Raw genomic sequence first — 576716 nt, 5'->3', positions numbered from 1 at the left:
AAGAAGGGGAAGGGAGAGACACAGAGAAAGAGAGAAGAAAGAAAAGGAAGGAAGGAGGAAGGGAGTGAAGGAGGGAGGGAGGAATTGAAGAAAGGAAGAAAAGAAGGAAGGAGATAGGAAAGGAAGCTTCAGTGCAGGTGTTACATATAAATATTTGTAAAAATTGGTAAAGATGGTATGGTGATTACCAGCTCTTTGGAAATACCTACCCTTGTGATTACACACATCTCTCTCCCTGGGGAACACAGGAAGCATGTCCTTTGGCTGCTGATCTCCGCTAGCTTCTGCAGCCCAGGATCCCTGTTGAAGATGCAGTGTGAGTGCATGCCTTCAAAATGCATGTTTCAGGACAGCCCCTGAGTGCCAACCAGGTGCAGGGAAAGATAAATTAAAAAAGAAGAAATTATTAAAAGGAGACAAAATTCATGACTCTTACCAGTCTCCCATTAGGTTGAGACTGATGTTTAGAAATTGGTGAGATGAGAATGAACTTGTGCAAAGCCTGGAGGCTGCTTCTAGGTGAACCTCAGAGGATGACGTGTCATTTCATCGTGCCAGTGAGTGACAGTGTGGAACCCAGTCCAAGTCAGGTTGTGTGTTTTATCCCCTACATACTCTGCACAAGAACACTGACATGTCCCTGCCCCTGTCTGAACTCATCTCACCATCAGAATGCAGCACAATTTGCCGATTGCCGAGTTCCCTGGGGAACAAAGGCCCAGTGCATCTTAGACCATGAGCACTTGTCATTCTGATAAAAGAGCCACAGACATATTTGAACTACAAAGAAGTAACAGAAACAACCCATATCCTTCTTATCTTTCATTGTGCATTTCAATGCAATTTATTTTCATTTTTATATTTTAAGGGGAAACTGTTGAAGATTTGATGGTTAGAATAGAAATGAGGTATAGAGCATACTGCTGTTTTTTTATCCCTTTCTCAGAGAGGTGACAGGATAAATGTCTGCATTCAGCTCTGAAATTTGTATTCTCTAATATCTTGGAAAATAACACAGGATGATGTCATCATTCTGCTGCCTTTTAATAAAATTTTAATTGAAATTTTTAGGGTGACACCTGTTAACATAATTACGCTGGTTTCAGGTGCCCAATTCTATAACACGTCTCTGTATATCACATTGTGTTTTCAGCCTCCCAAGTCAAGTCTTTGTCCATCACAATTTATTCTCCCTATACCCTCCTCTACCTTCCCCCCTCTTGTCAATCACCACACTGTTGTCTGTGTTCATAACTCCCTTGTCTTTTTTCTTTTGCTCTATCCGTCTACCTCCCTTACTCAGCTCACCACCCTCTGACAGCCGTCAGCCGGCTCTCTATGTATGAGTCTGTCTCTATTTTGCTTGTTAGTTCATTCTGTTCATTAGATTCCACATAGGAGTGAAATTACATGATACTTATCTTTCTCTGATTGGCTTATTTCACTTAGCATAATAATCTCTAGGTTCATCCATGCTACCGCAAAAGGTAAAATTTACTTCTTTTTCATGTCTGAGTAGTATTCCATTACATTTCAAGTGTAAATGCACCACTTCTATTTTATCCACTTTATAATAGATAACCAAGATCTGGAAACAAACCAAGTGCCCATTCCACTGCCTTTTCCCCCGTTTTGTTCATCCTTGCAAGGCAGAATTTTAAAGGAAAGTAAAACACATTAATTTTTAGCTAGTAATTTATTTCTCTCCCTTATAAATATTTTAAAAGGCATATTATTATAAGTGACCTTGTATTTCTTTCAAAAATCTGCATCCTATTTTATTCTTTTATTTTTTTAAATTTTATTGAACTTATTGGGGTGACATTGGTTAATAAGATTATATAGGTTTTAGGTGTACAATTCTATAATACACCATATGTACCATATTTTTCACTCCATAAGATGCACCTGACCATAAGACACATCTAGGATTTTAAGGAGGAAAATAAAAAAATATATATATCTGAACCCAATGGTGTGTTAAAATATTTAATAAAATACTGTATTTTTTACTCCATAAGATGCACAGACATTTTCCCCTCCACTTTTTGGGGGAAATAAAGTGCATCCTATGGAGTGAAAAATACAGTCTATTGTACTGTGTGTTCACTACCAAAGGTCAAGTTTCCTTCTGTCACCATTTATCCCCCTTTACCCCTTTCTACTTCCCCCTACCCCATTTCCCTCTTATAATTACCATTCAGTTGTTTTTCTCCATGAGTTTTTTATTTTTTTGCTTAATTCCTTTAACTTTTTCACCCAGCCTCCAAAACCCCTAACCCTTTTCCCTCCTTTTAAAGCTGAACAGATTACTGAGCTTGCTTCAGTCACATGGGATTACTTCTCATACTTTAGTTCAGCTATGCTTCAAAGATCACCTCTGCATTCCTGGAGAATGTCCATGTGGGAAGGAGGAGATGGGTTTGAAGCCATAGGCCATTCCAAAATTTAACTTCCCCATGGAATCTCTTGATAAGGACTTCTGATAAAAGTAGCATCTTCCACCATCATTAATTTGCATAATGAAGGTATGATTTTGTTAAAGGAATCTGTGGTGTTCCTTATAACCACCATCTCAAGCTCAAATTAAACCTTCAATATCTTTTATCGGTTTTGAAAATTTAAGAATATTGCCAATGACTTAGAATTGAGTTTTGAAAGGAAAAGAAGGGCAATAATTTAAAACTAGAATAAAGCAAGTAGTAATTTATGATAAGAGTGTAGGAAGGTTGATCTGGCCTCTGACTATCCCTTCAGTCTCTCCTGACATCTTTACCCTGTGTACAACCTCAGTTCCAAACCAACAAAATAATAACAGTTTCTTTAATGAATACTGCTTCATGGTTCATGATTTTACTCATAATTGTTTATGATTTGGAATGCTCTTCTGCCTAACTCTCTATTGTAGTCTTGGAAAATTTATTCTTCATTCAAGAATGATTTTAAGCACCAGTGTTTTACGGAGCTAATAATGATACTGTCTAGTATTTGTTGAGAATTAACATTATGGTGACCTCTTTGAATAATTATCTCATTTAAATATAACATTACCACCATAAGATAGATAGTGTTATTCCCGCTTTACAATTAGCAGATTCCCAGAAGAAGGTAAAAGTTAAAACTGGAGACCTAAGGGGATGGGGTGGCACTTTGATTTGTATTGCATTTAGTCTGCTCAGTACTGAGTCTTCCAAACCATGAAATTAGTGAATTCTTCCACATATGTAGTTTTTTTATAATTCTTTTCAATAATTTTTTAACTTTCTAAGTAAAAATCTTATGCATACTTTTCTAAATTTGATTATATGTGGGTTTTATTTTGGATGCTATTGTAAATCATATTTTTATTAAGTTTGATACTTGAGTTATTTGACATTATAGAGAAATGCAATTAATTTATATATATTGACACTGTATCTAGCAAACTTAAATAAAGATTAAATAATTTCCAAGTTTACATAGTGTTGGGCAGATAAAATGTATTATGCTCACTTTGTAAAAGATAACGTTGCCCACGTGGAGGCCATCACCCAGGTGATATTAATGTGTGTTGAGAATCCTTGTAGCCTGGGGCTTGGTTTTGGGACTAAGCCTTTCCCACCCTTTTTGATGTGGGGTGGTACAATCCAATCATGCCTCAGAGAAGTGACTTTGTATTAGGGACTTCCCTACTTTGTATATTGGATCAGAGGTTGTGAAGCTACAATATAAAATGGGGGCAGAACGAGAGTTTGCGCTCTTGGTTCCTGGGATGATTAGCATGAGGGAGCAGAGCAGAGAGAAGAAAGAGGCCATGTGGCCAGGAGAAGCAGCCAAGATGGCGGAGTGCTGAGTGAGATGCCAGTTTGTGCAGAGTTTGTATCTGGGATAAGGAAGGAGATGGGGAACAGAGGTGAATAAGTCTGGTGAGCTAGAAACCTTTGATTCTAGGAAACTCAGATAAGTCAGTGGCTTTGTGAGCACTGAATGTGACTGGGTTTTGGAGCCCAGTGTGTATTTTTACTTGCCCACCGGGTGCAAGTTAGAATTAAAGACTATGGCCCATCAGTTTTTGGCTCCGCTGTTTCTTTACCGACTGTCCGAATCCAATGCGAACCTGCATGGGCCAGAAAGCTGCTGTGATGGTGGCCCTGGCTGTGGCTTCTGGCTTTACACATAGCTAGTAAATTGCAAGGTTGGAATACAAACCAATGTATACTCCCCCAGCCTTCCTAAAACATTCTTGAAACTGTTCACCTACTCATAGCCTCCACCAGGTGGAGTAACATTTTTATTGCCCCACTATATTCTTTCTCTTTCTATTTGACATTTTATAACATTCTATTTGGAAATAATTATTTATATTTTTCCTCTTCATTCTTATTATTTAGTGGTTCCATTTATATTTTTCAGCAAGTCATATGCCAAAGGGCAGAAATATATATTTCCATTTTGAACTGAGTAACTTTGTTGTGGGGTTCTGTCCTATACATTGTAAGATGACACTGTCTAGCATTTGTTGTCTAGGATCTCTGGCCTCTACATGTAGCAACTGATACCTTGTCATTAAAAAGAAAAAAATGTCTCCCAAGTAAGAACTACTGCCATAGTGGAAACCAACTTCCTTTCTAGCTCCATTGTTGGCAATAATTTTCTAAAAATATTCCCATCATCTAACCATGAATTTTTTTTTTAATCAGGAAAAACATGTGACCAAATTTGAGCCAATGAAAATGAAATTGTGGTTTACCGTGGTTTTGCTAGTAAAGTTTTTTCTTTCAAAAGAGAGACCCCCCAAAACTATCATCTCTCCCTTTTTCAAACATTACCAGTACAGATGAGACCGGAGCTGCTGCAACTGTGATGCTACCAACTTGAGGAGAAACATGGTAGTCGAGTTTCCCAAGAGACTTCTAGAGAAAAGCAGACAGGCACACTGGATTCAGTCTTCTAGATATATGAGAATAAATTTTCCAACTGATTAAACTAGTTTGTGATTGAATTTCTCTGCTTCCTCTCTCTCTCCCAATGTCTTTCCACTTAGGATCTTAAGTTTATGACATCGAATTGATTATACTCCCAAAATAATGGCACTATAGTATATTCTCTCTCTTTCATCCCTCCTTTCTTAAATAGAACAGCCCTCATTTCCTGCCACTTTTCTCATTCTCCTCCCTGTACAGGCACTTACTCCAGTATTTCCAATATAATCATCAAATCCATCCTTATAGATTTAGTAAGATTAGTACATGTGAACGTAAAATTGGTGTTGTGTGTCTGTTTCCATGCAAAGTATTGTGCTATGAATGTTATTCTGTTTCTAGTTTTCTTCCATGATGATATATTATTCCTTAACCATATGGTATTCCACCACATGCATATGTTACATTTTTCTTATCCCCTTCTACAGTGAGGGCCACCTATGTTCTACTTCCCCTATCTTTTGCCTTAAACAGTTCTCAAATGGGCATTATTGTTTCTGTCTCACTGTGGACCTGGGAGGGGTTTGAAACACTAGCTCATAGAATATTTACATACTCTCACTAAGTACTGACCCTTTGTTCTCCAGACTAAACTCCTCAATCAGAACTCCCACAGTCATGCATGAGTATTCTTATTTATTTATTCTTCAATGACTCATGCTATCTTTTAAACTTTATTTTTTCTAATATGGTCCTATTAAATGGAATCAAATTGGTTTAATTTGTATTTCTCAGGATATTAATAAAGTGGGTAGTCATTTATATATTTAAAATAATACCTACTTCAGAAGACTGTCTTAAGTTATTTAAAAATTAATATATGTAAAATAATTCTTGGGAGAGAGTATTATTATCTATTACTATTATTATCAATATTTTCAACATTATTATTATATATTAGCCATTTGACCTCTTTCTGTGAATTGCTTGTTTGTAGGTTTTTCCAAAATTTCTATTGAGTTTCTTGTCGTGTATTTATCTCCAAGTGTTCTTGTTATTATGGATATCAATCCTTTGCCTGTTTAAATGGTATAAATATCACCTTCAAATCTTGTCACAAAGCTGGTAACTAAGTCTTTCAATCTGTAAACACAGGATGCCGTTCCACTTATATCTACTTTAATTTCTTTCATCAATGTTTTATAGTTTGCAGTGTACAAATCTTTCACCTCCTGGGTTAATTCTTAAGTATTTTATTCATTTCAATACAAGAAAGCAAATGGAATTGCTTTCTTAAATTCCTTTTTAGATTATTCATTGTTAATGTACAAAATTGCAACTGATTTTAGTGTGTAGATTTTCTAAATTCATTTATACTGCTTACAAAAATGAGTGGATACATTATTGCTTCATATTCATTTTGAAATATACCCTAATTTTTGTGAGCAGTATATTTGATATAATTTGTGGGGAGATGATTTTAGTGTTTTCTACATATAAAAATCATATGATTAGTAAACATAATTTCACTTCTTTTGTTCTAATTTGAATGCTTTATATTTCTCTTTATTTTTAGCTAGAGCCTATTTGCTCTAGCTAGAGCTTTCTTTCTTTCTTTCTTTCTTTCTTTCTTTCTTTCTTTCTTTCTTTCTTTTTCTTTCTTTTTAAATCAAGTGAGAGGTTAGGGAGGCAGAGAGAGAGACTCCTGCATGCATCCGACCAGGATTCACCCAGCAACTCCTGTCTGAGCGGATGTCTTGCCCATCTGAGGCCGCTGTTTCATTGCTCAGCAACTGAGCTATTTTAGTGGCTGAGGCAAGGCCTTGGAGCCATCCTCAGCACCCCAGGCCAACTTGCTCATTCGAGCCATAGCTGCAGGAGTGGGGGAGAGAGAGAAAGAGAGAGTGGGGGGGGAGAGGTGTAAGGGGAGGGGTGGAAAAGTGGATGGTCACTTCTTCTGTGTGCCCTGAGTGGGAATTGAACCTGGGACTTCCACATGCTGGGCTGATGCTAATCAATACTGTGTTGCATAGATGCTGTAAAAGGGAACACTGTTGTCTTGTTCCTGATTCTGGAGGAAAACTTTTCTCTCTTTCCCAAGGCTTGCTTTCTGTTTGTTCCTTTGATTGGTGTAGATGTGTCTGAGCCAGGACCCCCTGAGGTGTAAACTTATGATCCTCTCAGGTTTTTTCTGAGGCTATAACTTTCCCTGGGATGTGAAGTGACTTTCTGATTTCCCGTGTGCATGCAGTTGGTTTTGAATGTCTTAGTCTTTAAACGTCTGGCTCCAAAAGAAGAAAATGTGGGAAATAAAGGGGGGGAAAGCCACAGATGCTGGCCCTTTAAGTCCCCCGGGAGCCCATTCAGCCAAAGGGGGTTGCAAACAGTGGCAGCTTGTCTCTGTCTGTACCTCCACAATTGCAATCAGCAATCACAACTCTGATTCTCAATGTTTGTAGACTAAGGTCCTATTGCCCAACCTGGTTCCCATAAGCAGTGTGCAAGCTGGCCTAGAAATGCAAGAATGGCTGCTGGACTCTTAGCTCGATGTGTAGCTGCTACTCTACAAAGAGTGGAAATATTCATTACTTAGATTGTTTCTGTGGGTAACATGTTCTCAGAAAGCCTCAAGCTCCTGTTCTCAAAGTGGAATTCTGATCTATCTCTTCTTAATGTCTTCTGAGTTATTTTATCAATCCAATCTTCTTGTACATTAGTTCAGATTATAACTTAACCTTTCTTTTTTATATTTCCCTCACCTTGCCCTTGGACATCTCTTGACTCCAGGGACTCTCCTAATATTTCAATACCAGATAATACTCTTTAATGGGTCCTTTACTGTACGGCCAGTAGTCGGGGTCATCACAGCTGCCAATCACTTGCAGGTTTCCATTAGATTCAGATAGATGGTAGAGAAACAGTGGAGTCAAGAAATGGTGGGCCATATCTTTATTATAGCTTTGCGCCAGTGGGTGAGTAAATACACAGAGCAGGAAAACACTTCCCTTTCCATTCAGGGCTCCCAAATCCACTGACTTTCTCCTGGTTTTCCTAGAATCAAAGGCCCCACTAGCTCAGTCACCTCTGTTCTCCATCTGCATGCCTTCTCCTCTCTGCACAAACTCTGCACAAACTGGCTCTTCCTTCAGCACCCCGCCATCTTGGCTGCTTCTTCTCTACAACACGGTCTCCTATAAAAATGGCCTCTTAGCTCCTCCTTTTTCCTTCTTCTTAAAACCTTTTCAGCATGACAATCCCTCCTCCAGCACACATTAGCATAACCAAGCCCCTTCCCAAGCATGAAGGTAATTAATAGTATCACCTGGGCAATGTAATCACGTGGTCAGTGGTCGTTTTTAACAATAAAAGTGAGCAAAACCAAATAACACAAATTTTACAAACTTATTTGCCCAACAGCTACCTTCTTATATAGTTTATTGGTCTCTGGTTGTAGATAGAAGGTCTAGGAAGAGGGGCAAAGGGTGCTCTGGGACAGATGAGCATGTGTGTGATTCTTGGTAGAATGTCTATCTATTACCACTCAATTTCCATGCTGATATGAGCTTCCTGCCTATGGCTGGTTCTGGACTGGATCTGCTTCTTCTTCCTCCCATGGTAGCTATTGCTCAGGTGATCATCTATCCAGAGCAATACAATAGCAAAGAAAGAGCATGATTAGGAAACTGTTCCTAGCAACCCCAATGTCTGTCCCCTTAGCCCTCTCTTGTTGAATATTTTTTATTCCCTCATCCTTCTCTTGGTCTTCAGACACACCCTAACCCCTCCCACAAACACATATTCAGAGGCCAAATCACCCTATTCCCAAAGTGTTTCACACTGTTTTTATTTTGTAAACTTGTTCTGAAACCCACCAACCTCCTTTTCCCATTTGTGGAAAGTCTAAGATTCTAGGAAAAAGAATGAATCTTACTTGTTCTCCAACCAGTCCAGAGTTAGATATCATTTTTTTATTACTTGTACTTCAAGACACCTTTATTTGCTATTAACTGATTAAATCTTATCTCTCTTTACTTCTTGTTTGTGAGAGGGGGGATCATTTTTTCTTCTTCTTTATGTCCCCAGTGTCTGGACAGTATTGGACAGGCACACTAAGGCCCTGACATGGGTTGAGTGTTGTGGCTTTTATGCAGGCTAATAACCTGGAATCCCAGCTGTCAGGAATCTTAGTATTGAACAGAAGATGAAGAAAGAGAGAAATATCTGTATTGGTCTTCTTAATGGTTTTCAATGCTTCAGTAAAGGAACCTAGTTTATCAAGGGTTAAACACATAAATTTTATCCATTTCAGAATGCCAGTAAATGGAAGAATGATCTATTACACTCCAACATTATTGCATTGATAACTAATGCAAAGCTAGCTTTTCAGCAGTGTATCAAACCCTGCTCTTCTGCCAGGTATAACGGTACTTAAGTGCCTCCCAAAGCAATTGCATTTTTGTTTCTGCTTTTAATACCAGACCATTAATCCCAATGTTCTGTTTGGAGTAAGGTGATATGTGTGAACCCAAGCTTAGGAATTATGATAGTTAAAGGGCCACATTTAAAGAGGCAAATGCAAAATGGGATTTCATTTCTTTCTGGTTTTATGCTTTTAAGTGCCAGAAAAATAATCTACAGAGAGAAATTTTTCAGTAAGAGCTGCAGCTCTGATATTTTAGTCACAATTCTGTCCAAATCAGCTGCAGATATGAATCTTGTTGGAGTAATGGTAGTTCAAAAATGCAGTTGTATAAAATTGATTTAAATCCTTTAACAGTATGTCTACATTGTATAGTCAATAAGGAAAAAAAAAGAGTTTCACAGCTAAGGAAGTGATTACTACAAAGCTGATATGCTTCTTCCTTGAAATTATAATGCAAGACTTTATTCTCAAATGTTTTGTCTGCTCCTTCCCCAGCAAGCTTTGCAGCCCACTTGAATCAGGCCCGCTTGTGTGATGGAAATGATGAAAAAAGTAAAAGTGATTGAGAAACATGCATTTGGGATCCATTGTCATTGAAATGGAAATATTTTTTTCATTTATATGAAGAATGAGAACTTTTCCACACAAAGTTCTCAGACTTTTTATGTTGTCTAGGATTAGAAGGAATTCCCACATAGTAACACAGCTTGAGTCTCTTTTCTTGAGAAAGGTAAGTGGGGCACCAAAGTTCTCTGTGACCCATATCCCACAAGAGAGGACTTAGATGCATTCATTCTGTCACATGGAAGGCGAGCTTCATCATCTTGCAAGAGGCAAGGGCGTGAGGCTCAAGGAAATAAGGTCACAGAGAAAATCAATGTCACTGCCACAGATCTTGCTTTTCCTACTCATTGCTAACTCAAGTGATCCACGATTGAGGGGAGCTCTCTGCTTTTAGAAAACCAATATATTAAAATCCACAGCCACTAAAAAACAAATCTAAAGGTATTTCTTCATAGCGTAAAAGGATTTTCAAGGAGGTCCCTTTAAATGGCCAGGACACTAAAAATGCTAATGTTTAAAATAATTAATATTAAAATTCTTAGTTTATATTTAATTTCCATTCACCTTTGCAATAATAGTATCCATTTACCAAGCACTTATTTATTTTATGCATATTATACATTAATTCTTCACAATTCTCCTGTAAGGTGGGTCCTATTTCAGTCTCATTATATAAGTGAGGGAACTGGGGCACAGAGAATAAATAAATTCCCTCGGGTCATATACCTAGAAGAGGTTAAGGCAGGATTTGAACCCCAGTTTTCCAAGTGCTCAGCTCAGGTATTCTAAACGAATACCACGTCTTCGTTTAGGGAGAACATTCTCTCAACCTGTGACATGATATTATGCCACCCAAAAACTTCATTCTTTAAAAAAAAAAAAGTAACTTCATTCTTTTGACAAATCATTTCACTGATGGGTCATGGCAAATTTAATTTCAGACAGGTGCCAATTTAAAGTTATTCTTGGCCCATCAATACACCAGATGAGGATGTGGAGACTAATGGGATATATGATGTGGTTATTGTCCTTGTGGAAATTTTAATCTATTTGAAGAAATCTCTTGAATTCTATCATTGTATCCTAAATATTGATGCCTATTTATTGAGTTTCAGTGTTGCTTTTAAAATAACTATTATAGAAGTTTTATTTGAAATGCTACTTCACAGTGGTTTATATACCTTCTTCTAAGCTGTCCAACACTAGAATTCTGCTGTTGCAGCCACAGCTCCTATTTTAACTAATGTAATTTTTCTTTTCATCATGTTTTAACATTTGGGGGTCTACAATATTTCTGCACCATTTCTCACCTTTTTAGAACTTTTGAAGGAGAGTAATCTCAATTGTACAAGAATTATAAATTAACATTACATTAAAGTAATGCTTTTGCATTTCCAAAAGAATTCAAAATTAAGTAAATTGACTCGAAGAGAAATGACACCTTTAACACTGGTTTAATCTTTCTACCTGGGTATCTTCTTTTGTCCATTCATTCAAGTTTATTTTTGAATGTTATCAATACTATTTGAAGTTTTCTTTCATGTTATTTCTCATTAAAATATTAGAGGTGAATTAACTTTTTTCTTTTTTTCTTTTTCTTTTTCTTTATTCATTTTAGAAAGGAGAAAGAGAGAAAGAGAGAGAGAGAGAGAGAGAGAAAGAGAGAGAGAGAAGGGGGAGGAGCAGGAAGCATCAACTCCCATATGTGTCCTGACCAGGAAAGCTCGGGGTTTCGAACCAGAGACTTCAGCATTCCAGCTGCACTGCCACAGGTCAGGCAAATTAACTTTTTCAAGTTTGAGAATTAAATTATGTATTAACATATTTGCTATATTTTTCAAAATTCCTAGTTTTGTCTTATATTTGTCACATTTTCTGTTATATACATACATATATATATATATATATATTATCACATACATTTTTACCATTCCTTCAAACGCATTACAATGTTGCTTTCAAATCAGGAAGGAGTGGTCCTCTGCACAGCCCAGGCCCACTGTTAAGTTTTCTAATATCCAGCTGGTTCAGTGACCCTGGGAAATGGCCATCTGAATGGAGAGCCCAGGACACATTTACTTCTCCTATTTCTCACTGCTATTTCACTAGGGGGGAAAAAACAAAATACTTGTTAAAATATTTTTTCTCATAATTAGGTTGAAATTGGAAATTTATGGGGAGGATGAAGCATGAGCTATACTGCCCTGGAGGTTTTGCGGGGCTTAACAGCTGCTGCCAGACTCGCTCCCTGGGCCTGGAGGAGGGGCGCGGAGGACCCCACCACGTGCTTGGTCCTGTGCTGCTACACTGCTTTCCCTAACCAGCAGGCGGTGGCACATTCCCAGCCAAACTTCCCAGGCTGCTTTAGATGCTGCTTGTGACTGTTTCTCTCTCCAGGGAAGCCCATGAGTGGGTGCCTGGAGATCTGTTGCTTCATTTTCCTAAAAGGTGAAGTATCTCTGAGAACTTTGTATTCAGATAAAACGTACATGTGATTTTGAAATGCTAATCTAAATGTAAAAATAAAACACTATGAGGTCCCAGGGTATTAATAATACCTACAGGCCCTGATGGCTCTCTAGTCCTGCTGCCTTTAACCTGCTTCACCTCATGCGTGGACTATTAAGATCAGGTTTGGACTAGGTCTTCCTTTTTCCCACAATGCCTTCTTCCTGTCTTCTGGGGACCTCGATCAAACCAATTATCTTCAAACTACAAGTTTTAGCCTACCATTCTTCAGCAAAATGTTTTCATTGGCTCCCTACTCTACAGGGTGGGGTAAAAGTAAGTTTACAGTTGGATATACATTAAAAAAAAACCCACAGAGTTTATTTTTTATTATTTTTTTTATTCATTATTCTATTATTTTCCATAGGAACAATTGTAAAGCTACCTTTGCCTGTAGCAGAATAAAACCCAAACTCCTTACCATAGCACGCAAGTCTCGTGAGTTTCTTCTGTGAATTTCTACTCTAGTGCAGTCGTTCTCACCTGCAGGCAGTTTGACATCCCGGAGCAGCACGCTGGGTTGTCATAACTCAGAGGAGGGGAGTACCCAAGGCCATCCTCCAATACAAAAGCATTACACAGTCTAAAACATCAATAGTGCTGAGATTAAGAAACCGGGCCCCAGAAACGTGGGGCTGGAGGTAGTTCCTGAATATTCCTGGTACTTACTCCTCACCATACATCCTTAGCTTCCACTTTCAATTCCTACAGGTAACTCCTGCCTCAACTCCTACCGACTCCTGAAGACTTCCAGGTGAGATGTTCCTTCCCTCTTCCGACGTTTCCTAGCATGCTTTGGTCTCTTGTTATTCTTCTTAAATGTTTTATTTCCCCAACTGTATAATACATTTTGAAGTATAAAGAATCTATCTTCTCTCTTTCATATCCCACCACAGGGCTGCACATATAATAGCTGCTAAAAAGGTATTTGCTGTTTGGATACAAGGAAAATAGTTTATTTCGACGGTGGCCTCGCTTCATAGCCACGGCGCTCCACATACTATATAATTTGATTAAAGCTACTGCAGTCTTTGAATTCCTAATATGTAGACTCAAGCTCAGTTTCTTTGTTTTAAGACACTGACAGTTTTAGCAGGCTCACAGCTCAAGAAAACATAATGGAATATTAGTGATCAGGTACGGCCCTATCTCCCTTTGTCACGCCTCTTGGCCTGCTATTATCCCAAATGAGTGGCCATATGGAACAAATCACTAACATGAAGGACAAGACAAAATTACCAGGAAAGAAAGCATGAAATGGTAAATGTTTTATTTAATCTAGAATGATATGGAAATGTTTCATCTGATGCCAGCCTGCTGTTTTAAACAACCTCAGCCTCATTATTCAGAACCACGAACGTTAATGTATCTTTGTAGTGGAAAGCTTGCTAAGTCGACAAAAAGAATGCTGCCCCGGATCAGGTCTGCCCTGGTCGCTGCCTCTCATGCAGACGCACAGTTCAATTTTATTTAACTTATGGAACATGTATGGAGCATTTACAAATAAAATGTACATATGTTCAGTGCTTTGTTGACATGGCACTATGCAAGATATGAAGATGCCGTCAAGGATTTACTGTCTGATGTGGGTATGAGATACAGTAGTGGTAACGTGGAGTTGTATGGGAGTTCCAAGGGTACAGTAATCGGGTTTAGGAAAAGCAAGTGGGAAAGGTGTCACTTTTAAGTCTCTTCAAAACAGGAGAAATAGGGATGTTTTGTTTTTAGTATCCTTTTTGTTTTGTTTTGAGAGAGGCAGAGACAGAGAGAAACAAGATCATTGAGCTGCTCCTGTGTGTGGCCTGACCGGGGAATCGAACATGCAACATCTATCTGGCCAGGACTTAATTAAATTTTTTTTTTAGAGACACAGAAAGGAAGGGAAAGAGAGGGGAAGAGGAGAGGGAGCATTCATTTGTTGTTCCACTCAGTAGGGTATTCATTGGTTGCTTCCCTGTGTGCCCTGATCGGGGATGGAACCCACAACCTTGTTGCTTTGGGACCAAGTTTGTCTTTTACATTGCTGTGTATTATTCCATCATGTGCATATTCTACAACTTATTTGTCTATTCTATCACTGATAGGCATTTAGGTTGTTTATAGTTTAGAGCTATCATAAATAAAGCTATTAAGATTTTTTTTGTATGTCTGTTGTTTCATACGCATATATATGTTCATCTGTAGTAGATAACTATTGAGTTTTCTAAGCAGTTATACCAATTTACACTCCCACCAGCAGTAATAAGAGTTTTAGTTGCTCTGCATTCTCAATAACACATGATATCATCGGACTTTTTAATTTGGGGCTTCAGGTGGATTTATAGCAATATCTTGCTACTATAATTTGCATTTTTAATTTGTATTTTCTTGATAACTCTAATGATATTGAATGCCTTTTCTTAGGTTTGTTGGCTATCTGTATATTGCCTTAAATCTTTTGCTCATTTTACTTTTAGTTCAGTCATCTGCTTTTTAAAAACAATTAATAGATGTTACTTATATATTTTGAAATAAATGCACTGTAAGATACTTGCATTGCAATATATTTCCCACCTTTGATTACTTTTTTACTCTTGTAATGATACCTTTTTGTGGATAAAATCCTTTACTTTAATAAAGATTATTTTAGCAATTTTTTTATGGCTGTTGTATTATTATGGGAGTTGTATTATTAAGATGCTGCCTACTCCAAGGACAGGAAGATATTCTTCTTTATCATCTGCTATATGCTTTATTGCTTTGCCTTTCACAATTAGGTCTAGTTTTTTGAGATGAATTGGTTCATCTCAAAAAAGTACAGTGTGAAATAGGCATCAAGTCACATTAATTTCTATATGAATATCCATGTAACCAGCACCATTTATTTAAAACACCATCCTTTTCTCCTTGAATTGTAGTGACACCTTTGCTTTAAATCAGATGGTTGTAGACATAGTATATTTTTGGACTACTCTGTTCCATTGGTTATTTAGCTATCCTCTTGCCAATAGACCACATGGAGGCTAGGGCCAGTGATGGAATAACCATATACTGGATTCTGACCAATTTGTATTTTCATTGGTTAGAACAACCAGCAGGTTTTTATGATAACCATTATTATTATTCTACCCCTTGCTAAGGTGACCACATACATCAATATATACATTGTAAGTTCCTTGAGGAAAGACATTTTGCTGTCTGTTTTGTAATTGGTCATTCTATACCTTCTAGACAATCAATAATAATTGATTATATCAAACTGTGAGGTTTCTTAACTAATAGATAAATAAGACTGATGATGCTAGAATATTTAAAAGGCTAGAAACTTGTTGAGAAAAATCTACTAAAAGTTATACACATTTTAAGTAAGCCAAAAAAAATTTCTCTGATTAGGCTCAAAGACTAAGACTTAGGAAAACTGGGATATTACCCTCGGGATATTGCAAGTAAACTTATTTTACATAACCCCAGGCAAGTCACTTACCTTTTGTGTTCTGTTGACCTTTCTGTAAAAGGAGAAAAATGCTAATGTAATAATATTTTAACCTTATATGACTACTGTGAGATTGAATTAAAAACAAATTTAAAAATGAATATTTCACTTGCTGTGAAAAACCAGTTTATCTAAGATGCTGTTCTTTTAAATATATATATATATATATATATATATATATATATATATATATATATATATAGCTCTGGCTGGTTGGCTCAATGGTAGAGCATTGGCCCAGTGTGTGGATGTCCCAGGTTTGATTCCCAGTCAGGGTACACAGGACAAATGCCAATTTACTTCTTCATCCCTCCCCTTCTCACTTCTCTCTCTCTCTCTCTCTCTCTCTCTCTCTCTCTTTCTCTCTTCCCCCTCATCCTGCAACCATGGCTTGATTGGAGCAAGTTGGCCCTGGGCACTAAGGATGGCTCCATGGCCTCCACTTCAGGCACTAAAAAGAGATTGGTCGCTGAACAACGGATCAATGCCGCTAATAAGCAGAGCATCACCCCCTACTGGGCTTGCTGAATGTATCGCGGTCAGGGTGCATGTGGGAATCTGTCTCTTTGCCTCTTTTCCTCTCACTGAATTAAAATGAATAAATGAATGAATGAATAAATGAATAAATAAATATAAAAATAAGAAAATAGAAAATTCACCACAAGTCCACATTAATATTGTGAAATTATATATATATATATACACACACATATTCTAAGACCCTATAAGATACTAAAGAACATTTAAATTAGCAACAAAAGAATAGACTAATTTTAAAAGAGATTTAGAGTTCACTGTGTTAGTCTTTAGATTAAAACTGATCATCAGGTAATATTATGCATATATATGGTAATTCTCTATTAATTAGATCATTCTCTTCATGACTGGCAAAAGAAATGAATATTTGTAATAGTCACAAATGTTCAGTTAAATTGTGAAGACTGTCTTTGGATTTAGCCAATTTAATTGAGTATGCCCATGAAATCAGAATCAAAGGTAAGTAATGGTTAGAAAAATTACAATCTAAACAATAGTTATACAACACAGAGATAAAACAATTTCTTTCCTGAACAAAGAAAAAATTTTATAAGAAAAAGAAAACCAGAATAGATGCTTTTCTTACTTTTGACCTTTAAATTTATTATTAATTAGAGTTTTTCTTACCACATGGTGTTTTTCTGTCCCATATTTAGTGCTCAATAAATGTGTAAATGAATAAAAAAATTGCTCCTTTGTCTGTGCTCCCAAAGTCCTGTATTATAGAAGCTGTATATATTATTGTAATCATTTATTTACATGCTGTTTCCTCCTCATCTGTTAAGTTCTTGAGAGTGGAAACTTCTCTAATCATTTATCTTCCTAAGTACCTGACACATAGTAGACATTTAGAATATGTCTTGGCTAAAGCTGAGAAAATTTTCACAGTAACCTCATAGTTACCAGGGAAAACATAGCTTCCTTTAAGACATCAAGGAAAAAGAGAGAGGACCCAAATAAGAAAATCAGAAATGAAAGAGGAGAAGTAAAAACTGACACCAAAAAGATACAAAGGATTGTAAGAAAATATTACAACTATATGCCAACAAATGCAATAATATGAAAGAAATGGATAAATTCCAAGAAATCAAATCTTCCAAAACTAAATCAGGAGGAATCAGAGAATCTGAATAGACAGATTACAACTACTAAAATTGAAGTTGTAATAAAAAAAAACTCCCAACAAACAAAGTCCTGGACCAGATGGCTTCACAAGTGAATTTTATCAAACATTCAAAAAAGAACTAACATATATTCTTTTCAAACTATTTCAAAGAATTCAAGAGGAGGAAAGGCTCTCGAGCTCATTTTATGAGGCCAGCATTATTCTAACTCCAAAACCAGATAAAAACACTACAAAGAAAGAAGCTTACACCTGACCTGTAGTGGCGCAGTGGATCAAGCGTCGACCTGGAACACTGAGGTCGCTGGTTCAAAACCCTAGGCTTGCCTGGTCAAGCACATATGGGAATTGATGCTTTCTGCTCCTCCCCCCTTCTCTCTCTCTCTCTCTCTCTCTCTCTCTCTCTCTTTCTCTCTCTCCTCTAAAGTGAATAAATAAATAAATAAATAAATAAAGGCTTTAAAATAAGGTGGCCAACTTATAAAAAAGAAAGAAAAAAGCTTATATTCCTGATTAAAATAGATGCTAAAATCCTCAACACAATATTAGCAAACCCGATCCAGCAATACATTAAAAAGATCATACATCATGATCAAGTGGTATTTATTCCAAGGAGGCAAGGTTGGTAGAATATTGGTAAATCAATAAATGTGATTCACCATAGAAACAGAATAAAGGATAAAAACCACATGATCATATCCATAGATACAGTAAAAGTATTTGATAAAATTCAGCACCCATTTATGATAAAAATTCTCAGAAAAGTAAGAATAGAGGAAATATACTTTAACATGATAAAAGCCACATACGACAAACCTACAGCCAACCTCATACTCAATGGGCTAAAACCAAAAGCATTTTCTTTAAGATCAGGAACAAGACAGGGATGTCTACTCTCACCACTCTTATTCATTATAGTACTAGAAATCCTACCTATAACAATTAGACAAGAATAAATAAAAGATATAACAAATTGGAAAGGAAGAAGTAAAACTGTCATTGTTTACAGATAACATGATGCTTAGAAAACCCTAAAGATTCTACCAAAAAAACAATTAGATCTGATAAATAAATTTATTAAAGTAGCAGAATACGAAATAGCTATACAGAAATCATTTGCATTTTTACACACCAATAACAAGCTACCAGAAAGGGAAACTAAGAAAACAATCCTATTTATAATAGCTAAAACAAACAAACAAACAAACAAAAAATCCCTAGAAATAAATTTGACCAAGGATGTAAAAGATCTGTACTCAGAAAATTATAAGCTACTGAAGAAAGAAACTAAAGAAGATACAAATAAGTGGAAGCATATACTGTGTTCATGGATAGAAAGAATTATCATCATGAAAATGTTCATAGTACCCAAAGTAATCTATAGATTCAATGCATTTCTTATCAAGATACCTATGGTACATTCACAGAACTAGAACAAATATTCCAAAAATTTATATAGAACCACAGAAGACCTCAAATAGCAATAGTGATCTGGAGAAAAAAGAACAAAGTTGGAGGAATTATGCTACCTGATATCAAACTATACAACAAGTCCACAGCAATCAAAACAGCATTGTACTGGCATAAAAACAGACTTATAAATCAATAGAACAGAATAGAAGCCCCAGAAATAAACCCATGCATTTATGGTCAATTAGTATTTGACAAAGGAGGCAAAAAAACACAGTGGGTAAAGCTATCTATCCAATAAATGGTGTTGAGAATATTGTACAGATACATGCAAGCAAATAAAACTAGACCACCTTCTTACACCTTCCACAAAATTAAACTAAACTTAATTAAAGACTTAAATGTTAAACTAAAAATCATAAAACTCCTAGAAGAAAATATAAGCAGTAAAATATCAGACATTTTTTTCAGTAGTTTTTTTATATATTTCCTTAGACAAGGGAAATAAAAGAAAAATAAACAAATAGGACTGTATTATACTAAAAAGCTTTTGCACAGCAAAGAAAACCATCAACAAAATGAAAAGACAACCCACTGAATGGGACAGGATATTTATCAATGATATATCTGATAAGGAATTAATATCCAAAGTTTATAAAGAACTCATACAACTTAATACCAAGAAAAGCAAAAATTCAGTTTAAAACTTGGGCAGAGGACCTGAATGGACACTTGTCCAAAGTGGACATAGAAATGGCATAGATATAAAAAGACATTCAATATCATAATCATCAGAGAAATATAAATATAAATCACAATAAATTATCATCTCACACCTGTCAGAATGGCTAACATCAGTAAATCCACAAACAACAAGTATTAAAAGAATGTGGAGTAAAGAAAACCCTCATGCACTGTTGTTGTAAATGCAGATTTGTGCAGCCAGTATGGAAAACAATACCGAGATTCCTCAAAAAAATTAAACATTGAACTGCCTTATAACCTAGAAATGCCACTTTTGGGTATATATCAGAAAAAAAAACCCCAAAACACTAATTTAAAAGAATGTGTGCACCCCTGTGTTCACTAAAGTATTATTTTAAATAGACAAGATATGAAAGCAATCTATGTGTTTATTAATAGATTTGGTAAAGAAGAAGTAGTATGTGTATACAATGGAATATTACTCAGCCATTAAAAAAATGAAATCCTGCCATTTTCCATAACATGGGTTGACCTAGAGGGTATTATGTTAAGTAAAACCAGTCAGACCGATAATGACAAATACCATATGATTTCACTTCTTGTGGAATCTCTAAAAACAAAATAAGCAAACAAACAAACAAACAAAAACTAAACAAACTCTTAGATACAGAGAACAAATAGCAGCTGGACAGGATCAATTCTTTAGATGGTGGAACTGCAGAACAAGATAAAGGGACAAAATATATGGTCACGGAAGATGATTTGACTTTGGGTGGTGGGCGTAAAATGTAATATACATATCATGAAACCTATGTAATCTTGCAAAAAAATGTCACACCAATAAATTTAATTTAAAGAGATCAAGGGATTAAAAGGTACACACTGACAGTTACAACACAGTCATGAGGATGTAAAAGTGCAACACAGGGTGTATAGTCAATAATAGTGTAACAACTGTGCACGATCTTAGGTAGGTACTAGCATTGGCAGGAGATCACTTTATAATGACACAAATGTCTGTGTCATTATGCTGTACATCTAGAACTCATACAATGTTGAATGTCAACTGTGATTAAAAAATTTAAAAGGTAAAAAAGAAGGATGCCTCTAAGAATGCTTTCTTTTCTACTCTGTGCTATTTGATGTGCAATAAAGGCAGAAATAAAAAGATACTGAGAGGGCTGAGTAACTTGTTTTAATTGTCACTTTTAGACATAAATGAACATGGCTTAATTAATAGCAGCTGGATAGGACTAAGTTGGGTGAACCTGGATTTCCTGGGATGATTTAACCAGTTTTATAATCCCACTGAGGATCTAATTAGTCCCAGAGCATGGTGTCCACAGAATAAAATATGTATGTGTTTCAAGCTAGAGGCTAGAAGTTCAGGAACTTAAAACTAATGTTCGCTGGCACAGAAGGTACAGAAAATAGAGCTATTCCACTTGCTAAGCACCACTCTGTGCTAGGCACTATAGTCATTATTTTATATAATCCTCACAACAACTTTTTGAAAAGCAACTATTATTATTTCTCCAAGATAAAAAATTAAACAAATATTGAAATGGAGGTTCAGAGAGATTAAGTACCTATATCAAGGTCTTGTGTCAGAAAGAGATACAAAAATATTCAAACCAGGTACAACAGACACCCGAGCCCCATGCTGGTATCACTGCACTATTCTAAGTTCCAGAGTGAATTGAAGAATGGGGGTATTACAGAAATTAATCAGTGCTGCCCACACAATAGCCACTGGCCACATGAGTGCTTAAAATATGGCTAGTCCAAATTGAAACGTTCAGTAAGTGCAAAATACACAGGAGATGTCAAAGACTTAGTATAAAAAATGAGAATAATAATTTGAATAGTGGATAAAACATATTATCAAAATTAACTTTATCTTTTTCTTTCTGTACGTGTTGGATAACTTAGCATTACATGTGTGGCTTGTATTTGAGGCTCACATCGTGTTTCTGCGGAGCAGCGTGGAGGTCAGCGTCGCCTTGGCAGCTGTTGGCTAGCATACTGGGGCGCAAGGACAGTGCATTGGTCCCTGGATGAACATCAAACACTAGTTCTCATCCAGCAACTATTTTTGCCACCTCCTCCAAGGGGCATCTGGCAATATCTGAAGACATCTTTTATTGTTGTGACTGGGGTTGGGGGTGCCGCAGGCACCCAGTGGGAAGAAACCCTGGATGCTGCTAAACATCCTGCAATGCAGGGAACAGCCCCCACAACAAAGAGTTATTAGATCACAAACGGGAATCGTGTCAGATTGAGAAACCCTGGGTTTGGGGACGAGGAGGATGAGCAGCAAGAGGCAAGATCCTCTCTTCTGTGAAGAATCGGGGAGCTAAGCAGCCAGGCAAACAGGGACTTGATGCAGGAGCCCGGAATTCAGCACTAGGAGTAAGGCACAGAACTAGATCTTGGAAACAAACAGCGTGAGTGTACTCAGGAGCAAGAGAGCACATCCCAGAGGCTGAAGCCCCAGCGCTGCCCCGCCCATTCAGAGTTAGGCTGGAGTTCCACAGATCCAGGGATTAGAGAAAGGCCAGAGGCTCTGAGCTGCAGGGAGAGAAGTCGTGCAGAGTCTGGAGCCAGGCAGGGCCTGACAGACCTAACAAATGAGATCAATTATGTGACTTTTCCCGCAGATTTTTCCATGCAAACTCTGAACTGTCAGCCTCAGCACCCACTTATGTCAGGGCTCAGAGAACAGTCTCTTCAACCAAATAATACAAATTGAATTTATGAAAAAGGGAGTTGACTGTGTGGGTTAAGCCAGCGTTTCCCCGAGATGCTTTATTGGTTTCAATAGACCTTTACTATACATTTTTAGAACACATTTCAAGCCAAAGAGACAGCTAGGTTTTTTTGTTAAAGACTAAATTTCAGCAGCAACATTTGAAATATATGATGTGTGCATTTTAAACCATAGAGGCCTCCTTCACTTCAGAGGATGGAGTGATTAAAATCTGCCTCCGTTCCTGAGATACTGCAGCACAAGGGAGGGTGTGTGTACAGTAAACAGTTTATTTATGGCCTGGCTTGAAGACAGAATATTCTCTCTCAGTGAGCTCAACATCAGATGTCTCTCCATCTCTTTAGGTATTTGTCCAAGTCACGTTGGACTGAATCTGATTAAAAATGATAGGAGGTAGGATCATGGGATAGCCTACATGGGCAGAGGCGACCTCAGTCACTGCTTCCCTCTGGGACCCGCCACTGCTCATGCTTCTTTCCATACTCCGCACACAAGAGCGGACTGAGGGACACACCATCAGGGTGTCCCATTACCCTCTCAGAGGGTCTGATCTTTCAAAAAAGGGGAATCAAGAAGACGACAAGCATTAAAGAAAAATAAAGAATGAGGGTTATGGGACTGAACAGGTCTGAGCTGGGGTCCAGGCTCCCTTCTCACTCTCACAGCTGAGTAAGCATGAGCAAGTGACAGAACACACCACTGCCTTTGTTCCATTATGGCAAAGTAGGAGCCATAAGGTTGTTGATGTCTTGGCCTTACGTGAGGTTAACAAAGAGTGGCACATGTTCAGAGCACAGACTCCGGAGCCGTAGCAGCCTGGTTCAAATCATGACTTTGCCACTTGATGCTGTGTAGCCGAGCCCCAGTTACTTACCTTTGCATCTCTGTGAAATGGAGAAAACAATAGTCCTTCTTATCAGGGCAGGTAGTGCAAGGGCTAACTGAGTTATGACATGTCAAGCACAAAGAGCTCTCTTATCATATGTTGCTGTGCAATTTACCACTCTGTGGGCCCCAGAAAATGCAGATGGGGGCATTTGGACTAGAAGAGCAGAGATCCAATATCACCTTGGTCCAGGAAAAAACAACTGGATTTATTTTATTACTGCTTTATTTGTTGTTTTACTTGTTATTATATGCATAGCTTTATTAAATAATTGCTCACCTCCAGAGTTCCCGCTACATCACTGTCTATGGGAATGCCATTGCCAGGCCAGCTGCGTGTGGCAGCTGTGCGGCTCTTAGAAGCCTGGGCCTGCGTACTCGATTGGTCAGGTACAGTCTCTAACCATGGAACCTTGCATACTTCAGGGTGAGGAGGGATCCCAAATGAAAACTGATGTTTTGCTCCATTCTCCTCATCTCATCAGAATCACTACTATTCTCACTTTGTAGCACTCTGGAGACTCTTCCAGAGTCATGCGTTACAGAGCGTCTGAGTGGGTAGGAACTTTGAGATCACCTGGACGGAAGTCCTCATAGGTGAATAGACCAAAGCCAAGATATGTTACCCAGAGAGGGGCTCCAAATAACACAGTAGTAGAAGTGGAACTGGAAACCAGATGATTTCTAGAATAAGAAGAGCATAGAATTAACCACTGAAAAGATCTGGATTAGAGAATGACTGCTGCTAATGAATAACTCTACAGACCTGGGAAGGACCGCATACTCTCCATGCTTCAGTTTCTCATCTGTAAAAATGAGGATAATAATCCTCACGGTGTGTGGTTGTGAGAATTTAATGAAATAAAATATTAGAGAACAGCAAGTGGCAAGGCTTGGCAGTGAGAATGTGCTGGCAGGTTTGAGGAACAGCACAGAGGGTATGCAGCTGGAAGGTAGTGGGTAGGGAATTAAGAGATGAGGTCATCGTGGAAAACACATTATTCAGAGTCTTTGCATTCTGATAAAGACTTTGGTCTTTGTTCTGAGTGCTATTGGATATCCCTGTGGAGAGTTTTAAACAGAAAAGTGACGTGACATGACATTTCTTATAAAGTATCCATCTGAGTGCTATGAATGGAATAGACAATAGGAGAGTCAGGGAAGACAAGGAAGAAGATATTGCTATAATTCTTGTAAGAGATAACCTTGGTTTGGACCAGAGCATGGCAGTAGAGATGTTGAGAAGTGGATGGATTCCAGAAATGTTTTAAAGGTAGGGCTCAAAGAATGTGCTAATGGAATATAAGAGAGAGAGAAGAGTTAAGGATCATTCCAAAATTTCTGGGATTGTTCAATTGTTAAAAAAAAAAAAGAGCATATTTTATAGATGAAAGCATGAATTCAGTTTGGGGGAGAATAATTTTTTAGTACAAGTAGAGATGTTGAATAAACTGTTGGGTACGTGAGTCTGGAATTAATGAGAGGACCTGGCTAGAAATATAAACTGTGGCAGTCACTAGGATACAGATGGGATTTAAAACCTGTCCCCAGATGAGTTCATCTAGAAAATGAGTATGGAGAGGGTAGAAAAAAGTCAGAAGACTAAGCCAGGGACATATGAGTCATGTGCAGGTTAGGGAAATAAGAAAGGCTATGGAGCCTGACCTGTGGTGGTGCAGTGGATAAAGCGTCGACCTGGAAATGCTGAGGTTGCCGGTTCGAAACCCTGGGCTTGCCTGGTCAAGGCACATATGGGAGTTGATGCTTCCAGCTCCTCCCCCTTCTCTCTCTCTCTGTCTCTCCCTCTCCTCTCTAAAATGAATAATAATAATAATAAAAAAACCTTTAAAAAAAAAAGGCTATGGAAGGGAGATTAAGAAGAAATAACCAGTAAAATAAGATGAGAAGGCTATTTCTGAAGAAATTATTTTAATAAAGACTTTGCAACTAAGTCAAATGTTACTGACTGATTTAGTTAGATGAGGACTGAGAATCTACAATTTGTCTTAGCAAGATGGAGTTCATTGGAAATCTTGATAAGAGCAATTTGCGTAAAGTAATGGAGATGGAGGTTTAACTACAGTGAGTTCATTAGAGAAAGTGGGTGGGAAATCGACTAACCTGACTACATATTAAAATATATTACAAAACTTCAAAAATTAGGGCAGGTCTTATTGGCACATGGATTGAAAGACAAGCCAATATACCAGAACAGATTTTCCAGAAATAGATAAAAATACATACATGAGAATTCATTATATGATAAAGGTAACATTTCAAGAATAAATGTTGTTGAAATGAAATGTGTACCATATGGGAAAAGATAAAGTTGGATCCAATGTTATCCTTTCAAGTTCTCCAATGAATTGCCTTGATAAAAAAAAAAAAAAAAATAGGTTCTGGAAAAAAAAGACATGGGTGAATTCCTTTATAAACTTGGAGTGAAGAAAACTTCCCTGTCATGACTTAAATTCCAGAAGCCACACAATAGAGTAATAAATCACTCTAAACAAAAATTTAACAAGTTAGTTTTTCAATAGACAAATGATAAACTGGAAAAGATACTTGTAATACTTATCACAAAGTGCTAATACTCTAAGATAATTATAAACTGGGACAAAAATGACAGTGACAAAAAATGACAAAGACAGAAACAGAATTCACAGAAAAAGAGATATTAGTAACCCTTATTCTTATGGCAAGACACTTACTCATGGAAAGAAAAATATAAATTAAAATTACATTGAAGTATCATTTATCACCTATTAGAAGGGCAGTCCCCTCCGAAATTTAACAAATCTTCTGTTAGTGAGGTTAAAGGATAACAATCATTGCCATGCTTGCTGGTGAAAGGGCACATGGTGAATGTCCATGGAGGCTAATCCAGGAATAGTTACTAAAATTACAAATGCATTGCATTCATTTGCTAAGACTTCTATAACAAAGAACCACAGACTGGACAGCTTAAATCAAAGAAATTTTTATCACAGTTCTAGAGACAAGAAGTCTGAAATCACAGTGTTGGCAGGGCAATGGGGTAGGTTCTGGAGAAGAATCCTTCCTCCCCTCAGGAAGCTGAAAGGAGAGAGGGGAAGAGGAGCAAAGGAAACACAGGTAGAGAGGATCATGGTGATGGGATCTGAGCTGGGTCAGGAGAGAATGAGGGCATGTTTCATGTCAGTGTACAGCTTTCTCTTCACATGTGGCACATTGACATTTCTTGCATGTATTTATTTATTCACCTTCCAAATATTAATTGATGTCTCCACATATACAATGCACCATTCTAAACACCTGAGGATATGATATGGAGCAAGACAGGAAAATTCCTTATGTCACCGATTCTCATTCCAGGAAACAGTACATAGACAACAAAGAAATAAAAAGAAAAAAAGAACAAATCAAATCATGCTCGTAGCTCTGCAGAAAATTAAAAATGGGTGATTGAGAAAGATTGACTGGAGAGCTAATACATTTAAGGTAGTTAAGAAAAGCTTCTGTAAGGAGGTGATATTTAAGCTGAGATCTGAATGTGAAAGAATGACCCAGACACATAAATACCAGAGAGAGGAAAGTGTCTTGGGCGTGGAAAAGGCCATATGGAAAGATTTTTAATATGGGAGCCCAATTAGTTCATTAGAAACACAGGAAGGAGGCCAGTGTAGCCAGAGCATGAGAGTGAGCTGTGAAGTAAGGAGATGAGATGGGAAGAGGTGAGTGACAGCCAGGTCAAGCAGAGCTTTGTCAACCACCATAAAATGTTCAGTTTTATCTAAGTCTATGCATGTCACAATATGAGCTAATTTTGTGTTTATTAATGCTCAGTTTAGCAGCTGTAAAATGAATTAGAGAACCGGTAACAGGGGAATGAGAGAGACCATTTAGGAAGTTATTACAGTAATACAGGTGAGAAATCATGGTGGTTTTAAAGAGATTGAGAGAAACACAGATTCAAAATAAGTATTAGTTGTATTAGTCAATATTTTGTACTTTTATAGGGGCCCATGCTTTATTTCTAAAAAGGATCACACATGATAGGTTAGAGAAAAATCTTTGGAGAGTTGAGTGGGTACTTAAATTAATATAAAAAATGGTTCCAGTGTACCAAAAGCTTACTGTACTGCCAATAGGGAACTCACTCTCTGTCTGGAAAAAAGGGGAGAGGAAGGAAGGGAGGAAGGAAGGAAGAAGGGAATTAAGAAAAGAATTAAGGAAGGGGAGGAGAGGGAGGGGTATAGAGGAAAAAATGGTGGTGGTGGGGAAATAAGCACAGAAAAATCATTGAAAAGGTGGCCAGATCTCTATTAGTGGAACATTTTAGGGCAAAGGATACAGTAAATATGAAGCTCAGTTTTCATTTGTTAATTGAAGACCAGTATTTTTAACATTCAGCATGTCCTCAGAGGCATGATAAAAAAAGATAGCATTTCTATTTATCTGGGAAACAATTAAGCATGCACTTGTTCTAATTTTCTCAGCCTGCATGTGGTGGTGAGCTGTCATCTGTAAACAATGCAGGTAGGTATTAAAAGCTCCTGAAAATCACAGCACTGCCTTTGAGATCATGGGATGTCTCCATCTACATTAACCTTCAAGATGAGGGATAACATTTGCCTTTGTGTTAGGTAGGGGAAGGGGAAAGAAAAGACCCAAAGAGATGAGGGACATCAACAGGCAGTTTGTGACATAAACAGTAACTGACTTAGTCTGGAATGACATTGCGGTAAATCCTTTGTAATAATGGGCCAAAAATAAAATAAAAAAAAAAAAGCTTAAATTGAAAAACACGAGTAAGTTCTAATAAGAAGTAAAGATACAAATCAGCTCAGTGGATTCCAGTGGAAGTAATGGCAAGAGTCAGGGGAGGGGAATATTCCTTTAAACATGTTCCAGCAGGACAGCCAACTTAAGAGCACTGCTCCCTGTATCCACAACATCCATCCTTACAATCCTTTCAAAGAGTGGTAGGGAAGGAAATATAGAGATATTTGAACCTGGGGACTTATCATCACATAATTTAAATGTGTTGTGGACAGCTACACCTGTGCAATTGGCAATTACTCTTCACAGCTTTATTTTCAATAATTAGAGCTGACTCCAACCTCAGCAAAATGTGGTTGTTATACAGCAATTTTATTTCCTATACCACCAGCATGGCTTTGAAAAGGTTCTGCATTTTGGCCTCACTTACTCACAAGTTACAGAAAGAGTGATATTCACACCTTTATATTTAAAAAAAGTATCAAATTGGAGAAAGGATGCCCTCAAACATAGACGTTTCTCATTTACATATTGAATTTTAAAGGCAAGCCTAAGAACGGATCATGATGGGTTATCATTGACACTTTCTGCAGAGGCTATATTTTGATAACATAAATTGGAAATTCAAGTTATTCATTAAGCAAAATTGTAATACTGGTGAATTAAGTCTCTGCATAAAATTTGTTTCAGAAGCATAACACCTGTCCAGTGTACCCCTTGACTCAGGTGACCAGAGTTGTGATCTTATCCCTGGTGCTTAATCACATGACTCTCTCTAAAATAGAGCATTCATTTTAGAATTGCTGATGCCAAGTAGCAAAACTAGAAGCCAAAATAGAAAGAAAGAAAGAAAGAAAGAAAGAAAGAAAGAAAGAAAGAAAGAAAGAAAGAAAGAAAGAAAGAAAGAAAAAGAATGAGCTACTGGAACGAATTGTGATAAGATTAAAGCAGGTAGGACTAAGAGGTGGTCTAGAGCTGAATTAAAATGGCACTAGTAAAGGTAGGTCTGTGCTGGAAAAATTGAAGCAGACGTCCTGCCTTCTCAATGCAAGAGGCTGCAAGGGGGACACAGGAGACAGGGTTGTACCAACATCTCACCAGTGAGAATGTTTTTTCAGTAACAATATCTTCAAAAAACATGAATGCTACCTTCAGTTACTTCAGTGCCCACCTGCATCGACATCATCTTAAATGATCAAGTCATTAGATCAGTCTGCAAATAGGGGAGAGCCCTGGGAAAAGAATTCTAGTGTCTTTAATTCAATTCTGGCAATGTTAGGGCTGCAATTCAGTAAATCCATTTGACCAAGCAAAGGACAGAGTGTGGCAAGAGTCAATTTCAAAGGGTTAACCATTATTTAATTTCCTTCCCAATCCTCCAGAAGGCCCGGCATAGTGCTAGGTACCTGATACATAGCTAGCTCTCCATGCTGGATGATTGTGCGAATAGTTAAGATCTCAAGTCTGAGAAGGCAGATACTCTACCTTTTATAAATCCACTACCACCATTTTACACTAAGTAGAGGGTTTGTCTTGTTGATTGTCAAAACTTTTTAAAGTGATGGAGAAAATAGTAATAATGCATATTAAATTTGTGTCATTCAGTAGTTGTCACATTGTTAATAGCATAAAAATTTAAGAAAATATTCTTCGGTTATTCAAAAACCTATTACCTGATTCAACAATAAAGTTTCTCATGGCCTTGATGAAAGAATAAATTTCTGGCACACATCTCTATTGTTTTATTTTTATCTTTCTCTTTAATGCAAAGAAAATCTGAACTAATATTCATGTTGGAATCACCCTTATTCAGCAGATGCATCATAGGTTGTCTACAGATACAAAATTGCAGCAAAAATATTCTATGAGAATCAATTGGCCTTATGGAATTTAGAATAAAGAGTATTGTTTATATTACTATTATTTGTAAATGATGTGCTACACATCATTAATATCAACAAATTCATAATAAGCGTGTGTGTGTGTGTGTGTGTGTGTGTGTATGTGTTAGAAAAAACAGTTGTCAGGCACTTACCACAAACCCACTGAGGACTGGAGCAGACAGTACCAAAAGTAAAATCCCCAAAGGCAAAGAAAGTGAGTCCTGGAATGACCAAATTCCCATATTTAAAATATAGGACAGATGGAAATCTAGGTCACAGGAAATCTAAAAATGAAAGAATTAACAGGTGCTAGTCAAAGCAGGTAGAATTCACCAGGGCTCTATATTTTTTAGAACACCAGTAGTCTTTGCTTATACTTTTCTCTTTGCACAGAAACTAGTAACTAAATAACTAATATTTGCTAGGCAATTACTAAATATCCAATGCTCTACTAAAGATATTACACAGAGTTTTCATTTAATGACCACAAAAACCCAAGGAGTCAATATAGACATCCCCATTTTTTCACATGGAAAACAGAGGCATCTGTTGTGCTTGTATGACATGAGGCATCTTGCTCAAGGACACAATCCACTAAGACACTTTCCATTGCCCAATCTGTGCTGCTGTTTTGAGAACGTTGTTCTTATTTTTATTTTTTAGACTAGAAAAAAAGTGCTTTTTATTTCCACTGAAAGAAAAGGGCTCCTTCAGCTGAGTCAAATCTTCCTGAACTTAATCTACCTTTCTAGCCCTCATCTACCACAATTGACTCTTCCAAAAGCTATTTTTCTGTCCACCTCATCTAACCTTTCATCTATATGTGTTAAGTTTTCTACCTGTTTGCTTTTTTTCAAGTACCTTTCTTTCAAATAACTTGTCCTCACAAGTCCCAATTCCAGATTCTACCCAGCCTTAAGGATTCAATTTAAATACAGTCTCCTCTGTGGATTTGACTTTCTCAGCTTGGAAAAAAAACTCCTCTGCTCTACTCACTCAAACCACTTATCTGTATCTCTTATAGCACCTAACCCCTTTCCACTTGAGTAAGGCAGCCTTTTCAAGCTAGAATCTGGAAGAACTCTACTCACCTGGTCCTACCACCAGCCAATAACTATGAGCATATCAACAAAGACTTGAGAAGTCCTGCAATGCATAAACATTTTTTAACTTTATTTTTCCCAAAGTTACCCTCATTTATTTTACTCTGGAACCCACTTCCCCCCAAATACTCTTTAATAACATATGGCTCCAGGCCCTGGCCGGTTGGCTCAGTGGTAGAGTGTCAGCCTGGCGTGCTGGGGACCCGGGTTCGATTCCTGCCCAGGGCACATAGGAGAAGCGCCCATTTGCTTTTCCACCCCCCCCCCTTTCCTCTCTGTCTCTTTCTTCCCCTCCCGCAGCCGAGGCTCCATTGGAGCAAAGATGGCCCGGGCGCTGGGGATGGCTCCTTGGCCTCTGCCCCAGGCGCTAGAGTGGCTCTGGTCGCAACAAAGCGACGCCCCGGAGGGGCAGAGCATTGCCCCCTGGTGGGCAGAGCGTCGCCCCCTGGTGGGCGTGCCTGGTGGATCCCAGTCAGGCGCATGTGGGAGTCTGTCTGTCTCTCCCCGTTTCCAGCTTCAGAAAAATACAAAAAAAATAATAAAAATAACATATGGCTCCAGTGTTCCAAAGCAGCCACAATTTGGGAAATACTGGAATATATTATTTCTCTTTGTTGATGGATGCAGGAACGCAAGACCAGATTTTATCTTTGTATCACTCAATGTAACTTACCCATTGCTTTACACATAGGAACTGAGGAAATATTGGTGAAATGAACGAACACGAGTAATGAGTTATATACATGAGTAAGGAGGACCTAAGTGGCCACAAACAGAATGTAAACTGGATACCCTTCCAGAAAGCTTGCTTTTTGTAGCACTCACTTTACAAATATTTCACTAGATAACATCCCTATGACCAAGTTGGGCCAAAGAGCAACCTAAGTAGCAATTGACAGAGAACATCACAAGACATGGCTGACTCCTTCTCAGTTTACTGAACAAATAGGGGAAAATAACAGCAAAGATTTAGGAAATATCAATATGGCTTGTCATCCCCAAAGTGTCTTCCACACTGGCTTTCCAGAATTCTGAAATGTCTATAGAGGATTTCTTTTGGTTTAGACTTACTCCCTGTGCCTTTTAATTGCAATCTTCCTGGTAGGAGTCTTGGATGTAAACCTTAAGATTATATCCTATGGTCCTCTTTCTTCAGGTTGGACCAAAGAGGACCACAAGAGACAATGGGTGCTTCTGATGGTGGGGCTCCTGGGAAATAATATATATTTAAAAGGAGGTCACCATTAAGTAAAGGAAAAAAATGAATAGATACAGCAACAGTATGGCAATTACAAAGGGAAAGGAGGGTGGAAGAGGTAGAAGAAGGTAAAAGGGAGATAAATGGTGATGGAAGGAGACTTGACGTAGGGTAGTGAACACACAGTACAACATACAGATTATATTATAGAATTATATACCTGAAACATATATATTGAATAGTTTTATTAATCAATGTCACCCCAATAATTTTTTTAAAAATAGTGTATACATAAATGTCACCAAATAGTTGGGTGGATTAAATGAATTTTTTCTGTAAAAAGTGTTTTATAATATGTTGGATAATACCAAAATCAAAATATTATAATCAAAAAAGACTTTCACCATTGAATGTTTTCATAGGTCACTTGACTCAGCACCTGGGAAGTAAAATTTCTTTCTCATTGGTTTTCAAGAAGAGGGAGCTCCCAGGCTGACAAGTTTCACAATGACAAGTTCATTGATGTGAGAAAGCTTTTACTGGTCTATCTCACCTCAGACAACCAAAGTTGAGTTAAAAGATGACATGTCCCCTTAGGTCTGCTCTACCCCACAACAAAATGCTCTACTCATGGTTCACTATAGTGAACATTACAATATTGCCCTGCCCTGTACAGTACAGTCTCAACTCAGAGAATATGCCATCTTTGCCTAAATCAGCTGATTAATGAATAGGCATTGACTGAGAGCCTGGCACGTGCCTAGCACGTGCTATGGAGAGATAGAGAACATAAGTTATAATACCCGTAAGCCTACTTTCTAGTTAGACACACGCATAAAAAAATAACATGAGAAAATGCATGCGAACCAGTATTCACCAAAGTGATAAAGATGTTACCTGAATAGAATCAAGAAGTCCCCTGCTTAACTAAATTTGAGAACATTGGAAAAAGTAAACAAAGTTGAGTAACCGTTTCAAGTTCCTAATGGAGTCTTTATAATGTGAATGTGACTTATTGAGTTGTGAGTTCCTAAAAGCAGGAGGGCCATACATTAGTCAACCTGGGACCCCTATTAGAGAAAAAGAAAGAACTAATAGACTTATGTCAGATCAATAGATGAAAAGCAGAACTACTCAGGAATCTTTGGAGGTATGGTCACCCTATTTAAAAAGGTAATAGAATATGTGTTTGCTAAGCTAATTCCATGTGATTTTTTTTATAAATAAATTTTTATTTTAATGGGGTGACATCAATAAATCAGGGTACATATATTCAAAGAAAACATGTCCAGATTATCTTGTCATTCAATTCTGTTGCATACCCATCACCCAAAGAGAGATTGTCCTCTGTCACCTTCTATCTAATTTTCTTTGTACCCCTCTCCCTCCCCCTCCCCCTCTCCCTCCACCCCTCCCCCTGCCCCCCATATCCACCACACTCTTGTCCATGTCTCTTAGTCTCATTTTTATGTCCCACCAATGTATGGAATCCTGCAGTTCTTGTTTTTTTCTGATTTACTTATCTCACTCCGTACAATGCTATCAAGATCCCACCATTTTGTTGTAAGTGATCCGATGTCATCATTTCTTATGGCTGAATAGTATACCATGGTGTATATGTGCCACATCTTCTTTATCTAGTCTTCTATTTTTTTACAGTGATTAAAGCCTTTAAGCAAACTCTTGGCCAATATAGCAAGAATCCATAAAAGAGTAGTGTCCTTAACATGTTCACCAAGTCCAAGTTGGCCCCAACACCATGCCAAATCCATGAAAAATGCAACCCAACCCCCGTTCAGTCTGTTAGGAGCTGTCACAAGGAGCAGGAGTCCAGAAAAAGTCCACATCCAGGAAAAGTCCACATGGCACTGGAATTGTTGTCACAATTCTATACTTTGCAGCTCACATCCAAGTCCTAATGACCGCTGCTTCTAGCTGGTAATGATTCAGGTAGACTGGAAAAGCCATCTGCAGCATGTGTGGATATGGAGCTTCTGTTCTCCTCTGCCTAGAGAGATGAGACCAGGTTGCTTTTCCCTAGAGCTCTGTGACTGTGGCTTGGTAAAGAGAACCTTGGGATACACTAAACTGGGTGGCAAAGGTAGATTCATAATAGAAGTTGGCAAAAGGGGGAAAGAGAGCTCTAAATTAGGAGTAGGTCCCAGCCTGAAATATGAGTGGGGCATTGAGATAGGAGGAATAAAGGAAGCACTATATATTAAACAAAGCAGCGGAAAATAGGACTATCAACACCCACAATAGAGATCTTCGAAGGAAGAATAAAAAACTTGACTATTCAAGCAAGACATAGTTAAGTGGCCCTTGTGCAAATGAGATCAGTTTACCTGCTTCTTGGAAGAAATACCCTAGGCTCGTCCACAGTGTTGTAGATGGGGCTTACGGCCCTGGGCCACCTTCAGCCTTTAGTGGCAAACCCCAGCATTCTGGGCAAGGTTAGGTCATAGGTGGCTGGAGCAGGGCTGGAAGAGACTGAACCCTCCCTTAGAGGAGTAAGGGGGAAGCCTACCTTCCAGTGTCCCTGTTTCCTCACAGCAGAGGCATGTAAGTCTGGCAGGCTTTAGCTCAATGACCTTCCTTTCTACTATTGAAGCAGGACCCAGATGGCATCCTATGAGACCTCTTTGGGGCATTGAAGCCTTTAAGGGCATATCCTAAAAGCTGGTAGTTCCCCTGATCTCTATTGGGCTTTTTCTGCCTCTTGGTATCTTTAAAGCCATGCTCAGAAGATCTCGCTGAGGGGTTTGAGGATCCCCATCCACCTATATAAATCCATATATCTGGAGCTATTTGGAAAAAGACAAAACAGTGTTATTAGCTGGATCAAATAAAGAAGGTAGTAGTTTGCAGGTGAAAAAGATTTGGCGTCTCCTGTTCATCAGCATTCAAAAGAAATTTAATTTTTTTTAAGTAAAAGCATATCTTGTGACTTTTTGTTGTTACTGTTAAACTAGTCTTCTACAAAAGGAACTTTACGAACAATACTTGTGTAACAAGAGAAAGTGTGGTGAAGTGGAAAGGTCACAACCATGACAGGCAGACAGACTAGGACTCAAACATTACTCTACCAGATAGTAGCAAATAATAGAACACTGGTTCTCAAAGTGTGATCCTCAGACTAGCAGAGTTAGTATCATCTGGGAACTTGTTAGAAATGTCGATTCTATGGTCTCATTCCAGACCTGATGAATAAGAAACTTCATGTATAGAGACCAGCAGACTATGCTGAACAAGCCTCTCAGATAATTCTGAAAAAATTTGAAGTAGATACTTTATTTAAACTCTCAGACCCTCAGTTTATCCATTTGTGAAACGGTGCTAATAACCTGCCTTATAGATTACCCATGGCTAAAGGTAGATACTTTAAAATGTTTGATACCCATTAGTCTGTAGGTCCTTTCAGAGTTACAAATGACACACACAGAATAGTAAATGGAAAAGAGTTCAGTGAAAACATAAACATGGACAGGGTTGATGAAGCCCACACCTGAGCCTAGGTCAATCTTCCACACTACCCAATACAGGAAGGTGAAGTGCAGGTTAGAAAGACACCCCCACCAAGTGCACTACTTGTGTGTTATAGCCCCTACAGCTCTCTGACATGTATCTGTGCCCTTCATCAGATTGTGACTTCCTCCAGGGCAGAGCTCACATCATCCAAATTTATTTTTCTTTACCAAGCCATTAGTGGGTCCTCAATTCGAGTTTAAATAAAGGATCGCAAAGGTTAATAAACAGTCTCTGAATTGTCTTGACATCAAAGAAGAGAGAGGAGAGAGCTGACTGCTCTTATATGGACTGGCCCATAGGAGTTCTCACCAGCTCAGAGCAAACTGTTCCAGTTCATTGCTTAGATTTCTGTGTCTTTTAAAACAAAGACATGGTGCATGAGACCAAGATGGGATCTCAGCAGCACAGTTTTTCTGTGTACTTCTATTTCAAGCTTTCTTCTGCTGGGTGCATAGCTCCACTGTAATGTATGTATGTCTCATTGGAAACAAACTTTGTTCTGGGTTTGGTAAGTTTGATAATTATCATCCTTTAGGCAGGTGAGTGGAAAGATGGGAAATATAAGTGGCTTCCCAACACTCACTGGGTAGTGTTGGGAAGCCAACACTACCTTCAATTTACAAATGAGTACATTGATGCTTGGAGTATTCATTAGTTGGACTACCAGTGGTCAGCAAACTATTAGTCAACAGAGCCAAATATCAACAGTACAATGATTGAAATTTCTTTTGAGAGCCAAATTTTTTAAACTTAAACTATATAGGTAGGTACATTGTTATTAACTTAATTAGGGTGCTCCTAAACTGGCCTTTGCTAAAAACTCAAGGTGCCAAAGAGCTGCATGTGGCTCGCAAGCTGCGGTTTGCTGACCACTGGTCTAGAGCAACATTACATTTGAGGGTGCATTATTATTCAGCAGAGTGTGTGACTCTCCTATATTACACTGAAGGTCAGAACACAGGTAAAACTGTGGTCAACTGAAGAGGTTATATAAGCATTCCATCTGTTTGGTCTCCTTTGTGAAAAATAGCCTTCAGCTTCTAGTTTTGTCCTATTTGGGTCTCAGCTGTCCTGAATCTTTCTTCAGAATATATATTCCTTTCTTTACCTGCAATTCCTTCTTTGGTTCAGCCTTTAGCTTCTCTTTGTTTACTATGTAATGCTTAGCATATGTTCAGAAAATATTTAGTTGTTCTAGTTCTAGTTTCTGCTTAAATTCTAGTTTGGTTCTGTCTGTCTTTCTGGCTGTCTCTATGCAACTGACCACTTGTTTTGGTTAGTTTCCTTAGACTATTTAATTCCCCAATGTTTTAGGTTATTAGCTGGAAACTTTATATAATATCCCAGAATATGCTTCCTAGTTGATTAATCTCTCCAACTTGTCAAAAGTCAAACTGTCAATGGTATACAAGCCAGTGCATTTTCCACTTGTTCCCTCTGCCTCTGTTCAGTGGCACCTTCCTGGGAGTATTTACTCAGAGCTTTGTATTGGTTAGCATACCATTCCCAGTCTCTAGCCCACATTTAGGAATGTTATCAATAATGCTTTATTGGCAATACATCAGCCATTTCCTCTCATTATCTTAATCAACATCTCAATGGCATTTGACACAGTTGACTTTACTTTGTGTCAAAAAAAAACCACACAGAAAAACCACAGTCTGCTTTCCTGTGACAACCTGTCCTGGGTTTCTTTCCATCCCACTGTTCTTTGTCAACTTGTCCTCCTCTCCTTTACATCTGAATGCTGGGGCATTCAGCACTCGAGCCCTCCCTTCTTCTCTTCTCCCTCCGTAGTCCCTCATTTCCCTCAGTGATCACAGAACTTAGATTTAGGATTGTAGAGTAGGAACAGTTCTAGTGACATCAAGACCTAGAAAGATCTGAGTAAGAATATCACTAAGACTGAGTAAATTAAAAAATCAGAAATCCAAAGTTTTAGGATAGCTGCTGACATGGACCCTTAAATCACCCAAAACACATTTCAGATAGTGTAGGAAGATAGCAGTTGTGAATCATGTTTCAGATAACTTGATGACTCTGAAGTCAGGCCTGAAGGCATGAGTGAAAGAGCTTAAGAGCGAGCCTGAGGGGCCTGGAGAGCTGAGTGTCCTCCGAGTCTGAAGCATGTAACAATACCACCTTTCAATTACTAATAACTTGTCATTAGTGACTTTTCTCCTCTGAACCACTTACAGTAAGTTGTTGAATATACTTATATGACAATTTTATCTACTTTTCAATAAATATTTGTTCAAAGATTCAGGTTTGTACTGTTCTCAGTTGTTGGCCATATTGTAAGAACCAGGTCATGTAACCTTTTAGCATTGCTCAGCAGTATAGTCTCATACAAATAATAGACTAGCACCTAATCTGGACAAGAAGGCCCCAGGAAGTGTTAATAAAGCTTCTGGAAACAGACCTATCTTTTCCCTCGGTGTGTAAAATTGTTTGGGCCTAAGAGGTTCCCTCTACCTTCTTTCCCATAAGTGATAATCATACTATCTGGACCAATTTAGTGCAGTCACACTCAAGCTGATAGAGAGGAACTGATGGTTCATGTGAGCCTGGTGTTGAGTATCTGGTTCTTTTTTCTTTTCTTTTTTTTTTTTTTTTTACAGAGGCAGAGAGAGAGTCAGAGAGAGGGATAGATAGGGGCAGACAGACAGGAACAGAGAGAGATGAGAAGCATCAATCATCAGTTTTTTGTTGTGACACCTTAGTTGTTCATTGATTGCTTTTTCATATGTGCCTTAACCGTGGGCCTTTAGCAGATTGAGTAATCCCTTACTCGAGCCAGCAGCCTTGGGTCCAAGGTGGTGAGCTTTGCTCAAACCAGATGAGCCTGCGCTCAAGCTGGCAACCTCGGAGTCTCAAACCTGGGTCCTCCTCCGCATCCCAGTCCGATGCTCTATCCACTGCACCACTGCCTGGTGAGGTGAGTATCTGGTTCTTGAGTATCTTGTGCACAGAACAAGCTGGGGGATGGGGTGGTGATACTCAGATGTTTGTCTCTAAGCTCTGCAAAGTGAAGAGAACCATTCTATTCCTCTCAGGGGAACAGTTTGTGAAAATGAGGGGCATGCTCATCATCCCAGTGAGTGGGAGGCCTACCATCCTTGACTTGGGAGTGCAGTCAATTTTCACAAATTAGACTAATCCAAGAAATACCTGAAACAACCACTCCACCCATTGTGTCCTTCTACCATGTTTCTTTTTGCCAAATCACATTAGTTAATTTCTTAGGAACAGCCTCATGTATTTATTAAAAATGTGTATTGTATCCCTAATATCTGTCATATATTATGCTAGGTAAGAGACAATAGAGATGACTAAAACTCACGATATCCCTGTCTTTAAGAAGTTCGTGTGTATGTGTGTGTGTGTGTGTATGTGTGTGTGTGTGTGAGAGAGAGAGAGAGAGAGAGAGAGAAAGAGAGAGAGAGTGTGTGTGTAGGGGAAACTGAAGTCAGCAACCTGAGACATAGAAGCAATTTGGTGAACATGTAGGGATTTATGGGAGTATAAGAGAATGACCCAATCCTAGAGAAAAGTGCAATTAAAGCTCCTTAGAGGACAGGATCCCAGCATGAGTGTCACAGAACTTGTAAGCAGTAACCAGAAGACACTGAGATTCCAAATAGAGCTTGTTCTAAGGCACAGAGGTGAGAGAGCATTGTGGAAATTGTCTCAGGATGGCATGTTTCCCCACTCCCACTTACATCAGAGTGTTCTGGACTTGAACATTGTCAACTCAACTCCATTTGAGTCAATTTAGGATTTTTAAAAAGGGCCAGGCCCTGGCCTATTGGTTCAGCAGTAGAGTGTCGGTCTGGTGTGTGGAAGTCCTGGGTTCAATTCCCAGCCAGGGCACACAGTGGAAGTGCCCATCTGCTTCTCCACCCCTCCCCCTCTTCTTTCTCTCTATCTCTCTTTTCCCCTCCTGCAGCCAAGGTGCCACTGGAGCAAAGTTGGGCCAGGCGCTGAGGACGGCTCCATGGCCTCCACCTCAGGTGCTACAATGGCTCTGGCCATAATGGAACAACGCACCAGATGGGCAGAGCACTGCCCCCTGGTGGGCATGCCAGGTGGATCCCAGTCAGGTGCATGCAGGAGTCTGTCTGACTGCCTCCCCACTTCTAACTTCGGAAAAATACAAACAAAAAAAAAAAAAGACAGCAGCATGATTTCAGTGTGGGGATTAAGAATCAGGGCCACTGGAAAAAAACACTTTAGAAATGAGATGGAATTTCTGAAGATTCTACAATTAATTCATCAGAACTCATATAGAATTCTAGTAGAGACAACAAAGAGAGAATTCTCTCTTCTTTCTATTTTTTCCAGTCAAGTTAGAAAAGAAGCAACATTAAACTGTACTTTTATTTTCTCCAGTGATTTAATTGGTCTATGCATATTTGACAAATTTATGGATGTAAAGTCACAGCAGCAACCGATACCAGGCATTGAAAGATGTACTCAGATCAACAAACGTGCCATAGACCTTTGTCTCAGGCACAGTTCTAGATACTGGAGATACAAGATCAAACAAGACATGTTGTGAAACCTCTGAGCAGGATGACTCATCTTTTCAATCCAAAATCACCATCACAACCACTATCATTGAAGACAGTTGCCAAAGACTGTAGGCTGGGAAGACATGAGCAGGCCCTTGATTCAAGTCATTACTGGAGGAGGGTACACTCCCTGGGCACTCTGGGCCCTGAAGCTTCATAATTTAAGAACATAAGATCAAGCTCACCTAACAATTGTTGTAGACCCAAGAGGACAAATGAAAGTAGTTCTAAAATTCCCAGACAAGTGTGCACTTCTGTAGCTGCCTGCTATACTGTATCCTTTATCACTGGAAAATGTGGATGCCACTTTCTAAGATAGCACTGTGAACAAATCTCCCTTCCACCCTCAGTCTCCATCCAGCACTTTTGTGCATTTTGAATTTATGGCTACATTTCTATTGGTTCCCAATAGTATTCACTAGATTAAAACTGCTTCTAAAATTGATTTTTTTTTTACTTTTTCCCCTAAGAGTATAATAAAAAAATAACCCAATAAATCTACCAAATTAGTAATAAGATCTCAAACTTTGGGGCAAATGTATAACTATACTGTTGTGGAAGAAACATAAAACTATTGACAGTTGAACCAATCAGATGACATATTACTATTTACAGGCTGGAAGGATGAAAGAAATTCTTCTACCTTATTTGAACTAAGTTCATCACAAGGAACAAAGAATTTCAGGAGTAAAAGATATCAGTTTTATTCCCCCTGAGGTTACCATAATCTATGTGTAATAGAACATTTGAAAAGTCACTTCTTGAGATTTTTTTTCATTCAAAAGTTGAAAACCTGGACAGATGTGGGTTTTGACACATTTCCCTTCAGAGTCATCAGGCTGGATATGAAGAAATCACCTTGTCCTTATTTATGTTCTCTTAATTGTAATAAAAGAAATATTAATTTTAAGTTCATGAGAAGCACTTAAAAAGGGAAAGTAGGCTCTATTCATTGAAAAGCTTATGAGCATTCAGATCACACAGATCTACTTTGCCTGTAACGAGAACTGGAGAGCACAGGGCCATAAAGTGGCTTCTTCTTTGAGGGCTAGAATTGAGTCAGTTATAAGTAATCAACATCCCTGTCTTCAACACCCATCTCTCCCTAAAGTAATTTTCTTCCCAGACAGTGGCTCATAACCTCTGTTTACAGTAGCTGTCACAGACTTAAAAATCAAAACAAAGCAAAACAAAACACTTTGTCCCCTAAATCTTCCACCTCAAATTATACAGCCTCAGGTACAGGGGATAAGTGTGGAGGCTCTTCTGGCTTTTTTGGAATTTCACCCTTGCACTTAGTATTCATTCAACATGAACCACGTGATCTTAGGTTCCAGGCCCATGGCTGGACCTTCAGTGGTAAAAGGCATTGACTCTGCTTTGAGCAGGTTCTTCCTCAATGGGACGAAGCTGAGCAGACACTCTGCTTTCCACCTGCGATGCATTTCTTTACCTTATTTCCATTTATGCCAACCCTACATTTTCATAAAAGCTCTATTCCAGTCCTACCGCATGGGTGAAACATTACCTAAAAAATCCCTCCTCTGAACACATGTAGTCTCTATTGTCCTTTTGACATTAAATGGTTCCTAGTCTATCTTGTAACATATATTATTATTTGTATCAATATTGTTATTAATTATATAACAGTTAACATGCCCTGTGCATTTTGTTTTATTTTCCTAAGCTAGAACATCCTTGAGAATGAAGACATCTTCAACTATGCTTTTGGAATTCTTCATAAAACTTAGGTAGTACTGTCTGTGTAGTTGGTATTCAATGGCTTTTGTAAAATAAGGAAAGAAGAAAGGAGAGAGGAAGGAAAGGAAAAACAGACTATAAATATTTGTAAATTCTAATGTACCTAATCAAATCCTTATCCATATTAGTAAGTTTCATAAAAGGCTACACCTCTAATGCAAATCATGATGGATGCCAGGTAAGTAAGGAAGAATGTTATGATAATACTGAAATTGCTCTGTAAACTAGAAAGGTAAGTTTAGTGGCCTTATGTGATGACAAGACTTTTTATTACTTATATTTAGTTCTCTGTGTGTGCATCTGAGCGCAAGAGAAATACATGAATAAGACATATTGAAAATATAATAATATAATCCAAAAAGCCTGGCTCTTAGGTGTTTAGTTATTTCTAATTCATGCCTTCATTTATAGTTGTAGAATCAGTTTTATCTGTATTTATGCATTCATATTTATCTTTCTTTCCCAAAACCCACCACCTCTTAACCAAATAGGCAATGCTTCTATGAAGACTGGCAGTGGGAAATGTCAGCTGTCAGCAAATTGACATGAGCCGGTGTAAGTACATGTGGGATTCTGGCCCAGGACTCCAATTCAGCTGGCGAGAGAGAGTCTTGGAAATTACAGAGACAGCTGTCTCTCACACTAAATGCTAGGAAAGACTATTTGAACCCCTTCCAACTGGTATGCCCTGAACAGGGAGCAAAGTTGACAGAAATAAATTGGCAATTCTGTTGTTATTTGGGCAATCTGATCAATATGCACAGCTTGCTGAAGGACTTCCAGGCCTAGGCAAGAACTTTAGCCTGGTAGGGACCCTAGAGAATCACTTCCCAAATTCATCTCCAGGGTCCAGAATTTGGGGGGAAGAAATGGCAGATTAGGAATGACATGTCTTTGGCCAAAGGGGGCCAGTGTGTTCTATACTTTATTGAGGGTGTGGAATGGGGAAACTGTAGACATGGGGCAGGAGGTAAGTAAAATATAAAGCCAAATGGAAACTTAAGAGGTTTCAAAATGTAAATAATTGAAGATCAATACTAATGGGTTTACAGCACACGTTCTCTTTTGCAATTTCCCCAATTTTAAGGAAATCAGCATTCCCAACCTCTAAACACTCAATTTGTAAGTGTCACAAACATATAAACAACAGGTAAAGCAGTTGTGAAGATTTTGAACTTCAGGGCTACTGCAAATGGCAAGATGTAGAATTCTCTGCATAAAGGAGTATCCAGAAAAAACCAAGCCTTGAGGTTTTTTTCAAAGCAGGAAAAATCTCTGTTTTAAAAACTGTGAGTCATTTGTGTTTCTGTGATTTACCTTTAAAGCAAGGGGTCTCTTCATCTAGGAGGGAGTGCTTTGCAGAGGTAGTTTGATTACACAGATGTAAGTGTTAACCATTTTTCCTAGAAGCAGCAACAGTTCTTTTTCTGGATCAGGGGATTTCTGCTGAATCTGTATCCTAAAATGTAGAGAACTCTGGAAACCTTTAGTAATTGGTGGAAAAATGAGAGTATAAGCTTATTCCTGTCATGTGGTAAACATCAGGGAAACCCGCACGTCCACCAAGAAACTCTGAAACTTGATTTGGGTATATGGTCTTTAGAAAGTGCCTCCTTTTGAAATGTTGCAGGACTTGACCAGACTTCAAAAGAAGTAACTCAGAAGAAAGCCATGTCCCCTCTGGAGAATGAAACAAATGTACCAGCAATGTCCACTAGCTAGAAATTGTAGTGGAGAAGGAGCCGACAAATCTAAAGGAAACCAGACTCAAATAGGCAGGTGGTAACAGGCAAAAGTTCAGAGTGGCAGACAGAGCCTGTGGCTGGCCAGGACAGGAAGAGAGGCTCGGGACTAATTGTGAAGGAAGTATGGATAGCTCTGGGGAAGCACAATGTGGCAAAAAGACCTCATTTCCTGAATGTAAACAGGATGGGAGCTCTTCACAGTAACTTGGATATCGATGTGATTGTGTCATTATTTTATAGCTCACACTATTCAGGCCTGGGATATGAATTATATCTGTAATTAGTGTACAAGCCTTCCTATTTTTACCCACAGAAGAATGTGCTGTAAATAAAAATAGGAAGGCTGATTACCATTCCCCTTCTCCCCTCACAAAATAAAGAGCAAGAAAGAAATCTATAGCCTGACCAGCCACTGTGCCAATCCAAGCACAGGGGATTGAGCATCAACCTGGGATGCAGAGGACTCACGTTTGAAATCTCAAGGTCACTAGCTTGAGTGCAGGCTCACCAGCTTTAGTGAGAGGTTGCTGGCTTGAGCATGGATCATAGACACGACCCCCTGAAATCTCAAGGTCACTAGCTTGAGTGCAGACTTACCAGCTTTAGTGCAGGGTTGCTGGCTTGAGCATGGGATCATAGACATGACCCCATGGTCTCTGGCTTTAGCCCAAAGGTCACTGGCTTGAACAAGGGGTCACTGGCTTAGCTATAGCCCCCTGGTCAAGGCACATATGAGAAAGCAATCTGTGAACAACTAAGCTGCCACAACAAAGAATTGATGCTTCTCATCTCTCTTCCTTCCTGTTTGTCTGTCTCTCTCTCTCTCTAAAAAAAAAGAAAAAGAAAGAGATAAGAGTTTCACCAATATTCTGTTAAGAAAGGAAAGTTAGTCCTAACATGTAGTATATAACACTACAGTTGTTTATAATGTTATAAATATGCTTAAGTTATTTAGCTAATGAGATATAATTCACCCCACAGCACAGAATCAGTAGAGAAACCCTTATTTGGTAACTTACAATGGTTATATTAAACTGACAAATTCTTAAGGTACCTAGAAAATCAACACACACAATAAAAGTCTAACTGAAGTCTCTACCTCGTCTTTGCATATTATATACCCTTAAAGAATGTATATCTCTCACAATGAGATACCACCTGACACCTGTCAGAATGGCCATCATTGGTAAATCAACAAAGAGCAAGTATTGACAAGGATATGGAAAAAAGGGAATCCTCATTCATGGCTGGTGGGACTGTAAATCCGTGCAGCCACTATGGAAAATAGTGTGGAGATTCCTAAAAACTTTCAGACTAGAACCACCATACGACCCAACTATAAATACCGCTTCTGGGTATCTACCCCCAAAATATCCAAAACACAAATTGGTTAAAGATGTATGCATCCTTATGTTCACCGCAGCATTATTTACAATGACCAAGATATGGAAATAACCTGTGTCCATCGATAAATGAATGGATAAAGAACATGTAGTACATATATTTAGGGAAATATTAGTCACAAAAAAGAATAAAATCTTACCATTTGTAATAACATGGATGGACTTAGAGGGTATTATGCTAAGTGAAATAAGTCAGACAGATAAAAACAAATACCGTATTGTATGGAATTCAAAAAACTAAATAAATGTACAAGCAAAACATAAACAAACTCATAAATACAAAAACAAATTGGTGGTCACCAGATGAAAGGCAGTTGAGGGAATGGGGGAAAAAGGTAAAAGAGAAGTATAAATTGTCATGTATTAAAATAGTCACAGGGATGTGAACTACCACCTATGGAATATAGTCAATATTATAATAACTATGTATGGTGACAGTTGGCTACTAGACTTATGGGGTGATCACTTCATAAGTTATATGAATATCTAATCACTATGTTGTACACCTGACACTAATCTAATATTGTTTATCAACTATAATTGAAAAATATTTTTTAAAAAAGAATGTGTATCTCTAAGAAGAACATAGGGCTGTCAAAGGATGTCTCCTTCTCATCATCACATACCAGTGCTTTGGGGGTTCAATAGCCACATGCACAAATCAAGGGCCAGGCAGAAGTACAGAAATCTGACAAGCCCAAGCCAGGGGACATGCCTATATTGAATACCTCTCCTTGGTCATCTTTGGATACTTTCCCTTATATCACTTTTATCTTTTTTGCAGTGACATTAACTTTTAGAAGTAGGACAAAATTTGAACTATCTCCTGATTGTGAGAGCTGGACCAGTAAATGGATAGATGCCCTGAAGGCATCCTCAGGAAAGAAACTTAAAATCAAGAAAATTGCACAAGTCCAGAGAGCAGTTCAGGCCTTTTTTTTTTCTCTCTGACTGAAAGCAGCACGATTAAGGATTTGGAGTCAAAGTCAAGTCTTCAGTGGGCCTGCTGCTTAAATATACATGCATGACTTCACACAAGCAATGCAGCATCCCTGAGCCTCAACTGCTCCTACTTAAAATGACAAGATTTATGATAACCAGCACATAACTCAGCAATGCATATTATGTGAAAGAGTATAATTGAGAAGCACTTCTTAAACTATATTTACTGTTCTTATCAAACTATAATCTTAAAGAGATTTCAGTAGGAAAGTTCAAAGATATAAACCAGAATAAACCATCATGTTTTTACAAGTGTGGATAAGACAGTGGTGATGAAATATTTTGTCGCAGGGAAGGAGACTGTGTGGTAGACGAAAGATCAGAGTCTGAAAAAACAACTCTCTGCTGACCCCTCACCCCTGCCCTGAGATGGGGGAGGAGAGAGTTTCCAGCGGACCTGATATGGCTGTCACCTCAGCACCAGCATTTCTTAGGACTTCAGGGTCTATCCCGGGCCACGTTTTATAGCCTGTCGAGGGTCAGAAACATTGGATGGGTGAAGAATTAAGCTCTTGAGAAATCTAGTCAACCAAATGTAAGTTTGAAAAGATAAAAGAAAAAAAAAGTCACATAAAAACTCTTTATAGGTGACGGAGGGCAGGAGCTGCAGAGGTGAGATATTTTATTTTGCTGTATACTGTCTGTAAAGCAATTTCTTCTCTTAGAAAATGATGTTTCTATAGGACTCAGAGCTGTTTGTCATTCTGAGCCCCAGACAAGATATTTTTGATAAGAACATCAGAAATGCCAGGCTGGATCAAACCCATGGTCTCTCTGGTCCCATGTTTTGCCTTTGAAAGTAGCACCAAGAGAGGGTTCAGGAGAGGACACTGATACTCTATTTAAGTGGCTCTGAAAACATTTTTTTTTTTTGTATTTTTCTGAAGTTGGAACGGGGAGGCAGTCAGACAGACTCCCGCATGCGCCTGACCGGGATCCACCCGGCATGCCCACCAGGGGGCAATGCTCTGCCCCTCTGGGGCACTACTCTGTTGCAACCAGAGCCACTCTAGCACCTGAGGCAGAGGCCATAGAGCCATCCTCAGCACCCGGGCCAACTTTGCTCCAATGGAGCCTCAGCTGTGGGAGGGGAAGAGAAAGACAGAGAGGAAGAAGAGGGGGAGGGGTGGAGAAGCACATGGACACTTCTCCTGTGTGCCCTGGCCGGGAATCGAACCCAGGACTCCTGCACGCCAGGCCAACGCTCTACCACTGAGCCAACCGGCCAGGCCTTGAAAACATTTTTGACTGTGGTTCACAGATGGAGTTTTTACCATAATCCACTGTTCACACACTTACACACATACAAAAAAATTATACCTGTACTTACTTTTGTACATGTTCTGCTGTGTATATCTGGCACTTTGTATTCCATTTGAATTCTTTTCTATTTTTAACTACTGGCCCCAACTCACTGAACTGATTTCATGATCCACTAATAGGATCACCACTTACAGCTTGAAAATCCTTGCTCTACATGCCGTCAGCCTCAAAGGATCTATTACCCACTATTTTACCTAACACCACCCTTTGGAGAAACGAGTTCCTCAATATGAAGTACAACTTACTCTTACTTGTGATTCTATAGTATGGGAGGTAAGATAAATGTGATCAAATGATCATTCTAAATGAAGGACAGCAGGCTAGGTTTTCTTTCTCTTCTTCAGAAGTTTTATCTCTATGGCAGAGAAACAACAAAAAGAAACTTATGCTGGATTAACCTTATTATAGTGAAATGCACTGAGTATTTCTGGAGGTTTCATAGATATTTATGACAAGGTCCCATGGGAACTGATTTATCAAATATATATTAATTACATCACAGGTTATATTTCTGAAAGATGGCTGCAAAAACATGCTCCAACCCATGCGCTTTCCTTAGTGTAATCTTATCACATCTCATTAAGAGACGGGTCCATTTCTCTACCCCATCAAATCTAGTTGGACTGTGTGTCTGTTTTGACTATTAAAGTATAGAGGAAAGGACCAATGCCATTCCCAGGGATAGTTCTTAACTGGTCTGGAAGCATTCCCTTCCTCCCTCTGGGAGGCAGCTATCAGGTAAGAAGTGAACTACTCAGAGATCATCATGTAAGAAATCCAAACTAGCCAAAGGGCCCCGGAGAATCAGATGTCACATGGAGAAAAGAATCAAGGAAACCATGTACAAAGCAACTATCTTGGATAAGATCCTTGAGCAACTGTAGGGACCAACCAGTCAGGCAAATCTTTCCTGAATTCTTGACTCACAAAATTTTTAGTTGTTGGAATCCATGGGAGTCCGAAAAGACCAGAGTAACAGGCTTTTATTGAAAGGAAGAAAAGAACCCTGCTGGGCACTTCTCCGGAGAGAAGTGCACTGAAACAGACTCTGAAGCAAAATTTTATAGGGTAGGGGAGAGCCTTGAGCAAGCGTGCGCTGAGTCAGCAGTTCTGGTATGCTCCCTTCTGCAGTTTTACGATTTTGGCTTCCTAAAACGCTTCTCCTTGGGGCGGTCGACCAGATTCCTAGAACTTTTCTGCTTCAGGGGCGATAGTCCAGTAAGTAAGGGTGTGGTTAGACAGACAAGCAGAACAGCAAAAGGGCAGTTGGAAGTTCTGGTAAATTCATGTATCTATCATTAGTAAAATCCTCTTTATTTTAAGTCCTGAAATTTTAGGGTAGCTTGTAATGCAGAAATAGATAAACAGAATAATTATCCATGTCATGTAAATGTGAAGTTCTATGGCGTAACAAAAAAAAACAACAAAAAAAGGAATTTGTGATTTTCTTTTAAATTTAAATTTTTGCTTATTTTCTAGTAACAAAATAAATATAGATAATATAATTGTATAAGTAAAATTATAAATCACATATTTAAAAAGACTATCTAATTTTAATGTAGTTGTTCCTTTTCAGCAATATTTGTGTTACACTAGTGTCTATCTATTATTTATTTTTTTTTTTCTTACTGGGTGCTTAGTATGTGGTAAGCATTCTGCTGGGCATTGGGGAATATAGGCATTAATGAGAAGCCATACTTGACATTGAGTGAGCCAATTTACTAGAAAAGAGACAAGTAAAAGGATTGTTTTATTAAATCAGCATCAGACGAGTTGCTCAGGACTTCAGAAGGTACATGTAAGCTGGATCTTTGAGGATGAGCAGGTCAGTAAGAATTGGAGAGGGAATTTGATAGAGCAAAATAATTTAAATTCTAAGAAGAGAGGCAAAATATTCAAAAGCAAGAAAAAATAAAAGTGTGGTGAGCTGCAGGTGATTCTAGGGATAAATGATGAGGGGACAGAAAGGACCAGTAAGGCTGAGCATGGTTGGGGCCATATTGTGAAGGGCTCTGGATGCCATGCTAAGAAATCTAGACTCAAACCAACAAGTGGTAAGGAACCAAGAAAATACTTTTGAGTAGAGCTGTGTCCTGAGCACTTTCTTGTTGAGAGAGAATGCCAGCAGAGGATGCACAATGTGAGCATGACCCCAAGTGTTCCTTGTCTCCTGCACAGGCTCTGGACTAACCCATGACAGATGAAAGCACACGCCAATGGGAATCACTTCCTGTATTTGTTTCCTCTACTAAAATGGAGGGAGGGCAGCCACTTCCTAGGATCATTGCTGACCTCGGAGTGTTATATAATAATATGAAACAAAGCTTTTTTCAAGAATAAGGAAAACAGTTATCCAAAATTACAGCAACTCAGAGTGAGGAAAATTTGCACTGGGGACATATATTTTGAACACTAGGATAATATACTTTATCCTCAAATCTAAGACCATATTTCTATTACAGCTTACAAAACAAAAAACATAAATCACTGGCAGAAATATAACTTCCTAAGGTACACTTAGGGTTTTTTTCTCTCCCTATACACAGGGTTCAGCTTCAGAACTGACACTTCCCTAACATTAGAGAACAAGTTTCAGCAAAGATGAGGTCAAGATATTTGGGAGGTGTTTTTTTTTTTTTCAACTAATATTACTTCAGTGGAGCATCCAAGTAAAGAAAAAAGGAACCAGACTATATTGCCTGTGGCTACATCCTGTAATGTAAATGGACATCATAGCCCAAGGAATCCTGCTGCCAGAAACAGAGGCAGGAGAGGATATTAACCTCTTTACATGCAAAACATCACAGGGTTGATACCTGGCCTGTGGTGGCACAGTGGATAAAACACCAACCTAGAACATTCAGGTCGCCAGTTCGAAACCCTGGGCTTGCCTGGTCAAAGCATATATGGGAGTTGATGCTCACAGCCTCTCTCCTTTCTAAAATAAATAGATAATTTTAAAAAAATCACGGGAGTGACAAAGGAAAATAAAATTCTCCTTGGTGGTGTGTAATGCTTTATTATGATGGCCCAGTCTCCAGGGCTTTTTAAAATTCTGAACTCAGGTTCCCTGAGTTCTGATTTCCTTTTCATCAAAATTGCTATCCCAATCTTAACTGGGCTTCCCTCAGGGCACAAATATCAACTCACCATATTTATAGCTGATGCATAATTACTGTATGCAATATTTATCTGCCTATTCATCTGTTTGCGTGTCTTCTGTCTAGCTGGTGAAACTGTCAGTAGACATGTTTCTTAGGATCTTGTAGAGCAGTGTGTCATTCACTGGATACTTTAGTCACTTGGCTTGTTCCTGGTGTTTCTTAAAGGGGTCATCCACTTTTATCAGCTCTTTCTCGAGAAGTTTTTCTTGCTCCTTAGTGAGGCTCAGGCCCCCATTGACCTATCTGATTATTCTCATGATTGATGTATACCAAGGTCCCAAGTTATCCTTTTGATTATTTGGTAGTGTACTCACTCAGAGTCTCTCACCTCATACAATCACAATGCAAATTTAAGGCATGGAATTGATATAAAAAGTATTTTACTATCCTTTAAAACACTCCGTCAGATAGGATGTATTTCGGCACTCCACACTGTAAGAGCGCCATCTTCATACTTCCTAGAGAGTCTAGTCTGTGTATATATGGCGAGGAGCCAGGCAAGATTTCCCTGGATTCCACCACTCTTTCACACTTAGCCAGTCAGAACTGCTAGCTGGTAAGAACTCCAGCATGGTAATAAGCCTCTTCTTAGCTCCCCAATTTTGCCACCTCTCAGTATTGATAAATAAAATCTCAACTAAGACTTAGTGTAAGTATTTTTGCCTCAAGACTGGGGAACTGGGTGATTACTAGAGCTAACCAGGTGAACTCACTATCATATCAGAAAGTTGAACCATTTTCTTCAACTTCTTTATTGTCCAAAGCTTTGACCAGAAGACATTTTGACATCCTAGTTTGATGCTAATCTAGTACTAATCTACAGCAGCAAGAATGGCTGTATTCTCTATGGCTGTTTGGCCTTGTTCAAAATATGATCTCTGGACATACTTTGCCATCTACTATTGTTTCAACTTTAACTCTTTATTACCCACAGATAAGACTTATAGAAACAGAGAACTAAGTTTGATTTTGACATTCCAGTTTTTCTCCACCTGTTGTAAATTTTCCAGGGAAAAATTTTGAGCTTTATTTTTCCTCATTGTGCCTAGCAAAATGCTAGGAAAAAAATGGCAGATGGATAAACACTAATTTTTCATTAGTCAATCTTAGAAGATTTGTCCTTAAAATGTATTGCTTTATTTTTGTCCTTCAACATAGTCTTCAATTCTATCTCTATATATCTCCCTACGTCTCTACTTTTCTATCTTTCCCTCTACCCTTATCCCTTTTGCTTTTTTATTTCTTATGAGTCTCAACCTTCTTCCCATTCCCCCTACTAATTTAAACCTAAACAACAGGAAAAAGTATTCAAGTGTCATAGTTATTAAAGGGCAGAGGGTGAAAAGGGGGTAGGAGGTGCACTTATCTAGATGGAAGGAACCTCTTCTTTCAAGCCCACCAGTCCTTTGAAGCCTAGCTCTCCTGCTCTGCCTGCTTTGCCTTCTCTCATGCGGATGTAATGAAGATGGTCCCCTGCAATGCAGAGACTGCCTCCTACTCTTGGCATCGGTTGCTGTAGCTCTCAGCAACCCCCTCTTCCCTGCTCCATCCACCCCCTTCACTATCATTGAAAAGGACAAATCCCTAACTTTTTCTTCCCTGCTGTTTGCAATAATTTCAGGAACCACAGTTGCCCTTGCTGCCCAAAAAAGAGCAGGTGCTATCAGCAGTATGTGGGCCAGATACCAACTAATGATCCATAGGTTCCCTTTGAGAATATCCTCTTCTACTCAGATTGGCCACAAATCCCATTGTATACGAAGAGACAGGGATAGACTAGCCTTTACCTCCCTCCTGCCACTTACATCCAGAAAAAAAAAAAGTCCAGTGTACTTTAAATTATTATTGTAAACTTGATTTGATAAGTGGTAAGCAAACAGGTGGAACATGGGCAGTCCAGAGCCCTCTTACTATTTATGGCCTATGTCCTGGCTTTATTTATTACTACTGCTTCTTTTCAGATTTACTTAACCTATAAATTGTCCATGGTGTCCACAGCAACAAATTGGCAAAAATGGACAGTGCACTTGAGGAGAGAGAGAAAAAGAGAACACAAAGAACCAAAAGGACTATATCAAAAAATAAAACCAGTTTTCTTTTTAAAATCATACATATGGCACTGTCATTTCATTTGTGATTTCAAAAGATAGAAATCAGAACCAATTATTTTTTCAGCGCATACATCATTCTTCCTTCAAGAAAGTTGGACAAGGCTGACCAAGAGGAAGCTGGGCAGGACCCACAGGCAAACCTATAAGATCCAACCTTTTGTCCTGAGTGTCCCTTCTTCCCATCTTCCCTGCCCCTTTCCCTCTTTTTGGTTCTCTCTTGCTCCCACTGTGGCATCCACTGCTTGCACTCTTCCTGGAGAGAAGGTTCCTGATTACCTACTTTTAAGTAAAGTTTAAATGGCTGATCATTGATCAGCAGCGTTGAAAAGGGATGCCGTAACAGAGAAGGAAACCAGGTCTTTAAGCTTAATGTTTAGTCTTGCAACTTTGGGTTCTTTTAGCAATTACACTGATATTTAAAGATTTAATGCACCATCTTTCCTGATACTATTGCAATTTCAGAAATCTTTAGAGGCCAATACTTTAAAAAGTCATTCAAACATCACTGTGCCACGAATGCTTTCTGTCTAAATGTATGTTAAGCCCAAAGGAGATACCAAGAAAATAGCCTTGCTATATAAAGCCAGGAGGGGAGTAGGGAGGGGAGTTCATTCATTTATCCCTTCCATGGGATAAATTTTATTGAGCTCCTTCATGTCATGCAAGGCCAAGTTGGTTGGGTGGTAGAAGAGTGGCAGGATGCAAAAAAATAAATATAAATAAGGTCTGTTCTTATCATTGTACTGTAAAAACACATATAATTATAGTAAAAAAATAGCCAAGATTTATTGAGCATTTTTTCACATGTCGGACGCTGCTCTAAGTGCTTTGCAGTATAAACTCATCTCATACCACAACAATCCATGCCTCTTCTCAGACCCACTTAAATATACTGTAAATTTTCAATTGTTTCTAGGAGAATAAAGTGGAAAGGACACCTAAAAAAAATAGAGAAAGGAAGAAAGAATTCAGAGGGCAAAAAGACCTTGTCAAAAATAAAGACAGTTTCATTTCTAGAAGCTCATGTAATGCATAGTCAATGCATTTATCTTTTTGAAGATAGAAACCAGGACCAATTTTCCCTTCAAAATGTAGAGTGGGGGGGGGCAAAAGTAAGTTTACAGTTATTCAGATGAAAAATGATATAAGAAAACTAGTATAAGAATAAACTGTGTTTCACATACCATTGTAAAGCAACTTTTTGCCCCACCCGATATAGTCATTGCTTCTTTGGGGGAAGGCGGTCAAGGCTGGTCCAAGGGAAGCAGGACAGCCCTGCAGGAACACCCACAAAGTGTGGAATGTTCACCTTGGTTGTCCCTTGCTTCTGTATACTCTGCACCTTCCCCCTTTTTAAGTTCTCTCTCCCTCTCTCTCTCTCTCTCTCTCTCTCTCTCTCTCTCAACTCTACTCCATCAGGTTAGTTTTATTCCTTCCATAGAAAGGAGAAAACTGGGACACTTAGAGATTAAGGAAACTGCCAAAGATGACGCAGCTGGTGAATGGGAGAGCTACATTTGACTCAGGGAGCCTAGCACCAGAATCCACATTTGTTAACTCCCTCCCTGTAAAGGTCACAATTATCCCATGACATAAAGGCACTTATAATGTGCCATAGAAGTACAGAGACGAGAGTAATTTCTTTTGCCTGGAGAGTTAGAAAGGGTATTCTAGAACAAGTAGCTTTTATACTGAACCTGAGACGTGTAGAAGTTCACCAGGAAGGAAAAAGCATTTCACAGAACACCAACTGTGTGTGCATCATAAAATGGCATGGCGTGTTAGGCAAATGGGAGGTCTTTTGATGTGAATGCATCTTCAGATGTACATGTTTGGAAGCAGGGACACAGTGACAAGTGGTAAAGCTGGAAAGATTAGCAGTGCTGAACTTATGAAAGAATTTTTACTATACTATCCCTCCCATATCTGGTTAGATTTAAAGGAATCCTTTAAGACTCCTCTTAAGTATAATTTCTTTGAGAAAGTTTCTCTCAAGCTCTAACCCTCTCTCTCACTTATATAGATAACCATTATCTTGACCTGTAGAATAATATATTAATAACTTTTACTTATACTTTTACCACTTAATTATGCATCTGTCACCAAAATAGAATTATATAATATACATTCTTTTATATCTGTCTTTTTTCATTCAATATTATATTTGTGACAATCATGAATATTGTCTGTAGTTGCAGTTAATTTATTTCCATTGCTGTTTGGTATTCTGTTGTATATTTATATCATAATTTATCTATTCTATTGTTGATAGAGATTTGAGTATTTTAGGTTTGAATTCATTACATTTTTGTATGTGTCTCTTAGTAGACATATGCACACATTTTCATGGACATACATCTAAGTAGTGAAATTGTTGGGATATAGGTGATGGGCATTTTCAACCCTAACAGAAGTGTTTCCCAAACTGATTATTCTAAATTGCAAGAATAGTAAAACAAACACTTTCTCTCTTTACCTAGATTCAATAATTATAAATACTTTACCATATGTACTTTGTACCCTACCTCAAAGTAATAATATATATTTATTTATTATTGCTGCTATATGTCTACTTGATATTATTGTCATCTCTCATTTTAAAGAAACATTGCAGATTAAATTGCATACACCATGACCCCTCAATCCTAAATACTTTAGCATGCATCTCAAGAAAACAAAGAAATTTTCTGAAATAAATTTGACATATTATCAAATTCAGCAAATTTAACATAAATAAGATACAGTTAACTAAAACATTGCTTCTCAAAGTGTAGTGTATGTACAAATCATCTGATATTTTGTTAAAATATGAATCTAATCCAGTAGGTCAGGAAAGGTGCCTAAGAATTTGCATTTTTAATAAGCTCACAGGTGAGGCTGATGTGACTGAGTCATGGACTATACTTTGACAGCAACTATCTAATGTAATATTCAAATTGTTCTGATGATGTCAGTAATATTCTTCAGATTATTTTCTGATGCAGAATCAACCTAGGATCAAATGTTACATTCAGTTGTCATGGTTACCCTTATCACTGAAGGATAGTTCACTGGGCTAAAATTTTAGGTTTCCAATTATTTTCTTTCAGCACATTAAGGTATTATTTCATTGCTTTCCTCTAAGCTTCAAAAGATTTAATGCTTTTGAGTAATCTACTTTCAGCCCTGGCTGAGTAGCTTAGTTGATTAGAGTGTCATCTCAATATGCCAAGGTTGATAGTTCGATCCCTGGTGAAGGAACACAACAACAACAACAAAAAAAAAAGCTTTCAATCTGAACATTGCTCTTGTGAAGAAATCTCTTTTGCCATCTTCCATTTATTTGTAGATGGCCTTTCTTTTTTATTTCCATGATTTCACTGTAATTTGTCTTGGTACTGATTTGGCTTTTTAAACTTTTTTGCTATTGCTTTGTTGGACTTAATGAATCTATAGATTAAAGTCTTTTATCAGATTTGGAAAATTTATAACCATTAGCACTTCAAATACGTGATGGCCCTATTTTCTTCCCTTCATTATAACTACTATACACAGGGGTTCTCAGGTTACGGTATAGTTCTGTTCCTACGACAGTGACATAACCTGAATTTTGGTGTAAGTCGAAACATACCCTAGCCTAAGTCACTTACCTATCCTAACACAGTTGTAAAATCATAATCTAGAACATAAAAACACAACTAAGCCACAGAAAAAGGAAGAGGACATAAATATACTGTATTGTAGACTGTACTATAGTAACAGAAAAAATGACAAAAAACTGTGTATAAAAAAATTCCTTACCTTTATTTCTGTTCTTGGCTTGTACACTGGAAGGGATATTGCAACATGAAAGAGACTGACCTATTGGGAGGAGGAAACTGGAGAGGCAGGAGAACCTGCAGATGGTGCTGGAGACACTGAATCAGGTGAATCAGGATTACCTAAGGAACATGCAGAAGATGCTGGAGATGATTCTACCTGTGCTACAGGTGTTTCATCTCGAGAAGCAGCTGATGTAGAGGGTATAGGATGTTTCAGGCCTCTCTCTCTATCTTCTTAAAGAATTGTCCCAGGCTTGTCTGGAACTAGTTCGCCCCCATAGGCCATAAGTACAACGTTAACAGCATAAGCAGAAACATCTCACTTTTTTAAAGTTTTTATGGGAGTGAGCAGTGTAATCTCGAAATGTCATATGTTGAGACTGTCTTACCTGAAGACCCCTGTATTAGATTTTACTGTGCCATCTCTCTTGTCCATTCCCTTATAGCATAGGTAGGGAACCTATGGCTCATGAGCCAGATGTGGCTCTTTTGATGGCTGCATCCGGTTCACAGACAAATCTTTAATAAAAAATTAATAATGTTAAAAATATAAAACATTTTCATGTATTACAATCCATTCATTTCCTACCGCTCATGTTCATGGTTGCAGGCGGCTGGAGCCAATCACAGCTGTCCTCTGGGACAACACCAAATTTTTATTGGATAATGTGTAACATGCATGGGTCGTTGTATGGCTCTCACGGAATTACATTTTAAAAGATGTGGCGTTCATGGCTCTCTCAGCCAAAATGGTTCCCAACTCCTGCCTTATAGTTTCCATTCTTTTGTCTCTCCATGCTTTGTTATAGACACTTTCTTCCAACCTACGTTTCAGTCCACTAATTTTCCCTATGTCTGATGCACTGTTTAACCAATCCATTGAATGTATAATTTTATTTACTGCATTTCTAGTCTCAGAATTTATATTGGTTTCTTTTCAAATCTGTTGTGCCACTTATTACAGTGTCATGTTTTCTGTCAAGATTTTGTATCTTATCTTTTGTCTCCTTGAAAATAATAAGTAAAACTGTTTTAAATTCCAATGTCTGGAGCCTTCTGGGCATGTTCCCTATTTTCACTATTTCTACTCTTTCCCATATACATTTTTGTCTGCATATACTTGGTTCTTTTATTCTGTGCAAATTGTATTTTTAAAAATATTTGTAAAACTAATTGGGCCTTGAGTGATGTTAATTTCCTTGATGGGGACTTCACTTTGATTTATCTAGGTGCTTGTGGAAACTAAAATCAGCAGTCATCTAATAAATTTATAGGGCTTGAGAGGTCCTGAGTCACTGAGTGGATTCTAAACTGTAGTGAATGCAATAGCTGGTTTACAAATCTGTTGTTTCCCTTAGGATCCAGCTCTTCAAGAATATTTTTCGGAGAAATTTAGATCTTTTCTGCTAGTCCTTCTAAGCTGTGAAAAGGGGACACTTCTCTTCCTAGATGTCTCTTATGATGAGCAAATGCCTCTTGGGCAAAAGTAGACCTCAAATGCTGGACCTCCAAGATGGATGTTATATTCATTGCTCATCAACTGATTAGTTCTCTAAGACCTTCTAGCAGATTAAAAATATAAAAATGGTCTCTGTTTTGTCCTTAGTAGAATAGTAGTCTGTACTACCTAGCCTACCAGTTCCAAAAGTTGAAATCTAAATAATATTTTTCAAATATACATAATAGGATTTCAATCTGAAACCCCAAACAATAGATACTACATACACTATTGTGATGACAAAGAGGTAGAGTTTTTTTTTTTTTAAGTAGGTTTCAGAAAGCCAGTTAGACAACTGGCCTTCAAGGAAAACAAAAATGTGTTGAGAGAAAGGAAACAGAAGCATGAATTTTCTCAAGTCCAGAGGAAGAAATTATGAGACTAGCTTGAGAGTTTGGGAAATACCCTCTTAGGAGAAGAACAGTACTGACTCAATCTGATAAAGTCCATTGATGAGAGGCTGGCTAAAGCACCTCACAGTAACAGCATAAAATGCTTTATCTGGAAGGTAATTACCTTCAGGAACAGTTAAAGATCCGTGAATGCTGGAACCATATACAGAATTTATGGTAAACATATGAGTTCAGGATCATGTTTAAAGTGATTCTGCGTCAAAATGGTTGTTTCCAGTCTGACAAGGCAGTGGTGCAGTGGATAGAGCATCAGACTGGGACTTGGAGGACCCAGGGTCAAACCCCGAGGTCGCCAGCATGAGCACAGGCTCATCTGGTTTGAGCACAGCTCACCAGCTTAAGTTCAAGGTCTCTGGTTTGAGCAAATTTACTCAACCTGATGTAGCACCCTTCCCCCCATCAAGGCACATATGAGAAAGTAATCAATGAACAACTAAGGTACTGCAACAAAGAATTGATGCTTCTTCTCATCTCTCTCCCTTCCTGTCTGTCTGTTCCTATCTGTCCCTCTCTCTGTTTCTGTCACATACAAAAAATGGGTTGTTTCCAGAGGCAATGAAATTTCAACATAGGGTATATGTGAACTGGACCATCAGGAAACCAGAAGTTGAAGGACATACGGAGCAGCAAGTCATAGAGAAGTTAATTACCAAATGAAAGGAACTGCTATCAGGGTTCCAGCCAGCACATTTCTGAAGAACCCACAGATGACACAAGAGAGTTGCTTTGCGCATCCTTGAAGCATCTGGAAAGCAAGGCTGTATGATTAAAAGAATCTTTTGTGCCACTACCCCTCTTCTTTGCATGCACTACAATACTAAAAAGGTCAGTACCAGCATCTAGCAAGTAGGACAGTAGGTAAACAAATAGAAAAGATGTATCTGGTTGTATTCTATTCCTTGAAGGCAGGATGCCTCAGCTTCAGGTGAAGGTGAAAAGTCTTTCCATTAAATGAAGATTGAAATCTTGCTTAATACATTAGACTTCTTGCTTTCTGCATTGAGTTTATATTTTTGGTTTAGGCAACAACTGAGCTTTCTATTACCTATGAGTCACTGGAAAATCCATGAGGGTCATTAATGTGTTCGTTGAGAGGAAAGAAATGTTCAGTGAATTAATTTTAAAGGGTCAATGGGAGTTAAAAACAACTTGAGGCCCTGGCTAGTTGGCTCAGTGGTAGAGTGTCGGCCCAGCGTGGTGAAGTCCTGGGTTTGATTTCCAGTTCAGAGCACACAGGAGAGGCACCCATCTACTTCTCCACCCTTCCCTCTCTCCTTTCTCTCTATTTCTCTCTTCTTTTACTTCAGCTAAGGCTCCATTGGAGCAAAGTTGGCCGGTGCACTGAGGATGGCTCCATGGCCTCTGCCTCAGGTGTTGGAATGGCTCCAGTTGCAATGGAGCAATGCCCCAGATTGGCAGAGCATCGCCCCCTAGTGGGTTTTCCTGGTGAATCTTGGTGGGGCTCATGGGGTAGTCTGTCTCTCTGCTTCTTACTTCAGAAGAATACAAAAAAATAATAACTTGAGGTTTTGATGAGATCCCTTTTTTTAAAGTAAGAAAAAAAAAATGACATCAGAGTTTTAGTAAAATAATTCCAAAAGGGGAAGGTAGCATAGACTAAGTGGAGAAGAGGTTGAAGTCAGGAAGGCCAGCAAACCTCTATGATTAATAATTCAGTGTGGGACAGTGAGAGAATGCAGGCCTCTCAGGCTCTGTGTATCTGGAGGCAAGAGGTGTTTGTGTCACCTGAGAACAACTGTGGGGTGTACAAAGAAAAAAATTGTCTAAGCCTTCTATATACATTTCACCTCTACAGTTTATTTTCAGTATTAATATTAACTAATTGTTAACTTCCTAATCTGCACTTTCCTTATCTATGAGATGGAAAGAGTAATACTTCAGAAACAAATCTGCTAAAAATATAGAGATATATGAAGTCACCAGTTAGTTAAATGAATTAAATTGAGTTATCTCAATGAATGAATGGATGGATGGATGGATGGATGGATGGATGGATGGATGGATGGATGTCTCTGGTCTAAGACTAGGAGGAAAGAAAGGATAAACTCTGCATCTCAAAAACATGATTCAGGTGTTACATTAATGCTGAAGTTTCCCATGTAAACATTTCTTTGTGTGTGTTGTCTTTTAATAATCAAAGTCATGCTTAAATATTAAGTAGATATCTCTGCTACCTCAAGGACTAATCTGGAGAATCCACCTAGATTGGCACAAACCAATTGGAGTGAATGATTCTACTTGCTATCCAGTTTAGTCTTTACCACCAGCATTCTCAGAGTCCTATGCTAAAGGCTGCTGGTGAGTCTCCCCATGATGGCTGAGTAGAAATGAATACCAAGATAGTGTCAGCTTTTGGCTTTTCATTAAATTCTCTTTGACTGAGTCAAATATTAAAAGAAGGCCACCTGATAGAGTCAGGTTGGATTTCTGCAGGAGAGGACCAGAGAAGCTGGAAGCAAAATGAGGTGCAGGTGGGACAGCATAATAAGTTCTTCAATTTACAAGTGTTAATAGAAAAAATCAGATGTGAACCTCACTGGAAAGAATCTATAGGCTATTTATCTACTCAAAATGACCTTGTAATCTATCAGTCATTAAAGTGATGGCAAAGAACACGAATGCCACCCTGTGGCTACCAGCAGAAATTATACCTAATATAACATAATTCTACATAATTAGAGGGTAATGGGTATGTGATTAAAAGAAATAATGCAGACGCCAGGAGAAAGAGGGATAGCCCAGATAAACAGTTATCACTGCTAATATATGACTCAGGGAGACATTACCCAAAATATTAAAGAAATAAACTCCCTTGTCTCTCCTCTGAGTAATGTAAGAAAAAAAAACACCAAATTCTAATTATAGACATGCAAAGCATTAGACATAGGACATAAATAGATTACTGGTAATAACAAAGAAGGAATGATATGTCTTTTGGTATTCTTATCATTCAAGCATACTAAATTTATATGAGACCTTCACATATACACAAAGTTAATTATTCCTACATCATCTCCATACACATAAATGTGCATATTCTAATTCACAAACACATGCATATGCCAATTCTTTTCTTCTGTGAGTTTTTTCTGCACCTGACTACTGCAAAAACAATTGTTGATTTCAATCATTTATTCAACACATTTTCACGGAGCCAGGTACATACTTTCTTAAATCCTGGAGCTATAATAAAATAGTAAAAGTCCCTGCCCTCACTAAGTTTATATTCTATGTGATCCATAGACAAAAAACAAACAAGCAAATACATATTGGGTGGTGAAAAATTCTATGGAGAAAAATTGAACAATGTAAATGGAATAGTGCATGTTGGAGGGTAGAGGAGGGAAACTTCTTCTGTCAGACAACATTTGAAAGGATGGAGTGAGGGAGCAAACTATGAGAACACGGGCCGAGGAAACTCCAGGCAGAGGAGAATGCAGTGCAAAGGCTCCAAGGTCAAGTTTGCATGGTTTGTGAGGATGCTGGCATGGCACAAAGCAAGTGAGAGGAGCAGTGTTTGAGGATGAGTAACGAAAGGGTATGGTGGTAGGTGGGCAGCTATGCCACAGCTCTGAGGATAGTTTTGAGAAATTTGGCTTTTACTCTAAATTAGAACCTTCTGACATGCTTTGACCTATGTTTTAAAAGAATCAGTCCATGTCAGTGTGAAAAAGGGACTACAGGGGTAAAAGCAAGGTGGCTATTTCAAAAGTCCAGAAGATGAATAATTTGATTCATTGCACAGGGAAACAATTTTTTTTAATTTTCTGTTGCATGAGGTTTTAGAACTGTTTCTATATATTTCTGCATCGCTGATTCCAAATCTGAAATCCGTGTTTTGGTGCATGCTCAAGTTTTTATGCAATTTTAATTTATTTTTGTTACAGTTAATGGCATGCATTGGTTTTTAAATTGGAGTTAAAGGGCAACGACTCTTGGATTGAACATAACCACAAGGCAATTAATGTTTTACAAAAATCACTTTTACATAATTGTAGTTGTTTTTAAATGTAAAAAATTATTATCTGATAAAAACATCCTCTTATATTGTTTTAAGATTGAATCATGGCTTCTTCGAGTAGGTGTAAATGTAAGAATAGTCCTGACACATTCTGTTATATATGTGCTGTTACACTCTTCAACGTCAAAGATGCAATATTTCATTATTTGTGACACGTGCATATATTGCCTATTTTCAAGTTCCCCTTGGCGATCAAGACAAGAATTGGGCTCCTCATATTGTGTGTCATAATTGTAAGGAAATGCTTCGTGACTGGACAAAAGGAAAACGCAAAGGAATGCCTTTTGGTATTTCCATGGTTTGGCATGAACCTGAGGACCACAGCAGTGACTGTTATTTCTGTCTGATCCATACAAAGGGCATTGGCAAAATAAAATGTGGCATATGATTGCATATCCTAATATTCCTATCCCAGCAATATGACCTATCCCACACTCCGAGACACTCCCGGTTCCAGTTTTCAATGGTTTTATTTTTTCTAAGGACAAAGAAAGTGAACATGGTGATCAAGTGTATTTTGATAAGATGCATGAGGAAATGGTTTTAGAATCTGAAGGATCTTCTTCTGATGCCAAGCAGTCGTTAACCCCTCAGCAGTTTAGCCAACCCGAATTGAATGACTTAGTAAGAATGACATAAAAATTGTCCTCGACTTTCTGAAGTATGAGGAGCATAACTGGATCATTTGTGTGGATCTTAAAATGATAAATTTCCTGCTAGGACAACAGAAAGGTTTCACAAAGTATCCTTGCTTTCTGTGTTTGTGGGACAGCTGAGCTTGGGAGAAACACTGGACACAGAAGGAGTGGCTGAAACATGAAGCTCTGGAAGTAGGGATGCAAAATATTGTGAATGAACCTGTAGTTAATCGAGACAGTATCATTTTTCCCCCACTTCACATCAAATTTGGCTTAATGAAGCAGTTTGTTCAGGCTTTGAATAGAAAAAGTGAGTGCTTTCAATATATTATGTCTGCTTTTTCTGCCTTGTCTTTTGAGAAGATAAAAGAAGGTATATGCGATGGACCTCAAATTCAAACCCTCATACGTGACGAAGAATTTGTCAAGAAGATGAGTAAGGAGGAGAAAGCAGCATGGCAGTCTTTTGTGGCAGTTACAAAAAACTTCCTTGGTGGCCTTCGCCGGTTGCCTCAGTGGTAGAGCGTCGGTCTGGCGTGCAGAAGTCCCGGGTTTGATTCCCAGCCAGGGCACACAGGAGAAGCGCCCATCTGCTTCTCCACCCCTCCCCCTCTCCTTCCTCTCTGTCTCTCTCTTCCCCTCCCACAGCCGAGGCTCCATTGGAGCAAAGATGGCCCGGGCACTGGGGATGGCTCCTTGGCCTCTGCCCCAGGTGCTAGAGTGGCTCTGGTCACAACAGAGCGACGCCCCAGAGGGGCAGAGCATCGCTCCCTGGTGGGCAGAGCATCGCCCCCTGTTGGGCGTGCCGGGTAGATCCCGGTCGGGATCTGTCTGACTGTCTCTCCCCGTTTCCAGCTTCAGAAAAATACAAAAAAAACCCAAAAACAAACAAAAAAACCCAATAAACTTCCTTGGCAACAAAAAAGCAGAAAACTATGAACTTCTGGTTCAAAGGATGCTGTTGGCTTTCTGCGACATTGGATGTAACATGAACGTCAAAATTCACTTCCTGAACAGTCACCTTGATAAGTTTCCTGAAAATCTTGGAACTGTTAGTGATGAGCAGACTGCTGCTGGAGCATCAAATGAGATTGTCCTCAACAAGTACACAAACGCAAGAGCTACAAACGCAAATTTTTGTCTGAATAGAATTTAAATAAGTTTTGTGCAAATTTTATGATTAAAATAAGTGTTTTATATGTTCTATTTTGAAATTGTAGACAAATTCTGATGCAATCATATCTTTCAGTGTATTAGTATATTTACTGCATTATATAAATCATTATATTTTCACAAAGATGATGCCCAAGAAGACATTGTACTTCATTATGTTAAACTAAATGTTGAAAATTTTACAATAAGATGAAAACCTAAAATCTTGAATTGCAAAACACACTGTAGCTTTCAGAGAAAAACTAATGTCAGATTTGAGGTCAGCACATTCGAATTAGGTAAGAACAAGTGTTTTTGTGGATGCAACAAAAATTTTGTTCCCCAGTGAATTGTTTATCTGAAATTCAAATTTAACTGAGTGTCTTGTCTTTTATCAGGAAATGCTAGTCAAGAAGAAATTTGAATCTCAATTCTAAAGTCCAAGGAAGGATTCTTGATACATTTAGGAGTCATCATCATACAAATGGTTATTTAAAAACAAAAACTGATTGAGGTCAACTAGGGATGAGTATTAGATAAGAGACAAGACCTAAGAATATGCTTTGGGGCCACACTCATTTTTTAAAAAATGGCACAATGTAGTTGTCAGGCTTCAAATCATCCAAGACTTCATTTGTTTTTTAACATGAACCACAGATTTATCCACACCTGGACCTCTCAGAAGGAGACAGAGATCAGTTCCATGGCCTCATTTCTCCCTGGGTGACTGTAATGATGCTTCTTCCTATACATTATTCCTTCTATCACATTGTGAGTGTCTATAAAAGGTATGGACAAGCAGGCAGACTTGTCAGTATCAAGATGTGAAGGGAAGAAATCTCACACACCCCATCCTGATTCACCAGAGTAACACAGACTCTGCAATTATTTAATCTACTTTCAAATTGCATCTCGAAGATGAGCAAAATTGATGTAAGAGAAGAAATATTAGGCTACAGAAGGCCAATGGAATATTGAAGTTTTAATGCTAGTGTTTCAAACTGTAAGTGAAAGAACATAAATGTTCATGTAAATCTCCATTTTATTTCAGGCTTTTAAATGGAGGAACAGAGGGTCACCTGTAGATTAATGGGCAGTCAAGATGGAATAAATGAAGCAGACTACCTGCTAATGTGGCTACAGAAATGTGGAGCTTTATTCCTCTGCACGAACACTTAGAGTGTTTGGTTGTTTCACCAGTCTCACATGCCCTCATGGGCACTTAGGTCGCATCCTTCTTCCACAAGTCATTTGAGTGTCTGGCTGGATTCTTCCTCTGTCCTTTCTTATAAGCTCATCAGAGAGGTAGAACCACAGGTCATAGAAAAATCTGCATTGACTGTTGGGCAGATCATGGTTTGTGTCTTGGTTCAGCCCATTCTAATTGTAGGATCTGAGGCTTATTAATTAACCTTTCAAACTCTAGATTTCTCCATCGGCAAAATTAAAATATTAATATTACCTGGCATGCAAGAATTTTGTAAGGTTTGTCTGACTGGTCATGTTGCAGTTGATACAACATCAACTTGGGATGCTGAGGTTCCAGGTTTGAAACTCTGAGGTGCTGGCTTGAATGCAGGCTCATCCAGCTTAAGCGCAGGTTTGCAGGCTTGAGAGTGGGATCATGTCAATGGCTTAAGTCCAGAGGTCACTGGCTTGAAGCCCAAGGTCACTGGCTTGAGTTCAATGTTGCTGGCTTGAGCAAGGGGTCACTGGCTCCTCATGAGCCCCCCAGTCAAGGCACATATAGAAGCAATCAATGAACAACTGAAGTGCTGCAACTACAAGTTGATGTTTCTCATCTCTTTCCCTTTCTGTCTCTCTCTCTCACACACACTCTCTTTACCTCTCTCTCTCTCTCGCACACACATACACACACACAAATATATATATACACACACACAAACACACACACACACACATATATATATAATTTGTAAGGCTTAAATGTGTTAAGAATATTATATTAATCTTGTATTAGAAAACCTGCCATATAAAAATTTCTCAATAAATGTTTGATATCACATTTATAATCATTAATGCTACACAGGCAATGTCTGAGCGAAAACAGTACAGTGGTATTCATAGCATAATCAACTGAAAAAGATGTCTTTCACATCCAACTCAAGCTCCTTCCTTTCTAATATGTGGTGAATTCCCCTTTAACAAGTTGCTGACTGAGATAAACCACTACTGCCCTGACAGAGGTACAGATGCCACTCTGGGCCTCAGCACGACTTCAGGAGGACTCCACTATTCTTGGCATGGTTTCACTTACATACCTAGAAATAGCCATCCCAGCAGTTACTATAACACTGTCCTCTAACAGAAATTTGGAGAACTAACTTATAAAAAGAAATATAATAAATGAAAAAAAGCATGTAATACATAAACGTTAAATATGGAGATTACAAATTACAGTTAAAGAAATCTCCCAATTCTGTTTTCATTATGAGAATAGATACAGCACTTGGGGTCATTAGGAAAGTAGACTTTGGAGGCAAAGATTTGATAATTCCCAGAGCTTGGACTTCACTAGTCTCTGTGGATATCTCAATAGTCAGAAGCTCATTTCTAAAACAAAGCAATTCCCTAAACAAAGGGCTTTGGATTTGCCCAGAAGCTCTCCTCTCATTGCTACCTGTCCCAGGCTGACTCCCATATTTACCATCCTTTCCTCTTTCTTCCTAAGAACAGTCTGCAAAACCTGTCCCTCCCAGAGCACATTGTCCACCTGCAGAATAGCAATACAGCATTCCCTCAGGACCGTTTGATCTGCATCAAGCCTCTGAAATGTGCAATCTGGTGAATAATCACTCTAGATCTATTAATAATGATACTATTTCTTTTTAAGGAAGCAGGATGGATATGGTCCACATATTAAAAGGCAAACATTTATGCAAAAAAAAACCCCATCACTTGAGATACTACCTGAACAATATGAAATTGCTGGTGTTTGGTCATTTTCCCATACATATATAGCAATCTCATACCTGTTAACCTAATAGAAACATTACATTATTTTATAAAGTGCATATTGCCTCTGGAGGAAAAAAGGTGCTGGAACATTGAACTATACTATTTGCCATCACAAAAAAAGGCACTGTAGATTATCAGTGTGATTCAGAGGAACCTGTAAGTTTTTCAAACACCCTTTCAATATTCAGAATGAAAAGACTTGAGAAAGCGCCATACCCCCATTTGTAGTTGAGAATTTTAAAGGCCCACTGAAAATAAATTGACCAATCAGAATGTAAATCGATGGTCAATATGTTTCATCTCAGACTTTCTCTTGCCAGATTCAATGTATGTATTTCTAAGACATCACTTCTCTATGGCTGTCACGTTTTTTCCCTTCAAAAACTGTTCTTGGTGAGTGTACAGCAACCCTGTTACATAAGTTAGAAAAGACAGCTTTGAAGCAAGGAGAAAAGAAAAATCAGTGAGTCACCATGAATAGAAGGACCAGCAGGCATAGTTCAAAGGGACACTCTAAAGAACTCTCCTCTTTCTCATTCATGGGAATGATCAAGATGCTTATTTTCTATATGGGGCCCTGTCATTATATTACTTAAACTTATTCAGAGTCTGGGGCCTAATGCAATATATTTCTATGAGGTGTTTCAATTTTTTGAACATATTCCCAAAAGTTATCAAACCAACCCCATGAAATAGGTAAGAAAGTAATGTTATTGCTATGAACAGATAGGAGAGATGGAACTTTTGGGCTAATAAGGAAATCGAGCCCCATGTTTTAGCTCCAGACCTCACAAGCATTGCAAGCTCCATGACTGGAACCTAGCTCAGCCTTCCGATCATTAGTCTCAGAAGTAACATGCTGTGGATCTAGAAAGATCTGAGTGCCGCTAGGCAACCAGCCAGTGTCCTCTGTATCCATCCGAGTCTGTTTGGTTTGCTGCAAAATATGAGTAAATGTGTCTATTTCTTGGAGCCACAGGCTGTGTTCAATTAGCGTTGGTTCCCTTTTCCCTGCTTCCCAAAGAGGAAGAATAGGATGGTGGGAAAGTAAAGTAAAATGAATGATATTAAAAATGGTTAACCATGAAAAGCCATGAAGGAAAAGAGTTTTCTAGGTCAACATTTGAAACAAGAATGTTTAGAAGTTTTGGTGCCTCTTAGACAGTATTCTCCAAATAGCTTAGAGCCGCGGTTTCAATCTGCAGTGGACATCCTTAGGGTTGTTCGTTTTCTCTGTTTAACATGAATAGTATGCTTTAACCTGGGTATTAAATAGACTTTAAAATCTAATTAAAATAAAGATTACAATGTGCTTCTCCTTACAATGTGCTTCTCCTTATCCTTCAACTGTTAAAATGTCTGAAACAGAATACAAAAGAAGTTGCCCTAGAGGTTAATATGAAAAAGAACTTGTTATCTTGATTCTTTCCCCTTTTGAAAACATTTTAATTCAAACCTAAATTGAATATTGGATTAGTTTAATGAAGGATGGTAATTTCTTGACAACTACATTTTTGGGAGGATATCCTTATTTACAGAGGGAATCAAAGAAACCAGAACCCTCAGATAGCAGGTTGCCTCCCAGTCTTCTCTTGTCATAAAGATCAGAATACAGGTAATGCTGTTTGAGCTGAAGGTTTACAAACTATTTCTTCATAAACACACACATCTTTGGGAATGGTAAACACAGTAAGCTATCAATTTAGTACAAAGTTAGTTTATCAGGTTGTCACCTCCACTCTCAGCTAGTTGTCACCTTCATTCTAAGTAGGACATTGACAGGACGAGACTTGGGAGTAAGTTTTGAGGTGAGAACTCTGAATTCAATAAAAACACTCAATTCTCAGTGCTTCTGAATAGCACGGAAGTCTGGAGGACAGAGAAGCTGCCAAGACCACGATTTGCCCGTTGCCTTTTGCCTGGATGTGACACTGTTATTAAAATTTATAGGATTTAACTGCTATTTATTTCAAAATTGTTTATAAAACATTTATTTACTAATTTTTCATTCAATAAATGTTTCAAACAATGACCATTTACCACACAGAGGGCTTAAGGGGGGAAATGCTGATTAATTCATGACTAATGTTTGCAAACAATTTAAAATGTAGTGGTATAATCTTGTTTTAAAATAAGCTTACATTCCCTGAACCACATAGAGTGGAAATGACATTATGGAGTCACCGATTGAGCATTAAAAATTAATTGTAAGCATATCCAACTATATAATGCATTAGTTAAATAGGTTATAGTACTTGTTACAATGGAATATGATGAAATCCTTTAAAAAATAGGGTTCTTGGGTTCTATAAATGTGGCCTTTTATCCTTAATGAAGCTAGACCAAATTAGTAACTAAGCCTTCTGCTTGCATCATGCTTCCTGGTGTCCCATTGGCCAATAAAGGACACGGGGCTGATCCCAAAGTCAATGATGGACGGTACTGTACCAGGGCATATGCATGCATGGAAGGATGACTCATTGGAAGACATGGTATATAGCAGGTCCTCAAATAATGTTGTGTTATAATATAATGAGAAAAAAACATCAGTTTCTGGCTGGGCCACTGTCTCTTTGGAGTTTACACATTCTACCCAACTCTGTGTTTTCTTTAGGTTCTCTGGTTTCCTCTGACATCCCAAAGATGTGCCCGGTAGGTGAATTGGCGTGTCTATATCGTCCCAGTCTGAGTGTGTCTGTGTGTCGATGTATCTGTGTGTTTGGAAGGTGTGCCCTGTGATAGAACAGTGTCCTGTCCAGGGTGGGTGCTCTCCTTGCACTCTGAACTGCAGGATAGGCTCCAGCTACCCAAGACCCTGAACTAGATTCAGAAGGTGGTTGGAAAATCATCCTACTTGTTTTTATTAATCTTTGTTAAATGTATGTATAGCTCACATTTATTTCAGTGTTTAATTTAGAAGGGTTTGGAGTATTTAAAAATTTGTAATGTCTTTGTGACCAGAAATATGCCATAGGAACTGAACCCTTGTTCATAGCAATTGGACTATGGTAAAATTGATTTCATTTTAGATCTTTCACTTAAAATTGCAGTTTCCAAGAACCTTATCAACAAAGTTAAGTAAGGATTTACTATATATAATCTGCTACCAATTACATGTCATTATGATCCCATTTTAACACACATGCATTCTCATACACACTGAACAAGATATAACAATATTAATCTTTGGGGGAAAGAGCAGAAAATATAAAAGTATTTTTATTTTTAAAATGGGCACTTAAATTTTTTTTCTACAATGAACAAATATAGGATACATTATTTCTATAAAGATTAAAAATTAGTCAAAATAAAATTACCTGTGGATATTCTCTACCCAACAATATAGAATTGGTTCAACTGTTAAAATGTCTGAATGATTCACATTTCACAGCAAAAGTATCACTTAGAGACATGGTCTTCCTTCTCTTCTTTTTTCTTCTAGAAAAAAATTGACAACCCTGTCACTGCTATTCTTTCAAAACTTTGCTGAATTTCACACATCCATTTAGTTTTGAAGGTTTGAAAATTACATGAGTTATTTGTCAAAAATTACAGTAATAGTAGCATGCTTTCAGACTGTGATTTAAATACACTCACCATAGCCAAATCAAGTTACATTCCTGAGGGTCACCTTATTCTTCAAGAACACTCCCATCTCTCAAGCCCTGCTAACGCACTTTCTGTCTTCTGATTGTCACCCCTTTCGTTATCAGTCGTTTCCTTCCAGCGCACTTTGTCCCAAATCCTTACCTAACTAGCTCAGCCCACACTGACACCACCTTTTTGCAGTTTTTTTTTATTATTATTATCATCGCGTTGTGTTGTTTTGTTAATGTCATTTAATGGTTAACCTTGTGTATGTGCAGGCACCTGATGAATACAGTGGTTACTTGAATATATAAAATCTTTTATAAGCTCTGAGCTTTGTGGGTAGCACTTGAACATAAAACTTTGTTTAAATTTCAATTAATTGAGCCTTTGGATTGTCAAAGGTAAGGAGCAACTTTCATCCTCTTGATTGTAGCAGGAGTAAAGGGGACGTAAAATGCCCAGCTTATGACCTCTCATCATTCCTTCAGAGCTGTGATACCAGTTTTTTGTTAATGAGATCTCCTTACAGGGGGAAAGTTCTGCTGTTCAAGCAGGTATGCCCTCATTTTGGAGATTTGTGAAGGGCATTTGGCAAGGAGTTTTAGTAAATGAAGAAACATCTCAGCAGTGGTAGCCTTTACTCATCATAAATTGAACAAACTCATTTGAAAGACCCTTTCTCCCTCCCTTCTACCCACTTCCTGAGTGTTCTTTCTATCATCTGGATATAAGATAAGATGGTTTGGCAGAGATAAGACTTATACATTAATACTTCCTGGAGTCAGAGTAGAGGCAGACAGCTCCTCTTGCATTATGGAGATATAAGGAAATGGGTTGCTTCAAAAGCAATAAAAGTTTCCTTTATCGTCTCCTCTTTTTTTATACTAGTTGTTTAAATATGAGTATTTCCTAGCCTTTTTCAGATGATAAAATAGGCAATAAAATGTTTATCTAATAAAGTTCATGCTATTAAATAAACAATAGTGTTCTAGAAATGATGCATCATCACTTTCTTCCCTGGCATTCAAAGTAGGAGTTAGGAGTCTTTTCTTTTTGAGTTTTCTTTTCTTTTCTTTTTTGTAATCTCTGCCACTCCTTCAAGGATCAGTGTCCATGTTTATGCCCAGTTACTGCCACAGGAATATGGTGACCTCACCACCATGCTGGTGACCCTCCTTCCTTGACTCAAACCTCTCTCTGTGGGATAGTATGAGAGAAGACTGTGTCAAGCCAAGGAGTTTTCCAGGTTTCATGATGGGATCCTGTCCCCAACTGCATCTTGAGGTAGCCCAGGTTGCCTTCCGTGCTGTGGGTGGGCTCAGATGTCTTCAGTAGTCCCTTGTGATGCCCGGGCCAGCCTGTCCCCACACTTGGCTTCTCCTTTCAGCACCAAAAAGAACATTATTAGTGCACATACAACAAGCCATCTACAGAATTTGCCTCTTATCTTAAAAACATTTCTAACATTAGGAGCAAAGGGAGTCTTCCTCTCATCCATTTGATTGAAGCACAGAAGGGGCTTCTGACCCTGCCTACATGCTGACTGCATGGTCTGAGAGATATGGACCTAGTCTGTGCATCATTTCTCCCTAGCTGCTCACTCTGTGCATTAACTGTACTGATGCGGTATAGAGCAGGGGTCAGCAGCACTGTAATCAGATGCTTAGGTTCAAAACCTGGATCTACCTCTTTCTAGCTGGGTCATCTTGGGCAAGTTGTTTCACTTCTATGTGCTAGACTTTTAAAATCTATAACCACACCTACCTCATAAGTTTATTGTGAGATTAAATGGGTTACTACCTAAAAAGCACTCCGAAGAGTGTTTATCATATTGCAAGCATTCAGTAGATGTTATCATTATTATAATATGTGCATTCATTTCTTTAACTACTTGAGAATGACATCCATATCTAATATCTCTCTTACCATATCTAATTTAAAAGACCTTACTCCCTCCATAACAATGGATGCTTAGACCAGGCAAATGAATAAGAATAAACCGATAAAAGCAAATAAAAGATGATTATGAAAATGGAATTAATGCAGCAAAATTTTGTAATTATAAGACTGAAAGGAAATCACAGATGGTCTGATCTAATGGTTATCAATGATGAAAATATCAATCAGAATAACATAGGGAGTTATCCCCCATATTTGCTTAAAATCAAACTGTTCTGTCAGTCACTGCTTCTCTGTTCCACTTCTCCCTCTCTGGGCCAGCTCTTGGAATTACTGACTCATGTTCCAGGTACTGTTGGTTTCATTTTTCAATTCCCGTTGCCACTTCTGCTGAGCATGCCTGCTTCCACTCCTCTTGGTGTGGCCACCTCCCATCTTTCACCACTGCCTCCCACTGGACACTGTACCCCACTGATGCCCTGGGACCTGTCAGGTGCCAGAGGTGTGTTCCATGTAGTACATCCTGTTACACAGAAATCCAAGGTAGTACAACTTGTATTGCAGCCTGCCCCCAAATTGCAGAACAATGCTTTCTTTCAATCTATGTATTACTTTGGCGCCTATTTTCTTCCCAGTGTCTCTTGCTGGGATTGCATCTGAGAACAGGCAGGCAAACAGGACAAAAACACAGTAACAAATTCAGACCATGAAGACTCTGTTTCCACTTTAATTTGGCCTTCAGATTCTTCCACTAAGTCAGTGTCTCTAAAACTGAATTCATAAGTGAAAAGAAATAATAACAACAAAAATAAGAACCAATGCTTTTTGAGCACTTACTCTGTGGCAGGGCATGGTGTTAAGCACTTTACCTACATTAAATCATTTAATATTCACAACCACCCCATGACAAAGGTAATATTGTTAACTTTCATTTATAGATGGAACAAAAAGATATGTAGTCACCTTCCCAAAGGTTCACAACTGGCAAAGGCCAAAGCAGATATTCTAGGCAATCGTGGCTGCTTCCAAAACCCAAGGCCCTAACCCTGCACCCTTGCTGCCTGTGTCTAAGCTTCAGAGAGTTTGAAAACTCACTACAATTATTTGTCAAAACATTACAAAGATGTGAGTTTTTCTTTCTGGTGAGAAATATAAGATGCTCAAAGGGCCAAAAATGGTCCTAGCTTTATGATGAGCTTCCTTATGGGACCAAAATATCTTATGACAGTGGGTAGTTGTTATATCCCACCACCACCCCATCACCCCATCACCACACCTGCCCAGACATGTCTGAACTTCAACAGTGGATGCAGCTCAGGCCACTATCACTAGTTACAGGTAGCAGAGCCAGGACCACACATTTAGCTGTGATGAACTGATTCAAATAACAACATCATGTGTTTCTTTCCCCCTCCTTCATAGACTTTCTACCTGAAGTCTTCGTGGGTGACTGAAAACCCTATGATATCAAGGTTTGAAGTTATGGAAACTCAAAAATTTCAATCCAATAGAATGGTGAGAAGATTAGAAGCACAGTTGGTGAAAGCCACCTATACAAAGACCGTAGGGCAAGTGCATCTCGCCTCACCTGTGTGTGCTCAGGGAGCCACATGAGGTGACTTAGCTCGCTGCAGCTGTGCAGATTTCCATCACTGATAGAGCTTTGCCTGAGAGGTATTTGCTGATGATTGTCAACAATCAAATGAATTATAGATGATGTTGGTAAACAAAATGCTGCCTTGATGAATGATGAGTTGGCTCTATTCTGACAGGACTGCTAAGTCATTCAAAGCACTGATTAAACCCATTATTGTAAAATAATCACCATCCATTTCCTTTAATGTCGTAAACTGACATCCTAGTTAAGGCAGCTGATGCTGTCAGCAAAGTGATTTGTTGTACTGCATGTCCATTGACAATAAATCACTTCAATAAATCAATGAACAGTAGCAATAAAACAATATATTTTCATATTTCTTGACATTCAATTACAGAGTATGTATACTGACTTATTCTTAAACACAAACACCAATGTGGAAGGATTCAGCATTCACCAGCAATGAATACAGGATTAATTCTATTTTAGCCTTGACTGTAGGAAGTTTGTATGGGGGGAGAAGCTGGTATGTGTGTGTGTGTGTGCATGTGCATGTGTGTGTGTGAGTATGCACACAGGCACACGCATACATGTTCTCCTCCTTTGGCTACTTATCATAGTTGCTGCTGCCAAGATAACATTACATAAGAATAATGATGCTACTAAAGATGTTCCTTGTCCTAAACTTAGACCAGGAGGAATTAGGAGGCCTGATAACTATATTTTAAACCTCCTGCTTGACCTTGCAAAAGTCACTTAACCTTTCTGGGAGTTAGTTTCTTCAGCAAGTTCTTATATCAATAATGAGATAATATATATATTTCAAAGGATAATGAGAATCCTTTGAAAAGTGTAAAACCTTTAAAACTTTGTTTTTATTTTCCCTATCCTGAAACTACTATTAGCTTTAAAACATTATTATTTTATACAGGAGTGGGCAAAGGTAGGTTTAAATTTGTCAGTACACAAAATAAAGTTTACTCTTCTATTATCATAGTTATTATTTATATTATTATTAACCTACTTCTGCCCACCCTTGTATGTTGAGGACTCTTTACAAGTGTGCAGGTCTTGTATGCAATTAACATTAACTAACTCAAATTTTTTTTTTTGTATTTTTCTGAAGTTGGAAACTGGGAGGCAGTCAGACAGACTCCCGCATGCGCCCGACCAAGATCCACCCGGCATGCCTACCAGGGGGCGATGCTCTGCCCATCTGGGGCATCTCTCTGTTGCGACCAGAGCCATTCTAGCGACTGAGGCAGAGGCCATGGAGCCATCCTTAGCGCCCGGGCCAACTCTGCTCCAGTGGAGTCTTGGCTGCGGGGGGGGGGGGGGGGGGGAGACAGAGAGGAAGGAGAACAGGAGAGGTGGAGAAGCAGATGGGCACTTCTCCTGTGTGCCCTGGCTGGGAATCGAACCCAAGACTCCTGCATGTCAGGCCGACGCTCTACCACTGAGCCAATCAGCCAGGGCCACTAACTCAAATTTTAATATAGTAATATTTTATATACTGAATATTTCCTTTTTCAGACACATTATCTAGCACTTAATTTTGTGCCAAGCAATGTCCTAGGTCTTGTGAGGAGAATAGTGAAAAAATTTTCACCATTTAATGATGAAAACAGGAAGAGAATTTATGTAAAAAAAAAAATTACTATGTAGAAGTTAGTTCCCCAAATACTCAAAACATATTTTATAGCCATTCTTGTGGAAATTTTGAAAACTCTATTGCATACTTCAGAGTCTTGAACTCAGTTTCACCAATAATTTTCAGAAAACTATGTTATATAAAGGGCTATGCAGTTTAGAAATGTATGGTTCCAACCCTCAGAAGGGCCTACTATTCTAATTGAGTAAGTAAGTAAAACAATAACTGCAATATGAAGCAGACTTCGTGAACAGTGATTGAAAAGGTAACTACCAAGTTTCTTTATAATTAGAAGAAAAAAGAAATCATATCTGATTGGGCAAATAAGGAGACGCACCAAGGCAAGATTGGCATTTGAAATGATTCTGGAATAATGAATAAAACTAAAGTAAGTAGAGCAATGTGATGAAAGATGGAAGAATTGGTTATGCAAAGAAAGAAGTTCCCAATGGAAAGATAAAGGCAAAAGTAAGGCTATAGGTAAGCACAGATTGGTATGGGAATTGGTGAGTTCACCCACTTTGGTTGATGTATTTGATTAAATAAGCTAGGTTGTGTTGTGGTAACAAGTTAACTCCAAAATTCCAGTGGCTCAATACAACAACACATCAAAGGTTTATTTCTTGCTCATACTGCATATCCATCGAGATCAGTGAGGACCCAGATTCTGCTACTTTGTAGCTCCATGATCTGAAATGCGCAGCTTCCCATGTTGCTTTAGGACTGTGATGGCGAACCTATGACACATGTGTCAGCACTGACACGTATAGCCATTTTTGATGACACGTAGCCGCATGCGGCCGCATACCAGAGAAGGATGTTTCATCCTCGGCTCCTGCACAGCCAGGTGCAATAGCTGAGGATAAAACATTTGCTGTAGTGTAGACACTCTGTGCTGGAGGTCTGAAGGCCAAAACAACATAACTCCGACACAGAGAGTCTAGGTCTGGGACTTCTGGTTAGGCCATTAGGGGATCTTCAACCTCACTTCTGGTTGGCGGAGCAGGGAGCAGTGGAATGCCATGGGGGATGCATCTCTGGGGGCCATGTAATCGCCATTACCAGCAACCACATAACCACAGCAACCATCATCCAGTATACTGTTCTGGGATGTCGGGGATTTCTAATTGACCATCATTACTGAGATAAGTGAGGGGGAGGCTGGGAGAGGTGAAGGCCTGTGCTATGGGTGCTGTTTCCCACCATTAGAAATAGCGGCAGCCATCTTAATTTACATAAGATGCAACTTGCAGAATTTCAAGACATTATCTGGGCTCAGGTGATTGTTGACTTGAGGTCAAATCTTGAGAATCTGGTAAGGTGCTGCTTGGAGAATCAAGAGGAGTGCCACTACGAACAGGAAATTTGGAGTGCCTGGAACCGATTACCAGACACTTTTAGCACCCTGAAAAATATAGCAATGGCTTTACTCACAATTTTTCCCTCTACGTACTTTTGTGAGACCTTATTCTCAGCGTTAAATAATATCAAAACCAACAAAAGAAACAGATTGACAGATGAAGTTAGTAGCGCTTGCTTGGGCTTGAAGTGTACAAAATACCAACCTTCAATTGAAGATTTAGCCAATGAAATTCAGCAACAAAAATGTCACTAACAGGCAGGTTAGTTAAAAAAAATCCCCCCTCGCCTGACCTGTGGTGGCGCAGTGGATAAAACGTCGACCTGGAAATGCTGAGGTCGCCGGTTCAAAACCCTGGGCTTGCCTGGTCAAGGCACATATGGGAGTTGATGCTTCCAGCTCCTCCCCCCCCCCCTTCTCTCTCTCTGTCTCTCCCTCTCCCCTCTAAAAAAAAAAAAAAAAAAAAAAAAGAATAAATAAAAATTAAAAAAAAAAAAATCCCCCCTCCCCCTCACTTATCTTAGTTCAGGGCACCCCACACAAGTTAAATAATATCAAGACCAACAAAAGAAACCAACTGACAGATGAACAAAGAAGTCACTAAGCAGGTAAGTTAAATAATTAGTTTTCGGTTTATTTAATACAGTTATATATTACAATTATACATTTTTGTTATTTAAACTATAAATATCGCAAAACTATGTTTTTTTTTCTCGAAGTGACATACCATCCAAGTTATGTTGGGTTTTTTGGTGAATTTTGACACACCAAGCTCAAAAGATTGCCCATCACTGCTTTAGGAAACTAAAGAAGCATGGAGAACTCACACCTGTTCTTCTATGCTCTGACACAGAAGTGACACCTGTCTTGTCTGCTAAGAGCCAAGTCTTGTCATAACTAGCCATATGGCCTGTTGAACTGCAAGAAGCTGAAAAATATAAAGTAGATTTCTATCTCTGTCCTGGCTGGACTATAAAACGTGTATAATTGGGAGTAAAATAAGCAATGCCAATCACTTCTGGCCATCAGTGTCAGGATGAGGAGCCTGGCCCTTACTACAGTCGAGACTGTGGTGTCCATTGTAAGCACTTGATCAAGGGAATGACCTAACTGGGTTTGGTTAAATCCAGCTACTACACTGAAGGTGATCTCATAGATAAAGTGTGAAGATATGGAAGGACTAGTGTGATACCCATACAGAGAGACAAAGGGAGAGAAGAGAGAGAGAGAATTAAAGCCTAAACTGGTGTCATGACTCTGAAAATGGAATGAAGAGGACATATGTAAGGAAATTATAAAAGTAAAACCTGTTAGATTTGCATTCTTTGAATGTGGGACCTGATGGAGTAGAGAGTCAAAAAGGAAAAGTCCAGTGGCCTGAATAATGGTGGTACCATTGTACAGGCAGTCCAGAGGAAAAGCCACTTTGAAGACTCTATAACTGGGGATAAAGGTTATCAATATGGAAGTCAGAGTTTTGAACTGAAGCACAAGAACTGTAGCAGAAGTCAGAGAGGTGAGTCAGGTCGAGGGAGGCTTGACATCCATTCAGAATTGTTTAAGACTTTTAATAGGCTCCTCTACTGTTTCTTCACCACTATTATGGCCACACATATTATCATTAAATGATGCCATGTATCTTAAACATCAGCAAACATAATAGTTTTAAAGGAATTGATTTTTATAAACACCATAAATAATTATTAATAATTCAAAATATATTGTAAAGTTTTCATTTATAGCACAGTCAAATCAAGTACTTATTTTCTGCCTCTTGCAATAACCAGGTATCAAACCTCAGGGAAATTACTTCATGACTCACTATTTCAGTTTCTCATGAGATATGTGTTGTTTTACTTTTTCTCCTTACCCTCTAATATGCTATATATTTTTATTTTTATTTTTGTGTGTGGTCTGTCTCCCCCACTAGAATGTAAGCTCCATGACAACGAAGATATTTGTCTATTTTGGTCATAAATATTCAGTACATAGAGGACTCTCTATAAAAAAGAAAACTGTTATTATAAAAAGGCTTGTCATTGTACTCAGTAACAAATTAAATACAGGACCTGTTGTACTAGGCTTTTTAAACTCAAATCATGCATATTTCCAAAACCCTAAATATATTTTCACATTATCACTTTAATATATGCATAATATTCCAATATATATGTTCCTTAAATTTACATTGCCATTTTCTGAATCTTTGATTTAAGATTATCTTATTATGGATCATACTATAGTAAATATCATTGCTTATATACATGTTTCGTGTTATTCCTACATCATTTATTATAGTCCCAAAAAAGGGAATTCTTGGGTAAAAGTACATGAACATTTTAACGACTTCTGCAACTAAATTGGTTTTGTCAAATTATCTTCTATAAAGCATTATCAATTTATATTCTCTTTTAATGGAGATGACATTACAGTTAATGACTAAGACTTTGGCCTTTTAGAAAAACTCTGGGTTCAAATGTCAGCTACAGAACCTGTTGTAGCCCTGGTCAGGTTGCTCAGTTGATTAGAATGTTATCCTGATACCCCAAGGTTGTAAGTTTGATCTCTGGTCAGTGTACATACAAGAATCAACCAATAATTGCATAAATAAGTAGAACAGCAAATTGATGTTTCTCTCTCTCTCTTTCCCATCCTCTCTCTCTAAAATTAATAACATATAAAAAGAAAGATCCTCAGGTTAAAGGTACTGGGAAACTTACTGAATTTCTCTAGGTCTTAATTTGTACATCTGCAAATTAGGTAAAGTAATTGCATTTATTGCATAAAGTTGTTCTGAAAATTAAATGTGAAAATATACATAAAAATGTAAAATGGGATCTGAAACATAGAGTATGTATTAAATAAAATTTAATCATTGCTAGTTTAGTGTATGAGATTGTCTTTTGCTGATATGCTTATCAACACTAGATATTTTTGTTTTATAATTTCAAAGCCAAAATATGTTTTTATTGGTAATTAAATTACCATTTATTTAATCACTAGTAATGATGAACTTGTGTTTTTATTTCATTTTTCCATTGAGGAAATTATATCATTTCTTTAAATGGTAAGCAAATTAGTCATTTATCTGTCAAATGAATTATGAATGTTTTTCCAGATTGTGATTTGCTTTTATTTGGGTCTGTGGGTTTATCTGCCTTACCAAATTTAAAATTTTTATGTTATGAAATCTACCGATATTTTTCTTTTGGGGGAATATACTGGGAAGTTCTTTTTTACCAAGTATATTATAATTATTCACTTATTTCTTCTAGTCCTCTCAAGCTTCCATTATTAATATTTAAAATTTTAAATATTATGAAATTTATTTTGGTTTAAGGCATGTGGTAAGCATCTAGATTTTTTTCACATGCTAATTCAATTGATTATGTTGCATGTTCATAACTTCTATTCTCTTTTTCTCTTATAAACTAAGAGAGCCAAGGTACCAGGAATAAAAGGTTAACCAGATTAATTAAATCCAGATTATTATTTGATGCAACAGTATAATTCATAGAATCTGACCGGACTTCCTAAACTTGTTGATAAAGTTTAATAAAATAAATAGGCTTTGTAACGACTATTTCCCTGATTGTGCTCTCTCTTTTGCTTCTGCCAAACCTGGTCATCAAGTAGATGTTGCTACAAAAATACCACAGGCACAATAAGCACTACCTAAGCAAAGGTTGATGTTGATGCTACTAATAGGTATGTTAGTGTCCCTGGGAAAAGTGCAGAGAAAATTCCTAAATCAATATAAGACTATCCTGTAGATGCTCGTTTCAGGAAACTCATCTTTAAAAATCTAATTTTACCTCCCTAAACCTCTATCATTATCTCAGATAGTGTAGGATGAACATGATGCCTTAACTATTGGAAGACAAAATTTTGCATTTCATAATATAATTGCTTTTTAATTATTTTTTTCTTCCAGATCATAAAGTCAAATCTTCCGAGGGATTCCACCAAACTTACTGGTATAAACAATTTATCTGAAATAAAATAAGAAGACCTACTTAAGGCCTATTTCAGGCTCTGTGGTTCTTTGGGCTCAGGGAGGACAAAACTTTCTTCTTATAATGAGAATCTTAAGAGAACAAGATTGCAATGTAGATTGTTTACTAAAAGTTATTAATGATCTAATGGCCTCCCTCCCATTCTCTCACCTCCAGGCCTTTAAGTCAGACTCTAGAATGCCTTCTGCTGGTTCATAAAAGCAAGCTCTGATGACTAGCTGGCCTTGGAGGCAAAGGCTCATGGCCTTCTTTTCTTAACCCTTTCTAGAGGTTCTGCTCTTGTTTGACCTCATCTCCTTGATTTTAAACTCTTGATTCTTTGTTTGGCATGCTATCTGGGTCTTGTTTCTGTGTGTGTGTGTGTGTGTGTGTGTGTGTGTGTGTGTAAGAGAGAGAGAGACAGACAGACAGAAAGAGACAGAAAAGGACAGACAGACAGGAAAGGAGAGAGATGAGAAGCATTAATTCTTCATCACAGCACCTTAGTTGTTCATTTATTGCTTTCTCATATGTGCCTTGACGAGGGGCTACAGTAGAGTGAGTGACCGCTTGCTTAAGCCAGCAACTTTTGGGCTCAAGCCAGCGACCATAGGGTCATGTCTATTATCCCACGCTTGAGCCAGTGAACCCGCACTGAAGTTGGTAAGCCTGCACGCAAGCCAGATGAGTCCTTGCTCAAGTTGGTGACCTCAGGGTTTCAAACCTGGGTTCTCTGCATCCCAGTTCAATGCTCTATCCACTGTGCCACCACCTGGTCAGGCTGGGTCTTGTTTCTTCAGCTCTATCCCCTTAAGGAAAGAGACTAGTGCTAAGTGCACCTGAAGTGCTCAATAAATGTTGCCAACTGGTGAACTAGCAGCTCCATTCCCACACATTATAGCCTCATGGAAAAATGGGGTTTGCCTATTCTGATTTAAAATAGCTCAAGGAAGTGAATATCCCAGTGTGCCCTTTTTGTCCATGCTGTTGTCCTCCATACAACATATGTTTCTGCTTTCTCTTCCTCCAGCCTTACTCACAATTTTATAGATGACTGTGGTTGATAAACATCTATTTACTTTACTAGAAATATTTACTAGTTAGATTTTCTTATAAGATCTTAAATTCATCATTTTGCAACTTTTCAAGTATTTTAACTATCAGTCCTACAAATTAGATAAGGGAACCATTTGTTTTATTTTTAATATGTTGATAAGAAAATGAAATGTGGAATTTTCAAGTGACCTCTCCAAGTTCATATATTTAGCACTTAGCATTGGCAAGACTAAAACACAATTCACCTGCCTAGAGCTAGCGGTCTCTAGAATGGGACCATTGCTCATTTCTCTGAGCTCCACTGGCCCTCAATTACCATCAGGCCAAATTCCAATTAAAATCTATTCCACTTGAAAATGGATATAAACTGTAAACAGTAGTAATGTTTCAAATATTATCATGAACCATTTTTGTCTGGTGCCTTACTAAAAGAGAACTCTTGAATACAATGCTACAATTTGTCCATCCATTTTAACTCCTATTCTTTCTCCCTCAGAAGCAGCTATTCCCTTAATCGAGCCAGTCTTTAAACTAGAAAACTCTTTTCTTTTTCTGTAAGAGGTATTTCAATTCCTTTTTACTGAATTGGGTATGAGGATTGTGTCTGAAATTAGTTAGGGAGATAGAGTGGCAAGTGTACTATTACTACTTGCAAAATGCAATTAAGCCCTGGGATAGTGGCCAAGAGCCCTGGCAGGCAGACACAAAACCAGGGGAGGGATTATATTGGAGCCATATTAGTACCATCTAATTGCTGTTTTAACTTTCTCTTTTCAGCCATACTGGTTGTCCTGGCAGGGACTTGATGCTTCCAACACAGGAGAAAGAGCCAAAGTGAATTTATCATCAGATTGAATTTGTTTGTGTTTAATTTGAATTAGTCTGAGACCTGGCCCTGAGAAATTGTTTCCTTCCCACCTCTGATATTGTTCCAGATGTTGCAGCTGCTTGTAGGTTGTTACGCTGCTGATTCAGCCCTGGCCCCAGCACCGGGAAATGAGAGCTGATCAACCTTTAGAAGTCCATTCCCAAGTCAACTGTTAATAGATTTGTACACATTCCAGAGACTGAGGCATTAGAAACAAAAAAAACTACTTAGATATTAGATATTACACTGAGAGAGAAATAGTATTTAAATTCTTTTTTTTCCTAGTAAAGGAGATTGAAATACGAGGATATAAAATGTGAGGTTTTATGAAAGAGGAAATGCCCCATTTTCCCCAAATATCTTCTACACTTTTACCTGCAATTCTGTACTAGCTAAATGTACTTGAAAATATCATTCACTTCAGACTTTTTCAAAGAAAATTCCTTTGAAATGGGGAGCACGTCAGCTCTAACATGTCAGTGTGGATAAACAGGAGAGCCTATGTCAGCGTGGATAAGGCACATCTACAAAGGAGAGGTTGTACAGGATGAAGTAAATCTTATGCTGTAACTTTAACTTTTTTCCAGAGTAGAAAGTGTTGGTTAACATACAGTATCTTGGGAGTTAAACACATTTTGTTAAGAGATTTCTCAGGAGACATTGTCTTACCTGGTTTACCAAATGTGTATACCAAAATCTTCAATGCAATCATCAGATAAACAACTCAAAGAATACCTCCTGTAGTTGAAATTAACTATTTTAAAATTCTCTTACTAAAGAGATTTATTTCCTTTGCATTAGTCTGCCAATGCCTGCTATCTTTTTTTGTTACTTATTTGCATCTCTATTTGTAAGAAACTAGAGTTACATCTCTATTTTTATTCTGAATGCTTGATATAGTAGCCTCAAAAATTCAGCATTTAGTTGTATAAAATAAATAATTTCTGTGTATCTACTATTAGCATAGTGCCTATAGCTAACAATGCTGTATTGCATACTTAAAATTTGCTGAGAAGGGAGATCTTATGTTAAATTGTTCTTACAATAATAGGAAACTTTGGGAGGTGATGAATATGCTTATGGCCTTGATGGTGATGATGGTTTCATGGGTGTATACTTATCCTCAAACCCATCAAGTTGTATACATTATAAATATGTGCAGCCTTTTATATGTCAATCATACCTCAATAAAGTGGTCTAAAATCAACAGCATTATGCATTTTGCCTGGGCTGCAGAATTTTTCTGGTGTTGCAGAATGCGGTGAAAAAGAGCAACACCAAGTTTAGAATTCAGCTTTCAAAGCTATTCACATGGGAACACAGATACCATGACCTACAACCTGCAACACTTTCTGTGACCGCAGCACCTCTGTTTCCCCCTTTAACCATTTCACTTCTAAATCAGGTGAGCAACATCAACAGAATTTGAGGCGAGAGAAAGAGCACTACTTAGACTCCTCCATCAACTCCAGCCTGTTCTGTCCGCAGCAGCCTCACCATGGGCCACATCCATAGGCTCTGACAATGTCTTGAAGAGGGAAAAGGGACTAGGAGAAGCTCAGAGAAGGCAGCCTCCTATTTAGAAGTGAAGCATGGGAAGCACTGCAGTGCTCCCATTGACTCCCGAGTCTGAGCTGCTGGTCTTTCCACAGCCTGTGCTTTCCCAGCTGGCACCTTTTCCCTTCGTTACCTTTACACACAATTCCCCAGTTTGAGTGAGTCAGAATGGGAAGGCGCACAGGCCTGAGGTTCAAGCAACCAGAGAGTTTGGTTCTCACCCGTCAGTCCATGTGCAGTGGGCACTCAGACAAGTAAGACAGGCACTTCGATGTTGTGCCTCCACCACCTGGAAAACAGGTGTGCTCGTTTCAGGTGGAGGCACTCTAGGCCATCCTGCCCTGCTATCTGCAGTGTCCCCACTCACAGCACTCCAATGGGATTGAAGAGGCTCACAAAGATGATGTTTGGGAATCTTCTATTCCTAGCTTGGTATTCATATTAATACAATGATAAATTGTTTACCTACAGAATTTTGAAAACTGCTACAGCAAGCAGAGTGTTGCAGGGCCTGAAATCTCACCATTAGAGTTTTTTCTTTAGATTAAACATTACCGAGAGTTGACGTCAGAGTAATGGCGGAGTAGGAAGCGATACCAATAAATCTCCCCCAAAACTCAAAAAGATCTTCAACCAGAAACAGAAAAACCTATACTTGGAGCCTCCAGATGCTTCGCAATACACCTGAAGGTATGGTCGAGTGAAAAATTGGCTAAATATATAACCAAACCCCGAAGGAAATAGGGAGTAAGAAATGCTCCGCCTTCCTCACTAACCTAAAAAGGGCGGCTTTCTCTGGTAACTGTGAATATAGAAACTGAGGCGGGCAAAGGGGGTGAATACATCCAGGCTGCAGCACAAAGGGCCGAACCAGGCTGTGGCACGGAGATGCTAGCCGAGGAAAAACTGATCCTGTGGCAAGGCGGGCAATACAAGCTAACACTCGCGCCAAACCCAAACAAAGAAAGACAAGCGGGGCAGCCATTTTACCCGTTCTCCTGGTTGGTGCGCAGTTAGTGGGCGAGAGATTTCTTCCTAAGCCCCGGAAGTGGGTGTCCGTGTTACCCCACAGAGAGGCAGGGTCAGAGGCCTTTCTGTGGGCCGAAAGCAGAATCTCTGGGAAGCCCCAGCGCCCAGGGAAAGCCGTGCACGGGAAGGAGCAAGAACTAATTCCAACAGTGGAAATTTTCCGTGCTGGTGAGGGTTTCACTCAGAGGGAAACGCAGCGGGCCTCATATCCTGGTGTGCGCGCGCAGATAGGAAGTGAGTGATTCCTCCGAGTGCCTCGGCAGTGCGCGCCCATGTTATCGCACAGAGGGGCAGAGTCAGGGGCCTTTGTGTGGGCAAAAGCGGAATCTCGGGCCGCCCCAGCACCTTGCAAAAGCCACGCACGGGGATGGAGCGAGAGCGAATTCCAACGCTGCAACTTTTCCATGCGGTTGGGGGTTTCACTCAGAACGTGAGACTGCTGGCCGGATATCCTGGTCTGCGCGCGCAGATAGTGAATGAGAGTTTCCTCCAAGCGCCCCAGAAGTGGGCGCCCGCCTGTGTTATCGGACAGAGTGGCAGAGCCAGAGGTCTTTGAATGGGCGGAAAGCCCGCCTGATTATGCTAGCAGCTCTGACTGACTGACCCTTACCCAGAGCCCTGTGCTGAGTGGGAATAGAGTGGGGAGTTGCCAGCTCTTTGAACCTCTTACTATCTAGGCAGAGGCAGCAGCAACCCCATAGCTGGATTATCAGGCTACTAATTGAGGAAGGAAAGACTAGGAGAAAGGCTCCAGGAACACGGACTCTCTCACTGTCGGAGCCTATAAATGCTAATGAGCCTCAACTCCCAACGAGACTAAAGCACAATACATGACATTGCCATAGAGACTTATCAACTGCAAACCTCTACCTGAGCGTGCCAAAGGGGCAGAAACTGGGGTACAGAGTCACCGACCAGGAAGAGGGAGAGAAAAGAAAAAGCAAGAAGATAACCTCTCAAAATCAAGAATAATCTGCTGACTTTATAACCTATCCCATTTTATTATATTTGTTCGTTTGTTTCTCTTATCTTCATTCTTGATACTTTTTTTCCTCCTCCAATTTGGCCGATTAACTCTCTGCTGGTCTTACTCTCTCCTCTCCTTGAACTACACTACCCATAAGTGTTACATCTCCCATTATCTTTTTACTCCTCTTCCTTTCTCTCTATGAGGGTTGCACTCCAAAACCCTTAACTCTCTCTCTCTTCTTTCTTTTTTCTTCTTTTAGTGGTTCCTTCTTTTTTTCTCTCTCTCTCTTTCTTTTCTCCCTCTATATTAGTTTCTTCCTTTCTCCTTTACATCTCCTCTCATTCAAACCTCAATAACAAACAAATTATCTTATCTGGGACTCAAACTTATGTTTGTGGCATTTTGGGGATTTTTTACTTCACCTTTTTAACTCACTAGCAGTGCTCCCATCCCTGGCTCTCCATTTTATCTAGTTCTTGTTCCACTAAATACAATAGTATTTTTTTAATTTGTTCCCCCATTTTTCTGTTTTCCTCTTATTCCTCTCATCATAACTCTTAGACAACCAACACCTAAAAGCACATCATTTTATTCTTGACCCAAATTTTTTCCTTATTTGCTTTTTGTGGGTCCATACCCCCCCTTTTTTTTTTCACCTTTATTACTTTTCCCCAATTCAGGCCCTCCATCACAGGCATTGTTTTTATAATTCACAGTTCACCACAAGATTTTCTCAAGAAAAAAAGGAGAGGAGAGGAAAAAAGGAGGGGGGGAATAATTTCCTTTTTTAAAAAATTATTATTTTATTTTATTTTTATTTCATTATTATTTTTTTTTAAAAAAAAACAACTCTTTTTGATTTTTTTTAACTTTTTATTCTTTATTAAATCTCATTAATACTATCAACAAAACCACCCTCAGATGCCATTAAGGAAGTGAAAATCGAATATCATGGATACAAAAGAAAGAGAGGTAACACAGCTAGATGAGGAAAAATCTATGGAGAAAAAATTTAATATATTGGAAACCTTGGAGCTAAATGACAGAGAATTCAAGATAGAAATCCTAAAAATCCTCTGAGATATACAAGAAAACACAGAAAGGCAATTTAGGGAGATCAGAAAACAACTCAAAGAACACAAAGAATATATGTCCAAAGAAATTGAAACTATAAAAACAAATCAAACAGAGATGAAAAACTCAATTCACGAGCTGAAAAACGAAGTAACAAGCTTAGCTAATAGAACAGGTCAGATAGAAGAGAGGATTAGTGAAATAGAAGACAAGCAACTTGAGGCACAACAGAGAGAAGAAGAAAGAGACTCAAAAATTAAAAAAAATGAGATAGCCCTACAAGAATTATCTGACTCCATCAAAAAGAATAACATAAGAATAATAGGTATATCAGAGGGAGAAGAGAGAGAAAATGGAATGGAGAACATACTCAAACAAATAATAGATGAGAACTTCCCAAGCCTGTGGAAAGAACTAAAGCCCCAAATTCAAGAAGCAAACAGAACACCGAGTTATCTTAACCCCAACAAACCTACTCCAAGGCATATCATAATGAAATTGACACAAACCAACAGCAAAGAAAAAATTCTCAAGGCAGCCAGGGAAAAGAAGAATACAACATATAAAGGAAGGCCCATTAGATTATCATCAGATTTCTCAGCAGAAACTCTACAAGCTAGAAGAGAGTGGACCCCAATATTTAAAGTCCTGAAAGAGAGGAACTTTCAGCCACGAATACTATACCCATCAAAGCTATCCTTCAAATAATAAGGCGAAATAAAAACATTCACAGATACAGAAAAGATGAGGGAATTTATCATCAGAAAACCCGCACTCCAGGAATTACTAAAGGGGGTTCTCCAATCAGATACAGAGAACAAAAAAAAAAACAGAGCCACAAGTAAAAGCTCCAAGAAGAACACAATAAAACCAAATTTAAACTGTGACAACAACAAAAAGAAAGAGGGGGAGAAGATGGAAATTAACCGTAGCAAAGGACGATGGAGTGCAAAAGTACTCACAAAATAGTTTGCTACAATGAAAAGGGTAGGGACCCTTTTCATTACTCAAAGGTAACCACCATTGAAAAAACCACCACAGAAGCACATGAGATAAAAAAGATAGCAACAGAGGAAAGATGTATGGAATACAACCAAATAAAAACAAAAGGTAGAAAAATGAAAGAGAAGGATCAAACAAGACACAAAACTAACAGAAAGCAAGATATAAAATGGCAATAGGGAACTCACAAGTATCAATAATTACAGTAAATGTAAATGGATTAAACTCACCAATAAAAAGGCACAGAGTAGCAGAATGGATTAAAAAAGAAAATCCAACTGTATGCTGCCTACAGGAAACTCATCTAAATAACAAGGATAAAAACAAATTCAAAGTGAAAGGCTGGAAAACAATACTCCAAGCAAATAACATCCAAAAAAAGCAGGTGTAGCAATACTCATATCAGATAATGCTGACTACAAGACAGGAAAAGTACTCAGAGATAAAAATGGCCATTTCATAATGGCTAAGGGGACACTAAATCAAGAAGACATAACAATTCTTAATATATATGCACCAAACCAAGGAGCACCAAAATATATAAGACAGCTACTTATTGATCTTAAAACAAAAACTGACAAAAATACAATCATACTTGGAGACCTCAATACACTGCTGACGGCTCTAGATCGGTCATCCAAACAGAGAATCAACAAAGACATAGTGGCCTTAAACAAAACACTAGAGCACCTGGATATGATAGACATCTACAGGACATTTCATCCCAAAGTGACTGAGTATACATTTTTCTCCAGTGTACATGGATCATTCTCAAGAATTGACCATATGTTGGGCCACAAAAACAACATCAGCAAATTCAGAAAAATTGAAGTTGTACCAAGCATATTTTCTGATCATAAAGCCTTGAAACTAGAATTCAACTGCAAAAAAGAGGAAAAAAATCCCACAAAAATGTGGAAACTAAACAACATACTTTTAAAAAATGAATGGGTCAAAGAAGAAATAAGTGCAGAGATCAAAAGATATATACAGACTAATGAAAATGACAATACGACATATCAGAATCTATGGGATGCAGCAAAAGCAGTGATAAGAGGGAAGTTCATATCACTTCAGGCATATATGAACAAACAAGAGAGAGCCCAAGTGAACCACTTAACTTCCCACCTTAAGGAACTAGAAAAAGAAGAACAAAGACAACCCAAAACCAGCCGAAGAAAGGAGATAATAAAAATCAGAGCAGAAATAAATGAATTAGAGAACAGAAAAACTATAGAAAAAATTAATAGAACAAGGAGCTGGTTCTTTGAAAAGATCAACAAAATTGACAAACCCTTGGCAAGACTTACCAAGGAAAAAAGAGAAAAAATTCATATAAACAAAATCCAAAATGAAAGAGGAGAAATCACCACGGACACCGTAGATATACAAAGAATTATTGTAGAATACTATGAAAAACTTTATGCCACTAAATTCAACAACCTAGAAGAAATGGATAAATTCCTAGAACAATACAACCTTCCTAGACTGAGTCAAGAAGAAGCAGAAAGCCTAAACAGACCAATCAGTAGAGAAGAAATAGAAAAAACCATTAAAAACCTGCCCAAAAATAAAAGTCCAGGCCCTGACGGCTATACCAGCAAATTTTATCAAACATTCAAAGAAGACTTGGTTCCTATTCTACTCAAAGTCTTCCAAAAAATTGAAGAAGAAGCAATACTTCCAAACACATTTTATGAGGCCAACATAACCCTCATACCAAAACCAGGCAAGGATGGCACAAAAAAAGAAAACTACAGACCAATATCTCTAATGAATACAGATGCTAAAATATTAAACAAAATACTAGCAAATCGAATACAACAACATATTAAAAAAATAATACATCATGATCAAGTGGGATTCATCCCAGAATCTCAAGGATGGTTCAACATACGTAAAACGGTTAACGTAATACACCATATCAACAAAACAAAGAACAAAAACCACATGATCTTATCAATAGATGCAGAAAAGGCTTTTGATAAAATACAACACAATTTTATGTTTAAGACTCTCAACAAAATGGGTATAGAAGGAAAATATCTCAACATGATAAAGGCCATATATGATAAACCATCAGCTAACATCATATTAAATGGCACTAAACTGAAGTCTTTCCCCCTTAAATCAGGAACAAGACAGGGTTGTCCACTCTCTCCACTCTTATTTAATGTGATACTAGAGGTTCTCGCCACAGCAATCAGACAAGACAAAGAAATAAAAGGCATCCATATCGGAAAAGAAGAAGTAAAGGTATCACTTTTTGCAGATGATATGATCCTATACATCGAAAACCCCAAAGAATCCACAAAAAGACTACTAGAAACAATAAGCCAATACAGTAAGGTCGCAGGATAAAAAAATTGACATTCAGAAGTCAATAGCCTTTCTATATGCCAACAATGAAACAACTGAGAAGGAACTCAAAAGAATAATCCCCTTCACGATTGCAACAAAAAAAATAAAATACTTAGGAATAAACATAACAAAGAATATAAAGGACTTATATAATGAAAACTATAAACCATTTTTAAGGGAAATTGAAAAAGATATAATGAGATGGAAGAATATACCTTGTTCTTGGCTAGGAAGAATAAATATAATCAAGATGGCTATATTACCCAAAGCAATATACAAATTCAATGCAATTCCCATCAAACTTCCAATGACGTTTTTTAAAGAAATAGAGCAAAAAATCATCAGATTTATATGGAACTATAAAAAACCCCGAATAGCCAAAGCAATCCTAAAGAAAAAGAATGAAGCTGGGGGCATTACAATACCTGACTTCAAACTCTATTATAGGGCCACGATAATCAAAACAGCATGGTATTGGCAGAAAAATAGACACTCAGACCAATGGAACAGAACAGAAAGTCCAGAAATAAAACCACATATATATAGTCAAATAATTTTTGATAAAGGGGCCAACAACACACAATGGAGAAAAGAAAGCCTCTTCAATAAATGGTGCTGGGAAAACTGGAAAGCCACATGCAAAAGAATGAAACTGGACTACAGTCTCTCCCCCTGTACAAAAATTAACTCAAAATGAATCAAAGATCTAAACATAAGACCTGAAACAATTAAGTACATAGAAGAAGACATAGGTACTCAACTCATGGACCTGGGTTTTAAAGAGTATTTTATGAATTTGACTCCAATGGCAAGAGAAGTGAAGGCAAAAATTAATGAATGGGACTACATCAGACTAAGAAGTTTTTGCTCAGCAAGAGAAACTGATAACAAAATAAACAGAAAGCCAACTAAATGGGAAATGATATTTTCAAACAACAGCTCAGATAAGGGCCTAATATCCAAAATATACAAAGAACTCATAAAACTCAACAACAAACAAACAATCCCATAAAAAAATGGGAAGAAGATATGAACAGACACTTCTCCCAGGAAGAAATACAAATGGCCAACAGATATATGAAAAGATGCTCATCTTCTTTAGCTATTAGAGAAATGCAAATCAAAATGGCAATGAGATACCACCTCACACCTGTTCGATTAGCTATTATTAGCAAGACAGGTAATAGCAAATGTTGGAGAGGCTGTGGAGAAAAAGGAACCCTCATCCACTGTTGGTGGGAATGTAAAGTAGTACAACCATTATGGAGGAAAGTATGGTGGTTCCTCAAAAAACTACAAATAGAACTACCTTATGACCCAGCAATCCCTCTACTGGGTATATACCCCCAAAACTCAGAAACATTGATATGTAAAGACACATGCAGCCCCATGTTTATTGCAGCATTGTTCACAGTGGCCAGGACATGGAAACAACCAAAAAGCCCGTCAATAGATGACTGGATAAAGAAGATGTGGCACATATACACTATGGAATACTACTCAGCCATAAGAAATGATGACATCGGAACATTTACAGCAAAATGGTGGGATCTTGATAACATGATACGAAGCGAAATAAGTAAATCAGAAAAAACCAGGAACTGCATTATTCCATACGTAGGTGGGACATAAAAGTGAAACTGAGAGACATTGATAAGGGTGTGGTGGTTACGGGGGGGGGGGAGGGGGGAATGGGAGAGGGAAAGGGGGAGGGGGAGGGGCACAGAGAGAACAAGATAGAGGGTGATGGAGGACAATCTGACTTTGGGTGATGGGTATGCAACATGATTGAACGACCAGATACCCTGGACTTGTTATCTTTGAATATATGTATCCTGATTTATTGATGTCACTCCATTAAAAAAATAAAATTATTTAAAAAAAAAAAAAACATTACCCTATCTTTCCTTAAAATAAAATGACCCATGATATGAATCATAACAACCAGTCCTAAACTCCCTCTCCCAGCCCTTGATAGATGCATGTCCTGTATACCTTAGTGACCCCTCCCCTGAAGACGTTCATGTCCTAGTCCCAAGAACAGAAATATCTTACCTTATTTGTTAAAAGGGACTTTGCAGGTATGATCTTGAGACAGGAAGATAATCTTGATATATCCAGATAGGCCCAAAGTAAGTGCAAGGGTCCTTTTAAGAGAGAGCTATAAGGGTCAGAGAGAAAGAGATTGAAAGATGTGACACTGCTGACTGAAGATGGAGGATGGAACTGGAAGCCAAGGGATGCAGGCAGCCTGTAAACAGTAGAAAAGGAAACCGATTCTCTCCTAGGGACTCCAGAAAGAATACAGCCCTGCCAAAACCTTGATTTTAGGACTTCTGACCTAAGCCACTAAATTTGTAGCATTACTTACAATAGCAATAGGCAACTAATACAGCCATCCAGTTTATACTTTCTGGGTCTATTTGTTTATGCTGATCATTCCTTGTCACCCTTTTCTACTCAGGATAATTTCATTCAGATTATTCACAGTAGCACAGTATCTCATCACCAGATATGCCTGGAGGCAGGTAGTATTCCTAACATGGGAGATTACGACATGTGGGTAAGAACTCTGGGTCCAGGGCCAGACAGACCTGGGTTTGAACCGCTTCTGTGAGGTATTATAGCTCTGTCACTCTGAGGCTAGCTTCTCTTTTGTAATGTTATGCTAATTTCATGAGGTCAATGAGAGCATTAAATAATTTACATAAAGTAACTTAATAGAAATCCTGGTACATAGTAGGCACTCAATAAATGATAGCTATTTGTGTTATTAAAATGGATGATTCACTGAACTAGAATGTTCAGCAAAAACTTTATAAAGGAATTAAGATCCAAGTGGGGACTTGAAGATTTAAGTCAACTTGGTTAGAACCTTATCAAGGTGACAGTATCATGTTGGGAATAACAGGCTTTGGAGTAGAGACTTGGGTTTGCTAATTATTAGCGATGTCATTTCATGGTAGGTTACTTCACTTATTCACAATTTCTTCGACTAAAATTTGTATAATAATATTCACTTCATAGAATTATGTTATGTGAAGCCTTGGTAAAAGCTCAATTCACAATGCTTTTACCAAGGTTATGAAGGCAAAAGGGGTAAATCAGAGGGCACATTTTGAAGCAGAGAGGCTGGTAGCGAGTCTGTGGTGGAGCCAGCTGACTGAAGGAGAACTGGTGCCAACAGTAGAGGGTAGACTGGAACCAGACTGGAGGGAGTCCTGTGGTCCGACTAGGGTCTCCTGGTCCAAAAGACTGAAAGTGATTTTTGTAATAGAAGCTATCAAATGTAAGTCACTGAGGGCTTTATGTAACACTATAAATTCCAGTCAGTTTCCCCATAATGCAAAGAATAGAGGAGTTTATAGAAATGTGCTCTTGGGTAATTCTTTACACTAATATTTTCAATGCTACATGAATTACATGTATTTTCTTAGTGTATATTACAATATAGTCCATTATAAAAGTAAAATATTAATACACAATTCCAATATGTAAATCACAAAATGATTTTAAATATAAATTTATATACTTCAAATGTAAACATTTATTGTGTAGATATGTGCTGAGAACCTATCATTTAAATAGCTAGAGATAGCCTGACCAGGTGGTGGTGCAGTGGATAGAGCATTGGACTGGGATGCCGAGGACCCAGGTTCGAGACCTCGAGGTCACCATCTTGAGTGCGGGCTCATCTGGTTTGAGCAAAAGCTCACCAGCTTGGACCCAAGGTCACTGGCTCGAGCAAGGGGCTACTCGGTCTGCTGAAGGCCCATGGTCAAAGCACATATGAGAAAGCAATCAATGAACAACTAAAGCGTTGCAATACACAACAAAAAAACTAATGATTGATGCTTCTCATCTCTCTGTTCCTATCTGTCTGTCTGTCCCTGTCTATCCCTCTCTCCGACTCTCTCTCTGTGTCTATAAAAATAAAAAAAATAAAAGTAAATAAAAAATAAATAAATAGCTAGAGATAAAATGAGTAAAGGCCTCAGCCACTGTATTTACAAAGCCTAGTCTCACATAAAAAGATAGACATGAATTAAATAATTGCACATACATATTGTATTTCATATAATATATAATCACATAATATGTATGCATATTTTAGATATGTTATGAAAAGAAATTACTGTATAAGAGGCTGTGATACGTATAACAGAATGACCTGATACAGTCTTCTATGGACTGTATTATGTCCCCCATAATTTATGTATTGAAGACCTAACCTCCAATAGCATTTGGAGGGAGAGGGTTACCGTGAGGTTAACTGGGTTTAGATGAGGTTATGAGGGAGGGACTCTCCTGACGGTATTATTGTTCTTATAAGAAGATACCAGAGAGTTTACTCTCCATCTCCCTCTGCTCTGTGAGGACACAGTAAGAGGGTAGACATCTGCAAGCCAAGAAGAGAGGCCTCACAAGAACTGACAATGCTGGCACCATGATCTTGGACTTCTAGCTTCTAGAATTGTAAATAAATAAATAAATAAATAAATGTTTGTTGTATAAACCACATGGTCTACATTATTTTATTATGACAGCCCAAGAGGTCTTTTTTTTTTTTTTTTTAATAAATTTTTATTAATGGTAATGGGATGACATTAATAAATCAGGGTACATATATTCAAAGAAAACATGTCTAGGTTATTTTGTCATCAAATTATGTTGCAAGCCCTGGCCGGTTGGCTCAGCGGTAGAGCATCGGCCTAGCGTGCGGAGGACCCGGGTTCGATTCCCGGCCAAGGCACACAGGAGAAGCGCCCACTTGCTTCTCCACCCCTCCGCTGCACTTTCCTCTCTGTCTCTCTCTTCCCCTCCCGCAGCCAAGGCTCCATTGGAGCAAAAATGGCCCGGGCGCTGGGGATGGCTCTGTGGCCTCTGCCTCAGGCGCTAGAGTGGCTCTGGTCGCAATATGGCCACGCCCAGGATGGGCCGAGCATCGCCCCCTGGTGGGCAGAGCTCGCCCCTGGTGGGCGTGCCAGGTGAATCCCGGTCGGGCGCATGCGGGAGTCTGTCTGACTGTCTCTCCCCTTTCTAGCTTCAGAAAAATGAAAAAAAAAAAAAATTATGTTGCAAACCCCTCGCCCAAAGTCAGATTGTCCTCCGTCACCCTCCATCTAGTTCTCTGTGCCCCTCCCCCTCCCCCTAACTCTCTCCCTCCCTCCCTCCCATGTCCTCCCTCCCCCCCCCCTTGGTAACCACCACACTCTTGTCCATGTCTCTTAGTCTCATTTTTATGTTCCACCAATGTATGGAATCATGTAGTTCTTGTTTTTTTCTGATTTACTTATTTCACTCTGCATAATGTTATCAAGATCCCACCATTTTGCTGTAAATGATCTGATGTCATCATTTCTTATGGCTGAGTAGTATTCCATAGTGTATATGTGCCACATCTTCTTTATCCAGTCTTCTATTGAAGGGCTTTTTGGTTGTTTCCATGTCTTGGCCACTGTGAACAGTGCTGCAATGAACATGGGGCTACATGTGTCTTCACGTATCAATGTTTCTGAGGTTTTGGGGTATATACCCAGTAGAGGGATTGCTGGGTCATAAGGTAGTTCTATTTGCAGTTTTTTGAGGAACCACCATACTTTCCTCCATAATGGTTGTACTACTTTACAGTCCCACCAACAGTGAATGAGGGTTCCTTTTTCTCCACAGCCTCTCCAACATTTGCTATTACCCGTCTTGTTGATAATAGCTAATCTAACAGGAGTGAGGTGGTATCTCATTGTAGTTTTGATTTGCATTTCTCTAATAACTAATGAAGCTGAGCATCTTTTCATATATCTGTTGGCCATTTGTATCTCTTCCTGGGAGAAGTGTCTGTTCATGTCCTCTTCCCATTTTTTTATTGGATTGCTTGTTTGTTTGTTGTTGAGTTTTATGAGTTCTTTGTAAATTTTGGATATTAGGCCCTTATCTGAGCTGTCGTTTGAAAATATCAGTTCCCATATAGTTGGCTGTCTGTTTATTTTGATATCAGTTTCTCTTGCTGAGCAAACACTTTTAATTCTGATGTAGTCCCATTCATTTATCTTTGCCTTCACTTCTCTTGCCATTGGAGTCAAGTTCATAAAATGTTCTTTAAAACCCAGATCCATGATTTTAGTACCTATGTCTTCTTCTATGTACTTTATTGTTTCAGGTCTTATATTTAGGTCTTTGATCCATTTTGAATTAATTTTAGTACACGGGGACAGGCTGTAGTCGAGTTTCATTCTTTTGCATGTGGCTTTCCAGTTTTCCCAACACCATTTGTTGAAGAGGCTTTCTTTTCTCCATTGTGTGTTGTTGGCCCCTTTATCAAAGATTATTTGACCATATATATGTGGTTTTATTTCTGGGCTTTCTATTCTGTTCCATTGGTCTGAGTGTCTATTTTTTTGCCAATACCATGCTGTTTTGATTATCGTGGCCCTATAATATAGTTTAAAGTCAGGTATTGTAATGCCCCCAGCTTCATTCTTTTTCCTTAGGATTGTTTTGGCTATTCGGGGTTTTTTATAGTTCCATATAAATCTGATGATTTTTTGTTCCATTTCTTTAAAAAATCTCATAGGGATTTTGATGGGAATTGCATTAAATTTGTATATTGCTTTGGGTAATATGGCCATTTTGATTATATTTATTCTTCCTATCCAAGAACAAGGAATATTTTTCCATCTCATTGTATCTTTTTCGATTTCCCTTAACAATGCTTTGTAATTTTCATTATATAGGTCCTTTACATTCTTTGTTACGTTTATTCCTAGGTATTTTATTTTTTTTGTTGCAATCGTGAAGGGGATTATTTTTTTGAGTTCGTTTTCTAATATTTCATTGTTGGCATATAGAAAGGCTATGGACTTTTGTATGTTAATTTTGTATCCTGCGACCTTACTGTATTGGTTTATTGTTTCTAATAATCTTTTTGTGGAGTCCTTCGGGTTTTCGATGTATAGGATCATATCATCAGCAAAAAGTGATAGCTTTACTTCTTCTTTTCCGATATGGATGCCTTTTATTTCTTTGTCTTGTCTGATTGCTCTGGCCAGAACTTCTAGCACCACGTTGAATAAGAGTGGACAGAGTGGACAACCCTGTCTTGTTCCTGATTTAAGGTAGAAAGTCCTCAGTTTTATGCCGTTTAATAGGATGTTGGCTGATGGTTTATCATATATGGCCTTTATCATGTTGAGATATTTTCCTTCTATACCCATTTTGTTGAGAGTCTTAAACATAAAATTGTGTTGTATTTTATCAAAAGCCTTTTCTGCATCTATTGATAAGATCATGTGGTTTTTGTTCTTTGTTTTGTTGATATGGTGTATTACGTTAACCGTTTTGCGTATGTTGAACCATCCTTGAGATTCTGGGATGAATCCCACTTGATCATGATGTATTATTTTTTAATATGTTGTTGTATTCGGTTTGCCAGTATTTTGTTTAGTATTTTAGCATCTGTATTCATTAGAGATATTGGTCTGTAGTTTTCTTTCTTTGTGCCATCCTTGCCAGGTTTTGGTATGAGGGTTATGTTGGCCTCATAAAATGTGTTTGGAAGTATTGCTTCTTCTTCAATTTTTTGGAAGACTTTGAGTAGAATAGGAACCAAGTCTTCTTTGAATGTTTGATAGAATTCACTAGTATAACCGTCTGGGCCTGGACTTTTATTTTTGGGGAGATTTTTAATAGTTTTTTCTTTTTCCTCCCTGCTGATTGGTCTGTTTAGGCTTTCTGCTTCTTCATGACTCAGTCTAGGAAGGTTGTATTGTTCTAGGAATTTATCCATTTCTTCTAGATTGTTGTATTTGGTGGCATATAATTTTTCATAGTATTCTACAATAATTCTTTGTATATCTATGATGTCTGTGGTGATCTCTCCTCTTTCATTTTGGATTTTATTTATTTGAGTCCTGTGTCTTTTTTCTTGGTGAGTCTTGCCAAGGGTTTGTCAATTTTGTTGATCTTTTCAAAGAACCAGCTCCTTGTTTTATTGATTTTTTCTATAGTTTTTCTGTTCTCTAATTCATTTATTTCTGCTCTGATTTTTATTATCTCCTTTCTTCGGCTGGTTTTGGGTTGTCTTTGTTCTTCTTTTCTAGTTCCTTAAGGTGTGAAGTTAAGTGGTTTACTTCGGCTCTCTCTTGTTTGTTCATATAGGCCTGAAGTGATATGAACTTTCCTCTTATTACTGCTTTTGCTGCATCCCAGAGATTCTGATATGTCGTATTGTCATTTTCATTTGTCTGTATATATCTTTTGATCTCTGCGCTTATTTCTTCTTTGACCCATTCACTTTTTAGAAGTATGTTGTTTAGTTTCCACATTTTTGTGGGTTGTTCCCCCTCTTTTTTGCAGTTGAATTCTAGTTTCAAGGCTTTATGATCAGAAAATATGCTTGGTACAATTTCAATTTTTCTAAATTTGCTGATATTGTCTTTGTGGCCCAACATATGGTCAATTCTTGAGAATGTTCCATGTACACTAGAGAAAAATGTATACTCTGTCGCTTTGGGATGAAGTGTCCTGTAGATGTCTATCATATCCAGGTATCATATCTAGTATTTCATTTAAGGCCACTATATCTTTACTGATTCTCTGTTTGGATGACCGATCTAGAGCCGTCAGCGGTGTATTGAGGTCTCCAAGTATGATTGTATTTTTGTTCGTTTTTGTTTTAAGGTCAATAAGTAGCTGTCTTATATATTTTGGTGCTCCTTGGTTTGGTGCATATATATTAAGGATTGTTATGTCTTCTTGATTCAACTTCCCCTTAATCATTATGAAATGACCATTTTTGTCTCTGAGTACTTTTTCTGTCTTGTAGTCAGCATTATTAGATATGAGTATTGCTACGCCTGCTTTTTTTTGGGTGTTGTTTGCTTGGAGTATTGTTTTCCAGCCTTTCACTTTGAATTTGTTTTTATCCTTGTTGCTCAGATGTGTTTCTTGTAGGCAGCATATAGTTGAATTTTCTTTTTTAATCCATTCTGCTACTCTGTGTCTTTTTATTGGTAAGTTTAATCCATTTACATTTAGTGTAATTATTGACACTTGTGGGTTCCCTACTGCCATTTTATAAATTGCTTTCTGTTAGTTTTGTATCTAGTTTGATTCTTCTCTTTTGTTTTTCTATCATTTGTTTTTGTTTGTTTGTGTTCCATACTTCTTTCCTCTGTTGCTACCTTTTTTAAGTCAAGTGTTTTTGTGGTGGTTTTTTTAAGGGTGGTTACCATTAAGTAATGAAAAGGGTACCTACCATATTCATTGTAGTACCCTATCTTATAAGTATTTCTGCACTTCATCATCCTTTGCTACTGTTAATCTCCATCCTCTCCCCCCTTTTTTTCCTTTGTTGTCACAGTTTAAGTTTGGTTTTATTGTGTTCTTGGTGGAGCTGTTACTTGTGGTGTTGTTTTCTTTTGTTCTTTGAATCTGGTTGGAAAACCCCCTTTAGTATTTCCTGGAGTGGGGGCTTTCTGTTGATAAATTCTCTCATCTTTTCTGTATTTGTGAATGTTTTTATATCTCCTTCCTACTTGAAGGATAGCTTTGATGGGTATAGTATTCTTGGCTGAAAGTTCCTCTCTTTCAGGGCTTTAAATATTGGGGTCCACTCTCTTCTAGCTTGTAGAGTTTCTGCTGAGAAATCTGATAATAATCTAATAGGCCTTCCTTTATATGTTGTACTCTTCTTTTCCCTGGCTGCCTTGAGAATTTTTTCTTTGTCATTGGTTTGTTTCATCTTTATTATGATGTGCCTTGGAGTGGGTTTGTTGGGGTTAAGAAAACTTGGTGTTCTGTTTGCTTCTTGAATTTGAGGCTTTAGTTCCTTCCACAGGCTTGGGAAGTTCTCGTCTATTATTTGTTTGAGTATATTCTCCATTCCATTTTCTTTCTCTTCTCCCTCTGATATACCTATTATTCTTATGTTATTCTTTCTGATGGAGTCAGACAATTCCTGTAGGGCTTTCTCGTTTTTTATTATTTTTGAGTCTCTTTCTTCTTCTCTCTGTTGTGCCTCAAGTTGTTTGTCTTCTATTTCACTAATCCTATCTTCAATCTGGGCTGTTCTGTTAGCTAAGCTTGTTACCTCGTTTTTCAGCTCGTGAATAGAGTTTTTCATTTCTGTTTGATTTGTTTTTATAGTTTCAATTTCCTTGGTAATATATTCTTTGTGTTCATTGAGTTGTTTTCTGATCTCCCTATATTGCCTTTCTGTGTTTTCTTGTATATCTCTGAGTATTTTTAAGATTTCTATTTTAAATTCTCTGTCATTTAGCTCCAAGGCTTCCAATATGTTAAGTCTTTTCTCCATAGATTTTTCCACATCTATTTGTGTTACCTCTCTTTCTTTTGTATCCATAATATTCGATTTCCTCTTTCTTATCGGCATCTGAGGGTGGTCTTATTGATAGCACTAATTAGAATTAATAAAGAGTAAAAAGTAAAAAAAAAAAAAAAAAAGTAAAACACCCCACAAAAAAAAACAGTAATAATTTATTATTTCCCCCTTTTTTTCTCTCTTCTCTTTCCCTCCTCTCCCCTCCTCAGGGAAATATCGTGCCTATAATGGAGGGCCTGATTTGGGGTGAAGAGTTCAAGGGGCAAAAAAAAGGGAGTAGAGACCTACTAAATGCAAAAAAAAAAAAAAAAAAAAAAGGAAGAAAATCTTAGACAAGCATAAGATGATTTGCTTGTATGTGATGGTCAACGAAGAGATATAATGAGAGGGATAAGAGGGAACCAGAAAAAAGGACCAAAAGAGAATAATAAAGAAGAAAAAATAAAAATAATAAGTAAAAAATCTGTTGTATTAAGTGGAGCGAAGACTAAATACAATGGAGACCTTGGGTTGGGAGGACCCAAAATGCCACAAAAATAAACAAACAAGAAAAAAAAATAAAAACAAAAGCAAAAAAGAGAAATAAAGCCAAAAAAAAGCCTTGAGTCCCAAATTAACTAATTTGTTTGTGATTGAGGATTATATGGGAGGAAAGTAAAATGAGAAAAGAAAAAACGAATAGAAAGGAAAAAATAAGAAAAAGAGAAAAACGAAGGAAGAAATAAAATAGGAGAGAAAAAAACAAAATAAAGCAAGACAAAAAAAAAACAAAAAAAAAAACAGGAGAGAGTGAGAGTTAAGTGTTTTGGAGTATAACCTTAAAGGAGGGTGAGGATGAAGAAGAAAAATAAAATGCAACACTCATGGGTAGTGTAGTTCAAGAAAGGGGAAGCATAAGATGGGCAGAGAATAGAAGGACCGAGGTGGAGGAAATAAAGGCAAAAAGATAGAAGAAACAAACAACAACAACAACAACAAAAAAAAAATAGTGGATCAAGTTGTAAAGTCTGTGGGTTTTTCTTGATTTTGAGAGGTTAACTTCTTCCTTTTTCTTTTCTCTCCCTCTTCCTGGTCGGTGACTCTGTACCCCAGGCTCTGCCCCTGTGTCACTCTTAGGTAGGGATTTGCAGTTGATGGGATTCTATGGCAATGTCATATATTTGGCTTTAGTCTTGCTGGAAGTAAAGGCTTGTTGATGTTTGCAGGGTCCAACGATGAGAGAGTTTGCTTTCCTGGATTCTCTCTCCTAGTCCCCCCTTTCTGAATTAGCAGCCTGGTGATCCAGCTATAAGGCTGCAACTGCTTCTGCCTGGGGAGTAAGAGGCTCAAAGAGCTGGGAAATCCCCATTCTATCCCCACTCAGTGCAAGGCTTTGGGAAAGGCTCTGACAGTCAGGGCCTCCAGTGTAATCAGGTGGGGGTGGGAGTCAATTGTTGTCAAGGTGACTGTTCAGCGCCTATCATTTAGTTGGACCTCTCAACCCAGGCTTTCCACACTTTGTAGCCTGTTTTTGCAGGGAAGAAGAGGCACTAGTCTCTGCTTACGACTAGTGTAGTATAGACCTTATTATCTGCCAAGTCCTTCTTGTTAGCGTTTATCCCTAAATATGGAGGCTCTATTAATCAGAAGTTGCCCCCGCCCCTTTAGCGAGAGGCACTAAAAAATATCACGCCTCTTGTCTTGGAACGCTGAATTGAGAGAGATCTTATCAATTAGAACCGAGGGTGCGCAGATTTCATGGGTTAAGCTAATTTCAGTGATTGGGTCGCAGCTGTGCTTCCGAAGGTATTTTAGGCTGCCTGGGCGGGGCCCCTCCCCCAACGCTTGATTGTTAGCTTGAATGGCTGGGTGAGGTGCCCCGCCCACGGAGAGAATCTCCCAAGCCTCTCCCGCTCGCCCCGCCGCTGGCGGCTGGACCGCAGCAGGCGCAGGTTAATGGAGCCCCCTGGGTGTGTGGGCCAGCAGGGCGCCCTGGGCATGTGGAATGCCCAAGGCACGCGCGCGAATGGGGCGCTCCGGGCACCGGTGGCCGGCGACCCCCACTCGCAGTGTGCGGGCCGCTGGGAACGTCAGCGGTGCTCAACCGGACCGGGCGCGCGCGTGGCTGCTCGTGGTGGCTCGCGGCGGCGGTTCGCGGGGGCTCGGGGTGGCGGCTCCCGTTGGCCGCTCACGGCGGCTCACGGTTCCCAAGTATATGGGCTGACTCACCACAGGCGCACTTCCTTGCGGTTTGAATGAACGTCCCTGTGGTAGATTCCTCCACACCCTCGTCTCTCAGATTCAAGTGATAACAGTCCTTTCGCTATCAGTTTGTGTGGAACTCCGGAATGCTCCGAGGATAAATTTTTCTGTTTCTAGTTGATAAATTTGTTGTGATTTAGGGGAGAGCTGTCGGATGCGCTGCTCACGGCGCCATTTCCGTGACGTCACTCTCAAGAGGTCTTAAGGAGTTTATATCACCAATACCTGTCCCTCACTCAGTCCCTTGGTAGACATATGAAGGTAGGGCAGAATTTGCTTCACTCACTGGCCCTGAAATTGACCTCTGATTGTTGTAATCTGATTCAAGGCCAACTCTCAATCCTGTAGCAATGGCCTCCTTCTCTGCCCTCCTAGTTTACCCACTGACTTCATCCTCCCTTGGCTACCAGAATTCTTACCGCGTAGCATGTTGTTATATGGCAAACATAATATAATCACCTTGATCATATTAGAACAATTTCTTCTCTACAACACTTCAGTACTGGGAGTTTGTATACTACAGCTAGCCTTTTTAAAATGATTTTTTGTCTTCTTATTCTATATGATTTTGTTCACTGCTTTATCTCTAGCCTCTAGACCTCTGCCCAGCATCCCATCGGTGCTTAATGAATATTTGTTGAATGAATAAGAGTAGAAATCCTTGAGGACAAGAATCATGCCGAACACCTCTTAGGCATTTTTAAAAATTAAGTAACATGTCAAGGCATGAGTTGACATTAATGGATTCAGGCATCAACATTTAGAAATATAAACACTTTGAAATCTTTCTGAAAAATAGGATGCATATTTTTGTCTTCTTATGCATAGGCCACTGAACACAACTTGACATTTTCTTGATGTTTCAGGATTATTAATATGAACATCAATTATTGTTTGCCTCTGCCTCTGGGGAAAGAGTGGAGTTTCACCTGCACAGGAGGGAAAGGAGGCACACAGCAGATGCAGCCCTCACCGTCCCCTTAAGCTATTCTACCAAAGGGCCCAGAGCATGCAAGACAGAAATCCTAAAATAACCAAACAAACAGTTTCCTTGGGAAAGAGAAACTGATCCAAACATGATCTCTCTGAAGATAATAACAGGCTTCATTTCTAGTGTAGGACAGCTCTCTCGTTTTCTCTTTTACCATATATACATTTAAAAAAATAAGTTGCCAATTCTATTCTTGGGGCTTCCCACCTAAACTTTTGGAATTATTCTGAGAACGTGATGAAAAAAGCACTGTCTTTACTGTCAGACACGGCTGAGCCGGAATCCCAGCTCTGCTACTTCTAGCCCTGCAAGCTAGGTTTGGGCACTGGCTTACATAATGCATAGGTCATACTCGACACAGAATCTAGCACAGATACACATGTGACTCATGGGGTTTTCTCATCCTTGTCCAGTGTGCCATTCTGCTTCCCTAATGATCTAACTTCCCTGTGACCTTTTCCAACACCTTCTGCCATTCATCAACAGTCTTAAGGAAAGAATTTGATTGACTTACCCAAATATATGGGGTTCTGAAAATTACCTGCTTACATTTTTTTCTTTCCAGAGGGGATAATAAATTCCCTCATAGGAGTAGCTCTTTTTTTTTTAATTTTTATTTACTTTTTAATTTATTCATTTTAGAGAGGAGAGGGAGAGACAGAGAGAGAGAGAGAGAAGGGGGGAGGAGCTGGAAGCATCAACTCCCATATGTGCCTTGACCAGGCAAGCCCAGGGTTTTGAACCGGTGACCTAAGCATTTCCAGGTTGACGCTTGGAGTAGCTCTTAAATATTAGAACAGCAAGCAACATGGTCAAACTGGAAGCAGTGTGTCCAGGGTGTTTTGCTATTGCTCTTCAAATCTCACCACGTGGGTAATGCTGGCCCTGCCTTCACACAAGGCAAAGCCTTGCTCCAAGTGTTTTCATGTGTACACTAAAACTTGTGTGCTGATATCTCTGATAGCTCAGATTTATAAAAACTTTCCTCTTCAAATATAATACGGTTCAGCGTAGCCCATACATTTCCTACCTGGAAAATAATGTAACTGCTGTGTCTTTATTTCACGGCATCTCATTCTGACTTATTGAAGGATCCTGACTTTTCATAGAGATGGTTTTAACAAAGCCACTCTAAGCCCTGTCTAGATTTGAAATGATAAAAGCATCAGCAGGGCCTGTAAGAGATAGCACGGGGTTACCATATGAACATCTGTGACAGCGAAAACCTGCCCCTAGCCGAAGAGAGCACTTTGCTATTTGTCACGATTTAGGGAAGAGACCGAAGTACAAGCATAATGCAATTCTGAAAGAACCCATTAAAAGCAGACATTTTCACACCCACTGGAAGTGGAGCTCAGTTTATCTGAAAGTCTACAGGCGGCACACTTTCCATTTCTGTGGCCACTGCAGGATGATTCCAGGGTGGAGGTTGACTGGCAGATCCAAAAGTTCTCTTTGTGACTAAAGAAAATCTCTCTGGCACACTAGTAATGTCTAAGGGGATTCATTTGGTGATGTTACACAATATACAAATAAAAACTAATAATGTATTAATTAGAGTCTAGAGACATAAATGTATATATTCCAGGGTGGAAAAGGAGATGGGTTAATTCGTTTGGCTGTTTGTTACTACTACTTATAAGATTATATGTATAGTCACTAAAACTAAATAATTAGGCTCTTTCTACTACCAAACTCCACTTTCATCAATATTATGCTAAGCACTGAAGCCGAAATCAAGAAATATACTGTTACTTTAGGAAAGTAATATAGTTGGCACTTCCTGAAATGGCTCCAAATGATCCCCACTTTCTAGTATTCATGTGCTTGTGTAATTCCTCTGCCCTTGTGGGTGGGCTGGATATAGTGACTAGCTTCTACCAAGCAGAATATAAAACACATGATGGGATGTCCCTTCCATGATTAGATTATAAAATTCTCTTTCTCTCTCCCTCTTTTCTCCTGCTTTCTGTAACGAAGTCAGCCACCATATCATGCCATGAGCTCCGTTGCTGAGAAGCACCATGGCAAGGAATGGAGGACATCTTCCAGCTAACAACCAGTGAGGAATTTAGACCCTCAGTTCAACAGCCCATGAGGAACTGAATCCTGTCAGCAACCACATGTTAGAAGCAGCTCCTCCGCTAGCTGAGCCATCAAATGAGACCAAAACACCTGCCACTACCTTGACTGCAGTCTTGAGAGAGACCCTGAGACATCTGTCTCAGCTACACCACACCAGATTCTTGACCGACAAAAACTGTGAGTTAATAAATGTTATTTCAAACCACTAACTTGGGGTAATATGTTATGTTGCAATAGATCACTAACTCAAGAACACATAAATAGATAACACAATAGAAGCAGAGATAATGTGTAGTACATTTATATAATGTAAAATAAGGTTGAAGACTAAATTATAGAACACTTTATCAAAAGGCAAAGAAAAATCCTGATTTTACTTTTAAAAAATTTAGTTGTTTATCAGCCAGTGCCCAGGGATCTAAATAAAAACCACTCAGCATAGCCTATGGAGAGAGATTTAACGCAATGAATTAGAAAAGGGTTGGAAGTTTCCCCGGGAGCAATAAAGGAAGTGTGATATTGACCAGAGATTCAGAAGCTGCTGGTGCCACTGCAAGAATCTAAAGGACTACATTTCCTTCTAGTGCCACTAAAGATGCTGAACCAGAGCCATGACCTGACAGCTAACACCACAGGCTCTTCTGTATAAGGTGCAGCTGACACAGAGGGTTCCTGCTGCCCTCCTGCCACCTAATATTCCATTAAGGTCTCCTATGGACAGAACCTCCCTCAACACAGCTGAAAGGGGGTCTAGGGAAATGTGCTACCAGTAGGAAAGTGGGTCTATGGCTAAGCGTCAGTAAACAGTGTCTTCCACATTGATTAAAACAGCTTAAATGTTTCCCTTTGAGTTATGGCATTTTTCAAGGCTAAAATGATCACAAGAGGATACTTGGTACAAAATTCCTTGAGTGTTTTACATTAGTTTTACAAATTAAGCCCTGGATTACCACTGTATCCATATGATAACAAGACAACTGCATGGATACATCAATTTTTTTTTTTTGTGGCAGAGATTGAGAGAGTCAGAGAGAGGGACAGATAGGGACAGACAGACAGGAAGGGAGAGAGATGAGAAGCATCAATTCTTCATTGCGACTCCTTAGTTGTTCATTGATTGATTTCTTATATGTGCCTTGACCAGGGGGCTACAGTAGACCAAGTGACCCGTTGCTCGAGCCAGAAACCTTGGGCTCAAGCTGGTGAGCCTTGCTCAAACCAGATGAGCCCGCACTCAAGCTGGCGACCTCAGGGTCTCAAACTTGGGTCCTCCATATACCTGTCTGATGCTCTATCCATTGTGCCACCGCCTGGTCAGGCTTGAATGCATCAATTACATCACATTTGAAACTAAGGGATTCCAGATTGGAAAATGTCACTCAAACATGTTGTAAGACTGGGTTTTTGACTGAACAATTTAGATACTCTAGTCAACACAGTTTGTTCAAAAATTCTTGAGGAATGATGTCAGAGTAATGGCAGTGTGAGAGTTGCTCCTGATCTCTCCCCTTGAAATTTCAACAAATTGAACAACTATGTATAATTCAGTGAAGAAACCCCAGCTGGCCTAACAGGTGAGCCTGAAAGATCCAAGCACCGAATAGACTAAAGTAGGGACGGGGAAAGAGGGGTGCAGAAGATAAAGTGCACTCATGGTCTACTGTAGGGAGGAGACAAACTTGGAATGAGTACTTTTTTCTCTGCTGCACTACAGGGAGGAGGGAAGCTCAGGCTGTTTGGATTTTGTCTGAGGGGTATGGAGAGGGATACCTGGAGTGACTGGGTCTTCTGCCAGGAGGAGTGGTGACATAGAGGGGCAGAGGTGGAGATAAACCAAAGCAGCCAGAGTGCAGGGTCACAGCCAGTGTTCTCATGGTCTGCCTGTAGCCCATACTCAGCAGAGACAGAGAAAGCTAAAGTGCAGCCCCCCAGCCCCCCAGATCCCATCTTCCTTACCTTACAGTACGTAGAGCAACAGAGACAAACTGCACAGCTAGCTCTCCAGAACCACTCTCTCCCCTGGAGTACAGAAGTGCTCCACGTCTGGTCCCCAGGTCTGTTGAGATGTGAGGAGGAGCGCTGGAAGGAAGGTTGAGATTGCCATTGCTAGAGCTGAAAAGCCGAAGCCATAAAGCCTGCACAACACACCCCATCTATCAACATGACTGTGGCCCTGCCTACATCATTGCAATAGCAACATCTCAGCAGAGGACAGCCCAGGAACTTCCAAGAGCTCAAAGTTGTAACATAGCGACACCTACTGGAAAAAAATCTCTTCTTTTTTCTCATTTGATTTCCATTTTCTTTAATTTTTATATGTCTTCTTATTCTTTATGGGTGTTTTGTTTTTGCTTTTGGGGTTCTTTTTATCTTTTTTTCCTGTGGTTTCTCTTCTTCTCATAATTTTTTAATGTTTATATTTTTATTATATTTTAAAAATTTTTCATTTCTTTAGTTTTTTGTTGTTGTTGTTGTTAGGGTTCTTAACAATACCCTCCAATGCCATCAAGAAAGAAGAAATCAAATATCAAGGCTATACAAGACAGAGACATAGTTCAGAATAAAAAATCTCCAGAAAATAATCTCAATCACATGGAAGGAAACCTTGGAATTAAGTGATAGAGAATTCAAAATTTAAGTTCTGAAAATACTCAATGAGATGCAAGAAGACACCAATAGATAACATAATGAGTTCAGAAAACAAAATGGACACCTCACCAAGGAGACTGAAACTTTAAAAACAGAGATGAAGAACTCAATATATGAATTTAAAACCAAGGTAGCAAGTTTAGCTAATAGAACAAGCCAGATAGAGGAAACAATCAGTGACATTGAAGACAGGCAACTAGAGATGCTACAGAGAGAAGAGGAGAGAGACTCACAAATTTAAAAAACTGAGAAAGTGCTACAATGATTGTCTGACTCCATCAGAAAGAGAAATATCAGAATAATGGGTATATCAGAAGAAGAAGATAGGAAGAAGGGAATGGTGAGCCTATTCAAACAAATAATTGATGAGAATGCTCCAAGCCTATGGAAAGAGTTAGAGCCTCAAATCCAAGAAGCAAACAGAATGCTGAGTTACTTCAACCCAAACAGACTGACTCCAAGGCACATTGTAATAAAATTGTCAAAAATCAATGACAAAGAAAAAATCCTCAAGGCCGCTAGGAGAAAAAAAGAACATAACATATAAAGGAAAGCCCATTAGATTATCATCCGACTTCTCAGCAGAAATTCTACAAGACAGGAGAGAGTAGAACCAAACATTCAAAGTACTGAAAGAGAGAAATTACCAGCCAAGAATACTATATCCATCAAAGTTATCCTTTAAATATGAAGGAGAAATAAATACTTTTACAGACATACAGAAGGAAATTTACCACCAGAAAACATCCACTGCAGGAAATACTCAAGGGAGTTATTCAACCAGACACAAAGAACAAAACAAATCAAAACTACAAGTAAAAGCTCCAACAATAAAAACAAAGATAATCTGTGACAACAATAACATAAAAGGAGAGAGGATAAGGATCTTCAGTAGCAAAGGAGGATGGAGTGCAAGAGCACTCAAAAGACAAAGGACCCTTGTACATATGAATATTTTTCTCTTAATAACCTAATTGTAACCACCCACACAAAAAGCCACCACTGAAACACACAGCTTAAAAAATGAAGAAACAGGGGAAAGAAGTATGGAATACCACCAAACAAAAATAAGTGACAGAAATAAAAAGAGAAGACCCAAAAACAAGACACAGAGCTACCAGAAAACAAAACATAAAATGGCTATAAGAAATCCTCAAGTGTCAATAATTACCCTAAATGTAAATGGACTGAACTCATGATAAAGAGGCACAGAGTAGCAGACTGGATCAAAAAGCAAAACCCAACCATATGCTGCCTTCAAGAAACACATCTAAGCTCAAAAAGTACATTCAAAGTGACAAAAGTAGACTCAAAGTAAAAGGTTGGAAAATGATTCCCTAAGCAAATAATATCCAAAGGAATGAAAGTGTAGCCATACTTGTATCTGACAACACTGACTTCAAGACAAGAGTAACCAGAGACAAAGATGGACATTTCATAATGAAAAGGGGACATTGTATCAAGAAGACATAACACATCTTAATATTATGCACCACACCAGGGAGCACCAAAATATATAAAACATCTACTAATGGATCTAAAAATAGAAGCAGACAAAAACACACTATCTGACTTCAAACAGTATCATATCAGCAGAAAAAAACAAATATATAGACAATGGAACAGAATCAAGAGCCCAGAAATAAAACCACATATATATGGACAAATCATCTTCAACAAAAGAGCCAAAAACACACAATGGAGAAAAGAAAGTGTCTTCAATAAATGGTGCTGGGAAAATTGGAAAGCTACATGCAAAAGAATGAAACTTGACTACAGTTTTCTCCCTGCACAAAAATTAATTCAAAATGGATCAAAGATCTAACTATAAGATCCAAAATAATAAATTACATAGAAGAAAACATAAGTACTAAACTCATGGACCTTGGCCATAGAAAACAATTAATGAATTTGACCGTAAAAGCAAAAAAAAAAAAAAAAAAAAAAAAGAATGTGGCTATATAAAACTAAGAAGCTTCTGCATAGTAAAAGAAACTGACGACAAAACAAATATCCAGCCAACTAAATGAGAGATGATATTTGTAAACAACAGCTTCAATAAGGGGTTAATATCCAAAATATACAAAGCACTCACAAAGCTCAGCAACAAACAAGCAAATAATCATGCAATTATGCTCTCCTCAACTTGGTCAAGTTGTTCAGGCACACATGGGGAGTTGGGTTAGTAAAATTTTTAGCTGATTATTACTCTAGCTTTGAGACCTGTCTGTGAAAGGCAGAAACTGTGGGCCAAACTGGAAACACAAGGCTAGTGTGTTCCAAAAGGAAATTTTATTTTAAAAGCACCTGGGTGCAGGCAGGCTGAGACCAGCAAAGGATGTCAGCCCCAAAGGAGGGATGGGGAAGGCACTATATGGATTCATCAAGGGGCCTCAGGCAAAGGCGGCTGCAAGATAGCTTCTTCTGTTTGTGGTTGGGCCTGGCGCCACAGTTCCTTAAAATTGTTTGCTCCCTGACTCAATTGTCCTTTAGGAGCATCCAGCTTCAAGGCAGGTTTGAGCCATATTACTGAGTAAGCAAGTACTTCTTCCTCCTTCAGGCCTGCATTGTTCTTAAGAAAGATGGTGGCTGAATAGCCATTTTATCTATCAGTCTGAAGCTATGTTTATGCTATGTATTCTCATATGTTGCTTTTACCCCACTATCTGAAGAACATGTTACTTGGCAGCAATGCCCATATTTTCACTTTAAAAGATATTTACTAAGGGCAAAGGTGTTCCAAGCACTGTAGTAGGTGTTACCTCACATCTCTCTTTCATCCCAATACTAGGAGCTTCACAAGCTGCGTGGCCTGAAGGTGATGCTCAGTGAGTAGTTATTAAACCACTGATCAACTCAAGCAAAAGTACACATTAAAGAGAACTAAGGTTTTCCAAGCAAGCTACCATCAGCCGCCTATTATTGTAACGGATTTATTCCTAACTGCCTTCAGAATGACGGGTAACTTGTCAATGGCCTGGTTATAACAGAGGAGAGAAAAACCTGGATGTCTTGCTTTCATCCTCAGGTTTATACCGATAATTGGATTTCTTTCTTCTTGAAGAGACACCATTAGAAACTCATGTCTCTGGTCCTGTTCCTTAAAAAGCCTGCATGACACTCAACCACAATTTCCCACTCCTTATATGAGCCTTTGCTGAGCTGAGCTAAGTGGCACATTACAGCTGCTTCTGAAGATTGGTGTTGAGAAAGGAAGTGTGGGTAATAGTTGCATCCAAAAATCTGTACTAAACACCAGTGTATTCTATGAGGCCCTTGAGTAAGTAAGAGACTTTCATATTGCTTTTACCCTGGATCCTTATCTGTTCATCTGAATGAGCAATTCAAGCTGCCAGTGCCCACCGAGAGGGGCTGCGAAGGACAGCAAGCTGGGATCAATAACGCAATTGGCTCAGGTGCCAGTGAAAAATGGCAGATGGCAGAGTGAGCACAAGTGTTTACCTCTGCTCCCTTTCAAGACCTACTGAGATGATAGAAAAGCAATATTTAAAAGATATAATCTCATAAAGCCAAAGAGAAGAGGCAACACTGTGAAATCTGGCAAGCAGATGCACAAGGGCAAACCTGATAGCTGATTCTTAAATGAAGGAGAGAACGCTAAGAAGCAGAGTGGTTCATACTGCAGAACCCCATGAAGGGCTTTGAAAGAAGTACCACCTGTCGCCTGTGAAGGAGAGGTATGTATGGGGCGCCCAATGGGAGAATTGGTTCAAAGTGCATTACAAAGCCATTGGACCCCAAGGTTATCTCTTGAATTTGATGAAAGTGTCCCCTGCATCAGAAGAGGTTTATTCTCCAGAGAAAATAAAACATGAATGTCTCTGATTTGAAGCACAGAATGCAATGGTAAGTATAGGAATATGATGACAAGAAAAAAGTGAAAAGCCTACATATAGAACCATGATACCCCTCCCCGTTATCACCAACAATAACCAGGAGCTCTCTTCCATGACCAACTTCTAAGAATGCTCTTACTCAGAAATCTGACCAGCTTTAGAAAAAAAGCCTAACCTGCAACATTGGTGAGCCCCATAAACTTGAAGACCAGAAACCAAAACAGAGAAAAGCAGCTGTGGGGGGAGCAATAATAAAATACAAATATATCATTTATATTCTCAGAGAACTGAGACACTATGCTAAGCAAAAATAACATTCAGATGAAAAAGAAAACACCTGTAAATTAAAACTATGATAGCATGCATTAAAATTTTAATAGAGAAGCTAGAAGCAATTAAAGAAACTACCCCAGAAGATGTGCAAGATGACAAAATTTAAAAAATGGAAATTTTTTTTCTTAAAGAAATGAGATAAAGCAGAAGAGAGAGTTAAATCCTCATCTTCCAAAGGAAGGAGTCAATATATAAATAATAAAACTGGGACATCAAGAAATAGTAGTTTGTACATGTTATATAGAGCTATGGAAGTAACCAAAATGATAAAATAATTGGAAGGTGTTATCTTTGGGAAATGAAAACGGGAGTGATATGAGCCAACGACTGCTATTCTTGAAAACAAGCCTTGTAAAATAATTCTTAAAAATATTTTCATATATAACTTCTATAAAAATAAGTACATTTTTTTCTAAACATCACAGGCTTTGCACCTGGCTTATAAAATCTCAGCTCTGTCATCTATAAGTTTTGGGCATATCACCTAACTCCTTAAGTGTATCCTTATATATATCTACCACACAGTGTTGTTAATGTCTAATTTGATCATGTTTATAAAGAGCTAATCAAAGAGTCTAGTAAATACTAAAGGCATAATAAATGTTAGCTATTATTATTATTCCCCAAGTTAGCTAGAAGCAAACTTGCCCTTTGCCAGAGTATTCTCTCATGCCATCCTTGTGATAACAGACAGAAGAAGTTTTGTAAAACTATATCTCTCGAGTTGTCTCTGGCCTCTGCAGTTGACATTGGCCAACCAAAGGCTTCTGTCTTTGCTTGTTACCTATATTTATGCCCATTAACTATATTTTCAACATAAAAGAAAGAAGTCTGGGATGGAGAGTTCATGAGAATTACAAAGCAGATAGTATAGAGATCCTTATTCCATGATAAACACAAGTTATTTTCATGTTATTCTTTAATTATTCCTATTAACCTAATATACTTTCCAGCCACCAAGAAATAAAGTAGTAACAATATTTGTAATAAGCAAAATGGCACTCCAAAGATGTCCATGCCCTAATTGTTGGAATCTGTGGGTATGTTGTGTTACATAGCAAGAGGAGCTTTGCAAATGTAATTAAGGTTACTAATCTTAAATTATGATAACTTTTCTGGATTATCTAGATAGCCATATCTAATCATATGAGCCCTTAAAAGCAGAGAACTTCCCTGGCTGGAGGAAAAATAGACGTGGTATAAGGGGAAGTCAGAGGTGTTAGAAGCAAGAAAGGTCTCAATCTGCCATGTTTGGGGCTACTTAGAAAGCATGAAAAGGGATTCAGGCAGCCTCGAGGAGCAAATACCAGTTCCTGGCTAACACCCAGCAAAGACATAGGAATCTCAGTTCTCTAATTGCAAGAAATGGAATTCAGGAAAAAATCTGAATGAGCTTTGAAATAGATGCTTTTCCAAAGCCACCAGTAAAGAATGCAGCCCTGCCAATACCTTGAGTTTAGCCTTGTTGGAGCTCATCAGAGCTCATCAGAGCAAGTCATTCCTGCCCAGACTTCTGCCCAACTATAGCAACACAGAAAACTAATACAACATTCAAACAGGTCCTAATTCTAGTAGTCTCATCTGATTCAGAATGAATAATCTGATCCAGGGGACATAGCATATTTTAAATATTTTATAACATGAAAACACCATATTGCATCACCTTGTATTTTTAAAGGAGCCTTTATGATATATTAAATACTTTCATCTTCAAGATATCAATGAAGCTTGACAGGATCTACATGCTTCTGCATGTAAGATGAGTTGCAATGGCTGAATAACCAGCCAAAAGTACATGTTTATCACTATCAACTGTACTATCAACTGTCTTTTGAAAGTGATTTAGTCATTCATTAACTTAAAAAATAGCTAAAGATACTAATATAATACCATAAAGTATAACTTGGAAATTTTTTCTTTTATTGCTATTTGACTACTTTTTAGCCTTCATTGAAATACATTATAGGAAACTAGTTAATTCATTTCTAAAAGAAAAGGTTTAAGTACAAAATGAATAATAACATAAAGTATTGAATTTCAGTGAATTGAGATCTTATCAAGTATGATATATTATAGTATTTTATAAAATGTCCATATTCTGGGAAATGTGTCCAGGTTAAAAAGACAATAAAAATAAGATATATTTCAAGCAAGGTCTTGAGGCTGACTATAAACATCAGACAATAAAAAATTGAATGGTCACATTGGATCAGATTAAAACAGTGAAGGAGAAAATGACAGGGCTCTGGGAAGAGAGCTATAACAGTATCACATTCATTCAGTCTCCTCAAATCCCCCCCAAAAAAACAGACAAATGAGCTAGGAAACCAAGAATCACAGACCACTTCTACTACAAGATGAAGTGACAAGATATCACCAGGAATCCAACAATGCAAGTAAGAGTTCTAATTACTAATGAGAGGACCTATATAATAAAATGCAAGTAAGAGTTCTAATTACTAATGAGAGGACCTATATAATAAAATGCAAGTAAGTGAGCTCTAATTACTAATGAGAGGACCTATATAATAGCAACTGCATAGGGTAAGTATAAAGAAGGAAAAGAAACTCCTAAAATAAGCCCATGAGCACCTCGAATTACCTATGGATACTTACCAGCAATCTCAGAAGGTTAATACATAAATACTGTCTAGACAGGAAAATGTTTTGAAAATTCCCAACCTTGGGTGAATGGCAATGGACAGTAGTAATACAGTCTGAAGATGCTGGAAAGATCTGGCGCCTGAGGACTCTGAACTATATCTAACTGTAGCTCCCTTCAAGAAAAAAAAAATCTGAGGAGAAATTGCTGAGTATAGAATTCAAGTTAAATAAAATGGGAAGACTAGTGAAAAAGAAAATACCTAGATAAAATAAAGAAGGGAAAGAGAGTCAATAAGCCGTGGAAAGCAAGAATCCACATGTTGAAATCAACAGAAGAAAGGGTTCTAGAGCTCTGAAGCTGAAACATTTAACCTGGCCATCCTGCCAATGAATGTACAGAAAGTTTGCCTCATTTAAAATATAACAAAAGAGGATCATGGATGAATTCTAAACAAGATCAACATGAGGGAACAAAAAAAACAATATCCCTATATAAGATGAAGATATGAAAGAAAGTCATACCCATATAACATAAAAAAAAAAGTAGTCCAATATTTCAAAATGAAATAAAAAGCCTGACCAGGAAGTGGCACAATGGATAGAGTATCAGATTGGGATGCTAAGGACCCATGTTCAAAACCCTGAGGTTGCTGGCTTGCTCCCGAGCTCACCAGCTTGAGCGTGGGGCCAGAGACAATACCCCATAGTCGCTGACTTGAGCCCAAAAATTGCTGGCTTGAAGCCCAAGGTCACTGGCTTGAATCCAAGGTCACTGGCCTGAGCAAGGGATCACTAGCTTTGCTAGAGCCCCCCAGTCAAGGCACATATGAGAAAGCAATAAATGAACAACTAAGAAATCTCAACAAAGAATAGATGCTTCTCATCTCTTTCCCTTCCTGTCTGTCTGTCCCTGTTTCTGTCTCATGTGCACACACACACACACACACACACACACACACACACAAAATAAAAAATATATATATATGTTTTAAAAAACAACATAATCAGAATTAGAAAAATTTAGAAATGAGGTTGTTAGAAAAAGGATAATTTTAAAACAAACTCAGAAATAATTAGAAATTAAAAATTATTTCAGAAGTGAAGATTAACCTAGAAGTACTACAGAGGCAAATAAACAGTATAGGTGATACATTAGGAAATAAAAAAGATGAAAAGAAAAAATTTTCAAGCCAAATAGAAGCTTTAAAAATAGACATGAAGGATTCAAGGAAAAATGATATAGGTTAAGAAAAGATAACATATGTATAATAGGAGTCCTTTAAAAGGAAAGCCAATAATAGAACATTTATAAAAATCTATAATTTAAAAATATTTTCCTGAAATAAAAGAAATTAAAACTACATGTATAGCCTGACCTGTGGTGGTGCAGTGAATAAAAGCATTGACCTGGAATGCTGAGGTCACTGGTTTGAAACCCTGGGCTTACCTGGTCAAGGCGCATATGGGAGGGAGTTGATGCTTCCTGCTCCTCTACCCTGCTCTCTCTCTCTCTCTCTCTCTCTCTCTCTCTCTTTCTCTCTCTCTTTCTCTCCTCTCTAAAATGAATAAATAAAAAAAGAAAAGAAAACTACATGTATAATTGATACACTGTGTACATGGGAAAATCCAACCAGAAGAAGCATTAACAAGTATGCAGTAATGAATTAATCTTACCCAAGCCCAAAGAAAGGTTTCGCCTTTTCTAAGCTCCTGGAAAATAACCTGTAAATCCATGAAATATCCTGCCTGATAAGTGCGTCTTTGTTTTTCTGTGGGCCTTGGGCCATAACAGATCATCTATAATAACAATGAGACATGATGGGGACCATGTGCTATAAGTTTGACCTTTAACTGATATGGGAAATAAGGTCAGCCCATGTGAGAGGTCAGCCATGCCTACATGACTGATCAATAAAAAACTTAGACACTAAGGATCTGGAGGGCTTTTGTGGTTAGCAATATTCCATGTGTATTGCCTGAGGTCACTGCTGGAAGGCTCAAGCAAATTCTGTGTGACTCTACTGGGAAAGGACAGCTGAAAGCTCATGTCTGATCTCTCTTGGACTCTTGCCTATGTGCTTTCCCTATATGCTTCTTTGCTTTGCTGATTTTAATTGGTATCCTTTTGCTGTAATAAACCAAAACTGTGAGTATAATGGTTTTTTTGAGTTTTGTAAATTCTTCCAGCAAGTCACTGAACCTGTTGGCCGTCTTGGTGGCATCCCAAACTGCTTTAAGAAATTTTCTAGTAAAACTACTAAACTTTACAGAAAGAGAAAAAAAAAATCCCTTGAGATTTAGACAAAAATACTTAGTCATTTATAAGGGAGATAAAATAGAATGTTACCAGATATTTTAGTAGTGCAAAATCAAGAGCAGTTTTTCAATGCTTAGAGAAGGCATCAACTGAAAAAGTCCCCATGCAATAAACACATAATAATCTCTGTTGAGAAAGAATTCTCTGTGGCTCTATCACATTTCTGAACATCTTGAGAATGATACATTGATTGCCCTTTGTTCTAGATTAACATTTCAAGGATATTTGGATAGCACATCACCTTGGAAAATAGAGACAGTGTCTTCCTCCAAAGCAAAAAGCAGGCATGCTTACTGTTCCCCATTGTGCAAACCACTGTGTGTACATGCATTCATCCGGATCTGTCTACATCTTCCTAATGAGATGGGGACCAGAGAAACTGTTGCAAATATATTGATGTTCATGTTCTTTGCTATGATAAAATTCTGCCAGCATCCATGGCTCTGAGTGGCAGACTAACCTGTTACCTTGAAGAAAGGGTAAAATCTCAGCCCTTCACTGTTCTTGATAATTTGAAAAATGATATTAAATATTAACAGGGACACAGATATTTTTTGAAGATGAAATAGAGAGGCCCCATGAGCTGGTTTCAAGGATATAAGAAGATTCCTCGGGGATCCAGTATTTAATTCCCTTGACCAAGTGGCAGTCAGGGTTAAGAATCACAGGCATTTGGCCTGACCTGTGGTGGCGCAGTGGATAAAGCATCGACCTGGAAATGCTGAGGTCACCGGTTCGAAACTCTGGGCTTGCCTGGTCAAGGCACATATGGGAGTTGATGCTTCCAGCTCCTCCCCCCTTCAATCTCTCTCTTTCTCTCTCTCTCTGTCTCTCCCTCTCTAAAATGAATAAAATAAAAAAAAAGAATCACAGGCATTAACAAATGAAAATATATGGTATGTACAGGAATAGGTGAGCAGTCTGATGTGGTGAAACAAAACACTGGAGAGAAGATGAAGGAGTGGAGGTAAGAGGCATCAGGAAGGTGAGGAGGGATCAGACTTTAGACTATAGGCCAAGGTTGGCCCTATGGACAAAAGCTGGCCTGTCATTTGTTTGTATGGCCCATGAGCTAAGAATGGTTTTCCCATGTTTCATTTGTGAAAAAGAAAGAGAAAGAGAAATACTATTTTATGTACCCTTACTATATAGGATATTATTATATGAAAATTACATGAAACTCAAATATACATATCAGTATCCATATATAAGGTTTTGTTGCTACATAGCAACACTCGTTCATCTATGTATTGTCTGTGGCTGCTTTTGCACCACACTAGTCAAGCTAAGGCGTTGTGACAGACTCTATGGCCCACAGAGCCTAAAATATCCCCTGAGTTTTTACAGAAAAAAGTTTTCTAACCCTGATGCATGTGTCCATATGCCATGCTTACATAGTTGAGCATTTTTCCTATGAACACCTAAAGAAATAAAACAGTTAAATGACATCGGAAGGGTAACTCGGCCAGCAGTGTAGGGGATAAATTAGACAAAGAAACAGCAATACACAGGTCAGTCACTTGGAAATTATTGTAAGGACCAAAATTACAAATGAAAAGGGAATGAATGCTCCTGGAGGAACGGGTGGAAGCAGAGAAGAGAGGAAGGGCAGATGGGAGACATTTATCATGTAGACTTGACAAAATTTGGCTAGGGAAGAGGAGGCAAAAGAGTGGGGAGAAAAAAAATCAATATTATTAGTTTGGTTGGCTAGAATGGCATTATTTGAGGAGGACAGAAAGAGGAGAAAAGTTGAGAGTAGGAAAAGAAAAATAAAAGCAAATGAGCATAACATTGTGCATTAAAGTGTGGCATATATGAAAACTGCCAGATACTCTTTACACCATTAATTGCATAGGGCATTGTGGTATGTTTTCTATAAAATTAATCTTACAAGATAGAGATACCTCAAGGATATGACCCATATTTTATTCCTTTAGTAACTGGCACAATATGTTGTTTTAATAGTTAACTCACAATTGTTCTTGAATGAATGGATTAGACTATCAACTCCTTAAAGGCAAGAATATGTTTTAAACTTCTCCAGAGCCCCTTAGCACCAAGACATTGCAGAGAACAGAGTATGCATGAATAAGAGGTTTGTGACAGATGTCAGGGAGACAAACCCTTCCACGTACAGGAGGAGACTGCACTGGCCAGCGGACTGTCCCTGTGTCTTTACTTAGCCAATGTTCTGTAACACCACATTAGATGAAGATGTAGTCTGGTCAGAAAACTTCTCCTTCAGCAAGTGCACGCTATAGAAGCAGAAAACTGGCTTTTTTTTTCTTTTTGTGTCCTCAGGGGACACAGAAAGACAATGGTTGATATTTTATAAGACAGGTTATTGGGAAAGTTGACAGTTTAGATGAATGAGTGAGCATTTTGGCAACGAAAAGAATAAATACGGGGGCATTAAGACAGCCATCAAGAGATGCCATCCCCAGAGGCTGAATAAACTCATCTGCCAGTGACACTATTCAAAACTACAGTCCAAACTGCAATTGTTTAGCAAATAGACTCCCACATTATTAGATGGGAAAAACAAACAAACCAGGCAGTGACAAGTAAAATTGGATGAAGGCTACCTTGTTACATATAGTGTATGCCCAAGGGTCATTTTTGAACATGTAGAATAGCATTTGAAATTAAGATCACTCACCAGCAGTTGCCAGATAAAGAATAAAAATAAATAAATAAAGGGATGCGAGGAGGAGGCCAGGTGAGTGTGGGCTGCTGCTGAATCCATGACAGTGACACCTATGAGGCAAATGGCAGTCACCTGTGTATCTATCACTATAACAAGTAAAGTCTGCAAGAAGGACAGAGGAGAAAAGGTCATAATTCAAAATGACATGTGTCTCATGGTGAATGCTCCCAATATGCACTTTTCCTCTTCATTTCTTTAGGTCACAGCCACTACCTTCTCATTACAAATTAGGATCTATTTTCAATACATAGTCTCAATGGTACCATGGTAGACTGGAAAGGAATTAAAAAAAATAGATTCTCACCCTTTCCCATGCAATATCTATCTATAGAAACTCATGCTAAAACAAGTTTCTTATGAGTCTTTTATATCACCAAATATCCTAAATTATACTCACTCTTTAGGATTAAAGTCATTATGCCTCTAATGATCCTCTGAAAGAATAGAGTCATCCTAGAACAGCAGCATTCATACTTTTTTAGGGGTGTCAAAGCATAAGGTATCATATGGAATATCTCATCTTGTGAAAACAGCTGTGTAGACCCAGTAGTAAAAGGGTCAGGTGCAAGAACAGGATGAGAAAGAGAGAGAGAACTCTGCCACTCTCTGGAAATCAGAGAGCCTCTTAAGCCAAACAAAGCGCACTGCACTCAGATCACGGTCATTGATCAACTGTCCAGAGGAGTCGTTGTCAGGATCTACAATCTTGTGATGAGCAGGGAGCAACTCTTCACATCAGTTTGGGCTGTGACAGCCTCTGACCCCATTTTTGTTCTGTCAATCACCGTGCAGAACTCACCCATTAAAAAATAAAATTAACTATTCCTTATAGCTTATGAGTAACTTTCAACGGAAGATTTTGAAGCACCAGCCAAATTCTCACATCTTTCTCTAGAGAGCCATAGCATATGAAGTTTTTTTTAAGTTATGATTTTTTAAAAATGATTGTGAACCACTAGAAAATAGATTTTGCGGGATAGATCATCCTGGAAATTGCTCACTGAAAAAGGCAAGTTTCATAAAGACTTCCCATGGAAAACTTAGCCATCAATAAAGTAGAACAGTGTGATTGATGTGATAACTGTGGCCAAAGATGAGATAAATGTTGAGGGGAAATAAAAGAAAAAAATACTCCATCTCCTCCTCAAGAAGGATGGTATAGAGGAGAGAGAGACACAGGCTTTTGAGTTAGGCAGATCTACATTTGAATATTGCCTCTATTGTTTTCTGTGTAATCTTGGGTAAATGTTTTAGCTCCTATGAGGCTTAGTGTCCTCATGTGTAAAAGTAAGTGTGATACATTGTCTCACAGGTATTTATAACAAATGCAACTGGTACATGTAGGTGCCCCAAGAGGCTTCCATCTACCTTTGATCTCCCACCTCACACTGGGCAGACTAGGTTGATATAGAATGATAGTGATTTAATAAAGGCAGCTTGATATAACAGATAGAGCAGGAAGGAATAAGAAGACCTGGCTCCTGGACATGACTCTGCCACTCCCAGAATAACTGCTTTTTACATAGCAATTTTCAGTTTATAAACATGCTGACATATATTCCCAGTGGGTGATCTAAAGTCAGTAACTGTGGGTCACTGACATCATTAGTTACATCATTTGAATCTCATTACACCATTAGAACATCAGATATGTTCTGTAAGGGGTCTTCCAACTCCACAGTCACTAAACTGCATAGAATAATTAATACTGACAAAGAGTGCAATGGACATAAGAAGATCCTGGTAAACTTGGGAACTGGAAAAAATTTAATAGGTCATTAGAGCTTTGCATATCTCTTGAAGCATGGACGGGACATAAATAGACAAAGGGAAGATAGGAGGATGTCTCTTTTTGACAACAGGGTATCAAAATTGAGGAAGATGCACAAGGTCAAGAGAAGAAAATAACCCAAATGACTCAAACAAGTGTGCTGGAATATAATAAACAGAGAGGCCAGGAAGGCAGGCCAGCATTTGGATACATTGCAAAGCCAAAGATAAGGTGACTTACAGCAGGAAACAGGAGCTACTGAAGTTCTTGTGTGATTGGGCCTCTCTCCTGCTGCACTCATGGTTACCATGGATAACCAACATAATGAACAATCAACACCTCTAAAATTTGTTCAATCTTTTATCTTCCTAAGTAGATTTCTGCAGGGCTCAAGCCACAACTTGTGCTTGTCTTATAGAAGGCTGAGAGGAGAAACCCAACAATGTTCAGGATTGGCCAACAGGCTGATCCAAATATCATATAATGTCTATGATACTGTGATCCACACAGTTGGACACCAGAATGATATTGCAGTCAAAGAACATGGCCATTCGACCAAAAAAATACAAAATAATTCAGCTCCAATATTTATGTTTTCTCTAACATCTAACACCATGAAAAGGACTTTAGTGAACAGCTACCCTTCTTAAAACTTTTTCCTTCTACAGTACATGAATTACACACATTTTACCTGTTCTTAGGGCTCTCCTCAAAACCACCTGAAGCCAGCCCTCAAGACCTTCTTGTTATTACCCTCTGCACCTCCTAATGTGTTATCCCCTAGTTGTGAATGAATCCAGGGAGGACGCAGAGAGATACTGAATAAACCCACTTTGAATTCAGTATTTTCAAAGAAAATTCCAACATCTACTCTATACTGAACCAAATGTATTCAGGTATGTTCAATATTTTGCATCTCATCTGGATTCTATCAGACATGGGCTCCAAAGAGCCTTACTCACAGACTACTTCAACAGGAGAGGAGAATCAGCCACACTACTCTGTTCATGCACATCTCTAGAGCAGGGTCAGCTCTGGAAGGGTAAGCACGTTCGCTGTACCTAGGCTGGCCCTGGGCCAGGAAAACAGCTGCCAGTAGGATTTGACTAGAAAGGAAGAGAAGAAAAGGCTTTGGGTAGCCCAGATATAAATATAAACTGCAAACTCCCAAGTTCTTCCATGAAATTGTGAGTTTCTGGCTTATCTCACCTCACGAAAAATAATCTTCACTGAACTCAGAAACAACTTTTTCCAGTGGCTACATGCTACTCCTAAAATCCCTTTGTTAAGGGTCAAAATACCACTTACTTCATGAAAAGGAAAGTAACTCTAATCCCAAAGAGCTAAAGGGAGTCCTGACTCTGGAGCGACAAGAAGATTTCCTGTAACTCTTCCAACAGCCCTGGAGAAACCAAGAACCAAGCATATCTCTCCAGGGCATACAAGTGTATTCATTCCAGTGTCTCCTTCCCTTCTCTCCATTTAGCACACACGTCTCTTTCTACTAATGGAGGGCAGCCTGGACCCAATTTATTTACTCCCACATTAACAAACTCTCATCTATTTTTTTATGACAAGCCTATGCCCACATACAAACCTTTCCAAAATATAAGATGAAAATTCCAATCCCTGGGAACTATGTTTCTGCAACTCAGAAAGATGCCCTACATATTTTTTTTTAAAAAAAACGATCAGTCTAAAAACAGATTCAGCCAATTTAAACCACTTTTTATAAAATGCCATTTGCATCAGGCTTGACAGTCCACCTGCCACTTTTCCACCCCATTATGATATGAAACAGCTGAGCTACCAATTCTGGGAAAAAACAAACTTTCTGTTTGAAACTATAACTGAACAGTCATGGTCATAGGCCTGGAAGCTGGCCTTAGCTCACATTATGAAGTTCAGTCTGGGAAATTTAAGAGAAAGCAAACCAATCTGAAGAAGTCAAAGAAAACTAATCTTTTCGTGTGTTGTGTAAGCGAGGGGAAAGGAGGCTGGAGGCTCTGGGCTCTGTGTGGCTACAGGTGATATCCCCAACACTCTTTGCTGGAAAAACTGCTCCTTCCCCACTGTAGTCTGTGGTCCTGGTGGGGCTTCCTATCATAACATCCAGCCTCACTGACCATTGGGATGGACAAGTGACTAAGAACAGCAATTTCTAGATCTCTCCTCACAGTATCTATCATACCTGGTTGATTTAGAGCAAGAGAGGAGCCTTGTCTTTGAGCTCATGGACTATGAAGAGTGTGAGCTGAAAAGTGTGAGTTCCTGCCTTTGTGGAAATAATTGCCTATAACAGGAAATCAGACAGTAAGAACTGAGGTTGCAAATGCAAAACAAAGATCATGTCACTATCAGCTCCGTTTTTGTTCCTGATGGTCCCAGAGCTGCCCTTGTTCCGTGAACCTATGCAGTTAAATGGGACAGTGAGACCCTTTTAGTGTTAGCCAGTTTGTGTTTAGTTTCTGTCATATATGTAAAGATTAATGCAAACAAAACAGAAGTTAGTGATTAGATGTGGAGCATTACATATATTAGGCCCCAGGATTCAGAACTATTTGATTTCAGGTAGTGTGGTTGATAAGATTGCTTTCATCTGGGTTGAAAATGTGACATTATTGTTACATAATCTCATAGCAGATGGTTAAATGATCTCCTGTCATTTCTTGGGTCATAGACCAATTGTACATAACAAGAGGGCTTTAAGAACTGGGAAGGCTAATGTAAGGGTAGTGGGGGTACTGGCTTTCTCTTACGGTTATCAAAGCACTCAATTAAAGGGAGAAGTCTCATTACCAGTTGACGTGACTAAAACTATAAAAGGAACTATGTTTAATATTTTTACATAAACCCTTCTCATCTGTTATCAGCATCCTTCTTGGTCCTGTTGAAGCCCCATCTCCTGCACATAACTCAAAATCCAAAATCTACAAGGGAACTCTGGCCACATGATTTTTCTCACAAGAAAAACAAAAAGCAAGATATACACTGAGAACATTCATTGAGGGCCCACTCTGCAAATTTGACATGTCTTCTGCCTTTGGGGAGTTCACAGACTCCTAGATGCATTGCTGTCAACACATTGGGATCCCAGTGGATTATCAGAAAAAAAAACAGCCACTGGGTTTCTATGTGTAGGGATTATATCTTCATTCTTTCCTAAAATCAAATCAGGCCAAAGGAAACTATGATAAATTTTGAACACTTGGACAAATTCCAAAGCTACAAAAATCACCTTGTGAATGGGAAGAAACCTTTTTAATTGTTGAATAAAGTTCCTTTGGGGGTTGGTATGCACATCTCCCGACGACACATTTTCTATTTCTCTGTGCTGTTAGGATGAGATGACTGAGATTCTACTCTGATTATCAAATGAATTTCTAAGTTTATCATTTTATCCATTTATTCATTTGTTAATTTGTTCACCAAGTATTTATTAAACTAATACTACGCAGCAAAGTGTGTATAAGGTAAAATCAGAGCAGACTAGTGCTGGGAGTGAGAACATGATTCCAGATCCTGTTTTGCAACCAAGTGACTATGTGATTCTGGGTCAGTCATGGAAATCTTTTGCATCTCAAGTTCTTTATACACAGAACAGGATTAGCATCTGCAATCTCACAATTACAAGATGACCCAGGAACATAAGTGAAATAAATATGTATTAGTCTATAGTGACATAAAGGAATTATTATACAAATAATTCAGAGAAAAAATACATATCAGAACTATTCCAAAAATAAATAAATTAGGCAAATAAAATTGTCACTAGATAAATATTGCAGGCAAGATCCATAGGTAAATGCTAAAAACAGTGTTTGAAACTTGAAGAAGAAAGACTATTTGCACACCCTCAAAATATCTCCCCCAAATAGGTATTAAATATGGCAACGCAGCCACAGCCAGGGTTTCTGTTGGCACCCCCGCCAGGCCATGTCTAAGTGCTAATACATCATCATGGAAGTGTTGGGCTCCAGCTGGCCTCCCATGTTATTTGTGACTCCATAGCACCCTGGTCTCGCTTCTGCTCTCTCCTTCCAGACAGGCCCCTTCAGCAGGGCCACCCTGAGAACTCAGCAGGGGAGGCCAAGGAATGAGCCTAAAATTGGTCTTAGACCAGTATTACTTCTTAGGTGACTGACATAAACAAATTAAAAATTACCGCACAGGGAAATATCCTCAATTCACATCACAGAGGAGCTCTACAGAAAAATAACCTCTAAAACAGGCTTAAATTTCCTTTTACAGAATTGGAGGCTCTCCTCCAACAAGTTTTTGAAGAGCTCAGTAAGTAAATCACAGTTCAGTTTTCTAATACAGTGTTAATAGCTAGGCTAAGGAAACATTTCCTTGTGTGCTCCTCTTCATAGTTGTTTTCTAAAGATTCTGGCTTCGCTTTGAACATCTGCTGTTGAAGACAAGTCTCAGACAACATAGATATAGCATTATGGCTTCTACTACTGCCTCCATCTATGACATATGTTCAGAGGAATCTCTGGCCAGTTTTTCTAGTCTATTGGCTTCTTTCATTACTGTGATAAATGGCCAGATCAATCATGATGACCTTCTGGTCAGTACTGGGCTCATTCTAAATGCCTCAATAAGTTGGATATAAGACAGAAAGGATGTGATAACCAGTAGTTACCAGTGGAAGTACTTACCCAAAATCCCACAGCTCTATGAAATCTTTTCTAATGGTAAGAAACAGGAAGAAGACAAAAAAGATCAACTTCAGAATAGCCATTTGTGGAGCAATAAAATATGGATTTTGCAACAACCTTTGGATGTTCATGGTTTACTTCTTGCTAGACTAAATCCTGATGAAGCAGGGACTCAGCCACACAGGTGAAATTCAACAAAGTAAAAAACACAGCTCCTCAGCTGGGGAGAGAAAACTACCATCTCTGTTGGTCTCCCTAGTATTGGCTGCTGTAACATTCGAGGATAGTAAGCTCTTAAATCAATGAGAATTGTAAGGGTCATTGCTGAGCTCTGGACATTCCAGCCTACCCCATGTGGAGCCATGGGGTGCACTGTGCAGGAGCTAAGGTTGGCTAAGTGCTGTGGAAGGGAATAGAGTAGCAATTGATGGTAAAGAAGAGACAGAGTCACAGAACTGAAGGAAGAAATCCTAAAACACATTGGTTACAAAAATCTAAATATGTTAGCTGTCATATTTTTAAAGGACCTTTATAAATTAATGAATAAACCTAGAATAAAGCAAATGAAATTCTTCTAAGTTCAGAAGATCGGGAAGCACCATAGCTGTGACATCTCCAAGACACATCTAGGGATCCATTGGGGCTGGAGTGTCAACGGATGAGAGGAAAGATTAACGGAGCCTGTGCACTGGGCCTTCAGTCACCCTGCACAAAGCCACAGCTCAAAGAGGGCTATGGGTGGCGAATCAGAAAAAACCCACTCAGTAAAGGGAAAATATAAGGATGTGTCATGCTGCTTGCACTGGAATCCCTGAGATCTATCTTGGTTTGGTTCTGAATTTATATATATATATATATTTTTTTTTCAATTGAAGAAACCACAACCTGAGAATTTAATTTAGAGGAAACATGATTCTGTAACAGTGCCCCTGGACGCCTGGTGAATCAAAGGTACATCTCTCAGGAGAAAAGCACCTCAGCGTGGGCCTCTCACACTCTTACAGAGAGAGAAAGTCCATGGAAATACAAATAAAAGAAATCACACACACAAAGACCTCACATTTATAAAATAAAAAAGGAAATAAAAATAAGAGAAATAGCAGGGGACTGCCAAAAATGAACAAACTGCTTTGATAAAGACTCAGATAGAACTTTTAGAATAGAAAAGGATGATCACTGGGGGGGAGGGGATGCACTTGAAGGGTTAAAAATTACAAGAGACATATTTATAGAGTGACTACGTAACTAGAAGGTAAACATGATGAAACTGAACAGAAGGAAGCACAGACACTCAGAGACTGAAAATAGGAAAGAGAGGTTAAGAACATGGGGAATGGAGCAACAGACATCTGAGCACTGTGGCAGAGGAAGAGAAAAAGAAAATGGTGAACGGATAATATTTAAAGAGATAATACCCTAGAGTTTCTCAGAATTTGTAAAGAAAATGAACCCTCAGAACCAGGAAGTCATTAAACCCCCAAAAGAGTAATATTAAAAAATCCATTACACCTAAGATAAAGAGGAAGCCTTAAGAGTAACAATGGAGAAAAGACAGATTATGTATAAAGAACAATACTTAGATTGGCATCTAACTTTTTGATGGATTAAAAAAGAAAAAACAGAAAGTTAAGAAATACTACTTCAAATATTTTAAAATGTGTATCCCATTAAAACGAGACTAAGAGACATGAACAAGAGTGTGGGGGTTACCAGGGGTGGGTGGAGGGAGAACGCAAAAGGGAAGGAGGGAGAGGGGAAGGGGGAGGGGGAGGGGCACAAAGAAAACTAGATAGAGGGTGACGGAGGACAATCTGACTCTGGACGATGGGTATGCAACATAATTGAATGACAAGATAACCTGGATATGTTTTCTTTGAATATATGTACCCTGATTTATTGATGTCACCCCATTAACATTAATAAAAATTTATTTTAAAAAAAGTATCTTTGAAGAATAAAAATATATTTACATAAATAAAAAATGAAAGTCTGCCCCCTGCAGAGCTACACTAGAACTTATAAAGTGTACTAATCAAGACAAAAGAAAACTTACCCTGAGGATAAAGAAAAGAAAATGTTAGACATGTGGATTAAACTAAACAAATAATTCTTGTACAAAATTGGAAAAATAATTAATAATATAAATATTATTTTTAAAGTAATAATAAAAGTAATTAGTGAGGTTAAAAACAAGTAAGGATATTAAAAAGCTGAGACTATCATTGTAGTTTGGAGTGTGTTCACAATTAAAACATTTATCCATTTAACAGTATTTGGTGAACACTTACAATAAGCAGGAACTATTTGACCCACTGGGTATGCAAAAATGAACAAAGTAAAAAAATCTTGTTCCTGTGAAATATGCATCTTAGTATAGAAACGCAGGAAATAAGCTAAACAAATAAAGTCAAATGATGATAAATTCTATGGGGTAAAAATATAGGAGAGGGATGAAGAGAGAAAATGAGAGCGAGAGAACTAGAGGGCCTTTCCGTCCTCTCAGATCTATCAGTACAGTCCATCTATTCTTTCTTTAAATTTATCTGAGGATAAACAGAAAATTATTCTAGGGCTGCTATGTTTTTAAAGTTGAGTAAAGTTCAATTAAATGTAAATTTAAAGTATGAAGTATGAACGTTAAAATTTCAAAACTGAAAAATAAAAGTAATCTTCCAAATACATGTTGATAAGAGGAGGGGTGGGTAGGACAAATAGAAAGCTTAAAAATAAGAAGATAAAAATAAAAATGTTTCACAAATTACACTCAATGAAAATAGACTGAGTTTTATGGGCAAATGGCATAAATTATCAGGCTGAATAACAAAAACCAAACAATATATGCCCTTTAGGTGAAACAGGTCTCAGACATAAAGTCAGAAAAATATATAAGATTAAAAGATAAAATAAAGAAAAAAAAGATAAAATAAAGATACTAGACAAATATTAGACAAAGATAACATAGTATCTAGTATATCTATATCATACTAATAGTCTTTATACAAATAGATACATGTATTTTACATATATATTTTGTTCTATAAATATACAAGGGTATATATAAATATATATAAAACCGGAATTGGAGGTCACACAAGAATAAAAAAAGTTTCTGTTTTCCTGGATCATGTAATAATTTTTCTAAATTAGTATTGATTGCCCTAATTTACCCCAAATATATGGAAGAAAGTTGAAAAGCACTATGAGGAAAAAAATGACAAATGTCAGACAAATCAGTCTGAGAAAAGTATTAAATGCTCTCTGAGTAATGGACAGATAAAACAGGCTGAAAATCAGTATGCACAAAGGTTTCAATACTACTCTCAATAATACTACTATTAACAAGCTTCAATAATGAATATAGAAAGAATGTCACACCTAGCACTTTGTTTTTAAGCATCCATGGAATACTTATAATCATTTACAGAATCTACCACCTCATGGAGCTTATATTCTCCTGGAAGAAGATAGATACTAAATAAGTAAATAAAGTATTTAGTATGAGAAAATGATAAATAATAAGGAGAAAAAATAAAACTGGGAATGAGGCAAGGGGAGGATAGAGTGTCTGTTTCAGGTAGGCTGGCCATGGCAAAATTCACAAAAAACCATCTGAGTCAATACCAAGAAAGAATGTGATCAAAGGGACAATGTGGTATCTAGAGCAGTGGTCCCCAAACCCCAGGCCATGGACCAGTACTGGTCCCTGGGCCATTTGGTACTGGTCCGCAGAGAAAGAATAAATAACTTTCATTATTTCCATTTTATTCATATTTAAGTCTGAACGATGTTTTATTTTTAAAAAATGACCAGATTCCCTCTGTTACATTCGTCTAAGACTCACTCTTGACACTTGTCTCCGTTATGTGATACATTTATCCATCCTACCCTAAAGGCCGGTCCGTGAAAATATTTTCTGACATTAAACCGGTCCGCGGCCCAAAAAAGGTTGGGGACCACTGATCTAGAGGGAAAGTATCCAGGCAGAAGGAACAGGAGAAGAAAAAGGCCTGAAGTTGACATATGGCTGCATTGTTCCAGTAAGGCAGACCAACGAGGTTAAAGCCCTAGGAAGAATAAAACTGAGGGAGAGTAGTAGAAATCGGAGGAGATAAACTCAGAGAGATAAAGGGTACCAGGCAGTGGTGGGTCTCAAATAATCTAACAACTGGTTCTCTGCCCTAATGACTATTTTAAGTACAAAAAAAAAAGATATACTGAAAGGTAGTTTATTATTTCATGCATTGAATACTTAAATAAGAACAACAAAAGAGGTACACAAAACTAGATTATGTTTTGAGAAAGTTTTAAAACATTAATGAAAAAATATTAAATAATATTTGACAAAAAAACAATAAAACTGTTATTTATGATATTTCCACATTGCTACTTGATTGACATCCTCACTTGCAATTATTTTTACCTATGGATGGAATGAACATCACTACAGATGATTAGAATACACTGTTGCACAGATGAATGTTAAAAAAGAGTAAGGAATCCAAATTTGTGATTTCCATAGTGGGAAGCTACCCAGGAGCCCACCTTAGAAAGAACCCTGATTACAAGTACCATTTTAACAACCAGTTCACCAAACTCAACAAAAAATTAGGTATCAGTTCTGCCCAACCAGTGTGAACCAGCTGAATCCCACCACTGGTACCAGGTCAGGTAAGGCTTCATCGCTATTGTAAGAAATGAGGTTTTTCAGGAAACAACAAATGAACACACAAAACAAACAAACTCATAGACACAGACAATAGAAAGAGGGTTAACAGAGGAGAGGGGGTAGAGGAAGATGAAAAGAGTAATATATGGTGATGAAGGGAGACTAGACTTTCAATGGTACACACACAATGCAATATACAGATGATGTATCATAGAACTATATACTTGAAATTGATATCATGTTATTAACCAGTGTAACTGTGATAAACGTTTAAAAAGTGTGGTTTTTCACTATGGTACTGGCATAAAAACATATAGCTCAATGGAACAGAATAGAAAGCCCATAAATAAAACCCATACCTATTTAGCCAATATTTGATATAGGAGGCAAAAACATACATTGGGTAAAGATAGTCTGTTCTATAAATGGTGTTGATAAAATTAGACAGGTGCTAGCAAAAATAAAAATAGACCATTTTGTTACACCATATACTAGGATAAACTCAATTTAAATTAAAGATTTAAATGTAACACTTGAAACCATAAATATCCTAGAAGAAAACATAGGCAGTAAAATTTCAGACCTTTCTCTTAGTAATACTTTTTTCTGATACATGTCCTTGGACAAGGGAAACAACAACAAATATAAACAAATGGGACTACATCAAACTAAAAAGCTTTTGTACAGCAAAATAAACCAACAACAAAATGAAAAGACAACCCACTGAATAAGAGAACATATTTTCCAATACTTATGATAAGGGCTTATATCGAAAATTTATGAGGAACTTATAAAATTCAACACCAAAAAAATCCAATTAAGAAATGGGCAAAGGATCTGAATAAAACTTCTCCAAAGAGGACATACAGATGGCCAATAAACATGTGAAAGGATGTTCAACACCACTAACCACCAAAGAAATGCAAAGTAAATCCACAGATACTACCTCACACCTTTCAGAATGGCTATTATCAACAATAAATCAACAACCAATGCTGATAAGGATGCAGAGAAAAGGCAACCCTTGTGCACTATTGGTGGAAATGCAGATTGCTACAGCCAATATGAAAAACAATATGGAATTTTTTCAAAAAATTAAAAATGGAAACTGCCTTATGACCCACCAATTCCATTTCTGGGTATTTATCAAAGAAACCCAAAACACTAATTCAAAAGAATATATGCATCCCTATGTTCATTATAGCATTATTTATATTAGCCAACCTCTGGAAACAAACCAAGTAGCCACCGAAAGATGAGGAGATAAGAAAGTAGTGGTGCATATATATAATGGAATATTACTCAGCCATAAAAAAGAATGAAATCTTACCATGCGCAACAGCATGGATGGACTTAGAAGCTATTATCTTAAGTGAAATAAGTCAGTCAGAGAAAGATAAATTCCATATGATTCCACTTATATGTGGAACCTACAGAACAAAATAAATGAACAAACAAAACAGAAATACCCTCCTAGATACAGAGAACAGATTGACAGCTGCCAGAGAAGTGAGGGTGTTGAGGGACTGAGTGAAAAAGGTGAAGGGATTAAAAAGTACAAATCAGTAGATACAGAATAGTCATGAGGATGTAAATTACAGCATAGACAATATATTGTAATAACTATGTGTGGTGCCAAGTGGGTCCCAGAAATATTGGGGGGAACACTTCATAAAGTATATAATTGTCTAATCACTATGCTATGCACCTGAAACCAATACAAAATAATACTGAAAGTAAGCTGTAATTGAAACAATTTTAAAAATAAGTTACTCAAAACTGGTTTTTACAATATGGTTTTTGCTATAAGTAAGAAAGAAAATATCAAAATAGGATTTGATATGACTTGTATTTTAACAATATCACTCTGACCTTTAGGCTGTGAAAAGACTTAAAGATCAAAACAGATGCAAAGAGAGAAGTTAGGGGCTACATAACAGATCACAGTGACTTAGAACTCAGTGGTAGTGGTAAAAGTTATGTGAAATGTCCAGATTCTAGATTTATTTAAAGTAGAGCCTGGGGAGCATGCTGACATTGAATTCAGAGTGTTAAGAGTCAAGCAAAACCTTGAGGTTTATTGGTCTGAAAAAATGGAAAGATGAAATGGCCATTTCTTAAAAGAGGAAAGCTGTGGAAGGAGCAGAAACTTGGTTTTAGATATATCAGTATTTAAATGGCAATTAGATATCCAGGAGAGATATTATATGGGCAGTTGGATATATGAGTTTGGAATTCAGAGGACTGGTAAAGGTTAAAGATACACATTTGAGCCTGACCAGTGGTGGCATAGTGGATAGAGCACCAACCTGGGACGCTGAGTTCCCAGGTTCAAAACCCGAGGTCACCGACTTGAGTGCAGGCTCATCAACTTAATCCCATGGTCACTGGCTTGAGCCCAGAGGTCACTGGATTGAAGCTTGAGGTTGCTGGCTTGAGTCCAAGGTCACTGCCTTGAGCAAGGAGTCACTGGCTCAACTGGAGAACAGCCTCCCCACATCAAGTCTCATATGAGAAGCAATCAATGAACAAATGAAGTACCACAACTACGAGTTGATGCTTCTCATCTCCCTTCTTCTATCTCTGAAGGAAAAAAATACACACACACATACACACATATATACACACACATATACTTATATATGCATGCACACACACACATATATACACATACATACTTATATATGCACACACACACACAAACACACATATATTTAACAGTCACCAGCATATAAATAGTTTTTAAGCCATAAAACTGGACGAGATCACCAAAGGAGTAAGTCTAAATAGAAAAAGGAAGAGGCTGGCCCTGGCCGGTTGGCTCAGCGGTAGAGCGTCGGCCTAGCGTGCGGAGGACCCAGGTTCGATTCCCGGCCAGGGCACACAGGAGAAGCGCCCATTTGCTTCTCCACCCCTCCGCCGCGCTTTCTTCTCTGTCTCTCTCGTCCCCTCCCGCAGCCAAGACTCCATTGGAGCAAAGATGGCCCGGGCGCTGGGGATGGCTCTGTGGCCTCTGCCCCAGGCGCTAGAGTGGCTCTGGTCGCAACATGGCGACGCCCAGGATGGGCAGAGCATCGCCTCCTGGTGGGCAGAGCGTAGCCCCTGGTGGGCGTGCCGGGTGGATCCCGGTCGGGCGCATGCGGGAGTCTGTCTGACTGTCTCTCCGTTTCCAGCTTCAGAAAAATGAAAAAAAAAAAAAAAGAAAGAAAAAGGAAGAGGCCAAAGGATTGAGTTTGGGGTCAACTGACCATTAGAATTAGAAATCTAAGGAGGAACTAACAATGCTGACTGAGGAAGTGTCAGATATGCAGGGAAAAAAAAAAAACCAAAATGGCCAAATACATCAGATATAGTTGATAAGTTAAGCAGGATAAGGCCTGGATATAGATTCAAAAATCTTAAACAGAGTTAACAGTAAATTACATTCAGAAGTGTTTAAAAATGAAATCATATAATAGTCAAATTGGATTTACCACAGGGATGCAAGACTACTATGACAAACAAATGATCATATTAATGAAGCGGAAAAGCATGTAATAGAGTTCAACATCGATTTATAATAAAAGTTTTCAGCAAACTAGTAAAAAGACTGAATATCTCTTTCCCTGATTAAGAGTATCCACCAAAAAATCTACAGTCATGACTCACTGGATATTCAAATAATGAAACTGACTTTAAAATAAAAAATAAAGCAAGGATGCTCAATGTTCAGCATATTCTATTAAGCATTGTACCGAAGGTCATAATGGTCTTAATACATAAGAATAAAATGTAAAATGTAGGATCGGCTGGAAGACACAAAATCTCATTATTCAAGAATTATATAATTGTCTGCAATAAGAGTTTACAGATAAAAAGTTAGCATTTATAAGAGTTTTGAAGTATAATTAGAAAAAGGTTGATATTAAATTAATTGCATCTAAATTCTCCAAAACCTGTAGAAAACTGCAATTTTAAAAAAGACACTATAGGCATAGCAACCATCTGTTTCTCCAACCCTCCCCCCCTCTGTCTCTCTCTCTCTCTCTCTCTGCCCCTACCATAGCCATGGCTTAAATGGTTTGAGCAAAGTTGGCCCTGAGCACTGAGGATGGCTCCATGGCCTCCTGTCCAGGCACTAAAATAGCTCAGTTTCTGAGCAATGGAGCTGCAGCCCAGCTGGGCAGAGCATCTCCTAGTGGGGCTTGTCAGGTAAATCCTGGTCAGGGCGTATGTGGGAATCTGTCTCTGCCTCCTGCCTCTCACTTAAAAAAAAAAAAAGTACTATAATGTAAGATCAGTGGATAATGGGGGATGGTCATGTGGGGAACTCAGGCCCTCCCGGAAACTTTGGCTAGGGCCACCCACAACCAAAGGCACCAAAAGAAACTTCCCAGGAGCCCTTTCGAAAAGAGCGACATCTCAGTAAGCCAGTGAGGTTTTACTACATCATATTAGCTCACCTACCCTAGGGACCCTTTAAATATCTCTCCTGTGGGTCACACCTTGCAACTCCTCTGGTCTCTGTCCCCCGGGACCAGAGGACCTCATCGGGTGGGATGCACGCTGTACTAAATAAAGCCTTTTATTATTCCACACTTTATGGCTCTGGCCCCTTTCTTCTTTTTTGGCAGGGAAAAATACCTTGCATTTTGGTGCCGAAAACCTGGGAGGAGTTTGAAGTCCACAAGGACCGCTCTTCTCCTTTTTCCCTCTGAGAAAGAACCAGGATCTCCAACCTTCCACCTACTTCAGTGCATGGTGCAGTAAGTCCCCTGACTCCAGCCACCCTTGAGTTCTTTCTGCCGAGACTCCCTGTCCGGAATCTGTAGCTATGTCAGGGACCTCTTTCTGTTCGGAGTGTGTTTGCCCATGGAGACGTCCCGAGCACATCCACTTTACCTTATCCATTTGTGGCCGGAGCTTGAGTTTTGGGAAGCCAGTTCTCAATTCTGACCACTCTGAGGACTCAGGGCGGCCATGCAGGCACAGGAATCTCCCTCTCTAAAGAAGAAGAAACTGTTCTTCTCTGTTGTGGCCAGGCCACAGAACCCACTGGATTAGCCTCCTGATGGGACTTTCAATTTTAACACCCTCACCAATTTAATTATTGCCAAAAAAGCTGGAAGCTGGTTGGAGATCCCTTACAAACAGGGCTTCTAGTTATTCGTGCACCCGTTCTTAATCTCTGTGCCACCTGTTCTACATGCAGGCCTTTTTCTGGCCAGAGAAACCTCACCTAAAACCTCCACTCCTAATCTTTCCTTCTCCATGGACTCCCAACTCTCTCCCCCTCCTGCCTGACCCCGAGGATGCCCCTCTCTTGGGACTTCTCTCTGTGGACCTCTTTCACTTGGGTCTCTTCCCTCTGAGAGCCCCCTCCCCTCCCTTTGCAAAATACTGCTTCCTATTCACCACTACCAGTCTCTCTTTCTCCTCCCCTGCTGGCACGGGGCCCCTCCCTTCTCCACTGTGTTCTTAAACTCCTCCTCCACCAGCGTTTCCAGCTGGATCTCGGTGCCAGGCTCTCCAGGAAACCCCCTCCTCTTATTCTCGGCCCCCAAACCCCTATCCAGAACCTATGAACACAGCATTTAAAGTTTTTATGGTTCCAACTAGTAGAAACAAGCCAAGGCTATTCACCAGGCCCGCATGCAGCAGAAGGTAACACTCCAAACCCAGGCTCTTGTGGCAGCCCTGAGGCCAGCACAACAACAGAGGCAAGGCACAGGAAGTGCCCGACCCAAGTCTGGACAGCAAAGAAAATCCTGCCTGCAGTTGCCCACTGAGCCCTACCCTAACTGCAGCATCCCGGTCACTGGTGGGGCAATTGCCCCTTTGAGCAACAGGCTTTTCCTCAGCACCTCTATGTGGAGGCCAAGCCGCCCGAATGGGAGGCCAAGCCAGCAGGTGGATGCATCACTCAAACTCCTAGGACACAGCCTGGACTCGAAGAACCCAGGGTATGCTGCAACTAGGGGGTAAGTCCATCTCTTTTCTTGTGGACATGAGGGCTACCTTCTCTGTTTTTGCCATCACACTCTGGACCTCTAGTTCCCTCACAGGTCTTGGTGATGGGAATGAATGTGACCCCTTTCTTTCCTCTTTTTATGCCACTCCTGACATACAGTTTTGCCTCAAGCTTGCCTCCATACAGGATTGGCAGTTGGAACCACTGGACTCCATCCATCTCCAGCTCACCAAAAGGCTGGACCCTACAAATCCCCCTATTATTCCTCTTTTTTTAAAATCCTTACAGGACCACATCTGCAAAGTTTCTCTAGTCACAGCCAAACAAATGATCCTCCTGACACCCGTCAAAGCCACTACCTTCCGATCTCCCCTCCCCACGATGCCCCTAATCAGCAGAAAGTAGCCAGATGAATAAATGACGCCCCTATTCTATTTAACACAAAAGGTCATAATGTAAGGTTGGTGGATAATGAGAGATGGTCATGTGGGGAACTCAGGCCTTCCCAGAAACTTTGGCTAGGACCACCCACAACCAGGCGCACCAAAAGAAACTTCCCAGGAGCCCTTTGAAAAAGGGCGACACCTCCGTCAGCCAGTGAGATTTCACTATGTCATATTAGCTTGCCTACCCTAGGGACCCTTTAAATATCTCCCCTATTGGTCACACCTTGTGACTCCTCTGGTCTCTGTCCCCCGGGGACCAGAGGACCTTGTCGGGTGGGATGCATGCTGTACTAAATAAAACCTTTTATTATTCCACACTTCATGGCTCCGGCCCCTTCCTTCTTTTTTAGCGGGGGAAAAATACCTTACACTATGTATTTTAACAGCAGTAATATATGTATTTTACCTCAGAATACAATTAATAGATGATGTGTAAATAATATCTTCAGAAAATTATAAAATATGATGCAAAGATATTAAAGAACTAAATAAATGATCTTTGAGGACAGTGATATACAGTGATCTTCGATTTGAAGACTAAACATTATGAACAAATAAAATTATCCATAAATTGACCAACAGTTTGAATGCATTTTGCATTAAAATCCCAAGAAGTTTTTGAAAGATATTCAACAAGCTGAATCTAAAATCTACAGAAAAGATGAAAGACTAAGAGGAGTCAATACTTTTAAGGAAGCGAGGTCTTGCTCTACCACAGGAAAAGATTTATCATAAAGCTGTCATAAATAAAATAATGAAAACTAACTCAATTATTGACAAATACAGGAGAACAGAAAAGGAAACCCAGAAACAAAGTCTTGCATATATATAATTTACTATATAGTAAGTTATTATTGATAAGTGTGGGGAAACGAAGAACCATTTGTTTTAATAAGTGATGCTAGGAAAACTGGTTATCCATATGGAAAAACTGAAATTCCATCTCTGATGTCACAGCACACATACACACAAATCAACAAGTGATGGATTGAAAATTTAAATGTAAAAGGCAAAATTTTGAAATCTATCTCTGTCTTTGGGATAGAAAAATAAGGGCTGACCACAAAAGAAAATCATTTTACCAGATTTAAAAGAATTTTAATAACTCTATTGACACTAAGAACATTTCTTTATCAAAAGACTCCAAAAAGAAAATGAATTTACAAGCCACAAACTCTGAGAAAGATTACAACAAAGATTATATTTTTAAATACCTTTAAAAAATTAACAAGGAAACGAGAAACAACCCCTCATAAAAATCTTCAAAAGATATTATTAACAAACATTTTCCAGCCCTGGCTGGTTGGCTCAGCGGTATATAGCATTGACCCAGCATGTAGATGTCTGGGGTTTGATTCACAGTCAGGGCACACAGGAGAAGCAGCCATCTGTTTCTTCAACCCTCCCCCTCTTGCTTCTCTCTCTCTTTCTCTCTCTCTTCCCCTCCTGCAGCCATGGCCTGATTGGGGTGAGTTGGCCCCAGGCATTGAGGATGGCTTCTTGGCCTTCTCCTAAGGCTCTAAAAAGGGCTTGGTTGCTGAGCCACGTAGCAATGCCCCAGATCGGCAGAGCATCGCCCCCAGTGGGCTTGCTGGGTGGATCCAGCTGGGGTGCATGCAGGAGTCTGTCTCTGCCTCCCTTCCTCTCACTGAATAAAAAATTAAAATGAAAAAAAAGCATTCCCCCCCCAAAAAAAACAAATGACTAATAAATATGTGGGGAAAATATTTACTTAAATAATAATTAAGAGGACTTCAAAATAAGACAATGAAATGCAATTTATAATCACTAACAGGACAAACATTTTAAATCTGAGAATACTAATTATGACAAGAATGTGAAGCAATGAGGACTATACAGTAATGATGGAAATTCAAATTAGTACAGCCAATTGAAAGTACAATTGACATTATCTTGTAAAGCCAATTAATATTACCCTACGACTCAGAAGTTTCACCCCTAAGAATACTCTAATTATACCCTAAAACAGCACTGTCCAATAAAAATTTAATACAAGCCACATATGTAATTTAAATTATTCCAATAGCCACATTAAAAAATGTTTTTTAAAAGGTGAACTTACTCTTAATAGATTTAATATATTTTACTTATTGCAATATATAAATTCAACATGAAATCAATATAAAATGTTAACTAAATATTTTTCTTTTTATTTATTTATTTATTTTACTGAATCTTTAAAATCTGGTGTAAATTTTATATGTCAAGCTGTAACACAGGAGGTTCAGACCTGGAAAATGGATCTGGCGTTGTTGCAGATCCCAAAGAAACCACAAGGAGGATCAGATGAAACAGACAGAGCCTTTATTATTTACACACAAGAGCAGCATGGCTGGTGGCCACTTGGTACAAGTTTAGCTTGGTACTCAAGCTAAACTAATCAGGTAAGCAAGGAGTAGGGGAACTGCCACTCCTTGATACATTTCTGGTGACTCAGTTTCATTGTTCTTAGTAAAACCTTAGTTTCAGTTTGACTACCCATCAGTGTTTTGTGGCTGGGGAGGAGGAAGGGCCATGTACAGCATCAGCCCTACACTAGCACGTATTAATTAGCTGCTCAGAGGATGAAATACTATGCAGCAATGAAAACTGAAGGAATAGCAGCAACACACAACACAAATGAATCTCAGAAATAAATGCTGAATGAGTAAAGCAAGTGTTCCAGGAATATATGCAGAATAATATCATTTTCATAAAGCCCCAAGGAAGAAACACTAAACAATAGGTGGTTTAGAGATCCATACATATGTGATCACATTATGGAGAAAAGAAAGAGAATAAGAACAAAGACAGTGGTTACTTCTGAGGGAAGGCAGAGAAATAGAACCAGGAAAACTGATAGACACTTTAAGAGTTTAGGTAATTTTTTTTTCTGTATTTTTCCCAAGTTAGAAGCAGGGAGGCAGTCAGACTCCCGCATGAGCCTGAACAGGATCCACCCGGCATGCCACCAGGGAGCAATGCTCTGCCCATCTGGGGCGTTGTTCCATTGAGGCAGGAACCATTCTAGTGCCTGAGCCTGAAGCCATGGAGCCATCCTCAGTGCCCAGGCCAACTTTGCTCCAATGGAGCCTTGGCTGCGGGAGGGGAAGAGAGAGATAAAGAGAAAGGAGAGGGGAGAGGGTGGAGAAGCAGATGGGCACTTCTCCTGTATGCCCTGGCCAGAAATCGAACCCAGGACTTCCACACTCCGGGCTGAAGCTCTACAGCTGAGCCAACTGGCCAGGGATGAGTTTAGGTAACTTTTCATTCTTTATGGTGTTTTTTCATGTGTGATCATGTTAGTATTCTGATTCATTGCTCATATTTGCTATATTTATTATTCTATATGTATTAATTCCTCATAATAAAATTAAAAATAAAAAAGAGCTTGTTTTGGAAACCACATTGCCTATGGCCATTTCCTCTTCCCTTTCCAGGCTTTTCATTTCTCTATAGCTGTAGAGAAAGGACAGAAGAGCTAGACTTAATGCAGACAAGCTGCAATTTAAAAATAAGTACCAAGCATCAAGCACTAGACTAAATTACTTGATAGTATCCAATATCCTATTTAATCATTACAAAAGCAACTGGGCTGACAGCTTTATGGTCCTCACTGCACACATGTGGAATTAAGAGATAACTGATGAAATAAACTGTCCAAAGTCACATGGTCAAGTGGCCAAAATGAGATTAGAACTCAAGTCTGATAAATATCAGCAATGATATATATATAAATATCTATATATAAATATAGATATAGATATAGATATCTATATCTAACACCTTATATAAGGAAATCCGGCAACTGCTGGAGCCAGTGGCTATGATATCATTAACCTAGACTCTGTCACAAATAAACACCTGCCACTAATTAAGTAAATTATTTACACACTAGTTTAGTGCTTTCTTTGTGCTAGGTGCTGCCTTTGCCTCAAGTTTCTAATTCCCACCATGCTTCTGGATAGTTATCCTCTTTTGAGGATGATGAGTTGAGAAGATGATTCATTTAGAAGATGGCCATACTGGAATGCTAACTCAAACTGTGGGTGCTTCCCTAATCTTTATAAATGCTAAGGAGATGCAGGTAGGTGGTAGAGGCTGGTCTGACACCACAGGAGAGATGTTATCCTTCCACTTGTTATCATGGCCTTTAAAATGTAAATGATGACATTTACAGGGAGCAAGTGTGTGTGTGTGTGTGTGTGTATGTGTGTGTGTAAACCACACCCTTGGGTGAGACATGCCTGGAGAAAGACAGGAAGAGTTCTGGTTACGTTATTGAAGATGGAGAAGTGGATAGGGAAACCAAGCCAGAAAGATGGCCAGGAAGGAAGGTGGGTGATGATTCTAAAAATGCTGTCCAGTTAATGAAAATGAAGGCAGAGGCAAAGTATTAGGTGTTTTAGGCAGTTTTACTTTTTAACAAGTATACTTTGAAGCTTGATGCTATATATAGTGAATAATTCATGCTCTCTGGGATCACAGACAGGCTTTGAGAAGCTTTAGGAAAAAGAAGAAGAAAGGTGGGGAGAAGCTGTCTGGAGGCGCGAGAAGGTGTAGGAAGAGTGCGCGTGTGCTAAGTGTTAATGCAACTCTAACCAGGTGTTGGGATCAGAAAATCTCTATGCAGGTCACCTGCTAAAGAATCAGGCTGGCTTGCTGCAGAAGTTAAACCAGCTTTGCAAATGGTTTTTAAAAAATCATCACACAGTGAACATTCTGTGTGGTCTGCAAGGCTGAGCCAGCCTGCTTTTTTCTTCTCCATTGTCCTGACGGGTTTCTGCCTCCTTTCTCTCCAGGTCAGCTTTAGCCACTGGTGTTCACCCTCTGCCCCCAATTTGAGGGTCAGTAGCTCTGAAATATCTCGACCAAATCTGAAAAACTTGCGACCCAGCAACACTGCAGGGGGAAGCTAGCATTGAGGAAACCCCACTGGACGATCAGATCAGGATTTCTGTTAGTTCTTTGACTCATAGAGATATTTCAACAAACTTCCAGGCACAAAAGGAAGAAAGCAGTGATGGAAGATAATTCACACTAGGAAATCCTCTCCCCAGCCAACTCCTCCCTACAAGAAGTCTCTGTTTTCTTTTAACTGGGAGTTGGGGAAACCCACAGGGAATCACAGGCACAGTGGTCTCAGGCAACACAATAAATGAGGCTGGAATGTCCCTTGAATGGTCACAACAGACATAATCTAAGCAAAATCGTGGCCAGAGAAACTAAAGGTCTTGATGCAAGAGTGACTGAGAACATAGTTTGGGCAAATTTGCTGAGCAAGTCAAGAAGGTTCTGGAAGCAACAATCAAAGAGACAACAGGAACTGAAGCAACAATCAAAGAGACAACAGGAACTGAAGCATAGCTTTCCTTCTCAAAGGGGACTCATGGTATTGGGTAGTTGAAAAGGGGACTCATGCTATTGGGTGGGGCCTCCAAGCAAGAAGGTCTCACCAGACTGACCCCCTTGACTGCTTCAAGAGATGGTGATAGTACCTGGTTGCTACTTTGGTAAAACTGTTCCTTCTGGCGTCACTGAGGCTGTACCAGCCCAGCAGTCCCTAAAAGATGTCCCTCCCATTGACAGAGTTGTCTCCCATTGCTGCTCCTACCGCAACTTGCATCTCCTTGGCTGGCTCTACCATTGTTTGAGTCCGTCATACCAGAGTTTTTTAAAACAATGATGGTGATCATGATGATGGTGGTGATGATAATGATGGCAATAATGATAAACACTTACTAAGCACTTACTATGTGCCAGAGGCCATGGACTGAAAAGCTATTATTTCATTTATTCTTCATAAAAACACCATGATGAAAGTATTATTATTTTACTCCTTTTAGCAAATCAGGAAAATAAAGCACAATTTAGTTAAATAATAACATGCTCAAGTTTATAGTTTTTAAATGCTAGAACCCATATATAGTTTTAATATTCAAACCCAGTTCTCTCTGATTTTAAACTCTATGCCCTTAATTCTATAACACTGTGTCACAAATTTGAATGATACACAAACCTCTTTAAAGGAAAATAAAATTTGTGTACCTCATTTCCAATTTCTTAAATTACTTTTATAATAATTTTGTTAAAGTACAAAAAATAATAAACTAACTCTAAACTCCTTCTAAAATTATGAAACCTAAACCAAACATATATATTAAAAACATTTTATAACTAAACTGGAAGACCAATAAAATTAGAATTAAAAACATTAATTCAACGAGGTGCAGGATATTCTTCTGCTGAAACTAGATAGTCAGTGTGGTTTCAGCAGGGGAAACATGACCCTCGGGTCAGGTTCTGTCTTTAGTAATTTTTAAGCATGTATTTTGGCTTCAGTAATTTAGATATTGCCTGTTAGCATAAGTATATTATTAATTATTTTAAGGCTTTGCTTGCTGGTTCACAAGAAATAGACCACACATGTTTCTAGAACACTGCCAATAATCTTCAAGTGTCAATTTTAATTGTCATTTGAGAGCTCTGTAATGCTGTCTTGTTTAGTTGAAAAGAAGATTATGATTGCAGCATGATTAAAGTTTTCATTAAATAAGCCTGACTGCCAGAAGTCGGTCTCCCTACATGTACCTGGACATGCTTACAGTGAGTAGGCCGTGACTGGCTTGTTCAAAGACGGGTTCTACAGAGGGTGTCTGCACAGGGCAGTGCCCACCTGGGAGCATCCTGTTCTGAGTTTGATGTGCATGTAGGCCATAGGCCCTTTTGCCTCTGATAGCTCAGCTCTCTCATTGTTTCCTTCTGTGATACTTCCATTAGTACATCACTCCCTGCAGTCATTTTATCTTACTTAGTAAAAATAACTTTATAAAAACAAATGCAGATATCCACATGGAAATTGTGAAATTGTATAGCAGTTTGTAGAATGAATACTCTTAAAGTGATTCAGAATATGCCCCTTGGTTTGTCAGGTTACGATTGAAATGCAACGCAAACTTAAAATTTCTTTTAGGAGACAGCTGGACTGTTGAAAATGCCCACGGTTTCCAGTTTGAGAAACATCGGCCACAGGGGCTGATTTCCCAGCATCCAATGTGTAGGGAGTGCCCGGCTCTCGCAAGGGAATCCCTGCTATTAAAAAACCTGGGTCCTAGAATTGCCTCTCAAATACATGCAGAGCCTCTGTGCTCAGACTTTCTCCTGGACCCGAAACACAGCCCCACATTCCAGTTTCTGTATGCCCCGCCCACAGACATAGAGACTCCTGTTCCCCAAAACGCAGGCTTATCCATGAGAGGTCCTGATTAAGGAAAGTAACAGCCCTGAGTCCTGGATTGACTTGTTTAGTTTTACCTTATAAGGAGACAAGCCTCATTGCTCTTTTTGAATAGATGAGGAAATTCAAGTCAGTAGCACACAGAACTGACTTGTCCAACATCACTGAGAGAAGCAGTTGCAGAACCAGAATGTGAACCCATGATTCCTGGCTCTGGGCTCATGCTGTTCTTCATTAAAGCACACTGCATCATCTGAGGAACAGATCTACCCACCTAGCAGCAGCAGGGATTCCCATGTTACTACTATGACTGGAGAGGGAGGAAGGTGCACATGAACAAAGGAAAAGTACAAGAGCCATTTTGCATGTAATACTGGGACCTCATCTACAAATAGGAACAACAGTACTGCCGATGATGCAAAATTATAGATGAACTTCTCTGGCCCTTGCCATCCGTTCTATCTGCCGCTGGTTTGAGAAGCAACTATTAATAATATTTTTGAAATCACAGGACTCTAAAATCCATTTATTAATTCGACAAATACTTATGTAAATAAGAAACTAATAAAGACAAACTTTAAATGTTTTGATTTTATTTAAATTTTAAAAATATGCTATTTGGGAATTGCTAGATAACTTGGAAATAGACTTTCCTGGTTTGGGAGAAATTGACAGCTCTCAGAGAAAATTGATTTCCCCACAAATCTGAATGCAGATGGTGTAGGCTGAAGTTCACATATTTTTAGGTAGGTAAATTGGGTCCATTCATCGTAAGCTACACTGGGCCCTTGAAGATTTAGATAACTGTCTTAAGGTAGGATTAATAATTAATGTTCCTCAACTAGCATTATTTAAATTAGAATACCCCAAACTTGGGAAATATATTGTTGACTATTTCAACAGTGTTTTCTAAATTTCCTTTGAAATAAACAGATGTTTGTATTTGAGAGTGGATAAAACCTTCTCTAGGCTCAGGGATTAGTGCCTGTGGGTCCTAGGAGTGACCACTGCCTATGACAGTGTGTATTAGACTTGGGGCTGTCCTGTTATTTTACCAGCATTCTGTAAATGAGCCTGGCCTTGGCTGTGCTTCTGAAGACCTGATTGGATGTGGGGTGGGGGGAGGGACAGTGCCTTCCTTAATAAAGGAAGAGCCAGCAGCCTGGAGAAGTGAATCTTGGGTAGCACAGTGCTGTGGCATTTGAGGGCAGCATTAATTTGGAGCTGAGCTTGCGGGCAAAGTAGCAGATAACTACTAAGTCCCCTTTGAGGAACATGTAAGCATTGGGGCTCCCTGGAAGATAAATTTGGGGCAAAGGTTGGCTTTCCTAAAAATTTCAGTCATGAAACACAACTCATTTTAGGAGCAAAAGTGTGGTTTAACAATTGCATTTATCATTTAGATGTGCCAGACACCCTACCTGGAATGGCAGATACAAAGGCCAACAAAGCCCGGCCTCTGCCTTCAAAATTCTTAAAATCCAGTGTGTGGTCATTCATGTGTATATGTTGTGAGAATGAGGGGATCGTGGGCAAGTTGGAAGGGTTGCCTTTTAATAGTAGGAGGTCAAAATATGAGTGATCATTTCCAGGTTTATAATCTGTCGGTATGAGAAGAAAGCGCTTGCTGCCTCAAAATGTTTTCTTATGTAACAGGCCATTGGCTAATCTAGAGCAAAGGGCAATGATGTAGCAGAAGAGCAGAAGCCACTAAATCACAAACTCCCAGGAGGCAGGGATTGCTCTGTGGGGACTACAGTTAATCCCAATCTTTTTTTTTTTTTTAATTTTTCTGAAGCTGGAAACAGGGAGGCAGTCAGACAGACTCCTGCATGTGCCCGACCGGGATCCATCTAACACGCCCACCAGGGGGCGATGCTCTGCCCATCCCGGGTGTTGCTCTGTCGCAACCAGAGCCACTCTAGCGCCTGGGGCAGAGGCCAAGGAGCCATCCCCAGCGCCCGGGCCATCTTATTGCTCCAATGGAGCCTCGGCTGCGGGAGGGGAAGAGAGAGACAGAGAGGAAGGAGGGGGGTGGGTGGAGAAGCAGATGGGCGCTTCTCCTGTGTGCCCTGGCCGGGAATCGAACCCCGGACTCCTGCATGCCAGGCTGACACTCTACCACTGTGCCAACTAGCCAGGGCCTATCCCACTCTTTATAAAGTAAATGAATGGATAAAACAAGAGAAAAATAAATCAACATTTGTTAAAACATCAGAAGAATGCAGATGAAAAAATGACTGTGAACTGAATGCCAAAAAGGAGCAGAGAGAGTGTCACATAATTAACTTTATCTCCTAACAAGGGGTAGATCATACTGAGTTTCATTTCACCTCTGTGGTCTTTCATATCAATATGGCAAAATGACTTTAACTGCTCCTTGGGTCCCCTGGGCCGGCAGCAACCAGGAATTTTACAGCAGAGATTGATGAAGAATCACTCCACGCACTATGTCTCATGAAGAAAGATGACAGTTCACTCAGAGAAATCACAAAACATGAGTTCTGATTGAAGAGGCGAAACCAAGCAAGCGTCAATTTAGGAAAAGCCACTTCTCTTCCCACCTCTCTTTCATCATTGTTCAAGTATTGACAAGTTATCGAAAGGTCTTAAATGGCTCATCACTTACAATAGTCAGACAGAACTGACTTCTTTTGAAGTGGCTGGAGAGAGGTGGCTTCTGACACCTTCATCAGTACGCACTCTCTTGTGTTTGAACAAGGTGGTCTCTAAGAATGAGGGAAATGAGCTGATCACTGGGGCTAAGACTGCCTGGTTCCCTTAACTGCAGAAGTTCAGTGTATACACAATATAATTTTCTCAAACATTTGTGTCCAGAACGCTAATAAGAATATAACAAGCACGACTGGATGCTTGATCCTATAGTCACTAAGGATATCTACATCGTTAAAAAAAAAAAAAAAAGAATGGGTCCTGATTTCTTGACACTGTTAACCACTCCTCTTTTTTAATGATCTTTTCTCCATTTGTTCCTACTCTTTTCTGATTCTCCTACAACAGTGGTCCCCAACCTTTTTGGGGCTTCAGACCGGTTTAATGTCAGAAAATATTTTCACGGACCGGCCTTTAGGATGGGATCGATAAATGTATCACGTGATCGAGACAAGCGTCAAGAGTCTTAGACGGATGTAACAGAGGGAATCTGGTCATTTTTTAAAAATAAAACATCGTTCAGACTTAAATATAAATAAAACAGAAATAATGTAAGTTATTTATTCTTTCTCTGTGGACCGGTACCAAATGGCCCACGGACCGGTACCGGTCCGCGGCCCAGGGGTTGGGGTCCACTGTCCTACAACCTCTCTGACCCCTCCTCAGCTTCTTACACAAATTTCTTCCTTCAGCCCATTATAGGATGTTCCCTCTTCTCTCCTGTCCCTTTTCCTCTGCATTAGTGATGCCGCTGTTGGTTTGCATTTTGGTTTTAATTTGGACTGATGCCACAGTTCTCCTCTTGGTCCTCTTGCCTCTCATCTTGCTCATCTCCAATTCAGTTTCTTTTTTTTAAAATTATTTTTATTTATTCATTCATTTTAGAGGAGAAAGAGAGAGAAGGGGGGAGGAGCAGGAAGCATCAACTCCCATATGTGCCTTAACCAGGCAAGCCCAGGGTTTTGAACCGCCGACCTCAGTGTTCCAGGTCGGTGCTTGATCCACTGCACCACCACAGGTCAGGCTCCAATTCAGTTTCTGCATAATTGCCAGGGAAATTTTCCAGAGTAAATCTCACTGATCCATTTCTCACTTAGAGGCACTCTAAGGTTCCCCACTGTCTATAAAATATAGACTTCTTGGTCAGGTATTAAATGATTTCATGATCTGGTTTCTGTCTATATCCCACTATATCTCTTGAGAGGTACCTTACAATAACATCATACAGAATTATTTGCAACTCCATAATATTCATGTCATTTCTCTGGAATGCAGAGGGAATCTGGTCATTTTTTAAAAATAAAACATCGTTCAGACTTAAATATAAATAAAACAGAAATAATGTAAGTTATTTATTCTTTCTCTGCGGACTGGTACCAAATGGCCCACAGACTGGTACTGGTCTGTGGCCCAGGGGTTGGGGACCACTGTTGTATTGTGTGTTTACCACCTAAAGTCAATTCTCTTTTCATCACCATTTGTCCCCTCTTTACCTTCCATTTCTGCCCCCCAACCCTCTTTCTCTCTGGTAATCACCATACTATTGTTTGTGTCCATAGTTGTTTTTTTTCCTTAATTCACCTTTTCACCCAGCCCTCCAAACCCCCGCCCCTCTGACGGCTGTCAGTCTGTCTTCTGTATCCTGTGACTTTACAGTATTTTAATCCTACTCTATCTTAGAATATCAAATTCTAATTTACTTTTTTGATAAAAGCCCATGAACATTTGGGGTAATGGAGCCCGTAGGAGAAAGGAGTTACTGCAGGCTTTATTTGGTCAGTATAGAGATGGTAGTTTATTTCTCTCCTCGCTTTTCCTCTCTGGTTCCTCACAGGTCAATATTGTGCACAATAACATCATCAGAATAACTTGTTTATCTGGTACTGTATTTTATGGTCCACTAAAGAATTTGCAGGAAAAGTATTTGGCGGGAGGGAGGCTTTTATCTGACTTTCATAATCAAAACTCTAGATCAGTGACTCCCAAAATAATGAACTCCTCCATGCTGTCTACCTTATGGGGTGGTTTTATTCCCTCATTCTCAAAATGGAAGATGTGGTATGATGCCAGTGGTAATAAGAAAATGCACAATAAAAGTGGCATATCTTTGCATAGTACCTCTTATTAAAAGTATTTTGAAAACTTCAATGGTAAATCAAGCATGGCTACATTGTAAAAATAGAATGTAAAATTTGCATGGATTTACAATATTAAAATAAAAGACTCCAAAGAAATGCTGACTTTACTGGGGAATTTTCTGGAAAAGTTATCCTCCAATTAAAGGTAGTCTGAGAGAAATTGTTGAGAAGCCTGATCTCACAGAAAGCATGATTATTGGCATTAGTGATGAAAATCACTCATGTTTTAGACAAAGAAAATCTTTCTGTCATTTTCAGAAAGACTTAGGATCGGAAGCTACTATCTAAACTGATACTGTCAGGTTAATACAAGAAGCATTTTGATGTTTCTTTATTACCTGACATAACACAAAACAACATGTCATTTACCAATGACGCTGTCACAAATCAACATCCGTTTGTCAGCCCAGAGTGAACAAATGACACGAGAGTCAGTATTAGAAGGAGGAGTAGCCTGGGTGAGAGGTCCACTCTCACACTGGAAGATGTTTCTGGATTTTTTTGTTGTCAGGCTGTCTAGCCTGTCCTCTCTCCCTCCTTTCCCCCTTTCTCCACTCTCCTCTTCCTTCCCCACTCCTCATCTATTCTTCTGGAGCCTCAGACCCTCAATAAGGGATATTTTTCAGATTACTGCAATGCCTTTGGTTAGATACCTGTTAAGACAAACTCCAGCATTTCTTATTATGGGCCAATTTATACATTTTAGGCAAAAATGTTAAAAGATCTTTAAGAATAAGTTTTTTAATATTTTATTTATTGATATTTTTTTTTTTTTTAGGTAGAGGAGAGAGAGAAAGAAAGAGAGAGAGAGAGGGGCAAGGGAGGAGCAGGAAGCAGCAATTTTCCCATATGTGCCTTGACTGGGCAAGCCCAGGGCCCTGAACTGGCCACCTCAGCATTCCAGGTCAATGCTCCATCCACTGCATCACCACAGGTCGGGCTAAGTTCTTTAATTTTTATAAGGTAGGACAGTCCAAATCACTAACTTTGGCAGCAAGCAAAAGGTTTCACATAAGAGTATCACCCTGATATGGGAAATCAGAGCTGCCTTGGCTTATTATGAGATGGATTAGGGTTGAGGGACTACATTTCCCAAATGCACATCCCAACATCAGATAGGAGGTGGGCTTTGCTGTAGTAGATGACATCCATTTCCATGTGGCTGCCTCCTGTCTTAAAGCTGTTTTTGTCTTATTTCAATGTGCACTGTATCACTTGATCCCATCTATTCGGGTGATCGTGACTCTGGTTCCCAGAAAAGTGCTAGCCTAATTACTAACAGAGCCTCTTTTTACTTGTAATTATCTTAGTTTACATGATAAATTAGTTTCTTTTAAAACTTACTATAAAAACTGACATTAAAGCTGAGCTCTGTCTAGCTAAATCAGAACCACAACAATTTTAAAGAAAGATTAATGCAGGTAATTCAGCACAGTGAGGTTGGAGTGACCCAGCAGAAGCAAATGAGGGACTACCACCTCCAGGGTCATAAAAGCAGCAGTAGGAGGGGCTCCTCTCCCAGCTCGCCCGCCAGTCAAGCAGCCTCAGCTAGCTACTTCCCTTTGGTCCCCTCTCCTGGCTACCCTAGCTTTCCAAGGCAGTGCTGCACCTTAATAAAGGAGTGCTGCCTGTAGAGCTATAGCCCTTGTATTTGAATTCTGGGCTTAACAGTTGCCAGCTCTGTGACCTCAGCCTGACCATTCATTCAACCTAAGCCTCAGTTTTTCCATCCACAAAATGAGGATAATCAGAGTCACCTTGTAGCATTGGCATAAGGATCAGAGATTAGGAAAATAAGGTGTTTAATTAAACCTGCGGTCTAGTGCAAAGTTAGCACAAAATAATGGAAGCTGCCTTCTTAGCCTAAATCTGAATTCTGAACAAGTTCACAGATGACTCTCCATATTTTATAAACAGGCCGCTATTTGTACAGGCCTGGCTCTCACTGATCCTGTGCATCAGCAGATCCCTTGAGAATGGTCTCCATCTTATATCTCAGTTTTGCCCGCAGTACCTGGTGTTCCAGAGTGCAAGGCACAAATCAGGCCTGAAGTTCATCCCTGATCAATTAATCAGATGCCCCCTAAGCCCAGGGCACATGCATGGCCAGAGCCTGCCAGCTCTTCCCTCACCCCACAGGGCAGCAAGGCATTGCAGCACCAGGGCTGCCTGAGGTGAGGTGTCCACAGGGAAGGGGACCGCTTGTCAGGCAAAGCTATGAGGTCATTTGTGGAGTCAAAATAAATTATTCTTTGAAAGCTGTGAAATTTCACTGCTTCTCTTTTCTTTAACCTTGTTCATAAATAATGACATGTTGGCCTTACTTTTCTTCATTCTAGAGAATAAAAATAAAAACTAGACCTTGGATTTCAGTTTGCAGCATTTTGCTCTGGTGACTGAAACTCATGCTTTCATAAACAGAAACCCTAAGCCAAGATGCCACTATGTTCTGAATATGTATATGTTGCATATGTGTACATATTTACAATATTTTGTTTAGCTGGGGGCTTGATTGAGAGGTCTTGTGAGTACAAGAACTGGAGAAGTCAGAAAATTACCAAATTCAACTTAACTTCATTGCTACAGAGACTTTACTTAAAAGCGGTGTTTTCTCAAGCACAATGGCATATATGGTTTTTAATGAACTATTATGCAATACAGTACTTTTATTCTTGATTCTATTCCTGTGAACTGAAGAACGTCACATGCTTTAGTCATGTTGTCATAACTAATATTCAAGCTCCTCAAAGAAATGGGTAGTTTCCTGGGTTTTGGTACACAACTCCTGAGGTTATACATTTGGTGGCTATCAGGTGTCAATCTATATCCATACTGGCCTTATTACAAGCATCCTTTTTTTTTTTTTTTTTTTTTTTTTTGTATTTTTCTGAAGCTGGAAACAGGGAGAAACAGTCAGACAGACACCCGCATGTGCCCGACCGGGATCCACCCGGCACGCCCACCAGGGGCGATGCTCTGCCCACCAGGGGGCGATGCTCTGCCCCTCCGGGGCGTCACTCTGCCGCAACCAGAGCCACTCTAGCGCCTGGGGCAGAGGCCAAGGAGCCATCCCCAGCACCCGGGCCATCTTTGCTCCAATGGAGCCTTGGCTGCGGGAGGGGAAGAGAGAGACAGAGAGGAAGGGGGGGGGGGGTGGAGAAGCAAATGGGCGCTTCTCCTATGGGCCCTGGCCGGGAATTGAACCCGGGTCCCCCGCACGCCAGACAAGCATTCTTGAGAACATGGACTCACCTTGAATTTTTATGAAAGTTCTCATGGCCGCACCAGTGACTGAACACAGCCACCACCCCACCTCCTCCAGCACTTGCCTACAGTGTACTGTATCAGTACACTCCAGTTCCCAGACGGGCTCCCTTTCAACTTCTGCTTTCTCTGAAACCTAAACATGTTGAGCAGTAGAACATGAACCTAAAGATTATTTAAAGTGATTTGGATTCTATTTTGTTTTTAAAGAGTTGAGACTTCCTGTGTCTCTCCCTGAGAAATTAAACAAATGCAAGAATTTCAAAATCCATTTTCTTGGTTCAAAAGCAACAACCAATTGTCCAGCAAGCTTAAAAATGCCTTCTCCCCGCCTGTCATTCATCTTCATAGTAACATTGTTGTTGATATAAATTTGACCATGCATTTTATACAATTGTCAAGGACAAGTTGGGGAGGTTACATCATGTCTCTGCCCACAACAGGTCAGCCTTGAATTCCTCCAGTCCTGAGTGGGAGAAAGGATCTAAAAGGGGAACTGTGGACAGTGAATGTATGTGTTGCCAATGGCTTAATTATGATAACTGGCACAGGCAGAGTCAGTAGCATGCAGTTTTGAAAAACCATGCAACCAAAGTTTTCTATATACTAGTTCAGCACCTAACCGCATTGGAAAATTGTCATAAAATAATTCACTCTTTTAGGGATGGGCAGTTTAGTTTTCCCTTTCACCAGAGAAACACAAATGCCATGTGATCTCAGTTATATAGGGAATGTAATGAACAAAGCAAACTGATAAACAAAATAGAAACAGAGGCATGGACACATAAAAGAGATGGACAGCTGTCAGAGGGGTGGGCGTTGGGGACCAGAGAAAAAAGGTAAAGAGATAGAGATAGATAGATGATAGATAGGTAGATAGATAGATAGATAGATAGATAGATAGATAGATAGATAGATAATAGATGATAGATAGATAGATAGATAGATAGATGATAGATGATAGATAGATAGATAATAGATGATAGATAGATAGATAGATAGATAATAGATGATAGATAGATGATAGATAGATAGATAGATAGATAGATGATAGATAGACAGGTAGATAGATAGATAGATAGATAGATAGATAGATAGATAGGCAGATAGATGATAGATAAATAGATAGGACACTTAGACACAGACAATGGTGTGGTGACAGCCAGAGGGAAAGGGGAATGGGCAGTAGGTGGAGAGGGACAAAAGGGGGGAATGGGGACAGAAATGGACTTTGCCTGAAGCAGTGGGCTCACATAATTACCAATGGCTTAATTCTGATAACTGGAGTGTACAGATGATTATTTTTGCATTGTACACTAGAAACCTGCATGAGTTTGTGAACCAATTTTACCGCAATAATTTCAATAAATTTTTTAAAAGAGCAACAAGGAGAATACCACATGCATCCTAGTCCCTCTCCTGGCCCTTTCATGTGTCCATTTCATTCTGTCCACACAAGAGCTTGCTGCGCTAAGTGTGCATAGTCACGACTCAGAGAAGAAAAACTGACTTCCAGATAATTAAAAATCTCCTGTGATGCCACAGTAGTGACCAAGCTATGACAGCCTGGGCCTCCCCACTCCAGCATACTGCTCTCCTTCGCTGGCCTGAGGAATAGGTAACGCAGACCACCATTGCCATGAGCTGTCTGGAAGGCTGCCTCCCTGGCCCAACTCCCCTTCACCCTGAGTGCCTGCCAAGCGCTCTGTCCTCAGCCTCTACTGCCAGTGCCCAATAAACGTACCCTCACCAGGTCCAGCACTCATCACTGGCATCCACCCTGAGTGCCAGTGAAGAGTCACCAGGAGAAGTTGTTGAGATCATACACTGCTCAACCCAGGAGGGTTCATCAACATTATGGCCTCAATAGCTGTTCTGTCTCAAGACCCAAATGGTGTGCCAGGGCCCATCAGGCAGATATGACCGGTGGTGGAGCTGGTGCGCTAGTCTCATGTGTACCGTCCCATTACATAAACCCATCTCATTCTCACTACAAATTATATGAGCAAATAATAAAACATCAGTAAATAAAGCCGAATGTATAAAAAAAAGGTATAATTGAAGTTATAATTGATATTATAATATGGATAACAATGAGGATTCCAGAGTGCTGCTTGAAAGATTTAGTGTTGAAAGATTATCATGTTCTACTAAAAATTTGCAAACTAGACCTTTATGGTTTTGTTATATCAAAAAGAATTTTTATTCCTGCCATAAGTCTTATACTATACCACATTAAGCTCTATAATATTATAGCAGGACTACATTAGATTCACATAAACAACTTAAATTACAGCATGATAATGTATAAAAAGAGAAAAGGAATTTGTGTTTTAAAAATAAATTTATTCCCCATTTATGAATAGAGACTAAATATCTTTGAACATTTTATAATATCACAGGTTTTAAAAGACTAGCTGATGTTGTTTTTCCTCTCCGAGTAGTAACACGCTTAGTTAATAACTGAACAAACTACTAAAGGCTAAAAATGAATCTTTAATATGATCAGTGTCAGTATCTCTATTAGTTGGCTTAACTTGTACTTTGGAAAACAATAAGAAAAACAGCCAAAAATACCTAGCAATGACAACTATGTCCTCTGTAAATGTTGACAAAAGTGGCTGCAATTATTTATACCTATGTGTACATAACACTTTGCCATGTGCTGTCGTGTTCCTCTTGTCAAGAGGTAGCATCTGTGTCCCCAACCCTTGCATCTGATCTGGACTTGTGATTTGGCAAGACCAACAGATTCCAGCAGCAGTTATGGTGTGCCAGTTGTGAGCGTCTTGGGAGGCCACTGTGTGAATAGCACCAAACGAGCCTCTTGCAGGATGAGTGAACACCTCAGGCAGACCTCACCCATCCCAGCTGAAGCCGCCTCGGACCAGCCAGATCCCAACTACAGATACATAGTGGAGTACAGACACATGAGTGATCTGGGCCAAATCCAAAACTACTCAACCGAACCCAGACCAAACTGCTAACCCACAGAATCATGAATAAAATGATTGGTGGTTGTTTTAAGTCATAAAGATTTGGGGTTGTTTGTTAAATATCAAAATCATCTGACTCGCCTTACCAGGCAGTGGCACAATGGATAGAGTGTTGGACTGGAATGTGGAAGGACCCAGGTTCGAGACCCTGAGGTTGCCAGCTTGAGTGCGGGCTCATCTGGTTTGAGCAAAGCTCACCAGCTTGGACCCAAGGTCGCTGGCTCGAGCAAGGGGTTATTTGATCTGCTGTAGCCCCACGGTCAAGGCACATATGAGAAAGCAATCAATGAACAACTAAGGTGTCGCAACGAAAAACTGATGATTGATGCTTCTCATCTCTCCGTTCCTGTCTGTCTGTCCCTATCTATCCCTCTCTCAGACTCTCTCTCTGTCTCTGTAAAAAAAAAAAAAAAAAAAAATCAACAACAACAAAAAATCATCTGACTCAACACATAAAAAGCAAATAATCATAGTCTTTACATCTGGTTTCCTTTTGTCAAAAGAGTCTCTAGTACAAAGGTTGCCACATCACCTATTTTACAGTCCTGCTTATAGGATTGCACTTTTTTTTTTAATTTGGTCAGAGAGAGGGAGAGAACATACAGGAAGGGAGAGAGATGATGAGAAGCATCAATTCTTCGTTGTGGAACCTTAGTTGTTTACGATTGCTTTCTCATATGTGCTTTGACCAGGGGTCTCTAACAGAGCAAGTGACCCTTTGCTCAGGCCAATGATTTTGGGTTTCAAGCCAGCGACCTTTGGGCTCAAGCCAGTGACCATGAGGTCATATCTATGATTCCACACTCAAGCCAGAAACTCTATGCTCAAGCTGGATGAGTTTGTGTTCAAGCTGACCTCGGGATTTCGAACCTGGGTCCTCAGCATTCCAGGCCAACACTCTCTCCACTGTTCCAGTGCCTGGTCAGGCTAGAACTGCACTTTTTATGTGGCTACTTATTCTATCACTGGGACAGCTTTCTGAAGCCAACAAACACACAGGTGCTCTCACACTGACCCCCCAAAACCCATCTTTGCATGACTTATCTGAAAAGAACATTGGCATGGGAATTAATTTTTCACATTCATTTATAAGCCATTTTAAACTTCTCACCCATGACAAACCTTCCTTAGTGAAGAATTGTACGCACTTGTGTGAGATCATCAGAGTCCATGGAATAAAAGTTGCCTAAAGAAATTGCCCTTCATCCTCTAGTCCAGAGGTGCTCCTACTTCTTTTTGAGATCTGAGAAACTAACTTTCACTTATGAAATAAGGAAGCTAAAAGGGACCTTGAATTCCTAAGACAACAATCAAAATCATTTCACTTGATATTTGCATAATTCTTCTTCTTTTTTTATTTTTACATGTTTTTAATTGATTGGTTTTAGAGAGAGAAATAGACAGAAACATGGATCTGTTTCTGTATGTGCCTTTTTGGGGATCGAGTCGCAACCTCTGCATATTGGGATGATGCTCTACCCAACTGAGTTACAGCCAGGGCATTTTTTTCCCTCAATCTCCAGGGAAATGTGAGCAAGGCAAAACTAGCAAATGACCTCTAAAGAAAGCTCTTCATAAAATAGAATAAAAGGGGAGGGGGGGAGAAAATCTAGCAATAGGATCAAAAGGGTGATGGTTAGGTGAGAGATTTACAGGGGTAGCAACAGACCTGTCTTCCATAGTTTTTCGGGGCTGAACAGTTAAGCAGAAAGATGCTTAATTCAAGTTTATTACCACTAATCTGGTAACTGCTAGAGTCTCATTTTCTACATCTGATTCCCTTTTATATTAGAGAAGAGTTTTTCCTTTGTATCCAATACCAATGCAAACATTGTTGCCACAACTGCTCTGTGGAATTCTCTATGGTATGAGTAGCCATTTCTCTTAACTGTAGAAGGATGCAACTCCAGATAAATACTCTGAGAATGTGTCTTATATATTTATAGGGTAAACAGTTTCTGTCTGGCCAGACTCTCACAAAGATCAGAGAACTCACAATGGGGTGCAACAACCCAGAATGACATTTTAGGCTTCAGCCCTTGAGCTAAAGCTGCCCATGCTGGAAATTATTCTAAAGTGAAGTTCCAGATACGCTGCAGCACATTCAAAACTATGTCAGATAAGAAATGACTGAAGGAATTGAACATTGCCTAGGCAAGTGAGATGAAGATTCCAAAGGTCCAGCTCTTATCAGTGCATAAGTGCAGACTGATAAATGTTCAGGAACTTTACAAGCTGGCTGACAACCCATTGGTACTTTGATATAAACTATGACAGGAGAATTTATACCATGGGAATTAACAGATGCTACAAATAAGAACTTTTTCTGGAAAGTTGATTGTTAAACATTTTTCAGCATATCACGGAAAATAGCTGTCTTTAGTTATTTAAAGGATTGTCTTTGGAGAGATTATATTTGGTCATAAACAATGCTTTGCAGAGCTTTTCAATATAGTGTCCACAAAGGCAAACGAGCATAAAATAATGTCCTCCGGGCATCACTGACATGGTCCAAAGTGACAGAAAATCTAAGCAAATATTGAATGTATAACACAATCAGGATATGTAATAATGACAGAACTAAAATATTGAATAAAACAGTTGCATTTTATCCAGCCAGTGAGTAGGCTTAAACATTTTCAATCCATGTTGTTGTTGTTTTTTTTTTATGAGGGAATGTAAAATACTGATAAATTAAACTTTGTAAGAAAGATCTATAAGCATAAGGTAAAAGTATAAGGTTATATTTATTACATGTTATCTATAAGTTGTGAATATGACATAGTTTTTAAATCAAAATCTCAATTTTTAAAAAGATTTTTGCTTATTATACAATGACTAATTTAGTTATAATTGGAGTTGTCCAAAATCTAAGTGGAGATCTCTGGGGCAGGGGTATGGGTGGGAGGTTTCATTGGTAATGACTTTTTTGTCACTGGAGTTAGTCAAGCATAGGTGAGTAAACCCCTTTAAATTAAAGTGAATATTTTATTGTAAATTTAAGCATTAGACAGTTGATTAAATTGAATTCTTACACATATGAAAGACTATGATTCCATCAATCAATTGTTGAGATATAACTGTTCATGTTAGTCAAATTTGTAACAATAAAGAGTCTACATTAGATACCATCCTGATCTTCAAATCCTTGACTTAGATTAGAATGAATCAATTGCTCCCAGAAGAAGCTAGGGAACAACTTCACCTTAAAAATTACTTGCTTCTGCCTGACCAGACAGTGCTGCAGTGAATAGGGTGTCAGCCTGGGACACTGAGGATCCACTTTCAAAACCCCAAGGTCACTGGCTTAAGTACAGGCTCCTCTGGCTTGAGCGTGGGTTCATCAGGTTTGAGTATGGGCTCACCAGCTTGAGCATGGGATCACCGGCTTGAGTGCAGGGTCACAGGCTTGAGCGTGGGATCATGAACATGACCCCATAGTGCCTGGCTTGAGCCCGAAGGTCGCTGGTTTGAAGCCCAAGGTTGCTGGCTTGAGCCCAAGGTTGCTTGCTTGAGCAAGTGGATGCTGGCTCGACTGGAGCCCCCCAATCAAAGTACAAATAAGAAAGCAACTGGGGTTGGGTTGCATTTTTCAGGAATTTAGCATGATGTTGGGGCCAACTTGGACTTGGTGAACATGTTAAGGACACTACTCTTTTATGGATTCTTGCTGTACTGGCCAGGAGTTTGCTTAAAGGCTTTAATCACTGTAAAAAAAAAAAAAATAGAAGACTGAATAAAGAAGGTGTGGCATATATACACCATGGTATACTATTCAGCCATAAGAAATGATGACATCGGATCACTTACAACAAAATGGTGGGATCTTGATAACATTATATGGAGTGAAATAAGTAAATCAGAAAAAAAAACCCAAGAACTGCAGGATTCCATACATTGGTGGGACATAAAAACGAGACTAAGAGACATGGACAAGAGTGTGGTGGTTACGGGGGGCAGGGGGAGGGAAGGAGGGAGAGGGGGAGGGGTGGGGGAGGGGCACAAAGAAAACTAGATAGAAGGTGACGGAGGACAATCTGACCGGGGTGATGGCTATGCAATGGAATTGAATGACAGGATAACCTGGACATGTTTTCTTTGAATATATGTACCCTGATTTATTGATGTCACCCCATTAAAATAAAAATTTATTTATTAAAAAAATAAAATAAAATAAAAATAAAAAGAAAGCAATCAATGAACAACTAAGGTGCTGCAATGAAAAATTGTTGCTTCTTATCTCTCTCCCTTCCTGTCTGTCCTTATCTGTCCCTTGCTCTCTCTAAAATAAATAAATAAAATAAAATAAAATAATAAACACTTGCTTTTATTTTTCCCTTAATGGTAAGTTAATCAATTCATTATATTCATTATTCCTAGAGTGATAGGTGGGGGAAGAATCAATATGTGTGTGTGTGTGTGTGTGTGTGTGTGTGTGTATATTTAGCAGTTTCACGTAAGTCATTTTTATGCAAATAATTACCTGAAGATAACATTGATGTTAATTTTAGCAAGTAACAAGTTATAGGCAAGATCTTAGAGAATATTCTATCTTTTAATCTTTATAGATTCTGAAGTTGAAAGTACGAGGCCACTTTACTGGAAGTGTTGCCAAAGATTCCTCAGATCCCTCATCACTGAGGAGACTGGGAATGCCAATGACGGAGCCAGGGTTCTCACCCACAGGAACACTTAAAACTAAATAAAAGTATAGATTAAATAAATTCACTTGTGCCAAATTCTAAAAGACAAGAGCAAGCTTCAGAGTCTGGGAAAAAGGCAGAAAGGATATGCAATAGGAGCGGGACTGCCAATACTTAATAATCTCCACTGGAACAGCCCATTTTTTAGGTGCCTCAGGTTGGTCACTCACCTCTAGGGATAACCCCTTAGAACTGCCGCCCCCCTACAGACTGGATTGGCCTGGGCCTCACTTACTGCCTGCCTATCTTCTAGAAGCATCACTTTGGGTTATTAATTATAGCAAGACAGAGGATCAATGGTTACAACCCAGAAATTCTGGTGTTATATAAAGTAAGCTGGAGAAAGACCGGACACAAGTCTGTGCCAGTCACTGAGTCATATTCCGCATGATGTTTCATATTGTAAGTTGCATCTCTTTTTGGAGAAAGTCAATCACATCACTCTGTTGAAAAGAGAATGGTGACCAGCAGAGACACTTTAGTGAAACAATGTAACCTATTCTAGACATGCATCGAGGTTCTACTTGCTACCTTCCTGGGACAGGGTGTAAACAACCTAGTTAAGAAAAATAAGGGAGTAGCTTACTATGCCCCAGAAATCACTGGGGCTATTCTTCTGAAGTAACCAAAAAAAAAAAAAAAAAAAAAAGGGCATCCCTTGGGTCATGTGACCCTACCAGTTCACATTAGGCTCTGTGTGAAGCCTATGAAATCTGTGTTCTTCTCTGCAAATGCAGGAGGCAGGTGAGTGGATAAATAAGCATGGCCTTGCTCCTGCTCTCCTTGCTCGCATTCCTGAGCTTGGGCTCAGGCTGCCATCATCGGATCTGTCACTGCTCTAACAGGGTTCTCCTCTGCCAAGAGAGTGAGGTGACAGAGATCCCCTCTGACCTTCCCAGGAGCGTGGTGGAACTGTGAGTATCAGAGCCCGGGAGCTGCCCGTGGCGGGCATTTGTGTGTTAACAGCTAGCTTTATTTTCACATTAGGCTGATAACTGTTGAGCTGAAATATTTCTGCCATGACCTAAGGCTTGAATAAAACAAACTCCCCCATCTCAACACTGGAGCCCTGCAGTCTCTCCATCTCTATGAGGATTTCAGCGAGTGTTGGTCAGAGCGTTTGTCAGGGAAGGGCAGTGAGGAAACCTGAATGCCTTTGCAGCAGCACACTTGCTCTTCTGTTCCATCCTCTCTTTGGAGGAGCCAGAGAAGTCAAACTAAGACAAAGTAGAAACTCAGAAGACCTAGAATGGGAGACAGCAGACAGCTTTGATTTAAGGGGTATGTACACTGTGAGTCTCCTGAGGACACTGAATTCCAGAATGTAAGGGTCACTGCCGCTTTGGAGGCAACAGAAAATCATTTCTGAACTGAGACTGCTTCCTGGGGAGACATAGGGGTGAAGGGGACAGGGGAAGGGCTGGGAAGAAAGGGAGAGAGAAGAGAATAAAGAGTGGTGGAGAGGGACAGAGAAAAACAGGATATTCTTTCATACAGGTAGGAATATATGATCCTCAAATTTAGATTTTTACTGAATTATTTTAAAAGGAAGTAGTCAGGCAGAGTTGGACAAGAACTTCAACCTCATTCCCCTTTATCTCTTTATTTTACAAATGAGATATCCGGGGTCTGAAGAGTGGAGAGAACTGCCCAGGCTCTCACAAAGAGTTGAGGCAGAGCCAAAACTAGAAATCAGATCTCTTGACTTAGAATCTACTGATGTTTTTCCCCCGAAATCCCATGTCTGGCTACATTAGAGCAAAATTACTGATTCCCCTGAGAACTCACAAGTTGTGCCTCAGAGGCTGTGGATATCTTCAGTGTTTTTAGTCCAAGAAATTTAAACAGAAGCTGCTATTCTGGAAGTTGGTTTCAAACATGCGCCCCTCCAAAGCTATGGATGGCTCTTGCTTTATTGCAGAAGTTGGTCATCTTTTCAGTTCACTCAAACTTGTTGGTGTTGCATTTCAGAGTTGCACTCAGGGACAAATGTTTGCAGACTTGCTTGGTCCTGCTTGCTACTTTTCCCCCAGACAACCCAAGTGCTCAGTTCCTCTCCAGAGGCAGCTGCGACGGCAGGAAAACAACTGGTCCACTCTGTGTTTTGGCTACAGTGCTTCAGATGAGACAGTTATTTCTGACTATGTTTCAGATGACACAATTATTCTTCAGATGAGACTGTTATCTGATTCAGATGAGACAGTTACTCCTGACGATGGGAAAGTCAGTCTGGTTTATTAGGTCATTATAAACATAGGAGATGGCCCATGTGCCTGAGCTCCTATAAGAAGTCACTTGCTTCTAAGTGACTTTGAACAATTACCTAACCCCTCCCTGAGCCTCAGGTACCTCGCCTCTAAAGTGCTTTTAATCCAAACTGCTTGGATGGATTATTGTGAACACTAAAAATACACCCCCACACACCTACATACACACCCATTTCCAGCTCTCCTGGCTCTTCCCTACTTCTTCCAATGTTGCCCCGAGTCAAGCATTGCCAACCAATTACTAACACAGGGAGCCCCTAATGAGGTTTCATTTGAGAGTGATGCTCTTCTATCCAAAATTCTCTTCTACAATAGACTACCTCCTTTTTTGATATCTTTTAACAAGAAAGGAATAAATATTTTTTTAAATTAGGCATAGAAGATAGGAAGGAAAGGAGGGAGGGAGAAAGAAAAAGAAAAGAATTAACAGTCATCCCCAGGGAGTAGCAGTGGTAGGAATTTTGTTTTTTAAATGACTAATACATATCTCTGCCCAAGAGCACTTTGCAACTGAGGAAAGAGATTGTAAAAAAAAAAAAAGAAAAAAAAAAAAAAAAAAGGTGTGTCAAAAAGAACACCAGGATCAGATTTCACACTCTTGACAAAGGCTAATACGTGGTCAACCCTTAATTTAGGAATACATAACAGTGCCCAAACTTGCAAAAACTATGAAGGGGAAGAAAGTGCCTGTCCGTTATTGTTATTGGCATTTTCCCCCACCTGGGAAAGAGTACGGTTGCTTGAAAGCTTTGAGGACTCAAGTAGTTCCCCCAGACATCTAATTTTGAGAAGATTCTTTTCTCTCCACACTCATTAGTAGGGCATGAGTTGAGCCCCTCTAGAGTTCAGCTTTGCAATCTTCTCAGCAAAATGTATTGAAGAAAAGAAGATAAATGTTTGATTTGGCAGTTTGACAAAAAAGAATTACAGGAAATTATTTGGGGATATTTTTCAGGTCAGTGTGTTAATCACTGAAGAGTAGATAAAGTACCCAGTGAACTAGTACTCAGATGTTCTGTTAGAATAAAAGCAATTATTTTTGCTTCCTCGAAAGGACTAGTTATCTGGAACATTGGTAGAATGAAGATGAAGTGGCTTGTTCAACTAAGTATTTCTAATGTACCTTGCAGTCTTCCAAGTTTGGATATTGACTTTAATGATGATCACGTCAGGTGTAGGTAGATAGAATAGCTGGACTTCCCGACTGCAATTGCTTACTCCATCAACATGTCAAAAGTTCACTGTCAGTCAGGTTCACTGGGCAAAACCACTCCTAATTTAACCAGATACACTTTTACCCTATCATATTCCACCAAGCCTGCAGCAGTCTCATTTTATGTAGCTACCAGGTATCGCTAAAGAGATCTTACTCCCAACAATCTTCACATGTCAATATCAACACCAAAGGCACTCAAAAGCATACAGACTCATTTACTGAGAGGCCCCAACTGTTTACTTGATGCTTTACATATCCTACTTTATCCAAACTTCACAGTAGAACTGCAAGTTTTGTATGATTGTGCCATTTTTCCAATGAGGCAAACTGAGGAACAGAAAAGTTTTGTAATTGAGCAGAGTGACCCTGTAGCAGAGCTGGGATTCAAACTCTTGGGGGCAGAGCTGGGATTCAAACTTGAGCCTGTGTAGATCGCCTCTGCATGTTTTGGTCAATGAGTCTTCTGACTCCTTTCATTCCCTCTTCTAAAAAATAGTGTCCTTGCAATTTTGGACTGGAAATCAACAATTTTTTTTTCTATACAGAGTCAGATAATAAATACTCTAGGTTTTATGGGCCATTCTATCTCTGCTGCAACTATTCGGCTCTGCCATAGTTGTAGGCAAGCTGCCCCAGACAAAACATAAATGAATTAGCATAGTTGCATTGCAATAAACTTTATTTATTAAATTTCATATAATTTTCACAAGTCACAAAGTATTGTTTTTCTTTGAATTTTTTTTCAATCATGTGAAAAGGTAAAAAACATTGTTAGCTCACAAGCCATAGAAAAACAGGGGACAGGCCAGATTTGTTCCACCGGCTATTGACTACCCACTTCTGATTTAGACAATGGATGAGAGTGAGTAAATACTGCTCTCAAAAATTAGGAGATATTTTGCCTGACCAGGCAGTGGTGCAGTGGAGAGAGCGTCAGACTAGGATGAGGAAGGACCCAGGTTCGAGACCCGGAGGTTGCCAACTTGAGCACGGGGTCATCTGGCTTGAGCAATAAAAAGCTCACCAGCTTGGACCCAAGGTCGCTGGCTCAAGCAAGGGGTTACTCAGTCTGCTGAAGACCCACGGTCAAGGCACATATGAGAAAGCAATCAATGAACAACTAAGGAGTCCCAACGAAAAACTAATGATTGATGCTTCTCATCTCTCCGTTCCTGCCTGTCTGTCCCTATCTATCCCTCTCTCTGACTCTCTTTCTGTCCCTGTAAAAGAAAAAAAAATAAGATATTTCAAAATGGATATAAAGTGATTAAAAGAAAAGAAGCATATTATTTTTTAATTAAACAAGAATATCAGAAAAGCAAATGAGTCAAAGAAAGTTGTTCAATTATGCAAATGAGATGCAAACCCAACTTTTATTTCATTGGTGAAAATGCACTGTACAAAAGGCTGAAAGTACTGGTGTATCTGCACATTCCCTGATCCCTTAATTTTTGTGAGCAGTGTATTACTGGCTTATATAGGGTTTGGGCAGCCTGAGACAACATGGCACCATGGAGAAAGTACTAAACTAGACGGACAGGATCAGGAATAGAGAAAATTTTAATGTAATATTCACAGGTGGGACTTAAATGGCTCTGACATGTCAAAAATGATATAGTGTAGTGTTTACAATTCCAGAGGCCTGAGTTCAAACCCAGACTGTGCCACTGTTTTTTGCTCTATCAAGTGGATTCTTGTACAAGAAAAATTGTCATGTATGTCTGACAGAGTAGCTGTGAGGATTAAGTGAAATAATGTAAATAAAACACCAGGTGGTAGTGGTGGTCGTGGTTATTGCTGTTGTCATCTATAAAATGCTAGGAAGAAACGACTTAGCACAGAGGGCATTCATCGCAATCAAATGAATCACTAGATATGGAAGTGCTTTGGAAAATTTATGTAAAGATCTTTATAACTCTGAAATAGTTTATCGTCTCCCGCTTACTTAAAAATAATGCTCACCTTCCCCAATGGCTGAACACTTATTCTGTGTGCATTTTCCTTCTTAGAAAATGTATCCCTTCAGGCTTTCAACATCTTTTAGGAACTCAGGAAGCAGGTTTCATTCTGACCATAGTCAAAGGAATTTTGATTTCTCACTTACTCTAGAAACTCTACTTCACCTGCAAGGCAGGCCCTTTGATCTTACTTTATTCTTCCTGGAGGTAGAATTTCTAAGGCAAATGCAAACACCTGTTCAAAATCTGCAATTTTAACTGCATTACAGTGTGGATACAGCTATCTTTTTATTCAGTGGGGATAGATGACCACAACATGAAGAGGAGAGAAGGGTCCACTGATGGTCATTCTTGGCCCAGGGAGACCTATACTGAGATGATATATAAACTGCCCATATTGACAACTCTCTTCACAGCAAGTTCTGTATTTCATTGCAATCTCAACTGACCAGTACTTACTTTTAATTATCTGATTATATGTTTCCATTTTTATTTTCTTCCTTTGCCTTACATTCTTTGTTTTGCTGTCTTGGTTTAGATCATTCTTAATATCCTATTATCATAAATTATTGTTTGTAAGGAGCTTTAAAATGCACCTACTTTAGGCATTCCTGTGTAGTAGGTCCTTAATTCTGAGGAATGGATCAGTGTCACATGCCAAAAGCAGAAGCCTTTGCTATACTAATAAGTTCTGTGATTTCCAAAAGGGAAATAGAATTTTTTTTAAATTTTATTTATTTATTTATTCATTTTAGGGAGGAGAGAGAGTGAGAGTGAGAGTGAGAGAGAGAGAGAGAGAGAGAAAGGGGGGAGGAGCAGGAAGCATCAACTCCCATATATGCCTTGACCAGGCAAGCCCAGGGTTTTGAACCGGTGACCTCAGCATTCCAGGTCAACGCTTTATCCACTGCGCCACCACAGGTCAGGCTGGGAAATAGAATTTTTGATGCTTGCATACGTGTTTACTTGTAGAATCCATTTCTCTGAGAGCATCTTTCTGCAGAACATACTTTGGAAAAGGCTGACCCACTTGTGGTCTCTCCAACCCCAGCCACCAAGCAAATCACTTGCAAAGTCTGAACTGCAGCCCAGACCTCCCGACTCCTAATTCAATGCTCAGTAACCACTAGAGATGGATTCTTGCCTGGATTTTCATTGTTCTGTGCCCGAGCAGAAGCTGTGTGAGAACATGCTGTGTTCTCATGAAGTAGATGGTTCTGAAGTACAGCTGAGAGCCATGATGGAACTAGGTGTTACTTGTTCTGAGGTGACGAAAGGAGAGATAAAACAATGGATTACAAAACTGCTAAAACTGCTCCTGACAGTCTCATTTGTTGGATATTGATGGTTTAAATCTCCTCATCATGTAGGTTTCACTTTCCTGATTGCCCATATCTGATCAGTTTTACAAACACCCTTCATACTGCTACTAGCAATGATTCATTACCATCATAATTTGAGGAAATCCTGGACATCTAAAGCCTTGATTATATGCTAACTTCCTAATTTATCTCCTCCTACCAATCTCTCTCTTCTTCAAACCCACCTGTACATCCATCTTTCTCCATATAACACCACTGCCACTGCCACCATGTTATGATTCCCAAGTTCAAAATCCTTCAGTGGCTCACCTTTTTGTCTTTGCCTCTCATCATTCCCAACAGGAGTCAACTACTCTTCAAGGCTGATGTATACTGACTCTCAAGCCCACTTTATGCATCTTTGCCTCCCTGTGTCTTTATGAACTTTATAGCTTATGCTTCGACTTCTTCTCTGCCTCTTGAAATCCAACCTACTTATCATAGTCTGTTCAAAGGTTGCCTGTTCCAGGAAGTCTTCCCAGACTGCTACATTTTTATTTCATCTGAACCCTGGTGTCAATCATTGCACAACCTTGCTTTTCATATAAATTGTCATCTGTGTCTTGTTTCCTCAACGTCAGTGAAAATTTTCTTTGTTCCCCTAATGGTGTCTGGTTCAATGCAGTGTATGCTCTGGGCCCTCACTTACATGTAGAACAAATGATACAATAAAGAAGGGAATTACATCTTTTTTTTTACTTTATTATTTGTTCTGCTCTTCGGTATTAAAGAAAAAGTTCTTATAAAGGACAGTTATTGTTCTCCCTTTGGTGAACTACCATAGGATTGATAGTTTCCTTGCATTTTGTGTATGTTTAAGAAAATGCCTGCATGTCATTCAATTGTCTGTTAATTCATTCAGAAAGAGAGATATAAAGACTTGAAACAAGGTTTCCTAAGTTAAAAAGTAGCTTGTTCCATCTCTAGGCATGACACTCAGTTCTCTTGACTTAAGTAATAATATCTGCCTCTCTATACCTACAAAGAATATTAAAAGGATGAATGAAATTGTCTAAACAAAATCATTTTAAAGAAGATAGAAATGTTCAAAGAAATGTAATTTTTTCAATAAAGGTCAGATTCCAAACCCTGAATATTAGGTTTCCTGTGCTTCCCAGATGTACTTTGACTATTACAGTTCTGACTGGATATCAGAACCTAACACCCCACTGTGCAGATTGCCCTGGGTCCTTATATCTGGAGACACCTACTGCTTGCGTAGATATGTCTTTAAAAGAAATAAACAGCACAGTTTTCGTGCTAATACATATATAATCCTTTCCCTCAAAACAAAATCCTGAATCTACTTTCATGAGAAATTATATGCCTATCTCCAACATTTGGAATTTAATTGGTCTGGGGGCCAGGGAGGTTTATAGTCTCTGCAGAGGAATCAGAACACTGACTGAAGGAATAACTAGAGAATGTAGTCTCTTGAAAGGAAAAGGTAGAAACTATATTTCAGGGACAGAATGCTTTAAAGGAGAAGATGAACTCTACCCTAAGAATTGGCTAAGAGCTATAATTTACAGAGCTGTTATCAGCAATTGAAGAGTAGGGGTTTGATAGCCCAGAATGGCACTTGCTTGGTGAGGATAAAGGCCCCTGTTTACCTGAAGGTGAATGCTGTCTTTTCTCACCCATGTCTTCTACCAAAGAAGCTTAAGCTTCCAAAGCAGGACATCTTGGCTGCAAATGGGAAATTCATCTAACTTTTCTTTAATATATTGGGGTGATATTGGTTAATAAAATTATATAGGTTTCAGGTGAACAATTGTATTATATGTCATCTGTTTATTGGATTGTGTGTTCACCACCCCAAGTTCTGTCTCCTTCCATCGCTATTAATTCCTTCTTGACTCTCTCTTATTTCTCCTCACCTCCTTTCTCTCTGGTAATTACTAGCTATTGTCTGTGTCTATGAGGTTTTCCTTTGTTTGTTTTGTTTAATCCTTTCACTTTTCTCACCCAGACTGCTATCCCTTTCCCCTCTGACAGCTGTTAGTCTGTTCTCTATATCTATCTGTTTCTATTTTGTTTATTTATTTTGGTCATTAGAATCCATATATAAGTAAAACTATATGATACTTGTCTTTCTCTGACTGGCATATTTCACTAAGCATAGTAATTATCCTTCTCCAAAGCTACTAGTAACTGTGTTATCTAGTGGATAGTTGAACTATGCTTTTTTTTCTTTAAAGCTGTTATATTTAGACTCTCCAATTTGGCTTTATTTAGATTAGATTCTAGCTTATACATCCAACAAGGTCAGTTAGGGAAAAGCATACATAATTATTTTTAATTGCTTAGGAGCTGATTATAACGATATTTGCATGATTGTTCTTAATCTGACTGACCTCTGTCTGAAGCATCTCAGAGGATGTTTTGTGTCTTTGACCTGAACATGACATTACCATGTTCTTTCATATGGAATATGCCAAGTCATCTAAAAATCTCTAAGACATGTGCACAAAATACTTGAATAAAGCTACCTGACTCTTGCATAAGCTTGAACTCAACTATATTTTTAGTCTTAGGAGTGGCTGAGTCTACCTTTTTCATCTCTTTTCCCAGACTCATTTCAGCACGAGCCAACATGGCCATCACAGAATCCTGTGTCAGAAATAGCGGAAAATGTACCACATGAGCCAATTTTTAATACCTCTTTAATGCCATGCTTGAGGAAAGCCTCTAAGGAATAGGGACCCAAAAAGTTAAGCTAAGTTTCAATTAAACAACAAGATCAGTTGAGGACATGAGAGAAAATCCATCAGCAGGTGGGTAAAAAGTTAAAGTAAAATGACGCACAGGTTTCCTTCAATTCTAAGATGCTCTGATTTCGCAAACATCTTTAGGCACCAAACTTCTCAAAGCCTCAGAGTCCAGGAGGTATGTAATTACTGAACCACTGTGATTTCAGGTGTGGGTGTTGGGAAGGAGGCTGGTGAGGAGGGTTCCCTTAGCCTTAATAGACAGTTCTGTTAAGCAAGGGATTTTAAAGAATTTGTGATGCATCCCAGCTGCTATATTGACTTTGTAACTAAATAAATGAGGCTGATGGGAGGTGTCATGGAATATTTCATCCAGAATCCTCCTGGAATAAGAAAGGAAAAAAAAAAGAAATGCCTCTTACATGGAAGGACCACAGCCTTGAGCACTAGATTTTCTGGAGTGGCTCCAATTTAAAATATTCTGATCCATCTAAGAAAGTTTACTAAATCTCCAATCAGAAGATAAGATCCCATCCCTAGGGAACAGGATTGCCTCCACTTGTGCTGTCCTCATCATCTCATGGTAACAACTTCCGACTGGTATCCATGTATTCCGTCTACTTCCTCTCACCTCTGCCCACCCCAGATCTCTGCTCTGAGCTCCTGCTCTCATTTAATTTCTCTGTGGGCTCCAATGTCCAGATTCAGGACAAAATTTCAAAACCTGACATTAGGGCCTTCCACACTTTGACGTCAAAATAACTCTTCTGTCTTCTCTCATCTTCCATCCTCTCAACCCATTGCTCTATGCACTATTTTCTATTCCCCTCCCAAACACATCTTATTTTCTCCAACTCAAATACTCTTATTTTATCCAACCTGAAATGCATTCTCCTACTCTGATATTGTTCAGTTTTTGAGACCAGAGTAAAAACGCTCATTTTTTTTATAAAGTTTCTTTCAACAGCAAATATTTATTGATTAAGTTTGTACAAGGCACTATACTGGGCACTTGGGAGAGAAGAATCAATAGGAGAGGCACAATATCTGCTCTCATAGAGTTTCTAAAAAAGAAGAACATCAAACAAGTAATGACAATAATGTTTTTCCTCACTGTTACCCACAACAATCAAATTCTCCGCTTAGAACCCAGAAGAATCATTATCAGTACCACTCATTTGGCAAGTAACCGCAAGTTGCTTTGAGCACTCTGAAATCCAAAAGCATGAGAGCCGAAAGCAATGGAAGCCTAGTGAAAGCATAGAGAAGATGCTTACCTGCTTAATGCAAGAAAAAAGTTGATGAGAAGGCAGGTGTCTGCCTGCCCCATCTAGATTTGACCTTATGACGACCGAGGCTTGATTTCAGGAGTTGTGCTGAATCACTTTCAAAATACCCCATTCTTTAAAAGGGCATAAAATCTTTGCTCTATTTTATAAGGAGAATACCAACCACAAATAAAATAGAGTGACAAATGAACATCAGCAAATTTATGATAGGGTTTAACTGGCAGATGAGCAATTATTTACGTTTGCCGAGAAGTTTTCAAGTTATAAAAATACAAGGGACTGATGGAAGCACGAAAGGGGGAAACTTAGGCTGTGCTGTTTCTTTGCTAATCTTTTCATTTTTCCTAAAGCTACTTGTATTCATGAATGCTATTCTGTGGATATTGCAGAGGAAGTGTGTACAGGAGTTTGCGTGTCAATGGGTTGGGTGTGCCAGCTCCCCCCAGAGTACCCAGGCATCATCTCTGAAATCTGGTAGTCACATTGTCAGCCTTAGCAAAGCCTGGATAGGTCTTCTGAAAAGGACACACCTTAAACATGTCTACTCTGGCATAAAGGGGACACTAATAAGGAATTATTGCATGATCTTCAATTTAGCAATTTCTCTTTTTTCTAAATTTCAAACTACTGTATTTTGTATGGTTATGTTTAGAATAAAAAAAAATTTGAGTGCAAAAAAATAATCTCTTTTCATCATCAGATCATAGCCTAACAAGTAACAACAGTCAGCTCCGACCCTTTGCCAACTGCCATATTCCCATCAAGGCTAATTTCTGGTCAGGGAACGAATAGAAGAAAGCTTTATTTCATTGTTTTGTGGGCAAGCAGTGTAACATTTCCATGAGTAAATATATTAGGAAAGGGGGCCAGCAGAAAATGCAACAAAAAGCACTCTTTAAATTTAGAAAAAAATTAAAAATATAATGAGAGAAACTATAAGAATTAAGGGAAAGAGCAAATAGGTCACCTGGGATCCTGCATATAGTGGCAAAATTGCTTATCAGGCCCCTGATTGTAAAAATCTTAGTTCCTTCAATTAGAACATACAGTCTTGGCATGGCATCTGATTACCCCAAACAAATACTAGAGACAGGAGGAAAGAGAACAAACAGTTATAATAGCTAGATAGGAAAATTACAAAGTAGCATGGGTAAGATTTGGGAGAAAGAAAAGCAAAAAACAACAGCAACAGAAACTATAAATAAAAGAAATGGTTGGGCCATTGAGTTGGGGAATTGCTGTGTCAGCATCTAGATCTTCCCTCTTGGGCTGGTCAAATTCCCTGGAAAAGATTCTTCCTAGCTCCTCCATGGAGGATGAAGTCATAACTGTCAGCATTCCAGTGGGTGGGGAAAAGGGCTAGTGGGATCTCAGCGTCCAGCAGTCATAAGTGGTCCCTGTCATCCTCCAGTCCAAAAACTCTTACTTTCTCTAAAATGTAAACTTTTGGTGTATTGCTCAGGTGAGGAGGAGCGCGGGCCTGACTGCTCCCAGAGGGGCTTACAGCTGCCTCTTACCCTTCCACTGCTCCTCTTTACTTTGGCCACCTCATCCCATCTTCTCCCCTTCCCCTCTTCCAGGATCACCAGTGCCTCCAATTCCTGAGGAATTTAGGGGTTGTGCAATGTGAATCACATCAGCTTAGAATTCCATTTTCCAGAGACTGCCAAGTCAGCACTTCTCAAAACTTCAATGTGCAAGCAAATCAGAGGGATATATTGGGAAAATGCAGGTTTAAATTGCGTAAGTCTGGGGTGGAACCTGAGATTCTAACCAGCTCCAGGAGATACTGGCAATACTAGTTTCAGAACCGCACTCATTCATATTCTTTCCAATCCTAAAATACTGTTCTTGTGCCTCCATTCTTGTGGCTTTATGCCAAAAAAAAAGAAAAACATCCCTTTACTGTCTTCTCAGTAGAGCTTCAAAAATGAAACAAATACTCAATTATATGTTTACTATGCTATCTCTTCCCAGGAATCCGCATTCATTATTCAACCCACTCTATCTGGCCCTCTTCCCATTTTTCTTTTTCTTTTTCTTTTTACATTTTATTTATTCATTTTTTAGAGAGAGGAGACACAGAGAGAGAAAGAGACAGAGAGAGGAAAGAAATAGAAAGAACAGAGGGAGGAGCAGGAAGCATCAACTCCCATATGTGCCTTGATGGGGCAAGCCTGGGGTTTCAAACCGGCAACCTCAGCATTCCAGGTAGATGCTTTTACCCACTGCGCCACCACAGGTGAGGCCCCATTTTTCTCCTGTACATTTTCTTGTCACAGGTATCAATAAACTTGTCTCTACTTTCAGTATGTTTTATCCTGTAGTTTTTATTATTTTTTAGATAAAAAATAAAGGTTTGAATATAAGAGCACTGCCCACAATTAAGATGCTAGGCTCAATGGGCATTTTCTATCCACATGTTATATGTTTCTTAAGAGCACTCCACACAGCCAGCCAGCCTCCTGTTTGAAACACTTTTCTCTTTTGACGGCCAGCTTCTGTGACTCCACACTAGTTTTCCTCCTCCATCTCACACCAGACCTTGGTCATCTCTGATGAGTTCTCTACTGCTACCCACTCTCCCAATGCTGGAGTTCCCCATGCTTCAACTGGACCCTCTTCTCCTGCATCTACACTCTTTCTATGATCTTGCTCAATCCCATTGCTTTATAATACCATATACATTTAAAATGTATGTGTCATCCCTGACCTCTTCATTGAGTCCCAGACAAGTAACATCCAACTAAAATCTTGATCCCTTAAACCACGTGGATCCCTTCCTAGCCCCTCAAAGTAAAAAAACAAACAAACAAAAAACCAGTAGTAGAAAATAGTACACTTAATCACCCTCTCTAAATTCCTCAGAAACTCCTATTCTAGTCTCCATCATCTATATTAATGCGTATATGTTACCAACACCTCACCCCCGAATGCAACCCAAAACCAACAGCTGGGGATTTATCCTGAAATACAGCTCAAATGTCTCCACTTCCCTTATCTTTTCTGCCATCACCCTAGCTGTAACCACCACCTCTCACCTAAGCTACTGCAACAGTTCCACTGCTTCCATCCCATTTTCATGTGAATCCATCCCCCACATAAAAGCTACAGAGACTTTTAAAAAGTGTATGGCACACAATTACTTAGAATTGCATTTAAAATATATTTAACCCATGTTTCATGGCTACCTGCTATGGCAGGTACTGTTCTAGGGGCTGGAGATCCAGCAATGAACAAAGCAGACAAGATTCCTTCCCTGTGGAGCTTATATGCCTTGCCATGGCAACGAGGCGCTCTGCCTGCCTTCCCATAGGCATAGGGCACATTATGGACCACATGCTCTAGCCACCCAGGACCCCCTTCTGCTCTTCAAATACACCAAGCTCTTTCCCACCTTAGGTCTTTTCACTTACTGCTTTTTTTTTTCTTTCTTTCTTTCTTTTTATTTTTGTCTATCTAAAATGTTTCTCTCTCTCTTTTTCTGTGGACTCTCATCTTTCCATTCTCTTCTTGACCAGTCCACTAAAGCAGCATCCTCACTGCTCTTAACATGACCCTTTTCTTCCTTAAACTTATTGCAATTTGAACATTTTTTATTTACTTGTTTATGGCCCCCTGCTGAAAGCTAAAACTAAAGTTTTATGATGACATGGATTCTAGCATATAAAATAGCTCCTTATATACAGTAAATGCTCAATACACACATGAATTGAATGAATGAGTGAATCAATGAATTGATGGAAGGTTCCTCCATGCAAACAAGAACTAGAAGACTGAACATAACAAATATCTACTAAGTCCTACTCTATCTCCTAGCTTTATGCTTTTTATAGCATCTTGCACAATTGTTCTGTAGCTATTTCTCTTCTCATTTTGGGGAAATAAGGAAAATGAAATCAATAGAGAACTAACCCAAAGTCACTCAGCTTCTCAGTCAGAATTGAAATTGAATTTCCTGATATACCTGATTAAAAAACGCCTATTCTTACTTATCAAGGGGATCACTTTGTAAGTTATATAAATGTTTAACCACTATGCTTCACATCTGAAACTAATATGATATTGAATGTCAACTGTAATTGAAAATTTAAGACAAAGGTTTTAAATGCCTAGTCTGTCTAATAACTGTGAAAAAAGAGAATGAGGACCTTCCTGTCCTCTGAACTGCTAGAGCAAAAATTCAAACTCTTCCTCTGAGTTTAAATATGCACAATGCAGGAGTCATTCCTAATACATAACATACATCATCTTTTTTTTTAATTCATTGAGAGGAGGGGAAGCAGAGACAGACTCCGCATGTGCCCTGACCAAGATCAACCCAACAAGCCTACTAGGGGGCAATGCTCTGCCTATCTGGAGCATTGGTCCATTGCTCAGCAACTGAATTCTTCTTAGCACCTGAGATAGAGGACATGGAGCCATCCTCAGTGCCCAGGGCCAACTTGCTCCAATCGAGCCATGGCTTCAGGAGGAGAAGAAAGAGAGAGAGAGAGAGAGAGAGAAGAGAGAGGGGGAGGGGCAGATAAGCAGATGGGCGCTTCTCCTGTGTGCCCTGACTGCTAATTGAACCCAGGACATCCACACACCAGGCCGATGCTTTAACATTGAGCCAACCAGCCAGGGCCACATGTCATCTTGGCTCTCAAATACAGTAGGCTCTCTGAAGGCTAGACTGTACCTTTCTCCCACACCCAAAAGGATTGGTTACTCAATAACTACTCAGTAAGGAGGACAGAGACAGACATAAAGACAGAAAATGTGTTAGTGGTGTCATGGATGAATAGAAGGAAGGCTGAAAAGTAAATGTTAATGACCATTTACCGAGATAAACTGTAAAATAACCAGAAGCTGTCTAACAAAAGAGCTATTGAGCACTATGTGTGCCTATGAAGGAGGCAGTGGGAAGCACTGGTTCCAGCTCTCTGTTGTCCTTTACATTTCCCATGAAGATGATCCCCCCAGTAATAATGAACTCTCAGAGGGGTGAGCTTCTGCAGGTATGGAGGCTAGTAGAAGTGCCTGCCATGTGAACATGGAGTACTTGATGGAGGCTTAGGATCTCTGTAGATACTCCCTAAATGGTCTTCATATAATTAGATGAACACTGGTGATGTGTCAAAAACTTACCAGAGTTTTTAAAAAGTCCTTATTGATCTAGTATGAATTCACAGCCTCCTTTCTAAGATTTCTTTCTAGATGTGGAGGTTGTACCTCGTGATCAAGGATTCTTTGACTAGTTCACAACTTCATGTGTGATAATGATTTGCGAGACACTCTGTTGGCTAAACTGCCCCAAAATATCTTAACTGTTATTTGTCACAATACCACTATTAATAAATTAATCCTTGGAACTTAAAAGATGTCCCTAATTTCTAAAACTCTAAAGTTGAAACATATATAAAATCCTCTTAGTGGATAAATACCTTAAGCTCTTGAAGGCTGGACCTTTAACATTTCTGAACCCTAGTTTCATAAGATCCTCCAGAAAAAATAAATGTTTAAAAGCTCTTTCATGATCAAATAGGTTTGGGAAAATGCTGCATGTTATACCCCTGTTTAAGAGATTCACAGCACACACAATATATTCAAGGCTCTTAGAGGCATTCCAGTTTTATATAACCCATAAATGTTCTACAGAACACACTAGGAAACTCTGATTTAGTGTGATGTAATTAACTAAAAATATGCTTTCACATATGGGCCTCCATATATATATCCACAGGAACTAAAGGGTTGAGAAAGGTATGTGCAACCTCAAATACATTGTAGGCATGTATTTTAAAATTCTATGTGGGCCAAGTCTTCATCTGTGTGAACCTGCTTCGTTCTTCAAATCAGAGAATGTTGCTAGATGAACTTGCGTGAGCATACCTTTCCTTCCTAACCTGACTTGTTCTAGGAAGACTTCCAGTAAAATGTTTTATCTAAGGTCATGTGAGTAATTAAAGGTATTGTCTATCATCTATCTCCAAAACCAAAATCCTCAATTTCCAAGTTTCTATGGTAAGCTTGGTGATAAAATATACCTCTCCACTTGTGTTTACAAGCAATGGCTCCCGGTCCCCAACCAGTACCACCTCCTCTACCATATATCCCCTCGCAACCAAGTAAATACCATATTTCCCATGTATAAGACACACCTTAATTTGGGGGCCTAAATTTGAAAAAAAATCTATTACATAAAGTTATTGAACTCAAGTCTTATTCATCATAAAAATCATACAACTCCTCATCAATGTCAAAACTCCCATCCATTAGCTTGTCCTCCTCTGTGTCTGATGATGAATCACTGTCTTTATATCATATAATACCTTGTCCTCAGTTCCATCTATGGTATTTGAAATACCACAACCACTGTATAAGACACAGTCAGTTTTTAGACTTAAAATTTTTTGGGGAAAGGTGCATCTTATACATGGGGAAATATGTTATCTTTGATATATTATAAGCATTAGAATTCCACAACTATTGGCCCTGACCAGTTTGCTCAGTGATAGAGCATTGGCCTGATGTGCAGATGTCCTGGCTTCGATTCCCAGTCAGGGCACACAGGAGAAGTGACCGTCTGCTTCTCCACCCCTCCTCTTTCTCCCTCTCTCTCTCTCATTCTCTCTCATTCTTTCTCTTTCTTCTCTTCCTGCAGCATGGCTTCTTTGGTTTGAGCGAGTTGGCCTTCAGTGCTGAGGATGGCCCTGTGGTCTCTGCCTCAAGCACTAAAAAAATGGCTTCTTTGCTGACCAATGGAGCAACAGCCCCAAATGGTCAGAGCATTGTCCCCTAGTGGGCTTGCCAGGTGGATCCCAGTCGGGGTGCATGCGGGAGTCTGTCTCTATGCCTCCCCTCCTTTCACTAAAATTAAAAAAAAAACTCCACAACTATTCTATTTTCACCTTTGCCTGCTTTATAAAAAAAAATAGCTTTACTGACCTATAACACACACCATACAATTCACTCATTTGAAGTTCACATTTCAAAGGTTTTTGGTGTAATCACAGATATGTGTGACCATTACCACAGTAAATTTTAGAACATTTTTATCACCTCAAAGGAAAACCCATACCTTTTAGCTATCACTTCCCTACCTACTCATCCCCCACTCAGATATAAGTAATACACTTTCTGTCTGTATAGAACTCTCTATTCTCTAGTTCAAAGAATGGAATTACATAACATAAATAAGGTCTTTGTGACTGTTTCTTTCACTGAGAATAATATTTCCAAGATCCATTCAAGTAGTAACAGGTGTCAATACTTCATTCTTTATAGGGTTGAAAAATATTCCCTTATATAGATATACTACATTTTGTTTATCCCTCATCTTGATGGACATTGAGATTTTTCACCTTTCGGCTATTATGAATAATGTTGTTTTAAACATTTGTGTGCAAGTTTTTCTGTGGACATACATTTTTATTTCTTTTGGTTTATACCTAGGAGTGAAATATTTGAGTCTATGGCAACTTTTTATTTAATCTTTGGGAAACTATCCAACTATTTCCCAAAAGTGGCTGAACCATGAACAGAGTGTGAAGTTGCCTGTATCTTTACATTCACATTCTCTTCAACACTTATCTGACTTTCTGATTCTAGTCATCCTAATAAGTATAAAGCAGCAGGTCTTGATTGGCATTTCCCTGAGAAACAATGATATCCAACATCATTTCATATGCTTATTGGCTATTGGCATGTCAATTTTTTAATCTTTTCAAAAAATCAGCTTTTGGTTTATTTATTTTATTCTTTATTTCATTAATTTGTACTGTAATTTCTATTATTTTCTTCCTTCTGCTCACGTTAGGCTTACTTTTCTCTTTTTTTCCTACTGTCTTAAGCTGGAAGGGTAAGTTACTGATTTGAGATTTTTCTTCTTTCTTGATACAGGCATTTACAGTTATAACTTCCCCAATAAAGACTGCCCTAGCTGTACCCCATATGTTTTGGTATGTGTCTTGATTTTCATTTATCTCAAAGTATCTTTATTTCCCTTTTTATTTATTTTTGATCCATTAGTATTTAGTAGTACATTGTTTAATTTTTGACGTATTTGTGAGTTCCTGATTACTCTTTTCCACTATTGATTTCTACTGTCATTTCATTGTGGTTAGAAAACGTTCTTTGTTTCATTTCTCTTTCCTCTCCCTCTGGTATTTTCATTATGCACCTATTGGTGGGCTTAATTTTGTTCTGTATGAATGAGACTCTCTCCATTTTTCTTCATTTGTTTTTTTTCCTTTGTTCTTTGGTTCACATAATCATTATTTATCCATTTTTAATTTTACTAAAATTAAAATTCTTTCTTCTGCAAGTTACTATTGTGATTTTTTCTTTTTTTTAGTGTTGTATTCTTTAACTCCAGAATTTCAACTTGGTTTTTAAATCTACTTTTTATCTCTTTATCAATATTCTTTATTTGATGCAATATTATCAGCATATTTTTCTTTTTTTTTCTTAATCATGCTTTCCTTTACTTCTCTGAACATATAGTGACTACTGTGAAATATTTTTCTGTTAAATCTCTCATCTGGTCACTCTAAAAGGCAGTACCTGTTGTTTAGTGTATGGGTCATATTTTCCTGTTTGTTGGAATGTCTCATTTTTTTGGCTAGAAACAGTTTAAATAATATATTACAGCATTCTGGGTACTGGGGACCCTTCATGACTTTTGTTGGGCAGATAAAATGTATTATGCTCACTTTGTTAAAGATAACACTGCCCACGTGGAGGCCGTTACCCAGGTGACATTAATGTGTGTCTCTGTGGGCAGGCAGGATCCTTGTAGCCTGGGGCTTGGTTTTAGGATTAAGCCTTTCCCACCCGTTTTGATGTGGGGTGGTATAATCCCATCATGCCCCAGATAAGTGACTTTGTATTAGAAACTTCCCTATCTTTATTATATGCAGTTTAAGTGTCTGTTTGTCGCCAATAGCTTATTGGTTGCTTGCGTAACTGTACTAGCCAATGGGGTGAAGTTGCCATGGCTGAACGCAAATTGAGCGTGTCAGGGGGAAGGTGAACATTTGTTTGCATTGGCAATCATCTGTTTTACATAAAAACTACATCTTAATGTAATTTCTTTTAAGAATGCCTCCTAGAAATACAGCACTGAAGAGGAGAGAAAAGGAGCTAAAGCTGCACAAAAATGGCTTTCTCGACAAAAAGAAACCACTGAGCAGAGAAAGACAAGGCTTGCTTCAGTCTCAGAGCAAATGCATCTTTCTCGGCAAAATGAGACTGATGAGCATAGAGAAACAAGGCTTGCCTCAGATGCAAGACAAAAAAGCCTGTCTCGACAAAATGAGTCCCTTGAACAAAGGCAGGAGAGAAATGCAAAAAAACGACAGAGTAATGCTGACCGAAACGCAAAAAGGATTAAAACAGTTTCAAACGGAGAAACTTTAATTTTTGAGCATTCCTCTAGTGACATAAATATTAAATGTGAACACTGTCAGTCCTTAAACTTCAAGTTAGAAACTAATCGATTTGACCGTGGCAAGAAAGGACTTTCTCAATGTTGCAAAGAAATGTTGTGTACAAAGAGATCTTTGACATGTGAATTAACATTTTATTATTTAAATCACCTTTATTTATTGAGCTAGCAGTGACTTTTAAGAAATGTACCGCCAGTGGTTTCCTTCATTGCACTCTACTTTAAGCAAGTAGAAGGGGGAAACCCCGTGGGGCACTAAGCAAAGGGGCATCCTCGCCCCCTGCCCTGGGTAATTCAGTTTGAATTAGCAGACACCTTTGCACAAATCATTTTAATTACAATTTATAATATCTAGAACAGCGGTCATTTTGTAGACTGCTGGGCTTTCTAGTTTTGTATATTGGATTAAAGGTTATGAATCTACACTATAAAATGGGGGCAAAACAGGAGCTTGCTCTCTCGGTTCCTGAGATTATTAGCATTAGAAGAGAGAGCAGAGCATGAGAGAGCAGAGAAAGGCCACATGGAAGAGGCCAGGAGAAGCAGCCAAGATGGTGGAGTGTTGAGTGAGAAGCCAGTTTGTGCAGTTTGTGCAGGGAGAAGGAAGGAGATGGGGAACAGAGGTGAATAAGTCTGGTTAGCTAGAAACCTTTGATTCTAGGAAACTCGGATAAGTCAGTAGCTTTGTGAGCACTGAATGTGAGTGGGTTTTGGAGCCCAGTGTGTGTTTTTACTTGCCCGCCGGGTGCAAGCTAGAATTAAAGGTAATGGCCCATCAGTTTTTGGCTCTGTTGTTTCTTTACCGACTGTCTGAATCCAATGCGAACCTGCATGGGCCAGGCTGCTGTGATAGTGGCCGTGGATACTGGCTTTACAACTTGTTACTGTCATTTGTTTGTTTGTTTCGGTGACTAGCTGGATGGTGATACTCTTGGGGAAACACAGCTTGGATATACCCATAGTCATCCTGGGAAAACAGTATTAGGAAGGCTCTCTTTCATTATTTTCCTGACCACACCCACATATTAAACTTCACTACTTACAAGCAGACTATGCTATTATTTTCAACAATCCCCTGGGGCATAAATTCCTCCACAAACTAATTCAATCAAATTGTAGCTCTTTTGAAGGGATCATTTCTGAGGTCAGTATTTGATATTTGTTCTGACCCCAGGGGGGCTCCTTTTAGCTGTTTTATGTTCCCATTTCTCTCAAATTTCCAAAGACTTCCCTTTTTCATGAATTTTCATAGTTTTTTTAATAGACATTTTCTCTTTTGTCCTTTGCTCTTAAGACCACTTCCAGAGGCTATGCATATTGTTTGTTTTGCTATGTTTTTACAATTTTCATCAGTTCCACTACATAACAGGTCAGCACAGCTCCTCATTGTTGTGCTGAAAGTCAATCCCAAGGTTATGTTTTTAACCAGGCACAGTGGGGCAGGGCACGGGGGTCTGAATGCAGCAAAGTGGTCTGGTGCTCAGGATTATCGTGTCTAAAGTTTTGGTGTGCCCTTGAACAAAGAAGAACAGTTGCCTGACCAGGTGGTGGCACAATGGATAGAGTGTCAGACTGGGATGCGGAGGACCCGAGGTCACCAGCTTGAGCGCAGGCTCATCTGGTTTGAGCAAAGCTCACCAGCTTGGACCCAAGGTCGCTGGCTCGAGCAAGGGGTTACTCAGTCTGCTGGAGTTACTCAGTCTGTAGCCCCACAGTCAAGGCACATATGAGAAAGCAATCAATGAACAACTAAGGTGTCGCAATGAAAAACTGATGATTGATGCTTCTCATCTCTCTCCATTCCTGTCTGTCTGTCCCTATCTATCCCTCTCTCTGACTCTCTCTCTGTCTCTGTAAAAAAAAAAAAAAGAGAGAGAGAGAAGAAGAATAACACAGTTGGACAAGCCAGGAGAAAATAAAATAAATGTTATTACAATAAAGTTTCTGTCACATTTTTACTTTATGTATTTTATGTGCATTATTAGTTTTAAATAACTCAGTACACATGTTGTAAATATTCATAGTAATGGCTCTATCACCTACAAAATAAGGCCACTGACTGTTCTTCTTGGCAGGCATAACAGTTTCTTAAACACTATGATATGGTGGGTAAAACAGAGGGGAATGGAATTATAACCGAAAGAGAGCATCCCGGGGCTGCTCTGGTTTGTTAGATCAAAGGACAGATTTATTTTCTCCTGACCAGGAGAAAAGCAAAATGACCTTCTCCCTGTGTATTTACAGTTCTGGCCAATTGACTGAAGTAATTTCAGCCACAGAGAGCATGCAGTTGTACCAAATATAAATAGAAACAAGACAAAAGTAATATCAAAGTCCTAAGTCCAGCATCTCCACAGAAAAATCATTGAGACCCAAAAGAAAGCAGTGCATCAACTACTAGCTACTGCATACACGCAGCACCCCTCTATTGAATATTCACTGTGTGTACAGCCATTTGCTCCTACGGGACATAGGAGCCGAAGATGCAGCCCTGACAGATAGACCCCTGTAACGTAGTTGAAGAGAAGAGTCACAAAGGCACAGACGGAAAAAGAAAATAATGTTTTTCAAGTCATGTGCTGATGTGATAAGGATAGGTTATGCAGAACAAAATATAAGTATTATAGAAGTTCTCTGAAGGGAACAGTACCTATGCTTGAGAATAAACAAACATAGGGCACTTTCTTGAAAAGGTGTGACAGTTGCTGGTTAGGAAGCAAGATTTAACTATGTGGTGGAGAGGGAGAAGGCAAGGGAACTAAAGAGAAGATCTGGGGCCAGTCCCACAGCAGCACATCCGAGAAATTGTTTTCTCCCCGAAAAAAAATATTTTTTCTTAATTATCATTTTCATTTTTAGAAATGTGTCAGGTACAGCACTTGGGTGAGAGAGGACGAAATTACTGGTATAACATTTTCATTACAGATCTTAAAATTCAAGAAAGTTTATCTAGAAAAAAAAATGAAGTTCTCTTTAGTGTGGTTCAGAGAAACTTCGTGGGGTACAATCAGAGGCGGATTTAATGGATGGTGCACTGGGCATGTGCCCTGGGCCCCAACTCCTGAAGGGCCCCACAAAACCCCAACTTTACACTTTTTTCTAGTGATACCAAGTTTGGTTTCATATGTGCAATTTTAATGTTAATAGTACATAATATCTTTTATTTATTTAAAAATATGGTTAACATGTATTTTTATTTCCTTGTCTCTCTCTTTTTTTTTAGGGGCCCAATATTTTCTTCTGCACCCGGGGCCTCAACCAATCTTAATCCACCTCTGGGTACAATGCATAATTTTAAACATCTCTAAGACTGAATGTAGAATGAATTAGACCCAACCTTAGTTTGCAGTTAAGAAATACAAATTACTTAAGTTACTGTAAGTCTTTTTGAATAGAACTTGTTTTTTATTCATTTATTTGTTTCAACTGACTGGAGTAGGGGCCAGCTGAGATCATTTTCTGCACAGAAGACCTATGGATCTAAAGCTGCATGTTTCTGAAATAAATAATTTTCTCAGAAACAGTTGCTTAAACTTTGGGTTAATTTACTCTTTGACACTGTAAGTGAATAGATTCCATTAGATCTAGATAACTTTTCCTAGAATTAATCAAAATTTATCATTTTTTTGTTGATCTCTGACTCATCTTGCTTTTCAAAAGAAAGGAATGAAAAAATATAAAACACTAAATAGCAAGAAATTTTTCATAAGCTGTCTTTGTATAGCTTGGTTGGTTGGAGCATCATTCTAAAGAACATAGGTTGCCAGTTTGATTTTCCGGTAAGGGCACAGACAGGAGAAACTTAATATTCCTTTGATGTTCCTGTGTCTCTCTTCCTGCTTTTCTCAAAAAAAAGAAAAAAAAAGGAGAAGAGGAAGAGGAAGAGGAAGAAGGAAAAGGAGGAGGAGGAGCAGGAGAAGGAGGAGGAGGAGGAGGAAAATTTTGAAATATCCTATCTCCCCATTTATTTTATATTTATTGTATTTTTCCAACTCTGCTTTCAAGGTGAGTAGTCAAGATCAAGTACGGATCTGCAGCCCATCTAATTTTGTTTTTTGCATTACTGTTTTCTCTCTTCCAATAATTATTATGGTGTAGTGACACCCCAGGGAAAATCAACTTCTTTTGACTAACCAGAAAAACCCAGTCTATCTCCCTCTAATCATAATTGGGGCTTTGTTTGTTTTGCTGCTGTTTGGACCCTGCCACCCTCTAGTTTTCACCTACATTGAAAAGCTTGTCTGCTGCAGCCTCTGGGAAGATTTGCCAGCCTTTAGGAGCTGCCCCCCTTGAGCAAGCAATAATTAGAATCACTGAGATATCAGAATTGCATTTTCCAGCAGCCGGCTACATGGTTATTTTCCTCAAGATTGTTTAAAGGAAAAGTCCTTTAAACCCCTAAGAGGATAAAGTCTTTCTTATTTTCTCTCCTCTTAGAAAAAATGTAAAGCTACAGAAAGTATTCAGATCTGTTAGGACTCTCTAAAACAAAGATTCCATGCCTCCTTTCTATCTGTCTTATGTCTGGCAAGTATTACGCATGTCTTAGACTGCAGGTGATATTTGTGATTAAGTGAAATGAATGACTTGCACTAAAACCGAATTGATGAGTAAAATTGAATTGGATTAGACTGGATTGAAATGAATTGAGTTCAATTCAGTTGAGCTTCTCTGGACTGACAGAGTAGCTATCAGGAAACCAGAAGGAAGGTCAGAGTGTTGCATTCACTAGCTAATCAAGGCCAGAACTTGAAGTGATCAGGGAGCCCAGGCCCTCCTGGCTGTTGAGAAGGAAACAGAGGTTAAGTGATCTGCCAAGGACAGATAGCAAAATGCAAGCAGAGCAGAGACTCCAGACATCGTAACAATACAGACAAACAATTGGGCTTGCGTGCATTGAGTACATACCATGTGTCTGGTACAGCTCTAAGGGCTTCACGGTATCATCTCACTTATTTCTTATATCAGCCCCTCTGGGCAGGCGCCACTGTTACCCTCACTTTCAGAAGAGTACCTAGGCATAAAGCAATTAAGTAACTTGGCCAGGTGGCACATTCAGGATTTGGACCCAGGAAGCATGACCCCAAGATATTGTTCTTAATCATTTCAAGATGTTGTGACAGGAAATGGAGGAAGAGAGTTTATAACATAACTTAAACAAGAATTTTTTTTCAAAGACAATAAATATTAACGAAATGGAGAAACAGAAGAAAGGATTTTCTCCCTTTCATGAGAACTTGAAATTATAAACCTGTTCTGGTCTTCTTAGCTTAAACATTTTAAAATATCCATATGTCACATATCTTGGTATCCTGAAGTTCTGCCTTGGTAGGGTCTGCCAGACTATATTGTACAGAACCTTGTACATGTGTAGGGGTTCTAATTTCTGGGAATGTCATAAAGGCTTTTTTTTTTAAAAAAACATATAACTCATATTTATCTCTCCTTTCAATTCCATAACGTAGTCCCATGTTGAAAATGTTCACTTCATGTCTAGGGACTTGAAGGCCCTAGTGAGTGCTGAATATCATGCTGTGTCCTTACTTTCAGAAGAACCAGAAATCCTAATAGCATTAACTCTCTACCCTCTGTACCCAAAAGGCCTGTCCAACTCTGAATTTTTTAGCTCCCATCAATGACAAGTAATTGACTATCTCCACTGACCCCTACACATAAAGAGGTTCTAATCATCCTATTAAAATCAGAACTACAGGCCCTGGCCAGTTGGCTCAGTGGTAAAGCATTAGCATGGCATGTGGATGTCTCGGGTTCGATTCCCAGTAAGAGCACATAGGAGAAGCACCTATCTGCTTCTTCACTCCTCCCCCTCTCACTTCTCTCTCTCTCTCTCTCTCCTTCTCTCTCTTCCCATCCTGCAGCCATGGGTCAATTAGAGTGAGTTGGCCCAGGTGCTGAGGATGGCTCCATGGCCACCGCCTCAGGTGCTAAAAATGGTTCCAGTTGCAATGGAGCAAGGACCCCAGATGAGTAGAGCATCACCCCCTGGTGGGCTTGCCAGGTGAATCCTAGTCAGGGCACATGTGGGAGTCTCTCTCTGCCTCCCCTCCTGTCACAAAAATAAAAATAAATCAGAAGTACAAAATGATTCTAATTATTGACTCTTCTACTTCTGAAGATCTGACCTCTCTAGAGTCCTGAGCACATAGATGTAGTCCTCCAGCCCGCTAAGAACTACCAGTGGCATGTGGAAAACTGCTCCAGACACAAACTATTGTCAAGAGAAGAGGGAGAGGTAGTCAACAGAGACTAACCTCCTGAGTCTCCTTCTTCCAGAGCTTTTATTGATCAGAAACAGAACAAAGGTAACAGGATTGCAGGGGAAGGAGGTCAGGTGACAAGAGGGAAGAATGACTAATGCACTTCTTGTTAATATGAAAAAAGGACTAGTTTCAGTCAGTACATTCTTTTTCTTCTGCTAATTAACAAGCACCAAGGGGGGGCAATCTATAAACCTCTGTGCTAATTTCCTAAAGCCCCTTCACATGCGTTCCTTTGTGTTTGTGTAAAGGTCACTCACTCACACAGTTTCCTGGTGTTTGCATCCAAGAAACCTATTTCCCTGTGTTTGCATCAGGGGATCACATTCATATCACCATTCACACTCAGGGCTTTTTAACTTAAATTCCTTAATCTAAATTATAGTGGGTCCAAGACCAGATGGTGATTCCCTACACATAGAAGTCATCCCACATATTTTGGGAGGTAATTTAGCAGTCCTTACTCACCAGGTGTCAGCGATCAGGCTGTCTGGGATGGCTGTGGAGGCAGGGAGATGAGTGATGGCTCGGAACCCTCAGGGGTCAATGATGGGTGTTATGTATGGTGTGAGGGAGTGGCAAGTTGCAAAATAGTGCCCAGCACTGGCATGAGCAAGCCAATGGATGGCAGTATCATTTATTTGCTGGGTTTCATGAGGATCAGATTGGCAAGGGAGGGAAAGTATGAAAACAAAATTATAGTTCAAGACATAAATTTGAGGTGAGTTTGAAACACATGAGTGGAGATAAGGGAACAAATAATCTGGAAGATGCATATGCTTTACCATCTGTGATAAGGGTGTGAAATTAGGATTGTCATGCCATGTTCTAAATGATTTTGAGCTAGTTTCTAGTAATTTTTGTTTTGTTTATCTGTTTCTTTCCATTTATTGGTAAACATTTCTAAACTATCAGCTGTGAAATTTTAGAAAAGTTAATAGGATTTATTTTAAATTAACTGGTCTTAAGTTTCTAGAATCTGTTTTCCACCTTCCTGGCGAAAACAAATGAGCACTTTCTGAAAAAAAGAAAAAAGGCATTGCTTACTATTCTTTAGTCTCTGATATCACTCTTATTTTTCCTGACTCTTCAAAGATTAAGACATTTCTTCTCTTTTTACCCAAGTGTTTTGAGAGCCCTGAGATGCCATGCATCTGCCTATCGAAGTAGAAACTCGATTGAAGCAGCTAGTTCTCCTTTCCTCTCTCCGCTCACACACTGAACTTCAATTCCAACATGACACAGACTGTTCAACTATTTCCAGGACTACTCTCCCTGATGAAGAAGGTAGAAGTCAAATAGGACTCAAGCACTTTTGTGTTCTCTTGTCATCTATGAGTGTCACAGTAGCAGCAGGCTGAGCACCTCTAGCTTTTTTCTTGCCTGAAATGTAGATGGAGAGTCTTTTCTGTAGGTCTCAGCATTTTTCTCCAGCCCCAACACACTCTAGGATTGAGTTTCCTATCATTCTTTTGTTTTGTCTGTACTCTTGATTTTATGTTCCTTTTTTTTTTATATACTGTATAACTTCCTTACTGTGATATTTTCCGAGATGTTTTCTCAGTCATTCTTCCATTTGTTCATGTGTATGTATAATAGACATTATAAAAACTCATAATTTTATTACTATTACTCTAAGAAAACATTCCCAATCCTTAACTCATTCATTCAACAAATATCTATTGAGCATGCAATGCAGTAGTTACTGTGAAGCCCAGAGAGATGAATCAGAAACAGAGCTGAGTTCAGGAAGCTAAGAAACTAGTACGGGATCAAACCATTCACACATCACAGGTGCCATAAGAGAGATGCCCTGTGGGAATTCAGAGGAGGCAGGGACCAGAGACAGCATTTGTGGATCAAAGAAGAAAGGCTTCGCGGTATGAATGGCAATAGACCTGCACATGCACCTTGAGTAATTAAGATTAGGGAAGGTGAAGAAGTATATGTATGTCTCTGCAGAAGGGGTATGTGGGTGTGGGTGTAGTGTATTGTGGCGGTTCTTTTTGAGAGAAGAGCAGGGTGTTATTCCAGGAGGAATAAAGATATTGAATATCAGTTTTTAATTAATAAAAGGAACTGAAATGTGTTTAGTTGTTTCATTTCTTATTTTTTTCATGATGCACTTTTCTTGCTACTTCTTATCTCTACTCTTTTATATGCTCAGATATTTTGGGGTGTTTTTTTGTTTTTTGTTTGTTTGTTTCTTATTGATTTTTTGTCCCCTAAATGCTCTTTTTCACCTATTTGCTCAAACCCACCCTTGGCTCCTCATCCTTTCTGTGCCACCCTGACAGTAGTAGACAGTCTTTCTCTCGGAAACAGAGATAGAGAGTGGAATCCTCTATGGGGCAGATCAGCAGGCCACCTCCATAGCCCATATGTTCCTCCTACTGAGAGGTGTGTCCAAGGGCAAGGAGGCCAAACGGCACAGTCTAGGACAGCACAGATCCCAGAACTAGGAATGAAAAGACTTGAATTGTGGTTTCAGTCCCAAGAGTGCTTCACTATGCAGCCTACCATCTCTGGGCCACAGTTTACTCCTGTGCCCTGTGACAGAACTAAGCATGATGCTCCCCAAAGTCACATCCCCCCCTCAACTAGATAGAAGGAAGGGTTGAGTCCCTGGAATGAACTATGACTGAAGTCATTTAGTCATTTAATAGTTGAAGCAGAATCACATCTAGTCACTGCCCTTTCCAGCACACCACCTCCAGAGACCCCTCACAGCTTTGTCAACTGCAACTGTAGGAATCGCACATGTGCAGTGAAAATCCTGCGGTTTTTGCCAGCCTCTTTCTTCTAACTTGTCATGATTAAGTGGAAACAGGAACAAGTGAAAGGATCTATTGTCCTTTTATTGACAGTTTGCCCTCTAGGCCCTGCCCTGGGAAAAGGAAGAGCAGAAGTTAACAGAGCTCATCAGCTATCTGCAGTTTTCTAGTTTTTAGGTCTGTTAGCAACTGACATTCTGTCTGCATCACTACAGCTAGTGGAAAGACTGGGCGTAAGGGCCACCTCAAATGTATGTGCCTAATCATTCTTGGCTTTCCTTTTTCAACTCCAATATTTAAAATCCACAGTCCTACAAATGTGAGTTAGAAGATGGTCTTAAAATCTCTCAAGGAGTTGAATGGTACTTCCTAGAAGAGAAGAAAGCAAAAATTGGTAGGCACCCATTATTTCACTAATTCATTCATTCATTTAACAAATATTTATTGCCTACTGTGTGCCAGAGACAGTTCTATGTGTTAGAAATACAGCAAAGAACAAAGCTAACTGCAGGAGGGGATGATTTGTTCTTAACAGAGCTTATATTCTATAGCAGATGACCAATAATGAATATAAAATATAAATAAGATATATGTATAATATGTTAGATGGTAATGTGTGCAACTAAAAAATAAAATAAGGAAAGAGAAAAGGAAAGGTTAGAGGTGGTAAACACACTAGCCAGGAAGCCCTTCTGAGAAGAAATCAACTGAGTAAAGTCCAAAGAAAGCGAAGCACTGAACCATGTGAACATCTGGGGAAGAGTACCCCAAGAGAGGGACCAGCAAGAGAAAGTATTCTGAGGCAGGAACACATCTGCAAGCACAAACAGCAAAGAAGTCAAGACAACTGAATGGATGAATAGAAAAGGGCATAATATAAAATAAGGTCAGAGAGTCACAGAGAAGTTTGCAAGTAGTGAGGAGCCAGTACCTTTATAAGGACATTGATTTTGTTTAGGATGAGATAGGAAACCAAGGTAGGTATATGAACTGATTAAGCTTTAAGAGAATTATTGTTACGAATAGACCGAAGGATATCAAGAGAGATGCAGGAAGACTAACAAGGAAGCTATTATAATATTCCATTTGAAAGGGGATTATAGGTCATGGGAAGGCAATAATAGTGAAGATGATGAGAAGGGGTCAGATTCTGGACATATTTTGAAAGTAAAGACAAGATCACTGACATAAGAGAGAATCAATTCAAAGATGGCTAGAGGATTATTAACTTGAACAAACTGGAAAAATTGAATTACCTTTCCCAGGATGAGAAAGAATACAGAGAAACACAGTTGGATTGGGGGGGGGGGGGAGTAGGGTGTAAAAATTATGAGACACACTTAACCTAATGAAGACAGTCTTAAGTCCTCTTAATAATTTTATAATCTAAAGATTGTGATTTGGATATTTAATTACCGGTACATTCTTGTTTTCTGGTGTCACCCAGCCTAAGCTTCTGTCTAACCTTTGCCACTAGAACGTCACACTCAAAATGTACACTTAAAAAAACTCAAGAGCTTCTAATAGCTAAACAAGTTCTCTCCAGCTCTAAACGTAGAGCCCTCTTCTCTAACGATGATACAGAAAGGAACCTCTCTTCCCTCCAGACAGCTGCCGGATATGTTCACTTTATCAACACTCTCTACCTGTCTTTGCTCTGTCCCCTCCCAGTGCGGAGTTCCAGTGCTTCTACCCAATACCCTTTCCCTCACCCCACCCCCTTCCCAAAGAACAACTTTAGGTGAAGGTCTCTGACGTCTGAACCTCCTGGGAGGGCATGACTCTTTTCCGAACAGTTTACAAACATAATATGGGAGGATATAGTCTAGAACTCAAGTAAATATGTAACTTAAATTCTTCATGTTCTGGATGTTTTCTTGTTAAATCAAAATGTGCATAAAAAGTAATAAAAAAGGAAAAGGGAGGAATGTAGGGGAGGGAGTGAGGAGAGAGAAGTACTACAATTCTAAGAGAAAAGAATTATAGCGGATTAGGCAAATAGATCCCAACATATCTACTATATCCTTCATTTTACAAAGGTAGAAGTTGAAATCCAGAAAGGTAAATAAACCATCCTAAAGACCCAGAGTTAGGGTTTGGCAAAGCCTGGAAGGGAACCCAAGATTATAGCCCCTCATCTTTAATAGAAGATCTTTCTTCATCAGGAGGGACTTTGAAAGCGAGGCAGAGGATTATAGATTTAACCTAGCAGGTAATGGAAAGCCATTGGAGCAGGCGTGAGAAGTCATGTTTTAGAGCCTTTGCCTGAAGGTACAGTAATTGTCCAAGAGAAATTAGAAAGGGGAAAAACTGGTGAAATGGAGACAGATGAAGGCCAAGATAATTTAGTCAGTCATGAGGTAAACAAGACTCTTGACCAGGATAAAACTTGACAGGGAGAACAGGGTGGATCCAGGGAACTTTCCAAGAAAGAAGCAATCAGACTTTTGGGTAATGGAGGTTGAGAATAAGAGACAAGTCAAAGGAGACCCCAGCTGCCATGACCGTGGAAGCTGGCGCTCTGTTTCATGAGCTTAGAGAAACCCTGCAGATCCATTCCTAGAGGAAGCCAAGGCCACCCCGACCCTGCCAGCAAAATTGGTAAGGCAGCAGCTCAGTGCCAGGTAAGCCAAGAACATGCCCCGGTGGGTCTGTCAGTCTGTTTTCAGTCCTTTCTTTCTATCTTGAGGATACAAAGAAAAATGCTCCAAGTGTGCTTTAGGCAAAGTGTACTTACTTCATTTCAAAGCTGAGAAAGGAAAAAAGTTCAACTCTCATGCCATGAATGCCAGGATTTTGAAAACACCAAGAAGTGGATACAAGAAAATAAGCTACAATGAGGGCTATTTCTTGAGTTAGAAGCAATTTGCAGTGGTGTACATGTGGCCTGAATGGGCAGGCACCATGGAGGGAAAACACATCTAAGCTGCTTGGATGACAATTTTCCTAAGTAAGTAAGTAAGTAAGTAAAACTAGAAAAGCATCATGTTCAAGATGAATAATGTTTGTTTTTTCTGAAGACACACATCATGAAATAATCAGACAGAGAAGAGATGCTACCTTATGAATATTATTTTTAAGAAAAAAAAACCTGTGTTGTTAAAAATAAAAGACTTGGAGATTTTGAGGTGGTGGTCCTCAATCTACCTATGACAGACTTCAAAGTTGAAGTTTAGGTTGCTACACATGTAGCCCCTCAATTTCTTAAGTCATATGCACTGAGGCATTCCCAATGGTAACTTGAGAGTAATGAAAATTAAGTTATACAGGAGTCTACCAATGACACACAGATCCTCAGCCAGGTGTGCAAACGCCCTCACAGAATATCGAGAATGTTGTAGATAGCCAAAAAATGGTTCATTGCCTTCCTGGACTGCTTTCCACTATAGCAATGCACAGAGTGCAGAGTTTCTAGAGACATCTAAATAGGCTAGGTTTCTGTTTTTGTCAGTTCTTTCCACTTAAGAGCAATAGCTAACATTTACAAAATACTTTAGAGTTTTCAAAACACTATTACAGACATTATCTCATTGGGTTCTTACAATGTGTGTGTAGGGCCAGTAGCTGCGGCCACCATCACAGCCACCTGGCTTTTGCCGGTTCGCATTTGATGCGAACAGATGGTAATAAAACAACAGAACCAAGAACTGGTGGGCCATTTTCCTTTATTCTCGACTCATACCAGCCAACAACTAAAAACCAACACACTGGCACCAAATCCCATTCTTTCCAGTGTTCCTAAAATCAAAGGCCTCACTAGCCTCACTCAGTCCCCTCAGCATGCTTCCATTTTGGCTGCTCCTCTCCTCCATGTAGCCTCTCTGCCCTGCTATAACATGGCCTCCTCCTTCCTACAACAACGTGGTCTCTCCTCTGTTCCTCCAAAATGGTCTCCTAGCTCCTTCTTTTAAAACTTTTCCCTGGGACGACCCCTCCTCCTGCACACATTAGCACAACCAAGCCCCTTCCCAAGCAGGAAGGTAATTAATATTATCACCTATGCAACAGCCATCCACATGGGCAGTGCCATCTTTAATAAAGCAAGCATAAAATTACAGTTTACAAACTTATCTGCCCAACAGTGTGTCATATTCCTTTTGGACTGCTGTAATCAAACACCACAAACTGGTGACTTACAAACAACAGAAATGTACTTCTCACATTTCTGGAGCCTGGGAAGTCCAAGATCAAGATCAAGACACTGGAAGATTTGTTGTCTAGTAAGAGTCTGCTTTCTGATTCAGATAGCACCTTCTTACTGTCCTCACATGGTGGAAATAGCAAGGGAGCTCTTTGGGGCCTCTTTCATTAGAGCGTAAATTCCATCCACAAGGGCTCCATCTTCATGACCTAATCATCTCCCAAAGGTCCCACCTCCAAATACCATCATATAGGGTATTAGGATTTGCCTACCAGGTGATGGCACAGTGGATAGAGAGTCGGACTGGGATGTGGAAGGACCCAGGTTCGAAACCCCAAGGTTGCCAGCTTGAGCGTAGGCTCATCTGGTTTGAGCAAAGCTCACCAGCTTGGACCCAAGGTCGCTGGCTCCAGCAAGGGATTACTCAGTCTGTTGAAGGCCCACGGTCAAGGCACATATGAGAAAGCAATCAATGAACAACTAAGGTGTCGCAACAAAAAACTGATGATTGATGCTTCTCAACTCTCCGTTCCTGTCCATCTGTCCCTATCTACCCCTCTCTCTGACTCTCTCATTCCCTGTAAAAAAAAAAAAAAGAAAAGAAAAGGAAAAAAAAGGATTTCAACACATGAATTTTGAAGAGACACAAACATTCAAACCATAGCAGTAAGATACAGGTTATTATTCTACACTGTACTAATGAGAAATAATAATAATTATTATTATGTACTGATGAGAAAACTGAAGGTCAAAGAATTTAATGATTTTCCTAAAGGTACCTATTTTATAAATGATAAAAAAAAATATTCTTTGCTTCCTCTTTGTTTTCCATTCACTATTATATGCAGCTACTTGAGAGAGCCAGAGCAAGCCATATCAGATTAAAGATGTTAGCTGGTATGTCTCACTCAGTAGAGAAGTTCCCACAGTCACACTAAGGACACAGGAAGGATGCAAAGGTGTGTGTGTGGTGGAGAGTGAAAGTGCTTTGATTTGGAAAGCACATCCTGGAAGCCAGGAAGGAGAAGTATTAAACATGAAAGCTGCATATTCCATAGTTGCCCTCAGTGATTCTTTTAAAAATCTGAAACAGAAGTAGATCTCTCCTGTAAACTTCTTTTCTTGGCCTACTTTAGGGCTGACAGCCTCTAAAGTCTGACCAAGCCAATGATAACAATCCTACGTAACAATGGCTGGACACTGAGTAAATTTAGGCCATGTTTTACACCGTGGTAGATGAAGAAGGAAAAGAAGTCTTCCCCTTTCCCATGTGCCCCTTTCTCATGGGTTTTTCTTCCTCTTAGAGCAAGCTGAACTGAAAATGCTTCCACCCTTATCAAAGTCTCAGACAGAAATAGAACAGGGGACTGCTCCATTGTTTGCTTTTTGGCTTCTAATTAAAGCCAAGAAGGCACATACCGGGATGTAGAGGCGGGAACCTTGAACTAAGAGCACTCCTTGAAGAGGTACAGTAGCAAAGTGTGGCTGCACAGAAAGCTATTGCCAATGAACTGGAGGTGAGGAAGAATTCGAGCTTTTTTCAATTATCATGTATCAGGTACTTAACTACGTGTTAAGTACTGGTTAAGTACTGTGCTAAGAATTTACGTTCATTTATATTATCTCATTTAATCCTCACGACATCCTTATTAGGACCTATTTTTATCCTCATTTTGCAGAGAGGAAAACTGAAGTCAGAGGATATGTGGCTCAGAAGTAACCTAGCAAAGACTGAGACACTGGTCCATCGAACGCTGATGCCATACCCTCCCCCTCACCGTGTTCCTTCTATGTACACATTTGTCAGAACCTCTGAACTCGTCATCCGCCTCAGTCTCCCCCACCCCCATCTCCACGCAGCAGCACAGGAAACTTCCGAAACTTAAGTGTGCTCATTTCACCTCCATTTACAACCTCTCAGGGTTCCCTATTTTCTTTGAGTACAAAGCCCAAACTGCCCAATATGGCTTAATAAGAGCCTTCCTGACTTGAATTCTGCTCACAGACAGACTCAGCTCTGACAAACTCCTCACTCTTCTGTTCCATTCCTGGAAAATGCCCAGTGTCCTCTTATTTGTGGCCTTGTTACAAGGTGCTCCCCACATACAAACTAGTAAGCATCTCCCTCTGCCCCCATTACCAGTTTCCTTCTAATACAAACACACTACAAGGTTTGGCACAGACCCATCTCCTCTCAGAAGTCTCGGGGCCCACAAGACTCAGAGAGCTCTCCTATGTTCTGGGGTCCCATAGCTACCCCTGGACCTGTGTCATTGCACAGACCACAGGAAATCAGTTTTCTCATGGTCCTCATTTGCATCCTTGAGAGCTGCAACTGTTAAGTCTCCTGTGTCAGTCCCAGAACCTGGCACCAAGATGAACAGAAACCTGCCACTCCAAATCAGCCACGTAAGTCAAGAAACCTTGGCAAGAAATGCTCTTAATGATGCGATAAGGGCAGATCATGAGAGCACGGTCTCTTCACTCTTTTCATAATATAACTTGAGTTGAGAGGACTGTGTCCCTAGCAGCATGACCTACTGGAATGCATGAAGACCCCTAGATTCAAATCCAAGCATCATTACCAGAAATTCTCTAAAACCAGCCACCTCCAAGAGTAACTTTCCCTTGTCATTTTTTTTCAACCTCTCAGCAATGGCCCGGTGTTAGTTTTCATCCTGACATTTAACCCAAATGATAATTATTGCTATACTAGATTGCATAGCTTCTACATATCAGGACCATGCCTACCCTTTTCTCGTCCTTTCCCAGAAAGCTACAATAATGTCTGGCACAAAGAAGGTGCTCAAAACATATGCAGTGAGTGACTGAGTAATCCACCTTTTTGACCCTAGTGTAAGATAATAATAAATATCACAGGGATTGTCCCATTCCCCATGTATAAAGTACTGGGTGAAGAGAGGTCTGTCCAGCTGTATTGATCTCCCTCTGCTTTCATCCCTCTGGATGTTCTGGTTGGATCCTGTAAAGGGTCAGGCTGTGGCCAAATCCATCTACCTTCTACTTATAAGCCAGGTGATCTGCACTCAGCAGTTCCAGCTTTGAGGGAGCCAGCTGCTTTCCCATTACATCCTATCCCCTAAGTCCAGGCTTAGATAGGATCATTCTCTAAGGGCAAGAGTGAGGCCAAACAAACGTTTCAACAAGTGACTTAAACCAGACTCTAGGTTTTTGCTTTTCAGTATTAGGTAATAATATTCTTCTGTACATCTTCTTACCTTTCAAAGGTAAGTTCCCTTGTATCCCCTCACATTATTTTTACCATGCTCAAAGGCTTGTACCATCATCGTAACAATATTCAGCTCTGAACCAAACAATTAATAATGCTCACTCCCCCAACAACTAATAACAATTCTTGCTTTTATTTGACTTCAGTTTGTCTCAGTCTCCACAAGGCAGAGTGAGAGAGAAACCATCCAAAATTCATACTTCTTCAATAGTATGAAAGAATTGAGACTGTTGCCATTTTTTTTACTACACTTTCCAAGACATTTCCACATGTATTGCCCCTTTTGAGTACCATAGTAACCCTATAGGCTTTTTACTTCTCATTATTTTTCTTGGTTGTGGCAACTGAGACTCAGGCAGTAAGTCACTTACCCAAGGTCACACAGCTGTTAAGCATCGCAGCCAAAGTTCAAACAGGGGACACCAAGTTAACATGCAGACCTTTTCGTTGATATTTTTCCTGTGAAGTGCTTCCCCAAAGGCAAGACTAGTTTATAAACAAAGCAAAGTACAGCCTGCTAGTTCTGACACATCATCTTAAAGCGATGCATTAAGAAGAGAATATGTCTTGGTCAGGAATAAATATATGAGTCCACAAAGGCTCCCCAGGATGCAGAATTGATTGTTTACATTTAGATAACATTCAGCCCTGTGGTGTGAGACTCAGCCAAGCTTCCCTAGGTGCAGGTGGCTACACCGGCCAGGCGGTATGTCTATGCTGGGGGTCGTTATTCATTCACACAGTGGTCTCTGTGTCACCCACTGGTAACCAAGGAGGGAAGTAAGAAGATGAATTTGCTGGACAGCAAGTCTGCAGCAAGAGCAGCACAGGAGCCTCACTGTCCTGCTTCTGGGCTGGCAGTGTGCTTTGCTGGTGTGCCCTCCATCTGGACAAATGAGCATTGACTGACTCTGCATTTCTCCCTAAGCCTTAATTATTCCATCTTCTGAATGGGAGGAATAAGTTCATTTGAAATAACTCACAGGTCACTTGAGGATGATGGGAGATAATGGGTGTGAAACCACTAAGGCTCTTTGTATGTAATCAATGCAAAGGCAGAACTTGCTGCCAACAAGTTTGGCTTCTGTTCCAGAGCCTAGGTATCTGGGCTCCAAGCCTCCCTCCAGGCACCTGCATTTTGGTGACCTTTTCTGCTCAGTCTTATCTCAGAAACCACCTCCCACAAAGTGTCACCCTCACAATAGGAAACCAGAAGCTAGTCTCTAATGGAACTATTTAGTTCATACTAGTTGTTTTGGGGGATGCAAGTAGATAAACCAACAAAATCACATTCTCTCCAGCTCTATTTAGTTATCCTGGAGTTAAAGGGGGAAGAGTTACATTTGGGCAAAAGGAAAACAAAAAAAGGCTTGAATGGTTCCCAATTTAAATCCTGTCTCCTAACCTGCTGAGCTAACATCGGCTCTCCCTGTGTCCGTGTAATCCACAGCTTCCCAGAGTATAAGGCCGAAGATGTTGCTGGATGAACTGTTTTCATAGATATCATCCTTTTAAATTCTAGCACCAAGAAGACAAGAACTCACAGGAGCTGAGGAGGCAGCGTTCTCAGGGCCCAGCCTCTCCACCCCAGCACCTACCAGATTTGCACACAGATGCATAACGCCATCTGCACTGGGTTTTCCAGCCCATGTTTGCCACCAGGATAAGCATTGTATTAAAGAGGCTTAGCCCTATCAGGCAGAACCAGCCCTGGGAGTACCAGCCTCACACGTCTGGAGGCATTGGCGCCTCCATAAAGTAGTTACGGCTGGTGGTAAAGGGCACCCTTTTCCACAGTATATCCATTGTCACCTTTCAGGTCACAGCTCCCACAGTCCTGTCCTGTCTCTGAGCCGTCCTGTTGTCATACATGATCTACCAGCTGTCCCCTCCCCTTTCCCTTTCACATTTCTGGAGGCTCTTCTCTACAGGTCTAGCATTTCATTATAAATTTTAAAAAATATCCAGAAATGTGCAGAAAGTGACATAATAACCCTGGTGTACCTAAGACTCAGTTTTTAACAATTAGCAATAAAGAGCCAAACTTGTTGCATCTCTGTCTACCACCTTCTCGAAAACCTCCGTTACTGTATTACTTTCAAGAAAATCCCAGGCACAATTATCTCATCCATGGATATATTCAAAAATATTTTATTAGGCAAAAGTGACATGTCTGTTACCAAACTTTACATTCTTATCACAATACATATACATTATCCTAAAACACCTTGGCCATATCTATTTAAAGTTTAGTGAATGGAAATGTAATCTTTAAAATGGGATGTTTCTCTTTACTGAACCCAAGGACTCCAATTACAGGAAGCTCTCGCTTTCCATGAGAAGTGACACTATAAAACGAAACGACCGTGCAAAAGATTCTAGTTGCTACCCTACCCCTTAGAAGCTTTGCAACCTTGAGGAAATTGTCTTTCCTCAGTTTTCTCGTAGTTCTACAAGTTGGGGTGGGGGTGGATACTGGCTGCCCCTACTTGCTTTACCAAGATGTGAGAATCCCATGGGCTGATCCATATGAAATCACATTGTAAAGACATTGTAAGAAGTAATTACTAAGGAGAAAAAAAAATAGATATATTGCCCAAGCAGAGCTCAGCAGGAAGGTGTACAGAATATGGAGTTTTCCCGGCGACCGCTCGCGTTATGGCTCCTGGGAGCTGGCGGAGGAGCCCGGAGAGCACCAGCTGCAGAGCCCCATCAAGGGAGGTCTCATCATCCATAATCGCCATCAATAACCTGCCTTCTGGGCAAGCACTGCTTCCTCTTCCCCTGTGCAGGGCGTTCAGACACAAAAGCCACCAGAAAAGAATACTTTTCACCTTTGTTTGAAACTTGAACAGAGAAGCACATCACTGTCCCTTTCCTCTTGGAGAGAAGAGACATCATCTAATAATAACCCTTTCCCCAGTCAGCCAGAGAACCGAGGTAGCCAGCTGAGCTCAAGTGGATGATTATTCTTTCAGCCCAAACTAAGAGCCATCTACATTCAAAGACCAAAGGCATTTTAAAGGCAAAAACACCTGAGGAGAAGAATGGGCAGCGGATTAAAACAAAAATATCCTTCACTGATTTTCCTTACAGGACCAGCCGGGAAAGAACAGGAGGCAGAACAGTCACTGGGGAGGAATGAAATAATGGCTGGTTATACAATGGCCCTTTGTCTGCCAGGGAAGCGCTCTGGGGCAGTTATCCTTTCCTGCATTCAGAGCCTGGGCTCTCTCCCCCAGCCTGACAGTTCAAAGAGGACAAGATGGTGACAACTAGCTGATCAGGACAAAGACAAGTCCCCAGGGGGGTTCTGCCCCCATTAAGTTACATGACCAAAGGCGATATGTAAAGCAAGACTCAGGACTCCTTTTTTTTAATTTAAAGAAATCATTGTGTTTTCACATCCACTGTGTATGCAGACGGTGAACTGCTCTAACACGCAACCTACCCAAATCACAGTGGCTTATCTAGCAAAAATTTACATCTCCTTCTAGGAAATCCTGGCTGGTGGCTCTTCCATTCACGTCCATTGCCGGAATTCCCAACAGGGCCACCTGAGTCATACAGAATGCAAGGGAGCTGGTGGGCAGCAGTCTGTCACCCCCAAGCCCACTCTGTGGGAGGGCAGCACAAGCAGCGGCTTGTTCACCTGACAAACCTGCTGGGAACTGCACAAACTGTTCAATGTGGAAGGGAAGGTTTGACTGATAGGCATTTATGGTCACCCTCCTTATGAACAGCTCCATCCTACCTGTTATAAGGGAGACAGAGAAAATACAATCTTTGATCCTCAAGAGGCTTAAATCCTAGTGAGGGTGATATATATACGAACTCTAACGAGATGCTGAACCTCTGCTTACTCCATATCCCTTGAACTGTGTCAGCTAATCTAGTTTTATGGAATATCAGTGAATGTCATATACCTACCCAGAAAAAGCAACTTAGAAGACAAGTACTCACAGAAAGTTCTACTGAGAAATTTAACAAGCAGAGGCAGTAAATTAAGTGCTAATGAATCAGCTTCAGGGCCAGACAGCCTGTGTTCAAATCTTGAGTCCTGTCATTTCCCAAAATTTATCCGCTCCGTGCCTTAGTTTTCTCACCTAATAAAATAAGAATAGAGATTAATCCTACATCATGGTTATTGAAAGAGTTGTAAAGGTAAAGCACATAGAACCATGCTTGAAGGGAGTAAGCACCAAGTTACTGCTGGCTGTGGTTACTGGTTTAAGTATAAAGGGTGTATACCACATATAAACATGAAAATTCTTGTATGACTCAGGTTGCAAACCATCAGCATGTAAATCCTGCTTCCAGATGTCCTCTCCTCAGCCCCCTCTTGTAACGGTTTCAAACTCCTTCTCAGGCACTTGCTCTGCTAGGCCACCTTGCTGACATGCTTCCTCTGCTCGGCCACCTCGCTGGCCCTGCTCTCATGCTAGATGGCTTCTTTTCCTAACACCTCAACTCTGGTCCCATCTAAACAGGTTTGTCTTAATTTGCTAGAAGTGGGACAATTTTAATTATTTTTACTGAAGAATATCCTGTCCTTTTCCGAATTTGAAATTTTATTTTCATTTTCCCAGTGTGGCTGAATTGCTTTCCCTCTCCACATCATGGAGGTGTGAAGAAGAAGGCAGTTTCTGAGGGGCTAGAGGGGCTTCTTAGAAGAACTGACATTGAGTAGCCCCAGTTGTGGCAGGGGTAGGAAGGTTTCCCCACAGGTGGTTTTCTCTTGACTTGACCAGCTCTCAGCATAGCTGGTCTACACATCCAAAACTGCCTTTGCCCTTTTACCCCTCCCTCCCCCAATTTTCCTGTCTCCTTGGTCCTCACTGTCCCTTTGTTCCCCTCCTGGTACATATTAGGTTATAAATATTTATGGAATGACTGTATAAATGACTCTTCAATGCCACATATCTAGTTAAGTATCTAAACTTTTGACTCTTTTAACTGTCTCTAGCATATATTTCCTCATCATTCTCATTATCACAGTTACCTTTGCCTTCAGGCCACAAGTTAACCCTCCATTCCAGCCCAGTCTCAGTGTTTCACAAGCACACCCAGCATTAGTTGTGCAGATCTCCTAACTGTCCCTCTGCCTCTATTCCATCCTGCTCTCCTTTCTGAAAACCCCCCTGTTCAGCTTTGACAGGCTATCATTGGCGTATCCTATCCTTGGCATAGATGGGACATAGTCAACACTTCATGAGCCTTCCCATCCCTCTGCCTGCTTTATAACTAGATATCAAGATGCCAACATTCTAAACTAGGTGTAGTTGATGAGAAAGGAGCAAAGCAAGGGATAAGGGAGGCAAAGGCATGTGAGAGTTGGAAGGCAAATGCACTGAAATATTGATACGTACTGATGTGCCCAGGTAGGGAATGTATACTCAACATACATCTCAATGTGCACTTCAAAGCCCTGGTAGGAGAAGAGATCTGCTCCATCTTTGTGCTTATGAATGTCTTCCCTGAAACCCATCTCTGCTGCTAAATAATTGTGTAAACTTGCAAAAATTACCTAGCCTGTCTCAACCTCAATTTCCTCATTTACAAAATTCTGGAAAGTTGTTCTTTCTTTGTGGAGTTATCAAGAGGACTACAAAGTAGGTACATAAAGCCCCCCATATAATTCTTGCCTCACAGAGCATTTCTAATGAAAGATAGTGATTATTAAGAATTTTGTGATTAACCATTGCCAATCAGATTTCATTTGAAAATCTAATGGATCCTCTTGAAAAATCATAGATGGACCAATTATTGTTCAATATGTACTTTTTTTAACAGCTATTATTTTTAAGGTATCAGATGAATAAAATGTAGTGCCTGTTCTCCTTGGGTTAACATAATAGAGTGAAAAAGCCAGCTCAATCAGCAAATGATCACAGCTCTGAGAGAACTGCTGTCAGACGGGTTCGTGCGAGGCAGCACAAGTGCTCCAAAGACGATGACTTCCCTGAGCCTGGGAAAACCAGAGGCCAGAGACATCTGCCCAGAGGAGTAACACTGGAGATGAATTTTAAGGAAGGGAGAAAATACCCTTGAGAATGAGGAATAAAGGCAATTTTAAGCACAGGGTAGCCCGATGCATTCAGAAAATAGCCAGCAGCTGGAGGTGGCCAGAATGCAGGCCTGAGAGTTCAAGGGGAAACATGACCATACAAACCTGTTTACAACTGTCAGGCTGAGGAGTTTGAACTTTATTCTGTGGGAAATAAGGAGTCACTGGAAGGCCATGATGGGGTGGTAATTTGCATTTAGAGAGGGTTGGTTTTTTGTTTGTTTGTTTGTTTTCTGATAGTCATAATTTCCTTTAATATAATTTTGTAGTGGTGTGGCTACATGGATAAATGAAATAAGATGTTGACGGATATAGGAAATACATTATACTATTATTTTGATATTTGCGTTTTCGAACCATTGTATAATAAAAAAACCCCTAAATTTTAGAAAGAGAAAAATTTGGTTTTAGTAATTCAAATTGAACAAAATGAGCTAACAGTTTGTATTTTTAGAAAGGCCCATCCATGGTATTATTTTATTATACCTAAGTCCCAGGTATTTTCTCAGAAACATGAAAACTCAAAACAACAATTTTAGATTCCAAAGTTCCAGTCCTTTCATACAGGTTCAGAACAGTTTTTTATAAATTAAAAAAAAAAATTTTCTCTCTCTAATTTGGGCTGTAGAAACTGGTTCAAGATTTTCCTAGCTGGAGTGCAACAGATGCTCAGAAACCTCTTGCACAGACTGGGCTTTGTACCCAATTTAGAGAGGAGCAGTGTCCTGCGCACCTGCACTAGCCCTTAGAGCTCCACTATGCGAATTAGAAAAACATCTTTCCCACCAGGGAAGACCTCTTGTTTGGGGTCTGTTTCCAGCCTGTGCTGAGCCCTCCTCTGGGTTTTACTGTGCGGTGAACAAATTAAGCAAGCTCTTAAAACAGCCTTACGGATTACAGAATCTTTTCTCCGTTTTCCAGCTCCACTGCTAGGTAAGATGATTTTTTTTTCCATAGAAAATTACTGGTAGATGACCACTTCCTTCTCCCACTGGCTTTTGACATCCTCCTTCATTCACACAGGGCTGCTGGAAACTGCTTTTAAGCACTTAATAGATGACTCTTCTCTTCATATCATGCAAAATCCTCCCTTTCATTCAAACCAGTGAAATGCAACATAGCCACTTTGTTTCACAGATTTATAAAGGGATAAAGAACAACCCACACCTTTTTAAAATTACACTTTGTATTTTGAGATAATTGTAGGTTCACATACAGTTGTAGGAAATGATATCCTTTACACCGTTTTCCCCAGTGCTAAATTCTAACAAACTATATAGTACAATATCACCACCAATACATTGACATTGACACAACCCATCAACCTTACTCACCTGTCCTCAATTTTACTTGTGCTCATTTTGCATCTGTATTTAGTTCAGTGTAATTCTGCCATATGTTTAGGTGAACCCACATGCTTTTGTGCAGATACTTTGTCTTAAGTGAAATGAAGTATTATAAGAACAGTAGCTAACACATATAGCATTTAATATACCCAAGAGTGTTCTAAGCATCTTACATCTATTAACTCACTTAATACCAAAGAAATGCTTAGAAGGTAGACATGATTTCTTATATCCATTTTAAAGATGAAAGACTGAGGTCCAGAGGGATGAAGTACCTCACACCTCTGTCACATAGCAAACCAGAGGCAAAGCTGAAACTTGAGCTACCAGTGTCTGGGCTCCTAATCTCTGCACCATGTGCCCTGAGACATTACTTCATTTTTCAGCTTTTCCATATTTCAAAACTAGGCACCAAACCTTTGGTTATCAGTTTTTATTTATTTATGTATTTACTTATGTATTTGTGTACAAAGCAACAATACTCTTATTTGAAGAAAGCATATGCGAAAGTCCAGTATGAGAGAGGTATTGACTCAGAGCTCCACACTCCGTGGAACAGAACTGGAAAACACCTGTGTGTATTCCACTTGTACATATTGACTCAACTGGTTTCACCCTCTGGGCCCTTCTCTCCTCCTCCCAACATGCCTACTTTTGTTGCCATGGTTTTTCATTTTTTGCTTTGATTCACACTTTTTATTCTTCCCTGGAATGTTCTCCTTCTTCCCATCCACACTTGCCACTATTCATTCTCCAAACAAACTCTATAAGAAGGTTTCTAAAACTGCCTTATCTCACCCTACCCCCACCCCTTGTTTTCTTTTCCAGCATCTCTGTGGCTATTGCTGCCTGCACCGATGCATCATTTTAGCATTTATACTATCATCTCACCTTTGGTTGGGATTTATCACTGGGGATGGTCTTTTCATGTGGACAAGTCCCACCGGGGGTGAGGATTACGGAGACGCAGAAACCTGACTCCAGAGACCAGGTTCAGTGATGCAGATCTGATTTATTCAGGAAGCTAGCTTATATACACAGGTTCAGCCTATAGGATGTTACAGCATAAACTTCACAGCCAATGGCTGAAAATGTCAGGGAGCTGCCTGGTTGGCGCTCAATTACTTCCTTACATTGGGAAAGCTCCCTCCTAGGTGTGCCTAGAAGGGTTTCAGGTGCTAGACGTGTTCTCACAGCATTGCATCAGCCATAGCTATTAGGAATATGCTCTGCGCTCCACCTACAATTCTCCCTTCTCTTTTAATTAGGGCTAGTTGGACTTGATGAATGACAGCTTGCTGTTGTTGTCTCTATAGGCAGGATAATGCCAGGGTGGGGAAAAGCAGCCTAGATGTGGGGATCTGCCTGCTTCTGGGAGTTAGCGGTTACTATAGCACACACAGCAAGAATGGAGCACCAGGGTCTGGGGGACTGTCAGGGGCAGTTCTCTGGGCTTGCTCCGCTAAAGCCTTCATATCCCCCCAGGTGATGGGTTGCACACGTTGGCTGCGAGGTCTTCTTCTGGAGACTTGCCATCTCCTGGGTTGGGGGGTTCATCAGAGGGTTCATCTTGGGACATCGGGACTGGCCTTATGTTTTGTCCTGGGATCCAAACTGGCTGAGGGCTGTTCTCTGGAAAGACACAAGCATAACTTCTCCCTTGCATTGGGAGGGGGTGTGGACCCCACTACTGTGCAGTGGCTGGGTCCTTCTAGTGTACCAACACTTTGTAAAGTGGTTCGGGAGTGGCAACTTCTACTTCTTCAGCTGGCAGAACCAATGATGCAGTTAGCAATTCGGTTGGTTTCATTTTTGTGCGCTCAGCCACGAGTGTGTTAAACTCGGAGGCTAAGCCACTTTCCTCCTCAGTGGAGGGGGGAGAATAGGGAGGTAGGGGCTCCTCAGAGAGAGGGGTAGCCTGTAATATTTTTGGAATAGGGGGAGGGTCCTTGGCAGGAGATGGCTAGTAGGGCAGAAGTGAGACCAAGGGGGATGGTTTGCCCTTTGTGTACTTCCGCTGAACGGACATGCTGGAGAGCTCAGGTGCAAGTATCAGGGTTCCAAAGAGACCCGTCTCAAAGCCAAGGGTTAAAACCTGAGAGGATTTCCCAGTAGGTACAAAGATCCTTTTCATTAACTTTAACTCGCCTACTCTACAATAGGGCATGGAGGGCTCAAGCTTGCGGGGCTTGGGAGTGAGGGAGAAGGTTTCCCATTGCAGAGGGTCACTCACTTGTCCTTTGAGTGCCAGCTGGGTCCCCGTTCAAGGCACAGCTGTGGACAAGGCCCACTGGGGGTGAGGACAATGGAGATGCAGAGAATCAACTCCAGAGACTAGGTTCAGTGATGCAGATCTGATTTATTCAGGAAGTAAGCTAGCTTATATACACAAGTTCAGCCTATAGGGTGTTACAGCATATACTTCACAGCCAATGGCTGAAAAGCTCAGGGAGCTGCCTGGTTGGCGCTGAGTTACTTCCTTACATTGGGCAAGCTCCCTCCTGGGTGTGCCTAGGAGGGTTTCAGGTGCTGGAGTGTTCTCACAGCATTGTATCAGACACAGATGCTAGGAATGCGCTCCACGCTCCACCTACATTTTCGTGCCATTGTAAGCTCTTGGAATGGCACTGCTACTTTCTTAGAGTGCTGTCTATGCCACTATACAATGTTAGCCAAAGTCCTTCTTTCAAGCTCTGTTGCAATTAGCACAGCAACCACATATATGGCCCACTCAAACATTTTTGTTAAATGAATAACTGAAACATTCACAACATCACAGCATAGGGTATAGACATTGTGTAATGTATGCAGTGTTTCAGGGAAATACCATTTAAACTCTAGAAATAATCAAATGATTTTTATTGGCCTCAAAGTTCTCTTAAAACCAATACTCTCCTTCTTATCTATTGCTACAAACTTTTGGTAAAAAAAATGTTTGCCTTTGAACACATAAATGGAGTTATTGCTAATGATTTATGGTATCTTGATGAAAATTTAATGGTTGAGCCTATGTGCCTATACAACTGAATCTGGAAAAGAAACATATACAAAAATAATGTCTAAGTCTGTTAATGATAACACCATTGGTGACTAAGTAGATAAATTCTATATACATGGTAGAAATAGATACACAGTTGGTATAAGTAAAAATCTAAAGAAAAATGGGTTGGTAAGTTGGTTTTTTTCCCCAAGTATGTTATGCCTATGAATTGGATCCAAACTCATGTATTATAATGCTATGTTGATTCTTTGTGATAACCTCCTACCATAAGAAATTTAAATATGTATTACATAAATATCACATGCATAATTATATATACTTTTTGTATTTAGATAACATTATCATACCCCAGAGTTTTTAAAAAGTTTTGAACTTTTTAACAAGTTCAAAAAGCCCTGATGTGAGATACTAGGGAAGGGAAGAGGAAAATTCAGGTGCTTCTCTCATATCTGCTATTATTTCTTTTTTTTTTTATCATTTGAGGATGTGTTCATTAAGTGGGTTCTTTACAAATTTCTTCCACAAATCCTGAAACATTAGTTAGAATATAATTGAAGCACCTTTTATAAAAGCTATTTACACTATCATTCAAATGTAACAATGCAAGGATTAAAATATAACTAATTCAAAATACTTATTACATAGTATAGTTGAGACAGTGTGCTAGATGTAGGGAGTAAAATAAAGAATCTTGGAACTTGGAACCTGGCCAGATTTCTCAGTACATAAAGTATTGCCCTGGTGTGCTGAGGTCCTGGGTTTGAACTCAGGTCAGGGCACCTAGGAGAAGCAGCCAATGAGTGCAAAATTAAATGGAACAACTAAGTGGAACAATGAGTTGCTGCTTCTCTCTCTCCCTCTCTCTCTCTCTCTCTCTCTCTCTCTTCTCCCCCCACTCCTTTCTCTTTTACTTTTTCTTTTTTATCTAATTTATTGTGTTATATAGATTCTAGTGTTGCCCTGAATGCATCCCCCCTTCCTCATATTCCCCTCAACATCTCCCTTGCCCCCTTCCAACATTTCCCTCCCCTTTTTCCTCTGTCTTCTTTTCCTCTGGTTCCTTTTATCACTCCTCTGTCTCAATTCTATTTCTCAGTTCACATTGTTTCTTGGATTCCTCAAATGAGTGAGGTCATATGATATTTTTCTTTCTCTGCCTGGCTTATTTCCCTTAACATAATAGCTTCCAGGTCCATCCATGTTGTTGCAAAAGGTAATATTTCCTTCTTTTTCATGGCCCCATAGTATTCCATTGTATATATGTACCACTGCTTTTTAATCCACTCGTCCACTGGCGGACACTTGGGCTGTTTCCAGATCTTTCCTATTGTGAACAATGCTGCCATAAACATGGAGGTGCATTTCTTTTTTTGAGTCAATGCTATGGTGTTCTTGGAATATATTCCTAAAAGTGGGATGGCTGGGTCAAAAGACAGTTCCATTTTTAATTTTTTGAGGAATCTCCATACTGTTTTTCCACAGTGGCTACACCAGTCTGCATTTCCACCAGCAGTGCAGGGGGGTTCCCTTTTCTCCACATCGTCATCAGCACCTATCATGTGTTGTCTTGTTAATAAGTGCCATTCTGACTGGTGTGTGGTGGTATCTCATTGTGATTTTAATTTGCATTTTTCTAATGATTATTGATGTTGAACATTTTTTCATCTGTCTATTGGCCATCTGTATGTCGTCTTTGGAGAAATGTCTATTCATTTCTTTTGCCCATTTTTTGATTGGATTGTTTGTCTTCCTGGTGTTGAATTTGACAAGTTCTTTATAAATTTTGGTTATTAACCCCTTATCAGACAAAATGTCAGACATGTTCTCCCATTGTGTGGTTTGTCTTTTTATTCAGTTCATACTGTCTTTAGCTGTGCAAAAACTTTTTAGTTTGATATAGTCCCACTTGTTTATCCTGTCTTTTATTTCACTTGCCCGTGGAGATATATCAGCAAATATATTGCTGAGACAGATGATGGTGAGCTTACTTCCTATAGTTTCTTCTAAGATGCTTATGGTTTCACAACTTACATTTAAGTCTTTTATCCATTTTGAGTTTATTTTTGTGAATGGTGTAAGCTGGTGATCCAGTTTTATTTTTTTGCAAGTACCTGTCCAATTTTTCCAACACCATTTGTTAGAGACTGTCTTTGCTCCATTGTATGCTCTTACCTCCTTTGTCAAATATCAATTGACCATAAAAGTGTGGATTTATTTCTGGGTTCTCTGTGCTGTCCCATTGATCTGTATGCCAGTTTGTATGCCAGTACCAAGCTGTTTTGAGTACAATGGCCTTGTAATATAATTTGATATCAGGAACTGTGATACCTCCTACTATATTCTTCTTTTTCAAGATTGCTGAGACTATTTGAGTTCTTTTTCGGTTCCATATAAATTTTTTAGGATATGTGTTCTATATCTTTGAAGTATGTCATTGGTATTTTAATTGGTATTGCATTGAATTTATAAATTGCTTTGGGTAATATAGACATTTTAATGATGTTTATTCTTCCTAACCATGAGCATGGTATATGCTTCCATTTGTCTGTATCTTTCTTGATTTTTTTATCAATGTCTTATAATTTCCCAGGTACAAGTCTTTAATCTCCTTGGTTAAATTTACTCCTAGGTACTTTATTTTTTTGTTGTTGTAAGAGTGAAGGGGAGTTTTTCCTTAATTTCTCTTTCTGATGGTTCATTGTTGGTGTATAAAAATGCCTCTGATTTCTGAGTATTTATTTTATATCCTGCCACCTTGCTGAATTCATTTATCAGGTCCAGTAGGTTTTTGATTGAGATTTTAGAGTTTTCTATATACAGTATCATATCATCTGCAAATAATGATAATTTTACTTCTTTTCCAATTGGATGCCTTTTATTTCTTCTTCTTGTCTGATTGCTGTGGTGAGGACTTCCAGAACTATGTTGAATAAAAATGGTGAAAGGGGGCATCCCTGCCTTGTTCTTGATCTTAAGGGGATTGTTTTTAATTTTTGCCCATTGATTATGATGTTGGCTGTCGGTTTGTCATAGATGGCCTTTATCATGTTGAGGTATGTTCCCTGTATTTCCACTTTGCTAAGAGTTTTGATCATAAATGGGTGCTGAGTTTTATCAAATGCTTTTCCTGCATCTACTGAAATTATCATGTGGTTTTTCTCCTTTTTGTTTATATGATGAATCACATTGATTGATTTACAAATATTGTACCATCCTTGCCTCCTCAGAATAAATCCCACTTGATTATGATGTATGATTTTTTCCATGTATTGCTGGATCCGGTTTGCTAATATTTTGTTGAGGATTTTAGCATCTAAATTCATCAGGGATATTGGCCTATAATTTTCTTTCTTTGTGTTGTCTTTCCCTGGTTTTGGAATCAGAATTATGCTCACCTTATAGAAGGAGCTTGGAAGTCTTTCTTCCTCTTGAAGTTTTTGAAATAGCTTGAGAAGAATAGGAGTTAGTTCTTCTTTGAATATTTCATAGAATTCACCTGTGAAGCCATCTGGCCCAGGGCTTTTGTTTGTTGGGAGTTTTTTGATAACTGTTTTGATCTCATTTGTAATCAGTCTGTTTAGATTTTCTGATTCTTCCAGATCGATTTTTGAAAGATTATATGTTTAAAGGATTTGTCCATTTCACCTAGGTGGTCTAATTTTTTGGCATACAGTTCTTCATAGTATTTTCTTACAATATTTTGTATTTTTGTTGTGTCAGTTGTTATTTCTTCACTCTCATTTCTAATTTTATTTATTTGTGTCCTCTCTTTTTTCTTGGTGAGTCATGCTAAGGGTTCATCGATCTTGTTTACCCTTTCAAAGAACCAGCTCTTGGTTTCATTGATCCTCTGTATTGTTTCTTTAGCCTCTATGCCATTTATTTCCGCTCTTATCTTTATTATTTTCTTCCTTCTACTACCTCTTCGCTTTACTTGCTATTCTTTTTCTAGTTCTTTTAGATGCAGGGTTAAGTTGTTTATTTGAGCTTTTTCTAATTTCTTAATGTGTGCCTGTATTGCTATTAAATTCTCTCTCAGTACTGCTTTTGCTGAGTCCCATAAATTTTGGGTTGTTGTATGCTCATTATCATTCATTTCTAGGAAGTTTTTTATTTCTTCCTTGATCTCATTGTTAACCCATTCGTTATTTAATAACATGCCATTCAGTTTCCTAGTGTTTGAGTATTTTTCAGTTTTTCTGTTGTGGTTGATTTCTAGTTTCATGCCATTGTGATCAGAGATAGTGCTTGATATGATTTCAATCTTCTTAAATTTATTGAGACTCATTTGTGCCCTAACATGTGGTCTATACTAGAGAATGTACCATGAGCACTTGAAAAGAATGTATATTCTGCTGCTTTAGAGTGAAAGGTTCTGAAGATATTTACTAAATTGAGTTGATCTAGTGTGTCCTTTAAGTCTGCTGTTTCTTTGTTAATTTTCTTTCTTGAGGATCTATCTAGTGGTGTTAGTAGGGTATTGAAATCCCCTACTATTATAGTATTACTCTTTATTTCACCCTTTATATCCAACGAAGTCTGCTTTATATATTTAGGTGCTCCTATATTAGGTTCATAGATATTTATAATGGTTATATCTTCCTTTGGATTGCTCCCTTTATCATTATGTAGTGACCTTCTTTATCCCTTACTACAGCTTTTGTTTTAAAGTCCATTTTTTCTGATATAAGTTTTGCTAACCCTGCTTTTTTTTATTTTCATTTGCATGAAATATTTTTTCCATCCTTTTACTTTCAGTCTATATGTATTTTTTGTTTTGAGGTTTCTCTCTTAGCATATGTATGGGTCTTGTTTTCTTATCCATGCAGCTACCCTATGTCTTTTGATTTGATCATTTAATCCACTTACATAAAAGGTTATTATCAATATGTAGTTTTTTATTGCCATTTTATTCTTTAAAGTTATATTCCTTTTTTACTCTATTCTTTTCCCCCTTTGTTCTGTTTATAACAGGCCTCTTAACATTTCTTGCAGCAATGGTTTGGTTGCAATGAATTCCTTGAGTTTTTGTCTTTTGGGTTTGTTTGTTTGTTTGTTTGTTTTTTGTCTAGGAAGCTTTTTATTTCTCCTTCAGTTTTAAATGATAGCATTGATGGATAAAGAAGTCTTGGTTGTAGGCTCTTCTTCTTCATTACTTTGAATATTTCTTGCCATTCCCTTCTGGCCTCAAGTGTCTCTGTTGAGAAATCAGATGTCATCTTTATGGGGGCTCCTTTGTAGGTGATAGCCTTTTTTTTCTCTAGCAGCTTTTAATATTTTCTCTTTACCTCTTAGCTTTGGTATTTTAATTATGATGTGTCTTGGTGTGGATTTCTTTGGGTTTCTCTTTAATGGAATTCTCTGTGCTTCTTGAACTTGTGTGACTTTTTCCTGCATCAATTTAGGGAATTTTTCAGCTATGATTTGATTGAACAAGGTCTCTATCCCTTGTTCTTTCTCTTCTTCTTCAGGAACTCCTATGATGCGAATATTGTTTCTCTTTAGATTGTCATAGAGCTCTCTTAGAGATTCCTCAGATCTCTTTAGCCTTTTCTTTTTGCTGCTCCACTTCTGTGTTTTCATTTATTTTGTCCTCTAAATCTCTGATTCTATCCTCTGCTTCATCCAGCCTGCTTTTAATTGCTTCTAGTGTAGTTTTCATTTCTTCATATTGTATTTGTCATTTCTGACTGGTTCTTTTTTTATTATTTCAATGTCCTTTTTGATGCTTGTTATCTCTTTATTTATGTATTCATTGTGTCCATCCATTGTTGTTCTAAGACTGTGATGCCGAATTTTTTTTATAAAAACTGCCCACTTTTGCAGTGCTGATCAACCTGGTCCCTCCTGCCCACTTTTGGGCATTCCAGCTTTCATGGTGTGCCAATCGCAGCGCCATTTATTTACTCCACTACCGTCATCATGAAAGCTGGAACGTCCAAAGTGGGTGGAAGGGACTATGTTGACCAGCACTGCAAAAGTAGGTGGTTTTTATAAAACGGTTCGCCATCACGGTTCTAAGATCTTGCAGCATTCTAATAGTCATTATTTTAAACTCTGCATCTAGTAGTTTGCTTATTTCCATCTCACTCAGTTCGTTTTCTGGAGGTTTCTTTTGTTGGTTTATTTGGATTGCACTTCTCTGTCTTCTCATTTTCTCTGTGTATACCCTACTCTTTTGGGTGTGTTGTTTGTAGAGCTGGCTAAGTCAAGGTTTAGTGTGGTCTGCCTCTAATTTTCAGTTGTGTTATTTCTAGGTCTTCTTGGGTTGGCATCCACTGTTGTTTGAAATCCGCTGTCAGATTTGGCTTTTCTAGTAGAGCCTCTTTGACGTCTCAGCGTTGTGTTTGTTTTTCTTTTACTTTAGATATCATAGAAAAATGGAATAGAGTGATGCTTTCCAACTTTTTTCACATTGTGGCACTCAAAGGCTAGGATGATAAAGGAATGGCTTGTGGTCAGAAAAGGGCTCTTAAGGAGAGAGGCTGCTCCAGGCCCCACAGTGCCCAGAGGAGTAGGTTTACAGATATGTAGTCTCCTCATAGCTGCCAATGTGAGGTGTCACAGTGATTAGGAAGCTCTGAATTAGAGGAATAATTATACGGCAATAAATGTCTGAGAGAATTAGCTACACTGAGGTATTTGCCTGGTTGAGTCCAAATGAACAGAATGTTAGCAACAGCCAGGGACACAGGTTTAATGTCAAGAATGCTGCTCCATGACTGTGGGCCTGGGGTTAGATGGAGTTTAATACAATGTCTCTTTTTTTTTTTTTTTTTTTTTTTGTATTTTTCTGAAGCTGGAAACAGGGAGAGACAGTCAGACAGACTCCTGCATGCACCCAACCGGGATCCACCCGGCACGTCCACCAGGGGTGACGCTCTGCCCACCAAGGGGCGATGCTCTGCCCCTCCAGGGCATTGCTCTGCTGTGACCAGAGCCACTCTAGCGCCTGGGGCAGAGGCCAAGGAGCCATCCCCAGCGCTCGGGCCATCTTTGCTCCAATGGAGCCTTGGCTGCGGGAGGGGAAGAGAGAGACAGAGAGGAAGGAGGGGGCGGTGGAGAAGCAAATGGGCACTTCTCCTATGTGCCCTGGCCGGGAATCGAACCCAGGTCCCCCGCATGCCAGGCCGATGCTCTACCGCTGAGCCAACCGGCCAGGGCCATGTCTCTTTAACACCATGTATGCACTAAAACCTTCTAAAGAGCATGTCTTCTTTCTTTCTTAATCTCAATCTGTGCCTCTGAAGAAAAGCCCTGGATGGTAGGAGAGGCCCCCAGACAAAATGTAAAATTGATGATGCTTCTCCTGGGAATCCTATCTTCCCTCATCTCCATCCTTCCCTGAGCACCCTCATCCTCACCCTCCAGCCAACTGCAGGAGTGCCCTCTCTTTCTCCCCATCAATCCTGGCTCTCCAGATTCCTCAGATGTAGTCACCAACCCCCAGGGGTAAATGTGTCATTGCAGATCTTCTCCTTGGAGTATGTGCACTTCAGATGCCATCTCTTTGTTAAACATGAAGACTTCATTTTTTTCAAGGTATTTCAGGCCTTGGAACTCATAAAGAAAGGTGGGCCGATAAAGAGCCTTATCTTCATATTCTTGAAATCTCTCACAACACCCCTCTGATACTTAAGAGTTACCAAACATTGATTCATTTGTCCTTCTTAATAACTTGGTCAGAAGGCAGAGCAGATGACCATATGCCTACTTTACAGAGGAGAAAACTGAGGTCTGGAAAGATTAAGTAATTTGCTTAAGGCCATGCAGTTCACTTCCGGGGTAAGGCCTAGCTTTGACGAATATGGGAGGGAGGGATACCCTCAGCTTGCCATGATCACCTTCCAAGTCAGTATTCAACTCCCATTTCTACAAGGAAGATCATGCTAGCCCCACATGGTGAATCAAGGTCAGTACATCCAGACTCACTCTTTTGCAGAACTTTGTTTGTCTGCTTGGTGAGCCTGAGTCCCACAGCCCCCAGCTGGATGGGAGGGGAGCACAGCTCACAAAAACAGAGGTGCTTTGTCCTGAAAGACTAAAAGTAACAGTGTTGAGATTGAGATGGGATATGTGGGGACTTGTGGGGAGTGAGCACTGACAGGCATGCCGGTGAGCCCGATCTTTCTGAGAGAGCAGAAACTTCAACTGTTTTGCTCATTTATATCTTTTCCATTTATCTTTTTCTCAGTCTCCTGACTTTTAAAATTTGATTGCCAACTTCTATTTTTTAAGCACAAAAGGTGAGGTATCTGGCCTTCTAATATATAAAGTAACCTTAAGTAAGCTTTCTTGGGACCATAGTCATTTCATTGAACTTAGGAAAGAGGGCACCCAATCTCAGGAGTACCTGCGGTGGTGACAAGTGATGGAGAAAGCTAAGAAGGGTAGTTTTCCAATACAACACAACTGAGACATGTAAATACCAACAGCACTCCACACCCCCTCTGCCCCTTACCCCAAGGCAAAGAGAAGAAAACTACCTCTGCTCTTTTAAATACAGGCTGACTTTCCTTTTGCTCTTCAAGGCCATTCCTGATATTCACATAAATCAGATTACCTTGGTAAAAATACATTCAATATTTCTGCTTTGTATTATGTTTCTTTGAGAAGCACAAGTGTGATTGGCCTCAAACCCTCATCCCCTGCAAGTACCTTTTCCAGGATCAATGACTTCAACTCTCTTCCCCAAAGTCCTAGTATTATCTATGGATTGTTCTACTCAAAACAAATATTTCTGTTAGATGGGTTCACTGAATCTTACTTCTGTGGTCTCCACTGCCAAGTCCTTCTCACCCTCCACAAGCCCAGGGTAGTTATGAAAGGCTGGTCTCTTCTCTACTATATCTTCCTCCCAACTCCTCTACCTATCCAGAACTTCAGGCATCTTGGCCCCAAGCAGAGCTGGACCAGCTAGACTGCCTGGGTGGGAGGGGTGACTGCACTCTACCCTGTTCCCTCCAAAATTAAAACCCAGCTGGAGCAACTGCAGTTCTCTTCACATCCATGACATCCTCCTATCCTATTCTCATACCATTCTACATGGCTTTGGGAATACAACATATCTTTCTGCAAACTGTTTTTCCCTTATTAACTTTGCAAATCAGCTTGCTTCTGTCCTTTACAGCTTGACTAGAATGCAAAGAAAAGACTGAACAAAACCTTTCTCTTCCTTAAATTTTTTTCTATGTAAAAGAACAGCCTGGATGGATACAGAAGAGAATAGAAACAGAATGGCCCTCAGAGCAACTTCCTGTGGTGAATTGTTTTGAACTCTGATCAAACAAAGTCACCTTCATGTTTCTGCCCTTTTCCTCCTTCACAGAGAACTCTGGCTCTCGTGGGCCTCTCGATAGCACCACCACTACCTCTTCAATACAGAAAAAGTCCTTGTCTGTACCACAAGGAGATGGCAATGGCTAACCAGGTCAAGGTGTGCCTGCTGGTCTAATCAGCCTCTGGGACACTGGAAAAAAGCAGTTTGCCAGCTGCAAGGACCACCTTGTTTCTCTGAGGGGTCACTGGGCCCCAGGGTCAGCATTTTTTAAAGATTAAATCTACTTTAATCTTCCTTATCTTGCTACATAATGATCTTTTCTATTGTCAAAAGAAAATTCAGAGAGCTTTACTTGATATTAATATTTTATTAAGCAAGAAACCAACTGTTCACATACAGGGATAATTCAAACCTGAGAATGGTATGACTCTCAGAGGGATGACATCACAGGATGGCTTATAAAGTGACAATGAGGACGTTGTTTAACCTTTACAATGATTGTTTATTACAGTGAGGGTTTCCAGGCAGCAGAGATTGGTTAAAAATGATTATCTTATATCATTTTAGGATGATGACTTACGTTTCATTTATATTATCAGAAGCACTTACAAGAAATAACCTAAATTAAGTTTCTCTTACATTCATGAAATATGCTCGATTAAGTTTCATTTATGTGGCTTAAATGATTTTTTTCTGCTGAAGGGATCATCAAGTCTGGTCTCTATTTTATTTCATTTTAACACTATTCTCCACTATGGCATGATCACTGATACTGTCATTTCCCCCAAACTTTTACAAACTGAAATCACAATGACAATGGTGGGTTCTTTCAATGGCTGTTTAGGGGCTATAAAAACCATAGCTTACAGCAGGGGTCGAGAACCTATGGCTCGTGAGCCAGATGTGGCTCTTTTGATGGCTGCACCTGGCTCGCAGACAAATCATTAATAAAAAATAATAATAACGTTAAAAATATAAAACATTCTCATGTATTACAATCAATTCATTTCCTACTGCTCATGTTCATGGTTGCAGGTGGCTGAAGCCAATCACAGCTGTCCTCCGGGACAACACCAAATTTTTATTAGATAATGCGTAACATACACGGGTCATTGTATGGCTTTCATGGAATTACATTTTAAAATATGTGGCGTTCATGGCTCTCTCAGCCAAAAAGTTTCCCGACCCCTGGTGTACAGTAATCCATGGCATTTGGGCTTGGGGAAAACCAATAGGTATTCAGGTCACAATAAAGAAAAAATGTATATTGCTATTGGCATCCTCTACTCACCTTGCTGTAAACTGATCCGTCTTTATTCCAAATTTCAACCAAGGCAAAAAACGGTGTGGGCTTTCTTATGTCTGATTCATAACATCATGAGAAAGAAACCCAGACTGTTCTATAGATTATTATTTCATTAAGCTCCAAAGTCAGATACACTGGCTTAGAGAGTTCTGCTGACCCTCACTTTCACCCTCACTTAACAAGACCGGAGCAGGGCCTCTCTTCTGATGAGCTAGCCATGAGAGGTAGATCACCAGTACTCTGCAGATGTCATCTCAGAATGTGCTTTTTGTTCCAAGATGTTAGGTACAACCTGATATTATCTGAGATATCAGGTACTACCCAAGGTCAGTGGTGAGGTCCACATCTAGTCACAAGAGGCTCTAAGTGTCCAGCTTTGGAAAAGGTGGACAGATCTGGTTCTTAATGTTACTACTTTTTTTTCCTAAATCTTGTCTTGTGACCATGCTTTAAGAGATTTTCCAATCCTACCTCTGACATGAGCCTCAGTTGATTTATGATCTTTCTATTTCTGTAGAAGAAAGGATCTCACAAACTATTAGAAGAGCCACACCTACATTTCAGTATCGGTCCTTTTCTAGAAATCCTCAGTCATTCCCATTACTTCCCAAGTCAAGTCCAAACATACTTGTCTAGAACATATCTCGTTAATGGGACAATATTACCCCCAAGGAGGCAAAATTGGTTCTTGGCAGGAAAAGGAAAAGTGGTTTTTACCCCTTTTATGTATGAGAGAGAAGAGAATAGTATTAAAATGGAGACCAGACTTGATGATCCTCTGAGCAGACAAAACCAGTTAAGCCACTCAATATTTCATGTCAATATTTTTATTTTGGAAATAATAAATCTATACTATACTGTTGCATCAGTCCAACCTGACAATAAGATTTTAAGCTATACTGGTTCATACATCATCTTTGATTTCAATGTCCAGATAGCCAATTCATTCAACAACTGACCTATTTGCTTAATAACTCTAGAGATTCCCACCTTTCCGAACTTCAGCAACCACTTCCAGTGTACATCCTCATTCCAGTCATTATCCAGAACCGGCTCACCAGGATGGGCATTTAACCCTACTTTGTCTGTTCTATGATGCACAGCTTCCTATCCCACTGGCTCCCACCCCACTTCTTGATTTCTACCTCCTGACCAAATCCCCATTACATGATCCCTTCATTTTCATCCAGGCTGTCACCTGCCTGTTAGCAGTCACTCCCCATTTCCTTTTTCCTTCATCCCCTGGAAAACAGCAATAGATTTTTTGTCTTTATGTATTTACTTACTCTGGGGATTTTATGTAAATATAATTATACAATATGTGTTCTATTGTGTCTGGCTTTTTCACTTAGCATAATGTTTTCAAGATTTTTCTCTGTTGTATCGTCTTTTTATAGCCATGTTGTATTCCTTTGAGTGGATATACCACACTTTATTTATCCATTCATCCATTGATGGACATTTGAGTTGTTCCCACTTTTGACTATTATGAATAAGGCTGCTATAAATATACATGTACACATATGTTTTCAGTTCTCCTGGGTATGTACATAGGAATAGAATTGCTGGATTATATAAGCATTATGTTTAACTTTTTGAGGGACTGTCAAGATGTTTCTCAAAGCTGCTACATTATTTTACATTTCCACTTGCAATGTAAAAATATTCTCATTTCTCTTCTTCTTCATCAACACTTGTTACTGTCTTTTTTTGTAATAGTCATCCTAGTGGTTATAAAGTGGCATTTCATTGTGGTTTTGATTTGCAATTCACTAATGACTAATGATGTTGAACATCTTTTCTTATGTTTGTTGGCCATTCATGCATCTTCACTGAAGAAATGTCTGTTCAAATTCTTTGCCCATTTTTAAATTGAGTTGTCATTTTATAGTTGAATTATACAAGTTCTTTATATATTCTGGCTATAAGATCTTTATTAATATGTGATTTACATATTTCCTCCTATTCTCTGGAACATACTTTCACTTTCTTGATAGTGTCCTTTAAAGCACAAGCATCTTTATTTTTGATGAATTTCAATTTGTTCATTCTTTTTTCACTTTTGCTTTTGGTATCACATGGAACAAGGAATTAACTAATGCAAAGTCATAGGCACTTACTTCTATGTATTCTGAGATTTTTATAGTTTTCGCTCTTACATTTAAATCTTTGATTCATTTTGAGTTACTTTTTGTACATGTGTGAAGTAGGGATCTAATTTTCATCTTTTACATATAGCTACCCAGTAGTCCCAGTGCCATTTGTTAAAAAGAGTATTCTTTCTCTCATTGAAATGTCTTACAGCCTGACCTGTGGTGGTGCAGTGGATAAAGCATCAACCTGAAACACTGAGGTTGCTGGTTTGAAACCCTGGGCTTGCCTGGTTAAGGCACATATGGGAGTTGATGCTTCCTGCTCCTTCCCCCTTCTTTTTCTCCTCTCTCTCATTTTCTCTCTCTCTCTCTCTCCTCTTTAAAATGAATAAATAAAATTTTTTAAAAAAGAAATGTCTTGACACCCTTGTCAAAATCAATTGTCCATAAATGTATGGGTTTACACTGGCTTCTCAATTATATTCCATTGATCTATTTGTTCGTCCTTGTACTAGTACCATAGCAACTTGCTTACTATAACTCTGTAGAGAGTTGAATTTTGAAATCAAGAAGTATGAGTTCTCTTTGTTCTTCTTCATAATTATTTTGGCTGTTCTGGGTCCCTTGCATTCTGTATGAATTTTAGAAATAGCTCGTTAATTTCTTCAAGCAAAAAATAAAAAGGTTCTGGGATTTTGATAGATATAGCATTGAATCTGTAGATTAATTTGGGTAGCATTTCCATATTAACAGTAATTCAGTGTTTCATTCCATAAAAACAAGATGTCTTCCTTTTTATTCCATTTATTTAGGTTCTCTTTAATTTCATTTAAGAATGTTTTATAGTTTTCAGAGTAGAAATTTAACAATAATTTTGTTTATTTATTCCTATGCTATTATCTTTCACACTATTATAAACAGAATTATTTCTTTCTCCTATTTTTTAATTATTTATTGAAAGTATATAGAAATATAATTAATTTTGTTTAGTTATGTTGTATTCTACAACCTTTATGAGCTTGTTTATTAGCTCTAATATTTTTTGTGGGTTTCTCAGAATTTTCTATATTCAATATCATGTCATCTGTGAAAAAAAGATAGTTTTACTTCTTTTACAATCTAAGTCTTTTATTTCTTTTTCTGTCCAATTGTTCTGGATAGAATCTTCAGTGTTTTTAAACTGAAATTTTAAGAATAGATATCTGTCTTATTCCTGATCTTAGAGGGAAAGTTTCAGTCTTACACCATTCAGTACGTTTATAGCTATCAGGTGTCATTAGGTTGAATAAGAGTGCTTTTATTTCTAGTTTATTGGCTACTTTTATCATGAAATGGTGTTGGATTTTGTCAACTGCACGTTCTGCATCTATGAGGATAATATCATTATTGTCCTCTATTCTATTAATATTGTATAATACTTTGACTGATATTCACTTGTTAAACCAACCATTTATTTATGAAATAAGTTCCACTTGATCGTGGTATATGATCTTTTTTATATGTTGCTGGATTTGGTTTTCTAACATTTTGTAGAGGATTTTTGCATCTGTATTTATAAAGATTATTGGTATGTAATTTTATTTTCTTGTGATTGCTTTGTTTTATTTAGGTATCAGAGTAATATTTGTCTTATGGAATAAGTTAGAAACTATGTATTTCTTATTCTTTTGAGAAGGATTGGTGTGACTTTTAAAAAAATGTATGTGGTAAATTCTCCAGGGAAGCCATTCAGTCCTGGACTTCCCTTTGTGTGAAGTTTTTTGGTTACTAAGCCAGTTTCTTTATTATATCTGTTCAAATTTTCTATTTCTTCTTAGTTGATTTTGGTAACTTGTATCTTCCTAGAATTTGGCTATTTCTTCCAAGTTATTTAATTTTTGGCATATAATAATTCATAGATTCACTTATAATCCCTTTTTCTTATAAATTAAGTAATTATATCCTATTTTTTATTCTTAATTTTAGTGATTTGAGTTTTCTCTTTTTTTGTGACAGAGACAGAGAGAGAGACAGAGACAGGGACAGATAGGGACAGAAAGACAGGAAGGGAGAGAGATGAGAAGCATCAATTCTTTGTTGCGACTCCTTAGTTGTTCATTGATTGCTTTCTCATATGTTTTGACCAGGGGGCTACAGCAGAGAGAATGATCCCTTGTTCAAGTCAGCGTCCTTTGGGCTCAAGCCAGCAACCTTGGGGTCATGTTTATGATCCCATGCTCAAGCCAGTGACCCTACACTCAAGCTAGGCTGCGCTCAAGCTGGCGACCTCGGGGTTTTGAGCCTGAGTCCTCTGTGTCCCAGTCTGACACTCTAACCACTGCACCACCACCTGGTCAGGCAAGTCTTCTCTCTTCTTCCTTAGTCATCCTAGCTGAAGTTTTGTCAATTTTATTATTTTTTTCGAAAACCCTCTTTATAATTTTTTTCTGTTGCTTTTCTATTTTTATTTCATTTATTTATGCTCTAGTAATAATATCCTTCAGTCTGCTCAGTCTGCTTGATTTTGGTCTAGTTGGTTCCTCTTTAACTTCTAAAGGTGGCAGTTTGGGGTACTGCCTGGAGAACTTTTTTATTTCTTAACAGAGACATTTATAGATGTAAATTTTCTCTAATCACTGATTTCACTGCATTCCATAAAGACTAGTATATTGTATTTCTCTTTTCATTCATGGAACATTTTAAAGTTCTAAAAGAAAAAAAAATGCAATCCAAAGTTCTATGTCGTATAACATAGCTTTAAAGAATAGAGATAAAATAAGAATTCTCAAAAGAAGGAAAACCAAGAGAATTCATTGCTAGCAAAACTTCTTTGAAATAAATCTTGAAGAAAGTTCTTCAGTTTGAAGGAAAATGATACCCAACAGGAAACTTAGAACATTAATAATAAGGGAAGAGCAACAGAAATGATAAAATATCTATATCTATATAAATATAAAAGACTATCCCCCTCTTAAGTTCTTTAAATATATATGGCAGTTGAAGGAAAAAAATTGTAACTTTATCTGGATTTTCAATGTATATAAATGCAATGTATATGACAACTACAACATGAAGAAAGAAGGTTAAAAGGACTATGTGGTATAAGGTTTCTACATTGCTTTTGAAATCATAAAATATTAATTCTAAGTGGAGTCTGAAATTTTAAGTGTGTATATTTTAATCCCTAAAGCAGCCACTTAATAATTTATATAAAGAGATATGGTCAAATATAATTTGGAAAACATTCAAACAATCTGAAAGAAGGAGGAAAAGGGGAACAGAGTTATAAGAAATAGAGGTGACAAACAGAAAACAAATTAGAAACTGTAGCACTAAATCTAAACATAGTAATAATATCTAATACATAAATAATTTAAACCCAGCAATTAAAGACACTCGACTATAGGCTAAAAGGATTCTACTTTAAATATAACATTATAGAAAAGTTAAAAAGAAAAGGGTGAAAAAAGATGTATCATTCAAATACTAATCAAAAGAAAGCTGGAGTGACTAAATTCATATTAGACTTCAGAGCAAAGAATGTTACCAGGAATTAAAAGAGACATTACATAAAAGAATAGAAAGAATCAAGAAGACTTCACAATTTTAAATGTGTATAAACTTGACAAATGCATTTGAAAATAACCCAATATTGCTTTAAAATAGATGAAGCCAACATTGATACAATTCAAATTAGTAATAGACAAAATTGCAACTACATTTGGAGGCTTCAACATTCATTTCTCAGTATCAAAAAACAAGTAGGTAAAACATCAGTAAGAACATAGAAGAATGAACAACAACATCAGCCAACTGGATCTAATTTATATTTTCCAGCTTATTATATGAGGACAGCATTACTCTGGTATCAAAACTAGATATGGATAGTGCAACAGAAGAAAGCTATGGACTAAGACCCTTTATGAACACATATAAAAATATCTTTAACAACATACCAGCAAATCAAAATAAAATGATACAAATAGGACTCCCCCAAAAAAGAATTATATACAACGACTCTGGTTTTTATCCCAAGAATGCAAGACTGCTTTAATATTTGAAAATCAAACTATGCAATACATAGACTGTAAGTAAAAGACTAAGGAAGAAACACAAGATTATATTAATGTGGAAAACACATTTGAAAATAATCTAATATCCATTCATGATAAAAACAGCACAACTGGAATAGAAGGAAACTTCCTATTGATAAAAGGTATCAAAAAAATACCTACCCCTAACAACATGTTTACTCGTATAAAAAGAAAAACTTTTCTTCAGAAATCAGGAATAAAGCAAGAATGTCCACTCTCACCACTCCCTGTCACCATAGTACTCAAAGCCAACCCAGTACAGTATGTCAAGAAGGAGAAATAAAAGGCAGTCGACCCTGGCCGGTTGGCTCAGTGGTAGAGCGTCGGTCTGGTATGCATAAGTCCCAGGTTCGATTCCCGGCCAGGGCACACAGGAAAAGCGCCCATTTGCTTCTCCACCCCTCCCCCTCTCCTTCCTCTCTGTCTCTCTCTTCCCCTCCCACAGCCGAGGCTCCATTGGAGCAAAGATGGCCCGGGCGCTGGGGATGGATTCTTGGCCTCTGCCCCAGGCTAGAGTCGCAACAGAACAACCCCCCACCCCCCGCCCCCGCTCCGGAGGGGCAGAGCATCGCCCCCTGGTGGGCAGAGCGTCACCCCTGGTGGGCGTACCGGGTGGATCCCGGTGGGGTGCATGCGGGAGTCTGTCTGACTGTCTCTCCCCGTTTCCAGCTTCAGAAAAATACAAAAAAAAAAAAAAAATTAAAAAGGCAGTCATATTGGACAAGAAGAACTAAAATTGTCCCTATTAATAGATAACATGATTATCTACATAGAAGATCAATGCAGTCTCAAAAAAACAATATAGTACTAGAACTAACAAGTGACTTTAGCAAAGTGGCAGAATGCCACTTTATATTAGGTATAAACCTAATAAAATAGATATAAGATTTGTAGTCTATAAATTACAAAATGTTGATGAAAGAAATCAAAGAAGATCTATGTAAATGGTGAGATATACCCTGTTGTAGTCATAATGTGCCCTTTGCTCTGAGGTTATTGCCTTAAAGATTGCCATATTTCCCCATGTATAAGACGCTTCCAGGTAAAAGAGGCACCTTAATATTGGGGCCTGAAGTTTGAAAAAAAAAATGTATTACATAAAGTTATTAAACTCAAGTTTTATTCATCATAAAATTCATACAACTCCTCATCCGCATGAAAAAGTGGGAAATGCAAGTTAAACAATCTACAACCACTGTATAAGAAGCACCCAGTTTTTAGACCCCAAATTTTTTTAAAAAGGTGTGTCTTATTTATGGGGAAATATGGTAAATAACTCATTCTTCAAAATCCCATAATAAATAGCATATTTATCATCTTAGTGAATTTAGATGTAAGGGTTGCCTTCTGAGTACTGTCGTGTTCCTCTTTCTTTGAATCTATTTTAAATAGTTTTATGCATTTGTTCTTGTCTCTAACAGAGTTCATTTAAACATTCAACATTTGCATTTACACAGTCAGTAAAAGGTAATTATTCAACGCATATGCTTTCTTATTAAATGTGTGAAACTTCTAAAATAGAAAACGGAAATTAGTTTTAAGTGTATTATGAAAGACTTAAAATTTATCTTCGGTTCACAGAGCAGTGATCACCTTTCTTTGTGGTATTCTTAGGGTTTTATAGTCAGTGGCTGGCCTAAGTCAGCTAGAACCCAGAGATTCCAGAAGGAAGTTTATTCCTGGTTAATCCTCCCATATCTAAGCAGAAGCAACTCTAAACTGACCTTTATGTGACAGTCGCCTTTCATTATTGCATCTTGAGCTAAATGTTGTCAATAAAAATCACAGTTAAATCAGGTTGACGTTAACTAAAGGGACCAACAGAACTGCTTTAGAGGCATAATATTTTTGCCATTTTATCAGATGCTGTCTGAGACTCGGGCGAGTCATTAAAGTGGAACCCTGTTAATTCACTCTGACAGAGTCAGAGTAAGGGCGGCCCTGAAGTCTATCCAGACCAAGACCTAGAATCTAGAATAGCAAAAGCTCAATTCTGAATTAATTTAATAAGACCGACCCTCAGAGGAATTTTTTGGTAAAACCTCCCCTTTTACCTTCCTGAGGCATCTTGTGTTTTCCCAAATTCCCAGCACAATTTCAACTGATTGCTGTCCCCACTTTGAATTAATTTTTGTGGCACTGATTTCTAAAGACACATCGAAGCTGCAGACCTGTTTTGCTCTTATTCACTCATCTCTCTTGCTCCCATTAAAACCTTACTGGCCACCAATACCATTCTCTTACACCTCTTATAGCAGGGGCTTTGAGGACCAGACTTGAGTTTGAAAATCAGATCTGCCACTTACTAGCTGTGTCCATGATCAAATTACTAAATTTCTTTTAACTCAAAGCCCTCACCTATAAGTGGACATAACTATTGTTACTTATTCATAAAGTGGTTTTGAGGATTATATTAGATAATGCAAATGAAATATTTAGCAGAGTGCCTGACACAGCCAACACTAAATATGTTCACTGTCATTACCATACACTCTGCACTATAATAATTAGATTATATATATATACCCATATATATTACAATAGAATTAAAATTGGTAGAGCATAAAATGTATGTTGCTCACAACAGTTTTCCCATAAACTTGGATAATGTGTCATGTAGTAAGTGATCAATAAATGATTTGTAAATGAATAACTGTGCATGGCACATTTCTCACTCTCTTCCTCTCCCTCCTCTCTCACCCTCTTCTTCTTTCCCTCGCTCCCTCCTACCTCCATATGTCTATCAATCTACCAATCTAGCTAGCTATATATGTGATTTTAAAGGAAGGCTTCTTTATCTGTTAATTTATATATAAACAGCCCTCTGTTTGTTCTAAGTAATTGTTCTATGACTATACCTGCTTTTTTTTTTTTTTTCAAATCATTTCTCATTCCTTATTTTCCTGGCTAGAATATAAACTCATTAGGGAAGATACTTTGTCTTTTTTTCTCACTACATTATCAGGGCTTAGAATAGTGTCAGGCTATACATAGAAACACAAAAAATATTTGTCAAAAGAACAAATGGACATTTTCTGTCTCTGACTTTTAGAGTCTGCTTTTGGTCCTTCACCTCGGATGCCCCTCCCTGGCTTATTTGCCTCATTTCTATTCAATGTTCTTCTCCTCAACAATGATATATACTACTCTTATTCACCACACTACTACCTTCTGAGGTATAGTTCACTCCACCCTGATCCAGCCCCAGCACCCAAAAACTTAGCCCCATTGATCAGAGAAGGAGGTTTCCAAGGGAATGTACACATATTTTATTTCTTTGTGTTGTTATTCTAATGAGTCATGGTAATGTATTCATTTGGAGTTTTCCAACCCTCCCAGATTATAAGGAATTGCTTAGATTATGCCTCAACCATGCATTGAGGGAAGAGAGGTTTGGGATAGCATAGAAGCAGCTTATAAAAATCGTCCCCATCATGCCTACAAGTAGTTGCCAACTCCCAACTACTTAATGATCAGAGGAGCTTGCTGCTGGTTCGTTGTGTTGTCCCGCTAAGGGAGGTATTCTCAATCTTACCTGTGCATGCAATTCACCTAGGAGACTTCTAAAATAAGGATACCTGGCCACAATCTGCACCCCATCCCAAGCTCAGGCTTTATAATATATACGTATTTAAACTCTCCCAAGTGACTCTAATATGTATTCAGGGCTGAGAACCACTGGGTTCTAAAGCATTCAGTCCCATTCAGACTAGCTTTTCAGGTACCAAAAATCCCAAATTCAGTCTTAAGGTACAAGATAGAAAAACAGACCAGCAAGAAACCTGACAACAGGTAGTTTATGCCTTATCTAAGATGTGTGCCATCAATCAGCTGTAGCTAATTGTAACTGTGTAGGAATGTAGCCCAGTGTTGCTAGATCTTCTGTATCTTTAAGAGAAGCTTTAAATCTGCAATTATAGATGAACTTTCACAACTTGAAGTGCTGGCAACCAATTCAGATTTCTTTAAAATATTGTGTGGGTTGAACAAAATTAGTTTGGGGCTGGATTCCATTCATGGGCCAATAATTTGCAGTTTTTACTTTATTTCATCTGCTCTACCATATCCAAAAAATTCTTTCTATATTCTTCACCAACTCTGTGTTAAATTCTTAGAAGGCTAGATTCATTTTTCATCATTCATGTATGTTCTATGTATTTTTAAAAATATTTCATTTATCCATTTTAGAGAGGAGAGGTAGAAAGAGAGAGAGAGAGAGAGAAGGGGGAGAGGAGCAGGAAGCATCAACTCCCATATGTGCCTTGACCAGACAAGCCCAGGGTTTCGAACCAGTGACTTCAGCATTCTAGGTTGATGCTTTATCCACTGTGCCACCACAGGTCAGGCATGTTCTATGTATTTCTGTGAATAAAGCTGATTCGTACACTTGGAATAATTTTAAAGGACCAAAAAATTCTGTGATTTAGAGTATTAGACTCTCAATGCCTCCAACTTAGAGTATTGCCAATAAAAATATCATCCCCCATTTACTAACATGTATTAATTAATACCTGAAATATACAAAACACTGACTAAGCCTTTTGTAATACAGACAAGTGGTAGAGCTCCTGTTTTATAAGACCATTTCATATACTTCGAAGATAGGGCATAGACCGATAGGTTCTAGTACATAGACAGCACAAACCATTTATTAATGGTGAAGGGTCTGACCAGTTCAACTGTGTACCCAGGAAGTAATAGAACATTTCACTAAAAAGGAAATGGAGGCAGATTACAGAGTGTCTCAGAGACAAATGAGTTAATACTCCTAGGGGCAATGGTAAGCAATTGAAGGAACTTTGTGTGTTTTTAATTTTTTGATGGCTTCTTCTTTATTTTATCTTGCTTTTAAATAAGAGAGTGTGGAGCAAGCAGTGTTAGGAAGAGCAACCTGGTCACGGTAGATGAGACGAACTGGACAGCAGAGACCAGAGGATGATGATCTGTTAATAGGTCTCAGCCAGGGTTGCAGACATGAGGAATGAGGGTCAGGCCTGGTGGCAGAGGAAAGGAAAGGAAAGGGTAGGCTTAAGTGATTTTGACCTTTACTAGAGAAAAAGGAGTGTAAGCTATTATTCAGTAATCCCCTAAAAAGGGTTCCATTCTGTGTTGAGCACTTAACATTATCTCTTTTGCTTTAAACATAATATGACTGAAATAGAAGAGCCTTGGAAGAGGATCCCACTATATAATCACATTGTAAAATTTATCTTATTGGGTCTTAGAGTTCATCTGGTCCAACCCCCTCACTTTACAGGTAGAGTTTGACTTTTCCCAGTCACTCACATACCTTGTAGCAAAGCCAGGATAGAGCCCAGATTTCTAATTCTTTTACCCTAGTGATCTTTCCTATGCACTATGTTGCTTCTTTCATGCTGAGCTTCCATATAAATGGGTTGCAAATCAGGTATCAGATTCAGGATAAGAAGATGAACACGAACAAGTGATAAAATGTGGTGTAGAGAGTAATTCCATAACCACTCAGCGCAAACCACAGAGAGTGAGGAGAGTCCCCACACCCTTGATGCACAGGGTTTGCACAGGACGAGATAAAGTCAGCAGTGATATACAGTTAGCAGCAGTACCCACATTTCTTTTATCAGCCCAGCACAGATGTTGAGATAAGGGGACATAAATGGAAATAAAAGGAAAGCAGATTCAAAACAGCTATTAGAAAGCCCTGTTCACTGGAAGATGATAAAAGTGAAGAATTGCCACTCTGGAAAGGTTGTTGAGGGGAGGTCGCAGAGACTCAGGGCACACGGAGGCGTCATGGGAGCTGGGCGTGGAGTGGCGCCTGCCTTGTGAGTTTATCTTGTAAACGTGAACTATCTCTTCTAAATGAAACATTTTGGTATTATGAGTTATCACAATAGCTTGTGGCAGTGTCTACATAGGATGGATTATCCAGAAGTTTAGCTGAGTAGGTGGTCTAATAGAAACTGAACAGTTAGACAATGGCCTCTCCCTCCTTTAGCCAGCCACTCTGGTATCATGTCTGTCCCTATGTCTGAGCTTCAGACTTGCAAATGTTTCTGGCAATCTTAAAATGTGCCAAAAGGTAAAGCCATATTGCCTTCTCTGTCCTAAATTCCTCAATAGCCCATGGAATAAGAGCGAAGTAACAGGGCAGAAAATCGGGATAGGAATGCTTTGCATGCCTTTTCATTCATTCTTCCATTTAAGTTCATAATACTTTTCTCTCTCAGATAAAGCATTACAAAGGATGACTTAGGGAAGGTTTTCACAACTCAGAAATCGTTACATATTGATCAGGATGGATTTAGTAGGGTACTACCAGAAAATAACTTCTTTACTAGCACTGCCAGGTAAACTAGTTTGTTGACTCATTCCCCCACACCAGATGAAATTTGGGACAAGCATAACTGTTCCAGAACCACAATGTAATGAAAGTCCACTGCCATCTATTATTAAAGGTCCACTTTCATCCTATTTAAAACTTCCGACCCTGGCTTGTTGGCTCAGTGGTAGAGCATTGGCCCAGCATGTGGATGTCCCGGGTTCGATTCCCAGGGCACACAGGAGAAGCACCCATCTGCTTCTCCACCTCTCCCCCTCTCGCTTTTCTCTCTCTATTTCTCTCTCTCTCTCTCTCTCTCTCTCCCCCCTCTCTTATAGTCATGTCTCAATTGGGGTGAGTTGGCCCCTGGCACTGAGGATGGCCTCATGGCCTCCTCCTCAGATGCTAAGAAGCTCAGTTGCTGAGCAATGGAGCAATGCCCCAGATGGGCAGAGCATCACCCCATAGTGGGCTTGCCAGGTAGATCCCAGTTGGGGCACATGCAGGAGTCTGTCTCTGCCTCCCTTCCTTTCACTGAATAAAAACAAAACAAACAAACAAACAAACTTCCCTGTCCCAATGCTTGAGCCTGCTTCACACTCAGAACCCTACAACAGCTAAGAAAGGGACGGTTCCTTCTCTTTCTTATTCTACCTCCTTCCCCAGTTGCTGCTGACTCGGGCCTCACCTGGGTTGGGCCCAGGAGGGAAAGAGATTGGAGGGAAAGGAACTGGATCCAACACCGCTGGCACAGGGCCCTCTAACTTTGAGACCTTCTGGGTGTGGTATGGGGGCTCCTGAGGATTCCTTACACTGGAGACCTCCACCTGTAGTTCCTGAGGAGTAATTCCTCCTCCCACAGCTTCCAGCAGTCTACTCCAAACAGGCACTCCTCTGGGGTCAGTTCACTTTATAAGCAAGTCCATCTTCCCCTGGATGAGCAGTCCAGCCCCCTTCTGCAGGGTCCAGGCCTCATTTATGGGAGACCTATACCTCGGTCTATGAAACAACAGCTCTCTCTTAAAAGCAGCTGGCCACTTCTCACCCTTAGAGGTCACGCTTGTTGTGTTTCAGTCTTTATTATCTGCCAACATTGCAAGAAATTATGTCAACCCCTTTTATTTGTTCTCCTAATACCTCCCACATTTTGATTAAGGTAAAAGACAAGTGCCCCCTTCACACTACGGAAGAGGGGACACAAAGACACTTCTGTCCCAAGAAGTCCTAAAGGGAGACTTTGCCACCTCCCGTGAATCCTTAGCGTTTGCCTCTGCAGCCTAAACGTGGGTGAAGGACTAATAATGCTAACTGAACTCACGTTAAGGTATAGGACACCTGCATCTATTTTATTGTTCTAGACAGTTAAGACTCATGCCAAAATGTTGAAAAGTTTGCTTTTAAATTTAATTTAAATTCAAATTATACACAGAAGCCTCCTATTCCTACCTCGGCATCTCTTGCTATTCCCTAGCTCACTGACTTCAAGACTTGTATGTAACAACATGAAAAATGCAACCGATGAGATGTCCAAATGATGTTGACAGCGGGATCGTCATCAGCTGGGTCCTACAGTAGATAGCCAAATCAAGTTATTTCAACTCTTTTTTTTGTCTGAATGATTTGCTTATTTAGTTCAATCTACCTCTTTGGATAGCTTTCCTACACACATTTCCAGGAAGTAAATTACGGAGAGAGTTTGACCTAAAGAGTGTGAAGCACAAAAACTCCCGGCATTTTGAGATCAGGAAGGTGATCAATTTCATTTTGCATATCCTTTGCCAAGCTGTTCTCACTTCAATTTTTAAACTTGTGTGAAATTTTAAGAATATGGAGTCCAGTGTCGTTTACACTTGGGCCATCATAGAAAGGCAGCTTGCTCCAAAAGAGTATTGGATATTTTTCAGGCTGCCAGAAGCTTTTCATGGGACCTTTTAAACCATTTTCCTTTAATCCAAAAAGGGAAATTAAATTTGGCCAAGGGTGAACGGACTGCACAAGATATGAATTGCTTCTAACAGAGACACAGGAGGGTTCAGGGGATCCTAAAGCTTCCCAATTTCAGGGGAAAAAACAGTAAATCTCACCCACCACAATTATCATGGAAGAGATATTAAGTAACTTGAAATAATTAATATATATATATACTCTTTCCAGAGCCAGCTTGATAAACTGTGAATTTTTATAGAAATCATTTGGGCACTTTATGTTACCCTACGGAGTCAAGGTGCCAGCTGACAAGAAGGAGATGATGACACTTTTAAAGAGCTCTGTTTAGAAACAAATAAATAAATGATGCTTAGGATATGGTCTGGTAAGAATTTCAACCTTGAAAAATCAATTATGAAATATTTCAAGCATAAAATACAGAGAACAATATATGTAATAAACACCCAGAGAATACCACTCCACTCTGACAAATCATAACATTCGATCATGACTGTTCAGAGCTTTTTTAAAAATAGAAAATACTTTAGATATAGTTGTTGGCCACACCTTTTTCTCCTGTAACAGAGGTGAACACTATACAATTTTGGTGTTAAACACTGTCAGGATTTTCCTTTTGATAAATACATATGCATCACTAAACACATTTACTATATAGGCTTTATTATTATTCAGGTATGATGAGGACAAAAGACTGAAGACAACTGCTATATGAAAGTTAGTTTGTTATACTCACAGATCCCGAAAGAAAGGTGCACACCACACTATGGAGGGACACGTGGGGAAACACCAGGGTCAGTTAGGAAACAAAGGAGCCACAGGAAAACATGGCAGGAGTTCTCATAATGGCTTCCATGGAAAGGAAAAGAAAAAAGAGGGTAAACAAGTTTAGAACTGGCTAGCCTGAATAATTTCAGAAGACTATGGGGGTAGGGACTGTCCTGTAGGGATGAGTAGAGCAAAGGATTAGTGGCCCAGAGAGTAACAGATGCATAAAGTAGGTGGTTAGGCATATGGAGTCCTGATTGGTGGTTTGTAGAGGAAAGGCATACTCATAGGGCAAGTTGTTAGCCAATTCTAGGAATTAGCCCTGGGAGGAGTAGTTCCTTCAGAGTCACAAAGCCCCAAGATGTCAAACCTTCAGAAATAAAGAATAAAAAGACATGATTCATGCAAAACAATATACTGTTTTATTTTGCATGTTGTTAATCTTTATAAAAATCATATCATACTGTACATATTGAACACATTTCATCATCTCACCTTTTTTTTTTTCTTTTTTTTTGCTCAACACTGTTTTGGGGATTTATCCACATTGCTACATGCAGTTCGACTCAGTTGGTTCCTTTTCACTGATTTATAATTTGGCATTGTGTCAGTATACCACAGTTCATTAATATTTTTTCATTTATTTATTCATCACATTTGTATTGAAAATGACGTAGCAGTGACTAATCTTTTACCTGTTTCCATGGGCACATGTGGCAGAGAGACCTGGAATGACTGGGTCTGAGAGCATTTGTACCTTCAACTTTGATACATATTGTCAAATGGCTATTGAGAGTACTTGCAGCAAATTACCCTTAAGTCAAGAGTATAGAAAGTATCCTATTGTTCCACTGCCTCTGCACACTGTTATGAAGTTTTCTTTTAATAGTTGACAATGAGATGGCATGTAATGGTATCTAATTAATGTTTAAATTTATAGTCTCCTGATTGCTAGTGAATTTGACCATCTTTTTATATATTGTGTTCGTAAAGTCATGGTGCACTTTTGACTGGTCACAGGAAAGCAACAAAAGATGATAGAAATGTGACATCTGCACCAAATAAAAGGAAAACCCTCACAGTTTCTGTAGGATGATGTGGCAGCATGTGCGCATGCGCAGAAGATGACATAACACCTATACAGCGGAGCAGCCCACAGCCATGCCAATCGAGATGTGGACGGTACAGAGGAAAGTTCAGTGTGTTCTGTGGCTCGCTAAATTCGAATCCGTGACCAAAGTGCAACGTGAATATCGGTGCATTTATAACGAAGCGCCACCACATAGGAATAACATTACTCAGAGGGATAAGCAGTTAAAGGAAACCGGCAGTTTGGTGGAGAAACCCCGTTCTGGTAGGCTATCAGTCAATGACAGTCTGTAGAGGCTATACGGGATAGCTACCTAAGGAGCCCTAAAAAATCTGTGCATGAACCCACATCAAACTGCACTGAATAGGTATGAAACTGGGAGAGTTTTCCTTTTATTTGGTGCAGATTTCCATTTCTATTGTCTTTTGTTGCTTTCCTGTGACCAGTCAAAAGTGCACCATGACTTTACGGACATACTGTATTTATTGGCCATTTGCATTTTCTTTCATAAAATCACCTGTTCACATCATTTGGCAATATTTTTTATTGTTTTGTAAATATTTTCATCTGCAAACCAATGAATCTGGATTCTATATGCCTAAACACCTACTTTGTTAAGCTGTTACTCCCTGGGCCACTAGTCCTCTGCATAATCACCACTATAGGAAGTCTGCTGAAATTATTCAAACTAGGCAATTCTAAACTTATGTTCCCTCATTTTACTGTACCTTCCCACAGAAGCCATTATAAAGACTCTTGACATGTTTTCCTGGGGCTCCCTCTGTTTTCTAACTGACCCTAGTTGTATACACTTTGTAAAGTTCCTTATATTCCAGACACTTCATTTCTTTTGTTATAAGTATTGTAAATATCTTTCTTAAGTCTATATCACATCTTCTCAATTACTTTATGTATCTTTGTTTCACAGAAATTTTAAGTTTAATATAGTCAAAATATATTGGAAATTTACTTTTCAATTTTGGTGTGCAGTATTTTTGTGTCTTTTTAAAGAAAGTCTTCTAAACAGAATGTTGTATTTTATTTAAAAATTTTAATGTTTTGATTTTTTCCATTTAGATCTTTAGTAAACCTAGAATTGAGATTTTAATATAGTAATAAGCAAAGGTCTTATGTTATTTTTTCCACTAGGATGATTAGTAGTATCCCTTATTGATTATTCCACATCTTCTTCCATTGATTTTTAATGTTACTCAGTCTTTTATCATTTCCTTTTGCTGATAGTCTATTTCTGTGCACTGTACTCTCTTCCATTGGTCTGGTTTTTAATCCCTGTCAATACCACGGCATTTTAATCACTATAACTTTGTAAAAATCATATTGCCTTACATTTACTTTTGTTTTACTTCTTCAAAATTGTTTTGGCTACTCTTCCATATGAATATTCATTAGCTAGTCAAGTTCCATACACACATACCAAAACAAACAAAAAAATAGTTCTTTAGATGGGTCTTGCATTTTAATGTATGTAATAATATTGATTACAACAGATGCCTTCACAATATTGAGACTTCTCATTCATAATGTGTTTTTTGTTTGGTCAGAGTTTTCCTTAATGTCTTTTCATTAAACATTTTATTTGTTTCATAAATCCCTAAGTCTTTTTTCTTAATGTCTTATATTGTGTAAGTTCTGTGGCCATTGTAATTGATATATTAAAACTATTAAAAGAATAAAAATTATTTTGCATGCTAATTATATAGCCAGCTATCTTCCTAGACTTTAATAGTTCTAATAATCTCAGATTATTTTAAGAATAAAATTTCTTTGTTTATGTAGACAATCATGTTATCTATAAATAACAATCATTTTTATATCGATAAGTCTGATATATATTTTTCTTCTCTTACTGTGTAGACAAGGCATCTAGCACAATATTGAGTAAAGAGGTTATGGCAGGCATTCTTGACTCATTTCTAATTTTAAATGAAATGTGTCTAATATTCCACCATTTAGTATAGTATTTATTGTAGTGGTTGACAGATTTAATCCTTTATTAGACTAAGAATATTCCTCATTTTCCTTGCTTGTCAAAAGGTTTTTATCATGAATTTTTTATCAAATATATTTTTTATGACTCTTAAGAAAATCATGTGGTTTTTCTCTTTTAATTCCTGATATGCGGAAATTTTCTTTCATAGAGTTTTCTGATATTCAGCAACCCTTGAATTCTAGGACAAAATCAAACCAGTGCTGATGTATTATTTGTTTACACTCTATTCACTCTGAATTGTCATGATACTATTTCAAATTTTTCCATTTAGATTAATAAGTGAGATTGGCCTAAATCTTTCCATTCTTTCTTGTCCTTATCTGATTTTATTACTGATGTGACACCAGCCACATAAAATGGGTCAGAAAGTATTCTTTTTTACTACTCTCTAGAACAGTTTGGAATAGATTGAGATTTCATTACTTTAAGGAGGTAGAATACTTTTTAAGTTATATGATGCAAACCTTGTTTTATGGTGGGTAGCTTTTAAACTACCAACCCAATTTGTTAATGTCTATAGATCTCTTCAATTTTTCTACATCTTCTTGAATCAGTTTTGGGTAAGTATGCATTTCTAGGAAAATTATTCATATTTCCTGATTTTTCAAATCTGTTATAAAATTATTAGATTTTACCAATTTAAAACCTATTATATCACTAATTAAGTGCCACTTTTCATGTCTCTTATTTTATTGAGGTTTTTTTTCTTGCTTATAATGGACATATTCTTTTTTATTCTGTTAATCTTTCCAGAGAATTGGCTTTTAATTTTGTTGATCCTCTCTCATGTTTTAATTAATTTCTACTCTTATCTTTATTATTTTTCTCTCTACTTTCTTTAGCTTTCTTTTCTCAAGGCATAATTCAATTCTGCAATGTGCTTCAGGTTAATCTGTTAGACTCATTTACTTTATTCCTAAAGTGAAAATTCACTAAGAATACAATTTCTTTGCCTTTACCAATGTTTCTTTTGTTTTTATTTCATATTTTTTATTTTTAACTGAATGTATTGGGATAATACTGGTTACATAATTATACAGATTTCAGGTGCCCAATTCTACAATATGTCTTTGTACAACATATTATATGTTCAACGCCCCCAAGTCAAGTCTTTGTCCATCACCATTTATCACTCCCATACCTTCCCTATGCACTTACCTCCACAATCATTGATGGCACTGTTGTCTGTGTCCATGAGTCATTCTGTCTTTTTTTTCCCTTGTTCTTCTTGGTCTTTTTATTGCTCACCTAGCCCCCACCGCTGACAGCTGTCTGCCTGCTCTCTATATATGAGTCAGTCTCTATTCAAAAATGTTCCCTAGTTAAAGGAAATTTTCACACACATTTTATATTAATTAATTAGATCTAAATCAATAAGGATATAATGAATTAATTATCAGAAAGTTTCTGGTTAAAACGTTCCATAATAGAGTTTGCAACTTCAAATGATAAGCAGTTTTCTCCAATAAATACTCAAATGTTACTTTTCTATAACAATCATTTTAATGTTATAAGTCAAGAGTCCTTGAAACTATTGTAATAAATCTTTCAACATTACAAGAAATCTCCTTACCCATCTTAGCAATAAATTTACATAGAAACTTAACTGTATAATTATGAAATATCACTTTAATGTAGATTGAATTTAAGCTCTATGTATCAAGTTGCAAAGTTTAGCTAAGTGTTTATCTTCTCAAGACTATAAACTGTTCCTCATTTTTCCAACATTTCTTATGAATCTGCTTTTGAGTCTGTACTTTAAGTTCTAGCCACAAATGGAATAGAGAAATATTGGCTTTATATAGTTTTATTTCCAGGATTCTGTTACTCTTTCTCTAGTTTCTTATGTTAGAAGATTAGCTCATTAATTTTTCATCTTTTTTTTTCTAGTATAATAAAGCTACAAATTTTTCTATAAGTAGCAGTTTAGGTACATCCCATAAGTTTTATATGTTATACTTTAATTATAATTCAATTCCAAATAATTTCTAATTATTGTTGTAATTTGATCTTTTTAGTATTTCTTAACAAACAATAAATTTTCCAATAATTATAAAAACTCACCTATTCAATATGGAGCACTACATATTTTTTTTTGTTTCTGTTCTTTTTTTGTTAATCATATGAGAGTCAGGGAGGCAGAGAGACAGACTCCTGCATGTGCCCTGACCAGGATCCACCTGGCAATCCCTGTCTGAAGCTGACATTCTGCCCATCTGGGTCTGCTGCTCCATTGTTCAGCAACCAAACTATTTTAGCACCTGAGGCAAGGCCATGGAGCCATTCTCAGTGCCTGGGGCCAACTTGCTCACTGAGCCATGGCTGTGGGAGGAAGAGGGGTAGAATGGTAAAGAAGAAGATGGCTACTTCACCTGTGTGCCCTGACTGGGGGGAATCATATCCAGGACTTCCACACACCAGGCTGATTCTCTACCACTGAGCCAACTGGCCAGAGCCGAGAAGCAGTAATTTCTTTGCTCACTATTTCTTCTTGCTTTTTGATCTTTCCCACTGAATTAAATTTTCTTATTTTATGAAAGAATCCATTAGCTAAAAGCTTGTTGTTAGTAGCTAATTACCTTGTCTAAATACATCTTCCCTTTACCCTCACATTTGAAAATAATTCTTTTTTTTGGATATACTATTCTAAATTGGCAATTATTTTCTCTAATAATTTTGAAGATATTTTTATAAGTTTTCTAATTTATTTATTTATCTTTTAGATTTTGTTTATTCATTTTAGAGGGGGGGGAGAGAGAGAGAGAGAGAGAGAGAGAGAGAGGCAGAGAGAGAAGGGGGAAGGAGCAGGAAGCATCAACTCCCATTTGTACCTTGACCAGGCAAGCCCAGGGTTTCAAACCAGTGACCTCAGCGTTCCGGTTGATGCTTTACCCACTGCACCACCATGGGTCAGGCTAATTTATTTTTATGTAAATATTATATAATTTTTTCTCTTTGCATTTAAAATACATTTTTATGGTTCTACTACAATTATTTTAATTATTTTTTATTTTCAATTTCAGTTGATAATACACTATTATATTAGTTTCAGGTGTATACTCCAGTGATTAGACATTATGTAACTTACTAAGTGATTGTCTCAATAAATCTCACACCCCTCTAAACTATAACTAATAGATATCTGGCAATGGATTTATTTTTGTTCCTATGCTGAGCTTTGTTAGGATTTCTGAATCGGAGGATTTATGTTTTTTTATAAAATATGGAAAATATCTAAGTCATATTCCATTGAAAATTGCCTGTCATCTATTTTCTGTTCCTTTCTTTCTAAAAGGCATATGAGAAAAAAAGAAAGAAAAGAAAATATAATATATAGACAAAAAGAAATGGATCTTTGCATCTCATCTTCCATGTTGCATCTCATATACCAGTTTGCCATAAAATACAAATCCCTTGGTGACAAAGTCCAGAAAAACTGCCTCCCCATACTTTTGCTTCAGTTTATCCTCTTAGTATTCTACTTTGCATTCACTGTTCAGGGTTCCATCTGGTATTCAGTTGCTTTACTATGGATCCCTTTGGGATTTCTCATGTATTTTTGCAAGTTCAGCTATGCATTTAAAACAATTATTTGTTATATAAGGTTTCCAAGTCATCTTTAGTGCAAATATCTTCAAGTTATCTAGTTTATAGCATTTCAGAAAATGGAAATTAAGACCTCATGTTCAAAAAATATTTCATTATCTTAAGTTTTAACCACTTATTACAGGAATAGGCAATGAAAAAATTTTAAATGTAGCTGTTACTGGGGTTGAGTTAAAGAGGGCTATCTAGTTGGCTTGTTTTAAATAGAAAAGTCAACTATTCAAGATTATTCTTTGTACATCCAATTAATTAATATTTTACTTTAATATTTCAACTCCCTCAAATTTTAGATTGAGTAGTTTAAAGAAACTTTATTATGTGCTTTTACTATAATTTGTTCTCATCACTTTTCTGTCATGTATTCCTACAAAAGAAACCTGTATGTGTTCACTACAGTTATATAGGTACAGTTAAGGGAATAGGAACTAATTTGATTCTTTACAGATGAACATTCTAGAAGTTGATACTCTTCCAGCTATGTTATTCCAAACTAAAAATTAGATCACTTTTTATTTAAATGGTCTTAAAAAGACTATGAATTTAGTATGACCTGATCGTTTTGAGACCAAGCCTCAAATTCACTCATTTCTTCCAATCTCCCTTTCACGTATTTATGTGCCTTGGGACTTTTCACATTTCAGTCCTTCTGAACATTTATGGTTATCACATCAATAGTATTCCACAACTGTTTCCTGGTAAGTCCAATGTTTCTGGTTTGGCCTTCCCAATATGTAAACCCTTTGCAAGAACAGCACACGGGATTCTCTTTTATGATGTCTCTCTACAGAACTGGTGCATTAGCAGTCAAATTCAAACAAAGTAAAAAAAAAAATTTTAATTAAAAACAGAACTGTTTGCCCAAATAACAACTTTATCTAAAACAGAAATGCCACTTGAATACCAATAAATGATAAGATACTGAATCAATGAAGGTATATGAAACCATTCAAGTCCATGGTGTTTAATTTAATACCTGCTCATAGACTGCTTTGCAGAGGGTTAATGAAGAAAGAAAACTCAATTTCAAATCAAGACAAAATCAGAGAGGAGAAAGTCAGGGGAAGAAAGAGTATTTCTATTGTAGAGATTCCTAAAGCATCACTTAGAATTTTACCTCAAGCCTAAACTCTCAAACCATTTAACAGCCAATCATTTGTTCACTCCAGAAATGTTTTTTGAGTACTGGTCATTTACCAGGCACTGTCCTAGGCATTCGGTATATAGCAGCAGACAAATCAGGTGATAATTCCTACCCTCACAGAGCTTGTATTCTAGTTACGGGTAAGAGATAAATACATGAATGCATAAATGGATAAATAAAATGTATCATATATCAGAAGTACTATGACGAATTTAAGCAGGAAAGGGACTTGGGAAGACTATCATTTTAAATAGGGTGATTAGGGAATGCATCATTGAGAAAATGACATTTGAGCAAACAGCAGACTGAAGGAGCAAGTCAGGAAGATATAAGCAAGAGAAGTGCTCCAGGTACAAAGAATTACAAATGTATAAGCATTAGGCAAGAAGAACCTGACGTGTCCAGCAACCTGCAGGAGAATACTGTCACAAGAACAAGATGAGCAATGAGGAGAGTTGTCAAAATTAAAGTTAGAGCATCTATGGAAAGGGAGAACAGGAAGATCCTGAAGGGTCCTGAGACCACTGTATACAATTTGGGTTTTTCCCTGACTGAGCTGAGAAGCCTTTGGAAGGAATTTTGAGACGGGTGTGAGGCAAATATTACAAGCAAAAGAAAATGGCAAAATCTAAAGGCAGTTGAGGTTAAGAGGAGTCCTTTTTATGGATGGGAGAAATTATGGCATATTTGTATAGGTATGGGCAGGATCCAGTAGAGAAAAAAAAGTAAGTGAATAAAATTGGTGAAAGAAAGGGGAAAATGCTGGAGTGGCCACCTTGACTAGACGAGAGGAGAAGATATCTCGTGCAGATTGGTAAAGCGATTCTTAGCCAGGTCCTGAGTCCTGAGCACCTATGGTAACAGGAAGGAAGTTGGGGTGTACAAGCACAGGCACAGATGGGTTGATGTGTGTGCATGGGTGAACATAAAAAAGTTCTCTTCGCCTGACCTGGTGGTGGCGCAGTGGATAGAGCATTGGACTGGGATGTGGAAGGACCCAGGTTTGAGACCCTGAGGTCGCCAGCTTGAGTGCGGGCTCATCTGGTTTGAGCGAGGCTCACCAGCTTGGACCCAAGGTTGCTGGCTCCAGCAAGGGGTTGCTTGGTCTGCTGAAGGCCCGCAGTCAAGGCACATGTGAGAAAGCAATCAATGAACAACTAAGGTGTTGCAATGCGCAATGAGAAACTAATGATTGATGCTTCTCATCTCTCTCCGTTCCTGTCTGTCCCTGTCTATCCCTCTCTCTGACTCACTCTCTGTCTCTGTAAAAAATAAATAAATAAAATTTAAAAAAAAAGTTCTCTTCTGCTGGGTTAATTGTCTCTTGAAAGGTCAGCTACGAATGACAATAAGGGAAGAGGTATTCGAGGTTGAAGTAGAGAATGAGAAAGGGCTTCACATGAGTCTACAGTGGGCAACATGGAGTAGTAGTGACGGCAAGCTCCATACCTGGCTCTGCCATGAGCTGTGTGACCCGAGGTAGCTTTTTAATCTCCTTAGACTTCAGTTTTATTTTATGCAGAATGAGGTTAGCAATAGTGCTTTGTGGTGAGGATGAAGAGTGACTATGGAAAAGCAACTGCAACCGTCACTCAACGGCAAGCACTTAGTACCTGATTGCGGTTAGCTGGTACCTTAGGCACTCAGTTACACATCAATGAATGGATAGGTTGTGATATGTTATGTCTATTCTCTTTTCAGGAGGTTTGTCCTCACCAAGCTTCGAGTCATCCCAAAAGGATCATTTGCAGGATTTGGGGAGCTGGAAAAAATGTACGTACCTGACAATGTGGTGTGTGAACGCCTCATTTGGGCTATGGGCAGCAGCCTCAGATCACACCTAGTGTGATACCCTATGCTTAAAGGGCAGAAAATGCTTCATGCTTCTTCCCATTTTATGTCCGTGTCATAGTTCCTAAACAGTGATGTGGAGTCTTTCAGAGTGTGGCACTGACAGGAGCGTAAGCCGTTCAAGGAGCCTCACTGTTCGCCTCTATAAAGCGATGTTCCCAAAGTCCCTGTGAGCGGAATTTCTATAAATAAAAGCCCATATTCTCTGCTGAAACCCATTCTTTTTCAGGGAAATTTTATAGTATTTCTGACTAATGTTTAACTGACAGCAAGGTCTACCATTTGTGCTTTGGAGTTTCTCTAGATTTCCCACTCCTAAGCCATGCTGACAAGTGGCAATTGACACATAAACATTTACAAGTATGAACAGAGTTTACAGCACTGAGGGAGATTTCCTCAGAAAAGAGAAAGCTCCTTTGTTAATTCACTCACTTCTTATTGGACTAGTTTAATGTAGGCATTTTCCAAAAAGGATTTTCTGAAAATGGGGACCAGCGCTAAAAGAAGAAATCCTCTCATGTGTAAGCCAACCTCTCTCCCTTTGAAGGCTCCTGATTCCATCTCCCAGGCCTTCAGACCTGAAAGCGTGTTCTTCACTGAAGTGGCAGCCAGAACCCAGGCCTTAAAAGCCAATAAATGCAGCAACAGATAGATCACACAGAAAGGAGTGACAGCAACCCCCAGGTTACACTTGTTTCTCCCTTTTAACTACTCAGTGTTTCCTCTTTGTTCTTTCACTCCCTCCACCACCCCACCCTTCAAGAAAAATATTTACTGAGGTCTGAGGAAAGGAGAAAGACACCCACTAATGAAGATAACACAAAGTGGTTGGTTATTATTAAACCGCTTGCTTAGAGGAGGGTTGTCAGAATCCTGGGTTTAAGTGTTAGTTTCAGTTTAAACGTTCTGTGCAACCTCCGTTAAATCACTGTATCTTTTAGGACCTTGGTTTCCTCACCCATATGTTAAAGGAGGAGTTTTAAAAGGTGGACATGGGCTGCTGGTTTGATCCCAGGGGCACTTGCTCAACCCCTGAGGTCTCCAGTTCCAGTTCAGGACAGGGCACATATGAGAACAATCAATGGCACAACTAAATGGAACAGAGTTGATGCTTCTTTCTCTCCCTCTTCCTCTCTCTCTCCAAAAAAAAAGAAAAAAAAAAGGTGGTGCGATTTTTGTGATCTCTAATTTCCAACTACAAGCATCCTCCAGTAGGAGGGGAGCCCAGTTCAAGGCCTGTAGTCTTCCCGGTTTACCTTCTTGAAGACATTCAATGCTTACAACAGGGGGGAGATGGGGGCACTCATCTGAATAAAGCCGACAAAGGCAAACAAGAAAGCTTGTTTGTTGGAGAGCTTTTGGCTCAAGGTGTAGTCCCAATGGATTAGCTATTGCCCTGCCTGGAATTAACACAGACCAGGCGACTATTAGATATTTCTCATTACCACCACCCCCAAACAGCCTTATTATTGTATCAAAAATTATTCTAAAAACAGGAATGTCAAACATCACAAATAATCCACCTAACTCAAATTCAACCCAGCAATGTGACTGAACCCTACTTAGGCAGTCAGCATCAGACAAACCCTTTCTGTTGGTGAACTAAATAGATGAGCTGAGTTGACCTCACAGTAATTTCAGAGACAGGGCATCTAGTTTAGAAATTCCTCAACTTCCTCAGATACAGCTTGTCCATCTCAACCTCATGTCTTTATTAATCACCCTGCACTGACACAGTGAGATGTCAAAACCAAAATCAAAACAATCTTGTTTTTCCAGTCATTTCTTACATCCTAAGGCTTCAAAAACATTCCCTAGTAAATGGCCTGGCCAGTGTCCCTTGTACAGGAAAGTCTTCCCTGACTGCCCAGTGAGAGGAAGCTCGTATATAGACCCTCTCATATCATCACAAGTCTCTAAGGACTATCATTTTAGCAACTTTACACTTATTTCAGTGATAATTTAATTAATTTCTAACTACCCCATTGGACTGTTAGCATAAGGACATTTTTGTTTTTTACTGGTTTTGGATCCATAGTGCCTCACACAGATTAAATACAATAAATAACTGATAAGTACATGAATAAAAAATGAATGAATAAACAAATATAATTAGTTGGAGAAATAAGATATCCAGATATAAAAAGAAAATACTAAATAATATGAATAATAATGATAAACAATGCAGAAGTTTAGAGGCAAATGAACATTGGCTGAAAATATACTTTGATCTAGACGTTTACATAGTTATAGTTTAAAATACAACCCAGAACAAAAAATGTACAAGATAACATGTGCAAAATAAGTGATACAAACCTTGCATTTGTTAGGATTCCTTCTGTTGTGAGAGATAAAAAAATAATAATAATAAACCTCAAACACATTTAAAGAAAAAAAAAAACGGGAATTTAGTGGCACATTTAATTGGATGGTCAGAGAGAAAGTGTGGTTTCAGTGACATTTCTATTCAGGTTAAGGTCCTTGGGACTTGGTCTCTTTCCCGCTGTCAGGTCTCATTTCCATTATGCTAGTTTCTTTTTTTTTTTTTTGGTATTTGGAAATGGGGAGAGACAGTCAGACAGACTCCCGCATGCACCCGACCAGGATCCACCCGGCACGCCCACCAGGGGCGCTGCTCTACCCACCAGGAGGCGATGCTCTGCCCCTCCGGGGTGTCGCTCTGCTGCGACCAGAGCCATTCTAGCGCCTGGGGCAGAGGCCAAGGAGCCATCCCCAGCGCCCGGGCCATCATTGCTCCAATGGAGCCTCGGCTGCGGGAGGGGAAGAGAGAGACAGAGAGGAAGGAGGGGGGGTGGAGAAGCAAATGGGCGCTTCTCCTATGTGCCCTGGCTGGGAATCGAACCTGGGTCCCCCGCACGCCAGGCCGACGCTCTACCGCTGAGCCAACCGGCCAGGGCCTCCATTATGCTAGTTTCAGCCTTCAGCCCTGCCCCTAGTTGCAAGACAGGTAGCAGCCGACCTGCCTTCCCATCTTGGGTTCTGTTCAGAAGGAAAGAGCTGACCTTTTTCTTACTCTATCCCTTTAAAGTCTTTAGATTTGTATGACTTGCTGAGATCACACACCCATCCCTGGACTACCACTGCAGCTGAGCAAATGTGATAGTTGAATTGGCCGGGGCCTGGGTAAATGGGCTCCATTCTTAGAGTCAAAGTATTGACCCCAATCACATGGATTTGGAGTAGGGGAGGATGATCAACAAACAAAAACTGAGGTCATTGCTAGAAAAAAAAGCGGAGACTAGATGCCAGTAATTGGGCAAAGGTTAATGTCCAAAAAAGAAAATTAGGCCTGCTCTCATCCAGAAGAGAAAGGTCTCTGTGGGCAGGGTTGAGGATCAAATTTGACGAATTTGATTCCTCCTGCTTCCTCCTATTAAAATGATTGAAAGAATCCAATAATTCTGCCCCAATCCATGCTAATGACTCTTCTTCCATTAAATCAACTTAACCCACTCCTCTCTGTCTGAATTTAAAAGGGAAAGGAGTCTTTTTGATAGAACTGGAGCAAGAGCATCTCCAGTGGAAATGGAAATAATCACTGTTCACACCTTAGCTTTAATCAGCAGCGCTACCTCAAACATCCCTATCTTTACTGCTTTGGGACTGGCTGGGGGAAAAGGAAATCATTAAACTCTCTGCAATGTGAAGTGGCTTTGCAAAGTGCACCATAAACTGTTTACATAGTCTTTAATTACTTTGGAGCCGTATGTCAGCTTAGTATAAAGTGTGAAGATTACACTGAATAGGGTGGGGGGACTAGGTGACAATGTGGTGATTTATGGTAACCAGAAAAATTATATATGGAAATGAGTGCAATTTAAAAACACATCCACCGTGCTATTATAACACTGGAGGGGGAAGAAAAGCCAGTGGATAACAAAATATCTTTGAAAATAGGAGCATGATGAATATGTAAATGAGACCAATCAACATCAGCTGAGATACGGTATATGCAGATGAGACGGCAATGAGCCAAAATGTAAAACAGCTCCCAAACCATAAATGTGAACCATATAAAATTCATTTGAAATATTCATGATAACATAAGGACAAAAAATATAATCAAGTGATTTACTTGCATATAAAAATAAGAACACTAGTCTGACACTCCAGCTTCCACCCTCAAATCATGGGGGAAAAAATAGTTGACTCACAGAGGGACTTATAAAGAAAGATCTATTGAATGAGAACTGTTGCAAGCACACTAAAAACGTCGAGGGTCCCCCAAATTCTCAGTTCTTCAGGCTCATTCGGCCCAGATAAAAGGAAAGAAAATAAACCAGGTAATTCAACCATGATGGTGACAGTGCTAGAAAATTTGGGTTCCAATCCGCTTTGCCTCCTTGAGCATCTCCTTGTTAGATAATGTAGGCCCATTCCTACCCCAGCCTTTTATGATTCTGTGAAGTAATGGGCAAGGGAATTTTGAGTCCTACTTACTAAAATTAAGTAAGAGGAAGAGTCTGATGATTCTACAGGCTCCTAGTGAAAAACTGGAGGCCAGCATTGGGGCAGATAGACCTCTGAATGGGAAGAGGAGATTTGAGTCCCTGGGCATCAAAGGGATAACGAGGGTCAGTGGTTCTCATCTCCCAATGCACTTTAGAATCCCCTACATAGCTTTTAAAAGAATCCAGGCCTACCTTTCCCAGGGGATTTTAAATTTCATTTGTCTAGGGTGGGGCCAAGTATTGACCATTTTTTAAAGCTCCCTTGATAGTTCTAATGTAAATCCACAGTTGAAAGCCACTGAGATGGGTCCTTTTTAAGTTTGAATTCAATTCATAGAAAGAGCATTGTGCACATGTGCAGTGTGTCTGTGTGGTGTGGCTGGGGAATCAACAAAAGGGTGGGAGGGAGGAGATAAGGTCAGAGAAGCTGGGGTGATGCCATAGAGCACATGGCCATGGGGCAAGTTTGAGTATCATAGTTAATGATGGAAATTAAATGGGCAATTTTGAACCATGTCAATGATCTGATTTGCATTTGTTAAAGAGCACTCACACATAGATTTTAATTTGATAATATTTTGTTAAGAATTTTTGTGTCTATATTTGTAGAGATATTGGTCTGTATGTGACTTTCCTTAAAATTTGTTTGGTTTGTTAAGCTGGCATTATAAAATGAGTTGGGGAGTGCTCCCTCATCTTCTGAATCCTGAAAGAGTTTGTTATTGAGAATTCAAAAAGAGGAAAAAGAGCATTTTCTTTCTTTTAAATTAGGTATTTGAAATCAAATTGGTTTTCATAAGGGAAAAAAAAACCCACATCATGTCATAATACAACTTAACTTTAAATGGATTATAGACTTAAATATAAAAGCTAAAGCTAAAACTTCTAGAAAAAAATAGAGAAGAAAATATTTGCAATTTAATATGGGCAAAAACTTATTCAATAGGACATGAAAAGCATAAAATAAAAATTTAATTTTGACATTAAAATAAACTTCTGCTCTTCAAAAGACATTATCAAGAAAATGAAAAACCAAACCACACACTGGGAGAAGATATTTGCAATAGATATATCTGAAAAATTATTTGTATCAAGAATATATAAATAATTCCTACAAAAAATTCAGTAGATAAATATTCCAATTAAAAGTGAGCAAAAGATCTGAATAGATACTTCACACACACACAAAAAAAAAGATATTGCAAGTGGGCAATAAGCCTATTAAAAATTTTCTCAACATCAGTAGTCATTAGGAAAACACAATTTAAAACTTGAAAGAAATTACATACCCATTAGGATGGCTGGAATTAAAGAACGACAATACCAGGTTTTGGTGAGGCTGTGGAGCAACTGAAACTACATATTTCTAGTGAGAATGTAAAATGGTACAACCACTTTGGAAGACAGTTTGACGGTTTGCTTCTAAATTATTTACTCAAGAGAAATAAAAACATATGTCCACATGAAGATTTACTCAAGAATTTTCCTTACAGATTTATTTATAATAACTGAAAGCAACTCATATACTCATTACCAGGTCAGGGAGTAAATAATTGTGTTCTAACCATATGGCAGAATCCTAACCCAAAATAAAAAGGAATAAACTGCTAATACAATAACATGAATAAATCACAAAAGCATTATACTAAGTAAAAAAAAAAAAGCCAGACAAAAGAATATACACCATAAGATCTTATTTATATGAAATTCTATGTAAAACAATCTACTGTGGCGGCCAAAAGCAGATGAGCAGTTGCTGAAAAGCAAAGGTGGGTACTGCCTGGGGAGGGAACAGCGGAAGTTGTTTGGCTGGTAAAAATGTTCTATGTCTTGGTAGTAGTGATTGTTATAAACTATATCAATTTTTAAAAACTTGAGCAGTTAAAATGAGTGCACATTATTATTTGTCAAATTGTGTTTCAATAAAATTGATTTTTAAAAACCAGTAATTATTCTGCACCTATTGGGGCCTCGTATTTTAAATACCACATTTCAGTTAACCTGCACTTCATGGAGAGGGATTCTAACACTCAGAAAGGATGAACAATCAGTCAGCATCAAAGGGGTGCTTTTGTGGTAAAGACAGGATTTGAACCCAACATTGTCTGGTCCTTTCTGCTACACAAGGCTTCCTTTTTGTTGGCATTTGCCATTTTCCAGAATTATTCTACTGAAGTAAGAGAGTGACCAAGGGGAGGATTAAGACTGTGAAAGCTTCCTTTTTTGTCATTTATAATTACAGGAGAGGATTTTTATGCCTAAGCCCTTGAAACCTCCATAAACCAGAACCTAGAGTCATTTTCTACTGGGACAGTGACACAGGGCAGTAAATCTGTCCTTGGAGCATTCCTTCCCTCAAGTTCTAGCAAGCCAGCTCATTTCTGGGTAAAGTTCCTGATGAGACTGGCTTTGGTCCAAGGGTTTGCAAACTGAGATGCCTGTTTTAAGTGGCAAATTAGCGTAGTCAGCAAAACGGGAAATGTAAGAATTCAGCCAATTAAGTCATCATTATTGACCCAGGTCAAACAAACATGAGTTAGTGTCTAGAAGTGAAAGTCCTTACCTCATTTCCTGTTCTCCATAAGTACTCTGAAAATAAGTATTTTTGTTGTATTTATTACTTTACCAAAAACACAAGAAGCTGTTTTCTTGTCACATTTTGGATTGATGTGGTTTTAGTGTTTCCATTAAGTCTCCTATTTTCAATTCTTTCTGGGTCCTTAAAATAAACTCTGCAAAATCTAATAGCTGCTTAGCTCAGAAAGAGAGTAATGTATTAGCTTTGCATGTATATGCTAGGGTTTTTGCTTGTTTGTTTTTATTTCTTTTTGTATGTTGGAGTGGGAGGGTGAGTCTGATAGGGAAAACAGAGTTCTTGAGATCTAGTGATGCTATGGATGTTCCCAACACTATATTGCCTTTATCTCTCCACAGTTCAGTCCTTTATTCATTATCCATAAAGATAGTATAGTTTTTCCTTTACTGTAAGGTAGTACAAGGAAGAATACAAGTGAGAGCTTTACTGTCTTAGTCTGGTCCAGTTGCTATATTAAAATATCAAACTGTTCTGGAGACTAGAAGTCCAAGACAAGAGTGCCAGCATGGTCAGGTTCTGATAAGAACCCACTCCTTTGGCTTGTAGACAACTGCCTCCTTGCTATAGCCCCACATGACCAAGAGAGAGCTCTGGTCTTTTTATCCCTTTTATTGGCACCAATCCCATCATAAGAGCTGTACTCCCATGGCCTTATCCTATTACTTCCCAAGGTCCGCACCTCCAAACATTATCACATAGAGAATTTGGGCTTCAGTATATAAATTGGGGGAGGGGGAGACACAAACATTCAGTCCATAGCACCCACTGTGAACTAGCAAGCTTATAGTAATAAAAATGTGTAGTGTAGATGCTCACTTGATAAGGAAAACACAGATATGTCCTCATTTACATGTTTCATCTCTATAGCCTCCAGCCTCTTGGCTTCTTGATGCTAAGGCATTCATGGTCCTGTTGACCTCTGCTTAGTGCCTTTCATTTAGCAACTAAGACTTCCAGGGGGCAAGACTTGACATAGGTTACTCAAACAGGGCTTTTCTGGCTTACCATCAAATATCTTTCATTTTTTAATCACCAGCCAAGCAACATCACCTTTTAAGTCTTCTGCTCCAGCCATGCTTGCCCTTCTGACCTTTTTTGACAAGGCAAGCGATGGGAGAGACCTTCAAATGTGTTGTGTTTGTTGGGGCTCACAGATACACCAGAAAATGAACTGGCCTTTTTTTATTTCTTCTCTACCAGTAACACGATATTTTTGTCTACTCAGAGGAGATACAATTAAGGCAGCATAATGCTCAAGTTAAAAATAGCTTCATGGCTCTTGCTAGGTTTTGTTTTTTTAAAATAGAATGGTATTAAAATAAAAAGATGCAATCTAAAAGTAAGCTTCAATCGATGCACAAACTATTCATTTTTATTTCCTCGTTTAGCCCATGCCCATCATGACCACATCCATCTGGGCCATTTATGACTTAATAAGATGCTTTAAACAGTGAAAGACTCAAATAGAATTTGGCCCACTTGCATTCCCACCCCCAACAAATAAACTACCTGGATCTTACTCATAAACCTCTCCTCTGGTGCTCAGATCCACCCTTGCCAGCTTGCATGGAAATCAAATGATCAGAGATGTGTTTTTATTAGTTTAGACCATTGCAGAAGTTAAACAGGCAGAGAGAAAAAGCGGAAGAGTGAGGGATAAATGCCAGAGAAGCCTAAATTAATAAAGTGAAAGTTAACCACCCAAGTGGATCTGAGATTCTGAAAGAATCTGGGCATGGAGATAGCAATTGTTGATGCCAACTGCTTTATAAACATGTAATTTGCACTTGGATGTGAGCACGTTTTGAAAAGTTAAAAGTGCATGCAAATACAAGGTATAAATAATAAAAAGAGAGTATTTGCTCTGTTTCCATTCACAGTGTGTCAGCCCAACCACACACTGACTACTGCTCTTGCCCCCTCTCTTCTCGTATTCCTCCAGGGCACCACACAGAGCTGGCATTCTGTGGGTCATGGCAGGCAAAGTCTGTGAATTTTGTCATGTCTACCTCTTGGGTCCTTTCTCAACCATTCACAACCTCTTTCCCAAATCAGGTTCTCAATATTTTTTAAATCTTATTCTTTATTCTTTTTTCACAGTACAAATGACAGCATCTGAGGAATGTGTTGGCGTTAAATTCTAAGGAGTTCATAGATTGGCTCCTCCAATACAATTTGCCTTTTGAAAAAGACGTGAAGTGGGTAGTGTCGATTTTAAAGGATCAAATCACACACAAGATTTTTATCAACAGGGCACATGTGTTTAAGGGGATTTGCTTTGATACATGAAAAAAAACCATATCTAGGTTGGACTTACTTGTTTGAACTGCAAAGCTCATGTGTACACGAACTGATATTTGATGAAAGATGAGCTTCCAGTAATCATGCTGATGTTAGTACTTTCGAAACCCCATTGACCCAGGACCGGCTCCCTTACTGTCTGACTGACCAGGTGTAGAACTCAGGCTGCTGTTGGTTTTATTTTTTTGTTTGTTTTTGTTTTCTTTACTGAACATTAAAAATTGAGGTGCCAGTAGTCTTCATGTACTTATACTTGTTTAAAACATGCTCCTTTTCACCTACCTTTATATTGCCTTTCTTGCTTCTCGTATATGTACAAAAAATGTCTCATTCCAATCAAGTGAGATGCTTAAGATGTGTCATTTCATTTAGTAGAATGGGCAGTTGCTTTGGAGAGGTAAAGGATGGTGACTTAGGACAATACCGAGTTCCATAACAACAATAACAAAAAATCCTACAGAGAGAGAAGCTCCATGCTAACTTCAAGAAAATGAAGCCAGATCAGAGATTGCCTTTTGGGGCTTTTTAAAGGGAGTAGATTTAGAGACTTTAGTCCAGTACTCAAGACAAGTGCAAGCTGATGGATGACACCAGAAAATCCATCAAATGATTTATCAGGGTTCACAGAGTAAATAATTGTGACTGCCTTCACTCCTCGAACACCAGTGAGAATGAGACCTATAGAGCTAATAAGTTTCCACAAGCCAGGGCCCCCTCCTTCTTGCTAGTAGTATGTGTTGTTGTGTGTGTTCTGTTCCGTTTGTGAGCAATTCAAAGAGGCCAAGCAAACTCAGAGAAGCATAATCCATCCATCAGTCAATAATTCCACAAATTCTTCCTCAGCCACAAAATATGATATGTGTTAATTAGGTGAAAGAATGATTTGAGGAAGCTTATGTTCCTAGAACATTATTGTTAGATGTTCTGGGCAATAAAGAGAAAGATACACTGTCCTGCTCTCAACAAGTTCTCGTACTGGTGAACAGCAACAATCACAGCTGTCATTTGTTGAGTGATTATTTTGCCAGAAACTGAGATAAGCCACTTTACATGCATTAGCTTATTTACCATAGCCCCATCATTCCTATGATACAGTGAGGACACTGAAGACATATGGTTTTATATGACTTGACTTGCCCAACATCATGCATCTAGAAAGTGATGGAATCAGGATTTGAATCTAGACATTCTGACTCCAATGCTCACACAGTCATCTATTATTCTGTAATATTTCTGAATATAACATGTGGGTCCAGATAATATATGATATAGAAAGATGATAACCTTGCTCTCTGATGGACAGAAGTAGAACATACAGAAACACAAATTTACAGAGTTCTCATTCATTTTATTTGTAATAGTAACAGTAGTATGAATATTTTTGGTTTCCTATTTTATGGTTTAAAAATGCCTTGTATACCTATTAGCTCTTTTAATCTCCCACACCAGCCCTTCAGGGGCAGCTGGGACAAGTATCTGTGCTCATCTCATAGGGGAGGAAATGAAGTTTAGAGAAGTTAGGTAACTGAACTGAGATCAACATCTAGGATGTCATGGAGGTGGGATTCCTCCAATGCCATATGCCATGCACATTATCCATATGATGCATTGCTGTTTGCAATGCTACTACCCATTTATTAAAGAGAAATTATACCTGGAGAGTTTTACCATTGCATCAGTACAAGTTGGTAACAGACTGTCCAAGTCAGAAGAAAAAAGTAACTTCTCCTAAGTATATAACATTCATATACAGATGATTTTGCTCAGCATGTCTCATTATTCTTACTCAGTCTTGAGCACTTGTCAGTTGGCAAAAAACATGACCTGGGACTGTCTGACCTAAGCAGTGAAATTCCAAGTGCAAATCTGGTCTTTTTCACACCAAAGAGGAAATGCTCATAAAGGGTATGTCCATTATTAAAAATTGGTTCAAGCTTTCTTATTAAAACATAATTTCTAATGGAAAATTTCTTTCTAAGTCAAGTATATTTATTAGCTTATTTTCTTAATGTTTTTGTCTAATTCTGTCTGTCTCCCTTGGAATTAACATCCTAGTAATATGTAAATTCAGCCAGAACTTCTTAACCAAGACACCAGATCATCTTTGCAAGAGAGAATTTCTCTTTTAATTAAATTCAATGAGCATTTTATAAGTTACTGATAAGTGCCTCCAACATCATAGCATCTCAAATCTTAATGTTTAGACAAATCATCTGGAGAGCTAATAAGGAGAGCCTCACTGAGATTCTGAGTTGCTAACCAGCTCCTAGGTGAGACCAATACAGCTAGTTCATGGTCCATAAAGAGTAAGAAGATATAAGCAATACTACTCCTATGTAAGAGCTATGTAGTAAAGATAAATGGCTCACAGTCTCTGCTCCAGTGCAGTTGTCTACAAAAGACACATGAAACAATTAGAGAAAAGCACAGAACAAATGTATAAACATATGCTCCATTGCTATAACCAAATGATAATGGGAAAAGTCATGGAGGAAGTCAAGACTATTCTCATTCTCTCTCATTGTCAGATTACATTTAATGATTAAAATATCCCTCAGTTTTTAGTATAATTAGTCACAATGAAATTATTCTTTCAGTTTCTGAGAGCCTCTCTCTTGGTGCTCTGAAAACACAGCCAGACATGGAAAATACAACCCACATACAACTGTTTCAAGAGTTAACCCATTGTATGATTCATCTGGGCAAACTGAGCCTGAGCACTCCTTTTTGTGTCAGGAATTCTGTATGTCAGGCAAAAAAATAGGACACTGAAAAATAGATATTTATGTTGTGGCAGTTTGAGGTAGGCAAAGGTCAGAAGGAAAGTGTCGGTCAAGGTAGAACATAGCATTTTATCCAGATCAAGCACAGTTAGAGTTGTGAATTAGGTGAATTGAGGGAAGTGAAATAAAGGAAGGCAGTGGGGATGTTGGAAAAAAAAAACAGAAAGGGCTTCTTTGCTTCTTCCGCCTCAGCCAAGACCCAGAGACATTCCTGGCACACCCAGTAAAGCTCACAGGAAACCTAGAGCAGAATGAAAGCTATGACAATCTGCCTGAGCTCCAATGGAGGAAGCCACAGAGCTAATCACTGGACTGAGATTGCCACTTAATGCCCGACCTCCACAAGCCACCTATCAAGTTTTATAGCAGCAAGAAGAGTTCATTACCATGTTCCTGTTTTGCACATTCTTAAACAAGGTTATGCCTCCAATTTTAAGCGTAGTGTATAAAATGAATGAGGGAAGGTGGGAGTGTGAGAGGGTTCCTGGAGGGAATGGTAATAAACAGAATAGGTGCTCTTTTCCAACTGAAAGTGTGACCCTCCACCACTGCATATGACTTTGTATCATCAGAAAGAACAACACTTCAGAAACTCTTGATTCATTCTTATTAGAAGTTCCTTAGCTCCTTTTATAAATATATCCATTCATCTTCCAATCTACCATATTAGGAGCTGAAAGAAAAGATAGATGTTGGCTCTAAGCCCCAAGAAGTTTGTGATGTACTTACGGAAATAAGAGGAATTTGTGTGAAACAAACCAGAACAGGTGACCTCTAACTGTTGCTGTCCAGAACTCAGGTGCTGAAAGCAGTTCAAAGAGGTAGGAGTTCTATCAGTGTGGAGCCGAGAAGTTTTGCAGAGATTGTAGGATTTCCATAATCAAAGGGGGAGAGAGGAAAGTGTTCTGAGTGGCAGATTTTAATGAAACAGAATCAAAGTCATTATGGGGATCTGAGACCTTCCTAAAGAGGTATGCAGGCCCCCACAGTCCTCGTCCTTCAATCACATTATGCACAATCGGCTTCCACTAAGCTCAGAAAGATCAAACAAGGTAGAAAGAAAAGCTCCATGCAGTAGGACAACTATCTGCATTTACCAGGATATTGACTCCTTTAATGCCCCATTCACGATTCTATAGGCAAGATGTTAGAAGCTTGTCCATCACTGTCCTGATAGAATAATGGTCTATGTACAATAGGCAGACTCAAATTACACTAAAAACTGCTTAGTGTCATTGATTTGGGGAAACTGTTGTTAAGAAGGTCATCTCTCTCCATGGAGTAGATGTCTCTTAGACTGGGCTTAAGCAGAACCAAAGGAAATGGGAGGTTTACATATGTCCACTTATCTCAGCCTAATTACATAGTCAAATCAAGGCACATGTAAAATTCATTTTAGGGCCCTAATTGTCAAATTTCTCTGTTTTCACAGATTATACTTCCTGAGTAGATAATAAACATATATAACAACCACATACAAATCAGAAGCAGAGGTAGAAGTGGCAAAGTGTGTCTGGGGAGGTTTGCTGCAATCAGATCTCTTAGCTCCAAGAAGCACTTTTCCTTTCTGAGGACAGAGTGAAATTCTTCAGTGTCCCCCCAATACTAGGAAGGACTGGAGTCATAAAGGAGAATACTCTTCTCCCAAAGAACAACAATGTGTTTTCCTGATTGCTAAAAAAAAGCCAAGTGAATGCTTAGTTGTCTCCATCATAGAAATACGAGATGTTGGTATGCTTTTTAAAATGCTCTAAGATCTCCTATATTCTGCCTTTTTATTTTTCATGAACTGTTGTCAGTGTCAGAATAAAAAAAGTAAGCTATGTCTGCTCAGTGAGTTTATCATGAGACAATCCTACAGCTGGTCTCTGCCTCTTGGCATCCTCTATTTAAACGATGCAAATGGCAAGATTTGAATGAACTTCCTCAATCCTTCCTCATGATCTCTGTCTCCTTGGTCCTAACCCATTTGTGCTCCTGGCTTCTGCCACTGGATTCTAGGGATAACCAACCTTAGAGATACATTTGGCTCTTTAGGGCTTAATGTGTCATATTTAATGCCATAAAAAAGGAAATTGCTCTTCCAACATTCACAAATGTAGGATTAAAAGCAAAGCTATATCCTTTGAAGGACTACAGAAGAGAAAATAACAAACACAGGTGTGGATTCTGCGCCCATCCTATATAGAGGAAGAAATGTTGATGGTAATAAGTTTTCAGCTCTTCTTCAAGGCCATTGGTGAATTCTAACTCCCACTTTTGTCAAATTGCTCCTTGCCCTTGTGAGACTTACCACACTGCTCTGACAACCCTGTTTTCAGGTTGTGGTGTTTCTCCACTCTTGTTTTATCACCCCATTTTTAGCATTTAAAATCTCATTCCCTCATCGACATCAAATCTGGTCTGATTCTCACTCCAAATAATTCTTAAACACAGAGGTAGATAATCACCTTTCAGCCCCAGAAACAGGCCACTGGAAAAAATTTGGGAAGGTAGCATTTCAAAAGCACCAGCTCTAGACTCTACAGAACAGAATATGACATAAAAGAGTGTGCACTTCCTTGGTCTATGTCCCTGGAAATACTTCCAAAATGAACTGCTATGTGTATGGTGGGAGGAAGGTGAAGGTACTGTTAAGCCACTCTCACAGCAACATTTCTCCAGTGTTTTCTCCCTCCACTTCTTAAAAGCAAATATCCCTTAATAAGACAGGAAGGAACCTTCATCTGAGCCTGAGAGGCTCTATCCCCTTCCCTTCAACCTCAGGCAAGGATGTCAAGGGGATACCAAGAAAGGATCTCGAGAAGGTCCTCAGGAAGGATCTCCAGGAAACTCCTCAGAGCAGGCTCACTGACAATTCTAGTATATTTCACTACAATGTTTCCCAGCAACCCTATTTTGAATCTTCCCTAGAATAATTTAGAAATATATTTTCTTAAATCCTCCAGGGCCATCAATCAAAGATAACATGAGAACTGAAATAATTCTTCATGCAGCTTGGAAATTCTAATAAGAGAGATGCACATTTCTGGAAAGACAGGCTCTCTGTTCTGGCCACCCTAATTGCAAATTTTCATTTGCTAGTATAACTTAAATTTTCTGCATGGCAGGAGGAGCTCCGTGACATGTCACCCTTAAAAGCTGGACTTAGCAAAGAACTGTGCTCTCTCCTTTCAGCAGTAGCAGAGGCGTGCTCACTGTGGTATGCAAACATTTTATACTGAGTGAATTTCATTTCTATCCATACTCATCACAAATGAGCACCACCAAAATGCTCAACTACACATTCACAGAGGGCCTCTCAAATGCATTGTATGAAAAAATCAGACCTAAGCAGGAGGCACAGATCCATTTCATTCAATTAGAGTTTCAGAGAAGCCTAAAGAAAAAGGTCTGTCTCTCCTTCAATGTTCTGTTTCTGCACGAGTATCGCTATCTTGCATTGTCAGGTGGTTTGAATTGAAAATGATTCCAAAGGCTCTAAACCCTGAATGTTTGACTCAGGAAGCATTATCACAGACAGACAATGAAAGAAACTATCTGGCCCATTTCTATCCGGAATTCTGTATCAGTGTCCACTTTTCCTTTAATCGGGGTGAGAGACTATTCCCTCTGAATCAGTGGCGGAGCCCTGACTTAATGCCACATTAGGAAGTTCTGTGTCATCAGCCTCAGCACACCGCTGAGTGTGCTCACTTCTTATTTTGATTCCCTACTGTTTTATTTTCAAGTCTCTTTTATCATCTCTCCCCAGCTCAACCATCCAAACTTGTTTGCTATGGCTCATCTCCCAGGGTCCTCCCTGTCATCCAGATCAGGCTCCTCCCCTTTCTTACCTTCTCCTGTCTCTTAGGCTGTTCCCTGCCTGCAGTGTTGTCATGCCTCTCTCCATAAACACACAGTGTGTATCTGCTCCTTCAGCATGTAGTTACTGAGCACCTACTGTGTGCTAGACACTGGAGAGACAACAGTGACCAAAACAGAGAGATCCTTTCCCTCACAGGGTTTAAAAAAAAATCAAATAACTTAAAGAAGGAATAAGATGATAAATTCTGAGTAGTAGTGGGGAGAAAAATTATAACAAGGTAAGGGAGATGAGGAGTGCCTCTTCCAAGAACACTCACCCCCTGGTCAGAGGTACAGCAGTCCACAAGGTACTCAAGTTCAATGCTGGCCATACCAAGCCATAGCATCTCCATGTCTACCTCAGCAGCACTTCTGCTGGCCTGTTCCTAAAATGAACCTAACTGCAACGGAATGGGAAAACCACAGCATGCATTGTCTCTCCAGGCACAGTGTCCTGACACAGTTCTGCCTTCCTTTGGATTTCTGGAGATGCTCCCAAGCTGAGGAGCTGAGAAACGATTTTGGTTTTGTATTTCGTAACTGAGATAGGAATTTTTATGATTACAAATGCAAAATATGCTTGCTATAAAAATACAATGCAGAAAGTTAGAAAGAACAATGGTTTGACATAATTTTACAATGAGCTATCCACCGTTAACATTTTGATGAAGAGCCTCTCACAATTTTTTTTTCTGCTGACACATGTTTTAAGAAATCAAACTGAGATTATATTATGCATGCTCTTTTGTATCCTCATTTTTCTTTTCACATAACTGTATGCTGACAAAATGTTTTATGGGGGGAAAAAAACAACCTGATCGCTATTAAAGTGTTCAAAGACAAGGGCAAGAATCCGTAATTCAAGAAAATGATAAAGATAAGGGATCAAATACCAGTTAGTTTTGGGGGGAAAAGTAGGCTTCTATAAGGAACATGTCACCTCTAGTTCAAACTAAAAACCATGCAGAATGCTGACAAAAACACTGCGAAGATACTTATAGGATATGAGGGAGATGCATTTTTTGCTAATCATCCTGGGGAGAAGATAAGAGAGCTGAGCACCAGTCCTCCTTCTGTGTTGCTCTGCGCCCTCCTCCTGGGAGGCTGAGTCTGGATGCAGTGGAACACAGCCAGTGGTGGGGTTCAAATAACTTAACAGCCAATTCTCTGCCCTAATAACCGTTTTAAGTATAAAAAAATATATACCAAAAGGTAGTTTATTATTTAATACTTAAATAAGACTAAAATAGGTACACAAAACTAGATTATAAGATAGAGTTTTAAAATATTAATGAAAAAATATTAAATAATCCCTTACAAAAAAACAATAAAACTGTTATTGAAGATATTTCCAATGACAGCTTGTCACCCCCTGGTTGTTTGGCACTTTTTCTCTTTACGTTATTATGTTTGTTTACAGAAGTAACAAACGCAAGGGAATTAAAATGTAGTATTTCATCAAAGGTATAATGAGTTTTATGAAATGAATAAAAGATTAAAGCATAGTTTTGTATAATTTTTTTCCTCTATGTACAGAATCAACATCGCTATGAGCACTTAAAACACACTATTGTGCAAAGGAATGTTAAAAAAGAGTAAGGAATGTAAATTTGTGGATTTTCACATTGGGCAGCTGCCTAGGCGCCCATCTTAGAGAGAACCTTGATTACAAGCTCCATTTTAACAACCAGTTTGCCGAACTCAACAAAAACTAGGTAGTGGTCCTGTCATACCGTGCAAACCGGCTGAATCCCACCACTGAACACAGAAAGGGATCCTGTGAATATGTTATCTTTATTGTCAAAGGATCTTGAATATTGTTAGAGGAAAATCAACATAAAAGACAGAGGTCTCTAGAATCTGCACCCAGCAACACAACAAAAAAAGATCTTGGGGCTCCTTCAGAACTGACCACAAAACAAAGATGTCAAAGGGCCCCTAGAGGCACCTGCAGCCTGCTTTTCAGAGATGCAGAACCTGCTGACACCAGCAGCATGTACAATTGTACTTGCTGCCACAGGATAACCTGAAAAAAAATGCGACTCTGGCCTATGCATGTGTCAAAGCTTTGCTTTAGATTTACACTGAGGAAATATACCAGGGCCTTATGGAAATAAATTGGTGATCTCTCAGAAGATATTTGGCAAATGTGTGACAATAAAACTTTGCCCATGAGTACTTGAAATATTTCCCTTTCTTCTTCCCTACTCTTCTAGAAGTCACATATTCTACTCATATTATTTTATAGTTATTTTATTATTTTTTCCATCCATTTATTGAGTTTTTTAATTACCCTAACTGCATATTATCATGTCAGCATTTTCTATTAATTCTTTTTTAAATCTGTTCTTTTTTACACCTTTCTGTTTTATCTTATGATTTCTATGTCTTCCTGTATCTCTTTGAGCATTTGAAAAGTACTTATTTTTAAGTCTCTTGCAGTCTTATTTTAATCCCCAGTCATTAAGGTATAGATATTCTCTCCGATGCGGTATTTCCTTGTACGAGTTCTAACATTTTCCCTCAGCCCGTCTTAGGAGCAATGAGGTGTGTACAATGAGAGTCCCATTCTCCAGGTCAGCGACTTCCAACCTTTTTTATCTCATGGCACACATAAGCTAATTACTAAAATCCTGCCGCACGGCAAAAATTAGTTTCTGCCAATCCAACAATAAAAAAAATAGGTATAATTTTGATTTATTCATACCAGATGGCTACTGTTGTGTTGGCTGTGGTCATTTTTCATATGACAGTCTAAGGGTAAAGAGGTCAGTGCCCCTGACTAAATAGTCAGGTATTGCATGTTTTAAAAATCCTTGCAGCACACCTGTTGGAAATTGCTGCTCTAGGTATAGGAACATTCTAACAGACAGTTTCTCATTTGCTACTGTCAAGCATTTTCCTATTCTCCAGTTGTGAGATGATCTTTCTATTAATTTCATGGCTTGAGGTTACTGTACCCAGTGAACAGTGTGAATTCTCAACCAACATAATCATGTGTCATCAGCCTGGTGTTACAAATTCTTGCAGGCAACTGTGCACCCAGAGCCTAGGCTGCTGCTTTGATGTTTCCCCCAGTCACTAAGGGGAATTGTAAAGCCCCCAGTTCACTAATATGCAGCCTTTTCTGACTCTTTTTTTTTTTTTTTAGTTTTTTTTTTTAATTTTATTTATTCATTTTTAGAGAGGAGAGAGAGAAACAGAGAGAGAGGAGAAGGGGAGGAGCTGGAAGCATCAACTCCCATATGTGCCTTGACCAGGCAAGCCCAAGGTTTTGAACCGGCGACCTCGGCATTTCCAGGTCGACGCTTTTATCCACTGCGCCACCACAGGTCAGGCCTTTTCTGACTCTTGACTTCATGCAAGTTAGTGCAGCACTAGCTCCTCTCAGACAAAGACAAATCTTCAGCTTGGCTTCATCTTCCAAAGTGGGTTTTGAAGACTCAGAAGCCAGCCAGTAAGCTAATTAGAATTTTTCCTTGGTCCTTTGGCTTCAGTATACACACTCATCATTCTGATCAGGTTGAAGACAGATCATTTTCATCATTTCTAAATTGGCCAAACATTTTTTAAATGTTTGACCTATTTTATCCAGCATTGGTTTGTGTCTGGAGGTAGAGAAGATTACATCTCAGACTTCCATGTTAGCCAGAACTCTCAGCATCACTGTTTCATTGTCTGTGATAGTGTATCACCCTCTCCTAGCTCTCCTTTGAAAATAGGATTCAGAGGGAGGTAACCGATTACCTTAGTGAAAGATACAATTTAGATTACCTTCTATCCTGACAAACTGGGCTGCCTAATGGTTCTGAATATCACAATGAAGAAGAAAGGATGGAAAGGGGAAGAAGGTAGAAAGAAGATGCTAAGGACACCAAGAGCAAATTTCCCCAAGTTCCAGTCCTCAAAACACATAAATATACTATATGTATACATATCTATACATATATATTACTGATAAGCAGGTAGAAAATTAAAACTAGATGCCAACTGTTGACCTTGCACCCGGGGCTGTACTCTAAAGCGTCTCGAGGGCCACAAGCAACCTGTGACAGGAGAGAGATTTAGGAATGTTAACCACAGCTGAGCAGGTCAGCTTTGCTTAACTACCCAGGATCTCTCTAGAGGTTGAGCAATACTCTGATGATGTAAGGCCTGATCTTACCAACCTCAGGAGCTCCAGCTCTCACCCTCTCACATGTCCTAACCAGCTCCCTTCCAATCAGTCACCGGGCAGAGAAAGGCTGGGAAAGGGTAAGGGGGAGAGGGAGTAACAGGCAAAAAGTTAATCACCCTAAACGCTACTCCTGGATATCAATCATCTAAGCCTTCCAGACTCTGGGTCTTGTCTCCTTAATGCAAATGCTCCCAGGGAGCACGCCTTTGTGTTTGCTTTCCATGGTGTTGCATTGTGTCTGAGAGACATGGACACTTCAGCTACTGGAACAATTACTTCATTTTTATCTTTCTCATGAGTGCGTGAAGACCTGGAGCTCATTTTCAACTAGCCTGTTACAAAATCATGGTAGGTCAAAAATGTGAGTTAGCCCTGGCTGGATTGCTCCTTTGGTTAGAGCATCCTCCCAAAGCACAGAGGTTGCTGGTTTGATCCCCAGTCAGGGCACATACAGAAATAGACCAATATTCTCCTCTCTTTCTCTCTCTCTCTCTCTCTCTCTCTCTCCCCTTTATCTCTGGCTAAAATCAATAAATTTTTTAATGTGATTTAAGGGGCTCCAGGAAGACCCAAAGGCTCCAAAATTTCTTCTACTAACTGTTCCTTTGTGTCCAATATTCATAACAACTCTTTCATGAAAGCCTTGTTTCCTATTGAAATGCAATCCCCCACCCCACCCCCTTAATCAGATTTTAATCAGTTGTCTGAGACTGACTCTGGTGTGAAAGAATTGTTCTTTAAAGCAGAGATCAGGACAGGGAGGGTAAAAGAGGAAGCCACTGAAAGGGGCTTAAATGATGCAGGATTAGAAACCAGTTAAACTTCCCGTGATGCCTGGAGCTAGACTCTGCTCACACAGCCCCCCTCCGGGCTAACTTGGTTGTGGACCATCCCATCCCATTCCCTCTCAAATACCTTTGTTCCTCATCTGAGCTGAACACAGCTCTCCTGAGTTTGCCTCTTCATTAACTCCCCTTTCAGCTACTATTTATCCTCACTTTTAAGTTGGTGATTTTCAGTCTTTAGTTTCATAAAATGTTTGGGGACTAGAAGAAAGAAAAACCAGCCTCAGCTGAGAGCTGAACGTCTCTCAGCCTCCATTTCCCAGTTCTTGCTGGCAGCTTATATAAACTATTGCCACTACAAGGCACCTCTTTAGTTTATACAAGCAGCTAGCAATAAAGGACTCACTCAACTCTGGGGAGAGGTTTCTCAATAGTTTTCTCATCTTTCCATTGTCTCTGCACCTCCCCAGCTCTCTTTAAATACTATGGGGCATACTCTGTCACTGACCTTGTCTAATCATATTGTCAGCAATTGCAGTCTAATTGGAAAGCAACTTGCCGTAGTCATTCCTGTGTCGTGTGTCTAATTTGTACATTTAAAGATACAATTATCCTAAAAAGAGGACTATTGCTTGCAGTTGGTAACATAGTGAAACATAGTTAGACATATAAACTTTGAAACTAACATATTCAAATGAATGCTGAAATCTAAGTCAGGATTTTATGTAAAAAACTGGTCCCAGAATTTCTAACAAAGGCACATTTGATAAGAATGGTTTGCTTTTTATCTAAATATTGTATATTTATATTTTTAGGGAAAAAATGAAAGAAAATGTATCCTGACCAAGCAAGAAGGAGATAGCTATTCATAGCTTAAAATTAGATCTGAGATCTATAACATCAGGATGCTGCACTGTATGCCTGAAAAAACATCAGTCTGGAAGCTGGTAGACCCAGGTTCTGCTTCTCTAACTTGCTGTGTGACTTTATGTAAATTACTATACCTTTCTGTGCTTTATCATTTTCACCGATGAGTTTACAGCTTTTGCTTCTTTCATTAATTTAGTCAATCAACAATCACTTATTGAACTGGAAGCCTTAAATATCAGTCTCAATGGAGAAGCAGACAGAGTAATTTTCTAATGGAAGCATTTTGAAGGCACAAATTATATTCTATTAAACATGTCTGAAGAAGAGGCTTAAGAAGGAATTTGAGATTTTGTACCAAAAATACTAAAGCATTGTTAATACCTGTTCCCTCCCACTCAATAGAATTGAAAGCCTGCTGAGTGTGATGCAATGGATTTATACTATTGAGAATTTAACACTGGCCACAGTTCCAGCCCTCATGGGTCTATGGACAGAAGGAAGCACAGCCAACTTGACTGTTAGTCCAACTATGACAAAGTACTCTGATAAAGACACAAGGAGTGTGTTAGGGAAGCTCAGAGGAAGGCAAATGTCTTAAGGATTAGAGAAGGTATCCTTGGAGAAAACTTTAAAGGTTGGACCTTAAAATTGGAATGGGTTTTCTTCCTGCTCCATGACTCAGGTGCGAGTGCAAAGCAAGTGTTTACTCAACATAAAGCAAAGGACTTCAAGCCCTACAGATGGCCCTCTGTCTACTCAGCACACAGTCACTGCCTTCTTGGTGCACAGATGACAAGTTAAAAATATAATAAACTCCTTGCCCCTAAAGGATTTATAGTCACTAGACGCCAGGAAAAAATAAATAGCAATGATACCAAATACCATTTCTTTAGCACTTGCGAAGCTTCAGATACTTAACATGTAATTATTTAATATTTAGCCCTCACAAAGTTTTCAAAGTAAATACTATTGTCCTCATTTCAGATATGAGAAACCTGAGGCTCAGAGAAATTAAATGACTTTGCCAGTTTCACACAATCCATAAGGGTCTACAAGGCGAGCTCTCTTGTCTAGCTGGTAACACAGCCCCTTTCCTGGAAGTCAGTGAGCTTTGACTATTCCTTCTACAACTCCAGCAGGGAGAACCATGTAACGGAACTTAAACAGATGAATGAACATTTACTTATCATCATAGATAAAGGACATTTTAAACAAGACCAGCTCAGTTATTATTTGCCTATGTATTTTTAGCTTCTTGTGGCCGTGTTACTTTATCTGTTACTTTATCTGAAAGGGGGAGAGAAGGCATGTGTAAGAAACGAAATCTTGAAGATTGCTACTAACATTCCTTCCTTCCTTTGCTGATACTCTGAAATTCCCTCTTCAGGGGCATCACAAAACAAATGTCTTTCTAACATGATCTTCATAAGCTGACATTATTTTAGTAAACGACAAACATGTATGTCTCAATTAAATCGCACTCATGCATAGTCGTGGAGAAGAGCTCTCTTCTGCCCCTCTACAGCCAGCACCCTAGACCTCAACAGGAACAACTCCACCATTTTTTACTTTGCTTCTTTCTAAGCATTTGTTTAAACAAAATTTTCCAAGACACAGAAAAAGCCTGAACACAGACTGAACTGGTTGACGATTCCCAATATCTTGTGTGGCCTTGACCAGCTGAATCAAAGACTCATGGAATCAAAGACTCATGTTGGAAGAGAATCCACTCACTTACTTTCTAGAATCCACCTTTTTCTCCAGGCAGTGGCAAAGTCTCATAAAATAGGAAGCTCTTTTTAAAAACCTTCTTCCTTTTCCCTGAGTATACAAGTCTCTTTGCTGTAAAAGCAGGCACATTTTCAGGACCAACATGAAGCACAAAAGGGCCTGGACTAGGGCGTTTGGCTGCCATGTGGGGTGGAATGGGGACGTATACTGCTCAGAAATGGATTTGTGAGTCAGTGAAAATAGGCCTCCGAATTTCAAAATTCTAAGTAATTCAGACAATGTAGCAAAGTGCAGAATGAATAACAGCTCTGCACGAAGGGTGCTTATGAGGGTGCTACACTCAAGCATTCCAAAGAGGAAAAGAAAACAATCAATGTGACTCAAACACAGAAGTGGCCAAAATTGAGCTCCTTGTCTCCTCCCCTGCCCCCCCCCCCCCCGCCGTAACCCATAGAGGAGGCACCTTTGTGCCAAGAATAAGAGTTAATGAGGTGGAAAATGAAGGGGCATAAAAGACAGAGTAATTATGTATTACAGAGTGAAAACAGAGGCCAGAGGGAGGATGAGAGCCAGTAGGGGGAGGGCAGGTCATGTTACAGGAGTGGCAAGGATAGCAAAACATACAATAGATCCCAGAGAGATTATTAAGGAAGGTTTTGGGATGTTGTGGGATGACAGAAGTAGACAAGAAGCCCACAATAACACTCTCTCTCTCTCTCTCTCTCTCTCTCTCTCTCTCTCTCTCTCTCTCTCACACACACACACACACACACACACAGTATTTCTTTAGTAAAGATACCTGGGATATATGACAGAGAAGAACTCAACACTGGCTTACAGGGAGCTCAGTGTTTAAGCTGACAATAAAAACAACACTCTCTTCAGGAGGCAAATGGCCCAGGGCTCAGGGTCCTTGCTGGCAACCTGCTGCTCTCCTTCATGGGTCGGCCCACAGGGCTGCTCCCGAGGGAGCAGGTGCAATGTGTTAGGAAGGATGCTTCACCGAGCCCCTGCCTCCACCCCAGCTTGTCAGAAATGAAGGCTGGCTGTCATAGAGAGCTGTCGACCATGTGACTGGCTGCCTTTTAATAACAGAATCCCAGAAATAATGAAAATCACTGAATTCTAGGGCTAGTAGGAACCCACAAGAGCAGCTGAATCAATAATGTTGTTTTATAGATGAGGAACAGAAGCCCAGAGAAAGAAACTGATTTGACTCAAGGAGAGTGGTTAATTAGTAGCAGAGTTGGGACAAGAACCTAGGTCTCCTGGCTCCAGTGAAGCAATAAAAATAATAGTAAGCAGCATCCCCTTTGCATCACATTCTATGCTTGTTCCTTCCTGCATGACGTGCATGATTCACATGGTCTTCAATAGCCCTGCAAATACAGGGGATGCTGTATAAAATGTACTGAGGGACAGAGGGTCTTAGCAGCATCTCACTGAGGAAAATGGATCTCAGAGAGCTGCAGTGATTTGCTAAAGTGATAAAGGACTTCTTGCCACTCAAGAGACCTTGCTTCCTCATGTGGCTCTGCATTGCTACAGTTTAGGGAGCTGGGGGTTCAAATTTTTTAACCTGAACACCTCCTGGGGTCAGTATGCTAATGGATTTAGTAGTCCCCATTGTTAAAATGTTGTTCTTTCTGGCATGCTGGATTGTGGGGGTTGTTTCATTAAATAATTGAAAGAGCAGAAAAAAAGCCAAGGGCCCATAATTCAATAAGAAGCAGGCACCCGGTTGGCCTGACCTGTGGTGGCACAGTGGATAAAACGTCAACCTGGAAATGCTGAGGTCACCGGTTCGAAACCCTGGGCTTGCCTGGTCAAGGCACATATGGGAGTTGATGCTTCCAGCTCCTCCCCCCTTCTCTCTCTCTCTCTCTGTCTCTCTCTCTCCCTCTCTCTGTCCTCTCTAAAAATGAATGAATGAATAAATAAATAAATAAATAAATAAATAAATAAATAAAAAGGCAGGCACCCGGTATGCTCACCCTGAGAGGCCAAGCAATTCTATCACTGGTAGCAAATACTGTGTCCCTAAGGAAGAGAGGTCTCTGGCTAAATGAAGTCAAATATAGACTTAGTTTCAATGGGTATTTTTGGTTGGATGTTCCCTTTCAATGTGGCCAAGCAACACTCCTACATGACTCCTAATTAATCAGCCAGTGAAAATTTTCACATTTATTGTGGATAGCCATTTTTCACCAGATGGCAGATGCAAAACTCACATCTGATGGGAGGATCATTTGTTGAGCAAATACAAGATGCCATGCAGGGAGGTAGACTCTTACGTTAGTGTAGAAGGGACTTAGGTGAATAGAGGGCAGCAACAAACTCCAAAATGTCAGGGACCTTCAGGACAAGTTTCTTCCTCTTACCTACTAGTGCAGGGTGGTGTTCCTCAGCACTTTATTTAGGCTCCCAAGACAACAGCAGCTTCATTATCTTTAATTGTGGTTTACAAGGTTGCCCTGGGCACCTCCAGCCAAGTCAGATGGAAGGGAAGCAGAGAATGGAGGAGCATGCAGGAGGGATTCGGCCAGCATGGGGTGGCACACATCTCTTCTGCTCACATTGTCCCCACAAGGCCATGCCTAACAGCAAGAATGGCCAGGAAATGGATTCTAGCTGTGCACCCAAAATATAAGGGGAAAATAGATCTTGGTTGACAGAAACCTCTTCTATGCTATATATTATATCAATAATTCTCATTAAAATCCTAAAATGTAGTTATAATTACCCCCAAATCTTATGGAGGTTGGCTGACCTAAGGCACACAACTAGGCAATGATAAAGGTAGAATTTGAATTCAGGCCTGTCTGGCTTTGAGGTTCATTCTGCCACTTACATATACATATGAACTTAAACAAATATACGTGAGTAGGACTCTGATAAGCAAGGCCATTAGTGAGATTACTTGTGTAAGACATTCAGCATCATGCCTGCTGCACAGCAAATATCTAATAAATGTAAATTATTACCATCATCATTATTCCTGCAGCCCTGAGTTACATAAGTGTCCCAAACCCATAGAGAAGTTACCATTCCTAACACGTTAGAGGCCCTCCAACCTTCTCACTTCCCTTTCTCTGGCTTCTGCCAAAACCGGCAGACCACTCTGAAGCCAAGTGGTGACCCCACAGAGGTCTCTTCCATTTCTCCTCAAAACAAAGTATCTACTCCCTTATTATCCTCCCAACTCCTTGTCTTCCATCACTTTAAATTCAATGAATTGTTGCTTAAACAATTTCTAAGAGGCATACATAAAGTAATAAAGGACTCATCTACCTTTTCTAACTTCTAACTTTAATATAATTCTACCTCCAGAAAATCTCTTTCCCTTTCCTTCTTGCTCTTTTCCCTGCTTCACTTTTTATCGCCTTCTTTGAATTCAATTTGCTTTCCCAACAACAACCCTACTCATGGCTCCCAGTCACGAGTACTAGATAAAGTCCTGGAGCCAAGCAAAGTTAAACTCTTATGCCATCACCTTCTACTCTACTCTTTTCTCCACTAGCCACTCCATTTTTATTTTCTTGCATATTACATACATTACCTTGACTCTACTCCAAAGTTTTACATAAATCATCGGGATACTTAATTGTTTGAAAACAGATGACTCATAACCCACATCAAACCTCTCCTGAGTCATCACATGACTGACTGTTTAGAGCTGCTAGCCTGACGGAAATTGCAAAGAGCCATTATTACAATAATGATGGTGGGAAATGAAGGGACATTCGCAAGAAAGACTGGAAAAAAGCAACTGAGAGGATTGAAGATCTGTTAAACTTTGAAATGTAGTCAGAGATGACCCCAGAATTTAAAGCTTGGGTTGGTTCAAGGAGCCAAGAGGATGACAGATGGAGCCGTTGGCTGCATCTGTGATTAGGGAGGGGAGGAGAGTTAGAAGAGGAAAATAATAAGGCTGCTCTAGACTAGCTGTCCATGAAGGATTAGAGGAACACATAACAGATTATGACTTTGGCAAGTACAGACTTGGGACTCTGGTCTAGGAAGGAAACTTGTTCCAATGTTTCAATAGAGTGGTTTTAACAGGGCAAACTTGAGGAATACTAAGACAGAGCTTGAGAAATGCTGACGTCTAGAGTGGTTTGAGAGGGAAAATATGGTATATGGGAAAAAATAATAAAAGGTATTGAGTCCTCACTGTTTCCCTTGCTCTGTGTTGGGCACTTGGCAACCGTCACACACTTTTCTCCACTTATATCAACTTTGTACTCCTGGATTCTCACTCATGTTGCTTCTACATTGTAGATTCTTGAAAGCAGGGGAACTGCTTTTTCCTGTCTTTCATACTCTATATTTGCATAGAGGGTGTACTAAAAAGAGCCTGTCCCATGAGTCTCTGCTTGGGACTTTGTCTGTGGAAGCTGAATATGCATGTTGACTTGCCAGAACTCAAGTACCATGCACTATGGAGGATGGGGGTGAGATTTAGTTGTTTTATAGGTATATTGCTCCCAAAAATTATTTCTACTCTATCAGAAGCTAAAACAATAACAACATCAGGATTTTCTGAAATGAAAATAGTTTTCCCAGTTAATAGAAATACAACCTATCTGATTTCTGCCATTCTTCTGTGGCCCCATGCATGATGGGTTTACATCCCAGATCAACTTCACTTACTGGCTCTGTGTACCTCTTTTTCCTCTCCTGAGAAGGAGCTAAGAATGGTACTTACCTCATAGGACTATTGGGAGGATTAAGCAATTTAACAAAGCACAAAAATATTGCCTAGAGCATAAAGAATGTGTAAGAGCTTGGCCTGTGATGACACAGTGGGTAGGGCAGTGGTTCTCAAAGTGTGCGCCCTGGCACTGGTGCACCCTAGAAGATTTCCAGGTGTGCTCTATGGTATTCCAGGGAAATATGTGCCTGTTGGGGACCAAAAAACCAAAAGGTTTTTGGAGTTTAGATTTTTGGGGGACAGAGGTATGGGGAATTGGCTGTAAGCTGACAGTCTGCCCAACCCCCCCCCACCTCACTTGCCCGATTAGGTTGCAAAAGGCTGTTAAGCTGTGGTGCTGGGTTGTTTACACTACCCCCCATGTTCCCCAGAAATACTGGAGGCAAGTTTCTTTTATCTTTTGTTTGGTGTAAAGTTAAGATGATATGTATGGTGGGGGTTTTGGATTGATGATTAAACATAAAGAATTATCTCTTGAAGACTTTTAGATTTCTATAAATAAGAATATGTGGCAATATCTAAAAAAGCTTTGAACATTTTACTACAATTTTCCACATCCTATTTATGTGAATTAGGATTTTCTACCTCAACATAATTAAGAGAAAAAAGAGAGGAATTCTTCAATGTATTGACGAGGAAATGAGAGTTTGCCTTTCATATATATGCCCAAACATTGAAGAAATCGCTAGGACACATTAGGCTTATGTTTCTCATAAACATAAGAATAAAAAAACTTAGCACATCTGCACTGGGACCTGCCAAATTTACTAAATGTTACTAAGAATGTATCTATATATATATGTAAAGATAACGTTTTTGTCATTTTATTTTATTTCTTAACCCCTCTTTTTTATGAATTCTAAAAAGCACACCTCAAAAAATGTAACATAAAAATGTTTTTTAATGTCAGAATAAATTTAATTTTGTCATATTTATTTCATTTAATTACTATAAAAGCACGCTTGGACTTTATATTTTTTTCTTCAATATTTGACTTCATTATTATAACAAATTTCTCAGAAATTTGTTTATAGTGTGCCTACAATTATTTGTGAGATTTTAAATGTGCTCCAATTTCAAAAAGGTTGAAAACCACTGGGGTAGAGCATAGACCTGGAATACTGAGGTCATCGGTTCAAAACCATGGACTTGCCCGGTTAAGGCACATATGACAAGCAATCAATGAACAACTAAAGTGAAGCAACTATGAGTTGATACTTCTTGCTCCCCCATTCCTCTCCCTCCTTTCTCTGTAAAATCAATAAATAAAATCTTAAAAATTAAAAGGAATGCAATGTGTAAGAAACGTTAGCTACTTTGACTCTGATTTTCAGTCCCTTTTCTCATCTGCTGAGGAAAGCAAGGGAAATAAGTAATCATCTATATTTATCTGTAACAATATTTAAAATTAAGAAAAAAGTAAAAATGGACACAATATTCTGTTATTGTTATATTTGAAAGAGGGAATTGAATTCAGATGTCTTAATTAGGGGGAGTCACTGAGGGTGCTTTTATCTCTGTCTCATTTTGGGGACATCTTTAGAGAATTTTTTAGCAAAGACCCACCTTACTCAGAAGAATGGAGCAGATGAGACATGTCAGGACAGGAAAGCAACTACACGTTGTCACCTGAGGAGGTGCGAGGAGCTGCTTGACAATGCCCTTACCATGTCTGACAACATGCCCCCCTGCTGTGCTGGCCCTCTCCTGAAGGGAACAGCGTCCTTGGTAGGTTATGACTTCAGTGGTGACATTCTTATTAGGGCACCTATGTGCTCTGCTTTATCTCCCTTGTTGGCCAACAAATCAGATAGCGGTCTCACTGTGGGTGAGACTCAGAATGCAGTCTGGGATAATGCCATAGCCCGGATTGAGGATTTAAATAATTGGTAGATGGGGTTCAGAGAAGCAGTGCCAGGGCGTTTGCTGGCACCATTTTCCCTAGCATAGTGTTTGGTTGGCTAACCCAGCATTTTCCAGCTGCAGAGGAACTCAATCCTAAATTCTTCCACAAAGGAAGGAAGGTAGACTGTCAGCAGGCAGTGTAACTTCTGAGTCTACCAGGTGACAAGCATTGTGATTTCACACATACAATCTTATTTAATCCTTTTGATGGCTCTGTTTGGTATTTATTATTTCCAGTTTACAAACAAGAAAATTGAAGATCAGAGTGACTGACTCTGTAACTTGCCCAGAGATACAGCTAGTAAGAAAGGGGGGCAGGATTCAAACTCAGATCTCTGTTGTAAAGCCTCTGTATATGACCCTAAGGGAAATCTAAATGATGGTAGAAGTGTATTTTTGGAGATTTTTATGAAATTTTATGGCATTCATTTTTATGGGAATTTTTACCTGCCCTGTTCTGTATTTACTTAAATTATATAGCACATTTCCAGAAGAATTGGGGGAGTAGACATATGGTACAAACACAGACAACCACACATATTATTTATATATAGCATATATGCATAATATATAATCACATATAAAATTAAATAATATACAATTATGTATACTATATACTATATATATATAAGCATATCATTATTTATATACCTGTAGTTATGTTCAAATGCAACACGCCAACAATACATTTTATTTTTTCAGTAACTCAGATGCAACCCATCAGATAAAGATAGCACCCAGTTAAGGAAAGCCTAAAATACTAGACTCACTGAGTTGGAGATAATTATCATAATATGACCCAGAACCGGTTTTATTCATCTTCAGATCCCCGGCACTGAGTATAGTGCCTGAAACACCAAGCGCTTAATCAAAAGTTCTTGAACACTTGTTGAATGAGTTATTCACTCTTTTAAAGATTCACTCCAAGGTTCTGCTAAACAAGAAGCTTCCTTCCTGTGCTAACACACAATTTGATTTGCAAATACTATTTACTGCCAGTTTTCAAGAATACAGCTTTATTGTGCAAGAGCAAAGATAGAAACTCTTTTCTAGTCTTTCAGAGATAATTCATTCATTCAGCAAACACTTGGCTGGGAGCGGGAATACTAAGATGAGAGGCAATGTCGCTGTCTTCTAGAAGGTATTTGCCTGGTGAAGGAAACATTTGAGAATGTAAACCCAATGCAGTGTGTAAGGGCTATACAATAGAGTGTATGTGGGAGCAGGGGATGGATCCTAGACCACAGGAACCTCAGGGAAGAAAAACAGTCAACTAAATTTGGTCTGAGGTTATTATAAACAAAAGAAAGAAATTTAATTCAGTGAATATTAAAAACATTTTAATGCAATCAAATCCCCTAATATGTCCAGTTAGAGAGGGCTTTATTGGATATACAAGGTGGGGCAAACATAGGTTTACATTTGATCATACAGAAAAATAATATGATAAGTAAAAAGTAGTAATACAAGAATAAACTCTGTGTTTCATGGACTCACAACTGTAAACCTACATTTTCTCTACCTTCATTGTAAAAACTGCTGTGTACAGTCAGGAGAGAAAGGAAAAGATGGGAAAGATCCAGTTGGAGAATATCTCCTATATCAGAAAAAGAAAAAAAAAAGCAAAGAAGACATTTCTGTATTTGATTTCTCTTTACAGCCTGTTCTCTAATTTATAAATGTCATTGAAATTCTCGTGAGACCTTTAATTGCTGGTCACAATTCTTTAGTTCTTCCTTATCCTATAAACCCATAGCAACTCTGCTCTGAATGAAAGTCACAGCATTCGACAAATGAGTATCAGGGGAAATGGCAGATAAATTAATACCACTCTATGATAGGTTAAAATTTTTGCTAGACCTGGCTGAATTCTACTTGCTCATTCACTCTCTAAAGCAGGGGTCCCCAAACTTTTTACACAGGGGGCCAGTTCACTGTCCCTCAGACCGTTGGAGGGCCAGACTATAAAAAAAACTATGAACAAATCCCTATGCACACTGCACATATCTTATTTTAAAGTAAAAAAACAAAACAGGAACAAATACAATATTTAAAATAAAGAACAAGTAAATTTAAATCAACAAACTGACCAGTATTTCAATGGGAACTATGCTCCTCTCACTGACCACCAATGAAAGAGGTGCCCCTTCCAGAAATGCGGCTGGGGCCAGATAAATGGCCTCAGGGGGCCGCATGCAGCCCGCAGGCCGTAGTTTGGGGATCCCTGCCCTAAAGTCTCTCCTACTGAAACCCACCCCTCCCTCTCCTTCATCAGGTATAGAGGCACACCTTGTTTTATTGCACCTCACTTTATTGTGCTTTACAAATGGAAGGCAGGGCCTTCTCTACCAGTGAAAATATTATGACCTGCTTTATTGTGGTGATCTGGAACTGAACCCACAATATCTCTGATATCTCTGAGGTGGGACTGTATTTGTATATGAATGCCACTCCATTGACCAGAAGAATGCAGGCCTGGAATAGAATTTGATTGTGTCTCTGAAACTCACTCCAGACAGAATGCTCTGATAACCCCCAGTACCTCATACAAGCATACTTCCCCTTTCTTCAAAGTAATATGGAATTTTATGCACAGAAAGAACCTTAAAATTCACCTTCTCTAAGCCCCAATCATATGCTTAAGCATCCCTACAGTCAGGCCAGTCCCCTCCTGTTTTCTCCCCAATGGTTGTTTTGTCAGTTCATGGGCCTCATCTGGGACCCAGAGAGGCAGAGCTGAAGGCATCCAAATGCTATTAGTACAGCAGACCATATACAAGTATGTGTGTCCTTTGTGTGCCGTACTAAATGTACTAAATGTAAAAACCACTGGGACAAAAGCCTAATTCACAGACAAGCTAGCCTTGGCCATCAGACTTGGCTATGTTACCTACAGAAAAGAGGGTGAATAAATCCCAAAAACAAACTTTATCTCCTTTGCAGTTTTGCAGATGCTGTTTTTGAACCTGGAGACTACTTTCCCTTCAACTACCCACTCATCCACTAAACATTTGTTGAGTACACTTTACATGCCAACTTACCACTAGACGCTCGAGATACAAAGAAAGAAAGATGAGGTACCACTCAGAAACACAAAGTGGGGTTGGGAAATTAAACAATGACCCCCCTAAAAAAATGACAAAATAATGCATTAATTGGTTTAACTGAGAAATGAAAGAAATCTTGTGAGAAGGTAGAGGAAAGGAATAATTCAATGATGACAGAATAAGGGAATGCTTTCCAGAGGAAATGTAGGGTGTAGGTTTTTTATAAAATCAAGTACTTCACTCCCCTTAAGTTGATTTGGACTCCTCTATCACGCCTTTCACATTCACTCGTGTGTGTGTGTGTGTGTGTGTGTGTGTGTGTGTGTGTGTGTAAGAAAGATCCAGTGGGGTGTTATTAATCATTCTTGTAGAGAAACTTGCAATGCAAAGCGTGACCTCAACACCAGTACCATCCCCTTACCTGAGGTATTAAAAATGCAGAACCTCTTCTTGCCTACTCAACCTCTTCCCACTGAGAACTGAATTTTAACAAGATCAGCAGATGACTCATATGTTCATGAACAGCTAAAAAGCTCATCCTAGGAGAGCCTCATCTCTACAAATGAGCTTTCCAAGGGGTCAGGATCCCACACCCAAGAAGGGCAGCATTCAATATCTACCTTGGACAGTTCCCAAACTTTTGGTCTTAAGGTCTCTGTACTTTTCAAAGTTATTAAAAACATCAAAGAGATTTGCGTGTGTGGGTTATAGCTTATCGACATTTACCATACTAAAAATTAAAACTAGGAAATAATTTATTTCATTTAAAAACAATAATAAATTCCTACATGTTAACATAACTAACAGTTTCCATGCAAAAATAACCACCTTTCAAAAAAGAAGAGTGCCATGATTTTACATCTTTGCAAATATTTTTAACATCTGGCTTCATAGAAGACAGAGGCATATCTGCTTCTGCATTATAACTGTTCCCATAACATATGTCAAGTAGGACTCCACTGTTTGCTCATAGAATAAGAGTTTAAAATTCCATTTTAACACATCATTAAGATCACCTCTCCTGTGCACTTTTACCTTTGACTCTAAGGGAAACACCATCGCACCCTGAATTGTAACGATTATAATGATTTGTCACAACTGCAAAGAAAATTCTTAACAATCACTTTGAGACAAAAAAAAAATGATTTCTTATTTAGGTAAGTTCTTTGGATGTAAAGATTCCACACCCTGCCTTCAAAGACCACCTGGATGATCCTCATAATTGTGTGTTACCATCGGCAAGCCAGATCACCTCTGCCCATCTAACTGGAGATAGGATTAGGTGCACTGAAAATAAAGGGAAGCTATGTATTAAAAAAATACTTTGTTAGTTATCAATCCTAACCAAATGTAAGGCATTACTACACATTTTCCACATCTCTGGCTGTACATTTGTGGTGTTGTGACTTTTTGATGCCATTCTCTTACTTATGAAAAAATAAATCTAACTCATGCCTGCTCTGTTTTATTCTTTTCCCCAGGTCCTGTCTCCAGGTTTCTCTTGCTACTATTTTGTCTCATTGCTTCTTGTGCTCCAAGAACCTTATTTATCTAATTTAGTGTCTTAGCAGCCACAAAAAAATTGGCCCTTGCTCCTGAAGCAAATTTTAAGACAGAAATCATATATCTAAAAGGCACCTTTGGTCATCTAGTCCAATGTTTTACAACCACCAGTCTGCAGACCGGTCAGCCAGAAATTTCGTGCCAGTTCACAAAAAAGTTACCCACCCTGCTGTTATATGACTATTATAGACCAAATAATCTTAGTCAAATACGCTTATGCTCAGGGCAATTTCTTCCTTAGCAGTCCTCAAAATAATTCTCCTATTTTCACCGGTCCCCAAGTGTAAAAAGGTTGAAAGCCACTGCTCTAGTCCAGCAGTTCCCAATCCTTCATGCACCTCAGAACTGCCATTTATTGGAGAATTAAAGGGAGAAAAAACAATGCCAGAGTCAAACCCCACATCAAAGAAATTCAATGCTCTGTTGTAGACCCAGGCTTCGGAACTTGTTAAAGGTCCACCAGAAGATTCTAATGTGCAGCCAGAGTTGGTAAACTCTAATACAGTCCAGTTCTTCACTTTACAGATGTGGGGAGGAGAGGGAGGCAGCCAGGTCAGAAAGGAACCTAAGGTAGAACGAGGATTTGAACTCAACCTTCTGGCCAGACAACATGACCAATATTCTTCCATTGTTCTCTTAATTCAGAGTTCTCAACAAAAAGTAAACAACAACAACAAAAAAATGGAGTTTTAGACTTCTTCCTTTTAAAAAGGGCATTTTTCAAATAACTTGAAAGTATTTTTATATACAATAAGACATATGCACCCATTTTAAGTTTAAAGTTTGATAAGTTAGACAAATTTATGTACAGCTATGTTACCACCTCCCTAACCTTGAAAGAGAAGATTTTCACCAGCCCTGTCTCTTCCATGTCCGCAACCTCCATCCCAGGCCTCAGGCAACAATTACCCTGATTCCTGTCACATAGATCAGTTTTTCCCGTTTTAGAACCTCATCTAAATGGAATCATACTGTAGGCATGCTTTTATGTCTGCATTCTTTCACCCAGCATAATTTTAAAAATTCAGTGATGTTGTATCAGCAGTTTGTCCCACTGGGTTGCTTCCAGTTTTTGACTATCACACATAAAGCCGCTATGAGCATTTGTGTACAAGTCTTGGGAAGTGTATAAATTTTTATTTCTCTTGAGTAAATAGAGAGGAGTGGAAATGCTGGGCCCACTGTGGCATGGGATGCAGGGACACGCAGAAAAGGGTTTAGCTGTGTTGTCAGCCAGGTTGGGCTCACACACAGGGGGCGCTGTTCATGAACACAGAAGTCAAAATGCCAATGCCATGGGCCTGTTGGGAGGAGTGGGGAGAAGGTATGTAGAGTGCTGGTAAACAGGAGGCACTTAACGAATGATAACAGAAACAACTGGAGGCAGAACTGGGTTCACTATTCTCAGTGCGGTACTTCTCTACCACCGGTCGCCTCTCCCCACCCAGCCCCTGGACCCTCTCCTGTCTTCCAAGGTGAAGCCATAAAATATGAACTGCCTTCTGAATTAATTTAGAAGTGTTTCTTGGCTTGTTTGTTCTATTAATTGTTAGTTATCTTTTAAGGAGAAATGCCTATCAGTTGGGCAATATTTGCTGGAGATATTGCCACCAGCTGTGACCAAACCCACTGGTAACCTGGAAACAGCTTTCCCAGGCTAGGACTCCATTTGCATTCACACACCCTCTGCCCTCCAGCCCTTTCCTCCAGGCCTGTTCTCCACCTGTGCAGCTCTTTCACGCCTCCTGTCAGTGTGCACAGGAACACTGCCTTTCCCCTTGCCCACCGCCCCTCCTCCTCACCCCTGCATCTCCCTGTGCTCCTTCCACTTGCAGGACAGAGCAGCAGGATGAGTGACCAATGGCTGATGTGTTCTATTACACTCACACACACACACACCACCCTCACCTATGTTCAATGGTAAAAATTACGAAGACTTGAATTTACCAAATCATAAAAGATGCTCTCATAGAATAAGAGGCACTTTTCTCTCACAAAATGTCTCCTCCCTTTTGTAGGCTTGTGAGAAATGACCCTGCCTTCTCTGAGTAGACAAGCTCCTCTCCCCCATTCCATGTCACCAGCCCCCCTCACTGAGGTGGCTGATGTTCACAAGCACACCTCCCTCCCCCACAAGGTGCTCTCCTGTCCTGCCCTCCAGATTGGTCCCCTGATCAAGGGCCTTTTTAGAGCTCTCCCACCAAATCCCAGGCCGGCAGACAGGGCTTCTGCCTCAGCCAATTTGGATGCATGCTCCCGGTGAGATTTCCTGAGACACTCTCAGCCTCAACATTAAAACTGCATGAGTCTTCCTTGGGAGGCCTAATAACAGCACATTTCATCTGTGAGCCACTGGATAAACACTAACTGATTAAGCCACTCTCTTTCTTTATGAGCTCCCAGCCTCTGCATAGTGGACTTTCTCCACTGCCCTCAAATTACTCCAGCAGGAAAAAGGCTGGGGCCTGAAGGATCTTTGGGGGGTATTTTAGTCCAAGATAATATTAATGCCAAAGATTTCACTATAGCAACCCCCACTTGGGAAATGAAATGAGGGGGAAGGGCTTCAAATCCATGTTTATCTAAAAGAGACAGAACTGAGATTCTCCTCTCCTGAAGCCAGATCGGTAGACAGAGAAACTTGACTCCATGGTCTAGGGCAGGGTCACTGTAATACAGTCCATGGTACCAAAAGCAACCTGCCACTTGTTTTTATAAATAAGATCTACTGGAACACAGCCATGTTCATTTACTGTTATCTATAGCTACTTTGACTCTAAATATCAGTTGAGTAGTTGTGACTGAGACTAAAGTATCTGCTGAACCAAAAATTACATAGTATCTGGTCCTGTAGAAAAAGTTAACTGACCCCCAGTATAGGAAACTTAACGTTTGTTCCCATCTTAGGCATTCCTAAATATCTTTAAGCAAATCTCCTTTCCTCTCCAGACCTCAGTTTCTACACTAAAGACTGAGAAGCCTCTAAACTGAGTCATTGCCTTGGACTTGTTCTCTCATTGTTCTCTAACTATTAGCATCTAATTTATTAGTTTTATTGCAGCAGACTTCACTGAGGGAAGAAAAGTGATTTGCGAGTCTCATGAATCATTTTAAGCACCAGCCTTGATGCTAAGCTCTAAGTCCATTTATGAAGTGTAACCGAACTGACTTGAATTATGTTTCTATCTTTACAGAGAGATCTCGCAGAATGATGTCTTGGAAGTGATAGAGGCGAATGTGTTCTCCAATCTGCCAAAATTACATGAAATGTAAGCAAGAACCTATGGGGTTTGCTCATGACCATTCTTTGTAATCACCTTAAATTCTGCTTATATTTCTGGGAGGCCCTGGCTCTGCTATGTTCTCAGAGCCCTACAATTTCACTTTAAATGTCAAAGTCAGCCCAGAGGGCACTCTTAGGGTCCCTCTGACTGGTGGGCCAGGCACCAGTCCAGAACCTAGTCTCTTTCCCAGAGTTGTTTGCATAGTAAACCTAAGAACCTGGCTCTGTGGCTGCAGGCAAGTACCTCCAACTCATCCTCTCATTCTTAGTTATTCCACAGTCAAAGCTCAAAGTTAGTCTCTTATGATGTAGTGGAAGGTGAGTAGTCCTAGTCTAACTACTAGTCTATACAATATAATCACCAATAAACCTTGGCCAAGATGTAAAATCATTCTGTGACTTAGTGCTCTTATCTATAAAATGGCAATAATGTAATTGCATGCCTCATAATATGATACTGTGATGAATGTATGCTATGACATATGATATACATGATATAATGAATATATAATATAAATTATATCTAACACATCAACTGCCATGATTGTGTCATAATTCTTGAGTCCTCTATACTTGCGATCAGATTGCCTTTCTTTTTTATTTTATTTTATTTTATTTTTTCAGAGACAGAGAGTCAGAAAGATGGATAGACAGGGACAGACCGACAGGAACAGAGAGATGAAAAGCATCAATCATTAGTTTTTCAATACGCATTGTGACACCTTAGTTGTTCATTGATTGCTTTCTCATATGTGCCTTGACCATGTGCCTTCAGCAGACCAAGTAACCCCTTGCTTGAGCCAGCAACTTTGGGCCCAAGCTGGTGAGCTTGCTCTCAAGCAGGCGACCTCAGGGTCTCAAATCTAGGTCCTCAGCACCCAAATCTGATGCTCTATCCACTGTGCCACTGCCTGGTCAAGCCAGATTGCCTTTCTTTGTTAACAATCTAGTTTATAACATGTCAATACTCATACAGATCCACTCTGTCTCCCATCAGCTTATAATTATCATAAATTACTTCATAGAATCATAGAATGTGAAGGCTAGAAGAGACTTTAGAAACTATTTCATCCAGAATTTTTCAAAGTAGATTCTGTAACATTAAACACTCAGGAATTTATTTTGTTTAAAAAAGAGGAAAAGAATATTCTATAGTCAAATAAAACTGGGAAACATTGAGAAAATAAAAATAAATCTAGATTCACTTACTATAGGAAAATTTCTCAGAACCTTTAATATACAGTTGGAAACTCCAAAAAGAATATTGTTTTAAGGAATTCTCAAACTCATGTCATTTGAAAGGTCTCTTCTGTGAAGCATTTATTAACATCTCACAACATTTCCATGAAACACAGTGTATGGCCAGTAATCATGGACATCATAGCCACCAGTCAGGTACAGATTTACATTAGATTTAAACAGAAGATACAATGGAGCCAAAAACTGATGAGCCATACCTTTATTCTAGCTTCGAAACTGGCTGGTGAGTAAACACAAACACACGGGGCACCAAAACCCACTCACACATTCTCTGTTTCTACAACCAGGAGAATCTTTTCTGGTTTATCCTAGAATCAAAGGCCCCCTACCAGTCTAAGTTACCTCTGGTTCTCTATCTCCTTCTCCCTGCACAAACTCTGCAAAAACATGGCTTCTCCTCCAGCACCCAGCCATCATGGCTGCCTTCTCTGCAAAAATGGCCTCCTTTTCCTTCCTTTTTCTTCTCTTAAAACCTTTTGGTGTAGAGACCTGAAGATGGCAGCGGAGTAGGCAGATGCACAGACTCCCAGCTCACACCACCGAACTGGATTATAAACTAATTTATGAACAATCAGTGTGAAAAACCAAATCTGGACTACAAGAACAATTCTCAAAAACCAAGGAGCAAAGAAGAAGCCACAACAAACCTGGTAGGGAGCACCTGAATCTCTCCTGCTTATAGGAACGAAGTGGGGGGGTGAGGCTGAGAGCCCAGAAGGGATCTCACTCCAAGGAAGAGAGCAGTAAATAGTGCTCACAACTACTTGCCTGGTGAACAGGGAACAAGGTATGTTGAAAGGGCAAGCTTCTCTTCCAAAAAGAAAGGGGAGAGAGAGAGAGACAGACAGTGAGGGGGAGAGGAATGAAGGTGTCACCCTGAAATGATGACTCATTCAGTGCTGGAGGTGGCCATAGCTGGGGGAGGGGCTGATCCTTCCACAAAAGAGAATACAAAGTACTTCCAGGTCACAGATCTCCAGACATCTCTCCAGCTCCAATCAGCGAAACAAGACACAGCTGAAAATAAGAAGTGGGGAGGAGGGGCAGTAACTCAGGTCTCCATGGAGATCTGAGATACACTTCCCCCTACTGAAGTTGAGAAAGCAACTACCCCAGAGAGATTAACTCGCAGAGCTCAGGTTACACCCACCACATTCCTGGATACAGTTAAAAATGAGCCCCCTGCTGAGATCAGCAAACAAGACAATCACCTGTTAAGAAAACAAACAAATCAAGACTTCAAAGCAGCCCAAATCCAAAAGTGGATTACAAATAATAGCTGATGCCAACCCAAGAAGACCTAGAAATAACACAATTGAAAACTGGAGGCAGACAACACCAAGGCTAGACTCAACCAGCCCTACAAACAAAACACCCAAATACATAGATATGAGAAGACAGAGAAGTGCAATCCAAATGAAACCACAGAGAAACATCCAGAAAATGAACTGAGTGATACGGAAATAACCAAACTTCCAGATGCGGAGTTCAAAATAATGATTGTAAGGATACTTAGGGATTTTAGAACAACAATGGATGGTCATTACAAACACCTAAATAAAGAAATAGCAAGTATAAAAAAGGATATTGAAATATTAAAAAAGAATCAGTCAGAGATGACAAATACAATATCAGAAATGAAGACCACAATGGAAGGAATTGAAAACAGGATGGATAGAGCTGAGGACCAAATCAGCGAGTTGGAGGACAACTGGAATGAAGGCATAAAAGCAGAGAAGAAAAAGGAAAAGAGACTCAAAAAGTCTGAGGAAACTCATAGAGAGCTCTGTGACAACATAAAGAGAAATAACATCTGCATCATAGGGGTTCCTGAAGGGGAAAGAACAAGGGATAGAGACTTTGTTCAATCATATCATAGCTGAAAACTTCCCTAAATTAATGCAGGAAAAAGTCACACAAGTTCAAGAAGCACAGAAAATTCCATTAAAGAGAAACCCAAAGAAACCTACACCAAAACACATCATAATTAAAATACCAAAGCTAAGTGATAAAGAGAAAGTATTAAAAGCTGTGAGAGAAAAAAAAGCTATCACCTACAGAGAAGCCCCTATAAGGACAATATCAGACTTATCAACAGAAACACTTGAGGCCAGAAGGGAATGGCAAGAAATATTCAAAGTAATGCAAAACAAGAACCTACAACCAAGACTACATTATCCAGCAAGGCTATCGTTTAAAATCGAAAGAGAAATAAAAAGCTTCCCAGAAAAAAAAAAATTAGGAGTTCATTACAACCAAATCAATGCTGCAGGAAATGTTAAGGGGCATGGTGTAAACAGATCAAAGTGTGAAAAGAACATAGCAAAAGAGGAATATAGCTTTAAAGAATAAAATGGCAATAAACAACTACATATTAACAATAACCTTAAATGTAAATGGATTAAATGATCAAATTGAAAGATATAGGGTAGCTGCATGGATAAAAAAAACAGGACCCGTACATATGCTGTCTACAAGAGACACACCTTAAAACAAAAGATGCACATAGATTGAAGGTAAAAGGATGAAAAAAAAACATTTCATGCAAATGGAAATGAAAAAAAACTGGGGTAGAAACACTTATATCAGACAAAATGGACCTTAAAACAAAGAATATAGTAACAAAAGAAAAAAAAAAGAAAAAAAAGAATATAGTAAGAGACAAAGAAAGCCACTACATAATGATAAAGGGAGTAATCCAACAGGAAGGTATAACTATTATAAATATCTACACACCTAATATAGGAGCACCTAAATATATAAAGCAGACTTTGATGGATTTAAAGGATGAGATTAACAGCAATACTATAACAGTAGGGGATTTTAATACCCCACTAACATCACTAGATAGATCCTCAAGAAAGAAAATTAACAAAGAAACAGCAGACTTAAAGGACACACTAGATCAACTCGATTTAAAAGACATCTTCAGAACCTTTCACCCTAAAGCAGCAGAATATCATTCTTTTCAAGTGCTCATGGTACATTCTCTAGGATAAACCACATGTTAGGGCACAAAAGCAGTCTCAACAATTTTAAGAAGACTGAAATCATATTAAGCATTTTCTCCAATCACAATGGCATGAAACTAGAAATCAACCACAACAGAAAAGCTCAAAAATTCTCAAACACATGGAAACTAAATAGCAGGTTATTAAATAATGAATGGATTAAGAATGAGATAAAAGAAAAAATAAAAAATTTCTAGAAACGAATAATAATGAGCATACAACAACTCAAAATTTAAGGGACACAGCAAAAGTAGTACTGAGAAGGAAGTTGATAGCAATACAGGCACACTTTAAGAAACTAGAAAAAGTTCACATAAACAACTTAACCTTACATCTAAAAGAACTAGAAAAAAACAGCAAGTAAAGCCCAAATGTAGTAGAAGGAAGGAAATAATAAAGATCAGAGCAGAAATAAATGACATAGAGGCTAAAGAAACAATACAGAGGATCAATGAAACTAGGAGCTGGTTCTTTGAAAAGGTAAACAAGACTTTAACTAGACTCACCAAGAAAAAAAGAGAGAGGACTCAAAAAATAAATAAAATGAGAAATGAGAGTGGAGAAATAACAACTGACACAACAGAAATACAAAATATTGTAAGAAAATACTATGAAGAACTGTATGCCAAAAAACTAGACAACCTAGATGAAATGGACAAATTCCTTAAAACATACAATCTTCCAAAAATAAATCGGGAAGAATCAGAAAACCTAAACAGACCGATTATACCAAATGAGATCAAAACAGTTATCAAAAAACTCCCAACAAAGAAAAGTCCTAGGCCTGATGGCTTCACAACTGAATTCTACCAAATATTCAAAGAAGAACTAACTCCTATCCTTCTTAAGCTATTTCAAAAAATTCAAGAGGAAGGAAGACTTCCAAGCTCCTTTTCTGAGGCGAGCATAATTCTGATTCCAAAACCAGGCAAAGACAACACAAAGAAAGAAAACTAGGCCAATATCCCTGATGAATATAGATGCTAAAATTCTCAACAAAATATTAGCAAACTGGATCCAACAATATATGGAAAAAATCATACACCATGATCAAGTGGGATTTATTCTGGGGAGGCAAGGCTGGTAAATATTTGCAAATCAATCAATGTGATTCATCACATAAACAAAAGGAAGGAGAAAAACCACATGATAATTTCAATAGATGCAGAAAAAGCATTTGATAAAATCCAGCACCCATTCATGATCAAAACTCTCAACAAAGTGGGACTACAGGGAACATACCTCAACATGATAAAAGCCATCTATGTCAAACCCACAGTCAACATCATACTCAATGGGCAACAATTAAAAGCAATCCCCTTAAGGTCAGGAACAAGTCAGGGGTGCCCCCTTTCACCACTCTTATTCAACATAGTCCTGGAAGTCCTAGCCACAGCAATTAGACAAGAAGAAGAAATAAAAGGCATTCAAGTTGGAAAAGAAGAAGTAAAGTTATCATTATTTGCAGATGATATGATATTGTATATAGAAAACCCTAAAGTCTCAGTCAAAAAACTACTGGACCTGATAAATAAATTCAGCAAAGTGGCAGGATATAAAATCAATACTCAGAAATTGGAGGCATTTTTATACACCAACAACGAACAGTCAGAAAGAGAAATTAAGAAAACAATCCCCTTCACAATTACAACCAAAAAAATAAAGTACCTAGGAGTAAATTTAACCAAGTAGACTAAAGACTTGTACTCAGAAAATTATAAAACATTGATAAAGAAATCAAGGAAGATACAAACAAGTGCAATTATATTCCGTGCTCATGGTTAGGAAGAATAAACATCATTAAAATGTCTATATTACCCAAAGCAATTTATAAATTCAATGCAATACCAATAAAATACCAATGGTATACTTTAAAGATATAGATCACATATTCCAAAAATTTATATGGAACCAAAAGAGAACACGAATAGCCTCAGCAATCTTAAAAAAGAAGAATAAAGTGGGAGGTATCACACTTCCTGATATCAAGCTATACTACAAGGCCATTCTACTCAAAACAGCCTGGTACTGACATAAGAATAGCCACATAGATCAATGGAACAGAATGGAGAACCCAGAAATAAACCCTCGGCTCTATGGACAACTGATATTTGACAAAGGAGGTAAGGGCATACAATGGAGTAAAGAGAGCCTTTTTAACAAATGGTGTTTGGAAAATTGGTCAGCTACCTGCAAAAAAATGAAACTAGACCACCAACTTACACCATTCACAAAAATAAACTCAAAATGGATAAAAGACTTAAATGTAAGCTGTGAAACCATAAGCATCTTAGAAGAAAACATAGGCAGTAAGCTCCCTGACATCTTTCGCAGTGATATATTTGCTGATGCATCTCCACGGGCAAATGAAATAAAAGACAGGATAAACAAATGGGACTATATCAAACTAAAAAGCTTTTGCACAGCCAAAGACAATAAGAACAGAATAAAAAGACAAACTGCACAATGGGAGAACATATTTGACAGTACATCTGATAAGGAGTTAATAACCAAAATTTATAAAGAATTTGTAAATCTCAACACCAGAAAGACAAACAATCCAATCTAAAAACGGGAAAAAGAAATGAATAAACACTTCTCCAAAGAGGACATACAGATGGCCAATAGGCATATGAAAAATGCTCAACATCACTAATCATTAGAGAAATGCAAATTAAAACCACAATGAGATGTTACCTCACACTGGTCAGAATGGCGCTCATCAACAAAACAACACAAAATAAGTGCTGGTGAGGATGTGGAGAAAGGGGAATCCTCCTGCCCTGCTGGTGGGAATGCAGACTGGTGCAGCCTCTGTGGAAAACAGTATGGAGATTCCTCAAAAAACTGAAAATTGAACTGCCTTTTGACCCAGCTATCCCACTTTTAGGAATATACCCCAAGAACACCATAGAACTGTTCCAGAAGGAGAAATGCACCCTCGTGTTTATGGCAGCATTGTTCACAATAGCAAAGATCTGGAAACAGCCCAAGTGTCCCTCAGAGGACGAGTGGATTAAAAAGCTTTGGTACATATATACTATGGAATACTACTCAGCCATAAGAAATGATGACATCGGATCATTTACAATAACATGGATGGACCTTAATAACATTATACGGAGTGAAATAAGTAAACCAGAAAAAACTAATAACTATATGAACCCATACAGAGATGGGACTTGAAAATGAGACTCAGAGACATGGACAAGAAAGTGATGGTAACGGGAGTGGGGGGGTGTGGGTGGAGAGGGGGTGAGGAAGGAGAGAGAGGGTATGGTGGGAGGAGAGGGGCACAAAGAAAACCAGATAGAAGGTGACGGAGGACAATTTGACTTTGAGTGAGGGGTACACAGCATAATCAAATGTCAAAATAATCTGGAGATGTTTTCTCAGAACATATGTACCCTGATTTATCAATATCACTGTTTTAAAATTAGTAAAAATAAGATTAAAAAAAATTTTTAAAAAACACAAAAAACCTTTTGGTGTGAAAACTCCTCCTCCAAGCACACATTAGCATAGCAATGATCCTTCCCAAGCAGGAAGGTAATTAGCAGTTTTACCTGGCAGCGCCATTCACATGGGCAGCAGCCATTTTAAACAATAAAAGTGAGCAAACCTGGAAAATACAGATTTTACAAATTTATTTGCCCAACACACAGTTAGAAAAGCCAATAAGCCACTCTTCTACCTTTACAGATGAGCATGGAATGGCACAGAGAAGTTACTGCCTGAAGTCACCAGCCAAATTCATAGTAGAATAAAGATTTAAACATAAATCTCTTACCTCTTTTGTATCTTTTTTAAAAGCTTCAAGTATTTGCCAAGTATCCATAGGGAATCTACATATACATACACATACGGTTTCTAATAACCAACATGTTATACACAGAGACACACAACTTTGTTAGGAATGACAAACATTGTCCATTTTGGCAGACTCTCTCGCCCTTTTCCTTCCTTCCGCCCACCCTGCCCCCACTCTCTTTCTTCCTCATTGTCATTAAGCCTCTGCAACTGATGCCTCCCTTCCTCTTCCCACTGCCTTCCTGCTCCTTTCTTTTTTCTCTCTCTGCTTGACTTCTCCTTACCCTATTGGGGAAAAGAGACACCACCAGAGTCTCAGAACCTACAGGAAATATCAGAGAAATGAACGAAAGGACAGCCAGACCTCTAGACAGGGTCAAGCAGGCTTCCCCCTATGCAATTCAGTGGCAGTGGAGCTAATGAGACAGCTTTTTCCTCCATGGAGAGATGCTCACCCTCATGTGGCACTAACTATACTGAAAGTGATTATTTACCCAGTACTTGAATCTGGGTAGCTACATATTACTGCAGTGTAAAAGTTAATGAAACACAGAGGAAGTAATTAACACAGAGCATCTCTGCAAATATGCATTGATCCAGCAAGATGGGGAAAGGGCAGCCACTCTATTGGAATCCAAATGTAAATATGCTCACCTCAAAACTATTGATCAGGACACGGCTCAGGCCAACCTGAAGCAGAAGTCCCCATCTCCAATGGGCTGAAAGGGAGCAGCCTCAGTCTATATCATGAAGGGAATTGTTGGTGCATCCCCAGCTAACATCTGCTGGGATTTCATGGTTAAAACCAGAGATGGCCACTGTTTGTCCCCATCTTTGTTTTCCTTTGCCTCTTCACTGTCTTTTTCTCCAACCTCCTTTTGCCCCTCAGCATGTTTCCTTCCCTCCCATCTCCTTTTCACCCTCTTCTGTTGTTTTCCATCTTCTTATCTCATCTCCTGACCAGACTAAAGCTCTATTCCCTATTTCAGTCTCTTCTCTACCCTCTTAGCCTCCTCAGATCCTGGAAGAGCATCACTGGGAGAAGACTCCATGTGCTCAGGGTGAAAATGACACCCCACCAGTGCTTTCTTTGCCTCTGAGGAACAGAGCCCAGGAGAGGTCTGGTGGGATGACAGCTAAACAAGACAAGGTTAATATTTAGTTTTGCACAATTTAGCATAGTAAAGGGCAATGCATGAATGCTCAGTTTTTATTGAAATGATGGATGGATGGATGGATGGATGGATGGATGGATGGATGGATGGATGGCATTGATATGTTCTGCATAACATAAAAAAACACTACAGCATTCTTTGCTGCTGACATTATGCTCATGTTCTTTTCTCTTTTACAGTAGAATTGAAAAGGCCAACAACCTGCTATACATCGACCCTGATGCCTTCCAGAACCTTCCCAACCTCCAATATTTGTAAGAACTCCTATATTCTGGTGCCCCCTCTATGATTAAGTTGTGTATTCTTATTTTAGCTAAATGTCCACTCTCTACTTTGGGAAGCAATTGCTTTTTATCAAAGATGTGAGGCAGAAGTAGAGGTGGAGGGACACTTGCTGCTGGATTTTGGTTTAGTTTAATGAGTGAATTCTGCTAATATAATTGTATTTTGTTTTCATTTACTATAATAGACATCATAAGAAATGTCATTTGCATTTATGGGATTGTCACATAGACCTTTTGCAGAACTCAGTCTTAATTTAGTGTTAATGAGGTGCAGCCAAAATTTCTGTTAGCATTTAACTTGTGACCTTGACCTCAAAGACATCATCTCCTTTGTTCTGCATATATGCATTTTTTTTCTTTGATAGATTACATTGTTTTATTTTGTAAGTTTTGGCTAATAATAGAAATCGTATCACTCAGCAGAGAGGTTCCTAGTGTTTGAGCTCCAGCCCATGGGGCTGGCCCCATTAGCAAAAACACTGCTTCTTCTCAGATGGCTTCAGATTAGTGAAGGGCTTGGCAGAGCCCTGGGTGCTAGGATGTGCCCCACAAAAGAACAGGCAAGAATTTGGGCTATGAAATACAACTTTCCAGGTCTGTTTACTGATCTCAGATAAGAACCTAACCTCTCAAAGCTTGTTTCTTCATCAAGAGAATAAAAATAATAAATTTGTTATTAACAACATTATAATGCCTAACCAGCTATCTCTACAGGACAAAATTCTAAAAAACAACTAGATATCATTTCTCACCTGTGAGTTGATCAGAGGAATGGGACTGCTAACGGAACTCTTATTTTCCTGGTCTCAGCTCAGCTCAGTCATGCACCTGTGGTTAGTTGGCAGGTCACCTGGTGGCTGACTGCTCTGGATGGTCACCGTTGAAATGACAGCTGTCCTCCAAGGAGTGCTCATTTCCAGCAGGCTCACATAGGCTTGTCCTCATGACAACCCTAGGATTCCACGAGAGCAAGCTGAAGTTTGCAAGCCTCTTGAGACTAAAACCCTGAACTAGCACACCATCTCTGCTAGTGCATTTATCAGCCAAAGCAACTCATGGGACCAGCCCAGATTCAAGAAAGGCAGAAGCAAACTCTATTACTTGATGGGAAAAGCTGCAAGGTCACAATACCAGAGAATGATACAGAATTGAGACCATCTTTGCAATCAATTTGAAACATATAAAAAGTTGTGTGCAGTGTCTGTCATATAGTAAATGCTCAATAAATATTAGCTACTATTGATGGTAGGACTCTGTTCCTACACTTGGATCTATGAGAGCTGGAGCTAGTAGGCACATTAAGGAACACAGGGCCATTATGTGCCTTAGATCTCTGAATGGAGACTGACTGATGGAATAAACAATTTAACAGAAGAAAGGACACATGACCTGGGTCTAAGAAAAAAACAAGGTCATCCACTTCTGAGTTAATGCCAGTGAGAGGACTGGCTATATGGTGTGCAATCTGTGCAGTTGCACAGGGCCCATGCTCCAAAGGGCCCCCACGCAGAGAACCTCAGACTAGGTTTAGCCCTCTGCTGTTTGGTCTTGAAAACCTTAACCATTTCTAAACAAGGGGCCCTGCATTGTCATCTTGCATTGTACTCCACAAATTTAAATTTTGTAGCCAGTCCTGCTCAGAGGTTAGGGTTATGGTTACTGTGAGTTTCAGATTGGGAGTCTTGGCTCTCTAAATGGACTTTGCTATGCTCTCTGCAGAGACTGGCCTGGATGAGGCACATGGAGGAAATGTGGATTAACAGACATGACACAGGCCTTAGAATCAGAAAATCTAGGGCTTCATCCTGACCCCACCATTTACTCTTGGGCCAACAGTGGGCTTGTGAGACATACATGGCTTTTATAAACTCCCAGAGAGATTTATATATAACATGTGTTTTTACAAAATATTTTATACTAAAAATGCTTTAGAACATTAAAAAATAATATTTGTACATGATTATTTCTGGTCAACAAATGTCTACCATTTCATCCTCAGGAAAATCCCTCTAAGTGTTGAATAGAGAGTTATGCTGACCACTAAGACCTTTAAGCCTTTACCTAGAGTGTTGGAATGAGGTCAAAATGATTATTTTGGGGTCATGCCTGAGCAGTATACAAAAGAAAAAGAAAAAGATCTGTGTGTGTGTGTATGCGTGTGCGTGTGTGTGTGTGTGGTCAGAAAGACTAGATTCCAAATATTTTTTAACTAGAAATTCTATTATCTTCTCTAAGTCTCAGTTTCCTTATCTGTAAATTGGATGGTTGTGATAACCAAATAAGACATGCCTGTAAAGCACATTTTGCAAATTGTTTTTCAGTATACAAACTATAAGAAACTATACAGATATAAAATTATAGTGCCTATTACCCAGTTAGTTTCCTTCATTCCATCTTCTTTCTCCATTTCCTCCCAAATACCATCCCTCCCTTTCTCCTTCTCTCCCTGTCCTCCTAGAAAGTCTGAGTGAAATCTGGGTGGGTGGGCAGAGCATGGAGCCTTCAAAAACAACAAAAGCACCTTAGGACATGCATGGGGGCATGCCAATTCAGACTTTTACATATAATTAATGAAAAGTACTCCTGCAGAGGACAAATTCAAAAAGAAAACCACCCATCACACACATTCTACAGCTCATGATAATAACAGCATAAATAATAGTGAGAACGGTGGACTGGGAGCAGATGAATAAGGAGATAAAGAATCGTTGCAAAGTTTGAAATCAAGAGATGCAGAATTTGACCCCAGTGTTGGCCCACCACTTGTGGCCAGCACCATTTCTTCTTATTAACAGGGGCACTTGGCCTCTCCTCTGGTGGATGAGGGCTTGGGAGAATGTGGCATGGAGAAGACGAGACTCTGGCAGGACACAGGGGACAGAGCTATAATTTTCACTCTGGAAGGGACTGAAATCGGTGTCATCTGTCATGGAGTCCAGCCTCTCCTTTGAGCCCTTTCTCACTGAGCAGTGTTGTGTTGTCCCCAGGCCCCTTTGGCTCTCCTATCAAATCCAGACAAAGCAGGAGGTGATTGATTCCAGTTCCATCCTTTTCTGAGAGGAATTTATTGTTCTCATAGCATTTGAAATGCTTCATAAATGGGGAAAGAAAAGAATTAGTAAGCAGTTTGGAGGAGTTGTGTCATTGTCAACAAATCGTCTGTGACTGCTCTGAAAAAATTATCCTTATGTAATTCTACAGTGTACAAAATTCTTTCACATTCACTGCTGTACAGATGCCCATTGGAAGCGGAGACAAAGAGTGGTTCATCTTAAGCCTTTTGATTTATTGCCCAAGGTGTGCCATCCCCACCTGCACACTCCTCCTCGGGATGTGGCACACCAGACCCTGAGAATTCAAACATAGTAGAATTCAAAATTCTACTAGCAATATATCTATTCAAAAATCAGACTGTGGCCCTTTGAACTATTTCCCCAACTTCAAAGATGAATTACCTAAATTCATAGTTGTTTCTTTAATTAAAAGATGACATCATGGAAACAAAGTCCATTTACACTTCCTCCCACATTTATTCATGTCTGAGCAGCTAGGTAGAGGTGAATGGCAACAATTTCAAATGTTATTTTGGATAAACTATTTGTTCCAAAGGAAAAATACACACACACAGTGACATCACGGAAATGGTGCCGTGAGCAGCGCGTCCGACAGATCTCCCCAAAATCTCAACAAATTTATCAACTAGAAACAGAAAAATTTATCCTCGGAGCATTCCGGAGTTCCACACAAACTGAAAGCGAAAGGACTGTTATCACTTGAATATGAGAGACGAGGGTGTGGAGGAAGCTAACTACCACAGGGACGTTCATTCAAGCCGCAGAGGGAGTGCACCTGTGTGCTATCAACAAGACCACCCTCAGATGCCAATAAGAAAGAGGAAATCGAATATTATGGATACAAAAGATAGAGAGGTAACACAAATAGATGTGGAAAAATCTATGGAGAAAAGACTTAACATATTGGAAGCCTTGGAGCTAAATGACAGAGATTTAAAATAGAAATCTTAGAAATACTCAGAGATATAAAAGAAAACACAGAAAGGCAATTTAGGGAGATCAGAAAACAACTCAATGAACACAAAGAATATAATACCAAGGAAATTGAAACTATAAAAATAAATCAAACAGAAATGAAAAACTCAATTCACGAGCTGAAAAACGAGGTAACAAGCTTAGCTAACAGAACAGCCCAGATAGAAGACAGGATTAGTGAAATAGAAGACAAACAACTTCAGGCACAACCGAGAGAAGAAGAAAGAGACTCAAAAATAATAAAAAATGAGAAAGCCCTACAGGAATTGTCTGACTCCATCAGAAAGAATAACATAAGAATAATAGGTATATCAGAGGGAGAAGAGAAAGAAAATGGAATGGAGAAAATACTCAAACAAATAATAGATGAGAACTTCCCAAGCCTGTGGAAAGAACTAAAACCTCAAATTCAAGAAGCAAACAGAACACCGAGTTTTCTTAACCCCAACAAACCCACTCCAAGGCACATCATAATAAAGATGACACAAACCAATGACAAAGAAAAAATTCTCAAGGCAGCCAGGGAAAAGAAGAGTACAACATATAAAGGAAGGCCTATTAGATTATCATCAGATTTCTCAGCAGAAACTCTACAAGATAGAAGAGAGTGGACCCCAATATTTAAAGCCCTGAAAGAGAGGAACTTTCAGCCAAGAATACTATACCCATCAAAACTATCCTTCAAGTACGAAAGAGATATAAAAACATTCACAAATACAGAAAAGATGAGAGAATTTATCAGCAGAAAGCCCCCACACCAGGAAATACTAAAGGGGGTTTTCCAACCAGATTCAAAGAACAAAAGAAAACAAAACCACAAGTAACAGCTCCACCAAGAAAACAATAAACCCAAACTTAAACTGTGACAACAAAGGAAAAAAAAGGGGGAAGAGGATGGAGATTAACAGTAGCAAAGGACGATGAAGTGCAGAAATACTCATAAGATAGGGTACTACAATGAATATGGTAGGTACCCTTTTCATTACTTAATGGTAACCACCCTTGAAAAAACCACCACAGACCTGGGAACTCATGGATCAAGAATCCGGAAGGATTAGAACCACCGGTGGAAGCATTAGAACTGGTCGCCATCCGCCTCATTTTTCCGCGAGGAAGTTGATGCCCAGTGAGGCCGAGGGACGGAGAGTGACCGGCGCAGGTTAATGGGAACAGGACATAATTGATTCAGAAGACATCCCAGAGAGTACAGAACTCAGAGAAAACCAGGACAGGAGCCAAGAAAACCCAAGAGAGGAGGGTGGTGAGCCTACTAGGAGAGAAGCCTCCACTTCCCTGGAGTGAAGAAATCACTTTCCTGAAATCTAACTACGGGGAGAAGATGGCAGCAAAGTAGGCGGACACACAGATGCCCAGCTCTCACCACCAAACTGGAATACAAATCAATTTAGAAAAAATCAGCATGAAAAACCAACTCTGGACTACAAGAACAGCTCTCAAAAACCAAGAAGCAAAGAAGAAACCACAACAAACCTGGTAGGGAGTGCCTGAATCTCCCCTGCTTACAGGAATGGAGGAAAGGGGGAGGCTGAGAGCCCAGAGGGGATCTCACCCCAGAGAAAAGAGCAGAAAATACTGCTCACAGTCACTTGCCTGGCAACCAGGGAGCGAGGTGTGTTGAAAAGACCAGCTTATCTCCTAAGTGGAAAGGACAGAGAGAGGGACAGACTGTGAGGGGTTAAGGAAAGCAGGAGACAAAATAAAAAAGCTGACTTATCCATGCTCAAGGCGGCCATAGCTGGGGGAGGGACTGAACCATCCACAAAACAGTACTGAATTGCTTCTGGATCAGAGATCTTCAGACATCTCTCCAGCTCCAATCAGAGCAACAAGACACAGCTGAAAACAAGAAGTGGGGAGGAGGGGCAGTAACTCAGGTCTCTGTGGAGATCTGAGATACACCTCCCCCTACTGAAGCTGAGAAAACACCCTGCCCCCAGAGAGATTAGTTGGAAGAAGAGGCCTTCAGAGTATCAGGTAACACCCATCACATTCCTGGATACAGATTCAAGGAAGCCCCCTGCTGAGATCAGTAAACAAGACTATCACCTGTTAAGAAAACAAACAAATCAAGGCTTCAAAGCTGCCCAAATCTAAAAGTGGATTAAAAATAATAGCTGACACCAACCCAAGAAGACCTAGAAATAACACAACTGAAAACTGGAGGCAGACAACACCAAGCCTAGACTCAACCAACTCTACAAATAAAACACCCAAACACAGTGAGAAGACAAAAAAGTGCAATTGAAATGAAACCCCAAGAGACACCTTCAGGAAATGAACTGAGTGATATGGAAATAATCAAACTTCCAGATGTGAAGTTCAAAATAATGATTGTAAGGATGCTTAGGGATCTTAGAACAACAATGGATGGTCATTATGAACACCTAAATAAAGAAATAGCAAGTATAAAAAAGAATAAGTCAGAGATGACAAATACAATATCAGAAATAAAGACTAAAATGGAAAGAATTAAAAACTGGATAGATAGAGCTGAGGATTGAATCAGCGAGTTGGAGGACAACTGGAATGTAGGCATGAAAACAGAGAATAAAAAAGAAAAGAGACTCAAAAAGTCTGAGAAAACTCTTAGAGAGCTCTGTGACAACATGAAGAGAAATAACATCCACATCATAGGGGTTCCTGAAGAAGAAGAAAAAGAACAAGGGATAGAGACTTTGTTCAATCATATCATAGCTGAAAACTTCCCTAAATTAATGCAGAAGAAACTCTCACAAGTTCAAGAAGCACAGAGGACTCCATTAAAGAGAAACCCAAAGAAACCTACACCAAGACACATCATAATTAAAGTACCAAAGCTAAGCGATAAAGAGAAAATATTAAAAGCTGCAAGAGTAAAAAAAGCTATCACCTACAAAGGAGCCCCCACAAGGATGATATCCAACTTCTCAACAGAAACACTTGAGGCCAGAAGGGAATGGCGAGAAATATTCAAAGTAATGCGGAACAAGAACTTAGAATTAAGACTACTTTATCCAGCAAGGCTATCATTTAAAATCGAAGAAGAAATAAAAGCTTTCCAGAAAAAAACAACTCAAGGAATTCATTACAACCAAACCAACGCTGCAAGAAATGTTAAGGAGCCTGCTGTAAACAGATTAAAGTGGAAAAAGAATATAGCTAAAAAGGAATACAGCTTTAAAGAATAAAATGGCAATAAACAACTACATATCAATAATAACCATAACGTATCAAAAGACATAGGGTTGCTGCATGGATAAGAAAACAGGACCCGTACATATGCTGTCTACAAGAGACACACCTTAGAACAAAAGATACACATAGATTGAAGGTAAAAGGATGAAAAAAAAAACATTTCATGCAAATGGAAATGAAAAAAAAGTTGGGGTAGCAATACTTATATCAGACAAATTGGACTTTAAAACAAAAGATATAGAAAGAGATAAAGAAGGCCACTACATAATGATAAAGGGAGTAATCCAACAGAAAGATATATAACTATTATAAATATCTATGCACCTAATATAGGAGCATGTAAATATATAAAGCAGACTTTGATGGATTTAAAGGATGAGATCAGCAGCAATACTATAATAGTAGAGGATTTTAATACTCCACTAACATCACTAGATAGATCCTCAAGAAAGAAAATTAACAAAGAAACAGCAGACTTATTGGACACACTAGATCAACTCGATTTAATAGATATCTTCAGAACTTTCAAACTAAAGCAGCAGAATATGCATTCTTTTCAAGTGCTTATGGTACATTCTCTAGGATAGACCACATGTTAGGGCACAAAAGTGCTCTCAACAAATTTTATAAGATTGAAATCATATAAAGCACTTTCTCCAATCACAACGGCATGAAACTAGAAAAGAACCAGAACAGAAAAGCTCAAAAATTTTCAAATACATGGAAACTAAATAGCAGGTTGTTAAATGGATTAAAAATGAGATCAAAGAAGAAATAAAAAAATTTTTAGAAATGAATGACAATGAGCACACAACAACTCAAAATTTATGGGACACAGTGAAAGCAGTGCTGAAAGGGAAGTTCATAGCACTACAGGCACACTTTAAGAAGCTAGAAACAGCTCAAATAAACACTTTAACCCTGCATCTAAAAGAACTAGAAAAAGAACAGCAAGTAAAGCCCAAATGTAGTAGAAGGAAGGAAATTATAAAGATCAGAGCAGAAATAAATAACATTGAGACTAAAGAAACAACACAGAGGATCAATGAAACTAGGAGTTGGTTCTTTGAAAGGGTAAACAAGATTGATGAACCTTTAACTAGACTCACCAAGAAAAGGAGAGTACTCAAATAAAATTAGAAATGAGAGTGGAGAAATAACAACTGACACAACAGAAATACAAAATATTGTAGGAAAATACTATGAAGAACTGTAATCCAAAAAATTAGACAACCTAGATGAAATGGAAAAATTCCTTGAAACATACAATCTTCCAAAAATCAATCTGGAAGAATCAGAAAACCTAAACAGACTGATTACAACAAAGGAGATTCAAACAGTTATCAAAAAACTCCCAACAAAGAAAAGTCCAGGGCCTGATGGCTTCAAACTGAATTCTACCAAATATTCAAAGAAGAACTAACTCCTATCCTTCTCAAACTATTTCAAAAAATTCAAGAGAAAGGAAGACTTCCAAGCTCCTTTTATGAGGCAAGCATAATTCTGATTCCAAAACCAGGCAAAGACAACACAAAGAAAGAAAATTATAGGCCAATATCTCTGATGAATATAGATGCTAAATTCCTCAACAAAATATTAGCAAACCGGATTCAACAATATATGGAAAAAATCATACACCATGATCAAGTAGGATTAATTCTTGGGAGGCAAGGCTGGTACAATATTCGTAAATCAATCAGTGTGATTCATCACATAAACAAAAAGAAGGAGAAAAACTATATGATAATTTCAATAGATGCAGAAAAAGCATTTGATAAAATCCAGCACCGATTCATGATCAAAACTCTCAGCAAAGTGGGAATACAGGGAACATACCTCAACATGATAAAAGCCATCTATGAGAAACCCATAGCCAACATCATACTCAATGGGCAAAAATTAAAAGCAATCCCCTTAAGATCAGGAACACGGCAGGGGTGCCCCCTTTCACCACTCTTATTTAACATAGTCCTGGAAGTCCTAGCCACAGCAATCAGAGAAGAAAAAGAAATAAAAGGCAGTCAAGTTGGAAAAGAAGTAAAACTATCATTATTTGCAGATGATATGATATTGTATATAGAAAATGCTAAAATCTCAGTCAAAAAACTCCTGGACCTGATAAATGAATTCAGCAAAGTGACAGGATATAAAATCAATACTCAGAAATCAGAGGCATTTTTATACACCAACAATGAACAGTCAGAAAGAGAAATTAAGGAAACAATCCCCTTCACAATTACAACAAAAAAAATAACGTACCTAGGAGTAAACTTATCCAAGGAGACTAAAGACTTGTACTCAGATAATTACAAAGCATTGATAAAAGAAATCAAGAAAGATACAAACAAGTAAAAGCATATACTGTGCTCATGGTTAGGAAGAATAAACATCATTAAAATGTCTATATTACCCAAAGCAATCTATAAATTCAATGCAATACCAATTAAAATACCAATGACATACTTCAAAGATGTAGATCACATATTCCAAAAATTTATATGGAACCAAAAAATAACATGAATAGCCTCAGCAATCTTAAAAAAGAAGAATAAAGTGGGAGGTATCACACTTCCTGATATCAAGTAATACTACAAGACCATTGTACTCAAAACAGCCTGGTACTGGCATAAGAACAGGCATATAGATCAATGGAACAGAACAGAGAACCCAGAAATAAACCCACAGTTCTATGGACAACTGATATTTGACAAAGGAGGTAAGGAAATACAATGGAGTAAAGACAGCCTCTCTAACAAATGGTGTTGGGAAAATTAGACAGCTACCTGCAAAAAAATGAAACTAGATCACCAGCTTACACCACTCACAAAAATAAACTAAAAATGGATAAAAGACTTAAATATAGGCTGTGAAACCATAAGCATCTTAGAAGAAAACATAGGCAGTAAGCTCTTGGACATCTCTCGGAGCAATATATTTGCTGATTTATCTCCACGGGGAAGTGAAATAAAAGACAGGATAAACAAATGGGACTATATCAAACTAAAAAGCTTTTGAACAGCTAAAGACAACAGGAACAGAATAAAAAGAAAAACTACACAATGGGAGAACATATTTGACAATACATCTGATAAGGGGTTAATAACCAAAATGTATAAAGAATTTGTAAATCTCAACACCAGGAAGACAAACAATCCAATCCAAAAATGGGCAAAAGAAATGAATAGACACTTCTCCAAAGAGGACATACAGATGGCCAATAGGCATAGGAAAAAATGCTCAACATCACTAATCATTAGAGAAATGCAAATTAAAACCACAATGAGATATCACCTCACACCAGCCAGAATGGTGCTCATCAACAAAACAACACAAATAAATGCTGGTGAGGATGTGGAGAAAAGGGAACTCTCCTGCACTGCTGGTGGAAATGCAGACTGGTGCAGCCACTGTGGAAAACAGTATGGAGATTCCTCAAAAAAAAAAACAAAACTGAAAATCAAACTGCCTTTTGACCCAGCTACCCCACTTTTAGGAATATACCCCAAGAACATCATAGAACGGCTTCAAAAGGAGAAATGCACCCTCATGTTTGTGGCAGCATTGTTCACAATAGCAAAGATCTGCAAACAGCCCAAGTGTCCATCAGAGGACGAGTGGATTAAAAAGCTTTGGTACATATATACTATGGAATACTACTCAGCTGAAAGAAATGATGACATCAGATCACTTACAATAACATGGATGGACCTTGATAACATTATACGAAGTGAAATAAGTAAATCAGAAACAAAACTAAGAACTATATGAATCCATACATGGATGGGACATAAAAATGAGACTCAGAGACATGAACAAAAATGTGATGGCAACAGGGGTAGGGGGGTGGGGAAAGGAGGGATGGGTGAGGAAGAAGAGAGGGGTTGGGGGAGGGGAGGGGCACAAAGAAAACCAGATAGAAGGTGACAGAAGACAATTTGACTTTGAGTGAGAGGTATACAATACAATCAAATATCAAAATAATCTGGAGATGTTTTCTCTCAACATATGTACCCTGATTTATCAATGTCACTGCATTAAATTTTAATAAATTAATTAATTAATTAAAAAAGAACCAAACAAGACACAAAGCTATCAAAAAGTAGAAAATAAAATGGCAATATAAAATCCTCAAGTGTCAATAATTACACTAAATGTAAATGGATTGAACTCACCAATAAAGAGACACAGAGTAGCAGATTGGATCAAGAAGCAAAACCCAACAGCATAATGCCTTCAAGAGACACATCTAAGCTACAAGGATAAAAATAGATTCAAAGTGAAAGGTTGAAAAATGATTCTCCAAGCAAATAATATCCAAAGAAAATCAGGAATAGCTATACTCATATCTAACAATTCTGACTACAAGACAACAAAGGTAACTAGAGACAAGAATGATAAAGGGGACAGTGTATCAAGAAGACAAACACTCCTTAATATATATGCACCAAACTAAGGAGCACCAAAATATATAGACTACTACTAATTGATCTAAAAGAGCAAACCAAAAAAAATATCATCATACTTGGAGACTTCAATACACCATTGATGGCTTTAGATCGTTCATCCAAACAGAAAATCAATAAATAAATATCGGCCTTAAATGAAACACTAGAACAAAGGGACATAATAGACATTTAAAGGACATTTCATCCCAAAATGTCAGAGTATACATTTTTCTCCAGTGTACATAGAACATTCTCAAGAATAGACTATATTTCAGGCCACAAAATTAACACCAACAAATTTAGAAAGACTCAAATTATACCAAGCATATTCTCTGATGATAAGGCTTTGAAACTAGAATTCAACTGCAGAAAAGAAGTAAATACACACACAAAAATGTGGAAATTAAACAACATACTTCTAAAAACTGAATGGATCAAAAAAAGAAATAAGAGATTAAAATATATATACAGAAAAATGAAAATGACAACATGACACATCAGAATCTCTGGGATGCAGCAAAAGCAGTAATAAGAGGGAAGTTCATATCACTACAGGCCTATATAAAAAAGCAAGAGAGAGCCCAAGTAAACAACCTAATATCACATCTTAAGGAATTAGAAAAAGAACAACAAAATACAACAAAATTAGCAAAAGAAAGGAAATAATAAAATTAGAGCAGAAATAAATGAAAGAGAAAAGAAAAGCTATAGAAAAAATTAATAAAATAAAGAGCTGGTTCTTTGAAAAGATCAATAAAATTGACAAACCCCTGGAAAGACTCACTAAGAAAAAAAAGAAAAGACTCACATAAACAAAATCCAAAATGAAAGAGAAATTACCAGTTATCATAAATATACAAAGGATTATTGCAAAATAATATTAAAAATTATATGCCACCAAATTCAACAATCTAGAAGAAATGGATAAACTCCTGAACAATACAATCTTCCTAAACTGAACCACAAAGAAGTAGGAAGACTGAATAGACCGATAAGCAGAGAGGAAATAGAAAAAACTGCCAAAAACCTCCCCCAAAATAAATGTCCAGGGCCGGATAGATAGATATACTTGTGAATTCTTCCAAACATTCAAAAAAGAATTGGTTCCTATTCTTCTCAAAGCCTTCCAAAAAATTGAAGAAAAAATCCTTCTAAACACAATGTATGAGGCCAACATAACCCTCATACCAAAACCTGGCAAGGACAACACACACACACACAAAAACTACAGACCAATATCTCTAATGAATACAGCTGCAAAAATCCTAACCAAAATACTAGCAAATCTAATACAACAACACATCAAAAAAATAATTCATCATGATCAAGTGGGATTCATCCAAGAAATACAGGATGGTTCAATATACATAAAACAATTAACATAATACACTATATCAACAAAACTAAGAACAAAAACCATATGATCCTATCAATAGATGCAGAAAAGGCATTCAATAAAACACAGCATCTTTTTATGTTTAAAACACTCAACAAAATGGATATAGAAGAAAAGTATCTCAACATAATAATGGCCATTTAAGACAAACCATTAGCTAACATCATACTAAATGGTAAAAAACTGAAAACTTTTTCTCTAAAATCAGGAACAAGACAAGGATGTCCACTATCTCCACTCCTATTTAACATAGTGCTGGAAGTTTTAGCCAGAGCAATCAGACAAGGCAAAGAAATAAACGGCATTCATACTGGAAAAGAAGTAAAGGTTTCACTTTCTGCAGATGACATGAACATGTATATAGAAAACCCCAAAGACTCTACAGAAAAGCTATTAGAAACAATAAACCAATACAGTAAGGTTACAGGATACAAAATTAATATACATAAGTCTATTGCTTTTTTATAAGCCAACAATAAAACCTCAGAAAAAGAACTAAAAAAAACAATCCCTTTTACAATAGCAACAAAAAAATAAAATACCTAGGAATAAATATAACAAACAATGTAAAGGACCTATATACTGAAATCTACAAAGCATTATTAAAGGAAATTAAAAAAGACAAAATAAAATAGGAAAATATTTTTTGTTCTTGGATAGGAAGAATAAATATAGTTAAAATGACCATACTACCCAGAGCAATATACAAATTTAATGCAATTCTCATCAGAATTTCAATGTCATTTTTTAAAGAAATGAAACAAAAAATCATCAGGTTTATATAGAACCATAAAAAACCTTGAATAACCAAATAATTAAAAAAATAAAGCTGGAGGCATTACAAATTTGACTGCAAACTATACTACAGAGCCATGATAATCAAAACAGCATGGTACTGGCAGAAAAGTATGCACACAGACCAATAGAAGAGAATAGAGAGCTCAGAAATAAAACCACATACATATGGTCAAATTATCTTTGATAAAGGAGCCAAAAACACACAATGGAGAAAAGAAAGCCTCTTCAATAAATGATACTGGGAAAATTGAAAAGCCACATGCAAAATAATAAAACTTGACTACAGTTTATCTCCTTGCACAAAAATTAGTGCAAAATAGATCAAAGACCTAAATATATATAAGACCTGAAACAATAAATTACATAGAAGAAAACATAGATATTAAACTCATGGACCTTGGCTGTAAGGAACATTTTATGAATTTAACTCCAAAGGCAAAGGAAGTAAAGGCAAAGATAAATGAATGGGACCACATCAGACTAAGAAGCTTCTGCACAGCAAAAGAAACTGTCAACAAAACAAATAGGCAACCAACTAAATGGGAGATGATATTTTCAAACAACAGTTCAGATAAGGGACTAATATCCAAAATATACAAAGAACTCATAAAACTCAACAACAAGCAAACAAACAATCCAATAAAAAATGGGAAGAGGACATGAACAGGCACTTTTCCCAAGAAGACATACAAATGGCCAACAGATATATGAAAAGATGCTCAGCTTCATTAGTTATTAGAGAAATGCAAATCAAAACTACAATGAGATACCACCTCATCCCTGTTAGATTAGCTATTATCAACAAGACGGGTAATAGCAAATGTTGGAGAGGCTGCGGAGAAAAGGGAACTCTCATACACTGTTGGTGGGAATGTAAAGTAGTACAACCATTATGGAGGAAAGTATGGTGGTTCCTCAAAAAACTGCAAAAAACCTTATGACCCAGCAATTCCTCTACTGGGTATATACCCCAAAACCTCAGAATTATTGATATGTAAAGACACATGTAACCCCATATTCATTGCAGCACTGTTCACAGTGGCCAAGACATGGAAACAACCAAAAAGCCCTTCAATAGAAGACTAGATAAAGAAGATGTGGCACATATACACTATGGAATACTACTGAGCCATAAGAAATGATGACATCAGATCATTTACAGCAAAATGGTGGGATCTTGATAACATTATACGGAGTGAAATAAGTAAATCAGAAAAAAACAAGAACTACATGATTCCATACATTGGTGGAACATAAAAACGAGACTAAGAGACATGGACAAGAGTGTGGTGGTTACCAAGTGTGGGGGGAGGGAGGACAGAGGAGGGAGGGAGGAAGAGAGTTAGGGGGAGGGGGAGGGGCACAGAGAACTAGATAGAGGGTGATGGAGGACAATCTGACTATGGGCGAGGAATATGCAACATAATTTAATGACAAAATAACCTAGACATGTTTTCTTTGAATATATGTACCCTGATTTATTAATGTCATCCCATTAACATTAATAAAAAGTTATTTAAAAAAAATACACACACACACAAAAACACACACACACAAAAACACACACACACACATAAATGGATGAAGGAATAGGACCAATAGGAGTAGTTTATTTCCTTAATTTAGGATAAAAGTTTATCACAGCCACCAAAGCAGGAAATTACTAGCGGTAGAAGTGAGTTGTCATTTGACTTGAGCATCCTAATTGCTGTACACACACACTTAGGAACGTTTTTCTCAAATTCTAAGTCTTGATTCCATTTGATGCTGATCATTTGATGGCACAGAATTCAAGAGAACTAAAATCAGTATTCTTCATCACTGCCTTCACACTTCATTGAGGAATCCAGAGCAGAAAACTCATGAATAAAGAATTACGGTTTGACTAAAAGATACATCAAATTATTCATCTGGGTGGATTTTTTTAAGTCAATACTGTATTTGTTGGCAATGTTTCTCTCTTCATCATTCCACCTTCCTGGAGTTGACCTTTTATGCATGAAATATTACCTATTGATCTGTAAATAAGGTTTACACAATATTCTCTTGCCTTTGCATCCTGTCAATGTAATTCTTAGGCAGCTGGGTGTTGCTTTTTGCTCCTCAATAAACCCTATTTCTATCTTAGCAAACCTTTCTCACAGATTGGTAGACACCCTCTCACTGACGGCCATCTTCCACTCACACGTGGCCTGTTAGACCTCCTTAGGATGCCTTCTCATGGCAACCATGCCATCTGCTTTCTCCAGTTGGGGATAACTGCTGGAAATTCCTCACTGGGACTTGCCTCAGCAATTCAGTTTGTTTCTTTCCCACCTCTAAATGCCTCTCTCTTTTCTGCATTCCTCTCTCTCATTTGGTTTATAGGGTTAATGAAAGAAGCTTCTCTGATTATAAAAGCATTTGTTGAACACTGCTTGGTGAAGGGATAGAGGGCAGGGACTACAGAAGCAGTACACAGTAGCAAGAAAGCACACAGGTTCCAGTGCCACCCGTCCGGGCTCAGGTGTCAGTTCCTGCTCTTGTTGGTTGTGTGACCTTGAGTAATTGGCTTAACTGCTGTAAGTCTCCGTCTTACTTTCTATAACCTAGTAGTAACAATTTCAGAGTCCTTGGATTGTATTAAATGAAGTACTTGGAAGAATGACTAATGTTTAGAAAATTCTCAATAAGTGTTAGTAATTCTTATTAAATTCCTGACCATGTAATTAGCTAAGGGAATGCAATCTGAAGGATGAGTACACTTTGAAAAGACAGTAAAGAAGAAGAAATTTGTTGTGAAAAAAAGAGGTGAGTAAAAATAAAGAATTTCAAAGGACCATTGTGGAGTAGGCAGAGGATGGAGAGGAATGAGTCCCAACTAAAAAAATATATACTGGGAAGAAGGAAGTATGACTGTATTTGGATAGATTGGGTTTGGTAAGATTGGAGAAAACATTAAGGCAGGAGAGTTTATGTCTAACACAGTAGGAAAGAGTAAGCCATGAGATTCTTGAGCAGAAGAATGACATGATGACATTAATTGGACTGTAGATCAACCACTGGAAGGGTATAAACATACTCAAGGGAGTCCTAATAAGGGGCAGTTGCCCTAATCCAGGGAGGATATTAATGGTCACATCTGGAGAAATAGAAAGGTAATGGGGGACACATTTCCAAACAACTATCATTGATATGCAATTTGTCTCTATGTCAGACATAAACCAAATGACTACAGTGATTTTTGCCAGCTCACCTCTAGTAAACCCCAAAGCCTCCTTCCCGCCCCCAGTGCCTCCCACACAGAATCATCCAGCAGACAGCACTCATCAAGAATTCGGTCTGGACCAGAAGTCATCTTACACAGACAGGAACTGTGATTACTGGGAAGAAATTATCAGCCATCTCCCTGGCTGTCAGTGTTGTAAATATCTAAGGATGTTGTCATGACTACAAGGATGTTTGGGCACAATGGAAATTATACAATTGCTTCTTTTATCAGTAATCTATCTAGCACAGATAACTCTGCCTGCCATGGTCAACTCCAGGAAAATATGGCCAGATTTTCCTTCTGGAACACTGAAGTTCAGGATATGATTTTAACGTGAGCATGTCCATTCAAGGAGGGCAAAACCTCCTCTTGTCTGAGGGCCTGATCTTAAAGATGGTAATATTTTTGTGCCACTAATCCTTCCCCTTGTTCCTCTATTCAGTGTGCTTTCTCCTACATGAGGCCCAGGTCTTTTCCACCAGCAAGATAATTATTTGATCCATTCATTCACATCAATATGTTCAGGTCTTGATATTCTTCCTTCCAAAGGAATTTGCATTTTTAAAGCAGAAGCCTGAAAAACACAATGCTAACCCAAGAATTGATCACGATGAACTCCCAGGCAGTGGGCTCTGCGAGAGAGAGAAAAATCCCTATAGAAGCCACTCAGATAACATATAGGTCACCATCTACTCCACCCACTCACAGAGACTCTAAATTTTATTTTCACAGGATACGCCCTCTTATGAAGTAGGTCTATCCTCGTCTCATTGATTTTGAAATAATATATTTCTCTGTCATTGACAGAAATCAGACATATAGACAAGTCTCTTGGAGAAAAAAGCATCTCATTAGCTGTGTAAAATCAGCCCAATTTCTTCCTCATTGCTAGTATCACCCTCAGACAATGATGGACTAATTCCTTTGAGTCTCAGTTTCTCCATCTGCAAAATGGAAATAACAGAATATGCCTCAAGAGGTCGGCCGTGAGAGGGAAATGGACTCTGCGTCCTCTGTGATCTCTTCAAGCCCTCACGTGCTTGGTGTCTCACTGTTGTTGTCTTCACCAACCTAGGCCTCCAGTGTCACTGCCCGTCCTGAGTTCAGCACATTCAGACCCAGCATGAAGGGCTTAGAGTGGCAGGAGAACCACCCCCTGTAGGATTGGAAGATTCAGCATCGAGTAGACACCTTATTTCCCAGATCAGCCTCCTCTTCCCTAGGATGCAAGCTGAAACCCTAAGGGTACATCAAAAAACTTAAACCAGCAACAAATTACTTTCTGAAGCTCAACTCCCAGAACTAAAGGAGAATGGTAGGATGCATCCCTGTCACTTGCGTCCCTCACAGAGGAGCACAGCCGCCTCAGCCGGGCCTGAGAGTTCCGAATGCTGAGGTGAGGCTTCAGGCTCCCAAGGCAGACGGCACCCAGCAGGCATGGGAGCTGGCCCAGGATGGACATATCACAAGTCCCCAGGGGGGCCTGCCTCAGGCACAGGCGGTGGGAAAGACAGCTCAGTGGGCAGAATCTGAAGGAGTATCCTGGGAACTACAACCCCCATGGAAAATAAACTGCTGCTGCTGCTCCACCACTGCAGCCCCCACGCTGGGAGGTTGAAAGGGTATTTTTGTTCTACGGGCCGTTTGTTAGAGGTGTAATCATCCCTGGAAGACGACACACACTAAGAGATTAGAGCTAACACAGGAGCTATTGGTTATCTTCTTGTAGGGATGAGGGCAGTCTCTGGAAGCAGAAATGGGCCAGAGGAGGCTGGACAGTGCAATGGGCAGCAGGGCCAAGCAGGACAATAAGAGGAGGGAGAGCATGAACTCTAGCTACCTGGCTCCGTGCCACTCCAGGGTGGCGGCCAGTTTGTCTTCATGTCTGTCTCCCCAGTGCACTGTACAACAAAGGCGCTCACCTGTTCATTGCCTCCTTTTAGAGGACCCGGCTGTGATTCAGACCTCTCGTGGCCCTGGTTCTCCCGTCATTCAGCACTGCTCACTGAGGGGCCCATTCTTTCCCCCTCTGCCCTCATTCATCTCATCTGCTCCCTCTCTCACAATGAGTGTGAACACAGACATGTTCTAGCCACATGCTCCCGACTCAGCCTGTCCCTCTGGGAAGGCACTGCCTTCTCCACAGGCACAGCCGCAGGATGGATGCAGTCTAGGGGACACCCCAGCCAGTTCAGCTGGCTCGGGACTGGGGGGCAATGAAGTGAGAGGAGATGTCACCCCTGGCTCCCCTGACTTCCAATCAAGAGAAAAGGCTGTCCAGTTCATCTCGAGGCCCCCACTAAGCACAGGGTTTGCCACAGGGAAGCCCTGCACAGGAGGCCCTAAATGAAAACATGGGCCTGGGTTTGCGCCTTTCTGTCTGGGTAGCGCAAGGGAAGCAGCTGCTGTCTTTGGGGAAATATCTCAGGGCGTTACAGAGTGTTAACATTGCGGTGACAAATGCTCTGAGGAAGAATATTTTCATCTCCAGCAGCTATTACATAAATGGTCTGCTGCAGTTTAATCAGGAGCTCTCCCACAGCAAACACCCCACAAATAATGTCTAGTTCAAGAGGAGATGAGCTCCTCCATCATTAGTTTGGGATTCTGCAATAGCAGTGCTAAGGAAGAGGGTGCAGGATGTCTAGGGGGTGCATGAGGGAAGAAATGAGGCAGCCTCTGTCAGAGAGCTCACCCAGCACCATCTCTCTGGACAAGGGCCAAGCCACAGGAGCCACCAGGACGCAGATCCGCTGGGCAAGACACCAAGGAAAAGCGCTTCTCTTTGCAGGAGAGCCACACACCAGGCTTCCAGCCATGGTCCTGCTTGCAAGAATGTGTGAGCAAGGAACCAGCTTCTCTGGACCTCAAGTCAAATAGAGAGAGAAAAGAATGGCCCTGTCTCTTTCAGAAGGTTGTAAGGAAGGTAAAGGAAGGGGGAAGACAAGAAAAAGGGAGAGCACTTTGGCAGTTCAAACCAGCAAACAAGTGCAAGCATAGCTCATCTTCCAAGGCGCTCCTGGGTGATGTGTGATGGGGAAAAGAATCATAATTTAGAAAGTACTTCTACTAAGTATTAACTGATGTAATCTTAAAATGCCCTGTGAGATATTTACTGATGGCTCCATTTTACAGATGGCAAACTTGCAGTTCAGAGATTACTGAATTGCCCAAACTCACAAAATGGGATTAAGCAATGATCTTGGTGAAGAAGAACAAAAAAAAATGACACTTGTTGAACATCTATTTACTATATGGCAGACCCTCAACTGGGTATATTATTCCCACAACTCATCTCATCTTCAGTCTTATAAGACAGTGACACATATACAGTGTGTCCGTAAAGTCATGGTGCACTTTTGACTGGTCACAGGAAAGCAACAAAAGACGATAGAAATGTGAAATCTGCACCAAATAAAAGGAAAACCCTCACAGTTTCTGTAGGATGTGGCAGCATGTGCGCATGCGCAGATGATGACGTAACACTGTGTATACAGCGTAGCAGCCCACAGCCATGCCAGTCGAGATGTAAATGGTACAGAGGAAAGTTCAATGTGTTCTGTGGCTCTCTAAATTTGAATCCATGACCAAAGTGCAACGTGAATATCGGCGCATTTATAACAAAGCACCACCACATAGAAATAACATTACTTGGTGGGATAAGCAGTTGAAGGAAACAGGCAGTTTGGTGGAGAATCCCCGTTCTGGTAGGTCATCAGTCAGTGACGAGTCTTTAGAGGCTATACAGGATAGCTACCTAAGGAGCCCTAAAAAATCTGTGCATGAGCCCACATCGAACTGCACTAAATAGTATGAAACTGGGAGAGTTTTCCTTTTATTTGGTGCAGATTTCACATTTCTATCGTCTTTTAATGCTTTCCTGTGACCGGTCAAAAGTGCACCATGACTTTACGGACACACTATTTTCCCTGATTCACAAAGTAGGATTTTTGAAACACAGAGATTACGTGATTGATAGAACTGAAACCCGAAACCAGGAATGTCTAGTCCAACCCAGTTTATCCTGCTCTCTGACACACCATAGCTGGAGAGATGTAGGGTATGGATGAAGCCAACATGAGTGGACCCAAGGTTCTAAACACAACAGTGACACCTTATTAATGTTTGCCATTTGGAACCTGTGACCATCTACTCAGGCTAAGTTGAAATCTACCTAAGAAGTAGCTTTCTAAGTAATTAATGTTAGATATTAGTTGTAGGGAAAGGTGTACAAGCCATTTAAAATCTTGATTCTTTTGTGACTCCCCTATGTAATGTTTTTTGTTGTTGTTGTTGTTTTGTGGCAGAGACAGAGAGAGTCAGAGAGAGGTACAGATAGGGACAGACAGGAAGGGAGAGAAATGAGAAACATCAATTCTTCGTTGCAGTTCCATTGATTGATTTCTCATATGTGCCTTGATGGGGGGCTACCACAGACTGAGTGACCCCTTGCTTGAGCCAGTGACCTTGGGCTCAAGCTGGTGAGCCTTGCTCAAACCTGATGAGCCCATGCTCAACCTTGGGGTCCCGAACCCGGGTTCTCTGTGTCCCCTCTATACACTGTGCCACCGCCTGGTGAGGCTCCCCTATGTAATTTAAAGTTAACTATATACCACAAATTAGTAGCTGGATTAAAGTTATTCTTACGTCAGCATCCAGAAGGTCTCAGAAGATTGCACTTGGCAATACTTTGTTTCCAGTGAGTCTAACCTGGAGAGATCTTTAGATTTTAAAAGTCTTTATCAACCAATTTGGTTTTAATGGAAAGGACATCACCGAGCAGCATGGGAATAAGAATGTCTGAGTTTTTTCTCCCACCTTCTAGCAGACAAGTTAACTTAACTTCTCTAAGCCTCAGTCTCCTCTTACATAACATGGAGATAATAATACCTTCCTCATGAGTTGTGGGCAGGATTAAATGACTTTATATGAGTAACACATTTACAATGGTGCCCAACATGGGGGTCGGATAATTGGTAAGCATTAGCTACTATTCTTTCTAGTTCAAGTTGAGGAATTTGGGTGAGTCATTTATTCTCTGTGGGCATTTTCTCCCTTATTGATAAGACAAAAGCCATAATTCTGCTCATCTTAGAAACTCACCATAAAGTCAAATAAGGTAATATAAATAACTCTGTCAGTCAAATGTGCTACACAACTAGAAAGCAAGGTTATTTTCCAATCTTTTCTTGTTAGAGGTCTAGGTCGGAACTAAAAACTATGTAACTAGTTCCTAGGAATTTGGTTACTTTCTAAATAGCAGTCCTTTGAGCCAGTGGACCCCAACCTTTTTTGGGCCACAGACCGGTTTAATGTCAGAAAATATTTTCACGGACCGGCCTTTAGGGTGGGATGGATAAATATATCACGTGACCGAGACAAGCATCAAGAGTGAGTCTTAGACGGATGTAACAGAAGGAATCTGGTCATTTTTAAAAAATAAGACATCGTTCAGACTTAAATATAAATAAAACAGAAATAATGTAAGTTATTTATTCTTTCTCTGTGGACCGGTACCAAATGGCCCATGGACCGGTATTGGTCCGCGGCCCAGGGGTTGGGAACCACTGCTTTGAGCTATTGCCACTTTAGCCAGCCTCTCACTTGGGCCCAAGTTGGACACTGGTCACTAGGTCCCCCAAGCAGGAGGGGACAGCCATTAAACTTTCCACATGGTCTTCTTACAGTCTTCTCTGAACCTAAGTGAAGCAGTGAGGTGGGCACTTTCCTTGTGGTGGGAAAGGCAAATTCACAGCTGTTTCCAGACACCTTCTCACAAGGCTTCTACACTGTTTACATGCTCAATGGGCATGAGCAGTTAAAAATTGTGTAACCAGTTTCCAGAAACCTGGAATGCAGCACCTCTCATACTTTGGTGTGTCAAGAAAAACTTCAACTTTGACATCCTGAAGCGCTGAGACGTGCCCTACAACAAGCTCCAACTGGAAAGCAGAAATCATGTCAATAGTGAGAGCCATATGGTAGCCTATCACAAATTCTTTTTGTATGTTCAGGCCCCTTATGTCAGCGGTGTCTCTTCAGCTTAGTTCCCTTTCCATTTGATTAATCATTAGGGAACATGACCTCTTTTACCCAGACATGGTATGTGTAGATGTCAATGGTTGGGCTAGGCGTAGGAATATTATCCTGTGACTAATATATTCTGTACAACCGCAGAGAAGTTATTCCATCTCTGACCTTACTCTCCAGGTCATAGTCTAAAGGGCGCCATCCTAAAATACCCGAAGCTGCTAGTGGACACTGAACCGAAGTTAACTTGACACAGTGTGCCCTTTCCCTGGTGTGGATCTGATTTCCCAGACTGTAAACCTCCTGATTTATATTGTGGCGGAGGAATGGAGGATGCTAACTAATAGGATATTCTAAGAGAGAGTTTGCCAACCGTGTCATAAACAGTAGCAGCATTTCCAGAGAATTAGCATAAAGCAGCATATATACTTTAGCTTCCAGCAGGACTTCCGAGGTTGAACTAGGAAACACCAAATTCAGGAGAGACTCTTCAATGTAGGGGGAGTCCAATGTTATTTTGGGGGGGGAAAGCTAGCACACCATTTCCTTCTCCTAGACATGTACAATGAGTAAACCATGGTAAAGGTTCTGAGAATACTGCAGCAGGAAATAATACTGCTTGATCTTATTAATCTAGCATTTCCCAAAATTATTTGACATTGTAGTCTTCCATTAGTAAATGAAGCATTTATTCATTTGGAAATAGTATGTCTAGAGAAGTGCTCAAAATTTCTATGCTGGAAGGTATCCAAGAGGTCACAGATTCAAGACCGCCCCCAATTCGGCAACCAATCCCAATGTGTGAATGTTTGCCCTGCACATCCAAGCAATTCTCAGACATCAGCTAGTGTCCCACTGCTCAACTCAAATCTGATACGACCTACTGGGAGAGAGCATCAGACCCCACAGATGAAGTGCTCAATCCTACAAGACTACTCACTCTTCAGACATCAATTGCAAAGCGAGGTTCTCACCTGTGCTTCTGACAGAACAGTTAATAGATTGGAGGTTCTAATGACTTCTCCTTGGGTTTGGTTTATTTGCTAGAGCACTCATAGAACTCAGAGAAACACTTTGCTTATGAAGAAACACTCAGGCTTATTAATAAAGGATATAACAGCCAGATGGAAGAGACAGATAGGGCAAGGTATAAGGAAAAGTTTCAGAATTTCCATGCCCACTCCAAGTACCCCATGCCCCCCACATCTCTAGATGTTCACAAACCTGGAAGTTCTCTTCCAGGAAGGGGTACAAGGACCAAATATTTACTTCTTACTATAATCACATTACACCACTCATGGAGAAGCCCTTCCACACAATTAGTTGGACACATTTCCAGAGGTAGGGGATCAAGTGCTTAGTGCTACAATCCTTTCCTCTGCTGGGCAACTTTCATAATGAGTGAGAATTAGTTATATGGTAAGAACACAAAGATGTGGATTCAACTTCTAGCTCTGCCCTCTTCATGTATGGCTTTGTGAAAGTTACTGAACCTGTCTCACCCCAGCCCCCTCCACTCTGAGGACAGTAATGCTACCTGTCTCCTAAAGTAGAGGAGAGGAATAAATAAAATAATCAATGTAAAGTGCTTGGTGCGGTACCTGGTGCATAGGAAGTGTTCAATAAATGTTGGTCATAATTATTATTAATCCTATACCTGCTTTCCAGAGCAGAACAGCAGAAATCTATTACCATTTCCACCTGCAGCCCTTCAGAACCTCAGGCTCTCTTCCCAAGCAAAATATCCTACTCATTGGACAATATGGTCTTAAGTCCTCACCCCATCAGTAGAAAGAAACTATTGAGTATATGGCCCAAATAACTGTATTGATTTATAAGGCAGACACGTGTACAATTGTAGTACAAATGTGAGCACTACAAAATATATACAAAAAAATATTTTAAATCATGAAATAAAATTAAATAATAGGTTTTTATCTTTATACCTTGTCTTACATAGCATTTTATATGTCACAAAAAGCCTATTTTGCTCTCAATATGTTACACTAACAATAGTTTAAAGACAATGTCATAGGATGTGCTTCATTTTTTTTTTCATTTTTCATTTTTCTGAAGCTGAAAACAGGAAGGCAGTCAGAAAGACTCCCGCATGAGCCCAGCCGGGATCCACTTGGCATGCCCACCAGGGGGCGATGCTCTGCCCCTCTGGGGCATCGCTCTGTTGCATCCAGAGCCATTCTAGCGCCTGAGGCAGAGGCCATGGAGCCATCCTCAGCACCCGGGCCATCTTTGCTCCAATGGAGCCTCGCTGAAGGAGGGGAAGAGAGAGACAGAGAGGAAGGAGAGGGGGAGGGGTGGAGAAGCAAATGGGCGCCTCTCCTGTGTGCCCTGGCCAGGAATCGAACCTGGGACTCCTGCACGCCAGGCCGATGCTCTACCGAAGAGCCAACCGGCCAGGGCCGCTTCATTATTTTTTAATCCTCAGCTTAATACTGAGAAAAGCAATTCACAGGTCATATCAATACTAGATGTCAATGGCTGTCAAAGCTGAAAACAAAACTTCACTGAAGTAGATCCCATGGAAGATAAGCCTAGAGCTGCATTCCTGGAGCCATATCTAGTGTTCAGTTCTTAACTTTGATGCAAATATTTTTATAAAATTTAACTAGTATATTTTCTTTTCTAATGTCAATCAGATATTCTTACCAACAACCCATAAGATGTAGCATTTTTATATCTCTCATGAAAGTATTCAAAACCCAGTAAAATTACTTAAATGTTAGAAAGTTACATTTTCTTGTTTTTAAAATATACACTATGAAAGTTTTCATAAATGATGACTGCATAATTTTCAGCAAAAAAGTCACCATTTCCATCTATGTTTTTTCCAATGCTCTCTGTACCATAGAGTTCTCTCAAATGTTGTTGTATTCCTCCTCATTAATACATTACCTTTTGCTTAAAGAGGCAACTTAAATATGTCTAGTGAAAATATCTGATCTGTAGCACTTTTTGAGCCATTTGTCATCACAGAAAAAGTCAACAAATTTGGATCACTTGTATTTTTGCAAAAAAAAAAAAAAAGAGTAAATCATCTTCAATTTTGCAGCCCTTTGTAGTAAGTAATTGCCCCTGAGATGGCCAAAAAACCTCGAGGTAATAATATGACTAGGACCCAGAGACTAACAGAGTCAGACAGGCAAGAAGGTTGATGTAGGCAGGTTTAACAGAAGAAACAGAAAGAAATCAGAGAAAAGGGAGCAGGAAGAATCTGGGGAATTTAGCTGTAACTTTCAGTGGTTCCAACAAGACACAAGTAGCATCAGGCAGCAGATGACAAGCCAGCCTGCTCATGCATCATGAAGATTTCACAGGGACAAGGAAAAACCAGACATAGAGACAGCATTTCAGTATCCAAGAGAACTAGGGAAAAGCAAGACATGTTCTAGGGGAAAGGGAATATCAGACCTGGTCTCAGTTATGGTAACTGGAGCATGACCAGTTATAGTGCCTGGATATGGTGCTATGCTCTCTTGGAGAGTAAATCTTATCATTTCTCTGGATAAAAGATAAAGAAGCTGAGTCTTAAATGCCATACATTTTAAAAAGTGGTATAGTCGGGACTTGAACCCAGATCCTCTAGCCCAGGGATCTCAAACTCGTTGCCATGCGGCCCGCCCACCAATTTTGTGCGGCCCGCAGACTAATCAAACTTCGTGGATTAATCTGCGGGCCAGTCTGCGGGCTGCACAAAATTGGTGGGCGGGCCACATGCGGCCTGCAGGGTGCGAGTTTGAGACCTCTGCTCTAGCCCCAGAACTACTAGGTTTGAAACTGTGTTACATGCCTTGAAAATAGGACCAGGGCTCTATTGTTAAACCAGAATATTGGGTCAAAACAGAATGTACCGCCAAGCTAATAGGGCTGAGCTCTTCAAAACCCAGCCTTTGGGTTCATTAAATTCCCCCTGATTGTTAAGGAGTCTGGTTTCCATGGAGACTGAGCCAAGCCTGAGCTGAATATGAGTTAAATGCGCCCAGTTGTGAAGGCGTGAAACTGAGGAGGCAGGAAAACAGGCTCTTTTACTGTCTTATATAATTCCATATACAAAATTATTTTACAGAGAGAGAAACTAAGGCTCTGAAAAGTGAACTGTTCAGTATCTTTCAGCTAGTGCAAGAGAAGGCACTCAAATCCAGCATCCTTAATCTTAAATTTAATGCCCTTTTGATTGTACCAGTTTCTTATACACACTCCATCTAACAGTAAAATTGTGTGATTCTACACCTGATTAAATATTTAAGATTCAGAAAATACATGTTAGCATCTTTTATAATTTATATATAGAGATGCAAATTCCCAGTCAACCAGAGTCTGTAGTTAATAGAAATCTCAGTTATCAATGAGCCTCCACAAGGTAAGGAATCTTTTTATTTATTTCTATTTTTTTATTTATTTTATTTAGACAATTAATTTTAACAGGGTAACATTGATCACTTAGAGTACATATATTCAGAGGAAACATCTCCAGGTTATTATGACATTTGATTATGCTGTATACCCATCACCCAAAGTCAAATTGTCTTCTGTGACCTTCTATTTGGTTTTCTTTGTGTCCCCCCTCTTCCCCCACCGCCTCCCTTGCCTCCCTTCCCTCCCCCTGGTAACCACCACAAACTTGTCCATGTCCATGAGTCTCAATTTTGTGTCCCACCTATGTATGGAATCATATAGTTCTTAGTTTTTTCTGATTTACTTATTTCACTCAGTATAATGTTATCAAGGTTCATCCATGTTGTTGTAAATAATCCAATGTCATCATTTCTTATGGCTGAGTAGTATTCCATAGTATATATGGACCACATCTTCTTTATCCAGTCATCTGTTGAAGGGCTTTTTGGTTGTTTCCATGTCTTGCCCACTGAGAACAATGCTACAGTGAACATGGGCTGCATGTGTCTTTACATACCAATGTTTTTGAGTTTTGTGGGTATATACCCAGTAGAGGAATTGCTGGGTCATATGGTAGTTCCATTTTCAGTTTTTTGAGGAACCACCATACTTTCTTCCATAATGGTTGTACCACTTTCCCACAAACAGTGAATAAGCGTTTCTTTTTCTGCACAACTTCTCCAACACTTGTTATTACCTGTCTTATTGATAATAGCTAATCTAAGAGATGTGAGGTGATATCTTATTGTAGTTTTGATTTGCATTTCCCTAATAGCTAGTGATGATGAGCATCTTATCATATATCTGTTGGCCATTTGTATTTCTTCCTGAGAGGAGTGTCTGTTCATGTCCTCTTCCCATTTTTTTATTGGATTGTTTGCTTCTTTGTTGTTGAGTTTTGTGAGTTCTTTGTGTATTTTGGATATTAGGCCCTATTCTGTGCTGTTGTTTAACAATATCATCTCCCACTTAGTTGTCTGTCATTTGTTTTCCTGTCAGTTTCTTTTGCTGTGCCGAAGCTTCTCAGTCTGATGTAGTCCCATTCATTTATCTTTGCTTTCACTTCCCTTGCCTTTGGAGTCAAATTCATAAATGCTCTTTATGGCCAAGGTTCATGAGTTTAGTACCTTGTTTTCTTCTATGTAATTTATTGTTTCAGGTCTTATATTTAGGTCTTTGATCCATTTTGAATTAATTTTGGTACAAGGGGACAAAATGTAGTCAAGTTTCATTCTTTTGCGTGTGGCTCTCCAGTTTTCCCAGTACCATTTATTGAAGAGGCATTCTTTTCTCCATTGTATGTTGTTGGCTCCTTTATCAGAGATTATTTGACTATATATATGTGGTTTTATTTCTGGGCTCTCTATTCTGTTCCATTGGTCTGAGTGTCTATTTTTCTGCCAATACCATGCTATTTTGATTATTGTGGCTCTATAATATAATTTGAAGTCAGGTAATGTAATGCCCCCAGCTTCGTTCTTTTTCCTTAGGTTTACTTTGGCTATTTGGGGTTTTTTATAGTCTATATAAACCTGATGATTATTTGTTCCATTTCTTTAAAAAATGACATTGGAATTTTGATGGAAATTACATTAAATTTGTAAATCGCTTTGAGTAATATAGTCATTTTTACTGTATTTATTCTTTCTATCCAAGAACAAGAAATACTTATCCATTTCATTGTATCTTTTTCAATTTCCCTTAATGATGCTTTGTAGTTTTCATTATATAGGTCCTTTACATTCTTTGTTATGTTTATTCCTAGATATTTTATTTCAACCGTAAAAGGGATTATTTTTTTTAGTTCATTTTCTGATGTTTCATTGTTGGCGTATAGGAAGGCAATAGACTTCTATATATAATTTTGTATCCTGTGACCTTACTGTATTGGTTTATTGTTTCTAGTAGTCTTTTTGTGGAGTCTTTGAGGTTTTTGATGTACAGGATTATATCTTCTGCAAAAAGTGAAACCTTTACTTTTTCTTTCCCAATATGAATGCCTCTTATTTCTTTCTCTTGTCTAATTGCTCTGGTTAGAATTTCCAGCACTATGTTAAATAAGAGTGGAAAGAGTAAACAACCTTGTCTTGTTCCTGATTTTAGGGGAAAAGTCCTCAGTTTTATGCCATTTAATATGATTTTGGCTGATGGTTTATCATAGATGACCTTTATTATATTGAGATATATTCTTTCTATACCCATTTTGTTAAGTGTTTTAAACAGAAAATGATGTGGTATTTTATCAAATGCCTTTTCTGCATCTACTGATATGATCACATGGTTTTTCTTTGTTTTGTTGACATGGTGTATTACATTAACTGTTTTATGTATGTTGAACCATCCTTGTGATTCTGGGATGAATCCCACTTGATCATGATGAATTATTTTTTTAATGTGTTGTGGTATTCGATTTGCTAGTATTTTGTTTAGAATTTTAGCATCTGTGTTCATTAGAGATATTGGTCTATAGTTTTCTTTTTTCTGTGTTGTCCTTGCCAGGTTTCAGTATGAGGGTTATGTTGGCCTCATAAAATATATTTGGAAGTATTGCTTTTTGTTCAATTTTTTGGAAGACTTTGAGTAGAACAGGAAACAAATCTTCTTTGAATGTTTGATAGAATTCACTAGTATAGCTGTCTGGCCCTGGACATTTATTTTTTGGGAGGTTTTTGATAGTTGTTTCTATTTCCTCCCTGCTTATGGGTCTGTTTAGGCTATCTACTTTTTCATGACTCAGTCTAGGAAGATTGTATTGTTCTAGGAATTTATCCATTTCTTCTAGATTGTTAAATTTGGTGGCATATAGTTTTTCATAGTATTCTACAATAATTCTTTGTATATCTATGATATCTGTGGTGATTTCTCCTCCTTCATTTTGAATTTTGTTTATATGAGTCCTTTCTCTTTTTTCCTTGGTGAGTCTTGCCAAGGGCCTGTCAATTTTGTTGATCTTTTCAACAAAATTTTGTTGATCTTTTCAAAGAACCAGCTCCTTGTTTTATTGATTTTTAATAGTTTTTTTTGTTTTCTATTTCATTTATTTCTGCTCTAATTTTTATTATTTTCTTTCTTCTGCTGGTTTTGAGTTGCCTTTGTTCTTCTTTTTCTAGTTCCTTAAGATGTGATATTAAGTTGTTTTCTTGGGCTCTCTCTTATTTGTTCATATAGGCCTGTAGTGATATGAACTTCCCTCTAATTACTGCTTCTGCTGCATCCCAGAAATTCTGATATGTTGTATTGTCATTTTTGTTCATCTCTATGTACCTTTTGATCTCTGCACTTATTTCTTCTTTGACCTACTCATTTTTTAAAGTATATTGTTTAATTTTCACATTTTTGTGGGTTTGTTTACTTCTTTTTTGCAGTTGAATTCTAATTTCAAAGCTTTATGGTCAGAGAATATGTTTGGTATAATTTCAATCTTTCTGAATTTGTTAATGTTAGTTTTGTGACCCAACATATTGTCAATTCTTGAGAATGTTCCATGTACACTAGAGAAAAATATATACTCTAGTGTTTTGGGATGAAATGTCCTATATATTTCTATCATAACAACTGTCCTAGTGTTTCATTTAAGGCCCATATTTCTTTATTGATTTTCTGTTTGGATAAACAATCTAGAGAAATCAGTGGTGTATTGAGGTCTCCAAGTATGATTGTATTTTTGTAGGTTTTTATTTTCAGATCAGTTAGTAGAGGCCTTATATACTTTGGTGCTCCTTGGTTTGGTGCATATATATTAATAAGTGTTATGTCTTCTTGATTCAATATCCTCTTTATCATTATAAAATGACGATCTTTGTCTCTGATTACCTTTGCTGTCTTGTAGTCACCATTGTTAGACATGAGTATGGCTACACCTGCTTTTCTTTGGATGTTATTTGCTTGGAGAATTGTTTTCCAACCTTTCACTTTGAGTTTGTTTTTATCCTTGAGCTTAGATGTGTTTTTTGAAGGCAGCATACAGTTAGATTTTTTTTTGATCCATTCTGCTATTCTATGTCTTTTCATTGGTGATTTCAATCATTTACATTTAGTGTAATTATTGACACTTAAGGGTCTCCTATTGCCATTTTAGATATTGCTTTATGATAGCTCTGTATCTTGTTTGGTTCTTCTCTTTTGTTTTTCTGTCATTTGACTTTGTTTGGTTGTATTCCATAATTCTTTCCTCTGTTTCTTCTTTTTTTAAGCCATGTGTTTTTGTAGTGGTTTTTACAGGGGTGGTTATGATTGAGTAATAAAAAGGATATATATCATATTCATTGTAATACATTATCTCATGAGTGCTTCTACACTCTATGTTCCTTTGCTATCCATTCTCCTTTGCTACTGTTAATCTTTGTCCTCTCTCCTTTTTTGTTTTTGTTGTCATAATCTTGTTTTTATTGTGATCTTGATGGAGAATTTACTACTAATTTTGTTTTGTTTTGTTCTTTGTATCTGGTCAGATAACCACCTTTAGTATTTCCTGAAGTGGGGGTTTTCTGGTGGTAAATTCCCTCATCTTTTCTATATCTGTGAATTTTTTTATTTTCCCTTTTTCTTTGAAGAATAGTTTTGATGGATATAGTATTATTGATTGAAAATTCTTCTCTTTCAGTACTTTATTTATTTTATTTTACAGAGACAGAGAGAAATTCAGAGAGAAGGATAGATAGGGACAGACAGATAGGAATGGAGAGAGATGAGAAGCATCAATCATTAGTTTTTTGTTGAGACACCTTAATTGTTCATTGATTGCCTTCTCTAATGTGACTTGACCCAGGGGCTACAGCAGACCAAGTAACCCCTTGCTCAAGCCAGCGACCTTGGGTCCAAGCTGCTGAGCATTGCTCAAACCGGATGAGCCCATACTCAAGCTGGTGACCTCGGGGTCTCAAACCTGGGTCGTCTGCATCCCAGTCCAATGCTCTATCCACTGCTCCACCACCTGGTCAGGCATCTTTCAGTACTTTAAATATTGCAGTCCACTCTCTTCTGACTTGTTTTGTTGAAAAATATGATGATAGTGACGTCACGGAAATGGCGCCGTGAGCAGCGTGTCTGACAGATCTCCCCAAAATCTCAACAAATTTACAACTAGAAACAGAAAAATTTATCCTCGGAGCATTCCGGAGTTCCACACACACACTGAAAGCGAAAGGACTGTTGCCGAGGAGGGAGTACGCCTGTGGTGAGTCAACCCACACGTGCAACTGCCCGCCCACACTTGAGGAGCAGCAGCCTGGGCACTGGCGGCAGCTGGCGTACCCTGAGAAACCGCGCACACCCTGTGCCGCGGCCCGGAGGGTCCCGGCCACCGGCATGCACTGAGAAACCGTGCGTGCACGCCCCGTGCTGCAGTCCGGGAGGGGTGCCAAGCCTGTCTTTCCTAGTCAGGAGATTCTCTCCATGGGCGGGGCACCTCACCCAGCCATTCAAGCTAACAATCAAGTGCTGGGGGAGGGGCGCGCAGGCAGCCTGAAATACTTTCTGGAGCACAGCTGCGGATCCAATCACTGAAATTAGCTTAACCCACGAAATCTGCGCACCCACAGGGCTTTAATTGATAAGATCTCTCCCAGTTCAGCGATCCAAGACAAGAGGTGTGATATTTTTCAGTGCCTTTCGCTTAAGGGGTGGGGGCAACTTCTGATTGACAGAGCCTCCATATTCAGGGATATACCTAACAAGAGGGACTTGGCAGATATTAAGATCTATACAACAAGCAGCGAATAGTGCATCTTCTTCCCAGCCAAAACAGGCTACAAAGTGTAAAAAGCCTGGGTTGAGTGGTCCAACTGAATGGTAGGTGCTGAACAGTCACCTTGAAAACAATTGACTCCCAGCCCCACCTGATTACACTGGAGGCTCTGACTGCCAGAGCCTTACCCAGAGCCTTGTGCTGAGTGAGGATAGAGTGGGGATTTCCCAGCTCTTTGAGCCTCTCACTCCCCAGACAGAAGCAGTGGCAGCCTCATAGCTGGATCACCAGGCTGCTAATTCAGGAAGGGGAGACTAGGAGAGAGACTCCAGGAAAGCAAACTCTCTCATTGTTGGACTCTGCAAATGCCAAGAAGCCTTGACTACCGGAGAGACTAAAGCAAATTATATGAGATTGCCATAGAATCCCATCAACTGCAAATCCCTACCTAAGCGTGACACAGGGGCAGAACCTGGGATACAGAGTCACCGACCAGTAAGAGGGAGAGAAAAGAAAAAGGAAGAAGTTAACCTCTCAATATCAAGAAAAATCCACAGACTTTATAACTTGTTCCACTAATTCTTTGTTGTTGTTGTTTCTTTCTTCTTTCTTATGGCCTTTATTATTATTTGTATTTCCTCCACCTCGGTCCGTTAATTCTCTGCCCATTTTATGCTACCCTTTTCTTGAACTACACTACCCATGAGTGTTACATTTTATTTATTTTCTTCATCCTTACTCTCCTTTAGGGTTACACTCCAAAACCCTTAACTCTCACTCTCTCCCCTTTTGTTTTTCTTTGTTTTTTTTCCTTTCCTTTTTTTCTTCCTTTGTTTCTCTCTTTTTCTTATTTTTTCCTTTCTATTCGTTTTTTCTTTTCTCCTTTTACTTTTCCTCCCATTCAATCCTCAATCACGAACAAATTATTTAATTTGGGACTCAAGTTTTTTTGTTGTTGTTGTTCTTTTTTTTTCTGCTTTTGTTCTTGGTTTTCCTTTATTTGTTTGTTTTTGTGGCATTTTGGGTACTTTTTACATTGCTTTTTAACTCACTAGCATTCCTCCCAACCCAAAGTCTCCATTGTATTTAGTATTCGCTCCACTTAATACAACAGATTTTTACTTATTATTTTTATTTTTATTTTTTTCTTCTTTAAATATTATTTTTTCTCTTCTTTTTTCTGTTTCCCTCTTATCCCTCTCATTATATCGCTTAGTCGACCATCACTTACAAGCAAATCATTTTATGCTTGTCTAAGATTTTCTTTTCTTTTTTTTTTTTTTGCATTTAGTAGGTCCCTACTCCCTTTTTTGCCCTTTGAACTCTTCACCCCAAATCAGGCCCTCCATTATAGGCAGTTTTTGTTCCATTTAGCATAATATAATTCACAGGTCATCACGAGATTTCCCTAAGGAGGTGAGAGGAGGGGAAGAGAAGAAAGAAAAAGGGGGAAATAATAAATTATTACTTTTTTGTGTGTGTGGAGTGTTTTCCTTTTTTTTCCTTTTTATTCTTTATTAATTCTAATTAATACTATCAACAAGACCACATTCAGATGCCAATAAGAAAAAGGAAATCGAATATTATGGATACAAAAGATAGAGAGGTAACACAAATAGATGTGGAAAAATCTATGGAGAAAAGATTTAACATATTGGAAGCCTTGGAGCCAAATGACAAAGAATTTAAAATAGAAATCTTAAAAATACTCAGAGATATACAAGGAAACACAGAAAGGCAATTTAGGGAAATCAGAAAATAACTCAACGATCACAAAGAATATATTACCAAGGAAATTGAAACTATAAAAACAAATCAAACAGAAATGAAAAACTCAATTCATGAGCTGAAAAACGAGGTAACAAGCTTAGGTAATAGAGCAGCCCAGATAGAAGATAGGATTAGTGAAATAGAAGACAAGCAACTTGAGGTACAACAGAGAGAAGAAGAAAGAGACTCAAAAATAATAAAAAAGGAGAAAGCCCTACAGGAATTGTCTGACTCCATCAGAAAGAATAACATAAGAATAATAGGTATATCAGAGGGAGAAGAGAAAGAAAATGGAATGGAGAATATACTCAAACAAATAATAGATGAGAACTTCCCATGCCTGTGGAAAGAACTAAAACCTCAAATTCAAGAAGCAAACAGAACACCGAGTTTTTTTAACCCCAACAAACCCACTCTAAGGCACATCATAATGAAGATGACACAAACCAATGACAAAGAAAAAATTCTCAAGGCAGCCAGAGAAAAGAAGAGTACAACATATAAAGGAAGGCCTATTAGATTATCATCAGATTTCTCAGCAGAAACTCTACAAGCTAGAAGAGAGTAGACCCCAATATTTAAAGCCCTGAAAGAGAGGAACTTTCAGCCAAGAATACTATACCCATCAAAGCTATCCTTCAAGTACGAAGGAGATATAAAAACATTCACAAATACAGAAAAGATGAGAGAATTTATCATCAGAAAGCCCCCACTCCAGGAAATACTAAAGGGGGTTTTCAAACCAGATTCAAAGAACAAAAGAAAACAAAACCACAAGTAACAGCTCCACCAAGAAAACAATAAAACCAAACTTAAACTGTGACAACAAAAGAAAAAAAAAGGGGAGAAAAGATGAAGATTAACAGTAGCAAAGGATGATGAAGCGCAGAAATACTCATAAGAAAGGGTACTACAATGAATATGGTAGGTACCCTTTTCATTACTTAATGGTAACCACCCTTGAAAAAACCACCACAAAAACACTTGACTTAAAAAAGGTAGCAACAGAGGAAAGAAGTATGGAATACAAACAAACAAAAACAAACGATAGAAAAACAAAAGAGAAGAATCAAACAAGATACAAAACTAACAGAAAGCAATTTATAAAATGGCAATAGGGAACCCACAAGTGTCAATAATTACATTAAATGTAAATGGATTAAACTTACCAATAAAAAGACACAGAGTAGCAGAATGGATTAAAAAAAATCCAACTGTATGCTGCCTACAAGAAACTCATGTAAGCAACAAGGATAAAAACAAATTCAAAGTGAAAGGCTGGAAAACAATACTCCAAGCAAACAACACCCAAAAAAAAGCAGGTGTAGCAATACTCATATCTAAAAATGCTGACTACAAGACAGAAAAAGTACTCAGAGACAAAAATGGTCATTTCATAAAGATTAAGGCGACACTGAATCAAGAAGACATAACAATCCTTAATATATATGCACCAAACCAAGGAGCACCAAAATATATGACAGCTACTTATTGACCTTAAAACAAAAACTGACAAAAATACAATCATACTTGGAGACCTCAATACACTGCTGACAGCTCTAGATCGGTCATCCAAACAGAGAATCAATAAAGATATAGTGGCCTTAAACGAAATACTAGAACACCTGGATATGATAGACATCTACAGGACACTTCAGCCCAAAGCGACAGAATATATATTTTTCTCTAGTGTACATGGAACATTCTCAAGAATTACCATATGTTGGGCCACAAAGACAATAATAGCAAATTTAGAAAAATTGAAATTGTACCAAGCATATTCTCTGATCATAAAGCCTTGAAACTAGAATTCAACTGTAAAAAAGAGGGGGAAAAACCCACAAAATTGTGGAAACTAAACAACATACTTCTAAAACATGAATGGGTCAAAGAAGAAATAAGTGCAGAGATCAAAAGATATATACAGACAAATGAAAATGAAAATACGACATATCAGAATCTCTGGGATGCAGAAAAAGCAGTAATAAGAGGAAAGTTCATATCACTTCAGGCATATATGAACAAACAAGAGAGAGCCGAAGTAAACTACTTAACTTCACACCTTAAGGAACTAGAAAAAGAAGAACAAAGACAACCCAAAACCAGTCGAAGAAAGGAGATAATAAAAATCAGAACAGAAATAAACGAAATGGAGAACAGAAAAACTATAGAAAAAATCAATAAAACAAGGAGCTGGCTCTTTGAAAAGATCAACAAAATCGACAAACCCTTGGCAAGACTCACCAAGAAAAAAGACAAAGGACTCAAATAAATAAAATCCAAAATGAAAGAGGAGAGATCACCACAGACATCATAGATATACAAAGAATTATTGTAGAATACTATGAAAAACTATATGCCACCAAATACAACAATCTAGAAGAAATGGATAAATTCCTAGAACAATACAACCTTCCTAAACTGAGTCATAAAGAAGCAGAATGCCTAAACAGACCAATCAGCAGGGAGGAAATAGAAAAAACTATTAAAAACCTTTCCGAAAATAAAAGTCCAGGCCCAGACGATTATACTAGTGAATTCTATCAAACATTCAAAGAAGACCTGGTTCCTATTCTACTCAAAGTCTTCCAAAAAATTGAAGAAGAAGCAATACTTCCAAACACATTTTATGAGGCCAACATAACCCTCATACCAAAACCTGGCAAGGATGGCACAAAGAAAGAAAACTACAGACCAATATCTCTAATGAATACAGATGCTAAAATACTAAACAAAATACTGGCAAATCGAATACAACAACATATTAAAAAAATGATACATCATGATCAAGTGGGATTCATCCCAGAATCTCAAGGATGGTTCAACATACGCAAAACGGTTAACGTAATACACCATATCAACAAAACAAAGAAAAAAACCACATAATCTTATCAATAGACACAGAAAAGGCTTTTGATAAAATACAACACAATTTTATGTTTAAGACTCTCAACAAAATGGGTATAGAAGGAAAATATCTCAACATGATAAAGGCCATATATGATCAACTATCAGCCAACATCATATTAAATGGCATAAAACTGAGGACATTCCACCTTAAATCAGGAACAAGACAGGGTTGTTCACTCTCTCCACTCTTATTTAACGTGGTGCTAGAAGTTCTGGCCAGAGCAATTAGACAAGACAAAGAAATAAAAGGCATCCATATCAGAAAAGAAGAAGTAAAGGTATCACTTTTTGCTGATGATATGATCCTATACATCGAAAACCCAAAGGACTCCACAGAAAGATTACTAGAAACAATAAACCAATACAGTAGGGTCGCAGGATACAAAATTAACATACAAAAGTCCATTGCCTTTCTATATGCCAACAATGAAATATTAGAAAACGAACTCAAAAAAATAATTCCCTTCACGATTGCAACAAAAAAAATAAAATACCTAGGAATAAACATAACAAAAATGTAAAGGACCTATATAACGAAAACTACAAGGCATGGCTAAGAGAAATAGAAAAAGACACAATGAGATGGAAAAATATTCCTTGTTCTTGGATAGGAAGAATAAATATAATTAAAATGGCCATATTACCCAAAGTAATATATAAATTTAATGCAATTCCCATCAAAATTCCTATGACATTTTTTAAAGAAATGGAACAAAAAAATCATAAAATTTATATGGAACTATAAAAAACCCCGAATAGCCAAAGCAATCCTAAGGAAATAGAATGAAGCTGGGGGCATTACAATACCTGACTTCAAACTATATTATAGGGCCACAATAATCAAAACTGCATGGTATTGGCAGAAAAATAGACACTCAGACCAATGGAACAGAATAGAAAGCCCAGAAATAAAACCACATTTATATGGTCAAATAATCTTTGATAAAGGGGCCAACAACACACAATGGAGAAAAGAAAGCCTCTTCAACAAATGGTGTTGGGAAAATTGGAAAGCCACATGCAAAAGAATGAAACTCGACTACAACCTGTCCCCGTGTACTAAAATTAATTCAAAATGGATCAAAGACCTAAATATAAGACCTGAAACAATAAAGTACATAGAAGAAGACATAGGTACTAAACTCATGGACCTGGGTTTTAAAGAACATTTTATGAACTTGACTCCAATGGCAAGAGAAGTGAAGGCAAAGATAAATGAATAGGACTACATCAGAATAAAAAGTTTTTGCTCAGCAAGAGAAACTGATATAAAAATAAACAGACAGCCAACTAAATGGGAAATGATATTTTCAAACAACAGCTCAGATAAGGGCCTAATATCCAAAATTTACAAAGAACTCATAAAACTCAACAACAAACAAACAAACAATCCAATAAAAAAATGGGAAGAGGACATGAACAGACACTTCTCCCAGGAAGAGATACAAATGGCCAACATATATATGAAAAGGTGCTCAGCTTCATTAGTTATTAGAGAAATGCAAATCAAATCTACAATGAGATACCACCTCACCCCTGTTAGATTAGCTATTATCAACAAGACGGGTAATAGCAAATGTTGGAGAGGCTGTGGAGAAAAAGGAACCCTCATACACTGTTGGTGGGAATGTAAAGTAGTACAACCATTATGGAGGAAAGTATGGTGGTTCCTCAAAAAACTGCAAATAGAACTACCTTATGACCCAGCAATCCCTCTACTGGGTATATACCCCAAAACCTCAGAATCATTGATACGTAAAGACACATGTAGCCCCATATTCATTGCAGCACTGTTCACAGTGGCCAAGACATGGAAACAACCAAAAAGCCCTTCAATAGAAGACTGAATAAAGAAGATGTGGCACATATACACTATGGAATACTACTCAGCCATAAGAAATGATGACATCAGATCATTTACAGCAAAATGGTGGGATCTTGATAACATTATACGGAGTGATATAAGTAAATCAGAAAAAAACAAGAACTACATGATTCCATACATTGGTGGAACATAAAAACAAGACTAAGAGACATAGACAAGAGAGTGGTGGTTACCAGTGGTGGGGGGAGGGAGGATGCAGGACGGAGGGAGGGAGAGAGTTAGGGGGAGGTGGAGGGGCACAGAGAAAACTAGATAGAGGGTGACGGAGGACAATCTGACTCTGGGTGAGGGGTATGCAACATAATTTAATGACAAGATAACCTAGACATGTTTTCTTTGAATATATGTACCCTGAATTATTAATGTCATCCTATTAACATTAATAAAAATTTATAAAAAAAATAAAAAAAGAAAAATATGATGATAACCTAATGGGCCTTGTTTTATATGTTGTATTCTTTTTTTCCTTGGCTGCCTTGAGGATTTTTTTCTTTGTTATTGGTTTGTGATAATTTCATTATGATGTGTCTTGGAGTAGGTCTATTTGGGTTAAGGAAACTTGGTGTTCTGTTTGCTTCTTGGATTTGAGGCTCTAATTCTTTCCACAGACTTGGGAAGTTCTCATCTATTATTTGTTTGAATATCTTCTCCATTCCATTTTCTCTCTCTTCTCCTTTTGATATACCCATTATTCTTATGTTGCTCTTTCTGATCTAGTCAGACAATTCTTGTAGGGCTTTCTGATTTTTTAAAAATTTGTGAGTCTCTCTCCTCTTCTCTCTGTAGTGCTTCTAGTTTTCTGTCTTCTATGTCACTAATTCTCTCCTCTATCTGCCCTGTTCTATTAGCTAAGCTTGTTATCTCATTTTTCAGTTCATGTATTGAGGTTTTTGTCTCTGTTTTATTCCTTTTCCTAGTTTCAATTTTCTTGATGATGTATTCTTTTTGTTCATTGAATTGTTTTTTGAGCTCTCTAAATTGCATTTCTGTGCTTTCTTGTATTTCCTGAGTATTTTTAGGACTTCAGTTTTTAATTCTCTATCACTTAACTCCAAGGTTTCCAAGAAATTGAATTTTTTTCTAGAGACTTTTTATCATTAATCTGAGCTACATCTCTGTCTTTTGTATCCATGATATTTGATTTCTTTTTTCTTAATGGCATTTTAGAGTGGTATTGTTAATAACACTAATAAGAGATGATTTTAAAAAATAAAATAAAAATTGAAAAAATACAGTGAAAAAATGAAAATTCTATTATGATAAGTGGAACAAAAACTACATAGAATGGGGAACCAGAGCTGGGGGCAAATGACAAAGAGATAAAAAATGATGTAAAAAACAAAAAATGCCACAAAGAAAATTATGATTCCAGAATAAAATAATTTGTTGATAAATAACAATAGAATGAAAGAAAAAGTAAACGAGAAAAGAAGAAAAAAATGGTTAAGGTTTTTGAAATTTAACCATCATTAAAAAAAACAAAAATGAAAAATGTAAAATCTATGGATAATGAAGTTCAAAATGAAAAAGAAAGAATAAGATGGAAAGAAGATAAAATGACCAAAGTGGAAAAAAAAGATAAAAAAACAAGAAAAAAGTTATAAAAAATGCAATTTTTTCCAGGTTTTGAGCAGTAACTTCTTCTTCTTTTTTCTTTTTTCTTTTCAGCAAGTGTTGCTATATTATAGGTTTTGCCCCTGTGGTGCTCTTGAGTAGAGATTTGCTGATGTGTCAATAAGGTGATGATGTAGGCTGGTCCTCAGTCCTATTGGTAGGCAGGGCTTGTTAGGGTTTGCAGGCTCTGACAATGGGAGAGTCAGTTTTCCAGGTACCTTTCCCCATGTCTCTCCCTCCTGAGCCAGCAACCTGGGGACTTACCTGTGAAGTTGCCCCAGCCACTGCTTGCAGAGCAAGTGGCTCTAAGAGCTGCCAAGTCCTTCCTCCAGCACCACTCAAAGCACAGTTCTGGGTAAAGCTGTGCCAATCAGAGCTGCCAGTGAAAGCAGGCAGGGTAGGGAGCCAATTGCTGCTCAGGTGCCTTTCTAAGGGCTCCCGGGCATGTCTAGTATGCCTCAGCACTCCATGAATTTAATCTCCACAGGCTTCTTCCTTGTGCCCTGTTTGGTAGCCCACAGCAACCTACGTGCGCACGCAGCCCCCACAACTTCCACAATGTACACGAAGGTCTGATCCTGCCCACTTAAGCACACAATGCCTGTGATCTCAGTCAGTGCTGGAAATACAGGAATGCACTTTGAGACCTGTATTGGCTCGCAGAGGTGCCCTGCCTGGACAGGTTCAGGCTTAGGGATCCCAGCCCTGGTGCACTTTCCATGCTGTTGGTCAGGGAGCCAGGACCACATAGAAAGCTGGCTATAGCCCACGCAGAAGTCCACTGCTGACAATCTCAGTCCTAGTCCCCATCCCCATGAATGCACACACCCACACTAGATGCCAGGTGGAGCCATTCACACAGTGACTGCGATCACAGACTGGGAGTGCATGAAGCCCATAGCCACTCGGCATTGGCCTCCATGGGCAACCTGCTCTGACTACTTCCATCAGAGTCTGCCGCCCATGCTAGTCCCGCTTCCTGATCTCAGGCTGAGCCACCGCACTCTCTCCTCTACTTGATCATCCGCCCTAGCCCAGCTTCTTACCTCGCCCCAAATCCTCTGTTTCTCTCAGTTCCAGGTGAAAGTGGCCCTTCCTCAGATCAGTGAGGAAAGTGGAATACTCCATTCTCCCATCTTATTTCCTTCATAGTGGATTATATATTCAGCCACCTTTCACCCAATCATACCTTTATCTGGTGTATGTATATTTCAGATGCTCCTGAGATTGTTTCTTGGTCTCTAGTTGTTGAATTTGTTGAAATTTCATGGAGAGATATGAGGAGCACCCTTCATGGTGCCATTTCTCTGATGTCACTTCCTAAGAAATCTTTTTAATTAAACATAGTCCACTTTTTTCCTTCTTACCTATCACTAGATAACTAATAGCTTCCAAAGTACCATATTTCCCCATATATGATGCACCGTTTTTTGAAAAATTTGGGGTCTAAAAAGTGGGTGAATCTTATACAGTGGTTGTAGATTTTTTTTTACTTGTATTTTCCTTTTTTTTGCACTTGTTTTTGTGTCCATTGTTGAAGACAGTGTCATCAGATACAGATGACGACAAACTAATAGATGGGAATTTTGACAGTGATGGGGAGTTGTATGAATTTTATGATAAATAAAACTTGAGTTCTATAACTTTATGCAATACATTTTTTTTCCAAATTTGAGCTCCAAAATTAAGGTGCGTCTTATACATGGGAGCATCTTATATGTGGGGAAATGTGGTATGTAGGAGAAAGGAGTTCATTTTACCTAGGAGACTAAAATAGGTGCAATAATTAAAAATGTGAAAACAATTTGAAAAGAAATAAAAAGATATTAGCTGCGGCTTGGCCAGTTTATTCAGTGGTGGAGCATCAGCCTGGCAAGTGGATGTCCTGGGTTTGTTTCCTGATCCAGGCACACCGGAGAAGTGCCCATATCCCTCTCTCTCTCTCTCTCTTTCTCTCTCTCTTTCTTTCTGTCTTCCTCTCCTACAGCCATGACTCAATGATTCAATTAGAGCTAGTTGGCCCCAGACACTGAGGATGGTTTGATGGCCTCTGCCTCAGGAGCTAAGAAGAGCTGGGTTGCTGAGCACTGGAGCAACACTCCAAATGGGCAGGGCATCACTCCCTAGTGGCTTTGCTGACTGGATTCTGGTCCAGTCACATGATGGAGTCTGTCTCTCTGCCCCCTCTCCTCTCACTAAATAAATAAATAAATAAATAAATAAATAAATAGGCATTCACTGCAAATAAATTTTATATCATGGGAAACCAATTAAAAATTAAAGAAGTTCAAATTCAAACCTTCAGTCTTGGAAAAAATGATAGACCCCTAACCTGTACATACTATTTGCAGCATCCCATTCCTAAATGAAATTTGCCTAAAGCATCTCAATGGGCCATCCAGGCCACAGCATGAACTCTATTTCTGCCTTTGTTCACAAACTAAGAGGTAGCTGGTTTGCACATTCTCAGAACTGATCCTTCTCTTTCACAGTGGACTCTGGTGGAACAGAAATAAAGAATTACATTTTTGGTTAGCCTATGTGAGAGAGATAGATGTCTTATCCTTCTTCACTATTCTCAGTCCAGTGGGTTGTGTAATAAGTTCTAAGTAACCACCCATTGGTTTGTCTTGACCACTAATATAAAGTCCCTGAGTTATGAGTTGGTAAAAACATGGGTATCTGTACTTAAGGAGTCCCCAGGACTTCTTACTTCCCCTTTCAGTACTGAAAAGGGACTTCTAATTACCCATATAGTCCACACTTGTCTACCTAGTTTTATATGTTCTTAAGGTACTACCTCCTCCTACCCTTTCCATTCTAATTTTCTCTGCACCCACTTGCCACATCCCTCCTGTGGTCACTGCTCTAATTCAGGCCAGTAAGCTCTGCTTTGTTTTACTTCCTACAAGCTGTCCATTACTATTCCAACTCACCTTGTTCTGTTCTTCTCTGAACTCTTAAGACATTCCTGGTCAATAGCATACAGTTTAGCACTAGACCAGTCTGAGTATTTCATCTGTACTAGTCTTAGCTCCTCAATTCACCTGCAAGTTCCCCAAGACAGGACATGGCCTTTGGCATCCTCTCTTGGGTGGAATGGAGGTTGAATGAAGAAAGGTATATAGTCCAATGCAACACAAATTAACAATAAGTACACATAATGTTAATTTTAAAAAAACAAACAAACAAATCCTAGCCCTCTTGAAGATCAATGAAAACACTAATAATGATGTTTAGGACAATGATTAGAATTGTAGGGTCGAGGGCAGCAAGATGGCAATGGAGTAGTCAGACGTACTAACTTCCACCTCCCAGAACTAAGGTGGATTACACCTTAATTTTCAGAACAATCATCTGGAAAAACCAACTTTGGACTAACTTAAGAGGACTCTTTAACCAAGGATCACTGAAAAAGCCACACTGAGACTGGTAGGAAAAGCGGAAACGCGGAGAGGGCTGCCCAGCTCCTGGGAGCAAGCGGCAGCCTGGAGGGTCCAAGGCCCCAGGAATGAAGCCTCAGTCTGCAGCCCTAGAGCCTAGAAGACGTGTACAGACAGTATTTAGCTGCAAAACAAGCCAGATACTGTTTGCGAGAAAGAAACAGCTTTCTCAGATCCAGGATTCATCTTAAAGGGATGACACAGAAAACCTCTTTCACAACCACTCACTGGGGGACCTGGGGGATGGGAAGAGCTGAGAGGACTAAAGTAGCAGAAAGAGAATGTAATCTAGAAGGCACAGGGAGAAACACTTTGAGGGACAACAGCCAGCCTAACCCCTGGGCTGAGTCACTCCCCAAATCTAAAGTGAATATTTTTTCTGGAATCAGCAATACCAGCAAAAAAAAAGCAGGTCACCAGTGAAACAGAAGCTCACCTGATGCAATCAGAGCAAAGAATCGCTTAGAAGCAGGGAGCCATCAGGGATACAGTATTGAGTGCTAAAGTCTGAGATTCATCACCAAACCCACAGTCCCGTGGGACACAGGAGCGTGGTCCCTTCATCTCTGGTGGCGGAAGCCGGGGGCTTGTTGCAGCTGCGGCCCGGGTGCGATCGCACTCCTGCCCGCAGGGGCAGAAGCCAGGACGGCACGACTGAGACCCCGCATGAGTGCAGTCTGCCTGGTGGGGGCAGAAACTGGGGCAGGAGCGACTGCAGAAGGGGCACACAAAAGCAGTATGAACTGTGGCTGCGGGCTGGACACGTTAGAGTGATCCAGCCTGCAGTTCCACCCGCAGGGGCAAGGTGAAAGTTGGGGAACTGGCTGCGACTTACAGCTGGGGACAAGAGCACAGCCCCGCCCATGGGCTGAGGCTTGTGGCCCCAGTGTGCAAGCCACTCCTGCCCGCAGGGGTGGGGCAGAGATTGGGGTCTGGCCAAGGCTTGCAGCCCGGACACAGGAGCGCAGTCCTGCATAAGCGAATTAACAAAGAAACAGAAGACTTAAAGGACACACTAAATCAACTGGATTTAATAGATATCTTCAGAATCTTTCAGCCTAAAGCAGCAGAATATACTTTTTTTTTCAAGTGCTCATGGTACACTCTCTAGGATAGACCACATGCTAGGACATAAAATGAGACTCAACAAATTTAAGAAGATTGAAATCATATCAAGCATCTTCTTGGATCACAATGGCATGAAACTAGAAATCAACTACAATAGAAAAACTAAAAAACACTCAAACACTTGGAAACTAAATAGCGGGGTGTTAAATAATGAATGGATTAAGAATGAGATCAAAGAAGAAATAAAGAAATTCCTAGAAACAAATGACAATGAGCATACAACAACTCAAAATTTATGGGACACAGCGAAAGCAGTGCTGAGAGGGAAGTTCATAGCACTACAGGCACACTTTCAGAAGCTAGAAAAAGCTCAAATAAACAACTTAACCCTGCATCTAAAAGAATTAGAAAAAGAACAGCAAGTAAAGCCCAAATGTAGTAGAAGGAAGGAAATAATAAAGATCAGAGCAGAAATAAATAACAAAGAGACTAAAAAAACAATACAGAGGATCAATGAAAACAAGAGCTGGTTCTTTGAAAAGGTAAACAAGATAGATAAACCTTTAACCAGACTCACCAAGAACAAAAGAGAGAGTACTCAAACAAATAAAATTAGAAATGAGAGAAGAGAAGTAACAACTGACACAACAGAAATACAAAATATTGTAAGAAAATACTATGAAGAACTGTATACCAAAAAAATGGACAACCTAGGCAAAATGGACAAATTTCTCGAAACATATAATCTTTAAAAAATCAATATAGAAGAATCAAAAAAACTTAAACAGACCGATTTCATCAAATGAGATTAAAACAGTTATCAAAAAACTCCCAACAAACAAAAGTTCTGGGCCAGATGGTTTCACAAGCAAATTTTACCAAATACTCAAAGAAGAACTAATTCCTATACTTCTCAAGCTATTTCAAAAAATTCAAGAGAAGGGAAGACTTCCAAATTCCTTTTATAAAGCATTCAAAATACTGATTCCAAAACCAGGCAAAGACACTATAAAGAAAGAAAACTATAGACAAATATCCCTGATGAACTTAGATGCTAAAATTCTCAACAAAATATTAGCAAAACGGATCCAGCAATACCTAAAAATAAAAATCATACATCACAATCAGGTGGGATTTATTCTAGGAAGACAAGGCTGGTACAATATCCGCAAATCAATCAATGTGATTCAACACATAAACAAAAGAATGGATAAAAATCACATGATAATATCAATAGATGCAGAAAGAGCATTTGATAAAATCCAGCACCCATTTATGCTCAAAACTCTCAGCAAAGTGGAAATACAGAGAACATACTTCAAATGATAAAAGCCATCTATGATAAACCCACAGCCAGCATAATACTCAATGAGAAAAAATTAAAAGTAATCCCCTTAAGATAAGGAACAAGGCAGGCGTGCCCCCTTTCACCACTCTTATTCAACACAGTTCTGGAAGTCCTAGCCATAGCAATCAGAGAAGAAGAAGAAGAGATAAATGGCATCCAAATTGGAAAAGAAGAAGTACACTTATCATTGGGGGGAAGATGGCAGCGGAGTAGGTGGATGCACAGACACCCAGCTCTCAACACCAAACTGGAATACAAATCAATTTAGAAAAAATCAGCATGAAAAACCAACACTGAACTGTAAGAATAGCTCTCAAAAACCAAGGAGCAAAGAGGAAGCCACAATAATCCTGGTAAGGAGTGCCTGAATCTCCTCTGCTTACAGGAAGGGAAGGAGGGGGGTGAGGCTGAGAGCCCAGAGAGGATTTCACAGAGGAAAAAGAGCAGAAACTACTGCTCACAGCCACTTACCTGGCGACCAGGGAGCAAGGTGGGTTGAAAAGACCAGCTTATCTCCCAAGTGGAAAAGACAGGGAGAGGGACAGACTGTGAGGGGCTAAGGTATGCAAGAAACAAAATAAAAAAGCTGACTCATTCATGCTGGAGGCGGCCATAGCTGGGGGAGGGACTGAACCTTTCACAAAACAGAGCTGAAGTGCTTCTGGATCAGAGATCTCCGGACATCTATCCAGCTCCAATCAGCACAACAAGACACAGCTGAAAACAAGAAGTGGGGAGGAGGGGCAGTAACTCAGGTCTCCATGGAGATCTGAGATACACCTCCCCCTACTGAAGCTGAGAGAAAAAACCCTGCCCCCAGTGAGATTAGTTGGAGGAAGAGACCTTCAGCGTCTCAGGTTACACCCACAGCATTCCTGGATACAGTTTGAAGGAAGCCCCCTGCTGAGATCAGTTAACAAGACTATCACCTGTTAAGAAAACAAACAAATCAAGACTTCAAAGCTGCCCAAATCCGAAAGTGGATTACAAATAATAGCTGATACCAACCCACGAAGACCTAAAAATAACACAACTGAAAACTGGAGGCAGACAACACCAAGCCTAGACTCAATCAACTCTACAAATAAAAAAAAAAAAGAAGATGAGAAAACAAAGGAGTGCAATCCAAATGAAACCACAAGAGACACTTTCGAGAGATGAACTGAGTGATATGGAAATAATCAAACTTCCAGATGCGGAGTTCAAAATAATGATTGTAAGGATGCTTAGGGATCTTAGAACAACAATGGAGGGGGAGTTTGAAAACCTAAATAAAGAAATAGCAAGTATAAAAAAGAATCAGTTGGAGACGACAAATACAATATCAGAAATAAAGACCACAATGGAAGGAATTAAAAACAGGATAGATAAAGCAGAGGATCGAATCAGCGAGTTAGAAGACAACTGGAATGAAGGCATGAAAGCAGAGAAGAAAAGAGAAAAAAGACTCAAAAAGTCAGAGGAAACTCTTAGAGAGCTCTGCGACAACATGAAGAGAAATAACATCCACATCATAGGGGTTCCTGAAGAAGAAGAAAAAGAACAAGGGATAGAGACTTTGCTCAATCATATCATAGCTGAAAACTTCCCTAAATTAATGCAAGAGAAACTCTCACAAATCCAAGAAGCACAGAGGACTCCATTAAAGAGAAACCCAAAGAAACCTACACCAAGACACATCATAATTAAAATACCAAAGCTAAGCGATAAAGAGAAAATATTAAAAGCTGCAGGAGAAAAAAAGTTATCACCTACAAAGGAGCCCCCATAAGGATGACATCTGACTTCTCAACAGAAACACTTGAGGCCAGAAGGGAATGGCAAGAAATATTCAAAGTAATGCAGAACAAGAACCTACAACCAAGACTACTTTATCCAGCAAGGCTATCGTTTAAAATTGAAGGAGAAATAAAAAGCTTCCCAGACAAAAAACAACTCAAGGAATTCATTACAACCAAACCAATGCTGCAGGAAATATTAAGGGGCCTGGTGTAAACAGATAAAGTGGGAAAAGAATACAGAAAAAAGAAAAAGGAATACACCTTTAAAGAATAAAATGGCAATAAACAACTACATATCAATAATAACCTTAAATGTAAATGAATTAAATGATCCAATCAAAAGACATAGGGTAGCTGCATGGATAAGAAAACAGGACCCATACATATGTTGTCTACAAGAGACACACCTTAGAACAAAAGACACACACAGATTGAAGGTAAAAGGATGGAAAAAAAGGTTTCATGCAAACGGAAATGAAAAAAAAGCTGGGGTAGCAATACTTATATCAGACAAATTGGACTTTAAAACAAAGGATATAGTAAGAGATAAAGAAGGCCACTACATAATGATAAAGGGAGTAATCCAACAGGAAGATATAACTATTATAAATATCTATGCACCTAATATAGGAGCACCCAAATATATAAAACAGACTTTGATGGATTTAAAGGGCGAGATTAACAGCAATACTATAATAGTAGGGGATTTCAATACCCCACTAACATCACTAGATAGATCCTCAAGAAAGAAAATTAACAAAGAAACAGCAGACTTATTGGAAACACTAGATCAACTCGATTTAATAGATATCTTCAGAACCTTTCACCCTAAAGCAGCAGAATATACATTCTTTTCAAGTGCTCATGGTACACTCTCTAGGATAGACCACATGTTAGGGCACAAAAGTGCTCTCAACAAATTTAAGAAGACTGAAATCATATCAAGCACTTTCTCTGATCACAATGGCATGAAACTAGAAATGAATCACAGCAGAAAAGCTCAAAAATTCTCAAACACATGGAAACTAAATAGCGGGGTGTTAAATAATGAATGGATTAAGAATGAGATCAAAGAAGAAATAAAGAAATTCCTAGAAACGAATGACAATGAGCATACAACAACTCAAAATTTATGGGACACAGCGAAAGCAGTGCTGAGAGGGAAGTTCATAGCACTACAGGCACACTTTCAGAAGCTAGAAAAAGCTCAAATAAACAACTTAACCCTGCATCTAAAAGAATTAGAAAAAGAACAGCAAGTAAAGCCCAAATGTAGTAGAAGGAAGGAAATAATAAAGATCAGAGCAGAAATAAATGACATAGAGGCTAAAGAAACAATACAGAGGATCAATGAAACTAGGAGCTGGTTCTTTGAAAAGGTAAACAAGATTGATGGACCTTTAAGTAGACTCACCAAGAAAAAGAGAGAGAGGACTCAAATAAATAAAATTAGAAATGAGAGAGGAGAAATAACAACTGACACAACAGAAATACAAAATATTGTAAGAAAATACTATGAAGAACTGTATGCCAAAAAACTAGACAACCTAGATGAAATGGACAAATTCCTTGAAACGTACAATCTTCCAAAAATCAATCTGGAAGAATCAGAAAACTTAAACAGACCAATTACACCAAAGGAGATCGAAACAGTTATCAAAAAACTCCCAACAAAGAAAAGCCCGGGGCCCGATGGCTTCACAACGGAATTCTACCAAATATTCAAAGAAGAACTAACTCCTATCCTTCTCAAACTATTTCAAAAAATTCAAGAGGAAGGAAGACTTCCAAACTCCTTTTATGAGGCGAGCATAATTCTGATTCCAAAACCAGGCAAAGACCACACAAAGAAAGAAAATTATAGGCCAATATCTCTGATGAATATAGATGCTAAAATCCTCAACAAAATATTAGCAAACCGGATCCAACAACATATGGAAAAAATCATACACCATGATCAAGTGGGATTTATTCTGGGGAGGCAAGGCTGGTACAATATTCGTAAATCAATCAATGTGATTCATCACATAAACAAAAAGAAGGAGAAAAACCATATGATAATTTCAATAGATGCAGAAAAAGCATTTGATAAAATCCAGCACCCATTCATGATCAAAACTCTCAGCAAAGTGGGAATACAGGGAACATACCTCAACATGATAAAAGCCATCTATGAGAAACACACAGCCAACATCATACTCAATGGGCAAAAATTAAAAGCAATACCCTTAAGATCAGGAACAAGGCAGGGGTGCCCCCTTTCACCACTCTTATTTAACATAGTCCTGGAAGTCCTAGCCACAGCAATCAGACAAGAAGAAGAAATAAAAGGCATTCAAGTTGGAAAAGAAGAAGTAAAGTTATCATTATTTGCAGATGATATGATATTGTATATAGAAAACCCTAAAGTCTCAGTCAAAAAACTACTGGACCTGATAAATAAATTCAGCAAAGTGGCAGGATATAAAATCAATACTCAGAAATCAGAAGCATTTTTATACACCAACAATGAACAGTCAGAAAGAGAAATTAAGGAAACAATCCCCTTCACAATTACAACCAAAAAAATAAAGTACCTAGGAGTAAACTTAACCAAGGAGACTAAAGACTTGTACTCGGAAAATTACAAAACATTGATAAAAGAAATCAAGGAAGATACTAACAAGTGGAAGCATATACCGTGCTCATGGTTAGGAAGAATAAACATCATTAAAATGTCTATATTACCCAAAGCAATTTATAAATTCAATGCAATACCAATTAAAATACCAATGACATACTTCAAAGATATAGAACACATATTCCAAAAATTTATATGGAACCAAAAAAGGACACGAATAGCCTCAGCAATCTTAAAAAAGAAGAATAAAGTGGGAGGAATCACACTTCCTGATATCAAGTTATACTACAAGGCCATTGTACTCAAAACAGCCTGGTACTGGCATAAGAACAGGCATATAGATCAATGGAATAGAACAGAGAACCCAGAAACAAACCCACAGTTCTATGGACAACTGATATTTGACAAAGGAAGTAAGGAAATACAATGGAGTAAAGACAGCCTCTTTAACAAATGGTGTTGGGAAAATTGGACAGCTACCTGCAAAAAAATGAAACTAGATCACCAGCTTACACCACTCACAAAAATAAACTCAAAATGGATAAAAGACTTGAATGTAGGCCATGAAACCATAAGCATCTTAGAAGAAAACATAGGCAGTAAGCTCTCCGACATCTCTCGGAGCAATATATTTGCTGATTTATCTCCACGGGGAAGTGAAATAAAAGACAGGATAAACAAATGGGACTATATCAAACTAAAAAGCTTTTGCACAGCTAAAGACAACAAGAACAGAATAAAAAGACAAACTACACAATGGGAGAACATATTTGACAATACGTCTGATAAGGGGTTAATAACCAAAATTTATAAAGAACTTGTAAAACTCAACACCAGGAAGACAAACAACCCAATCCAAAAATGGGCAAAAGAGATGAATAGACACTTCTCCAAAGAGGACATACAGATGGCCAATAGGCATATGAAAAAATGCTCAACATCACTAATCATTAGAGAAATGCAAATTAAAACCACAATGAGATATCACCTTACACCAGTCAGAATGGCGCTTATCAACAAAACAACACAGAATAAGTGCTGGCGAGGATGTGGAGAAAAGGGGACCCTCCTGCACTGCTGGTGGGAATGCAGACTGGTGCAGCCACTGTGGAAAACAGTATGGAGATTCCTCAAAAAACTGAAAATCGAACCGCCTTTTGACCCAGCTATCCCACTTTTAGGAATATACTCCAAGGACACCATAGAACGGCTCGAAAAGGAGAAATGCACCCGCATGTTTGTGGCAGCATTGTTCACAATAGCGAAGATCTGGAAACAGCCCAAGTGTCCGTCAGAGGACGAGTGGATTAAAAAACTTTGGTACATATATACTATGGAATACTACTCAGCCATAAGAAATGATGACATCGGATCATTTACAATAGCATGGATGGACCTTGATAACATTATACGGAGTGAAATAAGTAAATCAGAAAAAAAACTGAGATGAATCCATACATAGAAGGGACATAAAAATGAGACTCAGAGACATGAACAAGAATGTGATGGCAACAGGGGCGGGGGGGTTGGGGGAGGGGGGAGGGGGTGAAGAAGGAGAGAGGGGTTAGGGGAGGGGAGGGGCACAAAGAAAACCAGATAGAAGGTGACAGAAGACAATTTAACTTTGGGTGAGGGGTATACAGCACAATCAAATGTCAAAATAATCTAGAGATATTTTCTCTCAACATATGTACCCTGATTTATCAATGTCACTGCATTAAATTTAATAAAAAAATATTAATATTAAAAAAAAAAAGAAGTACACTTATCATTATTTGCTGATGATATGATACTGTACATAGGAAACCCTACAGTCTCAGTCAAAAAACTACTGGACTTGATAAATGAATTCAGCAAGGTGGCAGGATATAAAATCAATATTCAGAAATTAGTGGCATTTCTATACACCAACAATGATCTGTCTGAAAAAGAAATTAGTAAAACAATCCCTTTCATTATTGCAATGAAAAGAAAGGAAATAAAGTACCTAGGAGTAAATTTAACCAAAGAGGTTAAAGACTTGTACTCAGAAAATTATAAAACATTGATAAAGGAAATCAAGGAAGATACAAAGAAGTGGATGCATGTACTGTGTTCATGGATAGGAAGAATAAACATTATTAAAATGTCTATATTACTCAAAGCAATCTATAAATTAAGTGCAGTTCCTAGTAAAATACCAATGACATACTTCAAAGATATAGGACAAATATTCCAAAAATTTATATAGAACCAAAAAGGAACACAAGTAGCCTCAGCAATCCTGAAAAAGAAGAATAAGTTCGTGGGTATCACACTTCCTGATATCAAGATATACTACAAGGCCATTGTACTCAGAACAGCTTGGTACTGGCATAAGAACAGGCATACAGATCAATGGAACAGAACAGAGAACCCAGATATAAACCCACATCTATATGGACAATTGATATTTGACAAAGGAGGTAAGAGCATACACCATTCACAAGAATAAACTCAAAATGGATAAAAGACTTAAATGTAAGTTGTGAAACCATAAACATCTTGGAAGAAAACATAGGCAGTAAACTCTCCGATATCTCTCGTAGCAATATATTTGCTGATTTATCTCCACAGCAAAGTGAAATAAAGAACAGGATGAACAAATGGGACTATATGAAACTAAAAAGCTTTTGCACAGCTAAATATACCATTAACAAAATAAAAATACAACTACACAATGGGAGAATATATTCACCAACAAGTCTGACAAGGGGTTAATAACCAAAATTTACAAAGAACTTGTAAAACTCAAACCAGGAAGGTAAACAATCCAATAAAAAAAAAAAAGGGCAAAAGAAATGAAAAGACACTTCTCCAAAGAGGACATGCAGATAGCCAATAGGCATATGAAAAAATGTTCAGCATCACTAATCATTCGAGCAATGCAAATTAAAACCTTAATGAGATATCACCTCACACCTGTCAGAATGGTGCTTATTAACAAAACAACACATAAATAAGTGCTGGCTGGCGAGGATGTGGAGAAAAGGGAACCCTCCTGCACTGCTGGTGCGAATGCAGACTGGTGCAGCCACTGTGGAAAACAGTATGGAGATTCCTCAAAAAATTAAAAAAGGAACTGCCCTTTGACCCAGCTATCTCACTTTTAGGAATATATCCTATGAATATCAATCACTGATTCAAAAGAAGAAATGCACCCCCATGTTTATTGCAGCATTGTTTACAATAGCCAAGATCTGGAAACAGCCCAAGTGTCTGTAAGCGGACAAGTGGAATAAAAAGCTGTGGTACATATACACAATGGAATGCTACATAGCCATGAGGAAGAAGGAAATCTTACCTTTTGGCAACAACATGGATGGACCTGGAAACTATCATGCTAAGTAAAATAAGCCAGGCAGAGAAAGAAAAATATCATATGACCTCACTCATTTGAGGAATCCAATGAACAATGTGAACTGAGCAATGGAACAGAGGCAGAGCTGGGATCAAAGGGACCAGAGGGAAAGTGGTCAGAGGGAATGTAGAAAAGAAGATGAGATCAGAGAAGGGAAAAAGATTAATGATATTATATATACATAACACAGCATTATAGAGAATACGACAGCAAATTCTGGAGGGAAGAGGGGGAAGGCATTGGGGGAAGGGGGTATGGAGTGGCGAGGAGAATAAGAGAGTGGGGAAAGATATATTTGGTGGGACACTTGAATCTATGTAAATACAAATTAAAATCATAAATTAAAAAAAATAAAACATTAAAAAAAAAGAATTGTGGGGTCACCTGTTCAGAAAAGGATTATGTATTGGCCATCGGGGGACTGGTTCCCAGAAACTGAAGGGACCTATTCATCCTGACAAGAAAGATGCCCATTTTTAGTACTGTAACCAAAAGATTAGGGACAGCCAGGCATGAAAGGTGTTAACACTAGCTCAGGATGTGCAACTATGAGAGAGGAAAACTGTGAGTCAGTTACTCTTCCATGGGAGGTCCATTGGCAGAACTTAAATTTGCTGAAATTTTACCCTCAGGCATCTACCTATTTCTGAAGATAATCTGCAGTTGAGTGAATCAAAATAATTTTGTAAGTCTGTTGACTAAAGCAAACCCATTGAGACACAGAGCTCCTAGCTGATTACCCACTTCTAGCCACTATCTAACATGAATTTATTGATCAAAGGGGGAAAATGAATTGGAAACTAAGTGTTCATTTAAACTCAAATTTCTAAGTTATCTTGGGTTTACAGAGAGTCTCTGGTATAGAGTTATCATTACCAGTAGTCCATCTTACTAGATGGTAACTAGGTCTTTCTAAGTGTCTTAAACTCGACACTACTAGAATAACTTTAGCCATTTTTTTGCTTTTGGTTTTCTTTCCTCTAAAGACAAAATATTTCAATGTGCATATATAGACATTTATAGATATCCTGTAAGTATAGTGGCTTTGTAAGCTCATGCTATTAATATTAAATAATGTACTTGTACCTTTCTCAGTGACAATTAGGAATTTTTTCCTCCTTCAGTTATATAAGATGCTTAGGGTGATGAACACAGGCAGTGAATGATTCCTTGTTTGTGTTCATCTCTTGACAGCACATAGCACATTGCCTGGCCTGATAAACATCAAGAACATGATAGGTGCCAACCACTCTACCAACACGGAGTTTTCAAGAAAAACATGATTCCTACCCTCATGCCATTCACAATGATTGAAGAGACAGACACTGCATAAATAAACAGAGAATAATATATAGTTCAGAATTTGATGAATGTTAAAAAGGAAAGATACTAAAAAGATATAAGTATACTGGGAATCAATCGGAGGACTTCCTTTAGATTGGCCCTCAAGAAGCTCTTCTCTGAAGAAAGTGCATTTGTTGCTAAACTGTGAAGGGTAGATTGAGATTGGCCATGTGAGGAGTGGGTGGGGAGCCTTCCAGATAGAGCATGTGCAAACAAGTGCCTGCAGACAGTGAAGAACTTAGTGTATGTGAGGAATTAAAAGAAAGCTACCAGTGCTAAAAATGTACTGGGGGAACAACATGACATGGGGGTATAAGAGTAAGGAGTATAAATTTTACTTTGGGGAAGAACCAAAGAAAAGCAGAAAATAAAAGCAATCTGATTTACATTTAAAAAAAAAAAAGCTCTGTGTGCTATATGAAGAATGGATTAGAAAAAGAGAAAATTAAATGTTTGGAAAACAAGAAACTGTTACAGAAAGCTAAAGGAAAAATAATGGTGACTTGTGCTAGAATGGTATCAGTAGTGATGAAAGAAGTTGTATAGAATTAATAAATATTTTGGAAGTAGAATCTAAGAAGACTTTAAGAGGGGCTAGATATTGGGGAGTAAAGGCAAAGAAGCCAAGTTGAACAATTTCTAGCAATTGATAAATGAAAGTGCTATCTATGAGGAAAAACCGAGGATGTAATTTAGTGGGAGTGATGGGAGGGAACAAATTTAATGTGTTATGTAAATGAGACATTCTAATTAAAGAAAACTTTAATTAGAGATAGACTAGAGGGATCTGTAGTCAAGTATAAATCTAGGACTTGCCACTGTATTGATAGTACTTAAAGACATGAGAAGTGAGATCTTCCCAGCAAGGCTATGGAGAAAAAAAAGCAAATGGCTCAGAGTCCATATACAGGAGGGGAAATCAACAACAAAAAATTAAAAAGGAGTAACAGGGCCTGATCAGGCGGTGGCACAGTGGATAAAGCGTCGGACTGGGAGGTTGAGGACCCAGGTTTGAGACCTCGAGGTCACCAGCTTAAGCGCGGGCTTATTTGGTTTGAGCAGAGCTCACCAGCTTGGACACAGGGTCACTAGCTTGAGCAAGAGGTTACTCAGTCTGCTGTAGCCCTACGGTCAAGGCACATATGAGAAGGCAATCAATGAACAACTAAAGTGCCACAACAAAAAACTGATGATTGATGCTTCTCATCTCTCTGCATTCCTGTCTGTCTGTCCCTATCTATCCCTCTCTCTGACTCTCACTCTGTCTCTGTAAAAAAAAAAAAAAAAAAAAAAAAAAAAAAAAGGAGTAACAGAGAAGGAGAAGGAATAACAAGAGATGAAATACAACAGAAATGAATAGAAAAGAGAGATTAGAAAAGAGTACTAAATTATCCTGAGAAATCTAAAAAATGAGAATTTGGATTGTTTTTTAATTTATTGGTTGTTGGTAGGTGAAATTGGGACATAACAAAAGCAGTCTTGGTGGAGACATGTAGAATGAAAACAAATTGTAACAGGTTGAAGATGAATAGGATATAAGAAAATGAAGACAGCATGTACCGACAAAGACAACTTGCTCTGGAAACATTAGTGTAAAAGAAGGAAGAGAAAAAGCTTGGCTGCGACTGGAGATAGATTTTGAGTAAAGGGAGATAGCAACCATAGTGAACCTATGTGAAATTCAGTGCAAGTAGGCGTCTGGCCTAGTCTTGGTTCTCTAAAATATGTTTGAGAGAGGGCTTACATGCAAGTAATTTATTTTTACATCCAAACCCAAGAAAGGAGATGTATAACTAAGAAGAAGAGAAGCAGGAAATCCAACTCAAGATATATGACCAGGTGTACCACCAAGAAATTGGAGCTCCATCATGCTAGAGCCCCTCTACAGTGTCATTTAGAGTATGTTCAGAATTGTTCACCCATGGAATGGAAGAGGTGCTCACCACCAGTCAGGCATTGCCCTATGGAGTGCTAACTCCCCTGCACTTCCTGACTTGCACATGCCTCAGAATGGTTGAACAGATGCCTACGAGTGTTGCACTCTGAGGTGAGAGAGGCCCAGAACAGAAAATGAGAGACACCTGGTACAGATGAAGCCAGTGTCTGACAAGTTAAATTTGCATGTAGCTGGTTATTGGAGTAAAAGAGAATGTAACATCGAGAGTAGAAGATGGACCAACAGGATGTGAAGCAGGGCGCAGCAGTGTCTGATAGGTCTACCTGGATATTCACCCACTCCATATCTTTTCCAGTCCAGAAATATGAAATGGCTTGTTCCTCATTTATGCCAGAGTTGGCATATTGGTTCTCCTGATTCCTGGCCTCCAGACCTCTCTGCCTCTGTTTAAGATTAATTACTCTAAGTAGCAGTTATACCTGACAAGTAAATTAACTGAGGATTTTGATACATTCTTGGTGACAGAAACGAAATATTTTAGCAACATCAGCCAATTAACTCAATACTTTATGAACACATAGTGCATTCCAAATCTGCACACAGTAGTATAGACTGTCAGAAAATATTAACTATGATCTTTGTTTTAATGCCTTATTAAGGGAATGTTGCATAGTCACATGAGAAAAGATATAAAAATAGAAGGCTGACATGATTAAATAACAAATGTGGAGTAGGACTGTGGCAAGCTAGTCGATCATTAGCTATGGCAGTGTTTCTGTTGGGCAAGAGGAGAATCTCAGAGGTGAAAGGGCAACCATGAAAGCTCTCTGTTCTGGATAACACTTCAAACTCGAAAGGTTAACAGAAGCTATCTCTGGGTAGTGAAACTAGAGATGATTCTTACTTCCTTCTGTAGATGTTTCTGTATTTTTCATAAGTCTCACAATCAATAGATATCACTTTTATATCCAAAGAATTTATTTTTTAAAATAACCAAAGGATATAGAACAACTAGAACTTTCATACTTTGCTGGTGGAAATGTGAAATGGTACAGCCACTTTGGAGGGCAGATTGGCAGTTTCCAATAAAGTTAAGCATATACTTTACCATACCAGCCAGAAATTCCACTCATATATATTTACCCAAGAGAAATAAAAACCCTTCCTCCCTCCCACTTTCTCTCTTTCTCTCCCCACCCACACATTCCCACACACAAAATACATGTTTAAAGCAGTTTATACACACACACACACACACACACACACACACACATATATATAATCACAAAATGTAAAAGCAACCTATGTGCACTTCAACCAGTAAATGGATAAACTAGGGTAAATCCATACAATGGACTAGTATTTAACAATAAAAAAAAAACAATAAACTGATATTCACAAGGACATGGAAGAATCTCCAGTGCATTATACAGTATGAAAGAAGCCAGATTTGGAAAGTTTCAATAGTATATGATTGCACTGATGGACAGTTTGGAAAGGCAAAATGACAAGAACAGAAATAAATTAGTAGAAATACCTGCTAAGAATAGGAGGTAAAAAGAAATATTAGCTACAAAGGCTTAGCAATGTAGTTGGAGGTGATGGAACCACTCTTTGTCTCCAGCGTGCTGGTGGTGACACAGCTGTGTTTGTGCTAACTCAGATCTCTACATCAAGCAGTTAATTTTTCTATTTTTAAAGTGCTAAAAGTAACTAAAAACTAATACCCGCCCCCCCCAAAAAAACAAAGCATGTTAGCAGTCCCTTTCCCCAAATAAAAAGCACTGGGAGACCATCTCGAGGGCAGTTGAAGTACATAGCCTAACGGAGATGACCAAGACAGCTTCTCTGTGGATAAGTGGGAACCACGAGGAAATAAAGCATTTGAGAACCATTACAGAGAGCCCATAAGCACAAAGCCCTGACTCTTTAAATACAGAAGCAGGGAACAAGACACCAAACTCCACTCTAAATCACAAACCTCAAAAGATGCAATTTTTCACAATGATGAGAGTAGTCACAAAGGTCAAACAATTACGACCAACTCTGGCTTCGGTGAGCCGTACACAGAAAAAGGTATGTGGGAGTGGGGAGGTACTGGAAAGATTCTGAACTCACAAGAGTGAGGGGAACACCAGGGAACAGTGTGTCAGACAGCTTTCAGGTGCCACTTAAAACCCTTCTTCACCACCACTGGGGCAGGCAGCTCCATCCAATTCTCATCAGCTGAATACAGATACAACTGAAGAGCACCTAGCCTCGCCTTGTATATACTCTGTCCTGGGGACTCTTCTACCCCACTCTGAGAGACACCCAGCAAGAACTCACTGGTCACTCACAAGTGTGTGCAAGGCAGAATTAGAAAGTTGAGACCATCAGGACCCATTGGACCAAGAGGAAATAGTCTAGGGAAAATGCTTCCCCTACTCCCCTATTCAGAGCAACAACAGTTCTGAGATCCATTTTGAAAATCTTCTAAATCTAGTCCTTGGCATTAAGGACCAGTCATCAATAGTGGTGAACAATTCAATCACTCATCCTTGTATTAATTATCTTCTCTCCCTCCTCATTTCATTCCTCCATCCCAAACTCTCTGAACTCATAACTTCAAATATATACTGCCCACGAGTCAACCTTCACCTCAGCCTCTGTTTTCTGGGGAACCCAGACCAAGGCAAACAGGTCCTGGGAAGGATCCAATATAGCTCTGGAAATTTTATCTATAGAAATGTATGGACTGTCTCTTAAGGGTGATGGCATCAGCGAACTCAGCTCTAACCAAACTCCACCCTTTTCCCAGGAGAGAGTCACATGGATACATGGTGTGAAAGGGCATGGAGCTCAGATTCTTATCCAACAGAATCATTTGGAACAGGGAAGAGGCAGCTCCCCAAAGAGTATGAAGAGGTTAGAAACAAAGGATGATTAAGAAAATTTGTTATCTGGTTGAAAATTGCTTTTGCATCATAATGACTTCTTAATCTTTAAAAAAAAGTACATGAAGTGCATGTTTCTTTTCTCTGAGGACTCAATAGCTTACTAGACCCTAGTTAGAGCCTTAAAATAGGAAAAATAAGCATCATTCAATGTATATTATGGGATTTTCTGGTAGGTTTATTTGATAGCTCAAAATTGATATTTTAGATATGGAAAGCTCATACTTTAGCAGTTGCTAAAAGAGCCAATGTTATCTTTACCTCACTCCATTTTGTCTCTCTCTAGGTTAATATCCAACACAGGTATTAAGCACTTGCCAACTGTTCACAAGATTCGATCTCTCCAAAAGGTCCTACTGTAAGTTTGTCCGTAAGTGGTTGCCAATAATTTACTAGTAGCTGCCTTGCCCAACAGGCTCTGGGCCTATAATATGCATTGTTTAGTCTGCGTATTCCACATACACTGCTCTGGCTGAGCAGAGATAGAAAGGCAAACAGCAATGCCCTTGGTTTTGCCTAAAGGCCAGATGATCTCAGTTTGGAGGAAGCCAGCAGGCTCCTCAATAAGACAGGTGTCAACAGAGCCAGCTTGTAGCAAATCAAGCAGTCTCTCCTTTCCTCGCTATGTAGTGCCTTACATCCCCCTGCCCTGCAACTGCCCTGTCTTCCAGCATCCTCTCCTGTCCCCTCCAGATGCCCATGCTGTCCTGTGAATAGGGAAACCACCTGACAAACAGACTCATACTATGTTAGTGACATAATGTATTTGCCTTTCTCAAGGCATCTGTATTTTGAAAGAGGCAGAGAAAGGCAATGTATAATGGCAAGTTTATTTTCAATAGTGAAAGTTTAAGAATCTGACAGACCCACAAGGAAAGCATGGGGCAGAGCATAAGGAGCTAAGGAGGGGAGATGGGCACAGAAAGATAGAGAATCTCCCAAAATGTCTCAAATTATTCCAAGCAACTTACTACTTCTACATTTATATGTCAGATCAGACCCAACAGGGCATATTAATGAGAGGATGAGGGACACAAACAGAAAAATGAGACTTTCTTCAGCCTTTCATTCAGGAGAGGAAAATTCACACTAAAATCTTCCTGTGACCCAAGGAGAACAGAAGGAAGGAAAGTAGCTACAGAAGGGGATTGGGATGGGAGAAAATGAAGGCCCAACTAAGGCGAATGGAGACGTTTGGTATAGAAATCAAAAGTCAGTTTAAGTGTCTTTGTCATATGTGTGCAGATATCAACTGCAGAGACAAGGATAATAAGTATGTTAGATCCTTAACATGGTGGAATTCTCTAGGAAAATTTTCAGAGAGAAGATATTGCACGTGTATAATTTCATTGTTAATAACTAACATACTAAAGATAAATGAGATGTCATTTCTTTCCCAAACTTTGAACTCATCATGTATCAGAACAATAACTATTCAAACATTACCTCAGCTAAAGACCAAGTCGACCACATTATACCAAGTGGACTAAATATGGGAAGATTACGCAAGCGGAGCTGACGTAACACCTAATCTGTCTGTGCTTTCTTCTAGAGACATTCAAGACAATATCAATATCCACACAGTTGAAAGAAATTCTTTCGTGGGACTTAGTTTTGAAAGTATGATTCTGTAAGTTAAAAAAAACAATCCAGTGGAGTGACATTTGGGTTTTCATTTAATCATCTTTCTCATAATAGAATATTTCTTTTTCATTTGAGTAACTTTGGCATTTCACCATTTAACTTTCTCTCTGATTCTGTGTTTTTCTCTCATTTCCCATCTTTACATTTCAGAATCACAACATGGAATCGTGTTAATAATTTATGAAGCTGTGGTGTGATTCAAGTATTTAAAATTGCTCTTTGAATGATGGTCCCCTGTGCAGCAACATCTGTTCCGAAGGACCGGATAACTCATGCATCAATAAAGCTAGTTATTTCCTGGCAAGGCTTTTGTTGCCCAAAGAAAAAGACAGGAAGGAGGCCGAATCCAGAAAGATATGGATATTCCCTCATAACTATGCGAAGCAGCTCCTGTTCAGCCCCATGCTGAGCATAAGATGACTTCTCATTTTCTTGGAACAATCATGTTTTTTAATGAGCTTGAGTTATTCTCTCTGACTTTTGGGAAAGCTTTTAATGCACTTTGTGTCATTAATGAAAAAGATCCCTTCTAATCTTTTGTGCCAGTAGCCTGCATGGTGGTTTACCCAGTTCCCAAGATGGCCAAGAAATAGTGTACTAGTGGCTACCCAAGCGTTTGTGGGACCCTCGGAAGTTAGATGAACAGAATGACTTTTACAGGACCAGTAACTTCAATTACATCTATAAGGAAAGCATTTTATTTACATATTTCACAAATTGTTAGAGTTTCAAAAAATATATACATGTGTGTTTAATATGCCATGGTATACAAATGGTAAATTTCAAACCAGAAATAATTTTGTCCTTTTCAAAACAATAATATGATTCAGAGAGGACTCAGCTCAGGAGAGAGGGAGAGGGAAAGTGAGAGAAATAGTAGAGCTGAGGACATATTGAAGAATAAAGCTAAGCACAGTATTTGATGTACATTAATAACAGAAAACAAAGGAGAATGTTTGAAAGAGACTATCAGAGGAATTGGATATGTGAAAGAAAAAATAAAATCAAAGGCATGTATTCAGAGTACAAAGTATTAGGACAAGAAACATAGGTGAATAATAATCCTTTCACTTAATTCTTTCACTTCATAATAATTGGAATGTGTGTGTGTTTGTGCGCACGTGTGTAGGAATGAGTTGACTGGGGTGTAGGAAATATGAGAGAACAGGAAAGTAAAAGAAATGCTCTAAAATGCAAACAATAAAATATATGAAAAATAAAAGCAATTATTCTAAAGGTTAAGAAAGAATAATTTATTCTGACTGGTCTTATGGTGGGAAGGTTGAAGGAAGAGTTAAAAGGAAGGAAAGAAGGTTGAGAAAGGAGGTTGTATCTAGTTGGGCTTTAAAAGGTGAGTGGGTTGTAGCCAAAGCTCTAGCAAAAGACAAGTGGAGGAAACAGAATCATTGAGGCCATGAAGGTTAAAAAAAGAGAGAGCAATAAAAAGAGCTTTTGGAAACTAGTGAGTATCTGCTCAGTGGGTGTAACACAAACACAACAGTACAAGGATTCCTGGTCCATCATGGAGGGAGAAGATTAGTGATCAGTGTAATCTGTTGTGCCTGGATGTTTGCACTTCTTTAAATCTTGCTCTAACCATATGCATCATTTTAAACACAGTGATTCAAAATTAGTTAATGTTATAATATGGCAAATTTATCAAAAGAATATCTTTTTAAAAAAGATATAATTAAGCAGGAGTGTGCCAATGGCCAATGTTGTGCTCACAATTTTGCATGTTTACATACATTTTTCTGTTCAGGACATAAGACAGAAAGCAAGGCATCTTAACCTTCTCAGTCTTACCCCCCCCCCCCCGAGTGGAGGCAAAGAACCCAAGAAAATGAGAATTCACTATGGAGCCTTCCAAGCCCAAACCTACACAAGAAACGTGCAGATCATAACTTCTCTCCACGGACCCCTTCTCATGGATGCTGTGTGTGGTTCCCCAGAATTTTGAACATACTCTCCTTTCTGAAGAGTCAACACCTTTCAGATATGTCCATAAAGGATAAATTCACACTTGTGAGAACAAAATCTATTTTTCTGACCTCAGACGGTTCTTAACACACAAATAATAGAATCAGAAGGTCCATACTCAACACCGCTTAAGACTCTAATTGCTCTTTTTTTATTATTAATTTTAATGGGGTGACATTAATAAATCATCCAATTGCTCTTACTTCAGGTGCTAGGAGTGGATGCAGGAAAACCTCCTCCCATGAGGAACATCCAAGTGCACTCAGAAAAAAAGCATGGCAAATGGCACTGATGACTGAAAAAGATTTCAGTGCATTGGCATTTTATCAAAATCCTGAGGCCTTGTTCCTATATGTATATGTGCCCAACAATGAAGGATAGTCAGACACCTGACTAGTGACTCAGAGGAAATAAGCAGTTAAAGCCCTGAGTCCTTCCCCACCCACTCCTGCAACCTCAAGGTCTGAATGGAAAAAGCACCTAGTTACTGCCAAACAGAATGGCATGATTCAGAAAAAAATTCAATCCGCTTACATTATGCCAGCTCCCCACACACCCCGGCCACAGGAGAGGCTCATTCAGGTGCACGTCCATCCTTCCTTCCTCAGATGGCTTCAGTCTCACCCACCCCTCAGTGAGCTCCAGGGGCCAGCACCTTCGCTCTCCAGGCTGGGGGCAGGCTCAGCACCTGAAGCCTCCTATGCTACTGAGTGAAAATTCTAGGGATACAATGATTAAGGAAAATCATGACTTGGTTGGTCTTTAGTGATGCTCTGCCCAGATTGTCATCATTGTCATCATCATCATCGTTATCATCATCATATTTTAAAACCAGCACTACCTCTCTCAAGAGGTAGTTTTTCGTGTGATGATTGTTGACATCAAAAATGCCGCCACCACCATCACCACCCCAAATGATGGTATCTGTTGATTGAGAAAATCCATAAAGACAAAGGGCTACTTTGAATATAATAATTCTTTTAAATTAGCCTGTGTATTATTTAATCATAGTGACACCTATTTGCAGGATATATATGTATAGAAAATATTATCTATTCTACAGAAAAATAGATGAAGCCTATAAGGATTCACACACCCCGATGTTAGATTAAGGGTCAGCCAACTGTAGTCTATGATCTAGGCCTTGTTCCTACCAGTGAACATTTCCATGATAGGAAACACTAACATCTAATGTAAATTAAGCCAAATGTTATACCAATGAAAAGAAAAAAGAAATCATTCTTTTCATTAGTAAACATATATGCTCCCACAAAAATGAATGCAATTATTACTATTATATTTTATTTTTGATCAAAAATTTTTATGGAAATTGTTTTATAAGTACCTATCATAATTCAATGTAGTATCCCTCCATGTTGCCTCTTGGGCCACAACACCTAAAGTTTACTAACTGGCCTTTGACATAAAAGGTTTGCTGACCCGTTTCTGATCTAAAACCTCCAGTAACCCCACAGGTGAGGGCAGCTGCTCCAGCAACTCTCATTCCCAGGGGACAGGCGGACAAAGAAGGCAGAAGGCTGGATGTGCTTTTCCCTGGATCGGTGTGGGCAGGGAGCTGTGGGGGAAGGGAGAGATGCATAGCCACTCTTCAGTTGCTCATGTTTTAAAAGCTTACCTTGCTCCTGTGTGGATATTTTAGCTAAACTGGCTTCCAGAGGAAGAAAAGAATCACACAGTTGTTCTGTGATTTGCAGTGCTTCCTAGCTACCCACTGCAGTCTGGGAGATGGAGCCCAGAGTACACAGAAGCTTCTCTGGGCCAGCTATAGAACAGTGTTATTTGTAAACCCACTCAGCCCCACAGGGAGAAGAACCTGGCAGCAAATCAACACCAGGGAGTCAGAGGCTCTTCAGGCTAAGCTCTCCCACCTTGGATTTCTGTTTTTGTTTTCAGATCCATCCAGGGGCACAGCCGTGCAGAGCTGTCGGTCCAAGGTATCCTTGGGCACCCTGTCCAGGGAAACCTGCTCGCAGACCTTTGCACAATCAGGATGACTGTTCCACATCCAGCCCCTGCACCCTCAGAGCATCCTCCCATGCTCAGTCACACCAACTCACCCACCACAACCCACAGTCCCTGTAATTGATTTCCTTTCCTTTCTGGCTTAACACAGAGCCACCTCCACAAACCTCCAATAACCAGGTCCCTATGGGTCACAGAAGATGTCCCTATGGGTGACAGCTTAATTAGATCCCTTTTTGACGAAGGCCAGGCCTGCTGCTATGGGTGAGCATGGGTGAGAGGCTGGGGGTCTTAGAGAAAGGTGATACGAAATGTTCTCTATCTTAGAAACAGTTGTTCAATAATTGTATGATTTCCATCCTTCAGGAGGAGAAAGAGCTCCACCTGCTCCCTCCCATGGCATTGTCTCTGCACACGAATGATGCATGCAAAGACCTTACAGCACCCGGGCTGCTATGCCTAAGTGTGCCATTTCAATTTAAATCCCAGTTATTTCTCTGAATAGGTAATATATGCACATAATGCAAACATCAAACATTTCAAGAGGTTATACATAAATCAGTCTCCCCTCTACCTGATCCCCGAGCCGTAAGGATGGCATTTTATTTATGGCACTAACCCGTGCTGCCTGACCTTGCCCCAGTGCTTCCAATTATGAAACCCTGTACTGTTCGCATCTGACATTATTGGTTTCTTAATGGGCCTTTTATTGCAGATGGCTGAGTAAGAATGGGATTGAAGAAATACACAACTGTGCATTCAATGGAACCCAACTAGATGAGCTGTAAGTAGCCCTGACTACTCTTCCAGGCCATTGAGAGGGAAATGGCTTTTACAACAGTGATGTTTATGTGGTTTTGTGTTTCCTTCTTCTTTCCTCAACTCCATCCCCAGGAATCTAAGTGATAACAATAATTTGGAAGAACTGCCTAATGATGTCTTCCAGGGAGCCTCTGGACCAATCATTCTGTGAGTAGCTTGCCCCATTACCATGTACAAGAGATCTGCATGCATAAGTTAGAAATCAACTTTCTTCGATTTGTAGAAGCTTCAAGGCAGGGCTGGCAATCCAGGTCAATTTTTATCTGTGTCATCTGCAAGGACCTATAGGGGGACCATTTAGGGCTGATCTACGTTTCTGACTTTCAATAAAATAACAATAACAACGTTTAATGAGCACTTACCAAGTCCCAGACAGTGTTTTAAAAGCTTAAGAAGCAATTTCTAACTTAAGCCTTATAATAACCTCTGGATAAGGAGCGATTGTTCCCACTTTAGAGAAGGAAAAACTGGCTTCTGGAGGGGTTCACTAACTCCCCCGGGGGAATGCAAATTTTAGAGCATGAATTTAAACCCAACTGGACTGACTCAGTACAGACTCTTAACCACACTGCTAGATATCTCTTCCTGGCAGGGAAAACACAAATCCCCTTCCTTACCCTCAATGCACTGACACTTCTCTCCACCCAGTGAGATACATGCACACACTAATTTTTGAATCCTCTTTGCCTCAATTTTGATCTCTTGGGATGGTTAAGTGCCTCTCAGCCCTGCATCAGCACTTTCCTCATCGCTGTCTCCCCCTCAAAGAGCGACCTTTCCCTGTTCTCTTGTCTTCTGCCCTGACCTTCCACCTGGGTCATTCTAGCTCTCACCCCTTCCATCAGCCAACAGTGAGGTCTTCCTTCGGTGACTCCCATTGTCCTCAGGGCTGCAGGGACAGAAAAACTGCAAAAGGTTTTTAAAAGTGTGTTTTCCTGGGCTCTAAGCAAGACACACTGCATCTAGTGACAAAGGGACTATAGGAAGAAGAAAGAAACCCAGAAGGATGGAGTCAGAAGAAGAAATAGTGAGGAAAAAAATGCAGATAAACACATGAATACTATAAATCTAAAGTTTTTCTAGGTGATCCTTATGGAGCCTGCCTAAGGTCAGTTTGAGCATTTGGGAGCCAGTAGTCTGCATCTCTTATCTGGCAGTCAGTATAAGTTACCACGTGTAGTTACCTATCTACCAACCTGCCTATCATCTACCAACATCACGTTCTCTCTCACCTTATTTCAGCTTGTAGTCTTCTTCTGGCTGGAACCTATGTATCTCCTAGGTTCTTTTCCAGCCGGCCCTAGTGGGTTTACAAATACCACTAGACCCTGTAGGATAGAGCAGAAACTCTTAAAATCGTTATCATTTATGATAAAGGAAGTGTTGTGACCAGTGGTGGGATTCAAATAATTTAACAGCCAGTTCTATGCCCTAATGACCATTTTATATACATACTGTATAAAAAGCGATATACCAAAAGGTAGTTTATTTCATGCATTTAGTACTTAAATAAGAATAATAAAAGAGGTACACAAAACTAGATTATGTTATGAGTCTTAAAATATTAATGAAAAAAAATTAAATAATACCTGAAAAAAAATAATAAAACTGTTATTTAAGATATTCCCATATTGCTTCTTGATTGGCGTCCTCAGTTGCAATTTTTTACACCTATGGATGGAATGAACATTACTACGGGCACTTAGAATACACTTGTGCAGATGAACATTAAAAAAGAGTAAGGAATGCTAATTTGTGATTTTCACATTGGGCAGCTGCCCAGGCACCCACCTAAGAGAGAACTCTGATTACAAGTGTCATTTTAATAACCGGTTTGCCGAACTCAACAAAGAATTAGGTATCAGTTTTGCTGAACTGGTGTGAACAAGTGTGAGCCAACTGAATCCCACCACTGGTTGTGAGCCATACATGAGACTTGACCACTCTGAAGGGAAAAAGTTCAGAGAAACATAAGCAAAAGGAGGACGTGTGAGCATGATGCAAGCAGAGGTGCCAGGCAAGCCACCTTCTTTATAGCCGTTCCTTCGCCCCTCTGAGCCAGGAACCATGGTTCCCTCACCTGAAAAAGTGGCAAAAGCAATAATACCTAGTTTTTAATATTAATGGAAGCTTAACAATACTATGTATATATGTAAATGTATCTTCATATACTTATATATATTCACTCATTGCACAGATAGATATTAAGAACTAGCCTTGCGCCACTATTTATAGTGCAAAAACAAAAGAAACTTCTTCCTCATAGAAAGCTTATGTTCTCATAATGGGGAGTCAGACAACTGTTAAATATATTACTTAATATACCAGGCCATGATGCGTGCTATTAATACTAAATAGGACACAAGCATAATGAACAGAGAGTGCCAGACATAGTCCATGGGCCAATATATGAAGTACTTAGAACTTGTAATGCTTAGTTAGTGTTTCCTATTCTTAAAGTACTTGGAAGACAAATGAACTTAAAGTGTTTTTGACATCTTTGACCATCAGAATGGCAGTTTGTCAATTTCACTTAGCTAAAAGTCCTAAGGGGCTTGAGTGTTCCTAAACAGATAGCTCTGTTATGGCAAGAAACATCTGTGATGGGGTAGGTTTCCATATATGATCTGGACCAGGCACACTACTAAGTCATGGCACCTTAACCACTGACTGCGACCAAAACATTCAAGTGGGGCAGAATTCCCAACTAGTTTATTGTCCTGTTGAGGAAACCAGAGAGTCAGAAATGGAAAATGACTAAGGATTACACTGCCTTCATACACCACAGAGCTTGGACCAGAAACTAGGTCTCCTGTCTCATGTGCCACGTGTTTCCACCATCTCATGTTGCCTAAAGTACATACATATGTCTAGTCAAACACCTAAAAGTTATTCAGGAAGACCTCCTGCAATTAACTATGAACCAAAATAGAGGAGGAAATATTAGTTATAAATCCCTGCCCCTCTCTCTAAGAACACCAGTAAGTGATTCGTACACACAGCACAGAGGAATGGCTCCCGTGGTTGCATGAGCAGGTCCCAGGCTGAGGCATGTGTGCACAACGTATCCCATAGGAGGGTCTAATGGAGAATGCGAACTTGGACCTGCCAGCCACCCTCCCACAAATGCCAGCAGGAGAGGGATGTCACAAGCAGCTCTACAAGCATCCTCAATCTACAGGCCCATTTTTCACCCCTTTTACCACAGACACCTACCTGGCCAGAATAAAAGAAAGAAAATTTTACAGAAAATCCAAAGGGGTTATGAAGCACTTGCCATACTTCAAAAAATAGAGAGAGATGATATATTCCTACATCTTTCCATCTCAGTGCATGAGAATATATATATGTGCAAGATCCTGGCCAGAAACCCAGCCTATAGTAATTGCCAGTGTCCTTCTCCTCCCTGTAGAGGGAAGAAGATTGATCACCGTAACAGTCAGCCTCCCTTGATGGGGCATTTAGGTTAGTCCACAGATGTCTTCCCAGCCTCTCTGCTTGCTGACCTGGGATTCTATGGCCTATCCCGTCTTCTACTTCTGCAACCTGATGTGCCCACCCAAGCTACACCCTGGCCTGGGCGCTGCTTGTTAAGGTATGTGCAGAAGACCAGCCTACCTCAAGCGCTCTGGGTTCCTGGGTGTGTGCAGGAGCAGGAGCACACACAGACTGCACAGCCCACAGTGAGTGCTGCCCAGGCTACTGCCGTGACTGTGCCTTGGGTGACATTCCCCTTCCTACAAATTAGACTGTGATATAGATATTTGCACACAGAAGGTTTACTGAGAAGTGCTTGATGGGAAAAGACTCGGGCTAAAAGGGCAGTTGACAGCAATTCATCTGCAACAGAAGTCGCAGCTGATCCGACAGAAAGCTCTGGAGTTAAGAAGGCCCTGAATTAAGGCAAGGAGTCAGGCCTCTTCATTGACGGTCACTGGGTGTAGGCTGTCCCTGGGTGGGAGCCTAATCTTGGATAAGTCAAACAAGGGCAATTCCCATAGTTGAACTCATCTATGAGCCACCTCAGCATTGAGAATGGCTCTCAACTGTCCTCAAGCAGTGGTTCTAAATTTGATCATACATCAAACTCACATGGCATGCTGGTAAAAGCTTAGATAACTGATCCCCACACCCAGGGTTTTTGATTCAGCATGTCAGGGGTGAGCTTGAGAAAGTGCACGTCTAGTAACCTCCTGGGGGCAGCTAATGTAACTGGTCCAGAAAGCACACTGAGATCACTGCCTAGCACCAACACTGGGAATGGAGAAACCTCACCTTGTTGTCTAGAATTCTCCTTCCTACAAATTAGATTGTGATATAGATATTCGCACACAGAAGGTTTACTGAAAAGTGCTCGATGGAAAAAGACATTCTGGGGAATGTCGTGTCTCCTCCACGAGCTCCCTGTGATGAATCTTCCTTCCCAATAGTAGAGAAATGCAAGGAATCTTAAAAGGAGTTAAGGGACAGGCACCCAAACCAATGATAACTCCTTTCCCGAAGGCAAAATTTTTAGTTGAGTGGAGAACAGGGAGCCTCTGAACACCTGAGGCTAAGTGTTCCATTGCAAAGAGAAATAGATTCAGAGAAAGCCAGGAGCATGCGGACAAGCTCCATTGAATTCTGGAGGAGCAGCCTTGCATCCTGATTTCCCTCTTATGAGTTTTGACCTTGAACACCAGTGGTCATCTGCGTTTTCAACTGATATTCTGAACTCACTTGAGTTTGGTTTTTTTTTAAGCAATCAAGCAATTGCTGTTTCTTTAGGAAAGAGTTTCCTCTGGGAAAAATTTAATGCATTGCCTTTGCAAGCTGGAGCCAGTACAATCATATTCTGAGAGTTTATCAAATTGATTTGGCTATAACTCAGATTCATTTGATAGTTCAGATTCAAACACTGAGTTATTTGTATAAGAATGATTCTGTTCCATTACCAGTGTACCCACAGTCCTATAGACAGTAAATTGCCTTTTTATTCTGCCTGGGATCATGAAAGAGAGGTCTTCTAACCATCTGTCAGTGTAGTATACAACAGAAATGTGCTGGCACTTATGGAAATGATTGACCTATAATAACATCTTTGCTGGGAAAAATAGAAATTGTTCAAATCAAATTTGTGGCACTGGCTATAACACACTTTATTAAATGGGGCACAGAGCGCAGTTTAACTCCTGCCTCTCCTGACTCAGCGTCTTATTACTGACTGCTGTTTCCCTCTTTATCTCGTATCTCAAAGTCAAGAATCCCAACGATGTTGAAACAGTTTAGAATTACTAAATCTCTTCATCACCAGTCATCTTCCATGAAGTCTCCCATTGTGTATTTTGGGATTTAAATTCTCAAAAACAATTGCTGCCAGAATGTAGCATGTGCCAAAACATTAACCAAAGTGACATCTTAGAAAGACTGCAGTCATTAAACCAGCCTGAAAGACAAGGCTTAAAACACACCAGCCCACGACTACGCCTGCCCTCTTGCCCAGCCCACCACCCCTAGGAACATCAGTAATAAAGCGAATATTCTCAACTATTCATTGAGCATATTAAATCTTACATATTACACATTTAATAGATGTTAACTGAGTGCCTACTATGTGTCTGATACTATCCTGGGTGTAAGAAACAGAGACACTTAAAAACAAATAGTACGTGACCTAAAGTATCTCATCCCTGTAAAGAGACAAATGTTACTGCCCAGAACAATAAGCTCTGCAGAAATTGTCACAGGAGGTTATAGTAACAAAGTGGGGGCCCAATAAATCTTTGTCATGTGATACAGTGACTTTTAACAGATGAAGTGACAGTGTGTGGGGGAGAGTGCTCTTAGTTTAAGCCTAAATTTCTGCAACAGCCTTCATCCCCTCCCTATCTTCAACACTTTCTCCTTCCAACTCATTTAACAAGTATTTGAGCACCTACTATGTGCCAGGCTCAAGGTTCTCAAGATTAATTTTACAAAAACAGAGCTTTTAATAAGTCATTCTTCTGCTCATATAAATTCTAAACTCTGCTGCCTGGCATTCATAGCTCAAATCGTGCCCAGAATAATCCTTCTGAAAATGCTCACTGCCGTGCTTTGGGTTCTGGGCCTCTCTCCAAGCCTACCTTTAGCCTGCAGTCATAATAATCTGCTTCCATGAGGATGTCAATAACTGATAACATCTTATTTTGTTACTCGCCCAGGGATATTTGCATCATAAGAATAGAAGGTGCTTTAACAAATAAATTAAAATTCAACATTAGATTTTCAGGGTATGTGGAATGATCATGGCCAGGGAATAGACTGTGTGTGTGAGTGTTATATGTTTGTGCAGGTGTGTGTCTGTGTGTTGTATATATGTGTGTTTGTGTTTGTGTTTTGAGGAAGAGAGCAGAAATGAGACCATTTGTTACGACTCAAATCACACAGAATACTATCCACTTATCTCAGCTTTCTATGGATTTTTAGCCTGCAGTCATAATAATCTGCTTCCATGAGGATGTCAATAACTGATAACATCTTATTTTGTTACTCGCCCAGGGATATTTGCATCATAAGAATAGAAGGTGCTTTAACAAATAAATGAAAATTCAACATTAGATTTTCAGGGTATGTGGAATGATCATGGCCAGGGAATAGACTGTGTGTGTGAGTGTTATATGTTTGTGCAGGTGTGTGTCTGTGTGTTGTATATATGTGTGTTTGTGTTTGTGTTTTGAGGAAGAGAGCAGAAATGAGACCATTTGTTACGACTCAAATCACACAGAATACTATCCACTTATCTCAGCTTTCTATGGATTTTTCTTAATCCATGGAGAAATCAATGAGACATTTTTCTTCCAGCCCAAGATTTGGAATTTTTGAAAGGTTCCACATTTGCTAACTCCAGCAAGTACCCAGTAAGCTTTAAGCAAACACTTCTACAAACACTTTTATTTCCCTACCACGCAGGAAACATTTTTGCTTTACCAGACTCTAAGTGGCTCTGCATCTCTCTCTACCAACCATTGCCTGCTTTCAACATCTACCAGGAGATCAGGGTTCCAGGACACTGACAAGATGCTCTAAGCCTCACAGCAGCAAAGCCACCTAGTGCAAATGACAGCAGCTCATAGATTTTGAAACTGTGAAAAGGAGGAATCAGATATACACAAGCTGACTCCAGAACACAGAGCAGACAGAAAGGCACCAAAGCTTCCCAAGCAGGCTTCCCAATCAAACACTGAGGCACTGGATTGCATTCAGGTCAACCAACCCAACACATTATCCTGCTTATTCTCTATTACACATCTATGTCCTTGTAAACTTTGCACAAGGTTGCTCCTTTCCTGGTGCCTTTGATTCTCTCAGTCACATATAATTGTCTGCTGCAGAAACACCATTGTACTGAGCTCCCTTTAAATCAGATTTTCTTTCTCAGTCTATATTGTGTACTTCTCCCTTTAGAATTACTCCCCTGACCTGACCTGTGGTGGTGCAGTGGATAAAGCGCTGACCTAGAGTGGTGACGTTGCCACTTCAAAGCCCTGGGCTTGCCCTGTCAAGGCACCTATGGGAGTTGATGCTTCCTGCTCCTTCTCCCCTCTTTCTCTCCTCTCTAAAAATAAATAAATACAAAAGTCTTTTATAATTACTTCCCTGTGTGACCTGCTTCAGCCTCTCATTTTTATATGATGCTGAGGCATCTCTGCTAGTCAGACAACTAACTGCTGAGTAGATTTCATGAGCCAGCCATGTGCCAGATACAAAGTAGAACACAAAAATATCTTAATAATCTATGCTCTTAGAGCATCTGAAATCTGGCTGAGGAGACAAAACATATTACATGAAAAGTCAAACAGTATGAAACAATAGAAGAGATAACTCAAGGTACAAGATTCTTTGTAATTCTTAGGTTAGAAGACATTGCAGTTGGCTGGGGTGATCAATCTATTCCCTCCCCCAATCCTTCATGTCACTCCCCAGCCTGTCTTCCAACAAAACAACAATTTGCTGGGTGCTTACAACATGAAAGGCACTGTGCAGCATTCAAGGGGCCCTCTGAGCTCAAGGAGAGATAAAATGCAAATACAAAGAGCTAGTTTATAAAGCAAAAGATAGTGAGTGGTGAGAGAGGCAGAAAGCATACAAACATAATGCCATTATGCTCTTCATGGCTTTCAAGGAAAAATACTTCTGCAACTGCTAACAATGATAGAGACAATAGAATCACAGAGACTTCGATGGGAGTGCATTTGGCTCTCCACTACTACATAAAAACTACCCTAAAACTCGGTAGCTGAAATCATTCCATTTTGCTCACAATATTATGTTTCAGAAATCTGGCTGGCTTGTCCATGTGAAGTCAGCTCAGTAGTTGGGTGTGAGGGATCTACTTCCCAGTTGTCTCCCTCACTCACATATCTGGCGCCTCTATGCTCCTTGGTGTGTGTGTGTGTGTGTGTGTTGTGTGCACAAGCCGCACATACGCACATGTACACACAGTCTCTCATCCCCCAGAACATCTACACATAGCTTACATAGATTTTTTCTAGCATGTCTGTCTCAGGGTATTCAGCATTCTTTCATGGCAATTTAGGGCTCTTTAAGACCAATATAGAAGCTGTCAGTGTTCTTAAAGGCAAGGTCCAGAACTGATATAGGAACACATTCACTGTCCTCTATTATAGCCCAAAGACATCATAGTTCAGCCAGATTCAAAGGAAGGGCAAATAAGCCCTTTACAAGAAGAGTGTAAAAAACTTACAGTCATCTTTAATCTATCACAGAGTATATGTGACAATAGGATGACCCTGCATGGAATATAAAAATGTGTTTATTTTTGGAAATCTTCAATTAATGTGATTTTGTATGTTATAAAATTAAGGGAAAAAGGCATAACTAAAAAAAATAGTCTTCTGTTTTATATTGCTTGCTTTTATGAAAATATGAAAAATGTTCATGGTAGATAATGATTGTTCTGGTTTAAATTGTTTCCGAAAAACTTTGTTTATGCTTACACCTCATTTCTTAGAAGAAGGCTTGAACTGTTTTAGAGAAAACAGGAAGTCTTGCAACCATCCATATTTGAGGGGAAAAAAGAGGAGCCCAAATGCCAGATAAAATAAGAACTTGGTCACAAAGACCAGAGTGAGTGTCAGTAGCAGACTGTTCAGAATGCAACTGTGAATAGAGAAACTAGAGAGATTTCTAGAGCAGAAGAGACCATTGAGAAGCTCTGGAACAAAGAAAAGTATAAGTAGCAAGCAGGCCAGGATTTATCGGTAGCAGAGAGTGAAGACTCATCACAGGGACAGAGGTCCATGGATCAGATGCTCATCACCAGGGATCCCAGCCCTGAAGGATTATAACACACAGGAGAGAACTAGGAAGGAAACCTTGGAACACCAGAACTTTTGCCCCATAGTGATAGCCATAAATGTTATGAGAAGTAGTTAAATTCCAGATACATGTGGAAGGTAAAGCCAAGATATTTTGCTAAGGGTTGGCACATGGGGTAAGAGAGGAGAGAAGGAGAGAAGTCAAGGATGACTTCAAATTTTTGCATGAATGACTGAAAAGGCTGTAGGTGGAACAAGCCTTCAGGAAAAATCAGGAGCTCAATTGCTAATATCAAAAGCTTAATTTGCATATTACACATTTGAGTAGATATTATAAGAAGGCAGTTGAGCATAAGAATTGAGTTTAGGTAACAAGAGCAACCTACAGATGAAAATCAAGGGGCCATCAGAAAAAACTTAGGAAGAGTTAGAAGACAAACATTACCAGATATAAAGAAAGCTACCAGGAAAGTAGAAACATTCTAAATTTGTGTGTACCTAAAACATTGTCATCAAATGTATTAAAACAAAAAATTGACTAAAAAACTAAGAGTATACAAATCCAAAATTATAGTTGGAGATGTTAGTGCTCTTCTCTCAGTAGTGACAGAACAAGACAGAAAAAAAATCACTAGGCATACAGAAGTATTTGAACAATAGTATTGACAAATTTGATCTTCTTAGCATCTAACAAGGAGTGTACTAAGTGAAATAAATATATATAGGTATTACATACATAAAGGTAATCATTAGCTCTGAAAATGTAAATTTACCTAAATATCCAGCAGTGGATTGGCAGTCTAGAGATTAGCAATGATAGAAAGCCAACACTAACTCTAGGGTTGAGGGGCAAGTGAGGATGAGGCTCTACTATAGCATAAGAACTTGGGCAACTGGTAGAATTTGGATGCTCAGCAGACCTGTCCTATGCCAGCTGGAGTCATAGAGGAGCTGTTGCCTGAGGCAGAGGAGGGATGAGAAATGCCCTAACTTTACTCTTCCTTCCACCCTCGAATTTTCCACCAGCAACACTGAAAGCTGGTGGTACCTAGAAAATGGACCTGATGAGGTCATTCCTCCTGCAATACAGAACAGAGCACAGAGAAGGGCTCAGAGTGGATGTGAGAGAAAACAGGCAAATGACTGACTTATATCCGGTGCTTTGTACTTCACTGGGAGGACAAGAGGGAATCACTGGAGAGTTTGAAGTAGGAAGCCACAATCTGATTGGCATTTCTAAAATATAACCCAATCTGCAGTGTAAAAACTGCACTGGAGAGAAAGATGATCGCGATGTTTAATTTTATATGTCAGCTTCACTGGACAGTAGAGTGCCCACATAGATGGTAAAACATTATTTTGGGGTATTTCTGTTAGGGTGTTTCCAAAAGAGATTAGTACTTGAATCAGTAGACTGAGTAAAGAAGACTGACCCTTCCCAATGTGGGCACCATTTAATCATTTGAGGAACTAAACTGGACAAAAAGGTGGAGGAAAGGCAAATTTGCTTGTTCTCTTCTTGAGCTGGGACATCTATCTTCTCCTGGCCTCAGACATCAGACTCCAGTACTCAAACTTTCAGACTCTTAAGAGTGACCTCACTGCCCTGGCCAGTTGGCTCAGTGGTAGAGCATCGGCCTGGCATGCATGAGTCCCAGGTTTGATTCCCGACAAGGGCACACAGGAGAAGTACCCATCTGCTTCTCCACTCTTCCCTCTCTCCTTTTTCTCTGTCTCTCTCTTCCCCTCCCGCAGCCAAGGCTCCATTGGAGCAAAGTTGGCCCGGGTGCTGAGGATGGCTCTATGGTGTCTGCCTCGGGTGCTAGAATGGCTCTGGTTACAACAGAGCGATGCCCCAGATGGACAGAGCATCGCCCCCTGGTGGGCATGCTGGGTGGATCCCTGTCAGGCTCATGCAGGAGTCTGTCTGACTGCCTCCCCGTTTCCAACTTCAGAAAAATACAAAAAAAAAAAAGTGGCCTCACTGGTTCTTAGGTGTCTGGACTCAGACTGAATTACACTACCAGCTTTCCTGGCTCCCCAGCTTACAGATGGTAGGATTTCTCAGCCTCCATGATCACGTGAGCCAATTCCAATAATGAATCTCCTCTTATATCTCTACATGTCCTATCAGTTCTGTTTCTCTGGAGAACCCTGACTAATACAATGGTCATGAGAATAACAGTTCTGAGACTATTGCCTTTGTCTAGGCAGAGATTATGGTGATATAGACTGAAGTGTGGTAGTGGAGTGGTCTGATTTAAAACAGATGTAAAAGTTAAGCTTGTGAGGACAAAATACTGTTTCCAAGTGAGGGATAAGAAATAGTCAGGGAGTGATGTCAGAGAAATGGCACCGTGATGATTACTCCTAATACCTCTCCCTGAAACTTCAACAAATTCAACAACTAGAGACAGAAAAACAATCTCAGGAGCATCTGAAATACACATACATCAAACAAAGGTACGATTGGGTGAAAAGGTGGCTGAATATACCCACTCTGAAGGAAATAAGACGGAGAACGGAGTATTCTGCTTTCCCCACTGACCTGAGCAAGAGCTGCTTTCACTTGAAACTGAGAGAAAATGAGGGCTAGGGGCACAGAAAAAGCTGGGCTAGGGCAGAGACATTCAAGCTAAGGAGAGAGTGTGCCCATGGCTCAGTCCACACAGAGCTAACACAAACAGCAGACCCCAGCAGAAGTAGATGAGCAGTTGCCTTATTTACTCCTGGTATCCCGGTTGGTGAGTGAGGGCAGTGTGCGAGTGGATCCACCTGGTGCTTCGGGCATGGGTGCCCACATTCCTGGACAGAGAGGCTGGGTTGGAGACTGTCAGTAGTGACCCTCTGTGTGGGCTGTGACCAGAATTTCTGAATAATCCCAGCTTTCCAAACAACAGCACATGGGAAGTGCACGAAAGCTGGCTTCCCTACACCTGAACCTGTCTGGGCACAGCACGTCTACCAGCCATACAGGCTAACAAAGCACACTCCTGGGGAAAAGAACTGTGGAAGTGGTGGGGAGAAGGGTGCACAGGCAGCTTGCAGACAGCCTCTGGAGAGCAGACCTGCAAAGTGCTGAGGCATACTAGACATGCCTGGAGGCTCATAGAAAGACAGCTGAAAGGCAATCAGTTCCCAGTCCTGCTGGATTATGCTGGTGGCTCTGGCTGGCAAAGCCTTACCTAGAACCCTGTGTTGAGTGGGGATAGAGGAGGGATTTTGCAGCTCTTAGAGCCTCTTGCTCTCCAGGCAGTGGCTGAGGCAACTTCACAGCTGGGTCTCAGGCTGCTGGTTCAGGAAGGAGAGATTTGGGGAGAGGCTCTGGGGAAAAGGGACTCTCTCATTGTCAGAGCCTACAAACCCTAACAAGCCCCATCTACCAACGGGACTGAGGCCTAGTTTATGTCATCACCATAGCAACACAACAGCAAATCTCTGCCTAAGAGTGCCACAGGGGCAGAACCTGGGGTACAGTGCCACCGGCCAAAAAGAGAGAAAAGAAGGAAAAGGAAGAAGATAACTTCTCAAAACCAGGAAAAATCCACAGTCTTTATAACTTTTTCATTTTTTCTTGTAATTTTTATCTTTTTATTTCCTTCCACCTTGGTCATTTTATCCTCTTTCAGTTTTATTCTTTTCATTTGAATGTTATTACTTATAGGTGTTACATTTTCCATTCTTTTTTTTCTATGAGTGTTACATTACAAATAACTCAATTATTTTCTCTCTCTGTGTTTCTTCTTTTCTCTTTCACTTTTTCTCTCAATTCGAATCTAACCCACAAACAAATTATTTTACTCTGAATTGAAATTTTTTCTTTGTGGCATTTTGTGTGCTTTTTATTTTGCTTTTTATCTCTTTAGCATTTCCCCCAACACTGGCTCTCCATTCTATAGTTTTTGTACCACTTAATGCAAAGAATTTTCATATTTCATTGTATTTTTTTCATTTATTTTTTTTATTTTCTCTTACACTGTTTTTCTCATTGAACCATCATTTACAAACAAATTATTTTATTCTTAATTCAAATATTTTCCTTGCAGCATTTAATGGGTTCTTGCCTCTTTTTTTGCCTCTTTGGCCCTCCGCCCCAACCCAGGCCCTCCATTCTATGTATTTTTATTCCACTTAGCACAATATAATTTTCAGTTTTTCACTACATTTTCTCAAAAAAAAAATTTTATCAACTCTTATTAGTGTTATTAACAATACCACTTTCAAATGCCATTAAAGAAAAAAAATGAATATCATGGATACAAAAGACAGTGATCTAGCTCAGATAGATGAGGAAAATCTATAGAAAAAAATTTCAGTAGCTTAGAAACCTTGGATTTAAATGACAGAGAATTTAAAATTGAAGTCCTAAAAATACTCAGGGATATACAAGAAAGCACCAAAAGGCAATTTAGGGAGCTCAAAAAACAATTCAATGAACAGAAAGAATACTTCATCAAGGAAACTGAAACTATGAAAATGAATCAGAGATGAAAAACTCAATTCATGAACTAAAAAATGAGATAACAAGCTTAGCCAATAGAACAGGCCAGAGAGAGGAGAGAATTGGTGACATAGAAAACAGGCAACTAGAGGTACTACAGAGAGAAGAGAGAGACTCACAAATTAAGAAAAATTAGATAGCCTTACAGGAATTGTCTGACTCCATCAGAAAGAGCAACATAAGAATAATGGGTATATTAAAAGGAGAAGAGAGAGAAAATAGAGTGGAGAACATATTCAAACAAATAATAGATGAGAACTTCCCAAGCCTGTGGAAAGAATTAAAGCCTCGAATTCAAAAAGCAAACAGAACACCAAGTTATAAGTTATCTTAACCCTAACTGACCTACTCCAAGGCACATCATAGTGAAATTGGCACAAACCAACAGCAAAGAAAAAATTCTCAAAGCAGCCAGGGAAAAGAAGAATACAACATATAAAGGAAGGCCCATTAGATTATCAACAGATTTCTCAGCAGAAACTCTATAAGCTAGAAGAGAGTGGACACCAATATTTAAAGCCCTGAAAGAGAGGAACTTCCAGCCAAGAATACTATACCTATCAAAGCTATCCTTCAGATATGAAGGAGAAATAAAAACATTCACAGATACAGAAAAGATGAGGGAATTTATCACCAGAAAACCCCCATTTCAGGAAATACTAAAGGGGGTTTTCCAACCAGACACAAAGAACAAAACAAGACAAACTACAAGTAAAAGCTCCATCAAGATCACAATAAAAACAAAGTTAGTCTGTAACAAAAAAACAAAAAAGGGGAGAGGACAAAGATTAATACTAGCAAAGGAGGATGGAGTGCAGAAGCACTCTTGAGATAATGTACTATAATTAACATAATATGTATGCTTTCCATTACTTAATGATAACCACCCCTGAAAAAACCAACACAGAAGTACATGGCTTCAAAATAAAGTAACAGAGAAAAGAAATATGGATTACAACCAAACAAAAACAAATGATAGAAAAATAAAAGAAAGAGAAGAACAAAACAAGATACAAAACTATCAGAAAGCAATATATAAAATGGCAATAGGAAACCCTCAACTGTCAATAATTTCACTAAATGTAAATGGATTGAACTCACCAATAAAAAGATACAGAGTAGCAAAATGAATTAAAAAAGAAAATCCAACTGCATGCTGCCTACAAGAAACACATCTAAGCTACAAATTCAAAGTGAAAGGTTGGAAAACAATACTCCAAGCAAATAACATCCAAAGGAAAGCAGGTGTGGCAATATTCATATCTAACAACACTGACTACAAGACACCAAAGGTAATCAGAGACAAAAACAGTCATTTCATAATGATATAGGGGACATTGAATCAAGAAGAGATAACACTTCTTAATATATATGCACCAAACCAAGGAGCACCAAAATATATGACAGTTACTGACTCACCTAAAAACAAAAACCGACAAAAATACAATCATACTTGGAGACCTCAATATACCTCTGATGGCTCTAGATCATTCATCCAAACAGAAAATCAATAAAGAAATATTGACCTTAAATGAAACACTAGAACAATTGGATATGATAGACATCTACAGGACATTTCATCCCAAAGTGCCAGAGTATACACATTTCTCTAGTGTACATGGAACATTCTCAAGAATTGACCATATGTTGGGCCACACAAAAAAAAAAATCAACAAATTCATAAAGATTAAAATTATACCAAGCATATTTTCTGATCATAAGCCTTGAAACTAGAATTCAACTGCAAAAAAGAGGTAAACAAACCCACAAAAATGTGGAAACTAAACAACATACTTTTAAAAAATGAGTGGGTCAAAGAAGAAATAAGTGTAGAGATCAAAAGATACATACAGACAAACAAAAATAACAATACAACATATCAGAATCTCTGGGATGCAGCAAAAGCATTAATAAAAGAAAATTTCATATCACTACAGGCCTATATGAACAAACAAGAGAGAGCCCGATTAAACCACTTAACTTCACATCTTAAGGAACTAGAAAAAGAAGAACAAAGGCAACTCAAAACCAGCAGAAGAAAGGAAATAATAAAAATCAGAGCAGAAATAAATGAAATAGAGAACAGAAAAACTATAGAAAAAAATTAATAAAACAAGGAGCTGTTTCTTTGAAAAGATCAACAAAATTGACAAACCCGTGGCAAGACTCACCAAGGATAAAAGAGAAAGGACTCATATAAACAAAATCCAAAATGAAAGAGGAGAAATCACCACATATATCATAGATATACAAAGAATTATTGTAGAATACTATGAAAAACTATATGCCACCAAATTTAACAATATAGAATAAATGGATAAATTCCTAGAACAATACAATCTTCCTAGACTAAATCATAAAGAAGCAGAAAGCCTAAACAGACTCATAAGCAGGGAGGAAATATAATTAGAAACAACTATTAAAAACCTCCCCAAAAATAAAAGTCCAGAGCCAGATGGCTATACTAGTGAATTCTATCAAACATTCAAAGAAGACCTGGGTCCTATTCTACTCGAAGTCTTCCAAAAAATTGAAGAAGAAGCAATACTGCCAAACACATTTTATGAAGCCAACATAACCCTCATACCAAAACCTGGCAAGGACAACATAAAAAAAGAAAACTACAGACCAATATCTCTAATGAATTCAGATGCTAAAATCCTAAACAAAATACTAGCAAATCAAATACAACAATACATTAAAAAAATAATTCAAGTGGGATGAATCAAGTGGGATTCATCCCAGAATCACAAGGATGGTTCAACATATGTAAAATGATTAACGTAATATACCATATCAACAAAACAAAGAAGAAAAACCATATAATCATATCAATAGATGCAGAAAAAACATTCGATAAAATACAACATTATTTTCTGTTTAAAACACTTAACAAAATGGGTATAGAAGGATAATATCTCAACATAATAAAGGTCATCTATGATAAACCATCAACCAACATCATATTAAATGGCATAAAACTGAGGACTTTTCCCCTAAAATCAGGAACAAGACAAGGTTGTTCACTCTCTCTTACTCTTATTCAACATAGTGCTGGAAGTTCTAACCAGAGCAATCAGACAAGAGAAAGAAATAAAAAGCATTCATATTGGGAAAGAAAAAGTAAAGGTTTCACTTTTTGCAGAAGATATAATCCTATACATCGAAAACCTCAAAGACTCCACAAAAAGACTACTAGAAACAATAAACCAATACAGTAAGGTCACAGGATACAAAATTAATATACAAAAGTCCATTGCCTTCCTATATGCCAACAATGAAACATCAGAAAACGAGTTCAAAAAACAATCCCCTTCATGGTTGCAACTAAAAAAATAAAATACCTAGGAATAAACATAAAGAATGTAAAGGACCTATACAATGAAAACTATAAAACATTGTTAAGGGAAATTAAAAAGATATAATGAAATGAAAAATATTTCTTGTTCTTGGCTAGGAGGAATAAATAGAGTCAAAATGACTATATTACTCAAAGCGATATACAAATTTAATGTAATTCCCATCAAAATTCCAATGTCATTTTTTAAAGAAATGGAACAAAAAATCATCAGGTTTATATGGAACTATAAAATACCTCAAATAGCCAGAGCAAACCTAAGGCAATAGAACAAAGCTGGGGGCATTACAGTACCTGACTTCAAATTATATTATAGAGCCATGATAATCAAAACAGCATGGTATTGGAAGAAAAATAGACATTCAGACCAATAGAACAAAAAAGAAAGCCCAGAAGTAAAACCACATGTATATGACCAAATAATTTTTTTAAAGGGTCCAATAACACATAATAGAGAAAAGAAAGCCTCTTCAACAAATGGTGCTGGGAAAACTGGAAAACCACAGGCAAAAGAATGAAACTCAACCACAGTTTGTCCCCTTGTACTAAAATTAATTCAAAATGAATCAAAGACCTAAATATAAGACCTGAAACAATAAATTACATAGAAGAAAACGTAGGTACTACACTCATGGACCTTGGCCATAAAGAGCACTTTCTGAATTTGACTCCAAAGGCAAGGGAAGTGAAGGCAAAGATAAATGAATGGGACTACATCAGACTAAGAAGCTTTTGCACAGCAAAAGAAACTGACAACAAAACAAACAGACAGCCAAATAAATGGGAGATGATATTTTCAAACAACAGCACAGATAAGGGCCTAATATCCAAAATATACAAAGAACTCATAAAACTCAATAACAAATAAGCAAACCATCCAAAAAAATGATAAAAGGACATAAACAGACACTTCTCCCAGGAATACAAATGGCCAACAGATATATGAAAAGATGCTCATCTTCATTAGCTATTAAAGAAATGCAAATCAAAACTACAATAAGATACCACCTCACATCTGTTAGATTAGCTATTATCAACAAGACAGGTAATAACAAATGTTGGAGAGACTGTGGATGGAGAAAAAGGAACCCTCATCCACTGTTGGTGGGAATGTAAAGTAGCACAATCACTATGGAAGAAAGTATGATGGTTCCTCAAAAAATTAAAAATAGAACTACTATATGACCCAGCAATCCCTCTACTGGGAATATACCCTCATAACTCAAAAATACTGGTATGTAAAGACACATGCATCCCCATGTTCATTGCAGCATTGTTCACAGTGGCCAGGACATGGAAACAACCAAAAAGCCCTTCAATAGATGACTGGATAAAGAAGATATGGTACATATATACTATGGAATAATACTCAGCCATAAGAAATGATGATATTGGATCATTTACAACAACACGGATGGACCTTGATAACATTATACTGAGTAAAATAAGTAAATCAGAAAAAACTAGGAACTATATGATTCCATACAAGCAGGGACATGGACAAGAGTGTGGTGGTTACCAGTGGTGGGGAGGGTAAGGGAGGGGATGGGGGAGGGTTATGGACACAAAGAAAACCAGATAGAAGGTGACAGAAGATTATATGACCTTGGGTGATGGGTATGCAACATAATCAAATGTCAAAATAACCTGGAGATGTTTTCTCTGAACCTATGTACCCTGATTGATTAATGTCACCCAATTAAAATTAATAAAAATTTTAAAAAAAGAGATAGTCAGGGATGACTTTCAGGTTTCTATCTTGAATAACAGGAGAAAATGGAGGGGTCATTTGCTGAGATAGGGAAAATGAAAGGAAGAATAAACATTTATAAGGAAGATGATCAATTCAGCTTTTATACTTTCAAGTCATCAAACTGGTGGGGTCTGATAGACAACTGGTTATCTGAGACTTGGGATCAGAAGTAGGATCTGAGTTGGGATACACTTTTAAAAGTCATCAGTATACACCCGGTATGTGAAATCAAGGAAGTGGAGAGGATCTAAGATCGAATACAGTCAGAAGGGTACCTAAATTTGGACAAAGTTCAATACTTAAAAGGATAGATAAAGAAGAAAGAAAACAAAATCAGAAAGAAGTTAGAAAAGATCTCAGGAAAAATTCAAGAGAATGCCATGTCAATAAAGAGTGTCTCAGAAAAGAGGCATGTTTTAATTAAGAAATCAACAAGTTTAGAACTAAGATATGACTTTAGTGAGTAGTGTTTCTCTTGGATTTGGGAAGACACTGGGCTGGATTGTGAGATGAGGGAATAGAGACATGGAATGTGGACAACTAAGTATAAGAAGTTTGATTAGAGGCCCTGGCCAGTTGTCTCAGTAGAGCATTGGCCCAGCATGTGAAGAAGTCCCAGGTTTAATTCCAAGTCAGGGCACATAGGAGAAGTGACCATCTGTTTCCCCCTTCCCCCTTCTCTTACCCCCCTCCCCTTCTCTTTCTCTTTCTCTCTCTTTCTCTTCCCCTCCTGCAGCCATGACTCAAATGAGCAAATTGGCCCCAGGAGCTGAAGATGGCTCCATGGCCTCACCACAGGCACTAAAATAGCTCAGTTGCTGAGCAACGGAGCAGCAGCCCCAGATGGGCAGAGCATGAGCCCAGATGGGGGTTGTTGAGGCACACATAAGAGTCTGTCTCTGCCTCCCTTCCTCTCATTTGATTAAAAAAAAAAGAAGTTTGATTGAAAAAGGGAAGTGACAAGTAGGGCAGCAGTAAGGGGTGGGTTTCATTGGACAATAGCAAGCAGTATAAATTTTTAGCAAGAAAATGAGTGACAAAATGAAAACAAGGTTTTGAGGGTGTCATTTCTACCAGGTTATAAGAACATATGGGGTAGCAAATATATACTCACACTCCCAAGTTTCATTGCTCTGAGTGTCCACTGCTTTAAATTATAGGAAATGTAAACATTAGATGATTATCCTTCCCGAAGTATTAATATATCCAAGGGTGCTGAAATGAACCCATCCTGGTCATTGCTTTCTACCACCACCCACATTAGAACTTGTTCACAGCCAACCAGCTGATCCCAACAGGTCTAAGCTGGTGCCATTTAAATCTCCTTGCCCCCAGTAGCTTGGTTGTTTTGAGGGTTGCAGCTGCCAACAGAGCTGCCAGAAAAGCAGCCATGTCACTGGTGTTGCTGCCAGAAAGGATAGAACCTCAGAGCACTTCAGGGACAGGGACCTGGTTAAACTGTCCATTTGTGCTGGCTTCATGTAGGCATCTGCTGGTTCACCCAAGCAGAGACTCTCCTACAAAACAAGAACAACTGTGTGTATTTGAGAGAGTGTGTCAGAGAGGAGGTGGGGAGAAAGAGAGGAAGAGAAAGAGATTGATTGTTTGATTGATTGCTTGATTAAACTTACCGATAATAGCTGTCAGTAATGTGCTATCTTTTGGTCAGTAAGTTCTCTATGTATTTTAACTCATTTAATTCTCATAACAACCCTCTGAGGTAGATATCATTACTGTCATTCCTCTTTCATACCTGAGGAAATCACTTGACATAATTTGAGCAAGGTCACAAATATAAGGGGTAGAGGGGCAGGGAGCATGTGCAGGCATGTCTGGCTGTTGGACACCTTGCTCATAACCACTACTCTATACTGCCATTTTGACTTGGTGCTGAGGGTGCCTCTACCACCCACCTGACTCCTCTTACCCTTATAATATGTTCTCTTCTCATTCTGAAATTTGACCACAGCATCCACTTCACTCATCTTTACATCAGAACTATTTTTATAGCTGGTTTTATAATGGGGAGGAAGTGGTCTCAGTCCCTTGATCCTATACAGATTAGTGCTCTAGAAACTATAGAAAGGGAGATGGCTACATTTAAGCCCCAGATCAGCCAAGAGGTGGGTATCTCCAAGATTCAAAGTGGCTTCTTATCTAAGTCTTCCCACCATGAACACAAGGGCTAAGGCTCCTACTGAACCATATTTCCTGTTAACCCAATACTGATCTGCCAGAGGTGTTGGATGAATTGGAGTCTCCCTCCTCACCCATGTAAGAGGATCACTACTGTGTCTGCTATTCTGCCTGCTAATGGCGCTGAAAGTTTTAGGCCTATAGTAATCAGGTTATGTTTATTTTTTCTCCTTATAGAGATATTTCAAGAACCAGGATCCATTCTCTGCCCAGCTATGGCTTAGAAAATCTTAAGAAGCTACAGGCCAGGTCAACTTACAACCTGAAAAAGCTTCCCAGTCTGGAAAAGTTTGTTGCTCTCATGGAGGCCAGCCTCACCTACCCCAGCCACTGCTGTGCCTTTGCCAACTGGAGACAGCGAATGTAAGTCTTTTCATATCCAATCTCTACTTGGGATTTCTGCAATGCAGAAGTTGGTCCCCAGCTTTCTACTTACCTGTGGCATTCATAGAATCTGCTGGCAGCCAAATATTCCCAATAAAAGCTCTCAGCCATTTTCCAAATCAAAGCATCAGTATTGTGTAGGGTTTCTAATTTCTTTAGAAAATGGGTTCACAGGAGAAAGCTACTCACACAGTAAACTAGCTACCATATTAAATGAGATAACATGAAAACACCAAGCATAGTGCCTAACACATAGCTGATGCTAAATGAATATTTGTTCCCTTTTTCCTCCATACCAATATGGATTTATCCTTCAGGTCCCAAACTCTACACCCCATAAGTCAGCGGTTCTCAACCTGTGGGTCGTGACCCCGGCGGGGGTCGAAAGACCAAAACACAGGGGTCGCCTAAAGCCATCAGAAAATACATATTTATTATACAATACATTTTTAAATAAAATATGTATTTCCAATGGCTTTAGGCAACCCCTGTGTTTTGGTCGTTCGACCCCCGCCGGGGTCACGACCCATAGGTTGAGAACCGCTGCCATAAGTGTCCTAGGAACCATCAAAGTCAACTGTGGAAGAAAGAAGCATGAACACCACAGCAGAGACTGATGCACATATCCACAACATATCCCAGCCCTTCTCAGCCTCTCTACCCCACCTTTGAATTGTAGCACCTCACAGGAAGGACAAAGTTTGGGACATCTGTAGTTCTCTTTGGCTTTCAAGGTTGTTCAGATGAAAGAAGGTAACCCAAATAGAACAACCTCACAGTAGATAACTGGTTAAAAATTTGAGGTAATCACAGATAGGATCTGGAGCAGGTGATGAGGGAGTACTTTAGAGATTGCATGCGTTCCACTGGAAACAGAATTATTGTCTATCAGGGATTCTCAAAGCTCTCATCCACCCCCGAACTGATACAATTTGCACCACACAGTGTACTCAATCACGTGATGCCTTGTCACCACTCTTGTATGGCAGTCCAGCACTAACACAGCTTTCTGGTGAGATTACTTTACTGTTTAACATAGTCTCCTCTATTATTCAGCCTTTAACTCACATCAACCTGCTCATGTAGACATATTCCCTGCTCAAAAGCAAAATAAAATAAAATAAAAACAACAATCAAAATCTCCTAAAAATGGTTTGAAAGTACCTAGGAGTTCACCCTTGGACCCATTTGAAAGATATTCAGAGAAGGAGCTACTTTTCAGAATTTACATGTGTCGTTGGGAAGCCATCCAGAGTTGGACACTCCTCAACGATTAGCTCAAGGGCTGGAGAATTTCTTCCTAATGACTACAATTCTTACGGGCTTGAGCTGAGGCAGAAGGCTTGCCTCTTCTATATTCACATAAGAGTCTTTCCAGCCAGGACAAGAAATATGCCTATGCACTGCCAAAACCCTGGAATCGAATACCCCTCAGGAGAACTCTCAAAGGATATTAAGATCACTGTAAGGGCTGCACGTGGTATGCTGCCTGGCCCAGTGCCAACATGCCACAGGCCTCTACAGTATCTTGCTATGTTGCTCCTACTCCTCTGGTCCTGCCACCCCCTGTGAAGGAGAGGTAGCCTTAGGGCCCTCCCAACCAGCAATCTCCAGGTCTGCCTCACATCATCCCTGACCCCTCCACCCCCAGCTTGCACCTCCTTTAGGTCCCTATGGTAAAGTATATCACCATCAGGGCCCATCAGTGCAGCTAAAGGAGGCCCCTGCCTCCTCTGAGAAGACATGCCAAAATGAAGAAAATTTGCAGTGGTGTTTTGTTGTTAACAAATTTAAATTTACAAACACAAAACAAAACAGTTATGCTGCCTGACCAGGCGGTGGCGCAGTGGATAGAGCGTCGGACTGGGATGCAGAGGACCCAGGTTCGAGACCCCAAGCTCGCCAGCTTGAGTGCGGGCTCATCTGGTTTGAGGAAAAGCCCACCAGCTTGGACCCAAAGTTGCTGGCTCCAGCAAGGGGTTACTTGGTCTGTTGAAGGCCCATAGTCAAGGTACATATGAGAGGGCAATCAATGAACAACTAAGGTGCTGCAACGCGCAGTGAGAGACTGGTGATTGATGCTTCTCATCTCTCTCAGTTCCTGTCTATCCCTCTCTCTGACTCTCTGTCTCTGTAATAAATAAATAAATAAAAATTAAAATGCCCTTTTCCTTAAAAAAACAAACAAACAAACAAAAAACAGTTATGCTATTCAGAAGATAATCACAAAATTTTTTAAATGGTATTATTTCACTGTATACCATACTAGGTGTGGTTTGGTGATGAGATCCAAGTTTAAAGTTGTATGATAAAAGTGTTCTTCCAATCCTCATTTGGAAATGCCCAAAGTGTGAATGTGAGGCCTTGTGACAGTGAGGTTTTGGCCAGTGGCCCTCCAGCCTCTCACCAAAAGACCTTATTACCAATAACCCTCATTTGTTATTGAACCAGTTAGTTCCTTGTCATAGCTCTATACTCAGCTTGTATTGTGATTTTGTTCATTTTATTATTTAATCTTTCTTGTATTTAGGCATTTGCTTCACAGCTAGATTTTAAACTGATGGGCCATGACATATGCATCTAAGTACCCACATAGGGCCTAGTCCCCAGTGTTAGTTCACTAAGTAACCACTGTCCTCTGTCTTCTTGTGGCTGATATATGCTGAGTGCTCACTGCCAGGAACTGTAGTGATTTATACCATTATCTCATTTCATTTTCACAAAATTAATAGTGTTATTTTCATTCCCTTCTCACAGAGATAGAAACTGAGGCTCAGAGACAGCAAATAACTTGGCCAACACCAACCAAAATGAGACTCAAACCCTTGGGTCTATCTGTCTCCAAAGCTCAGGCTTTTTACTCCACTGTGACCGTCCCAAGTATCTGTTCATTGATGTATCAGGGTTCATGAGTATTACTTTCTTAACTGACCCTAAACTGAATTCCTAACTCTTTATGATTCCTAGTATTTGCCAAGGTACCTCAGGGGCAAGACTTCATGTCCCTTGTTTCCATCTTTGTTTCTATTCTTTTCTCAGAGTCATGCATTGTTTACCTTTCCCCCACTTGTATCATTTGGTCACTTCTGTTTCAGGAAAGAAAAGCATCAATATTTAAAATATATTGGTAGTGGTATCAACAGTAAGAATCTTTACCAAACCCAACATAAGCCCTGGGAAGTGAAGGCTGTCGCTAGATAGTGATGCCAGATTTGTTCCAATGAACAGAATCACAGTCTATAGGCACCAGGTCAATTGCCTTCTGTTCCTAGATTGCACTGTCCCTAATCTAGTGAAAGGATTTAGGAGTCAGAAATTAGAATAAGGACCACAGAGTATTCCCTTGTCTCCTTTGTGCCCGTCTCTGAGCTTGCCTCAACTTTATCTGACTAAACCAAAAGATCTGTGAATTTTCAATTACATGTATGTTAACTATTTACATAACCCCCTTAGTGCAACCCATGACTGATGTGAGAAGCCTTATTGCTTTCTAAAATACAAGATGGCACATTCTCCAATGGAAAAAGAGAGTCCATTGGGCCAAAAGAAAATGACTTCCTGGCAATTCAATTCACTTCTCAGAGAGAGAAAAGGAAGGAAAGGGTTCTCTAGCAACCCCTTCTCATAAAGGCTAATGGGGAGAAGTTCAGTCCATGCAGCTTGGGACACTTGGCTAGCATTCATCCCTGAGTATCAATCAAATGATTTCTTTACCTCCTCCACTCCCTCCACTAGCTTCTCCTTCAAAGTGGTCTTTGAAGAGTTTTAATACTTCCCACTCATATATGAGATTACAAGGGGTCCTGGGGTAAGACACAGTTCCATTCCTACAACAGTGACATAACCCCAATTTACATGTAAGTTGAAACACACACTATCTTAAGTCACTTACCTAACCTAAAACAGCTGTAAAATCATAATCTAGATTCTAGAACATAAAAACACAACTAAGCCACAGAAAAATAATACTGTGTATTCTTCCACCACACACAACCAAACTAGTTCACCTATGTAGTTTGTAAATTTGATGCTAACAGTGTAAGCCAAAACACTTCTGTCTTAATTTTTTTAAGTTTCTATGGGAGTGAGCATCATAAACTCAAAACATCATAGGATGAGATTGTCATAACCTGAGGATCCTCATATGTTAAGGTTTTTGAGAGATGCAGCCACTTTACATTGCTATGAGCTTGCCCTTCAGGGAGGGAGGAAGTTAGGAGTGTGTGTGTGTGTGTGTGTGTGTGTGTGTGTGAGAGAGAGAGAGAGAGAGAGAGAGAGAGAGAGAAAGAGAGAGAGAGAGAGAAAGAGAGAGAGAGAGAGATTTTTTCCCATCCCAAAAGAGACCCAATGTGAAATATTTCCACTCTTTTGAAGCCTTTGCTTAAGAACAGAACGATTACCTCTGTCTCTACCTGGTCTATTCACCAGTCTGGTCAGACTACTTCTAATCTGGCTGTTATTCAAATCCTTTCTGAAAGTACTCCTATTCTGTTGACAAGGAAGGCTTCTTGTACATTTGGGCTTAAAAGGAAAATTAAGGCAGAAAAGTGAGCCCAAGAAGAGCAGCTCCCTAGGAGATGACTTACAGTCTTGGAGTAAGTTAGGCCCCCTTGCCACCTGCATTTGCTCTTCAGGGCACTGATTAATGTGAGAGAGCCAGGTTTACTCTGTAGACTAATGCATGCCTGAAGCCTACTGTGGCCCCTGGAGAGCGAGATAATAAAGAATAGGACCCTCAGTACTATTTCAAGCAAATTAAACCTCCAAGTAGCCTAAGCACCAAAGGGCCAAGCACAGGGGTTGGCTGGGAACTAACTACAGACCAATCCTCCAATTTATGTAGATAAAATAAGCAAATAATTTCTCATGAGTTAGAAAACTGTCCAGATCTTCCAACGATTTGAGTACAGAAGACAGAAGTAGGATAGATCCTACTTGGGCATATAAGGAGGAGATGAATGAAGATGAGGGAGGGAGAGGGGGGTGGGGTTGCCACCACATCTGTAAATTATTTGCACTCAACAGCAAAGGCTTAGCTAGTCCCAGGCGCCTTCCTCCCCACATTCAGGTTGTGGCCAGATGGTTTCCCCAGTGGGCCATCTAACTCTAGGAATGCATACATGAGTTGTTCTCTTCATTTACAGTAAGCAGCATTAACCCTTCATCTCAGCCTCACAGGCAGACAAACTGGTCGAAGGGGGGTAAAACAACTCAGAAAGAAACCCCATCATTTCTACCCTGTGCAAAGACAGCGATGTGTTTGCCATTCTGGATCCAGGATGTTGATTCTATTTCTTTTTGTATTTTTCTAGCTCTGAGCTTCATCCATTTTGCAACAAATCTATCTTAAGGCGAGAAGTTGATGATATGACTCAGGCTAGGGGTCAGAGAGTCTCTATGGCAGAAGACGATGAGCCCAGTTACACCAAAGGATTTGACATGCCGTACAGTGAATTTGACTATGGTTTATGCAATGAAGTGGTTGATGTGACTTGCTCCCCTAAGCCAGATGCATTCAATCCATGTGAAGATATCATGGGGCATGATAGTCTCAGAATCTTGATATGGTTCATTAGCATCCTGGCCATTGCTGGGAACATCACAGTGCTGGTGATTCTCATTAGCAGCCAATACAAACTCACAGTCCCCCGGTTCCTTATGTGCAACCTGGCCTTTGCTGATCTCTGCATTGGAATCTACCTGCTGCTCATAGCATCTGTTGATATCCACACCAAAAACCAGTACCACAATTATGCCATTGAGTGGCAAACAGGACCAGGCTGTGACGCTGCTGGCTTTTTCACTGTTTTTGCCAGTGAGCTCTCAGTTTACACTCTTACAGCCATCACTCTGGAAAGGTGGCATACCATCACACATGCCATGCAGCTGGAATGCAAGGTGCAGCTCCGCCATGCTGCTAGTGTCATGCTGGGAGGCTGGATCTTTGCTTCTGCAGTCGCCCTCTTTCCCATCTTTGGCATCAGCAGCTACATGAAGGTGAGCATCTGCCTGCCCATGGATATCGACAGCCCCCTGTCTCAGCTGTATGTTATGTCTCTCCTTGTGCTCAATGTCTTGGCCTTTGTGGTTATCTGTGGCTGCTACACTCACATCTACCTCACAGTGAGGAACCCCGATATTGTGTCCTCCTCTAGTGACACCAGAATCGCCAAGCGCATGGCCGTGCTCATCTTCACGGACTTCCTCTGCATGGCGCCCATCTCCTTCTTTGCCATCTCTGCTTCCCTCAAGGTGCCCCTCATCACCGTGTCCAAGTCTAAGATCCTCCTGGTCCTGTTCTACCCCATCAACTCCTGTGCAAACCCATTCCTCTATGCCATCTTCACCAAGAACTTCCGCAGGGATTTCTTCATTCTGCTGAGCAAGTTTGGCTGCTTTGAAATGCAAGCCCAGACGTATAGGACAGAAACCTTATCCAGTGTCCACAACTCCCATTCAAGGAATGGCCACTGCCCTACAGTTCCCAGGGTTACCAAGGGCTCCAGTTACACACTTGTCCCTCTGAGCCATTTAGCCCAGAAATAAAACAATGGGCAAATATATCTAAGTGTTGAATGATAATTAAGCCTTGCCTTCGAAAAATATGCCATGGCATAGCTGACAGAATCCTTCTACATACTTCACCTAACTTAATTTTTCTTGTTTACCTATAAGGTAAATTGGTCAGAACTATTAACTGGTGTGATATATTAGGAAGCTGAAGTATTAATAACAACATTAATCATTAAAATAATACGATACTACAAAACCACATTTCTTTTTATACTTTATAGTGTTCACAGTGCTTTTGTTCAGATCATCTCAAGTGATCCCTATAAGTCTTATTAAATAGGCAGACCAGGGATTATTCTTGGAGTATTTCAGATGAGAAAACCAAGACTCCATGAGTTGTTCAAAATTACTTGGCTTGTAAGAGATAAGAGCCAGCCTGGCCAGGTGGTGGCGCAGTGGCTAGAGCATCAAACTGGGATGAGGAGGACCCAAGTTCGAGACCCCGAGGTTGCCAGTTTGAGCGTGGGCTCATCTGGTTTGAGCAAAGCTCACCAGCTTGGACCCAAGGTCACTGGCTTGAGCAAGGGGTTACTCAGTCTGCTGAAGGCCCACGATCAAGGCACATATGAGAAAGCAATCAATAAACAACTAAGGTGTCTCAACAAAAAACTGATGATTGATGCTTCTTATCTCTCTTTGTTCCTGCCTGTCTGTCCCTATATGTCCCTCTCTCTGACTCTCTGTCTCTGTAAAAAAAAAAAAAATAGAGAGAGAGGGATAAGAGCCAGAATTAGGTGTTCTGACAACCAGAAAACTTTCCAGAGAAGCAGTACAATATTCATTTGTTCATTCATTCATTCATTAAACAAATATTGATTGAGCACCTACATGATGGTTTTGTAATGTATCAATTTGAATAGGCTGAACTACATTTCCCAGAATTTCCTTTCTTATGTTTCCTGTTAAGGTGGGCCACAGGGAAGATGCTTGAAAAAACTGGAGGGCAGCCGGGAAGCTGGAAGCCGTAGCCATTTGGTCACATATACAGTTTCTTGCTGACCTGCTGATTCAGCTCCTTGCTATGAAGCTGCAGCTGGGCCCGCAATTGCTCCACCTTCAAGTTCTCTGACTCCTGGGCCAAGTATATGTGCTTGGCTCCATGATGAACCCCAGACTCTGAAAAATACTTTTATGACCAAGATTAGAGGCAATAAGACAGAAATGGGGCTCAGTTTGTGAGGTTTCATCTCATGCATATAACTTCCAGAATGCTTAGGGTCTTCCCTTTATGTCTGCTTGCCCCAGGGACTTTAAGCTCCAGCATCTGATGTAGAGACAACATCCTTACAGAGACTGCATAATCAACCCCCACAATTCCATAAGCCAATCCCCTATAATATATATCTATGTGTATGCATGACTGGTTCTGGTCCTTTAGTGGAACGCTCACTGATAGAATATACCTACTATACGGCACACATATAGATGATAATGTTAAGAACACAGCAGCTTTGGAATCAGAGCTGAGATTTTATTCCGACTCCGTGATGAGCCAGGACTCCACCTCTCCAGGCTCAGTTTCTTCCTCTGTAAACTAGCGTTGGTTATAATCCCTAACTATTGGGATCATCCAAAGAATCAAATAATGAAATGGCTTCAAAGTGCCTAGGGCTGTAATTAGCTTGGTGAATGTTAGTTTACCTCTCTCTTCCCCCTCCAGTGCCTGGACTAGTTCCTAGTTCTTCTGACCATTGATTTAGAACTCATTCCATTACACCATGTTGTTCCTGATAACTATAGTCCCCATATCCACTTTCATAAGTGACCACATCTGGATAATAAATACCAACCCCAAATCCTCACCAAGTATTGTGCCGTGCGCAGCTCACAACGCTCAGAGTCTCCTCTGAGAGTTTCCTCCTCACCTGTCAAACCCATTCTTCCTCCTCTTGCCCTATGGCAAATTTCAAAAGCTCACCCCAAATGCATTAACAAGGAAGTCCTCGTAGGGCTAGAATCAAAAGAAATCATCTCTGCCTATGCGACCTGAAACCATCCTGATATATTGTGAGCATCAAGTGAAAAACAGAATTATCATCCTTAGAAACCGTCTCTCACTGTGCTGTTCGATACAGTAGCCACTGGCCTCATGTGGCTACAGAGCACTTGAGATACAGTTAGCCTGAACTGAGACGTATAAAAGGTACACTGGATTTCAAATACTTCAAACAACAACAACAAAAGAATATACAATATCTCGATAATTTTGACATTGATTACATATTGAAACAATACTATTTTGGACATATTGAGAAATAGAATACATTTAAAAATTAATTCCATCTACTTCTTTTTACATATGTTAAGGTGGCTTCCCAAACATTTAAAATTACATCTACGATTGTGTTTATGGCTCACGTGGTACTTCTATTGGAGAGCACTAGTCTGGAACTATAAGGAAATACAGGGCTCTCCTTCAGCAGTTTCCTCCCTGGCCCCACACCAGTCTGCTGCCCTGCTGGGCTGTCTCAGCTCCATCTGCCTTCATTCTCCTTTCTTGTTTGTGACCAGAGGAAATGTATTTCTAAATTTGGACTCAAAAGCAAGTAACAGCTAAATTAAAAATAGAATACAGTATTTATTTTACAACCTAGCTGTTTATGACACACCGGTTTAACAGTGGTTCTGAGAGGCAAAGAACAGTTCAAAGACAAATGAACACTAGGAGACACTCAGGAGAGTTTGGCCCATCACTGTCACTAAAACATGTCCTGGTAAGAGAGGGAGACTTTTCTCAAATACACAACCACATTGATGGGTAGCTAATTCAGTGTTTCTAAACCCTTTATACAAGTCTGAAGAGGAAAATACTTCCTGCATTTCCTGTATTTGAGAATAAATGACTAGAGTCTGGTGTATCAATCCCTCTTCCCCCTAAAAAGTGATTATGCAGGTGTGCCTCTAGGCTGCACCCCCCAGTGATGCCTCAGTACCAGAGTGCTGACCCAGATGGAAAAAATAAAAAGGCACATAACCAAAAGAAATTTCAACACATTACTCCAAATTGTTTTTCTAAAACTTTTATTTCAAATCTCCAACACCATTAAGAGGGCTAGTATATCCCAGCCATTTCTTTAAGTATCCATGTCTCCCAAAGGAATATTCAAAATTTAACAACTGATACAGCCCAGGTAGTGATCTATCGAAGTGAACACTGGCTGTGAGCAATCTATCTGGCCATCCTGGTGCAAACTGGGTGAATGCCAGCCCTGCTTGGTTTTCTCCCAGCTCCTGACCTTAACCCGGACCTGGTCACATGGCTCTTTCCTCAAACTTTCACCTCCCTCCCTCAGTCTCAGCCAGGCCAGCCTCTCACGTTGCCTTCTTCCCCTCACCCTTTCCTCCACACTCTCCCCTTCACCGAAGCCCAAGAAGCAGTTAGACAATATGGGATACTCCTTGGAGGGATCAGAGCAAAGAACTGAATGACTAAATCCAGAAGCTTTAGGGGGCAATGAACGGGGCATGCAGGCTAACAAAAGATTTTTATTTTGCCACATACAGCAAGGATGAGGTGGGGACTCTGGCACTGGACATTGTTTATCACTACAGGGCTCCACATGTCAAACATGGGGAACCCTCCAGACCTTGTTCCCAGGAAAGCATGGAAGGAGGAATAAAACAAGAGGAAAGGCCTTTCTACACTTGTTATTTCCAAAATGTGACAGATCTTTCCAGAAGTGACACTCTGCCTTATTTAGGCCAGCGTCATATAGCATTCATTAGACGATCAAAAACAAATATTGAAACTGATTTTTCTTTTTAGTCTAGTGTGATGGCTGCAAGCTTTGGGCTCATAAAATATTTTATTTCTTAGGAAAGTTTATAAAGATAGGCAAGGGGGAAACTTTCAGCTGCTGGATAGTAAGGGGCATTGGAGAAAGAAGACAGATATATAGGATGTTTTGTCGGTCTAACATATTAAAGAAACTAACAAAAAGCACAAAAGAAAGTCAAGCCTGAGACTGTGCTTGCTGATTCCCATAAAATGCTTTCAGATGCAAGAAGCAGACGCTCCAAATAAAAATGGCAAAAACAATGAGGCCAATCACATGAGATGTTCCAAACCAGGACGGGAAGCTCAGTGGTCTCAGGGACCCAGAAACTGTCCATGTTTTTGCCCTGCCATCTTTGGAGTCTTCAGCCGTGATTATCATGTGGTGGTAGCAAGGTTCTACAGCAATTTCAGATGCCACATGCAGACATGACCAAATCCAGAAACAAAGAAGGGAGATTTTTTGTTCTTCCATGCATCTCTCTTTCCAAAGGGAAGAAAATTTCTTCCCAAAGACCCTCAACAGCCTACCTTCCTACCTATTATCCAAGATCACTGCCCCGGCTGCAAGAGAGGAGGCAAAACGAGGCTCTAGAGGTGAGCGTCAGCTCTGCCAGCCGGGGCGGGGCAAGGGGAGCTGCATTGAGGGAGACTGGGGGGGCGGTCTCATCCTCCACCCTGAGTGAACCCAAATCTCCCCTGTGGGGTGAAGCCCATGGAGTTCAAGGTCAGGGTGCACATGGAACCTTTGCACTTCACATTTTACGTCCTCATTACTCTCCGCCTCCACCTACACCCTGTGGTTCAGCGCCTCCTCCTCATGTTGGTCTGTTCTATTTCTTCCTAGAACAAAGTCTAAAAGTTGCTTAGATCTGAAGGCAGCCATGGAAGTCAGACACTGCCCAAGAGAAGCCCTGTTTGAGATAAACTGTAAAAAGAGAAAAGGAGAAAGAAAAGAAATTTAAAAAAAAAATAAAAAGAAGTCACAAATAAAGGAAATGCACTAGGATACAAAGAGGGGACATATGAGAAGAGAGAGAGGAAGGCAAGACAAATGATAGAAAGGAGCGATATGGAAGGGAGCCAGGCCTCAACTATGTCTCTTGGAGCTAGTACTTGCCCTGCTTGGTCTTAAAACTCTTTCAACTTGTTGCCAAGATTTCAACTCAAAACACTGAATGGGCTCAGTCTTCATTACCAGAAGAAAGGTCCACGGCTCATAGCAGAAATTTGAGACTCCCTGGGGCTCCACAGACCATGATCTGGGTCCTTTGGATCTAGTTGAAAGAATGAGTAGTGGAAAAATATTTCTGAAGGTCTTCAAAGCCTCCTCACTTCAGAGGTCAGACAATGTAAGGACATCTTGATTCTTTTCATGAAGACCTGAAGTCTTCATAATATTCTATTCCCTCTAATAACCATTACCCGCAGCCCCTGAGCATCCTGTTCTGGGATAGAGAGGCCTCAAAAAGGCACCATGTTCCAAAGTTTGTCAGTCCTCTATCTGTGTTGTCTCACTTCCTATTCTTCTGTTTTCCTTCCAACACAGAATCTTAAAGCATCCCTTATTAAACAAACACAAAGGGAGAAAAATATCATAAAAATCATTTTATTTTTAGTGATAGTTTCCACATAATAAGATGCAAGAGCATTTTCAGCTCAGCATTTACAGAATTTTCAGACAATTTTTCCCCTGCGAATCATTAGCTAGGGTCATTTAAACTACCAGGTATTAACGATTTGCATAAAGATGAGGTTTGGGTACAGAAGGTTTTAAGTTGTCTCATAAATAGCAGAAGCTGTACTTCAGGGTTCTTGTCTCTGCAAAATGAATCTACCAAAGAGCTCTCTGTTCCTGATTTACATAAAGTGGGGAGGGGGATAGAAAAGGAAGAAGAGAAAGGAAAAAAACTTAAAAAATAACAATTAGAATACACTCCCTCTGTCTATATAAAGTGATGAGAACACTTCATAGACCCCATCCCTGCAGAAATCCTGCCAAACTCCTCTCCCTTCCATTTAGTCCAAGTACAGTGTGGGCTTCTTCTATGCCCAGACTCCCCAATACCCTAGACCAAGGCAGTGCTCCCTCAGGAAATGCCCAGGGAGACCCCTACCCACATTGAGCTGACCCGCCCTGGGCCTTGGGTCAATCGGACTGGTATGTGAAGGCCTCCTTCCAAGGATGCCCAGAGTGTTTAAGGCAGCTTTTTTTCTATGTATTTCAGTAAAACAGCTTTATACCAAAATTCAAGAGCCAACTTACTTGTGAGAGGGAGTCTAATCCAAAGACATAATGCTTAGCATTTGGAAATGTGCAAATATTTGGTGTTGGGACAAGTTATATGATGGGTGACTACTTAGAGAAATCAAAAGCTCACTGTGAAGAAGTCCACATAGCTCTCTTTTCCATTCACTCATTCCTTCACTCAATATATATATATTTAATGAGTGCCTACTCTGAGGCAAGCACAATTCTAGCCACTGGAAACACAGTGGTAAATTATCAGACAAAATTCTGCCCTCGTGAAGTTTACATTCTAGTAGAGGTTACAGAGAACATATGAGCTGAATAAGTCAAATGTGTTGAATGCTGGACAGTGACAAGTGCTAATGACAAAACATAAATCAGGGAAGGAAGATATGAAATGTCAGGGGATAACTAACGGCCTTCCTGAAAAGGGACTTTTGACTAAAGACAGGAAGAAAGTGGAAAATGAGAATGAGACATGGAATTGCTGAGGAGAGGGTATTCCAGGCAGAGGGAACAACAAATGCAAAAGCCTTTAGGCTCGGCTAAGCTCGTTCTAGAAAAATAAGGTTAATTTCACTGTAGCAGATAAAAAGGGTAAGAGAAACGAGGAAGAGACAAGGACAAAAAGTATATATATATATACAGAGAGCCAGACCATTTTTATTTCTTGTAAAAAAGTAAAGGTGAAGGGATAGAAAAATATCTGAAAGTTTATATAGTAAGTATTAACTGAGCTGATGTGTATAGATCTGCTAGCCTAGAACTGAACAGTAGGAGGTATTGAATTCTAGTCACTTTGCATTTCCTTTAACAGCTGTTCCACCTGTTCCTCCTCCATCATCCTTCTGGTTCCCCAGCCCCCCCTCATTCTCCACATCACCTCGCTACCCTCCCCATAGCCAAGCTGCTCTCCTACAGAGCTGTCACTTTGCAAGGGTATGATAAATGGTTCATACCACAGCGATAATAATCTCTTAAATTTCAATGGGCTTTACACGTTCTAGAAGACTTTGACTTGCACTGGCTCATTAGATCCTTAAAATACTCCTGTGAGGCAGAAGGATTCTCTTGTTGTAAGGGAAGAAATCACATTTAGAGGTTAAGTGACCTATCTAGGGTAATGCAGTTAACGGAAGGCATAGCAACATTAGAATTTAAGTCACAGACTGTCCCCTTCCCAGAAGTACATAAAAGAAGAGAGACTAGAAACATCAGTCTCAGTGTGAACAGAAGGCATGGCCCACAGCAGACGCCTCTGGCAGCAGGACCAGCCCAGCGCTGGCCAATGACCGTTCTCACACAGCTCGTGCTCGCTGGTCCCTGTGGAGTCTTGACGGTGTGGTGTTAATCAGATGAGCAAGGAAAATGGAGCCACAAAGCACAGCATTCAGCTGAGCAGGATTGTTACTACTTCCGTGTAACACCGTTCCTCCTCCTGACCCTAAACACAGGGCTACCCTGATTGGCATGCAACTGAGCTCAGCAAAAGGCGAGGGGAGGGGGGGGGGAGCAATCTATAACATGTACACTGACCCAGGACAGCCCTAACTCATGGGTGGAACTCGGCCGTGGGCCAAGGTAGTTTAGGTGGAGTTTGAACATGCTAAGGTATTTCCTCAAGAAGAACATAACCTTTCAGTGTATTCTTGTTCATCCCTGTAAGAGCCCATTTGTGTGAAAAGTGGCCCAGGCCCTTTTCTCTGCCATGATCAGTTATTTCACAAATGAAACAGTATGAGACCAGAAATGCCCTTAGACTCTGCCTGAGACAGCACTGTAGAGGGCCCCACGCTGGCCCTGCCCTGACCCACTCTCAGCTAAGGAGTCCAGCAGCCCAGAAGGCCCAGGGGACATAACCATCCAACCTGCACTGGACACACTGATCCTTGTGGCCCCAAAATCTCCTGCCAAAACACTCAGGGTCTGCTCAGCGTGCTTGCCATGGGCATGAGCACCACTGCTCACAGGGAGCTGATGAGTGCAGAGGTGCAGGCCTCGGGCATGCCAGACGGAATCAGCATGGGAAGAGAAGGCAGGATCCACCCAGGTCCTGCAGACGTTAATGATGGTCTGTACGAAAGAGGGGAAGCGAATAGGCACCCTCCCATCCCCGCTGAGAAAACTATTGAAGGTTTTCAAGGAGGTTTTTTTATCCCCCTAGATGAAATGCTTTTTAATTTTAGACCAACCAAACATATTTAGTATAAAAACCCTTCAATATACAAACTGCGATCACGACAGCACCCACACACCCCACAGTAGTGGGCTGCTGGGCTGGGGCGCACTGAGGAGTATGCAGGCAAGAGGGAGGCTCTCGGGTCCCTACTGCTTCTCTGGCCCACAATAGCTCAGTGGCCCCTGACAGCATGGGGCCTCCTATCTCTGAGGGCAGATCAAGGCAGTCAGAGACCAAGGGACGCTGGTGCCGACCCTGAGACAAACGCGGCACAGCAAGTCCCTCCAAATGCCAGCTCCCCGCCATGGCAGCCTCTGAGTAAAGCCAAATCCAGTTAGGAGGGAACAGAAGTTGGTGGTGATTCAGAGGAGAGTCAACCACTACCCTTCAGCAACCTTCTCATCACACCTTTGGGAACAGAGTTTTCCAGGGGCTGCTGAATGAAAGGGCCTAAAAGTCATCCTGTCCCTTCACAGCTCTCAGGCCAGTATTGTCACCTGCATTCGGGACGCATCCTTGTTGACACTGCTCTGCCCTTCTGAGAATTCCATGGCATTTATTAAAACCCCTGGCATACGGGCATTCATTAAAACTTCAGTCTCCATGTCCCTCCCCCGTTCTGTATCTTCCTGGCGACTTCACATCCTCATAGATCCCTGGCCTAATCCTCAGCTTCACAATTCTCTGACTTACTCATTTCCAGTGCCTTACATCTTCATGGACTTTGGTAACATGTGGCCCCAATCCCGACCTTATCATTTCCAGAAACAGTCCTCATCCCTCAGAAGTTTTCCCCTTCAGATCTCTGCTCCCCAATTCCTCAGCATTCTACTGCCTTTGCCAACCAAACCTTCTTTCCCGGCACCTGCCGTCTCTCGGGCTCCCACGCCTTGGCACTTGCCGTGCTCCCTACCTACAAGACCCTCCCAGCATTTGTCTGTCTCATAAGCCCACTTCATCTATAAGAATTTAGCTCAAACATCACTTTTTCATTTAATCTCCTTTGATTAAGCACCTACTAGGGAGTGAGTACTGTGCTTGGCAGCAGGATTACAAAAATGAATAAAATGTCTTCCTTTCCCTATAGAGACTAGCTCCAGAAACAGACAAGGGAACATATAATTCCATCGGTGTGGGAATTTGTTACAATTAGATCTGACTTTACAAGAAATGTTAAAGGTCATTTTTCAAGAGGAAATAAAAATATGCTAATTAACATCTTAGGAAACATGTGAATACATGTGCTAAATTCACTGGTAATGGCAAATATCTAGCCAAAGTCAGAGTCTAGTATTGTAATAATGGTGCTTCATTTACTTAAAATTAGTTTTAAAGTTAAAAAAAACAAGTGAATTAAAAATAACTACAAATATATGATGACACAAGATGACTTGACTCTGGGTGGTGGGCACACAGTGCAACATACAGATGATCTTATTAACAAATAAAAGATAAAATAATAAATAACTATGATAATTTTTATTGGATACACAATATAAAAATATGTAGACTGTAACATCAATAACCTAAAATGTGAGGGGAGAGAAGTATAAGGCTTTCATGTGCTAAGGGAGTTAGGCTGTTATCAGCTTAAAATAAGATGTTACAAAAATAAGATATTTTATGTAAGCCTCACGGTAACCACAGAGGAAAAACCTGCTGTAGATCCACAACAGATTATGATAAAGAAGCATACCCCTACAAAAAGCATCAAATTGCAAAGGAAGACAGCGAGATAAGAAGCAAGGAATAAAGGCTGTTAAACAGTCAGAAAACAATTAACAAAATAACAATAGTAAGTCCTTACTATCAATAATTACTTAAAACACAATTAATTCTCTAATTAAAAGACATAAAATGACTGAGTAAATACAAAATAAACAAACAAAAAAACAAGATCCAATAATATACTACTTACAAGAAACCTACTTTAGCTTCGACGACACACACAGACTAAGAGCAAAGCGATGGAAAAAAAGGTATTTCAAGTATATGGCAACCTAAGGAAAGCAGAAGTAACTATACTTACAACAGACAAAATAAACTGAAAATGGTCAAAAGAGACAAAGCCATTTTATAATGACAAAGGGGTCAATCCACCAAGAATATATAACAATTGTAAATATTTATATACCCAACATCATAGCACCTGAATGTACAAAGCAAACTCTAACTCAATATTCTCAATACAGATATCTGACAAAGAATTCATATTCAGAGTAGTACATAAAGAACTCCTACAAAAAACAATAAAAAGATAAACAATTCAACAAATAAAGAGGAAGACAAATGAATCTACCACATGCCCTAGCAACTCCTCGCTATTTCTACAAAAGATTTTTTTCAAAAAAATACATCACAAAACGATATGTACATAGCAGCCTTATTCATAAAAACCAAAAACATTTCTAAGTGCAAATGTACATCAAAAGGTGAATGGATAAATAAATTTTGGTATATTTAAAAATGTAATATTACTCAGCCATAGAAATGAATCATCTACAGAAACATGCCATATACTGATGAATCTCAAAACATTACATGAAGTAAATGAAGCCAGGCACAAAAGACTAACTAATGTATGAATTTATTTCTATAAAGTCCAAGAATAGGTAAAACTAAGGTGCAGTAATAGAAAACCAAAAGTGTTTTCTCGGGGTAAAGTTTTGACTGGAAAGAGGTACTTTTAATAGTAATGGAAGTACTCTATGTTTTGTGTGGTAGTCACACAGATGCAAACAATTATCAAAACTATCACACTTAACATATGAGGTTTGTGTATTTTATTGTAATTATTATACCTCAATTTTTTTATGATCAACAAAGAAGTCTGGTTGTGTCCCTTTAGTAATAATTAGAAAATATATGTAGTAGAGGTAGAAAAGAGAACCTTCACAGTAGCAACAGACATAGGAGTAAATATTTATAAAAGCTCAAGACTTTCACAAAGAAAATTATAAAACTTATGGAGAATAGACCTAAGTGAAGCTGAAGTATGTTCAAAAATGTGAACTTTTTTTTCTTAAGTGAGAAGTAGGGAGGGAGAGAGACAGACTCCACATGCACCCATATGGGATTCAACTAGTAAGCCCCCTACAGGGCTATGCTCTGCCCATCTGAGGCCATTGCTCCAATGCTCAGCACCCAAGCTATTTTAGCACCTGAGGCAAAGCCATGGAGCCATTCTCAGTGTCCAGGGCCAACTTGCTCCAACCAAGCCATGCTGCAGGAAGGGAATAGAGAGACACAGAGAGAGAGAAAGTAGAGGGAGATGGGGTGGAGAAGCAGACGGTTGCTACTACTGTGTGCACTGACCAGGACTTGAACCCAGGACATCCACACACCAGGCTGATGCTCTACTAATGGGCAAACTAGCCAGGACAAAAATGTGAACTTTCAATATTATAAAGATATAATTCATCTCCAAATAAGTGTATAAATTCAATGCAATTTCAATGAAATTCCCAACTTTAGTATACAGATAGGAGTGTAAGAAACTTCAGAAATCAACTTGGCTTTATCAAATCAAGTAAAGATGCACATATTATAAAACTTTGACTTTCCACTTCTAGGAATATGTTCAAAGGAAAAGATTTACTCTTATGTACAAAAAGACAGTAGAAGAATGACCTCTGAACCATTATTTAAGAAATAGCAATAAATACATAAGTTGCTCTTAATTATTTCTGATTGATGAACTCTTTTTATATCATTAGAAAAATGGTCTATATGAGGTTGATTCTTTGGAATTTAATGATAAATCCTTTGTGGCCTAATACTATGGCCAATTTTTTTTTGTCATTACTTTCACTTAAAATAACATGCATTCTGTGTTTACTTATTTACTTTTTTGCCTGGAAATAATTGCTTCCTCGCAGGTCCATTTCACTTCCAGCTAAAATAAATCCTTCAGGAGTTCTTTCAAAGTGAATCCTTGGTAGTAACTACTATGAAATATTGTATGCCCCAAAATATCTGTATTTCAACCTCACATTTAAGTAATAGCTTTGCTCATTATAAAATTCTAGTTTTACTGTCTTTTCTTCAAATCTTTGAAATATCAATTCACTGCTTTCCCACATCAAGTATAGCTGTTGATTATACATATGGATATGTAAACTATGTAAGTATAATCATATAAAGTATGATTATAAACAGATTTTCATATTCCTCTGGGTAATATGTGTTTTTTTGTTTGTTTTTTGTTTTGTTTTGTTTTGTTTTAGCGAGAGAGAGAGACAGAGAACGGGACAAATAGGAATAGACAGACAGGAAGGGAGAGAGATGAGAAGCATCAATTCTTCATTGCAGCACCTTGATTGTTCATTGAATGTTTTCTCATATGTATCTTGATGGGGGGAGGGGCTACAGCAGAGCGAGTGACCCCTTGCTCAAGCCAGCAACCTTTGGGCTTAAGCCAGTGACCATGGGGTCATGTCTATGATCCCATGTTCAAGCCAGTGACTCCACTCTCAAGCTGGTGAGCCCACACTCAAGGCAGATGACCCCATGCTCAAGCTGGCAACCGTGGGGTTTCGAACCTGAGTCCTCTGCATCCCAGGCCAACACTCTATCCACTGCACCATGCCTGCATAGGCTGGGTAGTATGCTTTTTATCTTTGAAATATTTTAGGGTTTTCTTTGATATCCTTTAATGTCATTGTGGACTATCTCTGTATAAGGTCACCTCTCCTGTTCAGCACTCTGTCTTTCCAACCAAAGGTCTTTTCTCTTCGTCTTTGGTTCTGTTGAGGGAAATTAATAGTTCTACTTCAGTCCTCTACATCTCTCAACTTGCCATCTCTGCCTCCTTTTCTAATGTCCCTATCTGAGAAAATTCCTGTTCCAACACTTTAGTCTAATATTTTTTGGCTAGATACATTCTGATATGTAGCCCACCCACTGAGTACTTTATTTCAACAATTATATTTAGGTGCCTGATATTTCCAGTTGGTTTCTCTTCCTATTTGCTTCCTCCTGCTTTATTTTTTCAATATTCGCCTTTATCTTTAAGGGTAATTACTATTTGTTAAATTACTGTTTATCCTGTTTCCTCTGATTTAGCTTATTAATTTTGCTAAATTTCTTTCATAGAACTTTGACTCTTCTCGTGTCTCGCCATTTTTCCTTGTAAACCTATCTTTTATCCCCTTAGGACTACCAACCGCTTTTCAAATAATGTCTCCCTGGGAAAGACATAAATATGTGGGCTTTGCTTGTTCTCCAAGTGAGTTAAAGAAGGATGGTCTTCAAGGTAGAAATTCTCAATGGTTGCAATCTGAACTCATCCATTCCCTGACCATCACCACCATCACTATGCAGTCCCCTGGCCTTTAAGGAATACCTCTTCCCCTCACATCCAGGCATGTTATTATAGCACAGCCAGACTTTGGTATGCTGTCTCACCCACTGGATGAAAGAAGAAGACAGGATAATGGAATGCTCAGGGAGCATACAGGTGTTGTGGATACTGGTTTCTCGCTTTGGCTCTGGAGCTGCCCTCACACTACACTGGCACTGCCACTTCTGCTGGTACTGCTGCTTACCTGGCCACAAAGGCAAGCAGTGGGGTCACCAGAGTAATGTGGGAAGAGAAAAGACACATTAGAAACCTCTCTGCCAGCCGATCCCTTGGATGTCCCTGGCTTTCTTCCTCACCCGTTTGTCATTTCTCTCACCTGGTCAGCCAAACACATTTATCTCCCTAGGGTTCTCACAGTTTTTGCCTTAGTTAATGAAAATGGTTGAAATCTAACAATCTTTTTTTCCTGTGACATCTCCATTGTTAAATTCCAAGAAGAAAAGATAACACCATGAAAAGACAAAGCCAGTATGGAACTCCAGGTATATTAAGGCTATACAATAAAAACTTTGTTAAGAGAATTTTTTTTTAAATACACTGTAAGACAAGGGTATTTATGACGGATTACATAGAGCTAGATTACATGTCAGCTCCTTCCTACCTCTGGCTACGCAGCTGACCATCCTCAAAACAAAGAGAGAATTGCAGAATTGATTTAATTTAATCATAGCTCGCCAGGAGCACTACAGAGAATATTTGACTACTTTCAACAATTGCTCAAAGGCAGTAACTCCTAAGAGGACTGAGTAGACAATTGTAGAAATATATCCCAAAGGACATAGTACCTGCCCTCATCTAATTCACCTTTTCTCTTAATGGATCTTTTCAAACTTCCAGAGCTATCTCTTCTTTTCCCTCACTGATATCAAATCTTTGTCTAATATTATTCTGCTCCAATAAGAAGATACAGACAATAGCTAAAATAGAGTCTTCAGTTGGTTCTTGTATGAGAAATGGTACAATCCAGTTCTTTCAATAAATTCTAGGTGAACAGGAATTACTCTGAGATTGAGCAAGACACTCTCCATGGGTCTGTTATGGAAATCCTGATTTACAGAGGCCAGAACCCAGCTCCTTTTCTCTGCCAAAGGCAACTTAGTGTTTACACAGCATCCTACAGAATACTGAGAAAAGCAGCCATGGCTTGAGCCTTCCGGAAATTTGCTTGCTAAAGACATTATTTTCTTCTAATGAGACAGTATCAATTGAAAACCCAAATCACTTCTGGATAAATGTCTAAAGTGTTCCTCATACAAGGCCCTGTGAGCAAGCATGAAATAAAAAGGCTTCTTATTATATCAATGATGAGATGGAAAATAAATCTTTATCACAAGACTTCCCCTAAGGGCCTCGAGTGCAAGGCAGGGACACAAGACCACTGTCATCACAGGTTATGAGGATTTAAGATAACTGGGAATGTCTTGACTGATCAATAATAATGACGGCCAGAAATAATGAGCATTCTCTATTTTCTTCCTTTCTATGGTTCTGGACCTAAATATCCCAATGCAGACACACACACACACACACACACACACACACACACACACACACTCACTACAATACCATTATGGGCCTTTTTCCCTTTCAGTCTTTACCTCTATCCCCTTCCCTATTCCCAACCTGTGACAAAAACTCATACCCATGGTTCTCCCAACGAGAGAAACATCTACGAAGTCTCCATTCATCTGACAGAATAAAAAGGTTAAAAAGTAGACAATGACCAACCAAGATTATTTAATCCTTTATTTATTCTTTCAGAGATGCTAAAGCTCAACCTTTTTCCTTCACTGGCAAAACAGTAGGTGAACGTCTTGGGGAAAACTGGCCCAGTCTCTGACAAGTTAGCTATTATTATCTTCCATTTTACAGATGAAGAAACTGAGGCCCTAGAAATTAAATGACTTGTCAAAATATCACCAGCAAATGGCAACTGTTAAACTAGAGTGCAGGTTTTATGCTTTTCCCATTCCTCACATCACAGCATTTTAGCCAGATGATTTGAGTCTCAATTCATCATAGTCTGTGCAAAGAGTTGGGAGGACACTGGTATTCCTCAATTTTTATTCTTTCAGATCTCATCAATCAACCATTTTATTTCACAACATCAAAAAAGCTTCTGTTTCATTGTGGTGGGTTTCAACCACCTGTAATTGGCTCTGCCACCCTTTGTTAATGGGCAATTCACCAGGCCAGTGCAAGGCCACCATCTAGTGGTAAAAGCCACTAACTGCTGGCTACACAGCGCATCCTAACAGATTCTTCTCTGTGCTCACTTTGCCTTATTCCCATGCCTGCTTCCCACCCCAGCAGTTATTTGCAACAAACTTCCAGAACCAATTTACAAAGAAAATAAGGGATTTCCAATTATAGAAAACATAAAATAATTTTTAAATTATTTTATGATTTAGGCTTTTACTAAGTTGATACACTTAGACTCATATACAGGTAATGATCTACCCTACCAGCAGATTGCTCTTACTAGAGCTTGACATCCAAGGAGACATCAAGAAAATACTATGAACCACATGGCAGATAATTGCTGGGAATGGCAATGTGAGGTCAGTACTAGATTAATTTCACTGAAGGAGCTCTATGATCTCAGCAACTTCCTGAGAATCTAGTGAGTACTGAGAATCGAGAAGACCAGAAACAGCTACTTCTTTAAGAAATGTAAGTTCTGATTCTACTCTCAAACAAGTATTTATTGAACATCTACTGTAGGCTAAAATAGTAATATGAGGTATGTTTGTTAAGTATTAAACAATCCTCTAGCAATCCTGCTATTCCATACCACTCTTCTTATTCCATGAAATCTGCTTAATCGATAATATTGTAATAACTGTGTATAGTGCCAAATGGGCATAAGATTTATCAGGATGATTGCTTAGTAACTTATATCGTAGTTAATCACTTGGTATACACCTGAAACTAATATAATATATTTCAACTGTAATTAAAAATTTTTAAATGATTTAAATTTTTAAAAAAGAATTTACTACCTTCACATTAACTAAGCAAATGTTTTAAATGCAGAATTCTATCTTTTCTTTCCAGTGCTAAACATTATGAGCTTTTCTGCAGAGTTGAGCACCATTGAGCAAGTGTTCTTCCTAAGACTCTTTGATATCTTTAACTCCTCGACCTATATGTTCTTGGTTATATGTCTGCCTATCTAATCACACTTCCAGTTTTTAGTATCCCCATACCTCTCAAGGTATGTATTCCCCAGAGATCTAGTTTGGGTTTCCTCTTTTTATTCTTTTCACTTTATCTTGACAATCACATTTGTGACTTCAACTATCACAGTTATCCCCATCCCTGATTTTTTTTCTAAGCTCTAGTTCCACATTTTCAACTGTCTACTGGGTATCTCTCACTGGAATTTCAAACTCAACATGCCTAAATCAGAGATCAGCAGCTTCCCTTCCAAACTCAACTGCTCTTTGTTCACCATTTCAACCCATCAGGCTCTACACTTTGCTGCCACTTTAACTCCTTCCTTTCCCAATGTACTCTCATCTAATCAGTTCCAGGGGTGGTCAGTTCTGCATCTGCATTGATCTCTCACCATCCCTTCCTCCCCTCTCTCCCCAAGGCCATTACTCTGATGCAGGTTTTCATTCCTACACTCTGAACACATCATTCAAATATGACTCACCCTAAGTGTATTTTTTTGAAAAACCTGGGTCCTGGCCAGTCATGGCACACAGGATAAGTGACCATCTGCTTCTCCACCTCTCCCCCTCCCACTTCTCTCTCTCTCTCTCTCTCTTGCCCCTCTCCTGCAGCCATGGCTCAATTGGAGTGAGTTGGCCCCAGGCACTGAGGGTGGCTCCATGGCTTCTGCTTGAGGTGCTTAAGAAGACCTTGGTTGCTGAGCAACAGAGCAACACCCCAGATGGGCAAAGCATCCCCAGTGGACTTTCTGGGTGGATCCTGGTGGGAATGCATGCAGGAGTCTGTGTCTGCCTCCCTTCTTCTCACTGAATAAGAAAGAAAAGGAAAGAAAGAAAGAGAGAAAGAGAGAAAGAAAGGAGGGAGGGAGGGAGGGAAGCCCTAATTGTACCAGGTACTTATTAGGTACTAGGAATATAGCAGGGACCAAATGAGACAGCAACCTTGCTCTGATGGGGTTTATATCTTATTGCAGGGAAAGAGAGAACAAACAAATATGAAGAATGAGAAAAGGTGTAAAGAAAAAAATTCTCATCCCTGCCTCTCCGATTCAACAAAACCAGGTCTCTATCATCATCTGAAATTTTTTATTTATTCTGCTCTACCCATTTTCAGCGACCTATAATGAAACAAAAAAATTAAAAGTTGTACATAACTGACAGAAAAAAAAGTGGAAAAGCAAAAGTATAAATTGTTTCCCTAAACCTCAAACTCTTTCTTAACTTTAAAATTATTTTCACAAATTAAGAAACAACTTCTAAACTTCTGAGGGTGGATAGAGTTAATTAGGCAAAAAATTGTACATGTGCATTGCCATAGCAATAGCTATAAAACAACCAGTTTTTGTTACTAGGAAGCAAATTAGTAGTATATGCCTGTTTTGATCATTTAATTGGAAACCTGAAAGTCTAAGTTATGCTTTTTGTCCTTACTAGAAGGTCCTTACTGATACTTATTGAGCCTAAGAAGCAACCAACAAGACTTGTGTTTGTTCACACGCTCAGCATAAATTGCTGACTCTTAAGTCTTTATATGTTCGAGTGATTCATTCTTTCATTTAACAAACATTTTAGCATGCCTACTCAGTGCCTGGTTACTGGGGTAGAGCAATATGACATTGTAATTACCCTCAAGAAATTTGCAGAGTAACATAACAAGGATTCGTGGAATCATGAGAAGGACAAGAGTTTAACAAAAACTCACACAAAGTTCTATGGGAAGAAAATGGTTAGGAGTCAAACTAAGCTTCACCAGAGACACTTTGGCTGGGTGGTTTTGAGCAATGGCTGCTTTTCAGTAAAGAGGAAGATATTGCAGACAGAAGAAAAAAAGATGCACTCAGGGGGCATGACAACAGGACATTTCCACTGAGGCAACTGTCAATACATGACACAGAGCCCCAACATTAGATAACTGGGTAGGGATAAACCTGTTATCGGACGGGAACAGAAATATCGATCGTGTCATACGTGCACAAAATTGAGACGTTAGCCAGTTTCCAATGCCTGTTTGACAGGCACTCAGGTGACCAGGTGATAGGAACAGATAAACATATGCATCCACTCCAAAAGCATAAACCGCTGGCAACTTTTAGTCACTGACTCTGCTTTTATTCATTTCATAATCCCTCCAAGTTCTTAAATTAACATACCACCAGTGTGCCCAGTTTTCCCAAAGCAACCATGAATTTATCAAAAGAAATTTCAGCTCTGCCCACTGGTTTGTGTTACGCAGTGTCTGGCTGTTTCTGTTGTTACCACAGCAACAGGTGGATAGTTAAACTTGGCACAGAACATGGGGTACTGCCAACATATCACTTTCTGCAGTTCTTCCTGGTACATCTTTCTACTGGAAGAGTTAAAGACGATATACCGAACCCCTGTCTCTGGTCAGTACAATAAAGGGCTGGGTTCCCAAAGGGTCTCACTAGCCACATCCTGTGGCAAGGGACCCATGGCTCTCACTGGAAAACCCTCTGAGGCAAAGGGCAGGACACACACTGTTAAGAATGCTGATGTGAATTTGAAAGTTCACATTGAACTTCCCAAAGAAGCAGAGGGTGCTTGGGCTTTCCAACCCAATTGACCATGGATCACTTTTTTCACCTCAAGGTTCAGGGACCTTCCATGAAACATACACTGAGGAAATGCTGAGTTAGATAAGGTTAGAGTTTAAAAGAAACCTATATTAAGAGCCTTAAATGAACATTACTAAGTGAAAGGAGGCAATTTGAAAAGATTACGTACTGTTTGATTCCAATCATATGACATTCTGGAAAAGGCAAACTATGGGGACAATAAAAAATATAGTGGTTTCCAGGGGCTGGAGCACAATAAACAGGCAGAGCACAGGGGGTTCTTAGAGCAAGTGAAACTACTCCATAATGGCAAATACTTGTGTCATTTTCCATTTGTCCAAACACATAAAATGTACAGCACCAAGAATGAACCTTAATGTAAACTGCGGGCTTTGGATGACAATGAAGTGTCCGCATAGTTTCATCGACAGTAACAAATGTGTCACTCAGGTGGGTAATGTTAGCAGCAGGGGAGGCTATGCATGTGTGGAGTCATAGGGCATATGGAAAATTCTCTGCTCCATTCTTGTTAAATTTTGCTGTGATGCAATGGCTCTAAAACAACTGCACTGAAAAAACAGTCATTTTTAAAACCTTTATTTCATTCTATATAAGAAAACTACAACACAAGGGGAACAGCCTCTCACTGAGCTGTGATCCCCAAGGTCTCATCTCTGTGTATGGAAAACAGTGCCCCAGGTAAAGATTGTTGACAGAGGCCTGAACTAGTCACTGTGGTAGAAACAGGAGAAGCAGAAATCTTGGCCCCCAAGAGTGTAAAATCTGATTAAGAAAGGGGGAAAATTGATAAAGCTATGAAACAATTAGAAAAACATTTTCGGCTAAGATCTGTCGGGTACAGCCAGGCATGATGGTAGTAGACTTAGGTATTTAGTAATGAGTTATGATCCTCTACATGGAGCTGACAGTCTAGGTAGAGGGTAAAATAGTAAATCAGCAAAAACACATATGAGAGTGCATGTTATGTAGACCAGCTTAATTCATAATCTGTCGTAGGCTTTTCTGGAAAAGTGATATTTGAACTTACACTTACTTGTCAGTTGAAAAGTCAGAGGAACAGTGTTGTAGGCACAGGACAAGTATGTGTAAAACCCCTGAGGTGGGAACAGCATTCAGTTCCTGGCACTGAAAGGCACGTTACAGAGAGGAGTGTGCACAAGAGGTGAACAGAGAACTGGGCAGGACCCAGCACGCAGGGCCTTGAGGACAGACAGTATGAGGAGTTTATCTTTTATTCCATGGACATGACAGCCTCTGAAGAGTTTTAGACAGAGAAGTGTCCAAATCAGCTTAATGTTTTCACAGTATAGGAGGCTAGGAACATTTTACTCATCAAAGTTTGCTGATTCAGTCACTGATTCATTCTCTCAGAGAATTCAGTCCAGAGAAAAAGGGAACCACTTGGGTTGAAGCTTAAGTGTAATTGTGTGATTTCAGCCAAAAACTCCAGCTGATGTGTGTGTGTGGGGGGGATATTTATTAGGAAGATTATCTCACAACTGCAAGAAGCTCCTGTCAGTAGGGCAATGTCTCTCTGTGGGGGGTCGGGGTCGGGGGGGGGGGGGCAGTGTCCATTCACAGAGCTTGGTTTGAGCCAGCAGGAGAGGAAGGTACTGTGAAAGAGAAGGACAAACTGAAAGTCACAGTCATTCCTTAGCCTCAGGGCACAGAGGTGATTCAATGACAGGCACACTGAGTGCGCATTCTGGGCCCTGACTTCTGGAGGGCCCCGCAAAACCCCAACTTCACACTGTTTTCTAATGTAAGGGGCCCAATATTTCCTGCGCCCAGAGTCTTCACTGACCTTAATCTGCCTCTGTCAGGGCATCGTGTATATGCCCAAGTCTTTGTTATGGTGACACAATTTTCTCTGGGAGATGTAACACCATCACTAGTCACCAACTCATGCCTCAGCCAGGAAATAGTTAAGAGTCAGTTAAAAGTAAAATGGGTCCCCAGTGATGGGATGCCAACAGGGGCAGAAACAGTGATGATCTGGCACAGACCTTCCCACCTCTGTATCTTTTTCTTGCCAATGCTTAAATAGGCATCAGGAGGCTCCATTCCAGGCACTGCTGCTGGCACAATGTGGCCATGTGACCTTGAGTCAGTCACTTCAATTCTCTGAGCCCTTTGCTCCATCATTTCATCACGCTCGTCAGAGTGAACTACATGCTCAGGGAGGTCCTTTTTCACTCTAACCTTGATTCTATAATTCTCTTCACTGCAATAAAGTCCTTCCCTGAGACCCCTCGCAGCGGAAGTGGGGTGCAGAGGGGGCAGGTGAGGCAGTGGAGCAGGGAAGAGGAAGGACTCTGCATCCTAACATCTGCTGAGTCCACATCAGCCTTGCTGCCCACCTGTGCAGCCCGGGGCTGCGAGAGCTCCCGGAAGCAGAGCACTCTGCCACATACCATGCAGCCTGCTTCATTTCTCATCACCCAAGCCAGCCCATGAACAAGCCAGCCCATGACCAAGCCAGCCCACGCCATGCAATCCTCCCCCACACGACCAAGGTAGGGAGAGCTGCCGACACCTTAGAGCGCAAGTTCAGAATGCCCCGTCCCAGGGGTCACTGAAGATGATCAAATACTGTCAGATAAGATTGCTTTTGAAAGTATCCAAAATTTGGCTTTTATAGATTTAAAAATATCTCACTATTAAATTATTTTTGAACAGAATTAGATGGTTAAATAGATCAGGGATTGGCAAACTATGGCCTGTGGGCCAAATCTGACCTATTTCCTGTTTTAGGAAATGAAGTTTTATTGGAACATAGACATGCTTGCTGTTTCTTTTTTGTTTTGTTTTGTTTATGTATTGCCTATGGGGGCTTTTGCCAAATTGAGTATTTGCCAGAGACCATTTGACCTTGACAGAAAAAGTTTACTGACCACCAATCTACAGATTCTAGTTTAAGCTACTTTGGCTGGTAAGTCCCATGGACTACAAATACCTGATTCTCACCCTAGTCCCTCATATTGAATCATGCTACCAAATGTCCAACAGGAACAGAAAAGGTAGTCAGGGCTGTCCAATAGAACTTTCTGTGATGATGGAAATGTTCTATATCCACAATGACCCACATAGCTACCACTAGTCACATGTTATTACTGAGGTAGAGAGACTAAGGAACTGAATTCTTCTTTTTTTGGGGGGGGCAGAGACAGAGACAGAGAGAGGACAGATAGGGACAGACAGACAGGAAGGGAGGGAGATGAAAAACATCAATTCTTCGTTGCAGTTCCTTAGTTGTTCATTGATTGATTTCTCATATGTGCCTTGACCGGGGGGATAAACAGAGCAAGTGACTCCTTGCTTGAGCCAGTGACCTTAGGCTCAAGCTGGTGACCCTTGCTCAAACCAGATGAGTCCATGCTCAAGCTGACAACCTTGGGGTCTCGAACCTGGATCCTTCGCATCCCAGTACGACACTATCCACTGCGCCACCGCCTGGTCAGGTACTGAATTCTTAATTTTATTTATTCTCACTTAAATGTGAATACCACAGATGGCTAGTGAATACCATAATGGACAGTATAGGGCTAGAATTTTCATGCCTTAGCCAGAGGAGGTGCTGATAAGCACTTAATAACAAGGCAGGTATATGCATGTACATATACATACATGTACACATGTATGGACACACACACACATACATATATCTTGATCTCTAACTTCGCCGAGTTCTCTGATTGCCATGGTATAAATACTCTTGCTCTGGTAGATTACAAACCACCAAATGCAGAATTGAGAAGATATGCACAGGACAGCTTCTCACAGGCCAACGCCTGCCAGCTGCAGCCCTCAGTTTTTGGAGCTGAAGCACATAAGGTAACAAAGAAGCTCAGAAAAGCGAGAGGTGAACAGAGACATAGGATTCATTTTTGGTTCGAATAAAGGCAGGAAAAGGAACAAGTGCCAAGAGTAAAACTATCCAAAACACCTGGAGGACAGCTAAGGAAGGAAGTGAATTAAACCTATAGGGCAGTGCAGGGACATAAGTTAAACTACTACAGGATAGCCTCCTTCCAAAGTAGCCTATCTTCTTTGAGAACACATCTGTGTCGCACATGATTCCTTTCCCAGGGAAAAAATAGGTATGGGACTATCTCTGCCCAAGAAGACCAAGGACCATGTTAGCCACTTCTCAAATCTAGAATGCAAGACGATTCCAAAGAAGTTTTATGTTATCAATAGAAATCATCCCAGCAGCTATCCTGCTTCAAACCTGCTGCCACCAAAAAGCCTAGAGTGCAGAGGGAGCATGCAAGCCGCTAAAGGGGGACTCCGGACTACAGCAGAGATCTCGGCTGGCAGGGCCCTGACTCCCACTCTACTCCAAAGTCATGGAGCTTAGTGATTTTTATTCTGGGGCTGCATTTTCACAGAGGGAGCAACTCACTCGCCTTGGGCACCATTGTAGGAGGGGGAAAAGCGGGGCAGAGAAATGAGGCTGCTGGGCACAGGACACAGTGAGACTGGGGTGAGAGAAAGGTCAGGGGGAGCTTGATGGGTGTGAAAATGGTGAGGAGGAGAATCAGGGGACACAGAATGCCAGAAATAAGCCAAAACTAAAGTAGACACAGGCAATCTTTCTATTGTATTCCTGCAGAACACACTGAAGACCCAAGTCACCAGAAAAGGGAGAGTGGGGAGGAGAAACATGTAGCATTCAGTAAATAATAAGTTATGATCACCGAGCAAGGTGCTACAGAGACAAGGTAAACAACATCCGGTACCTGAGTCCCAGGTGCGTACGAGTGAGGGATAGAGAGAGCTTTAAGTGGGAAATTATAATATGGCATGATGGCTTTGATGGGGAAAAAAAGTCTTGGAAGCAAAGCATTTAACCCAGCCCCTGGGACATCAGGGAGGTCTTCCTAGAAGAAATGTCATTATCAAGACCAATACCTGAAGAATGAGTGAACGGGAGCTAACCAGAGGAAGGGGAGAAGAACATTCCAGATAGCCAGAATGGCCTAACAGAGGTCTAGAGCCTAAGTATTCCTAGTCCACTGGTATGTGGCATACATCCCTGTTTGTCTAGGATAGCCCTGGTTTGTTCTAGTTATCCAGGAGTAATTATCAATAACTAATTATTAACAGACACACTCAAAAAGTGTCCCCATTTTAGATACGTTATGCTTGAAGGTAAGTTAAACTTGAAGAGACAAAGACAATGGCCACTTCCATCTACTGCTTTCTGCTGCAAAAGGAATCTATGCTGAGTCCCCCGGGCCTGGCAACAGTGCACGTGTTTTCTGGGAGGGTAGTCCAGCGGAATGAGGGGGAAGGCAAATTAAGGATAGGCCCTGCCAGAACCAGAAACAAGCAGGAAAAGCAAGACTGAAGGGGAAGGCAAGTGTTTCCAAAAGCCAGGACCTAGTGGAGCAGCTAAACCCGATTCTCCCAGAAAGTGATATAAAAGTGCCTCCAGGCAAAACCAGAGAGAAACTCAACTACTATTGACTGGCTAGCACAGGACTTTGACCCTTCATATAAATTATTTAGGGCAAATTTACAGGGGAATTTAATTTTAGAAAATGGGCAGAAAGAGTCAGATCTAGACTTCCTTCCCTAACAAACATAGCTCAGGTGGAGAAGCCAGAGGGGAATTGAAGTTCCTAAAATGTTGTTGCCATCACAACAGAAGAGAATATAACCTCTCTTACTAGACAGGCAATCATGTGAATGCTCTTGAAAACCAAAAAGGCCTTTTGTGAGTTAAAGATGATGGAACAATAACGAAAGAAAGACGATTCTTTTATTGCCTGAAAATAAGTGTTAGTCCCCAAACAACATTTATGTATCTCAATGCCTAGGTGATATTTTTCAGGGACTATCATAAGACTTTGGAATAGAAATCGTGTCGTTTTGTTCAAGGTGACTGAGGTCTGGCCTCTCAGGTGGGTAGAGCCAACCTGTGAGACTGAGACAGGACATGTGAGGTACTCAGAACTGTCCTTAAGTGTTGGTTCCAGCTGTCTTTCAGCGAGTCAGGGAGCCAGGAAATCTTGCCTTTAGCACCTTTGTTTGCCTTCTTCTGAACCCTCTGTGGCATCTCCTCCCCTTTCCAGGCTCCTGATGTCTACTGATTTTTTATTTTGGTTCAGTGGAGTTCCCAGAATCACTGGGAAATTGACCAGTGTTGCCCATGGCTGCTTTTATCACTTGTCATTATTCCACAAGACTCTACTTGTCTTGGTCTGCCAGGCCTTCATGTGCACCCACATTTCCATTCAGTGCCCAGGAGAGATTGTGGCAGTCAGGTGGTGTGCTTTATAGAGAAACCTTAATTAGTCAAAATATTCAAGGAGGGAGAACTGCTCACTTCACTAAATTTGATTCTCTAGTAAACAGATGAGTCAAGCCCAGGTCCAGAATTGCAGTGCACTGTGGCATAAGGAGGTGTGAGGAAGGTCATCACTGCCTATTGTTTATGTCTGAAGTCGGTGGGCTCTTAGGACATCAACCCTTTAGTAGTGAGTTGTTTTCATGCTTGCTGACCCCCAGAAGTGAGTTTTCTTTTCAAAAAATGAAATTAGTTCCAGTTACAGTTTTATTAACTTAAAATCATGTTTTTTTGATAACCAACTTATAGAAACAAGAAGAAAAGACACTTGCCTTTTTTTTTTTATATATAATTTTATTTTTTTAATGGGGTGACATCAATAAATCAGGATACATATATTCAAAGATAACAAGTCCAGGTTATCTTGTCGTTCAATTATGTTGCATACCCACCACCCAAAGTCAGATTGTCCTCCGTCACCCTCTATCTTGTTCTCTCTGTGCCCCTCCCCCTCCCCCTTTCCCTCTCCCATTCCCCCCTCCCCCCCGTAACCACCACACTCTTATCAATGTCTCTTAGTTTCACTATTATGTCCCACCTACGTATGGAATAATACAGTTCCTGTTTTTTTCTGATTTACTTATTTCGCTTCGTATCATGTTATCAAGATCCCACCATTTTGCTGTAAATGTTCCGATGTCATCATTTCTTATGGCTGAGTAGTATTCCATAGTGTATATGTGCCACATCTTCTTTATCCAGTCATCTACTGATGGGCTTTTTGGTTGTTTCCATGTCCTGGCCACTGTGAACAATGCTGCAATAAACATGGGGCTGCATGACACTTGCCTTTTTTCAATGTTGCCTTACACATGTATAATTGTACTCTGGATGGACAGGAGGCACGAGGATGTACATGAACGTTTGTACTACTCAAAGGGTTAAAAAGCTCACAAATAGTTTAGAAATCATCTAGTCCAGCCCATTCATTCTGCAGAAAAAGATATTGAGACCTAGGGAGATTATTACCCAAATTCACATATTTCATCTCATAACAAAAGGATATCTGTTAAAATTGGAATGCCAGATGTGATAGGCAGATGGGACCACTTCTACCTCGAGCTGCCTCTGATAACAAGCAGGGTATTTTCTTGCCTTTGATTTATAGCTATTTGTCAGAAGTCCACACGTGGTTCCTGGTATGCAGTCAAGAAGGGAGGCACAGAGGCTGGCAATCAGGTGGAGAGGTGACCTAAGGATATTGGGTCACTCATTGCAGTATCTCTTAGAAATTTTTCTATTTGAGTCAAGCTTATATTTTCTGGAGGGCTGGAAGACTTGAGAGAAAAAACTATTGACCTGGTCACTTATTCTTGATTAGTCCAAGAAAAGGACAAAATTGTTCCTCTTATCCATAGCAAGTAAGGCATGGCCAGTAAAAATCAGCACTTAGATGGACTTCAAGCCATAGCAAACATTCCGAATTTTCTGGTCCACTGCAATATCAACTAGGGTCACTACTGAAAATGAGAGGAAAATGGGAAATTTGGAATAAAACTCTAAAAGGAAAAACAATAGTTATTTTCTAGATTTTACTGAGACATCACACCTACAATTCTTAAGTTAGAATCAGGTTCATTTTTCTAGTTAAAAATACCTGTTTATACTAATATGTCCTGTGGACATGTCATCCCGAGTATTACTGTGGCCAAAAGCAAGTTTGTTAGTTAAAGCCTAGAAAACCGTGCCTGACCCAGAGGAGTCCTCAGAGAGAGGTCACACTTGTAGAGGCACAGTCCAGGAAACAAAAACATGTTTGCAAAATAACTTTGCTCGTGTTGATCGAATATTGTGAATGGGGACATATCTCGTGAAGTTTCTTTCCTGCCCCATGTACTTCCCTCGCACCTGCAGTTCAGAGTGGCAGCCTCCCTAATCCCAACCTTTCCAAAATCTCTTCCCCCAGCTCTATCTAAAGCCTCTTGTTTTCCTCACAAAAGCTTATAAAATCTACCCAGCAGGGGCACAACACAGTTTCAAAAAAGGCAGAGAAGAAGTCAGACAAGCAAAGCCAGGCCTGCTCCTCCCCTCCCCTTAGCAGAATAGTTGCAGGAAAGCCTGCACTGTTGTTTGTGAATAAATTTGACACATCATAAGTGTGATACGGGTAGGTTTGCTAAACATTTAGAACAAGCTACTAAAGGAGAATTCTTCTAAAAAGATAACAGCATGACGCTGGTACCAATATAAGAGGAACCTGTATGAAAAATACTATTTAACTTGTTAATTAATGAGGAATCCAGTGAGACATTACAACAGGCTTAAAGAAGAATCAAGAGCAGAAAACTAGACAGGCAATCAAAGCTGAAATGATGCAAGTTCAAAGACAATGGAAGATGCACACCCAGGAAGATCAGACAATCCAGAAGGGGGCATTATACAACACCTGGTAATTCATTGAAAGGACCTTGTAATCTTTTTTTTCTTTTTCTTGACTTTTATTTTTTGTCCATTTAAAGATTGTTCACTTTTTCCTGACAAGACCTAGCATTTCTATATTGACAAGGACCCTATCAAAGGCTTCTTTCTGCCAGCATTTGCCTAATTTCTGTGCCAAAATGGTCAATTCAGATGTGGGAAGAGCTGTTGCTCATCCTGGCAGAATTCATTGGCACCCTAAATACTGTGCTGTCTAAAAAAGCGGGGGGAATCCCACCCCCTGAACCTTATAAATATTTTGCTACACCAGTCTCCAAGAAAGGATGCCTTTTACCTCTAATGATATATGGTGAATTTGGTGACATAAACCCCCCCCCCCCAGTCTTCATTTTTAAACTCCCCAGTCCTCATTTTTAGACCTACCTTCCTGACATCCAGGTGTTCTTCCATGGAGACTAGAGCAGAAAATGGCCTGGGAGTCCACCACTATCTGTATTCAAAATCAGCGCTTCATTTCAAGGGAAGACCTAGACCCTGACCGACTGACAGGACCCAATTCATCTCTCTCTCTCTCTCTCTCTCTCTCTCTCTCTCTCTCTCTCTCACACAAACACATGGGTTTTTTTGTTTGTTTTGTTTTTCCCAGATGTGCCCTGATCCTGATCTCCCATGAAAATAGATTACAGGTATACTGGGGAATATTGTGGGTTACATTCCAGATTAACACAATAAAGCAAGGATCATAATAAAATGAGTTATTATGCTTTCACTGCTGGTGAAGGGTCTTGCCTTCAATTGATTTTTAAAAATACAACATGTTTGAATAGCAATAAAGCTAAGTACAATAAAGCAAGGTATGCCTGTATTGGCATGTACAACTCACCATTTCTTGGGACTCATCTGAATCCTAAGGTTAGAACAGTTTCCCCCTCAAGCTAACAGCCCTTCTTTTTAAAAGACTCTTCCTAGAGAGGTAGAGCAATGCTGTGGAGAGTTCAACCTTCATCTTCAGAAAGACCAAGATTTTAGTCCCAGATCCATTATTAAAATCAGGTTAATAATATAAACCTTTCATGGTTGTTATGAGGATAAAAATGAAATAGTGTATGTAAAATATTCATCAAAGGTATCTGTTATTTTAGTTTGAATTATCATGTTGGTCACTCCACGGACTGGGAGCTGCCCTGACTTTGCTCCCATCGATATCATTTATCATTTGCATTCTGCATCTCCTCTCCATAAATGGCTTCTCATCTACCCTCTCAGATGGCTCATGCATTTCCTAGCTTCCCTTGCTCTGGGCTCAATGTCTCCCACTTCACTTGCTGATAAATGTGCATATAGTCCTGATGGTCCAAGTGTTGCCCAAGAAACAGTACCATCAATATCACTCAGAGCATGTAAGAATGCAGATTCCCAGGCAATGTCTCTGGCTCCTGAATCAGAATCTACTTTTTTAACATGGTCTCCACATGATTTGTACGAAGATAAGTTTGAGAAGCTTGAGTGATCATATCACAGCTCCATCACTAATTAACTCTCACCTTGAGCAAGTCAACTCATTTCTCTAGCCCTCAGTTTCCTCGTCTATAAAATAAGGTCAGGTCACTGTTCTTAGAGGTCCCCTCCTGGTCTCTAAATCCATCTTACAAAGGTTTTATTCTCTGATATCAAGCTCCAAAAGCTAACGCGAGGCCACCAACCTCTGGAGCTTGGGGCACGTAAAGATTTACATAAACCTTGCTTACATGTTCCTCTGTGTCCTTCTCTGGAGCAGATAAATCCACACAGAGACCTAAAGACATTAGCCTGCTTTCTGGAATACCAACAATGTGCCCAGATTCCCTGAGAGCCAAATGAGTAAGAAATCTCACCATCTGCTTTCAAGTCAGGATTTTGCACAGTTTTTCTCCCTGATTGAGTGTATTGCTTTCTAAAGTCCCAAAATAATCAATTCTGACAAGAAAGATTCAGATATGCTTTTCAAATTATGAAAACACACACAACACACACAAATTTCCTGACAACCTGATAAGATGAGAAAGTGAATTACCAGCTTGTTATTTTTAAACATATTTGTTTTCAATAAGCAAGCCTACTTGTTCTGCGGGGAACTTCTGACCCCAGTTATAGCACATAGCATAGAACTTTACAAAGCCCTGTCCTCACCATGGCAACATAGAGACCCCCTCCATCTGTTGTGAGCCAGAACTACTCAGTCTACAATTGGGGGATATGGAGGGGGGAAGGGGAGAAACATGTAAGGATGCTTCCAGGTAGATGCAAACAGTGCTGCCCCCACGCAGAGGAGGCATTTTCCCCACTGTCCTTCATTGCATGCACATTGCTACTATCCCAGAATGGGTACCCAACTGAATTCAATGTCTATTCAAAATGTATGCAGAGCACAAAGATTCTGGCATCAATGGGTTCTACAACAATATTTAAGTCCTTACTATACCCACAAAGCATCATTGCTCCAACCAGGAGGAACTAGCTGCAGCCTCTTCCTAGATGCGTCTGTGCAGTTCCCCTACCTCTGCCCCTTGGATACCAGAACCCACCTGCTGTCAAGATTGATCTCTTCAGGTTATTCAACATTTAATGAGAATTTATAGAATATTCACTGTCCCAGATCTCTTGTGGTCAGTTCAGTGGGCCACATGGACCTTGCAGTGACAGAGACACAATCACTTCAGCATGTAATGTCAGCTGGTAACAGTGGGGCCTGATCTGGTCCTTACATTGACGAGGGCTTCTGTGGTGGGTTAATTTCTTGAACAATCAAACTACTTCCCTCCGTAACCCACAATTCCTTGTTTGTGAGTTTCCTATACAGTCAGAGGCCTTCAATGCTCTAAAAAAGGAATAGAATTTTCATAGCAAGAATACAAAGACATAGTCCTTTCTCAGTTTTTGAGTTTCAGAATAAGCCTAGATTAAAGAATCGATACAAAACCTTGAAAGAGTCCAAATAACAGATTATTCCATGAAAACTCTACAAAGTAAAGATAATTAAAGAGTCAATTTATATATCTGCCTGGCCCCCAGGAGTTAGCTGTGAGGGAGAAAGTCAGCACATTTGTGGGTGTCTTGTGACCAAGAAAAGCAGCATGTTAGCAGAGGCTGGGCAGTGGATTGCCCTGCCACAGGTGATATAAGACGATAGTTAATTCTCTTGATAATGACCATCCCCCATGACCGGGCAAGATGTCACATGTTGACAGAAACCAGACATCTAGCCGCCATGACCAGAGATGAGTCCAAAGGCAGCCGCAATAACAGATATTGCTTGGCTAGAAACCAAGGACTTGGGGTTCTTCCAAATGTCTTGACAACTTGTAAGAACCCCTACAAATTAGGTACAGCCCCATGGAAATCCGAAGGTGGGGGGAATATCTAAGGTAACTAAGCTTAATTCTGGAATTACAGAGAAAAATCTTGAAAGTAATTGGATTTAATGGATTAACAAAATTGCATTTCCTGCCATTAGACAAGATAGGGCTATGGAGTAAAATAGTTGATATGTAAAAAAATAATAATAACTTTCATTTGTTACATACTGGAGTTTTACGGTTTAAACATATGATACTTGCTAAATTTCCTGCTACAGAAAGTGTCATCTTAAGTGGTGACCTATCTGATAAGTAAGTATTTGCTTACTTATTTATCATTTCTAGAGGGAACAAACAGCACAGATGATGGGAGGCCTTGAATCAATATGGGATTTGATTGAGGAATTTAAGGTCATTGTGCCTAGAACTGGGTGGAGACATGACCTGAAAAAAAAGACAAGGCTAAGTGATTGGATTTCATTTTCAGAGCAAGTGGGGGGGGGGGGGGAGGCACTGAACAATGGTAAACAAGATCATTACAACATCAGATTTTGTTTTTACAAGATCATTCTCTGCTGCCACCAACCCCTCCCCACTCACACCCTCATAAACATCCATCTGGCAGAAGACTCCTATTCCAATGACCTATGTTCCAGAACAGGTTCTGCTTTCCCAGCTGGCAGGCTTCACCCCACACACCCCAGCCCTACAGTTTTCCCTGCCCCTGGGAGGGGGCAGTTTTACAGCATCACAGGGAGGTTATTTTTTGAGAGGTGAAGGTGTGCCAGGTGCTATTATGGTATTATGAACAGGAACAAAAAAAGTGACTTCATCATGCCCTGTTAATTACCCACCCGCCCCCTGCCCCCTCCCAGCAAAGTTCTAGGAAGGCATTCGCAAAGAACAAATGCAGCATGAAACGAGAGTATCATTTTATGGCTAGCTGTGCATGCATGCCTTACCCAGGTGCAGAGCTCTGATTAAAGGCCCTGGCCGGTTGGCTCAGTGGCAGAGCATCGGCCTGGTGTGCTGGAGTCCCGGGTTCGATTCTCGGCCAGGGCACACAGGAGAGGCACCCATCTGCTTCTCCACCCCTCCCCCTCTCCTTCCTCTCTGTCTCTCTCTTCCCCACCCGCAGCCAAGTCTCCATTGGAACAAAAGTTGGCCCGGGCACTGAGGATGGCTCTGCGGCCTCTGCCTCAGGTGCTGGAATGGCTCTGGTTGCAACAGAGCGACGCCCCAGAGGGGCAGAGCATCACCCCCTGGTGGGTGTGCTGGGTGGATCCTGGTTGGGCACATGTGGGAGTCTGTCTGACTGCCTCCCCATTTCCAACTTCAGAAAAATACAAAAAATAAAATAAAATAAAAATAAAAGCTAAGTTGGATCAAGTTTCAAGGTCAAAGAAGAGCCTCCTATTAACTCCCTCCCTCCCAATTCTGAACATAGCAAATGTGTTCAGACATGTCATTTAGGAATAAGAGAAATAGCTGAGCCCATAAAAGAAAATAGTACTGGGTTTCAACTAATTTAGGCACTGTGTCCCCCTACCCCCACTTTGAGACCTCTAATCAAAGGCCCTGACTCTGACTAGTCACCTTAGCAGAGGGTTTCTGCGTGAAAGCACAGGCCTGACAAGAAGACACCCCCTTCATAGCCATATTTTGGGGTATATCTTAATCCGTTGTATTGACTGCCAAGTCTAATATCAATCACAATCATTGCTACCACCCTTGAGGGAAAAGTCAGAAAATTCTCAGAGAGGCTTTGACCAGAGGACCGGTGTGAGAATAAAATGAGAAGAATGGCGCGAAGTCAGGCCGCCCTGTACTTGTTAGAACCCTTCCGCGGTGCACGGCCTCGCCCACAGAAGCCTGGACACCGTGAAGGAGCAGGCGCCAAGTCCGGCAGGAAGAAACTCCCTGAGGGCACATTTTTTTGGCCAGGGGGACTTTCCAGGACCTCCCAAAAATCACATCGCACAGATTATTGCCTCCTTATTTTTCTTCATCAGACCTGGGATGAATTCAATAAGAAAAGTTGACTCAAGGAGAAAAAAATTTACAAAATATCTTCTCTGGTATGTGCTACCAATTAAATACGACCAATGTCTAAACTCTATTTCCTAATTTATTCCCAAAATACTAGTTCAAACACTGATTTGCAGTCTGTTTTTTACCATTTCACAGGAAAAAGATAAAGATAGTACTTTTTTTTCTAGAGGCAAACATTGGAGGCATAATTTTATATCTTTTAAGATTTTTCTTAAAAATGAAGACTACTGATGTAACCATTTAAATGCCAGGTGCAGTGTGGGCCAGAGCAGAGTAGGAGACGAAGTGACGAAGCCAGCCCCCCTCGCACCGAGTTAGCCACGCCGGGGGACAGCCTGGTCCCTGCCAGATGACTTCTCTCCCTTTGGGGCAACCTGGAAATGGCGGTTTGAAATGATGGTAAATAATCAACATTTGCCTGACCTGTGGTGCGCAGTAGATAAAGCGTCGACCTGGAAATGCTGAGGTCGCCGGTTCGAAACCCTGGGCTTGCCTGGTCAAGGCACATATGGGAGTTGATGCTTCCAGCTCCTCCCTCCTTCTCTCTCTCTGTCTCTCCTCTCTCTCTCTCCTCTCTAAAATGAATAAATTTTTAAAAATCAACATTTTCTTCTTATTTCTTTGAAAATTGATACAAAATTATCCAAGCGTATCAAGAATAAAGAGAAACAAAAAGACAAAACTGGAAGACAGTTAAATCCTCAAATCTCCACCCGCATCACCACCCCCCACCATCACCACCACCACCACCACCAAAATAAATGCAAGAGCTTCCAACAACAGCTGTGATTGCAAAGTGGCAGTGTGAACTAGGAGCAGGATAAAAGGGTATTCTAGAGAGGAAGACTCAGCCACAGCTTTCGGAAAGTATAAGACAACATACACTTCTTACACTGGAGGGGTACACAGTAAGGGGCACACGCTATGATGTAATGTTAGTTTGTAATGGAAAAGACAGAGTATACAAACTTGGGGTGCACCCATGAGACCCTGAAAATGGGATAGACTGGGATAGGTGAACAAGCACATGCCATGGTTTGGTCTGTGTCTGTGGCATCAGAGGAGCAGGCAGCCATGCACAGATAATCGATAGATGATCAATAAAAAGCAGTGGAGCTGCCGGCATTGAGTGAAAAACAGGTAAAGTCTAATGAACTCACACATAGACCCTGGATTAACAGAAAAAAATTTAACTAATCTAAATACTAGCTTTGGAAATGATGTTTTGAAATGATGGCAGGTAAATATAATACAAAAAAGAAAAGAACATTTTTTAAAAGCCTGACCTGTGGTGGTGCAGTGGATCAAATGTTGAACTGGAACTCTGAGGTTGCCATTTCAAAACCCTGGGCTTTCCTGGTCAAGGCACATATGGGAGTTGATGCTTCCTGCTCCTCCCCCCTTCTTTCTCTCTCTCCTCTCTCTCTAAAAATGAATAAATAAAATATAAACAATATAAAAGAAGAACATTTTAGAAATGATGGCAAGAATTATACAATTAGTGGGCCCATATACATTTAGTGGGTCAAGAATAACTTGCCTCTGTTAAGGTTGAGTAAAAAAAAAGTGTAGTATCTACATAAAGTCATAGAGTTAAAAAAAAAAAAGAAAAGAATCAAGAAAGCAGATAACCATGGGGAACACAGAACAGTTTTGTCATAAAGAAAATGAAAAATTTTAATACCTAATAAAGAAATGTCCTGTGTTAATTATGAGTACAATGCAGAGAGGTAAGAACCCAGGGAATAAACACAAGAAAGAGATTAAATATGGGCTGGCAGCATTCTAGAGTGAAGTAGAAGTAAAAATAAACAGAAATAAAGGCAGAATCAGAAAGAGTAAAAGCGAAAATAAATCTCCAGTGAACAAAATTTGAGACCTAAGAAAGAGAAATTTTAAAAAAGGGAAAAAGTTAAGTGGAAACTGTAAAGGGCTTGAGAGAAGATGATCAGGAAGACACTTAAAGGGTAGCCAGACTAAGTGTAGTTAGAATGCTGAGAAAGAAAACTTAAATAATGGGAAAAATTAAAATCAAGAGGCGGAATTTACAGATAACACTTGAACATATATATATTTAAAAAAACAAACAAACTATGATCCAGTCTCTGCAGTAACCAGACCAGGAGGCCAAAATGGCACTGACTGTATCAATAACTGCCAGCTTTCTTAATTTTTGCCTCCATTTCCCATTAGAAGCAATCAGAGAAAATCAAGTATGCTCTTGAAAGCAATCACAATAGGATGCCTCGCTTAGTTATTCCACCTACAGTTTCCCCGTGCCTGACCTTCCCCCAACCAAGGCAGACCTGAAGCCTTCCCACTTTCTCTGCAAAGCTTTCCCCCTTCTCTGCCTACCTTCAGGTGTCTGCGGAACACCAGCAGTGGTAGCTGACTTCCTGGTATGGCAAGCTCTGAACAAACAGCCCTCTTGTACTCAACTGGGTGGTCTTAGTTTATTTTCACAGTATTATAAGATACAATTCGAAATACTTAAATCTAGCTATTAAAAGGGCACAATATATCATAGAGATTAGTGATTCTGAATAGCCAATAGCAAACCATTTCCTAATAAATATTCCAGGCTTCAGGGATGAACAAAGAAACATTTGGGCAGCTAGACAAAAAGGTAAGAGTCACAAATTGAAAAGGAAAACCAGCCTGGCCTCAAACTTCTTTTTTTTAAAAAAAGACTTTATTTATTCAATTTAAAGAAAGGAGAGAGAGAGAAGGGGGGAGGAGCAGGAAGCATCAACTCCCATATGTGCCTTCACCAGGCAAGCCCAGGGTTTTGAACCAACGACCTCAGTGTTCCAGGTGGATGCTTTATCCCACTGCACCACCACAGGTCAGGATCAAACTTCTTCATAGCAATGTTTAGTAGTAGGGAAAAAAGAGTGGCACAACACCTATGAAATTTAAAAAAATAAATAAATTGGGACTCAGGATTTCTATGTCCAGCAAAACTGTGGTTTAAGTTCAAATAAAACAAATAAGATCATCTGAGTAACCCCTTCTTAAAGAATTTACTAGAAGTTAAATTTCACCCAATCAAGAGACTACTGAAAAAATTATGGCAAAAGGACTGGTGGAGTGCAGTCACCTCTGCTTAAATATATTACATACTGCTACTAAAACACATGTGAGTATAATAAGGTAATAGAACAAAAGGTAAATGTCATATGTCCTGACAATGTGGGATTAAAATAAAAACTGACAGCGGAAGGAGAAAAGAAAATGGAAGTAGGGTAGATACAATCATTCTGGTAAGGATAAAGGATATCATTTAAGCTTTAAAAAAAATCAGGTGACAAAGACCAATTTATACAGAACAGTACAAAGGGAAATGTGAGAAAGATAATATATATAATTGTAGTATCAGAAGGTGGAACAAAAGACAAAGAAGAAAAGATAATACATTAATTATATTCATTGCCCATAAAAAGAAATTAATAGACACTATATAAAAAATACAAAACTGGGGTATTCTGTATTTGTCATATCAATAAATGTGAAAGAACTAAACTCACTTATTTAAAGAAGAATATATTCAGCTTAATATAAATAATGTGTTTTCTTTTTCAGTGCTGATGGAAGAGCCATAAAATTAATTGATCAGGTCACACAAAGAAAATGTTAACAAATTCCCAAAAGTAGTTATATAAACAATATCTTCTAATTCTCAAGACAATAAATGAGAAATTAATGACAAAACAGAAAAAAAAGTTTTTTCTTAAACAATTCTTGGTTCAAGGAGAAAATCCAAACTGAAATTGCAGGCTATATGGAAAATGACAAAAACACTACATATCAGAACCCACAAGAAAAGCTAAGAATGTTCAGAGAAATAATCATTCCCCTAAATACTTTTATTTAAAAAAAAGAAATATTAAAATAAACAAAATCAGCTTCCAACTCAATAAATTAATAAAGCCAAGTAAACCAAAGAAAACTACAGAGAGAATAAACAAAGATAAATGAAAAAAACAAGAATTTAAAAATACAGTAGCACAGAGCTGACTAAATGTTCAGATCCAGAAGAGATAAGGAACCTACAAATCAATAAGTACAAAAACATCCCAATATAAAAATCCATAAGGAACTTAAACAGTCACTTAACAACAACAACAAAAAAACTCCACAAATGGCTAATAAATACAGTATATGAAAAGTTGTTTATCCTCATAAACCTTTAGGGAACTTGAAGTTAAAAACACAAGATGTCATTTCTGCTAAAATTAAACAGATTAACAGCATCAAGTGTTGGTGAGAATCAGGATCAATAAGAACATCTATCTCCTGATGGTAAAATAATAAACTTGCACAACCTCTTGAAAAACTGGTAATATTTTTCAACAATTAAATTCTTAAATATAGCCTGACCAGGCAAATGGCTCAGTGGATAGAGCAACAGACTGGAACATGAAGGACCCAGGATCAAAATCCCAAGGTCGCCGGCTTGAGCAAGGGGTCACTCACCCCATTGTAGCCGCCCCCCTCAGTTAAAGCACATATGAGAAAGCAATCAATGAACAATTAAGGAGCCACAAAGAAGAATTGATGCTTCTCATCTCTCTCCCTTTCTGTCTGTCTGTCCCTATTTGCCAGTCTCTCTGACTATCTCTGTCAAAAAAAATTTTTTTCTTAAATATATATCAATAGAAAGAGATATATATACCAAACTAAATGTACAAGAATCTTCATTGCAGCATCATTCATAATAACCCAAACATTCAGTACAAAAGGACAGATACATTTTGGTATATTCATACAATAGAATACCATAAAGCAATAAAAATTCATGAACTATTGCTACATACAACAACATGAATCTCAACATGAATCTCACAATTGAATCTCTCAGAAGCAACACAAAATAGTGAACATATTATAAGATTCTATTTATATAAAATACTAAAAACAGGTAAAATCAATTTATGGTATTGGAGGTCTGAATGGTAGTTGCTATAATTTAGGGTTGGGAGTGAGTAGGGGTCTATGAAAGCTGTTCCTAGGTGCTGGTTACTTGGTTGTTCACTTTTTTAAATAACTTTAAGAAAAGTTTGAGCTTCTGCTGTGTGCATTTTCAACATGGTTATAGTTCAGTTTTAAAAGTCTACTTGAAAAAGAAAAAACTTCCACAGTCAAAAGTATTTTTACCTTTTTAAGTATGTTTATTTCTATTGTGTTAAGTCACTGAAATTGTGGAGTTTGTTACAACAACTAAAATGATTCTAATACTGAACCTTAGCAGTTATCAACATTCATTGTATAGATAAGGGGTCTATGGCCTGAAAAATTAAGGGGCTTACCCAATGTCACAGAATTAAGTTAGTGAAAAGCTTTTGTATGTTAAGCTACAAATCCAGCTGGTCATATTTTTTTTCTTTATCACTCTGTCCCACTGCCTCAACTCACTTGACACTCTTGTCCCACATGGCTCCCAGTAAATAAAACATAATGGGAAGTGATATCCCCCCCACTCAGCAGACAATTTTCTGTGATAGTACCTACCCTGGAATTGCTCCTGAAATTACCCAACTGTCTTTCTGTAAACCTTGGTCATTGAGCTTGGTGTAATACACTTTGAAAAATAATACTTTTCCCAAAATGAAAACTTCACTAGCTAATCCCAGGTCTTTGGTTTCTCAAAAATCATATGTAAATTTTGTGATTTCTTTTTACCTATTAAAATCAAGATGGACTGAATTATTTTGATTAAGCCAAATTATGCCCTATAATGTCTCTAAAAAGTGGTATGAAAGGAAAACTTCTTTAAAATAAGCATGTCAAGATTTTTTTTTAAAAATGAGGAAAATCACATATCTTAGCCATCTAAAAGAACAAACTATGTAAACTTAAGACTTCTTAGAGAACCTGGAAGCACTGTGGAGTGTTTTTCTCCCAGTGAAAACCTCAGCCAGACGTAGGCAGCTGTCCTAGATTGTTACTTGAAGTAAGACACCCACTGAAGGCTGAGAGAATGGCAGAAAGAAACTCCACCCACCCACCCTCTTTCCCAGCTAGGGTTGGTGTTCTGGGCTATGGACATTACAAGCAGAGTCTTCCTAGTGAGAGTTGCCCTGGTCTGACCACAAAGAAGACTCACCTAAACAGGTTTGTAATATAATGAAGCCAGACTTCCACTTTTTTATCACCCTCTGTTTTTTTGTACCTTTCTGTTATGGACTAAACCAGGGTTTGGGAACCTATGGCTCGCGAGCAAGATGTGGCTCTTTTGATGGCTGCATCTGGCTTGCAGACAAATCTTTAATAAAAATAATAATAATAACGTTAAAGATAGAAAACATTCTCATGTATTACAATCCATTCATTTCCTACCACTCATGTTCATGGTTGCAGGTGGCTGGAGCCAATCACAGTTGTCCTCCGGGACAACACCAAATTTTTATTGGATAATGCGTAACATACATGGGTCATTGTGAGGTCAGGAAGTAAACTTCCTTCCTTTTTAATCAAGTAGTCAGCTAGCTAATTGCAGAAACCCTTTTGATGAAAAAGATGGCTAAAAGAAAAAAAGATGAGGAGTATTGTACTTTTCAGCAGGAATGGACAGAGGAATTCACCTTTGTGGAGAGAGCAGGTTCTACAGTGTGTCTAATATGCAATGATAAAATTGTATCAATGAAATGGTCAAATATAAAGCAGCACTTTGACACACGCCATACTACATTTGCATCAAAATATCCAGTGTGAGACAGCAGGAAGAAAGCATGTCAAGAGCCACTGTGCAGAATGCAAGCTAGTCAGCAGCAACTCCATGTTTGGACCCAACAAGGTGACTGGAATTCCACTAGCTTTGCTGGTGCTTTAGCAATTGTGAGAAACGGAAAGCCATTCACGGATGGGAGTATGCCAAAACATTCATGCTTGATGTTGCCAATGAATTTTTGACGGCCTCTCGGATAAAGACAAGATAATCAAATGAATAAAAGACATGCCTCTGTTGGCAAGAACTGTTCACAATCATACCATCATGATGGCAAATCAAATTGAGGCAACACAAGTGAAGGACATAAATGCAGCACCATTCTTTTCTCTCGCTTTGGATAGTCAACAGATGTAAGCCATTTATCCCAATTCAGCGTGATTGCAAGGTATGCTATCAGTGACACACTACGTGAGGAAAGTCTTGCTGTTTTGCCTATGGAAAGAGACAACAAGAGGGGAGGATTTATTCAAGTCTTTCGCCAAGTTCGCTAAAGAAAAAAATCTACCGATGGATAAACTTATTTCAGTGTGTACTAATGGTGCTCCGTGCATGGTGGGGAAAAACATAGGATTTGTAGTGCTTCTTCATGAACATGAAAAGAGACCCATCCTAAGTTTTCACTGCATCCTACATCAGGAGGCGCTTTGTGCTCAGATGTGTAGCAAGCAGCTTGGTGAGGTGATGTCACTGGTCATTCAGGTGGTCAACTTTATTGTTGCCTGAGCTTTAAATGATTGCCAGTTTAAAATACTGCTGGATGAAGTTGGGAATAATTATCCTGGTCTGCTTCTGCACAGCAATGTGCGTTGGTTGTCAAGAGGGAAGGTTCTCAGCCATTTTGCGGCTTGTCTGAGCGAAATCCAGACTTTTCTTGAAATGAAAAATGTCAGCATCCTGAGTTAGCTAACACTGAGTGGCTCCTGAAGTTTTACTATCTCATGGACATGAGTGAACATCTGAACCAGCTCAATGTGAAAATGCAAGGTGTTGGAAATACAGTCTTATCCCTTCAATAAGCAGTTTGCATTTGAAAACAAGCTGGAACTCCTCACGACATTGAAACAGGTCATTTACTACACTTTGAAAAACTGGGAGAGTTTAAAGATGCACACACAACAAGTGACCCTGCTCAACATCTTGATCTCCAGCAGCCTGCAGGCTTCACATTTAATCTCCTGCAGTCATTCAAAGCGTGCTTTGGAGAATTTCATGAGTGCACCTGTCTTTTTAAGTTTATCAACCATCCACATGAGTGTGCAGTGGACAACGCTGACCTGAGTTACATCCCCAGTGTCTCCATCAGAGATTTTGAGCTACAAGCTGCTGACCTGAAGGCCTCAGACATGTGAGTGAATAAGTTCAAGTCACTGAATGAAGATTTTAAAAGACTTGCACGACAGCAAGCAGAGTTGGCGAGCAAACACAAGTGGGGAGAAATGAAAATACTTCAACCTGCAGACCAGCTGATTGTCAAAACTTGGAACACGCTTCCTGTCATTTACCACTCACTGCAGCATGTGAGTATTGCTGTACTGACAATGTTTGGCTCTATGTATGCATGTGAGCAGTCTTTCTCACATCTAAAGAACGTTAAGACCAATCACGTTTAATGGATGGAAGTCTCAATGCCTGCATGAAGCTTAACCTCACCACATATCAACCAGACTACAAAGCCATCAGCAAAACCATGCAGCACCAGAAGTCGCATTAATGGTAAGAAGTACTTTATTCATCATTGGTTAGCAACAGCATAACAACATTATTAAAAAGAATTCAGAGACTTATTGTACTTTAAAAGTGTTGGTCTTACATAAAATGCACACATTTACTTGTATTTAGTGTTAAACATATTGTATGTCTCTCACAGAATTACATTTTAAAATATGTGGCATTCATGGCTCTCTCAGCCAAAAAAGGTTCCCAACTCCTAGACTAAACAGTGTTGAAAGCCTAACCCCAGTGTAACTGTATTTGGAGATATGACCTTTAAACTTTAGTTAATTCCCTAAAAGTCCTAAGTGTGAGGCCCTAATCCAATAGGACTAGTGATTTTATAAGAAGAAAGAGAGATACCAGAGATCTCTCTCTCCCTCCTTATGCACAGAGAAAAAGCCATGTGAAGACACAGAGAGTGGCCATCTACAAGCCAGGAAGGGAGCCCTCACTAGAAATTGACTCAGTTGACGCCTTAATCATGGATTTCAAGCCTCCAGAACTCTAAGAAAACAAATGTCTATTGTTTTGTCTTTCAGCCTGTGGCCTTCTATTAAAGGAGTCTAAGCAGACAAATACACTTGCCAACCTGGACAACTGTGTTCTTGCTAGATCATCTCCAGACAAAATCCTCCCTTAGTGGCATGTGCATTTTTCAGAAAGAGTACTTAGAGACCTGAGAGTCTCTATTATCCAAGAGCTTGATCCCAAATGCCCAAATGGTGAAATTCCAGCATCATGACAGCCCTTAAAGGGAGTCATGTATAAAATATTGACTGGCCGATTAGATGAGGGCAGATCAGAGAAATCTAAATGTCCAGCTAGCTGCTAAGATGTGTGGAATTTATTTTAGAGACAATAATGAGTCACTGAAAGTTTTTGAGAAGGAGATATCATTACCAAAACTTTACTTCAGGGAGATAAATCTGCCAGGAGAATAAACAATTTTTATTATTACTATTAATTTCAATGATTTTTAATCTAACCAGCATTTATTGTACACCTACTCTTTGCCAAACTCTCTGCATGCATTATCTCTAATTAAGTGCAGGAAATTGTGAGAAAGACTGAAATAGACAAAAAAGTGTACTGGGTATCTTCAATTGGAAACTAGGTATGATCTGAGTTATGATTTTTTGAGCTATTCTACAACCCTGTAAGAATGTAGAAAACGGATAACAAATAACTAATCAAATAACTTTGTCCATTGAAATGCAAATAAAATATGCCCAGTGGAATGCAATTGACTATTGCCTTGTGAATAAATTCTGTTTGCACCTATTATTTTAATTTATTTTGGCATTATTTCCTATATCGTGTGTGGTTCTTTGAATTCTCCTTTAAGCTCAATGTATCATCTTACTGGTTCCCTTGTTAATTAATAAGTTACATAAAATCTTTGACACATATTCATTTTATATTGGTATATCATGATTCTACCTTTTAATATTCTCACAACTCTATGAAATTAGTCCTATTATTACCTCCAGCTTATAAAGAAACTGAGGCTTCAGGAAGAAAAAGAAACTTGCCAAGGCCACAGTGTCCTTGAAACTGGGGAGGGGTGGAAGACTACTAGCCTTTTCTGGCCCCCTGATGGCCACCTTCATAGCTGATCCCCAGAGCTTATTTATCTCTGAAGTCCTCCCCATCTCCTCTCAGCTGAGTGAGAAGTCCCCTTGCTGTATCAGATTATCACTGTCCACAATATTCCCACTGCCATCTGAGCCATCTGACCACATAGGCATTGTCAACCAGTACTGGTAAAGTAACAGCCAGAGTTGACGCTGATAAGGGAGATGTAGGCAGATAGAGTCTCCCTTTTTTCTGCAGATTCTGTCAGCTGCCACCATTTGGACTTGTGTAGGTGGAGAATGGCTGTGGGACAGGGGAATGGACAACGCAGGTGCCCAGTTACTCCGTCTGATGATAAATAGACTAACACCATCCACCACTGTAAACAGAGGCTCCACTTCTCTGCTTCTCATAAGGGCACTGGAAGTAAAGCTGTTGTCCACGATGGTACCTCCTGGTTCCTCACTCACATACTCCCAGCACATGGATTTGTGTAAGAAGTATGGCAGCCTTCCCAAGTGAAACCACCAGATGACAATGGTAAGCCCTTAAAAGTGTACTGTACTGTGTGTTTTAAGCCTTTTCATGTCTGTGATTATGTAATAGCCTTGAGGAACAAACCCAGTTTATATTATCTCCATTTTACAGATGAAGAGATCAAGTTCCACATGGATGAGCTGACTGCCTGTCAGTAAGATAATGCAAAAACTGGATCCTTCTTAACCCAGACCAGGTCGTTCATTACCATCCCAACCTGTCCCCCATTACTCTTCCCCCCTTACACACATGTGCACATGCTCACACATACACAGTATTACACTTGGGCCACATCAGCTGTCCCCTCCATGCTCCAGGTTCTACTCCCACCCCAAGCCCACTGCCCTAGACTAGTTCCTCCTCCTCTATGGGGGCCTGATTAACATGCCTCATCCTTTACTGTCTCGGACTGGATTAGCTGTTCCCTTCCACCTGCTCCCATGGTGCCCTATCCTTCCCCCATGACTGCATTTGTCACACTGCTATGTAATTGCCTCTTTACTCCTCTGTGTCTGTCTCGCCTAGCATATAAATTGTGAGCTCTGTAAATGTGGACACGTGGCACTCTGAAGATGATCAATAAATGCCTCAAGAACAGCGGTCACCTCAGGTCAGACCAAGTCTTCCCTTTAGGTTTCAAATGTACACCAACAGTGGGGCTCGGGCCTGGCTTTTAGTGGAGCTGAGCAGGCAGGGCCTCGGAATTCCCAACAAGCCAAGTTTTCTATAAGAAACGAAAATGTCCCCCTTCAGGGCCAGCCCTTCCCCAGGTCCAAATATATTCCCAAAGAGCAAATTAAGCTCCTCAGAAAACTGTTTCCCAGATTGCAGCCACCCAGGGAGAACCACTTCTGCCTTCAGGTAAGACAAGGGATAAATATTTTTGCCCTTGGCTGTGTCACTAATGAAATGGAAAGAGTCAGTCAGGCCTCCTGCCTTGGCTGAGATGGAGCGTAGATTTGACCCAAATTCTTTTTCCTGCCTCTGAAATCTCACTTCTCCTCTGTACTCAAATGCCCCCAGCCTTCGATAAAAATAGCTAATATTTATTCAATTCTTCCTAGGTCCTATGTACTGTTTTCAACATTTAAGATGTACCAACTCATTTAATCCTCCCAACAATCCTTAGAGGTAGGTACTATTATTATCCCAATTTTACAAATGAGGAAACTGAGGTACAGAAAGACTAAGTAACCATCTAAGGTCATAGAGCCTGACACTTATCTGCCTTGAGGACAAGTTCAGGCCTTACCTGTTTCGGAACCCCTTGCTCCACGAAGCCTACCTGACCACCCCACCCCAGGTACAAGTCCTGAAGTTCTCTAGCAAGTATTCTTAGTGCCGTTTATTTGGTCATTAATTTCCCACCTGATGTTCTCATACAAAAGTCAAAGCCAAAAGATGCTGTCCTATCTCCTCCCCTCAGCCCCACACAGGGTTCTCACCATACAAAGTATTTTATCTGCACAAACAGAATGGCAGAGGTGAAAGGTCAAGAGATGGGCCTGGGCTATGCAAAAGAAGAGCTAGATCAGTAACTGGCTAAGAGAACAGCTATCACTCCCCAGGACAGCCTGGTTATAATCCTAAGGAAAATTTCCACAAGATCATTCAGCTCTGAGAGGCGGGCCTCTCTCTAGTGTTCCTCATTGACTCAAAAAAATACAACTCACCATCCTCTGTTAGATAGGACAGAAGCCCGGAGCAAGAGGCAGTAGAACATGGAGTTTAAGCTCTGGATGCCAGAGCCTGTTTCTCCATCTCTATTTTATAAATGTTTCATAATTAATAATGCAGAGATAACAATCTATCCTATTTAGCTGATTACTTAGCAGAAATCAGTAGTCTGTCAGAGGAAATCCTGTTGGGCACAGACTATTTAATCATCTTTATTACCATCATCATTATCATCATGATAGATAACATTGAGTGAATTCTTACATGCAAGGTGCTGTTTATGAATGATCACATCTCGTTCTCTTTTTATGCTTGGAAAACCCGTTAGTAACCATGAGGTGGCACATGGCATTGCTTCTTCACATTAAACCAAGCCAGTGCCTGTCCTCAGGTGGGTATTTTTATTATTATTATTATTATTATTATTATTATTATTAAGTGAGAGTCGGGGAGGCAGAGAGACAGACTCCTGCATGTGCCCCAACCAAGATCTACCTGGCAAGCCTCCTAACAGACAATTCTCTGAGGCTGCTGCTCCATTGCTCAGCAATCAACCTATTTTAGCACTTGAGGTGAGGCCAAAGAGCCATCCTCAGCACCCAGGACCAACTTGCTTGAACCATTTAAGCCATGGCTGTGGGAGGGGAAGAAAGAGAAAGAGAGAGAAAGAGAGAAGGGGGAAGGGTAGAGAAGCAGATGGCTGTTTCTCCTGTGAGCCCTGATGGGTAATCCAACCCAGGACTTCCATACAGTGGGCCAGTGCTCTACCGCTGAGCCAACCGGGTAGGGCTCAGATGGTTTTATTTCAAGCAACCCAAGAGCAAACCCACAGAGTAGAACAACAAAACTTCTGTTATGTGCATGCCTAGAAAAAGTTTTCTACAAAAATGGTGGTGTGATTTATAATGGTCTGAGGAATAGACTTGAATTCTTCCTCGGCTACTCACTAGCTGTGTGACAACAAGCAAGTTATCTTTTCTCTCTGAGCCTGTTTCTCTAGAGAGGAAATGGAATTAGAACAGTTCACCAATCACCATTGGTGATGATAAATGACACAGTGGCCGAGGGCACCATTATGACAAAAGACAAGAAGCCCCGGTAGATGCAGGCTTGTCGACCAACTTTTGGAGAAATCTTTTTTAAATTCTTCCATGATTTGTTAAACAGAAGTAAAAGAGGTACACCTTTTAACCTTTTCGTAACACCCCTTATCTTGATCTGGATCAGTCTATCATATCATAACAGAGATGTAAGACTCACCCCCTAAGCTGTGCGGCCTCCGCTGTTGATTCTGCCTTCCTACCCCTCCAGGAACCTGTCAGAGCATCGGCCTCAAGCAGGGCTCCCTCCCCCATCTCCACCCTGACTTCGCTATATCAGCAACCTCAATTTTCACAAAGTGATAACTCAGAATTGATTCTGGCGAGGAGATGCCCCTGTTGTCCCTCCCACAGAGTGACCTTCACAGGCTTCGTGCCAGGCTCCTCTCCTTGTCCTCAGGGACAGGTTTCCGTATCTGTGCATGTTTTTCAGATTGTTGAAGGGCTCCCCCAAAATGTAGAGAACACCTGAAGTGGTTATTACTAAAGACACACATAACTTACAACCTTTTCCAGTGGGCCTGCCTTCCCAGTCTTTAAGCCCTAGGGAAGAGGGCAGAAAGTAGGAGGAGACAGGGACAGCTTTCTGACCACTGTTTTTTCCTGTGTTCCCAAATACTTGGTGTACGCACATACAGCTAAAACTGAGCATACCTCTAAAATCTTTAGTAGTTCTCCCTTTCAATGGCAGACAAGTCCCAACTGAAACCCAAAGCAAAGAGAGGTCTTTTTAATAGTTCTCACTTGAAATGTTTCCCCTTCCTCTTTGCCTCTGCAAATGAAAGCCACACTTGCAGGCCTAGTGAAAATCTGGTCCCCACATGAAGGCTTCCCTAACTAAACCAGGCACCCTAAGCAGTCCGGCTCTGAACACCAGCTCTTACTCTCTTCTCTTTTTAATATTATTGACTTTTAGAGAGAGAAGAAGGGAGGGAGAGAGGAGGAGAGAGGAGTAGAGAGAGGGAGAGAGGAGGTGAGATGGAAGGATGGAGGATAGAAGAGAGGGGGAACAGAGGAGGGGAACAGAGGAGAGGAAGAAGGGAGGGGGAAAGGAGGGGGGAGGGGCGGGGCAGGCAGAGAGAAAAAGGAGCATCGCTTTGTTGTTCCACTCATTCATACATTCATTGGTTGATTCTTGTATGTGCCCTGACAAGGGATCGAACCTGCAACCTTGGCATGTCAGGACAACATTCTAACCAACTGACCTACCCAGTCAGGGCTAGCTGTCACTTTTAAGTCATTCAGCTCACTTATCAGTTATTTACTTATTCATTTACTTATCTGGCCTCTTGAGATCACCTTGCAAGTTTGCCTCCTATTCATATCTAATTCTTCAACTGGACTGTGTTCTGCTTATTCTAACCTCCCTCTGACCACTATAGAGCTTACATTACCTGATCATTTTACTTTCATCTTCTTGGACAATGAATTTGTAGAAATATCTGTCCTACCAACCACCTCTTTTCAAGTAATTAAAACTTCAGGCATTCTGGTTCTGTCTGTATGGAGGGGCATACAGGGGGTCCTTGGGTTGCAATGGCCTCGGCATACGACATTTTAAGTTTATGACACTCACTCCCATAAAAACTTTAAAAAATTGAGACGTGAGTGCTTTGGCTTACACTATTAGCATCATACTTACGGACTATGTGGGCGAACTAGTTTGGTTACACGCAGCGGAAGGATACACTGTAACCTGAAATATAGGTGAGGGAGTTGGTGTCACCCAGTACTCTTACTTACACCATTTTGAACTGTTAAAAGTGCAAGTGTTCTATTTGTGTTAAGCTAGGGTGTGTTTCAGTTTACACCAAAATTCAGGTTATGTCACTGTCATAGGAACAGAACTGTGTCATAACCTGAGGACCTCCTATACCTGGGTGGCCGCCCCCTGGGGAAAGAGGACTCCATCCCCCTCTGCCAACATGCATACCCCCTGGAGACCACAGCCCAAAGGGGGAGCTGCTGGGAGAAGGAGAAGAAGTTCTTGTCTCCAACTGGCCTGCTGTCTCCAGGGTGGAATTATTTAGCTGGTCTGGGTACAAAACTAGCTCTGAGTCAAAATAAAACTCTAGGCTTCCAGAGTGTGAAGAGCTAATAAATCCTTAGTGAATAAGCCTTTCTAAATTGAGTTTCCTTTATGAGGCAATCCATGAGCACTTCTGGCTTTTTCTACTGAAGAAGCAAACTGCAACTGTAAATATTAACAAGATGGTAGTGGGGCTGAGGGTACGGGGGACAGAGAAACTGGGTTCGAACATGGTTCCTAGGCAGGACTGCCTGGTTTAGCAGGGTTCCTCCCCCCTGCCTCTTGCTCACTAATCCAGGCTGCTTCTAGGAAAATGCAGTTCCCTAAAGACAGAACAGCCTGCGCTTCCATGGAAAGGACGTACTTCTTTGTGCTAAAACCTCGGGAGCATAAAACGTGTTAATTCTGTGGATGATTGACAAGTTAAGGATCTACCCCCAAGACAGATTCTGCCACTACTTGAGTCACCTGTGGAGTATTTCGTGTGTGTGCGTGTGCACATATGTGTGCAAGTGCATGTGTGTATGGTCATAGCTCTTTTGTGATTTTGTTGTTTTTTTTGGTGAACAAACATGGCATTTTTTTTTCCTTAAGAGTTCAAATAATTTAATATTTTCATCTCAAAGAATGACTTTGGCAATATGAGGTCAAAATAAACATAGCAATTTCAGAAGCAGGAGTTGAGTATTTCTGACTACCAAGTATTGTGTTTTGGAAAATTTCTACATTCTAACTTCACAAGAGTAATGGTTACAGAGAACTAGAATACACTTTACATGGGTTATCTCAATTCATTATGTTGTTGTTACTTCCACATTAGAGATGGGAAAACTAAGGCCCGGAAAAGTCACTTGCTCAAGGTTACACGATTTGCGATTTAAATGATAGACAGTCAAATCTAGGTAAGCTCCCTCCAGGGATCAGGCTCCTAACCCCTGCTGATTTCCACTGAGAGGAGGCAGCAGACTGAGCAGGAGCTTCTAAAGGAGTTTACAGAGCTATTCGAAGGCCCTCACCCCACTGAGAGTGGAGCTCTCCACTGGGCAAAATAACTGCAACACAAGAGGCCTTTCTTGGCCCTAGAACATCCCAAGATTTGCGAGCCCTAGGAGTCAGGCAACATGCATATGCCCCTGGGCCTCTCTCTGGAGAGCTACATGTGCCCTGGGCAGTTCAGCCCATCTGTATACACAGTCTCAACAGGACAGTGATATAACTCACAACATGATGAGAAAAGGCCCAGTCAGAACCATAAATCAGGACATGCTTTGTGGGTTTCACAGGGGGAGCGAAAGTATTAGCATCTCAGGAAGCCCCTCCTGCGCCTAGGTGGGTACTGCGCCGTGGCCAAGCGCCTTTGGGTTGGGGATTTGGGCTCCCGTGGATCCAAGGATTACATCCCACCTCTAGGAGACTGTAGCCAGCTTACCTGGGGCCAAAGCCTCAGACAAAGGATTCTATCACCACAGCAGATGTCAGGTACCTTTACCTCCATTCCTTATGACCCCACCCCTACACTTTGCCTTTGCCTTTCTGGACTGTGCCACCCTTAAATCCCTCTATTTTGCAGTTAGTGTGGTGGGTACACTCACATCAATTACTGTCCAGTCTCCTGTGTCTCCCTCAGGCAAGCAGTCTACCTGAAGAACAACAGTCAGATTCAGGTGGATCATAACAGGATAGAACAGCACTCTCCACTGCAATTTTAATGGAGGTGCCATAGATGATCATAGTGACCAGGATTTCAAGGAGGCAGGAGTTAGACCCCCCAAGCAGACATGCTTTTTACAAAGCGAATGAAGAGACCAGGTCCATGATGCATGTACCTCTCAACAAGATCAAGGATACAAAACTGAGTAAAAGAAGAATTTTAAGAGAAGTTGGTTGAGCAATTTGTTTGGAGAGAGGTGCTGTGGACTGTAATTCTCCACTCTGCCTTCTGTTTAGGGATGTGCTGCCTCTAACAAGTCACTGAGAGAAGGGCTCCAACGCTATCACTTAGGATGCTCTGAAATGTAAATTCTGCAACTGAATGATGCCAAAGACTGGCACCTGGCTCCCCCGGGGGAGATCAGGAGGACTGTAGACAGAGGTCTGACTCTTGACCAGGAAATATAGAAGTTGAGAAGGGAGCTAAGTGAGGCTGCTGCATTGGACAAGCCTATACATCCAAGGACCTTGCGAGCTCTCCCCATGAGCTACATGTGAGCTGCCCAGGAAAGAAAGCTATTATACGGTCATCATGGGTGCCTCTAAGGATGAGGAGACCTCAGCTGAAAGAGGCTGAATGTGTACCCATGTCCAGGAGCTGTGGCAGGAATCCCAAGGGAACACCCGGAATAGGACCGCAGGTAAACCCAAAGAGCCTACAAACAGAGCCCTCAACAGAGAAAGACTTTTTTAACCCCTTTCCAAGCCCCCAGAAAGAATGCAGTCACCCAAGGAAAACAGTCTTATACCTTCACCTCTTCTCACGCCAATCTCTAAGGAATCAAACTAGCAGCAAGTGGGGTGGGAAGGGAGAGGAAAGGCAGAAGATAAGGTTCCCATTCCTACTTGGAAATCTCCCAGAGTGAGGCAGGTCCAGTCATGGGGTGGGGCAAGGGAATGTTTCACGTTGGTCAAGTTTAAAGTTTAAATATATATATTTTGGACTGGATATTCTAATTTCTGACTTGAGCCTGTGCACCTGAGTCCATTGGACTGTACTTCCTAAGGAGCTTGCTGGAATTTTCTTCCAGAGGCAGAAAAAGATCTCCCCACTGAATTAAATCTAAATGTAAATAATTTGGTGCTTTCTTTCCCCCACAAGTCCTGCTTGTTGAACATACTGGCCATATATATCTATAAGCTGGTCTCCAAGGTCTTCTGTCCTTAATTACCACCAGCTCCTCCAATCTCCACCTCCAATACACACCACCTGACAGCAACCTTCCAATGAGCATTGATGGAGAAATACATAGTTACCACCTGGAGGAGCAAGAGTAGGGACCAATGACTCTAATCTCCTCAATATTGTTTCAAACCCATTGAACTCTGTGGGGTATGATGTGGGATGGTTCCAAGAAATCCTCTAGCTCCTCAAACTTGTCTCCCTCATCTTTCTCATTGGTCTGCTCTATTGTAGAAATCTCACCATTCCTGTGTTATAGGCACATGTTAAAATCAAAATGTTCTGTGAAAGGTCAGACATTTTACATTCATTATTCACACCTTCTTGTGAATTACTATATTCCTTAAAATTTTAATCTAAGCTTTTTGGTAAACATAGCCATTTGATGCATACTTTTTTTTTCTTTTACAGACACAGAGAGAGAGTCAGAGAGAGGGATAGATAGGGACAGACAGGAACGGAGAGAGATGAGAAGCATCAATCATCAGTTTTTCGTTGCGACTCCAAATCCCTCTATCTGAGGGCTCACCACCCTGGGCCTCATCATCTTGCTTGAGTTCCTTCTTAAAATTTGCTGAGAGTATAGTATAGAAAACAAAAAAGTAAAACAGTTTAGTTTTAGTTGGTCAGAGGGCAGGAGAAAATGGGAGCAAACTTGCTGAAAATTGCAACAAAATAATGAGGTATCATCTGGGAATGGCCACCCCAGGCCAAGGAGACACAGTAGGCAACATCAGGACCTTGAGGTTCAATTTTCTAACTACAGCTACAGAATAATTTTCTTTTTTTTTCCGAAAGGACAGAGGATGATATGTTTATATTTGGGACTATAAAATTCTGCCTCATAAAATAGCATTCCATTTCTTATAATAACTCACTGTCCATCTACAGAAGTGTTTTAGAAAACCTACTGGGGATCAGAGCAGGGAGGAGGCAGCTTTGAAACAATAGTCCAGCACCTCTTACAAGCTGGCCTGACACCGGGCGTACTCCATACCTTCTCCAGGCCTATTTTCTCATCTGCAAAAATTGGATAAAAATAGATACCCTGAACCATCCGCTGTAAAGCTTGAACCATCACGAGAAAAAACGCCAAGCACAGTGCACTGCACACACTAAGGAGTTGATGTCATTTTCAGCAATATGCATAAGAGACCACAGAAGTTTTACCTGCAGATTCTTGCATTCTAGGAGAAACAAAAAGATGAAAGTTTAAGGACCCCAAAAGATAAACCATAAAGTAAGCAGAACTTTTCCCCAGGGGCTTTGATAATGATGTAGTCCTGCTGCCATCTGCTTGGAGTAGGGCAGACTGGCTAGCTCCAGCTGCAGACAGTAGCGCTTCATCTTTCCTAAATATCCTGGGGTAACCTCAGCCCCACCTCATCCAGGTTAACCCCCAGGGAAGGGGTTGTGGGGAAATCCAAAGGTGATGGGTAGCTGAAGAGGAAAGAACCAGGGAGAGAGAAAATGGGAAAGCCCCACCCCCCTGCAAACTGTGGTTGCAGTTTCACAGTCCTGCCCAGCCTTTTTCACTGCCACTGCCCCAGCCCCACCCCACCACCCTCCAGACACAGTTAATTTGAGTCACTCAAAGCCAGTCTTGTCACACCCCAGGCTAGGAACTGACAGACTGTGTTATCTGCACCCAGATATTAGCAGGCACTAGAGGAAGGCTTCCTGCTATCTCTGCCATCTTCCCTTATCAACAGCCCCAGGCAGCAGCTGCAGCTACCCAGCGGGTACCTCCAGCCAGGCTGCAGATGAGCTCCAGCCCCTGGAACATTCCCGTTCCTTTTCTTTCTTTTTTTTCTTTTTTTTTTTTTTTTTTTTATCAAGAGGGACAGAAACACAGAGAGATAGGGACTGACAGACAGGAAGGGAGAGAGATGAGAAGCATCCATTCATGTGGCACCTTAGTTGTTCATTGATTGCTTTCTCATATGTGCCTTGTCCAGGGTGCTACAGCCAAGCCAGTGACCCATTGCTCAAGCCAGCGACATTAGACTTCAAGCCAGTAATCATGGGGTCATGTCTGTGATCCCAGCAATCCTGCGCTCAAACTGATGAGCCCGCACTCAAGCCAGTGACCTCCAGGTTTTGAACCTAGGTCCTCAGCATTGCTGGCAATGGTCTATCCCCTGCACAATTGCCTAGTCAGGCCATTCCAGTTCCTTAAAGGGAGTCTCTCACCCAAGCAGCTTAGGGCTGCAGGAGTAGGGTCTCCCCCTTACTGGGAGGAATTGGGACTGGGAGAGACAGAAAAGAGGTGGCAGTTCATCACTCAGTGTGCCTGGACTGAGACAAGGAGCCTGATCTTCAACTGTCTAAGGGGTCCTGTCTGTTGCAGGAAACCTATTATTCCAATCTGCTAAGGGAAGTGTGGTCCTGAGGCCGTTTCTCAGCCTAGCAGTGAAACAGCCTCTCTCCTCACTACCTGGTGGCCTGCACTGCAGAGAGCCCCTCCCACCTCCCTTCAGTATGAAGATTCTACCATGGTCCCATCCCTGCTGCCATTTCCAACACCAGAACAGACATTATCTTATTTAAGGCAAAGTAGGCATTTTTGTATTATTGTTATAAAACCTTTCAACATAGATGTAATTATATATATTTTACATTTCAGAAAAGTGAAGGTTATAGATGTTAATTAACATGCCCAAAATCATAAGTTATGTAAACAATAAGTAAAGATTTTAACCAAGTTTGCCTGCCTACAAAGGTGGTACTCTAAAAACAGTGAACTATCCTCTAATACCAGGATACAGACAAGAGCGAGGGTGACCACAGCACCCAATCCGAGACAATCGGGTCATACCCATTTCTCTCCCAACCCCCAGGGAAGGCTCTTTAAATTGACAACAGCCCCAAGCTTCAGTGTCACAGCTCAGGTGTCCTGGGGAAGTCAACCTGTCGGCCCCTGAAAATGACCAAATAACTAATCAAAATACTTTCCTTCCATACTACACAGCCTTTACCGGGAAACAGCCCCCAAACTGGACCATATCATGAAGCCTATCTCACCCTCAGGACGACCACATGTTGAGCAAACAAGTGTGTTTGCTCACTTGTACTTTGCCTGATTGGTGCATGAGCACAGGGCAGCACCATGTGTATACAGTCTATGTAAGGGAGCAGGTGCTTGCCCTCAGGGCAGCAAATTGTAGACTAGAAATTGCCTGCCACCATTGGGAGGGGCCATTTTTACTTTCCTACTGTTTGCTGGAGAAGGGGTTCCCCTGCCCCTGGCCGGCTTGCTCATCAGCCGAGATAGACAAGCGGTTTTCTCTCCCTGCTTGCTCATCCGCCATTGCAAGACTCTAATAAACAGAATGGCTCACCATTTTCCACTCCACAGTTCCTTTACCATCTGCCCAAATCCAACATGGGCCTGCATGGCCGTGGCCATCGGCCTTCCACCGCACACCTGCTCTCGCCCATGGAATGTGAGCAGAAGCAATGTCCACCACGCATGGGTTGAGGTTTTCCAGAAGTAAACTCACCCTCTTCTCTGTTTCTCTCCTCTTCTTATGGTCAAAAAATCAAGGACACGAAGATGTGCTGACGGTTCTCTACCTTAGCTGCACATTAGAACCTCAGTTTTAAAGGAAAATCCCAGCTGGAGGGCCACATCGGAAGCCAATTTAATCAGAACCTCAGGGTGGGGACCAAGTCAGGTGTCAGTTTTTAAAGTTCCAATGAGATTCTAGTGATCAGCCAAGATAGAGAAGCACCACCCTAAGGGGACAGTGAAGCCAGGAGGGAGAAGAAACCTGGGTCTCTAAACAATGCAAGGAGAAAACCCACCCCCTGACAATAAACACACACATTTGACTGTTAACTGGTGAGAAATGAACTTCTTGCATTTTAAACTACTGACAATTTGGGGTTTTATTTCTTACAGCAGCCAGACTTACTCTAACTAATATAAGCCATTAGGAATTCAGACTTAATGAAAGGTTTTCACTTTTTATTCCTAAGAAAATTCAAGATGTTCTTTATGACAAGATACACTTTGTCATGGGATGTGGCTCAGACTTTGATGTCAGGAAACTGAAAGGTACCTGTTTCTATCCAGAGGACCCTCTGATCAAGCCAAACTGCTAAACAACAATCGTGCAACACTATTCACATTCCTATAACACAAATTGTGTTTCAAATACCTTCGCATTCATTATCACATTGTTAGGGGATATTTTATCGCTTCATATTCATTTTGAAGTATCCCATAATTTTTGTGGGCAGTATAGTTTTATTGTCATAAAAACTCTGGGAGGAGGACTTCCTCCCAAGCTGTGTGACACCACCATGTACAGATGGAGACTCTGACCCAGAAAGAAAAACAGGCTTGCCCCAAACTTACACAGACAGTGAGTGGCACAGCCAGGTCTAGAGCTATATTTTTTAATTTTTTCATCATACCCAGAAATTCTGATGTGCTCTTTTAGAGTCCCTAAGACAGAAGACAGGAAATAATTTGCCATGGTGATGGCCGAACTTTGAGTTTAGCTTTTTGAAGCCCTGTATGGTGGCATCAGCTCCTCGAAGGAGGGATCAGGGCTGACTCTTATGAGAAACCCCATGCCCAGAAACAGGACAAGTCTATAAGCTCTACTGCGCTAGTTAGCAAGACTGAAATCTCATTACTGGGATATCTTCCTCTCTTTGGGGGCAAGCATTGCTTTCCACAGTCTTCTGCTTAAACCCTAGGATTTTCCTGGTATTGAGTCCCTGCCGGCCTGGAAGCTGGCAGAAGCTTTCAGAAGCTTTCCTGCTCTTACCCCAGTAGGAAAGATCTGGGAAAGCATGAGAAAACTTATTAAAAAACAAAAACTGCTGACCCTGGCCAGTTGGCTCAGCGGTGGAGCGTCGGCCTGGCGTGCGGGGGACCCGGGTTCGATTCCTGGCCAGGGCACATGGGAGAAGCGCCCATTTGCTTCTCCACCCCCCCTTCCTCTCCGTCTCTCTCTTCCCCTCCCGCAGCCAGGGCTCCATTGGAGCGAGGATGGCCCAGGCGCTGGGGATGGCTCCTTGGCCTCTGCCCCAGGCGCTAGAGTGGCTCTAGTCACAGCAGAGCATCGCCCCCTGGTGGGCAGAGCTTCGCCCCTGGTGGGCGTGCCGGGTGGATCCCGGTCGGGCGCATGCGGGAGTCTGTCTGACTGTCTCTCCCCGTTTCCAGCTTCAGAAAAATACAAAAAAACAAAACAAAACAAAAAAAACCTGCTCATTTCAATCCACAAAGGTTACCAAGAGCTGGATGTACAGCCTACTCCATTAGCCCACAATGTGCTGAGTGGAGGGTATGCGGCAAATAAAAGGGGTCCAAGGTTGCAAAAAGAGAAACCTGGAGGTCACAGTCATGTCTCTGGTGATGTCAAGGATGTCAGTGTGGCCCATGCCCAGCTAGGCTTAAATAGCAACAGGGTCCCGATGAAGTTCATTTCCTTTACCAATCAATCTATTCATACTCTTACTAAACTATGTCCTGGCTCTCCATACAGGTCACTGGGATCAAGATAAATGCACTGGGAGGTGACCTTAAAGACTTAAGCTAAATCATTTCCATCTCCCGGGTCCCTAGTGAAACGATTCAGAGATGACTTTAAAGGCAAATGTCAGAGGGCCCCTCTATTGCACAACTGTGATGGCACCTGTGGGGTGAAGAGCGGTCTCACTGGTTTCCCAGCTGCAAGCACTTAGCACAATTAATGCATGAGCACATGGTAAAAAGCCATGTGTGTCTCTGTGAAAAGTTATGGGTGCTTCCCTTCAGTGGCAAATCTCCCAGATCGCTCTCCTGCCACCACAAGGTACGGGTCCCTGATTCCCTCAGCCTCCACTGTGAGGGGAGGTTTTCCTGATCCCTTGCCCTCTACTGCAAAAAGCGGGTTTCCTTTGTTTATTTGCTTGCCTGTGTCTGTGAGCCTCCCATAAACGGGAATGGCCCAGCGCTTGCCGGCTCCGCAGTTCCCCGGCGTCTGCCCAAATCCAGTGTGAACCTGCCTGGCCTTGCCCACCAGCATTGCAGCACCACTCCCATCAAAGTCTACACTAACGCACCCCTAGAGCTGTGCAGTGCAGAGCCTGCAGAGCAAAACACATCCAACCTCTCCCCTACCTGCTCCTCCTTTCAACAGGAAATCATTTCTCGTCCAGCTGAAAGTATGTTTACTGTAATAGACAGGAATTTACTGACCTGGAGAGATATCAGGTGGCAACACTAAATGAAAATTAGGCAGCATCCCCAAAGAAAAGAGAACTGTCCCTTCCATTCACCCAGGCACTTGGTAACACTAGATATATTATATTAAAATTGAGGTACTGGTTCACTTACCAGATAATGAGTTCCCTGAGGCCAGAGACTTTATCCTATCCCAGCATCTGGCAGAGTCTGGCCCATGGTAGGTGCTCGATACACATTTGTCAACAGATGCTAGATGAGTGAATGAATGCATTCTTTTTAAATATTTTATTTATTAATTTTAGAGAGAGGAAACAGAGAGAAAGGCGGTGGGGAGGAGTGGGAAGCATCAACTCATAGGTAGGTGCTTCTCACATGTGCCTTGATCAGACAAGCCCGGGGTTTTGAACTGGCACATTCCAGGTCGATGCTCTCTATCCACTGCGCCACCACAGGTCAGGCGAATGGATACATTTGTTTACAAATTCATTGAATACCTGTTCTTTACACTGTTCTAGGAACAGGGGGTGCAATGGTAATTATATAAAATAGGTAAAAGTCTCATCCCTGCCCCAGACATTCTAGAAAGTGAATGAGTAAATAAATAAGGAAAAGCACTGAATAAATTTAGGCCTTCGGAGCAATGTTTATATAATAATGGTGGACAGTTGCTGAGTGCTAACCAGATTATGAGGCTAAACCCTTGTTATCTGGAAGATGGTGTGGTGAACTGGTTAAGAGCATGACTACAAAATTATATTTTCGGAGTCACGTGCAACTCTGCCACTTGCTCATTGTGTGACCTTGGTCAAGTTCCTTAGCTCTCTCTGAGTCTCTGCTTTCTCAGCTACCAAATGAGCTTATACAGTTGTTTTAAGGATTAAATTATGTAATTCCCACAGAGATCACTTAAACTGGTTCCTGGTAGACACTAAGCATCCATAGGTCAATAACAATTGCTATAGTCCGTTTAACCTTCACATCAGCCCTATAAAGTAGGTACCATCAGCATTTTATTAATGCAGAAACAGAGATTCAAAGAAGTAAAGAAATGATCTAAGGTCACACAGATGGGAACTGGCCAAGCCAGATTCAAATCCAGCTTGTTCAATTCCAAAGTCAATGCTCTTACGCACTATAACTTGTACAAAGACCAGCCTTACCATAGTAGCATCACAGAGAGCCTGGGGGAACTCTGGGAAGAGCCTCTCCCCAAAATTCTCCCCATGAGCCAGCCACAGTGCCTATTAGCCTTTCAGGGTAAATCATCTCACTCCAAGGTTCTTCTAGAAAATAAAGACACCCCCAAACCCCAACTAACTGCAGATGGCATGCTGCAAAAGGATCATCAGAGATGGTGTTGTTCTAAGCTTTGTTTTGTTGGCGGGGGAGGTTGGACTGGAGACCAAGTCATCATTTGGGAAAATCAGGCTTGTGCAGGAGCTTCACTGAGCTGATAACCTGAGGGCCTGAGAGGGAGAACGGTTATAGAAGGAAAAATGACCACAAGAGCACCACAAGTTGTGGGGGGTTTTGTATGGTCTGGAGCAGAAGGAAAAGGAGGGAGACATGGTGAGAGGATGGCACTACTGGGACACACATGTGGGCAGACTTGGTGCAAGCACAGCCCCTACAGAATCTTCCCTTATGAACAGTTTCTTAAATGGCTCGTAAAAAGGGAAGAGGTGAGTTTTCCATCATGCTGCCACATGCATCCCGACCTTCCCGTACAGGTATGACAGGACAGGGGCCACGAGCACAGGTGAACTGGGGATTGAGATGGCCCAACCCTCATCCCCACCAAAGAGAGGACATAGGTCACCCTGCTCTTCTAAGAAGGCTGAGCTAGAGCAGACCAGTGATTTAACTCCAGCAGAGGGGAAAAGAAGAGGAGAGGGGGGAAGACAGAGGAGGAAAGAAGAAAGGAGTGAGAAGAACAGGATAAAGAAAGACCTCCCACCATCCCAGACCTAAGTAACAGACTGGGTGGAATTTTCTCCTTCTGTTCCTTTGGATGATTCCCTCCCTCTACATTTTCCAGATTACCCTTTTCAGGGTCTGGAATAAAAACTATCCCCAAAGCAACTCTTCCCACCCACCCCCAAATTGTGCTCTCTCTTCTTGTAGATCACACCACCCCCCCCATGTTGAAGATATCAATCACTATATTTCCCAATACCAAGGAGATGACCAAATTCTAGACCCAGGGGACAAAGAAGAAAGGATGAAATTGCTGAGGGATCGAAGAAAGGGGAGAATGCCTGCAGCTCACTGCTAAGGCTTGTGAAGCACTGTCAGAGCTGACATCTGATCTCTGAGGGCTCTGATATCCCTTTTCAGCATTATTTTCCCATGGGCTGCAGGGAGAAGGCAAAAAAGAGTCAAATATCAATGTCAGGGTTTAAGGATGCTTCCTAATTTTGCTCCAAATAAAAAATCACTTTAATAGCCACTGGGTGTTAAGATTTATCAATGATGCTAGAAAGTCTCTATTGCTTAACTTTTCCCTGAAAAGCCATCTCATAAATGTTGGAGAGATCACAGGTTGGATGGGTGGCTGAGTAGATGGAAGGATGGATGGATGGATGGCTTGAGATGGACATGAATGAGTGGGCGGGTGGCTGGATAAATGGGTAGATCTCTACATCACATATAAAGGTCCATCCTTTGCTTGCAGAAAGAAATACTTCTAAACAGTGGTCATTGGGAGTTGGTACATAGCATTGGAATGGTATCTATGGCCCTGACGCATATGTAGACTAAGCTGTTGGCCCCATATAAGGACTTCATAGTTTCTCATCTAGTCACATTTTCCAGTCTTTTTTAGAAATGCCACCTACTGGAAGAGAACCACCGCACCCCCATCCCTGGCTATGGCCTCTGGCCTGCTCTCCCATCCTTACCCTAGCTGCCTGCTCCTGTGTTCATCTGGGAGCCCGGATCACTCCAGTCCCAGCATGCCTACAGGAAGGCTGACGCCTCCTCTCCAACCTCAGTCCAGCTCTTCGATCTAACTTTTCTACTTTTAAAGACTTACTATCTCCATTCTTCAACCTTTTAACAATAAACTTAAAAATCAGTTTTTATTTCCTCCCTTGCACACAGGATCAATCACCAAGTCATTTTATCACACTGTTGTTACAAAGGCCTTTTGAAAACGCTCCCAGCCTCTGATTTCTCCCCTCCACAATCAGCGCCATGCACATATTTATTCATTCATTTATTCATAATGCTACTCAAAGTATTCATGCCTCTATAATACTCATGATGAATAAAACACAGTTGTTGACCTGAAGTATCTCAAAATCTCAGTAAATACTTTATAAGGCAATACATTAACTATATCTGTCCCCTTCTCAAAATTGTGGCTACCTACTTATTGTCTGGGATCCATAATTATTGTCCCAAACCTGTCTTAGCCTTGGCCTTGGAGACTGGTTTTTAGTGCAAATTCAACTCAATGCTTACAGAATAATTACTATGAGTTGTGACCAGCTAGCGGTATTGGAGCCTGGGCCCATGCCCTCTGCCTTCTCCCCTCAGAATTATGATGCTGAGACTTGGGATGTTGACTGGGGGCTCAAAAAAACAGCAGAATTGGCTAAAATTATAATACTGGTGATAAATCAGTCACCTAGAGCTAAGAATGCTGATGCTGAGAGAGCAAGTAAAAGAAAAGAATGTTAATAATAATAGTAAAAAGACTCTCCTGGAAGAGAAGTAACCAGGAAGCTCAACCCCAAGTCAGCAGAGCTGGCACTTCTTCACCACACCAGGCACAGTCTGAGAATATAGAGTGACTCCTGAATCACACCACACAAGAGACTTTAAAGCTAAAAATGCTTTATAAGCAGAAGCCTTTATAAATGTGATTTTATTTGGATAGCTTGAGGAAAAAAACAAAAACAACTTGGGAAGAGAATACCAACTTCAAGAGGGGCCTGCCCTTCTGAGCCAGAAGGAAAGAGGGAGGGAAGGAAGGAAGGAAGGAAGGAAGGAAGGAAGGAAGGAAGGAAGGAAGGAAGGAAGGAAGGAAGGAAAGGAGGGAGGGAAGGAGAAAAGGGGGAGGGACGGAAGGAAAGGGGGAGGGAGGGAAGGAAAGGGGGAGGGAGGGAAGGAAAGGGGGAGGGAGGGAGGGAGGGAAGGAGGGTGGGTTGGGGCAAAGTGCACCCCACGCACTGACGAAGGGCTTCACTTTCATATGTGCTTGCAAAGCTGAGAGGAGCGGAGGAAATGTGGGTATTTACAAGCTAAGCAAAGAGAAAAATGCCGCCATAAAACTGAAGGGGAGGGATAATATAATAAAACAATACAGAGTGTCCTATAACCACGGAAACGGTAACAACGCTAAAACAGAAATAGCTTATTTAAAACAACAGTAAATCTGTCAGAACATCCCATAGAAACTCTCATCATAGGATAGTAAAAAGCATCTTCCAGGCCTACTGTCTTATACTTTCATTAAACTACAATTTTATAAGCTAAATTATGGTCAATTCTTGTTCAATTCCCAGAATGAAATCTAGTTTAAACTCTTAATTTGGGAGATACATCTTTTGCAAGTGGCAAATCCTTCATGGACAATTCCTGAAGCCTGACAACTTGGGAAGCAGGGAACCAAGGCGTAGAAAGGCTGCCCAGAAGCCTGGATTTGGGACCCTATCCAGATGTAGCCAAGAGTGACTACTCAGGGGGAGTGTCCGGGCCACTCTCTGACCATCTCCCCAGGCACCTCTGACCAAGGAAAAGCGGAACAAGGAAGTTGATGTCTCCTTCCTCCCTCTGAAAAAGGTTCATATCGCAGGGGAAGTTAAAGTGCAAACCAGCTGGCTCTATTCCCGCTATTCCTTCAAAAACATAGGTCAACAGACCCCGCAGGTCCCCACACCTGTCCAGTACCATATACACCAAGCAGCATGTAACCGAGAAATTCCCTGTATGTCCCTGCTGGTTAAGCATTGGTTCTGAACCACTTGCTTATCCGACAGCCTGCATTTTTTTTACTGGTATCTGGTGGGAAAACATTTCTGTGGCAGTGCCTCAAGAAGGCACTTTTGTTTTCACCCACACATCCAGTTTTATAAGCTATATTTTTTCCACCACTTGAGAACTGCCAAGGATGAGCTTGAAGTACTTAATATAGCCATGTTATTTTTCACACAGCTTAGCACCCCACACAACAGCCACCAACCCCTCTCACTATCCAAACCTCAGCTGCACTTTCTCCTCCCCACCCTCCCACTCACCCACACACAGACCCATGTTCTCTCCCTGGCCCCACCCCCCATGGCTGGCCTGGCTCTAGCTTTCTCCTCTGCCTGAAGTGACCCTGTTTTCAGAGCAAACTCCCACCCTTCACAGCCCTGGACAGCTCTCTTCTCCTTCTTCCAGCTCCCCCAGCTCCCCATGCCACAGAAATCTCTCTTACCTTCAGCCCTGGCCGGTTGGCTCAGTGGTAGAGTGTTGGCCCAGCATGTGGAAGTCCTAGGTTCAGTTCCCGGTCAGGGCACACAGGAGAAGTGCCCATCTGCTTCTTCACCCTCCCCCTCTCCTTTCTATCTCTCTCTCTCTTCCACTACCGCAACCAAGGCTCCAATGGAGCAAAAGTTGGCCCGGGGCGCTGAGGATGGCTCCATGGCCTCCACTTCAGGTGCTAGAATGGCTCACTTGCAAAGAAACATTTGCCCAGATGGGCAGAACATCGCCCCCTAGTGGGCTTGCCGGGTGGATCCCAGTCGGGCGCATGTGGGAGTCTGTCTGCCTCTCCACTTCTCACTTTGGAAAAATACAAAAAAATAAAAGTTAAAAAAAAAGAAAAGAAATCTCTCTCACTCTCTGTAGCCCAGGGCACTTTGCTAATCCCACTAGAGCACATACCCCTGTCCACCTAGTATAACTGGGTGAATTACTGAGAAGGAAAGTTACTGATATGAACATGGTTTTTCTTTCATCCACCTCAGATAAAGGAGTCAACACTGCTTCTCTTCCAAGATTCAAGTTGAAATTTACAAACGCATACATGTGCACACATGCACAAAAAAACACATACACACACAGAATTTATATAAGGTCTACCGGAAAGTTCTGTCCGTTTCTATCACAAGTTTCGACACGTAAGCACATGTTTATTTGGCACATGTGTGCCTCTCTATTTTTATCACTTAATGTATACATACTGATGTAGCAAATTAACTAAAACAAAGTTGATTCACGTTAGTCTTCTGTGTAAAGTGATAGTACCCATGGCTACTGATAAAGTTCATTTATGCCACTGTATTGTATACGAATTTCAACAAGGAAGAAATTCTACAGAAGCATGTAGAAATTTATTGAAAGTGTTTGGTGAAGGTACAGTTTCTGATAGGACATGCAGAAGGTGGTTCGAAAATTCAAAACAGGTGATTTCGACCTTTCTGATAAGTCACATTCTGGGCGACCATCTTTGATCGATGACGATGCTGTTGAGACCATGTTGGAGCAAGATCCTTTTCTGACAACATAGGAAATCGCAGAAAGCCTTAATTCAGCTCAGCAAACCATTTCGGACCATATTCGGAAGATAGGATTGGTGTGGAAATATATTATTTAATAAAGTTTATTGACAGTAAGAAAAATTTGTATTTTGTTTTATTCCAAAAATGGACAGAACTTTCCGGTAGACCTTATATTTTGGGCCCAACCGAGGAAGACTGAGCTGGGCTGCTGAAGGTGAGACGTGGATATGGATGCTGAGAGGGGAGAGAGAAGCCACCAGCTTGAGGAGAGTTGTTTCCTCTGAGGTAGGGGTGAAGGCAAGATGCTGATGGCCTCGCTAAGAGTCAGCGCCCTGGATGGGTGGGCGAAGGAGACTGGGGCTGTTGGAGGGCAGGCTGCGGTCACTGGCGTAGGTAGAAAGGGGACATCTCTGTGACTTCCCCCTGAGCAGCAGGACTGGGAGGCAGAGGGACAGGATCTCTCTGTACAGGGCCACTGTGCAGGCAAAGGGCCAGTGTGCAAATGGAAACACCATGGCCCAAGGATCTACCCCTTCCCGGTTTGGGGTACCAGCTAAGCTCAGGATTCATCTGTGATCACAGAGAGGAGCGAGGAAACCCTAATAATGACTAAGACTTACCGTAATTTCCCACCCAGCACAGGCAGATATAGACTCGGAACAGATAAAATGTGACCTAGAAGAGTAAAAAATTATGAAATGGATTGTATTAAAAATTCATACCTGCTACATTTGTGTTAAATCGCTCATGGGCACACTTGCCTTTCCGGCTGGATTGGGAACCCCTGGAATGTGGGTTCTTTTCCTCCCTCATCTCAGCCTCCCCCCACCAAACTTTCCTAGTCTAAATTATAGAAAGGAGTCCCTGAGGTGGCAAAATAAAAACTGACGGAATGATGCCGTTTCACCAGCAGTTTGAGATCCACAGCCGTAAAAGGCAAGAGGCTAGGCCGTCCTTCTGTAATCCCCAGCTCTGCTGGGAAAGCAGACACGGTCAGCCGGGGAGCCAGGCTCTGGCTTGGCTCTTATAACTTTTTGCATCGCAGTGCCCTTTATATATACAGCCCGGGTGGAATGCATCATAAAATGTGACATTTTATCACAGCAGTTTGTAAATTTTACAGAAGCGGGCTCCCTGTAAATCACCCAGCTTATTCCCTCGCTGACTTTATTACAGCAAACCCAGTCATGGATAAACTGTATGCCAGTTTACTTGAAATTTATCTTTTTTATTCAAGCTGAACTGAGCCCTTTTAATATTCTTCTCTCTTCTAATGATAAGGCATAATGATAACCTTATTTTCCATTCAGACAGCTTTAAGGACTCTCTCCTTTCTCTGGAAATGAAATCCCAATTCAGGGCCTCTTTTCTCCCAGAGCCATTTAGAATTGGTCTGTGGTGTCAGAAAATGTGGGGACCAGCGTGCACCAAGTCTTGTACGTCCCTGGAACTTGCACTTACTTTTATTCCTCGGTTTCCTATGGCCTGTCTGCTTCCTCCAGCCCAGGACTTTTCCAAGACCTCCTTCTACCTACCTAGCCCACCCTACTCCCAAGTTTCATCCTCCAGGCCAACACTTGGGGGTGACACAGTGTTAAATTCACTCAGCAAGGAGGCCATTAGACAGATATGGCTCTAATGCCAATGAACCTCAGTAAACAAACTAAGATTCACGTGAAAAACAACTGATCACATGCAGCCAACTAGATTTTATTTTACTATTATTATTTTTTTACAGGGACAGAGAAAGAGTCAGAGAGAGGGATAGATAGGGACAGACAGACAGGAACGGAGAGATGAGAAGCATCAATCATCAGTTTTTCCTTGCAACACCTTAGTTGTTCATTGATTGCTTTCTCATATGTGCCTTGACTGGGGGTGAGGGGGGTGGGGGGGACTACAGCAGACTGAGTGACCTGTTGCTTGAGCCAGCGACCTTGGGTCCAAGCTGGTGAGCTTTTTACCCAAACCAGAAGAGCCCACGCTCAAGCTGGCAACCTCGGGGTCTCGAACCTGGGTCCTCCGCATCCCAGTCCCACGCTCTGTCCACTGCACCACCGCCTGGTCAGGCAGCCAACTAGATTTTTAACTGTAGCCAATCAAATAATTTCTTTTCTTCACTTCTCCACTTTCTCTTATTTTTTGTTTGTTTGTTTTAGTGAGAGGAGAGGAGGCAGAGAGACAGACTCCCGCACTGGCCTCGACCAGGATTCACCCAGCAAGCCCACTGGGGGGTGATGCTCTGCCCATCTGGGGCTCTTGCTCTGTTGTTCTGTTGCTCAGCAACCAAGCTATTTTTTTAGTATCTAAGGTGGAAGCCACGGAGCCATCCTCAGTACCTAAAGCCAAATCACTTGAACCAATGAAGCCATGGCTGCAGGAGGGAGGGAGAGAGAGAGAAAGAGAGAGAAAAGTGGAGGGGGAGCGGCAGAGAAGCAAGCCAATGGTTCCGTCTCCTGAGTGCCCTGATGGGGAATCCAACCCAGGACATCTACCGCTGAGCCAGTCAGCCAGGGCTGCACTTTCTCTATATAAAGTCTTTCCCCTGGATCCTGTCAGCAGAATGCTCCTAACCACTTCCAGTTTGCCACTGCCTGATTTAAACTGATTTGTGCTCAAATAAACTTTAAAAAAAAAAATAGAAAGAAAATTTAGTCTCATAGATGCCATCTTGCAAACCAATGTGGCATTCTTATCTTTTGTTAAAAATGATTTTATTTATTAATTTTAGTAAGAGAGAGGAGTTGGGGGGTAGCGGGAAGCATAAACTTGTAGTTGCTTTCCATTTATGCCTTGACCAGGCAAGACCGAGGTTTTGAACCGGTGACTTCAACATTCCAGGGTGATGCCTTATTCACTGCACCACCACAGGTCAGGCTCAAATAAACTCTTAAAAATGTTTAATAGGGCTCAGTTGGTCTTTTAACAATGCTTCCATGGAATTGTTCATCCACCCCCTCTGATGCTGCCCAATACCTGAAGCTATAAAGCACTTGAAATGCAGCTTATCCAATGGGATGTGTAGGGTGTATAAAATATACCCTGGACCTCAAACATCAATATCAAAAAACAATAAAATAGGCCGTGGCTGATTGGCTCAGTGGTAGAGCATCGGCCTGGCGTGCAGAAGTCCTGGGTTCGATTCCCGGCCAGGGCACACAGGAGAGGCGCCCATCTGCTTCTCCGCCCCTCCCCTTCTCCTTCCTCTCTGTCTCTCTCTTCCCCTCCCGCAGCCGAGGCTCCATTGGAGCAAAAGATGGTCCGGGCGCTGGGGTGGCTCCTTGGCCTCTGCCCCAGGCGCTAGAGTGGCTCTGGTTGGGACAGAGCAAGGCCCCAGATGAGCAGAGCATCGCCCCCTGGTGGGCATTCCGGGTGGATCCCGGTCGGGTGCATGCGGGAGTCTGTCTGACTGCCTCCCCGTTTCCAGCTTCAGAAAAATCCAAAAAAAGAAAGAAAGAAAAAAAAAAACAATAAAATAGTTGATGAATAATTTTATATTGATTACGTGTTGAAATGTTAATGCTTTGAATTTTTTTAGGTTAAATAAGACATATAAAAATTAATTTCACCTGTTTCTTTTTACTTTTTAAAATGTGGCTACTAGAAAATTTTAAATGACATTTGTGGCTTACCTCCTGTTACCACTGTATTGTGGATGAAGTCTGACCCACTCCACTCAGCCTTTCTCACACTACGCTCTCCTCCTGCTTTGGCTTCTATTTCACTTTGAGATCTCATCATTTAACAGAGGATTGTTCATTTTCTCATCTCAAGCCCACAGTTCTCTCCATAAGACTCTGAGACTCAGGAGGGTATTTTTTAGTGACTCAAGTCCCCCCCAACCTCCCGCCCCAATGCCTTTAATAGGTCTTGGTGCACAGTAAGGTACTCAGAGATGAATGAATAGATTCAGAACAGACAACGCTTGAACCTGCTGGTACAGGGCCAGGACCTAGCAGTCAGGAACACAGTTATTTACTAGATTACAAATTTTTTGAAAGGAAGGTCACTGTTCTGATTATGTTTATATACTCTATAGGGCCTAACTACAGAACTTGATTGCAAACAATGAGAGACAGGAAGGGAGAGAGATGAGAAGCATCAACTCATATTTTCAGTACTGTAGTTGTTCATTGATTGCTTCTTATATATGTCTTGACCAGGGAGAGAAGAGGAAAGTGCTCAAGCCAGCAACCTCTGGGCTCAAGCTAGCAACCATACATGATCCCATGCTCAAGCCAGCAACCTCTGGGTTTCAAACCTGGGACCTCAGTGTTCCAATTTGACACTGTATCCAGTGCACCACCATCAGTCAGGCAACACAGAGTAATTCTTTGCCTAATATTACAATGGCCTTCTATCTTCTCTAAGCCATTACATATACCTCTACAGAAAACTATTTATCTTCCCAGAATAATGCTTTTATCACATCCCTGTCTCACTCAAGAATCTACCATGGCTCTCTATAGCCACAAGATAGTGAACTCTTTAATGTGTCCATCACACCCTCAGCTTACTCTTCCCAGGACATTCCTTCCAGTTAGGGTCCTGCCTATTCTACAAATAGTCCAGGATGTGTGTGCAGGACTATCTGTCTTCCCATATCAGCACCCCCTTATTTTTATCTCTACCCATTTGATATCTGTCTGTCCCTAGAAACTTATTTAAAACTACACCAGCTTCCCCATGAAGCCCTCCCAACTCCTCCAGCCCGTCCCCATCTTCCTATCCCTGAACACCTACGATCCTGTCTTGAGTCCCTATTGAGTTTGATATATTGACATCATGTTTCTGCAGCCAAATAAAAAACCACCCTTCTGCAGGAACTGTATAGCTCATAAACTCTTGCAGAATGCTAGACACATCGGAATGCTGAATGAATTTAGGCAAAATTGAATTAAGCCAGTCAAAAGATTACTACTCTGAAAGTGATATGATCTAGTGTCTCCACATGACTGGTGGAAGGAGGTAAGCCCTAGAAGTGGCACAAACAGCATCAGTGCCTGTCCTAGAGTGCCCTCTAGAGGAAGAACTCTGTCTTGTGCCTGGAGGGGATACACAAGGCTAAACCAGGAGCCACACCTCAGAGGACCTCGGTGAAGACAATTCTGAGACCATGATGAACACTCTCTAGGGCCATAGCACCCGCAACTGAGTCTTAGAAACTGAAAACTATAAGGAGCCAAATAAATTACCTGAGCCAACCCCTCACTTATGTAGATGTGAAAATAGAGGCCTAAGACTGAGAAAACAACCTGCCTCGGCCTGGCATCAGCGGTGACAAGGCCATCACCATTCAGCAATCTATTGAGCAATGCAGTCTGAACTTAAATAATTGCACTTGAAAACCCTGAAAAGTCTCCTTAATTGATATTAAAGTTTAGTATTCCATAAAACAATTCTAAGGTAGTTTATTATGGGAGGCAAACTACAGTGAACATTGACAAGAAATTAAAAGTCAAAATGTTGAAGGAGAACCTGAATAAAAAATAGAAGTGTCTAGAATTTTTTCCATTTCTTAGTAAGAAGAGAGAAGGTAATAAAATAATCACTATATCATGATTATAGTTCAGCCTATGTTATACTTAACTTCTCTATAAATTATACATCCATTCCACAGAGTGGGTTCAGTCACCTGAAATGAATCCTTTATCTTCTTTATCAAATCCTAATGGAGCCTGACCTGTGATGGCGCAGTGGATAAAGTGTTGACCTGGAATGCTGAGGTTGCCGGTTTGAAACCCTGGGCTTGCCCGGTCAAGACACATATGGGAGTTGATGCTCCTGCTCTTTCCCCTTCTCTCTCTCTTTCTCTCCCCTCTCTAAAATTAATAAATAAAATCTTTTTTAAAAAATTTTATTGTAAAAACACGTTTCCACCAGTTGTAAGAAAAAGCCCCTGATGTTGACTGATAAACCCAACCATCTCAGTTATGAGTTAGCAAGTGGTAACCACTAAAAACTGGAGACATAGAAAAACACATTCCAACTTATAAGAACATAACCAGTGTGTTTACAGACCAAAGTTCTGGATCTGCCACCCGGCCTGCTCTAACAAAAGGCACACCACCACCTCCTCATATAGGCTAAAACACACTTGACACCCTGTGTCTTCCCCTCTACCCTAACAACCTCTCCCCTCCACTTAATCTCAAATTCCCAGACCACCACACTCACACACTACCAAAGGCAGAGCCAACTACACTCTGCTTTCCATCTTTATCCCAAGTTTTTATGATTCACACCAAAAAGCTTTGTCTTAATTTACCCAGGGCAATGCTTACCTCCTCTAGTCTTTCAGGAAAAGGAGCTAGTAAGAAGCATCAATATCCAAATCTCCTCTATGGAAAAGGCTAATGTGACAAAGGGTCTGATGTCCTTCTAGAGGTATATCAGGGAGGGTAGGTGGTGTCCCCAACTTCACCTAGTCCTCAAAGACAACACCAGTGTTATTAGAAAGGGCACTTCATTGGAAGTCAAAAGAATTGCATTATAAAAATAACTCTGTTACTAGCTAACTTCGAAACAGGCAAACCACCGACCTCTCTAGGCCTCAGTTTCATCTGCAAAAGGAGAGTGTTTCATCGAGGACCCTGGCCAGTTTTAAAAAGTGATACCTGTATGAGTAAAAGGGGTGAGCAGTGACCTACATCAAAAAAATAAAAACAGAAAGATCTCCCGAATCTCCAAATAATCATAGAAAATAAAACCTAACACAAAGACCTGCTTTATAATTTTCTTTGCCCTTTTCCATACCCGTTGTCCATATGAGTTTACACTAAATATGTAAATTAAGAAGAACATCTTTTAGGTACATGTCCCAGATGAGGAATCAGAAAAACAACAATGCTGGTCAATGATGGAACTGGCACCAAAATTAAGTATGCTGACTCCCGGCACAGATAGAGTTCATCCCCGTCTTGGGGACTGTCCTCAGGTGCTGAAGAAGGGGAGCATCTGAAGCCATGTCATTTGGCTTCAATACCTCTCAAATATGAGTCATTATTTAGGGGTTTCAACTCTACCAATATGGCAGCTATACCCAGGTCACAGACCTTTCATACGACAACAAGACATGCTGTTCTTCAGAACGGAAGAGGAGCACTAGACTCCCTTTAAAACTTCCTGGGTGCTCTCTGGAAGAGTATTCTTGCAAATCCATTTTTAAAAACTGAGGATCTTACAAATCTGAAACATCTCCATCATCTTGGAACTCCTATAATTAATTTGCCAGAGGATAAAAATATTATGCATCCAAATATTTGATCGCAAAAAAAAGTGTGTACAAAATACTTGGAAAATTAATCAGACTGATTGCAAAGGCAGAAGAGGTAACTCCAGTGTTATCCGTATAGGGCCGTTCTAGATTTCCTTTTCCGGAGCTAGTTACTATCTCCAAGATGGTCCCCTTCCATCTTGTGTGATCCGAAATGAAACTAGCATTTCTTTTTCTTTCATTTTGTTCAAATTCTCTAACTGATTTTTGAGTCATAAGCTATGTTTAAAAAAAAAAAAAGATATGAAGAAAATTTATTTCAATTTTCACCCCCCAAAAGATGTTTGGCTTGACAATAAAATACAAAGTTATTGTTACCTAACAAAAAAAAAGTGTTGTTAAGAATATATAGGAATACAAAACACCCATTCAACTGTGGGGTAAAGTGAAAGTCTTAAAGGATTTATGGGTAGGTCTGGGACAACTTTTGGACAAAGTAGAACAAGGACTCTAAAGTAGTGCTGCATTTTCAAGTCTATAATTACAAGATGTAGTTACCTGACTACATATTATTACTACCTGATTACATAAATCAGCACTAATTTTGTAATTAAGTTTAATTATACTAATTAAGCCAATAATCAACCCAGAAAAAAACATACACACAAAGAACTTTGTATGAAGAAAATCTTTAGTAACCTGGATTTTACTTAGCAAAATATAGCCTTTAAAAGTAAAGCTGTGGGGTGGTGAACACACAATACAATATACAGTTGATGTATTACAGAATTATACACCTGAAACCTATATAATTTTATTAACCAATGTCACCCCAATACATTTAATAAAATTTTTTTAAATAAAATAACAATAGATGATAGATAGATAGATAGATAGATAGATAGATAGATAGATAGATAGATAGATAGATGATAGATAGATAATAGATGATAGATGATAGATAGATAGATGATAGATAGATAGATAGATAGATAGATAGATGCAAAGCTGTGTCTCACACTTGTCCCCGCCACAACTTCCCAACTTGCAATTACTGTCCCAAAGTGTGACTCTACACAGATCCATTCCCAGTGTTGACTCAGTCGCAGGGTGAGAGAAACAGTGACTGAAAGCAACGAAAGGAAACAGATCTACACCAACTCTGTCTTTACAGTTAGGGGATAATGAGCCCGAGAGGCTATCCAACTTGTTCAAAATTTTACAAATAGTGAATGGCAGAAATGGACTTAGAACCTAATTTTTCAAATACCCAGTTCAATGTCCTTTCCCTTCACCAAGTCTTCATGCAGGGAGGCAAGGATGCTTCAGGTCTTAGATTTTGGAGTCTCTAAGATCAGGGCAATTGACGATATTAACCTGAACATATCAGGTCCAAGAGTTTGCTTTCTCTATTTAACTCAGTGTTATCTATTTGGGATGGGGTTTGACAACCCAAACTCTAAATAGCAGTGCACTAACTAGATACGGTATTTTTATTTCCCTTACATAACATAAATCCAGAGGACATAGATAAGAGCTCCACGAAGTTTATCTAGACCCGGGCGCTTCTAGCTTTTTTCTACCATTCTTAGGGTATGAACCTTGTTCTCATTCTCAGAATAGCTGCATGATTTCCATCCATGAGGTCTGCATCCCAGGCAGCAGGAGAAAGTAAAATGAGAAGCAAGGTATGGAAGTGCTTCTACTAAGGAAGTAGAGCTTTCCCAGAAAGTTTCAGCTTATTAATCATGAACCAGAACAATGTTATTCAGTACATGGATACCACTAGCCACAAGCTAGGCTGGGTCCTTCAGCTGAGCATATGCCACAGAGAACAAACCGATGTTCTATTAGTGAGAAAGAAAGAGCATGTGAGTATTGGAAGGAAACCAGCAGTGTCTGCCGTATTCAGTCAGTGTGACCTTAGGTGTATTAGACAGAGGAGAAACAAAGATAAGGAGATGGCAGCCCGGTATAACAGAGAGGGTACTGTGTTTGGAATCAGGGCAGTGGTGGCCACTGCCATGTACTACCTAGATGCCGCTTTAATGAAGGACTTGTTGCCACAGCTCCTGAAACTGGGGACCAGAGACTGCCTTTAACGCTTAGCCCTTCAGGTGCTGCCTCAGCTGCAGAACACTCCCTTCAACCAAGATCCTATTCCTCCCCTGAGCAGCCCACATTCATTGATGGCCCAGCCATCTTGGCCCAACTCAGGACAACTATGAAGGGCCATTTAGATCCGGACTCCGGAGCAGTCAGTGGGCACTCTTGCTGGGCTACATCACAGCATGGCTTTTCCCTCTGCCCACTCCTGGTTTCCATACCCTCACATAAGTGTTGATCCCAATGGTGCTCTGTAATAAACATCCTTCACTTCAAACTTTGTCTCTGGGTTGGCTTCAGGAAACCCAACCAGCTACAGAGAGGTCAACAGCCTATCCTCAATCTCCCCCACAACCAGCCCCCAATAACTTCTGCCTGTGCTAACCCCTAGTGGTCCAAGGACTCTGTGTGAAAACGATTTAGTTATATCCCTTCAAGAGTTCAAACACAACAATGCTACAAATCTAACCAGAAAACACTAAAGATATGCGGGGAAAGCTGGAAGCTGAGATGCCAAGTCTTAGAGGGTTTCTTGGAAAAGGTAAATTAGAACAAAGAAATGGAGGAGCAAAGAATAACAAGATATATACCTAGGAGAAAAACCATAGTTGTGGAACATCTTTTGTATTGTGGGTTCTGCTGTCAGATTTAAACAACTAGTATCCAACTCTATAAAAATTGAACATTGTAATCCATTACATTATGGATCATAACTTCAGGAAATATATAATCTAAATTTCTTTTTTGTTTTGCTTTGTTTTTTTTGTTTTTTTATCGATTGATTTTAATTTATTGTGTTTACATAGATTCTAGTGTCGCCCTGAATGCATCCCCCCTCCCCCATATTCCCCTCAACATCTGCCTTACTCCCCTCCCCATAGTGCCCTCCCCCCTTCCCTTCAAGTTTTCCATCCTCTCATCCCCTTTTTCTCTGTTCTCTTTTCCTCTGGTCCCTTTGATCTCTCCTCTGTCTCAATTCCATTCCTCAGTTCATATTGTTCATTGGATTCCTCAAATGAGTGAGGTCATATGATATTTTTCTTTCTCTGCCTGGTTTATTTCACTTAACATAATAGTTTCCAGGTCCATCCATGTTATCGCAAAAGGTAAGATTTTCTTCTTTTTCATGGCCCCATGATATTCCATTGTGTATATGTACCATGGCTTTTTAATCCACTCATCGTCTGTAATCTAATTGCTTTGCTAATTAACAGTCTGTTTCTTCTCAGGTACTTACCAAGCCTCCAGGGAGGACTTGTCCAGGAAGATAGAGTCTTTGGGAGGCCTTTCCTGAAATAACATTGCATCGTGCTTATTCATGGTCTGGTTTCCTTCTTTGCAGAGGCCGATCAGACCAGCGCTAATGGAAATCACTCCTCTGATCAACCTGGGACTTCCTGCCTTTGTGGTATATCATGGGTTGGGCACTGAAATCAGTCCTTCCAAGAAATAGGTCACCCATCCCCATTCCTGGCCAATAAGAAATTGCAGGCCAGTGAGCAACCTGAGTCTTGGGGGATACAGAAGATCACCCGGGTGGCCACCTCCAGGGATTGTAGGGCAGAAAGGACTTCTCTGAATCACAGAATCTCAAGTAGGGGAAAGACTTTAACAATCACCTGAGAATCACAAACACCCTTACCAGACCTGACTTCTACCCCTGCTAACAGCTTCCCCAAATAGCTCTGGGCAGCACTGGAAATGCACCAAGGCAATCCTGTCTCACCTTTGCAAAGCTCCATCCAACATAAAGCTCTTCCTTATCTGACCCCGAATCTGCCTTCCCATACTTTCCACACATTGGGGCCAAATCAATCCAATTATGTTATTCACATGAAAATTAAGTATCATCCCACATACCATGCCTCTTTGAATATTAGTAGAATCCTTTCCCCACATTCAGCCAAAGAATTGTAGTTCGTCATTAAAATTCAGATCAAAGTTTTCCAGAAATCCAATGACCCTGTCATCACCAGCATCATCACCAAGCCGTGCTCCCAGCATCCTTTGTTCATACTGCCATCATGGTTCACATTGGGCTGTAGTCCCCACTGGATTCTGAGCTCCTTGAGAGCAAAGTCTGTTTCTTTCCTATTGGTACTCCCAACATATAGCCATATGAATAAATTAATGTAAAATAAGTAATTTTTTTTAAATGATGAATAATAAAGTTTACCTCTGAGACTTCTTCAGGCTAAATACACCATAGTCATCTTTCCCATGTACAGTGTTGAATTTTCTCACTGCTCAAGGCATCCTCCACAGGCAGCCGTGTGACTCTTCCAGTCTCCTAGCTGTAGGAAGATTAATCAATCAAGGATGCCAGCTACTGCCTGAGAAATCGACCAACATATTTGCATTAAGAGCCACACTCCACCTAGGCTGCTCCCAGCCAAGAATTGAGTGCATTAGGGATATTAAACCCTGAAAAACATGGGATGCTCAGATAGCTAACTTTGGCTGGAAAACTCCCCAAAGGCTTTGCCAACCCTTCCTTGAACTGCATGATAGTCCAGAATGCTTTCACCCAACTTTTTATCGCTCTCTTCTGAAATTGGGATAAGACTTATATCATGGTCTGATGGCTCTCCTAGACTTCCCTGGCTTTCTCACTAATATTCTTTCAAGACATTTCCTTTAATAAAATCATTCAGTGTTGAATCTCATATTGGCATTTGCTTCTCAGAAGTCCCAGATGAACATATCCATCCAACTCTACAGGTATATCCCTCTTCAAGAGAGTTATCCTCATCTATACATAACAACTGGTAGTTAAGGCAGTATCACACAATCATCTCCTCCTTTCTTCTAAGAACTATGCTTTCATTAATGCAACCTCAGTGACACTCCCTTTCTTAGTAGCCACCTCACACTGTTGACTCACATTGAGTGCAGCAACCAGCGGCCTACTATTGAGTAGGACTAGTCTTAAGCCCAAAATGCCCTTTCTCACCTCCACCCTGGCCCATCCCTAGTCTTGGTTAAGATCCAACACGAATGTCAGTTCTTCTAAGAAACTTTCATGATACATACTTCCCTTCCTTCCTTAACACATATACCACTATTATGTAACATTGTATAAACGTTCTTTAAACTTCTGTCTCCCAGAACATGACCACTTCTAGGTTAAAGATCATATCTTTGTCTTCCCCTAAGTCCAGCACCTAGATGGTAGAGGACAGTTGTCTATTTGAATAGTATACAAATATTTTTCTTCTTTAGGTAATTCTAAAGCTCCTTGGGGGCAGATCAGGTCTTTGCCTCTTGAATCCCCTACATGCTCAAGGACAAATACATCTAGATGTTTAATGAGTATGCATCACATGAAACAACTCCTATGAGGTCTAGAACACCTCAGTCCCTTGTCAAACCCCAGGTCAGAAAGGATGCTCAGAGCAAAAGAACCAGAAGTGAAAGAAATTGAATATACTGAGCTTTCCTCTGTGGGTGGGAGAATCTTGTCCCTAGGCTACCATTCCAACACCTTCCCCCACCCAATCTGGGCTCCACAGAAGAGCCACAATAATCTTTCACAATAATATTTATAATAATTTTCTCAGATTGTTTCACCCCTTTATTCAAACCCCTCTGATGGTTTCCCACTGCACTGAGGACAAAAATCCAAACCAGTTCCAGGACCAGAAGACCTGAATGATGTGCCTCCGGCCGCCCTCCTGACCTTGTCTCATGCTGCTGTTCTCCTCCTGCTTCACAGCCCAGTGCTCTGACACCCTTTCAGTTCCCTAACCCAGTCCCCTAAACCCAACCTGCTCCCTGCTCTCAGCCTTCACACACTGCTCCTTCTGCCTGGAGCCCTTCTTCCTGCGTGAGGGTCTCCCCCTCCTGCCTCCAACTTAAATGCCAACAAGACAGCCCATCACACTTTGCAATCTTTTATCACCACATTTGATTAATTTTCTTCACGGCACCCATCACAGCTGATAACTGTCCTCAGAGATAACCTGCCATCGCTTCCCTTAGCACAGCACGGCCCGGGTTAGCTCTAGGAAAGGCTCTGATTTTTACTCCCATCTCAGCCCTCGCTTTGGCATTCCCTGATTCTGCTGACGCTCTCAGACCTTGCCGGTCCTTCCTCAGTTTATTCTCAAACCTGGAATGTCCACCCTGCAGCATCTGCTTCAGGCTCCCTCACCTACCCCAAGGTGAATGTCTGTCAAGCCCAGCATGTGTTAAACCAGCGGTTCTCAACCTGTGGGTCGCGACCCGGCGGGGATCGAACGACCAAAACACAGGGGTCACCTAAAGCCATCGGAAATACATGGCTTTAGGCGATCCCTGTGTTTTGGTCGTTCGACCCCGCCGGAGTCGCGACCCACAGGTTGAGATCTGCTGTGTTACCTAGGAGACTTCTGATCTTCCCCATGCCTCACAGGAGCTCTATAAAACTTGAGTGTAAAGGGAAGGAAGCTATCTAATGAGGCCCTGTTTCTGCCTACGATTACTATGCTGCCATTTCTACCCTGCAGAAGCCTCCAGTGCCCTTCAGGAAGTGAGATGTGTTGTCCCCCATGTTCAGACCCCAAACCTATCCAGGGGCTTCTACTTCCCCCCTCCAAGCCCAGGGTTCGAGCAGGCCCAACAGTATCTCAAACTCTTCTCATCTCCCTTCCCAACCCCCTCCTTAAAAAAAAATCTCACCAACAGCCCAGATAAGATTGTCTTCAAAACTGCTCACATCATCACTCATTCTCTCCTAGTCTGTAGTTTATGATAAAAATAAATGAGTAAATAATAAATAAATGAATAATAAACCACCTCTTTAAGTTGTTCACATGTTTTCCTTAATATTCAGTTTTTTAAAAAAATGAAATTCTGTTATTTGCAACAACTTGGATGCACCTGGAAAGTACAGTGAACTAAATCAGGCAGAGAAGGACGAGTACTGCATGACCTCACTTACATGTGGAATCTAAAAGAACTAAATAATTGAATAAACAAAACAGAAACAGAGCCATAGATATAGAGAAGGAGCTGATGGTTGCCACAGGCGGGGAGGAGGGGGGATGGAAACAGTAAAATTAAAGGATTTTCTTATTTAAAATAAATGAAAACTGAGAACAAGTAGAAAGATGCTGCCTGACCAGGCAGTGGTGCAGAGGATAGAGCATTGGCCTGGGACGCTGAGGACCCAGGTTCGAAACCCCAAGGTTGCCAGCTTGAGCACGGGCTCATCCAGCTTGAGCACAGGGTCACCGGTTCAGCTGGAGCCCCCCAGTCAAGGCACATATGAGAAAGCAATCAGTGAACAACTAAGGTGCCACAACTATGAGTTGATGCTTCTCATCTCTCTTCCTTCCTGTCTGTATCTCTCTCTCTCTAAATAAAATAAAACAATAAAGAAGAGGGAGTTTCACAAAAAGGTAAGACTTGAAGATGACTTTGAAGACTGGATGAGACTTCACTAGGCAGGCTGATGCAGGCACAGGAGGAACTCAAAGGACAGATGCGAACAGGGAAGGACTGAAAGGGGCAGTGCCACATGGGGAGAAGCAGGACCAGGGATTGGAGAGGCATGGGGTGGGAAGGTCGTAGGAGACACTGAGACACCAGTGGAGGAGTGTGGACTTCATGGCACAGTCACAGATGGACCATGGGAGGTCTCAGAGCAGGAGGGACATGAGGACAGCAGGATCTTAGAAATATTAACTAGATGATTCTGTAGAGTGGCCCAAATGGGCCAACCATTCAAGTCCTTCAAAAGTGAGTGGAACAAAGTTACTTGTGTTGGCCAAGTGACCCCACTGCAAGATCCTTTCTGCTGAATTTTGTCGCCAAAGCTGTGCAGCCATTAGATGACAGTAGTGTGAGCGCGGACGGTCTGTGGGAGAGAGAGCAAGTGCAGCACAAGGTCAGGACAGGGGAGAGATGCAGACAGGACGTTGGTATAGATGGCATAGAATTGTTTTAAAATTGAGAGCTATCATTGCTGCTTACTGCAGCTCTCAGGCTGAAAGATTTCAGATTCTCTTTGCCCCGTTTCCCAATTTTTCTCAGCCCATGATTTAAAATCACAGAACCTCCTCACTAAGCCAGCCTCCTTGGCTCATAGTTAATGAAGTCTAAAAACCGTCCATGACCGCTAAGGGACAGGCCTGCCAAGGAGCCCGTTCTCACTCTCTCCTAGAGAAGATCCAGTTGAAGAGCTAGCCTGGGAAGGCTTTCTCACTGTTTCCCACTGACTTCCCTGGGGCTTCCAGAGAAAAACAGAGGCTTGGCCAGCGGCTCTAAAATGACGGACTGCCTCTTGCCATTCACGCTGAGCTGCTTGCAGGAGCGATCATTCACATGGCACCTAATTGCTTGTGAGCACTCAGCCCCACTGCTGACGGATGTGTGACCGACTCAGGGAAAGAACATTCATCTATTGTAACCACAGCACCGCCACTCGGCTTTATCTATTTAAAAGCACTCACATATACAGATAGTAAATGTCTCTGACAACAGGTAAAATGTTATTAACCACTTCTTTCATCTCTGTCTCCTCGCATAGTTTATGTTCCTGAAAAGAGAATCTTACAGGGCTCTGGGCAATGGAGAGACTTCGGGGTGGGTAATCCTCCTAACACTTGCTGCCAGGTAGACAGTCGCACCACATCCAGAGCTGCTTCTAGCTCAGACAGATTTGGAAACCAACGTGTTTATCTGTGTTTCTTCTGAGCAAAACTGTGGACAGGTTTGAGGGAAGCTGAGATCAAAGAAGCACAGCTTCATGCCCCGTGGCTGGAAATAAACTAGAGGGTTTGTCAGTGGTGCTGGGAATGGTCAGTACAGCCCCTCGGACCCCGAGCTCTGCAATAGGACAGGAGCAGCTCCCTCCGCCTGACACACAAATGGGATTTCTAGGGCCAAAGGCTCACAAGGCACCTCTCTGCCTGAGGTACCCTTGCTCGCTACAGCCTCTAGTTTCCTTCCTCTGGTTTTACACAAATTCTCGATTGTTAAATCTGGATTACTTCCTTAGGAAAAGAACCGAAGAGTACCTCCCTGTGTATTAACTCGTGAGTTCTTCAGGCATTCAGTTTCTTAGAATGAAGCCTGGGGAATACCTTCTCTCCAACTCACTCTCTTTTTCATTTCCCCCTTGGGTGCATCTAAAATACTGGACAAGCTTTAATCCTACGAAAGCATACAAAGACAGTTTGTGGAAAATAACACATTACACAGATTTCTAACACTGAGGCACATGCTGTAAAGACACCTGGGAATTCCTGGGGTACGTCAGCCTGAAAAAGCCACTCCAACTCACACCTGAAACAGGAGGAAGCATGCTGCCTTAGGAGTCAGGGCTTTTCTTAGAAGCAATGTCTGCCAGGGCGACCTCGTCTGTCACTGCATGGGCTTCCTCGGCTGCAGGCGAGCACCGCTGGTTAAGTCTCGAGCCATAACCCCATCCTGGTCTGTTTGGCAGCTTGTCTCGGTTCACAGTTTTCATCACTGAGCAAGTCCTGTTTCTCCTGAATGGGTGGGAGAAGTGTAACCCCCTTCACGGGCATGCTCCCTCTTCTCTCTGTCCTTCCCTTCTTTCATCAGAGTCCCAGTATCTTCTGGAACCACCCACATACCCACTTCTCCAGTCTCCATTTCACGAGGTTGAAGCAGTCAATTCCTAGCCATTCTAGGTGACGTACCCAACTTATAGTTTTCTGTCTCCGACATTCAGGAAAGACTGCTCCATCATTAGCAGGAGCCACTGAAAAGATGCCTTAATGTAGAGGCGGGGCCCAGGCATGCTGCAGCTATGTGCAAGCCACGTAGTTACAAGAGAAAAGAAACTATGAGTAGTAAAAAAAAAAAGAGGACCTAGTGATGACATCAAGATAGAGCGGTCACATAGAGGGAAGCAAAGGTATAGAGTGAGAAGAAACCGTGAGGCCCATAATGGCGAGGAGCCTGATTCCCAGACCCTGGGATCCTTTCCATTCCTGGTGAGGTCCAGGTATTTATGAACTTGTCCATTTTCTTCTTCACTGGGGCTATGTTCCTATAGTGAGAAGAGCCTTATTACACACACACACACTTCTACATAAGTCCTAGGTTTTGATCTTCTAATATCCATATGCTCATATATATAAATACATTGAAATACACAGCACACTCCTGATTTGAGAGATGTGTGCATGGATTGGCCTCTGTCCCAGGAATATAACTATATCAGCTTTAGTACCTAGATGAATCCAATCCTAACATATAACCCCGTACAGCACTTTCTTGGTCAAACACATAAGGCACAAAGACATTTTTCAAAATTTAAAAGCTAAGTCTGACCAGGCAGTGGCGCAGTGGATAGAGCGTCCGACTGGGATGCCGAGGACCCAGGTTTGAGACCCCGAGGTTACCAGCTTGAGCGTGGGTTCATCTGGTTTGAGCAAAAGCTCACCAGCTTGGACCCAAGGTTGCCTGCTCAAGCAAGGGGTTACTCGGTCTGCTGAAGGCCCGCAGTCAAGGTACATATGAGAAAGCAATCAATGAACAACTAAGGTGTTGCAATGCGCAACGAAAAACTAATGATTGATGCTTCTCATCTCTCCGTACCTGTCTGTCTGTCCCTATCTATCCCTCTCTTTGACTCTCTCTCTGGCTCTGTAAAAAAAAAAAAAAAGAAAAAAGAAAAAGAAAATTTAAAAGCTAAAGTAAGATGACGTCAGAGTAATGGCGAAGTAGGAAGCGATACCAATAAATCTCCCCCAAAACTCAACAAGATCTTCAACCAGAAACAGAAAAACCTATCCTTGGAGCCTCCAGATGCTTCGCAATACACCCGAAGGTATGGTCGAGTGAAAAATTGGCTAAATATATAACCAAACCCCGAAGGAAATAGGGAGTAAGAAATGCTCCGCCTTCCTCACTAACCTAAACAGGGTGGCTTTCTCTGGTAACTGTGAATATAGAAACTGAGGCAGGCAAAGGGGGTGAATACATCCAGGCTGCGGCACAAAGGGCCGAAACAGGCTGTGGCACGGAAATCCTAGCCGAGGAAAAACTGATCCTGTGGCAAGCCGGGCAATACAAGCTAACACTCGCGCCAAACCCAAACAAAGAAAGACAAGCAGGGCAGCCATTTTACCCGTTCTCCTGGTTGGTGCGCAGTTAGTGGGCGAGAGATTTCTTCCTAAGCCCCGGAAGTGGGTGTCCGTGTTACCCCACAGAGAGGCAGGGTCAGAGGCCTTTCTGTGGGCCGAAAGCAGAATCTCTGGGCAGCCCCAGCGCCCTGGGAAAGCCGCGCACGGGAGGGAGCAAGAACTAATTCCAACGGTGGAAATTTTCCGTGCTGGAGAGTGTTTCACTCAGAGGGAAATGCGGCCGGCCTCATATCCTGGTGTGCGCGCGCAGATAGGAAGTGAGCAATTCCTCCGAGTGCCTCGGCAGTGCGCGCCCGTGTTATCGCACAGAGGGGCAGAGTCAGGGGCCTTTGTGTGGGCAAAAGCGGAATCTCGGGCCGCCACAGCACCTTGCAAAAGCCGCGCACGGGGACGGAGCGAGAGCGAATTCCAATGCTGCAACATTTCCATGCGGTTGGGGGTTTCACTCAGAGCGTGAGACTGCTGACCGGATATCCTGGTCTGCGCGCGCAGATAGTGAATGAGAGTTTCCTCGAAGCGCCCCGGAAGTGGGCACCCGCCTGTGTTATCGGATAGAGTGGCAGAGCCAGAGGTCTTTGAGTGGGCGGAAAGCCCGCCTGATTATACTAGCAGCTCTGACTGACTGAGCCTTACCCAGAGCCCTGTGCTGAGTGGGAATAGAGTGGGGAGTTGCCAGCTCTTTGAACCTCTTACTATCCAGGCAGAGGCAGCAGCAACCCCATAGCTGGATTATCAGGCTACTAATTGAGGAAGGAAAGACTAGGAGAAAGGCTCCAGGAACACGGAATCTCTCACTGTCGGAGCCTATAAATGCTAATGAGCCTCGACTCCCAACGAGACTAAAGCACAGTACATGACATTGCCATAGAGACTTATCAACTGCAAACCTCTACCTGAGCGTGCCAAAGGGGCAGAACCTGGGGTACAGAGTCACCGACCAGGAAGAGGGAGAGAAAAGAAAAAGCAAGAAGATAACCTTTCAAAATCAAGGATAATCTGCTGACTTTATAACCTATCCCATTTTATTATATTTGTTCGTTTGTTTCTCTTATCTTCATTCTTGATACTTTTTATCCTCCTCCAATTTGGCCGATTAACTCTCTGCTGGTCTTACTCTCTCCTCTCCTTGAACTACACTACCCATAAGTGTTACATCTCCCATTATCTTTTTTCTCCTCTTCCTTTCTCTCTATGAGGGTTGCACTCCAAAACCCTTAACTCTCTCTCTCTCCTTTCTTTTTTCTTCTTTCAGTGGTTCCTTCTTTTTTTCTCTCTCTCTTTCTTTTCTCCCTCTATATTAGTTTCTTCCTTTCTCCTTTACATCTCCTCTCATTCAAACCTCAATAACAAACGAATTATCTTATCTGGGACTCAAACTTATGTTTGTGGCATTTTGGGGGGTTTTTACTTCACCTTTTTAACTCACTAGCAGTGCTCCCATCCCTGGCTCTCCATTTTATCTAGTTCTTGTTCCACTAAATACAATAGTATTTTTTTAATTTGTCCCCCCATTTTTCTGTTTTCCTCTTATTCCTCTCATCATAACTCTTAGACAACCAACACCTAAAAGTAAATCATTTTATTCTTTATTTATTTATTTTTTTTTTTTTTTGCATTTTTTTTTTTTGCATTTTTCTGAAGCTGGAAACAGGGAGAGACAGTCAGACAGACTCCCGCATGCGCCCGACCAGGATCCACCCGGCACACCCACCAGGGGCGACGCTCTGCCCACCAGGGGGCGATGCTCTGCCCATCCTGGGCGTCGCCATGTTGCGACCCTCCTGGGTGTCGCCATGTTGCGACCAGAGCCACTCTAGCGCCTGGGGCAGAGGCCACAGAGCCATCCCCAGCGCCCGGGCCATCTTTGCTCCAATGGAGCCTTGGCTGCGGGAGGGGAAGAGAGAGACAGAGAGGAAGGCACGGCGGAGGGGTGGAGAAGCAAATGGGCGCTTCTTCTATGTGCCCTGGCCGGGAATCGAACCCGGGTCCTCCGCACGCTAGGCTGACGCTCTACCGCTGAGCCAACCGGCCAGGGCCCATTTTATTCTTGACCCAAATTTTTTCCTTATTTGCTTTTTGTGGGTCCACACACACCCCCTTTTTTTTTTTTTTGCCCCTTTATTACTTTTCCCCAATTCAGGCCCTCCATCACAGGCATTGTTTGTTATAATTCACAGTTCACCACAAGATTTTCTCAAGAAAAAGGGGAGAGGAGAGGAAAAAAGGAGGGGGGGAATAATTTCCTTTTTTTAAAAATTATTATTTTATTTTATTTTTATTTCATTATTATTTTTTTTAAAAAAAACAACTCTTTTTGATTTTTTTTTAACTTTTTATTCTTTATTAAATCTCATTAATACTATCAACAAAACCACCCTCAGATGCCATTAAGGAAGAGAAAATCGAATATCATGGATACAAAAGAAAGAGAGGTAACACAGCTAGATGAGGAAAAATCTATGGAGAAGAAATTTAATATATTGGAAACCTTGGAGCTAAATGACAGAGAATTCAAGATAGAAATCTTAAAAATACTCAGAGATATACAAGAAATCACAGAAAGGCAATTTAGGGAGCTCAGAAAACAACTCAAAGAACACAAAGAATATATGTCCAAAGAAATTGAAACTATAAAAACAAATCAAACAGAGATGAAAAACTCAATTCACGAGCTGAAAAACGAAGTAACAAGCTTAGCTAATAGAACAGGTCAGATAGAAGAAAGGATTAGTGAAATAGAAGACAAGCAACTTGAGGCACAACAGAGAGAAGAAGAAAGAGACTCAAAAATTAAAAAAAATGAGATAGCCCTACAAGAACTTTCTGACTCCATCAAAAAGAATAACATAAGAATAATAGGTATATCAGAGGGAGAAGAGAGAGAAAATGGAATGGAGAACATACTCAAACAAATAATAGATGAGAACTTCCCAAGCCTGTGGAAAGAACTAAAGCCTCAAATTCAAGAAGCAAACAGAACACCGAGTTTTCTTAACCCCAACAAACCTACTCCAAGGCATATCATAATGAAATTGACACAAACCAACAGCAAAGAAAAAATTCTCAAGGCAGCCAGGGAAAAGAACATATAAAGGAAGGCCCATTAGATTATCATCAGATTTCTCAGCAGAAACTCTACAAGCTAGAAGAGAGTGGACCCCAATATTTAAAGTCCTGAAAGAGAGAAACTTTCAGCCACAAATACTATACGCATCAAAGCTATCCTTCAAATATGAAGGAGAAATAAAAACATTCACAGATACAGAAAAGATGAAGGAATTTATCATCAGAAAACCCCCACTCCAGGAATTACTAAAGGGAGTTCTCCAATCAGATACAAAAAACAAAAAAAAAAACAGAGCCACAAGTAAAAGCTCCAAGAAGAACACAATAAAACCAAATTTAAACTGTGACAACAACAAAAAGAAAGAGGGGGAGAAGATGGAGATTAACAGTAGCAAAGGACGATGGAGTGCTAAAGTACTCACAAAATAGTTTGCTACAATGAACAGGGTAGGGACCCTTTTCATTACTCAAAGGTAACCACCATTGAAAAAACCACCACAGAAGCACATGAGATAAAAAAGATAGCAACAGAGGAAAGATGTATGGAATACAACCAAATAAAAACAAAAGATAGAAAAACGAAAGAGAAGGATCAAACAAGACACAAAACTAACAGAAAGCAAGATAAAAAATGGCAATAGGGAACTCACAAGTATCAATAATTACACTAAATGTAAACGGATTAAACTCACCAATAAAAAGGCACAGAGTAGCAGAATGGATTAAAAAAGAAAATCCAACTGTATGCTGCCCACAGGAAACTCATCTAAGTAACAAGGATAAAAACAAATTCAAAGTAAAAGGCTGGAAAACAATACTCCAAGCAAATAACATCCAAAAAAAAAGCAGGTGTAGCAATACTCATATTGGATAATGCTGACTACAAGACAGGAAAAGTACTCAGAGATAAAAATGGCCATTTCATAATGGCTATGGGGACACTGAATCAAGAAGACATAACAATTCTTAATATATATGCACCAAACCAAGGAGCACCAAAATATATAAGACAGCTACTTATTGATCTTAAAACAAAAACTGACAAAAATACAATCATACTTGGAGACCTCAATACACCGCTGACGGCTCTAGATTGGTCATCCAAACAGAGAATCAACAAAGACATAGTGGCCTTAAACAAAACACTAGAGCACCTGGATATGATAGACATCTACAGGACATTTCATCCCAAAGTGACTGAGTATACATTTTTCTCCAGTGTACATGGATCATTCTCAAGAATTGACCATATGTTGGGCCACAAAAACAACATCAGCAAATTCAGAAAAATTGAAGTTTTACCAAGCATATTTTCTGATCATAAAGCCTTGAAACTAGAATTCAACTGCAAAAAAGAAGAAAAAAATCCCACAAAAATGTGGAAACTAAACAACATACTTTTAAAAAATGAATGGGTCAAAGAAGAAATAAGTGCAGAGATCAAAAGATATATACAGACTAATGAAAATGACAATACGACATATCAGAATCTATGGGATGCAGCAAAAGCAGTGATAAGAGGGAAGTTCATATCACTTCAGGCATATATGAACAAACAAGAGAGAGCCCAAGTGAACCAATTAACTTCCCACCTTAAGGAACTAGAAAAAGAAGAACAAAGACAACCCAAAACTAGCCGAAGAAAGGAGATAATAAAAATCAGAGCAGAAATAAATGAATTAGAGAACAGAAAAACTATACAAAAAATTAATAGAACAAGGAGCTGGTTCTTTGAAAAGATCAACAAAATTGACAAACCCTTGGCAAGACTTACCAAGGAAAAAAGAGAAAGAACTCATATAAACAAAATCCAAAATGAAAGAGGGGAAATCACCACGGACATCGTAGGTATACAAAGAATTATTGTAGAATACTATGAAAAACTTTATGCCACTAAATTCAACAACCTAGAAGAAATGGATAAATTCCTAGAACAATACAACCTTCCTAGACTGAGTCAAAAAGAAGCAGAAAGCCTAAACAGACCTATTAGTAGAGAAGAAATAGAAAAAAACATTAAAAACCTCCCCAAAAATAAAAGTCCAGGCCCTGACGGCTATACCAGCGAATTTTATCAAACATTCAAAGAAGACTTGGTTCCTATTCTACTCAAAGTCTTCCAAAAAATTGAAGAAGAAGCAATACTTCCAAACACATTTTATGAGGCCAACATAACCCTCATACCAAAACCAGGCAAGGATGGCACAAAAAAAGAAAACTACAGACCAATATCTCTAATGAATACAGATGCTAAAATACTAAACAAAATACTAGCAAATCGAATACAACAACATATTAAAAAAATAATACATCATGATCAAGTGGGATTCATCCCAGAATCTCAAGGATGGTTCAACATACGTAAAACGGTTAACGTAATACACCATATCAACAAAACAAAGAAAAAAAACCACATGATCTTATCAATAGATGCAGAAAAGGCTTTTGATAAAATACAACACAATTTTATGTTTAAGACTCTCAACAAAATGGGTATAGAAGGAAAATATCTCAACATGATAAAGGCCATATATGATAAACCATCAGCTAACATCATATTAAATGGCACTAAACTGAAGGCTTTCCCCCTTAAATCAGGAACAAGACAGGTTGTCCACTCTCTCCACTCTTATTTTAATGTGGTACTAGAGGTTCTCGCCACAGCAATCAGACAAGACAAAGAAATAAAAGGCATCCATATCGGAAAAGAAGAAGTAAAGGTATCACTTTTTGCAGATGATATGATCCTATACATCGAAAACCCCAAAGAATCCACAAAAAGACTTCTAGAAAAAATAAGCCAATACAGTAAGGTCGCAGGATACAAAATTAACATACAGAAGTCAATAGCCTTTCTATATGCCAACAATGAAACAATTGAGAACGAACTCAAAAGAATAATCCCCTTCACGATTGCAAAAAATAAAATAAAATACTTAGGAATAAACATAACAAAGAATGTAAAGGACTTATATAATGAAAACTATAAACCATTGTTAAGGGAAATTGAAAAAGATATAATGAGATGGAAGAATATACCTTGTTCTTGGCTAGGAAGAATAAATATAATCAAGATGGCTATATTACCCAAAGCAATATACAAATTTAATGCAATTCCCATCAAACTTCCAATGACGTTTTTTAAAGAAATAGAGCAAAAAATCATCAGATTTATATGGAACTATAAAAAACCTTGAATAGCCAAAGCAATCCTAAAGAAAAAGAATGAAGCTGGGGGCATTACAATACCTGACTTCAAACTCTATTATAGGGCCACGACAATCAAAACAGCATGGTATTGGCAGAAAAAATAGACACTCAGACCAATGGAACAGAATAGAAAGTCCAGAAATAAAACCACATATATATAGTCAAATAATTTTTGATAAAGGGGCCAACAACACACAATGGAGAAAAGAAAGCCTCTTCAATAAATGGTGCTGGGAAAACTGGAAAGCCACATGCAAAAGAATGAAACTGGACTACAGTCTCTCCCCCTGTACAAAAATTAACTCAAAATGTATCAAAGATCTAAACATAAGACCTGAAACAATTAAGTACATAGAAGAAGACATAGGTACTCAACTCATGGACCTGGGTTTTAAAGAGCATTTTATGAATTTGACTCCAATGGCAAGAGAAGTGAAGGCAAAAATTAATGAATGGGACTACATCAGACTAAGAAGTTTTTGCTCAGCAAGAGAAACTGATAACAAAATAAACAGAAAGCTAACTAAATGGGAAATGATATTTTCAAACAACAGCTCAGATAAGGGCCTAATATCCAAAATATACAAAGAACTCATAAAACTCAACAACAAACAAACAAACAATCCCATAAAAAAATGGGAAGAGGATATGAACAGACACTTCTCCCAGGAAGAAATACAAATGGCCAACAGATATATGAAAAGATGCTCATCTTCTTTAGCTATTAGAGAAATGCAAATCAAAACGGCAATGAGATACCACCTCACACCTGTTCGATTAGCTATTATTAGCAAGACAGGTAATAGCAAATGTTGGAGAGGCTGTGGAGAAAAAGGAACCCTCATCCACTTTTGGTGGGAATGTAAAGTAGTACAACCATTATGGAAGAAAGTATGGTGGTTCCTCAAAAAACTGAAAATAGAACTACCTTATGACCCAGCAATCCCTCTACTGGGTATATACCCCAAAAACTCAGAAACATTGATACGTAAAGACACATGCAGCCCCATGTTTATTGCAGCATTGTTCACAGTGGCCAGGACATGGAAACAACCAAAAACCCGTCAATAGATGACTGGATAAAGAAGATGTGGCACATATACACTATGGAATACTACTCAGCCATAAGAAATGATGACATCAGAACATTTACAGCAAAATGGTGGGATCTTGATAACATGATACGAAGCGAAATAAGTAAATCAGAAAAAACCAGGAACTGCATTATTCCATACGTAGGTGGGACATAAAAGTGAAACTGAGAGACATTGATAAGGATGTGGTGGTTACGGGGGGGGAGGGGGGAATGGGAGAGGGAAAGGGGGAGGGGGAGGGGCACAGAGAGAACAAGATAGAGGGTGACGGAGGACAATCTGACTTTGGGTGATGGGTATGCAACATGATTGAACGACAAGATACCCTGGACTTGTTATCTTTGAATATTTGTATCCTGATTTATTGATGTCACCTCATTAAAAAAATAAAATTATTTTTAAAAAAATAAATAAAGAAATAAATAAAAGCTAAAGTAAAATTTTAAAATTAATGAGTTTATATGCAATTTAAGTTGAGTGTTATTTATGGAATGCACATTATAGTTTAATAAACACTTTTTTTGAAAAGAGATGCCTACAACTCGTAGAAATATCATAATAATACCTTATATATGTCTCACATTTTAAATTTTTCTAGGCAATTTCACATTCAGTATGCTAACAATTCTTTTTCTTTCTTATTTTACTTTTTTATTGAATTTACTAGAGTGACATTGGTTAATAAAATTATGTAGGTTTCAGGTATACAATTCTATAATATATCATCTGTAGATTGTATTGTGTGCTCACCACCCCAAATCAAGTCTCCTTCCGTCACCATTTATCCCTCTGTACCTTCTTCTGCCCGCCCCAGCCCCCTTCCCTCTGGTAATCCCATACTGTGGTCTGTGTCTATGAGTTATTTTTGTTTATGTTTTTGCTTTTTTTTTTTTGCTTAATCCCTTCACCGTTTTCATCTAGCCTCATAACCCTCCCCCCCCATGACAGGTTTCAGTCTGTTTCTATTTTGGCTAACAATTTTTGACATTGGTTGAGTTATCAATGTGAGTTTTGACTTTAGAACAGAAAAATGGCGACTTGCTTGGTATGTTGTGACACATTCTGCATTAGAACATTTGTCCCTGCCAATTTCTAATCTGGCAGCAGCATTATAATTATTCTGTGCTGGATAATTCTAATGTTAATGCAATTTAACAATGGAGAGAATAACAACTGCATTAAATACCCACTCTTGAGACAGGCATTTCCTAGTGATGGGACAGATGTCCTGACATCCAGGTCACTGATTTATGCTGAGTATATGCTCAGTCGCCGACATTTTTTTTAAATTTTTTTTTTTGTCTGTTTCAGGGGTGTGTGCAGAACCACCTAGCTGACTGATGGCTTTACATTTACTGCTATAAATATCCCCTGGTATGGGACACCTCAGATGACCAATGACAACTTTGGCAGTTCCACAGTAAGTTTCTAACTGCTGCTGTCATCTTTGGAACCCCTGTTCCCATCAGAGCTGTTATTCTGCAGTGTGCTTCCTCTATGACCGACTGACTACCTTTGGTATAGGTAAATGGAGTCACACATACACTGAGTTCCCCAGAGAGGTCCTGGTAATCCATCACATGATTTTGAAAAATAAGAAATAAATCGTTGTCAAGAAAAAGAGAAGAGATTCTAGACACTGCTGGTTTTATTTTTAAACTTTATTTAAACAATTGTGTTGACTTTGAACTGGGTTTCCAAAAGCTGGATATCAGTATAAAGACTGTGATGTATTTACCCCATGGCTTTGTATTAAAAAAACAGGCCTAGAACATTAGTACTGTTTGAAGTTAGACTGGATGTATGTTCCCCACAGAATTCCCCCATCCAGTTTTGTTTGACTCTATTCAAAGACTTTGAAGGTAAGACAGGTCCCATCCCAGTTCAAAGATGAGAAAACCAAGGACTAAGAGACTCATGTACTGTTCAGAGTCACACAGCTGGCTAGTGACAGACAGGAACAAGGTGCCAAACATTAGGACTCCCACTAAATAAGAATGTGGTGTTGGCTTTCTCTAGCCACGTAACAAATTATCTCCAAAACTAATGACAGAGACACCTTAAAAATAATAATAATACAGAACTAAAGCCTCAGGCTAACCTAGGAGCACAATCTGCCAGCAGCAGCAACATACCTTTCCACCAGCAGAACACCAAACTTCCAGAACCATCCTCAGCAAGTGCATAGAAATGAGATGCTGCCCCCTGTGGACTTGGGGAGAGTCGGCTGAGCCTGCTTAATCATTCCTTCTGCTCCACTCGTGAGAGAGGATATGTCTAAACTCTGAGGTCCTGCGGAGACATTAGCTTATATCTTAGAAACTTGCTATTCACATCCTTGTTAGATAAAAACATTGCAAAGGCTTATAGGGTTTGGGGAAAAAACATTGCAGCAATAATGACACAGAGGAGCATCAGCGTTTCCAGTTGTTCATTCAGTCCAGTCAGGAACTACAGCAGCCAGTATCAATTCACAGAAATGGGTTCTAATTTCTGAATAAAGCTCCTGCTACTTAGAGTCAAGATGAATAAACTTTGTGTGTAAACACAGATAAGCATAGAGCTGTGAATTCTATGCCTACACATGTATGCATCCAAGGAATTAAAATTATAGCTTTTCCTTACATCTCCTGGCTAATGCTCATGATGTAGTCAGAAAGTCAACAGCAAGCCAACAGTTATCAACGGCACATGGACAGTCTTCAGAACAGAAGGTTTTAATACCACTTCAGATAAAAGCAAATAAAATCCAGTTCTAGATTTTATGTAATGATCAAGTGGGGTGCATAGACCGGTTCCAGAATCAGCTCATGTGGCTGTTATTATAAAATTTCAGGTTACTCGGCCCCAGCCCAGAAATACTGAATCAGAATCACTGGGGTGAGTCCCAGGAAAGCGCCACTCTAACAGGCACCCACAGGAGTGCACCTAACATAGACATGGGGAAAGAAAGAGAAAGCTAGAACCAGGGTGAGAGGCAGGGAGATGCAGAGCTGAGCGCCAGACCAAGAGGGAGAGGTCCCAGTCGTTACCCAGCACACCTTCCCAGCTGCTCTAACAGCCGCTGTTCCATGTAGGTTTAAGGTCAGCCCTGCCCAGGCATGTACCCACAAGAACCAGACTTGCTGATTCTATAGAAAGCCCTTTGTCACAATCAAGTGGGGCCCAGGTTTAGTCCAGCTCCCCCACACCTAGCCTCTAACTCGGGGATAACAATTTTTCACTTCTGCACACCTACATGAGCATCAGGCTGCAAACATCGCAACCTGTACTCTAGGGGTGGCCTGACTGTCTATCAAGTCAGCAGCCCAGGCTCCCCTTTAACCTCAGCTTTCCCTCGGGGAAGCTCTGGCCATCTGCCCTCATCTCTGCCAGGTTCTCTTCTGACTGGACTCCACTTTTGGATGTCTCGGTGTCACCCCTTGTCATCTGCTTGTGAGAGGATGGAACAGACTTCAGTGGTTGTGTCAATGGATTGTCATTATATGGGTGCTATGATCATTATCTGGTCAGACCTTACAAAGAAAGACCCCTCCCTGGGTGAAAGGGGTGGGAGCACACCTCCAGGCTAAGTCCTTCTCAGCTTTAATTAGTTGAGGATGTGATAGACTGGCTCTTAGACCAAAAGCCTAAACCCTCAGGGGAACTGCAAAGTATGAGGTCATCCATCCTGGAGAAAGGTAGTTGCTGTCACCTCCAAGTGAAGAGAAACAAGGATCTGATGACAAGAAGCTCGAGAAGCTGGCCTTGCAAAGTTTTGCCATATCTCTGCCTCTACACACACACACACACACACACACACACACACACACACACACAGAGTGTAAGATCACAGGACGGGGCTGAAAGCTATGCTTGGCTAGAGGCCGGATCATAAAAACTGAAGTATGCAAACCATCCCTATTTGTCCTCTAGTATTGAGCAGCATGTTTCCGTTGTACTAAGAGAATCAGAGACAGTATTTATATTCTCTTGGGGAAAAAAATGCCTTTCCATAGAATGTCTGCTTGGGCCATGTATAAATCGAACTTCAGAGTGGAGCTATGAATGCACCCATGCTTGGGATGGGTGCTGTGAAGTCAGGGGCTGGAGGAGAGCAGGACGACTCCCCGGGCAGCAGGGGGCATGGCAATAACTGAATTATAAGAACCCAAAAGGAAAGGTGAAACACACCAGCCAGGATTTGATCCTCTTGCTTCAATTGCCTCTCCATCACCTTCAGGAAATTGGTTATTTTTTTTTTCTGCTTAATAAAAGAAAACAAGAAATGATGTAGCAGGTGGAGGGAAAAGGGTAAGTTCAGTGGTTTTAAGGTAAACCATTTAAAAGAGGGAAATTCCCTTATAGTCATTAGAAAAGAGAGAAGCTTACTGAGCATTAATAAGGTATCAAGCGTTTTTCAAAACCTTTGCACATATCATCTCTTATAATATACACAGAAAATTCTGAGAGGTCAGTATTATTATACTGATTCACAGATAATACAGTGGTACCTTGAGATATGAATTTAATTCCTTCTGTAACCGAGCTCATAAGTCTGTCAACTCGTATATCAAACTGCCGATACTGGACCCGTGTGCCAACACGCCAACTAGCGGCAGCTCCCCGAATCACGACTCCTATTTCAGAATTTTGCTCGGATCTCGAACAAAAATACGGACTGAGTCACAGCTTGTATCTTAAAAAAAATAAATTTGTATGTTGGTCTGTTCGTATCTCAAGGTACAACTGTATTGAGCCTCACCGAGATTTAAGCAAAAAATAAGCCGAGGGCCAAACATCTAGTAAGTGACCAAATCAAAATTCACTCCCAGGTCTGTCTGAACACAGACAAACCTAAATGTGTTCACCTTCAAATATGTTGTATGGCTTCCACCAGGCACATACTTAACCCAGAGAATCAACCATAGTCACTGCTTCCCAGCAGTACTGATGCCACCCCCTGGAACCATAAACCAGCCAATTTGGACATTGACAGCTGCCAGGGTGGATAAGTAATGCTCAAATGCCTTGGATCCCCTGGCCAGCAGCACCAGCTTCTGCTGCCTTGTCAACTTCCCTGGTCCCACCCTGTGTTTGTTGGCACGTAATACTAAACCACCCTCAAACCCCACCAAACATCCCATCAGAGTCAGAAACCAAGGATAGGTAGTTTATGATACATGCAATGGTTTCACCCATAACAGAGCTTGAAGTTCCTCCATGAATTCAAATCCACCTATAAGACCACATTCTTCAAATTTTCTAAAGCCATGACTCATAGAAATTGGCTATCACAAAGCTTGAGTGCTGGGTTGGTTGACTTTGTTGTTAAAAAGAGAGCCGTTGGTGTACAGCTTGGTTTTCTCTGGCAGCATGCTCTCCTAGAGGCAGGTGAGACCGTATGGAAAGAAAGTGAAGACATTTGACCCATCCAAATTCCCGACAGCACACTGCAAAGTGAAGCACTCATCTTCCATGGAATCTACGATTCACCTTTCTTTCCTTCAAACCTAGAGAGTAATTTCTTGTGCTGCTGAAAAGAGTGTGTTTGGCTATGCCACATTGCTGCACGTTTGCAGGAACCCTTCTAGATACCCAGTTCATCCATGTGCTAGGTGATCAATACAATCACTGTGTGGGAGACAAGAGATACATTTCTCCAGACCCTCCCAGGCGAAGATCCTTTGCTTCCAGTAGGTCACCAAGAGACTGTGGACTCAGTGATCACATGAGACTGCACAACAACTGAGACTCTCCATGTGCTATTTGCCATGATTTGTGCTTCTTACCACATGTGGGTGAGAGCGCTTCACAGCTACGGGCTTGAAAGTTAGGTCATCTTAGGTGTGGGATCTTTGGAAAAGAATATAGAGGAAAGCAGAGTTGTATGCATGGTGCCCAGCAAGTGAACTGCCCTAGATATGTTGCTCCTGAGACTGCCTGTTCCAAGACTCCTTCCATGAACTCTGGAAATGAGTAACGTGGAGCCATTTTAATTGCCATAAGGCCCATTAGTATGACGGCCCTAATTTTTGGAGATATTCATATTTTCCTTATTCTCCCATGTGCCCTTACATTAAACTCCCCATTGACTAGAGGTAAATCAAAGGACTTTGGCACACTATGTCTCCCTATTTGAAGATTCAGAAGGTTCAATTATATATTAAAGGCTCTGACAAGTCTTGCAATATATGCACACCCCATTTTACCTTTAACTCAACATTCCCCAAAGAAATGTATTCATAAAACATTCCCCTTTCTCTCTCAGAATAACTATTAGTGTCTTGGGAAACCAAGAGAAATCTCTCCTAAAATATTGTAATTGATCCTTTTACAGATAGTACCAGCCTGTCAGTTGAATGTGGAGAGACACAGGTTCTAAAGAAAGCTTCCGGAAAAAGGTGAGGATGACAAAGGCTCTTTGGACTGGAGAGCTCTGGATGGGCCAAGCATGGCAGAAAGGGGGAAGAGCATGAACAGAGGCCTGAACACAGAGGACAGCATCACTAATGAACAGGAGCAGGGGGGAGTGGGGGGCAGCCTTGGGGACCAGTCGAGTAAGACGGTGTATCCAAACCTTGCCATCAGTGCCACCACTCTGTCCCCACTTCACCAAATAATAGTCTTTTAATACGCCTATGACAGCCCTTGATTTGTTTTAATCTATATTCACATCCCTGTTATTGTTTTTAAATTCACTGGAGATAATTTTAAACTAATCTTCTAATCTTTTTCCAAGAACCCTCATCAATAACAACTGAAAGAATGATTAAAATAACTCTCTGTATAGAACAAACTAAGTCAAAATTACTGTGAGGAATAAATTACTCTAACAGATATAATGTCAATGCCATCATTTATAAAAGATTTGTTGCCAAATGCTATCTCAATTGAAAAGTGTGCTCGGGTCCTGGCCAGTTGGCTCAGTGGTAGAGCGTCGGCTTGGCGTGCAGGAGTCCTAGGTTCAATTCCTGGCCAGGGCACACAAGAGAAGTGCCCATCTGCTTCTCCACCCTTCCCCCTCTCCTTCCTCTCTGTCTCTCTCTTCCCCTCCCACAGCCAAGGCTCCATTGGAGCAAAGTTGGCCGGGCGCTGAGGATGGCTCTATGGCCTCTGCCTCAGGCGCTAGAATGGCTCTGGTTGCAACAGAGTGACGCCCCAGATGGGCAGAGCATCGCCCCCTGGTGGGCACACCAGGTGGATCCCAGTCGGGCGCATGCAGGAGTCTGTCTGACTGCCTCCCCGTTTCCAACTTCAGAAAAATACAAAACAAAAAAGAAAAGTATGCTCAGGATGTAGCCCAGTCTTGGCCAAAGTATTGAGGGAGAAAAAAGATACGTGAGGGCTGGACTTTGGTCTTCACTAGCCCACTTGTGTTGTAGGAAAGATGAAGGACCTGAGATCCTGTACAGGTGAGGGGAGTCCTAACTCTCCTCCAAGCCCAGCTCTGTTCACCCTTCCAGCTCAGTTCAGCCCTGTCCCTGAAACAATCCCCCTTCAAGAGCATTTAGCCCTTGAAGACAAGGGCTAAGGCTGAGACGTGAGAATGGCACAGTGAACACAGGTGTCCCCAGCCTCCACCAGTGGACAGAAACTTGTACTCAGGGTAGGAATGGCTCCCCACAGGGATGTTACAGGTAGTTTCCCCAGTTCCTGGGCCCCAGATAGAGCAGTTGGTGGTTAGCACCCAGCAAGGCAGCTTCTGTCTGAGAGGTATAGCAGCACAGCAGTGTAAAGAATAAATACCAGGAGAGATGTTACAAATCATATGCTTCATTACCCTAAATTTGAAGAATGGGAAACTGAGGCCCAGAGATGACCAGCAATTTGCCCAAGGTCACACAAGGTGATTATGGGCAGAGACAGAGATTTGCTTAGAGCTGAGATTTCTCACCCACATTGCTCAAAATCCCAGTTTGATTGCCAGGTTTAGTTTTATTTCCAGTTTTGGTCCTTAGTTGTTATTTTAAATGAAAGCACCTTGCCTGTCCTATCAAAGACCCACTGAATAATCAGTTTGACATCTCTCAGTGAGACCAAGGTCCTCAACCTGGCAGGGCTTGACAGGCTGGCTACAGTGACTGAGGGTGGCAGCAGGTGACAGAGGCTGTTAACCTGAGCAGAAAGGGGCAAGTAACAAGTAGTTCCACCTAAGGAAGCCCCTCTGGGGGCTGAGCTCCTGCTGAGGATCTATAGCTGGTGCAGAAGAGCCCTGCCCAGGAGGGCCCAGTCCTGTTAGAGCTCAATCAAGAAGTGCAGCCATGCACTCACTCACTGTTGAGTACCAGAGACTGTGTTGGGGGCTGGCAAATCCAAAGACGGAGCTGGGTGGGAAAGAAGTAAAGAGGAAGGAGGCTTTACTGCAGCTGCAAAGCCAGAAATCAATTCAAATCAAGAAGTAGCCGAGAGGCAGGAGTGCCCACACAGGACCACTGGCTCAGCCATCCTCTGTGCTTGAAAATCCCCACCAAGCAGGAGAGGATAATGGAGTACCTAATGATCAGCAAATCACTAAGGGCTTCATCCTTCCCATCCTCCCCAACTGGCTTGCTTGTCCTGAAGACCCAAGAGGTTACAGGCAAGAGCCAGAAAATGCATGAATTGTTCCCTTAGCACTTGCCAAGCATTTGATCTTGGCTGGTATTAATAAGCCCCTAAAACAAGATTTATTTCCTTCCATGAAGGGGACAGAAATATAAACTTGAAATGCAAACAGATATGTCAGGATCCTGATCAGCAGAAAATATTATTTATCATGGACACAGATAAAAGTGAAGTGGTTATCAGGGGAGAAGGAGTTGGGGGGGGGAGTATAGAGGGACAAATATATGGGACAGCAAATGTTTTGACTTTGGGTGATGGGCACACAACACAATCAATAGTTCAAATGCTATGGAGATGTTTACCTGAAATCTATGTGCTCTTACTGATCAATGTCACCCATTAAATTTAATTTTCTAAACAAAAGTAAAATTTTTTTAATTAATATATATATATATGGTAGTCATTGCACTCTAGAAGCATTAAGTCTCCTGGGTGGGTGGGTGGTTGGGTGGGGAAACTACAAGACAGGGACCTGAAAAAAGCCAGCAGTGAAGGGCAGAACAATGGGTTAAAGGATTCCGGTGAGAAGAGAGCCCTTTGTGCCGCCTCAGTTCCTCCCCATCCCAGCTCTTCCTTGCACTTGGAACACTTTCCTATTGCCTCTTACTCACATGACAATTCACATTCCTATGGCAACTTACAGTTTACAAAGTACTGTACAAACAGCATCTCATAGGAGCCTCACAAAAGCCCCGTGCATGGGCTTGGAACTCACTGTACCCCTTTTCAACTGGAGAAACCAAGACACAGAGAAGTTGTAGGATGAGCCAGTGATGCACAAGAAGCTAGTGAAGGGCAGAGCTAAGGTTCAAAAGAAGTCTTTCTCTGAATCCATCCCATTCCTCCAGGTGCATTCCAGCTTCTCCTCCCCAAGAGCATGTCCCCAGTCACAGCAAAGAACACTATTCCCCCACACCTTGCCATAGTCTTAGTCAACACAAACAAGGCTTCAAGATTTCCAATAACTAAGACTTTTAAGATTGCTTAACATTTATTGAGTTCCTACTGCATGCCAGACACTAGACTAGCTCTATCTGTCTCCAGTTCTGTAAGACCTGGTTTTGTTGTTGTTTTTAAATCACTTATATATGTGAGACAGCTGTAGTTTGGACAATGAAAGATGTTTATGGTCCTGCAGCTGGTCCATGTGTTCCAGCTTATAATATTTGAGCCATCTTTTTCTCAAAACTGCTGTTAGCCTGACTTTCATTTATAGAATGTTCCAGTGAACTGGTTGTTCTTGGTACTGTGATGGAATATACGGGTTGGCTGGGGAGAGGATGCCTCATCCTGCCCTCTGATGTCCTCAGGCATCAGCACCACCTCCCCACTCCCGTTCACAATGGACATCAGTGCATATATAGGCATGTGTGCGCATGAGCACACACATACATACCCAAGCATGTGAGGGGGAAACAGTTTCTCAAATCAAAACCTTCCTGAGTCCCTGGCTACATCAGAATGAAGAAGAGACTCTTATAGCATGTTTTTCAATGTGAGAAACTTATTTTCAAACATACACACTACATAGTGTTTTTGTACTATATGATCAAAGACAAGACACCAAATCCCAGCTGAGAGAAAGGAAGACATGGTGGCTTATTTTAAATAAAGTTGAATTATTTTAAAATTATGAACCTGTCACAGAAAAATATTGAGTATGTAACTAATTTTTTTTCTCACCTTCTGGTTTAACAACAACAAAAAAAAAAATCTGCAACATTAGACTTCCCTGCAAAGAATTAACTCTAAAGAAATTTTTAAGAGACATCCAGAGGAAGAAGTATGTAGCCATGGAGTCAAAAAGGCATAGGTTCTAATCCCAGCTCTGACAATTACTAGGCTTGAGTCTGTTTGTTCATCTTCACTGTGGAAATGGTAATGCCATGAGATTGTTGTGGGAATTAAAGAACAAAGTATGTACAATACCTGTTACATTACAAGTACTTAACATTGGGCTCTCCTAATTGATGAGTCCCTAAATACCACACCTGAGACTTTTACTCCTGAACTATAAGGACATCATAATTTCCTGATCAGTGGCTCATTCTGGCTGCAATTGGAATCATTTGGGAAGCTCTTAAAATTCCAGATGCTCAGATCGCACCCCAAACAAGTTAAACCAGAACCTTTACAGGTGGGATCCAGACATAAGTATTTTTATAGTTCCCAAGATGATGATGCCAATGTTCAGCCTGGTGTAACGATTACTGCCTCCATGGATTCCTCCTGTTCCTGCACAGTCAAGACTTTGCCAGAGAAGCTACTTTATTATCCTAAATAAGCCCACAGTTAGCTGTCCTCAAAGGCTTTATGCCTAGAGATATTCCTGAAGAAGCTGTCTACCACCTCTCCATCCCCATCCCTGCAAGGCCCAGTACTGAACCCTGTCCCCAGATCCCCTTCACAGCCCCACCCTCACCTCAGGAGAGCCTGAGCTGTAGGTCATTTGCATATGAATGGGAATTAAAGCTGGACTGTTTCTTCAACAGTTAGCCTGCGGCCCCAGATCTCACCAGGCAGTCTTTTGATCTCACGGTCACAGAGGGCTTTTGAGCTGATAAACCCATCTCCCTGAGCAGCCTTTCATTTTGCCTCAGAAGTCACACCCCGCGAGAAGTAACCACCTAGAATCCAACCCATTCTCTGTTTCTGGAAATTTCTCTCTTGGCCAGGTAAGACAAGGACTTTGGAACTGCCAGTTTCATGCTACAGTTTGGCATTCCCAGGACGGGTGAGCTTGCACTGTCTTTAGCAAAGAGCAGAAAGCCAAAGCCACTGAAACAAGGCTTGACCCTTCAGAGACTAACAGCTGTTGCCCAAGAACAACTCTGACCACATTCACACACTCAGATTAATACCTGTGAAAAGCACTTCGCATCATCTTGTTTTTCTCACCACTAGCTTGTATCAAGCATACATTACAGATGAAGAAGTGCCTACTTGTAGAGGCTATTTAAATTAACCAAGTAAATCTTAAGTAGAAATGAAACTTGAAGCTAGGTCAGAGTGATGGCAACACTTTGTAAGGCCCTGATTATACACTTTCATAATTCTTCACTGAGCCTGGCCCACGGGGCTAGCCACTGCCTGGTCCTTGGTCCCAAGTGGCCTTCCTGGTCATTGATAAGAGCTGATCAGGTCCTAATAGAATCTGAGTTGGACAAAGTGACCAGATCACTATAACCATTCCCATTACTGGGAGAACAACCCAAAGAATAGTCTTGCTTATGTGATCAGTCAAGGTCCTAGTGGACAACAAATCTACTCACATATTTCAAATGAAGAGAATTTTTTTTTAATTTTTTTCAGGGGAGAGCGTGAACACAGTCCCCCCACTACCACAAATTATGCAGTCGAGTTTCCCACATTTGGGGAAATCGCAGGGGTCAGCACACTCGGAGTGCAATGAGTGAGCCTCACCCTGGAAAAACCACCTTCGTGATCATGGTATCTCCCCTGCCAGGTAAGTATCAAATGAAGAGAATTTAATGAAAGGATGGCCCTCTGAGGATAGACAGGGCTAGGGAACCAATGACGGGTATTGAGCTCCCCAAAACCAACAACAGGAGGAAGCCATTCCCACTCTGAGGCTTGAAGGGGCAAAGAGAGAAGTGGTGTGACTGCAGCCTGGTGATGGAAGGGGGCCCCCAGCAGGAACTGGAGTTACCAGGGATGCAGCCATGTCCTGACCCTGGTGCCTAGCAGGGAAGGAGCTGGTGAGAAAGCCCCAACTTCTCTCTCTCCCATATTCGCAGCCTCTACTGTACTTCCTGCTAGTCGGGCCCAGTCGGAGCCAGCCAGCAAGAAAGCCTGCCCAGGCAGACCACAAAGGCCAGACTCCTGGGGCCCAGAAAGAGCAGGGAAGGGAGTAAATAGGTCTGGACCGGGGTGGGAGGAGTGGAGAATAATTCAAAGGATGAGGGGAAAAAAATGGTTTTACTGAGATGTTTATGCACATTGTAAAGGAATTCTTAACTTTTCCAAAAGAATTTCTGTAAATATCTTCCCTAATAACTATGATTTAAGGTGTTTGCTGTGTGCCTGGTACTGTTCTGGGTGCTTTACAGAAGTAGTGGGTATGGATCTTGGTTCAGACTCAAAAGTTCAAAAAATAGTGTATCTTTTTATTTTCTATAAACTAATTTCATTTTTATTTTGATTTCTTATCCAAACAGGATGTCAGAAAACTTTACCTCACTCAACCTTTTGGTTTTGCCAACCCAAGAGGCTAATACACTAGGTACCAAGGTCCTGGGTCCTCTGGCCTGGGTCCCCTGTGCACAGAGGATCCCTCAGAAACCTCCACTGTCCCAGCTGGTATCACCTTTCAGATGCAGTGGCTCACTTCATCCTCGGGGGCCCCCAGATAGGGGCTGAACCCCTCTACCCAGGCAGGGAACCCCAACTGGAGTCTCATACACCTACAGCCACTATTCTCTGGGGTCATGCAAGGGAGTAGAACTTGGGTTCCTGCTGCCCAGTGACATGCAGACCCTCTCAAGGAATCTGGGGCTACTCCTTTTAGTCTGAGGAAAGCTTTTTCTCACCACTTTGTTTCTCCCACAGTTCTCTCTGCTGCCTCCTCTGGAACCTCTGTATTCTCTGATAGGCTCTGTTTGTAGAAGCAAACCTGGGGTCTCTACAGGCTGCCCCGTCTTCCTGTCTAGCCCTGGATCCTCTTGGATGCTGTACTGTGCCCCAGTGGGGGTAGAAGGTAGGCAGGGAGGTAGATGGAGAAATCTAGACAGAAAAATATGTAAACTAAAAGCTCAAAATATGCACATATATTTCTTTAAACTTCAAGACATCGGCTCCATTTTTACCAGTGGGGTTCAGAGCAGTTCAGTTACCTGCCCAAGGCTACATAGCAGGCAAGGATGCTGTAATTCTTGGCCCATCTGCCTCCAAAGCCAACCCTCCTAACTAGTCCAGAGACGGCATACACGTTGTACCCCAGGGCTCACTCTGATTGGCTGGTAAGGTTAACTAGATGCTGTGTTGAGAAGGATTCTGAGGCTGTAACTAGCTCATTGGAAAACACTGCCATTGTTGGTTGCCAGTGACCCCTGTGAGTACTGCAGGCCTATGTATATATTTTGTATGCATTTACTAGAAATTAAGCCATTCTTACATATAATTATATGAAATGAAAAAAAAAGTGGTTTGAATTTGTAGAAATTTACTTTACACAAAATTAAAGGAGTACATCTATCCTTGAGCAATGTATCAATAGAGAATCCATCAGGAAATCTCCCCCAAATTAAGAATCAATACTTCTTTTAGTCTTCATTACAATTTTATGCTTCTTTTATTCAAAAGGTGAAAGAAGGCAGCCATTGTGCCTGTCTGATGTGCTTTCCACTAGGAACAACCCTAAAAATTAGGTTGTACAACCTGCTATCTCTTTCTCCTCACCCTCCCCAGCCTCAGCCGATCACTTACCCCAAGGAAGGCAAGACAGCACAGCATGGATTATTTCATTACATTTTTTTTTCTTATATTCCCCTTTTAGCAACTCTTAATGCCCTTCCTTTGAGCACTGTAGTTTTATTATTTTTTGTTGATTTATGTGGAACTAAGGATCTTTGTCAGTTTAATTAAGAAAAAATTACACTGCTGTATATGTTTTTCAACTTAATTTTCGGGATTCATCTTGTTTTACATTGGAAACTTTGGGGACAATTTGTGCTATCTTTAATCAATGCTTAAAGGCTTTGTTTTCCTTTTTTTTTTTTTTTCAAAAAAATTTTTTGCTCGTTTGAGTACAAGTCAATGTGGACAAAAATACCTCACATATTCCCTTGTTTCATAATTTGTACCATTATGCTTATATTCATTTTGCTTTGAAAGAAAAGGATGAACAGCTTGTGTTTTTATTAGCAAAAGAAGACAAAGCATAATATAGACAAGTTCAAGGAGTACTGGATAAAGAGTCAAGTGATCCAGGTCTAGTCCTGGCTCCCCCAACTTTACAGATGGCCATAGATAGTCATATGCCTTTTCTCTTCTGTAAAGTGAGTATAACTGAACTTCACAGAACAACTGTGGCACTCATGCTCACTTTGTAATTTATGGATCCTGTGTTCTTTGGTTGCAAGCAACAGAAAATTGCTCTGGCTAATGTAAATTTAAAAATTGAGAAAAACCTGAGCTCATTTACAAAATTGCCAAAAAGAAACTGAACTGTCAAGCCTAAGGATGACACAAACCAATGAAGTGCTAGAAATCCCAACCACAAAACCTGCAGACCTTCACTCAAGGGCATTACCCTGGGGTGACTCCACTCTGACAGCCTTCCATCCTTTTGTACCTTGGATCAGTTTAGAAGTTCTAAGAGAGAGGATACAATTGACCCAACTTATTCCTGGAGCCAGGGCATGGGATACTATCTGGAGGCCCAGCCTGGAATAATGTCAGGGGTATAGCAAATGTTATAAAAAGGGATGGGAAGGGGTCAAGATGGGGCAAAACGAAGTGAGACTTCCTCTTCTTTTTCATTTTAGGATATTAACTCATGCTGTTCAGGTGATTTTAAAAAGTTAAACAAGCTATTAACACTGTTCTCATGGAACAACATGCTCCTCTATATGATCAATATCTATTCCACATTTTTTGAGAATACAGGCCAATCTCAACCCACCTATCCTTGTTCTGAGCCAGTCTTGTCCTGGGGATTTCTAGGAAAAGGGTCAACTAACTCAATGCTATGGTGCCCACCACCTGCAGGGAGCATATGTTAAGATCTTCAGGTGGTTTTACTGAAGTCCTTTTCTCTTTAGATTTAAGGTGGCAAAATATAATTTAAGATAATATTAGCAAATAAATCCACAGATCTCAATGACTTAAGACAATAGAATTTAAAGTCAGGGGTAGAAGAGTGAGGTAGGAACATCTGTTCCAGAAAGTCATTCAAGGTTCCAAGATAATGGAGGTTCTACCATCTTTAATACATTGTTTTCTAGGTTGCCCTGGGTATCCACATCTTGTTAGCAAATGAAGGAAGAGGCTGAAGCTCATGCAGGGAGGTTTTACCGGCCAGGTGTAAGAAGGAGCATGCCTACTTCCACCCATATTTCAGTGGCCAGAACTCAGTCACATGGCCACAACTAACTGCAAGAGAAACTGGGGAGTGTAGACTAGCTTGAGCAAGATAAAGAAAGTTTGGGGTGCAGTAAGCCACTCTCTGCCACAATAGGGAAGAACACCTAGTCTTCTTTACACATCAGGGAGTGGTGATTTAGGAAGACCACTGGACTCAGAATCAGGACACCCAATTTCAGTCCCACTCTAACTACCCATCAAGCCATAAGCGAACTAGTTCATCTCTCTCTGAGCTTTGGATTCCTCACCTGTAAAACAAGGGACTGGACTAGAGGATCCCAAGGCCTCAGTTCTCTCATTGTGTGGTCTATGACCCTAAGGGAACATGACTACAAGCGCAGAGCCATAACTCTAAGAACTGTCATGCCATGGTGAGGAAAGAGAAGATATTCTGGTCACACATAGACAGAAATTTCTCTCAATAGTATCATTTTTTTCCAAATCTGAGAGCCATGGATCTTCTAGGAGGGCAATAAAAATGGAAGTTGAGACCGGAAAGTCTAAAATATGTCTAGAATCCCACCCTTTCTTATCACCTTCACTACTACCCACTTCATCTAAATTACCTTCTCTCTCAGCTGGATTATTGCACTTGCTTCCTAACTTGTCTCCCTCTATGCAGCCTCTTTAAAAGTTTCAAGCTGTTGAATTGCTATTATATTGCACCAAATGATATTTATTTTCATTCAGTTCAAAAAGCAATTATAGAACACTTCATTCTTTTTTTAATCTTTTATTAATTTTAATTTATTGTGTTTACATGGATTCAAGTGTCCCACCAAATATAACTCCCTCACCCAACCCCTATGTCCCCCCTTATAGCCCCTTTGCCCCCTCCCCTCAACACCCTTCCCCCTTCCCTCTATGATTTGCTGTCCTGCTATCTATATCTCTGTGTTAAGTATATATAATTTCACGAATCCCTTTACCTTCTCGGATCTCATCCCCTCATCCCCCTTCCCTCTGAACACTGTTCCTCTGGTACCTGTGACCCCGCCTCTGCCTCTATTCCGTTCCTCAGTTCACTTTGTTTATTAGATTCCACATATAAGTGAGATCATATGATATTTTTCTTTCTCTGCCTGGCTTATTTCACTTAGCACAGTGTTAGTCAACCTGGTCCCTACTGCCCACTAGTGGGCATTCCAGCTTTAATGGTGGGCGGTAGCGGAGTAACCAAAGTATAAATAAAAAGATAGATTTAACTACAGTAAGTTGTTTTATAAAGATTTATTCTGGGAGGAGAGACAAGATGGCTATGGAGTAGGCGAACGTATCAACTTCCACCTCCCAGAACTTGGTTCCAAAGTGGATTACAACTTAATTTTAAGAACCATCATCTGGAAAAACCAGCTTTGGACTAAACTAAGAGGACTCTTCAACCAAGGAACTCTGAAGAAGCCACACTGAGACTGGTAGGAAAAGCGGAAACACGGAGAGGGCTGCCCAGCTCCCAGGAGCGAACGGCAGCTGGGAGAGACTCGTGTAGTGGGAAGTGAGTTTAGCAGAGAGGGGAGGGTCCTGAGTCACAGGAACAAAGCCCCAACCTTCAGCACCAGAGCCTAGAAGAGGTGTATGGACAGTATTTAGCTGGAAACAAGTCAGAACACTTCATTCTTATTTCTCACATCATTCAAGCTTGGAATATTCACCTACTCCCCCTCATCTCTATCTCTGCCTACCCCACTCCTTCAACTTACCACCTAACTCATTCTATTTGCTCCATGAAATAATTCCTGGCAAACTCAACTTCCCCTGCTCTTCAATCCTACCCTTACCATTTGTCATTCATTTATGTATTCCTATATGAGAACTGAGTTATTTGTGTACATCTTATCTTCTCTACTAATTGTAACTTTCCTGATGGAAAAGATCATAGATTATACTATCTGCATTGGCATCACACTAGGTTCTTAATTAATTATTAAATGAATGAATGACTAATGACTGTGGAGAACTCTTAAAAGGCAGAAGTGAGAAAGTCCTGTTGGAAATGGCAGTGAGCCTCCTTTCCACTTGGCAAATGTGTTGCTTTCTGTTTTCTTCCCAGTCTACTGTGGTTGCACTGAACAGTCTGGAGGAAGAACTGTAGGTGTGAATCTTCAGCCAAGATAATGATTACGCCAGAGTCTGAATCAATTCAGCCTTGCCCAGGGGCAGTATTAGGAAGCAAGTTAAATAAGAGATCATATTCTGTCAAATCCTGAGAAAATGGCTGGGTGCCTGCCAAGTGAGAAATTACAGCTGGTCAGTAATTTTTCTTTCTCTCTCTTAAATGGAAAACCGTGTGCTCTGAAACAAAACAGAGCAGGGAGATGAGAAGTTATTTGAAGAATTCAATCAATGTGAACAACTCTCTGCTAAGTTCAGACGAAATCAGCCATTTCCTCGTCAGAAGGATAAAATTATGAGCTGGTTATATGAGCCCGTGTTTCAGCCTCCACTTCCCTTTAGCCTGTCTGAATCAATGGTTGTAAGTTCGGCTACAGCCAGTTAGCTTAGTTGGACAGAGCCTAGGAAGTTACATCATGTCAGCCATGAGCCAAGTGCTTCTGGGCACCCACAGCTTCACAGGTCCACACTGTGCCTCCAACCACAGATACACAGCACGCCATGGGTGAGATCAGATCTAAGCAAGGTAGAGGATCAGCACAAACCCATCCTTGCTACTAGAGAAGCAGCTAAGATTCAGATGCACATCTTCTTACCAGCATCAGCCATGCTGTTTTAACAGCACTAAGCACAGTAACTTGCCCACAATAGGGCTGTTGTTAAGTGTCCATCCAATCGTGTGCACTCTAATCACCCTCAGAAAAATAACAAATGTCAATTACTGAGCTTCTCCTCTGGACCATCACAGGGCTAGGTATTTCACACACATTGTTTTCTGTCTACACACCAATCCTGGAAAGTAAAAATTAATCCATTTTGCTGATGGGGAAACTGATGCTCCAAGTGGTCCAGCATATGGTCTAAGGTCACACAGCCAGTGTGTGGGAGAGCCAAGATTCCAACTGATGTCCAGCCCCAGAGCCATGTGTTTTCCACTAGAGCAGGCTGCACACTTTTTGGGCAACTCCACCTATGCTATTCTTGGGTCACGGTGATGACGGGCATGCTGCAGACTGAATACCCTTCCTTATATACTGCTCACAAAAACTAGGGGATATTTCAAAATGAATATGAAGTGATAAAAAAAGAAGCATTTGATTTTTTTTTATTAAACAAAAACATCAGGAAAGCAAACAACAAGTCAAAGAAAGTTGTTCAATTATGCAAGTGAGATGCAAAACCAACTTTTATTTCATTGATGAAAATGCACTATACAAAAGACTGAAAGTACTGGAGTATCTGCACGTTCCTTGATCCCCTATTTTGGGGGGCAGTGTACTTTATCTTGTTTATTTCTTAAAGAAGCCTGGCAAGGTAAATAAAGCAAATAAAATTCTACTCTACAGATCATGAAAGTTCAAATTGTGTGAAAAGTGAGAACTCAGCTCTCGTTCTTCTTTCTCTAGGTTCTGAGCCTTCTCACGGTTAGATGACATACAAAATGAGGCATAAGAGTGAAAATTATTTTTATTTCAAAAGGAATATATCACACTTCCTTATTTGAAAACCTCCCGTGGTTTTCCTTGGCGACAGGATTAAATGTGACCACATTACTGCATCATGCAGGGCCCTCTGAACCAGTACCCCCAGCCTCACCAGTCTCTTGTCAGATCCCTGCCTGCCTCTGTACTCTTACACCGATGTCTCAAGCCAAAGCAAACTGTCCTACTTTCTCTGAAGATGTCACGATGTTGCACATACCAGCCCTTGCTTGTGCTAGTCCCTCTGCTCAGAAAACTCACACTCCCAGATTCAGCTCCTGCCCAGCTTCTCCAGGCAGAGCTGGCTATCCCGTCAGCCTGGGCATGGCACCAGTGTCATCACCCCCGAGTGAGATGGTCCACAGGTCGCACACCGAGTGAGTGTTCACTTCTGCTCATGAGACTTCCCCACTTCCAGTGGCTGTCTCATCAGCTCACTGGCAGGGAAAGCTAAGTCCGCACAAAAGACCACAAAGGCCTGCACACTCTTGTCACATATCAAATGACTGAGCTTAAGGCTCTTACTCTCCTCCCCTCCCATTACTCACACTGCTTCCTCTCTTCTCCAACACTGCAGGCAAGCTCTCAGGATGAGGCTTTGTGTTTGCTCTTCCCTTTGTTCAGAGCATCTTCCTCCCACGCAACCCACAAGGTGACTCCCTCACTGGGGAGGAAGGCCTTTTCTAAGCTCCCTGGTAAACTGCTACCCCCACTTCTGCTTTAGTACTCTCTATTCCCTTTATATATGCTTTCTTTAAAGCACTTCTCAACAACTGATAGACTATATATTTTACATATCTTTACACTTTTATGTGTGTTTTTTTGAATGAATCAATCCATCTTTCCAGGCCTAATAGCTCCCACCCACATCCCAGTCCCCAACACAATGCTGGCTGTGGAGTTATCCGGTCCCCTCTGCTGCCTAGAAAATCCTGAAGGTTTAGTCAAGCCCATTTCGTTTTCATGGCCATGTGACAGCCAGCACTGGGGAACAAAATTTTTGTTGCAGCCACAAAAACACTTGTCCTTACCTAAATCAAGTGTGCTGATCTCAAATCTGACATTAGTTTTTCTCTGTAAGCTACAAGGTTTTTTTGAAATTCAAGATTTCAGGTTTTCATCTTATTGTAAAATTTTCAACATTTAATTTAACATGATGAAGTAGAATGTCTTCTTGGTGGCCAACATAACCCTCATACCGAAACCGGGCAAGGATGGCACAAAAAAAGAAAACTACAGACCAATATCTCTAATGAATACAGATGCTAAAATACTAAACAAAATATTAGCAAATCAAATACAACATATTAAAAAAATAATACATCACGATCAAGTGGGATTCATCCCAGAATCTCAAGGATGGTTCAACATCCGTAAAACAGTTAACGTAATACACCATATCAACAAAACAAAGAACAAAAACCACATGATTTTATCAATAGATGCAGAAAAGGCATTCAATAAAATACAACACAATTTTATGTTTAAGACTCTCAACAAAATGGGTATAGAAGGAAAATATCTCAACATGATAAAGGCCATATATGATAAACCATCAGCTAACATCATGTTAAATGGCACAACACTGAAGGCTTTCCCCTTAAATCAGGAACAAGACAGGGTTGTCCACTCTCTCCACTCTTATTTAATGTGGTGCTAGAGGTTCTAGCCAGAGCAATCAGACAAGACAAAGAAATAAAAGGCATCCATATCGGAAAAGAAGAAGTAAAGGTATCACTTTTTGCAGATGATATGATCCTATACATCGAAACCCCAAAGAATCTACAAAAAGACTACTAGAAACAATAAGCCAATACAGTAAGGTCACAGGATACAAAATTAACATACAAAAGTCCATAGCCTTTCCATATGCCAAAAATGAAACATTTGAGAACGAACTCAAAAAGATAATCCCCTTCACGATTGCAACAAAAAAAATAAAATACCTAGGAATAAACATAACAAAGAATGTAAAGGACTTATATAATGAAAACTACAAAGCATTGTTAAGGGAAATCGAAAAAGATACAATGAGATGGAAGAATATTCATTGTTCTTGGATAGGAAGAATAAATATAATCAAGATGTCCATATTACCCAAAGCAATATACAAATTTAATGCAATTCCATCAAAATTCCAATGACATTTTTTAAAGAAATGGAAAAAAAATCATCAGATTTATATGGAACTATAAAAAACCCCAAATAGCCAAAGCAATCCTAAAGAAAAAGAACAAAGCTGGGGGCATTACAATACCTGACTTCAAACTATATTATACAGCCATGACAATCAAAACAGCATGGTATTGGCAGAAAAATAGACACTCAGACCAATGGAACAGAATAGAAAGTCCAGAAATAAAACCACATATATATTATCAAATAATTTTTTATAAAGGGGCCAACAACACACAATGGAGAAAAGAAAGCCTCTTCAATAAATGGTGCTGGGAAAACTGGAAAGCCACATGCAAAAGAATGAAACTCGACTACAGTTTGTCCCCTTGTACTAAAATTAATTCAAAATGGATCAAAGACCTAAATATAAGACCTGAAACAATTAAGTACATAGAAGAAGACATAGGTTCTAAACTCATGGACCTTGGTTTTAAAGAGCATTTTATGAATTTGACTCCAAAGGCAAGGGAAGTGAAGGCAAAAATAAATGAATGGGTCTACATCAGACTAAGTTTTTTCTCAGCAAGAGAAACTGACAACAAAATAAATAGACAGCCAACTAAATGGGAAAGGATATTTTCAAACAACAGCTCAGATAAGGGCCTAAAATGCAAAATATACAAAGAACTCATAAAACTCAACAACAAACAAACAATCCAATAAAAAAGTGGGAAGAGGACATGAACAGACACTTCTCCCAGGAAGAAATACAAATGGCCAACAGATATATGAAAAGATGCTCATCTTCTTTAGCTATTAGAGAAATGCAAATCAAAACTGCAATGAGATACCACCTCACACCTGTTAGATCAGCTATTATTAACAAGACAGGTAATAGCAAATGTTGGAGAGGCTGTGGAGAAAAAGGAACCCTCATTCGCTGTTGGTGGGAATGTAAAGTAATACAACCATTATGGAAGAAAGTATGGTGGTTTCTCAAAAAACTGAAAATAGAACTACCTTATGACCCAGCAATCCCTCTACTGGGTATACACCCCAAAAACTCAGAAACATTGATACGTAAAGACACATGCAGTCCCATGTTCATAGCAGCATTGTTCACAGTGGCCAAGACATGGAAACAACCAAAAAGCCCTTCAATAGAAGACTGGATAAAGAAGATGTGGCACATATGCACTATGGAATACTACTCAGCCATAAGAAATGATGACATCGAATCATTTACAACAAAGTGGTGAGATCTTGATAACATTATACGAAGTGAAATAAGTAAATCAGAAGAAACCAAGAACTGTATTATTCCATACGTAGGTGGGACATAAAAACGAGACTAAGAGACATTGATAAGAGTTTGGTGGTTACGGGTGGGGAGGGAGAGGAAAAGGGGGGAGGGGAGGGGCACAAAGAAAACTAGATAGAAGGTGATGGAGGACAATATGACCTTGGGTGATGCGTATACAACATAATTGATTGACAAGATAACCTGGACATGTTTTCTTTGAACATATGTACCCTGATTTATTGATGTCACCCTAGTAAAATTAATTTTTTTTAAAAATTACTCCAAAAAAAAGAAAGTCTCCTTGGACATCATCTTTGTGAAAATATAATTTATATAATGCAGTAAATACATTAATACCCTAAAAGATATGATTGCATCAGAATTTGTCTACAATTTCAAAATAGAACATATTAAAACACTTATTTTAATCATAAAGTTTGCGCAAAACTTATTTAAATTCTATTCAGGCAAAAATTTGCATTTGTAGCTCTTGCGTTTGTGTACTTGTTGAGGACAATCTCGTTTGATGCTCCAGCAATAGTCTGATCATCACTAACAGCTCCAAGATTTTTGGGAAACTTATCAAGGTGACTGTTCAGGAAGTGAATCTTGACACTCATGTTACATCCAATGTTGCAGAAAGCCAACAGCATCCTTTGAACCAGAAATTCATAGTTTTCTGCTTTTTTGTTGCCAAGGAAGTTCTTTGTAACTTCCACAAAAGACTGCCATGCTGCTTTCTCCTCCTTATTCATCTTCCTGGCAAATTCTTCATCACATATGAGGGTTTGAATTTGAGGTCCATCGAATACACCTGCTTTTATCTTCTTAAAAGACAAGCCAGGAAAAGCAGAAATAATATGTTAAAAGCATTCACTTTCTCTATTCAAAGCCTGAACAAACTGCTTCATTAAGCCAAGTTTGATATAAAGTGGGGGAAAAATGATCCTGCCTCGATTAACTACAGGTTCATTCACAATATTTTGCATCCCTACTTCCAGAGCTTCACATTTCAGCCACTCCTTCTGTGTCCAGTGTTTCTCCCAAGCTCGGCTGTCCCACAAACACAGAAAGCAAGGATACTTCATGAAACCTCTCTGTTGTCCTAGCAGGAAATTTACCATTTTAAGATCCACACAAATGATCCAGTTATGCTCCTCATACTTCAGTAAGTCGAGGACAATTTTTATGTCATTCTTACTAAGTCATTCAATTCGGGTTGGCTAAACTGCTGAGGGGTTAATGACTGCTTGGCATCAGAAGAAGACCCTTCAGATTCTACAACTATTTCCTCATGCATCTTATCAAAATACACTTGATCACCATGTTCATTTTTTTTATTTTTAGAAGAAATAAAACCATTGAAAACTGGAACCAGGAGTGTCTCAGAGTGTTGGATAGGTCATATTGCTGAAGAAATATTAGGATATGAGATCATATGCTATTTTTTCTTGTCGATGTCCTTTGTATGGATCAGGCAGAAATAACAGTCACTGCTGTGGTCCTTAGGTTCATGCCAAACCATGAGAATACCAAAAGGCATTCCTTTGCGTTTTCCTTTTGTCCAGTTACAAAGTATTTCCTTACAATTATGACACACAATATGAGGAGCCCAATTCTTATCTTGATCACCAAGGGGAACTTGAAAATAGGCAATATATGCACATGTCACAAGTGATGAAATATTGTGCCTTTGATATTGAAGTATGTAACAGCCACATATATAGCAGAAGGTGTCAGGACTATTCTTATATTTACGCCTACTCGAAGAAACCATGATTCAATCTTAAAACAAAATAAGAGGATGTTTTTATCAAATAATATTTTTTTACATTTAAAGACAACTACAATTATGTAAAAGTGATGTTTGTAAAACATTAATTGCCTTGTGGTTATGTTCAATCTAAGAGTCATTGCCCTTTAACTCCAATTTAAAAACCAATGCATGCCATTAACTGTAACAAAAAGAAATTAAAATTGCATAAAAACTAGAGCATACACCAAAAAATGGATTTCAGATTTGGAATCAGCAATGCAGAAATATATAGAAAAAGTTCTAAAACCTCATGCAACCAAAAATGAAAAAAAAAAATTGTTCCCCAGTGATCAAAGGCAAATTGCCATTCTGGGAAAGCTGTGGGTTAGGGCTGGCAAATTGTGTCTGGGCAGACTCTCAATGCAAGTGGGTCCTGGAACAGCCACTATCAGGAGCAAGAGTACAGGGCCAAGGGAACAGACAGCTAGGGAAGGTGAAAGCAAGCCGGGACAGCAAGTCAAAACAAGCCAGAGAGAGAGTGTGAGAAGATCACTGAGATGAGGGCTTTGATACGTGCCTGCTGATGAATTCCATGGGCAGACTGGAGTTGAAAAAGCTAACAAATGTTTGCTGAATAAATTATCAAAAATATGAATAATCAATGGAAAAGCTGGGGGATAGCCTCAAGGCTCTGATGGCTGGTGCCTTTCTGGCTCTTCCATTGAGCAGCCTTCCTACGTGGGAGCTGTGACTCCCATCCCCAGAGGTGCAGGTGCCGTGTCAGCACCAACCTCCAGTTAGCATAGGCCAATGCAAGAAGACTGCAAGTGCTCAAAGCAAACTATTCTTCTTTTGTCCCGGGAACCAAGGCCAACATCCCCAATAGATTCCTTTGGTAGAACTGCTCCATTTGATAAATGAAGCACAGGCTTTGAGCTCAGGCTCTGCAGTCCTGACCCCAGCATGAGGCCAGGTATTCTTTATGGTTCCACCAAATAAGTACAAAGCAGAGCCTAAGACACACTGCTATTCCGGCTGCAGAGAGCAAGCAAGCACCCTGGGATGTGCTGGGGATGTTGGCCAACCACAGGAGAACTAGCCAATGGAAGAAACATTTCAAATTGTCATCATCTACTTTAAAGAGCTATAATCTCAGGTGTATTTTGACTCACACAGTGCAGCGGGATGTGCACCTACCTCAACACGTTGTACTGGAAAAATGGGGAAAGAGGGAAGGAACAAGGGCCATGGAGTGGCCATTTGTTCCTTTCCAGCATTTTCATGCCATTCCTTTCATTCCACCATGAGTGACTATTTTCTTACAGTGGAGTCAGAACTGGACTAGAGTGCCAGGGTTTTAAAATGCTGTCTTTATTTTTTTTTAAGATAGTTTGTATTACATGAGCACTATATGAACTCCAATATAGAAACAATACAGATATAGACATTAATATCACATTGACATAGACAGCCACAGGCATAGACATAGATACAGATATAGTTACAAATACAGATGTGTAATATAAAATGGAATACTATCCCTTACCCTTCCCACCCCACTTCCAAACACAGTCCTCTTTCCAAAGGTAACTAGCAGTAACAATTAAGGGTTTCCTTCAAGTTATTTATGTATGCATTTACAATCATATACAAATTTGTTTTATGTTTTAATGGGATGATTATACATATATTTCACGCTTTTTGTCACTTAACAAAACACATCAGTGATTTGCCCATGCTATTCTTGGAGATATTTTAATTTTTTATTTTTAATTAACACTTGGTAACCCATAGTAGGGGTGTACCATATTATATTTAATCTCTTCTTTTAAAGAAACTTTGAGTAATGTCAATTTTTCACTACTTTAAAACTATATGGCACTAAATATCTATGTCTTTGTAGATATGAACAAAGATTTCTTTAAAATTTCTAGATTAGAATTTTGAGACTATGAGCATGATTTAAATTTTGAAAGATATGAAGAAATCAGCCCCCAAAAAGTCTTTATCATAGACCACTCCAACAACATTGTATAAGAGCTCTATTTCCTACCATCCTTGCCCACAATGAATATAACAATTTTTAAAATATTTATCAGTCTGATAAATGAGAAATAACTTTTATTCTTTTGTCTACTAGCAGGGCTGATCATCTTTTTATATATCATTGCCCATTTGAATATCTTATTCTGTGAATTGTCTGCTGCTATTCTTGGTCTACTTTTTGGGTAGATCCTTTGTCTACTTTGAGTAATTTGCAAGAGTAGAAATGCTCTCTTTCTCCTACCTTCTTTCCTATATAAATTAGAACATTTTTTACCAATGACTTTTTCTTCTTGATAAGTCTGTTTCACCTGCCCAATTTAACTATAAATTTGTCATGAGTGGATATATTATTGCTGCTATCTTATTTCTATTTTTATCATTGCCAATACCACTCATTAGCTGTTAACTATGTAGATGTCATATATGGCCCCATGTCTTCTGGCACAGACACAGGCAGGGCTGGCAGAGTGGACAGAGCCCTAGACTCTTAATCAGGAGGTCTGGACTCAGCCTCATCTCTGTCCCAATGAGCTGGAGACTCAGTTAAATCTGGTCATCTCTCTAATGTCAGTGTCCTCACTTAGTCCTCTCAACCAACTGGCAAAGTTGAATGTTAAGGCCTCTACTTTACATAAATACAAATTTCTATAGATTCAGTTGCCTTAAAAATCACCCAGTACAATTTTGCTTCATATCACACTCTTCTCAAGCCTCAGACTATGTTTTGTCACCACAGCTAAACTCCAAATAATTTCTTGCAGACTATTCTTACAGACTCCTTCCTCTCTGGTAATCACCATACTGTTGTCTTTGTTTATGAGCTGTTCTCTTTTTTTGCTTAATCCCTTTACCTTTTTCACCCAGACCTCTAATCCCCTACCCTCTGACAGCTGTCACCCTATTCTCTTTAGCTATGAATCTGTTTCTATTTTGTTTGTTAGCTTATTTTGTTCATTAGATTGCACATATAAGTGAAATCATATGGTATTTATCTTTCTCTGACATTTAGCATATGCTATTTCATTTAGCATAATACTTACCAGGTCCATCCATGCAATCACAAAAGGTAAGATTTTCTTTTTAACAACTGAGTAGTAGTCCACTGTGTAACTGTATCACAGCTTTATTATACACGCATCTACTGATGGACACTTGGGCTGCTTCTAAATCTTGGCTATTATAGATAACACTACAATTAACATAGGGGTGCATATATTATGGTATTTTGAATTAGTGTTTCGGGTTTCTTCAAATATATTTCCAGAAGTGGGATCACTGGGTCATAAGGCAGTTCTATTTTTAATTTTTTGAGGTAACTCCATACTATTTCCCTTAGTGGGTGCACCAATCTGCATTCCAACCAGCGATGCACTAGGGTTGCCTTTTCTACACATCCTTGCTGACACTTGTTGTTTGTGGATTTATTGATGATGGCCATTCTGACAGGTGGGAGGTAATATCTCATTGTGGTTTTAATAAGCATTTTGCTGATGATTAGTGACATTCAGTACCTTTTCATACATCTATTGGCCATCTGTATGTCCTCTTTGGAGAAGTGTCTATTCAGGTCCTTTTCCCAATTTTTATTTTGATTCTTTGGGGTTATTTTTTGGTGTTGAGTTTCATAAGTTCTTTCTAAATTTTGGCTATAAAACCTTTATCAAATGTATCACTGGCAAATATGTTCTTTCGTTCAATGGGTTGTTTCATTCAATGGGTCTTTTCATTTTGTTGATGGGTTCCTTTGCTGCGCAAAAAATTTTTAGTTTGATGTAGTTCCATTTCTTTATTTTTTCTTTTGTTTCCCTAGCCTGAGGAGATATAGTAGAAAAAAATATATTGCTATGAGAAATGCCCAACATTTCACTGCTATGTTTTCTTCTAGGATTTATATGGATTTGAGTCTAAAATTTAAATCTTTAGTCCATTTTTAGTTTATTCTTGTGTATGGTGTATGAAGATGGTCTACTGTCATTTTTTTTTACCTGAATCTGTCCTATTTTCTCAACACCATTTATTGAATAGACTATTTTATCCCATTGTATGTTTTTGCCTCCTTTGACAAACATTAATAGATGCTAAGGTGTGAGTTTATTTCTGGGACCTCTATTCTGTTCCATTGATCTATATGTCTGTTTTAATGCCTGTACTATGCTGTTTTGATTACTAAGGCCTTGTAGCATTGTTTGATATCAGGTAGCATGATTCCTTTAACTTTGTTCTTTCTCAAGATTGCTGTGACTAATCAGAGTCTTTGTGGTTCCATATAAATTTTTGGAACCACAAAGTAGTTGTAGTTTGTGAATTATGCCATTGGTATCTTGATTAGAATTGTGTTAAATCTATAGACTGCTTTTGGTAATATGGACATTTTAATTATGTTAATTATTCTTATTCATGAACATGGTATATGTTTCCACTTTTATCTATCTTCTTCCATTTCTTTCTTCAGTGTCAAATAATTTTCTGAGTACAGTTGTTGTACATCCTTGGTTAAATTTATTCCTAGGTATTTTATTTTTTTGATGCAATTGTAAATGTGATTGGTTTCTCTTTTTTTGTAGGGGAGGTTGTTTTCTTTCTATTTTTGTTAGTTCATTACTGGTGTATAAAAATTCAATTGATTTCTGGGTAGTTATGTTGTATCCTGATACTTTACTGAATTCATTTATCAATTCTAGTAGTTTTTTAGTGAAATCTTTAGGGTGCTCTAAATACAATATCACTTCATCTGTAAATAATGACAGCTTTACTTCTTCCTTTCCAATCTTATTCTTCTTATTTGATTGCTGTGGCTAGGACTTCTAGTACTATGTTGAATAAGACTGATGAAAACAAACAACCTAGTCTTGTTACCAATAATAAGGGAAACATTTGTAGTTATTGTCTTTTAACTATGATGTTGGCTGTAGGTTTATTGTTTATGGCCTTTATTACATTGAGGTATATTCCCTCTGTTCCCACTTTGCTGAGAATTTTTACCATAAGTAAGTGCTGGATTTTATCAAATGCTTTTTGTGCATTTATTGACATGATCATGTGGTTTTTATCTTTCATTTTATTTATGTGGTGTATCATGTTTATTGATTTGTGGACATTGTACAAACCTTGCATCCCCAGAATAAATCCCACTTGATCATGGTGCATGATCTTTTAAATATATTGCAGGATCTGGTTTATTGATATTTTTTGAGGATTTTAAGATTTATGTTTATCAGAGATACTGTCTTATAATTCTTTTTCTTTATAGTGTCTTTATCTGTTTTTGGAATTAGAATAATGCTGGCCTTATTAAATAAACTTATGTTAAATAAGTATTCCCTCCTCTTGAATTTTTTGAAAGAGTTTGAGAAGAATAAGTGTTAGTTCTTTTTTGACTGTTTGGTAAATGTACCTGTGAAGCCGAGTCTGGTAAAAGTCTTGTCTGTTGGGAATTTTATGATTACTACTTTAATTTCACTAGTTATAATCTCTCTATTCAGATTCTCTGATTCCTCCTGATTTAGTTTGAGAAATTATATGCTTCTAGAAATTATTCACTTAATTCAGATTGTCCAATATGTTAACATATAGCTTATTCAAAATATTTTCTTACAATCCTTTGTATTTTTTAGGGTGTCTGTTGTTACTTTTTCATTTTTGATTTTATGTATTTGGGTCCTCTCTTTTTCTTTACTTGATGAGTCTGGTTAAAGGTCTGTCAATCTTGTTTATTTTTTCAAAGAAGCAGCTTTTGGATTCATTGATTTATTTATTTATTTATTTTTAGATTCTATTTCATTTTTTCTGCTCTGATCTTTATTATTTTTTCCTTTATTATTTTTTCTATTCACTTTGGGTTTATTGTTCTTTTACAAGTTTCTTTATGTATAAAGTTAAATTGTTTATTTTAAGATTTTTCTTGGTTTTTGGGATAATCCTATAATGCTATGAATTTGACCTCTTAAGACTTCTTTGGCTGTGTCCTATAGATTTAGAGGATTGTTGCAGTCTCATTTTTATTTGTTTCAATGTATCTTTTGGTTTCTTCCTTGATATCATTGTTAACCCATTCACTGTTTAGTAAAATGTTATTTAGCCACCATGTCTGAGTGTGTTTCTCAGTTTTTTCTTGTGATTGATTTCTATTTTCATTACCATTATGGCCAGAGAAGATGCTTGATATGATCTCAATCTTCTTAAATTTATTAAAATTTGTTTTGTGTCCTAACATGTGGTCTATTTTAGAAAATAGTCCATGTACCCTTGAAAAGAATCTGATGCTATGAAAATATTAATTAAATTCATCTGGTCTACTGTGTCATTTAAGACCACTGTTTCTTTGTTGATTTTCTGTCTGAAGGGTCTATTCATTAATGTCAATGAGGTGTTGAAATCCCCTAGTATGACTTTATCATTATTGATCTTTCCCTTTATGTCAATCAATATTTGCTTTATATATTTAGGTGCTCCTATATTGGGTGCATAAATGTTTACAAGGCATATTTCCTCTTGTTGCATTCCTCCCTTTATGATTATATACTGTCCTTTACTGTCCCTTACTATAGCCTTTGTTTTAAAGCCTATTTTGTCATATATAAGTATTGCTACTCCTGGTTTTTTCCTTTCTTTTTGCATGAAATATCATTTTCCATCCCTATCCTTTCAGTCTATGTCTTTTTTCTGAGCTGAGTCTTTTGTAGAGATCATATATATGGATATTGTTTTTTTTTATCTATTCAGCTACCTTATGTCTTTTAATTGAACCATTTAAACCATTTATATTCAAAGTGATTATTGATAGGTACATATTTATTGCCATTTTATTTTTTTAACTATGTTACTCTGTTCTTTCCTCTTCTTTCTTCTTCTAAAAAACTCTTTTAACTTTTTTTTAAATACTGGTTTGATAATAACAAACTCCATTTAGCTTTTTGTTGTCTGGAAAGTTCTCTTTCTCCTTTAATTATAAATAATAGAAAAATGGCGCCGTGAGCAGCGCGTCCGACAGCTCTCCCCTAAATCACAACAAATTTGTCAACTAGAAACAGAAAAATTTATCCTCGGAGCATTCCGGAGTTCCACACAAACTGATAGCGAAAGGAATGTTATCACTTGAATCTGAGAGACGAGGGTGTGGAGGAATCTACCACAGGGACGTTTTTTCAAACCGCAAGGAAGTGCGCCTGTGGTGAGTCAGCCCATATACTTGGGAACCGCGAGCCGCCGCAAGCCGCCACGAGCCCCCACCGCGAGCCGCCACCACGAGCCGCCACCGCGAGCCGCCGCGAGCCCCCGCAAGCAGCCGCCGCGAGCGGAGCGGCCGCCGCGAACCGCTGCAGCGAGCGGCCGCCACGAGCCGCCGCCGCGAGCCACCGCGAGCAGCCGCGCGCGCACCCGGTCCGGTTGAGCACCGCTAACGTTCCCAGCGGCCCGCACACTGCGAGTGGGGGTCGCCGGCCACCAGTGCCCGGAGCGCCCCATTTGCGCGCGTGCCTTGGGCATTCCACGCGCCCAGGGCGCCCTGCTGGCCCGCACACCCAGGGGCCTCCATTATCCTGCGCCTGCTGCGGTCCAGCCGCCAGCGGCGGGGCGAGCGGGAGAGGCTTGGGAGATTCTCTCCGTGGGCGGGGCACCTCACCCAGCCATTCAAGCTAACAATCAAGCGTTGGGGGAGGGGCGCGCGCAGGCAGCCTAAAATACCTTCGGAAACACAGCTGTGACCCAATCACTGAAATTAGCTTAACCCATGAAATCTGCACACCCTCGGTTCTAATTGATAAGATCTCTCTCAATTCAGCGTTCCAAGACAAGAGGCGTGATATTTTTTAGTGCCTCTCGCTAAAGGGGCGGGGGCAACTTCTGATTGATAGAGCCTCCATATTAAGGGATAAACGCTAACAAGAAGGACTTGGCAGATAATAAGGTCTATACTACACTAGTCGTAAGCAGAGACTAGTGCCTCTTGTTCCCTGCAAAAACAGGCTACAAAGTGTGGAAAGCCTGGGTTGAGAGGTCCAACTAAATGATAGGCGCTGAACAGTCACCTTGACAACAATTGACTCCCACCCCCGCCTGATTACACTGGAGGCCCTGACTCTCAGAGCCTTTCCCAAAGCCTTGCACTGAGTGGGGATAGAGTGGGGATTTCCCAGCTCTTTGAGCCTCTTACTCCCCAGGCAGAAGCAGTTGCAGCCTTATAGCTGGATCACCAGGCTGCTAATTCAGAAAGGGGGGACTAGGAGAGAGAATCCAGGAAAGCAAACTCTCTCATCGTTGGACCCTGCAAACGCCAACAAGCCTTTACTTCCAGCAAGACTAAAGCCAATTATATGACATTGCCATAGAATCCCATCAACTGCAAATCCCTACCTAAGAGTGACACAGGGGCAGAGCCTGGGGTACAGAGTTACCGACCAGGAAGAGGGAGAGAAAAGAAAAAGGAAGAAGTTAACCTCTCAAAATCAAGAAAAACCCACAGACTTTACAACTTGATCCACTATTTTTGTTGTTGTTGTTGTTGTTGTTTGTTTCTTCTATCTTTTTGCCTTTATTTCCTCCACCTCGGTCCTTCTATTCTCTGCCCATCTTATGCTTCCCCTTTCTTGAACTACACTACGCATGAGTGTTGCATTTTATTTTTCTTCTTCATCCTCACCATCCTTTAAGGTTATACTCCAAAACACTTAACTCTCACTCTCTCCTCTTTTGTTTTTTTTTTGTCTTGCTTTATTTTGTTTTTTTCTCTTCCTATTTTATTTCTTCCTTCGTTTTTCTCTTTTTCTTATTTTTTCCTTTCTATTCGTTTTTTCTTTTCTCATTTTACTTTCCTCCCATATAATCCTCAATCACGAACAAATTAGTTAATTTGGGACTCAAGGCTTTTTTTTTGGCTTTACTTCTCTTTTTTGCTTTTGTTTTTATTTTTTTTTCTTGTTTGTTTATTTTTGTGGCATTTTGGGTCCTCCCAACCCAAGGTCTCCATTGTATTTAGTCTTCGCTCCACTTAATACAACAGATTTTTACTTATTATTTTTATTTTTTCTTCTTTATTATTCTTTTTTGGTCCTTTTTTCTGATTCCCTCTTACCCCTCTCATTATATCTCTTAGTTGACCATCACTTACAAGCAAATCATCTTATGCTTGTCTAAGATTTTCTTCCTTTTTTTTTTTTTTTTTTTTTTTGCATTTAGTAGGTCCCTACTCCCTTTTTTTTGCCCCTTGAACACTTCACCCCAAATCAGGCCCTCCATTATAGGCACGATATTTCCCTGAGGAGGGGAGAGGAGGGAAAGAAAGAGAGAAAAAAAGGGGAAATAATAAATTATTACTGTTTTTTTTTGTGGGGTGTTTTACCCTTTTTTTTTTTTTTTTTTTACTTTTTACTCTTTATTAATTCTAATTAGTGCTATCAATAAGACCACCCTCAGATGCCGATAAGAAAGAGGACATCGAATATTATGGATACAAAAGAAAGAGAGGTAACACAAATAGATGTGGAAAAATCTATGGAGAAAAGACTTAACATATTGGAAGCCTTGGAGCTAAATGACAGAGAATTTAAAATAGAAATCTTAAAAATACTCAGAGATATACAAGAAAACACAGAAAGGCAATATAGGGAGATCAGAAAACAACTCAATGAACACAAAGAATATATTACCAAGGAAATTGAAACTATAAAAACAAATCAAACAGAAATGAAAAACTCAATTCACGAGCTGAAAAACGAGGTAACAAGCTTAGCTAACAGAACAGCCCAGATTGAAGATAGGATTAGTGAAATAGAAGACAAACAACTTGAGGAACAACAGAGAGAAGAAGAAAGAGACTCAAAAATAATAAAAAACGAGAAAGCCCTACAGGAATTGTCTGACTCCATCAGAAAGAATAACATAAGAATAATAGGTATATCAGAGGGAGAAGAGAAAGAAAATGGAATGGAGAATATACTCAAACAAATAATAGACGAGAACTTCCCAAGCCTGTGGAAGGAACTAAAGCCTCAAATTCAAGAAGCAAACAGAACACCATGTTTTCTTAACCCCAACAAACCCACTCCAAGGCACATCATAATAAAGATGACACAAAACAATGACAAAGAAAAAATTCTCAAGGCAGCCAGGGAAAAGAAGAGTACAACATATAAAGGAAGGCCTATTAGATTATCATCAGATTTCTCAGCAGAAACTCTACAAGCTAGAAGAGAGTGGACCCCAATATTTAAAGCCCTGAAAGAGAGGAACTTTCAGCCAAGAATACTATACCCATCAAAGCTATCCTTCAAGTATGAAGGAGATATAAAAACATTCACAAATACAGAAAAGATGAGAGAATTTATCAACAGAAAGCCCCCACTCCAGGAAATACTAAAGGGGGTTTTCCAACCAGATTCAAAGAACAAAAGAAAACAACACCACAAGTAACAGCTCCACCAAGAACACAATAAAACCAAACTTAAACTGTGACAACAAAGGAAAAAAAGGGGGGAGAGGATGGAGATTAACAGTAGCAAAGGATGATGAAGTGCAGAAATACTTATAAGATAGGGTACTACAATGAATATGGTAGGTACCCTTTTCATTACTTAATGGTAACCACCCTTAAAAAAACCACCACAAAAACACTTGACTTAAAAAAGGTAGCAACAGAGGAAAGAAGTATGGAACACAAACAAACAAAAACAAATGATAGAAAAACAAAAGGGAAGAATCAAACTAGATACAAAACTAACAGAAAGCAATTTATAAAATGGCAGTAGGGAACTCACAAGTGACAATAATTACACTAAATGTAAATGGATTAAACTTACCAATAAAAAGACACAGAGTAGCAGAATGGATTAAAAAAGAAAATCCAACTATATGCTGCCTACAAGAAACACATCTAAGCAACAAGGATAAAAACAAATTCAAAGTGAAAGGCTGGAAAACAATACTCCAAGCAAACAACACCCAAAAAAAAGCAGGTGTAGCAATACTCATATCTAATAATGCTGACTACAAGACAGAAAAAGTACTCAGAGACAAAAATGGTCATTTCATAATGATTAAGGGGAAGTTGAATCAAGAAGACATAACAATCCTTAATGTATATGCACCAAACCAAGGAGCACCAAAATATATAAGACAGCTACTTATTGACCTTAAAACAAAAACTAACAAAAATACAATCATACTTGGAGAACTCAATACACCGCTGATGGCTCTAGATCGGTCATCCAAACAGAGAATCAATAAAGATATAGTGGCCTTAAACGAAATACTAGAACACCTGGATATGATAGACATCTACAGGACACTTCATCCCAAAGCGACAGAGTATACATTTTTCTCTAGTGTACATGGAACATTCTCAAGAATTGACCATATGTTGGGCCACAAAGACAATATCAGCAAATTTAGAAAAATTGAAATTGTACCAAGCATATTTTCTGATCATAAAGCCTTGAAACTAGAATTCAACTGCAAAAAAGAGGGGGAAAAACCCACAAAAATGTGGAAACTAAACAACATACTTCTAAAAAATGAATGGGTCAAAGAAGAAATAAGCGCAGAAATCAAAAGATATATACAGACAAATGAAAATGAAAATACGACATATCAGAATCTCTGGGATGCAGCAAAAGCAGTAATAAGAGGAAAGTTCATATCACTTCAGGCCTATATGAACAAACAAGAGAGAGCCGAAGTAAACCACTTAACTTCACACCTTAAGGAACTAGAAAAAGAAGAACAAAGACAACCCAAAACCAGCCGAAGAAAGGAGATAATAAAAATCAGAGCAGAAATAAATGAAATAGAGAACAGAAAAACTATAGAAAAAATCAAAAAAACAAGGAGCTGGTTCTTTGAAAAGATCAACAAAATTGACAAACCCTTGGCAAGACTCACCAAGGAAAAAAGACACAGGACTCAAATAAATAAAATCCAAAATGAAAGAGGAGAGATCACCACAGACATCATAGATATACAAAGAATTATTGTAGAATACTATGAAAAATTATATGCCACCAAATACAACAATCTAGAAGAAATGGATAAATTCCTAGAACAATACAACCTTCCTAGACTGAGTCATGAAGAAGCAGAAAGCCTAAACAGACCAATCAGCAGGGAGGAAATAGAAAAAACTATTAAAAATCTCCCCAAAAATAAAAGTCCAGGCCCAGACGGTTATACTAGTGAATTCTATCAAACATTCAAAGAAGACTTGGTTCCTATTCTACTCAAAGTCTTCCAAAAAATTGAAGAAGAAGCAATACTTCCCAACACATTTTATGAGGCCAACATAACCCTCATACCAAAACCTGGCAAGGATGGCACAAAGAAAGAAAACTACAGACCAATATCTCTAATGAATACAGATGCTAAAATACTAAACAAAATACTGGCAAACCGAATACAACAACATATTAAAAAAATAATACATCATGATCAAGTGGGATTCATCCCAGAATCTCAAGGATGGTTCAACATACGCAAAACGGTTAACGTAATACACCATATCAACAAAACAAAGAACAAAAACCACATGATCTTATCAATAGATGCAGAAAAGGCTTTTGATAAAATACAACACAATTTTATGTTTAAGACTCTCAACAAAATGGGTATAGAAGGAAAATATCTCAACATGATAAAGGCCATATATGATAAACCATCAGCCAACATCCTATTAAATGGCATAAAACTGAGGACTTTCTACCTTAAATCAGGAACAAGACAGGGTTGTCCACTCTCTCCACTCTTATTCAACGTGGTGCTAGAAGTTCTGGCCAGAGCAATCAGACAAGACAAAGAAATAAAAGGCATCCATATCGGAAAAGAAGAAGTAAAGCTATCACTTTTTGCTGATGATATGATCCTATACATCGAAAACCCGAAGGACTCCACAAAAAGATTATTAGAAACAATAAACCAATACAGTAAGGTCGCAGGATACAAAATTAACATATAAAAGTCCATAGCCTTTCTATATGCCAACAATGAAATATTAGAAAACGAACTCAAAAAAATAATCCCCTTCACGATTGCAACAAAAAAAATAAAATACCTAGGAATAAACATAACAAAGAACGTAAAGGACCTATATAATGAAAATTACAAAGCATTGTTAAGGGAAATTGAAAAAGATACAATGAGATGGAAAAATATTCCTTGTTCTTGGATAGGAAGAATAAATATAATCAAAATGGCCATATTACCCAAAGCAATATACAAATTTAATGCAATTCCCATCAAAATCCCTATGAGATTTTTTAAAGAACTGGAACAAAAAATTATCAGATTTATATGGAAGTATAAAAAACCCCGAATAGCCAAAACAATCCTAAGGAAAAAGAATGAAGCTGGGGGCATTACAATACCTGACTTTAAACTATATTATAGGGCCACGATAATCAAAACAGCATGGTATTGGCAAAAATATAGACACTCAGACCAATGGAACAGAATAGAAAGCCCAGAAATAAAACCACATATATATGGTCAAATAATCTTTGATAAAGGGGCCAACAACACACAATGGAGAAAAGAAAGCCTCTTCAACAAATGGTGTTGGGAAAACTGGAAAGCCACATGCAAAAGAATGAAACTCGACTACAGCCTGTCCCCGTGTACTAAAATTAATTCAAAATGGATCAAAGACCTAAATTTAAGACCTGAAACAATAAAGTACATAGAAGAAGACATAGGTACTAAAATCATGGACCTGGGTTTTAAAGAACATTTTATGAACTTGACTCCAATGGCAAGAGAAGTGAAGGCAAAGATAAATGAATGGGACTACATCAGAATTAAAAGTTTTTGCTCAGCAAGAGAAACTGATATCAAAATAAACAGACAGCCAACTATATGGGAACTGATATTTTCAAACGACAGCTCAGATAAGGGCCTAATATCCAAAATTTACAAAGAACTCATAAAACTCAACAACAAACAAACAAGCAATCCAATAAAAAAATGGGAAGAGGACATGAACAGACACTTCTCCCAGGAAGAGATACAAATGGCCAACAGATATATGAAAAGATGCTCAGCTTCATTAGTTATTAGAGAAATGCAAATCAAAACTACAATGAGATACCACCTCACTCCTGTTAGATTAGCTATTATCAACAAGACGGGTAATAGCAAATGTTGGAGAGGCTGTGGAGAAAAAGGAACCCTCATTCACTGTTGGTGGGACTGTAAAGTAGTACAACCATTATGGAGGAAAGTATGGTGGTTCCTCAAAAAACTGAAAATAGAACTACCTTATGACCCAGCAATCCCTCTACTGGGTATATACCCCAAAACCTCAGAAACATTGATACATGAAGACACATGTAGCCCCATGTTCATTGCAGCACTGTTCACAGTGGCCAAGACATGGAAACAACCAAAAAGCCCTTCAATAGAAGACTGGATAAAGAAGATGTGGCACATATACACTATGGAATACTACTCAGCCATAAGAAATGATGACATCAGATCATTTACAGCAAAATGGTGGGATCTTGATAACATTATAAGGAGTGAAATAAGCAAATCAGAAAAAAACAAGAACTACATGATTCCATACATTGGTGGAACATAAAAATGAGACTAAGAGACATGGACAAGAGTGTGGTGGTTACCAAGGGTGGGGGGGGAGGGAGGACATGGGAGGGAGGGAGGGAGAGAGTTAGGGGGAGGGGGAGGGGCACAGAGAACTAGATGGAGGGTGACGGAGGACAATCTGACTTTGGGCGAGGGTTTTGCAACATAATTTGATGACAAAATAACCTAGACATGTTTTCTTTGAATATATGTACCCTGATTTATTAATGTCATCCCATTACCATTAATAAAAATTTATTAAAAAAAAAAAAAAGATAAACATATCATACCATAAAAAAAAAAAAATTATAAATAATAGCCTTGCTGGGAAAAGTAGTCTTGGTTGTAGGTCTTTGCTTTCCATCTCTTTGAATATTTCATGCCAATCCCTTCTGGCCTGAAATGTTTCTGTTGAGAAATCAGCTGTCAGTCTTCTTTTTTTTTTTTTTTTTTTTTTTTTTACAGATACAGATAGAGAGTCAGAGAGAGGAATAGACAGACAGGAAAGGAGAGAGATGGGAAGCATCAATCATTAGTTTTTTGTTTCGACACCTTAGTTGTTCATTGATTGCTTTCTCATATGTGCCTTGACCATGGGGCTACAGCAGACTGAGTAACCCCTTGCTCAAGCCAGTGACCTTGGGTCCAAGCTGGTGAGCTTTGCTCAAACCAGATGAGCCCACGCTCAAGCTAGCGACCTCAGGATCTCGAATCTAGGTCCTCCACATCCCAGTCCAATGCTTTATCCACTGCGCCACCGCCTGGTCAGGCAGCTGTCAGTCTTATGGGAGCACCCTTGTAGGTAACTAACTGTGTTTCCTTTGCTGCTTTTAAGATTCCCTTTTGGTCAGGAACTTTTGCCATTTTAATTATGGTGTGTCTTGTTGTGGACTTCCTTCGATTCATCTTGTTTGGGAGTCTATATGCTTCCTAGACTTGTAAAAAAAATTTCTTCACCAGGTTAAGGAAGTTTTTGTTCATTATTTCTTCAAATAAGCTCTTGATCTTTTGCTGTCTCTCTTCTCCTTCTGGTACCCCTGTCACGCAAATGTTATTATGCCTGATGTTGTCTGAAAGGTCTCTTAAATCATCCTCATTCTTTTTTATTTTTGTTGCTCTGGTTGGGTGTTTTTTCACTACCTTGTCTTCCAAATTGCTGGTTGAATCCTCTGCTTTTCCAACCTTCTGTTTATTTCTTCTAGTGTATACCTCATTTCAGATATTGTAGTCTTTATTTCTGACTGGTTCTTTTTTATGGTTTCTATGTCCTTTTGCATGTTGTCATTCTCAGTATATCTGATGAGTTGTTTTCCTCCATTTCATTTAGCTCTTTTCCTGGAGCTTTCTCTTGTTCTTTCACTTGGGGCATGTTTCTTTGTCTCCTCATTTTGGCTGCCTCTTTGTGTTTGTTTCTGTTTATTAGTAGGTATGCTATAGTTGTCAGGGTGAGGTCAGTGGATTTTATCAGGCCCAAACAGACATAGATTTGGCCATGTGAAGGAATGACTCTGCACCAGTTGGGCATGTTAGGGGGAAAAAGGCTCCTGTCCTAGAATCACATAACTCTGTCCCTAATTCTACCCAGCCTTCAGCAGGGCAGAGCTACCAGGGGTTGGGAGGATGGGGCCAGCAGGGGCCTGAAGAGCAGGGCTAGACAATCTCCTGTGAAGGGGCAGCACTAATCAGGTTCATGGGAAAGTGTGGGGAATGGTCCTAAAGCCACAAAACTCAGTCACTGACATTTCCTCAGTCTTTCTAGACTTCTACAACCTGATCCAAGCAGCTGACTCCTCAGCAAGGCATAAACTCTGCAGTGGGGGCAGCAGGGAATCCAGCGGGTGAGGTTGTTGCATTCACCCAGGCTGATGCCATATGGAAAAGAGTACTCTACCCAAGAAAGATGGTATCTTCAGTGTGGGAGCAGAACTCAGCTCAGTGATCCTGGTGGCTGTTTTTTCAGCACTTTTCCCAGAGCTACAAACCACAGTCCCTCCTCACAAGACTCTAGTCTGATCCACCAGAGCCCAGGGTGTGTGGCTGTGAATGAGATTTTGTACACTGGCCCTTTAATAGGACACCTGTGTCTCTAGCAGACTCAAACTTCTCCCTGTTGGACAGAATCCCTGCTGATTTTCACAGCCAGATGTTATGTGAACACCTTTTCCCAGCGCTGGTGGCCTGGGCTGGGGAGCCCTGCTTGAGGTTGAGACTGCACATTTCTCAGGGGGAATCCCCACAGACCATATATCCCTCCAGACTCTCAGCCATGGCCCATGGATGTGGAGCCAGCCCTCTTCACATTTCTGCCCTTCTTACCAGTCTCAATGTGGCTTCTTCTGTAAATCCTTGGTTATAAGATTTCTCCTTAGCTTGTTTTACATTGGTTGTTCAGGTTAATTGTTCTATATTTTAGTTGTAATTTCAGTTTGGTCCTGGGAGGAAATGACTTCCACCTACTTTGCCACCACCTTGGATCCTCTTCTAAATACTTTAAACATTTTAGATGTAGATAAAACCATTACAAAATACTACCAGGAATATAAAACTTATTATTAGTCTGAAACCACTTTTAGTGCAATAACATTACTTTGAATTCTGTGTCTTCCTAGGGTTGCACTAAGTAATGATAGCAAATCCATTCATCTTTCATCTCAAAAAGAAAAAATCTCAGACCTGTCAATTAAGTTTGTAAGTTCTGTGTTATTGATCCTTTGGGGTTTGTGGAGGGAATATGTGTTTTCATTGTTATTTATTTTTAATTTGGGGTTTTTTTTTGTTTTTTGTCTGAAATTTGGTTAAGCTATTTTAGAAATTAAATTTCCTTTATTATGCCAATAAGATTCTAAGAACACACTTTTATAAAGGTTTTAGCATCCACTCTTGAATAATGTACTGCACTCTAAGTTTCACTTGGTCAGCCTGAACCTTAGTTCTATCATTACATGATCATGACCTGACTTGTTAGCATTATTAGAAAAACTGATATTCCTAATTACTATATGATTATGACTAGTAAGGCCATCCAAGGCTTCTGTTTCCTAGGAGATGAGGGATTAAGTCTGTGCAATTACCTCTCTTCCTGAAGACATCTGGACAATTGCAAACCTTGCCCACACACTGTTAACTTCTTTCTCATTTAGTTTATGTGAGTTATCACTGTGCCAATTAAATCTTGGACCCTCTTTCTATATCATTTTTGTCTGAGACAATGAATATTGATCAATTATTCCTGGTTTTAGTCATCTCTATAATTTTTTTTCCTCAGACTATTTGGGAATGCATTTTTAACATCTCTAAGATGCTATAACAGATATACACTTAGAAGAAACAAAATACCCGTATGTATTAACATCTTCCTGATTTTTTGCTGCTCAAATTGTTATAATTTGATTTTTTAGCCTGATTCAATATCCTTGGTTCCACCTGACACCCTTGAAATTACATTTTTTTTCCTAGCAACCATAGAATATTCTCAAATTATTCTGTTCTAACACATGGAATCATTTCTCCTCCAGGAAGCTCTGGCTCCTACTGGGGCCAATATGCAGGAAGCTAGGAGTGTATATGAGTGTCAGCAGTAGTTAATAGGGCTGTTTCTGCTGCTGGGCCACTTACAGAGTTGATAGAGCTAGAAAAGATATTCTTTTTTGAGGTCATGAGTTCAAAATGATTTTTCTAACTTAGCACATTATACTGATACACTCACTTTTCTTAGAGATGACTTTCTACCACTTCGTCAATACATACCCTCCAAAGAAAGCCTAGTAAGATATTTACTACACAAATGCTTGTTGGACCACATTAGGTTGAAAGATATTCTGCATAGAGATGTGGCTTTCTATTATCCCATTTTCTCTAATATAAGGTTGACAACTACTCTAAGCTGCCTTCATCTCCTGCCTCCTTCATCCTAACCTCACACTATCTACTCTACAGTTGATAAACAGAGTAGAATCATTCCATCAACTAACTAACCTTCTGCTGGGGTATAGAAAAGGGATCAGAATCAGTCCTAATCTTCAGAAAAATTGTGGTGCAACCCATGTTCATCTTCACTGCCTATACGTGACCGTCCTTCTTTCTTTCTTTGCCCTTATCCTTGGCAACCTAAAATCAGAGACATGATGGAGTTGTCCAGAACCCCATGGGCAGAAATTTTCTTTTCCTTTCTCTTCTCTCATACAAATGTATCTACTTTTTCTTCCTGCTCCTTTAGGCAAGTGTATAATTGATGTATTTGATTTATCTTACCACAAAATAGTTATGGCTAATGAAGGATTAAGCTATTATTCCTCCTGGTAATCTTAAACACCCTGATAGAAAGTGGGGCGAGGGGACACCTTGCCCTTCAATCCCATTATGAGTGAGCTACTAACTTCTTGGCTTTTATGTAAAGCCAACACTTGGAAGAAAGCCAAGAGAATGATCCAAAATATATATATAGATATAGATATATAGATATAGATATAGATATATAAAGATGGTAAAGGAAAGAGTGGCAGGAAATGAGATTGGAGTGATAGACCATCCTTTTCCTCATAATCTATGGTAGAATTTTTATGCAATATGCCAAAGTTTTAACTTCATCCCCTCAGAATAGGGATTCCATTGGATGTTTTTGAGTGTAAAAGAATCAGATTTGCTCGTCAGAAATATTACTTTGGGAGCTGTGTGGAGAATGGACTGGGGGGGGGGGTGTTCTGCATGGCAATAGTCTAGGCTAGAATAATGAGAGCTAGACAAGTGATGGAGGTGGAGAAGAGTACTGCGATCCCCAATATATCTGAGAGGGAGAATCATCCAAATTTGAGGATGAATTAGATGTGGAGGAACAGAAAGAAGAGACAAGTTAAGGATGTTTTCTAGTTCTCTGATGATGGTATTTTCAGGCATAGTCGTCCCATTCACCACATGGGGATACATGAGGAGATAAAGATTTAAGGCTAAAGTAAAGGTCATGGTCTCTGGCAGGAACCTAGAGTACAGGTATCTTGGGGAACCTCTGTATCCTTTAACAATCTACTGAGGAGGAACATTCTCTTCATATGTCTCTTTCAGAAGAGACATTCTCTAATGTCAACTAAGAGCCTAAGCAGGACTGTACCCTTCCCTTCCCCTTCTTCTCCCCCTTCACCAAGGGGACACCAGCTGGGCAGAACCAAGCTACTTCCTCAGCAAATGGTTCTGCAGACTGCCCTGCTGCTCAAAGTGAATGGCTGATAAATTCTCAGCATTCAGGCTGGCCATGTGTTGTTAAAGTCAGGAATGCTAGTAACATTACATTCAGGGTTGGTACTTGTTTTATGCACTTGGGGCCCTAAATTTGGAGGGGCAGCAAGGGAGATGAGGTTAATAGAAATAAGAAGAAGCTATCTAGGATGTAAATATGTCACTTTAATACCAAAAATGATGAAAAGGGGAAAAGGGAATTATTTCTTTTGTCACTGAAAACTATAGAACAGAAAAACCTACCACAATTCAGCTCAGAATCACAATGATTGCATTCCCCCTTATCTTTGCAGGCTACACACACACATTCTTCTCATCTCCAAAAGACTCTTAGCACAGCAGGTATTATTGCCCCATGTTGACAGGGGCCTGCAGCCATACTGGGACCAGAACTGAAGCTCTGGAAAGCCTATTGGCCAATGGTCTAAGCTGTATCCTTCAGTACAGTTTTATCAATAAAGAAAGCATGTGAACTTCATCTTGCTGACTCAGAACAGGATGAGAATAAAAGAGTATTATTTACTGTTCACTGAAAATCTCAGTGTAGGATCAGTATGGCAAAGGTCTTGAAGAATGAGCTGATGGGGTGAAAATTTATTCCTAGTCAGCTCTGACAGACAACCTGAAATGGTTACAGAAGCAGAAGCCTTAGACTAGGAAGAGAGTAACCTAAATTAGCTAATGAGCTGCTGACTACTCTGGCACAAGTTAGAAAAAGGGACATATGCATATGCCATTTCCTATTTGTGTTACAACCTTGGTAATGAGGGCAAGGTGCTGGGTGTCTTCAGGCTTCAAACTACAATTCAAGGTAATTGAGCTGTGAGCTCTGTTACTGATTAGCAATGGTCTTACTCTTCAGAATCTTCTCTGCCTGCTTTTAATTTTGAATAGGTAATTCTGGGGTCAGAGGATGCAAAATGTAAATCCTTATTGGCATTACCAAGTATAAGTTGGACCAAGAAGCCTCATTGGGAATCTTTATACTTGCTTCTGAAGCACAGGTTGCATCTCAGTCTCCACTTGACTCTCAAGGAAAATAAACTGATCACATTACTGTACTTACAAATCTGCGAGAAAATAATCTAAATCCCTCACCAGCGCCTGTAACTCCATGTTTATACCAAACTCCATGTCTAAGACCTCAAAGCAATTGACCTTCCTATTCTTGTGTCTTTTCCTTTTCTTATAGAAAACAGTAGTCAAACTCATCCACAAGCTGCTCGGGCCTTGAATCTTGCAATACTCTCATCAGAAGGTGCTTAGAGAACAATACTAGTCTCTGATTGCAAGCAACAGAAATAGACTTTGGGTAACTTAAGTAAAAAGAATATTCTGGAAAACTATGGGCTACTCACAAGATTGAAGGGAAGACTAAAACAATCAAGCTTGAAACAGAAAGGTTTGTTGCCAGTTGAGCCCTGGCCCCACAGATGGAAGGATGAATTTCATCAGTTCCTCTACCCTAGGTTCACTTTACTCAAGATTTGAAGTCCTACCAGAGAGAGAAAGCAGTATACCAAGCTCAGGTCCTATCCTGCCTCTTACTGTGCCTGAGTTGTAAGAGGAAGGTCATGGAAACTGAGCCAGAAGGGTCTCCATCAGTTTCCATAGTTGGACATTGGATGCTGAGGCTTACCAGACTATCACAACTACACACAAAGCAGCAAAGGAAATTCTCCAAAAGGATATGATAGTGCTATCAAGAAGAAGAAATGTGGACTTCTAAAGATCAAAGAGCCATTCTGAGGCAGAGGTGGGACAAAAACTAAGACAAATGCTACCCCGAATATGTTCCATGGATCCACAGCACCTCATCACTTGGAAAATGCAGAGTCTCAGGCACCACCCCAGATCTACTGAATCAGAATCTGCATTTTAACAACTTCTTGAAGCAATTCATATGCATAGCTAAGTGTGAGGACTGCTGCTCTGTATTTACATATCTCAAACTTTGTGTCACCCATGTTTTCCTCACCTGAACTTGATCTATGAGAATCTTTTCTCAATTCATAAGAAAAAAAACCATAAGTGTTTCTTCATCATTTTCTAGTCTCTGGGGGCCTAGTCCTATGTGCTAGTCAACACCCCAGACAGAAAGCAGCTTACGTGGTCACCAGAAGCTTAATAGTAGGGTGTGCACTTAAGCCAGCTTCCAACACAGTGGTAGGAGAAATTCTTAACCTCAAGACTTTATAAATGCATTGCTAAGAATGAGTAGTCCCATCTGTAAAATAAGAACCAAAATCCTATAATGATATGAATTGCTCCATGGCACTTGGGTGCAAGAAATATCACATTTCTTTACTGTCCTAAATCAAACTAAAGCTTTCTCAGTCCCACCTGGTGAGCAGGAAATCCAGTTGCAGTTATTCAGGAGACCCTCTCCTCTCCTGTCTGAGTCAGAACCAGGAGCTGTATATAGTTCTACAAAAATCAAGAAGGGGCTCTTTGTCTTTGGTTGACCATAGCCACTGACTACCATCAGCCCTTCTACCAGGGACACTGCTCTGGAGGGTTTCAGGCCAGCCTGCTCTCTGCAGACATCTCTGGCTTTCTGCAAAGATAAAGAAGGCTTCCTCCTTCTCCTGAGATATTGTGCTTCATTTTGTATTGGTGGAAGTGTGCTTTCGATGGTGAGATTTTATTGCGTACATATAATACAGGCTAGCAACATGCTCCTTGTTTGTCTGCTGGGGTAAAATATATCAACATTTTATGGTGCTCCATAAAGAGCATGATGTAAGCCGAGAGCACCAGCTAGTCCAGGCACCCTCACCCAGGCTAGTTTGAGGGGCACTGCTTTTGGTTACCTAGAATTGCCGGGGTCCAGCCCCGGGGGGGATCCAGGGGTCCCACAGGAGGAGACGGCGTCGGCGAAAATGGAGTGAGAGAGCCGAATTCTTTTCTTTCTCTTTATTCTCCAGTTAGCATTTACTGCCAGGCATCTCTTCCAAATGCTAGTATAGCTCCCTTTTTATACACACACACCGAATTACAATCACATGGTGTTAATTATTACTTTTGTTTCACTATGTTTTCATGTTTCCGGATAACAGTTAATTTACATCTATGAGTCACAAATCAGGTAGCAAATCATTCAAAATACAAAATAACTTGAATAGCGATAACAACATCAGTAAAAGCTTTTAAAGTATTAGTTCTAAAAGTTAACTAACTTTACTACTGTTGTGAGTTAAGGGGCAGAGAGAGATTTAGCAGATGACTAACAATGGCCCACTGCTTGCTCAGGTAAATGGCCTTGGGTTTATGCAGGGTCCTACTTTTTCTTACAAGATTCTAAAAGGCTTGCCTCTAAAGAAATTAACATAACATCAAGAATAGCTTTCATCCAAAGATATGCAGAGTGTACTTGCAAGATAGCCCAGCAACAACACAAGACATTCCATGGATTTCCCTACATTTTTGAATCTCAAGAGAACATCTCATTGAGAAAGCCTAGCAACTGCCTTTAGTCAAAAGACAGTTCTCTTAGTAAAACATTCTTTTCTTGCTGACTATGCTCTCATCCTAGGCCACACAATGGGCCATCCTACTATACCTTACCTAAGATACTATTGTCTAATCAAATATTACTTATTTATTATATTTAAACACTAGTTAAGTTCTGACTCTATTCTTCTCAGAATATACCTATTTGCAGATCAAATAAGCAGGAAGAAAGGAATGTTTCTCTACTTATCACATGAAAAGGCTAGGGAGGAAAAAATGTTAAGTGAAGGCGAAGGGTGCTCTGTGCACAGCCACTGCCTCCTAAGTCACAATTTATTCTTTTTAACATGATTAAGAAGAAATTCTCCTACAGACTTAACCCTTGACGAGGGATATCATAGCCAGCCTCTTATGTCTATGAGCCCAGTTCAAGGGGCTTGCAGGCTTTTCTGTGGAACTCACACCCTCTGTCTCATTTCCAAAGAAATCACTACGAATCTACAGGGAAAGCACGGTACTATTATCCCTGTGCCACAAATAATAGCACACACCCAGAAAAGGGGGGATATAAGGCCAGATTAATTCAAAAAGTCAAAGGGGGGAGTATCGTTGTGCCTATCCTTTGTGGTGACTTTGCACCCCACATCTATTGGTCTTCATTGCAGTGACTTTGTCACCCCACAGCCATTGGTCTTCTCTGCTGTGACTTTGTCAATCAGCAGTTTTTGATCTTCTTCTGCTGTGACCTTGTCAGCCAGCAGTTGAGGGTCTTCTCCTGCTGTGACCTTGTCAGCCAGCAGTTGTGGATCGGCTCCCGACATAGAATACGTCATATACACATACACATATACATATGGCCTTTGCTGCTGTTGGGCTTTATAATCTGAACACTCTCACAGTTATTACTTCTGGACAACTCTTAGTCTTGAACCTATAACATGTTGCCCACCCAATTTCTTATCATCTCTTCCTTACTGTATAGTCTTTCTCTACCAGAGAACATAATGAGAGTGTGGTAAAGCCTTTGTGGCTCACATTATTTGGGGAACATGAAAAGTGAGGGTCTCCTCAGTTTGTAATTAGTATTGTTAAGACTGTATAGATTCATATACAGAAGCCAGTTCTAACTGTGTATGTGCATGTGTGCGTGTGTGCATGCATGCATGTGTGCATGTATTGGGGATGAAAGGATGATATAGATGTTAAACTACATGGTGTGATTTTAGGTTTGAGTCTTTGACCCCCTAAATTCCTTTAATATTATCAGATATCTGGACTATCTTTACTAGAAAATGAAGTTTTTTATGCCATAATTAGAAATAAGATTTTAACTATAACTAATCCTGGAATAACAAATAGAGAGGTTGCAATTCAAACTAAGGTCTAAATAATTCATAGTAGAGATGTTCCTGAGAACAGATTCATGTAGGAAAGAAAATACTTGAGGTCTATAATGTCATGAAAAGGGATCCCTGAGAGGAGAGGAACTCATTGTTTTCACAATTTTGCCAAGATCTTGTACTAAGAGCCAATCCCATTATTGCATCCCAAAATGGCCGTAACTATTATACATGGCTGGTTTTCTTCATTCACTCTAGGTCAGGAATTTCAGCCAGGGACAAGTCCAATAAATTTACCCAGAGAGCAAGAGGCCTTCCAGAGTCATCAGGCCCTGACTGACTCACTGGACATCAGAGGCCTCTCCAAAACATGTTCTCCAGAAACTAATATGGAAGGAGAAAAAACTGCCCATTTTCACCCCTGCACATGCCTAATTATAATCAAAACAACATACACTGACTTATATACAATTCCAAGAGTTATATAGCAAGGCCTTACCTTCAAGGAGCTTTTAGTTTATTTTCAGAAATAGAGCGTGTGCATAAAAAGAAAACAAACAATACACAATGGTCTCCAGTAAATACAAATAATTGAAAGAGATGGCAATGGTCTCTAGTAAGCACCAAATTAATGAGAGACATATTTCAGTGGAGCTCAGGTGAGAGAGGAAAGGATGGTGGAGTTCTCGTCATTAGCCATAGTGACTTAGGAAGGCTTTATGAAGGATTGAAAATTTCAACTTAACCTTGAGCAATGAATTATCATTTAAGTCATTGTTCTCTTAAGGGGTACCTGAATAGAACTATAGAAGTCAATGAACCTTTTGGATGTGCATTTTTCTGGGATGAAGTTTCATGGCCTTCACCAGCTTCTCAGAGTGACTAAAAATGTTACAGGCCATTACCTTGCAAGAAATTGTGTAAGTAATGAGGAAGAAAAGCAGCATCCGAAATAGGGGAACAAGTTAACAAAGGAATAGTGAGGGAATGAACAAACCAGTTCTTAGGAAAATGAGCAATACCAGTCTAGTGGTAGTAGTGGTCCCGTGTTCATCCAAGGCAATGTCAAGAGATGGAGCTGGATAAACCAGTTAGAACTGGCCAGTAAATGTCCTTGGTTATCAGAATTATGCTGTGGGCAGTACTCAGGTGAACAGCCTGGTGATGCGGACTTTAGGACAATTTCTCTGACCAGCTGAGGCAGGATACGGTGGAAGATGGTGAGCCTGAAGAGAGCTCTAGCCAGTGATTAGGATCGAGAAAATGAGCTGGTTGCTATAGCCATGGAATAAATGGAATTCTGGAAGCACTGAGAGAAGAACTGATAAAATATAGTAACTCTGAGATATGGAAGGAGACAGAAAAGAACCAAAGATTACTCAAAGCCTCAACCCTGGATGCCTGAAAGGATGACAATGTGTTAACAGAAATAAGGAACAGTGGATAGAAAGCTGATTTCCAAGAGAATGGTAAAGACTTTGCTTTCTGACATGTAGAGTTTGAGGTGCTGTCCCAGTTAACAGTTAAGAACCTCTTTATCAATGGTACCAAATAGTCACACACCCAAATATAAGATGGGTGCCGTTTCCAATGTTGTTCTTCCAGCCCAGTGCCCTCTATCCTAGACACCTGATGTAGTCTGACTACTTGGGAGACTCTGCACTGTCAATTTGGGGCTGTATCATTTTTGTTTTTTATTAGCAATCTTTCCTAAAGCATTTTCTCCAAATAACGTTATCACAGTGATTAGGGGACTTGCAAGGACATAAACATTCCATTAAGATAGAAACAGCCCTGCTTTCCCAGTACTCTCGGAACACTTCAACTTCATTAGGCTCCATGTTGTTTCACTAGAGTCAATGCCACTTAAATTCTTATGTTCATTTCAAGGCTATTTGTTTTGACAAAGGATTTTAAGAAAATGCAGTATGAACTTCTTGGGTTTTATTTAACTTTATAACCATCCAACTTACTCCCCAATAAAGGGATAACTAAGCATTCCTCTTATGTTGCTTAGAACAAAAAACAAAACAAAAAAAAAAAAACCTCTTTGCATAATTTTGAAATACAATGCAAGACTTTGCAATGAGGAAATTCATGCCAAGAAGATGCTGACACAAGCTATCTAGTGTTTGCTGTCGAGGATTAACTAGACACTTTCTCACTACATTAGCACACACACATGCTCTAGGACCCAGACAACTCCTCTATTTGTACATTGCTAATTTTTTATACAAGTATTTCTCTGACTCTACCTTATATAGGACACATGAAGCTCAGCAGGGAGTTCCCGACAATCTAGGAATGCCAACAGACAGAAGATAAGAATAAGTAACAAAGGATGGGGAGATGTAGCTGGAGAGAAGCAGGAATGTAAGGATTTTTCAGAATCTTTTCTCCTTTCTCTCTAAGATGACACGCTCATTCAGATCGATCACCTCACTTGCCCACTCATAAATCAAGCTGCTGCTCAACTCTCCATTTTGTATGATGCTACCCCTGTGGACAGGATTTCCATCTTATCTTACTGCAGTTGATCTTTCAATATCCACCCCTTAAATTCTGTCTCTTCCCTGAATCTCTTTCTGTTTATTTCAAACCCCTGGATCATTGTCTTCTCTCAATTACCCAACCAAAAAAGGTTTTTGAGCACCTGCTAATTGTAGGCATGAATGTCAATTGTATTTAGTCCTTGTCCTCCCCCCCCCCCATTGTGGGAGTATATTCATATCTTCGCACTAACACACATAGTGCTTTCACTTCTGTGTATTTTTCATAGCGCCAAACCAATTCTTGGGCAGCATATCAATAAATGTTTATATATTAAAATGTGCCTGGTATGTTCTAAAAAAAAACACACAAGAAACAAAAAACACTTAGGCAAATCCAGTGACTAAATCAAGTGACTAGCTGTCATTTCAGGATACTGAGAAAGAAAACTTAGAAGAATGGAAATTGTGTGTGTGTGTGTGTGTGTGTGTGTGTGTGTGTGTGTGTGTGTGTGTGTTTAAGCAGAAGAAACAAGAGAATGAGCCCATTGGAAAAGGTTTCTAGTACAATAAGCTGAGGAATGTGTTTGGATGTGTTTGTGAAGTGTGAGAAGGGAGCAGACTTATTTGCACTTGGATCTCACAGACTTACTAGTCCTGAGGGGGTTGTGTGGTCCACGCTGTCCTTGGATGTGGACAGCAACTTGTTCACCTCATCTATGTTAACAGCCAATATGTGCTTCCAGAAATGCGCCTGGAATTCAGTCTCTCAAACCCATGTCCAGTAAACTTCCCCAGAGATCACCTTCTAAGCGCAAAGTTTGAACTCCCTGGAAAAAGATAGCATCATAAGCAAAAGATATTTTGAATAAGAAGATACTTTGAAACAAGAGAGCTGTATTGGGATAGCCTCGTATTTCATTTTTTCCTAATTGTACAGTCAGAGCCACTACACTTTTCCCTAATAGAGACTAGGGTCTCTTCTTCATTGCTCCCAAGCAGCTCGTATTACTCTATAGGAAGCGATAAATACTTAACCAACTGAACAGCTAGCTTTTCATACAAACATCCGGAAAACTTTGTGGGCTTCTTAACTATTAAATTTCCATATCAAACACATTTTCTATTTAAATCTTTTATTTATAGTACTTTTATGTTCATCCAAACCAATTGAATATGCTCTGAGATAGAAATTTTAGCAGATGAATAAAATTTTTAACATTTATAACTTTCACAGCATGGCTTTTATTACTCAAGGGGGGAAAGTAGGGCAATTAGAAATATTGTCTATGGACACAGAAGAAAGAAAAAAAGAAAAGCCTTTATTAAAGCGGCCGCTGAAGAAACATCTCCTCAAACTCATTATTTACCCTTCTCCCAAAACAGAGAGAAAAAGAGTATGAGTGTGCTCTTTAAATTAGAGAAATTTCTGTGAAGTGATTGCAGAAAAGCTTATCTTTGGTTTTAGCTCTAAGAAGCCACAGAAATTTCAATAATTCATCTTAGACAATGTGGAAAAGATTAACTACATGTTCTCCTGTGGGCCCTAAAATTATACTGTCCTGGGGTCAGATGTCAACTTTGTCAGACGTTACTGGAAATGGACCACATTTTGTGACAGCCTGATGGGCTGTGTGGCAATTAGAAGTTTCAAAGCTTCTCTGAGCTTTATCTGTACAATAAAGATAAAAGTACCAACCTCACAGTGCTGTTTTGAAGATTAGACCCCATCATATATAACCCCTGCTTATACAATCCCTGGCTATCTGGCATACTCAATAAATGTAGGATTTTCCTTCCTGTATCTTCATACCTCTCCTCCATTCCTCTGGGTCAAACCGCTCAAAAATTATGGGCTCCATTCATATCCACCCTAAAATAGCATTTAAGAGCATTCTTGAACTTAATTCCGCATATCAGGTTCTCCATCCACAAGATAGAAATATTATCTACTCTTCATACCTCATAAGAGTGCTATGACATCTTTGAAAAGTACATCGAACTGAAGAAAATGTCAGTGAGAAGGAAGGAAGCTCTGGGCTGCCTTTCAGAAGACTGGATTCTAGTAATGCGACTTTGGGCAAGCCTCTCAGCTTCACGGTCCTCATTTCCTTATATTTAACATATATAGAAGATGATGCTTGCATTTACTTATATCATAAGGTTACAGTACACCCTCCTGTCCCATTATATAACTTTTTCCTTGCACTTGTGAAACCAGAAGAGGTTTGGCTCTTGTTCACCCACCTATTATTTAAACATAGATTTTACACCATGCCTGAAGTCCCAAAGTCTTGCCTTCTCCAATATCAGGATGTTGGCATTAAGGGGTAGCATTATTTCAGAGAGTCAGTTCTTTGAAGGCAGGGATTATACCTTTCTCAAGAGCTGTATTTCTACCTCAGTAAGGATCTATGTTGTACCTTACATAATCAAGTGCCAATATGTGTTTATTAAATTGATTTAATGCATCTGTGTTGTACATAAAAATTTTAATGCATAATTATCAATGAATACTCATACAATGGAAGGAAGGAAGGAAGGAAGGAAGGAAGGAAGGAAGGAAGGAAGGAAGGAAGGAAAAGGAAGGGAAGGGAGGAAGGAAGGAAAAAAATGAAAGAAAGAAAGAAAGAAAGAAAGAAAGAAAGAAAGAAAGAAAGAAAGAAAGAGAGGAAAAAGAAAGAAAGAAAGAAAGAAAGAAAAGAAAGAAAGAAAGAAAGAAAGAAAGAAAGAAAGAAAGAAAGAAAGAAAGAAAGAAAGAAAGAAAAGGACATAGCCCTTCAAGGTAGAACATTACTACAAAACTTGCAAGTTTGCCTCCCTCCCCTTTCCTGCCATTCTCCCAACAATCTTCCAATTCCTCCAACTCACCACCCCAGGACTATTTATAGTTCTTCAGCAAACATGCTTGTTCTCATTTTAAACAATACATACACACAAAATCATATGTAGGCTCAAACATACTCAAAGAAACATAAGCATGAACACATATACATACATCCTTTGCTCCTGACGCTTAGTCCCTAAACAATTCTAGGATCCCACATTTGAGTAGCAGGAATTGATAGTTTTAATGCTGGTAAAAATAAAACAAATAGAGTGTCTGTTTAAACTTGACAGATGAACACATGCATTTTTCTCCTCTTCTCAAATTCCACTAAAATGTTGGCAATGCTTCAACTGTAGAAGCTGGGAAGTAAATGAGCAGTGGTAAATGACTTAGCAGATCATAAAAGCTAAACTTAAACTTAAAGGCAATCTGGTTTGTGCTGCAGACCACAGACAAACAGACTTGGAGTCACCAAGGACCTAGTAGTCATCCTCCCAGACAGAAGGAGACACCTGTACAGCAGAGGATGGGATGAATCATTGAGCTACACAGCAAGAATATATGTCCATTATACCTCAGTAAATCTGTCAATGAGGAGGGGGAAGAGAAAAAAAAAGAATACTACAAAAAAGAGAGATTAAAGGAAAATTAGACCTGACCTGTGGTGGCACAGTGGATAAAGTATCAACCTGGAAAACTGAGGTCACCGGTTCAAATTCCTGGGCTTGTCCAGTCAAGGCACATACAGGAAGCTATTACTATGAGTAGATGCTTCTCCTGCTTCTCCCCCCTTTTCTCACTTTCTCTTTCTCTCTCTCCCCCTCTCCAAAAATCAATAAATAAAATCTAAAAAAAGAAAAGGCAACAATGTTTAAAAAAAAGAGAACAAATATTAGCACCCTATGTTAAGAGACCACCCACCCCAGTTTCTGGCACTCTGGCAGCCAAACTTATACCTCCAGGCAGGAAATACAAAGGATTGCTCTGCAGAAACTGACCGGGCCAAGAAGGAAGAACTACAGATGGGGACATTTAGGAGTCCTCCAGTGAAATAATCAAGTCCCCTCATGATAAAATTGGTCCTTCCAAAGTAGCCTGAGCCCATACACATTTTTTATTCTTTGGTGGTTATCTCTCCTATTTCTAACCTTATTCCTAGGCTAAAAATTTTATAACATTGTTAGATCTTAAAAGGTGTATAAAGAACATCTAACTCACTATTGTCTTTTTCTCTTTACATACCTAAAAATGTCAAATCTAGAGAACAGTAGTAATTTGTACAGGATTTCACAGGTGTTTGCAGGAAAAATAATAATAATAAGGCCCTTCTGTGTGTTCACACAAGAGGAACTGCTACCTCAAAGCCTGAAGTCTATCTGTCCTTAGCCTGATTCCCTGATTGCCGGATTTTTTTTTTTTTTTGTATTTTTCTGAAGCTGGAAACCGGGGAGAGACAGTCAGACAGACTCCCGCATGCGCCCTACCAGGATCCACCCAGCACGCCCACCAGGGGCAACGCTCTGCCCACCAGGGGGCGATGCTCTGCCCCTCCGGGGCGTCGCTCTGCCGCGACAAGAGCCACTCTAGTGCCTGGGGTAGAGGCCAAGGAGCCATCCCCACTGCCCGGGCCATCTTTGCTCCAATGGAGCCTCGGCTGCGGGAGGGGAAGAGAGAGACAGAGAGGAAGGAGGGGGGGTGGAGAAGCAAATGGGCGCTTCTCCTATGTGCCCTGGCCGGGAATCGAACCCGGGTTCCCCACACGCCAGGCCGACCAGGGCCATATTATTATTATTTTTTTTTACAGAGGAGAGGGAGAGACAGAGAGAGGAGAGACAGAGAGAGAGAAGGGGGGAGGAGCTGGAAGCATCAACTCCCATATGTGCCTTGACCAGGCAAGCCCAGGGTTTCAAACCGGTGACCTCAGCATTTCCAGGTCGACGCTTTATCCACTGTGCCACCACAGGTCAGTACTGTCTCTAGATAGCTATGGCCTCCAGCCACCTAAAGGACTTACTCGAGGTCCACTCTCCAAGACCACCTCAAAATTCTGCTGCTGAGAGCCAAGGTGATTCATGAGTAACTTACCAACTTCTTAAATTCATTACTCCTAAGGGACTCTCAAGTAATGTCCTCTTATACAACCAGCAGAAATAAAGGTCATCTCAAAGGGGAATAAGAGCCCATTCTCCCCAAGCCTGAGGTCATCACTGAAAGGCAGCATTAGGGTGAGTGGAGTGGAAGTCACCCTAGAAGACTAGCACAAAGCAAATTCTCAGGCCTCTCAATCTATAGCTTGATGTCTAGTGAGGTATGCAATTGCACCCTTCAACTTGGACCTCTAGGTTTAAGGGATATATGAAAATGCAAATATCCCTGTCAACTGTTTCACCATTATAGAGCATCAACAAATGGAGAATCAAAGTACATGGGTTTTGGGAAGGGAAGGAAGAACAAAGTGCTAGAAGGTCTGTTTTGAGGAAGGTGAAAAGAATAAAAGGAGAAACAAGTTCCTCCAAAAATTGACAGGGCAGAAGACAAATCAAGGAACCCCAGGAAAAAGGTTTGCCCCTACTCTTCCTTCACCATGCCAACTTCCCTTTTATTGATCAGTTTGCCCTCTTGTTACAAATTCAATTTGTTAGAGGCTGATCTTGTGATACCCATGGCATCTCCATTTCTGATATGTGTGTGTATCTGTATACACACACACACACACATGCACGCACATATATAAACATATATATAGAAGCCCTATTAACTCCATTGTGAGAAGAGATGTGGAATAACTTCACAATTATCCACACCTTCACCAACTCAGGACTTCCACATCTCTGACCCTAAATATTTAAAGGGTATGAGATATATTTCCTTCTCCTAGAAAAATAAGATTATTCTTTCAAAAATGTTAAGCTTTAAGGTGCCAAAGAGGAAACACAGAAGAGAAATACCTTTCTGTCTCCATCACCCAACATTGTTTTAGGAGAAATAGAATAAAAAGAACTTCTTTTCAGTCACCTGGGTTTCATTGTTTATCATAAATATTTTTATTTTCTTTTTCTTTCTGTTATCCTTTTACTTTCTGTTTCTTGATAGATTACTACAATGAGTGAGACAAACTTCACAATCTGAAATTACAGCCCTCACAAGACCACTCACATCAGGCACCAGTAGCAAGTTTGAAGGTCCCCAGAACCACCATCAATTCACACCAGCTGACTACAAATTCACAACCACTCTTAGTTTAATAATTTGCTAGCATGACTCACAGAACTCTCAGGAAAGTGCTATACTTAAGACTGTGGTTTTATTATAAGGAAGGAATACAAATTAGAACCGGGTAAAGGAAGAGAAGCATAGAGTGAGAGCTGGGGAACTTCCAAATGCACAGCTGCCATCTTCCTCAGGGACGGGTTATCTGCCATGCACTGATGTGTAGCAATTCACACAGAGTATTGCCAACCAGGGAAGCTCACCAAGCTTCATTGTCCACAGTTTTTATTGAGGCCCCATTACATAGGCAAGATTGATTGAATCACTGCCCTCTTGGTTAAATTCAATTTCCAGCCCCTCTCCCCTCCCTGGAGGTCAGGATGAAATTGCTTGCCTCAGAGCTCAAACCCTCTAATTATATGCTTGGTCTTTTTGGTGTGGCCAAAAGTTCCTACCCTGAATCCCTTGTTAGCACAAACTATCTCAGGGCCTACCATGTGTAACCTCATTAACAAGCTATCAGGTCTGGTGTGGTCTGAAGGTCCTCTGTGAACAGCAAAGATTCTCCCATCATTCTGAAAATTCCAAGGTTTTAGAGGTTACCTTTAGAGGAGCAGGGACAAAAACAAGACCTCACTTTGGGTAAACTTAATTCTTCACTATCTAATTACCAAAAAAAAAAAAAAAAAAAGAAGAAGAAGAAAGAAAAAAATAATAAGTGACTGGATTCTATTAAAAGTACAAATCACTGATAGCCGTTTGGAAACTCAATTGCCTAGCGCAGCTTAGAATTTTAATAAATGTCAAACATCCATTGAAAAAAGTGGATGGGATAGTATCAGAGTAATGGCGGGGTAGGAAGAGATACCGATAAATATCCCCCAAAACTCAACAAGATCTTCAACCAGAAACAGAAAAACCTATCCTTGGAGCCTCCAGATGTTTCGCAATACACCCGAAGGTATGGTCGAGCGAAAAATTGGCTAAATATATAACCAAACCCTGAAGGAATTAGGGAGAAAGAAATGCTCTGCCTTCCTCACTAACCTAAACAGGGCGGCTTTCTCTGGGATCTGTGAATATAGAAACTGAGGTGGGCAAAGTGGGTGAATACATCCAGGCCGTGGCACAAACGGCCAAACCAGGCTGTGGCACGGAGATCCAAGCCGAGGAAAAACTGTTCCTGTGGCAACCCGGGCCATACAACCTAACACTCGCACCAAACCCAGACAAAGAAAGACAAGCGGGGCAGCCATTTTACCCAATCTCCTGGTCGGCACGCGGAGATAGTGGGCGAGAGATTTCTTCCAAAGCCCCGGGAGTGGGTACCCATGTTACCCCACAGAGAGGCAGAGTCAGAGGCCTTTGAGTGGGCTGAAAGTGGAATCTCTTGGCAGCCCCAGTGCCTTGGAAAAGCCGCGCATGGGAGGGAGTGAGAACTAATTCCAATGGTAGAACTTTTCCGTGCTGGTGGTGGTTTCACTCAGAGGGAAATGCAGCCAGTCTGATATCCTGGTCTGCGTGCACAGATAGCGAGCGAGAGTTTCCTCCAAGCACCCCGGAAGTGGGCACCTGCCTGTGTTACCAGACAGAGTGGCAGAGCCAGAGGTCTTTGAGTGGATGGAAAGCCCGCCTGATTATGCTAGCAGCTCTGAATGACTGAGCCTTACCCAGAGCCCTGTGCTGAGTAGAAATAGAGTGGGGAGTTGCCAGCTCTTTGAACCTCTTACTATCCAGGCAGAGGCAGCAGCAACCCCATAGCTGGATTATCAGGTTACTAATTGAGGAAGGAAAGACTAGGAGAAAGGGTCCAGGAACACGGACTCTCTCACTGTCGGAGCCTATAAATGCTAATGAGCCTTGACTGCCAACGAGACTAAAGCACAATACATGACATCGCCATACAGACTTATCAACTGCAAACCTCTACCTGAGCATGCCAAAGGGGCAGAACCCGGGGTACAGAGTCACCGACCAGGAAGAGGGAGAGAAAAGAAAAAGCAAGAAGATAACCTCTCAAAATCAAGAATAATCTGCAGACTTTATAACCTATCCCATTTTATTATATTTGTTCATTTGTTTCTCTTATCTTCATTCTTGATATTTTTTTTCCTCCTCCAATTTGGCCAATTAACTCTCTGCCGGTCTTACTCTCTCCTCTATTTGAACTACACTACCCATAAGTGTTACATCTCCCATTATCTTTTCTTTCCTCTTCCTTTCTCTCTATGAGGGTTGCACTCCAAAACTCTTAACTCTCTCTCTCTCCTCTTTTTTCTTTTTTCTTCTTTTAGTGGTTCCCTCTTTTTTTCTCTCTCTCTTTCTTTTCTCCCTCTATATTAGTTTCTTCCTTTCTCCTTTACATCTCCTCTCATTCAAACCTCAATAACAAACAAATTATCTTATCTGGGACTCAAACTTATGTTTGTGGCATTTTGGGGTTTTTTTACTTCATCTTTTTAACTCACTAGCAGTACTCCCATCCCTGGCTCTCCATTTTATCTAGTACTTGTTCCACTAAATACAATAGTAACTTTTTAATTTGTCCCCCCATTTTTCTGTTTCCCTCTTATTCCTCTCATCATAACTCTTAGTCAACCAACACCTAAAAGCAAATCATTTTATTCTTGACCCAAAATTTTTCCTTATTTGCTTTTTGTGGGTCCATACCCCCTTCTTTTTTCTTTCTTTTTTTTTTTTTTTTTTTTTTTTTTTTGCCCCTTGATTACTTTTCCCCAATTCAGGCCCTCCATTACAGGCATTGTTTGTTATAATTCACAGTTCACCACAAGATTTTCTCAAGAAAGAGAAGAGAGGAGAGAAGAGGAAAAAAGGAGGGGGGGGAATAATTTCCTTTTTTAAAATTTTTATTTTATTTTATTTTTCTTTATTTCATTATTAAATTTTTTTAAAAAAAACAACAACTCTTTTCAATTTTTTATTTTTTTAACTTTTTATTCTTTATTAAATCTCATTAATACTATCAACAAAACCATCCTCAGATGCCATTAAGGAAGAGAAAATTGAATATCATGGATACAAAAGAAAGAGAGGTAATACAGCTAGATGAGGAAAAATCTATGGAGAAAAAATTTAATATATTGGAAACCTTGGAGCTAAATAGCAGAGAATTCAAGATAGAAATCCTAAAAATACTCCGAGATATACAAGAAAACACAGAAAGGCAATTTAGGGAGCTCAGAAAACAACTCAATGAACACAAAGAATATATGTCCAAGGAAATTGAAACCATAAAAACAAAACAAACAGAGATGAAAAACTCAATTCACGAGCTGAAAAACGAAGTAACAAGCTTAGCTAATAGAACAGGTCAGATAGAAGAGAGGATTAGTGAAATAGAAGACAAGCAACTTGAGGCACAACAGAGAGAAGAAGAAAGAGACTCAAAAATTAAAAAAAATGAGATAGCCCTACAAGAACTTTCTGACTCCATAAAAAAGAATAACATAAGAATAATAGGTATATCAGAGGGAGAAGAGAGAGAAAATGGAATGGAGAACATACTCAAACAAATAATAGATGAGAACTTCCCAAGCCTGTGGAAAGAACTAAAGCCTCAAGTTCAAGAAGCAAACAGAACTCTGAGTTTTCTTAACCCCAACAAACCTACTCCAAGGCATATATCATAATGAAATTGGCACAAACCAACAGCAAAGAAAAAATTCTCAAGGCAGCCAGGGAAAAGAAGAATACGACATATAAAGGAAGGCCCATTAGATTATCATCAGATTTCTCAGCAGAAACTCTACAAGCTAGAAGAGAGTGGACCCCAATATTTAAAGTCCTGAAAGAGAGGAACTTTCAGCCACAAATACTATACCCATCAAAGCTATCCTTCAAATATGAAGGAGAAATAAAAACATTCACAGATACAGAAAAGATGAGGGAATTTATCATCAGAAAACCCCCACTCCAGGAATTACTAAAGAGAGTTCTCCAATCAGATACAAAAAAACAAAACAAAAAACAGAGCCACAAGTAAAAGCTCCAAGAAGAACACAATAAAACCAAATTTAAACTGTGACAACAACAAAAAGAAAGGGGGGGAGAAAATGGAGATTAACAGTAGCAAAGGACGATGGAGTGCTAAAGTACTCACAAAATAGTTCGCTACAATGAACAGGGTAGGAACCCTTTTCATTACTTAAAGGTAACCACTATTGAAAAAACCACCACAGAAGCACATGAAATAAAAAAGATAGCAACAGAGAAAAGATGTATGGAATACAACCAAATAAAAACAAAAGATAGAAAAACGAAAGAGAAGGATCAAACAAGACACAAAACTAACAGAAAGCAAGATAAAAAATGGCAATAGGGAACTCACAAGTGTCAATACTTACACTAAATGTAAACGGATTAAACTCACCAATAAAAAGGCACAGAGTAGCAGAATGGATTAAAAAAGAAAATCCAACTGTATGCTACCTACAGGAAACTCATCTAAGTAACAAGGATAAAAACAAATTTAAAGTGAAAGGCTGGAAAACAATACTCCAAGCAAAGAACATGCAAAAAAAAAGCAGGCATAGCAATACTCATATCTGATAATGCTGACTACAAGACAGAAAAAGTACTCAGAGACAAAAATGGTCATTTCATAATGGCTAAGGGGACACTGAATCAAGAAGACATAACAATTCTTAATATATATGCACCAAACCAAGGAGCACCAAAATATATAAGACAGCTACTTATTGATCTTAAAACAAACACTGACAAAAATACAATCATACTTGGAGACCTCAATACACCGCTGATAGCTCTAGATCGGTCATCCAAACAGAGAATCAACAAAGACATAGTGGCCTTAAACAAAACACTAGAGCACCTGGATATGATAGACATCTACAGGACTTTTCATCCCAAAGTGACTGAGTATACATTTTTCTCCAGTGTACATGGATCATTCTCAAGAATTGACCATATGTTGGGCCACAAAAACAACATTAGCAAATTCAGAAAAATCGAAGTTGTACCAAGCATATTTTCTGATCATAAAGCCTTGAAACTAGAATTCAACTGCAAAAAAGAAGAAAAAAATCCCACAAAAATGTGGAAACTAAACAACATACTTTTAAAAAATGAATGGGTCAAAGAAGAAATAAGCTCAGAGATCAAAAGATATATACAGACAAATGAAAATGACAATACGACATATCAGAATCTATGGGATGCAGCAAAAGCAGTGATAAGAGGGAAGTTCATATCACTTCATGCCTATATGAACAAACAGGAGAGAGCCCAAGTGAACCACTTAACTTCACACCTTAAGGAACTAGAAAAAGAAGAACAAAGACAACCCTAAACCAGCTGCAGAAAGGAGATAATAAAAATCAGAGCAGAAATAAATAAATTAGAGAACAGAAAAACTATAGAAAAAATTAATAGAACAAGGAGCTGGTTCTTTGAAAAGATCAACAAAATTGACAAACCCTTGGCAAAACTTACCAAGGAAAAAAGAGAAAGAACTCATATAAACAAAATACAAAATGAAAGAGGAGAAATCACCACGGACACCGTAGATATACAAAGAATTATTGTAGAATACTATGAAAAACTTTATGCCACTAAATTCAACAACCTAGAAGAAATGGATAAATTCCTAGAACAATACAACCTTCCTCGATTGAGTCAAGAAGAAGCAGAAAGCCTAAACAGACCTATTAGTAGAGAAGAAATAGAAAAAAACATTAAAAACCTCCCCAAAAATAAAGTCCAGGCCCTGACGGCTATACCAGCGAATTTTATCAAACATTCAAAGAAGACTTGGTTCCTATTCTACTCAAAGTCTTCCAAAAAATTGAAGAAAAAGCAATACTTCCAAACACATTTTATGAGGCCAACATAACCCTCATACCAAAACCAGGCAAGGATGGCACAAAAAAAGAAAACTACAGACCAATATCTCTAATGAATACAGATGCTAAAATACTAAACAAAATACTAGCAAATCGAATACAACAACATATTAAAAAAATAATACATCATGATCAGGTGGGATTCATCCCAGAATCTGAAGGATGGTTCAACATATGTAAAACGGTTAAAGTAATACACCATATCAACAAAACAAAGAACAAAAACCACATGATCTTATCAATAGACGCAGAAAAGGCTTTTGATAAAATACAACACAATTTTATGTTTAAGACTCTCAACAAAATGGGTATAGAAGGAAAATATTTCAGCATGATAAAGGCCATATATGATAAACCATCAGCTAACATCATATTAAATGGCACTAAACTGAAGGCTTTTCCCCTTAAATCAGGAACAAGACAGGGTTGTCCACTCTCTCCACTCTTATTTAATGTGGTTCTAGAGGTTCTAGCCAGAGCAATCAGACAAGACAAAGAAATAAAAGGCATCCATATCAGAAAAGAAGAAGTAAAGGTATCACTTTTTGCAGATGATATGATTCTATACATCGAAAACCCCAAAGAATCCACAAAAAGACTACTAGAAACAATAAGCCAATGCAGTAAGGTCGCAGGATATAAAATTAACATACAGAAGTCAATAGCCTTTCTATATGCCAACAATGAAACAATTGAGAACGAACTCAAAAGAATAATCCCCTTCATGATTGCAACAAAAAAAATAAAATACTTAGGAATAAACATAACAAAGAATGTAAAGGACTTATATAATGAAAACTGTAAACCATTGTTAAGGGAAATCGAAAAAGATATAATGAGATGGAAGAATATACCTTGTTCCTAGTTAGGAAGAATAAATATAATCAAGATGGCTATATTACCCAAAGCAATATACAAATTTAATGCAATTCCCATCAAACTTCCAATGACTTTTTTTAAAGAAATAGAGCAAAAAATCATCAGATTTATATGGAACTATAAAAATCCCCGAATAGCCAAAGCAATCCTAAAGAAAAAGAATGAAGCTGGAGGCATTACAATACCTGACTTCAAACTCTATTATAGGGCCACGACAATCAAAACAGCATGGTATTGGCAGAAAAATAGACACTCAGACCAATGGAACAGAATAGAAAGTCCAGAAATAAAACCACATATATATAGTCAAATAATTTTTGATAAAGGGGCCAAGAACACACAATGGAGAAAAGAAAGCCTCTTCAATAAATGGTGCTGGGAAAACTGGAAAGCCACATGCAAAAGAATGAAACTGGACTACAGTTTGTCCCCCTGTACTAAAATTAACTCAAAATGGATCAAAGATCTAAACATAAGACTTGAAACAATTAAGTACATAGAAGAAGACATAGGTACTCAACTCATGGACCTGGGTTTTAAAAAGCATTTTATGAATTTGACTCCAATGGCAAGAGAAGTGAAGGCAAAAATTAATGAATGGGACTACATCAGACTAAAAAGTTTTTGCTCAGCAAGAGAAACTGATAACAAAATAAACAGAAAGCCAACTAAATGGGAAATGATATTTTCAAACAACAGCTCAGATAAGGGCCTAATATCCAAAATATACAAAGAACTCATAAAACTCAACAACAAACAAACAAACAATCCCATAAAAAAATGGGAAGAGGACATGAACAGACACTTCTCCCAGGAAGAAATACAAATGGCCAACAGATATATGAAAAGATGCTCATCTTCTTTAGCTATTAGAGAAATGCAAATCAAAACGGCAATGAGATACCACCTCACACCTGTTCGATTAGCTATTATTAGCAAGACAGGTAATAGCAAATGTTGGAGAGGCTGTGGAGAAAAAGGAACCCTCATCCACTGTTGGTGGGAATGTAAAGTAGTACAACCATTATGGAAGAAAGTATGGTGGTTCCTCAAAAAACTGAAAATAGAACTTCCTTATGACCCAGCAATCCCTCTACTGGGTATATACCCCCAAAACTCAGAAACATTGATACGTAAAGACACATGCAGCCCCATGTTTATTGCAGCATTGTTCATAGTGGCCAGGACATGGAAACAACCAAAAAGCCCGTCAATAGATGACTGGATAAAGAAGATGTGGCACATATACACTATGGAATACTACTCAGCCATAAGAAATGATGACATCGGATCATTTACAACAAAATGGTGGGATCTTGATAACATGATACGAAGTGAAATAAGTAAATCAGAAAAAACCAGGAACTGCATTATTCCATACGTAGGTGGGACATAAAAGTGAAACTAAGAGACATTGATAAGAGTATGGTGGTTACGGGGGGGGGGGGGGAGGGGGAAAGGGAGAGGGAAAGGGGGAGGGGGGGCACAAAGAAAACTAGATAGAAGGTGACAGAGGACAATCTGACTTTGGGTGGTGGGTATGCAACATAATTGAACGACAAGATAACCTGGACCTGTTATCTTTGAATATATGTATACTGATTTATTGATGTCACCCCATTAAAAAAATAAAATTATAAAAAAAGAAAAAAGTGGATGGTTCCATTGCTTAAGTAGGGCTTCTGGTGGTATGGGGACTGGTTCAGCTGACGGTATACAGGGATTTTTTTTTTTTAATAATCAAACCTAATCCTTTAGCACTGACCTCCCAAAGTAGTAGTTCATAAGGATGTGAGTGGTAGAACAAAGAAGCACATGTTATCTTGAAACCAAATGGCTGGTTTCAACTAAAAACTGATAAATCTATCCTAAAATATTCAAGGATTCTCTCTTTTTATCTGGCAAAATAACAAATAAAAATAGTAGTAAAACAAGAAAAATCTAATCACATGCCCCATGTTTTGACACCAAGGAGAAATTCCAGATCAGTCTTGCCAAGACTTGTAAACTGCTGGCTCACAGCCTTGCCCTGTTCCCAGTCATCAGTCACAGCCTCTCCTCCACAGTCTTTTCCCTATTTAGAGATGTCACCAAAGGGTATGGAAATTCTTGTCATGACAGATGCTCAAGTTAGACTTAGAATGTTTTTGTGAGGAGCTGCAACAGCACAGAGGAGCACTGCTGTAGCGATTTCAAAGAGCATATTATTCTTTGTCTGTTTGTGTTTAAAGAAAAGTAATAATCCCCTAAACCTGCTTTCCTGGACACATTTTTCTTCCTTCAAGTTTTCTGAAACTTCAATTCAACTAGATTTATATGATATTTCTAGTATCTGCAACAAATAGTAAAAAATCACATAGGAAAACAAGATATTGTCCCCACCCTCAGGGAGTTTCTAATCCAGCTTGAGAAATAACACTAACAAATATAAATCTTGTATCAAAAAAAATAGCAGATGACATAATGAGTACTTTGAGAATTTCAGGTGTAGAAAAATCTAGAGAGAAGCTTCTCAAAGGGTGTGAAATTTAAGTTAAGCTTTGAAAAATGATAAGAATCTTAGCCAATGAGTGGTGAGGAGAGACATTTTAGAAAGAAGAAATAATATGTAAGAGAGGAAAGAAAATCCTTTGATTAACTGGGAATGTATTGTTGGGTGTAGCCTGATAGAGTATTGTCCCTGCCCCTGAGAACATTAAAGTGGGTAGTTTTTTATTCAAAAAAGTATTCAGATTAGAAACAGAAAAAAGGGATTTGTAACTAGTTGTCTTATTACTAAAATTGACTTGAAAACATTTATGTGTCAGAAAAAACAATGAGCAAATATTTTGAATAGGTATCTGAATAAGACTATATACTGCCATTCTATTATGAAGGAAAAAGTATTTCTTAGGAAAACTCTATTTCTTAATTATGTGTTAGCTCAGATGATACTTTTTTCTAACCCCAAGTTCTTTCTGTGAAAATACAATTTGGGTAAAATACAAACACATAAACAGGTATTCACAAAGCAAATGATATCACAGAGCAAAAACAACTTAGCAAGGACAATTCTAATTTTGTCCTTCAAATTTCCAAACACATTGGATACAAACCAAAAGCTAACATTGTTTTAATGTCATAAGTCTGAGATGGATGGAGAGCACACTGGGTGGCAGAATTGGCATCCATAATAAAACATAAGGTTGCATGATGGTCACAACATAACCATAAATATTTTAAAAGAAAGAAAACCAATTTTCAGGTGAAAAAAGTAGAGGATATTACTTGATAACTTTAAAAACTAGAGTCACAAATATAAACTGGCTATCCCAAAGGGAGCAAAAGCAAACTTGTCTATATTAACATCAAGCCAGTGACTGGAGGCTCGGAGGAGATTAGCTCATGTGTCCTGAACAGGTAGCATTTCCTAGTGCCACCACACACTTTAAAGAGGGGTATGGGGATCCAGAGGTGAGTGTCAGAATAATCCATGAGACTCAAACGGAACAGTATCAGTTTGGGAAAAAATGGGACTGAGGGGCTGCACCAAGCAGGGACATTAGATTGGTTCCCTACTGTGCAGATCCCAAACTTTCCAAACCAAAAAAGACACATTATATGACAAAGACAATTTGTGCCACTTCCAAGTACAGTAGGCAACCTAAGGCATGTGGTTTAAATAATGAAAGTTGAAAATTTTTCAGAACCTTGTGATGTTTTATAAAGGCAGTAAATATTTGAAATCAGATCTTATGCTTTAGAAAATCTTCGGCTTAGAGTAGATAAATACAATACAATGAAGGAATAAACATTCTAGGATGATAAATTCCAGCACAGTATGAAGGAAAATATTTTAATAGAAAGAGCTATCCAAAGACCAAATGCTCCACTTCAGGAGGTAGAGATTTTTGTAATAAAAGATATTGTGTATCTGTTGTATAACAAGCATTACCCTGCCCTAAATCATCAGAGGTCTGGAGTAAAAGTCAATCAAGGGAATAGGCAACTACAATACCCATGATTAAGAATTGTATAACAGAGATAAGAAAAATATAGGATGGAAGCCTGAGGGGGACGCAATATTTAACGGAGTTTAAACTTAAGGCTTAGTTGCAAAATGAAAAATCAATTAGATTGTGATCACTCAGAAATCATAGAAACAAGTAGAGAAGGCATTGTCATAATGTAGGAAATGTATGTCAACAGCCAGAGCTAGGGCGGAGACAGTAGGGGTAAAGAGTAGTGGATAGAGTTAAGAACCATTAAGGAAGTAGAATAAATAGGACTTGGATTGGATGATGAGGAAGAAAGGTATCAATTATAACTAGATTTTCTTGAAAGATAGTAGTACCATTCCCCAGTTCAGATAATAGACAACAAGTGAAGATGAATTCAGTCCTGGACTGGTTGAATTTGAAGGTAGGTCTAAAAACACAACCACATTCAGATATCAAACAAGCAGCTGGTTATGTGAGTCTAGAGTTCAAATAAAAAAAAGAGTTCAAAAACAAAGTTGAGAATATTTTGTCTTAGTCCATTAGGACTGCTATAACAGTCTAGGTGGTTTATTTATTTATTTATTTTTATTTTTTTCACTTTTTCTGAAGCTGGAAACAGGGAGAGACAGTCAGACAGACTCCCGCATGCGCCCGACCGGGATCCACCCGGCACACCCACCAGAGGCGACGCTCTGCCCACCAGGGGGCGATGCTCTGCCCATCCTGGGTGTCGCCATGTTGCGACCAGAGCCACTCTAGCGCCTGAGGCAGAGGCCACAGAGCCATCCCCAGCGCCCGGGCCATCTTTGCTCCAATGGAGCCTTGGCTGCGGGAGGGGAAGAGAGAGACAGAGAGGAAAGCGCGGCGGAGGGGTGGAGAAGCAAATGGGCGCTTCTCCTGTGTGCCCTGGCCGGGAATCGAACCCGGGTCCTCCGCACGCTAGGCCGATGCTCTACCGCTGAGCCAACCGGCCAGGGCAACAGTCTAGGTGGTTTAAAAAACAAATACTTTTCCCCATAGTTCTAGAGAGTAGGAAGTTCAAAATCAAGATGCTAGCAGATTCAGTGTCTAGTGACAGCTCACTTTCTGGCTTGCAGATGGCCATCTTTTGTTATGACCTCTCGTTGCCTTTCCTTGGTTTATCCACATGGAGAGAGAGAGACAAGCATCTCATGTCTCTTACTTTTTTTTACTAGGGTATTAATCCTATCATGACAGCCCACTCTTGACCTAATCTAACCCAAATACCAAACCTCCAAATGCCATCATATTGAGGGTAAGGATTTCAACATATGAATTTGGGAGAGACACAAACATTCAGTTCACAGTATATCTCACAAATAAATAAATAAATAAAACAAATCAATGAAAACTAAGAAATCTAAGAGGTCCAACATCCCAAACTAGGAGTTCTGAATAGAGTAAATAGAAAATACAAGGAAAGAAATTATCAAAGGAAAAAAATACAAAAGTATAAAATATGCATTATAGAAAAAAGTGACTTTCCAGGTTGAAAAGTACAAAGGCCCAATATAATAGAAGAAAAAGATTTACATCAAGGACATTACTGTGAAACTTTAGAATCCAAAGGATGAAGAAAATAGTAAGGGGGGAAGGGGAATGACATATGAAGAATTGAGGATAAGAATGGCATAATACTTCTGAACAGAAACATTGTAAATTAGAGGTAATGAGATATATCTTCAAAATAATCAGAGAAAATAATGCCCAATGTATAATTCTATACCTAGCCAAACTATAAAGCAAGAGTAAAAATAAAGATGCTTCCTTCTAAGTGAGATCTCAAAAAACATACCTCTTATGCATGTTTTCTCAAGAAATTCATAGAGCAGTAGTTTTCAACTGTCTGTCCACCAGAAATGTGCTAGTCTGCCAAAGAATTAACCACCCTGATGTTGTAAAGGGGATGGTTAACTCTTTGATGAACCAGCATGAAATTTCTGATGGACTGGTGGTTAAAAACCACTATTCTAGAGGTTAAGTTCCTAAAAACAAAAAAGCTACTGAAAAACAAGAAAAAGGTAAATGTGGGAGCCGTATAACTGGGGACTCATGAAAAGAAATGAAAATAGCATCCCTAGGGTGATAAGAAAGGAAATCCCATGACAACATCTGAATAGCTATTTTAGAGAGTAACCAGTTTGGATTAAAACAGAAGATAAAAGGTTCTGAGAGGGAAATTTCCAGAAAAAAATAAAAGTGGTGAATCTTTTTTTTTTGAGAAGTCATTAAAAGCATTTTTAAAAACAGATCACTTTTGATTGTTAACATGCAACTTGTGAGTTGTCCAAATAAATATCTAAATCCCCAAAAAGTAATGGTATTAAAGAAAAGACTTTTCTGGGTTTTTTTGGGGTTTTTTTGTTGTTGTTTTTTTAAATCAGTGTACATTTATTCAAAGAAAACATGTCCAGGTTATCTTGTCATTCAATTCTGTTGCATACCCATCACCCAAAGTCAGATTGTCCTCCGTCACCTTCTATCTAGTTTTCTTTGTGCCCCTCCCCCTCCCCCTCTCCCTCCTTCCCTCCCCCCCCCGTAACCACCACATTCTTGTCCATGTCTCTTAGTCTCGTTTTTATGTCCCACCAATGTATGGAATCCTGCAGTTCTTGGGGTTTTTTTGGAGGGGTTTCTGATTTACTTATTTCACTCCGTATAATGTTATCAAGATTTCACCATTTTGTTGTAAGTGATCCGATGTCATCATTTCTTATGGCTGAATAGTATATCATGGTATATATGTGCCACATATTCTTTATCTAGTCTTTTATTTTTTTTTTACAGTGATTAAAGCCTTTAAGCAAACTCTTGGCCAATACAGCAAGAATCCATAAAAGAGTAGTGTCCTTAACATGTTCACCAAGTCCAAGTTGGCCCCAACAAAAAATGGTGAATCTTATGACAGGTTAAGGTTTGGAAAATTGGATTGAGAGTCATTTTACGGGTGTACTGGAGAATATAGGAAAAGGTTGGCAAAAGATTTGAGGTAAAAAAAATTTTAAGAAGACAAGAAGAACTTCAGCAAAACCAAAGTTTGAACAAGAATGAAAAGGTATTCTTAACATAGTTTTGGCTCAAAATGGAACAATATTAACATACCTAATAATTATGTAAATAACGAATTCGGATGATGCCAAATTGTGATAAATTATATTGGAAAGACACAGAAAGATGAAATATGTATGAGTAACAAATGATTATATCAGAGATCTATTTCTGTATAGTCATCTACCCCAAAACTTTATAGATTAAAACAACTGTAAATTTTTGCTTATAAATCTGTGGGTTAGTCATTTGAACTGGGCTCAAATGAGCAATTCATCTCTCATCTGATTGCTTTCATCTGAGGGTGACATCTCAATAAATACAATCTATCTAGAATGTCCTCACACTCATGTTTTGGTGACTGCCTGCCACTGGTAAGTCTAGGGGCCTCAGCTAGGACCCACAAGTAGATTAGATAAAGCTTGTTTACATCAGGGCCTCAGAACTGTGTTATGAGAGAGTGAGAGCAAAGGTAAAAGGCCCCTTGAAGTCTAGATCTATAAGTCCCACAAAATCATTGTCAGCACAACTATTGGTCAAAGCAAGTCATGTGCCCAGCCCTGATTCATAGGGTAGGGAAACAAACCATACCTCTCCATAGGAGCTACAAAGACACATTGCAAAGGTTATACACGCAGACATGATAAACTCGGTTGTGACCATGTTTTCCAAGAATCTTCTATAATAGTATATAAGAATAAAAAATCTTTATCTTCTATACTGTGAAATCAATATAATGTCTAATGTGGAAGAATCAGCAAACCAGTAAGTAATTTAGAAATATGGTAAATGAACAGAGCTGAGGAGTTTTAACAGGTTGTCTCTGAAGAAGGGATCAGGGGTGGAAAGAAGCTGGAGAGGCAACTGCTAAAGAAACTATCAGCAGGCAGTTGAAGCTTCCCTACACTGGCTGTGTTAAAGAGAGTTTGTATAACAATATGGTACACTGAGATGTGTTGTACAATTGGGCACCTGAAATCTGGATAATTTTATTAACCAGTGTCACCCAATAAATGCAACGATTTTTTAAGAAGAAAATTTGTGTAAGTCCTTGTTAAGTTGTACAGACTGCAATGAAAGACTTCCTTCCATTCCTGAGAACCTAACAAAAGCATACATACCTTAAAAATTCCACTCAGTAAAACATTTCAACTGACAGGAGCATTCACCAACCACTTACCATTTATGCATTTATCAATCAATCTGCTTGGTGAACAAGTTGGAAAAAAGAGTATTTTTATATAGACTGTATAATCAAATACTGGTGATCTGTTTCCATCGCAAATACGAGTGCACTTTTGTTGTTGTTTTTGTAAAGGATGGGATACAAATACTTTCCTCATCTTCTAGGATGATCTCTTGTCATGGAAAAAGGACTGGTTTTGAATGATTTGGATGCTGTGCTTCTGGGATCATTGAAGTCTATTGTGAATGAACATCAAGAGAATTGGTTGGGGGTTGAAGAGGTGGAAAAAGAAGAGGAGAGAGGAATGTCTTTGAGAATAATCAAAAGAGAGGTGATTTCTCCAAACTAAATAAAGGTAAAAAATTAGTGAATTTTGCTCACTCCTCATCATCACCTGTGACCCCATCGGATGACACATAACCTTCAAGAGAAGTGTGACCTTCAACACTGTATGGAGCAATGGAGAAAAAGTCCCCACACCCCATATCTGTATTTAGATTCAAGAGAGAAAACCTGAGAATTCTAGAAAGCTGGATCTGAGATAAAGATGAGTCCCCTATTACCTAGGTGGCAATACTGGGCCAACATGAAATGCCCTCAGTAAAATTCAATGTGCTTTATAAAATGTGATGCTATTGATTTGGGAAAACAAAGGCAACATTGGCATCTATAAAACTGAACTTTTTTATTCTACTAAAATAGCAATTCTTTGTACCAGGTTTGATATGAAAGAGTTGGCAAAAAATGTCTTCAAATTGTGACCGCTTCCCCAGAGACATGAACCATATCATTTTATAAAGAATACAAAGAAAGAAAAAGAAAACAAAAACAAAAAAAACACTGCCACTATTCTTCATTTTTAAGCCCTTAAACACAGCTACATTCACCTATTTACATTACAACGAATGTAATTATGCATAGTATGAAACATAAGAAATAACTATCTATATTTAGATGTCATTTTCCAGACTTTCTTTATACACACTGTCCTATACCTTAAATGACCTTATATCTCCTGATTTCCCTTATCCAGAAATCCTATGGACAGCCTTGCCCTCTGACCTAAGCAGGGTCTGATCCCAGATCACTCTAGCAGGACTTCAGTTCTCAGAATCGCTGTGTTTCCATGACAACCAGTCACCATGACAGTCTGCCTCTTTGGAAGGCATTTGTTATAGCTTCTTTCTGAAGGAAAAGGAAAGAGGAAAGGGAGGGGAAAGGAGAAGGAGAAAGAGAAGTAGGTGGGGAAAGTAAGGGAGAGAAGAAAAAGAGGAGGGGATATAGCTCTAGGAAGGAGCTGAAACCCCATTAAATATGGAACCAGCACAACAAACAGCCTGAAAAATATACAAACATTATTCACAGTCAGAGAAGCTTTGGGGAATCTTTCTGTTAGGATTATTCTCTTTTTGTTTTCCTTATTTCTCTCCTTACACCCTGAATTTCCCAGCACCCTGGATTTTCTCAATATGGTTTTTATCTTCCTCTTAGAATTTCAATCAACCAGCACTGTCAAGTTTCTTCCTTCCCTTTTTAACATTTAATATATAAAAATGAGCAGGGGGTCACCCACAACTGGATGAAATCACTAATCATACAGTGCGCAAATTGCTGCTCTCCTGGTAGGTGGAAAATTGCTTTTTATTGCAGCTGAATGTGTGAAGGTTGCATCCAGAGCCTTACTGTGAAGAAGAGCACAGATATCCGTCATACCACAGTCTCACCAGCAGTTTTAGAAAACTCGTGAGACTGGAGTGGATGCTCAAGAGGCTGCAGAAACAACAGCACACACACACACACACACACAGTTTGTTCTCTTAGCACTCTCCCCTCTGTCACTTAACACCCACCCACTCTCCCCTTTTTTTTTAACTTACTGAAAATGACACAGCATTGCTCCAAAGTTATTTAGTTCTTCTTTTCCACTTAGAAGTAATTACTTCAAAAACTGTATAAAAATTGAAACAAAATATTGCTCAGTTCTTGAGAACCTGTTACATCTCTTCTGAGGGAAGGTCAGAGAACAGGAGAATGGGAAGCTATACTGGCATTCACTTCAGGAAAATCTGTGCTAATCAGCACGAGATGAGAAATAGGTACCTTACTATTCATAACAGTTAATATTCTATTCAGCTGTGTCCCTTTAATATACAAAGACACAGTGAGATGTTTTTCGGCCTACTTGTGTTTGGTTTTTATGTAGAAATCCAAGGATATCTGATTTAATGATAGAAACAAACAACCTAGGACCTCAGTCCCCTGCTCCTCTCAGCCATACAAAGTGCAGAAAGAAACATAACTGCAAAAGACAGAGAGAAGAGTGTTGTGTGAGCCTCCCGCCTTGACCTGCACACAGCAGAACAAATCCTACAGGGAAAGCATGCAGGGCAATGGGAGTACAGGAAGAGGAGGAAGGCAGGTCCCAGGAGAGTCTGAGGAGGGAGGGAAATATGGTATGGTAGCGAGGGAGATAAAGTGGGAGTGAGCTATTAAAGGCAGAGGTGGATAGACAAAGCAGGAAAAGAACAGGGATTTCTTTTAAAAGGAGGAAAAGGGGAAAGTAGAGAGGAGAAAGGAGAGGAATAAACAGCAGAAGAACAAGGAAGCAAATAATAGTATACAGAAACAGGAAGAAATATTTGAAGGAGAAACGGTAGTATCGGGCAGACACAGCTATGCATGCCAGTAGAACCCTGCTCTCATCTAAAATGGTGTGCATAGCAGCCTTCCTGCTTCCGGTTCCTTTGAGTACTTGAGCCAGCCCTCCTGCGCACGATCTGATTAATAAGTTGTGGCAGGACCTCATTGCATCTTAATGATTCATGATCTTCCTCTTGCTTCCCACATGTGGTTATGGATCTTTTATTTGCTTTATCTGTGGAGTCTAATGAATTCCTGTTCAGTCTTTGTAGTAGTTGTCCCTTCCACTTAAATCTTCCCCCTGATCCTATTTACCGGAGTTTACAGTTCTGAGGGTTGTGTGCTAAATTGTTTGTATTTCCACAAGCATCACTAAGTGCTGACTCTAGAAAGTGGTTAAGTTGCCAGAAGGATCCTCAGGTAAGGAGTAAATGGGGTCTGATGGACAGGTGATACTTGCTCTTGTCTTCCACTTGCTCTGCCTGCTGTCCTGGGCGTAAGGACTCAGATGCACTGACAGAACTTCTAGGACCTCCATTTCCCTAAATTTTAAAGGAAACATTGCCAGTCAGGAGGCCTAAATTTGTCCCAACCTTGCCATGATTTACAAGGTGAGCTTGAGGTAAGACACTTAAGCTTTCTTAAGCTGCAGTTTTTTTCATGTATAAATTGGTATCAGTATACGTACCTCTCCCCTCTGCATCAGAGTTGGGAAAGGAATCTGGTATATAATTGGGGATGATAAAAAGGGGATTGTGGTTGCTGCAGAAGATAATACTAAGGTGCTGAAGATAAAGACACACAGGTAAGCTGGAGCCAGGTAAGAGACCCTTGAATCTCTCCATGCTTCTCAGGTCCTCACCTGTAAAGTTGATAGAAATTATGACAGTTTGTCTCTTCATAAGCAGGCTGAGAAGCTGCTTCAGCTCTTTGGATTAAAAAGTGCTAAGCAATCTGGAAGGATTGTGTCCCTGCTCTAATGCCCCACACCCTCCCTGCAATCTCACTCCTTCAGTGTCGTGTCTCCTGAACTCCCCTTGCTGTGCACATGGTCCTATCTCTGTTATGACTAAAGTAGCCCCAAGGAAATCTCTGGCTCCTCACAGTGCTTCTCACCACAGAATATTCTGAATCATTTTATCATGAGGTCCAGGATCCTTAGAGGATGATACCAAATGCACCTCTGTCAGATAGGTCAGCTACAAAAACAGGCCTGTTAAGACAAAACAACATTTGGGAAGACTGTGTGTGATGTTTGGCACACTGCCTTTCCTGAGGCTCTGTCCTTCTGTCCTTCCTGTCAGAGAGAACGCTCTCAACTCTGGCGACCATTTTTAGGCATTCCGGTGATAGTGAAATTTTCATACAAGAAAGATACCCTAATAATGTGAGCTTGTAACATACTACTAAAATAAATCAAGTATCTTACCAGATCTATGTGTTTAGTCTCAAATTCACTATGTAAAACTTCAGGAACATAGGACCCTTTATAGTTACTTAAATTTTAACTGATAAAGTTAACAGCTTCTGGAATTCATAGAGGCCCACAAAACATATCCATTGATATGGAATGAATGAAGAATGACTGAGCTAATTACCTACATAATAAAATACAAGTGCCATAAAGGATGGTAATTCATTAAATGTTCCTATTAGTATTTAACATCTTGTTGTAAAAGGAAGTTTTTAAAGGGAAATAAGTTGGCAGGAAATAAACAGTCACTGTATTTTCGATATGGTTCATGCTGTGCTAGACAAGTTATACATATATTTATATAGGATTAATAAATTTAATCCTCACAATCACCCAGGAGCTCATTAACATAATGCCTACTTTTGAGATGAGGCTGAGAGAGTTTATATGATTTGGCTAAAGTCACAAAGTTGGTAAGAGGGTACTAAAATAGCAAGGAAACAATGAAAAAGGAACATGGGCCGCCCTCATCTTACAGCACTCAAAAGATTAATTCCAAATAAATTAAAGGCCTAAATGTAAGACCTGAAACCATTAAACTCCTACAAGAAAACATAGGGGAAAGCTCCTTGATTTTTTTTTTTTACAGAGACAGAGAGAGAATCAGAGAGGAACAGACAGACAGGAACAAAGAGAGATGAGAAGCATCATCATCAATCATCAGTTTTTTGTTGCCATTGCAACACCTTAGTTGTTCATTGATTGCTTTCTCATATGTGCCTTGACGGTGGGCCTTCAGCAGACTGAGTAACCCCTTGCTCAAGCTAGTAACCTTGGTTACAAGCTAGTGAGCTTTTTGCTCAAGCCAGATGACCCCGCGCTCAAGCTGGTGACCTCGGGGTCTCGAACTTGGGTCCTCCACATCCCAGTCTGACACTCTATTCACTGCACCACCGCCTGGTCAGGCAGCTCCTTGATATTAAAACAAGAAAAGCAAAAATGAATAGGTGGGAATCCATCAACCTCAAAAGCGTCTGCACAGCAAAAGAAACTATCAACAAAATGAAAAGACAACCTACTCAATGGGAGAAAATGTTTGCAAATCATATAGCTCAAGGAGCAAATATCCAAAATATATAAGAAACTCATAGCAAAAAATAATAATAATCCCATTTAAAAAACAAGCAGAAGTACTAAACAACCATCTTTCTAAAGAAGACATACAAATGACCACAGGTACATGAAAAGGTGCTGAACATCATTAAGCATCAGGGAAATACACATCAAAACCTCAGTGAGACAGCACCTCACAGCTGTTAGGCTGGCTATTATTAAAAAGACAAGAAGTAAGTGCTTATGAGGGTATAAAAAAAGCAGGGGGCTCTTAGGTAGGAATGTAAATTAGTATAGTTGTTACAGAAAAATAGTATGGAGTTTCCTCAACAATTAAAAATAGAACTACAATACGATCCAGCAATCCCACTTCTGGATATATGTCCAAAGGAAACAAAATCACTATTTCAAAGCGATATCTGCACCCTTATGTTCATCACAGCATTATTTATAATAGCCAAGACATGGAAACAAGTTAAGTATCTGTTGACAAATGGAATGAACAAAGAAAATCCATACACATATAACATTACTCAGCCATAAAAAAATAAATATATAAATAAGGAAATCCTGCCATTGCAACAACATGAATGGACCTTGAGGGCTTTAGGCTTAGTGAAATAAGTCAGACAGAGAAAGACAAACACTGTACGATCTCACTGATACTCAGAATCTAAGAAACACTGAACACGTAAGAACAGAGTTGACGTGTGGCCACCAGGGGCTGAGAAAAGAGATTTTAGGGTAGTGGAGTCACCTGAGCACTCTCACAGGCATTAGAGAAGGCAGGAAAAAGGGACCTGAGGCATAAAGAAATAGATCCAACAGGCAATGAATTTAAGGAGACAGTTACCTTTCAACACTTAAAATGGAATTGAATTTGCAAACATTTCATTTTCTGGAGAAAACATTCTTAAAGCAAGGTATGCCAGCACTAAAAGGTTTGATGTCTTAGCAGATGAACAAAATTAGGCAATGCTCTCTTTCAAGAGTCCTAGGGTTGCAGTGTCCGGGCTCTGCTAGCTAATGTGCAAGTTGGTGCTGAGCATTTAATCTCATGTAACAATGTAAGGTGATAAAGGGTGACTGACGGTAAGCCGATTCAAGGAGCCCTCACTGAGGCATTGCTGTCAGGTCCTGTCAGAATTTATAAAATTCCATGTGTCTGGCAGAGAAGGTACACAAGTTATTGAATGGAACTACTAATATCTGTCTGAGTGAGAAAAATGAAAAGCTTTTATTGAAGCATATGACTTGGAAATCTCTACTCCCCATTCTTAATTAGAGAGGCAAGGACAAACTATACACATATTTTTGTATAAATATGGCCAATAATTTAATCACTTTAATCTTATTGTTGTACCACAGATTACTGTTATAAATATTTGGGGCTCCAACTTCCATTAATTTAAACCCTGTGTTTTCATTTGGACATTATTGTTAATCAGTCTCTACAAATGAGCCTGATTAGCTTGAATATTAATAATAATAATCAACTTATTAGTGACTTCTTTTCTCTCACATTGCAGGATTAAGTACAGCCATTTAATCATTCTCATTAGCATTTTTTCCACTGGAGAAATTAAATCAGCTGCAAATATAAGAGTTCCTTTTTCTGTGCACTTCCACACAAACTTGTCAGTAAATTTTCTATTCTTTTCTTGTTTTTTTTTGTTTTTTTTTTTATTTTTTTTTATTTTATTTTATTTTTTATTTATTTATTTTTTTTAATAAATTTTTATTAATGGTAATGGGATGACATTAATAAATCAGGGTACATATATTCAAAGAAAACATGTCTAGGTTATTTTGTCATCAAATTATGTTGCAAACCCCTCGCCCAAAGTCAGATTGTCCTCCGTCACCCTCCATCTAGTTCTCTGTGCCCCTCCCCCTCCCCCTAACTCTCTCCCTCCCTCCCTCCCATGTCCTCCCTCCCCCCCCACCCTTGGTAACCACCACACTCTTGTCCATGTCTCTTAGTCTCATTTTTATGTTCCACCAATGTATGGAATCATGTAGTTCTTGTTTTTTTCTGATTTACTTATTTCACTCCTTATAATGTTATCAAGATCCCAACATTTTGCTGTAAATGATCTGATGTCATCATTTCTTATGGCTGAGTAGTATTCCATAGTGTATATGTGCCACATCTTCTTTATCCAGTCTTCTATTGAAGGGCTTTTTGGTTGTTTCCATGTCTTGGCCACTGTGAACAGTGCTGCAATGAACATGGGGCTACATGTGTCTTCATGTATCAATGTTTCTGAGGTTTTGGGGTATATACCCAGTAGAGGGATTGCTGGGTCATAAGGTAGTTCTATTTGCAGTTTTTTGAGGAACCACCATACTTTCCTCCATAATGGTTGTACTACTTTACAGTCCCACCAACAGTGAATGAGGGTTCCTTTTTCTCCACAGCCTCTCCAACATTTGCTATTACCCGTCTTGTTGATAATAGCTAATCTAACAGGAGTGAGGTGGTATCTCATTGCCGTTTTGATTTGCATTTCTCTAATAACTAATGAAGCTGAGCATCTTTTCATATATCTGTTGGCCATTTGTATCTCTTCCTGGGAGAAGTGTCTGTTCATGTCCTCTTCCCATTTTTTTATTGGATTGCTTGTTTGTTTGTTGTTGAGTTTTATGAGTTCTTTGTAAATTTTGGATATTAGGCCCTTATCTGAGCTGTCATTTGAAAATATCAGTTCCCATATAGTTGGCTGTCTGTTTATTTTGATATCAGTTTCTCTTGCTGAGCAAAAACTTTTAATTCTGATGTAGTCCCATTCATTTATCTTTGCCTTCACTTCTCTTGCCATTGGAGTCAAGTTCATAAAATGTTCTTTAAAACCCAGGTCCATGATTTTAGTACCTATGTCTTCTTCTATGTACTTTATTGTTTCAGGTCTTATATTTAGGTCTTTGATCCATTTTGAATTAATTTTAGTACACGGGGACAGGCTGTAGTCGAGTTTCATTCTTTTGCATGTGGCTTTCCAGTTTTCCCAAAACCATTTGTTGAAGAGGCTTTCTTTTCTCCATTGTGTGTTGTTGGCCCCTTTATCAAAGATTATTTGACCATATATATGTGGTTTTATTTCTGGGCTTTCTATTCTGTTCCATTGGTCTGAGTGTCTATTTTTTTGCCAATACCATGCTGTTTTGATTATCGTGGCCCTATAATATAGTTTAAAGTCAGGTATTGTAATGCCCCCAGCTTCATTCTTTTTCCTTAGGATTGTTTTGGCTATTCGGGGTTTTTTATAGTTCCATATAAATCTGATGATTTTTTGTTTCATTTCTTTAAAAAATCTCATAGGGATTTTGATGGGAACTGCATTAAATTTGTATATTGCTTTGGGTAATATGGCCATTTTGATTATATTTATTCTTCCTATCCAAGAACAAGGAATATTTTTCCATCTCATTGTATCTTTTTCGATTTCCCTTAACAATGCTTTGTAATTTTCATTATATAGGTCCTTTACGTTCTTTGTTATGTTTATTCCTAGGTATTTTATTTTTTTTGTTGCAATCGTGAAGGGGATTATTTTTTTGAGTTCGTTTTCTAATATTTCATTGTTGGCATATAGAAAGGCTATGGACTTTTGTATGTTAATTTTGTATCCTGCGACCTTACTGTATTGGTTTATTGTTTCTAATAATCTTTTTGTGGAGTCCTTCGGGTTTTCGATGTATAGGATCATATCATCAGCAAAAAGTGATAGCTTTACTTCTTCTTTTCCGATATGGATGCCTTTTATTTCTTTGTCTTGGCTGATTGCTCTGGCCAGAACTTCTAGCACCACATTGAATAAGAGTGGAGAGAGTGGACAACCCTGTCTTGTTCCTGATTTAAGGTAGAAAGTCCTCAGTTTTATGCCGTTTAATAGGATGTTGGCTGATGGTTTATCATATATGGCCTTTATCATGTTGAGATATTTTCCTTCTATACCCATTTTGTTGAGAGTCTTAAACATAAAATTGTGTTGTATTTTATCAAAAGCCTTTTCTGCATCTATTGATAAGATCATGTGGTTTTTGTTCTTTGTTTTGTTGATATGGTGTATTACGTTAACCGTTTTGCGTATGTTGAACCATCCTTGAGATTCTGGGATGAATCCCACTTGATCATGATGTATTATTTTTTTAATATGTTGTTGTATTCGGTTTGCCAGTATTTTGTTTAGTATTTTAGCATCTGTATTCATTAGAGATATTGGTCTGTAGTTTTCTTTTTTTGTGCCATCCTTGCCAGGTTTTGGTATGAGGGTTATGTTGGCCTCATAAAATGTGTTTGGAAGTATTGCTTCTTCTTCAATTTTTTGGAAGACTTTGAGTAGAATAGGAACCAAGTCTTCTTTGAATGTTTGATAGAATTCACTAGTATAACAGTCTGGGCCTGGACTTTTATTTTTGGGGAGATTTTTAATAGTTTTTTCTATTTCCTCCCTGCTGATTGGTCTGTTTAGGCTTTCTGCTTCTTCATGACTCAGTCTAGGAAGGTTGTATTGTTCTAGGAATTTATCCATTTCTTCTAGATTGTTGTATTTGGTGGCATATAATTTTTCCATAGTATTCTACAATAATTCTTTGTATATCTATGATGTCTGTGGTGATCTCTCCTATTTCATTTTGGATTTTATTTATTTGAGTCCTGTGTCTTTTTTCCTTGGTGAGTCTTGCCAAGGGTTTGTCAATTTTGTTGATCTTTTCAAAGAACCAGCTCCTTGTTTTATTGATTTTTTCTATAGTTTTTCTGTTCTCTATTTCATTTATTTCTGCTCTGATTTTTATTATCTCCTTTCTTCGGCTGCTTTTGGGTTGTCTTTGTTCTTCTTTTTCTAGTTCCTTAAGGTGTGAAGTTAAGTGGTTTACTTCGGCTCTCTCTTGTTTGTTCATATAGGCCTGAAGTGATATGAACTTTCCTCTTATTACTGCTTTTGCTGCATCCCAGAGATTCTGATATGTCGTATTTTCATTTTCATTTGTCTGTATATATCTTTTGATCTCTGCGCTTATTTCTTCTTTGACCCATTCATTTTTTAGAAGTATGTTGTTTAGTTTCCACATTTTTGTGGGTTTTTCCCCCTCTTTTTTGCAGTTGAATTCTAGTTTCAAGGCTTTATGATCAGAAAATATGCTTGGTACAATTTCAATTTTTCTAAATTTGCTGATATTGTCTTTGTGGCCCAACATATGGTCAATTCTTGAGAATGTTCCATGTACACTAGAGAAAAATGTATACTCTGTCGCTTTGGGATGAAGTGTCCTGTAGATGTCTATCATATCCAGGTGTTCTAGTATTTCGTTTAAGGCCACTATATCTTTATTGATTCTCTGTTTGGATGACCGATCTAGAGCCATCAGCGGTGTATTGAGGTCTCCAAGTATGATTGTATTTTTGTTAGTTTTTGTTTTAAGGTCAATAAGTAGCTGTCTTATATATTTTGGTGCTCCTTGGTTTGGTGCATATATATTAAGGATTGTTATGTCTTCTTGATTCAACTTCCCCTTAATCATTATGAAATGACCATTTTTGTCTCTGAGTACTTTTTCTGTCTTGTAGTCAGCATTATTAGATATGAGTATTGCTACGCCTGCTTTTTTTTGGGTGTTGTTTGCTTGGAGTATTGTTTTCCAGCCTTTCACTTTGAATTTGTTTTTATCCTTGTTGCTTAGATGTGTTTCTTGTAGGCAGCATATAGTTGGATTTTCTTTTTTAATCCATTCTGCTACTCTGTGTCTTTTTATTGGTAAGTTTAATCCATTTACATTTAGTGTAATTATTGACACTTGTGGGTTCCCTACTGCCATTTTATAAATTGCTTTGTTAGTTTTGTATCTAGTTTGATTCTTCCCTTTTGTTTTTCTATCATTTGTTTTTGTTTGTTTGTGTTCCATACTTCTTTCCTCTGTTGCTACCTTTTTTAAGTCAAGTGTTTTTGTGGTGGTTTTTTTAAGGGTGGTTACCATTAAGTAATGAAAAGGGTACCTACCATATTCATTGTAGTACCCTATCTTATAAGTATTTCTGCACTTCATCATCCTTTGCTACTGTTAATCTCCATCCTCTCCCCCCTTTTTTTCCTTTGTTGTCACAGTTTAAGTTTGGTTTTATTGTGTTCTTGGTGGAGCTGTTACTTGTGGTGTTGTTTTCTTTTGTTCTTTGAATCTGGTTGGAAAACCCCCCTTAGTATTTCCTGGAGTGGGGGGCTTTCTGTTGATAAATTCTCTCATCTTTTCTGTATTTGTGAATGTTTTTATATCTCCTTCATACTTGAAGGATAGCTTTGATGGGTATAGTATTCTTGGCTGAAAGTTCCTCTCTTTCAGGGCTTTAAATATTGGGGTCCACTCTCTTCTAGCTTGTAGAGTTTCTGCTGAGAAATCTGATGATAATCTAATAGGCCTTCCTTTATATGTTGTACTCTTCTTTTCCCTGGCTGCCTTGAGAATTTTTTGTCATTGGTTTGTGTCATCTTTATTATGATGTGCCTTGGAGTGGGTTTGTTGGGATTAAGAAAACTTGGTGTTCTGTTTGCTTCTTGAATTTGAGGCTTTAGTTCCTTCCACAGGCTTGGGAAGTTCTCGTCTATTATTTGTTTGAGTATATTCTCCATTCCATTTTCTTTCTCTTCTCCCTCTGATATACCTATTATTCTTATGTTATTCTTTCTGATGGAGTCAGACAATTCCTGTAGGGCTTTCTCATTTTTTATTATTTTTGAGTCTCTTTCTTCTTCTCTCTGTTGTGCCTCAAGTTGTTTGTCTTCTATTTCACTAATCCTATCTTCAATCTGGGCTGTTCTGTTAGCTAAGCTTGTTACCTCGTTTTTCAGCTCGTGAATTGAGTTTTTCATTTCTGTTTGATTTGTTTTTATAGTTTCAATTTCCTTGGTAATATATTCTTTGTGTTCATTGAGTTGTTTTCTGATCTCCCTATATTGCCTTTCTGTCTTTTCTTGTATATCTCTGAGTATTTTTAAGATTTCTATTTTAAATTCTCTGTCATTTAGCTCCAAGGCTTCCAATATGTTAAGTCTTTTCTCCATAGATTTTTCCACATCTATTTGTGTTACCTCTCTTTCTTTTGTATCCATAATATTCGATTTCCTCTTTCTTATCGGCATCTGAGGGTGGTCTTATTGATAGCACTAATTAGAATTAATAAAGAGTAAAAAAAAAAAAAAAAAAGGGTAAAACACCCCACAAAAAAAAACAGTAATAATTTATTATTTCCCCCTTTTTTTCTCTCTTCTCTTTTCCTCCTCTCCCCTCCTCAGGGAAATATCGTGCCTATAATGGAGGGCCTGATTTGGGGTGAAGAGTTCAAGGGGCAAAAAAAAGGGAGTAGGGACCTACTAAATGCAAAAAAAAAAAAAAGGAAGAAAATCTTAGACAAGCATAAGATGATTTGCTTGTAAGTGATGGTCAACTAAGAGATATAATGAGAGGGATAAGAGGGAATCAGAAAAAAGGACCAAAAAAGAATAATAAAGAAGAAAAAATAAAAATAATAAGTAAAAATCTGTTGTATTAAGTGGAGCGAAGACTAAATACAATGGAGACCTTGGGTTGGGAGGACCCAAAATGCCACAAAAATAAACAAACAAGAGAAAAAAAAATAAAAACAAAAGCAAAAAAGAGAAATAAAGCCAAAAAAAAGCCTTGAGTCCCAAATTGACTAATTTGTTCGTGATTGAGGATTATATGGGAGGAAAGTAAAATGAGAAAAGAAAAAACGAATAGAAAGGAAAAAATAAGAAAAAGAGAAAAACAAAGGAAGAAATAAAATAGGAGGAGAAAAAAACAAAATAAAGCAAAAAAAAAAAAAAAAAAAAAAAGAGGAGAGAGTGAGAGTTAAGTGTTTTGGAGTATAACCTTAAAGGAGGGTGAGGATGAAGAAGAAAAATAAAATGCAACACTCATGGGTAGTGTAGTTCAAGAAAGGGGAAGCATAAGATGGGCAGAGAATAGAAGGACCGAGGTGGAGGAAATAAAGGCAAAAAGATAGAAGAAACAAACAACAACAACAACAACAACAAAAAAAAATTAGTGGATCAAGTTGTAAAGTCTGTGGGTTTTTCGTGATTTTGAGAGGTTAACTTCTTCCTTTTTCTTTTCTCTCCCTCTTCCTAGTCGGTGACTCTGTACCCCAGGCTCTGCCCCTGTGTCACTCTTAGGTAGGGATTTGCAGTTGATGGGATTCTATGGCAATGTCATATAATTGGCTTTAGTCTTGCTGGAAGTAAAGGCTTGTTGGTGTTTGCAGGGTCCAACGATGAGAGAGTTTGCTTTCCTGGATTCTCTCTCCTAGTCCCCCCTTTCTGAATTAGCAGCCTGGTGATCCAGCTATAAGGCTGCAACTGCTTCTGCCTGGGGAGTAAGAGGCTCAAAGAGCTGGGAAATCCCCACTCTATCTCCACTCAGTGCAAGGCTTTGAGAAAGGCTCTGAGAGTCAGGGCCTCCAGTGTAATCAGGCGGGGGTGGGAGTCAATTGTTGTCAAGGTGACTGTTCAGCGCCTATCATTTAGTTGGACCTCTCAACCCAGGCTTTCCACACTTTGTAGCCTGTTTTTGCAGGGAACAAGAGGCACTAGTCTCTGCTTACGACTAGTGTAGTATAGACCTTATTATCTGCCAAGTCCTTCTTGTTAGCGTTTATCCCTTAATATGGAGGCTCTATCAATCAGAAGTTGCCCCCGCCCCTTTAGCGAGAGGCACTAAAAAATATTACGCCTCTTGTCTTGGATCGCTGAACTGAGAGAGATCTTATCAATTAGAACCGAGGGTGCGCAGATTTCATGGGTTAAGCTAATTTCAGTGATTGGGTCGCAGCTGTGTTTCCGAAGGTATTTTAGGCTGCCTGCGCGCGCCCCTCCCCCAACGCTTGATTGTTAGCTTGAATGGCTGGGTGAGGTGCCCCGCCCACGGAGAGAATCTCCCAAGCCTCCTCCTGCTCCCCCCGCCGCTGGAGGCTGGACCGCACCAGGTGCAGGATAATGGAGCCCCCTGGGTGTTCGGGCCAGCAGGGCGCCCTGGGCGCGTGGAATGCCCAAGGCACGCGCGCGAATGGGGCGCTCCGGGCACCGGTGGCCGGCGACCCCCACTCGCAGTGTGCGGGCCGCTGGGAACGTCAGCGGTGCTCAACCCGACCGGGCGCGCGCGGCGGCTCCCGGTGGCAGTTCGCGGCGGCTGCTCGCTGCGGCGGCTTGCGGGGGCTCGCGGCAGCGGCTCGTGGCGGCGGCTCGCGGTTCCCAAGTATATGGGCTGACTCACCGCAGGCGCACTCCCTCGCGGCTTGAATGAGCGTCACTGCTGCAGTAGCTTCCTCCACACCCTCGTCTCTCAGATTCAAGTGATAACAGTCCTTTTGCTTTCAGTTTGTGTGGAACTCCGGAATGCTCCGAGGATAAATTTTTCTGTTTCTAGTTGATAAATTTGTTGTGATTTAGGTGAGAGCTGTCGGACGCGCTTCCCACGGCGCCATTTCCGTGACGTCACTATTCTTTTCTTGTTTTTCCCAGTTTATTTCCAGGTTAGAGTACTTACTGTACTCTCCAAAATGTACCGGATCGGATCCTACATCAGATAATCATCAGGGGAGACTAAAGAACTGGCGAATTCATACCATTATAACCATAATTAATTATAGCAACTCCTGCTGTTAAATATTCATGGACCAGGTACTGTTTACAAACTCACTACAATTGTAAATAAAACTTAAGAGGTAGGTACTCTTAGTATTTGTATTGGGAAGATAAGGTTGACTAAGCAGAAAATGGCAGAGCTCTATTCTCTCTGACTCTGAAGCTGGGGTCTCAATCACTGGACAGCCTCACTCACTTATTAGGCCCTCACATCAGGTCACATGAGCCCTGGCTATAAGCCCTTCAGAAAGGAATTGTCCTAAGCGAAGAATGTCTTGGGCTAATTAAGTCAAGAATGTGGATGCCACTCTAAGTCCAGTCACAGTCATATAGGGCACCAGGTGGAAGGACCAACTCCTGAAAGCCACAGAACTCTGACTATCAACAACCTGAAGTCTTGGAAGAAGTTGCCTCCACCTGCCCAGTCCTTGACTAAGTCACAAAACCAGCCCAGCTCCCAGAAAAGAGCAGCAGGGAGTATTCATGGGTTGGGAAAGCCCCAGTGGCTGAGAGGGTATTGAGAGAAGTCTACTATTATTCCTCTATACAAGTGATTGGGGCCACATATGCCGGAAGCCTAGCAGAGGTGATCAGTCCTCGGTGAGTGGTATGGAACCTCTAAAACAACACTGCTTCAGGATCTGCCTTCTCTTACCTCATCATGTGTCCCCACTCTTATCTGCTTATTCTCCCTTCCATTCTGGTCCTTGACCAAGATACAGATATGTGCACCTGCCTATGAATCCCACTCACATCCAGCCATGAACCTAGGGCCATTTATGGTTTCCCAATTCCAATACCTTTGACCATGCACCATATCTGGCCCTGCTAGCTTTACTTCTGTTCCTTAGGACAGACAATATTCCATCTTACTGCCTCCGTCTTAGTCCCTTCAGGTTGCTATAACAAAAATATCTCAGATTACATGGCTTAAACAATAAACACTTATTTCTCACAGTTCTGGAGTCTGGAGCATCCAAGACTAAGGTGCTACAGATTCAGTGTTTTATGAGGGCCTGCTTCCTGGTTCACGAACAGCCATCTTCTGTGTCCTCACATAAATGCAAAAAGGTGAGTGAGCTTTCTGGGTCTCTTTTATAAAGGCATTAATCCCATTTGTGAGGGCTCCAATTTCATGACCTAGTCTCCTCCCAAAGGCCCCACCTACCAATACCATCACACTGGGGTTAGGATTTCAACATATAAATTGGCAGGGGTGTAGGGGCCTGCAACCAGTCAGTCCATAATACCCCTAAAGAATATATAGCTGTTAGATCCCAGTTTCTGCTGTGAATAAATCCTAAAATTAGGCTTAGCAAGATATTTATACATAGTCACACTTAGGCTGAACCTAATTCAGAAGGAAAACACCCCAAAGCAACAGAAGACAGTAGCCAGGCTTCCTGTTTTTTCATTGTCTTAGTTAAAAGCAAAAGAGAATTGCAAAGTTGGATTAACATTAAAAAATCAAGCACTGTAATATACCATATTAATAAAAATAAAGTATAAAAACCACACAATCATCTCAATAGACAGAAAAGGTATTTGAGAAAGTTCCAATAGTTTTTCATGATAAAATAATCTCAAAATTTATTACAAAGTAATCAAGAAACTGTGATACTGGTATAAGTATAAATATATAGATCAGTGGAATAGAACCAAGAATTTAGAAATAAACTATCGTATTTATGGTCAAATAATTTTAGATAAGATGCCACTTCAATGAAGAAAGAATACTCTGTCAAGAAATAATGCTGAAACAACTGGATGTCCAAGTTGGAACTCTACTTTCCACCATCCACAAAAATCATTTCAAAATTGATCATAAACCTAAATGTAGGACCTAAAATTGTAAACTTTTAGAATAGAATGTAAGAGTAAATCTTCATGACCTTGGGTTATGCAGTTGTTTCTTAGATATGACACCAAAAAACAAAAGCACCAAAGGAAAATACAAATAAATTGAACCCCATCAAATGATACCATCACGAAAGTGAAAAGACAACCCAGAGAAATTATTTGCAAGCAACATGTCTAACAACATACTTGTATCTAGAACACTTACTAAGCAAATGACCCAATTTTTAAATGGGCAAAGTATTTAAATAGATGTTTCTCCAAAGAAGATAAACAAATGGCCAATAAGCACTTAAAAAGATGCTCAACATCATCAGTCATTGGTGGAATGCAAATCAAAACCACAATGAGATGCCACTCCACATGTCCTAAGATGACTATGATCAAAGGCAGAGAAAATAACAAGTGTTTGGTGAGGATGTGAAGAACTTGGAACCCCCAGACACTTCTGGTGGCAGTGTAAAATAGTGTAGAAAACAGCTGGTAATTCCTCAAAAGATTAAGTGTAGAATCACCATATAACCAAGAAATTCTATTCCTAAACTTACACCCAAGAGCAATAAAAAATACATACACAAATGATAATGGCAGCATTATTCAGAATAGTGAAAAAGTGAACAATCCAAATGTCCACTGAGTGATAAATGGGTAAACAAAATGTGGTATATCCATACAACATAATTATATAATTTGCAATAATAAAAGAATAAAGTGCCAATACACACCATAGCATGGAGGAACCTTGAAAACATTACAAGTGAAAGAATTCAGATGCAATAAAATTACATACTGTATGATTCAATTTATATGCAGCATCCAGAATAAGCAAATCAATAGAAACAGAATTAGATTAGTGCCTGGGGATGTGTCAGGACAGCGCAGGGACGGAGTGAGAATAAAGAGTGACTATTACTATGTATGATGTTTCTTCTGGGGGTTGTTGAAAATGTTCTAAAATTAAAAAAAGTGCAAAAGTGGGGATGGAAACCCAAGATGGTACAGTAAAGTTTAGGTTTCTCCACCAGGTTGAAGATGAGAAACCAAACCGCATATGCAAAAAGAGTTCTGCTGTTTTACATTTAAGCCCCACATAATTTATGTGGATCTATACTACATAGTCATGTGATTTCCCAAATTGACAGGACAGCAAACAAACTTGAATCCATCAGGAGTTTACTCTCTTTCTCTATCCGTAGTGTGGTATGGGATTTGTTCACATAAAGCCTATACATAATTTCCTCATTAATAATGCAACCCTGCAAAAAATGTTAAATAAGTTGATATTTTAAAAAAGTAAAAACCTCTTATGCTTTATACTTTAGGAAACAGCCATCTGAATGTGCCCGAAGAGCTGGTGAAAGAGTCACCAGCTGTACTTGCCTGGACAGTGATGGTGTGCTGGAAGAGGCTCATTCCACCTCTCAAGAGCTGATCATGCTCATCTCTTCCCTACTCAGTTTTCACTTTGGTAGTTTGAAGTCAGCCATACTGGAGGTTCAGCATCACATCCCTTTCCTTGGCTTAACTTAGTCCAAGATGTCTCTTGGTTTGGGCCATTTCCTTGTGAAGACTTTATAGCTAGGGATCTTGTGAACTAACGTGAGTGCTTGATGAGTGAGTGGGCCAGTCCAGTGATTAAATGTACCCACTATCAGGGGCTCCAGCCCTGGCTCTGCTATTTGATACTTAACTTCTTTTCAAGAGAGCTGGTTTACCAGCACAGTGCTGGCAGCTTCTAGAAAAGCCTCTCATTCTAATTCTAATGGCATCATCATGACTCACAACTTGATGTAAGTACCATGGGGCAGAGCCTAAGGGAAGAGTCAATTTGAAGATAGAATGGTGCTATCCTCCAGTGAACTGAGACTAAGAGAAAGAGGGACTGTAATAAAAGCAGGTAAAACCTGACACAGATGCTTCATAAAGATCAATGAGTCACATGGAGCAAGAGCTCAGAATGGCCCTGGGCTCCATCACTGGCATGCCCCTAGCAGGAACTGAGGAGGCTTGTGGAACACTCTGCAAAATTAGGTGGACCTCACCCAAGCTGCATTTGTACCAGCCCACATTTGGAATAAATGGAAATAAAAAGGAGATGGTCATTTGCAGACTTGTGAATTGGTTTGCATATACACATTATTTATTATCATGAACAACCTGTTTCAAGGGTTTATTGATTCATTTTTATACTCTGGAACTCCTGCAGCCTCTCGTCCAAAGCCCAGGAGAGTCTTATACCCTAAGGTCAGGTCATTGATTTATTTATTTTTTAATAACAGTTTTATTGAAACATAATTCACATACCATACAATTTGCCCTTTTAAAGTATATAATTTAATGAATTTTAGTATATTTACAGAGTTATACAACCACCACCACTATTTAATTTTAGAATATTATTATCACCCTAAAAAGAAACCACATACATATTCACAATCACTTCTCATTCATCCCTTCCTCACTTCCTGGCACCCACTAATTTACTTCCTGTCTCTATGGATTTGCCTATTTTGAACATTTCATATAAACAGAATAATTCAACATATGACCTTTAGCTTCTCTCACTTAGCACAGTGTTTTCAAGGTTCAACAATGCTGTAGCTTGTTTCATTTTTATTGCCAAATGGTAGTCTACTATATCAACAATTTTCAACCAGTGCTGTATATATTTTTAAAACATGCAATACCTGACTAGTCAGGGCACAGACCTATTTTCCCTTAGGTTGTCAAATAAAAAAATGACAACAGACAACACAATAACTTTCCAGTGTGAATGAATCAAAATTATACCTATTTTTTATCCAACTGGCAAAAAAATCTATCAGTGGATGATTGGCTCAGCAGCAGAGCATCAGCCCAGTGTGTGGAAGTTCCGGGTTTGATTCCTGGTCAGGGCACACAGGAGAAGTGCACATCTGCTTCTCCACCCTTCCTCCTCTCCTTCCTCTCTATTTCTCTCTTCCCCTCCCACAGACAAGGCTCCATTGGAGCAAAGTTGGTCCAGGCGATGAGGATGGTTCCATGGCCTTGCCTCAGGTGCTAGAATGGCTCCAGCCATAACAGAGCAACACCTCAGATGGGCAGAGCATCACCCACTGGTGAGCATGCCGGCTGGATTCCAGGCGGGTGCATATGGGAGTCTGTCTAACTGCCTCCCGCTTCTAACTTCAGAAAATACAAAAAAAGAAAAACCTATTTTTTGATATGCCTCAAAATTTTAATAATTAGTTTGTGTGTGCCATAAGATGAAAAAGGTTGAAAATCACTGCATTTTATAGATATACCACACTATGTTTATCCATTCATTAGTTGATGGAGATCTGGGCTGTTACCTTTTAGCTATTATGAATAAAGTTGCTATACACATTTATGTTCAAGCCAGTGTCCAACACTTTAGGCATTTGAATCTCTCCTGGCGGTGCTCCTCGCCAGATGAGCAGACCTGCAACAACAGGCACTCCTAGCACTGCTTACTCCACTCTGTGCTTTTTCAAGGAAACAGGTTCATATTCCCTGCTGGTCTCCCTGGCTCCAAGCTCTTTCCAATTCTAATTCTCTAAACATTTTGACGCCCAATTTACTTTTCTTGGCTTTGACCTTAGTAGTATCAATTTCATGCTCAAGAGCCTTGGCTAAGGCCTTGCCACTCAAGAAGTTGCATGCTCATCCTGCCCAACCAGCTTCAGTCTCTTGTGTCTTTTGTCCTGGCATCTGACTGAAAGCCCCTGTTTCTCACATCACTCATTTCTACCTTCATCCATTCTCTGTCCAACAGGAGTCACCTGCACATCTCTCTGTCATTTCCTGCCTACCTCTTCATTCATCCAGCAGATGTTATTAAATTTCTATTCACTTCCTAGGTACAGTGATAGGCATTGCAAACATCAAGAAATAAATCTGGCCTTGAGGAGCTCATATTCCAGATGTGAGTGCAGCAGAGGGAGGTAGGATTGGAGGGTAAATGGATATGAAAATATATAATAAAGAAGCAATGCAGTTATGTAGAAATGGCCTATTTGTCCAGGCCTACCAGTGATTCATTCAGTCTTTACAGAGCCTTTTTCTCACTCCAGATGTTTTTGATAAAATGTTTTTGGGCCAAGATTTTCATAACTAAAATTATGAGAACTCTTTTCTTTGCACATAGATTACTAAAAAGGGTAAGCAAGCCCCTTTTGCCCCAAGCAGTGGCGGAAGCTGAAGAGTAGAAGGCACTCTCAGATTGCCCTGGACAGCCACATCTGCACCCTGTCAGGATTATCAAAATTGCCATGACAATGACCCAAGGGCTCTTCCTTGGATAAACCCTGTAAACATTCAGCTGATTTCAGCCAGACCCAACTGTATGCCCTTGAGGTTTGCATGCTGTTTAAAAAAGGAAGAAAATAAAAAGGTTGGAGGTGAGTAGAAAATGGGTAAAGGAAGAACAGAGAGCCCACAGCAAAGGAGGAGAGGCTGTCCAACCTTGTAATAACACTCAGTTGTAGTACAAAAAGAGCTCACTTGACATCCTGACTTCATCTTCCTTTAAAAAGGCAGAGGTAGAGCTGCTCAGAGCTCCAGGTCAAAATGCAAGTGTTTCAAGGTCTCAGAACTTTTCCTCACTACTGACCACAGGAAGGCGGCCCTGTGGAATGTATAGAGCTTAATTCACCAAGCGTTCTTATTTAGAATGTATATACAGTGTGTCCGTAAAGTCATGGTGCACTTTTGATCAGTCACAGGAAAGCAACAAAAGACGACAGAAATGTGAAATCTGCACCAAACAAAAGGAAAACCCTCCCAGTTTCTGTAGGATGATGTGGCAGCATGTGCACATGTGCAGATGATGATGTAACACTGTGTATACAGCGGAGCAGCCCACAGCCATGCCAGTCGAGATGTGGACAATACAGAGGAAAGGTCAGTGTGTTCTGTGGCTCGCTAAATTCGAATCCGTGACCAAAGTGCAACGTGAATATTGGCGCATTTATAACAAAGCACCACCACATAAGAATAACAGTACCCTGTGGGATAAGCAGTTGAAGGAAACCGGCAGTTTGGTGGAGAAACCCCGTTCTGGTAGGCCATCAGTCAGTGACGAGTCTATAGAGGGTATATGGGATAGCTACCTAAGGAGCCCTAAAAAAATCTGTGCATGAGCCCACATCGAACTGCACTGAATAAGTATGAAACTGGGAGAGTTTTCCTTTAATTTGGTGCAGATTTCACATTTCTATCATCTTTTGTTGCTTTCCTGTGACCGGTCAAAAGTGCACCATGACTTTACAGACACACTGTATATATGTACAGAGAGAAGAAAGAGTGAGCCTAGCCTCTGCCAAGTTGTGATGTCATTACATTTAGACTTCAGGGTCCTGGCTTCCACTTTCTCAGCCCTCCCACTATTACCCTGATTTGGACTAAAGACCAATTCCTCTCATCATACAGATGGACATCAGTCAGGGGTAGCTAAATGCCCTTTTCAAAAGTTGGATTAGATGACCTCTAATTCTATTCCTCCACAAAGGCTCTATAATCCTAAAATCTGTCCAAAGGAACCCAGCTATTTTGAGCTTGGATCTACTTGGAAGTAGTGAAGACCTGTCCACTTCCAGTCCAGAAGCCAATGGAGGGTGGACCTTAGTCTGTCTTTGTGGAGGAGTCCACAACTTGGGTTTTCCAGCTTCTATCTTAAACATCTGTTGAGCACCAGTATCTTGGGTGGAGGGTAAAGAAGGACTAGAGTAAAAGACATGCAGAACTCCTTTTATGCAACTGATATCTTCCTTAAAAGTTGAAAATACAATCACATTTTGCAAATCAAATTCCACTTTTAAATGAAAGGCAACTGCCCTGTAAATAGATTTTACTGTTGTTGTTTTTTTCTTATAAATCCTTTTTGTAAAGTGAATAATGACTCCTTAATGTGTCCGTGCAGGATATTTGGATATTTGTGTTTGGTTTTTATTAAAGCTCTCTCTATATTCTTGTGGTCATTTTACAGACAGTCAAGCCAAGCTCTAAAAAGGAGTAATGTGTCATCCAGAAACACAGTGAGACAAACTCATTACTATTGTGGCTCTCAAATCCCTTCACAAACCACCCACCTCACAGCCTGTGTCTCTCAGAAACTTCATCTGACCTCTTCACCTTCCCTGCATCAGAGCCCAGACTTCAAGCGGGCCACACTTGAGATTTTTTTAAGCAAGGTTCTCAAACAAACTTGCGCTGGTTACAGGTGTGGGTGAGGACCATGTCCATAACACACAAAGCTGCTCTGAGTTCCTCTAATCCCCAAGCAATGCCCTGCCTGCTGGGTCTTACTGCTGAAAGGGAACATAAGCTACTCTAACACTGACCTGGACAAGGGCTGTGTATTTGAGAAGACAGAGAAAAAGGATAAGCAGAAAACATCTTTAAGCGCAATATCAGCCTGCTTGATTTCTGCAGGCTGCTCCAGTTGGCCTGACCCCCATCTCTAGAGGAGGGACCCCTGAGACCACAGGCTGGCAAAGCAAGGGCTTCCTGGGAAGTAGTGAGCTGCAGGAACAAACTGTTCCATTTCTCAGAACAAGCAACCCTGCAAACCCACCCTTCCTTGAACAAAAAGCACTAAATCATTTTTCTTCCTCCCATTTTCCTTTAATATTACAGTCACTGAACTCTTACTGCTTATTCACCACGCCACTCATTTGCCAAGGAAGCCCAAGTACAATTCTTACGTTGTTGTCAGACACTGATGATTAACTCTTGTAAGGGCACCTGATTTCCTCCTACCTATTTGAGTCATCTCCCTCCAGCTAGGCTATATGCTCTTGAAAGACTGAGGCAGAACACTAAATGTCTTTGCTTTATCCACAGTCTTGTTAATGTTTGGGATAGAAGTGACACTCAAGGCACTCATTAATCTATGGGTGAGAATTTTTTAAGGGCTTATAATCATTATGAATCTAAATCAATCAACTGAGACATGCAAAAAAAGAAAAATCTACTTGTTTATTTTCATTATTCGCCGTCCCCTGGAACCCTGCCACTACTTTGAGTAAGGGGCTCCTGGTGTTGCTGAGCCCAAGTCCTTGCCAGGCATTCTCACTGCCTTCTCCCAGTCCTGGTGCCTTGTGACGAGTCTGAGGAAATCACTCTCCCACTCCTCTTGTTGCTTTCTGTGGTGCTCATCAGCGTCTCTTAAATGACGTCACCTAGACAAGTCAGGGCAATCTCTTACTCAGAAGATTACAAGAAGGAAGTCAATCTGCCTGCTAAAAGAAGTAGGAAGCAAACCTTTTCACTTTTGGTCAATAGAGCAAAGAATAGAAAAGACCACATGTGGAAAGAAAAGTGCAGAGATTTTGTTTATGATTGGGTTCTTTGGCTGTAAACAATTGAACCTGACTCTAAAAAATAGGGACAAAATAGTAATCATTTATTAGGACAACAGAACATTGAGTAATGTCCTAGAACTGAAGGAAGATATGAACAAGCAGTCCTCAAGAAGGACAGGAAAAAAGCAGTTCCAAGAATTTCAGTCAGAATCTCACAGATGAAAGAATGATTCAACTCTGGCCATCTCTGCCGACAAGTCATTCACTGAAGACTAAACTCCCAGAAGAGAGATTAAGGGGCCTAACCCAGGTCATGTGTTCCCCATCTCTTGGTTAAGTTGAAGACCAAGGAGCACTTAGGTCATTGGGTTCACAAAACAGAGAGTTCCCCTAAAAGAAAAGCAGATTTCTGCTACCAAAGGAAGAGCATGCCAGGTAAGCAAAATGACTAGTGCCCATTGCACAGAAGAGAGCTTTTCCGGGTAGCAAGTTGCTGGGGGCACAGCAATGTATGTGGAGGAAAGCAAAACATCCTCATCAATATTAATGACAACTGATACTTAACACGAACTTGGAACATTTGCAAATGCATAAACCACGAGCTAGCTGAAGAAAAATATACTACTCAGAAAAATTAGGGGATATTTTATTGCTTCATATTCATTTTGAAATATCCCCTAATTTTTGTGAGCAGTATAATATAAGCATTAATATAAGCAAATGATCATCACAGAGTAGACTGTGGGGAAATGAAAAATAGGCCATCTCCTATAGGGTTGGGGTATTTGGAAACAGAGAAAAAAGCTATATAACAAACCAAAAAGAAGACTGTTTTCTTAGGGATAAAGATTTTTATCAGTTTTCCTGGAAGGAGCAACTATATTCAAGAATCTCACTCCATTAAAACCGTATCCCATTGCTATATAAAGGTATAAGTAGACTAGCTATATATTAAGATACACATAATTCCCATAATTATATATAAGTAAAACTATTGTCAACTAATTTTTTTATGGTTTTCAAAAAGTTCCTAGTTAAATAATCCATCCTGTTATTACTAAATATTGACACCTTGACTGGATATCATTCTGGGGAAGAATCGCAGACCTGTGGAGAAGGCTGAGAAAGGTTTGTGGAAGAGAACTTCATGATCCACACAGGTGACACCACATGGTGCACCCCTCCTCCAGCCTAAAGAAACCTAAGGTAGCCCCACCGCAGTCTGGCCATTGCAAGCAGATCCACAGAGACTTCAACCACGCCAACATTCCAACTGGAACCTAGCTAGTGTCAGAGTTCAATGAAAGTCTTTACACAGAGATTAGGCCACCAGGTCTCCTCCTGACTTGCCCACCCTCCTAATTAGCATTAGAGGTGTGGGATTGGCACAGAAAATAAATTTTGGTTTTCTTCTCAAAGGAACATATTTATAATACTGGATGTATACTGTAAATATTACTTTATATTCTAATTTTTTATTTAATATCTCCAACTTTTCTCTGTCTCTTAATTAGTACAATTATTTTAAAGTACTATAATATTTCATTAAGTGAATCAATTTCTTTAAATCACTGTATTCAGGCTCCTTCAAATTTGTCATACAGACACTATTATAATGAACATCTTCATTCTCCTGGCATTTCTATTTTGTTCAATTATTTTCTTCGGAAAAGTCTCAATTCTAGAATCACAGGATTGAGGGCTAGACGCATATGCCTCAATCTGGATAGGAATTACCCTGTTGCTTTCCCAAAGGCTTAAATATTTCAAATGCATGGATGTCTTTATTTTGCAATTATTTCTATACCACTTGGTGTTTGTTTTAAATTACTTCTGGCAAATTTAGTAGAAGTAAAGTCATACATCAGATTTTCTTTAATTTTCATATCTCAGTTTTGAGGAATAAATTTTCCTTTGTGTTTGTTCACATTTATCTTGTTTCTTGTGTAGTCTGTTCCCTCGATTTCACATTCTCAACTTGTCTGATGGCTCCTCC

At 39.7% G+C, this 576716-nt stretch overlaps 1 protein-coding gene and 1 non-coding gene across 2 annotated transcripts; one reads left to right on the top strand and one right to left on the bottom strand.

Moving 5' to 3' along the window:
- The first annotated feature begins 162782 nt into the window (after positions 1–162782).
- On the top strand, positions 162783–387909 carry FSHR (follicle stimulating hormone receptor). The gene is made up of 10 exons (XM_066266462.1): positions 162783–162934; positions 244424–244495; positions 282558–282632; positions 292082–292156; positions 353730–353801; positions 354996–355073; positions 359766–359834; positions 359945–360019; positions 381157–381342; positions 386676–387909. The coding sequence occupies exons 1-10, from the start codon at positions 162783–162785 to the stop codon at positions 387907–387909; spliced, it is 2088 nt and encodes a 695-aa protein (XP_066122559.1).
- Positions 387910–490017: 102108 nt separating this feature from the next.
- Positions 490018–490182, bottom strand: LOC136332467 (U1 spliceosomal RNA). Its single transcript, XR_010730725.1, has one exon. It is a non-coding gene; the product is annotated as a U1 spliceosomal RNA (small nuclear RNA).
- Positions 490183–576716: the final 86534 nt, after the last annotated feature.

Source organism: Saccopteryx bilineata, chromosome 3 (genome assembly GCF_036850765.1).
Source record: "Saccopteryx bilineata isolate mSacBil1 chromosome 3, mSacBil1_pri_phased_curated, whole genome shotgun sequence".
In the NCBI taxonomy this organism is placed as follows: domain Eukaryota; kingdom Metazoa; phylum Chordata; class Mammalia; order Chiroptera; family Emballonuridae; genus Saccopteryx; species Saccopteryx bilineata.
The sequence above is the reverse complement of the archived record's forward strand: the minus strand, read 5'-3'. Positions and strand labels throughout refer to the sequence as shown.

Bases quoted from the DNA above. Each gene is read 5' to 3' on its own strand.
- FSHR (XM_066266462.1), top strand. From the start codon at position 162,783: ATGGCCTTGCTCCTGCTCTCCTTGCTCGCATTCCTGAGCTTGGGCTCA. The intron at 353,802-354,995 runs GTAAGTTTGTCC...GCTTTCTTCTAG, and splicing joins TCTCTCCAAAAGGTCCTACT to AGACATTCAAGACAATATCA. The intron at 360,020-381,156 runs GTGAGTAGCTTG...TTCTCCTTATAG, and splicing joins GCCTCTGGACCAATCATTCT to AGATATTTCAAGAACCAGGA.